Source organism: Mytilus trossulus, chromosome 8 (genome assembly GCF_036588685.1).
Source record: "Mytilus trossulus isolate FHL-02 chromosome 8, PNRI_Mtr1.1.1.hap1, whole genome shotgun sequence".
Taxonomy (NCBI): Eukaryota; Metazoa; Mollusca; class Bivalvia; order Mytilida; family Mytilidae; genus Mytilus; species Mytilus trossulus.
In genome coordinates this window covers 56,781,745-57,358,460 of record NC_086380.1, presented here as the reverse complement: position 1 = coordinate 57,358,460, position 576,716 = coordinate 56,781,745, and the positions used below count along the sequence as shown (strand labels likewise).

General features: G+C 32.5%; 6 protein-coding genes and 2 long non-coding RNA genes across 8 annotated transcripts in view; 5 read left to right on the top strand and 3 right to left on the bottom strand.

The window, feature by feature from the left end:
- Positions 1–1,219, top strand: part of LOC134681998 (uncharacterized) — a 4,792-nt gene extending 3,573 nt beyond the window's left edge. Inside the window, exon 3 of the long non-coding RNA XR_010100753.1 lies at positions 694–1,219. This is a non-coding gene — a long non-coding RNA (uncharacterized LOC134681998). The remainder of the gene's footprint in view (positions 1–693) is intronic.
- A 592-nt stretch (positions 1,220–1,811) lies between these two features.
- Positions 1,812–12,590, top strand: LOC134727788 (zinc finger MYM-type protein 2-like). Its single transcript, XM_063592175.1, has 2 exons — positions 1,812–2,201; positions 11,472–12,590. Exons 1-2 carry the CDS (start codon positions 1,812–1,814, stop codon positions 12,588–12,590), a joined length of 1,509 nt encoding a protein of 502 aa, XP_063448245.1.
- Positions 12,591–41,298: 28,708 nt separating this feature from the next.
- On the bottom strand, positions 41,299–44,155 carry LOC134681169 (uncharacterized). The gene is made up of 3 exons (XM_063540649.1): positions 44,027–44,155; positions 42,707–42,751; positions 41,299–41,849 (listed from the first exon to the last, which is right to left on the bottom strand). Exons 1-3 carry the CDS (start codon positions 44,058–44,060, stop codon positions 41,299–41,301), a joined length of 630 nt encoding a protein of 209 aa, XP_063396719.1. The 5' UTR covers positions 44,061–44,155.
- Positions 44,156–51,963: 7,808 nt separating this feature from the next.
- Positions 51,964–54,095, top strand: LOC134727786 (uncharacterized). The gene is made up of 3 exons (XM_063592174.1): positions 51,964–52,000; positions 52,840–52,884; positions 53,740–54,095. Exons 1-3 carry the CDS (start codon positions 51,964–51,966, stop codon positions 54,093–54,095), a joined length of 438 nt encoding a protein of 145 aa, XP_063448244.1.
- A 110,996-nt stretch (positions 54,096–165,091) lies between these two features.
- Positions 165,092–556,300, bottom strand: LOC134727785 (uncharacterized). The gene is made up of 6 exons (XM_063592173.1): positions 556,219–556,300; positions 549,113–549,424; positions 175,999–176,034; positions 171,331–171,375; positions 166,849–168,338; positions 165,092–166,599 (listed from the first exon to the last, which is right to left on the bottom strand). The coding sequence occupies exons 2-6, from the start codon at positions 549,381–549,383 to the stop codon at positions 165,595–165,597; spliced, it is 2,847 nt and encodes a 948-aa protein (XP_063448243.1). The 5' UTR covers positions 549,384–549,424; positions 556,219–556,300; the 3' UTR covers positions 165,092–165,594.
- Positions 226,912–238,441, top strand: LOC134681485 (uncharacterized). The gene is made up of 5 exons (XM_063541121.1): positions 226,912–227,008; positions 231,239–231,411; positions 233,874–234,034; positions 234,545–234,735; positions 236,517–238,441. The coding sequence occupies exons 1-5, from the start codon at positions 226,912–226,914 to the stop codon at positions 236,567–236,569; spliced, it is 675 nt and encodes a 224-aa protein (XP_063397191.1). The 3' UTR covers positions 236,570–238,441.
- Positions 499,148–502,223, bottom strand: LOC134681484 (uncharacterized). The gene is made up of 4 exons (XM_063541120.1): positions 502,217–502,223; positions 499,996–501,537; positions 499,587–499,725; positions 499,148–499,265 (listed from the first exon to the last, which is right to left on the bottom strand). Exons 1-4 carry the CDS (start codon positions 502,221–502,223, stop codon positions 499,148–499,150), a joined length of 1,806 nt encoding a protein of 601 aa, XP_063397190.1.
- LOC134681996 (uncharacterized) lies at positions 524,908–529,039 on the top strand. The gene is made up of 4 exons (XR_010100752.1): positions 524,908–524,977; positions 525,561–525,626; positions 526,465–526,545; positions 528,615–529,039. It is a non-coding gene; the product is annotated as an uncharacterized LOC134681996 (long non-coding RNA).
- Positions 556,301–576,716: the final 20,416 nt, after the last annotated feature.

Below are 576,716 nucleotides of genomic sequence, written 5' to 3'. Positions count from 1 at the left end.
TATAATTTCGAATATGTTCAAAGAGTTCAAGGTAATTTTTCATTGAAATAAAACACAAATTGAAATCTGTCAGGACTTCAAAAGCTGAAAGAAATAATTTGTTTCTGTTGTCTGTATTTTGTATAATATATTGCAAATTCTTATGAATAATGGAATGTTATTATAGTTGTTTAAAGTTTTAACATTGATCTTTATACTGTAAATTCATAATTTATTGCGTGCATTTATTATTTCGATTCTGTCATTTTAGACTGAAATGCGATTTTAAATTTTATGATTTTGAGAAAAATCCTGTTTAATATATATAAAATATTTCATAATGCGAGTTTAAATTATTGCGTTTACAACTCTGTTGCATTTTTCGCAATAAAAAAAACTCGCATTAATTCCGAATTTACAGTATATATATTATGTATATAACTTGGGAAAATACCCAAATGTTATAAAGAAGAACAAATTAATTGATTGTTATATGGTATTAGAATAGGAAGATGTGGTATATTGCTAATTTGACAACCCTCCATCAGAGACCAAAGGATGTAGGCCGTTAGCAACTGATGACACTGGACAACCTTTAACAATCAGTAAAATCCATACCGCATAGCTATTTTTATTGAAAATCATATTATTGCTACATGTATGCAAACAATTTTGTATAATACATTACTTTAGATTTTATTGGTTCTTTTTCAGAAGGATTGAAATTCACCACCTAGAATAAATGGAGAAAACATAGAAACAAGACCAGAATAAATTCAAAGACAAAAGTTGGATCAGTTATTATTTTCATCACTCAGGCAATGATTTGAAGTTCTTTTAAATACAAAAAAATATTGAAACCACAATAATGTCAAAAGTTCTGTGCTGAATGACCAAAAAGTGGACTATACCACCAAACAATGCTGGATGATAAGAAACTATTAATGTTTTGTGTTGAGGGATATTGTGAAAAAAAATAGATTTACTTAAATAGCAAATAGTATGTTAAGCCTAACAATAGAGGTTTTATTGATTTCAAATGGTAAATAATTGTGTTTCAAGAAAGTATTCTGTAATTCATGAATAAACATATATTGATACTTACATTATCTGCTTTGTTGTTTTAAAGTTTAGTTTTGAACAGTTATAGAACAATATGCTAAATTAACATTTCCCAAGAAAAAAAGATATTCAATTAAAAAGATTCATATTATAATAATTTACTACCAAATAGAATACATTGTAACATACACATTACTGTATATTTATATCTATATATTTACAATTAGAATCCCATAGGATTTTAATTTGTCCCATGGGATATTAAAAATCCCATGGGATAATAAAAATCCTATTATCCCATGGGACAATAAATATCCCATGGGACTACAATTATCCCATGGGACCAAAAAAAATCCCATGGGATAATGGTCAATCCCATGGGATTTTGCCTTGTCCCATGGGATATTGAAAATCCCATGTTTTTATAATTTAAATTGCAAAATAAATATGAAAGAAACAGTAGAAAACCAAAGAAATTATTGAATCCCATGTAATTCCGCACATTTTGGTTATATACATGATATTGTAGCTTTTGTTTGAGGCGGCGGCGGATTTGCAAATGAGTGTTTTGCAAATTAAAAGTGTCCAGTGTTCATTGTTTGAAATGTAAAAGGACTATGGAAACGAAAGGTCTCTACGAAAAGATTACTAGCAACGGACGACAACGAAATGGTGGAATCTGCGCCGTTTGTGGATACAAAATATCCCAGTTTGTAAGGTCTACCGGTAAAGGTTTTATGAACAAACTCATTAACCATCTACCCGTAGAAATGCATTTTCAGGGACATCAGTTTACGGGACATGGAACAAAGTTACATCAACGACTCAGTGCAGATAAAACACCAACACGTAATTCTATGTGTGATAAAAATATGCTCTTACAATTAGATTCCATTAACAATCCAACCATGAGAGAGAAAATAGATTGTGGTATCATTAAACCTCTCATCGGTACTAAAAGACGATTTGGTTTGGAACATGAAAAAAAGGTTTTTGAACAGATCAATTTAAATGTGTTTTCTAAATACAGATGGTTCATACATCTCAAAAACAAGAAAGGGTTGACGTTTAAAGATGCTTTCCAAGCAGTCTTCACGTCATCATCACGATTTCCTCAAAAGTTATGGACAGATAAAGGTAATGAATATTACAACAAAGAGGTAAAGGAGTTTCTTCGAAAGCACGACATTGAACTATACTCTACCGAGAATGAAGAAAAATCGAGTGTCGTTGAACATTGGAACCTTACCATAAAAGAAAAATGTTTAAATACTTTTCGGCTAATTCTACACGCACTTACATCGATGTGTTGGATGATCTTTTCCATCAATACAATACGTCTAAACATAGATCCACTAAAATGACTCCTATCGCTGCAAGTCAAAAAGAACACAAAAACAAAGTGTACTGGAACTTGTACGGTAACCTTCTTCCATTGAAACAGGGTAAATTTAAAGTAGGGGATGCAGTTCGAATAACTTAAAAGAAAGGTGTGTTTGAAAAGGGATACACCTCTAGGTGGACTGAAGAAGTATTTACGGTGTCCCATGTGTTAAACACTCAACCTCAAACGTATCGTATCAAGGATTGTAATGACGATGAAGTACAAGGTTTCCTCTACGAGCCTGAACTTCAAAAGACGGATCAAGATTTGTACCGCATCGAAAAGGTCTTGCGAAAACGAACCAAGAGTGGTGTTAAAGAGATTTTTGTTCAATGGAAAGGATACTTTTAGTCCTTTAATTCTTGTATCAAACAATCAGACCTGCAATAACCACCTTTTAGCAAGCTTTAGAGTCTTTGACAATTTGCCCAAGACTATAAAGGTTTCTTTCCCTATGTGAATTCTGTGGGTAAAGGCTTAAACATCTTAGATATGTCTTTACCACTAACGGTTTTTGATCTCCCACCAGCATGTTTCAATTAAACAAACATCCTTAGACTCTCTATATCTTCCCGGAATTACTCTTCCACTGACAACGAACGTTCCACCAGTGCATCGATGTTTTGTTGTGCGGAGTCTTTTATCTTATTTACTTTTTCCTCAAGTTTTTGTTGCAGAGTGGTTTTAGACTCATCTACTGTTTTCTCAAGTTCTTTAATGGTTGCATCATATCATTTCTCTTGTCCATTTATGTCTATTTTTATCTGGTTACACTCGGATTGTACTTGTTATTCTAATTTTCCCGTATTGTATTTTACTTGCTTCATAACCCATCGTTTTGTTGGAGCATTCATACCATGACTGGGAGATTTGAGGTTAGTGATACGATTGTCGTTCATGTTCAAGTCTTCAAGAAAACTATTTCTATTGATTTCGTCATATCCATAGATTCCAAATGTAAACCATTGTTTTATTTATAACACCAATGAAAACACGACTTCATCAAAAGGTTGACCTTCCGACATCAATGTTAACACATATAAACAAAAATGTGCATACACCACTGTTCCTCTTATCTGTAGTTCATCGGTGTCGTAGTAGATCTTAGGTTTTAAGTAATTTATCATTTCGCTGGGGGTGGTAATCCATAAGAATCAAAGTACACTTTGGTGGTTGTAGTCTTTAACCAACATGTTCAATGGGTTCCAGGTCCCCTTAAGGGATCATGATTTAAAATACCACATTCTTTACTCTGTGGTTGGTGTGGTAATGTATCACGCACGAACACACGTACAAAATGAGGTATCTTTAGAGTTTTATCTGCTTTCTCCAACTCTCCGTTTGGCCACGAGCATCACTGAAGAGACATGTATTGTCGAAATGCGCATCTGGTGCAACAAAATTGGTACCGTTGATTTTATTAATAGGCGCTTGTTGGGAAGTAGAATGTTGTGCACTCGAGTCATTTATTTTAAGTTTTCTCACCTCCAAGCGAGCACGAAGTTCCAATCGTTTTTGAAAAGCATCCATTATTTGTTTACATGTGTTTAAATGTTTTCGTTCTATACACATTGAACTATATTATGACATTTGATAGGCATTGTTACCCTTACTACCACATGTCTTTTATGTATGTTTTCAATTTTATAATGTCCATGTGCCAGGGTACTGATGCCAACGGGTAAAATGTACCGTTTGTCATCATTCGCTGAAAGAGCTACTTTGTATCCTTACCATCTTCCATCTGAGACGAGTACATTGTAGCTCGAAGACCTACAAACTCAGTCATATGCGTACCATTACATTCATCTTTAAACTTACCAATGATTTTTTCGTTCACACCTATTAGAATTCCGAACGGATTATTTGCTTCATATTTGGATGTGTCAAACTTATCTTGTATGTGGGGTATCATGTCCTTGTAAAAATCTTCGGTTTGAATTTCAGACGCTAAACTGTCGGTATCAGTAAATAAACTCATCATAGATACCAGGACTAAATTTTGTATATACGCCAGACGCGCGTTTCGTCTACAAAAGACACAAAGTAAACAGGTTTGTCAAACTTGAGTTTGATTTTTTTATATGCACAGCTAAATTTTCGGTAAACACCAATCGACGGTCAAACTTAAAAAAAAAATGTAGGTTTGGCTACTAATTTTAATGCTTGTTTTTCTGAGGTAACTAATTTTACATCTACACGTTTACTAATAGTTTCCATCGTTTTTCCAAACACGGAATTGTTCATCAATTTAAAAAAATCCTTTGCAGACTCTGTTTTAGATACCGATCTAAGTTTTGTGTTTTTGTCAATGTAAGACTTAAGCCAACGTGATTGTTGAAATGTAATAACACGATGTACTTTGGTTTAAAGGATACCATTCTGAAGACACTGTTTCAAATTTCTATAATAAAGGACATAATTTTCACGTTTGTTAAAAGGCGATACTAGTTTATGAACTCCGTTGATGTCTTTGTTTTCTGGTAGGAAGGGGTAATCGTTATGACTATCGTGAAGTTTTAATGGATACTCTAATCGCATCAATCATACATCCCATATCATTATCATCTTTCAAAGGTAAAATGTTTCCACATCTTCTGGTTCTCTCCATTTTAATTTATGGGTAGGTAAAAGTTCAGACATAGCCCACCCATATAAATTATTGGCATCTAAATACGTTAAGTATTTAGTAGGTTGTGTAGTGTCGTAATGACTCATGTATTTATGGTTTGCCTTACCATGTCGATGACTTATTTGAGACACACCTCCTCGAGTCGCCTTTACAAACATCAGTAACATATCTCGATCGTCTAAACTTCTAGTTTTACTTTACTAATTTCTAAAGCTGCATCCTAAGCTAATCCTGGTGATGTATAATAATGTAAAGGGTCAAGTCCATAATGTTGTAAACACATATCTTTTAAGTCTTCAAAAATGTCCTCTAATTGTATTTCATCCCCTTTCAAATATAAATTGTGATAATATTGCATAGTTAAATGTTTTAAATACACGCTATGAATGTGTATATTTGTCATGACTAATGTATTCATTGTCTAGTCTGTTGTAAAACGCGTAAGGAGGTGGTCATTGTGTTTCCTTCATTTTTAAAGAACTATCCATATAATCATAAGGATACACTATTTTTATATAACAATTCGTAATGCTTTCCAAAACTCGCCTTTACTGCCTTTAATTTGTCTTTGGTTAGATTTTTAGCTAAGGTTTCCAGTGATTTTAACATAAACCTACATGAATCAAGAAATCGCATGGTTACCCCCCCCCCCCCCCCCCCCCCCTTACTTTCTTAGAAAAACTTACATACTTTTTATCAGTGTTTGGAATGCAATCAATCTTACCATCAGTAAACCCTATCTCCTTCACAAACAAATGGGCATCGTACCCTGTTACATTATGAAACACAATAGGAACAAAGGAGGGGAGTTGAAAATCTAATTTACACTTTTTATGTGCTGCACCACGATACTTACCTGTTAAATGATCATGATCTCGTACTTTGTACGTTCCTAATTCATCATAACAAATGTCACAACGTGTACTCGCTTTAAAACATGCATTATCTTCTTTTGTCATGACCATATCTTTTTCATCTTGATGCATGTCAGCAATGTCACTCATTTCCTCTTCCATACATTTCACAAACATTTTAGCTATATCTTCCCCACAGTGTACTAGTCCTTTAGTTTCCTTATGTGTATACACAACTCGGTAATAAAAACCTGAAAGTATATGTCGTTTATATGCATTCGTGTAAGGTTTCAATGCATTAGGTTGACAAGTATATGTATTGTTCAAATTACATTCAAAATCAGCATAAATAACAGAAGAAACGTGCATTTTACGGTAAGGTTATGCTTTTTAAAACGTATAAAGGTATCTTTATTTGGCATTACAGTTTTATTTGGATCCTTTTCAATACAATACTTTATGTGTCTATCTAAAAGGTCTCGTCTCGAAAAATGCACTAAACATTTTTAACAAAAATGAAATGATTCTTTATGATGTTAAAAGACGTGAAATACTTCTAATACAACAGTAATATTGTATCGTAGATTTCGTAAAAAAAACATAAGACCAACATGTGTTGTGTCAGTATTTTTGGAAATTCTTAAAGGGTACACTTCTATAATGTGTTTTAATTATTTTCATCTGGTTCTACACCATCATAACCGAACACATTAATGTTAAGGTGTGTATTGTGTCTTTCAAATTGATCAATCGATTTTAATGATACTTGGATACTGTCCAAATTAAGGTCGTTTTCCCTATTTCTTGTATTGACTTATCTGATTAGTGTTTTTTTATCCACATCTTCGTAATGTAATGCTGCTTACACCGCCCATTGAAAACACTTATTGTCATTATTTCGAACATTAAACATATCCTTCTTTATAGCTAGTTTGTCTGGAAGAGGTATGTATGAACCTCACTTAATTGGTATACATTTAATTATATGCATTTTTTTTTTTTCAATATGACCAAACGTCCTACCACTACCTTCTCGGATGTATCTTACCATGCTTTATTTTAACTTTTCAATCATATGTGTCAATTTTAAATCAAGATGAGTTGTTTCAGTGATACATTGTAGTAACTTTGGTTGATCTATAAAAAAAAGGGGGGGAGTCACATAAGGTTTGTCGTCCGTTGCAGGGTTTGTTCTTACTAACTCCACTTGAAGTACTAGTTGCACCTTTAACATTTTCTTTTGAATAAGGGCCTCGTTAATTTCATAAATAAGAGTGCTTTGACTCCACTTCAATAAATGTATCTACATTAAACTGTCGTAAAGGTTCCATCATCACAGTGCGAAGAAATACTTTAAGGGCATACGATACAGTTACAGGGGTGTAATCACGTTGCTAACGTAAAATGTTAATTCCGTGACGTCAAACTGTGACATATCGGGAAATGATGCATTTTTCGACTTATTTTATCATGCAAACTGATTTAATTTGAAAACGAGTGCATGGATCCCTATCTTTCAAAACAACAGTTTGCTTCGTTTTGCAGGGAGATTATGTGAACCAAATTTTATAAAGCTGTATATAGTTCCTTTTTTTTAATGTTGATAAATATACAGCCAAAAATTACTTTTTTTTCTCAATTTATGACCATTTGAAAAATATGCGTTATTTCTGAATAAAAAATGCATAAGTTTTTAGCATACTTATAAAATACAGAAATTACAAATTATTTAACAAAACACAATTTGAGTTTATCTTTTAAAGCAAAAAAGTTATGGGTTTTTTTCGAAAGGGAAAATACGGCCACAAATCCGAGTTTTGAGCAAATATACAAAATGTCGACATCATTTAACTCAAAAAGTAGCACATAAAGGTATATTTTTTGTTACATAATTGATTTAATCAGGCAAAAAATAAGAAATGTTCATCAAACTGTAAATACAGGATCAAAACTGTATTGTATGCCCTTAAGTGTTCTTCTGCCGAATGATTAATAATATGTATATGTTCTTTACTTTGATGTGAAGGACCTGGTATTTCACCATCATCAATAATGGGTGGTTTTTCATTATTAACAATAGGTTATTCTTCATTATCCCACCATCTTCTAATTGGATTAGATAAACCTCTTACAAAATTTATAAAAGCGATTCAACTTTATTCATTAAATACTATAATGTTTAAGTCTTTATTGTTATTTTTTCAAGTACCAATATTTTCTTTTTAATCTAGTGGTTAGCTTGATTAAAAATGAATTGGTATTCCTTTCAGGGAAAAACCTTTCGGGTAATCATGTTACATTCTTACCAAGTCGTAAGAAACATACTCTTGTTTAGATTTTTTACTGATTTTCAATCCTGAACTTTTTACGAAAACCTCTTCTAAATTGTCCTTCTCTCTGTTTAACCCGCTACATACCCTCTTAGTATCTCCTTCCCCTGTTTTCATAGTAATTATTTTACTCTTACCAAATTTACCATTTACTTCTAACACTTTCATAATTTTATACCATACGCCAGTAGGAAGGTTATTCCATTTCAATGTTTCTTTATTTTGTTCTTCTACTTTCTATTACAAAGCACTAATACTCATAAAATCATTATCACGAGAAGCCATAATATAATACTATACTATTCATGTCTTTATTGCTAATTTTTTCAATTTTAACTCTTCCTCCTATTCGTACGTTTTTTGTTTTTATAATAATGTGACGTCATCATAAATATGTTATGCTTCCGGTAAAACACGCATGCGTAAATAAACAACTTATCGTTTAAACTCACTCCCCTTTTTTTCTCGTGAGATTCATACAATCTCGTTGACTCATGACAAATTTTGCGAGAGTTTAAAATTAAACGAGATTTAGGCAAAATCCCCCTTTATATACTACGTTTATGCACTTGATTTTCTCATTTGTTTTATAGTCTATGAGATTTAGATGTTTGCTCCACGTTGAAGGCCGTATGTTGTCATGCAGTTGCTAGCAAAGAGAGATTGCTCATTGGCAATATCAACAATTTGTTTTATATTTAACCGATTTTGAATCGAGTGTCACTGGTGAGTCTTTTGTGATGAAAACGCGAGTTCGCAGAATACAGTTATAAGACTGTATTGTATCTTTTATAAATGTTTTTAATTATATGAGAAACAGATTTACCTCAGAATCATGACCAATGAACTATGAAACTGAGCTCAAGGTCGGATTGACACTTCTTGTCAGACATGTCAATTTAATCTAGCCTATGTCTTATAGTTTCTTAGAAACTAACATTAATGAGAATTCAAGTTTGATCGAATAATGACGGATGTAATGGCAATTTCAGTTTACATTGCCGATCCGACATCTGTATATTATAACAGTCATTCAATACATGCGAATCCAATACAACCAACATGAACCACCCATTCTATTTAGTATATGAAATACGAACCTTCAAACATATTCAGAAAAAAAAGTAAACCATAAAGAAATGAAGTTAATTTCAAACGAACCATTCGCGACTAGCATGTATACACCTTAAAGTTATTTCACCTGAAAAATAAGAATTGACTAATGAAACATGAAAATGAGATCAAGGTTAGAAGAACTCCGTTCAAGTTTCAGTAGAAATAACAAGCATTGAAGTTGACCCATTGCTGAAAAAGTATCAGACACAAAAAAAACGAACCCTGAAAACATAACATAGACCAATGAAACACGGTCCGTTGAAACCTACCGGTCGGACATGTACACCCTGCAATCAGCCTTTACACGGACGAAACCACAAAAAAAATGAAATCAAGGACAAAAGGAAATGATGTTATTTAAACATATATATAAGGCATTTGTATACAAAATTCGAATCATTCAGATCTTCTTTCTAAATGATTTAAAAATAAACTGTTGTCTGACATATAAAATTTTAAAAAGACAATCTGATGAACAGCAACATTGCTTATTAATTTAGTCGTTGATCAAGTGGCAATACCTGAAAATGGTCGACAAACTGAGATTTATAGACATTAATGTAACTTTATAGAAAACATCCTTGTTTATTGTAAGTAGTTCCTATCAATCTTACTTAAGCAGAAAACTTAACATTGAAAATTGCGAATTAATTCGAAATCGTCGTATCATTACCTAGGGGGCACTATGTACTGATAGTAATGCAACTTTATAGAAAATAACAAGACTTAACATTTATTCTCTTATGGTTGGTGCCTGTTATCTAACTCCCACGTGAATAGATATTTTTCGTATTACACCGTACGGAGTGTGATATGAAAAAGTGATATCAACATTACGTTAATTTGATTGGCTTATCTCGTAAATTTCCAATGTTTTCATTGGCCGTTGATAAGGTCATTATTGACTGGAAAAGGTCATGCCGGGACTACTTTTTTTTCTTGACAACTGATTGTTTACTTCCAGGAGGGTGGTAAAGGGTTATTTTTGTGCAACGTTTTCGGTCTATTTATTTCACGTGTTTTCGTGTTTTGAGGTTTTATTTCTCGTTTTCTCGTGTTTGTTACGACGTGCGTGCCTCGTGTTCTCCTGTATTTATTTTCCGTATTTCGTGTCGGTACTCTTAATTTCTCGTGCTTGTCCCGCATTTGATTTAAAAGTAAACTGGGACTTAATTCAAAGTCAATTTGGAGATTGTTTCAAATTATGTGTTCCCAGAATATTTAAAATTGCTATCAAATTAATTATTATGAATAATATTTTTCTTTCAAATCAGTTAGTTTAAACATATTTATTTATAGTGGATTGGGAAACAAGTTTTGCAACTTATATTAATCCCTTTCCACTTTGCGGGTGCGAGTGCTGCCTTGTAGCGGCATTAGCCTACTCTTTTTCGAAATCTACAAGGGTGTCTTTAACGTGCAAGAGATGTGGCTCTCTCTTAACACGGGCCAGCCATTTATCGTCCCCGTCCGACGGACTATAATCGTTTCCTCAAGACCATACTCGCAAATGGTGTCAAGGGAGAGCCGAAAATTGAGTTCCTGAAATTTTCATCACAAACGGGAATCAAACCAGGAACCTTTGTGTTAGTAGTCCGATGCACTAACCACTACACCACGGCTCTCGTGAAACTAGCGGACGCTTAATAGTGATTGCAGGGTCATCATGTCCATTTAATAATGACAAGATGATCTCTAAGAACGGCTAATTAATATATTATTTTACTTTTTCCATTAATATTTACGATTCTATTGCTCGTGCTTCGTTTTTTCCAATTTTTATATTCCGTGCAACGTTTTTGCGATTTTTGTTTCACGTGTTTCCGTGTCCAGGGGCCCCCTTTACCACCCTCTTCCGGTTTTCGCGATTTTCGTCTGCTTTATTGTCTGCATTATCTAATATAAATCTTATCATGGACGAAGAAATAAAGAAAGGGACCCGTGTACGGTTATGTAACGGGGCAAAGGGCATTATAACTGGCACAACTTCCAATTTCAACTTCCCTCTGTATGATATTCAGCTTCAATCAGGCAAAACAGTAACAGAAGCAAGATAACGCTTTGATATAATTGAAAGTCAATCCCAGACTCCATTCACCAATTTCTATTCACAGCAAAAAACTGTAAATTCGTTGTTAAATAGCCCTGTTCTACAACAACCTAGAAATTCACAATTGGAATCAGATTTCCTTCTTGCTCAAATACTACAAAATGAAATTGTAAATGAAGAGCCTGAAATTGAAAATGTAGAGCCTGAAATTGAAAATGAAGCACCTGAAATTGAAACAGTTCAAACCACAAACATATCAAAACAGAATGAAAAATCTAAAAACTCAACAAGATTTGCTAATGCAAAGGTAGATGATGATGATATTGAAATTTTTTGTCAGGAACAAACAAATCAAAACACTAACAGAAAAACAGTTTCCGACATGAAAATTTTAAATGAGTTTATGAATTCTGCATTAGATGACACACGAGACATTTGTGTTATCCAACCCAGAGAATTGAATAGCATAATATGCAAATTTCTAATAAATGTACGCACAAAAAGTGGTACAGAGTATGAGCCAACATCAGTGAAGGGTATGATAAGTAGTTTCGACCGTTATTTAAGAGCAAATAACTATGGAACATCCATAAAAAAGGGTGATATTTTTGACCAAGCTCGAAGGGTCCTGACAGCTAAAACCATGGATTTAAAAAAAATGGGAAAAGGCAACAAACCTAACAAGGCCCAACCAGTTATTGATGAGGAAGTGGACAGACTGTTCAATACTGGACAAATGGGAATGGAACATCTAGATGCATTACTAAGAATGATGTGGTTCCAAAATACAGTGCATTTCGGTATGCGCACAGTGACCGAACATGTGAATATGAAATGGGGGGATATCAAATTATGTACAATCAAGTCAGGAACACAGTTTTTGCAATATTCAGAAAGGGCGACAAAAACAAGGACAGGGGCCAACCCTGGAAATGTAAGAGACGTTCCACCCAGATCTTGGAAAACCCTAGAAGACCCCAGCAGGTGCCATGTACTTGCATACATCAAGTATAAAAAACTCAGGCCTACACAGTATAGTGCAGAGTCTGATCCTTTTTATGTTTCGTCTAATACCTGTTTCGGTACAAAATCCAGCAAATGGTTTAAATCCCAACCAGTGGGTATTAATACAATCAGTAGCTTTATGAAGCTTATGATAACAAATGCAGGTACATACATTTAGCTGTTAATATTGTCAGATTTCTTATTAAGAGAAAGTTGAATATTCCTTATAATCATGTTTTTAAAGTCATTTAATAACTTCATTAAAATTTACGATTTGATATCATATTGATATCAACAGGAATATATAATTCAAATATAACAATAATCGAGTCTATGGCAGGTTTATCAGGCCAAATAAAATAATATGTGTGTTTCCTGTTTCCTCTTTGAAAAAAATAGGGTAGGTAGGTAGGGATTTTTTTTTATTTTACCATTTTTTTTTACATTGAGTCTATGGGAGAGAAATCCTGACTTTAACAGTGCTTATTGAAAAATGACCAAAAAAACTTTAGGGTAGGCTATTTCTAAGCTTAAAATATAGGGTAGGTAGGGAAACAGGAAACACACATGCTTTTTTATTTGGCCTCATATAAATATCTAATAGTGAGTTAGAATAGGACATCATTTAATATCAACACGAGTTATTTAATTTCAATATAATAATAAACGAGCCTGTGGCGAGTTTATTATTACTATTTGAATTAAATAACGAGTGTTGATATTAAGCAAAACACAATTTAAAAAATCAGCTGACAACTGAAATAACCAATGAGATGAGATTATGTCAGTTGATGAATTTTCCAAATCTTAGTTATAATCAAAAGTTGGTTATTATACATTGTAGATTCTTACATCATAAGTACATCTCTGGATTTATCAAATCAAGTTAGTTAAATTCAGACCAGGATTTGAACCTGGGACCTTTCAATAATTTGAGTGCTCTACCACTGAGCTATCTGAGTGTATTTTCACCTATATGCTGTCATCAAATCTTACATTTTTAAATGAAAAAAATAACAGTTAAGGAGTTTGTGACGAGTTTATCAACCAAAAATCTAATTATGAGTCAGAAAAGGATATCAGTATATTGGTTAGTATCAACACGAGTTATTTAATTTCAATGTAATAATAAACGAGCCTGTGGCGAGTTAATTATTACTATTGAAATTAGATAACGAGTGTTGGTAATAATTAAAATTCAATATTCACAAGTTCTTTCAAAACCAAGTCTTGGCAAGAAACTTATAAGCCATAGGCTTGTTTATTATTATTGAAATAAAATAACTTCAGTTGATATCAAGTGATATCCAATTATCACTAGTTATGAAACCTATAAATATCAAAACAAGTTATTTCATTTCAATATAATAATAAACGAGCCTATGGTAAGTTTAGTATGATATTTTAATGAAACAACAAGTGTTGATAATAAGCAAAATTATAATCACAATTTCTTTCACCATAACAAGTAAAGTATTGTATTTATATCTTAAAATAGTAAAACAAGATAGCAATTGCTTTTATAGATAATTATGAGTTTCATAACGAGTTAGAATTTCATTAGATGATTGAGAATCTCACTAGATATCGCTTGATATCAATACAAGTTATTTAATTTCAATATCATATTATAAACAAGCCTATAGTAAAGTACAGTTTGTAGTTTTCAACTAAAACCTTCAATTAAATATTGTGTTTCATGAAAATTTTTTTTTTTAAAAAGAAACAATAATGAATGAGTGGTGGCTGTATTGATAACGGACTGAAATCAGATTCTTGCTTCAAATACTCGAACAAAATCTTCTATTCAAACAAAAAAATATTGACAAAACGAGTAAAAATGTTACAATAAACAAAATAAAATTTACAATGTGTAATGAAATACTGTCTTTAAAACATTTCTAGAATATGACTGAAAAAATTTTGCAAAGCATTTATTTAGCTTTATTTCATATTATTGACATAGAATTGTCAACCCCTTACAGGAAGTATGTTGTAAATAAACAAATCAGACCAGGATTTGAACCTGGGACCTCTCAATTATTGAGTGCTCTTCCACTGAGCTATCTGAGTGTGCATTTTTACATATACTTTCATTTAAAAAGTACAGTATCTAGATTTTGGACATTGATCCTTATACTTAACTTGTGTTATAATAGGTTTAACAGAGGAAGGTAGAAGGTTAACCAACCACAGTGCAAGGAGATACATGTTGCAGAAGCTTTCTGATGAGGATATTTCTGACAATAAAATAATGCAGGTCAAAATTAAATTTATATTTCTATTTACATTGTATATGTACAGTATAATATATATGTACTACCATTATTAGATTTCAAATGAGCCATAATCTGATATCACTTTAATATTCTCTTATGGTACGGGCCATCTATTTCTTGCAAGAAAGAAAAAGAAATACTAAAAATGCATTAATTTGATTGGCCAATAAAACCTCCTGAATTTAAACCTGAAAATATAATGCTGCATTTCCATTGGCTATGTATAGGTTTCATAACAAGTGAGAATTAGATATCGCTTGATATTAACTCTCGTTATATGATTTCAATAATAATAAACGAGACTATGGCGCGTGTATTATTATCGAAATTAAATGACTGGAGTTGATATCAAGCAATATTGCTCGTTTATTATTATTGAAATTTAATAACAAGAGTTGATATCAAGCAATATCTAATTCTCACGAGTTGTTATTTTAAGGTTTTATAACCAGTGAGAATTAGATATCACTTGATATCAACTCGAGTTATTTAATTTCAATATTATAATAAACGAGCCTGTGGCGAGTTAATTATTACTATTGAAATTAATTAATGAGAGTTGATATCAATACAGGCAACGGTATCGAAATAAACCTATGGTCAAAAGTCATAATTTGATAGAAAAAATAAATCTGTAAAACATATAAACCTAGGAAACATGCCAATTTGCATAGAAACTCACTGATGATAAACGATATTTAGGACTTTGTACAGGACATAATGTCATTAATGGTGGGCTGAACCTTGTTTTATGGCTAGCCTAGCAAAACCTCTAGCTTCAATTTATATACATTCACCACAAAAATATTTGTACATTTACATTAAACACGAAAAACGCAGACCAACAATGAGGTCTTTTATGAACGAAATAAAATATGCGTCCCAGTAAGTATGTAAACGTCACACAATATGAGCAACATCAACAAATTTCTGGGTTGCTCAACAAAACAAAACCAGTCAAAAGAGCTGCTCCCGTCGAGAGTGAAAACAGACCACCAAATTGTGAAGTACAGTTTCAACAGTCTGAAGCACAGGCCTTCCCGCTCTCGCAGTCAAGCACCGCTATGAGTTACCGTCTTGGCTCCGCTACAACAAACAGCACATCTAACATAAGTTCCATATTTGGTGGAAATGTGTACGGTGGGAACTTCACTATTAATGTCTATTCTCCATCAGAGACAAAACAATCAAGACTAGACAATCACCATGATCACAATGATGCCGAAGCGTAATGAAAGTGTCCGCCATGGACCATGCTTGTTCAAGTTGTTGTAAAAGCACCGTTGTAAAATATCGTTGTGCTCGTTATTCCGCGCAAAAACTACTTACTTGAAAGGACTTATGTTGTGATATCAAATGTGTGTATTTTCTGAAGTGTTTTATGACACAATCATTAAAGTTTTTACTGTTCAACCGCATTTTTCTTTCATTCTATATTCTGTAAACTGCCATGGTCTCTCGTCTTTCATTGATAAAATTATAAGAGACCAGTCCGCGCATACTTAGCAACTGACAGATGACGCCCGTAGCAACAACTCTCGCCACGAAAATAATCATAAAAACATTTGTTTTTACCATACGTTTTACAGCTTGTGATAATTCAATATCGTTTGAAATAAACTGAGTTATCTCATTTTTAAATATATAAAATCATCCTTGAGCGAATAAAATAAAACCGTATTAGTTCAAAAAGTATACAGATCAGTACGCGTTGCAAAGAAAAACGGCCGTACATTGCATCAATATACGGCAGCTGGTACCGTCACAGAACCGTACGAATGTAGCTCCGGAATACGTCTCCAGAACCATTTAAAAGTCATGCGCAACACTTGTTATCTAATTACCGACAAACAACTATGATCTGAATGTACACCAATAAACACGACATAATATAATATTGTAATGACAGTATAGTCTTAGATTATAATTATACACGTTTCGTTTGTATATCTGATTAAATGATAAAATACAAAACTTAAAGACTTCATTAACTACATGTTAGCCGATGTTTTGGTTCATTCAGAGGCTTATAAATAACCGATATACACAATGTAAATATATGTACTGACATGCGTCCTTAATTAGATAAGTCTATGGTAACCTTTATAGGACTTTATAATTTATTATCTTTGTTATTTATATATTAGAAATATCTGATATATACACTTCATGATCTATTGTTCCCAAGATACATATTTTGATTTGATTTTATGTGTTAGATAGTGTATCCTACACTTAACAAAATATGAATATTATATAATTGGTTGATTAGTCTTTGGTTTATTTTCTTTCTCAATAGGTTTGTCCAAATCTACACGCACAATTCATATTTCTTCTTATACACTTGTTTTCTTAAATATAGTTAAATGGAGTCGGCAAAATAAACATTTATGTCACATTATACAGCTGGTATAAGGGGACATAGATGTTTCTCGATACATTTGTGCGTCTATCCATATTTACTTAATTTTAGGAAGTAGAATATTAATTCGGCAATCAAAGATCGATGATTCAATATACAATTAAAATATTTTTTCATCAACTCATTACATAACTTGAAAAAATAGTATTTGAAAGCTGAAAATATAGAGCATGGTAAATGCTGAATTTTCACTTCAAAAATAAGTAAAAAAAATATGATAGGTCAATATGTAAGGAGGTAACAATTTATATTAATGAAGACAATTTGGTTCCGAGAAGGTTTTGCTAGATAAGTTCAAAAGACGTTTCGTTCTATATTTCAATTTTAAATACAGAAGTAGGTTCTTATAGGGTGTATATACTTTCCTGTAAAAAAATGATTGCATTTGACTTACTTATATTACAATGTATTACTTCACAACTTTTTAAATTCTGACAAGGTGTTGTTTAAAATTAATTTTTAATACTTTATGGTTAGTTCTGGATAGGTGGCGTCTTTTATATCATAAACTAAAAAAAAATCACGACTCTTACAAGGTATTTTAGCACTTTATATATAAGTTCTTTCTTATGACGTTCGCCAGAATTAAGACAGGCTCATAAAGAGTGTATATGAAGTCATACTATTGTCTCAGTAAAAGGGAGAAGGTTTGGTATCATTAAAACGTTTAATACCGCTGCACATGTTTGCACATGTCCTATGTCAGGAATCTAATGTACAGTAGTTGTCTTTTCTTTATGTAGTTTATACATGTTTCTCGTTTCTCGTTTTTGTCGAGCCTTCGACTTTAGTCGAAAAAGCGAGACTAAGCGATCCTACATTCCGTCGTCGTCGTCGTCGGCGGCGTCCACAAATATTCACTCTGTGGTTAAAGTTTTTGAAAATTTAATAACTTTCTTAAACTATACTGGATTTCTACCAAACTTGGACAGAAGCTTGTTTGTGATCATAAGATAGTATCCAGAAGTAAATTTTGTAAAAATAAAATTCTATTTTTTTCTGTATTTTATTTATAAATGGACTTAGTTTTTCTGCTGGGAAACATTAAATTCACTCTGTGGTTAAAGTTTTCAAAATTTGAATGTCTTTCTTAAACTATACCGGATTTCTACCAAACTTGGACAGAAGCTTGTTTATGATTCCAGAAGTAAAGTTTGCAAAAATAAAATTCCATTTTTCTTCTTTTTTTTCTTATAAATGGACTTAGTTTTTCTGTGGGGAAACATTACATTCACTCTGTGGTTAAAGTTTTTAAAATTTTAATAACTTTCTTTAACTATTCTGGGTTTGTACCAAACTTGGACAGAAGCATGTTTCTAATCATAAGATAGTATCCGGATAGTATCCAGAAGTAACATTTGTAAAAAAATAAATCCATTTTTTCCGTATTATACTTTCAAATGGACTTAGATTTTCTGCCAAGAAACATCACATTCACTCTGTGGTTTAATTTAAAAAAAAATTAATAACTTTCTTATACTATTTTAAATTTGTACCAAGCTTGGACAGAAGCTTGTTTATGATCAAAAGCTAGTATCTACAATGGAAATTTTGTTAATATTTGGTCCTTGTGTATCTGTATTTTACTTTTAAATGGACTTTTAACTACTAGTTAACTTTACATACAGTCTGCAGTTTACATTTATTCGATTCATAAACTATCCTGAAATTTTTACAAAACTTGGACAGAAGCTTTTTACAATCAAAAGATAGTATCAAGAGGCATATTTTTATTGATTGTTTTCCTCATTTTTGTTGAGCCTGGGAGTTACAGCTAAAGTAGGCGAGACACTGGGTTCTGCGGAACCCTTACAAATGTTATTTTAATATAGATTAGACTGTTGGTTTTTCTGTTTGAATGTTTTTTTTTCACTTGTAATTTTTGGGCACTTTATATTTTGTTCGGTGTGAGCCAAGGCTCTGTGTTGAAGGCCGTACCTTGACCTGTAATGGTTTACTTTTAAAAATTGTTATTTGGATGGAGAGTGGTCTCATTGGCACTCACCCCACATCTTCCTATACCTATAAACATATTATTGGTACTGACAAGGTCACTTTTATATATTTTTAAGCCCCGGTCGCCATTTAGTTTTACCCTTGTCAGTCTTTATGTCCGCCCGTACGTCCGTACGTCCCTGAATTGGTTTCCGTTCTCCAACTTTAGTTTGCCGCAACCAAATGTTATGAAACTTATACACAATGCTTATAAGCACAAATCACAAATCGAAGTTGAATTTGGGTGGCGTCACTTTTTATTTGCAAGAGTTGTGCCCAATTATAAATTTATGGAAAATTGTTAAAATTTTCGTTCTCGTTATCCAACTTACGTTTATGAAGCTTATGCACAGTGCTTATTACCTCATAACTCTGATCAAGTACAAAATTGGGTAGCGTCACTTATAATTTTTTGAGTTATTATATGCAAACAGGGGAATCATCTGTGTTCTGACAAGGTATGGTTGCATTAACTATAAATAACGGTTGTTTCTGAGGAGGTACCGACACTCAGTACACTTAGAACTTTAAGCTCCAGTCCCACTAGACCACGATCGCACCACGCTCACCGCGATCTAAATTAAATTCAGATCGTGGCGAGGGCGCGGTATGAGCGGCATGAAAATGTAAATTTTCGTTAATTTCACGATGCTACAACGTCCTCATTACGCTCCTATAACGATCCCGCTACGATTATAACACGTTCTCACCGCGCTTATTCTGCGACCTTACTACACTTATCAAGATCTGTCTACGCTCATCACGTTCTCACTACATTGTAGCAACACAACTCGCAACAAATAGGCTCGTTTATTATTATTGAAATTAAGTAACTCGAGTTGATATCAATCGATATCTAATTCTCATTCGTTATGAAACCTATAAATATTGATTATCAATTGAAAGTTGCTCGACCATGACATATGAGGCAAGGCCTCAAAATAGTCGTCAAACTGATAAGTACTAATGGTAATTCTTTGTATCAAATAACAATAATCTATCACAAGAAGGGAACACTGTGCGGGACAAATTTGCCATTCCAGAATTGGCAAATCTGACTATGTTGTTTTACAAGATAACAAAAAATATTGTTCGGCCAAGTGATACATGTGATAGATAATTAAAAAAAAAATTCCCCGTATGTCCAAACATGTCACTGTTGTCATGGTTGACACCACAGCTGATTAAAAGTACATTTTCCATGGGAAATTTAAAAATTCCCATATGAATATTATAAGTTCCAATGGAAAAATTTAAAGATCCCATCGGAAAAAAGTACTTTTCCAATGGGAATTTTTAAGTTCCCATGGGAACATAAGTAGATAATTTCTTCCCATGGGAAATTCAAAATTTCCCAAGGGAACTAATTTGTCTTTCAATGGGAACACCTTTTTCCCTTGGGAACATTTATTCTTCCCATGGGAACATTAATTCTTCCAATGGGAACATTATTTTTTTGGAATTCGCAAAAGAGCTATGAAATATCGCAATAAACTGACAACCGGTTACTAAAAACCATGTCTGGAGCAGTTTAACAAAAAAAATCATTTGATAAAAAAGAACATGTAATTATAATAAATTAAAGGTATTTCTATAATACTTTTACATTCGAAAATCTTTTATTGTTATTGACGTCCAGCGGCTGATTTTACAATTTGAATCTCTTACCTTTGTTTCGATCAATAGCATCGTGCATTTCATGTAATATTGTTCGCTGAACTGCCAAGGACCAGAGCAATGCCTGTGTATTGCAGAATTTATTCAAAGAATACAAATTATAAATCTCTTCTAATCTATATACATCATTTGTACATGGAAAATCACGATTCGCGTTTAAGATTGTTTTCTAGTTGTAATCATTGAATTTATGAAATTGACATTCATATTAATATACTTATTCTTTTTCATCTACGTAATACGATATATGTATGCGTGTTTTTCGCCACTATAAAAAGATGTGCACTGATTGTTTTTTAAAGTTTGTTTCATTCACTCGGTCTTTCCTACTTCAGGGTGTTATTTGTCTAGTCTACAAAAAAAATATGTTATTTCGTTTCGTTTATCGCAAACACCATTGAACGTCTTGTACGATTTGTCTTTTATGATCTCTAAGGTAAATATCAAAGAGAATCCGGAGTTTTGCATTTACAAGGACGGATGAGGATTAAATACTTTATAGTATCATACATGTATACACTTGTATTTTACCCGTAGGCTGTCTTCATGTAATTTATAGTTTAAAGGAATACGAATACTTTATTTCTCATTAAACTTCAATTACTAGTTATAGAGTACATACATAAACATAACTATAAGGTACAATTAGTACATGCATATGTGAACCATACAATTAAATTAATTTGGAGGAATGACTGACTGATTTTCATATTTATCTAATATTACAGTATTTGATGAGTTAAACAGTTGATAACATTTATAGATATTAGGGTTTGACCAACGGTAGTACGGTAAACACTTCTTTCTTTCTAGTTTAAATGTTCCACATTTCATAATGTAATGATACTCGTCACCAATCTCGTTTAAGTCACAAAGACGGCATATTCTGTTTTATTTCTGTAAAACCTGCCACCTTCCAGGCTCAATCGGCTACCACATCTATATTTGCATTATATATATTTGAATTTGTAAGGTAAAAATGAAAAGTAGTTTTCAAATTGTAAATTCTTTTTAAAAATACGATAACATAAAGTTTTATGCGATTCTGCAACAAAAGCAAACCATTCTTGTTGAAACTAGTCTTTGGGTGTTTGCTCAATACATTTGACACCAATTTATCAGCAAACTGCATTCCATATATTGGACATAATTATACAGCAATTATCAAAAATATCTTTTATAAATGAAATTCACTTAGTTTCTATTCCGTTATAATTATAGTATAAAAACACAAGTTTGATTAATACAACACAATGTTACTTTCTTTTTCATTAAGAAGTCATTCGCAACTCTACAGACACAATAATGGGTATCTGCCAATCACTGCAATTCATACACTATGACATTTGGAGTAGACTATTTTAAATGCAAGGTGCATTATCGTCTTTTGCATCTAGATCAAACACTAACATGCATTATTTTTGCTATTGCATACAGCTGAAAGAACTATTTCATTTTTTAATTTGAGATAATTACTGAACCACAGGTGATTTTTTTTTGGTTTATTCAACCTATGCCAACATTTTGAAATTTAGGTATAAATTTGTTTGAAAAAATGTTGGCTGAGGGTCAAGTTATGCAATTAAATAAAGGCAGTGGCTATTCGTTCGGCTAGCCGGACAAATAGTCAAAAATGTCTATTCATCCGGCAAGCCGGACACATAGCAGTTTAACGTAATTTTGCTATTTGTCCGGCCAAAAATATAATGGTGAATATATAACATTGTGATTTAAGGTAGCACAACACTAAGATGTTATACCTCCAATTCCCCAGTTTTGAAATGCTGTAACTTTCTTTATAATGCTTTGGAATTTATAAAAGTGGTATTTCTGGATAGCTAACAGGCTACTCTATCAAATTAATGCAATGTTAGTATTACATGTATACAACAATTATGTAATCAATTATAATGCTAACTGTGTCTACAAAATTTTACCAGAAATTTCCACTTTCAATTGAAATTAGCATCTTCATTGATACCCCGAGAGTGTTGATTTTATTGTATGTTGTTCCTAGAGGCATTATCGACAAAAGGGTTTCTCAGATTTTAGACATAATGTATAGATCAAATTTTACACCTAATCAAACATAAGCTACTTTTATGTGGTAAGGATGTTTACACTTATTATAGATTTATGAGGGAATGGAATACGATAGCATATTTGATTTAGTCATTATCCGAATGCGTTTTGCCTCCATGGGAGTAAATCAGCAATTTCAAATCGATGTCAGGCTTTATTCCTCTCAGTTTACATGTGTACTATATACGCTTTTGTTCTTGGGTCACTAATATATAAAAAAAATGTTTTAAAGCAATCACATTCTCTCTAGGTTTCTCTATGACATCTTTAAATATAAATCACGATCTCCAATTCTCAAAACGTCCATTGCATACGCGCGTTTGTTATCTGACACCTCATCCGGGACACATTCAGCGCCACATGACACTTTTATTGATATTAAAGATTTGCGCATTCGCAAACGGAAGGCCGGACAAATAGAGATTTTCAACTATTCGTCCGGCTAAATAAAGATATTAAATAAAGACTGGGACATAAACAGATTTTATATTGTATAATCATGATAATAGTCCCAGGTTAAAAAAATTATGAACAAATTAGATTATTGGAATAATTTTACACGGAGCACCGCTAGTTAATTATGGCTTTAAACTATTAGAGAATCCATAAAATAAATTTCTCTAAATTAATTTCCCTATATTTACTTGTTTCATAATGCTTTCTATGTTCCTGCACAAAGTTATAAAATGACAGAGCATAGTACTTTAAAAAAAATTAGAGAATATAGAGAATTGATCTTTTGAATTTGAAATTGATGGTGATATTTTATCTAGGAGAATAAAACGTTAATATATATATGATTTTTTGCTGTTTTATACAAAATGAACATGCCTTGTGGAGACAGTAGAGTGCATCCCCGTGCTTCAGGTTTATGCTCTTAGAATATGCTAGATAATGGAGTGTGTGTTCGAGCGAGAACATCTCTAATTTTTTACCTTAGGAATATTTATTTAAAGTTTAACCCCGCCGCAATTTTGTGTATGTCCTAAGTCCGGAGCCTCTGGCCTTTGTCAATCTTGTATATTTTCTTTAATTTTAGTTCATTTATATGTTTTGGTGTTTAGTGTTACGTCCAGTTTCACTAAACTAGTACACAATTGTATTTAGGGCCAGCTGAGGACCACCTCCGGGTGCGATATTTCCTCGATGCGTTGAAGACCCATTGGTGACCCTCGGCTGTTGTCTGCTCTTTAGTCGGGTTGTTGTCTCTTTGACATATTCCCCATTCCCATTCTCAATTTTATGATAACAAGTTTACATTTTTTCTGCGAAGTTTCCCTTTTACTTTTTATTCTGTATTTTTTTGTTTTATTTTGCTATCATGATACTATATCAAAATTCATTATTATACAACGAATGAATAATATATTTTCTCAAATGGCATTGATTGTTTCCCTTTTCAGTAAATGAACTGTTTTTTGGCGCTAAAAAGTGTGACTGTTTTTAGCTAAATGTCCTATCTATGCGCTAAAATCAGAGCTCTACGATAAATTATTCTCCGCCGTTAATAATTTTGGTGAATGAATTGAATATGAGTACAAAACTTAAAATTAATCAGTGTAAAATAAGTAAAAAACATCACACGGTATTGTTTTAACACACGAAACTCCCCGAGACGGAATATGCACAGAATGTATTGACGTGGAAAATACATAAACATATAAAACATAATGAATTGTGCAAACACAGTACAAGGTTAAATGTTCTTCAAATTGAAATATGCATTATATAGAAATAATCTTGCTCGTATAAACTTTACATCTATTATATTAATTATGGAAAAAAGAGGGACGAAAGATACGAAAGGGACAGTCAAACTCATAAATTTAAAATAAACTGACAACACCATGGGTAAAAAAGAAAAAGACAAACAGACAAACAATAGTACACATGACACAACATAGAAAACTAAAGAATAAACAACACGAACCCCACCAAAAACTAGGGGTGATATCAGGTGCTTCGGAATGGTAAGCAGATCCTGCTCCACATGTTGCACCCGTCGTATTGCTTATGTGATAACAAATCCGGTAAATAGTATAATTCGGTAGGTCATAATCATGAAAGGGAAGGGGATTGTAGTTACGACGTAAGGAACATATCCGATATCATTTGTGAAACGGTTATTCCATAACGGTCAACCAACTCGTGATGGCGTCCGTAAAATCTATGTAGTACCCAGCGTCATAGATTAGAATATGCATATCTGTTTCGGGATAGTTGTACTCAACAAGATTCTAATAATTTAAGAACATGTTAAGTTAGAAGCAGGAGGAATGGTAACTCGGTTGCCCGTGTTTGCCAGTTGTAAAGCTACATATTTCGAAACAGGCAAGGAATTGCTATTTATCAGAAGAAATTCAAGAAAACTCAATGAGTTATATCCTTTACATAACGAGACTGCATGATTTAATGCTCAAACTTATTGGTCAAATTCAATTTTTGATTTACGAAATAGTAACAACTATGTAGTACCCCGCGTCATAGATTAGATATGACCAGAACATCTTTTATTCCCAACATATAACAAGAGTGCACACGCTGAAATGTCTCGCCTTCTTTACTAATCATTGATATTATATTGATAGTCCTTAATATAAAGCTTTAATACAACTATCACATCAACTTAAATTAACATGATCAAAGAAAATGAGGTCAAGGTCATATAAACCAAACAAGAAATACAAGTACACCTTACAATCATTCAATAAACTAAATATAGTTGACCTATTGCTTAGAGTTTCTAAGAAACAGACTTCACTGAGGAAAACTAAACATTGACCAATGCACCATGAAAATGAGGTCAAGGTCAGATGAACCATGCCAGACAGACATGTACAGCTTACAATCCTTCCATACAACAAATATAGTGGACCTATTGCTTATAGTTTAAGAAAAACAGACCAAAACACAAAAACTTAACATTGAGCAATGAACCGTGAAAATGAGGTCAAGGTAAAACAGACACCTGCGACACTGACATGTACATCATAAAATATTTCCATACACCAAATATAGTTGACCTATTGCATATATATATAGTATAAGAAAAAAGACTAAAACTCAAAAACTTGACCAATGAAACGTGAAAATGAGGTCAAGGTCAGATGACACCTGCCAGCTAGACATGTACACCTTACAATCATTCCATACACTTAATATAGTAGACCTATTGCATACAGTACATGTTTAAGAAAAACAGACCAAAACACAAAAACCCAACTACAACCACTGAACCATGAAAATGAGGTCAAGGTCAGATGACACCTGCCAGTTGGATATGTACACCTTACAGTCCTTACATACACCGAATATACTAGACCTATTGCTTATAGTATCTGATAAATGGACTTGACAACCAAATCTAAACCTTGTTCACTGATCCACGAGGTCAAGTGAAAACTGTCTGACGGTCATATGGACTTTGCAAGGTACGCACATACCAAATATAGCTATCCTATTACTCATAATAAGAGAGAAATTAACATTAAAAAAAATCTTACCTTTTTTTCTAGTAGTCACTAAACAATGAAAATGAAGTCAAGGACAATGGACATGTGACAGACGGAAACTTCGTAACATAAGGCATCTATATAACAAAGTATGACGCATCCAGGTCTTCCACCTTCTAAAATATAAAGCTTTTAGGAAGTTAGCTAACGCCGCCGCCGCCGCTGCCGCCGCCACAACGTCCGCCGAATCACTATCCCCATGTCGAGCTTTCTGCGACAAAAGTCGCAGGCTCGACAAAAATGAATGGAAGTCTAAACCCAGGCATATGGACTTACCGTAATATAAAAACAGCCACCCTTCTACTTTCAAAGTTGTGGTGTTAGAAAACTTAATATCATTAATGGTTCAGAAATATGCGAAGCTCTTTGAATGCAGATCTGTACCGTGTAAATATTAAGCATAATTCCTGCATGCAGCTGTAGCCAGGATGTTGAGGATTGTATTCACATTTTTTTCGAGTGCCCTATTCAAAATTAAGCAAGAAAAATATTGTTTTTTTATTTTAAAAAGATATGCTCTACCAATTGAGATTATATTGGCTTTTCACGGTGACCTTTATACATTTCAGTAAATTAAAGCAATTTTTGAATCTGTTCAATCTTATATCAGAATTACCCAAAAATTAAGAACCTCACATACAATTAAAATTATGAATTCCTACTTCTTCACACTTCATGCCAGTTCATATTACAACAATATTATATTTCATTTTCGTTTTTATTTATAGTTTGTATTACATGCATTTCTGTTTTGTTTTTCATCATTGTCTTATGTATTTCATTTTTGTAGTTGTATAAGGAGATGTTTTCAATCCCATTTGCTACTTTTGGAAATAGAATGTGTTTAAACAAAAACAAAACAAAAATAAGGTAAACGGAAATTAGTCACACATAAAAATATACATGAAAAGTAACAAACTTGTACATTTGATACATGTACGTGTATATGTAAGAAAAACAGTCAAAGCAATCACTAATCAATGTTAAGTTTAAAAAACAATACAACAGAGACAAATACTCTGACTTCAATTTGCTATTTTCTGTTCTTATAATTCATCTACCGACCGACTGCTGCATGATACTCCATGCACCACTTATTTATAGAGAGAAATTAGGTTTGTATTAAATTTAAAATATGTCATAAAGTTTCGAAGTTCAAATGGAACCTACAAAAAACATGCACGTTTTAAAATGGACATACAGCAGAATCATCGGACAAACAGCAAATCGGAGAAAAAGAAAAAGTGTCGGACAAAAAACAAAATAATCGGCCAAAAAACAAAACGGACCGAAAGCAACGGACAAAAAGCAAAAGTGACGGACGAAAAACAAAATTATCGGATAAAAAGCAACGGACAAAAAGCAAAAAATGTCTGACAAAAAGAAAAACCGGACTAAAAGCAAATCGCGGACCGAAAGCACCATATTACATGTGTAATGATCATATTATCTTGTTTAATGTGTAATGGCCGTATTCTCTTGTCTTATTTGTTATGGCCGTTTTCTCTTGCTGTATGTGTAATGGTCGTTTTCTCCTATTATATGTTAAATGACCGTATTCTCTTTGTATGGGTAATGGTCGTTTTCTATTGTTTTTTCTGTAATGGCCGTTTTCACCTTTTGCATGTGTAATGGCCGTATTCTCCTGTTTTAGGTATAATGGCCTATCATCTTGTCTTATGTATAATAGCGGTTTCCTCATGTTTTAAGCGGAAAGGCTGTATTCTCTGTTTTATGTATAATGTCCTCATTTTCTTGTTTTATGTTTGATGGCCGTTCTCCCTTGTTGCATGTGTTATGGCCGTACTCTCTTGTTCTATATGTAATGGTATTTTCCTCTTGTGTAATGTGTAATTGCACTTTCTTCTTGTTTGTTTGTGAACTGCTGTTTTCGCCTGTTATATGTGTAATGGTCATATTTTCTTTTTTATTTGTAATGTCTGAATTTTCATTGTTTATTTGTATTGACCGTTTTCATCTGTTGCATATATAAGGGCCGTATTCTGTTGTTTTATGTGTAATGACCGTATTCTCTTGCTTTGTGTGTAATGGCCGTATTTTTTTGTTTTATCTGTAATGGTCGTTTCCATTTGTTTTCTGTGTAATGGCCGTTTTCCCCTTTCTTTATGTGTAATGGCCGTTTTCTACTGTTGTCTATTGGTCGTTCTCTCCCGTTGCATGTTTAATGGCCGTTTTCTACTGTTATATATGTAATGGCCGTTTTCTCTTGTTATATGTGCAACGGCCGTATTTTCTTTTTTATGTGTAATGGCCGTTGTCGCCTGTTTTATATGTAATGATCGTTTTCTCTGGTTTATGTGTAATGGCCATTTTCTCCTGTTGCATGTGTAATGGCCGTATTCACTTGTTTTATGTGCAATAGCCGTTTTCTCCTGTTGTATTCCTAATGACCGTTGATTCCTGTTGAATATGTAATGTTTTGTTTGTTTTCTAAAGTACGATGGTACATCACGCTAAAGTGCAAAGGAACAATTGGGTAAGGTTCGACGGCTTAAAACGTTACGGTACATGAATGTTAGAAAATAGTCTATTTACAAAATCTATATGCTAAGGTATAACATATGTATTAGGCTTTATAATTTACTGGTAGGCTCAAGTGATTGTTTTTAAATGAAGAAGACCGATTTCGTAATAATTGCTAAAAAGATAATTTAGGTGTCACAAAATACTTTATTTCCTGTATCATGGTTTTGTTAACCATTCGGGCGTATTAAATATTTGGATTGGTGTAGCTTGCCGTTCACACAGTCTATCACTAATTTGAACACCTCCTATACATAATACAGTCGTCATTGTTAATTACAAATACAAAATTCGTTCAATGTCGGAATATGTAACATTTATTTGTAAAAGCTTTAATTTAAATGCCGATCTTCCTCGAGCTTTCTCCTTTTTCGTAGCGAGCACAAATACATGTTTTATTTTCCTACAATGTACAAAATAATGTTTTAGCCGATAATTTATAATTTACACTTGGAAACAACTGACTATATTCTCTTTTTTATGTGTAATGGCCCTTTCCTCCTGATTAATGATCAGTAATGGACGTTTCTCCTGTTGCTTGTGTAATGGCCATATTCCTTTTATTTGATGTGTAATGGCCCTTTCTTCCTGTTTTATGTGTAATTGTCTTTATCTCCTGTTGCATGTATAATGACCGCTTTTTCCTGTTATATGTATAATAGCCATATTATATTTGTATGTGTAATTGCCGTTTTCTCTTGTTTTATGAGTAATGGCCGTTTTCTCCTGTTGCATCTGTGATGGCCGTATTCTCTATTTTATGTGTAATGGCCCTTTTTTTTCCTGTTGTAATTTTAATGGTAGTTCTCTCTTATTGCATGTGTAATGACCGTTTCCACTTGTTTTATGTGTAATGGCCGTATTCTCTTTTTTAAGGGTAATGGCCGTTTTCTCTTGTTTATGTGTAATGGTCGTCTTCATTTGTTGTATGTGTAATGATCATATTCTCTTGTTTTATATGTAATGGCCGTATTCTCCTGTTGTATGTGCGATGGCCGTTTTCGCCCTTTGATGTAAGGGAGGGGGAGTATGGCCGTTTTCTCATGTTTTAAGTGTAATGACCATTTCTACCTTTTGAATGTGTAATTGCCGATAGTCTTGTTTTATGTATAATGATCGTTTTCTCCTGTTGTATGTCTAATTATCGTTGTCTCCCGTTGCATGTGATATGACTGTTTTCTCCTGTTATGACTGTTATATGTGTAATGGTAGTATTCTCTTTTTTTATGTGTAAAGGCCATTTCCTCTTGTTTTTCTGTGTAATGGATGTTGTCACCTGTTTTATGTGTAATTATAAAAACGAAGATGTGGTATGATTGCCAATGAGACAACTCACCACAAGAGACCAAGTGACACAGAAATTAACATTTATAGGTCACCTTACGGCCTTCTACAATAAGCGAAAGCCCATACCGCACAGTCAGCTTTAAAAGGCCCCGTAATGACAATGTAAAACAAACGAGAGAACTAACGGCCTAATCTATGTACAAAAAATTAACGAAAACCAATATATAGCACATAAACAAACGGCAACCACTGAATTATAGGCTCCTGACTTGGGACAGGTACATACATACAGAATGTGACGGGGTTAAACATGTTAGCGGGATCCAAACCCTCCCCCTAACCTGGGACAGTGGTGTAACAGAACAACATACGAACGAACTATAAAAATCAGTTGAAAGAGGCTTAACTCATCAGATGGATAAAAATACATATACTACAAATACAAGTGGACGTGGCCGGATACTTGTACATCCAAACAAAAAACAGACACTAAGTACAGATCTGAGAGTACTCGCAGTTACTCATAGCTAGTTCAAAGCCACTTACAACTACTAAAAAAAATCATGCATCTAAGACTAAATGGCCGTTTTCTCTTGTTTTATACCTACTGGCCGTTGATTCCTGTTGGATGTGTAATGATAATTTTCTCCTGTTATATGTATAATGTCCATATTCTCTTTTTATGTGAAATGGCCGTTTCCTCCTGAATTATGTGAAATGGCGTTTTCTCTTATTGCATGTGTAATGGCCGTATTCTCTTTTTATGTGTAATGGCCCTTCCCTCTTGTTTTATGTGGAATGACTGTATTTTCTTGGTTTATGTCTAATGGCAATTTTCACCTGTTGCATGTGTAATAGCCGTATAGTCTTGTTTTATGTATATTTGCCGTTTCCTCTTTCTTTATGTATAGTTGCCGTTTCCTCTTGTTTTATGTGTAATTGCCGTTTGCTCCAGTTTTATGTGGAATGACTGTATTTTCTCGGTTTATATGTAATACCCATTTTCACCTGTTGCATGTATTATGGCCGTAATCTCTTATTTTATATGGAATTATTGTTTCTTCTTGTGTTATGTGTAATTGCCGTTTCTTCTTGTTTTCATGTGTAGCTGCTGTTTTCTCCTGTTATATGTGTTATGGTCGTATTCTCTTTTTGATGTAAAAGGCCGTATTTTCATGGTTGATGTCAAATGGCCGTTTTCATCCGTTGCATGTGTAAGGACTATATTCTGTTGTTGTATGTGTAATGGCCGTATGTTTTTGTTCTATGTGTATACATTGTAGGCCGTTATCACCTGTTTTATGTCTAATGGCTGATTCTCTTGTTTGCTGTGTAATTGCCATTTTCTCTTGTTGCATGTGTAATGGCCGTGTTCACTTGTTTTATGTGTAATGGCCGTTTTGTCCTGTTGCAGGCGTAATAGCCGTTTTCTCCTTTTTATATGAAATGGCTTTCTCCTGTTGTATGTCTATAATGGCCGTTCTCTCCTTTTGCATGTGTAATGACTGTTTCCCCCTGTTTTATGTGTAATGGCCGTATTCTTTTTTACGGTTGATGGCCGTTTCCTTTTGTTTATGTGTAATGGCCGTTTTCATCTGTTGCATGTGCAATGATTAAATTCTTTTGTTTTATGTGTAATGGTTGTATTCTTTTGTTTTGTGTGTTATGGCCGTTTTCTCTTGTTTTATGAGTAGTGCAGTACCGTTTTCTCCTCTTGCAAGTGTAATGGCCATACTCTCTTTTTTATTAGTAATGGCCATTTACTCTTTTTTATGTGTAATGGCTGTTTTCTCCTTTTGCATTTGTAATGATCATTTTCTCCTGTTATATGTATAATGGCCATATTTGTTTTGGTGTAATGGCTGTTTTCTCTTGTTTTATGAGTACATACATCATTTTCTCCTGTTAAATATATAATGTCCATATTCTCATTTTCATATGTATTGGCCGTTTCCTCCTGTTTTATGATTGGACCATTTTCTCCTGTTGCAATAGTTATGGTCGTTTTCTCTTGTTTTATATGTAATGGTTGTTTCTTCTTGTGTTATGTGTAATTGCCGTTTCTTCTTGTTTTCATGTGTGCTGGCCGTTTTTTTCTGTAACGTGTGTAATGGTCGTATTCTCTTTTTGATGTGAAAGGCCGTATTTTCATGTTTTATGTGTAATGGCCGTTTTCATCCGTTGCATGTGTAAGGGCTGTATTCTGTTGTTTTATGTGTAATGGCCGTATTTTTTTGTTCTATGTGTAATGGCCGTTATCACCTGTTTTATGTCTAATGGCTGATTCTCTTGTTTGATGTGTAATTGCCATTTTCTCTTGTTGCATGTGTAATGGCCGTGTTCACTTGTTTTATGTGTAATGGCCGTTTTGTCTTTTTTCTATGAACTGGCCGTTTTCTCCTGTTGTATGTCTAATGGCCGTTCTCGCCTTTTGCATGTGTAATGACCGTTTCCCCTGTTTTATGTGTAATGGCTGTATCTTCTTTTTTACGGTTGATGGCCGTTTCCTATTGTTTATGTGTAATGGCCGTTTTTATCTGTTGCATGTGCATTGATTAAATTCTCTTGATTTATGGGTAATGGTTGTATTCTTTTGTTTTGTGTGTTATGGCCGTTTTCTCTTGTTTTATGAGAAGTGACGTTTTCTCCTCTTGCAAGTGTAATGGCAATATTCTCTTTTTTATCAGTAATGACCATTTACTTTTTTTATGTGTAATGGCTGTTTCTCCTGTTGCATGTGTAATGGTCATGTTCTCCTGTTATATGTACAATGACCATATTTGTTTGGGTGTAATGGCTGTTTTCTCTTGTTTTATGAGTACATACATCATTTTCTCCTGTTATATGTATAATGTCCATATTCTCTTTTTCATATGTAATGGCCGTTTCCTCCTGTTTTATGAGTAGTGACCGTTTTCTCCTGTTGCATGTGTTATGGCCGTTTTCTCTTGTTTTATATGTAATGGTTGTTTCTTCTTGTGATATGTGTAATTGCCGTTTCTTCTTGTTTTCATGTGTACTGACTGTTTTCTCCTGTTATATGTGTAATGGTCGTATTCTCTTTTTGATGTGAAAGGCTGTACTTTTATGTTTTATGTGTAATTGTCGTTTTCATCCGTTGCATGTTTAAGGGCTGTATTCTGTTGTTTTATGTGTAATGGCCGTATTTTTTTGTTCTATGTGTAATGGCCGTTATCACCTGTTTTATGTCTAATGGCTGATTCTCTTGTTTGATGTGTAATTGCCATTTTCTCTTGTTGCATGTGTAATGGCCGTGTTCACATGTTTTATGTGTAATGGCCGTTTTGTCCTGTTGCAGGTGTAATTGCCGTTTTCTCTTTTTTTTCTATGAACTGGCCGTTTTCTCCTGTTGTATGTCTAATGGCCGTTCTCGCCTATTGCATGTGTAATGACTGTTTCCCCGTGTTTTATGTGTAATGGTCGTATTCTTTTTTTTTTACGGTTGATGGCCGTTTCCTTTTGTTTATGTGTAATGGCCGTTTTCATCTGTTGCATGTGCAATGATTAAATTCTCTTGTTTTATGTGTAATGGTTGTATTCTTTTGTTTTGTGTGTTATGACCGTTTTCTCTTGTTTTATGAGTAGTGCAGTACCGTTTTCTCCTCTTGCAAGTGTAATGGCCATATTCTCTTTTTTATTAGTAATGGCCATTTACTCTTTTTTATGTGTAATGGCTGTTTTCTCCTGTTGCATGTGTAATGATCATTTTCTCCTGTTATATGTATAATGGCCATATTTGTTTTGGTGTAATGACTGTTTTCTCTTGTTTTATGAGTACATACATCATTTTCTCCTGTTATATGTATAATGTCCATATTCTCTTTTTCATATGTAATGGCCGTTTCCTCCTGTTTTATGAGTAGTGACCGTTTCCTCCTGTTGCATGTGTTACGGCCGTTTTCTCTTGTTTTATATGTAATGGTTGTTTCTTCTTGTGTTATGTGTAATTGCCGTTTCTTCTTGGTTTCATGTGTACTGACCGTTTTCTCCTGTTATATGTGTTATGGTCGTATTTTCTTTTTCATGTGAAAGGTCGTATTTTCATAGTTGATGTCAAATGGCCGTTTTCATCCGTTGCATGTGTAAGGACTGTATTCTGTTGTTGTATGTGTATATGCCGTTATCACCTGTTTTATGTCTAATAGCTGATTCTCTTGTTTTCTGTGTAATTGCCATTTTCTCTTGTTGCATGTGTAATGGCCGTGTTCACTTGTTTTATGTGTAATGGCCGTTTTGTCCTGTTGCAGGCGTAATTACCGTTTTCTCTTTTTTCTATGAACTTGCCGTTTTCTCCTGTTGTATGTCTAATGGCCGTTCTCGCCTATTGCATGTGTAATGACTGATTCCCCCTGTTTTATGTGCAATGGTCGTATTCTCTTTTTTACAGTTGATGGCCGTTTCCTATTGTTTATGTGTAATGGCCGTTGTCACCTGTTTTGGTGTAATGGCTGTTTTCTCTTGTTTTATAAGTACATACATCATTTTCTCCTGTTTAATGTATAATGTCCATATTCTCATTTCCATATGTATTGGCCGTTTCCTCCTTTTTAATGAGTAGCGACCGTTTTCTCCTGTTGCATGCGTTATGGCCGTTTTCTCTTGTTTTATATGTAATGGTTGTTTCTTCTTGTGTTATGTGTAATTGCCGTTTCTTCTTGTTTTTATGTGTAAAGGCCGTTTTTTTCTGTAACGTGTGTAATGGTCGTATTCTCTTTTTGATGTGAAAGGCTGTACTTTTATGTTTTATGTGTAATGGTCGTTTTCATCCGTTGCATGTGTAAGGGCTGTATTCTGTTGTTTTATGTGTTATGGCCGTATTTTTTTGTTCTATGTGTAATGGCCGTTATCACCTGTTTTATGTCTAATGGCTGATTCCCTTGTTTGATGTGTAATTGCCATTTTCTCTTGTTGCATGTGTAATGGCCGTGTTCACTTGTTTGATGTGCAATGGCCGTTTTGTCCTGTTGCAGGTGTAATTGCCGTTTTCTCTTTTTTCTATGAACTGGCCGTTTTTTTCTGTTGTATGTCTAATGGCCGTTCTCGCCTATTGCATGTGTAATGACTGTTTCCCCCTGTTTTATGTGTAATTGTCGTATTCTCTTTTTTACGGTTGATGGCCGTTTCCTTTTGTTTATGTGTAATGGCCGTTTCCACCTGTTGCATGTGCATTGATTAAATTATCTTGTTTTATGTGTAATGGAGGTATTCTTTTGTTTTGTGTGTTATGGCCGTTTTCTCTTGTTTTATGAGAAGTGACGTTTTTTCCTCTTGCAAGTGTAATGGCAATATTCTCTTTTTTATTAGTAATGGCCATTTACTCTTTTTTATGTGTAATGGCTGTTTTCTCCTGTTGCATGTGTAATGATCATTTTCTCCTGTTATATGTATAATGGCCATATTTGTTTTGGTGTAATGGCTGTTTTCTCTTGTTTTATGAGTACATACATCATTTTCTCCTGTTATATGTATAATGTCCATATTCTCTTTTTCATATGTAATGGCCGTTTCCTCCTGTTTTATGAGTAGTGACCGTGTTCTCATGTTGCATGTGTTATGGCCGTTTTCTCTTGTTCTATATGTAATGGTTGTTTCTTATTGTGTTATGTGTAATTGCCGTTTCTTCTAGTTTTCATGTGTACTGACCGTTTTCTCTTGTTATATGTGTTATGGTCGTATTCTCTTTTTGATGTGAAAGGCCGTATTTTCATGGTTGATGTCAAATGGCCGTTTTCATCCGTTGCATGTGTAAGGACTGTATTCTGTTGTTGTATGTGTAATGGCCGTATTTTTTTGTTCTATGTGTATAGGCCGTTATCACCTGTTTTATGTCTAATGGCTGATTCTCTTGTTTGATGTGTAATTGCCATTTTCTCTTATTGCATGTTTAATGGCCGTGTTCACTTGTTTTATGTGTAATGGCCGTTTTGTCCTGTTTGCAGGTGTAATTGCCGTTTTCTCTTTTTTCTATGAACTGGCCGTTTTCTGCTTTTGTATGTCTAATGACCGTTCTCTCCTATTGCATGTGTAATGACTGTTTCCCCTGTTTTATGTGTAATGGCCGTTTTGTCCTGTTGCAGGTGTAATTGACATTTTCTCTTTTTTCTATGAACTGGCCGTTTTCTCCTGATGTATGTCTAATGACCTTTCTCTCTTATTACATGTGTAATGACCGTTTCCCCTGTTTTATGTGTAATGGCTATATCTTCTTTTTTACGGTTGATGGCCGTTTCCTTTTGTTTATGTGTAATGGCCGTTTTCATCTGTTGCATGTGCAATGATTAAATTCTCTTTTTTTATGTGTAATGGTTGTACTCTTTTGTTTTGTGTGTTATGCTCGTTTTCTCTTGTTTTTTTAGTAGTGACCGTTTTCTCCTCTTGCATGTGCAATGGCCATATTAAGTTTGTCAAATTATCGTTCTCTCTCGTTGCATGTGTAACGGCCGTTGTCTCCTGTTATATGTGCAATGACCGTTTCTTCTTGTTATAATGGCAGTTTTCTCTTGGTTTATACCTAATGGCCGTTTATTACTCTTTCATGTGTAATTACTGTCTTCTCTTGTTATATGTATAATGTCCATATTCTCTATTTTTATGAAATGGCTGTTCTCCTAATTTATGTGTAATGGCCGTTTGTTCCTATTGCATGTGTAATGGCCGTATTCTCTGTTTTATGTGTAATGACCATTTCCTCTTGTTTTATGTGTAATTGCCGTTTTCTCTTGTTTTACGTGGATTGAATGTATTTTCTTGGTTTACGTGTAATGGCCATTTTCACCTGTTGATCGTGTTATTGCCGTATAGTATTGTTTTTGTAATATGAGGCAGGCATATCCTGTGAATGGGGACGAAGTCTGTATGTATTATTTTCTTAATTCAATCATGTTGATAAAAGAAACAGAAATACCGTACGTAACGTTCCCGATTTTGGTTCTGTTGTTAGGGAATTAGCTGTGACGTTCTTTAAGTTATGACGTCATATTCGATGTAAACAAAAGAAACGTTTTCATCAGGTAACGTAACGTTTTTTTTTTAATATCAAACAATTATTAAAATTGAATTTGTATTGAGATCCAATCTCATGTTTTACTAGACTGATAAATATAAAAAAAAATCAGTCTCATGCAAACAAGACAGATTTCTGCGCAAATGCGGGAAAACCGGAACAGGAACTATATCTGAAAAAAAACGTTAACGATTTTGAGTTCATTAGTACAATAAAAAATTCGGGAAATTTTCCCAGATTTTTTTTTTTTTTTTTTTTTCATTGATTTTTCTACCGTAATTGGGGACTTCGTCCCCATATAATTGCCGTTTCCTCTTGTTTTATGTGTAATTGCCGTTTCCTCTTGTTTTACGTGGAATGACTGTATTTTCTTGGTTTACGTGTAATGGCCATTGTTTTATATGTAATGGTTGTTTCTTCTTGTGTTATGTGTAATTGCCGTGTCTTCTTATTTTTATACGTACAGGCCGTTCTCTCCTGTTATATGTGTAATGTCCGTATTTTCTTGTTTTATGTGTAATGGTCATTTTCATCTGTTGCATTGTAAGGGCAGTATTCTGTTGTTTAATGTGTAATTGCCGTATTCTCTTGTTCTATGTGCAATGGCTGTTGTCACCTATTTAAAGTCTAATTGCCGTTTTCTCTTGTATGTGTAATGGCCATTTTCTCCTGATGCATGTGTAATGGCCGTGATCACATGTTTTATGAGTAATGGCCGTTTTCTCCTGTTGTATGTCTAATGGCCGTTATCTCCTTTTGACTGTGTTATGACCGTTTCCCCGTGTTTTATGTGTTATGGCCTTATTCTCTTTCTTACGTGTGATGCCCGTTTCCTCTTGTTTTATGTGTAATAGCCGTTTTCTTTTGTTTTATGTGTTATGGCCGTTTTCTCTTGTTTATTATAATTCTGTACTTTTATTTCTTCGGGTTGGGGGGTCGATGGCCGTTTTCTCATGTTTTATGTGTGATGACCGTTTTCACCTTTTGCATGTGTAATTGCCGTATAGTCTTGTTTTATGTATTATTGCCGTTTCCTCTTATTGTATGTGCAATTGCCGTTTCCTCTCGTTTTATGTGCAATCGTAGATTACTGATGCATGAGTAATGACAGCTTTCTCCTGTTGTATGTATAATGTTCATATTCTCTTGTTTAAGTGTAATGGCCGTTCTCTCCTGTTGTACGTCTAATGGTCGTTCTCTCCTGTTGCAGTACTTATAGTCATGGAGATATGATTTGATTTGATGGATTGGTGTTTAACGCCATTTTCAGCACTATTGATCCTAGTACTTATAATCATGGAGATATAAAGTTTAACTCAGATGTAAAAAAGACATTGTAAACCATCTACTTTTTATGTGCAAGATATTTAGATAAGATAAGATATCTTTATTCCAATTAACTAGCTAATGAAGATTAATGTAGTTTAATAGATAATTTTTCATAATTGACAAACATATTTTTGACAATCAAATACAAATATGAATATAATCAACTAAATGTTAAGATCTTAAGTCACAGCCAATCCAGAGCCATAAGCATGTTTGCAAACATGTAGTAATAAAACAGATAATATCATGAATATATAATATTAACAGGCAAATATTCTTAATGGGTTACATATAAACATATCTGTACTAAATAGAGAGTTTTCTGATTACAAGACATTCACTAATATAAACATCATGTACATTCCAATAATGTTTAATACCTCTAGGTTTTCTTGAATAAAAAGACAAATTGAAATTGGCATTTGACAATGTTTGAATTTTACATTTTGACAATTTTACAAATGATATTATAGAACTATTTTTTCAACATATTATAATGAGGAGATTCACATATATATACAATGGTTTTCATCTTCATTTTTTTCCAATATAACCTTTGTGATTTATCTATATAATTGTTTTTGGCATATCCATCCATCACTGTTTGTAGAGGGTGTACAACTATCTTGCATACTGCTGGTATATCTTTAAATTCTTTCACTTCCCAATAATTTGCTGTATTTTTTTTAATCATGTTAATTGAAAAACAAGCCAAGAGTTATTTACCTTATCTGATTTAACAGTATTTTCAGTAAAATTTTACCAATTGTTCAGAAAAAACAAGATATGCATATATGCTTAAAAAGAGATTTGTTAATACAGACATCAACCTAACAATAAAGATTTACAAAAACACAGCTAAATGTTAATAGAAGTATTGACTAGTGCCGATACTTCAAACTATAAACTAATGTCAGCTATATGAGAGATTGAATAAATGAATTATAATGTATGAATTTGTCCAAATACAAACAATAAGAAAATATCCTCCACTAGCATTGATCAGTTTGACATCAATGTTGATTTATTCCTTTTCCTTTTAACAATGATTCTATTTCTATATGTCCTTGCTCCTGTGCTACATTAAGAGGATTTTTACCTTTAAAGTCGCATTTATTGACATCAGCTGAATGCTGTAACAGATCTTTAACAACATCAACACGTCCTTCCTGACTTGCTATATAAAGTGAGGAACATCCATTATCATCACAGAGATCAATATCAACATCATCACACTGAAGAAGTACACGTACAACCTCTATCATGTTGTTATAACAAGCAATCAGTAATGGTGGGGTGCCATCATTCATACATTTATTGACATCAGCTGAATGTTGTAATAGTTCTTTAACAACATCAACATGTCCATTCTGACTTGCTATAAACAGAGGTGATACATCATTATTGTCACACTTATTGACATCAGCTGAATGTTGTAATAGTTCTTTAACAACATCAACATGTCCTACCTGACTCATTGTTACACTTATTGACATCAGCTGAATGTTGTAACAGTTCTTTAACAACATCAACATGTCCTTCTTGACTTGCTATACACAGAGGTGATACATCATTATTGTCACATTTATTGACATCAGCTGAATGTTGTAACAGTTCTTTAACAACATCAACATGTCCATTCTCACTTGCTATAAACAGAGGTGATACATCATTATTGTCACACTTATTGACATCAGCTGAATGTTGTAGCAGTTCTTTAACAACATCAACATGTCCATTCTCACTTGCTATAAACAGAGGTGATACATCATTATTGTCACACTTATTGACATCAGCTGAATGTTGTAATAGTTCTTTAACAACATCAACATGTCCTACCTGACTCATTGTTACACTTATTGACATCAGCTGAATGTTGTAACAGTTCTTTAACAACATCAACATGTCCTTCCTGACTTGCACATATTAAAGGAAACCAACCATCCTCTCCACAATAATTAATGTCACTGTTCCTACTTATCAACCATTTGACAAGGTTAATAGTACCCATATAACAACTTCCTCCTAGTGCTATATCTTTACTGTGAATACCTTTAGTACAAACAAGTTCTTCCTGTTTTGATATATCAAGTTGGTTTAAATGTGTTACCAATTTTTCTGTAAATATAGTAGAATTCATGTTTCTGTTATGACACACACTGTATACATAACCGTTCTCCCAGTCTGTGAGTATCCTTTCTATATATCTATCTATATATTTATCAGGTATTCCTATTACAAACTCTATTTCTGGGCCCATGTTATCTGTTATCTTCCAAATAAATCTCTCCTTAATAAAATCAGTATTAGCATGATCAATAAAAATCTGTATCATCTTCTCCCCAAAGTATTTGGCAAGGAAATCAAACAACTTATCATGGATTATTTTGTATGTAGTACCCTCCTTGACCACATAAGTACCTTCAAGTGTTTCCAGGGATTTCCTTAAACGTTTGATAGATGTTCCTTTATTCAGTTCACATTCTTCTAGTAAATCTTCTATCATTGCTCCTATCTTCTTATCTTTTGGTGACAAGTTTTCTTCTGTTAATGTGTTGTTAAACATTACACAAAGGACTAAGCTACAATACTGCATCTTACCAGCATCACTTTCTCCATACATTTGTACAAGTTGATCTTTGAAAACTTCAAAAGGATTGCTAAAAAAAGAGCTAACGCTAACATTCTTCTGGAGGTTCTGTTTATGATATAAGCTACATAACAGTGGGAAAAAATCATATTTTTTCTGACAATTCCTTTACTTCATCAGTATTTTCCTTCAAGTAAACTTCAGCAAAAGCAAATTTTTCAGCAGCACTAAGTTTGAATTCTATTGAACTTAAATCCATGTTACACATTTTGAAAATAGAGAGATTGCTAAATAGTTCATCTTTGTAAACCTCCAATCTACATGTAGAGATGATTTTACAGCATTTGTCTCCAAGAAGAGATATGATGTGATCAAGTCTTTGTTTCCAGTCAGTGTAAATTTGTTGATTAAGAGTATATCGGCCACATACGTCATCAAATACAAACAAAGTTTTCCTCCCATGTTTAAACCATTTTCCAATATCTTCTGGTTTACTACATGGAATTACAGTATAGCCATGTTTCTTCATTATTAGGGCAATGTGTTTAGAAAGAAAAGTTTTTCCAGTGCCAGAATTTCCAACCAGTGTAACTGAACTTTGTGTCAAAACTTTTTGCATTACATGTTTCTCTGCTTCAGTGCTTACAAACCGTTGATCATCCTTTTTCCACAGTTCCAAGCGTTTTTCGAACTGCTCTGTAAAAAATGAAATTCAATAAATTAACTATATATTTTAAGTTCAAATTTCAAGATGTAATACCACAAAAATGAAGTATGTGACATCAAGTTTCATCATGTTCATGTATCTCGGGTGTTTTGAAGCACCATATTTTTTTTTATTCAGTGTTCCAATAAATAATTTTTAAAACTTAAGATGATGGTTTTTTTTTTCTTTTAGGCTAGGAAATGTGGTTTGAAATTTTCACTGATGAGCTAATTTAAGGTTAAATGGTAAAATTGCTTTACTTAAATAAAAGGCACATACATGTACTGTTAAATGCCAGTTAAACAAAGACTAATAGGAGAATATCAATGGTGGTATTACCCCTTGAGAAAAATACTCTCTCCTGACAAGTATGTTATTATTTATTATCATTGTTGTGACATTTTTCATGTTTAGTAGTAATTTTTATCAGAAATTCTATATGTTCACACTGCATATACTATGTTTGTTTATAGTTTTCTTCATAAAATTAATAAGTGCCTAGTTTATTATTCCAAAGCACTTATTTTTTGCGTGTTTTCAAGTCGGTGTCGCAGATTTCTTAAATGACCATAAACATGATAAATGAACTGTAACATGCAAATAATTTAGATTATACCTTTTAGTCAAAATACAAGCAGTATAAAAGGAGTCGATAAATACAAACTAGAAAACTCACACCGCCTGCACATTTTTATAGATGGACAGACAAAGTGAAAAGTATAAAGTTATTGTATCCTTGATACGAGCCCTTATCAATCAAAACATATGTATTTTCCAGTTATATGTACTAAAGATGCCTTATTGTAGGATTAAGTAATGTTACAATGTTCTACATCAATAAACTTACCAAGTATATGTTTAGGAATAACTTCATCGTGATCCATCAGAATATCTAAAAATATAAAAACAACAAATTATGAACATGGTACTCTCAGATTTGAACTTGTTGTCTGTTGTGTTTTGTATTTATCTGTTGAGTTAATAGCAATACGAAGATAAGCCCTTTTAACTGATTTTTATTGTTTGTTCTTTTGCTTATGTTACATCACTGTCCCAAGTTAACGGAGGGTTTGACACCGATACACATGTTTAACCTTGCCACATTATGTATGTTCATGCCCCAAGTCAGGAGCCTGTTATTCAGTGATTGTCATTTTTTGATCATAGTGATGTGTATCATATTCTATACATAAATCAGGCTGTTGGTTGTCTTGTTAGAACTCTTTTACATTTGTCATTTCAAGGCCTTCTGTAGCTGACTATGCAGTATGGGCTTTGCTCATTGTTGAAGGCCGTGCGGTGACCTATAGTTGTTAATTTCTGTGTCATTTGGTCTCTTGTGAAGAGTTGCCTCATAGGCAATCACACCACATCTTCTTTTTATAAGTAAAAGTTTCAAAGTCAATAGACCATGACTGAAGGGCAGGGCCAAATAATCTCATTGCAATGAGATATGCCAATGCTCATACAACTGCATACCAAATACCATTGACCTTCCACTAGTGGTTCCCCATACACTGACCTAATCACAAACTAATACATGTAAACTTAGCAAAAGTTTCAAAGTCAATAGAACATGACAATTTCTATGGCAACAAGATGTGCTAATGATAATACAACTGTATAGTACCAAATAGAATTGACCTAACACTAGTGGTTCACTATAAACTAGACCTAATCAAAAACTAATACATTGTTGACAACGCCATCCCGTCGCCGAAAACAGCATACCTTTGTCTCTCTTTTTGACTCCACCAAGGCGAGACATAAACTGATTATTTAAGTGGTTTTTTTCCAAGGACCATAATTACTCTGAACAAAATTCGAACTTGGATCTGTAACTTGTCGTGATAAAACTATATACCAATTATCAAATCAATATCTTCAAGCACTATGAACAAAGGGTGGTAAACTGATTTGACTGACGGACAGACAGATAGACAGACAGACAGAGAAAGACAGACAGACACAGACAGACAGACAGACAGACAGACTGACAGATGGAGTGCAAACTTAAGTCCCCTTCGACTTCGTCAGTAGTGGACTAAATGAAGTTTTAGATTATCACACTAAGGGTAAAACTGCTATAAGACAATTAACATCAATATGAAAAAATATACATCTTTCAGTCTTGCGTGAAGTTCGGTGAACTATATTATATGGTTACCTTTTTTCTCGTGTCTGTCTTTAAGTTTCTTCATTCCTGAAAAAAGACAAACTGTCCAGATGTTTTATAGTCTAAATATTTCTATAACTGAAACCCAACATTGTACAACATAATTTTGTCATAAAGGTAAAGAAAAAACAATATTTATATCGCCAGTCATTTTTTTATCAATAATTTTACAAACTTGTAGATTTAACAAATTGAACACAACTGACGAAAATGTTAAAAGAATTAATAAATTACTATCATGACTATTAGCAGTTGACATGGTTAAGGTAGATGGGGTGTCTAAATATTGGCTGATATATTTTTCTTAATCTTCTGTAAGAGTTTTTTGTCAATGAACTTTCAAAATTTAGTATAAAAACTGGAAGTTTGGGACCATATTTTTTTGTTAAAATACATTGAAATTTACGAAATCACAGTTATTTTATAAGTGTAATAATTCTTTTTAATTTTAAAGTCAATGAGGTGATTGCTTTTCAAAATACCTTCGAAATATCAAATAAAATAAGGGGTCACATATTGCAGGCCTTATTTTACTTGGGCAAAAAAACAATTGAATCTGTGAGCTACTGCTCCCTAATGATACCCCCGGCTCGCTTAAAGTATAAGGTAAACAGGAAGTTATTGAGTGATGAATCTGAAAACACATCACATGGTATAGCTGACTCATATAAACCTTGAAACCAAATTTCAGAAATCCTTGTAATGTAGTTCCTTAGAAAGATGCGAAGACAAATATTGATGGGACGGACTGACAGATGGACGGATGGAAGGAAGGATGGATAGACAGGCAGAGGTAAAACAGTATACCCCCACTTTATTTTAAAGTGGGGGTAAATAAAGTGGGGGTATAAAACATAACTTTCAAATTAAATATTATTATTTGTCCTTGATTTTAAATGGACTTTCCAGAAAATTTTAAATACAAGAGCCCGCTGAAATGACTCACCTTCTTTACTAACCATTGATTTTATGTTGCTAGTGCTAAATATAAAGCTCAACTACAACTATCACATACACTTAATAAGATCCAAAAACATGAGGTCAAGGTCAGATAAACCAAACTGGAAATACATGTAAACCTTGCAATCATTACATACACCAAGTATGCTTTAAATATAGTTGACCTATCGCACATAGTATCTAAGAAACTGACATGTACATCGTAAAATATGTTCCAACACCAAATATACATGATATAGTTGACCTATTGTATACAGTGTTAGAAAAACAGACAAAGACACAAAAACTTAACTTTAACCACTGAACCATGAAAATTAGGTCAAGGTCAGATGACACCTGCCAGTTGGACATGTACACCTTACAATGATTCCATACACCAAATATAGTAGACCTATTGCATACAGTTTAAGAAAAACAGACCAAAACACAAAAACCTAACTACATGTATAACCACTGAACCATGAAAATAAGGTCAATGTCTGATGACACCTGCCAGTTGGACATGTACACCTTACAATCATTCCAGACGTCAAATATAGTAGACCTATATTGCTTATAGTATATGAGAAATGGATCCATTCAATGAGGTCGAGGTCAAGTGAAAACTGTCTGACGGTCATGAGGCTTAGAGTTATACTATTACTCATATTAAGAGAGAAATTAAGAATACTAAAATTCTTAACTTTTTTTCCAGTAGTCACTGAACCATGAAAATGAGATCAAGGACAATGGACAATGGAGCTAAGGCATATGACAGACGGAAACTTCGTAACATAAGGCATCTATATACAAAGTAGGAAGGATTCAGGTCTTCTACTTTCTGAAATATTAAGCTTTTAAGAAGTAAGCTTACGCCGCTGCCGCCGGATCACTATCCTATGTCAAGCTTTCTGCAACAGAAGTCGCAGGCTCAACAATAATTAACAACCAGTTTTTTAATAGTTCCTCTCTCTCTTTTCTGATTTAGCAAGATTTTTGTTTCCAACACTAGATCATTCCTCTTACAGTTAAACATATATTGATGAAAACGTATCTTTTTTCGTTGAATTGTATACTTTTTTTTTCGCATATTAAGCGTCCGATTAATATAATGGGAGGGGGCACTGACTGCCTGAGAGGGGGGCCCACTCCAGTCATGCTTCAGTGATTACCTAAATAATCAACCAAATTTTTCTCACAAAAGGCTGGTCCCCTCCCCCCTTAAATTCCGCCTCTGAATAGATACACTCAATATGCTCTGATGTATAAGAAAATGGGTAGATTTTTATAATAATTTAAGAAGTATGTGACACTTTATTTTTTCTTCCAATTAACATGACATTAAGAATAATAATTTATTTTATTAAAGTGTCACATACTTGTCTACAGATTGTTTATACAGTTTATATATTATACATTGCACAATAATAAAATAAGACAAATACCCAGCCTAGAAAGGCTTATGAGACACTATATATACAAATATATATCTATTTAACAAATACAAAATAAAAACATAATAAAATGTTAAAAATGTTTAAAATTATCCGGATATTACACATCATAAAAAAAAATATATTAACATAGGTAGTTAAAAAAAAAACCCAAAAAAAACCCCAAAAAACATATCTTTTAAAAATAGATATGACAAAAATAAATATGACGTAAAAAATAAATAAATGATATGTGATAAAAGAATATATTTTAAAGAGGTTATACAAACAGATTGCGAAGAATAAAACGAAGTATTCTTGTTTTATCAAAACCCTCTCAGTAAAATAGTCAATAAAAGAATATGATTGAAATGAATTAAAAAAAAAAAAAATAATTAAAAAATAACTGTTACTTTGACTTTTACAGAAATAATACAATCATGAATTAAAAAATAAATAAATTAAATATAACTTTGACTTTTACGAAAATATACTATTAAGACTGTAGATTACTTTTCAGAGCGCGACGTCTTCTTATCATATTATGCACCAAGATAGATAACTCGTATTGTAATTCAGCATTTTGAATTAAAAATACAAATTGATTAAAATCTGACTTTGTACAAAAAGAATTATCCATGACCATAGCTCTGTGAAACAAATTAAACCTTAAGTCACTGTAAATGTCACAATTAATCAAAAAGTGTATTTCATCTTCTACAGCATTATTACAAAATGGACAAATTCTTTCTCCTAACGGTATTGGTGGTTTCGTATAACGACCCGTCTCGACAGACAGAGGTAAAGTTCCACATCTAAGTTTACATAAATTACTTCGTAAGTGGCGTGGCATTGCGTTAGTAACATAGTGTTCAGGTTGAAGGTCCTTCTTATAACGTCTATATAGCCTCAATTTGTTTAAAGTTTTTAAAATTTCTTAAACTATCCTGGATTTGTACCAAACTTGGACAGAAGCATGTTTCTAATCATAAGTTAGTATCAAGAAGTAAATTTTGTAAAAAAAAAAAATAGTCCCAGTTTTCCCGTAATTAATTATAAATGGACTTAGTTTTTCTTCCAATTAACATTACATTAAGTCTGCAGTTAAAGTTTTTTAAACATTTTTAAGATCCTTAAACTATCCTTGATTTTAACCAAACTTGGACAGAAGCTTCTAACAATCAAAAGATAGTATCAAGGACATTTTTATTGATTTCTTTCATCATTTTTGTTGAGTGTGTGATTAACAGCAAAAGTAGGCGAGACACTGGGTTCCGCAGAACCCTTACAAATTTTTAATCTTATTATCAAATGTCTGCCTACTATTTGGAAAATTATCATGACTATAATAGATAGGTAGAAATTGCAAACAGCAAAAATAATTACATATATAAGATCTACAAAAAAAACCCAATGAAATTCAAACCATCAAGACTAGTGACTCCTTATAGGAGTTATTGCCCTTCAAATTTCATTTTTGACTTATTTGTGAATTTTTGCCTTTTATCTGGAAAACTCTTACAGATAATTAGATAAGTAGAATTTGTTAACAACAAATATTATCAACAATACAATGCCTATACAAAAGCATTATATGTCTGAAAACATTGGTTGACTCCTTATTAGAACTATTGCCCTTAAATGAAGATTGTTGACTTATTCACCATTTTTTGTCCATAATCTTGAAAAAAACGAAAAGTAGATACTGTGAACAGCAAAAATGATCAGATATTGAAGGTCAACAAAAAAATCATACATTACCGTAGCTATTAGATAACTACTTATAGGAGTTTTTGCCCTTTAAAGACAAATTTATTTAGAATTTTAGAGTATTTGCCTCTCATCTTGAAAACTACTTAGTATAAGAGATATATAGAAACTGTTATCCTAAAAAAAGATTGGTACAAAATGTATATATAAGAATGCCAATATGACAGAAACCATTGGCTGACCCCTTATCATGCTTATAAAAGACAATTTTTTACTAACTTTTAAGTTCTTGACATTTATTTCAATTTTGGAATCGATAGTACATGTATATTAAATTGTAGTCTACAATGTTGGAGAAAGGTCATTTTCATGTTTTGCATAGCTCCAGTTAGTGACACAGACTCTTAAGAGCGTCCAGTTCTCCATGGCATTGTCAGACTTTCAGCCTTATGCATATTGAATATCCCCTTGCTATCTTCCGCCTTTTAATCTTAAAAATACTGTTTTGTTCATTCATTGTCTAACATGCATGACATGCATGACATGTGTAATTTGATATATATACATAATGTAATTCTATTTATTACATATATATTATTCACTCTTGGTACATTTTTTTTGTTCTGTGTATTGGAATAAAACCAATATTTCAAACACAAAAAAATACTCCTACAATTGATATTTAATGTAGTAACTTTAACATGTTTAACAAAACAGCCTGAATCACAGTTGGAAAAAAAAATTATGTGTGTGAAAAAGGGAGAGAATATTTCATTCATACCTTTCTTATATTTCAGTTTTAAATAAACCCAAAGTTAAACTACAAAAGAATTACATGATGTTTGTCCATGGTGTTGAATCCAAAACAGACATAGCTGACCACCTGTATCAATCTGAAATTATAAGTACTGAGGAAAAAGAGAAAATTTGTAATTCTTCACTCACTCAACAGGAAAGTAATAGACTTTTATACAACAAATTGATTCGCAAAGGTGGAGATGCATACACACACCTTCTTGAAGCTGTAAGACACGGAAAATACCAGGATGTTGCTTCAGAAATGGAGAACACAGAATTTTCAGATCAAGAAATGCAATTTTGTCAAATAGGTAATTATAGCAGATTCTGAAATTAATATTGTACCTGATGTACTTAGATGATTCCAATATATTCTAAATTTCACATAGTTCTTAAATTATTATAAAAATCTACCCATTTTCTTATACATCAGAGCATATTGAGTGTATCTATTCAGAGGCGGAATTTAAGGGGGGAGGGGACCAGCCTTTTGTGAGAAAAATTTGGTTGATTATTTAGGTAATCACTGAAGCATGACTGGAGTGGGCCCCCCTCTCAGGCAGTCAGTGCCCCCTCCCATTATATTAATCGGACGCTTAATATGCGAAAAAAAAAGTATACAATTCAACGAAAAAAGATACGTTTTCATCAATATATGTTTAACTGTAAGAGGAATGATCTAGTGTTGGAAACAAAAATCTTGCTAAATCAGAAAAGAGAGAGAGGAACTATTAAAAAACTGGTTGTTAATTATTGTTGAGCCTGCGACTTCTGTTGCAGAAAGCTTGACATAGGATAGTGATCCGGCGGCAGCGGCGTAAGCTTACTTCTTAAAAGCTTAATATTTCAGAAAGTAGAAGACCTGGATCCTTCCTACTTTGTATATAGATGCCTTATGTTACGAAGTTTCCGTCTGTCATATGCCTTAGCTCCATTGTCCATTGTCCTTGATCTCATTTTCATGGTTCAGTGACTACTGGAAAAAAAGTTAAGAATTTTAGTATTCTTAATTTCTCTCTTAATATGAGTAATAGTATAACTCTAAGCCTCATGACCGTCAGACAGTTTTCACTTGACCTCGACCTCATTGAATGGATCAGTGAACAAGGTTAAGTTTTCGTGGTCAAGTCCATTTCTCATATACTATAAGCAATATATGTCTACTATATTTGATGTCTGGAATGATTGTAAGGTGTACATGTCCAACTGGCAGGTGTCATCAGACATTGACCTTATTTTCATGGTTCAGTGGTTATACATGTAGTTAGGTTTTTGTGTTTTGGTCTGTTTTTCTTAAACTGTATGCAATAGGTCTACTATATTTGGTGTATGGAATGATTGTAAGGTGTACATGTCCAACTGGCAGGTGTCATCTGACCTTGACCTAATTTTCATGGTTCAGTGGTTAAAGTTAAGTTTTTGTGTCTTTGTCTGTTTTTCTAACACTGTATACAATAGGTCAACTATATCATGTATATTTGGTGTTGGAACATATTTTACGATGTACATGTCAGTTTCTTAGATACTATGTGCGATAGGTCAACTATATTTAAAGCATACTTGGTGTATGTAATGATTGCAAGGTTTACATGTATTTCCAGTTTGGTTTATCTGACCTTGACCTCATGTTTTTGGATCTTATTAAGTGTATGTGATAGTTGTAGTTGAGCTTTATATTTAGCACTAGCAACATAAAATCAATGGTTAGTAAAGAAGGTGAGTCATTTCAGCGGGCTCTTGTATTTAAAATTTTCTGGAAAGTCCATTTAAAATCAAGGACAAATAATTATATTTAATTTGAAAGTTATGTTTTATACCCCCACTTTATTTACCCCCACTTTAAAATAAAGTGGGGGTATACTGTTTTACCTCTGCCTGTCTATCCATCCTTCCTTCCATCCGTCCATCTGTCAGTCCGTCCCATCAATATTTGTCTTCGCATCTTTTTAAGGAACTACATTACAAGGATTTCTGAAATTTGGTTTCAAGGTTTATATGAGTCAGCTATACCATGTGATGTGTTTTCAGATTCATCACTCAATAACTTCCTGTTTACCTTATACTTGAAGCGAGCCGGGGGTATCATTAGGGAGCAGTAGCTCACAGATTCAATTGTTTTTTTTTCCAAGTAAAATAAGGCCTGCAATATGTGACCCCTTATTTTATTTGATATTTCGAAGGTATTTTGAAAAGCAATCACCTCATTGACTTTAAAATTAAAAAGAATTATAACACTTATAAAATAACTGTGATTTTGTAAATTTCAATGTATTTTAACAAAAAAATATGGTCCCAAACTTCCAGTTTTTATACTAAATTTTGAAAGTTCATTGACAAAAAAGTCTTACAAAAGATTAAGAAAATTATATATCAGCCAATATTTAGACACCCCATCTACCTTAACCATGTTAATAGTAATTTATTAATTCTTTTAACATTTTCGTCAGTTGTGTTCAAATTGTTAAATCTACAAGTTTGTAAAATTATTGATAAAAAAATGACTGGCGATATAAATATTGTTTTTTCTTTACCTTTATGACAAAATTATGTTGTACAATGTTGGGTTTCAGTTATAGAAATATTTAGACTATAAAACATCTGGACAGTTTGTCTTTTTTCAGGAATGAAGAAACTTAAAGACAGACACAAGGAAAAAGGTAACCATATAATATAGTTCCCCGAACTTCACGCAAGACTGAAAGATGTATATTTTTTCATATTGATGTTAATTGTCTTATAGCAGTTTTACCCTTAGTGTGATAATCTAAAACTTCATTTAGTCCACTACTGACGAAGTCGAAGGGACTTAAGTTTGCACTCCATCTGTCAGTCTGTCTGTCTGTCTGTGTCTATCTGTCTTTCTCTGTCTGTCTGTCTATCTGTCTGTCCGTCAGTCAAATCAGTTTACCACCCTTTGTTCATAGTGCTTGAAGATATTGATTTGATAATTGGTATATAGTTTTATCACGACAAGTTACAGAACCAAGTTCGAATTTTGTTCAGAGTTATTATGGTCCTTGGAAAAAAAAACACTTAAATAATCAGTTTATGTCTCGCCTTGGTGGAGTCAAAAAGAGAGACAAAGGTATGCTGTTTTCGGCGACGGGATGGCGTTGTCAACAATGTATTAGTTTTTGATTAGGTCTAGTTTATAGTGAACCACTAGTGTTAGGTCAATTCTATTTGGTACTATACAGTTGTATTATCATTAGCACATCTTGTTGCCATAGAAATTGTCATGTTCTATTGACTTTGAAACTTTTGCTAAGTTTACATGTATTAGTTTGTGATTAGGTCAGTGTATGGGGAACCACTAGTGGAAGGTCAATGGTATTTGGTATGCAGTTGTATGAGCATTGGCATAGCTCATTGCAATGAGATTATTTGGCCCTGCCCTTCAGTCATGGTCTATTGACTTTGAAACTTTTACTTATAAAAAGAAGATGTGGTGTGATTGCCTATGAGGCAACTCTTCACAAGAGACCAAATGACACAGAAATTAACAACTATAGGTCACCGCACGGCCTTCAACAATGAGCAAAGCCCATACTGCATAGTCAGCTACAGAAGGCCTTGAAATGACAAATGTAAAAGAGTTCTAACAAGACAACCAACAGCCTGATTTATGTATAGAATATGATACACATCACTATGATCAAAAAATGACAATCACTGAATAACAGGCTCCTGACTTGGGGCATGAACATACATAATGTGGCAAGGTTAAACATGTGTATCGGTGTCAAACCCTCCCTTAACTTGGGACAGTGATGTAACATAAGCAAAGGAACAAACAATAAAAATCAGTTAAAAGGGCTTATCTTCGTATTTTTATTAACTCAACAGATAAATACAAAACACAACAGACAACAAGTTCAAATCTGAGAGTACCATGTTCATAATTTGTTGTTTTTATATTTTTAGATATTCTGATGGATCACGATGAAGTTATTCCTAAACATATACTTGGTAAGTTTATTGATGTAGAACATTGGAACATTACTTAATCCTACAATAAGGCATCTTTAGTACATATAACTGGAAAATACATATGTTTTGATTGATAAGGGCTCGTATCAAGGATACAATAACTTTATACTTTTCACTTTGTCTGTCCATCTATAAAAATGTGCAGGCGGTGTAAGTTTTCTAGTTTGTATTTATCGACTCCTTTTATACTGCTTGTATTTTGACTAAAAGGTAGAATCTAAATTATTTGCATGTTACAGTTCATTTATCATGTTTATGGTCATTTAAGAAATCTGCGACACCGACTTGAAAACACGCAAAAAATAAGTGCTTTGGAATAATAAACTAGGCACTTATTAATTTTATGAAGAAAACTATAAACAAACATAGTATATGCAGTGTGAACATATAGAATTTCTGATAAAAATTACTACTAAACATGAAAAATGTCACAACAATGATAATAAATAATAACATACTTGTCAGGAGAGAGTATTTTTCTCAAGGGGTAATACCACCATTGATATTCTCCTATTAGTCTTTGTTTAACTGGCATTTAACAGTACATGTATGTGCCTTTTATTTAAGTAAAGCAATTTTACCATTTAACCTTAAATTAGCTCATCAGTGAAAATTTCAAACCACATTTCCTAGCCTAAAAGAAAAAAAAACATCATCTTAAGTTTTAAAAATTATTTATTGGAACACTGAATAAAAAAAAACATGGTGCTTCAAAACACCCGAGATACATGAACATGATGAAACTTGATGTCACATACTTCATTTTTGTGGTATTACATCTTGAAATTTGAACTTAAAATATATAGTTAATTTATTGAATTTCATTTTTTACAGAGCAGTTCGAAAAACGCTTGGAACTGTGGAAAAAGGATGATCAACAGTTTGTAAGCACTGAAGCAGAGAAACATGTAATGCAAAAAGTTTTGACACAAAGTTCAGTTACACTGGTTGGAAATTCTGGCACTGGAAAAACTTTTCTTTCTAAACACATTGCCCTAATAATGAAGAAACATGGCTATACTGTAATTCCATGTAGTAAACCAGAAGATATTGGAAAATGGTTTAAACATGGGAGGAAAACTTTGTTTGTATTTGATGACGTCTGTGGCCGATATACTCTTAATCAACAAATTTACACTGACTGGAAACAAAGACTTGATCAGTATCAAATAAATGCGTATCATCACTAGTAAATGAATTTGACACAGATTGTGAAATAATTTGGGCAAAAATAACATCACCAAATAGTAAAACGCTCTACTTAGGTGCCTACTATAGACCACCTTCAGATAAAGGGGAATCATTAGAAAACATGGGTATCTCTCTTAATACTGCATGCAAGAAAACAAATGCAAACATCTGGCTGAGTGGTGACTTTAATCTAGGCCACATAAACTGGGAAAAACACTTGGTATTACCAAACAAACCTGATCCAGCACTACACCAACAACTGCTTAATATTCTGGATGATAATAACCTAGCACAAGTAATTGACAAAAACACCAGAAAGGACAGAACTTTAGATCTAATGTGCATGACAAACCCATCATTTATCAACAGAGTTGAGACCCTCCCACCAATAGGAGGAAGCGACCATGATATTGTCTTTTGTGAAATCAACTTTGCTATACCAACACCAAAACAACAACCACATAAAGCACTAATATACAAAAAAGCAAACTGGGAGAACATAAAGAAAGACCTTATCCTTATATATGATCATTTAAAAGCAAACAAGACAAATATGACTATCGATGATCTATGGACCACCTTTAAAACAAAAACAACAGAGACCATCAACAAAAATATACCAACTAAAGTAATTGGAAAAAAATCAAATTTACTATGGGTAAATAGAGACCTGAAAAGACTCATAAGAAAGAAAAACAAACTCTATAAAAAGAAAAGTCATGACTCAAAATACAAAAATAAATACAAAGAGATAAAGACCAAACTCCAAAAAGAGATGAGAGTAGCATACTGGGCATACATCGAAAATATGATCTTTGACATCGACATAAAAGAACCAGATCAGCATTGCTTTAACAAACAACCAAAAAAGCTGTACTCTTATATAAAAAGCCAAAGAAAAGAAAACACCGGCATTGCATCCTTAAGAAGCGAAGGCACCCTCCATACAAACCCCTCTGATAAAGCCAACATTCTTAACCAACAATTTAATCTGCTTTTACATCAGAAACTAACACAGAAATACCAACGAAAGAAGCTAGTACACACCCTAAAATGGAACAAATTAACATCAGTCCGGAAGGTGTATACAAACTCATAAAAAACATAAACATCAATAAAGCTACAGGACCAGATACTATCGCTGGCAAAATACTGAAGGAAAACATCGAAATAACCTCAGACATACTTGTAATCATATTTGACAAATCTCTTGAGACAGGCAAAGTACCATCAGACTGGAACCATGCAAACGTTACACCAGTATTTAAAAAGGAGACAAACATCATCCTGGTAATTATGGACCAATCTCACTTACCTGTATCTCATGTAAATTACTTGAACATATACTAGCTAGCAATATGATGAAACATCTTGAAGCAAATAACATCCTATATGAACTACAACACGGATTTAGAGCAAAAAGATCTTGTGAATCTCAAGTAATATCTCTTATACACCAACTAGCTCAAAACAACGATAGAAATATACAAACTGACTTAGTTATCATGGATTTTGCCAAAGCATTTGACAAAGTGCCACACAAACGCTTACTTTTCAAATTAAAACACTATGGCATCTCTGATCAAGCAATACACTGGATCAAATCATTTTTATCTAACAGAACTCAAACAGTCCTTCTCGAAAACACCACATCTGAAAAAATTCCAGTAACATCAGGCGTTCCTCAGGGCACTGTACTAGGACCAATACTCTTTCTTATCTACATCAATGATTTACCTGACTACCTTAAGCACAGCCAAATAAGACTTTTTGCAGACGACAGCATTATCTACCGGCCTATTACCTGCCAAAACGATTGTATTAAGCTTCAAGAAGACATAGAAGCAGCTATTAAATGGGAACAAGACTGGCTCATGTCATTCCACCCTGACAAATGTAACATCTTAAGAGTCTCAACAAAGAAAAAACAAATACACTTCTATTACAACATGCACGGTCATATCCTAGAACAAGTACAATCAGCTAAATATCTAGGCATTACAATCTCTTCAGATCTTAAATGGAACAAACATATACAACAATCAGCAGCAAAAGCAAATCAATCTTTATCTTTCGTCAGACGCAACCTAAAAATTAGTTCAAAATTAGTGAAGGAAAGAGCATATCAAACTATAGTAAGACCAAAACTCGAATACTGTTGTACCGTTTGGGACCCATACACATCAGAAAATATATACAGACTGGAACAAGTGCAAAGAAGAGCTGCACGATATACATGCAACAGATTTCACAACACCAGCAGTGTATCTGATATGCTTCAAAATCTGAAATGGCAAACTCTACAAGAACGAAGGCTTAAAACCAGATTACAAATGTTCCACAAAGTAATAAATAACGAAATTGCCATACCATCACAAGATATTCTGATAAAAAGCCAGTCCAAAACAAGATCTACTCATCAATTAACATTCAGACAGCTCCAATGCAATAAAGACAGCTTTAAATTCTCATTCTTCAGCCAAACAATCAAAGACTGGAATAAACTACCACCTGAAATTTCAAACAAAACTTCTACAGACAACTTTAAGGATGCACTTACCCATGAAGTACTCCTTAAAACCTTTACTCACTTAAACTGAATTTACCTATTGTTTTTATCTTAATTTAAAAAAAAAAAAAAAATAAAAAATGTAAAAATTAAAAGTTCAATAAAAATTGAAAATCTTAAAAATAAAGAAAAAGTGAAATTAATTTTAAAAAGCAACCTCAATCAGGCATGCGCCAGAATGTAATCTTCAAAATGTTGATGGTATTCTGTAACTAAAGAAGAAGAAGAAGAAATATAAGGAAGATAACATTGATTTTTACCGTAACGTTTGAATACACAACATTCCCAAGGTATCCCCACAAAACACATGGCTACTTTGTAACGACGGCTTGTAACGTGTAGCCACTTTCTAACGGCAAATGCCATTGGATGATCTTCAAAGATCAATAATAAAATTGCTAATAAATGATTGGATACGAAATTCTGTCAGATTATAAATAGGTGAAAAAATGTAAACATTGAAATCCGCCATCTTGACGTAGGAAACAAACTAATTTTCAGTCTTGGATTAAAGGACATTGCGCACATTGCCAGCGTATCATGCATAAACAGTCATCTGCAAATATATCTTTCAATTTGTGTTTTACGCTTACTTTTCTATGTTTTAGTTAATTTAATGTTTTAATTTACTACAGAATGGGACATCGTTCTCAAAGATGCCGTAGAAAAAATTATAGGTGGCGCTGTTTGTGGGCGTAAACATTTTACATACGGGTTCTTTTTTTGTCGACAAATTGACCTCTATCTGTCAGATTCAGGCGTTTGCCTTCCAACTGAAAGCCTTTTTTATCATGTTTATAGTTGGTTTGGAATACTGCTTCAAGTTGGTATGCAGAATTGAAAATTGGATAATTATTTCTTTGATTACGTTTATTAAAATACTTTGATTGGTAATCATAAGCATATAATAATAAATTTCTACTAAGAAAATAATTTGTGATCAAAACTATTTATAATACTAATTTTCTACTAAGGAAACAATTTGTTTTGAAATCTATTTGATGAAGTTTTTCATTTTTAGCTCACCTGGCCCGAAGAGCAAATTGAGCTTTTCTCATCACTTTACGTCCGTTGTCTGTCGTCGTCGTCCGTCGTCGTTAAATTTTACAAAAATCTTCTCCTCTGAAACTACTGGGCCAAATTAAACCAACATGACCAAGCTTGGCTACAATCATCATTTGGGTATCTACATGATCTAGTTTGAAAAATGTGTCCAGTGACTCGGCCAACCAACCAAGATGGCCGCCATGGCTAAAAATAGAACATAGGGGTAAAATGTAGATTTTGGCTGATATCTCTGAAACGAAAGCATATAGAGCAAATCTAACATGGGATAACACTGTTTATCAGGTCAGGATCTATCTACTCTGCAATTTTCAGATGAATCTGAGAACCTGTTGTTGGGTTGCTGCCCCTAAATTGGTAATTTTAAGGAAATTTTGCCGTTTTTGGTTATTACCTGTAAACAGCAATAATGGAGTGGAACGTCCTTTGTACTTGGTTTATACATATAAAACATAATGCTAAAATGGTAATGCTTCAGTTGCACAATTCCAAAGAAAGAGTGTCATGTGAGAAATTTTAATTTCACAGTATGGGTATTATGGCATGTATATTAGGTATGGATTATTTGATTACCAACAGAGACATATTGTATTATATGTCTCTGTTACCAAGTAAATCACGCACAGGCACTTGTTTCTGTCAATGGGGGGTTTACTATCCACACTCTTTTTTTTGTTACTTTTGCAATATATGATGGAATATTATAATAGATAAAGATACACTTGAAGGGGACTCGCGGATCTAAATCATTTTTTTTTTATTAAAGAATTCGCTATATTTTTCTATAAATATATTTTATCTTATACTTAATAGAAAAATGAAATAAAAAAATGGGGTCACTGTTCATTTACGCTCACAATCTGCCTTCGAAAGAAGCATACATTTTTGTTAATGTCCTTTTTTTCTGTTGAACTAATAGGAGAAATAGCGGTAATATCGAAATAAAAAAAGAACTAAATTACAGAGATCGCTTAAATTTTACAATTATTTAGTTTATGTACAGCTTATTCGAAAACAGCAATAAAAAATATAGGTCACCGATGAGTTAAAAAAGATATTTCAATTTTAGTGCCAAAAAATGGGATTTTTGCACCAAAGGGAGAAAATTTGGAGCTTTTTCAATGATATCTACATTTTTAAAGTCACCTGGGGCCAACACCAATTGATTTTTTGGAATGATTTTTGTACCATATGATAAAGTAACAACTACTAAAGGCAATTAAAAAAAATTGTAATGAAAAATAAATGTTTTTTTTTTTTTTGAAAATCTTATACCCGCGAGCCTCCTTCAATCACAAAAATGATCAGCAAGTCAAGATCTACTAACAAGTCAAATGTTGCTAATATAGTTTAGTAGACTGTCACTACTATCAGTGGCAGATCCAGAGAAAAGGGGGGGGGGGGGTTCCAGGGGTTGGAATATTATTTATATAAGCGAGTAATCGAGAGAGGATTATTTTATTAAACAATTTTCCCAGGTTCGAAGTAATGGATATACCTCTGTAATTACCAGGGTCAATCACTTTTACTTTCCTTTTAATGTAGAAGTACTAAAAATGATTCATTCCAAGCTTTTGGAAAACTTCTGTTATTTAAAATAAAGTTAAATAGCTTTTGTAATGGTTTTGTTATTGACTGATATTCCATTTTTCAACATTTCATTTGAAATAAGGGACTTAATTGCCTTTAAAATCTCACTTGTTTTATTAATGTGTTCCTGAAAGTCATTTGTCCTGTTGTTTTTTTGAAAATCATCAAATAATTATAATGTTTCAAAATTTTTGAGAATTTTTTCTTGAAATGGATTAAAACTCTGGTCGGTTTTGTTTAATTTTTTTTAAAATAACTGATAAATTTGTCTTGTTACAAGATTAACAAAACAGATTTTTGTCATGAATTATATTCTTGTCTACAAAGTTGGATAGTGTTTGTTGAATATGCACATAGACCAAGGTGAGCAACACAGCTAGGCTCTTTAGAGCCTATAATTTTAAAACTTATACTATAGGTTAAAATCAGCAATATCTTGGACAAGTTCTATAATGGTGGCTGATCTCCTTTTTTAAGACAGTTATGCCCCTTGCAAATATTACAGTTATTGAAAATGGCCTCGCTAAATGTGCTCTCACATGTACAATTCTTGACAGATGTTTATCAATGTTGATAAAACTTATACTATAGATTAATATCAGCAATATTTAGGACAAGTACTATAATAGTTGACGATTGACTTTTTTAAAAGAGTTATGCCCCTTGAAAATATAAAATATGAGCCAAGCGGGGCACATTGGAACTGTTCTTTTATTGTCGAAATAGTTGAAAAAGCGAGACATAGCGATCCTACATTCCGTCGGCGGCGTCGGCGGCGTCCACAAATATTCACTCTGTGGTTAAAGTTTTTGAAATTTTAATAACTTTCTTAAACTATCCTGGATTTCTGCCAAACTTGGACAGAAATAAAGGCAACAATAGTATACCGCTGTTCAAAACTCATAAATCCATGGACAAAAAACAAAATCGGGGCAACAAACCAAAACCGAGGGAAACGCATTAAATATAAGAGGAGAACAACGACACAACACCGAAACGCAACAGCACACAGAAACGGACCAAGCAACATACAATACACCACGAGAATAACAAATATAACATCAAAACCAAATACATGAATATGGGATAGACAAGTACCGTACCACGTCTTATCTCAAAAATAAGAGAAAACAGAAACGAACAATATTATAACAATGGCCATCTTCCTGACTTGGTACAGGACACTTTTAAAGGGGAATAAAAGTGGTGGGTTGAACCTGGTTTTAAGGCATGCCAAACCTCGCACTTTAATGGCACAGTTAAATATAACATTGAAATGAAAACAAAATATTACAGGACTACAATACAAATAAAAAGCAGAACATATTAGACAAAGAAAAGCATGATTAATAGATAACAAAAAGCATCAGGTTTAAAATTCAATACGCCAAAAACGCGTCTAGTCCACACGAGACTCACCAGTGAAGAAAAAAATACAAAATTGTACAGCACTGAAGATCAAAAGTTGAAAAGGTTTTGCCAAATACGGCATTGTTTGTATGCCCAGGATAAGAACATTCATGTTATATAAAACAATTCACACTATTGCAAACAGTAAATTATAACAAATGAATATGAAAGAGATATACATAATGAAACTGAAGTAAAAACTAATTACAGAAAACTAAACCCGAATACATAACGCCCAGATATACAAGATCGAAAGTGAAAAAAGTACAAAGTTGTACAGCACTGAAGATCAAAAGTTGAAAAGGTTTTGCTAAATACGGCATTGTATTATGCCCGGGATAAGAACACTATTATATAGAACGATTCATGCTATTGCAAACAGTAAATTTTAACAAATGAATGTGAAAGATATATTCATAATGAAACTAAAGTATTTTAAAACTTATTACAGAAAACTAAACCCGAATACATGATGCCAAGTTCAATACAGCATAGACACACCAGAATCAGTCCAGGGGTTAACGCAATTAAAAAAATGACGTCACATACGATGGCGAAAAGGCAAACGTTATGCTACATTTGAATTTATAAAATTTAGAAACAGCATGACGTCACACATGAATCCTGGTACTTTTGATAACTATGAAAAACTATAATTTAAAAGTGAGCTAGAATTAGGATTGCTTTAAGATAATATTAAAACTAAATACTGATAATTCATTAAAACAAAATGCATATTGCAATAATTATTAATAGCAATTAACTGTAATATATATATGTCCAGTTTGTTATGAATCCAACTTCAAACGTAATTAATCGTACAAAATTAAATATAATTAATACAGGCGGTGATTAATTTTTCTATCCGTAACACCTAAATATAATAAAAAGACGTCAACACATTTGACAAAATGAGAAGATGAGAATTACAAATATAACATTAAACATATAAACTAAATACATGAATTTGGGATAAACAAGTACAGAAACACGTCTTATAGTAATACGAATTCACATACAGCAAAACAGTCACAATCGGGAATAAGTCACGTTTGGTAATTAAAAGATAAGACGACATAATGACAAACCACAATCTACCATGTGGTAAAAATGTCCTTAGCTAGTTTGGTTAAAGAGACATCATATGGATCCACCAATTCGTGATGGTGTCCATAAAATTTACGAAGTGTCAATTTTAATCTGTCCTCCTCATAACTTTGTTGGAGCAGTTTCTGCGTAAGGAGCACACTCCTGTATATGAAGTCCGTATAGTGTGAACAAGCACGTGAATAACGTATCAATTGTGATATGTAAAGAAGCTTGTTTATGTTCATAAGATAGTATCCAGAAGTAAATTTTGTAAACATAAAATTCCGTTTTTTCCGTATTTTACTCATAAATGGACTTGGTTTTTCTGCCAGGAAACATAACATTCACTCTGTGATTAAAGTTTTTAAAATTTTGATGAATTTCTTAAACTATCCTGTATTTGTACTAAACCTGAACAGAAGCTTGATTATGATCATCAGATAGTATCCAGAAGTAAATTTTGTAAAAATAAAATTCCAATTTTTCTTTATTTTACTTATAAACATGATAAATGGACTGAGTTTTTCTGCCAGGAAACATTACATTCACTTTGTGATTAAAGTTTTTAAAATTTCTTAAACTATCCTGGATTTGTACCAAACTTGGACAGAAGCATGTTTCTAATCATAAGTTAGTATCAAGAAGTAAATTTTGTAAGAAAAAAAAAATAGTCCCATTTTTCCCGTATTTTACTTATAAACGGAATTTTATTTTTACAAAATTTACTTCTGGATACTATCTTATGAACATAAACAAGCTTCTTTACAAATTCGGGAAAAACAGAATTCGAATCTCAAAGTAGACATATTTTTGTTTATAAGAATAGCTCACTCATTCCATATCAAGAACATTAGCAATAGTTCATTTATTCATATATTCCAGTCACCTTAATTGTCATTTTGTTAGATCAAATTGTTTTACATATTTTGGTGTTTTAAAACATACAATTAGTCTGTTAATGTGCAAATACAAATGCAGTTAGTCAGATTTTAGTGTTTCACATTTTTGAGCGATGTTGTAAAAAAGTGTTCTATTATGGGTGAGAAAAATATCACCGTAATGCACAGTACTCACCTGTTTATCCCGTATGAAAAATCATCAACCAATTCTGGATTTTTTAATACCTCCCCTAATAATTTACTCTATTAGTCTGTCAAAGCACTTCCATGGAGTTATCATTACACAAGTAAAGTGTATGCGTGCTTAATCAAATATGCAGTTACACAAAAGCCTAAACTTTAAATTAACAAAACACATTTATTATCGATCAGTTGCATTTAAAGTAATTAGATCTCTCGGGTACATATTCCATAAAGACTATCTTATAAAAACGCTGTTTAAAGGTTGTCTATTGTCATTAACCAATTATGTTGATTATAAATTGAAAACTACGTTCAAACCTATGATTGCGTTGGATATATATCATATATATATTCTACAATTCAAATCTTTTGGATTATGAAAAGAAACGGTGTTGCTACTTTCCTTAAACGTCCACAAGTGCATGGATACATACTTTTAATCTATACATATACCCCCTTTAATCATCTTCGACTTGATTAAAATAAAACATACGGTCTTTATAATATCGGATGTATTGAACTCTAATTTTTTTTCATGACTCTAATTGATGATAAGGTTTGATATCTTTGTTTAAACTGTTTTATAATTGTCTGTGATACAATATGTGTATAATGTGTATGTGTATAATATATTCTAATTATCATTAATTTTTATAATTTTGTTATTACAGAGTTTTAACTCTCTGATAATAAAGAATCCGAACCTTAGAAAGTCTTTTGGTAATTTCTTTTATACCGGAAGAGACCCCTTTCACACATATACCATACAGATTGGATACAACCGTATTTCAAACAATAAAAGGGAAAATAAACTATCGTTAAAAAAGGCTTATCCACTTTAACTAACGTATGCTTCGATTGAAATGATTTGTTAATGATCATGTCATTAGTTTTGTTTCTTGATATATCTGTCAACTGAAAGTGAACCGTTTGATGAGTAAAACACTAGCAGATTTAAGTGTTTCCAGATTTTGAAAAAAAAGGTGCCCCTCTGTCAAGCTGATGATTTGTCAGCAAGTAATCGATGTAGAAAGTATATGCATGTGTCATGTATGAAGCACCATCAGTGACAGATGCAGAACTTTTTATAAAAGAGGATCAGGTATTGACTGCTTTATATTTGTCCCGCCCCAGTCATGCCTCAGTGATTTCCTATTCAACCAACTTTTCACGCAAACAAGGGGTGGGAATAAGGGGTTAGTGATCTGACCCCGTCTAAATTCACATTTTCTATAACAGGGACCGAATCCCTATCCGCCTCGCCCTAAATCCGCCTCCGGAAATGTGATATTTATTCAACATGTTCTTAAAAAGCTGTTGCGAATACTTTTTTAAACAGTTCGTGATACACATTCATATCAATGAAAACAATGCAATATTTAAACCAACATACATTTGTCCACTAGATATAACTAATAATTGTTTTAATTGTTGTGTTATTTTTATGCCGCCACAACTAAAAGTTTGGGGTATATTGTTTTACCCCTGTCCGCCCGTCCCATTGTGGCTACATACGTTATTTAGTTTCACTTCTTCTACAGTTTGAATGCTATGAAATTTTCACTTTGAATTCTATTTATGTTTGCTTTTTTGACAGATAGTTGAATTTTGTCATTTTTGGAGTATTGACTTGCATGAGAGGAGCGTTTCCAGATAATTTCTACAACCGTAGGAAGATCCAGGGGTTGCCTGGGGGACGCCCTCTCCTTTTGTGTGAAAATTTGATGATTATATAGGGAATCACTTAAACATGACTTGAACAGCCCCCTTTTACGTTAGTCAGTGTCCCCTCCCACTGAGGGAAAAGTTCTGAATTCGCCACTGCCTACAATTTCAATGTTAGAATTTCACTTTGCTGGCTGTTTGTACATATAATGTAGGTGTATATAGAGTCAGGGTTGTGATATTGTAATAATGAGGGGGCCCTGATTCCGAAATCCTGGCTTGAAAACACAAAATCCCGACGGGTCCCGAATTTAAATATATTTAAAGCCTGACATCCCAAAATTAAAAAAAAAATATCCCGGATCCCGAAAGGGTCAATCACGAAATCCCGAGCTTGAAAACATCCAATCTCAGTGACCCGATAAAGGTCCTATCCCCATCATTAATATTCATTTGCTTGTTTGGGAGGTAGCTGAATTTTGTGACTTGTTTTAGTATTTACTTGCACAAGAGGAGCGTTTCGAGATAAATTCTCCCACAGTTTGATTGCTAGGAATTGTTCAGGTTGCAGACTATTTGGAAAAAAATTGAAGTTGTGCAAGTGGTTAGGGTTTTATTTTTATTAATAATTGCTTTTTGGGGGAGATATTTAAGCTATGTGTGGGTTATAAGCGGTTAAATGTTAGTATAGTTATTTCAAAATATCACTTTGCATCTGCAAGGACAATAATATATCGAGGAAAGTCTTACATTGACGTTGTTGTACAGTTACTTCAGATTTGAGGGGCATCACTTTGCCTAGTTTTTTCTTTATTTATATTGTATATTTATAATTAAATCTGACTTTCAATATTAATTTACTGATTCTCTCAAACTATAAATGACCCGTACATAACTCCATAATAACAAGGGCCAACTGTTTTGTTTATAGTCAATACAAATTATTTTAAACTTTAGTTTATCTTGTCTTTACGTGTCAAGGCTTGTTCTTTCATTGATCAATTGAATTTTTACGTAAAGTTCAATATATAAACAATGAAAAAACTAACGTTTTGCTGGGGGAAAGTGTTATGTTCAGCCATTTCAAAAAGGGGGTTCCCAACCCAGGATAAAGGGGGACGGGGGTTCCACCACATGTCCCCAATCAAATAAGTTTGGCAGTTAAGGCTTGTAAAGTTCATCTCTTCAGGACATCATAATCTATCTTAAAGTTTCCTAACATTTACCTCCATAGATTCAAAACTTCAAAAGTTTATCATTGTCATTACTTTCACTGTCTGTGAGGTTAGAGTTTTTAATGTTAAGTATACCTGCCAAATGTTACTATTTGTGCAGGATTTCTCCCACGAAAGCTCCCAAATGGAAATTGTAAAGGAGCAAATTTGTCCAAAATCTTAAACAAAACAGTTTATATTACAATGGCTATAGGCTTTACAAAGTACGAAGTACACAAAAACAACATTAAGATACATTTGAAGGCCCCTTGAAGGTTTTTTTCTAGAACTGCAAGAGCCATCTTGCACATTTAATCCCCATGGACAAATTGAAAATTTGTCAGGTATGGTAAAGGGGCCAGATGAGGGCCCGCCTCCAAGTGTGGGATCTTTTTACTGCACGTTGAAGACCAATGGGTGGCCTTTGCCTGTGTATTTTGCTCTTTAAATAAGGTTGTTGTATTTTTGACACATTCTTAGTTTTCATTCTCAATTTTGATATGGGCTATATACTAACCTTCTAGAGGCTATAAACTGCATGCAGACATTGATCAAGAAAAACTGTTGAAATTATAATTACAAGTAAAGTTAACAGGTCTAAAGCATTTTATTCAGCGTGACCTTAAAAGAAATCAAGATCAGCTACCTAGTAGCTGTTATATTATAAATTAGCTGTATTCCCAAAGAATTTTAATATTTGATACCTAAGTTGTTCAAATTGACTGTAGTATTGCGAAGTAATTGTTAGACTTAAAATTAATTGAGATTTGCCAGAACTTGTCAGATTAAAGTCATGTTCAATATTGTATTGTCTTTTTTAAAGGCTTTGAAAAATCTAAATCTGGTTGATATTATGCTGAATGTATACCAAAGCTAAACAAAATATGAGTTCAATTGTATATTTGAAAAATTGCTCTTCAAATACAATTTTAGGTGATTTTGGATACATAGAATAAAAAGAGCATGATAATTATATATCGGCAGAAAAAAAGGTAAGGGGGTCATTAAAAAAAGACGGACGTGCGCCCTGTTCAAACTTCCCCCTTTAAAAAATGAGAAACTACCTGTAAGAAAGCCAGAGTTAATCAGGTAATACAATTGATTTAATGCTTGAAACAAACAAATCAGAGGCAGATTTAGGGGACTGTGGATGGGAGATGGTGATTACAGGGTGCTCATGTCACAGCTTATGGAGCTTTAGTTATGACAAATCCACTCTGCACTTATTCCATGATAAATATGCTTGGCATATTTGCCACTGGACATTTTAGCAGCCATCGACAATCTTACTGTTTAATTTGTTAAAAGCATGATTTTTTTACTGAAAATAATACATGTTTTTAATTCTTTCTGCTATAACGTCTTGTGCAAATGACACATTGATGTGAGGTTGTTATTGAAACTGTTTTTTTATAAACTATTTCAGTTATAACAATTTAATCAGACATTTTTATCATATATTTTTGGCTTCAATTCATGTACCTGGTATACTATATTTAGATGGCTATTTAATTTTTAAAGACTTCAAACAAAATTGATTAATTATCAAATAAATACTCAAAGTTATTACACGTTACACGTTCTCATCTAAAATTAGAAATTCTCATTAACGGTAATTTGTCATAATTCGTACTCAAATAGGTCGAATTATTGCTCACAAGACAAACTTATGCAAAAAAGAGAAAAATAAAGAAAAAACACATTTTTATTTTATCAAGCACTTGGAACTCCTGAATCTAGCATTTTAACACCTGGTGTATGCTGAACTGAATTGTAATACATTAACTTGCATTTCTCAGGCCTGTATGCTAGCATACGTACCTGGTGTATGCTAATGTCTACATTTAATTAATACATTGTATTTCTCAGGTATGTATGCTAGCATACGCACCTGGTGTATGCAGAACAGCAAATATTGAATCAGATGTTGTATTTCACGAGGTCTGTATGATAGCATACGAACCTGGATGTTTTAAAAAATCCTTTTCGTCAGTATAGTTGTGGTTTTACTTTATTGCCGATTTCGAGTTTTTTTTTAAAACTAAAAGCCTACCACTGACCTCTTTATTTTCTCCCGTTGGTAAACAGAAGCGTTAATTTGCAAGGCAAACCGGTGAAGCGTTCACTGATGTAAATCTATAAATGAAAACCTATTCTCAAGTTCCATGACACAGGCACTTGTCTCAGAAAAAAAAATTACCTATATACCTTACAGAAAAAAAAATTACCTATATACCTTAATATTAAGGTATATAGGTATTTTTTTTTCTGAGACAAGTGCCTGTGTTCCATGACTATGATCTCTTTATTGACTTAATAGGTATCTGTTTTGTTTGCAAATTAAAATTACGGAAAAATGAGGCGATCACAATTTGTGCAAGGTTCCAAGTTCGAAGTTGTTGACAAAAAAATTATATGACGTCAGGGACCTTCTGACGTAAAGCGGAAGGATATCAGTAGACGCATAGCCTTGACTTACACAAGTTACTTTACCAGTACACTTAATTAGAATAATAGCAATTGATTACAAAACAACCTGTTTTGTTTATTATACTTGGTATTGGTAATTATTAAAAAGTCGAAGAAAAAAGGACTATTTATCTGCGGAGTCACGCACTCCATCTAGATGACGTCATTTATAAGTTTAAACAATTTGAATGATCAATGAAGGAGTTCCCCTCACAGAGAAGAAAATGGACAAAAATACGCTCTATTATCTTGATTTAAATAAACCAGAAGCAAAACTGAATGGCGGATATATTTATGGTAAGTAAACCCAGCTGTTTTGTACATTTTTGTACTTTTTTCACGATTTCCGATGATTTAACACCCTCTTTTTTTGGAGGTCAGCTTTAACATGTACACATGTAGCAAGAAGTAGAATCTAAGAGGGTGCTATGCCAGTGCTTTGTGGGAAAACTTTAGTTGATTTATTGAGGGAAACAGTACTGAAGCGTCCATATTTAAAGAAGTCATGCAGGGCCCTCCCTATCTCATCCCCCTTATGAAACTTCTGGATATTCATGTCTTATTCTTACAACTTTTAGGGAAACAACTGTCCAAGGTAAAAAAAAAAAGGGGGAAGCTGAGCACTCACATGTTAAAACCGGCCACACTATATAGTCTTTATATGCCTGTCCCAAGTCAGGGTCCTGACTGTTGAGTTGTCATTGGTTCATATTTTTCCGGTTTTTCTTTTTCGTAAATTGTTTCATGGTGTTGAACTTGGGTCCCATAGGCGGATACAAAAGGTACCTGTCCCCCTTTTGTGGGAAACATTTGGTTGATAAAATAGGAACCCCCTCCCCCTTTATGAAAATATCTAATCCGCCACTAGACTGTTTAAATCAATACTGTAACAAGGTAATTTATGAAGATCTTTTTTTAAGATACTTCAGATACTTTATTTCACTAATAGTTGTGATAAAGCCCCTTAATGTTACAACAATAGCACTAAGGTTCATCCCTGTATTGTTAATGACCAATAAAACAAGGAGATTTCATTAGCAAACTTTTTATAAATCTACATATTAGTACGTGTTGGAGAGCTACCATTTGATTTTTATGGATGAAAAATGTTGTCCTGCATTTTTTTAGCTGTAATCTCTGTCCTGCCTTTTTATTTTTCAATCTGTTCAGTCCTGCCTTTCTTTTTTAGTTTATCCTGACTTTTTTTTACCTAAATTGTCGTCCTGACTTTTTTTTTGCAAGTGTCTCACCCTGCCTTTTTTTCACTCAAAACTCCTGTCCTGCCTATTTTTTTTTAAATTCCATCCTAGCCCCCTCTAGAAATAAAATGGTAGCTCCCTTAGTTACAATTTTAATACATGTATACAATGAAAATGAAAACGTAGCTTCTACAGTTTTGTGTTTAGCTTTTTAGTTTGTTTTTAGAAAAGAAGTAATTCAAACAAATTATACATAAATTTATTGCAAAAGGATTAGAACAGCACATTTCAAGAGTGTTAAAATTAGAAAAATGAATGTTACTAAGGAAATGACATATTTCATTGATCTTCAATCCATCACATGCATGGCGACAATTTGTTTTTCAAGGGAACGAGTTCAATTCAACCACTATAAAGAACCTTTAGTTCATATAAACTTTTAAATCAGTAATTGTGATTTAAATGTTACCCTTAATGGGTCTTTGTTGTGTGTATTTTGGACAGTCATTATTTTTTATATACATGTATGTATCTGGGATCTAATCCTTCTTGCCCGTTTACATAAGGAAATAGCTATTAAATATTTCACCGTATATATATAGGCTCACTACCGTCTATATACTAGTAACGAAGTCTGTTTAATGTTCACATTTTTAATCATATTAAAGTACATGTATTATATATGATAAATTTAAAAGGTTCACAGCTCAGGTTCACAGTTATAAATTCCAATACAAAACGTTACATAGTTCCAACTCTATAAAACAACATGTTACTTCATTATAATCTATATCGCAACTTAATTGTTACTTCAAGCTGCTACACCAATATACGTGATCAATGCAAAAAGTTTCTTACAAAATCGTGCTATGAGCCGCTGTCCTTAAATAAGATTAAACCTTGCTTTGATAAACATCAAAATGTTATTACAATTCTACTGTGCAACTCATCATGTACTGTACAAACTGTCATATGTAATAATCATGATAAAAGATCATTCAACAAATTAAGTATAAGTGAACATCAAATCTTTGTTGTAGTTGCCACATCAATGTTAAATTTGTGAAGTGTAAAATATTTACTCGCATATATATATGTATATAATATGTAGTTTCCATTTCTCGTTTCAGCATTTTTCAAACATTAGCTATACCTTTCATGTAACTATTTATGTGTTGCTTATGAATTTAATTGTAACACTTCTTAGTGACTGGATAGGTTAAACTAATGTCTTCCTAGAAAACGATGTCACCAATGAACAACACCAGTCTTTTTGCTGTTCCTGCTAATAATGTATGCATGGCTTCACTAGAAAAGGCATCAATTCTTTGGCTTTCCTGGTTGAAGGATTTGTTTTTACAACTCCAGTGTATACACAATTTTTACCATAGTATATAGTTCAACTTGGTTGACCGTTATGGAATAACCGTTTCACAGATGATTGCTGATATGTTTCTCACGTCATAACTACAATCCCCTTCCCTTTTCATGGATTTGACATACTGTATTGTATAAAGCTAGTTATCGGATTTGTAAAAACATGAGCAACCCGACGATACCACTGTTGGACTAGAGCAGTATCTGCTTACCCTTCTGGAGCACCTGAGATCATCCCCAGTTTTTGGTTAGGGTTCGTGTTGCTCAGACTTTGTTCGTTTTCTATGCTGTTTCTTGTGTACTTTTATTTGTATATGCATACATTTAAGACTGGGGGCAAACCATACACTTACTGAACACCAGTTTGGTTTGACAATACTAGAATGTATGTAAAACTACAATTCAATAAAACATAGATTGGTATACAAGCAATTAAAGCTTGTATGTATCCATGCAAGAAAAATAAGTTTTCACCGTACACCAGTGTTGTATGCAAGAATACCGTGAACTGAAAATGGCAAACAAATATGCAAACTTTTATGTTCCAATGGGTATAGGATTATATGTTGGTATGCCGATAATCAACAAGGGTTTATTGAAAAGCCGGTTGGTATACGGGAATAAACCCCCGAGTGTTGCAGTTAAGAATTTTAAAAAGAGCTTTCTTTCAAATTCAAATGAAGTTGAAGGCTATACATAAGTAATTCCTTACATCCATGTACTTCGACCTTTTCATTTCACAATCATAAAAATAAAATTGAGAATGGAAATGGGGAATGTGTCAAAGAGACAACAACCCGACTAAATAAAAAAACCAACAGCGGAAGGTCACCAACAGGTCTTCAATGTAGCGAGAAATTCCCCCACCCGGAGGCGTCCTTCAGCCGACCCCTAAACAAATATATACTAGTTCAGTGATAATGAACGCCATACTAATTTTCAAATTTTACACAAGAAACTGAAATCAAAATAATACAAGACTAACAAGGCCAGGGGCTCCTGCCTTGGGACAGGCGCAAAAATGCGGTGGGGTTAAACATGTTTGTGAGATCTCAACCCTCCCCCTATACCTCTAACCAATGTAGAAAAGTAAACACATAACAATACGCACATTAAAATTCAGTTCAAGAGAAGTCCAATTTTGATGTCAGAAGATGTATTAACCAAAGAAAATAAACAAAATGACAATAATACATAGATAACAACAGACTACTAGCAGTTAACTGACATGCCAGCTCCAGATTTCAATTAGACTGACTGAAAGATTACACATCTCCTTATTTTCTAAGGGAGGTATGCAAACATAATTTAAAAAAGAAATGTTACAACTTAGTAAATACTTAGCATTCAGGCATACAGACTTGCCAATACAAACATGAATCCAGAATAAAATTTTAGAATCCATGCAGGCATACAAGTGTACCTAGCAGAAAAAAAACCATAAATGAATTTAAAAAATCGGTTTACACATCCCAGGTTCGTATACAGGCATACAGACCCTAACTATGCCAAAATAAATATATATAGGTTCCAAATACACCAGATTTGTATGCAGGAATACAGACCTGACAAATACTTAGTTATATACGCAGAAAGTGAGAGTTTAACATACACCAGGTCGGAATGCTAGCATACAGACCTGACAAATACTAGTATATGCATAGAGTGAGAGTCTAACATACACCAGGTCGGTATGCTAGCATACAGACCTGAAAAATGCTAGTATATGCATAGAGTGAGAGTTTAGCATTAACCAGGTCGGTATGCTAGCATACAGACCTGAAATATAAGTATATATGCATAGAGTGAGAGTTAAGCATTAACCAGTTCGGTATGCTGGCATACAGACCTGACAAATTCTAGTATACACATACAGTGAGGTTTTAGCATACACCAGGGTGGTATGCAGGCATACAGACCTGACAAATACAAGTAAAAGAAAAAAGACTTAATTTAGCATTCTGTTCATTGAAACATCTGAAATAAAGATGGGTAAATGCTATGTTATGTATATATTTCAAAAATGACATAAAAGTATAACAAAAATGCAGAATGAGTATCTTTTTAATGTTTATTTACTTGAACTATTTCCTTGGTGTTAAAATAGTTCATTCTAGCATCCTATGAAAAACGTTCATGATAAAATAATGAAATTTTGGTTCGCATTTACAAAGAAAGATCACAGATCATCACAAATCTTGCCAAAAGATGACAAACAAATATTGTTAATGCTATACAGTGAGTTTTTTACGCGAAATATATCAATAATCCCAAATTTTGTGGCCTTTTCACACAAAAATAAGTTAAGTGGCATATGAGAATTTCTAATTTTAGATGAGAACGTGTGTATAGCATGTGTCTTTAGGATTCAGAAAATACCAAAAAGAAGATGTGGTATGATTGCCAATGAGACAACTCTCCACAACGATAAAATGACACAGAATTTAACCCTCCCCAATCCTGAAACAGTGGTGTAACAGTACAACTACTTATCCAAGACCTATATGAACAGCCAGTTTAAAATAAACTTGACTTTAACTGGACAATCTTGAGCTATTATCAAGTATGTCACAAATACATGGTCTTAAAAAGTTCCCCAAAATATTTTTTTATAAGTAATCAGTTTTTGTTGTCAACGGTTTGCAGATACCTATTCAGTATGTTATGTAAATTATGGTTGTTTACTTTTTACAGTTTAAAAATAAATAATGTTCTCTTTCATTGGTTTCTATGTTGAATAACATTGTACAATATTTGATATATAAGAAAGATTATAATTAATATTATCATAGGTGAATGACCCCATCAATATAAGTTATAACTTTCTGTATGTAATTCTACTATGGTCTAAATCAAGTAAGATTTCTTATGTACATGTATTAGTGACTGGATGTACACTTCAGATAAGTTTTCAGTTACTTTTTTCACCCCTCCCCTGATGGAGAAGTGGACATATGGTAAGAAACTTCAAATGTGTACACCCTTCCAACCAAATGCTGTTTCTTTTTATTCATGCAGGCACAATTCATTGAGGTCAACATTTGGCAAAAAATGTTTGCATTTGATAGATTTCGTTTTTGCAAAATAAGAGATAAAAACTTGAACGAATGTATAAGACTCTTGAACAACACAGCATACGAATAAGCTACAGTTTAGTGGAAGTCATACATGTATATGCATGGATTCATGTAAAATTTGAAATGTGAAACTGTTCCTCTTTTAGCAAAAAAATAAGAGATACTTTTGGAATACATGTTTTATTTAACAAAAAAAGGGAGGGTGGTTGTACCTATTCTACTTTTGTCAAATACTTCAACTAGTTGCCTTCTACATGTTCGAAGGACTCCATGTGTTTTCTTTCATTACAGGGTTAAATATTTTGCCCCATGTTACATTCCTTTTACTTTTCATATATGACTTTATTTTAAGGATTTGGTCATAAAGGTCTGACTCTGGAGTCTAGTCAAGTAAAATATGTGCTCGACTTTACTGGTAGAGCACAAACACTGGTCTTTTCAGACTCTGAGCAGTTTGTAGTGTTATCTTAGCGGTAACTTGATGGAGTCAAAAAACAAGACTCAGGCACATGCTAATTATGACGGCTTTGGCACAAAATATGTGTTTGTGATTAGGCCATTTTATGGGGAACTATTAGTGGTAGGTCAGTTATGTTTGGTATGCAATTGTATTATGTTTTCCATAGTTTGTGATAAGATAACTTTAAGAGGAACCGCTAATATTAGTAAATTATTTTTATGAGGGATGCAGATGTCTTTGCATTTTTCAGGCTCTTTTCCATTCCGATTATATTGCCCCACACATCAGCATAAAAAAATCGTACGTAAGACAGTTATAATTTGCTAATCCTGTATCATGATAAAGTTAGGAACAGCTAGATCCTGTTTATTACGTAATGACATTATGGAAATTAGCAAGTTTGAGATTGGTAACACTTTAACATGTTTAAGAACTGGTAACGTGTATCGGTGAATATATAAATCGACTTAACTGCCTTCTGATCTACGATATGATATTGGACGTCTTTCCAAATTGTCTGGTATCTTAAAGGCGCTTACAAAACAAGACCAGAAGTGTAATAGAAGTACTTAATATATGAATGAAAGCGTTTACTGAAAAGAACAAGAAGCAATAATACATTAGTGAAAGTGTCTTGATTAAAGAACAAAGGGCAGTCATATATAAGTGAAATCGTCATGTAAAAAGAACAATAGGCAGTAATTTTAAATGAAAGCGTCTTGTTAAAAACAAGAGGCAGTAATATATGAAAAAAGTGTCTTTGTTAAAAGTACCAAGACAGTAATATGTCAGTTAAAGTGTCTTGATAAAAGAACAAGAAGCAGTAAGATATGGATGTAAGCATCTTGTTAAAAGATTAAGAGGCAGTAATATATGAGAGAAAGCGTCTTGTTAAAACAACATTGGAGAAGCAGTAATATATGAATGAAGGATTATTGATAAAAGAAAAAAAGGCAGTAATTATTGAAAATAGCGTATTTTCAAAACAACGAGAAGCAGTAATACTTAGTATATGAAAGAATGCGTCTTATTTAAAGAATAAGAGGCAGAAATATATGAGAAAAAGTGTCTTGTTGAAAGAACAAGAGGCAGTAATATATGAATGAAAGCGTATTGTTAAAATAACAAGAAAAGGTCTTGAATTTCGTTTAATGTTGTTTTGCAGTTTCACATTCAAAGCAAAGGAAACTGTGGGCGTTTTGTTTTTGTAATTATCTTATCAAAATGTCATTTATTATGAATGACATTTAACTTGCATTTCATATATCAAAGGGACAGTCAAACTCATAAATCTAAACCAAACTGACAACGCCATGGCTAAAAATGAAAAAGACAAAAAGACAAACAATATTACACATGACACAACATTGAAAACTAAAGAATAAACAACACGAACTCCACCTAAAACTAGGAGTAATCTCATGTGCTCCGGAAGGGTAAGCAGATCCTGCTTCACATGTGGCATCCGTCTTGTTTGTTATGTGATTAAAAATCCCGTAAATAGTCTAATTCGATGATCTCAGGTGCTCCTTATAAATGCCCTTTATAAATGGCATACAAAACAAATGTACCTCTGACATGTTTATCTCTGTTACGAGTCTGCAACCTCGTCATTGTTATAGATAACAAGGGGCTATGATCATAATGATTATTAATCATCGATTTAAAAAATAAGAATGACAAAAACCAAACCAAGAAAACAGTTTAGTATTGTTTGTCCAGTGTGAGGTAATCTTTTTTATAAGTTAAATGTGAGTGTTTTTACGTTCTTGAAAATTATGAACTGTTTATATTGATTTGTGGGACATTGCAAAACTAAGATGTATATTTTCACATACGTGTTCGCATTTCATTAATAACAAAATTCATCAAATATTTAATAAAATATGCTTACAAATTGTTCTGATTGAAAGATATTGCAAATATCATTATTTTACATTAATATTCATTAGAAAACGCCTGTACCAAGTCTGGAATATGAATGTTGTTATCCCTTCATTTGTATTTGACCTTTTAATTTTGCCATTTGAGTAAGAATTTTCCTTTTCAATTTTCCTCTGCGTTTAGAGTTTTTCTGATTTTTCTTTTAAAACATTTTAAATAGTACATACGTGAAATTAGAAGTGATGACATTAATTAACCTGAGATAAACAGATTGAAACGATCTTCAAAGGCATAAACTTGTATCTTCAAGAAAATGGTACATTTGTAATACACAGAAAAGTCATACAAATGTACATTAAATTGTAGAACTTAATTCTTTTGGAATTAAAAAAGCAAGACCAACATATTTTTGATCGTATGAAAATTTAAGCACTTCAGTGTATCATCCGGCATATCATCACCGGAAATCTGACACTTATCGATCAAAACTATAATAAAATAAAAAAACATCAATTTTTCAAATTTTTATCATGCTTTTTACCAAACTATAGTTAAGAGTACTTTCACACTACAAGTTGGGCGAAATTGATAGATTTTGTATAGATTATGTATGGAAGATCCAATATTGTGTGATAAAAAAAACCCGTAAAATTGTAAGATAAAAGAGGGATGAAAGATACAAAAGGGACAGTCAAACTCATACATCTAAAACAAACTGACAACGACATGGCTAAAAATAAAAAAAGACAAACAGACAAACAATAGTACACCTGACACAACATAGAAAACCAAAGAATTAACAACACGAACCCAACCAAAAACTACGGGTGATCTCAGGAATTCCGGAAGGGTAAGCAGACCCTGCTCCACATGTGGCATCCGTCGTGTTGCTTATGTGATATCAAATCCGGTAAATAGTCTAATTCTGTAGGTCAAATTTACGAAGGGATTATTTTAACTTCACCATTTGAAACTTTTGGTTTAATAGCCTCCATTTGAGCAGCAACCCTCTATCACGACAATCATGATAGGAAATGCAAGCACGGGAATATCGTATCAATTGGGAGATATATACCCCGTATGCAGGTGCTGCTGGAATGTTACTACTTAGAAATGGAAAGTTCACAATTGGAAAGCTGAAATCATCTCTTTTGTCGTAAAGTTTTGTCTTCAACCGACCCTCATTGTCGGACAATTATAAATGTCTCATAAAGTTTATATGATATCTTATATACTATATAAGATATCTTATAAACTATATAAGATATCTTATAAACTATATAAGATATCTTATAAACTATATAAGATATCTTATAAACTATATGAGATATCTTATAAACTTTATAAGATATCTTATATAAAAATTGATTATACGATATCTCATATACTTTAGAAGATATCTTATAAAGTATATAAGATATCATATAAACTTTATGAGATATTTATAATTATCGTCCTCCAAACGTTACAAATATGTTGTCAATCAAAACATCAAGCTTCTTGATAATTTCAGTTTCAGGGAATTTTTTGTTTGAATCAGAGTGATCCTTTACAAAATAGGATTTATTCCTTCCTAAGACAAGATACTTGTATCTACGTTGGCCATTCTTTTCTTTTGTGAAGCAAAGCAATACATGTGAGAAGATAGTTCTTATAACATGCTTTCAGATAAGAAAAAGAAAAAAATGTTTCTTGGTCAGTTAAAATAGATAAATTCACAACACTTTCTGTTCTGAAAATTACTTTATTTGAGTTATCTCCCCAAAACTAGCAAACCTGAAAAAAAGAATCAAACAAAAGCTGTTAATATGATAAAACAAATACTTTTATATATTAAGGTTCATCATAAGGAATTGAAAAATATGGCCGTGTTTACACCTCAAAAACTACTATGAGTACAGACAAACTGGTACATCCAGGAAAGTTTTAAGGCATGGCAACTAGATATATAAAAGTTATATGAAGTCTACGTTTCAGAAAATTAAAAACTTACCTGGATTTTGATGTCCATTTTTTTCCAGTCTGCAGAAGATAGCAAAATAAACAAACACCCGAGTTTCATTTGATATGGTCCACTCAGTTACACAGTTTAAACCTGTTAAATCACCTATTGTTTACAGGTGTCTATTGTCCATCTATTGTCCATTTAAATCAATACTACTCACAACATTGATTATATGAGGGGAGCTTCTCAATCGTTTTCACTACTTAGTTAATTTTTGCACCTTCTGCAGGAACGAAAAAAAATGGATAGCAAAATCTAGAAAAGTTTATAATTTTCTGAAACCTAAAATGCATTTAAGATTTATATATCTAGTTACTGCCATCCCATAAAACTGTTGCAGGTGTATAGGTTAGTCTGTACTCAGAGTAAAATTTGGGGTGAAAATACGGCCATTTTAGCCAAAAGGTTATGATGAACCTTAAATTTTACCTTTTACCTCAGTAGAATTTTAAGTTGTAACACACATGACACAGTACATAATATATTTGTCATGATGATGGAATTGATTACAGATTACATAAATGTCTATCGAAAGGATTGAAATTAAGATACAGATAAAAAAAATATTATTTTAGTATGTCTAATAAACTCATCATAGATACCAGGACTAAATTTAGTATATACGCCAGACTTGCGTTTATTCTACAAAAGACTCATCAGTGACGCTCGAATCCAAAAAAATTGAAAAGGCCACATAAAGTATACGAAGTTGAAGAGCATTGAGGACCAACATTCCTTAAAGTTTTGCAAAATACAGCTAAGGTAATCTATGTCTGAGTTAGAAAAGCCTTAGTATTTCAAAAAAATCAAAATTTGTAAACAGTAAGTTTATAAATTTAACCATATCAATGACAATTCGTGTGACAAGTGACAATTGACAACTCTACGACAGATTCACCTATTGGATGACAAGTGAAGATGACACATGACTAAAACAAATATTATATTCCAAATACCGTAACGACCAACCAACTCTTAAAGGTTTCTGTGAAATTAACGAAATTAACGAAGGAATGACTTCACCACTTAAAACTCTTGGTTTGACAGCTTCCTTGTGAGCAGCAACCTGCTACTAAGGAAATCATAATCGGAATTTCAAGCCCTAGAAAGTCGTACCAAATGCGAGACATATACTCCACAAGTAGACGCTGCTGAAATGTTGCTACATAGAAATAGAAAGTTTACAACTGGGAAGCTGATTTCATCTCGTTTGTCTTCGAAGTTTGTTTTCAACAGACCCTTATTGTCAATTTCTAGATGTGAATCAAGACATGAGGCAGACTTAACTTTATCTGTTGTATCATTTATCTTAGTTTCAAAGGGATGTGTGCGTTCAATAGTCACTTTTATTTACATCGTATCAAAGAAAAGCCGATCGTTCAAATAAGCTTTGCTATAATAGTTGAGTTTAGAAAAAAATCGAACTTTTCGGTATTACAATTGCAAATTCGTAATAACTGTGATAAATGAACTGGGAATTTAAGAAAGATGTTTCGTTGATATGTTAGCGAGCATACTAGTTAGCGTTCCTAATAAGAATAAATTTAAAAGGGCTTTTACTTATCAAACTATCAAGTATTGTATAAGACTTTATCTTCTTTGTTTTGCAAATAATAAAATAAAATTGAGAGAGGAAATGGTGAATATGTCAAAGCGACAACCACCCGACCATAGAACAAACAACAGCCGAAGGCATATTGTATACATGTAAGACTTTATCTGCTTTGTTTAATATATAAAACTATAGGGTATAAGACTTTATCTGCTAAAATTACATAAAAAATACATTGTGTAAGACTTTATCTGCTAAAATATACATATAAAACTATATTGTGTAAGACTTTATCTGCAAAAGTTACATATAAAACTATAGTGTATAAGACTTTATCTGCTAAAATTTACATATAAAACTATATTGTGTAAGACTTTTTCTGCTAAAATTTAAATATAAAACTATATTGTATACATGTAAGACTTTATCTGCTAAAATTTAAATATGAGACTATATTGTATACATATAAGACTTTATCTGCTATGTTTAGCATATAAAACTATAGTGTATAAGACTTTATCTGCTAAAATTTACATATAAAACTATATTGTGTAAGACTTTTTCTGCTAAAATTTAAATATAAAACTATATTGTATACATGTAAGACTTTATCTGCTAAAATTTAAATATGAGACTATATTGTATACATATAAGACTTTATCTGCTATGTTTAGCATATAAAACTATAGTGTATAAGACTTTATCTGCTAAAATTTACATATAAAACTATATTGTGTAAGACTTTTTCTGCTAAAATTTAAATATAAAACTATATTGTATACATGTAAGACTTTATCTGCTAAAATTTAAATATGAGACTATATTGTATACATATAAGACTTTATCTGCTATGTTTAGCATATAAAACTATAGTGTATAAGACTTTATCTGCTAAAATTTACATATAAAAATATATTGTGTAAGACTTTATCTGTTTTGTTTTCTATTTAGTTTGTAATATTGATTACACTGACTTATTATTATTTTTATTGAAGTAAAACTGTCTATCATCGTATTAATTGGTTCAATTTAAAGGTCATAATTATCTATTGGAAAATATATTCCTATAGGAAATTCATAGAAGTCTGAGGAGGATGTTAGTGACAAACGTAGTCTGTCTCCTTATGGCTTTTGTTTACAAAGTGACCAGTACAGCTGCAAATAGAATGGTCAGTACAACTAAATTTAATTTGAAGTCATCTAAAAGGATCATGTCATCTGAAGTAATCGAACGGGAAGTGATTGTCGCCTCTGTAATGGAGTGTGCTATTCAATGCAGCAGTTATGATTTTTGTGAAACAGCAAGTTTCGATAATGAGACGATGTTGTGCAGCCTCTGTACGTCTGGCAATCCAGACACACTTGACTCCCAATCTGCAACATTTATGAAGAAACGAATTCGAACAACACGAAGTATGTACATATATTGACATTTTCTTTCTTTATTATTTTCAATATACATGTATTTAGTATTCTATTTGTTTCAAAGAACTAAAACAACACGTAAAATAATATAATGCATTGGAAGCACTTTTCTGAACGAACGTTCTGAGGAAAATTCAAAAAGATAAGTCCCTAGTCCAATGGCAAAATTAAAACCTCAAACATAAATTGAGAACAACTGTCATATTCCTGACTTGGTTCAGGCATTTTGTAGGTAGAAAACAGTGGACTAAACCAAGTTATATAGCTAGCCAAACCTTTCATTTGTATTACAATCGAATCAAATTCCATTATATGGACAACAACAAAAAACCAGATAGAATAGATGCCAATGTCAAAAAATTGGTTACATCGGTTAACATTGTACAAGTGTCGAAACAATTGAAGAGGTTTATGAAGAAACAAAAAGTAAAAAATATCAAAATTCATCCAAGGTCAATTTGCCTGAGGGAGATTATCCTCAACTTCCTTAATATTTCAAATTCATAATTAGTAATTTACCTTTTGATAATTTTTCAATTGAAACAATGAGATGAAATATTTGATAATATATTTTAATCTTAACTATCAATAAATCACCATCACCGAAAAGAAACAATTGAGGAGCATTTTTATAAGAAAATGTACCTTCAGAATAGTCAAACCCATCGAGGCCAACTTGTCGGTGGGAGTATTATTTTTTTATTTATAATTTAAAAATTTAAAATTGACATTTACCATTTGACTATTAAATTGTAGTTTTCCCAATGAAACGATTCGATGTTTTATTATAATTTTGACTCTTAGTAAACCAATGTCAATGACAATAAGTAAATCATATATATATCAGTAACCCACTTTTAAGACACAATTATCTTTAGACACAACTTTCTTCAAACTCCGAAACAGCGGTTACATCATCTTGACTACGCTACGTTGACAACGTCACCACTGTTTCGGAGTTTGAACTTTCTTAAGTTAGTTTAAATCAGAAAAATAGTGTGCTTCTTCCCATGCCTCAATACGGCTTATATTAATTGAAGAACTATAAACAAGTAAGATAATGAAAATGTTGTGCCATATATTGGTTCGTGGGCTTAGACTTAAATATTTATGTCATCTATTTTCATAATTACAATTTATTATGTATGTTACATTATTATGTTTCGATAAAAAATAGTCGGATAAACGATCTTTTAATTTTTACAGCATTCAGTCAATACATATTCTTGTTGACTATCAGTCCTTGAGGATATCATAAGTTTAATGTTGATACTGACATGATCCATAACTTACAGAGGATCAAAAATTGTATATTAGCTGTATTTGGCAAAACTTTTAGGTAATTTGGTCTTCAATGCTCTTCAACTTCGACGTTTATTTGGTCTTTTTAAATTTTTGGATTTGAGCGTCACTGATGAGTCTTTTGTACACGAAACGCGCGTCTGGCGTATATATACAAAATTAAGTCCTGGTATCTATAATGAGTTTATTTGAAATTATGAGGAAACCAAATTTTCAATTTCTGCAGGCAAATACTTGACCTTATGCTAATTTGGAAATGAGGGGTTTATGTTTTGGTCATAAAGCTCTTCATTATCAGCTTCTTCAAATCTTATGAATCCTTTGTTTTCAAATATTATACTTTGAGTACACATGCTGGAGGTAATTGTAGAAAAGCGCGTCGAATGCACTTACTTTATAATCTTTAACGAGTTTATTTTAATTTTCTAGTAAATATTTTCATGTCATAGACAATATAATTTTCTTTTGATAAATTGTATGAATTTCGTAATAAATTAAAATGTTTTCCAATAATATTCAAGTCGAAAACACTCACTGTTATTTCCCGTAACTAACTCTTAAAACATAAACGTTACAAATTGGTATTATTCCACTGTCAGGTCGTTTGATTTTTCATCCCGAAATTTTATTGAGCTATAAAGTTACATGAATAAAACAAATGCAAATGCACTACAACCGCATTTTGAAGAAAATACAAAATACTGTTATCTTACTGATTCGGTGTATTGATAGGCTCCTGTTACAATCTTTCAATAGATATCGAAATATATGGCATTGCGTGTCAATAAGGCTACTCTCGTCCAAATAACAAAGAAATAATATCGAAAGATATGGTATGAGTGTCAATAAGGCTACTCTCGTCCATATAACAAAGAAATAATATCGAAAGATATGGTATGAGTGTCAATGAGACGACTCTCATCAAAATAAAATTTTATAAAAGTAAACCATTATTGGCCAAGGTACGACCTACAACACGGAGCATTGGCTCACACCGAAGAACAAGCTAAAAAGGGCACCACAATTTAAAGTCTTACTTGAGTTTTCGATTTTAACAAGTTATATTTCTTTAATTTCTCTTTGATTTAATTCCTTGAAATGATAGTATAAAAGAGAGCACGATTTGGTCGTTTGTGAGTTCTTGATTAGCACACAACTATACAGTAAGTAAACATATCAATCTCAAAAACAAAAAAGTCAATATAAAACATAAAAAACATCACGTAAAATATTCATATCATAAATATACAATATTTAATTTTCAAAACTTGGTTGCTAACTTAAATCAATAATTAATCGGACACGAACTAGTTCTAAATGAGATAGAGAATAGACTTTAATTGATCTTTAAATTCCCTCATCTGATTATTCTTTACGCAATCTGAAATATGCTGTCTGGTATTTTACAGAAAATGACTAACTAATGTACCTTTAATGGCTTTCTATAAAAAAAAAAAAAAAAATTACCCTGCAAATGAATAAAAAAATATTATCAGTGACACAAGCCTATTATTTGGTATGCCAAACACGCGTTTAGTCAGCAAAAGACGGATTCATGACGCTCTAATTAAAAGTTAAAATGACAAATAAAAGCATAATTGATTGTATATCCCTTTGACAGAATTTTTAAATATCAGAATAGGAGGTTTGTTATAATTGTTAAAGTTGTTGTATTTTGAAATTTGTGGTAAAAACAAACTAGACGATGTTTAACCAAACCTGGTTCGTAAATTTATGCTGATTTACCTATGAAGTGTTATGAGTAGCTGCTACTCGAGGATGTTTGTGCTAACTGTTTTTGTTTAGAACATGAGGAAATAAACTTGTTGTTATCCAAATTACGTCGAAATACTACAGTTAAAATTGATAATCGAAATTGGGAATGTGTCAAAGAGATAACAACCCGTCCTAAGAGAAGACATCAGCCGAGGGCCACCATCGGATATACAATGAAGCGAGAAACTCCTGCACCCGGAGGCGTCCGTCAGCTGGCCCCTAAACAAATATGTATACTAGTTGAGTAATAATGGACGTCATACTAAACTACAAATTATACACAAGAAACTATATATTATTAAAAATAATACAAGACTACTAAAGGCCAGAGGCTCCTGACTTGGGACAGGTGCAAAACTGCGGCGGGAATAAACATGGTTTTTTTTTTAGATCTCAACCCTCCCCCTATAACTCTAGCCAATGTAGAAAAAAATAATAGCATAACAATACGCACTGTAAAACTCAGTTTAAGAGAAGTCCGAGTCCGATGTCAGAATATGAAACAGAACAAAATAAACAAAATGGCAATGATACATAAATAACAACAGACTACTAGCAATTATTGACCTTAATAAAACTGATTGAAAGATTATTTCTTCATGATATGAATATCAGGCACAATCCCTCCTGTTAGGGGTTTAGTATTATACCATCATGAAATATATAAGAAAAGTATAACCCGTGTCATGTTAACAACTGGTTTTAGAATAAATGTGTTTGGAAAACGTTGATCGGCTCGCTTTAGTTTGTTGTTAAATCTTAAAAATGAAATAAAATACTTATCAAAATGTTATGTGTTTTTTTTTTGTTTTTTTTTTCAAGTTAGTATGACGTCCATTTTCACTGAACTAGTTCACATTTTTATTTAGGGGCCATCTGAGGCACACCTTCAGGTACAGGATTTTTGTGGTTGCATTGAAGGCCCATTGGTGGGCTTTAGTCGGGTTGTTGTCTCTTTGACATATTCCCTATTTCCATTCTCTATTTCATATTAACTGGTTTTCATCAAAGCACGCAGTTGAAATCAAAAAAAGTTTTGAACTGCTACAAATCTTGTACTTTTGAAAAGAACAGGTTGTTAGTGTGTATAGTCAAATTTGTATTTAATCGTTTGTAGTCTATTTTTGAATCCAATATATTGCAATAATTGCCACATGATCCTTAGCCACGGCTTTAGAAGTATCAAAATTACAAAAAATAAAAGGACAAAAAGTTCAAATTCAATTTAGTGTTTTGCTCTTTGGCAGAGTAAAGTGCACAAGCTAGACTGGAATACCTACTGTAATGGTATAATCTAAATGTCCTAGTGATAAGTTGCTCTGTCTTTACTATTTTTGATTACAATTCTGCGGAAACAATTCAAACATATAAACTTTTTATTTGGCTTCGTTAACATATATTTGATTTAATTTGTTTTTACAAAAACACATTTGTCTTTCAAAACTCATGACAGTTTTGCATGTTTTACTGACGAAATCGTAAAAATTATTGATAATCCGCTGCAACAGTCAACTGTACTTAAATCATATACCAACGAACTCATAAAACATTAAACATCCGTTTTTTTTAACATGCATATATTGTGCATGCTCGTATTTAACAGTTATATGAAAACATGTTGGTCTTTTATCAGGTTTTGTATTTAAGTTTACAACCCCAACTTTAGCAATAACGGATAACAAGTATCGAAGCACATCACCATTTCTACTGCGTATTATAAACTATTTGCATGTGATAAACAATATTTCAGTGCTTTAAAGTGGAGCAAAAGATATCAGAGGGACATTCAAGCTCATGAATCTTATAATAAACTGACAACGCAATTTGTAAAAAAGAAAAGGCCTAACACACAAATAGTACTCTGAACACAACAAGATACGGTGCCTTTTGTCCGCAATTTGCTTTTTGTCCACTTTTGCTTTTTGTCCACTTTTGCTTTTTGTCCACTTTTGCTTTTTGTCCATTTTGCTTTCGCGATAATTTTGCTTTTTGTCCGAGATTTTTACTTTTTGTCCGATAATTTTGCTTTTCGTCCGACATTTTTACTTTTTGTCAACAAAAAACAAAACGGACAAAAAGCAACGGACAAAAAGCAAAAGTGTCGGACAAAAAGCAAAATTATCGGACAAAAAGTAAAAAGGACAAAAAGCATCGGACAAAGAGCCAAAAAATGGAACAAAAAGCAAAATTATCGGACAAAAATCAAATTGCGGACAAAAAGCACCGTATCACAACATAGAACCAATAAGAACAAAGTTACAAGAACTCTCCCAAAAACTCATCTGATCTCATGTACTCCGGGGGAAGAATAAGCAAATCCTGCTCTACATGTGACACCTGAAATGTTCCTTATGTTATTACAAACATAATATAAATTCTTTGTTGGTGTGTCTTATTCGTGAAAAGGAAACGTGATTGTGGTTATGAATTTAAGAACAAATCCGTTGTTATATATGAAACGGATATTCAATAAAGGTCATCCAACTTGTAATGGTGACTCAAAGCCTGATCAAAATATTTAAACTAGGACTTTTGATTATTCTACGAAATGCTTAATCTCTTTAGTCTCTGACAAAATATGATAATATTCTGTTTCATATGAGTATGAACACAAACAGCCAAAACGAGAAAACAATTTTTTATATGAAGCTGGTAATTTGTGCGCACAAGTTGAAACTTATGTTTTGCATGGCAGTCCAGGGCTTCCGTATATATGTGCCCTTTGAAACATTGTTTTGTGCCAAATTCATAATAGGCTGTCGAATGCAAAATTAAATCCAGTTGAATCAGTTCGTTTACCACATGTTTGTTCAAAACAGGAACATTCAAGGTTGTGAAGTTGCCGTGAAATATATTAAAAAGAAGATGTAGTAGAATTGACAATGAGACAACTCTTTACATGAGACCAAATGACATAGAATTAAAAAAAGCTATAGATTACCATAAACATTAGTAAAGTCAATGCCTCGATAATAGATCACATATTGACAAATATAAAACAATTCAAACGACAAAACTAACGGTCTACTTTATGACAAAATAAATAACGAAAAACAAATGTGTAACACAACAAAATAAGACAACCACTGCTAATCAAAGGCCTCTGACTTGGGACAGACACATACGTACAGAATGTGACGAGGTTTTACTTTATTTCTACTTTCATTACGAGACATCAATGAATTGTTATTTTAAAGTTTTGAAAACAAATAAAATCTAAGAAAACATCTTATGACCGTTTGAAAAGGCAGTTTTTTTGGTAGATTTGTTATTATTTTCGATTTCAATGGGTTCACAACCAGCTGGGCAAATATACAACAGTTCATCAGCAGCATCATTTATGAAAGATAACTTAGAATAAAGGATTTTCATATTAAAGACTTGTTTTATAATAGAACTTAGCCATTCATGTATATTTAACATATTCAAGTTTTTTTTTACTTGGCAGTTTTATATAAATTCAAATATATCAAATATACATGATCATGATGATAATATATGTACTTTTCTAATTGCATTGATTTCATTTTAAATGGGTATTTATACAAAAATTTACGATGAAAGTTTCCTTTCCTATTGTTAATCTTTCTTATTTTTATAAAGATTTTCCTTTTGCACCATTTTTAGTTGTCACAACTCGTTCGCTACTGAATGTTTACACTCGTGTCTGAAGTCACCTATTAGATTGCAATAATGTACTTCTGGTACACTATTTAGTCAAGGATTCTGTCAGCACATATAACTGAACATTTTTACTTATTTCTTCCTTTAGACAAAGCTGTTTGAGTTTTTGGTTTTTGACTTCACCTGCATACTTATTTTATACACTTATATATGGATTTACCGGTTCCCTATTCTATCGATACCTGTACGTTTGTATTGCACAAGGTCATGCTGTTTTTCTTTGACTGTTTTTAACACCTTTACACTAATTATACTTGATGTTGAATGTGCTTTTTTATTGCTGAAATGCGCGGAAGGTGACCTATGAATGTTAAATTCTTTGATATTTGGTCTCTAGTAGAGTGTTAATCCATTGTCATTCATACCATATCTTCTTTCTTATATTCATCATAACTTACTGAATGTCATCTTATATACGATTGCTCTATTTCATAAGAATTCAAACCAATATTTGTGGCATGCAGTGGAAATCAACAGTCAGTACTGGACACATGGAGAACACCGTCTATGGAAGATGAAATTGAAACCAATTTCAATCATGATAACTCATGTTCAGTTGGACATCTAAGAAGTTCGATTATCGACACCTGGAATGGTTCGGTTATTGATCAGGTATATTTAATTCTATATATTGAAATCTAACACAGTGAGTTAAGTTTCACCAAATATATAAATATATTGTCTTCAATAATATATACAGACTGCAAACAAATACTCTGTGAAAAGCTAAAAAAAGTATGTTAACAATATCACATGTACAAATTAAAGAGCCGTCATGAGGTGATAAAACAACTAAATCGAAGAACTCCAGACAATACCATGTGTAAAATAGAAATACAAAAAGACAAATAATGAGACATTGCAGTTAGAAATAAGATATTAAAGGGAGAGTGTCCTCCAAAAACCCATACTGTTTCAATTCCATTTGCATGGTTTAACACTAGTAATTTTTGACGCCTTTTATAGCTTGCTATTTGGTGTGTGCCAAAGCTCTGTGTTAAAGGCCGTACCCTGAACCATAATTGTTTACATTTATAACTTGTTACTTGAATGGAGAGTTGTTTAAAAGAGGGACGAAAGATACCAAAGGGACAGTCAAACTCATAAATCTAAAACTGACAACGCCATGGCTAAAAATGAAAAAAGACAAACAGAAAAAAAATAGTACACATGACACAACATAGAAAACTAAAGAATAAACAACACGAACCCCACCAAAAACTAGGGGTGATCTCAGGTGCTCCGGAAGGGTAAGCAGATCCTGCTCCACATGCGGCACCCGTCGTGTTGCTTATGTGATTACAAATCCGGTAAATAGTCTAATTCGGTAGGTCAAATTCATGAAAGGGAAGGGGATTGTAGTTACGACGTGAGGAACATATCCGATATCATTTGTGAAATGGTTATTCCATAACGGTCAACCAACTCGTGATGGCGTCCGTAAAATTTACGAAGGGATGATTTCAACTTCACCATTTGGAACTCTTGATTTAATAACTTCCTTGTGAGCAGTAACCCTCTATCAAGCAAATCATGATAGGAAATGCAATTGGCACTCATACCACGTATAATAACTTACGTACCATTATATATACAAACATACATTCCAAAGCAAATACTTCGCTTTTTCTTTAAACTGCAATAAAACGGTCCTCTACACATCATATTAAGTTGTCATCCCTCGAGCATTGTCGAGTAGACAATCTAAGATGAATAGTCAAGGAAATTAGTCTAGAAGAATTATATTGCATCTATAAAAGACTCGAAATATCTTAAAGGTACGTTAAAAACCCGTAAGTTGAAAACAAATTGACACCGCAATGGCTAAAAAAGAAAACAAAATTAAGACTGATCAAGACGAACCATACCACTCTTTAAATGATCTTAGGTGCTCCAGTAAGTTCAATTGAATTACATACTTATGACGTACAAAACAACATAAATATGTTTGAAAGTTAGAGAATATAAGTATATCTAAAATTAAAGATTTGTCATTCGACAACATAGTGATGTGAAGTAAAAGACTGGTTATCTATATAATTTTTAGTGTTTGTATATTCTATGAACATGATCAAGAGAAGGGCAAATTATACCAGAAGGACATTCAAACTTTTAAGTCCAAAATATACTGATAACCATGGCTAAAAATGAAAAGACAAACAGACCAGTAACTAATTATTGATCAACGTCGCGATTTTTCGACATTAGCAAATTGGTGATAATTAAAGTTTGCTGGCAATAGTTTTTTTTATTTGAAATTTGTTAGCTGGAACAGAAGTGGATTGCTATCTTCAAATGTCAGATTAGTGACATTAATAGGTTGCTGAAAAATCAACCCTCAAATATAAACTTTTTATATGTTATGTTATTATTTTTATATAAAAATCCGTTTTTTGTTGTACCAAGTTAAATATACATGATATATATAAATATATTATGGTGATAAAAATGAGATATGATGCGGGTAATACTCTAACAATATCAAAAAGTAAAAAGTACTAGCAAAATCAAATGACAAAACACATAAAAAACGAATGAACAAGAACTGTCATATTCCTGACTTGATACAGGCATTTTTAAATGTAGAAAAACCATTAATCTAATGTTAGAACCCCTAAATACGAAAACCTCGGCTAAAACCATTCCTGAAATATATAAATACAAGTTTTGAAAGTGACGCAAGGACTAAATCTAGATTAGATTTTCGTAATATGAATAATTAATTTGAAATTGATAATACACCATACCACAGTATGTCTTGCACAGTAAACGTGTCTCATAATAATGATTAACGCGTGCCATCGTGTAACTTCAATGAGTTATATGTACAAACATATGTAAAATAACTTCGATACAAACCCTGGATTTTACCTGAAAAAGCAGACTAAATTGTATCTATGTTATCCTCTATTTGAAGATCGTTTCGGAATATGCGTTTAAAATAGTCATCATACATCGAGTTATTTAGTAAGAGGATATCTTATTAAAAGCGGATCTTGAAGTAAACGTATAATGTTAGGTTCTTTAAATATTTTATATTTCATATTTTATAAGAAGCACCTGTTTGAAGTCAGCCATAACAATGAATTGTATGTGACATGAATTGAATTTGAACTAACATATCTGTGACAGAAATTGTTTTAAATAATTACAATAACTTGGAAGGGATTGTGTTGTATAATCATGGTAATATTATTTTAGATAAAAGTTGAGCTATTTTCAAATGGGAAATTGGGTTTAAAGATCTATTTTGATGGCTACCTTTCAACAAGTTCCAATTGGTTTTCTAAGGAACGGTTGTTTAACAGTTCTTTCAACGACCTAACCAAAATGTCAACCTCCAACTTTTTCTCTATGGATGGGTAAATTATTTTATTTCTTTAGAATAGCATGCTACCATTATAAAGTCTGTACTTGATTTCAAACATATTATGTTTCGATGTTAATGTACCTATATTTTTATGATTGAAATAATAATACAAGACATTAATACTTAACGAAAATACCGGACTCATTAATTGATACGCTAGAACTAGAACGTAACGAAGGACTGACGTGTCGTCTACATAAAAAACAGCAGTAGCATACACATCAAATCTGTTAAAAGGCAATTCCAAACCTGGAATTGAAGAGCATTAAAGGCCGCTAAAACATTTGTCAATTATGGATACATGACGGGCGGCTTTGCCTCATAAATTTTAAACCCAACGTTTCGGATACATCAATATTTGATAAACGTATTATTGTACATGAATATTTCAATGATAGTACCACCAGGAGTAAAATATAACTTGGTAGTTGCTTCGATACAGTGATGGTAAAAATCTATAAGGGCTAAGTAAGGTACATAAACACACACAAATATATAGCTATTTATATTTGTTCATGTTCAATTTTTTTTTGACACAGTGACCAAAATGTTGATCGACATTTCTACATTAGCAGTAACCATGGCGGCTGTTCAAAAGACACACTTTGGATGGTAGTAATTGATGTGGCAGATGCTGATTATCGCCCTTGTTTCTTTGATCACTTACACGGACAGGAATATCCATACATCTTATATGGTCCCGATCAGCATAAAGTGACAATGAATGATGGTGGGTTAAATTATATATTGTTGAAAAGTGCCTGATGTTTCTTACTTAAAACTGTTTGATTTATTGCGAAATATCTTACCTTTTTTTTTTTACTAATAAGACGGACTTAATCACAGATAATTACAAAACCCTGTTTGACAAGACAAATTCATTATGCAACGGATGGATGCAAAAAAAATAAAGAGGAAGCTCAAGACATGATATAAAATCATGACAAACAAATACAAACGAATTTTACCCCTAAACTGCATGTGTAATGTACTGTTAAATATTAGCGAGTACTAAGCCTGTCATTTGATAACCTAATGCCTTGGGTTTCTACTTAAACAAGGTAAATTACAAATACCTGTTTCGACAAGTTAAATTAATCATCTATTATAATGTGGTAATCAATTGATTGATTCAATTTATTCATGTTATTCAAGGTAGAATTGAGAGATAGAAAAATATTCATGTTATCGAGGGTAGAATTGGAAGATAGTAAAATCTTAATGTAATCCAGGGTAGAATTGGGAGAGAGTAAAATCTTCATGTTATCCAGGGTAAAATTGGGAGATAGTAAAATCTTCATGTTATCCAAAGTAGAATTTGGAGAGAGTAAAATATTCACGTTATCCAGGGTAGAATTGGGAGAGAGTAACAAAATCAGCAGTTATGAATACCGGTATTTCTATTAAACTTTATCAATCAGAAAATATTTTAAAAGTCAATACTTTAATATGGAAAAGAGTTATATCAATAAAAGCGAAAACATTAGTTAAATATAAACTGAAATTATATAGTGTTGAAGATCACACTCATAACCTGACAAATTTTGTGTTCTCATTCCAGGAACCTATGCAATAGCTGACAAGATGGTGATATCAATTTCTACATTGATATAACATGACGGAAAATAACAATGACAGTATGGGGATATCAATATTGACATTTGTATATCATAGCGGGAAATAACAATAACAATATAATGATTACAGTATTGACATTTGTATATCATAGCGGGAAAAAAAACAGTGACAGTATGGGGATATCAATATTGACATTTGTAAAACATAAAGGGGAATAACAATAACAAGATGATGATATCAATATCGACATTGATATATAATAGCGGGAAATAACAATGACTGCTTTGACAACATGATAACATTATTGTTATTTATTTATCATAATGGGAAATAACAATAACAAGATTGCAGTATCACCATCGACATGTATGTACCATACTGACACAAAGATTATATCAATATCAACATTTATAATTGAAATAAATAAAATAATAATAACATAATGGATCTTGTCTTCTTAATGTAATTTATACATAAAAGCACACGCGACTGTCAAAGCGTTGTCAGTTTATTTTTGTATATGAGTTTGATTGTCCCTCTTGTATGTTTTGCCCCTTTTTCATACAAGTGAGCGATTTAGCTAGCTATAAGATCCACATGCAATTCACTATGTTCTGAATAGTAAGTATATATGACTTGTTATCATTTTGTTTGATGTGTTAGAGCTGTGATAATTGCCTTGTTACTTTGTTTTAAAAACGTAAAAAAAATGAAAATACTAGTTGTTTTGCGTTCTATAAATCTGTGTCACCGAAATAAAGGAAATATCATATCAAATAACTATAACATACCTTTTTTTTTATTTGCGAGGTCATACGTATGACGTGGCTCGGTACTTATACATCTCGTCAATGTGTTTGTATTGGCTTTCATCGGTGTTTTTTTGTTTTGTATATGCGACTTTTTGTATTTTTGTTCTTATAATGTGACTCTGTTCTTTATAAGATCCCGTCATTATGATATTTTTCTATTATGAATTACTATATACGTTGAACCACAAACGTCAAAATCATTCAATCGCGTAGTGGATATAACTATTTTTGGATTCTTATAAATTCTATATATATAAATGTTGGACTAGTATAAATCTCGGGTCTATTTCTGAAATTTATTCTTACATACTATTGATTTTTTAACCCTGTATGATAACAGAGAGTCATATAGTAAACAAGCATATCACAACCACATCAAAGCTTAAGGCTTCTACTGAACATTTGAAGGTCCCTACTATATATTGGCTACCTAAACTACACAAAAAACATTTAAATATTGTTTCATCGCGGCCTCAAGTAAGTGTTCTACAACTAATATGTCAGTGCTCTTAACTAGTTTATTAACTACTATTAAAGAGCTTATCATAAATAATTGTAATAAAATATATGAACATAGTGGAATAAACCATTTTTGGAGTGTAAAATGTTTTAGATAAATTGCGGGCTTTTGATGGTCCTTTTGATTCTGTTAATAGTTTTAATTTTTCTACTCTTTACACTACACTATCGTAGTAAACAAAGGTTTTCCTATTTAATTAAATGGTCATTTGGTAAAGGTGAATGTAGATACATTTGCTGCAACTCATTTAAAGCCTTCTTCTCTAATGAGAAAGGTAAATAGATATACTTACTGGAGATGTGATGAGAAGATTGAGGCTGTTATTTTTTTCCTTGATAATATTTACATACGTTTCGGCAACAAAGTTTATCGACAGGTTGTAGGTATCCCCATGGGCACACATTGTGCCCCTTTAATAACAGACTTGTTTTTGTACTGTTACGAATCACAGTTGATGACTAAACTCAGTAAAGACCCGTTAAAATTGCTTTTAATTGATAAATTCAACAACACTCACCGTTATCTTGATGATATTTTTTCGTTAAATAATCAAGAAATTCCCAATATACTGCTGAAATTTACCCCAAGGAACTTACTTTAAATAAATCAAATGTATTCGGTAATAAATGTCCTTTCCTGGATTTAGATATTTCGGATTTAAACGGGAAACTAAAATTTACGACAAAAGAGACGATTTTTCGTTTCCTATTGTTAATTTTCCATTTTTAGATGAAGATGTTCCTTTGGCACTATCTTACGGTGTTTATATTTCACAACTTGTTCGCTATGCCTGTGTCTGTTGCTACGTTTTTGATTTTAACGAACGCAACCTATGTATTACTGGTAAATTATTAAACCAGGGATATCGTTACCACAAATTACTTTAAACCGTTACTAAATTTTTCCATAGATATAAAGATTTGGTTTTAAAGTTTGGTTGTACCTGTAGAAAACTTATTTCAAACGGGATAGCACATCCTCATTTTTACGGAAATGTTGTTAACCGTGCCGGGAAATATAGAAATGATCCATGTAAACTTGTTGCTCCTTTAAATAAACTTATTCTTAAAGGTGACATATTCAACACTGTAATAAGATCATTGAATATTGTTTTTATTGTTATAAATATTGACTTTGTTATCAGTAGAATAAAAGTTCTCTAAATATTACTAGTATGTTATATACATATACATTTTCTTGGATCTACAATCTGTCGATACCTGTAACTTGGCAATGCACAAGGTCATGCTTTTCTCTGGCTGTTTATGACGTCTTTACACTAAATCCATTGTATGTTGGATGCGTATGGATTGATTGCTTAGTCTTAGAGGCATGATTTTTGTATTAGTTTTTAATGACTTTGAACTTGCTGTCAGATAATTGCGAGTACTCTCAGATCTGTTCATTGTGTCTTTTTGTGTCGGGATGTATAAGTACCCGGCCACGTCCACTTGTATTTGTTGTCTATCTGATGAGTTAAGCCTTTTTCAACTGATTTTAATAGTTCGTTCTTATGTTGTACTATTATACCACTGTCCCAGGTTAGGGGAGGGTTGGGATCCCGCTATCATGTTTAACCCCGCCACATTATTTATGTATGTGCCTGTCCCAAGTCAGGAGCCTGTAATTCAGTGGTTGTCGTTTGTTTATGTGTTACATATTTGTTTTTCGTTCATTTTTTTAAACAAATAAGGCCGTTAGTTTTCTCGTTTGAATTGTTTTACATTGTCTTATTGTGGCCTTTTAAATTAGCATATTAATGTATTGCAATAAAACATCATAATATCTAATAAAATTTGTAGATTAAGCTAACAAAGTCCTTATATTTGTATAAAGTAACATTCGTTTATAGTGGAAAATTGTTTTAACGTTGAATAAGCTACAATTAAAAATTGCTCTAGTCACTTGACTTTCATAGCTCAAAATTAACGTTTTTACACAATATTTAAATAAAGTAGTTATCGATAATTCGCTTCTCAAAGTGTTAGATGCAATAAAAATCGTATGCTTGCACCATCATACCGAAATGTGGATTTAATTAAGTCCTGAAAATTTCGACATTTCTTGCATGCACATTTCTTCGTATATCTTAATCAAAATCGGTTTTAATCAAATCACAAGTACGTGTTAAGATCCGGCTAAATACTTATTTCCCGATATGGTCAGGTAAAGTTGCTACTTGTCGATTCGTCTTTGATGCGTTTTGTTATTTAATTTTGACATGTAATTATGGAGTTTCCGAATTGATTTTCCTCTTAGTTCAGTATTTTTGTGATTTTACTTCATACTGCATTTGAAATATATATATATATACAACTCGTCTAAACATCAACCCAACAATGTTAGATCTGTAAATTTGCTTTCGCAAATTTTTGGTTCTTCCCTCGCCGGGATTCGAACCCATGCTACTGTGATATCGTGACACCAAATCGCCTGCATTGAGCCGTCCCGCTAGACCACACGACCACCTGGGCTCTCGGGTGGTCTATATATATTTAAGTTAATACCGGAAGGAATATCTAGGGATGTGTTACTCAAAATGATTTCCTTAACAAATACTATCTGATTTTGAAGAAGATAGTAAACCAAGACCTTTAATAGCATACCTGACGTTTCGTTTATCCAATCGCATATCTTTTAAAAGTGGCTCAATTTATGTATATTTGTGTTTTATTTCGTTGGTGTTCAATTTTCAATGACCTTTACTTCACATTTGAAAGCACGAACAACTAAAAGCGTGCAAATAGTTATAGAGAGTGATATGAGTACCAATGAGACAATTCTCAATCCAAGTATTAAAAGTTAATCCCTATAGTTCAAAGAATGGTCTTTAACACCGAGCCTTGGCTTACAGCCAGCTATAAAAGGGACACCAGAAAAGACCAATTGAAAAACTTTCAAACAGGAAAAACAACGGTCTAATCTATATAAAAAACATAAAGAAAAACTCTAAAGAACAACATCAACAAACGACAACAACTGAACATCAGGTTTTTGTAATAGGATATAGGTGTAAACAAATGCAGCGGGTTTAAACGTTTTGATATGTACCAATATTCATCCGTACCTGAAACAATAGTGCAACATCACAAACAATGAAAGTCCATTCTCGATAGTCGCTCTATCAACAACCAAGTCTCCTATCCTTATTGTTATCATAAAAAAGTGCAACATATATAATTAGTTACAATGTAATACGCCAGACACACGTCTACCTAGGACTCATAGGTGTTATACCACCATGGATTACAGTTAAAACATTGTGCTAAATACGGCTAAGGAAATCTATCCTTGGGATAAGTCAAACCTTAGTTTTGTAACAGGAAATTAAAAAATGACAATATAATAGACATTCATGTCAACACCGACGTACTTTTTTTTATCATATCTTATTGAAATCTGTACATTTATTAGTTCAAAACATCAAGTTTTAGTTTGATACATTGCAGATAATGATTTTAAGACAGAGACTGTTTGGATATGAAATATATATATACATGATATTTGGAGTCTATTTTTTTGTTTTTTTGTTTTTTGTTTTTATGATAGTAAGGAGTCCAGGGGTTCCAGCAGTTTTCTGCCTTACTGAGTAATTTAAATGTATAGAATATATTTGTTCTATTATTAAGTTTTCCTTTGAATAATTCTTTTAAAGTGCTATTATATTGGTTTGTTCTATAGATAATTTGCTTCTATAAATGTAGAATGTTTTTGTTAAAATACCAAATAAAACCAAATCAATATTTAGAGTTAGTTCTATGTCACTCTTCACAAATATATAGGAGTTAAGGTCTTCCCATAATTTTGATATATATGGACACGTCCAGAATATATGTTCTATTGTTTCGACAACTCCGCACCCTAAACGACAAATATTTGTATCTTTAATTTTTATTTTATGGAGAAGTTCATAATTCGGGCCTTAAATTCAATGTATTATTCTGTATTGAAACCACTGCAATTTTGAATTTTTGGTAATATAAAAGGGCAATACATGGATATTTTTCCAATTGAAGTTTACAACGAAGTACTGACTACTGGGCTAGTTATACCCTCGGAGACATAATGTCCACCAGCAGTGGCATCGACCAAGTGGTCTAATAATTATCAAGGGTACCAGGATTATAATTTAATACGCCATACGCGGTTTTGTACACACTAATTACACCTTAACTTATCACATGTAAAGGTTCAAAGAATGGTAACTCTAATGATAATAAAATCATATATCTATATGGTTTGTATTAAAATAGTTTTCTGTAAAAAATGACTATTCTAAAAAAAAACGCATTTTGCAGTGCTAAAATCTTTGAAAAGTCTTATGTGGGTAGACAGCGAGTTGCCGTAACAAATGGTAAGAATATGCATAAGTTTCCTTGTTAGATTTAATGGTGGTTTGAATGTTTTTACTACAAACTGATTGGCTACATTTGATATAAAGGCTTCTTTTGTAATAGCAAATCTAGCTATACAAGTTTTACTTCCTGGACAAGTGATAAGATGTTTGAAACTGTAAAATTTTCCTTTGCAACATTAGAAGATTGGATAAAGGTAGCAGTAGTTTACCGCTGTTCGAAAGTCCTAAACCGATTGAGAGAAACCCTGGTTTTATTTAAATGTTACAGTGAAAAAAATATTTCTTTTATCATTTGCAGTTAAAGGTACTGTAAAAACTGTTCTCTCTAGCTTCAAATAAACAAATTCAAACCAAAACATGTACATACAACTCATGTTTTTAATCACAATCTTTAGATGCGAACACTTAAATTGAAAGAAGAAGAGGACAATTTAATTAGATTTTTATAGCTCGTTCTTTTCTTTTACTGTTATACCACTGTCCAAGGTTAGAGGAGGGTTGGGATCCCCGCAATACTTTTTGTGCATGTGCCTTTCCAAAGTCAAGAGAATGTTATTCAGTGGTTGTCGTTTGTTTGTGTTGCATATTGGTTTTTCATTCATTTTTTGTATGTAAATTATGACGTTATTTTCCTCGTTTTAATTGTTTTGCATTTCGTGGCCTTTTAAAGCTGAGTCTGCGGTATGTGCTTTGATCAGTGTTGAAGACCGTACGGTGACCTGTATTTGTTAATTTCTGTGTAATTTTGGTTTCTTGTGGAGAGTTGTCTCATTGGCAATCATACCACATCTTATTTGTTTATATGTACATATCACAATACTTAATGAATAAAATGCATTTTCGAAAAAAAGAAACGTGCAGCTCGTTTTATGTTGTTTTTGAGGATATATATAAAGGCAGTAGAATACAGCTGTTCACAACAAGTAAATCGATGCTGTTCACAACAAGTAAATCGATAGACAAAAAACAAAATCGGGGTAACAAACTAAAACTGAGGGAAACTCATTAAATATAAGAGGAGAACAACGACACAACATTAAAACGTATCTCACGCAACATTTAAACGTAACACTCACAGAAAAGGACTAAGCATTAGACAAAATCCCATGAGAATAACAAATATAACATTAACACAAAATACATGAAGTTGGGATAGAAAAGTACCGTGACACGTTTTATAGTAATGTTAATTCACACTCAAATATGAAAGAACACAACGGAAACACAACGTTAAAATGTAACACACAGAGAAACGAACTATAATTTAACAATGGCCATATTCATGACTTGGTTCAGGACATTTTTAAAGAAGAATGGTTCGTTGAATCTGGTTTTGTGGCATGCCAAATCCCCGCTTTATTGGAAATGCCAAATATAACATTAACATGATAACATAACATTACAGATTAATACAAATAAAAAAGGAGAACATAATAGATAAAGAAACACATGAATAATAGATAACAAAAAGCACCAGGTTTAAATTCAATACGTCATGAACAGTTATAAATAACTCACGGTGCATATTAAATTGTATGTCCTTGAATAAAACGTGTAATCCAAACAATGCCAGGATGCTGGCGTCTCGCTTCAAATGTTATTTACAAACTTTCAGGTGCATATAATTCACTATGATTTATATGCTCCGTTTGCAACCACATCTGACACCATGCATCGTTAATCCTACGATATAAGAGCAATACGGATCAACACTAGTACAATACTAGTTTAGGCACACACGTACAATTCCAAAAAGAAAGAAGTTATTACAGGATGCGAAACTAACTTTAAATCGTTGTGAAGACGTCTGCCGCGCAAATGAAAGAAAAACCAAGTATTCAAATGAAAGATATTTCACCAGAAGAGGTCCAGTATTTAAGGAGACGGGGGATCAGAAACCGAGAAAAACTTTACTCCAAGACCGAAAACCGTTAAGAAGTTCGATGATTGCAAGTATTGTGGAAGACAACACGTGTAGAAAAGAGAAGCATGTCCAGCACGGGGTAAAACATGTGGAAAATGTGGAAAGTTAAATCATTTCAAAATCAAATGTGAATCCGGAAGACTGACTCCGATTGCAAACAAGCCGAATTTTAGACAAAAGAACAGAAGAACCGTACACAACATTGAACAATCCGATGAGGAAAATATGTCTGATGAAGAATATATGTTCATATTTGAAGACGTTAACACTGTTGAACTAAAACGAATAAATGCAATTATGAAGAATACAATCAATGATAAAGAACTTGCGCAATTGAAACCGTCAATTCAGACACCAGTAATGTTTAACAAGACCGAAACTAAGCCTGCTAGAAAGAGGAAAATCACAATAGTCAATCGGAAGAATAAGAAATGGTACAATTTAGAATTCGTAGTTGTCACTGGAAATGTTCTGTCGATTCTTGAATCTGAACCGCTTCAGCGGATAAAAATTATTACTGTGAGCAAAGCTAATATTCACAGTGACAATATTTCGAAAGTTAATGATAAAACTGAAAATCAAAGAACTGATAGCACTGTAAGTGTTGTATCAAAACAGACGCTTGAAAGGCAAAATCCAGATGTGTTTAAGGGAGAAGGAAAGCTACCCGGGAAAATGAAGTTAGACATTGATGAAACCGTTAAGCCAGTCAAGCTCGCTACACAGAAAGCGCCTGTTGCACTTAAAGACAAAATCAAAAATGAACTGGATACTTTGGTTGAAAAAAATATAATTTCACAAGTTGATGTTCCGACCGATTGGATATCGTCGACGGTTATTGTCACGAGATCGTCCGGGAAAAAAGATAGTGTTAAGACGTTAACCACTGAACTAAGCGTTGAAAATAAATCATTACCCGACTACGACGATTGACGACACGCTACCAGATCTACAAAAAGCAAGATGATTCTGGGTAGCAGTTGCAAAAAAAGGGATTTTAGCATGTGTAGGTAAAGAAAGAGACTAGTTACTTGACAACTTTCGGTTCTCTGACGGACGAAACCGTTGGAATAGAATGCCGTTCGGTATATCACCAGCGCCCTTAATCTAGACATTTATCGAATCAGTATGAATATACGCATACAACAAGAGATTTCAACAGTCAAATGGAAAAGTTGAAAACGTTATCAAAACAGCAAAAAGATTAATAAGTCTCTAAAGGATGTTCAAGACCCGTATTTAGCATTGTTGGATAGGAGAAATACACCATATGAAGGCTTGGTTAGTTCTCCCTCACAACGTCTGTTCGTAGGAAGAGGTAGAACGCTATTAACATCAGCGTAAAGATTTTTGAAGCCAGACATTCAAACAGATGTTGTAGTATACAAGAGGATTCAAAACGACACACAGTGTAGCTATTATAATCTTAGTGCTAAAGATGAGACCGAACTAGCAAAAGGAGATATAGTCCGAAAAAAACCGTTCACAAATGGAAAAGAATGGACAAAAGCAAAGGTTGGTGAGAAATGTTATATTAGATCGTACAATGGGACCACCGAAGATGGTCGCACTTATCATGCTTATAGGAGAAGTTGTAGACATTTAATATTAACTAAAGAGCCGATGATTAAACAGTCAGAATTAGACATACTAACTCAAACAGCCGCGGATCGTACTGACAATCACGCAGAACCGATCGCTATCGATAGTCAAGTAGACGACAATGTGATTCAACACCAAGAACAAAAACCATTTCTTAGAACTTCAGAACGTATTCGTAGTAGATTGAAACATCTTCAGGACTATGTATGTGCTGTGTGTTGAATGGACTTTGTAAATATGTGCCTGTTTAATTTGTTTTAGTTTGGAAAAGTTAAGGTTATTGCTGACTATAAGCCGTATGGGCTTTGCTCATTGTTGAAGGCTGTATGGTGACCTATGATTGTTAATGTTTGTGTCATTTTTGTCTTTTGTGGATAGTTGTCTCATTGGCAATCATACCACATTTTCTTTTATATTTTATGGTTTTGATATTGTGAATTTATAATGGACTTATACTAGTAGGGTTTCTAGTGATGGACTGTAAATATGTTCAGTAGTAAAAGTTAATAACTTAAGAACAAGAACTTAAAAGATTTTTCTTAAGAAAGGGGATGTTTCGATATATATATATGTTTATGATGCGCCCCATAAATTAGCACTGATACTGATGACGCAGATAAGGTAACTTTTTGGAATTATGCCTGTGTGCCTAAACTAGTGTTGTACTTCTCATTGCTCTCATATCGTAGGAATAACGAATCCTGGTGTCAGAGGTGGGATTCGAACCCACGCCAACATTTATTTTTACGTGAGTATAAGACCAGTCGAACATTAGATAATCAAAATTCTTACCCAGACATGATGACTGATTGTTGAAACATACATTAAGATCTGACATTACTAAAACACGAAACTTGTAGGTTGATCATAACCATGTATATCCTCATATGGAGTTTCTTAATGTTTTGCAAAAAACTATATGTTACCAGTCTTTAAAACAAATGGAAGTTGTATTTTATTTTGCAGCAAGTTGTTAACAATTGCCAAATTTAGCAAAGATTATTCATGAACAATACTATTAATTATTATAGTAATTGCAAATCTGTCTCAATACTAATTAAGCTAGAAACGAAGAACACCAAACACGGGGATTGAACTCCGATGCTTCGGAGGAGAAAGCAGATTCTGCTTTATATGTGACACCAGTCGTTTTGCTCATGTACGTACATACCCGGTGATTAGTCATTTTGTATTATTTCAAAAAGCGACCATTCGAACATAATTATCCGTCGTCATAATTTGAACAGATATTTAATAACGGTCAACCAGTTAGTAATGGTGTCCGTAAAATTAAGAGACAATTTCAACTTTACCACTTGGAACTCTTGATGCGACAGCGTCTTTGTAAGCAGCAACCATCTATCAAGGAAATCATTACAGAAATTAGAAGCCCTTGAATGCCGTATAAAAATCAAGATTTATAACTCATAAGCAGGCTTTGCTGGATTTTTTTGACATATACATGGAATGTTCACTATTGGTAATCAAATATCATATTGTTTGTCTTCCAATTTTGTTTTTAAAAGACCTTTGTAGTCAATTCATAGATGTAAGTCATGTTATGAAGCAGACCCAATTGTATCTGTTGTATTTTTTATCTCAGGTTCGAAGGGATAGTATGGGTGCATTCAACAATCACCAAACGTTTAAATAAATTGTATAAAGGTGTACATTTAAAATTACAACAATACTGAACTCCGCGGAAAATCCAAAAAATATAAGCGAGCAGGCTTATAAGAACTAATTATAAAAACAAGTCTGTTACCTTTAAAAATATATTGTTTAACACTTAATGTGTTATGTATTATATTTATTAACATTGATTAAATTTACTGTTATTTCTATTAAAGCTGAACTGTCTTTCATTGTGTTGATTGGTTTAATTTATACGTCATTATTATTTATTTAAGAATACTAAGACAACGTAAAAGTATGTTTGTTACAAGAATAGCTTGTCTTCTTATTCCTTTTGTATACACAGTGGATAGTGCAGCTATAAACAAAACAAACTTTTATTTAAAATCATCTAAAGGGATCATTTCATCAGAATTAATCAAACGGGATGTGATCGTCAAATCTTTGATGGAGTGTGCTTCTCAATGCAGCAGTTATGGTTTTTGTGAAACAGCAAGTTTCGATTCTCAGACGACGTCGTGCAACCTCTCTACGTCATGCGATCCGGAAACACTGGTCTCACCAACTGCAACATTCATTAGAAAACGTAGCAAACGAGGTTTGTACATTTATTCAAATTGTATTTGTTTTGAATTTAGCAAACACATCGTATCTCTTATGTGTTTTATCTATTATTTGTTTTTATCTTTCATTTGTTTTTATCTTTTATTTGTTTTTGTCGCTTTTTTGTTTTTTGTTTTTGTCTTTTATTTGTTTTTATCTTTTATTTGTTTTTATCTTTTATTTGTTTTTATATGTTACCCTTTGACAAAATATTTTTGTCTCGCTTGCGACGAAAGTATCAGAAGTAGCAGAATACGAGACATAAGGAGAACAATACAGCGGTGGCGACGGTGACGACACACACTGTTCGTTTAATTCTTACATTGTAGAAGGTAGACGCTTCATACCTTTTTTTTACAAAGTTCATTGACTGCTTAAAAAATAATGTTTTCGTAAAGTAAAATACCCACTTATTATGAATAACAGGATAACTGTATTTGGTATAAGGGTTCCGTCCAACGTTTATATGTCCATCAAATAAAATTCAGATGAATCTCAACCTTCTTTTCTTGATCAGGGATCAAGGTTAAAGTTACGTGGTCAAGTCCGTATCTCAGAGACTACAACCATTTAATCACCTATGTTTGACTTATGGAATAGTTGTAAGTTGTATCTGACCTTAAAGTTATATTTTCAATGAATAAACAGGCATTTTCATAAAACAAAAATATCAGATAAGTCTGTTCCATAATCCTTATTTACTCTTTATTAGTATAAAATAGTTATTGTACTACTATTGTTTCTTAATATGTATCACATCTATTTTGCTCTCATTGCGTGTCTTTGTTATGTTAGTTTTGGTTTGACATGATTCTGATGTCTTTATCTATTTAGCAATACGCCACCAGTCCAATAACAGTCACAGAAATGTACCAAATATGAAAGGCACTTCCGTGGCTTTTTCAAAATACAAAACAAAAATCTTTCAAATATGTTGTACTATTCCATAAACAATACCTTAAAAGTGTCAATATCTTGTATCAATTGAATTCATATTGGAATACTTATCTGCGCTATAGATATAAAAAAATGAAAAAAGTGACAAAGAAATCATGAACCAATGTTTTCTGAATTAAGACTAGAAAGACAAAAAGATAAAGGGGAGTTTAGCTGTTCCAGACCGTATGAGTATTTGGTTTAGTACGAGCTGGACCATATATGTATTTGGACCATATTGACTAATTTTAGAAAAAAAAATTTCAAAACTTTAATTGCTATTTACAAATGAATATTATTACAATTAGATGAATAAAGTGAACATTTAATAAGTTGAAATTAATAAATGTCTCTCTGAATCCTATTTTGGCATTCTCGTAAATTGTGACACTAATGTCTTGCTGCCACAAGATACGTCAGATTTTTAGATTAACATGTTTTGTTTATGCATGTTTCTTTGCTTTTGCATCTCTTTCTAGCAAGAGAAAAGCGTGCTTGCTTTGCAGCAACATGTCATGAAAGGAATATACTCACTTATTAGGCATAATAGGATAACTATATTTAGTATATGGGTTCCTTTCAATTTCTATATGTCCGTCAAATAGAGATCTGCTGGTTCTCAACCTCATTTCCTGGATCAGTGATCAAGGTTAAAGTTACGTGGTCAAGTCCGTACCTCAGATAGTACAACCATTAGGTCAATTACAATTGGCGTATGGAATAAGTGTAAGTTGCTTCTGACTTTGATCTTCATTTAAGTTATAATTTCAACAAATAGACAGGCATTTCCATAAAACAAAAATATCAGGTAAATCTGTTCAATACTCCTTATTTACTCTTTATTAGTATAAAATAGTTATTGTACCACTGTTGTTTCTTAATATTATCAAATACATTTTGCTCTCATTCTGTGTCTATGTTATATTAGTTTTGGTTTATTCTGTGTCAATGTTATATTAGTTTTGGTTTCACATGATTCTGCTGTCTATAAAAAAGAAAATGTGGTATGATTGCGAATGAGACAACTGTCCACAAGGGACCAAAATGACAATACAGTATAAGAAATAGATCATTAATCATGATAATAGAATAAATAGACAGTTCTCTCACAAGCAAAAATCCCCTTACTGTAAAAAATATAAGGGCATCCACTACTACTATATACCTATTTGGCTATATACCAACAGTCCAACTGCAGTAACAGAAGTATACCAAATATGAAAGGCAATACCGTCGCATTTTCAAAATATAAAATAAAATTTTTCAAATATATTCAGTTTTATCTACAGACTGTTTCATACATAATGCCTTTAAAGTACAATATCGTGTATCATTTGAACACACAATTGGATTAATGCTATGCGTTTTAGTTAAAAGAATAGAAAGTGACAAAGAAACCATGATTGTTTTCTTACTTAGGACTAGAAAAACATAAAACTATAGGGTATAATATCTGTTCCAGACTGTATGAGTATTTGGTCTAGTACGAGCTAGACCATACATGTACTTGAACCATAATGATTCATTTTAGACAACAGTTATCCAAATTTTTTATTGAGATTTACAAATGAATATTATTAAATGAAAACAATTAGATGAATAAAGTGAACAAGTGAACATTCAATGAGTTGAAATTAAATAACTGTCTATTTGGTTCCTATTTTGGCATTCTCGTAAAGGGTGACACTTATGTCTTGCTGCCACAAGAAACGTCAGATTTTTTTACATTAACATGTTTTATTTATGCATATTCCTTTGGTTTTGCATATCTTTCTAACAAGAGAAAAACTTGCTTGTTTTGCGGCACCATGTCATGAAATTCCTTCAACAAGTACACAGCTGGTTTTTGAAGTACACAAATCCTAAATATTCTAAAACTTTTCTTCCAGTATCATATTTACTTTAGATAACTTCAATTTCGGTGAGCATATTTCAATTTCATGTATTACTGGCATACTAAAAAAAGGAGATAAACAGATTAACATAAAGTGATTTAAATTTTTTTATAGAAGTTGTTTTTTCAATTACAATCAAACTTTTACTAGACTAAGTATATTATTTTTAGATGCGTATTTTGAAAAAGTTGTATACATTATATCCAGAACAAATACTCATATGGTCTTAAACATATCCACCATAAAAAAAAAATAAATAAAAAAAAAAAAAAAATGGTATTTAACATGCCAATATTTAATTTCAAACATCATCGCTTCCAATATGAAAATCATAAAAATGTAAAAGGTAATTATAAAGCCTTTAAACTAAATTAAGTACCACAATTTTTCAGACACAATCTGATTCATAATAGGCAAGCAAATGAAGTTTAAATGTTCTTTAAATTGCAACATTTTTATTTACTCAAACTGAAATATATGCTTTCTGGTAATTTATAGACTATGAATAATGAATATACCTATAATTGCTTTCTTAGCAAACATGTTACATGATCTTACATCTTCATTAAACAAAATCAATGATACGAGGCTTATTAGTTTGTACGCCAGACACGCGTTTCGTCTACAAAAGAATGATCCTTGACGCTCTAATTAACAGTTAAAATGACAAATAAAGGCATATTTCTTTTGTAAATCTAATTAATCATGGGATTTCCACATGTTATAATACATTTAGGAAGTTGTTTTATTATATTAATCATTCCTCATATTTCCTCCCCAGACGAAAACGATTTTGTCCCTGAAATTCGTAAATTTTCTATTTTATGTTAGAGAAAATTGTAACTTTTATTGTATCCTTCGTTTGTTGCAGCAATATCAAATCATGTATATATATGCACTGTTCGGTATTCTTAACTATATGGAAAAACACAACCCAAAAAAGTATTGAATTTCGTATCAAAATGAGATCGTCCGATAATTCTTAAAAAAAATTTCATCTGATGAAAATTAAATGTGTGTTGCTGCACATTAACTATACCGGAAGTTATGAAATATATACCGGAAATTTTCAAAAAACTTAATTATATGCCAAATGTCAAATATCTTAACCACATTATCACACTGATGATGGAAATAAAAAGCATTTGTATCTCTGTATCGGTTTGTTTAATTTAAAATTTCGTAAAGATGTCGTCACTTTTAAAAAGTTTATATTACCTAATTTATATGAAATGATAAACGTTAGGGAAATAACAGTTTACCTTTTCGAACGCGAATATTTAATGAAAAGTTTTGCAACTTTTGAATGATAAAGAGAAAGATTAATGTTGTTCTCTTTAACAAAAACAGATACTAGTAAATAAACAAAGACGACTGTTTTCCTCGAAATACACGATCTTAAGTGTTACGGTTAATAAAGTGTATATATACCATTTTGTTTTCTTTGTTGAAATAGTTATTTGTTTTATAGTGATGAAAATAATAACACAATGTTGACTGCTGTACTCTAATTTTTGACATTTTACCTATTATGTCTGTATGTTTTGCTCACTCATTGTTGTCAATATAATGGAATTCGATGCAACTGTCATACAGGTGAGAGGTTTAGCTCGCTATAAAACAAGTTATATCCTCTCATCATGCTCATTACGCAAAAAAAAGAAAGAAAAAAAAAATAAAAAAAATAAGCATAATGGTTTACATTGTATTTACTTTTGTTGAATTGAAATTTATAAGGGACACTAGGCGATTTTCTAAATAAGTTATCAATCTGTTTATGTTCAATTGAAGAAATCAATCCAATTGCAATATCTACTTTTGTTTCAATCCACCATTTTCTACATGAGGAAATTTCGTACCAATTCAGGAATATTACAGTTTGTTTTCTATTTGTTTGATGTGTTTGAGCTTTTGATTTTGACAATTGAAAAGGGAATTTCCGTTTTGAATTTTCCTTGGAGTTCGGTATTTTTATTATTTTACTTTTTAGTAAATGTTGCGTAGTCATCTCCGAAGTTTTAATTCGAATGTGATGTTTTCAAAGTTTAAACTGAAATAATATGTGACAGTTGCTGTTTATTATATTTAATTTTCGTGTATTGTTTTGTACATGAATCAGACAGTCAGTTTTCTCGTATAAATTATATTACATTTGTCATTTCGGGACCTTTACCTCATTACTAACGACCATACGACGACATATAGCTGTTAACTTCTATATCATTTGGTCTATGGTAGAGAGATGACTCATTGACAATCATACCACATCTTGTTATTCTTATATCTTGTATATATTTGTTTATTTTTATTATCTGATGTAAACCACAATGTGTTCTTTGAAACGTACATCATTAAGAGTTTATGTTGAAAAATGTAAAACAAAAATATCAAACTCCAAGGTATATTCAAAAAGTAGAAGTTCATTAATAGAATAGATAACTCGTAAACCTTAGCTGTATTTGGCAAAACTTTTAGGAAGGTTTGGTCTTGAATGCTCTTCGTAATTTATTTGATGAGTCTTTTGTAGACAAAATTAACACTATCAACCAACAAATCAATTGAAAACAACTGTCATATTTCTGCCCTGACAAAAAGGTTTTGTCGTTGATAGTACATACCGTATAGAAAATACTTTTTCTCAGTAGAGTAAAACTTAAGCGGATATAAATACAAGGGTTAACAAAAGAGAAACATGCAACACTAAAAAAACATTGTGTCCGAATCGCAAACCAGGGTCCACCTGCACCAGGAATACATTTAGCCACAAAACCAAAACGGTGAAACTAAGTAAAATAAAAAGTTAAAAAGAAACACAAATGCAGCACCCAGAATGTATAACTCTAGTCCCTATTGTGATTTTTGTGAAGTAGACACAGTAGAACATTTGATTTATTATATAGATATAAAAAGATCATGTCTTGATACTTGGTACTTTCTGATTAACTTTTTTAGAAAGAGGACGAGTCGTTCTTTGACAAAACCTTGGGTCAATATATTTTTGCTTAGACACCCATGACATTTTACAAAGTCTGAGTAGCCGTTACTCCAGGATGTTTGTGCGACCGGTATTGGCGTTAAACGAAACAATGAAGGTATTAAACTTAAATTGCCGTAATCCGAATAACCACAAAACAGTTCAGTTGTCTTGTAGAAGCCCCGAGTGCGTTTGTTTGTTGTTCTAATCACCAAAGTCCAAACAAAGAAAATGATATTTGCAGTTTTTCTTCAAAATACACGATTAAGATCATAAACACTTGAACATGCTTTGAACTCCAATAACCGTCATCCTTTAGATATGAACTGCTTGTTTAAATTCATTGCCAAATTGATAGTAACTAGGTTGTAGAACATTTTCTAGAGTTGCAACCCTTGTAAATAATTGATATTAAGATCGCATGTCTCTACAACAAAACCCCTTTATATATACAATAATAGCCAACCGATCCGAAGCCAGGATATTAGGAACTGTCAAAACTATATATGCAAAAGACAAAACACATTTTAGAAATGATCAAGTGACTTTAGTAAAACGTTTGATGTTTGAAAGAGTTGAATTGCACTAGCGAGACTGGAATACTTACTGTAACGATCATCAACATGATCAAGTGATAGCCACTTGAACATTAAGTACTTTGCCGGCTGTAAATACACATATGCACAATCTATTTTGAATTATAAAATCTTTCTTCGGACCCGTTTACACAATACTACGCACCAAATTCTTAAGTATTCTTGTTGATGTCATGTTATTAGTAACTGAAACTTAACTAGTTGCTGAAAAATAGAACGATCAATACTCATTTGCTTTTTAAAAACATCATAGAAATTCATTGTTTTTCGTTCAGAGAGCATGTCTTTTTTTACAGAAGATCCAGAAAAATATAACATTAGCACTTTGAACATGTACAAATAAACTCAAATTCAAATACTTTTAATTAGGGGAAAATAAAATATAAAACAGTATTATATACCGACATGCGCATCATGTATGCACAGATGCATGATCGATAGCGTAACGTATTAAACATCAAAAACATATCAGTCTTTTTGTTCGGCCTGAATGTCTTAGCTTACAACCTCAATTTTAAGAAGAAGACAAATAGAAATAAAGCCTATCCCCTTTTTTTTAGTATCACAAACAACGGATATATAACATGTAAGTGCTTAATTACTAAAAGGCTCATCATCATTTCTAAATATATGGACTTTGAGGATTTTGCTTGATAATTTATCTCATTGGTCTTTGAAATAATAAGTATAATGTTCTGTTTCATATAAGTGCAAAAACAAATGGCTGACATGATAAAAATAATTAGATCATTTACCAATTGAAAAACATTTGTTTAACTGAATGTGCAAAACTCCACAATAGGTTGTCGGTTAAAAAATAAATATCCAAGTTAAATCATATAATTTGTCCTAAGTCGCACATGTTGGTATATAGACCAAATAATCTGTCTCTTGTGTGTTTATATTTGTCATTTCATATTTCCTTTTTATCATTAGGATTTTTTTTTGGATTTTTGTCCTCACGGACGTGTGAACAACAATAAAATAAAAATAAAAAGCCAAATGATAATAGGTATCAAAGGTACCAGGTTTTTGCTATAGATAATGCATATTTTAAGTTTTTTATGTCGAAGAACACCCCAAGGTGTGTTTTACAACAAGAAAAACCTTAAAATATGCATTATCTCACTTATATACCGTCAAAAAATATTAATTTTATAAAGATTTGTAGAATTTAGTATCCTATTTTACCGACAACACTAAAGTGGGATATTCCTTTCTAATGCGTTCAGGTTAAAATACGCCCTGCGGCTGATTTAGAATGTGAAATAAAACTCAATTAATAATTTAAATGAATACCTTTTAAAAATTATTATCCATACACAATAGAAATATTACTGTAACTGCATGAAATAAGACACAAATGTATTGTTACCATCTGATAACGGTGTATGACAAATACAAGACACATTGTAAGTAATTTATTGTACCACTTAACTTATGGAAAAGGGGGAGGGGTATGTTTTTTTTCTATTTGTTATGTTATTTCTATCGTGGTTATTTTTACAATTTTACTTGAATCGAATGAAAAATTCAGAAATATTGTCTTTTGAATAGCAATACATCAAAAGATGATCAGGATATAATTATATACCCTCCGCACCCGACCCTTTGTGAGTTACGTTTATGTTATTCAATAGAATATAAAATTATCTTATTCGTTGATAATTTGATAGAGTAAAATGTATACATACATTTTTAAAAGTTAAGAACTGACACGAAGACGAATATAAATACATGTAGGTCACAGTATGATTTCCTATTCTGTGTGTATCGTTCTGAACATGCATGACATATTTGCCACTGGACGTTAAGCAAACAACCAAAAATCAATTTACCTATTCAGTTTGACTTTTACACACGAATATGTTAAATCTTGATTTATTTTATGAAAGTCTACATTAAAGTTCATCTTGAAGTAAATCATAGATTGCATGTTTATCAAAGAAAATAATGACATCACAGGTCATTATTTTATGCCTTGGAGCAAATATCATTGAAACATAGTATCGTCTGGGTTGATTCTGAAAAAGAATGACCTGTCGCTCTGAAAGAAAAAAACTCCATACAGGTATATAAAATTTTATACACCAGACGCGCGTTTCGTCTATATAAGACTCACCAGTGACGCGCAGATCAAAATAGTTAGAAAGCTAAACCAGTATAAAGATAAAGAGCAATTAGAACCCAACATTCTAAACTGTTGTGCCAAATACGGCTAAGATAATATATGCCTGGGATATGAAAATCCGGAAATATAAAACTTAAATATGAAATGACAAATATAAATACACAACAGACAGATAATTCGGTCTAGTTGATTTAAAACACCGAGAAGTAAGCTATAAAGGGCCTCAAACAATGACTAGTGTAAAACCATTCAAACGGGAAAACCAACGGTGACCGTTTTATGGATGTTATTTGATAGATTTTATTATCTTTGACTATTTTCGAGTTCAAGGGTTCACAAATAGCCGTATGATACATGTTCCTATCAGAATGTTCATAAACATAAGATTCCTCTTTATTTTTAGAATTTAAACCTATATTCGTAGCATGCAGTGGAAATCAACAGTCAGTTCTGGACACATGGAGAACGCCTTCTATGGGAGGGGACTTTGTAAACAATAATGATTCATGTACAGTTGGACATCTTAGAAGTTCGGTTATCGACCACTGGAATGGGTCGATTATTGACCAGGTACATTGCAATTTAACAAAATACATCTGATATATAATCATAGTTTCTTCAATTATGTACAAATTAAAAAACATACTCGGTTCAAAGCTAAAAAAACAATTTAGTTAACCCTATAACATGTAGAAATGAAAAGAAGAGAAAGGGGAATAAAGACAACGATTAATACAAAGAAAGGCAGAAAACATAAAAACACATGGAGACATAAAATATGTCGCTTCAGTTCGAAATCAAATGTTGAATGGTAGGGACAAAGTGTCCTCCAAAAATGTATACGCTTTCAAGACATATCTAACGTAACATACATATTTACAAACATAAACTTCATGATAATTCTGTTGTGGCAAAACTTATGTTTCGTCACAAATTTAGTATACTGTAAATCCAGAAATTATTGCGTGTATTTTTTTTTGCGACTTTTAAAGAATAGACAAACATGTTAGATGATTATGCTAGGTTCTTTAAATATATTATAAGAAACATCTGTATGAAGTCAGCCTTAAAATATGAATTGTCTTTGGTATGAATTGTTGTAGATAATAACTTTGAAAATATAGTATAGTAAACTATCATTTTAGGTTAAAGTTGAGCTATTTTCAAATGGAAAATTGGGTGTAGAGATTTATGTCGATGGCCACCTTTCAACAAGTTCCAATTGGTTTTCTATGGAACGACTGTGTTATAGTTCTTCCAACGACCTGACACACATGTCTATCTCCAACATTTTCTCTATGGATGGGTAAATTATTTCATTTCTTTAGAGTAGCATGTTACCATTATAATGTCAATAAGTGATTATAAACATGTTATATTCAAATGTTAACCTACATATATTTTAACGATTGAAGTAAAATACAAGACATTAAGTCTCAACTAAAATACCAGCCACATCAGTTGATACGCTAGAACATATCAAAGGGTTGACATTTTGTCTTCATAAAAATCAGCAGTTGCAGTAGCAGGGGCATTCCGTTTTGGTTTTTCCTTTTAGTTCGGTATTTTTGTTATTTTCCGTTTTAAACAAATCAAGGCTGTTTGAAGGCATTTACATTTAATAAAGAGTGCTGTAAATGAACGTTTCAATAACACTGTCTACAGGATCGAAATGCCATCCTGCAGTTGCTTCGAGCTAATGCTTATAAAAACTTATCAAAAGCTAAAATAACTACAAAATCACATACACATATTTAGCCTATTTCTGGGGTAATTTTGAGTGCAAAATATATATGTCTTTAAGCAAAAAGGATAAAATATATTATTTAATCTCTTTACACAGCGACCAAACCGTTGATCGGCATTTCTACATCAGCAGTAGTTATGTCGGCTGTCCAGAAGACACCATTTGGATGATAGTGGTTGATACGACGGATGCTAATTATCGCCCCTGTTTCTACGATAACTTGTCCGATAGGGAATACCCATACATATTATATGGTCCTGGTCAGCACAAGGCTAAATTGAACGATGGTATGTTGAATAATATTTTGCTGTTAAGTTACAGATGTTTGTTATACTGAATATTGTTTTATTTAGTGTTACGTAGCTGATATTGATTTCACTGACAAACTGAAAAATAATGAATACCAACCAAGTATAGGTTACCGTTCGGCTTTTAATACGGAGTAAAACAAACTATTTTTGTCAGCTTCAACTTGCAATGGATGAATAAAAATGGTCTATACCCTAGTGTGTGTATTTCAAAAAGATAATTCATAAATAGATGTTTCAACGCAGCAACTTCATTATCAATTATAATGTTGAAAACAATCAACTGAGATGCAATAAAATGAATCATGTTATCCAGGGTAGAACTGGGAGATAGACACATCTTAGTTAAGAAATAACTGAGACGAAAGGTCATTGCAAGTCTTGATTATTTCCATTGAACTTTATCAATCATAAAATACTTAAACATTTAGGATGAAGAATTTGATTATAGGAAAGAGTTCAATTAGGACGACGACATGATATATATATAAACTAGAAATAAATTGTATTGAGGAGCATGACGATACAATGACATATTTCTTCTTCTCATTTCAGGAACCTATGCAGTAGCTGATAAGATGGTGATATCAATGTCGACAATTGTATAACATAAAAGGGAAATGACAATGACTAAATGATGATATCAATATCGATATTTGTATAACATAAAAGGGAAATAACAATGACTAAATGCTAATATCAATTATATCGATATTTGTATAACATAAAAGGGAAATAACAATGACTAAATGTTAATATCAATATCGATATTTGTATAACATAAAAGGGAAATAACAATGACTAAATGCTGATTTCAATATCGACAAATTGTATAAATACAGAAAAAGAAAGTAATATCATAGAGATTGTCTTCTTAAATGTATATATAAAATTAAAAAAAACCTTAGTACTTTGCATTTTAAACGTACAATATAAAAAGCAGATTTGGCTATTTAAAAATTGAGTGCCAGAAAAGAAGGAATCTCAAATCAAAGTATTTTAACATGCGCTTCCTAGTTTTTGTAAATCATACTGCATAAAAAGTATATATTGTTAATGTAAAACGGTGATGCTTGTCTTTGGTAAAGCTTTCCCATGAGGATGTCCTTAACAGAAAAAATCTTATTTAAATGAAGATATTTTGCTAATAGTTGTAATGGTATTGTTGAAATTCCGTATATTCAACTGTATATCATTTTAAAAACCACATATTCACCACTTGATGTACATTTTAGGGTTCTCTGTGAAGTGTTCGATTTTAATTACCTTTATTTCACATTTCCTTGTGGTCATCAGCAACAACAAAAAAGCAAGAATAACCGACAGCATGCAGCATATGCCTACACTAGTTTTCCTATTTACAATCATGTCCCAAAATAAATAAAAAAGTGCACCTCAACATATCAAATACACAATGCAGTCAGCACAGGTTCTAATATTGGTTAATCTATCTAAAGTAAAAGCATTTATCTAAAAAGTCTATCGAAGCATATTTTTCTGTTTTTTTTTATTTTTACGCGATCAGTTGCCGAAACAAACTGTAAGATTGTGTCTTTTCATTTGTTTTTACCACTCCTAGAACCAAAAATACCAAAAATACCAAATTCAGAGTAAAATTTAAAACAGACAGTCCTATATCAAATGGCAAAATACAAAGCTCAAACACATTAAAAGGTAAAAGCACAACCATACTGAACTATGAGGAAAGTTTTAATCGGAAAGTACATAATCAAATGGCTAAATCATAAGACAAAACTGATCTAACAAATGGACAACGATTGTCATATTACTGACTTGGAACACGCATTTTCTTACGATTTTCTACGTGGATTAAACCTGGTTTTATAGCGCTAAACCTCTGAGTTGTATGACAGTCGCATCAGAATCCATTAAATGTACAACGATGCGTTAACAAAACAGAAAAAAATGGGAAAAAGGAAAAAAAAGGGGTACAGCAGTCATCACCGTGTCACAATCTCAATAAGAACAAAAAACAAACAAAGATAATGATCATCATAGATTCGCAATATTGAATTGTTGCATTAATTTTTCGAATAACAATAGTACACAAAAACCAGGCTTTGTTCCTTGAATTGCATAAATCTGTCAAATTGACTGACCCTGCAGTAACCACGTAACACTCTAACACAGAGGTAATGCTTAAATTAAATGAATGTATGTAAGCCAAAAATCTTATAAGGTTTTGCCTGAATACAACATTAAAGTACATCCAGCTACATTATACGTACGCGGACTAAACTTTCAATTATGCCAGCAGCTCTTGTTTTTTGGTTTGACTTCTTTAGCAGGGTATTGACAAAATATAAAAAAGAAAAAGATGTGGTTTGATTGCCAATGAGACAACTCTTCAAAAGAGACCAACATGATACAGAAATTAACAACTATAGGTCACCGTACGGAATTAAAAAATCAGCAAAGCCCATACAGCATAGTCAGCTATAAAAGGCCTCGAAAAGATAATGTAAAACAATTAAAAGGGAAAGATAATGGCCTCACTATGTACAAAACATTACCAAATAACAAATATGTAGCATATAAACAAACGACAACACTAAATAACAGGCTCCAAACTTTGGACATACACATTCATACAGAATGAAGCGGGGTTAAACATGTTAGCAAAATCCCAACCCTCATCTAACCTAAGACAGTTGTAAAACAGTTGAACATAAGAACAATATATAAAAATCAGTTGAAAAAGGCTTAACTCGTCAAATTGACAAAAATGCAAGTGGACGTGGCCGGGAACTTGTACATCACAACAACAAAAAGACACTAGGTACACATTTGAGACTACTTGCAGTTAACTGACAGCTAGTTCAAAGCCATTATAGACAAATAAAAAAACATGCATCTAAGACTTAATGACTATATATATATATATATAATGCACCATATATTTTGCTTGCTACAGGTCCAAATTAAATAAATTCAGTTTTGATTCCTGTTTTAATGTGTAATCACCATTTTCCGAGAGTGTATGTGTATGATGAGTGTTAATCTCCTGGTATGTGAAATGGCCGTTTTCGTTTGTTTTATGTTTGAAGGCATTTTTTTAGTGTTAAATGTGTAATGACCGTTTCTTCTTGTTTTATGTGCACTGGTTTTCCCCCTGTTTTGTTTCCATTGGTCGTTTTTTCTTGTGTTAAGCGTAATTGACGTTTTTTCCTTGTTTTAACTGTAGTTGCTGTTTTCTCTTGTGTTATTAGTAATTGCCGTTTTCTCTTGTTTTAACTGTAATTGCCGTTTCCTCTTTTTTCAACTGTAATGACCATTTTTTCTTGTTTTACCTGTCATTGCAGTTTCCTCTTGTTTAAACTGTAATGGGCATTTGTTCTTGTTTTAAATGTAATTCCTGTTTCCTCTTGTTTTAACTGTCATGGCAATTTTTACTTGTTTTAACTGTCATTGCCGTTTCCTCTTGTTTTAACTGTAATGGGTATGTTTTCTTGTTTTAACTGTAATTGCCGTTTCCTCTTGTTTAAACTGTAATGGCCATTTTTTCTTGTTTTAATTGTAATTGCCGTGTCTTCTTGTTTTAACTGTAATTGCATTTTTTCTTTGTTTTAACTGTTATTACCGTTTCCTATTGTTTTAACTGTAATTGCCGTTTCCTCTTGTCTAACTGTAATTGCCGTTTCCTCTTGTGAAATTGTAATTGCCGTTTCCTCTTGTTTAACTGTAATTGCCGTTTCCTCTTGTTTTTACTGTGGTTGTCGTTTCCTCTGGTTTAACTGTAATTACCGTTTCCTTTTGGTTAAACTGTAATTGGCGTTCCCTCTTGTTTTAATCGTAATTGCCGTTTCCTCTTGTTTTAACTTGAATTGCCGTTCCCTCTTGTTAAAATTGTAATTGCCGTTCCCTCTGGTTTTAATTGTAATTGCCCTTTCCTCTTGGTTTAAATGTAATTACCGTTTCCTCTTGTTTTAACTGTAATTGCCGTTTCCTCTTGTTTTAACTGTAATTGCCGTTTCCTCTTGTCTAACTGTAATTGCCGTTCCCTCTGGTTTTAATTGTAATTACCGTTTCCTCTTGTTTTAACTGTAATTGCCGTTTCCTCTTGTTTAAACTGTAATTGCCGTTTCCTCTTGTCTAACTGTAATTGCCGTTCCCTCTGGTTTTAATTGTAATTGCCGTTTCCTCTTGTTTTAACTGTAATTGCCGTTTCCTCTTGTTTTAACTGTAATTGCCGTTTCCTCTTGTCTAACTGTAATTGCCGTTCCCTCTGGTTTTAATTGTAATTGCCCTTTCCTCTTGGTTTAAATGTAATTACCGTTTCCTCTTGTTTTAACTGTAATTGCCGTTTCCTCTTGTTTTAACTGTAATTGCCGTTTCCTCTTGTCTAACTGTAATTGCCGTTCCCTCTGGTTTTAATTGTAATTGCCGTTTCCTCTTGTCTAACTGTAATTGCCGTTCCATCTTGTTTTAATTGTAATTGCCCTTTCCTCTTGGTTTAAATGTAATTACCGTTTCCTCTTGGTTTAGGTAGCACTCCACAGTTATTAAATAAAATTAAAAATGAGCCACAAAATGTTTTATCATCTTGTTTTCCTGGATTTCTAATACATTAACCTGACTGTTTGTGTTGTACATGTTAAAAAGTTAAAAGGGTGAACATTAATTCATTGTATGTGTATCCATGGCAACATTCTTCATTTATTTCCCATAAAATATTGCAAAAAGGGGGGTGTACATGTCACATTTCCCTCTAAAATTTGGATTAAACTAGAATTTCAATGCCTTTGAGTGATACATTTTTAGAAACTGTTTTCCTAAATCTTCTAATGATCAAATTAAAAATGGGTGTCTTTCGCCTCATTTTTTTCGTAAAATCCAATCACAAAGTTCGTGCGATAAAAAGTTGGAAAAAAACATTACCATAAATGCCGGACCAATGTATGGTAGGGACATGCAAATACGGACTGTCATACAGAAAACAGCCTATATTACATACATTACATAACCGTGATGTTCATATAAACCCAATACAAAGGCTATCTTAATACTCAGCTATCCAAAAATGAATTATATTGCACACTACCTCTCATATTTGAAAAATCCACAGGGGCCAAAATGCGAAACTACACACCTATAACTGGTGAGTGCTACCTTAAGATGCAAATTTTCCCCTCCTGTCTCAATATTAATTATATTTTTTGTTTTCTACCAGCTTTTACGATGAATATGGTACCTTAAAAAATTGAATATTAACTTTCGCGTGAGAAAAAATTCGGACTCAGACTCCCCCCTTTTTTTTTAAAGTAAATTGGTTGCTCATTTAAGAAAGTCATTTTGAATGATTAGCAGTAGTTTAAAGATGTCTCAACTACGCATTAAAAATGTCGGCTGCATCAGTGTGCTTATAGACAAAGAAAAAGAATTGCGATGTTAAGGATCACTACATTTCTATCTTTCCTGTTTGTTTCAAATGGTATTGTTTCTACAAGTTGGTTTTTCTTTTGGCAAAAGGAGAGGGTGATACTTTTTTTATTTCTAATTGTATTTTAACAGATCTTAGATTCTACACAAACAATTAACCTCACCCTTTTTCAGTAATGCTTTATGAGTGAATCGTTGTTTGAGTAAAGACCAGTGGCAGATATTTCTGTCAGTGTGTACGTCTAGTCGAATCGGGAAAATCTTTTCTAAGGAATTATGTGTTCAGCAAAGAAGATGAATGAGTTTTGATTAGGGGTTAATAAGGCTTCGTAAAGTGATTTTTTAACAAATAAATATATCAAGTTTAGACAAATATTTCTGTAAAGAACTTAATTAATAAGTGTTACAAGTATCAATTTTATATAAACATTGTTTCTTTTTTTACATATAACTAAAAATTACAGTTCGGAATGTCTAGTTTTGTGTACACTGATTCTACACAAGGCCTACGTCGACTATCGACTGCATGTAGACAAAACATGATTTAAACTACATGTAAACATTGAGTGTTATCAATGGGAACGTAATTATGTTTAGTTTATGTGTGAGTTACACTAACACAACACCGAGTTTAGGTCAATGTGAACATGGCCTAAGTCTAAGATACATGTATCACTGAATTTGAATTTTCATAATGATTTCTAGTAGAGGTATATCTTGTTATTGTTAGTAATAGAACATGTATATTCATATCTGTTAGGATAGTTTCAGTAAGTTCATTTAAAAACAACATTATATCAGTTGTAGCTACTTAATAATTACTTTAACATTTCTATAGGTATATACTATACATTTATATAAGAAATATATTAAAGTAGAATGTTCAAAAGAAGGACCAAAAAAATATGTATAATGCAAATATAGAAAAAAATATTTTAACATGCATACAGATATTCTAAATTTTATTGTTTGAGAATGGAAATTTTGTAGAAATTTATATAAATAAACAACAAAAAGAAGGGAAAAAGGAAATAAAGATAATATTCTGATAAATTTGTTTTACAATTTTTGGTTTTGAGTTTTCCTTGAAGTTCGTATAATTGTGTTAATCTTCTTTAATTTTTTTCATAAATTTAAAAATTCCAAATGAATAAATCAGAATCCTGGAATTTAATCAGTAAATTTAGACTAATTAATTATGTTTATGTATTATATTAGCTAGTTATATATTTTTGCTAAATGTTATCTGTATTAAATATACATGTAGATGACAGGCTTTGACAATTTTAATGTATTTTAGACCAATAGATGTATAAACATGTATATATTTATTGCATAGTTTATATTTGTTTTCTTCTTTAGAATATTTTTATGCGCGTTTTAATGACTTACTGTATCTAAAGGTGAAAAAGTAAAGACTTTGAAGTTTTGTATATTTTTACCTCTAAAGAAACAAAAGACACATAAGTCTCATAAATAAAGTATATGTGTATCGGCTTTGCTAATTGTTGAAGGCCGTTCGGTAGTCTATAGTTGTAAATGTCTGTGTCATTTTGGTCTCTTGTGGAGAGTTGTCTCATTGGCAAACATACCACATCTTCTTTTTTTATGTATAGTACATGTTTTTTTAAATCTATATATTTACCAAAATGATTTATTCCATTTGGTCATATTTTGGAATAATGATTTACAAAATGATTTGAATGAGAATTCAATACTAGTAGACAAGTAACTGAAATAACTGAAATGTTTATTTATTTTGACACATTCTAAGAAATTATCAAGCAAAACAAAAATAAATAGACATTTATTGTATATTGTCTTTGAAGTGTGATCATCTATCAAGTATTGTATTATTGTATTACTGTATTTGGAGTCTTTAAAGAACAGTGGAGCATGATTATGTGATTATATTCTCAATAGAAGATGGATCTTTCATACACTGTAAATGAACTACAGCCTCAATAAACCAAATGATTTCCTACTTTTTGAAGTGGAACACGTACTATATAGATATTATATACTATTGTAGTTTATCATACTAACTCATACTTTCTAATAAACTTATAAACGTATGACTAAATTTTATTTTTTGGAGTGTTATCCTTGTCCGTCCTTCCGTCCATCCATACGTCCAAAATTGGTTTCCGTTCTATAACTTCAGTTTGCCTCTTCTAAATTTTATGAAACTTGTATGCAATTCTTATTATAAATGTTCTAGAGTGCTGCCCTTTAATAAACAATGATAAATGAAAAAAAAACATAGTTAGACTCCGGTCTCTTACTTACAAAATGTTAGTTTGCCTCAAATGATGTATGAAATTTACACAAAATGCTTATTACCACAAAATACAGATCAAGTTTGAATTTTGATGTCGTCACTTTAATCATTCTCGAGGTATGCCCCTTTATAAATGGAAAAAATGCTATAAAAAATCATTCCCTTCTCTAACCTTAGTTGCCTCAACTAAATGTTAAGAAACTTATACACAATGTGTTATACAACAAAACAACTATCAAGGTGCATGTTTGTGACGTCACGTCAATCATTATCGAGTTAAGATCCTTTATCAATGGAAAAAAAGAGGAAACGGCAATTATAATTAAAACAAGAGGGAACAGCAATTACAATTAAAACAAGAGGGAACGGCAATTACAATAAAAACAAGAGGGAACGGCAATTTCAGTTAAAACAAGAGGGAACGGAAATTACAGTTAAACCAAGATGAAACGGAAATTACAATTAAAGCAAAAGGGAACGGCAATTACAATTAAAACAAGAGGGAACGCCATTTAAAGTTAAAACAAGAGGGAACGACAATAACAGTTAAACCAAGAGGAATCGGCAACAACAGTTGAAACAAGAGGAAACGACAATCACAGTTGAAACAAGAGGAAATGGCAATTACGATTAAAACAAGAGAGAACGGCAATTACAATTAAAAAAAGAGGGAACGGCAATTACAGTTAAAACAAGAGGGAACGGCAATTACAGTTATAAGAAGAGGAAACGCCACTTACAATTAAAACAAGAGGGCACGGCAATTTCAGTTAAACCAAGAGTAAACGGCAACAACAGTTAAACAAGAGGAAACGACAATCACAGTTGAAACAAGAGGAAATGGCAATTACGATTAAAACAAGAGAGAACGGCAATTACAATTAAAAAAGAGGGAACGGCAATTACAGTTAAACCAAGAGGAAACGGCAATTACAATTAAAACAAGAGGGAACGCCAATTACAATTAAAAAAAAGAGGGAACGCCAATTACAGTTAAAACAAGAGGGAACGGCAATTACAGTTAAACCAAGAGGAAACGGCACTTACAATTAAAACAAGAGGGAACGCCAATTAAAGTAAAAACAAGAGGGAACGGCAATTACAGTTAAACCAAGAGGAAGCGACAATGACAGTTTAACAGGCGGAAACGACAATCACAGTTGAAACAAGAGGAAACGATAATTACAATTAAAACAAGAGGGAACGGTAATAACAATTAAAACAAGATGGAACACCAAGTACAATCAAAACAAGAGGGAACGCCAATTAAAGTAAAAACAAAAGGGAACGACAATTAAAGTAAAAACAAGAGGGAATGACAATTACAGTTAAACCAAGAGGAAACGGCAATGACAGTTAAAACAAGAGGGAACGACAATTACAGTTAAACCAAGAGGAAACGGCAATGACAGTTGAAACAAGAGAAAACGATAATTACAATTAAAACAATAGGGAATGACAATAACAATTAAAACAAGAGGGCAAGGTAATAACAATTAAAACAAGAAGGAACAGCAATTACAATTAAAACAATAGGGGACGCCAATTAAAGTTAAAACAAGAGGGAACGGCAATTACAATAAAAACAAGAGGGAACGGCAATTACAGTTAAAACAAAAGGGAACGGCAATTTCAGTTAAACCAAGAGTAAACGGCAATTACAATTAAAACAAGAGGGAACGGCAATTTCAATTAAACCAAAAGGAAACGGCAATGACAGTTAAACCAAGAGGAAATGGCAATTACAATTAAAACAAGAGGGAACGGCAATTTCAATTAAAACAAGAGGGAACGCAAATTAAAGTAAAACAAGAGGGAACGACAATTACAATTAAACCAAGAGGAAACGGCAATGACAATTACACAGAAGGAAACGACAATCACAGTTGAAACAGAGAAAACGATAATTACAATTAAAACAAGAGAAAATGGCAATTACAATTAAAACAAGAGAGAACGGCAATTACAATTAAAACAAGAGGGAACAACAATTACAATTAAAACAATAGGGGACGCCAATTAAAGTTAAAACAAGAGGTAACGCCAATTACAATTAAAACAAGAGGGAAGGCCAATTACAATTAAAACAAGAGGGAACGCCAATTAAAGTAAAAACAAGAGGGAACGGCAATTACAGTTTAACCAAGAGGGAGCGGCAATTTCAGTTAAACCAAGAGGAAATGGCAATTACAATTAAAACAAGAGGGAACGCCAATTAAAATAAAAACAAGAGGGAACGACAATTAAAGTAAAAACAAGAGGGAACGACAATTACAGTTAAACCAAGAGGAAACGGCAATGACAGTTACACAGGAACGGCAATAACAGTTAAACCAAAAGGAAACGGCAATTACAATTAAAACAAGAGGGAAAGGCAATTACAATTAAACCAAGAGGGAACTGCAATTACAGTTAAAATACGAGGAAACGGCTATTACAGTGAAGGTAGCACTCCACAGTGAGGTGTGTAGTTTCGCATTTGGGCCCCTGTGGATTTTTCAAATATGAGAGCTAGAATCCATTTTTGGATAGCTGAGAATCAAAATAGCCTTTGTAATCGGTTTATATGAACATCAAAGTTATGTTATGTATGTAACAATCACAGTTGAAACAGAGAAAACGATAACTACAATTAAAACAAGAGGGAATGGCAATAACAATTAAAACAAGAGGGCACGGCAATTTCAATTAAAACAAGAGGGAACGGCAATTACAATTAAAACAAGAGGGAACAGCAGTTACAATTAAAACAATAGGGGACGCCAATTAAAGTTAAAAAAAGAGGGAACGGCAATTACAATAAAGACAAGAGGGAACGGCAATTACAGTTAAAACAAAAGGGAACGGCAATTTCAGTTAAACCAAGAGTAAACGGCAATTACAATTAAACAAAAGGGAACGGCAATTTCAATTAAAACAAGAGGGAACGGCAATTACAATACAAACAAGGAGAACGGCAATTACAGTTAAAACAAGAGGGAACGGCAATTACAGTTAAACCAAGAGGAAACGGCAATTACAATTAAAACAAGAGGGAACGCCAATTACAATTAAAACAAGAGGGAAGTCCAATTACAATTAAAACAAGAGGGAACGCCAATTAAAGTAAAAACAAGAGGGAACGGCAATTACAGTTAAACCAAGAGGAAACGGCAATGACAGTTAAACAAGAGGGAATGACTATAACAATTAAAATAAGAGGGCACTGCAATTACAGTTAAAACAGGAGGGAACGGGAATAACAGTTAAACCAAAAGGAAACGGCAATTGCAATTAAAACAATCAATGGCAATTATAATTAAAACAAGAGAGAAAGGCAATTACAATTAAACCAAGAGGGAACGGCAATTACAGTTAAAACACGAGGAAACGGCAATTACAGTTAAGGTAGCACTCCACAGTGAGGTGTGTAGTCTCGCATTTTGGCCCCTGTGGATTTTCCAAATATGAGAGCTAGAATCCATTTTTGGATAGCTGAAAATCAAAATAGCCTTTGTATTGGGTTTATATGAACATCAAGGTTATGTAATGTATGTAATATAAGCTGTTTTTTGTATGAAAGTCCTTATTAACATGTCCCTACCATACATTGGTCGGCCTTTATGGTAATGTTTTTTTCCAACTTTTTATCGCACGAACTTATTGATTGGATTTTACGAAAAAATGAGGCGAAAGACACCCATTTTTTATTTTATCATTAGGAAGATTTAGGAGAACAGTTTCTCAAAAGGTATCACTCAAAGGCATTGAAATTCTAGTTTAATCCAAATTTTGGGGGGAAATGTGACATGTACACCCCCCTTTTTTGCAATATTTTACGGGAAATAAATGCAGAATGTTACCATGGATACACATCAAATGAATTAATTTTTTGACTTTTGCAAATCGAATCTATGGAAGATATTGATTACATACATATGCACATGTACAACACAAACAGTCAGGTTAATGTATTAGAAATACAGCAAAATGAGATGATAAAACATTTTGTGGCTCATTTTTAATTTTATTTTCTAACTGTGGAGTGCTTGCTACCTTATGGCACATAAGAAAGCACAGAAATGCACTTTTTAAGAAAAAAAGTTACCACAAATCTTTAGTCTGTTATATTCTTGTTTTAGTTCTGAAGGTAAAAAATCTGCTAGGAATGCAATTTATGTTTATTTTATTGTTTACTGTCCTTAGCAACCAAATCTACACATTTTGACACTTAGCAATGTTGCGGTCTTAAATTTGTACTCCATTAGCTTTGCCCTTGTAACCAAATATTGCGCTTTATATGATATCCTCAGAATGTATCGCTTTTTATTTTTGAATGCTACTAAGTCAAATAAACATTTTTAGCAGGATTTTTTTATTATAATTTGGCAATAATTACATTTAATGATGCCAGTATGGCTAGAAATTTATACCCTGCTTGAGAGCTTCTAAACTAAGGTTAGGTATGCTATTTACAGCAAAATTTACCTATAAGTTCTTTCAAATGCCTAAAAACTGTACAATTTCTCCTCTTTTAAGGAGATTTTATGATTTTAAATAAGATAAAGGAAAAAATTTTGAAATTTACCCCAAAAATGAGACAGACTTGAAGTTTTTCACTATGATCCAGCATTTATTTTAAAATCACTTTTTGTCGCGATTCAACATCAACTGCTAACCTTCATAAAATCTTTATTACTGAACCAATTTTAAAAACTAAGGTACCATTTTCATCGTAAAAGCTCGTAGAACACAGAAAATATAATAAATAATGAAACAGGAGGGGATAAATTTCACCTAAAGGTAGCACTCCACAGTTAGGTGTGTAGTTTCACATTTTGGCCCCTGTGAATTTTTCAAAAATAAGAGCTAGTGTGCAATAAAATTCATTTTTGGATAGCTGAGTATTAAAATAACCTTTGTATTGGGTTTATATGGACATCAAGGTTATTTAATGTATGTAATATAGGCTGTTTTTTGTATGACAGTCCTTATTTGCATGTCCCTACCATACATTGGTCCGGCATTTATGGTAATGTTTTTTTCCAACTTTTTATCGCACGAACTTTTTGATTGGATTTTAGGAAAAAATGAGGCGAAAGACACCCATTTTTTATTTTATCATTAGGAAGATTTAGGAGAACAGTTTCTCAACAGGTATCACTCAAAGGCATTGAAATTCTAGTTTAAACCAATTGTGGGGGGAAATGTGACATGTACACCTCCCTTTTTGCAATATTTTACGGGAAATAAATGCAGAATGTTACCATTGATACACATAAAATGAATTAATTTTTTGACTTTTGCAAATCGAACCTATGGAAGATACTGATTACATACATTTGTACATATGCACATTTACAACACAAACAGTCAGGTTAATGTATTAGAAATCCAGGAAAAGGAGATGATAAAATATTTTGTGGCTCATTTTTAATTTTATTTTCTAACTGTGGAGTGCTACCTTATGGCACATCAGAAAGCTCAGAAATGCACTTTTTAAGAAAAAAAATACCACAAATCTTTAGTCTGTTATATTCTCGTTTTAGTTCTGAAGGTAAAAAATCTGCTAGGAATGCAATTTATGTTTATTTTATTGTTTACTGTCCTTAGCAACCAAATCTACACATTTTGACACTTAGCTATGTTGCGGTCTTAAATTTGTACTCCATTAGCTTTGCCCTTGTAACCAAAGATTGCGCTTTATATGATATCCTCGGAATGTATCGCTCTATATTTTTGAATGCTACTAAGTCAAATAAACATTTTTAGCAGGATTTTTTTATTATAATTTGGCATTAATTACATTTAATGATGCCAGTATGGCTAGAAATTTATACCCAGCTTGAGAGCTTCTAAACCAAGGTCAGGTATGCTTTTTACAGCAACATTTACCTATAAGTACTTTCAAATGCCTAAAAATTGTACAATTTGTCTTCTTTTAAGGTGATTTTATGATTTTAAATAAGATGTTTTTTTCCAACTTTTTTTCGCACGAACTTTGTGATTGGATTTTACGAAAAAAAAATAGGCGAAAGACACCCATTTTTTATTTGATCATTAGGAAGATTTAGGAAAACAGTTTATAAAAAGGTATCACTCAAAGGCATTGAAATTCTAGTTTAATCCAAATTTTGGGGGAAATGTAACATGTTCACCCCCCTTTTTACAATATTTTATGGGAAATAAATGCAGAATGTTGCCATTGATACACATAAAATGAATTAATGTTCACCCTTTTAACTTTTGCAAATCGAATCTATGGAAGATACTGATTACATACATATGCACATGCACAACACAAACAGTCAGGTTAATGTACTAGAAATCCAGGAATACAAGATGATAAAACATTTTGTGGCTCATTTTTAAATTAATTTTCTAACTGTGGAGTGCTACCTAAACCAAGAGGAAACGGTAATTACAGTTAAACAACAGGAAACGACAATCACAGTTGAAACAAGAGGAAACGGCAATTACAATTAAAACAAGAGGGAACGGCAATTACAATTAAAACAAGAGGGAACGGCAATTACAATTAAAACAAGAGGGAACGGCAATTACAGTTAAACCAAGAGGAAACGGCAATTACAGCTTAAACAAGAGGAAACGGCAATTACAATTAAAACAAGAGGGAACGGCAATTACAGTTACACAAGAGGAAACGGCAATTACAGTTTAAACAAGAGGAAACGGCAATTACAATTAAAACAAGAGGGAACGGCAATTACAATTAAAACAAGAGGGAACGGCAATTACAGTTAGACAAGAGGAAACGGCAATTACAGTTAAAACAAGAGGAAACGGTTATTACAGTTAAACCAAGAGGAAACGGCAATTACAATTAAAACCAGAGGGAATTGCAATTACGATTAAAACAAGAGGGAACGGCAATTACAGTTAAAACAGGAGAGAACGGCAATAACAGTTATACCAAAAGGAAACGGCAATTGTAATTGAAACAATCAATGGCAATTACAATTAAAACAAGAGGGAACGGCCATTTTAATTAAACCTAGAGGGAACGGCAATTACAGTTAAAACACGAGGAAACGGCAATTACAGTTAAGGTAGCACTCCACAGTTAGGTGTGTAGTTTCTCATTTTGGCCCCTGTGGATTTTTCAAATATGAGAGCTAGTGTGCAATATAATTCATTTTTGGATAGCTGAGTATTAAAATAGCCTTTGTATTGGGTTTATATTAACATCAAAGTTATGTAATGTATGTAATATAGGCTTTAATTGTATGAAAGTCCTTATTTGCATGTCCCTGCCATACATCGGTCCGGCATTTATGGTAATGTTTTTTTCCAAATTTTAATCGCACGAACTTTGTGATTGGATTTTACGAAAAAATGAGGCGAAAGACACCCATTTTTTATTTGATTATTAGGAAGATTTAGGAAAACAGTTTCTCAACAGGTATCACTCAAAGGCATTAAAATTCTAGTTTAATCCAAATTTTGGGGGGAAATGTGACATGTACACCCCCCTTTTTGCAATATTTTATGGGAAATAAATGCAGAATGTTGCCATTGATACACATAAAATGAATTAATTTTCACCCTTTTAACTTTTGCAAATCGAATCTATGGAAGATACTGATTACATACATATGCACATGTACAACACAAACAGTCAGGTTAAAGTATTAGAAATCCAGGAAAAGGAGATGATAAAACATTTTTGTGGCTCATTTTTAATTTTATTTTCTAACGGTGGAGTGCTACCTTATGGCACATCAGAAAGCACAGAAATGCACTTTTTAAGAAAAAAATTACCACAAATCTTTAGTCAGTTATATTCTTGTTTTAGTTCTGAAGGTAAAACATCTGCTAGGAATGCAATTTATGTTTATTTTTATTGTTTACTGTCCTTAGCAACCAAATCTACACATTTTAACACTTAGCTAAGTTGCGGTCTTAAATTTGTACTCCATTAGCTTTGCCCTTGTAACCAAAGATTGCGCTTTATATGATATCCTCAGAATGTATCGCTCTATATTTTTGAATGCTACTAAGTCAAATAAACATTTGAGCAGGATTTTTTTATTATAATTTGGCATTAATTACATTTAATGATGCCAGTATGGCTAGAAATTTATACTCTGCTTGAGAGCTTCTAAACCAAGGTTAGGTATGCTATTTAGAGCAAAATTTACCTATAGGTACTTTCAAATGCCTAAAAATTGTACAATTTGTCCTCTTTTAAGATGATTTTATGATTTTAAATAAGATAAAGTGAAAATTTTTAGGAATTTACCCCAAAAATGAGACAGACTTGAAGTTTTTCACTATGATCCAGCATTCATTTTAAAATCACTTTTTGTCGCGTTTCAACATCAACTGCTAACCTTCATCAAATCTTTATTACTAATCCAATTTTAAAAAATAATGTACCATTTTTATCGTAAAAGCTGGTAGAACACAGAAAATATAATTGATATTGAGACAGGAGGGGAAAATTTGCATCTTAAGGTAGCACTCACCCGTTATAGGTGTGTAGTTTCACATTTTGGCCCCTTTGGATTTTTCAAATATGAGAGGTAGTGTGCAATATAATTCATTTTTGGATAGCTGAGTATTAAGATAGCCTTTGTATTGGGTTAATATGAACATCACGGTTATGTAATGTATGTAATATAGGCTGTTTTATGTATGACAGTCCGTATTTGCATGTCCCTACCATACATTGTTAATGTTTTTTTCCAACTTTTTATCGCACGAACTTTGTGATTGGATTTTACTAAAAAATGAGGCGAAAGACACCCATTTTGTATTTGATCATTAGGAAGATTTAGGAAATGAGTTTCTAAAAACGTATCACTCAAAGGCATTAAAATTCTAGTTTAATCCAAATTTTAGAGGGAAATGTGACATGTTCACCCCCCCTTTTTGCAATATTTTATGGGAAATAAATGCAGAATGTTGCCATGGATACACATACAATGAATTAATTTTCGCCCTTTTAACTTTTGCAAATCGAATCTATGGAAGATACTGATTACATACATATGCACATGTACAACACAAACAGTCAGGTTAATGTATTAGAAATCCAGGAAAACAAGATGATAAAACATTTTGTGGCTCATTTTTAATTTAATTTTCTAACTGTGGAGTTCTACCTAAACCAAGAGGAAACGGATATTACAGTCAAACAACAGGAAACGACAATCACAGTTGAAACTTTAAGAAACGGCAATTACAACTATATAAAACTATATAGTTTTTTAAAATTGGTTTAGTAATATAGATTTTATGAAGGTTAGCAGTTGATGTTGAAACGCGACAAAAAGTGATTTTAAAATAATTGCTGGACCATAGTGAAAAACTTCAAGTCTGTCTCATTTTTGGGGTAAATTTCTAAATTTTTTTACTTTATCTTATTTAAAATCATAAAATCACCTTAAAAGAGGACAAATTGTACAATTTTTAGGCATTTGAAAGTACCTATAGGTAAATTTTGCTCTAAATAGCATACCTAACCTTGGTTTAGAAGCTCTCAAGCAAGGTTTAAATTTCTAGTCATACTGGCATCATTAAATGTAATTAATGCCAAATTATAATAAAAAAAACTTTTAAAATGTTTATTTGACTTAGTAGCATTCAAAAATATAGAGCGATACATTCTGAGGATATCATATAAAGCGCAATCTTTGGTTACAAGGGCAAAGCTAATGGAGTACAAATTTAAGACCGCAACATAGCTAAGTGTCAAAATGTGTAGATTTGGGTTGCTAAGGACAGTAAACAATAAAATAAACATAAATTGCATTCCTAGCAGATTTTTTACCTACAGAACTAAAACAAGAATATAACAGACTAAAGATTTGTGGTAATTTTTTTCTTAAAAGTGCATTTCTGTGCTTTCTGATGTGCCATAAGGTAGCACTCCACCGTTAGAAAATAAAATTAAAAATGAGCCACAAAATGTTTTATCATCTCCTTTTCCTGGATTTCTAATACATTAACCTGACTGTTTGTGTTGTACATGTGCATATGTATGTAATCAGTATCTTCCATAGATTCGATTTGCAAAAGTTAAAAGGGTGAAAATTAATTCATTTTATGTGTATCAATGGCAAAATTCTGCATTTATTTCCCATAAAATATTGCAAAAAGGGGTGTGTACATGTCACATTTCCCCAAAAAATTGGATTAAACTAGAATTTCAATGCCTTTGAGTGATATCTTTTGAGAAACTGTTCTCCTAAATCTTCCTAATGATCAAATAAAAAATGGGTGTCTTTCGCCTAATTTTTTCGTAAAATCCAATCACAAAGTTCGTGTGATAAAAAGTTGGAAAAAAACATCACCATAAATGCCGGACCAATGTATCACTACTGGACGAAAAAACAACTGTCCATACCAGTTACAGTCATTGTACGACTGTTTTAGTCTGTAAAAGACCAGTAATGACTGTCAAATCTGTCATATTTCGTTGCAACAGTTTATTTATGTCTGTCCCAACTTTTCTACGGGTTGTGAAAGTCAAAAAATGCTACCATCAGTCATTTCAGAACTGTTGCAGTGGTTTACGGTGTTGTCACAGTCACAATCTATTTATTACAGTCTTTCTAATAGTTGTGGCAGTTGCATAATGTCCGTCCCAACCTTTTCATAGTTGAGACAGTTAAAATTTGTTTGTGTCAACTATTCAGACGTTGATGCAGTCAAAAAATGTTTGTCACAAAGTTTTTAGAGTTGGGACAGTCGTTAAATGTTTGTTACAACTTTCTAAGGGTTGGCACAGTCATTAAATGTTTATAACAACTTATAAAAGATTGACACAGTCGTTAAATGTTTAAAACAAACACTTCATAGGTTGATACAGTCGGTAAATGTTTTAATACAAATATTTTAGCGTAACGGTAGTCGGCCATCAGTGTAAAAAAATCACGTCTCACCCGGCTCTCAAGATTTGATTTTGTTGTGAAATAGTCTTTACTTATACTATTATCGTCTATTGTGCGATTGTTAACTTGTTTTGCTGTTTATTCATTTATTTTGCGATCTTTGTTTGTCTTTTGTCGTTTTCTATTTATTGCCGTAGCATTGTCCGTTCATTTTTGACAGTCATGTGCGTTTGACTTTAAATAATCCTTCTGATATCCTTACTTTTTATTTTATAATATCTGTTTTATAACATTTTCGTTCATAACTGGTTTTAAAAACCAGCAGCTTTCGTTTAAAATAGAGTTTTAATATTATTGCAGAAGAATAAGAAGATGACAATGAATTCATTCAAATTTATACTTAAAAAAGTTTTGATAAATTCTGCGCAATAGAAAAATGTACAAGGGTGTACTTGAAATAAATTTAAAGATTATGACTCAGTTACCAATATTGTACAGCATAATAAAACAGTTTTAATTCGAATTTCACCAAGAAGGACATTTCCGATGATTAAAAAAATAATTAGCAAAATCTGTCAAGTTTCATTAAAAACGGAAAACAATTCTTCACCGTAAACGATTTACCCTCTTTAATTTTTTGTCGGCAAAAAACCTTGGACCTCAGGTCGGCAAACTATATTTTTTTACAGGTAACTACAGATGTTAGACCACATGTTCAATAATCTTAGCTGGAAATTACAATCGGTGAGTAGAAATTATCAATATTTTATAGCATGTCTATCGAATAATCATGGATTCATTATTTTGAAGGGAAAATGTGCACATTTGTTGGCTTACAGACCTTACAATTTGTTCCCATTGGCGGATCAAAAGGGGGGTTGGGGAGAGGGTTCGAATCCATTCCTTTTTTTTGGCCGCTCAATGCATTTGAATGGGGACATATATTTAGTCCATCAGCTGGTAAGGCAAAATTTCAATTCTGTGTTACACCCCAGGGTACCGCAATTTTTTGGTATAAATTCAAAGAGTAATATGTGAAGAATATTTTAAGAGGTGTTAGACTTTTGAAAAAGTGTCCAAAAAGGGTTAAAAGGGGACTTATTTAAGGGTATATCAAAAATTTAGTTTTGCACATATTTACCGAAAAATGTAAAAATAACCAATTACTCAGTACTATTCTTTTTATTAAATGGAACAAATCATATCTTACTAAAACACAGGCTAATTTTTAATTAATTTTTAAATCGTAGAGAACCCAGTAAAAAGGGGAGGGTAATTTCCAAAATTCAAGATTTTGAATGAAAAGAAGCATAGTACGTACCAAATTTCTTTATAAAATGGTATATTTTTTTACATTGAAACATTAAGCATTAGGTAACTAAAGGCTGTTGAAAAAAAAAGTTAAAGGAAAGAAACAAAAACGTAGAATCAACGAGACGGACACAAACATAGGCAACCAAAAATGCACGATTCTGTCACAAATTTATGCATCACATTAATGAAATAACTCACATATTAAAACACACGAAACTGTCAAGGTTTCTAGATTTTCTATTTTATTTTTATTTTTTTAACAACCGAATCACCACATTTTAAGATCACACAGAAAGTCAGTCCATAGAATCATCATCAACTTGGTCATCTGTATCTATGGAATTATCATTATCATTATTTCCATCATATTCGTTGTCATCGTTAGCAATATCAACGATTTAATAATCCTTATATCTACAAGCTTTCGAGCATTTACATACAGCTATCTGTTCAGGATAAACATTGTTGAACACATGAACATCTTTTGTTGGCACAACCAGCTTTACATGAAAAGCACATCATAATTATTAAAGCATCTAACGCTGGTGGTTGGTCTAGCCAATTGATACTGATCAAATCGTTCTAAACAATCCAATCATAGTTGTTCGGCAACAGACAAGTGTTGTGTTTAAAAGCAGATTTCCAAATCTTCGTTTGAAAGTTGGCATGTTTAATGTGCTTAAACATTGCATCTTTTGTTGGGGGCAGTAGATGACAATGAATCTATTTTTTGTTGCATTTCAAAACGTTCTGATCTTTATTCATCAATATTTTTAATTTCGTAGCCATTATAAAATACGAAAACCTGTAAAGTGTATTGACAACTCTTCGTCAACCTCTTCAAAGGTTTCACCACGATGGAATAGACCTTCTGAAAACTCAACATAACTGTTAAAAAGCCGAATGCTTTGCTTTTTTTCCTTTACCAGACAAAACACTTACTGAATCACAACCTGTATTGCAGTGAAATCCTGGCAGTTTTCTACAAACATTCTTACCAAATTTCGCACACATTGATAGCACATTTAATAATCTGCATTTGATAGATGTACCTGTCAGACTAACAATGTTAGAATTGATATGCAACTTTTAAGATAGTAGGCCAATCCTTCCGCATCAGTGTCAGAAGGTTTTATAACAATGAAGTCGTAACTTTTGTGAGCTGCATGTTTTTGCATTAAAAAACATTTTGTTATCGGCTTCTTCCTGTTTGATTATAAGCTAAAACCATTCTACGCTATTTCATTTTTAACATATATTTTGTGGCACATACTTCCATGTGATACAAATAAATCAATACATTCAAGTGTAAATCTATAAGATTGTTAACTCTATTACAAAGCCACAAATTCAATAAGAACAACTTGGTTTCCCCAAACTAACAAACATTTCTTCCCTTCCCAAGAACACGATTGTGATGGTCTAGAACTTATCGCAATGATTTGCCCTCCCAAGGACCTGCCGTTTTAATTTCTTTATGGATATTGTGGGATACTAATCAGTGAAAAAAATTATGCGGGATCACTTTTCGAAACTAAAAGGATGGTTTTTAAAATAACAATTGCCAAATTGAAAAAAGTGCTAGGTATCCTAGTAATGAATTGAATAACTTCAATGTCATCAAATATCCACATGCTTTCCTAAGAAATGACCCTTTTCTAAAAGACCATCCAGGACAGATTTTAATTTTTCATTACATGTGTACCATCAAAGTTTGCAAGAACCATTGGAAGAGGACCTAATTTAAACTGGAGAACCTATCACATAACCAACTATCTTGTCTGGGCTATGACAAGCAGGCGACTTTTTTCATCTGCTCTCAATTTTGTTGTTCTTGTCAGCCATTAACTGCTTGCCTTGTATTTCCCTATTTAAAAATGTAAGTTATGATTTTCTTTTGATTGTTTTGAAGATATTGGTTGACTTTTGAATAAGCCGTTCAGTAATGAAAATTTCTGAAGCAAATTTTCACTTTTCATACGCGTTTAGAAGGTCGCACATTAATTCAGAAGAAGCAACAGAACCCGAGAACAAACCATATAACTGCTCAGATGTTTCAAATGGATTTGGCCAGCTTTGCAGTGTCTGAAACAATTTCATAACATCAGTTTTGTCTCGCTTCATTCAAGTTTTTCTACGTTCTTTTTGTGCGGATGTTTCACGGTTAACTATTCCTACCAGATCTCGAAATTTTTTTAAAAGGATATTGAAGCTCTGTCCACTGCTGGTGGAAGTTTCGTTCCCGAGGGTATCACCAGCCCAGTAGTCAACATTCTTTGTTGACATGAATATCAATAATGTGGTCATTTTTATAAATTTCCTGTTTATAAAACTTTGAATTGTTCGAAAAACTAAGGATTTTTTTTATCCCAGACATAGATTACCTTAGCCGTATTTGGCACAACTTTTTGGAATTTTGGAATCTCAATGCTCTTCAACTTTGTATTTGTTTGGCTTTACAAATATTTTGATATGAGCGTTACTGATGAGTCTTATGTAGACGAAACGCGCGTCTGGTGTACTTAATTATAATCTTGGTACCTTTGATAACTATTTCATGTGCATTTCACAACCAACGTTTAACATACTATTTAAACTTAAACCAACGAAGCCATTCTTTTTTGTATCTCTTAGAAACCTAAGAACGTAAAAAGTATGGGCAATTCTCATAACTGACTATTTGACGTTCGTACAAAGCGATGTTTGTCGATTGAATGACTTAACAAACTTAGGTCAATCACTACATAGCTAAAACAAAAAATGTTATCAAGCACACTTTTATTGAGTTCGATAGAGTGCACCTTTTCTGAACGCAAAAAAAAATCACCTTAATTTCTACTTTTTCATAAATATTTCGTTACACATTCACTTTATAAAATAATTTATCTCACAAAAACATCATAAATCGACAATTAAATGTTTGTTTTCAGTTGTAAATTGATAATGCTTATGTGTGAATACATTGTACATGTTGTATACTGAATCAAAGACGGTAAATTGATGATTTCCGGTATTTCACTAGTATTTGCATGTACATATATTTTATTAAATATTTCATACTTTATACGATATATAGATACTGCAATTGATTTAAACATTGAAAAATGATTAATTCTAAAGTTTATTTAACTTAAACGGGTAATTGTATAACGAATTTCTTTATGAAAGGAGAAAATATGCCTTAATTTTAACCCAAAAAATCGGATTGTTTGTAATGTAAAAAAATATTTTTTTAAAACAAAAAATCGTCAGAGTTACATTAAATATGATAGATTTGTATCTGTTTTAGGTGTTTACACCTATACTTTAATTTTTTTTTATCGCTTTATATTAAAATTTTTAATTAAAAACTACTTAGTCGTGATTGCTAAATGAGGGGACCATTGAAAGAGACATTTTAAAACCTCTTTTGGACACTTTTTCTTTAGTCTAACACCTTGTATTTTATCAATAAGATAATGAAGAAGAATTCTATCAAAAAAAATCGCGGTACCCTGGGGTGTAACACAAACTCCTTAACTAGAGCGCTTTTGAGAACTAGCTGATGGACTAATTTGGACCCCCACTATTTTGTCCTGGGTTGGACCCCCCCCCCCCCTTTTTAAAATGTCTGGATCCGCAACTGATCCAACGGAATCTATGTATTTAGATACTCCGATAGGCTATAGCTATGAATCAATGTTCTATATTAACACACTCGTGCAAAGTTGCATATTCCAGGGAAAATATAGGCTTTGAACTTCAATGTTAAAGTTGAGCATCATAATAAATCATTGAAAGTCATAAAGGACACCGGTACCGTTCCCCTCCCCCTATTATCATGTGTGAACAGTATGCCATTTATTACCTTAATTATTTTGCATACATCCCCCTGAGTGGAATACAGAAAAGGTTACTCTATATCTTCCCCTTTTTTGTGGGAAAAATTTGGTTGAATATATAGGGAATCACTCAAGCATGACTGGATCTGTGCCCCTAAGGGCAGTCAGCAACCCTGTCCCTTATGAAAAGTTCTGAATGTGCCACTGACCTATACATCATGTATCGTACATATTGAATGTTAAAGTATTGCTAACTCGGGTCATAAATTTGCATGAAATACTTGTCACTGGACATTTTATAACCAACAACCAACCGATCTTTACATGTACGTATCCATATAAATGTGCTTCTTATCATGCTTATGCAGGATTACTAGTATTTCCCTGATTTTGCTTTATCAGCTGATAGTTTTTGTTCAATTAGGAATGCATTGTGATGTCACAATTTCCATAAAAAAACTTGCATAGTACAAAAACATATGATTTGATCATAAAATGTTATGAAAACTATTATCTTTAAGATTAAATAGTGACTTATTTAGCAAGTGTCCACTTTCATTTAGATTTTAAATAATTCTCAAATCATGGACAACAAAACATTAATATATATTTTTGATAATACATGATAGCAGGCATTGAAAGTGAATAGGTATTTCAGAAATGGTTTAAAATAGCATTAATCATCAAAATAAAACAATATTATTAAATTAATGTTCCTGAAACAAGGCACAGAGTCATAAACAGTTGCCATTTAAACACTGTTGATTAAACAAATTGTGCTTATTCAATTAGTAATTGTTTTATCATGTACTGCATTGTTTAAAAAGCAAATATTAAAAGAGCAAAGCTAGCATCATAATTTTATTCTTTTTAGATTTAACATAGAATTTATATTAAATCACTATAATTTGTTAATAATTTGAACCTAAACTATATATTTTCATGTGAATTTTTTATATAAACTGTGCCCTGTTAGCATTGTTTTTAAAAATTCATTTGTGCAATACATGTTATGTAACTTACAAGTAGTAACATTCAATGGTCTTTTTATTATTCCCACAATTATTAAGGACCTTCTAATCATGAGTCATATTTTTTGACACGCATTCAACTGTGTTTTGGTTACTTTATTGTTGCCTAACTGTTGGGTTGATGCATCATTGATATATCCCACACCTCCTTTGATTATGTGCATTCACAAACGATTGCTGATTTTTTGCATTTTCTACATAATCATGATAATTATTTTATGTTAAAATTCAATATGTCAGGAAAACATAACAAAACAATCTATCTGTCATGTCTGTATGCATTTTTTTATGTTAACATGGTATAAACCTTTTTAAAGTATTTTATGAAGCTCAAAATATTTTAAAAAAAATAAAAAAATGAAATCTTTGTATTTACTGAATATGACCATGCAAATGTGACATTAAAATAGGTAATAATCAGGATGTTAACACTGGCTATCTGATAGGTATTAATAAGAAATTATTATATACATGATGGTGTCTTCCTCGAATCCCAACATTTTATATGTTACCTATTCCTTGAATGCCAACAAAAATATTTCAATAGATGTTTGTATAAGAACAATGGGTGTTTTTATAACTATTTAAATGATTTTATAAGTATTAAACTGTAAAACTTAATTAGAGAACTTGATAAAATTGCAACATTTAATCACTTTTTGATAAGAAAATATAGAAGATTTTGGGGTTAAAGTATCATGAATTCTATAGATTTAAGAAAATAAAAATATTTTTACTACTTTTTATTAAAATGAATATTTTGGGAATGGAAATATTTCTTAACATAAGACATATTTAAAAAAAAAAAAAAGAAATTCTAGTAAAATACAATTATTTCAAACTAAAAAAAGGATATTAGAGATGTTATCATCTAAATCTGAATATTTTATTAGTAAATATAAACTTTATTAACTTTTTTGATTGAACAATAATTTGTTAAATTTTACACTTGTAATAGACTGTTAAATGAAAATGGCTTGTATAAATATTCAACCATATTCCTATTTGAAGATTTAAAGTGCTTTTTGCCAATCTGCTTATCTGTTTACTTTAATATGTTATATGTATTTTTTTCTGTGCTCTCAAAATTATTATTCAAAAAGTTCTTCTTTTTATGCTATGAAAAAGTATGAGAATATACAAAGTTCTGAGAAATTCAATCAAATAAAATAGAAGAAAATTACAGCACACAAAACTATAGAAATATTGAAAAAAGCATCAAAGTCCAAAGACCTAGTGATGCAACAATTTCAAAGTTTAGAGAAGAGCATATTGGTTCAAGCAGTTGAATGAATTTTCAACATTTTTACAAACATGAAAGTCACTGTGATTTAACTACCTGGAATTTACCTTTCTGTTTAATTAGAATGATTGTTTTGAAAAGCATCCACTTTTGTTGTGATAACTATTGCACCTATTCCTCGAATGCCAACATGATTTTACAGGTAAATTGTTGGTAGATTAAAGGATGTTGGCATTCAAGGAATAAACCTACATGATGTAGCTAATATACAAATTAAGACACAATAGTTTATTGCCCTGGGGATGATATTTAATCTGTCATTGGTATAATGATATAATTTTATGATAATCTTCACAAATTATCATGATTAAAATTTTGATAACTTTTTCAAAACAAATTATAATTTTAAATAATATGAAACAGCAGGATATACTATTATTTTGGATATAAAAATTCAAATTTAAAAAGTAATTTCAATATTGATTTATTAAAATAAAATTGGGTAAATGACTAAATTAAATAAACAAAAAGTGTTGTCTGAGCTGCATTATTTAATGCAAGCTGTAATAAGAAAGGAATATTAGTAAAAAGTATTCAGGGTAACACAAAAGATGTAAAAAATATTAAACTCAAGGATTTAAAACATTAACTGGGATGGTTAAGTCTTGGAACAATATATTATCATCACAAAGGTTTATTCATTATATGCACTGGACAAAGGTAAAGTCAATAGTATCTAGTGCATGTATATAGTAACAGTGCAAAGTTGTTTATTTATTTTATTTTTTCATTCCTTAAACTTTTCTTTGTCATGTTTGTAGTATCAATATATTTCATATTAAATTATAAACATAATTAAAATGAACAAAAGAAATAACCTGTTGTGTTTTAAAGAATTGATGAATTAAAGTATGGTGTAAGCCTCAATAAGACAGTAACCCTTCAATGAAAGTACACAATCACACTTAAAAAATCATTAATGCAGGAAAAAAAGACAACACTATAAAGAATTTAGACCCCCTTAACAGATTTATTTTTCTTGTTAATAGTGACTTGAAAATAGAATTGTATTAGTGCTAGATTTTTTCAGTCAATGAGTGCCATAGTTTTAGGTAAATACAGTTATTGTAATTAACTTTCTTATTATTGCACAATGTATATATACATGTACATGTAGTATTATATATATTTATTATTAGTTAAACATTTACTGTACTTGAGTCTTAATGTATATTTTATTTTGTAGAATCATACTGAAAATGTATTGGTTTGACCATGATTCCCACTTAGAATATGATGCCTGCTAGTACATGTGCACTTTGATGCATAGGAAACATGTGCACTTTGATGCATAGGAAATGTAGACGTCACTGAGTTACTCTCATAGCTGTAAATTGTGAAACAATGGATTAATTCATTATTTTATACTAGTTATCTATTGTTTTTTGAAATAAAGAATAGGGCTTGCAGCATTATTCAATGATGATGATGTGATGTTCTGATTAAATTGAACAAGAAGAAAATTGTGCCTTGTACAAATAGGAAACTTAATATATTGTATAAAAAGGAGGACCACATTACTGGAGGACTAAATACCTGGGATTATCATCAATCATGATCAATTGTGAATTTGGAATAACAAAATTCCATAGTTGTAGTGCATATTAATCCTGTAATCATACATGTACATTGTTTCTGAGTTCCATGAATACCCAGGATAATTATTCATTTGAAATAGCAATTTGGAATAATGAAAATTCATAGTTTCAGTGAATACTACTAATAATAGTGCATCATATCTGAATTCATGAATACTTTTAATTGGTGGATTTATTATAATAACAATATCATGAATATGGATAATGTGAATTTCTAGCTTCAGTGAAATTTACAAAACAGTACATGTATATCACATCTGAAGTTTATGTTGGCATTGCAATTGTTAACTACCACCAGCGTGTCCAGGGTGTGTAAAAAGATCTTAACCAACTATGAGGGTCTCGTGCAGTCTGTGTCAATTGTTTAGTGTCAAATGACTGCTTGCTGTACTTAAATTATTAAAGTCTGAATTAGAATTAAATAAAAATCTTAATTAGCATGATAAGTGGCCAAGTATTTGAAACAAATAAACCATGCATGTACTTTAAATTATAATTTTATTATTCCACCTGCAACAAAAGTTGAAGTACATGCATGCAAGAAATTGGTATTACAATCTGACTACAACGTACCGTTTTGTATTTGAGCTTCAGCAGATACATTTTAGAAGCTGAAAGGCCTGGGTACTTCCTTATGTTATGACATTTCTGTTAGTGACTTGTCCCTTGCACGTAACCTAGTTTGCATGGTACACTACATCATGCTACATGAACATTTAACTGTTTGGAAAAAAATATTACTGTTTGAACAGTCACAGTGGAGTACACTCTAAGTCTTACATGTATAACATGGATTAATTTTAGGTAAACCCATTTATATATATACATGTAGGTATCTTGAAAGGTTTACATTGTATGTCTCATTGTCTGTCAGGCAAGGTTGACCTGATCCTGACTTAATTTCATGGATCAGTGATTAAGGTTACTTCAGTTACATGTAATTTGTCAAGTTTGTTTCTCACACATGTTAAATACTACAAGCAGTAGGAAAAGTAGGTCAATTATATATATTTGGTGTATGAAATGAGTGGGGTGAAAAAATGTCTTAATTGCAAGACTTACATCGGACTTTGACCTCAATGAAAATGTCATGGTTCATTGAACAATGCTTAGTTTTTGTTGTTTGATCTATTTCCAAATGTTTCTCAGATGCTACAGTATAAACTACATGTACATGCATGACATGTATAGGATCGCTATTTTTGGCATATTATTGGATATATATTCATAAGGTGTACAAGTTTAATTGGCAGGCTTTACATCTGACCATGACCTCATTTCATGTTTCATTGGGCAATGTTTAATTTTCATGGTTTGGATGTTAAGAATGTTAAGTCTATTCCACAGACAGTATAAATCACTAAATTTTGTGTATGGAATGTCAGTTTGTAGGGTGTACATCATCTGTCTGGCATGGTTAATTTTACTGTGACTTAAATTCTTTTTCAAAGGTTATTTATAATGAAAAGTTTGTGTGATACCTGTACATGTACAATGTACTAAAACCTTCATACATGTAGGAAAAGCAAGATTATACACATGTAGCTGCTTTTTGATAACAAAAGTCTGACAACTATTAACAATTGTTATAATTCATTTGATAATACTAGATATTGTATAACATGAATACTGTATGATAACCAGAATTAGGAGATGTGGTATGAATTTCAATAAGACGACCATCAATCGTAAGCCAAGTGATGTAATTGTTAGTAACTGTACATCCTTCAACAATGAGCAAAATCAGTTCCGCATAAGTGTGATAATGAAAAACCTATAACAGGCCTAGCCATATTGGATGATGTAACACAATGTAAACAAGTTTAGATGAGAAACCCAAGTTTGATTTTTTTACCATGTACACAAAAGCAACATTGATACACCAATGATGACACATATATTGTGTTTAACCAAAGACTTGTACTTTAAATAGGTGATTTTCTGCCCTTATTCATGTTTTTTTCTTCAAATCCATTCTATCTGCTTTTGAATAAATGCCTTTTAAATATATGACCCAAGATGTTAAGCAACATTTTCCCATTGGTTTCCATAAACACAATAAGCATTACAAAGTCATACATGTATAATGCACTAATAGTGAGCTGTTTGTTGTAATTTAATTATAATATTTATGTTTGGAAGCATATTTTTGGGGTTTTAATTTGCTATTGTCCAGTAGCAAATATTACATGCATGTTCAGGACAAAAACAATTTACAATGAATACACTTGGTAGGTTCTTTAATAGTTGCCATCCGGGATGAAACGAGTCACAAGTCACTGAATCTGTGTATTTGTATTCCCCCACTTTAAAAAAAGGGGGGTATACTGTTTTACCTCTGTCTGTCCATCAGTCCGTCCGTCAGTCAGTCCCTCCCATGAATATTTTTCGTCGCATTTTTCTCAGGAACTACAATACAAGGATTTCTGAAGTTTGGTTTCAGGGTTTATCTAAGTCAGCTATATCGTGTGATGTGTTTTCAGATTGATCACTTGACAACTTTCTGTTTACCGAACATTTGTACGATTTTACACATGATAGCAAAGTTGAAAATTTTCGTCTCACTTTTCTCAGGAACTACAATACAAGGATTTCTGAAATTTGGTTTCAGGGTTTAACAAAGTCAGCTATACCGTGTGATGCATTTTCAGATTCATCACTCGACAATTTCCTGTTTACCGAACACTTGCATAATTTTACACTATTTATTTTTTCGTTGCAATTTTCTTAGGAACTACAATACAAGGATTTCTGAAATTTGGTTTCAGGGTTTATCTAAGTCAGCTATACAGTGTGATGCGTTTTCAGATTCATCACTTGACAACTTCCTGTTAACTGAACACTTGTATGATTTTACACATGAAAGCCAAGTTGAAAATTTTCGTCACACTTTTCTCAGGAACTACAATATAAGGATTTCTGAAATTTGGTTTCAGGATTTATACTCTTGAGGATTTATATCAGTCAGCTATACCGTGTGATGCGTTTTCAGATTCATCACTCGACAATTTCCTGTTTACCGAACACTTGCATATTTTTACACTATTTATATTATCCACTTGCGGCGGGGTATCATCAGTGAGCAGTAGCTCGCCGTTTCACTTGTTTTTTCTAAGGTGTATATATGAATTCAGAATATGGGACCCATTTTCGTAATTTATAAATGTGACCATTTTTAAAATTTCCATTACTGTACTGTCATAGATAAAGGAAGATTGGATGTGTGTGCCAATGAGACAACTCTCCATTCAAATAACAATTTATAATAGTAAACCATTATAGGTCAATGTAAGGCCTTCAACACGGAGCCTCGGCTCACACCGAACAAAAAAAATATTAAGGGACCCAGAATATTGTCTACATCTAGTAACATTGTTAGTTTTCTTTACTAATTAAATAGTATGTTATTATTGTACAAGCATTTACAAGATTAAATAATTTGAAGTTGAACAATTGAAATGGGAAAATATTTTGGATAAACGTAATTAGTACGACATCTGATCAACTGAAACCACGTAAGAGAATCCGATGTCAGTCTTTAGAATTGACCAAATACATCAAGTTATAAACCATGATGTGAAAAAACATTAAAGAAGATTTGATTTTCCTGTCTGAAACAATGCGAGTTTTCTTGTTTTGAACATTTGATTCACTTGCGCTAGTTATTTTGTCGGGTCTTGTATGAACAGTATGTCCATCTACTAGTATTTACAAATGTACAAAATATGTATGGTAAATTGTTTGCGAAAATCCGGTGAAAATATGATTTTTTTCTCGCGAGTGATAATATTTGTTAACCTCAATCGTGAATGCTGACGTGCTATTTATATGTATCATGTGTATCAATTACAATTGAACTCATTGACCATTCCGTACAATATGAAGAATATACAGTACAAAGTCGAGTTAATATTGAACTATTCTAAAATAAAAAACGATAAAATAAAATAAATTAAATTTGGATAGATTTAAAATTTGTTTTCCATAGCCGCTAAAGATGTGTTAAATGTCCGTAATAGCTTTGATTGTATGTTTTACATGTATAGAAATCAATATGGTTAATACGGCAATATTTATAATTTTAAAAGAAAAAAATGTAGCCCCGAATAAAAGCTCAGAATAAGTGTCTGAAATAAGCCCTAAAAAATATAAAGCAGTTTTATATGGGGATAAGTTTGACAAGTGTGTGTATAAGGAGTTCCCGGCTAGGTTTAGAGTATATCATGTATATTAGCGTTATTATGAAGTAATGTGATTCGTAAAACTACGGGTATTGAAAACAATTGTGTATGCATGAATGATTTCACACCTCACTGATTTAATAATAAAAAAAATAATATTAAAAATTGTCAACTGTTAATTCAGTTATAAAGATACGTTTGGTTTACAAATACATTGGGTAATTTTTCGCTTTTTCTGTTAGCAGTTATATTTTATCTAGTGAAATTGCAGGTATCTATGGCTGGTTCCGATTTTATTTGTTCGAAGAGATAATGGCGAGGAAGTGTTCAAAAAATATATAAATTCAGCACATTCACTAAATAACCGAGGAATACAAAAATGTGTTCAGCGGCAAATATTTCAAAAAACTATTTTTTTAAAACAATATACATCTAAAATTAATGTATTAAATGGGAATGAAAGTTGTTTCTCTTTGTCACAACCTTATATTTCACACGGTAAAATTGTTTTACAAATAATTTAACCTTTATCCCGGGCCTGGCTGTCAGACAATTTGTATCCGTGACTTTTAAGTGTACACGAATATCAATGTTTTGAAGTTGCTACGCTTATCAATTAGCTAGGCCTATACAATGGTTGAAGCTATTATATTTTAACTGTTACAACTTTTTCTGCGTTTAAACAGTTTATTTATGACTGTTTCAACGTTTTCCGTGTTGGGACAGTAATAAAATAACTGTTACAACTTTCAAATAGTTGCATCAGTTTTATTACGACTGTGACAACTTTTTAGGCGTTTAATCAGTTTATTTATGACTGTTGCAACGTTTTTCGAGTTGGGACAGTTGTAAATCAACTGTTACAACTTTGAAATAGTTGTATCAGTCCTTTAATGTCTGTGGCAGTTATTTCTTGCGTTGTTGCAGTCGATTTATGTTGAAGACAAACACTTTTAAAGTTGGGACAGTTACAAAATAACTGAAGCAGTGAAATTTAACAACTGTTACAACTTTAACAGGCCTTATCAGTCTTAGAACGACTGTTACTGGTATGGACAGACGTTTTTTCGTCCAGTAGTGTATGGTAGGGACATGCAAATAAGGACTTTCATACACAAAAACCCCTATATTACATACATTACATAACCTTGATGTTAATATAAACCCAATACAAAGGCTATTTAATACTCAGCTATCCACAAATGAATTCTATTGAACACTAGCTCTCCTATTTGAAAAATCCACAGGGGCCAAAATGAGAAACTACACACCTAACTGGTGAGTGTTACCTTAACTGTAATTGCCGTTTCCTCGTGTTTTAACTGTAATTGCCGTTCCCTCTTGGTATAATTGTAATTGCCGTTCCGTCTTGTTTTAATTGTAATTGCCATTGATTGTTTAAATTGCAATCGCCGTTTCCTTTTGGTTTAACTGTTATTGCCGTTCCCTCCTGTTTTAACTGTAATTGCCGTTCCCTCTTGTTTTAATCGTAATTGCCGTTCCCTCTGGTTTTAATTGTAATTGCCGTTTCCTCTTGGTTTAACTGTAATTACCGTATCCTCTTGTTTTAACTGTAATTGCCGTTTCCTCTTGTCTAACTGTAATTGCCGTTCCCTCTTGTTTTAATTGTAATTGCCGTTTCCTCTTGTCTAACTGTAATTACCGTTTCCTCTTGTTTTAATTGTAATTGCCGTTCCCTCTTGTCTAACTGTAATTGCCGTTCACTCTTGTTTTAACTGTAATTACCGTTTCCTCTTGTTTTAACTGTAATTGCCGTTTCATCTTGTCTAACTGTAATTGCCGTTCCCTCTGGTTTTAATTGTAATTGCCGTTTCCTCTTGGTTTAACTGTAATTACCGTTTCCTCTTGTTTTAATTGTAATTGCCGTTTCCTCTTGGTTTAACTGTAATTGCCATTCCCTTTTGTTTTAATTGTAATTGCCGTTTCTTAAAGTTTCAACTGTGATTGTCGTTTCCTGTTGTTTGACTGTAATATCCGTTTCCTCTTGGTTTAGGTAGAACTCCACAGTTAGAAAATTAAATTAAAAATGAGCCACAAAATGTTTTATCATCTTGTTTTCCTGGATTTCTAATACATTAACCTGACTGTTTGTGTTGTACATGTGCATATGTATGTAATCAGTATCTTCCATAGATTCGATTTGCAAAAGTTAAAAGGGCGAAAATTAATTCATTGTATGTGTATCCATGGCAACATTCTGCATTTATTTCCCATAAAATATTGCAAAAAGGGGGGGTGAACATGTCACATTTCCCTCTAAAATTTGGATTAAACTAGAATTTTAATGCCTTTGAGTGATACGTTTTTAGAAACTCTTTTCCTAAATCTTCCTAATGATCAAATACAAAATGGGTGTCTTTCGCCTCATTTTTTAGTAAAATCCAATCACAAAGTTCGTGCGATAAAAAGTTGGAAAAAAACATTAACAATGTATGGTAGGGACATGCAAATACGGACTGTCATACATAAAACAGCCTATATTACATACATTACATAACCGTGATGTTCATATTAACCCAATACAAAGGCTATCTTGATACTCAGCTATCCAAAAATGAATTATATTGCACACTACCTCTCATATTTGAAAAATCCAAAGGGGCCAAAATGTGAAACTACACACCTATAACGGGTGAGTGCTACCTTAAGATGCAAATTTTCCCCTCCTGTCTCAATATCAATTATATTTTCTGTGTTCTACCAGCTTTTACGATAAAAATGGTACATTATTTTTTAAAATTGGATTAGTAATAAAGATTTGATGAAGGTTAGCAGTTGATGTTGAAACGCGACAAAAAGTGATTTTAAAATGAATGCTGGATCATAGTGAAAAACTTCAAGTCTGTCTCATTTTTGGGGTAAATTCCTAAAAATTTTCACTTTATCTTATTTAAAATCATAAAATCATCTTAAAAGAGGACAAATTGTACAATTTTTAGGCATTTGAAAGTACCTATAGGTAAATTTTGCTCTAAATAGCATACCTAACCTTGGTTTAGAAGCTCTCAAGCAGAGTATAAATTTCTAGCCATACTGGCATCATTAAATGTAATTAATGCCAAATTATAATAAAAAAATCCTGCTCAAATGTTTATTTGACTTAGTAGCATTCAAAAATATAGAGCGATACATTCTGAGGATATCATATAAAGCGCAATCTTTGGTTACAAGGGCAAAGCTAATGGAGTACAAATTTAAGACCGCAACTTAGCTAAGTGTTAAAATGTGTAGATTTGGTTGCTAAGGACAGTAAACAATAAAAATAAACATAAATTGCATTCCTAGCAGATGTTTTACCTTCAGAACTAAAACAAGAATATAACAGACTAAAGATTTGTGGTAATTTTTTTCTTAAAAAGTGCATTTCTGTGCTTTCTGATGTGCCATAAGGTAGCACTCCACCGTTAGAAAATAAAATTAAAAATGAGCCACAAAAATGTTTTATCATCTCCTTTTCCTGGATTTCTAATACTTTAACCTGACTGTTTGTGTTGTACATGTGCATATGTATGTAATCAGTATCTTCCATAGATTCGATTTGCAAAAGTTAAAAGGGTGAAAATTAATTCATTTTATGTGTATCAATGGCAACATTCTGCATTTATTTCCCATAAAATATTGCAAAAAGGGGGGTGTACATGTCACATTTCCCCCCAAAATTTGGATTAAACTAGAATTTTAATGCCTTTGAGTGATACCTGTTGAGAAACTGTTTTCCTAAATCTTCCTAATAATCAAATAAAAAATGGGTGTCTTTCGCCTCAATTTTTCGTAATATCCAATCACAAAGTTCGTGCGATTAAAATTTGGAAAAAAACATTACCATAAATGCCGGACCGATGTATGGCAGGGACATGCAAATAAGGACTTTCATACAATTAAAGCCTATATTACATACATTACATAACTTTGATGTTAATATAAACCCAATACAAAGGCTATTTTAATACTCAGCTATCCAAAAATGAATTATATTGCACACTAGCTCTCATATTTGAAAAATCCACAGGGGCCAAAATGAGAAACTACACACCTAACTGTGGAGTGCTACCTTAACTGTAATTGCCGTTTCCTCGTGTTTTAACTGTAATTGCCGTTCCCTCTAGGTTTAATTAAAATGGCCGTTCCCTCTTGTTTTAATTGTAATTGCCATTGATTGTTTCAATTACAATTGCCGTTTCCTTTTGGTATAACTGTTATTGCCGTTCTCTCCTGTTTTAACTGTAATTGCCGTTCCCTCTTGTTTTAATCGTAATTGCAATTCCCTCTGGTTTTAATTTTATAACGGGTGAGTGCTACCTTAAGATGCAAATGTTCCCCTCCTGTCTCAATATCAATTATATTTTCTGTGTTCTACCAGCTTTTACGATAAAAATGGTACATTATTTTTTAAAATTGGATTAGTTATAAAGATTTGATGAAGGTTAGCAGTTGATGTTGAAACGCGACAAAAAGTGATTTTAAAATGAATGCTGGATCATAGTGAAAAACTTCAAGTCTGTCTCATTTTTGGGGTAAATTCCTAAAAATTTTCACTTTATCTTATTTAAAATCATAAAATCATCTTAAAAGAGGACAAATTGTACAATTTTTAGGCATTTGAAAGTACCTATAGGTAAATTTTGCTCTAAATAGCATACCTAACCTTGGTTTAGAAGCTCTCAAGCAGAGTATAAATTTCTAGCCATACTGGCATCATTAAATGTAGTTAATGCCAAATTATAATAAAAAAATCCTGCTCAAATGTTTATTTGACTTAGTAGCATTCAAAAATATAGAGCGATACATTCTGAGGATATCATATAAAGCGCAATCTTTGGTTACAAGGGCAAAGCTAATGGAGTACAAATTTAAGACCGCAACTTAGCTAAGTGTTAAAATGTGTAGATTTGGTTGCTAAGGACAGTAAACAATAAAAATAAACATAAATTGCATTCCTAGCAGATGTTTTACCTTCAGAACTAAAACAAGAATATAACAGACTAAAGATTTGTGGTAATTTTTTTCTTAAAAAGTGCATTTCTGTGCTTTCTGATGTGCCATAAGGTAGCACTCCACCGTTAGAAAATAAAATTAAAAATGAGCCACAAAAATGTTTTATCATCTCCTTTTCCTGGATTTCTAATACTTTAACCTGACTGTTTGTGTTGTACATGTGCATATGTATGTAATCAGTATCTTCCATAGATTCGATTTGCAAAAGTTAAAAGGGTGAAAATTAATTCATTTTATGTGTATCAATGGCAACATTCTGCATTTATTTCCCATAAAATATTGCAAAAAGGGGGGTGTACATGTCACATTTCCCCCCAAAATTTGGATTAAACTAGAATTTTAATGCCTTTGAGTGATACCTGTTGAGAAACTGTTTTCCTAAATCTTCCTAATAATCAAATAAAAAATGGGTGTCTTTCGCCTCATTTTTTCGTAAAATCCAATCACAAAGTTCGTGCGATTAAAATTTGGAAAAAAACATAACCATAAATGCCGGACCGATGTATGGCAGGGACATGCAAATAAGGACTTTCATACAATTAAAGCCTATATTACATACATTACATAACTTTGATGTTAATATAAACCCAATACAAAGGCTATTTTAATACTCAGCTATCCAAAAATGAATTATATTGAACACTAGCTCTCATATTTGAAAAATCCACAGGGGCCAAAATGAGAAACTACACACCTAACTGTGGAGTGCTACCTTAACTGTAATTGCCGTTTCCTCGTGTTTTAACTGTAATTGCCGTTCCCTCTAGGTTTAATTAAAATGGCCGTTCCCTCTTGTTTTAATTGTAATTGCCATTGATTGTTTCAATTACAATTGCCGTTTCCTTTTGGTATAACTGTTATTGCCGTTCTCTCCTGTTTTAACTGTAATTGCCGTTCCCTCTTGTTTTAATCGTAATTGCAATTCCCTCTGGTTTTAATTGTAATTGCCGTTTCCTCTTGGTTTAACTGTAATTACCGTTTCCTCTTGTTTTAACTGTAATTGCCGTTTCCTCTTGTCTAACTGTAATTGCCGTTCCCTCTTGTTTTAATTGTAATTGCCGTTCCCTCTTGTTTTAATTGTAATTGCCGTTCCCTCTTGTCTAACTGTAATTGCCGTTCCCTCTTGTTTTAATTGTAATAGCCGTTCCCTCTTGTTTTAATTGTAATTGCCGTTCCCTCTTGTTTTAATTGTAATTGCCGTTTCCTCTTGTCTAACTGTAACTGCCATTCCCTCTTGTTTTAATTGTAATTGCCGTTCCCTCTTGTTTTAATTGTAATTGCCATTCCCTCTTGTTTTAATTGTAATTGCCGTTTCCTGAAGTTTCAACTGTGATTGTCGTTTCCTGTTGTTTAACTGTAATATCCGTTTCCTCTTGGTTTAGGTAGCACTCCACAGTTAGAAAATTAATTTAAAAATGAGCCACAAAATGTTTTATCATCTTGTTTTCCTGGATTTCTAATACATTAACCTGACTGTTTGTGTTGTACATGTGCATATGTATGTAATCAGTATCTTCCATAGATTCGATTTGCAAAAGTTAAAAGGGTGAAAACTGAATTTATTTTATTTGTATCCATGGCAACATTCTGCATTTATTTCCCATAAAATATTGCAAAAAGGGGGGGGGGGGGTGAACATGTCACATTTCCCTTCAAAATTTGGATTAAACTAGAATTTCAATGCCTTTGAGTGATACGTTTTTAGAAACTGTTTTCCTAAATCTTCCTAATGATCAAATAAAAAATGGGTGTCTTTCCCCTCATTTTTTCGTAAAATCCAATCACAAAGTTCGTGCGATAAAAAGTTGAAAAAAACATTACCATAAATGCCGGACCAATGTATGGTAGGGACATGCAAATACGGACTTTCATACAGAAAACAGCCTATATTACATACATTACATAACCTTGATGTTCATATAAACCCAATACAAAGGCTATCTTTATTCTCAGCTATCCAAAAATTAAATTGCACAGTAGCTCTCATATTTGAAAAATCCACAGGGGCCAAAATGAGAAACTACACACCTAACTGTGGAGTGCTACCTTAACTGTAATTGCCGTTTCCTCGTGTTTTAATTGTAATTACCGTTCCCTCTTGGTTTAATTGTAATTGCCGTTCCCTCTTGTTTTAAATGTAATTGCTATTGATTGTTTTAATTGCAATTGCCGTTTCCTTTTGGTTTAACTGTTATTGCCGTTCCCTCCTGTTTTAACTGTAATTGCCGTTCCCCCTGGTTTTAATCGTAATTACCGTTCCCTCTGGTTTTAATTGTAATTGCCGTTTCCTCTTGGTTTAACTGTAATTACCGTTTCCTCTTGTTTTAACTGTAATTGCCGTTCCCTCTTGTTTTAATCGTAATTGCCGTTCCCTCTGGTTTTAATTGTAATTGCCGTTTCCTCTTGGTTTCACTGTAATTCCCGTTTCCTCTTGTTTTAACTGTAATTTCCGTTTCCTCTTGTCTAACTGTAATTGCCGTTCCCTCTTGTTTTAATTGTAATTGCCGTTTCCTCTTGTCTAACTGTAATTGCCGTTCCCTCTTGTTTTAATTGTAATTGCCGTTTCCTCTTGTTTAAACTGTAATTGCCGTTTCCTCTTGTGTAACTGTAATTGCCGTTCCCTCTTGTTTTAATTGTAATTGCCGTTTCCTCTTGTTTAAGCTGTAATTGCCGTTTCCTCTTGGTTTAACTGTAATTGCCGTTCCCTCTTGTTTTAATTGTAATTGCCGTTCCCTCTTGTTTTAATTGTAATTGCCGTTCCCTCTTGTTTTAATTGTAATTGCCGTTTCCTCTTGTTTCAACTGTGATTGTCGTTTCCTGTTGTTTAACTGTAATTACCGTTTCCTCTTGGTTTAGGAAGCACTCCACAGTTAGAAAATTAATTTAAAAATGAGCCACAAAATGTTTTATCATCTTGTATTCCTGGATTTCTAGTACATTAACCTGACTGTTTGTGTTGTGCATGTGCATATGTATGTAATCAGTATCTTCCATAGATTCGATTTGCAAAAGTTAAAAGGGTGAAAATTAATTCATTTTATGTGTATCAATGGCAATATTCTGCATTTATTTCCCATAAAATATTGCAAAAAGGGGGGTGAACATGTTACATTTCCCCCAAAATTTGGATTAAACTAGAATTTCAATGCCTTTGAGTGATACCTTTTTATAAACTGTTTTCCTAAATCTTCCTAATGATCAAATAAAAAATGGGTGTCTTTCGCCTATTTTTTTTTCGTAAAATCCAATCACAAAGTTCGTGCGAAAAAAAGTTGGAAAAAAACATCTTATTTAAAATCATAAAATCACCTTAAAAGAAGACAAATTGTACAATTTTTAGGCATTTGAAAGTACTTATAGGTAAATGTTGCTGTAAAAAGCATACCTAACCTTGGTTTAGAAGCTCTCAAGCTGGGTATAAATTTCTAGCCATACTGGCATCATTAAATGTAATTAATGCCAAATTATAATAAAAAAATCCTGCTAAAAATGTTTATTTGACTTAGTAGCATTCAAAAATATAGAGCGATACATTCCGAGGATATCATATAAAGCGCAATCTTTGGTTACAAGGGCAAAGCTAATGGAGTACAAATTTAAGACCGCAACATAGCTAAGTGTCAAAATGTGTAGATTTGGTTGCTAAGGACAGTAAACAATAAAATAAACATAAATTGCATTCCTAGCAGATTTTTTACCTTCAGAACTAAAACGAGAATATAACAGACTAAAGATTTGTGGTATTTTTTTTCTTAAAAAGTGCATTTCTGAGCTTTCTGATGTGCCATAAGGTAGCACTCCACAGTTAGAAAATAAAATTAAAAATGAGCCACAAAATATTTTATCATCTCCTTTTCCTGGATTTCTAATACATTAACCTGACTGTTTGTGTTGTAAATGTGCATATGTACAAATGTATGTAATCAGTATCTTCCATAGGTTCGATTTGCAAAAGTCAAAAAATTAATTCATTTTATGTGTATCAATGGTAACATTCTGCATGTATTTCCCGTAAAATATTGCAAAAAGGGAGGTGTACATGTCACATTCCCCCCCACAATTGGTTTAAACTAGAATTTCAATGCCTTTGAGTGATACCTGTTGAGAAACTGTTCTCCTAAATCTTCCTAATGATAAAATAAAAAATGGGTGTCTTTCGCCTCATTTTTTCCTAAAATCCAATCAAAAAGTTCGTGCGATAAAAAGTTGGAAAAAAACATTACCATAAATGCCGGACCAATGTATGGTAGGGACATGCAAATAAGGACTGTCATACAAAAAACAGCCTATATTACATACATTAAATAACCTTGATGTCCATATAAACCCAATACAAAGGTTATTTTAATACTCAGCTATCCAAAAATGAATTTTATTGCACACTAGCTCTTATTTTTGAAAAATTCACAGGGGCCAAAATGTGAAACTACACACCTAACTGTGGAGTGCTACCTTTAGGTGAAATTTATCCCCTCCTGTTTCAATATTTATTATATTTTCTGTGTTCTACGAGCTTTTACGATGAAAATGGTACCTTAGTTTTTAAAATTGGTTCAGTAATAAAGATTTTATGAAGGTTAGCAGTTGATGTTGAATCGCGACAAAAAGTGATTTTAAAATAAATGCTGGATCATAGTGAAAAACTTCAAGTCTGTCTCATTTTTGAGGTAAATTTCAAAATTTTTTCCCTTTATCTTATTTAAAATCATAAAATCTCCTTAAAAGAGGAGAAATTGTACAGTTTTTAGGCATTTGAAAGAACTTATAGGTAAATTTTGCTGTAAATAGCATACCTAACCTTAGTTTAGAAGCTCTCAAGCAGGGTATAAATTTCTAGCCATACTGGCATCATTAAATGTAATTATTGCCAAATTATAATAAAAAAATCCTGCTAAAAATGTTTATTTGACTTAGTAGCATTCAAAAATAAAAAGCGATACATTCTGAGGATATCATATAAAGCGCAATATTTGGTTACAAGGGCAAAGCTAATGGAGTACAAATTTAAGACCGCAACATTGCTAAGTGTCAAAATGTGTAGATTTGGTTGCTAAGGACAGTAAACAATAAAATAAACATAAATTGCATTCCTAGCAGATTTTTTACCTTCAGAACTAAAACAAGAATATAACAGACTAAAGATTTGTGGTAACTTTTTTTCTTAAAAAGTGCATTTCTGTGCTTTCTTATGTGCCATAAGGTAGCAAGCACTCCACAGTTAGAAAATAAAATTAAAAATGAGCCACAAAATGTTTTATCATCTCATTTTGCTGTATTTCTAATACATTAACCTGACTGTTTGTGTTGTACATGTGCATATGTATGTAATCAATATCTTCCATAGATTCGATTTGCAAAAGTCAAAAAATTAATTCATTTGATGTGTATCCATGGTAACATTCTGCATTTATTTCACGTAAAATATTGCAAAAAAGGGGGGTGTACATGTCACATTTCCCCCCAAAATTTGGATTAAACTAGAATTTCAATGCCTTTGAGTGATACCTTTTGAGAAACTGTTCTCCTAAATCTTCCTAATGATAAAATAAAAAATGGGTGTCTTTCGCCTCATTTTTTCGTAAAATCCAATCAATAAGTTCGTGCGATAAAAAGTTGGAAAAAAACATTACCATAAAGGCCGACCAATGTATGGTAGGGACATGTTAATAAGGACTTTCATAAAAAAAACCAGCTTATATTACATACATTACATAACATTGATGTTCATATAAACCCAATACAAAGGCTATTTTGATTTTCAGCTATCCAAAAATGGATTCTAGCTCTCATATTTGGAAAATCCACAGGGGCCAAAATGCGAGACTACACACCTCACTGTGGAGTGCTACCTTAACTGTAATTGCCGTTTCCTCGTGTTTTAACTGTAATTGCCGTTCCCTCTTGGTTTAATTGTAATTGCCTTTCTCTCTTGTTTTAATTATAATTGCCATTGATTGTTTTAATTGCAATTGCCGTTTCCTTTTGGTTTAACTGTTATTCCCGTTCCCTCCTGTTTTAACTGTAATTGCAGTGCCCTCTTATTTTAATTGTTATAGTCATTCCCTCTTGTTTAACTGTCATTGCCGTTTCCTCTTGGTTTAACTGTAATTGCCGTTCCCTCTTGTTTTTACTTTAATTGGCGTTCCCTCTTGTTTTAATTGTAATTGGACTTCCCTCTTGTTTTAATTGTAATTGGCGTTCCCTCTTGTTTTAATTGTAATTGCCGTTTCCTCTTGGTTTAACTGTAATTGCCGTTCCCTCTTGTTTTAACTGTAATTGCCGTTCTCCTTGTTTGTATTGTAATTGCCGTTCCCTCTTGTTTTAATTGAAATTGCCGTTCCCTCTTGTTTTAATTGTAATTGCCGTTTACTCTTGGTTTAACTGAAATTGCCGTTCCCTTTTGTTTTAACTGTAATTGCCGTTCCCTCTTGTTTTTATTGTAATTGCCGTTCCCTCTTTTTTTAACTTTAATTGGCGTCCCCTATTGTTTTAATTGTAACTGCTGTTCCCTCTTGTTTTAATTGTAATTGCCGTTCCCTCTTGTTTTAATTGAAATTGCCGTGCCCTCTTGTTTTAATTGTTATTGCCATTCCCTCTTGTTTTAATTGTAGTTATCGTTTTCTCTGTTTCAACTGTGATTGTTACATACATAACATAACTTTGATGTTCATATAAACCGATTACAAAGGCTATTTTGATTCTCAGCTATCCAAAAATGGATTCTAGCTCTCATATTTGAAAAATCCACAGGGGCCCAAATGCGAAACTACACACCTCACTGTGGAGTGCTACCTTCACTGTAATAGCCGTTTCCTCGTATTTTAACTGTAATTGCAGTTCCCTCTTGGTTTAATTGTAATTGCCTTTCCCTCTTGTTTTAATTGTAATTGCCATTGATTGTTTTAATTGCAATTGCCGTTTCCTTTTGGTTTAACTGTTATTGCCGTTCCTGTGTAACTGTCATTGCCGTTTCCTCTTGGTTTAACTGTAATTGTCGTTCCCTCTTGTTTTTACTTTAATTGTCGTTCCCTCTTGTTTTTATTTTAATTGGCGTTCCCTCTTGTTTTAATTGTAATTGCCATTTCCTCTTGGTTTAACTGAAATTGCCGCTCCCTTTTGGTTAAACTGTAATTGCCGTTCCCTCTTGTTTTTACTTTAATTGGCCTTCCCTCTTGTTTTAATTGTAATTGGCCTTCCCTCTTGTTTTAATTGTAATTGGCGTTACCTCTTGTTTTAACTTTAATTGGCGTCCCCTATTGTTTTAATTGTAATTGTTGTTCCCTCTTGTTTTAATTGTAATTGCCGTTCTCTCTTGTTTTAATTGTAATTGCCATTTTCTCTTGTTTTAATTGTAATTATCGTTTTCTCTGTTTCAACTGTGATTGTCGTTTCCTTCTGTGTAATTGTCATTGCCGTTTCCTCTTGGTTTAATTGTAATTGTCGTTCCCTCTTGTTTTACTTTAATTTGCGTTCCCTCTTGTTTTAATTGAAATTGCCGTTCCCTCTTGTTTTAATTGTAATTGCCATTTCCTCTTGGTTTAACTGTCATTGCCGTTTCCTTTTGGTTTAATTGAAATTGCCGTTCCCTCTTGTTTTAATTGTAATTGCCGTTTACTCTTGGTTTAACTGAAATTGCCGTTCCCTTTTGTTTTAACTGTAATTGCCGTTCCCTCTTGTTTTTATTGTAATTGCCGTTCCCTCTTGTTTTAACTTTAATTGGCGTCCCCTATTGTTTTAATTGTAATTGCTGTTCCTTCTTGTTTTAATTGTAATTACCGTGCCCTCTTGTTTTAATTGTTATTGTCATTCCCTATTGTTTTAATTGTAATTATCGTTTTCTCTTGTTTCAACTGTCATTGCCGTTTCCTCTTGGTTTAACTGTAATTGTCGTTCCCTCTTGTTTTAACTGTCATTGCCGTTTCCTCTTGGTTTAACTGTAATTGTCATTCCCTCTTGTTTTTACTTTAATTGTCGTTCCCTTTTGTTTTTACTTTAATTGGCGTTCCCTCTTGTTTTAATTGTACTTGGTGTTCCATCTTGTTTTAATTGAAATTGCCGTTCCCTCTTGTTTTAATTGTAATTGCCATTTCCTCTTGGTGTAACTGAAATTGCCGTTCCCTCTTGTTTTAACTGTAACTGATGTTCCCTCTTGATTTTAATGTAAATGCCGTTCCCTCTTGTTTTAACTTTAATTGACGTCCCCTATTGTTTTAATTGTAATTGCTGTTCTCTCTTGTTTTAATTGTAATTGCCGTTCCCTCTTGTTTTTATTGTAATTGCCGTTCCGTCTTGTTTTAATTGTAATTGCCGTTCCCTCTTGTTTTAATTGTTATTACCGCTCCCTCTTATTTTAATTGTAATTGACATTTCCTCTTGTTTAAATTGTAATTGCCGTTCCCTCTTGTTTTAATTGTTATTACCGTTCCCTCTTGTTTTAATTGTAATTATCGTTTCCTCTTGTTTCAACTGTGATTGTCGTTTCCGCCTGTTAAACTGTCATTGTCGCTTCCTCTTGGTTTAACTGTAATTGCCGTTCCCTCTTGTTTTTACTTTAATTGGCGTTCCCTCTTGTTTTAATTGTAAGTGCCGTTTCCTCTTGGTTTAACTGTAATTGCCGTTCCCTCTTGTTTTAACTGTAATTGCCGTTCCCTCTTTTTTTTAATTGTAATTGGCGTTCCCTCTTGTTTTAATTGTAATTGCCGTTTCCTCTTGGTTTAACTGTAATTGCCGTTCCCTCTTTTTTAATTGTAATTGCCGTTCTCTCGTGTTTTAATCGTAATTGCCATTTCCTCTTGTTTCAACTGTGATTGTCGTTTCCTCTTGTTTAACTGTTGTTGCCGTTTACTCTTGGTTTAACTGAAATTGCCGTGCCCTCTTGTTTTAATTGTAAGTGGCGTTTCCTCTTCTTATAACTGTAATTGCCGTTCCCTCTTGTTTTAACTGTAATTGCCGTTCCCTCTTTTTTTAATTGTAATTGCCGTTCTCTCTTGTTTTAATCGTAATTGCCATTTCCTCTTGTTTCAACTGTGATTGTCGTTTCCTCTTGTTTCAACTGTTGTTGCCGATTCCTCTTGGTTTAACTGTTATTGTCGTTCCCTCTTGTTTTAACTTTAAATGGCGTTCCCTCTTGTTTTAATTGTAATTGCCGTTCCCTTTTGCTTTAATTGTAATTTCCGTTTCATCTTGGTTTAACTGTAATTTCCGTTCCCTCTTGTTTTAACTGAAATTGCCGTTCCCTCTTGTTTTTATTGTAATTGCCGTTCCCTCTTGTTTTAATTGTAATTGCTGTTCCCTCTTGTTTTAATTATAATTGCCGTTTCCTCTTTTTTTCCATTGATAAAGGATCTTAACTCGATAATGATTGACGTGACGTCACAAACATGCACCTTGATAGTTGTTTTGTTGTATAACACATTGTGTATAAGTTTCTTAACATTTAGTTGAGGCAACTAAGGTTAGAGAAGGGAATGATTTTTTATAGCATTTTTTCCATTTATAAAGGGGCATACCTCGAGAATGATTAAAGTGACGACATCAAAATTCAAACTTGATCTGTATTTTGTGGTAATAAGCATTTTGTGTAAATTTCATACATCATTTGAGGCAAACTAACATTTTGTAAGTAAGAGACCGGAGTCTAACTATGTTTTTTTTCATTTATCATTGTTTATTAAAGGGCAGCACTCTAGAACATTTATAATAAGAATTGCATACAAGTTTCATAAAATTTAGAAGAGGCAAACTCAAGTTATAGAACAGAAACCAATTTTGGACGTATGGATGGACGGAAGGACGGACAAGGATAACACTCCAAAAAATAAAATTTAGTCATACGTTTATAAGTTTATTAGAAAGTATGAGTTAGTATGATAAACTACAATAGTATATAATATCTATATAGTACGTGTTCCACTTCAAAAAGTAAGAAATCATTTGGTTTATTGAGGCTGTAGTTCATTTACAGTGTATGAAAGATCCATCTTCTATTGAGAATATAATCACATAATCATGCTCCACTGTTCTTTAAAGACTCCAAATACAGTAATACAATAATACAATACTTGATAGATGATCACACTTCAAAGACAATATACAATAAATGTCTATTTATTTTTGTTTTGCTTGATAATTTCTTAGAATGTGTCAAAATAAATAAACATTTCAGTTATTTCAGTTACTTGTCTACTAGTATTGAATTCTCATTCAAATCATTTTGTAAATCATTATTCCAAAATATGACCAAATGGAATAAATCATTTTGGTAAATATATAGATTTAAAAAAACATGTACTATACATAAAAAAAGAAGATGTGGTATGTTTGCCAATGAGACAACTCTCCACAAGAGACCAAAATGACACAGACATTTACAACTATAGACTACCGTACGGCCTTCAACAATTAGCAAAGCCGATACACATATACTTTATTTATGAGACTTATGTGTCTTTTGTTTCTTTAGAGGTAAAAATATACAAAACTTCAAAGTCTTTACTTTTTCACCTTTAGATACAGTAAGTCATTAAAACGCGCATAAAAATATTCTAAAGAAGAAAACAAATATAAACTATGCAATAAATATATACATGTTTATACATCTATTGGTCTAAAATACATTAAAATTGTCAAAGCCTGTCATCTACATGTATATTTAATACAGATAACATTTAGCAAAAATATATAACTAGCTAATATAATACATAAACATAATTTATTAGTCTAAATTTACTGATTAAATTCCAGGATTCTGATTTATTCATTTGGAATTTTTAAATTTATGAAAAAAATTAAAGAAGATTAACACAATTATACGAACTTCAAGGAAAACTCAAAACCAAAAATTGTAAAACAAATTTATCAGAATATTATCTTTATTTCCTTTTTCCCTTCTTTTTGTTGTTTATTTATATAAATTTCTACAAAATTTCCATTCTCAAACAATAAAATTTAGAATATCTGTATGCATGTTAAAATATTTTTTTCTATATTTGCATTATACATATTTTTTTGGTCCTTCTTTTGAACATTCTACTTTAATATATTTCTTATATAAATGTATAGTATATACCTACAGAAATGTGTAAGTATGTTAAGTAGCTACAACTGATATAATATTGCTTTTAAATGAACTTACTGAAACTATCCTAACAGATATAAATATACATGTTCTATTACTAACAATAACAAGATATACCTCTACTAGAAATCATTATGAAAATTCAAATTCAGTGATACATGTATCTTGGACTTAGGCCATGTTCACATTGACCTAAACTCGGTGTTGTGTTAGTGTAACTCACACATAAACTAAACATAATTACGTTCCCATTGATAACACTCAATGTTTACATGTAGTTTAAATCATGTTTTGTCTACATGCAGTCGATAGTCGACGTAGGCCTTGTGTAGAATCAGTGTACACAAAACTAGACATTCCGAACTGTAATTTTTAGTTATATGTAAAAAAAGAAACAATGTTTATATAAAATTGATACTTGTAACACTTATTAATTAAGTTCTTTACAGAAATATTTGTCTAAACTTGATATATTTATTTGTTATAAAATCACTTTACGAAGCCTTATTAACCCCTAATCAAAACTCATTCATCTTCTTTGCTGAACACATAATTCCTTAGAAAAGATCTTCCCGATTCGACTAGACGTACACACTGACAGAAATATCTGCCACTGGTCTTTACTCAAACAACGATTCACTCATAAAGCATTACTGAAAAAGGGTGAGGTTAATTGTTTGTGTAGAATCTAAGATCTGTTAAAATACAATTAGAAATAAAAAAAGTATCACCCTCTCCTTTTGCCAAAAGAAAAACCAACTTGTAGAAACAATACCATTTGAAACAAACAGGAAAGATAGAAATGTAGTGATCCTTAACATCGCAATTCTTTTTCTTTGTCTATAAGCACACTGATGCAGCCGACATTTTTAATGCGTAGTTGAGACATCTTTAAACTACTGCTAATCATTCAAAATGACTTTCTAAAATGAGCAACCAATTTACTTTAAAAAAAAAAGGGGGGAGTCTGAGTCCGAATTTTTTCTCACGCGAAAGTTAATATTCAATTTTTTCGATGGTACCAATTAAATATTTAACACTAAAATGTATGGGGAAACTTTGGAATCAGACTAGATTTTTCATTCTAATCATCTGTATGACCCGATTTTTTTTCAATCAAATTGTGGAAAAATCCACCCCCCCTTTTTTTTAAAGTCAAATGGTTGTTCCCTTACTGTTAGAAAAGTTGTTCAAAAATTTGAGTTCGGTTCTACGTAATGAACATTTCAATGACATATAGTTTACAAGTGTGAACACATCTTGTGTACCGGTAACTAAACAAGGTGTATAGATGTGGACAAATCTTATGTGAAACTAGTGTAGATTACATTAAACCAAATGTAAACATGTTTACTGTACACGGCGTTTGGTGTGAACACAGCCTTATATGGGTAGTTTAACATGAAACATTTAAATACTTGACCATTGATATAACATAAATAAAAAAAAATCAATTTACCAGTATAACATAACAAAGGACTACATAATGACAGTTGGATCTGAGCTCTGAAATTAAAGTACATTAATTAATTGTACATTGATAATAAAATATATGTCAGATAGAACTACTTTTTCTCTAATTTTGACCTTTACAGTTATAGTAACCTACTTCTCATTATGTATCATCTTCAGGTAAAAATGATACCATTACTTATAGTCATAGAGGTATGATTTGGTAGATTGGTGTTTAACACCACTGTCAGCACCATTGATCCTAGTACTTATAATCATGGAGATATGATTTGATTGATTGGTGTTTAACGCCACTTTCAGCACTATTGATACTGGTACTTATAGTCATGAAGATATGATCTGATTTGATTGGTTGGTGTATGAAGCCACTTTCAGCGCTTTTGGTAATAATACTTATAGTCATGGATCCGGAGATATGATTTGATTGATTGGTGTTGAACGCCACTTTCAACACTTTTGATACTACTTATTATAATAATGGAGATATGTCATATGATTTGATTTATTCGAGTTCAACACCACTTTCAGCACTATTGATCCTAGTACTTATAGTCATGGAGATTTGATTTGATTGATTGAAGTTTAACGCCACTTTCAGCACTATTGATACTAGTGTTTAAAGTCATGGAGATATGAACTCAGATGTTAAACTTAAAAAAGGCAGTGTGAACCTTCTACTAGGTTTTATTGAATAACAAGTCCATTTGAAATTTGCATTTGGGTTTAACAATTTTACAATATTATAGAAGTATTTTTTCCAAGAGATTATAATGAGGACATTTACGAATACATTGTTTTTTTCATTTTCAAATTTATCCAAATAACCTTTGTTATTATCTATATAATTGTTTTTCTTTTTCATATTCATCCAACTCTGTTTTTAGAGGGTGTGTACCTATTGCATACTGCTGGTCAATCTTTAAATGCATTCAATTCCAAATAATTTGCTTATTTTGTTTTATTGAAAAAAACAAGTCATGAGCTAGTTACCTTATCTGATGTAACAGTATTTTCACAAAAATCATTTCAATAATTTCGGAAAGACACTACTTGTATATATGCATAAAAAGAAACTTATCGATATAGACAGGAACCTAACAATACTATTAAGAAAAAAAAAACAGCTACTGGTTAATAGAAGTACAATGTATTGACTAGTGCCAATACTTCAAACTATAAAGTATTTTCAGCTAAACATGCTATATGAGGGATTTGAGTAAATGAAATCTTATGTATGAACATGTCCAAATTCTAAAAATAAAAAAAACCATCCTATGCCACTCTCACTTGAATTGCTCATTTTGACATGAAAGTTGATTTAATCCTTTTCCCTTTAACAGTGATACTATTTCTATATGTCCTTTCTCCTGTGCTACATTGAGAGCATTTTTACCTCTAAAGTCACACTTATTGACATCAGCTGAATGTTTTAACAGTTCTTTAACAACATTAACATGTCCTTTCTGACTTGCGCAATAAAGTGAGGAACATCCATCATCATTACAAAGATCAATATCAACATCATCACACTGAAGAAGTTCACGTACAACCTCTATCATGTTGGTATAACAAGCAATCTGTAATGGTGAGGTGCCATCAATCTTACATTTATTGACATCAGCTGAATGATGTAACAGTTCTTTAACAACATCAACATGTCCATTCTGACTTGCTATAGACAGAGGTGATGTATCATCATTTCTACACTTATTGACATCAGCTGAATGTTGTAACAGTTCTTTAACAACATCAACATGTCCATTCTGACTTGCTATATACAGAGGGGATGCACCATTTTTGTTACACTTATTGACATCAGCTGAATGTTGTAACAGTTCTTTAACAACATCAACATGTCCTACCTCACTTGCTATATACAGAGGTGACTCATCATCATTGGTACACTTATTGACATCAGCTGAATGTTGTAACAGTTCTTTAACAACATCAACATGTCCATTCTGACTTGCTATATACAGAGGTGATGTATCATCATTTCTACACTTATTAACATCAGCTGAATGTTGTAACAGTTCTTTAACAACATCAACATGTCCTACCTCACTTGCTATATACAGAGGTGACTCATCATCATTGGTACACTTATTGACATCAGCTGAATGTTGTAACAGTTCTTTAACAACATTAACATGTCCATTCTCACTTGCTATATACAGAGGTGATGTATCATCATTTCTACACTTATTAACATCAGCTGAATGTTGTAACAGTTCTTTAACAACATCAACATGTCCATTATGACTTGCTACATACAGAGGTGATGTACCCTTATTGTTACATTTATTAACATCAGCTGAATGTTGTATGAGTTCTTTAACAACATCAACATGTCCATTATGACTTGCTGCATACAGAGGTGATACATCATTATTGGTACACTTATTGACATCAGCTGAATGTTGTAACAGTTCTTTAACAACATCAACATGTTCATTCTGACTTGCTACATACAGAGGTGATACATCATTATTGGTACACTTATTGACATCAGCTGAATGTTGTAACAATTCTTTAACAACATCAACATGTCCATTATGACTTGCTACAGACAGAGGTGATGTACCATTATTGTTACATTTATTGATTTCAGCTGAATGTTGTAACAATTCTTTAACAACATCAACATGTCCTTCCTGACTTGCCCATAATAAAGGAAACCAACCATCCTTTTCACAATAATTAATGTCACTGTTCCTACTGATCAACCATTTGACAAGGTCAATAGTACCCATATAACAACTTCCACCAAGTGCTTTATCTTTACTGTGAATATCTTTAGTACAAACAAGTTGTTCCTGTTTTGATAGATCAAGTTGGTTTAAATGAGTTACCAATTTTTCTGTAAATGTTGTAGACTTCATGTTTCTGTTGAGACATACATTGTATACATAACCATTCTCCCAGTCTTTGAGTAACCTTTCTATATATCTATTTATATAATTATCAGGTATTCCTATTACAAACTCTATTTCTGGGCCCATGTTATCTGTTATCTTCCAAAGAAATCGCTCCTTAATAAAATCAGTATTAGCATGATCAATAAAAATCTGAATCATCTTCTCCCCAAAGTATTTGGCAAGGAAATCAAACAACTTATCATGGATTATTTTGTATGTAGTACCCTCCTTGACCACATAAGTACCTTCAAGTGTTTCCAGGGATTTCCTTAAACGTTTGATAGATGTTCCTTTATTCAGTTCACATTCTTCTAGTAAATCTTCTATCATTGCTTCTATCTTCCTATCTTTTGGTGACAAGTTTTCATCTGTTAATGTGTTGTTAAACATTACACAAAGGACTAAGCTACAATACTGCATCTTACCAGCATCACTTTCTCCATACATTTGTACAAGTTGATCTTTGAAAACTTCAAAAGGATTGCTAAAAAAAGAGGTAACGTTTACATTCTTCTGGAGGTTCTGTTTATGATATAAGCTACATAACAGTGGGAAAAAGTCATATTTGTCTGACAATTCCTTTACTTCATCAGTATTTTCCTTCAAGTAAACTTCAGCTAAAGCAAATTTTTCAGCAGCACTAAGTTTGAATTCTATTGAACTTAAATCCATGTTACACATTTTGAAAATAGAGAGATTGCTAAATAGTTCATCTTTGTAAACCTCCAATCTACATGTAGAGATGATTTTACAACATGTGTCTCCCAGAAGAGATATTATGTGATCAAGTCTTTGTTTCCAGTCAGTGTACATTTGTTGATTAAGGGTATATCTGCCACAGACGTCATCAAAGACAAACAAAGATTTCCTCCCATGTTTAAACCATTTTCCAATATCTTCTGGTTTACTACATGGAATCACAGTATAGCCATGTGTCTTCATTATGAGGGCAATGTGTTTAGAAAGAAAACTTTTTCCAGTGCCAGAATTTCCAACCAGTGTAACTGAACTTTGTGTCAAAACTTTTTGCATTACATGTTTCTCTGCTTCAGTGCTTACAAACTGTTGATCATCCTTTTTCCACTGGTCCAAGCGTTTTTCGAACTGCTCTGTAAAACATGAAATTCAATAAATTAACTATCGATTCTAAGTTCAAATTTCAAGATGTAATACCACAAAAATGAAGTATTTGACATCAAGTTTCATCATGTTCATGTATAGGGTGTTTTGAAGCACCATATTTTTTTTTATTCAGTGTTCCAATAAATAATTTTTAAAACTTAAGATGATGTTTTCTTTTAGGCTAGGAAATGGGGTTTGAAATTTTCACTGATGAGCTAATTTAAGGTTAAATGGTAAAATTGCTTTACTTAAATAAAAGGCACATACTGTTAAATGCCAGTTAAACAAAGACTATTAGGAGAATATCAATGGTGGTATTACCCCTTGAGAAAAATACTCTATCCTGACAAGTATGTTATTATTTATTATTATACTTCATGTCAAAATGCCAGATTTTTATTGGCTAATACGAGGGTGTCAATTTACTGTGTTACCCTTCATGGAGACGCTTGATCAAGTGTGCGCTTTATTAAACACGACTCTTTCCTATGACATATATACTCTATCACCCTTCACAGAGACGTTTGATCAAGTGTGCGCTTTATTAAATACGACTCTATCCTATGGCAAATACTCTATCACCCTTCACAGAGACGTTTGATCAAGTGTGCGCTTAATTAAATACGACACTATCCTATGGCAAATACTCTATCACCCTTCACAGAGACGTTTGATCAAGTGTGCGCTTTATTAAATATGACTCTGTCCTATGGCAAATACTCTATCACCCTTCACAGAGACGCTTGATCAAGTGTGCGCTTTATTAAATACGACACTATCCTATGGCAAATACTCTATCACCCTTCACAGAGACGTTTGATCAAGTGTGCGCTTTATTAAATACGACACTATCCTATGGCAAATACTCTATCACCCTTCACAGAGACATTTGATCAAGTGTGCGCTTTATTAAATACGACTCTGTCCTATGGCAAATACTCTATCACCCTTCACAGAGACGTTTGATCAAGTGTGCGCTTTATTAAATACGACTCTGTCCTATGGCAAATACTCTATCACCCTTCACAGAGACGCTTGATCAAGTGTGCGCTTTATTAAATACGACTCTGTCCTATGGCAAATACTCTATCACCCTTCACAGAGACGCTTGATCAAGTGTGCGCTTTATTAAATTCGACTCTATCCTATGGCAAATACTCTATCACCCTTCACAGAGACGTTTGATCAAGTGTGCGCTTTATTAAATACGACTCTATCCTATGGCAAATACTCTATCACCCTTCACAGAGACGCTTGATCAAGTGTGCGCTTTATTAAATACGACTCTGTCCTATGGCAAATACTCTATCACCCTTCACAGAGACGCTTGATCAAGTGTGCGCTTTATTAAATACGACTCTGTCCTATGGCAAATACTCTATCACCCTTCACAGAGACGCTTGATCAAGTGTGCGCTTTATTAAATACGACTCTGTCCTATGGCAAATACTCTATCACCCTTCACAGAGACGTTTGATCAAGTGTGCACTTTATTAAATACGACTCTGTCCTATGGCAAATACTCTATCACCCTTCACAGAGACGTTTGATCAAGTGTGCGCTTTATTAAATACGACTCTGTCCTATGGCAAATACTCTATCACCCTTCACAGAGACGCTTCATCAAGTGTGCGCTTTATTAAATACGACTCTGTCCTATGGCAAATACTCTATCACCCTTCACAGAGACGCTTGATCAAGTGTGCGCTTTATTAAATACGACTCTGTCCTATGGCAAATACTCTATCACCCTTCACAGAGACATTTGATCAAGTGTGCGCTTTATTAAATACGACTCTGTCCTATGGCAAATACTCTATCACCCTTCACAGAGACGTTTGATCAAGTGTGCGCTTTATTAAATACGACTCTGTCCTATGGCAAATACTCTATCACCCTTCACAGAGACATTTGATCAAGTGTGCGCTTTATTAAATACGACTCTGTCCTATGGCAAATACTCTATCACCCTTCACAGAGACGCTTGATCAAGTGTGCGCTTTATTAAATACGACTCTGTCCTATGGCAAATACTCTATCACCCTTCACAGAGACGCTTGATCAAGTGTGCGCTTTATTAAATACGACTCTGTCCTATGGCAAATACTCTATTACCCTTCACAGAGACGCTTGATCAAGTGTGCGCTTTATTAAATACGACTCTGTCCTATGGCAAATACTCTATCACCCTTCACAGAGACATTTGATCAAGTGTGCGCTTTATTAAATACGACTCTGTCCTATGGCAAATACTCTATCACCCTTCACAGAGACGCTTGATCAAGTGTGCTCTTTATTAAATACGACTCTATCCTATGGCAAATACTCTATTACCCTTCACGGAGACGTTTGATCAAGTGTGCGCTTTATTAAATACAGATGGTTATGTACAAGATGTCATAGTTTATTACTTTGAATTTTAAATTTAATCGACAGTAATAACAGAACATTCAGTTGACAATGTTTTCTCGGGGTAACAATCTGCTCTATCACCCTCTCAGCTATGTGTTATTTATATATTATCATTGTTGTGACATTTTTCATGTTTAGTAGTAATTTTTATCAGAAATTCTATATGTTCACACTGCATATACTATGTTTGTTTATAGTTTTCTTCATAAAATTAATAAGTGCCTAGTTTATTATTCCAAAGCACTTATTTTTTGCATGTTTTCAAGTCGGTGTCGCAGATTTCTTAAATGACCATAAACATGATATATGAACTGTAACATGCAAATAATTTAGATTCTACCTTTTAGTCAAAATACAAGCAGTATAAATAAAATAAATACAAACTAGAAAACTTACACCGCCTGCACATTTTTATAGATGGACAGACAAAGTGAAAAGTATAAAGTTATTGTATCCTTGATACGAGCCCTTATCAATCAAAACATATGTATTTTCCAGTTATATGTACTAAAGATGCCTTATTGTAGGATTAAGTAATGTTCCAATGTTCTACATCAATAAACTTACCAAGTATATGTTTAGGAATAACTTCATCGTGATCCATCAGAATATCTAAAAATATAAAAACAACAAACCATGAACATGGTACTCTCAGATTTCAACTTGTTGTCTGTTGTGTAAAATTGTATTTATCTGTTGAGTTAATAGAAATACGATGATAAGCCCTTTTAACTGATTTTTATTGTTTGTTCTTTTGCTCATGTTACATCACTGTCCCAAGTTAAGGGAGGGTTGACACATTATGTATGTTCATGCCCCAAGTCAGGAGCCTGTTATTCAGTGATTGTCATTTTTTGATGTGTATCATATTCTAAACATAAATCAGGCTGTTGGTTGTCTTGTTAGAACTGTTTTACATTTGTCATTTCAAGGCCTTCTGTAGCTGACTATGCGGTATGGGCTTTGCTCATTGTTGAAGGCCGTGCGGTGACCTATAGTTGTTAATTTCTGTGTCATTTGGTCTCTTGTGAAGAGTTGCCTCATAGGCAATCACACCACATCTTCTTTTTATAAGTAAAAGTTTCAAAGTCAATAGACCATGATTGAGGGGCAGGGCCAAATAATATCATTGCAATGAGATATATGCCAATGCTCATACAACTAATAAAATTGAGAATGGAAATGGGGAATGTGTCAAAGAGACAACAACCCGACCAAAATAAAAAACAACAGCAGAAGGTCACCAACAGGTCTTCAATGTAGCGAGAAATTCCCGCACCCGGAGGCGTCCTTCAGCTGGCCCCTAAATAAATGTATACTAGTTCAGTGATAATGAACGCCATACTAATTTCCAAATTGTACACAAGAAACTAATATAAAAATAATACAAGACTAACAAAGGCCAGAGGCTCCTGACTTGGGACAGGTGCAAAAATGCGGCGGGGTTAAACATGTTTGTGAGATCTCAACCCTCCCCTATACCTCTAACCAATGTAGAAAAATAAACGCATAACAATACGCACATTAAAATTCAGTTCAAGAGAAGTCCGAGTCTGATGTCAGAAGATGTAACCAAAGAAAATAAACAAAATGACAATAATACATAAATAACAACAGACTACTAGCAGTTAACTGACATGCCAGCTCCAGACTTCAATTAAACTGACTGAAAGATTATGATTTCATCATATGAACCTCAGGCACAATCCTTCCCGTTAGGGGTTTAGTATCATACCATCATAACATATATGAGAAGAACATAACCCGTGTCATGCCAACAACTGTTTTTAGAATAAATGTCTTTAGTTCCGATGCAAAGACATTATCAGTGACTCAATATTAACGCCAAAATATGCAATCTTTAATGACTTGACAACAGTATCATAATTATATCCCTTCTTAATCAGTATATTTAAAGGTTTTGTAAGTTTCTGAGGTGAATACTGACACCTTTGTGCTTTATAAAGAATATTTCCATAAGAAATTGGATGTGAAATACCTGAACGTATAAAAAGTCTGCATGTTGAGCTATATTTACGAATGATGTCTTTATACCGATGATAAAATTTAGTAAAAGTTTTGACTAGTTTGTGATATCGAAAACCCTGGTGTAATAATTTTTCAGTAATACATAGATTTCTCTCGTTAAAATCTAAAACATTGTTACAAACACGAGCGAATCGTACAAGTTGAAATATATATAAACACCGTAAGATGGTGACAAGGGAACGTCACCATCTAAAAACGGATAATTAACGATAGGAAATGAAAAATCATCCCTTTTATCATAAATTTTAGTATTCAGCTTTCCGTTAGTGATATAGATATCAAGATCGAGGAAAGGGCAGTGGTCATTATTAGTATTAGCTTTATTTAAAGTAAGTTCAGCAGGATAAATTTCATTAATATACATACTGAAGTCGTCATTATTGAGAGCCAAAATATCATCCAAATATCTAAAAGTATTATTAAATTTGTTTATCAAATGTTGTTTTGATGGGTCTTTGCTTATTTTTGTCATAAATTGTAACTCATAACAATACAAAAAGAGGTCCGCAATAAGTGGTGCACAGTTAGTTCCCATTGGAATTCCGATAACCTGACGATATACGGAATCCCCAAAGCGAACAAAAATGTTATCTAGTAAAAATTCAAGGGCATATATAGTATCAAAGCATGTCCAATTAACATAGTTTTTTTGTTTATTGCTACTAAAAAATGACCTAAAAGAGTTTGAACATATATATTCACATTCTGTTTTTTTGAATGCCCATTTAATTAGGTGTGTGAATTTTTTCTTAATGAGAATGTGAGACAATATATATGTGGTATACAGGGTAGAAAAATCAAAACTTTGAACAGATTCAAAATCACCAATATGAGCATGCAATTTATCAAGTACTTCCAACGAGTTCTTGACACTCCAAAAGTAATTTATTCCACTATTTTCGAAGGCCTTATTTGAACAATTTATTATAAGGTTTTTAATTGTACCAAGTGTGCTGGTAAGAAGAATAGACAATTTAGTAGTTGAACAATGGCTTGAAGACGAAATAAATCTATATTTGTAAGGGGTTTTGTGTAGCTTTGGAAGCCAATACATAGTTGGGACTTCCATTGTATTTGGCTCTGCTTGTAAAGCGGTGGCTAAAAGTTTATGTTTGTTACAGATTTCGTTTTCTGAAAATGGAGTCAGTTGGAATGTTGGTGAATTGGTGATTTCCTTTTTCAGAACCTCAATGTAAAATTTACGTCAAACAATAATAATATTATTAGCAGCTTTATTGGCAGGGACAAAAACAAATTCCTTGGCTAGTTCTTTTAGTTTATGTTTGATACGAGAAATAGGTTTATTGTGGTTATTGTTAATAGTAAATGTTCTTTAAAATGTTGAATACGTATATCAACTATCTTCATTACTGAATTAAAAAAAGAGTCCAAAGATTTTTTGTCAGCTTTTTCCCGTTTTATCCATTTCATACAGTAAGTATGGAGTGAGTCGTGGATGATATTACGACACTCATTCCAATTAATAATTGACGGGGGACGAACTGCATACCAAATACCATTGACCTTCCACTAGTGGTTCCCCATACACTGACCTAATCACAAACTAGTAAACTTAGCAAAAGTTTCATTGTCAATAGATCATGACAATTTCTATGGCAACAAGATGTGCTAATGATATTACAACTGTATAGTACCAAACAGCATTGACCTAACACTAGTGGTTCACTATAAAGTAGACCTAATCAAAAACTAATACATTGTTGACAACGCCATCCCGTTGCCGAAAACAGCATACCTATGTCTCGCTTTTTGACTCCATCAAGGCGAGACAAAAACTGATTATTTAAGTGAATTTTTCCAAGGACCATAATTACTCTGAATAAAATTCGAACTTGGATCTGTAACTTGTCATGATAAAACTATATACCAATTATCAAATCAATATCTTCAAGCACTATGAAAAAAGGGTGGTAAACTGATTTGACTGACGGACAGACAGACAGACAGACAGAGAAGGACAGACAGACACAGACAGACAGACAGACGGATGGAGTGCAAACTTAAGTCCCCTTCGACTTCGTCAGTAGTGGACTAAATGTAGCTGTAGATTATCACACTAAGGGTAAAACTGCTGTAAGACAATTAACATCAATATGAAAAAATATCAGACCTGCCAACTATCCCGATTTTCGCTGTATCATCCCGATTTTTACCACTCAACCCAAATCCCGATATCGGGATCGTAAAATTAGTCAAAATCCCGATTTTCAACAAATATTCCCGAAAAAAATATTGTTTACCGATTTTGAAGTTTTTCTGATCAATTTTAAAAAAACAATCATTTTACCTGGGGACATATTATGACAAGTTAATGACCCTACGCTAATCAATAGTCACAACAGGTGTCATAATTAGTGGTTGTATTTAATCAGATTACCTAATGGGTCGTAACAGTCCTCAAAATTAATTTGTATACACAAATAATTTTGGTCAAACAACCTTTCAATTTTAATCAATTCATTATACAAGCACACTTTGCAACATTTTCCGTAGTTCAACAGCAAAATCATAATTAATTAAAAGATGAGAACTGTAATGAACTCGTTTATCTTGAAATCTGTTTAATTTGTGAAACCAGACATCGTGTGTCTGTTGATTTAAAATCGACGCCATTTTGTATACACCTCTACTGTGTTACTGTATAAGCCTCCGCCGGTAAGAGCACCTCTGAATACAAAGAAAGATAACTCAAATTTTTATCCATTTTCTCATTGATACTGATAAGGCCTGATGAGTAAGACTAAATCAAAATCTGTCTTCATCCTTCTTACTTTAGGACAGTTAGTTTAAGGTGTTTTGAGTCAAGGTTCATAGATGAGAAGGTCATTGGAGGGGGAAAAGGGGGGGGGGGGGGTCTCTTCTTTGAATCATTTTTTCTATTCTTTAGTTATTTTGCCAATTTTATAATTTAAAAGTACAAGAATCATGCAAATAAAAGAAATCAAGGCCTATAAGGTCATCATTAGTATATCAAAAGAAAAAAGAAGAAAACTTAGACTATTTTAGGAGTAAGAAACAATGCTCACAGAAAAGTCGCTAAAATTGTAACCCTTTAAAATCTTGTCGCGCCCTAAATCCCCCATGGAGATTTTCAAAAGTTGGCAGGTCTGAAATATACATCTTTCAGTCTTGTGTGAAGTTCAGAGAACTATATTATATGTTTACCTTTTTTCTTGTGTCTGTCTTTAAGTTTCTTCATTCCTGAAAAAAGACAAACTGTCTAGATGTTTTATAGTCTAAATATTTCTATAACTGAAACCCAACATTGTACAACATAATTTTGTCATAAAGGTAAAGAAAAAACAATATTTATATCGCCAGTCATTTTTTTATCAATAATTTTACAAACTTGTAGATTTAACAATTTGAACACAACTGACGAAAATGTTTAAAGAATTAATAAATTACTATCATGACTATTATCAGTTGACATGGTTAAGGTAGATGTCTAAATATTGGCCGATAGATTTTTCTTAATCTTCTATAAGACTTTTTTGTTGATGAACTTTCAAAATTTAGTATAACAACTGGGAGTTTGGGACCATATTTTTCTGTTAAAATACATTGAAATTTACGAAATCACAGTTATTTTATAAGTGAAATAATTCTTTTTTATGTTAAAGTCAATGAGGTGAATGCTTTTCAAAATACCTTTGAAATATCAAATAAAATAAGGGGTCACAGGCCTTATTTTCTTGGAAAAAAAACCAAGTGAATCTGTGAGCTACTGCTCACTAATGATACCCCCGGCCCGCTAAAAGTATAAGGTAAACAGGAAGTTATTGAGTGATGAATCTGAAAACACATCACATGGTATAGCTGACTCATATAAACCTTGAAATCAAATTTCAGAAATCCTTGTAATGCAGTTCCTTAGAAAGATGCGAAGAAAAATATTGATGGGACGGACTGACAGATGGAAAGATGGACGGATGGAAGGAAGGACGGACAGACAGGCAGAGGTAAAACAGTATACCCCCACTTTATTTTAAAGTGGGGGCAAATAATTAAAGTGGGGGTATAAAACATAACTTTCAAATTCAATATAATTATTTGTCCTTGATTTTAAATGGACTTTCCAGAAAATTTTAAATACAAGAGTGCACACGCTGAAATGACTCACCTTCTTTACTAACCATTGATTTTATGTTGATAGTGCTAAATATAAAGCTCAACTACAACTATCACATACACTTAATAAGATCCAAAAACCTGAGGTCAAGGTCAGATAAACCAAACTGGAAATACATGTACACCTTGCAATCATTACATACACCAAGTATGCTTTAAATATAGTTGACCTATCGCACATAGTATCTAAGAAACTGACATGTACATCGTAAAATATGTTCCAACACCAAATATACATGATATAGTTGACCTATTGTATACAGTGTTAGAAAAACAGACAAAGACACAAAAACTTAACTTTCACCACTGAACCATGAAAATTAGGTCAAGGTCAGATGACACCTGCCAGTTGGACATGTACACCTTACAATCATTCCATACACCAAATATAGTAGACCTATTGCATACAGTTTAAGAAAAACAGACCAAAACACAAAAACCTAACTTCATGTATAACCACTGAACCATGAAAATAAGGTCAATGTCTGATGACACCTGCCAGTTGGACATGTACACCTTACAATCATTCCAGACGTCAAATATAGTAGACCTATATTGCTTATAGTATATGAGAAATGGATCCATTCAATGAGGTCAAGGTCAAGTGAAAACTGTCTGACGGTCATGAGGACCTTGCAAGGAACTCACGTGCATAGAGTTATACTATTACTCATATTAAGAGAGAAATTAAGAATACTAAAGTTCTTAACTTTTTTTCCAGTAGTCACTGAACCATGAAAATGAGGTCAAGGACAATGGACAATGGACATATGACAGACGGAAACTTCCTAACATAAGGCATCTATATACAAAGTAGGAAGGATCCAGGTCTTCTACTTTCTGAAATATTAAGCTTTTAAGAAGTTAGCTTACGCCGCTGCCGCCGGATCACTATCCCTATGTCAAGCTTTTTGCAACAGAAGTCACAGGCTTAACAATAATTAAAAACCAGTTTTTTAATAGTTCCTCTCTCTCTTTTCTGATTTAGCAAGATGTTTGTTTCCAACACTAGATCATTCCTCTTACAATTAAACATATATTGATGAAAACGTGTCTTTTTTCGTTGAATTGTATACTTTTTTTTTCGCATATTAAGTGTCCGATTAATATAATGGGAGGGGGCACTGACTGCCTGAGAGGGGGGGCCACTCCAGTCATGCTTCAGAGATTACCTAAATAATCAACCAATTTTTTCTCACAAAAGGGGGGAGTATGGGCTGGTCCCCTCCCCCCTTAAATTCCGCCTCTGAATAGATACACTCAATATGCTCTGATGTATAAGAAAATGGGCAGATTTTTATAATAATTTAAAAACTATGTGAAATTTATGATATATTGGAATCATCTAAGTAAATTAGGTACAATATTAATTTCAGAATCTGCTATAATTACCTATGTGACACAATTGCATTTCTTGATCTGACAATTCTGTGTTCTCCATTTCTGAAGCAACATCCTGGTATTCTCCGTGTCGTACAGCTTCAAGAAGGTGTGTGTATGCATCTCCACCTTTGCGAATCAATTTGTTGTATAAAAGTCTATTACTTTCCTGTTGAGTGAGTGAAGAATTACAAATTTCCTCTTTTTCTTCAGTGCTTAAAACATCAGACTGATACAGGTGGTCAGCTATGTCTGTTTTGGAGTCAACACCATGGACAAACATCATGTAATTCTTTTGTAGTTTAACTTTGTTTTTATTTAAAACTGAAATATAAGAAAGGTATGAATGAAATATTCTCTCCCTCTTTCACACACATAATTTTTTTTTTTCCAACTGTGATTCAGGCTGTTTTGTTAAACATGTTAAAGTTACTACATTAAATATCAATTGTAGGAGTATTTTTTTGTGTTTGAAATATTGGTTTTATTCCAATACACAGAACAAAAAAAATGTACCAAGAGTGCATAATATATATGTAATAAATAGAATAACATTATGTATATGTATCAAATTAGACATGTCATGCATGTTAGTTAGACAATGAATGAACAAAACAGTATTTTTAAGATAAAAGGCGGAAGATAGCAAGGGGATATTCAATATTCATAAGGCTGAAAGTCTGACAATGCCATGGCGAACTGGAGGCTCTTAAGAGTCTGTGTCACTAACTGGAGCTATGCAAAACATGAAAATGACCTTTCTCCAACATTGTAGACTACAATTTAATATACATGTACTATCGATTCCAAAATTGAAATAAATGTCAAGAACTTAAAAGTTAGTAAAAAATTGTCTTTTTAAAATAAGCATGATAAGGGGTCAGCCAATGGTTTCTGTCATATTGGCACTCTTATATATACATTTTGTACCAATCATTTTCTAGGATAACAGTTTCTATATATCTCTTATAGTTTTCAAGATGAGAGGCAAATACTCTAAAATTCTAAATAAATTTGTCTTTAAAGGGCAAAAACTCCTATAAGTAGTTTATATCTAATAGCTACGGTCATGTATGAATTTTTGTTGACCTTGAATATCTGATCATTTTTGCTGTTCACAGTCTGACAGTATCTACTTTTCGGTTTTTTCAAGATTATGGACAAAAAATGGTGAATAAGTCAACAATCTTCATTTAAGGGCAATAGTTCTAATAAGGAGTCAACCAATGTTTTCAGACATATAATGCTTTTGTATAGGCCTTGTATTGTTGATAATATTTGTTGTTAATAAATTCTACTTATCTAATAAACTATAAGAGTTTTCCAGATAAAAGGCAAAAATTCACAAATAAGTCAAAAATGAAATTTGAAGGGCAATAACTCCTGTAAGGAGTCACTAGTCTGATGGTTTGAATTTCATTGTTTTTTTTTTTGTAGACCTTATATGTATTTATTTTTGCTGTTTGCAATTTCTACCTATCTATTATAGTCATGATAATTTTCCAAATAGTAGGCAGACATTTGATAATAAGATTAAAAATTTGTAAGGGTTCTGCGGAACCCAGTGTCTCGCCTACTTTTGCTGTTAATCACACACTCAACAAAAATGATGAAAGAAATCAATAACAATGTCCTTGATACTATCTTTTGATTGTCAGAAGCTTCTGTCCAAGTTTGGTAAAAATCCAGGATAGTTTAAGGATCTTAAAAATGTTTAAAAAACTTTAACTGCAGACTTAATGTAATGTTAACTGGAAGACCATTTATAAGTAAAATACTAGAAAAATGGGACTATTTTATTTTTTTTTACAAAATTTACTTCTTGATACTAACTTATGATTAGAAACATGCTTCTGTCCAAGTTTGGTACAAATCCAGGATAGTTAAAGAAATTTTAAAAACTTTAATCACAAAGTGAATGTTATGTTTCCTGGCAGAAAAACTAAGTCCATTTATAAGTTAAATAAAGAAAAATTGGAATTTTATTTTTACAAAATTTCCTTCTGGATACTATCTGATGATCATAATCAAGCTTCTGTTCAGGTTTAGTACAAATCCAGGATAGTTTAAGAAATTCATAAAAATTTTAAAAACTTTAATCACAGAGTGAATGTAATGTTTCCTGGCAAAAAAACTAAGTCCATTTATGAGTAAAATACGGAAAAAACGGAATTTTATTTTTACAAAATTTACTTCTGGATACTATCTCATGAACATAAACTTCCTTCTGTCCAAGTTTGGCAGAAATCCAGGACAGTTCAAGAAAGTTATTAAAATTTCAAAAAACTTTAACCACAGAGTGAATATTTTTGGACGCCGCCGACGACGCAGACACCGACGGAATGTAGGATCGCTATGTCTCGCTTTTTCGACTAAAGTCAAATGCTCGACAATAAAAGAACAGTTCCAATGTGCCCCGCTTGGCACATATTTTATATTTTCAAGCGACATAACTCTTTTAAAAAAGTCAATTGTCAACCATTATAGTACTTGTCCTAAATATTGCTGATATTAACCTATAGTATAAGTTTTATAAACATTGATAAACATCTGTCAAGAATTGTACATGTGAGAGCACATTTAGCGAGGCCATTTTCAATAACTGTAATATTTGCAAGGGGCATAACTCTCTTAAAAAAGGAGATCAGCCACCATTATAGAACTTGTCCAAGATATTGCTGATTTTAACCTATAGCATAAGTTTTAAAATTATAGGCTCTAAAGAGCCTTGCTGTGTTGCTCACCTTGGTCTATGTGCATATTCAACAAACACTCTCCAACTTTGTAGACAAGAATATAATTCATGACAAAAATCTGTTTTGTTAATCTTGTATCAAGACAAATTAATCAGTTATTTTAAAAAAAATAAACAAAACCGACCAGAGTTTTAATCCATTTCAAGAAAAAAATCTCAAAAATTTTGAAACATTATTCATGTTATTTGATGATTTTCAAAAAAACAACAGGACAAATGACTTTCAGGAACACATTAATAAAACAAGTGAGATTGTAAAGGCAATTAAGTCCCTTATTTCAAATGAAATGTTGAAAAATGGAATATCAGTCAATAACAAAACCATTACAAAAGCTATTTAACTTTATTTTAAATAACAGAAGTTTTCCAAAAGCTTGGAATGAATCATTTTTAGTACTTCTACATTAAAAGGAAAGTAAAAGTGATTGACCCTGGTAATTACAGAGGTATATCCATTACTTCGAACCTTGGAAAACTGTTTAATAAAATAATCCTCTCTCGATTACTCGCTTATATAAATAATATTCCAACCCGTGGAACCCCCCCCCCCTTTCTCTGGATCTGCCACTGATAGTAGTGACAGTCTACTAAACTATATCAGCAACATTTGACTTGTTAGTAGATCTTGACTTGCTGATCTTTTTTGTGATTGAAGGAGGCTCGCGGGTATAAGATTTTCAAAAAAAAATTAAACATTTATTTTTCATTACACTTTTTTTCAATTGCCTTTAGTAGTTGTTACTTTATCATATGGTACAAAAATCATTCCAAAAAATCAATTGGTGTTGGCCCCAGGTGACTTTTAAAATGTAGATATCATTGAAAAAGCTCCAAATTATCTCCCTTTGGTACTAAAAATCCCATTTTTTGGCATTAAAATTGAAATATCTTTTCTAACTCATCGGTGACCTATATTTTTTATTGCTGTTTTCGAATAAGCTGTACATAAACGAAATAATTGTAAATTTTAAGCGATATCTGTAATTTAGTTCTTTTTTATTTCGATATTACCGCTATTTCTTCTATTAGTTCAACAGAAAAAAAGGACATTAACAAAAAATGTATGCTTCTTTCGAAGGCAGATTGTGAGCGTAAATGAACAGTGACCCCATTTTTTTATTTAATTTTTCTTTTAAGTATAAGATAAAATATATTTATAGAAAAATATAGCGAATTCTTATATTAAATAAAAAAATTGATTTAGATCCGCGAGCCCCCTTAAAGTGTATCTTTATCTATTATAATTTTCCATCATATATATTGCAAAGCAACAAAAAAAAGAGTGTGGATAGTAAACCCCCCATTGACAGAAACAAGTGCCTGTGTGTGATTTACTTGGTAACAGAGACATATAATACAATATGTCTCTGTTGGTAATCAACTAATCCATACCTAATATACATGCCATAATACCCATACTGTGAAATTAAAATTTCTCACATGACACCCTTTCTTTGGGATTGTGCAACTGAGGCATTACCATTTAAGCATTATGTTTTATATGTATAAACCCAGTACAAAGAACGTTCCACTCCATTATTGCTGTTTACAGTTTATCTCTATCTATAATAATATTCAAGGTAATAACCAAAAACGGCAAAATTTCCTTAAAATTACCAATTTAGGGGCAGCAACCCAACAACAGGTTCTCAGATTCATCTGAAAATTGCAGAGCAGATAGATCTTGACCTGATAAACAGTTTTATCCCATTTTAGATTTGCTCTATACAAATATGCTTTGGTTTCAGAGATATCAGCCAAAATCTACATTTAACCCCTATGTTCTATTTTTAACCATGTCGGCCATCTTGGTTGGTTGGCCGGGTCACTGGACACATTTTTGAAACTAGATCATGTAGATACCCAAATGATGATTGTAGCCAAGCTTGGTCATGTTGGTTTAATTTGGCCCAGTAGTTTCAGAGGAGAAGATTTTTGTAAAAGTTAACGACGACGGACAACGACGACGACAGACAACGGACGTAAAGTGATGAGAAAAGCTCAATTTGCTCTTCGGGCCAGGTGAGCTAAAAATGAATAACTTCATCAAATAGATTTCAAAACAAATTGTTTCCTTAGTAGAAAATTAGTATTATAAATAGTTTTGATCACAAATTATTTTCTTAGTAGAAATTTATTATTATATGCTTATGATTACCAATCAAAGTATTTTAATAAACGTAATCAAAGAAATAATTATCCAATTTTCAATTCTGCATACCAACTTGAAGCAGTATTCCAAACCAACTATAAACATGATAAAATGTAAAAAAGGCTTTGTTCATGTTTTGTTAAGTTTCTCAACTAAAAATACATAAGCCCATAACTGTTAAAATGAAATTTGTAAAAAATATCTAATTGATTCCAAAATAAGACAGACGCTTAACTTTTCTTTATTAGAGAAAACGACAAGTATGATTATAATTTTTTCCTTTTTTGTTTGTTTCTATTTTCATATGTATGATATTATCAAGTTATCAACTAGCTGAGACATACCCCATGCCTTATTTTTGTATAAAAAAAAATAAATTAAAAAATATAAAATAACACGTATTTACATGATTTATGTCCTGCGACTTTCTGTCCTACAATTTGCATACCTGCTTACTGTCATTATATGCGGGGGATTTTCCCAAATGAAAGTTCCTAAACGGAAATTTTGAAATTTTGAAAGAGCAACTTTTAAAATTATTTTGTTCACAACCATTGAACCAAAATGTACTAATAAATAGATTGCTGACATAGCATGGGCATTCTCTTGTTACATGTATGATGTGGCCAATTAAATATAGAATGGAACTGCTTTGTGTGCATCACCTCAAACCATTCTGAAACACTAACAGCACCCCCCACCCCGACCCCTTTTTAATAAACCCTTATCATTTATACGATACAAATTTAAAGTTATTTATATTTTATTTCACTTTGGGAATTCAATCATTTTCAAAAAATTTAAACTCCTGTGGTGTTAAGTAACCATTCAACCTCCTGTGTACTGGTGTACATGGTGTACATCATGGTGTACAAGGTTCCAATATAAACTCATCAGAGCATGTTGTGATTTAGCTTGGTAATCAAATAATTCATACCTGATATACATGTGAGATTAAAATTTTGCCATTTTAGCAATATGTTTTATATGTATAAACCCAGTACAAAGGAAGTTCCACTCCATGTGTGATGTATCCCGCTTTTTCTACCAAGGGATCAATAGACGCAGGGGAGTGAAAAGTAGCCTATGCTTAAACATTTGCTGTAGGTGAAAACCATAATAAATGTTTTGAAGAAAAGCATTGCTAAGGATGTTCGCTACTCTGTTTCAAAATTAAAGACTGTTATAAATTGATAGTATATAAATAAAGAAACTAAATGAAAAAGAAAAACATGAAGGGTCCGTGTGCTTGTTTTCGAGATATATAAGCCATTGAAAATTTTGCATACATTTAACCAGAGACATATAATACAAAATTATATGTCTTTGATTTAACATTAGCACCTGTTTTTCTTAAAAAAACGATGAAAAATAACAAAGATTTTACAAGATTTTCAAAGATAACATTTAAAAGTGTATGTAATCAAATCCTGGAAAGAAAAGTAGGGATTAAGGATGCTCGCACCTCTTGTTTTATAATTAAAATCTCCACATGTTGCGTAATCAGGTTACACCGGATACGTTCGATAAACCTCGGACTTTTACAACTTAAAAAATCGCGGGGTTTTACGATCTCAATGATAAATTTTGAAAACAAAATAGTAAAAATGGCGACTGAAAATTTTCATTCATGATTTTTTTTTGCACGGGAGTTTTTCCTCTTCGACGGGAGGACGGGAAGGGACCCCTGAAAACGGGAGTTTTGTACTCCCGTCGGGAGGTTCACATGTATGTAAAAAAGGCTTTGTTCATGTTTTGTTAAGTTTCTCAACTAAAAATACATAAGCCCATAACTGTTAAAATGAAATTTGTAAAAAATATCTAATTGATTCCAAAATAAGACAGACGCTTAACTTTTTTTTTATTAGAGAAAACGACAAGTATGATTATAATTTTTTCCTTTTTTGTTTGTTTCTATTTTCATATGTATGATATTATCAAGTTATCAACTAGCTGAGACATACCCCATGCCTTATTTTTGCATAAAAAAAAATAAATTAAAAAATATAAAATAACACGTATTTACATGATTTATGTCCTGCGACTTTCTGTCCTACAATTTGCATACCTGCTTACTGTCATTATATGCGGGGAATTTTCCCAAATGAAAAGTAGGGATTAAGGATGCTCGCACCTCTTGTTTTATAATTTTTTGTCAGATATTCGTTAAGTTAAGGATGCTCGCTCCTCTTGTTTTAGAATTTTTGTCAGATATTCGTTAAGTTAAGGATGCTCGCACCTCTTGTTTTATAATTTTTGTCAGATATTCGTTAAGTTAAGGATGCTCGCACCTCTTGTTTTAGAATTTTTGTCGGATATTCGTTAAGTTAAGGATGCTCGCTCTTCTTGTTTTATATTTTTTGTCAGATATTCGTTAAGTTAAGGATGCTCGCACCTCTTGTTTTATATTTTTCGTCAGATATTCGTTAAGTTAAGGATGCTCGCACCTCTTGTTTTATATTTTTTGTCAGATATTCGTTAAGTTAAGGATGCTCGCTCCTCTTGTTTTATAATTTTTGTCAGATATTCGATAAGTTAAGGATGCTCGCACCTCTTGTATTATATTTTTTTTGTCAGATATTCGTTAAGTTAAGGATGCTCGCTCCTCTTGTTTTCTAATTTTTGTCAGATATTCGTTAAGTTAAGGATGCTCGCACCTCTTGTTTTATAATTTTTGTCAGATATTCGTTATGTTAAGGATGCTCGCACCTCTTGTTTTATATTTTTTGTCAGATATTCGTTAAGTTAAGGATGCTCGCTCCTCTTGTTTTATAATTTTTGTCAGATATTCGTTAAGTTAAGGATGCTCGCACCTCTTGTTTTATAATTTTTGTCAGATATTCGTTAAGTTAAGGATGCTCGCACCTCTTGTTTTATAATTTTTGCCAGATATTCGTTAAGTTAAGGATGCTCGCACCTCTTGTATTAGAATTTTTGTCAGATATTAGTTAAGTTAAGGTTGCTCGCTTCTCTTGTTTTAGAATTTTTGCCAGATATTCGTTAAGTTGAGGATTCTCGCTCCTCTTGTTTTATAATTTTTGTCAGATATTTGTTAAGTTAAGGATGCTCGCACCTCTTGTTTTAGAAGTTTTGTCAGATATTTGTTAAGTTAAGGATGCTCGCTCCTCTTGTTTTAGAATTTTTGTCAGATATTCGTTAAATTAAGGATGCTCGCTCCTCTTGTTTTAGAATTTTTGTCAGATATTCGTTAAGTTAAGGATGCTCGCTCTTCTTGTTTTAGAATTTTTGTCAGATATTCGTTAAGTTAAGGATGCTCGCACCTCTTGTTTTATAATTTTTGCCAGATATTCGTTAAGTTAAGATTGCTCGCTCCTCTTGTTATACAATGTTTCCCAGATATTCGTTAAGTTAAGGATGCTCGCACCTCTTGTATTAGAATTTTTGTCAGATATTAGTTAAGTTAAGATTGCTCGCTTCTCTTGTTTTAGAATTTTTGCCAGATATTCGTTAAGTTGAGGATTCTCGCTCCTCTTGTTTTATAATTTTTGTCAGATATTTGTTAAGTTAGGGATGCTTGCACCTCTTGTTTTAGAAGTTTTGTCAGATATTTGTTAAGTCAAGGATGCTCGCTCCTCTTGTTTTAGAATTTTTGTCAGATATTCGTTAAGTTAAGGATGCCCGCTCTTCTTGTTTTAGAATTTTTGTCAGATATTCGTTAAGTTAAGGATGCTCGCACCTCTTGTTTTAGAATTTTTGTCAGATATTCGTTAAGTTAAGGATGCTCGCTCTTCTTGTTTTAGAATTTTTGTCAGATATTCGTTAAGTTAAGGATGCTCGCTCCTCTTGTTTTAGAATTTTTGTCAGATATTCGTTAAGTTTAGGATGCTTGCTCCTCTTGTTTTAGAATTTTTGTCAGATATTCGTTAAGTTAAGGATGCTCGCTCTTCTTGTTTTAGAATTTTTGTCAGATATTCGTTAAGTTGAGGATTCTCGCTCCTCTTGTTTTAGAATTTTTGCCAGATATTCGTTAAGTTAAGGATGCTCGCTCCTCTTGTTTTAGAATTTTTGTCCAATATTCGTTAAGTTAAGGATGCTCGCTCCTCTTGTCACAGTTTAGAATTTTTGCCAGATATTCGTTAAGTTAAGGATGCTCGCACCTCTTGTTTTAGAACTTTTGTCAAATATTCGTTAAGTTAAGGATGCTCGCACCACTTGTTTTAGAATTTTTGCCAGATATTCGTTAAGTTAAGAATGCTCGCTCCCCTTGTTTAAGAATTTTTGCCAGATATTCGTTAAGTTAAGGATGCTCGCTCTTCTTGTTTTAGAATTTTTGTCAGATATTCGTTAAGTTAAGGATGCTCGCACCTCTTGTTTTAGAATTTTTGCCAGATATTCGTTAAGTAAAGGATGCTCGCTCCTCTTGTTTTAGAATTTCAGCAAGATTTTCCTAAAGTTTAGAATGCTCGCACCTCTTGTTGTAACATCAATAATTTGCATAATACAATATATTGCGCCAATTTTTGGTTAACCTACATGTATATTGAGGGTGCATTTATTCAATAATTTTCCACGAATGACATAATGTTGAACTTTGTCAATTTAAGTGCAATTTGGCATACAGTTTGCAAGGTTTATCTGACTAACTACATGTACGCACCCATCCTACACGTTTACCTCATGCAGAGTATATTATTTGTTATAATGTGTATTTTATCAGGATGTTGATTTCCTTTATAATTTTCACAACTAACATAATGTTTAATCACTTTTTTTTTTATAGCTGCATCAAATTTTTCATTAAGACACAACTATTTTAAATGGTATTGCATCTTCCTGAAAAGGCATGCAATATTTGCCACTGGACGTTAAGCAACCGCCAATCAATCAATTCAAATTTTACTCCAACATCACTGTTTCGAAATAACATTTTGAAGCACCTTTTTATTCATGCATGGATTCATCGGTGACATCAGCATTGTGTAGTTTGGTAGGATATAACGTTGAAGATTCAGTTTTGAAAAGCTAAAAGTGCACCAAGTTAGGACGAAATAAAATTAACTCGGTCGAATGTTATATTAAATTATAAGGGAATTTCCGACAGAGGGAATGAAAATACAATAACAAACACCGTTCAGATTCCGTTAAAATTTTTTTTTGCAATACCTCTGAATAAAAATATCGTTATTCTGTATTCCTTAACGTCACACGTTTTTTGTCAAATTCTATGCGTATCGGTCAACTTTGAAGCAATGTATCTCAAAAAAAAGGATGATGACATATGTGTTTCTTGATATGAATGGATTCAGTATACAATCCCGGATATTCAGTATGTTAGTTTTTAGTCTTTCTTGGTATATAAGAACACAGCCATCCATTGAAAAATCTTTAAAAAAAACCAACTAAAAAAAATGCATTCTCCCTTTATATCGATGTAAATTTGTAGCCAACATTGACGTTTTTTTTTTATAAAAATTAGAAAAAAACAAAAATGGTCATAACCATTGCATATTCCGATGTAACTCGATTCAAAGTACCAGTGTGCCAAATTTTTTCAGTTGAATTATATGAAATTATCAAAACAAATAACAGTGTATATACGAATATCAGTATTTAAACATGAAAATAACATCGATGGATGTATAAGTGTTTTATGTCCAGTGGCAAATATTTCATGTACATTAGGGCGAGAACATGAGTTATTTTTATCTCAATATTAATATTGATTTTGCATGATCGACACGCTGGACAGGATTTGATACGTGAAAAGTCTTAAGGCAACCGTGGTCAAATATGGTAAGCATCATAAGAAATGCTCGCACCTCTTGTTGTAACATCAATAATTTGCATAATACAATATATTGCGCCAATTTTTGGTTAACCTACATGTATATTGAGGGTGCATTTATTCAATAATTTTCCACGAATGACATAATGTTGAACTTTGTCAATTTAAGTGCAATTTGGCATACAGTTTGCAAGGTTTATCTGACTAACTACATGTACGCACCCATCCTACACGTTTACCTCATGCAGAGTATATTATTTGTTATAATGTGTATTTTATCAGGATGTTGATTTCCTTTATAATTTTCACAACTAACATAATGTTTAATCACTTTTTTTTTTATAGCTGCATCAAATTTTTCATTAAGACACAACTATTTTAAATGGTATTGCATCTTCCTGAAAAGGCATGCAATATTTGCCACTGGACGTTAAGCAACCGCCAATCAATCAATTCAAATTTTACTCCAACATCACTGTTTCGAAATAACATTTTGAAGCACCTTTTTATTCATGCATGGATTCATCGGTGACATCAGCATTGTGTAGTTTGGTAGGATATAACGTTGAAGATTCAGTTTTGAAAAGCTAAAAGTGCACCAAGTTAGGACGAAATAAAATTAACTCGGTCGAATGTTATATTAAATTATAAGGGAATTTCCGACAGAGGGAATGAAAATACAATAACAAACACCGTTCAGATTCCGTTAAATTTTTTTTTTGCAATACCTCTGAATAAAAATATCGTTATTCTGTATTCCTTAACGTCACACGTTTTTTGTCAAATTCTATGCGTATCGGTCAACTTTGAAGCAATGTATCTCAAAAAAAAGGATGATGACATATGTGTTTCTTGATATGAATGGATTCAGTATACAATCCCGGATATTCAGTATGTTAGTTTTTAGTCTTTCTTGGTATATAAGAACACAGCCATCCATTGAAAAATCTTAAAAAAAAACCAACTAAAAAAAATGCATTCTCCCTTTATATCGATGTAAATTTGTAGCCAACATTGACGTTTTTTTTTATAAAAATTAGAAAAAAACAAAAATGGTCATAACCATTGCATATTCCGATGTAACTCGATTCAAAGTACCAGTGTGCCAAATTTTTTCAGTTGAATTATATGAAATTATCAAAACAAATAACAGTGTATATACGAATATCAGTATTTAAACATGAAAATAACATCGATGGATGTATAAGTGTTTTATGTCCATTGGCAAATATTTCATGTACATTAGGGCGAGAACATGAGTTATTTTTATCTCAATATTAATATTGATTTTGCATGATCGACACGCTGGACAGGATTTGATACGTGAAAAGTCTTAAGGCAACCGTGGTCAAATATGGTAAGCATGATAAGAAATGCTCGCACCTCTTGTTGTAACATCAATAATTTGCATAATACAATATATTGCGCCAATTTTTGGTTAACCTACATGTATATTGAGGGTGCATTTATTCAATAATTTTCCACGAATGACATAATGTTGAACTTTGTCAATTTAAGTGCAATTTGGCATACAGTTTGCAAGGTTTATCTGACTAACTACATGTACGCACCCATCCTACACGTTTACCTCATGCAGAGTATATTATTTGTTATAATGTGTATTTTATCAGGATGTTGATTTCCTTTATAATTTTCACAACTAACATAATGTTTAATCACTTTTTTTTTTATAGCTGCATCAAATTTTTCATTAAGACACAACTATTTTAAATGGTATTGCATCTTCCTGAAAAGGCATGCAATATTTGCCACTGGACGTTAAGCAACCGCCAATCAATCAATTCAAATTTTACTCCAACATCACTGTTTCGAAATAACATTTTGAAGCACCTTTTTATTCATGCATGGATTCATCGGTGACATCAGCATTGTGTAGTTTGGTAGGATATAACGTTGAAGATTCAGTTTTGAAAAGCTAAAAGTGCACCAAGTTAGGACGAAATAAAATTAACTCGGTCGAATGTTATATTAAATTATAAGGGAATTTCCGACAGAGGGAATGAAAATACAATAACAAACACCGTTCAGATTCCGTTAAATTTTTTTTTTGCAATACCTCTGAATACAAATATCGTTATTCTGTATTCCTTAACGTCACACGTTTTTTGTCAAATTCTATGCGTATCGGTCAACTTTGAAGCAATGTATCTCAAAAAAAAGGATGATGACATATGTGTTTCTTGATATGAATGGATTCAGTATACAATCCCGGATATTCAGTATGTTAGTTTTTAGTCTTTCTTGGTATATAAGAACACAGCCATCCATTGAAAAATCTTAAAAAAAAACCAACTAAAAAAAATGCATTCTCCCTTTATATCGATGTAAATTTGTAGCCAACATTGACGTTTTTTTTAATAAAAATTAGAAAAAAACAAAAATGGTCATAACCATTGCATATTCCGATGTAACTCGATTCAAAGTACCAGTGTGCCAAATTTTTTCAGTTGAATTATATGAAATTATCAAAACAAATAACAGTGTATATACGAATATCAGTATTTAAACATGAAAATTACATCGATGGATGTATAAGTGTTTTATGTCCAGTGGCAAATATTTCATGTACATTAGGGCGAGAACATGAGTTATTTTTATCTCAATATTAATATTGATTTTGCATGATCGACACGCTGGACAGGATTTGATACGTGAAAAGTCTTAAGGCAACCGTGGTCAAATATGGTAAGCATGATAAGAACCTTCAAAAAGACGAGCCTCCTCATGTTATTTTTTTTTGATTAAGTAATTACTTGGCTGTTTTTATAATGATTATTTGATATTCAGACCAAAAACGTCATGATTATTTGATAACCTGGGACTGTATTTTTGATTATTTGATTATCTTGATTCAAAAAATGAATAATGATTATGTGATGACTTTGACATTCCCATGAGGGGGCATCAAAGATATGTCACCCAATGCGTGCACAATTTTCAGCTATCGCCTTGTAAATACGTACAACGTGCGTAGCTAATAAACAATAAATGTCATGTGATGACCAAGTATGGTTTGCTTCTGTAAGGGATCGAACCTACGTACTGCTCCCTCACTTAACGCGAGGACATATCCTCCAAGGCGATTACCATGTATCGTTTACTTCTGTCAGGGATCGAACCCACGTACTAGCTCCTTCAGTTTACGCGAACACATATCCTCCAAGGCGATTACCAAGTATGGTTTGGTTCTGTCAGGGATCGAACCTACGTACAAGCTCCTTAACTTAACGCGAGCATATCCTCTAAGGCGATTACTAAGTATGGTTTGCTTCTGTCAGGAATCTAACCTACTAGCTCCATCACTAAACGGAGGCACATATCCTCCAATGCGATTACCAAGTATAGTTTGCTCATGTCAGGGATCGAACCCACGTACTACTCCCTTACTCAACGTGAACACATATCCTCCAAGGCGATTACCAAATATGGTTTGCTTCTGTCAGGGATCGAACCAACGTACTTCCTCCCTTACTTAACGCGAACACATATCCTCCAATGCGATTACCAAGTCTGGTTTGCTTCTGTCAAGGATCGAAACCACGTACTACTCCCCTCACTTAACGCGAGCACATATCCACCAAGGCGATTATCAAGTCTGGTTTGCTTCTGTCAGAGATCAAAACTACTACTTCCCTCACTTAACGCGAACACATATCCTCCAAGGCAATTACCAAGTCTGGTTTGCCTCTGTCAAGGATCGAAACCACGTACTACCCCCTCACTTAACGCGAGCACATATCCTCCAAGGCGATTATCAAGTCTGGTTTGCTTCTGTCAGAGACCAAAACTACTACTTCCCTCACTTAACGCGAACACATATTCTCCAAGGCAATTACCAAGTCTGGTTTGCCTCTGTCAAGGATCGAAACCACGTACTACCCCCCTCACTTAACGCGAGCACATATCCTCCCAGGCGATTACCAAATCTAGTTTGCTTCTGTCAGAGATCGAAACCACTACCTCCCTCCTAAACCCGAGTACATATCCTCCAAGGCGATTACCAAATCTAGTTTGCTTCTGTCAGATATCGAAACCACTACTACCCTCACTTAACGCAAGTACATATCCTCTAAGGCGATTATCAAGTCTAGTTTGCTTCTGTCAGAGATCGAAACCACTACCATCCTCACTTAACGCGAGTACAAATCCCCTTAGGCGATTACCAAATCTAGTTTGCTTCTGTCAGAGATCGAAACCACTACCTCCCTCACTTAACGCGAGCACATATCCTCCAAGGCGATTACAAAGTCTGGTTCGCTTCTGTCAGAGACCTAAACCACTACTTTCCTCACTAAACGTGAGGACATATCCTCCAAGGCGATTACCAAGTCTGATTTGCTCCTGTAAGGGATCGAACAAACGTACTACCTCCCTCACTAAACGTGAGCACATATCCTCCAAGGCGATTACCAAGTCTGATTTACTTCTGTCAAGGATCGAAACCACGTACTACCTCTCTCATTTTACGCGAGCACATATCCTCCAAGGCGATTACAAAGGCTAGTTTGCTTCTGTCAAGGATCGTAACCACTACCTTCCACACTTAATGCGAGCACATATCCTCCAAGGCGATTACCAAGTCTGGTTTGCTCCTGTAAGAGATCGAACCTACGTTCTGCCTTCCTCACTAAACGTGCGCACATATCCTCCAAGGCGATTACCAAATCTGGTTTGCTTCTGTCAGATATCGAAACTACTACTTTCCACACTTAACGCGAGAACATATCCCTTAAGGCGATTACTAAGTCTGGTTTGCTCCTGTCAGGGATCGAACCCACGTACTACTTCCCTCACCTAACGTGAGCACTAATTCTCCAAGGCGATTACCAAGTCTGGTTTGCTTATGTCAAGGATCGAACCTACTTACAAACTCCTTCACTAAACGTGAACACATATCCTCCAAGGCGATTACCAAGTCTGGTTTGCTCCTGTCAGGGATCTTACCCACGTTTAGCCTCCCTCACTTAACGGGAGCACATATCCTCATAGGCGATTACCAAGTATGGTTTGCTCCTGTCAGGGATCAAACCCACGTACTACCTCCCTCACTTAACGTGAGCACATATTCTCTACGGCGATTACCAAGTCTGATTTGCTCATGTCAGGGATCGAACCCACGGACTATCTTCGTCACTCAACGCGAGGACATATCCTTGAAGGCGATTACCAAGTATGGTTTGCTCCTTTCATGGATCGAACCCACGTACTATATCCATCACTTAGCGCGAGCACATATCATCCAAGGCGATTATTAAATCAGGTTTGCTCCTGTCAGGGATCGAACCCACGTACTACTTCCCTCACTTAACGCGAGCAAATATCCTTCAAGGCGATTACCAAGTCTGGTTTGCTTCTGTCAAGAATCGAAACCACGTATTGCCTCCCTCACTTTACGCGATCACATATCCTCCAAGGCGAATACCAAGTCTAGTTTGCTTATGTCAAGGATCGAAACCACTACCTTCCACACTTAATGCGAGCACGTATCCTCCAAGGCGATTACCAAATCTGATTTGCTCCTGTCAGTGATCGAACCCACGTTCTGCTTCCCTCACTTAACATGAGCATAATCCTCCAAGGCGATTACCAAATCTGGTTTGCTTCTGTCAGAGATCGAAACTTTTGCTTTCCACACTTAACGCGAGCACATATCCTTCAAGGCGATTACCAAGTATGGTTTGCTCCTGTCAGGGATCGAACCCACGTACTACTTCCCTCACGTAGCGTGAGCACATATTCTCCTCGGCGATTACCAAGTCTGGTTTGCTTATGCCGAGGATCGAACCTACGTACAACCTCCTTCACTAAACGTGAGCACATATCCTCCAAGGCGATTACCAAGTCTGGTTCGATTCTGTCAGGGATCTTACCCACGTATAACCTCCCTCACTTAATGCGAGCACATATCCTCCAAGGCGATTACCAAGTATGGTTAGCTCCTGTCAGGGATCAAACCCACGTACTACCTCCCTCACCTAACGTGAGCACGTATTCTTCAAGGCGATTACCAAGTCTGGTTTGCTCCTGTCAGGGATCAAACCCACATACTACCTCCCTCATTCAACGCGAGCACATATTATCCAAGGCGATTATTAAATCAGGTTTCCTGTCAGGGATCGAACCCACGTACTATCTTCTTCACTAAACGCGAGCACATATCCTTCAAGGCGATTACCAAATATGGTTTACTCCTGTCATGGATCGAACCCACGTACTACCTCCCTCACTTAGCGCGAGCACATATTCTCCAAGGCGATTATTTAGTCTGGTTTGCTCCTGTCAGGGATCGAACCCACGTACTATGTTTCTCACTCAACGCGAGCAAATATCCTTCAAGGCGATTACCAAGTTTGGTTTGCTCCTGTCATGAATCGAACCCACGTACTATATCCCCCACTTAGCGCGAGCACATATTCTCCAAGGCGATTTGTAAGTCTGGTTTGCTTCTGTCAGGGATCAAACCCACGTACTACTTCCCTCATTTAACGCAAGCACATATTATCCAAGGCAATTATAAAGTCTGGTTTGCTCCCTGTTTGGGATCGAACACACGTACTATCTTCATCACTTAACGTGAGCACATATCCTTCGAGCCGATTACCAAATATGGTTTGCTTCTGTCAGGGATTAAATCCACGTACTACCTCCCTCATTTAGCGCGAGCACACATTTTCCATAGCGTTTATTAAGTCTGGGTTGCTCCCGTCAGAGATCCAACCCACGTACTACCTTCCTGACTTATCGAGGGCACATATCCTCCAAGGCGATACAAAGTGTGGCTTACTCCTGTTAGGGATCGAACCAACGTACAACCTCCCACATTTAACGCGAGCACATGTCCTCCAAGGCGATTACCAAACATGGTTTGCTCCTGTCATTGATCTAACCCACGTACTATATCCCCCACTTAGCGCGAGCACATATTCTCCAAGGCGATTAGTAAGTCTGGTTTGCTCCTATCAGGGATCAAACCAACGTACTAGCGCCCTCATTTAACGCGAGCACATATTCTCCATGGCAATTATAAAGTCAGGTTTGCTCCTGTTAGGGATCGAACACACGTTCTATCTTCATCATGATCACTTAACGCGAGCACATATCCTTCAAGGCGATTACCAAGTATGGTTTGCTCCTGTCATGGATCGAACCTACGTACTATATCCCTTACTTAGCGCGAGCACATATTCTCCAAGGCGTTTATTAAGTCTGGGTTGCTCCTGTCAGAGATCGAACCCACGTACTATCTTCCTCGTTTAACGCCAGCACATATCCTCCAAGGCGATTACCATGTCTGGTTTGCTCCTGTTAGGGATCAAACCCAAGTACTACCTTCCTGACTAAACGAGCGCACATATTCTCCAGGGCGAAACAAAGTGTGGCTTCCTCCTGTCAGGGATCGAACCAACGTACAATCTCCCTCACTTAACGCGAGCACATATCCTCCAGGGCGATTACCAAACATGGCTTGCTTCTGTCAGGGATCGAATCCACGTACAAACTGCCTCACTTAACGCAAGCACATATTCTCAATGGAAATTAGTTAGTCTGGTTTGCTTCTGTCAAGGATCCAAACCACGTACTGCCTCCCTTACTTAACGCGAGCACATATCCTCCAAGGCGATTACGAAGTCTTGTTGCTTCTGTCAAAAATCGAAACCACTACTTTTCTCACTTAACGCGAGCACAAAGCCTTCAAGGCGATTACCAAGACTTAGTCCGGTTTGCACGTGTCAGAGATTAACATGACTATCTCCCTCACTTAACGAGAGCACATATCCTTCAAGGCGAATACCAAGTCTGGTTTGCTTCTGTCAAGGATCGAACCTACGTACAACCTCCTTCACTAAACGTGAGCACACATCCTCCAAGGCGATTATCTAGTCTGGTTTGCTCCTGTCAAGGATCTAACCCACGTATAACCTCCCTCACTTTACACGAGCACATATCCCCAAAGGCGGATATGTGCTCGCGTTAAGAGAGGAATATAGTACGTGGCTTCGATCCCTGATAGGACGAACCAGACTTGGTAACCGCCTTGGGGGATATGTGCTCGTGTAAAGTAAGGGAGGTTATACGTGGGTAAGATCCCTGACAGATGCCAATAGGAATACATACAATCTGTCGACAAACCTTACTGCCGAAACTTACATAAATGTTTTACGGAGAAAATCCATGGCTGAATCATCTTATTACACCTCCAGTAAGTATATATAGGACATTTACCTTTTTGTTTTGAGAAAAAAGGCTTTCCATGAGTTGCAGCAAAAACTTTTGCAATTAGATATATCAATCGACCAGATGATTAAATAGGAAAAAGTAAAATCACAAAAATACTGAACTCAGAGGAAAATCAATTTGGAAAGTCCATAATCACATTGCAAAATCAAAAAACAAAACGCATCAAAAACGAATGGACAAGAACTGTCATATTCCTGACTTGGTACAGGCATTTTCAAATGTAGAAAATGGTGGATTAAACCTGGTTCTATAGCGCTAACCCTCTCACTTTAATAACAGTCTCATCAAATTCCGTTACATTTACATGATGCGTTAAATAAAGTCACAATCAATAAAATAGTCAAAATATGGGAACATCAGTCATCATCGTATAACAATTTAACAGGACACAACAACATCTACTATTTACGAACACATGGATTGATTTGAGTGTCTGACGTCAGAAAACTTATATACGTCACATAAATTTGTCGTTCAATGTGCATACAATAGTTATCAAAAGTACCTGGATTATAAACAATTTAAAATTTTACATAGGCAATGAGCGCAGACAGGGTTAAAAAATCAAAAGTATGTAAGAATAAATTACAGAAATCAAACTAGTCCAAAAGTTATACATAGAATTTATGAGAATCCAAAACTTTTAAAAGGAACAATTTAACAGGACACAAAAACCTATCCACGAACACATGGATCTACTTGAGTGTGCGACGTCAGAAAAATTATATACGTCACATAAATTTGTCGTTCAATGTGCATACAAACAATTTTAAAATTTACATAGGCAATGTACGCATACAGGGTTAAAAAATCCAAAGTATGTAAGAATAAATTACAGAAATAGACCGAGATTCAAACTAGTCCAAAAATTATACATAGAATATATGAGAATCCAAAACTTTTTAAAGGGAACAATTTAACAGGTTATCAAACGTACCAGGATTATAATTTAATACGCCAGACGCGCGTTTCGTCTACATAAAACTCATCAGTGACGCTCAGTTCGAAATAGTTGTAAAGCCAAACAAATACAAAGTTGAAGAGCATTGAGGACCCCAAATTCCAAAAAAGTTGTGCCAAATACGGCTAAGGTAATCTATTCCTTGGGTAAGAAAATCCTTAGTTTTTCGAAAAATTCAAAGTTTTGTAACAGGAAATTTATAAAAATGACCACATAATTGATATTCATCTCAGCATCGAAGTGCTGACTACTGGGCTGGTTATACCCTCGGGGACGAAACGTCCATCAGCAGTGGCATCGACCCAGTTGTGTAAATAGTTATCAAACGTACCAGGATTATAATTTAATACGCCAGACGCGCGTTTCGTCTACATAAGACTCATCAGCGACGCTCAGATCAAAATAGTTGTACAGCCAAACAAATACAAAGTTGAAGAGCATTGAGGACCCCAAGTTCCAAAAAAGTTGTGCCAAATACGGCTAAGGTAATCTATTCCTGGGGTAAGAAAATCCTTAGTTTTTCGAAAAATTTAAAGTTTTGTAACAGGAAATTTATAAAAAATGACCACATAATTGATATTCATCTCAGCACCGAAGAGCTGACTACTGGGCTGGTGATACCCTCAGGACGAAACGTCAACCAGCAGTGGCATCGACCCAGTGGTGTAAATAGTTTCGTCTACATAAGACTCATCAGTGACGCTCAGATCAAAAAGTCAAAACTGTCAACCGAATCAAAAGGAGTATCAAAAGCACTTAATTTATCTAAACCATCCAAATACAGGTCAATAAGAAACGAAATTATACGGGTCTATTTTGTAAAGTCTTAGTAGCCTATATATAGTGGGGACCTTCAAATGTTCAGAAGAGGCCTAAGCTGAGCTGTGGTTGTGACATGAATATGTTCTATATGACTCTTTGTGGAGCGTACGGCCTTGAATGTCGTTGAATGTTTAATTTAATTATTCCGTGTGGGATTGTCATGCATTGTATCACCACATTGTTGCCTGCTTTGTTGGCCAATACGAACACAAAACGCTCCTGATTACATGCATTGTGTTTTCAATCCTAGAGATGCATGTATTACTTATTCTTGTATGTGTTTCTAAATTATTTTTTGAAATGTGATACATGTATGCGAATATCAACAATATTGTGACATGTATTAAAATAGGAATTAAGTGCCTTTATGTCAGATTTCTCCCGTTTACACATTGTTTACCATAGGATGAAGAAGCAACTATGAATTGTCAACTCTTCTCAATTTATTTTCTACCGTGGACGATATTCACCATTTTGAACAAAAATATTAATCCTTTGAGAGTGGAAAGTAACCAAGACTATATGATATATTATTAGTATGGCGTTCAAAATCACTGAATTAGTATATATTTGTTTAGGGGCACGCTGAAGGACACCTCCGGTCCTTCTCAATTTTATGTTTAAGTCTGTGGTGTTCCCATGATACATAAGCACATCTTGACATATTTTATCTTGCATATTTAGAAAAGAAAAGATATCAGGTATGTCAAAAGTAAAATAACAAAATGTCGAACTCCAAGGAAATCTCAAAACGGAAAGTCCCTTAACAAATGACAAAATCAAAATCAAACGAATGGAAAACAATTGATATATTCCTGACTTGGTACATGTACATACATTTTCCTAGTTAGAAACTGGTGGATTGAACCTGATATTACAGCTAACTAAACCTCTTACTTTTATGACAGTCGCATGAAATTCCTTGTATTGACAACACTGTGTAAATAAAGCTAACAGACAATAACAGGTAAAAATGTCCAAAATTGGATATATATGTATATATGTTAATCTTTAAACTGCTTAACTATGTCAACTAAAAAAAATTGGCATAAACACACTATAAACAAAACATATAGCTAATGCGACGTTTACCTTGAGGACCTTGAGGATGTTTGCTACTTTGTTTAAAAAAACATGCTCTCTAAAAGACTTATATGAATAATAGTATATAAATAACAAAACTAAAGAAGCAAAAAAAAGAATGAAGGGTTCATAACCTTGTTTTCAGTGAGCGTCACTGATGAGTATTATGTAGACGACACGCTCGTCTGGCGTATTAAATTATAATCCCGGTACCTTTCATAACTATTTCATTTCGAGATATAGGCCATTGAAACATTTCCGGGAAATCATTTTCTCTAGAATGTTCATACCTTTAACAATTGCACCTTTTTTTCACAGAAAAACTTTTGAAAAACATGGATTTTATATTTTTTTTAAATATGGCTTTTTTAAACTGTATGTTATAAAATTATGAAAAGAAAATTAAAGAAGGGGTTACCGGGCAAAACATTGATCAAGACTACATGGATAAAACTAGCGGACTCCGAGTATCTGACACTATACCAAAAACAGGAGTCCAATCACATTACCCTATGCTAGGCAAAATAATTGGATTTATTAGAATGGGATTTAACATAGCAGCTGTATAATATAATTGGATATTAATGACTGACCTTTTTATCCTGTCAGTTACAAATATGACAATTTTATGTTTCTTTCTTAAAACCGAACTCATAAAAAACACGGTAATTCCCTCTTCTGAAATAAAAATCAATGGTATCTATGATGAGATTATTCTGCATAACTCGCGCAAATATATATAAGATAGTACAAGCTATTGTTGATGGCGTTCTACATCTCTTTTTAACAAATCTTTAGCTGAAACTACTTACCAATATCATGTCCTTGGAAACTTATGTGTTCGTCCCTACTTTCAGTACTCATCATTTTCTTGACAAGCTCTTGGATACAACTATTGTTTGGATCAGATTCCTGTAGGACATCCTTAAACAAATGAAAGGTAGGATATGGTCGGTCATTTAAGATATCAAGTAGAACCTTGTTACGTTCACGTTGTGTGGTTGGTTTGATAATTTCCTCTCTGTCTTCTATCATTATAATACATCTGGAAATGAGGTTATCTAGAACCAACTTGTCAAGTACTGTGATATCTAATAATTCATCATAGTAACCAGTAAGGTCTCGGTTTTCCTGATCTAAAATACATATAAACTGATGTTTTTAAATGATCAAAGAAAGATATTCACGGAATGTCCCGCAAGTAAGTTAGAATGATATGTCTGTCTTTTATTTTTCACATTTCACAACCGAAAAAAACTATATCAAGGGGTAAATAAATAACAGTTGACATGTACAAATATGATGTGTTCTCTTTTTCTATAATCGAATGAATTTTAACTGCCTTCCCGATTTTACAGAAAAGTGAAAAAACAATTACAAGGTTGTTGAATCACAAGTTCTTATAATAACTGTTTGTTCCCTTCATAGTTACATATTTTTCGTTTATTATATATATTTATATACATTTTCCAACTCAGAAATTAATAAAAAAAAAAACTATTGAGCTTGATTGTTTGTGTTCGTTCACCAGTTTTTGAGAAACAAATTACCGTTACAATGAATAATATGAACAAAGCACGGCAAATCAAATGTCAATTGATGCATGAACATAGATCTGAAAGAATTGTACCTTTGTCTTTACTTTGTGTTTGTTTTTGTGTGGTTTCTTCTTTCAGATTGACTTGTATCTTCTCGGATTTCTAAAACAAAGTAGTTGCATCTTTTATCTTTACTTAACATGCTGAATTATTACTGTTTAATTTGAATTTTAATGCAAAGAATAAATAAACAAATACAATATTTAAAGAATATGTGTATACACGACACACTATATTAGTTCCATGTTAAGTCAACTGTACAATATTGGGTCAAACGCGAAAGTCATCATTAGAAGCGCAAACTCTAAAAAATATTTTCATCTGGGAGATCTGGCATTACTTGGATAAGTACATAATTACATAATGACATAATGACAGTTGCAATCATCTCTCTTGTTGAAAGTTTTGTTTTCAACCTTTAATGTTAATGTATGGATCATGTTGATGTATGGCATAATATTAGGAAGACTTTACTGTATCTATGGAGTCATGCAAGAGGTGTTATGCTGCTTGATTTATATATCCAAATATATGAAGCGGGCCACGAAACTAAGAGATATAGGAGCTAAAAATAAATGTAAACCTCAAAAATAACATGTTATGAATTTTGTAAACATAAAACCAAAACAGTTGAACAGCTACGACTTTAAATGATAGCTTAATGCACATTTTAGCACCTAATATAAGTTTCTTGCTACTTTATTTTTAAAATTCATAAACTTGCAGTTTGAGAAAAGTAAGTTGTTTATCATCATATCGAAGTATATATTCTCGTGAACCACCAGAAGAGGTATTAACTCAGTCCTGTGAAAAATGAATAACAAAGGGCCACATGGCATTCTTTATTCGTTAGTAGTAAATTGAATCGGACCTGAAAACCAGTCATTAACAGACTCGTTCTTATAAATGGCCGTCTGGGCTTGGGTTATCTGTTTAGAGTGAAGTCCCGTAATAAAACGCATCATGATTCGGACGTCTCTATGTGGGGAAAAAATAAACATTATATGACAGTGACATATAGTTAAATCTATGTCTGATCTTTAGAAATCGTATATTGGCTCGAGTTTTCTATAAGCAATGCAATTGATGATTTTTTTTAAATACATGATATCTCAATGAAACAAACTAATTATTGAAGAACTACGGCTCAGTCATTACCGCTGTTGCAGTCACTACCTCTGTACTGTGGGCATTTTATATATCACGATAATAACTTTTATCTAATTTAGTTATTACAGATGCAAAAGACTTTTTTTAGCATTATATTGATTAAAAAAGAAGCCGTACAATTCTTGTCAGCCCTCCTTGTTCTTGTGTATCCTTCCTTTGAGGCAGAGGCAAATTATGTACTACATAAGACTTTCCAGACTGTGACAGTGACACTGTGTCAGGCCTCGAGGCAGATAGAGCTGGATACATTGTCGATATATCAGCTTTCGATATGTAGCTAGGTACATGCGTGTTCTTTCCTAAAAAAAAAATAAACATGCCAAGTGAAAACCAAAGCATCGGTTGTTGAAAAATGATACATTTTGACAAGTGTCATCTTTCGAGCTTTGAACATCATTTATATTGCATCAACATAGAAATATATACTCAATAAGAAGCCACTACTGAATCGCAAATAATTTCGCTTCTTCATTGTTTTGAACCAACCCGTCTTTTAAATTGCTAAATATCAATTAAGTCAGGTTTGACAACTCTAAGTTCAGTGACCCAAGGGATCTTTTACGTCCTAAGCTTTATGAATAATGAGAATGTTTGTGCAATCGATCTCAATACAATCAATGTACCCAACTTTAAAGTTCTTTTAAACAATGAGTGAAAGATATCATAGGGACATTCAAACTCACAAGTCGAAATTAAACCGACAACGAATGCTATGGCTATAAAACAACCAGACGAACAGACACACAATAGTACACAACAAAAGAGAAAACTAAAGACTAAGTAACATGAACCCCACCAAAAACTTGGGGCGATCTTGAAGTCTCCCGAAGTAGATTTATAATTTATCTATAATACGTTCTTTTGACTATCACCAGCCCAGTAGTCAACACTTCGGTGTTGACATGAATATCAATAATGTGGTAATTTTTTTAAATTTCCTGTTTACAAAAGTTTGAACTTTTCGAAAAACTAAGGATTTTCTTATCCCAGGCATAGATTACCTAAGCCGTATTTGGTACAACTTTTTGGAATTTTGAATCCTCAATGCTCTTCAACTTTGTACTTGTTTGGCTTTATAAACATTTTGATATGAGCGTCACTGATGAGTCTTATGTAGACAAAACGCACGTCTGGCGTACTAAATTTTACCTGGTACTTTTGGTAACTATTGACAATTGTTCAGGAGAGAACAGGATGATTGTTAGGAATTAGGAGGTTTTACCTTCGAAATGCTTAGAAATGAGTTATTATAATGTATAGCTTTTACATCTACATTTTACTAAATTGCGATTTGAACAACGTTGAGGACACACATTGCGAGAAAAATTCACAAGTTGACAAAAAATATATGAGTGTATCCACCCAAACGACGCTGTCAGGTCAAACAACGAGCAACGTATTTTAATTGTTTTTGCATTGTGAAAAAAAAGTCATCATAGAAACAAGGATTTTATCGTGTGCATGTTGTAAGTATGCCAGACAAAAGAGTCAAAAGTGAAGTTCGAATCCTGAATAGTTAAAAAAAGCCAAATATACCTTCTTTTTTTTCAAATATGAAATTCTATGAATTGTAAAAGAAGATTATATCAACACTATCGAAATGGGACATCATTTGTCTTAAGTATTTTTTTTTTTCTATTTAATATTGCCAGTTATTGATTTTTGTTTTATAATACTTAAGTTCCACTTATGGGAATGAAAACAAAATCTTCAAATACCATTAATAAAAATTAGGCGTACAGAAAGAACAAAGTCTAGACCACGTATATGTTATAAGATGTATGAGTACAGTATTTTTGTCTATGACTTTAAACGTACTTTCAAATTGATATTAGGTCATACAAAAACACTAACGTTTTGATGAAAATCATAATTGAATATTAGAGTGCTTATCCCTCTTTAGTTAACTAAAACATCTTACATTTGTCAGTTTACTTTCTTTCTTTATTTATTTTTTTTACAGTTTACAGTATAATAATTTGATATTATTTTAACAGATATAAGACCATATATATTGTGTGTCTCCTACAAAGTCACAATTAGCAAAAAGTAATCCATGACAGGTCAAAGTACAGCCTTATGTTTTTGCTACTCTTTTACACTATTGGTGGTTGTCAAAGGTACCAAGATTATAATTCAGTAAGCCAGACTATTGACAGTCTTCCTACCTTCCAAACAAACACAAGTATGGATGCTGAGAATGCTGAAGACTGCGTGAAATACAAGTACATTATGTTTTAAGTTATCCAAATGAATCTTTAACACAAGTAAAAGTTACGCACAAAAACATGTGCAAAAAAACAACAACAAATATTGATTCCCGTTTAGCTCCTTACTCTGATGACATTATTGAATGTAAATTAACATCGACAGGATTTAATTCTAAAAAACCAGACACCAGGCACATTATTTCATAGTATTACAGACATGACTTACCTGGATCTTTAACCCATTCAAGTAGCGAGTTTTTGAACTGTCGCACATGTATCGATTTCTTTGCCATTCCAACTTTCTCCATGACGTCTTTGAATTTATCATTGTCTGATTCAGATAACTGCAGTACATTGCATTCACCTGGAACAACGTATGTAGGAAATATATAATTAAGTATGTGCTAGAACTTTAATATATATGTATCCGTGACTGTATCTCACGGTTCTTTACAATATATAATAATGCTTATCTGCAATCAATTCCATGTTCATGTCGCACTGTGTAACAACTCTAGAGAGAAAATGTAACACTAGGTCACCGAAAGCTGACTGTTTAGTTCGGTCTATGTCAATTATTTCCCACTTGTTATTTTAACTACCATTATGTTAGATACCTTGTGAGCTACGCATATACTTTTTTGAATTAATCATGTAATCTTTGAAATAGATGCAATTGATTCAATATATGTTTTTACTGTACCTTGTCTAATAAAACTGTCATAATACTGAAGAAGGCTCGCTCTTTTTAGAACACAATGCAGCTGCCATTCTAGCAAGTTCTGAGGTTGATTTGTTGCCATTTTGATTAACCAATTATCTGTAGAAGAAAAAAGTTATAAACACTTCCAAGCTTATACCATGTATAAATTATCAAATTAATTAATGATTAATAAATAAACTCTTGTTTTTTTTTTAAACAAGTGTCCACTTACAAACTCAAAGTTGAATAATTAGGCCAGTTGTATCAGAACAAAATAGGCTTAGAACATTAAAGAAGCAATTATATCTAGTGTTTTGAAACAATGATCTTTATCCTTCATCTGTTAACGAATTATTTGGGATATTATATTATAATATGTGAAACAATGCCCTGTCCTTGCAAGAACATGTTACCACTTTTACTCGACAAGCATTTAGTTGTAAATTCTTATTGAGTTTATTTTAATGTAGATAAAGAAAGAGTTTTCATACAAATGGAACAGTCCTTTACCCCGATTAAGATATCGTAAATCGATTGGCAAATGATAAAAAAGGTAACAAATACAAACTGATGGAATCACATGAACGCCCAAATGAATGATAAATAGTTGTGACATTGACCTTCATACTGCATGTCCTTACCTTATAGTGATACTGAATTTTCCAAATGAAACGCACCTGAAGACTTGCTTTAAATTAAACTCAAAGGAATGAGAAGATACGAATTCTGATTTTAGTGACAGTCGTTTCTGATGTTAAAGTCTTGTAGATAGATAAGTGTATTTCTATTCATACTTTCATGCATTTACTATGTACTCCCATTACATCAAAAAGTACTTTAACTAGGTACGTCAAATAGGTAAGTGTTGTGTTATGCATACATAACACACCTTATAAAGTTACACTTAACAAAATATCGCAAGAAGAAATAGGACGGCATTATAATACTAATATCGAAAAATCAAAATACTATTTAAACAGACAGTTTGTGAATGGAGACACTGACATCCTCAAGATCAAACAAACACATCTACATTGTGCATGTTGTGTATATAAACTCATCAGGATTAGATTTTCTATTTACGACAAACGCGCGTTTCGTCTATTGAGACTTATCAGTGGCGATCGAATTCAAAGAAAGATAAAAAAAAAAAAAAAAAAGCCACAGAAAGTACGCAGTTGAAGAGCATTGATGACCAAAATTTCTAAAAGTATTGCCATATAAAGCTAAGGTAATCTATTCCTGAGGTGGGAAAGCCTTAGTATTTCAAAAACTCTAAAGTTTGGTAAACAGTTCATTTAAAAATATGACCATATCAACAATAATTCATGTCAGCATATACGTGCTTACTATTGGACTCGTGATACCCTCAGGGAATTAAAACTGCATTCGACCAAGTGGTTGTAAATAAAGTCATCAGAAGAACCAGGATTAAATTTTGTATAAACGCCAGACTCGCTTTCGTCTACAAAAGAGTCAGTTTTTTTTTTTCACAATGACATCGACGGAGCAGTTTTTGTATAAAGAGGAAATTTGTGAAATTCAGTATAGTGTACATATGCATAATCGTAACCTATATACTTTGAGCTGTAAACGCAATTCCATGAAGCGAATTGTAGATAACGACTACAAAATTATGATAGGAAAGTTGAAATCGTTTAGGATACGAATACTCTGATTTCGTAGATGATCCGCTTCATTACCATTTGTTTAGGTAGTTCATATTTACTCCCTAGTCTAAGGAAGTATGAACCAAATAAAGAAGCACGAGAACATGATGAATCGTTGACAGCCAAAACGTCCGTAGCGCAACAATGTTCAATTTACAAACATTTTGTTTTAAGGAGGCTCGAGGGTATAAAAATTTCAGAAAAAAAATAAACATTTGTTTTTCTTTTCAAATTTTATTTGTTACCTTTTGTAGTTGTTACTTTATCATATGGTACAAAATAATTCAAAACAATCAATTCGTGTTGGCCCCAGAAGACTTTTAAAATGTATACATCATTGAAAAAGTTCCAAATTATCTACCTTTGGTGGAAAAATTACATTTTTTTGCTTTAAAATTGAAATATCTTTTTCAACTCATCGGTGACCTATATTTTTTTATATAATTTCCATATAAGCTGTACTTAAACAAAATTATTGTAAAATTTGAGCGATTTCTGAAATAAATTTCTTTTTTTATTTCAATATTAACTTTATTTCTCCTATTACTTCAACAGAAAAAAACCACTTTTACAAAAATGTGTGCTTCTTTCGAAAGCAGATTGTGAGCTCAAATGAACGGTGACCCTACTTTTTTATTTTATTTTTCTATTAACTTTAAGATAAAGTTCATTTATAGAAAAATATAGAGAAATCCTATATAAATGATTTAGACCCGCGAACTCCCTTAAATTCAACTATAGTTTCAAGTACAAATGAAATGCAAATTTAAATAAATTTAAACAATACCGATTATAGTTGTCCTGTCGTTGTGGGGCGAAACCAATTCACATGACAAGACTATTTTAAAGTTTAGATTTAATCAGTTTCGAAACATTACATTTGGGTGACTCTTTTGTTGTTTATTCAATGAAACATTTGTATTTGAACATTTCATTCATAAAAAGACTTTAAAAGTTATCTTAACGATACACCAATGAGGACAATATTTTGACTTAGACGATTAACATGAATGCTATAGACATTTCTAATCTTGAAGGATAATCTTACCAATATACATGTTATGCTTTAATGTCTCTGTTTTGTTAATGTTCATGCATTATTCCGAAAGTTGTCATTTCTATGAGTTTGTATGGACAAGAAATGAACACTGTGTAAAAAAAAACGAATAATCTAAATACCCAAGTTGTTGCTTTTTAGATTATTTTATAAACTACATCGGTAAAGAACGAAGATATAGCATGTTATCTTCTTAGCCCATGTAACAACTTTGTATCATTTACATAGCTACTGAAGGTCGATACCTTTTCCTTTGAATCCTATTTCCCAAACGGTAATGTCAGCTCCGTTATAGCTTGCAATGCGGTTTGAGTTGTTATTAATAATGAATTGAGCACGGTTATCTATAGTTTTTGTTTTCGACCTCATCTGAACTCTGATGGAGCGTTGTCTCATTGGCATTTATATCATCATTTCCTAGGTTTTTTTTATAAGACAGGTATTACTGATTCTAGGTAAACAAATTTTAATTTCAAATTTTAAAAATATCACAATGGCCGGTTTGGCTGTACAGTTTTTGTATTGCTTTACCAGTTTAGTTTTGTATTATATGCCTAGGTGTGTGTGTGTGTGTAAGTTTGTTTCTTTATGCAGATTTAATTTTGTTTCTGTTCTAAATAAGCTTGAAGTGATAAAGACCAAACGTTTAACAAGTTTTTTTAAACAAACCTATACACTTTGATACTTCATACATCGGGCATAACGGGTGTATTGCAAAGCCGCCTGAACTGTAGTGTTCTTTTTTCACGTACTCAGTCAGATCTTTGTATTTTAGACATTTCTTTATTTATTTAATTGAAACACATGTTAACAATACATCACTGACAATATTTCCTTGATTGCAAACAAATGTCCAACTTTGGAAATGAAATTGTTTTTGTTCATTGTGTGATTGCCGTGAACGAATTATAAAACATGGACGATGTTACAGATTTTTGTTTCATATTCCTGTTGACAGAGAACACATATTTTAGATTTTTATTACCTATATTAACTAAAATGTATTTGCTAATTTTCCTTGATGGACATTCAAAAGTGTAATGTAATTTTTGCATATACCGCGAAAAAATAGGTACATGATAGGTTTCTACAAATACATTGTAAGCTGATTAATCGAAAACTTAAATTTAAAAAATGTAATCTGTTTTGAATCTTAAAGACGTCAATTTACGACGAACTAGTACACATTTTTGGTTAGGTACCAGCTGAAGGATTTATTTGTCAAGAATATACTTCCTTTTGCTATATATATATATCATCACACATGTAAGTCATCGTGCATATGTAGTCTTTCTGAAGTCCACATTTAACATTCAATTAAATAAACTCATCATAGATACCAGGACTAAATTTAGAATACGCCAGACGCGCGTTTCGTCTAAAAAAGACTCATCAGTGACGCTCGAATCGAAAAAAATTGAAAAGGTCAAATTAAGTACGAAGTTGAAGAACATTGAAGACCAACATTCCTAAAAGTTTTGTTAAGAACTTTTTATTCACACATTTTGATTTTACTTTATTCATGGACATCGTTTTTTGTATCAATGCCGGGAAGTATATGCATTCCAGTAAACTGACAATTGTTATTCTTGTTTATCTGTTTTATGTAAGTACCGAATGAGTGACGGGTCAGTGACAACAATCAATCAATCAAATCAATTTTCAAAACCTAATTTTCGGATTTCATACGCAACAGTACCAAACATACTGTCACATAGAAAAGAAACACACCAGTACACAAATCACTAAACATACGAAAGACTGAGCAATACTAACCACCCACCAAAACTAGAATGAATGCACGTGCTTTAACAAGGTAATGTATGTTTCTCGAACTCATTTCAAGTAGTAACTTTGTAATCTCTTTTCTGAACCATTAAATATATTAACAAATAAATTGATGAATAACAAAATATCTTACATCAATGATTTTACTATATCTCGTTTTTTTTTAAAGAATATTATAGTCATATCACCACATGTCGGTAATTCTAACAACACTAATTTGTATATTTCAAGACTCTTAATTAAGTGACAAAAATCATTTTTGTCACAAATGCTAAAAAGTTGATGCTATATTTTTTTTAACAACGTTTACTCATGAAATATTTGTCTGGCTTAACAAATTACTTGAGTTTTATACATCATCACACAATTTAGTGACTTAAACAAACTAATTCGTTTGAACAATTATCACATATTCATAACACCAAAAATTATTCTTAAGCGCACGTTTTATCCGTCGAGGTCCGTTCCGTCCGGTGGAATATTATGAGCATGTTCAAAACTTTGAACGGACGCCCAACGGATAAAACGTCTGTTGAACGTCCGTTAGGCGTCCGTTTTGAACGGTACTCGTCCGTTTCGTTTCCGTTGTGTATCCGTTACGTGGCCGTTACGTGTCCGTTATACATCCGTTGGATGTTTAAGAGATAAATTCACCAACGGACTTCTACCGGACGTTTAACGGATAAAACGGATTTTGAACGATTGAGAAACGGACTTCTATCGACGTATAACGGATAAATAAAGGCATCAGTAGTATACCGCTGTTCAAAACTCATAAATCCATGGAGAAAAAAACAAAATCGGGGTAACAAACTAAAACCGAGGGAAACGCATTAAATATAAGAGGAGAACAACGACACAACACCGAAACGCAACACACACAGAAACGGGCCAGGCATCAGACAAAATACCACGAGAATAACAAATATAACATCAAAACCAAATACATGAATTTGGGATAGACAAGTACCGTGCCACGGATTATTTATATGCAGCAACAATACTGCAATCTGATTGGTTGACTATCCCGGTGTAAATAACATAGTTTTTGTTTTCGACCTCATATGAACTCTGATGGAGCGTTGTCTCATTGGCATTTATATCATCAAAACAAACTAATTCGTTTGAACAATTATCACATATTCATAACACCAAAAATTATTCTTAAGCTCACGTTTTATCCGTCGAGGTCCGTTCCGTCCGGTGGAATATTATGAGCATGTTCAAAACTTTGAACGGACGCCCAACGGATAAAACGTCTGTTGAACGTCCGTTAGGCGTCCGTTTTGTACGGTACTCGTCCGTTTCGTTTCCGTTGTGTATCCGTTACGTGGCAGTTACGTGTCCGTTATACATCCGTTTGATGTTTAAGAGATAAATTCACCAACGGACTTCTACCGGACGTTTAACGGATAAAACGGATTTTGAACGAATGAGAAACGGACTTCTATCAACGAATAACGGATAAATAAAGGCAACAGTAGTATACCGCTGTTCAAAACTCATAAATCCATGGACAAAAAAACAAAATCGGGGTAACAAACTAAAACCGAGGGAAACGCATTAAATATTAGAGGAGAACATCGACACAACACCGAAACGCAACACACACAGAAACGGGCCAAGCATCAGACAAAATACTACGAGAATAACAAATATAACATCAAAACCAAATACATGAATTTGGGATAGACAAGTACCGTGCCACGGATTATTTATATGCAGCAACAATACTGCAATCTGATTGGTTGACTATCCCGGTGTAAATAACACCCCGTCCTTGTTCACCCGGGGATAAACAAAATTTTGTTAAAATTAAAGAAAAAAAAAAAGAAGAAGAAAATGCTTTAAAAAAAAGATATATATATATATATTTCGTTTTGTTTTTTCAATTAAAAAGAACACATAAATTTGCAATTTTTTTTCTAAAATAAAATAAAAAAGTATTTGACAATGTGCAGCAATACAGCCATTGAATAAAATATTAATTATAAAATTATGTACACCCCTTATTACACCAAGATATGATATATGATGAACGGATCTGAAACGGATAAATGCCAATTGAAAATTTCGCGTCAGAAATACCAAGCATTGGTATATCAGATTTCTTTAGGTTCATGAATTCTTATTATTCATAATCGATCTTAGAGTATATGCACGTCTTTACAATCTAGCAGTTCCTATTCAACCCAGACACTGATCTTTTGCGGAAATTTGAAGAACAAACCAAAACCAGTTACACAGAAACATTTGAAATACTTTTGCGATTTACATGTATTATTTTTGTCGCCTTTGACTTATTCGTATATTTTGTTTATCCATTATATCCGGTACGCCTCCGTTAGGTGTCCGTTTTATGCCGTACTCGTCCGTTGGATGTACTTTCGACATCCGTTCTGTCCGGTACGTGTCCGTTTCCCGTACGTTGCATATCCGGTGTGTGTCCGTCATGCATCCGTTACACGTCCGTTTTATTCGGTCAGTACATCAACGGACTCTAAACGGATAACAATTTTGTTAACGGACAACTTTTATTTTCATCCGTTAGGCGTCCGTTCGTGCCATACGGTAAGATGTGACCGGGGCTTTAAGCTTTGTAATCGTCTCCTTTTATACATATATTAAGGTTAGAACTAAAAGCAATATAAGTATACCGGTGTTCTATAGTCCTAAACTGACACATAATCGAAACCGAGGAAACACATCAAATAGAAGAGGAAAATATCAAAAAGACCTAACTGGTACATAAAAAAAACTCAACATACGTAAAATCACACTATATGGCAGTTGTTATTTCATCGTTTGATGCGTTTGAGATTTTGATTTTGTCATTTGATAAGGGACTTTCTGTTTAAAATTTTCCTCGGAGTTCAGTATAATCATGAATTTTCTTTCTGATAACAAAAAAAGTAGATTTAATCAGATGTTATCTCTAACCAAACATTAAGCTTAGTATAACGATATCGATAAAATGACTACATTTCGTCACAGTAAGCCAGTTCAAATAAATGCAAGAACACTAAGGACTTAGAGAAATAGATACACAAATGTTCATTTCAACATATAAACCACAGAATAACAACGAACCCCTAAATGTGTTTGACGGCAGTTTTTTTTTGCAATCTAAAATTGATTGCAAGTGAAAAACACGTCAATGTCTGTTTGAGCAATTTGTTTTATAAAAATACGTGGTCAATAATTAAGATAACATATAGCATATTGCGATTTACATAAGAATCAGGAGGAGGTCCATTTCTTGGAGAAAAAAAAACAATCTAATATAAACATGATAAAGTAGTATGTGTTCCATATCCAGCATCAATGATAACAATGGTTGAATATTATCAGCTGCAGGCCCTTGTAATTTGGAAATGTCATCACTCAAAGTTTGTATTTCAGGTCAAACATTGCACATTATGAAGACGAAACGCGCGACAAAATCTCAATCCTAGTATATATGATGAGTTAATTGTCACACATTGTGAGGCTGGTAATCACCAAAAGAAATCTTTACCAACCTTTTGTTTATTAACATGTGTATTCAACTTTTAGTCAAGGTTATTTTAAAGGTAAGATTTAATCAGATTTAGTGACTCTCAACGGTATTGTTCTTTTTTCACGTATGCAGTTTAAACAAAGTATGAGAGACATTTTTCCCCATTGATTTAAAGGAATATAGTTTTAACAATTCATCAATTACAATATGTCCTGGTTATACAATTAATGTTGAAAATTGGAAATTTGATTATTTTCATCTCTTGTGTGGGTGTAATTCAAGATTTCTAAAAATATGGAAGATAAAACAGATTTTACAATAACTTTTTGTCAATATTAAACAAATATACTAGATTGTAAATGGTTGAAGAAAGTTCCAAACATGTCAGAATTAACAGATGTCCGTATCATTTTTGTATCGATATACAATTGTTTATTAGGTCTTTCCACTTTTCTGTGGAAAGACCTATTGTTTTTCTTCTGATTATTTTTTTTTTTTTTTTTTTCTTCCGCCTAATTTTGTTCTTGCGATAAACATTTGTTTCGCAATATGTCGCTTAGATATTTTGTATATGATATCGAACAGTTTATGCGCTTTTGAAATTTACCCTGCGTAAACGAATACTTTTCTTTGTAGGAGTTATCTCCCCAAACACTGTTTTCCTTGTTAGCGCATCTCCTTCGCAACCGTAAAAGATTATGACAAATTTATTTTACAAAATTGCTGGTTATATCCTTCGCATGATTTGTCCTATTTTGACCGAAGCGATATGAGCGCTCCATATGAGAGTTATTTCCCCTTATGCATCTGATATAAGTAATATGAATTTCTATCTTATAAACCATAAGTGATAGAGACCTAGGATCTTTGGATTTGAGGTCCTTGGTCCCAAAAAATGAAAATTAGGTCAAGGTCAAAGGTCAAGGTCATATTCTAATATTTGAATTTGGCTTATTTTCACTTATATCCAAAGACTGTATAAGATATCAACAATTTTTTTTTACTAAATTGTTAGTTGCGACATGTCGTAAGATGTAAATTTTGATTGGAAGCGTACGTTGAATGTAAAAGGGAGTTTTCTCCCCTCTTGTATTTAAAAATACGCGTTTGGTGATTTAACTCATTAACTAAATATAATTAAGACCTATGGTCTTTTGATTTGAGGTCCTTGGTTTATGACCTTGAAATTGATCTCAAGGTCATAGCTTAATTTGACGTTCTAGATTTTGACCTTTGATTTTATTCTATATGTATACATGATAAAGATATACAACTTTTAGAAAAAGGTATCAAACCATTTAACCTTGAAAAAAACAACCGGAAGTGACCTTTTGTAAACCGGAAGTAGCTATTTTTTGTACTTTATCAATATAAAAGTATATAGAACCAGATATTTTTGGAATCAGTGTCAAGTAAATATTCAAATATAATCGGAAGTAACATTTTTCAAACTGGAAGTACCAAATTATCTCCCTTATTTAAAAAAAATGTATGGAAACAATATATTTTTGGAATCAGCTTACTAGGAGCTATCATTTGACGATTGAAATGACATTTTAAACTTAGTTTCACAACTTTTCATATCAAAATACATTGTTTTGATGGAAAGACCTTCAATTGTTCTCTGAACAATTGGTTTTTAATTGTAATTGTTTCTATTATGCATTGACCTATTATTTTCTCGATAGACATACAAGAGCGTAATGCATATTTTAATATAAGTAACGCTATACAATCGGGTAAAGAAAATGTAGCTCCAGAAATGTTGTAAACTGATAATTCGATATTTAAAAAATCATTAATGTCTTGAAGTACATGTGTCAACATAGTGAATAAGATCAATATATAAAGCTGTTTTCTTTTTAGATATTTCATAAATCTTCTGGTCTTTGGCATTGATTAGATGTAAACAATCACCTACATGGGCAGAATTGAATGGCAGTTCAAAACAGTTAAATAAACTAAGGCAATTAAGAGAGAGCATTCGTCAACCGAATTCAACAAATATTGTTTATACAAAAAATATAAAATATTATCTTGGGTGTATTTGTTGAACAAGTAGTGTTTTTTCTTCTTCTCATAAATACAAGCAATCTACTGCAGCAAAAAATACTTTAGTAGGAACCTAAGACCGACGGTTACACTTACATATTGTTGTTACTGCTATATACTTTCTTTTTTATGAAAACTTTTGAGAATTTAATGTATTAGCCTACATACACGTGTCATTGTTTTCTTAATGTAATGTACCAAATGATAGGGCATTATTACATTTTTCCTGAACGTCAACGATAACTATGAATTATTCAAATAAACATTGTGTCACTAATGCTGTAACCCGATAATTGTCAAACAGAAACATTAGTTTTTCAACCAAACAACCTAATGTTTCTGTCTTATATGTAATTTGTCAAATAAAGTATACACAGTAGTTTACAGAATAATATCCATTGAGACATTGACAGAAAAATACCTCGCGCATGATAAGGTTATTGTTAAGTCGTAATTTAATCGTTTTAAAGGCCCTAAAGGGTATTATTTTTAAACGCATATTTAGTGAAATCTTTGTATTAGGGACATTTTTTTTCTTTATTTACTTTAAAATATTTTTTAACAATATATCACTGACAGTATTTTCCTCGTTTGAGAAGTAATGATTAACTTTGGAAACGTAATCTTTTTCGAGCATTGTGTAAGTGTCGTAAAAAGAATTTTAACAGATTTCAGTATCATTATTTTAGCGATAGAAACAACTATTCTAGGTTATTATTATACATAATGAATAAAATAACTTTGCAGATTTTTATTGATGGACATTAACGAGCGTAATGTATAATTTTAAAAATATATAACGCCATACAACGGCTGCAGGGTGCATAAAGGTATCCCCACAGATATAATTAACTAATGAATTTAAAATACATATTATTATGAATGACATTAATCTTGTTTTTAAGTCCTCAATTTGTTTCAAAATCGAGAACTTCAATGAATGAAGGTAGTTGTAAGTTGTTTTCATAATCTTAGGTTCACTGGAATTGATGAGATGAATACAAGTGTTAGAAGATAACCAATGTTTACATAATTGGAATTTGCATGTATCAAGTAAACAGACAATTGTAATCGTTCTCAAATTTTATATCAGTAGCATGTATTGCATGACAACGTTAATCGAAACATTCAACATTCAACACAGTATTTACCGGATTTCGTATCGATAAACATTTATAGAGTCCTAAAAAAGGTACGATGAAAATATTTTTCTATTGGGTAAAGCATCAACGGACATTATAATAAAAACCCAGTACTTAAAGATACTTAGAGAACATACATTACTTGCGTTTATCTCATCATTATGCATTTAGATACAATAAGATGTTAACCAATTTAAAGCTCCTATTTTTTTTATCTTCAAGAGTAGCATTAGCAGAACGTACTGGTTTTTCTCATCTAAACAATCGATCTAGAAATCTATTTTTTCTGAAGTTACTATTATAGCATTTCAGCTGACTAGTTTACTTGTGTTTAATCCTATGAATACAAGTAATATAAAAGTCGTTATACATATTAACTTAAGTAATTATCGCTCAGTTGCATTTAAAGCAATACGATCTCCTGGGAAGTTATTTTTAAAATGCTTCATCTTAAAACGCTTCTCAATGGTTGTCTAGTGTTGTAACATGGATTATGTGACAACTGTTAATATATTACACGTCTTGTTTTGTAGGTAATTGAATTAATAAAAGCGAGTAAATGCACCTATTTGACTTTCCATATATTAATAGCATATTTAAAATTGTTGACCAAAGTTAGGCCGTTTACTCACAAGAAAGTGGCAGTCACTACAACTGAGGCACAAAACTTGGTTTTCTAGTGTTTTATTGATTAACATTTACAAACTATTAATATACAATATAAGAATGAATTGGTCATTACATATATGGCCTGAAACGATTTAATCACTGACAACAATTCGTCGGAAGCGCAATGTTAAATACACGCAATCTACACACATATTGTTTAATTCAAAAATATAGTGCACACTGCAATGTATATTTCAATACAGTTGAACAAACCGATTATAGTTGTCCTGACATTGTAACACAAAACTAATAAATATGCCAAGACTATTATAGAGTAAAGATTTAATTACTTTTAAAACTTTAAATTTGGGCGATTCTTTTGTTGCTTATTAAATAAAACATCTGTATTTGCGAAATTCAATTTACAAACAGGCTTTTAAAAGTAATTATAACAATAGATCATTATGGGCAATAATTATTGAACACGAATGATATCAAAACTATAGACAGTTTTTGTTTATCTCAAAGGATTATTTACCCAGTTCACAACTTTTCAATAAAAATATTATTTTCATTGGAATTGTTGAGATAGAGACAAGTACACAAGTGACACTAGATATTCAACGTACTCATTATCTATCATCGTTATCTAAAAATGAAATATTTATTTCTTCTTTTACTTTTGAGGATGTCTTGTCTTCTTTTGTCTTGCATGCAATTCACACATTTTTATGTAACGATTATATATCGTTCTTTATGCTAAATTTTAGAAAGCTCACTTATCCAGTATGTATACAAATGTAGTCGTTCTCATTTACATGTTTTATATCAGTATCGCATGAAAGCTGATAAGTGATTTCTTATAATTTCTCTATACTGAACATGTGTTGAACGGTCAATCTATAAATTTGATATAAAAAAAGGATTTCTGGATTCCATCATTATGATCATATCAATGAAGATTTTCAGAGTGCTAAAATAGTGCGCCAAAACTTGTATAATATTTAGATCGCATCAAAAGACATCACTGTAATTACTATTATGTGTTTTATATATGCAGGTATTGTTCGGTGTGTACAGAAGAGAGGGATAATATACCAAAAGAGGAACAAGAAAACAGATACCTCTTCAGAGCACACGAAATCACCCTCGTTTTTTGGTGTGGTTCGTATTGATCAGTCATCAGTTTTCTTGAGCGTTTTGTGTACTGTTGTGTACTGTTTTTTTGGGGGGACTGACTGTTTAGTTTGATCTTTCCAATGTTTGCTCAATTATCATCAGACTATATACATTGTTTAAAACATTACTTGATTATAATACATTATTTTATAATTTGGCAAAAAAGTAAACTAATTCATCCAAGGAAATATTACTTAATTTAAAGCTTGTACCTTGTATGCAGCATAATTAACAACACGTTCAAATTGTTTCACAAATTCAGTATTATATACGTTACTATTACAGATTACAGTTTTTGAATAACAGTTGTGTTTATTCCTGTGCACACAAGTAATACAAAAGACTGTACACAAATGAACTAAAACAATTGTAATTATTGTAACTATCGCTCTGGTGCATTTAAAGAAATACGATCTACTCATGCTACTGGGAAGACATTTTCAAATACTTCCTTTTAACACACTTTACAAATGAGAAATGGATTATTTGACAACTGTTAATATATATAATATATTACTGGATTATGTTTTTTTCTTTGGAAAATAAAAACAAAATAATGAATTTCTTTATACCGATGTTCATATTCCAATAAAAAAAGACAGAATATTTATGTATATATATAAAAATTATTTAATGATAATAATGGTTTTATTTAATCATTTTTTACTAGTTTATATATACATAAAATAAAATCTTATCAAAAGATGAAATCACTATCAACTCGTTTTTGCACGATTGATTTTATAAGTAAAACGTGTCCGTGTAGTACATTTTCAAATAGGCAGCAAACTTCGAAGAGAATCACCCATCTTATGTCATCAATTTTAGATGGTAAGCTGCGATTTAATCGATACAGTAACGCGTGTTAATCCTGATAAACACTATCAAAGATATACAAAATAAAAATCAAATAAAAAATAGATGCCTCTTTATATTCAATAACAAAACAAAACAACATCATTTTTTCGTAACGGTTCATTCACGTATATCATGTATATAACGAGCTTTTTTTATACATTTATATTGTTATTCAATTTATATAATTTGAATTCGTATGTATTGATCTTAACATTTTGCAGCATACGTACAATTGTTAAGATTTTTTCAAAAGGGAAAAGGGGGTAGAAACGGGACATTTTGACTTTTTTTCAATTAAAAAAAGCCTATTTTGCATTTTAAAGAGGTATTTTAACTTAACAGCAGTTTAGAAATTTTAATGGTCATATACCAGCTAATGTTAGTTAGATTTTATCAGTTTTAGAACATTACATTAGTTGATTCTTTTGTTGATTATTCAATGAAACATATCGTTTTTGCAAAATTCTATTCATCAAAAGGTTTTTAAAGGTAATCTTAACAATGCATCAATATGGTCAATAGTTCCCTATAGACGAATGACATGAATACTATCGACATTTCGTATCTTGACGGATTGTCTGCCAAGATCAAAAGAAATCTTTAGATGTCTTTGTATTTCTTATGTAAATTATCACGGAATGTATCATTACTATAAATATAAGAAGGAAACGAAACAACGCATTGTTAAAAAAAACAAAATGATTTAAATATCAAAATTCTTTTTCGGCAATGGTTATTTCAGCTCCATTCATTTCATTATATGCAGTTTAAGTCGTGATTAATATCGTAACAACACGATTATCTATAGTTTGTATCTTCGATCTCATGTTGAGCTCTGATGGGGAGTTGTTTTCAATAAGATTAATAAACATTCAGTTTCATATACATAACTTAAAAACAGAGTATCCTTATGATTACTCTAGGAAGGCATTATTTATATAGATTGGTTAATGCTTCTATTATTAATTTAAACTTAACTTAAAAAAACGAAGAAAATGTATTGTATTGATAACGATGACAAGTACAGACACATATAGATGTCGGAACTACTGCATTGGTATTACAGTTTAATTAGACAAATTTTGTTGGAAGCAATGTATCTAATTATCAGACTGGCCACACATGTTGCTTCTTGCAGCTGATATATGATTTTGAGAATCTCACTACCGATATAGAAATATACTTGTTGACAAAACAGCGTAGTATAATTATTGTATGACGTAGCGGAGTGTTGTATACATCTACATAAGAAGGAATGACATGTAATATGAAATTAAATAATAAATGGCATTTTGATTTCCTTGCTTAACGTCAACTTTAGCTATGAAATATTCAATATGATAGTTGTCTCAATAATGTTGAAAGCGAATAAAAAAGTATAATCTCAAAAATACTGAACTCCGAGGAAAATTCAAAATGGAAAGTCCCTAATCAAATGGCAAAATCAAAACCTAAAACACATCAAATGAATAGACAACAACTGTCATTTTGCTGACTTGGTAATTGTCAGCCAGAAACAGTAAGTTGTGATTTTACTTTTTAGTTACTTATCTTTTTAATTTGAATAACTTGTCACAAAAGGTATATTAAAAAAAAGTACAAAAATATCCGTAATAAACCTTGTTTTTAAAAACAAAACTATACACATTAATGCCAAGTACCTGGGACATGACCATGTAATTGTAAACTTTGGTAAATGAAAAAAAAAAAAATAATGAAATTCTTTATTTAGCAGAAATTATTGGACTATTTGAAATGCTTGAATTACACTGAAAAAAGATAACTGTACTGTGGAGATCACTTCTAACTTCTCTTCAAATCTGTCATAATATGTCAGAAGAACTGTTCAATCGATGTTTATATTTCAATTTCAATCACTGTTGTACGATTGATGTCAGCAGCAAATCTCGAGAACAATCACTCAACTTATGTCATCAATTGTGGACGGTAAACTGCGATTGGATCGATAAAGTAATACGTGTTAATCCTGATCAACACTATCAAAGACATATAAAAACTTATTATCATGGACAAAAAATTCAAATAAAAAATATATGACTCTATATATCTAAAAACAAAAACAAAAATCATGTTTTCATAACATTTCATTTACTTATGTAACGAGTTTTATACATTTATATTGTTATGCAATTTTTATCATTTGAATTCGTATGTATTGATATAAATATTCTGCAGCAGACGTACAATTTTAACGATTTTTTTAAAAGGGGAAGTGGGGGTATAAATAGGACATTCTGCCTCGTTTCAATTGAAAAAACCCTGTTTATTTTGAAATTCATTTTTTAACACTCCCCCACCCCCTTTCGGTTTTTCCCACAATAAAAATCAATTTCTAGCTCGGTTACTTCTAAAATCGTTTTCATACATTACTTACTTGCGAAGTTGCATTTTAAAAAATATCAAATGTGAAGAACATTCATCTTTCACTTGAAATTGTTCTTTTGCATAAAATTATTAGAATCTTGAATATTTATTCATAATGTTCTCTGCTGAAGGAAAGTTAAAATATGTCCAACTTACATTAATGGTATATGACCATTAACGTTTCTAAAATGCAAAGTATATATACTTCTTTTAAATGCATAATGTACTACTTTCTTGAAACGATGTACAAGTCAGATACAAAATAAAAGTAACAAAGATATAGACCGGAAACAACCTGCCGTATAGTTTGTACTGAATCGAATCATCAAGTTTTAAACACATGCACTATATTGTATTTCCACTGATGGGTTACAACCTTTTTAAATTAATACTACATCAATATCGTCCAAATTGGTCGGATGAATTAGTAATAACATAGTATTAGTTAACACGGTTACGTTATGAGGCTCGTTTTTCGTTATGAATTCACATTTCAAAAATGAATGATTTGTTTAATTATTTGAACAGGCATTAACTAAAGTTTAAACATAGGCTATAAAAAATTCATGATTAATCCTGCAGGTAAGGTGATATAAAAAATTGTTAATGTGCTGGCTTGGTCTCTTACTATATATAGTATACTGTGTCATTGTATTCATCTTCATATGAATTTAGGAAAGTATGTTTTGTTAAACAATGAGATAGCAATAATTTATCACCGCTGATGACAAGTGTCATCGTTTTCTGATAATGTATATACCAAATTAGAGGAATGATAAGTAGGTGAGCGTGTGTGAGATACCGACTGCTAAATAATGATAGGGATGTTTAACTCATGAAGTCGGTCATAGATTCTATGCTGCTAATTAGAAAACGAATACATTGTAATAGTTGATTCGAATCACCATCATTTCCATAGTCTTATTAAGTTCGAATGAACAGTGGAGCATAAAAAAAACGATGACTCATTGACAGCCATTTGAAGCGCAGTAAGGTTCAGTATTTTAACCTTTTTCAAAATAACAAAAAATAGTGTAAAGTACAAATGACATGTACATTTAAATGCATTTGAACAAACCGTTTATATCGCCCTGACGTTGTAACAAAAAACCAGTATCCATGACAAGACTAATTTAAAGTTGAGATTTAATCAGTTTTAAAACATTACATTTAGGTGATTCTTTTGTTGTTTATTCAACGAAACATATCAGTTTGCAACATTCCATTCACTAAATGGGTTTTAAGGGTAATCTTAACAATGCATCAATGCGGTCAATAGTTCCCAAAAGACGAATGACATGAATACTATAGACATTTCTTATCTTGACGGATTATCTGCCAAGTTAAAAAGTAATCTTTAGATGTCTTTGTATTTCTTATGTGCATTATAACGGAATGTATCATTACTATTAAGTATACGTAATTGCACGACTCTAGCGGAATCGGGATACACAGGCAAGAATGCAACGCATGTATAGAACTACATGTATAGAAATTGGTTTAATCTTAAGCTGATGGGATGGTTAGGTGTTCTTATCTTAATGATATAATTAGTAAGCGCTCTTGAAATCAAAAAAAAAAAACACAACAAAGTGCAAACTGTAAAGCTGTAGATACTTTTGTGATTGAAACATTCTGCACTCAGATGGAATGCTCATATGGTGATATAGAATTGACACCATTAACATTTTATTTCAAACGCATAATTCACTAAATGACTTATGGTTTGTTCATGCATATATCCTACATGATATTAGACCACCTCAGTTATTCTGAAAGTGCTTACATTAAGTGCATGATGTTATTTAAGGTTCCAACAGTGGCAGAGTCAATGCAAAGACTAAAAACTGGTATTTCCATGCTAGGCAAGCAGCATTAAGAAGTAATTACAAGGACTGAATCAACCGACCCTTAGTCAGAATTATGTGTCCAAGTAGGGTGACTATTCTTCCTGCAAACTGTTACTTAGTGTTAGGGTGTCTGTCTAATACAAAGCAGTATTATAGCTCATTTCTCATTAGCATGATTTCATAACCTGAATATGCATCTGATCCGCAACTGAAAGTATAGCAACCGTCATCCAAAAATACGTTTACCATACGGGTTCTGATTGGGAGCTGTTATATTGACATTTTGGAATGTATCTCCCTCATGCAAAGCTCTGATTCCTTTCACGGATTTTGCTAAACTTTTTGGACCTCTAGGATTATAGCTCTTCATCTTTTATATAAGCTTTGGATTTAAAATATTTTTGCCACGAGCATCACTGAAGAGACATTTATTGTCGAAATGCGCATCTGGTTCAAGAAAATTGGTACCGTTAATTTTATTACTACCACTGGGTCGATGCCTCTGCTGGTGGACTATTAGTCCCCGAGGGTATCACCAGCCAAGTAGCCAGTATTTAAGTACTGGCATGAAAAAACGGATTTATTGTGTTATTAAAATTTACTGTTACAAAATATTAGAAATTATTTTAAATTAAGGAATGTATCTCCCTCGTGCAAAGCTCTGATTCCATTCACGGATTTGGCTATACCTTTTTGGACCTTTTTGATTATAGCTCTTCATCTTTTATATAAGCTTTGGATTTCAAATATTTTGGCCACGAGCATCACTGAAGAGACATGTATTGTCGAAATGTGCATCTGGTGCAAGAAAATTGGTACCGTTAATGTTATTTAAATTACCTCAGTCGTGACAATGTAATTGTAAACCCGAGATTTAATCATTTAAAAAGACCTGAACGGTATTGTTCTTTATTCACGTATTTATTCACATTTTTGTAATGGAGACATCTCTTTCTCTGTTTAATTGAACAATAGTTTTAACAATACATCTCTGACAATGTTTCCTTATTTTTTTTTTAAATCTTCAACTTGGGAAAATACTTTGTTTTCGTCCTTTGTGTGGGTTTCGTGCAGGAATTCTTAAGAGTTCTAGTATAATTTTTCTTGTCGACAGATAGCAACAATTTTGTTTTATTTTATTATTTATTTTAAGTTCAACTCCTTTGCTACTTTTCCTTCATCGACATACACCAGCGTTATGTATAATTTGAGATATTAAATGGGTACAGGGTTGGTGTCTCAAGAGATGTAACAAACTGATAAATCTAAAACTCATCCAATCATGCATTTCATTGGTCTTGTTTGTAAGTTCTTAATCTGTCGGAAATCTGAGAACAATACCAATATATGCTTTTTAAATGCATGAACACAGAATATTGTTATCATTCTTATTTACATGTTTTATGTTAGTACTGAATAAGAGGCGGATAAGTGGTGCCTTTTAATCTCCTCTATATTAAATGACAACGGTCAATCGATGTATTCGATATTCAAGGATTTTTTCAAAGCAACAATTTCCCGACCATAAAGCAGATAATTATAGACAAAGGCCACCCATGGGTCTTCAATGTAGTGAGAAACTCGTACCCGGAGGAATATTTTATCTGGTTCCTAAACAAATATTTATACTAGTACAGTAAATAATGGACGTCATACTTAAGTCCGAATTATACACAATAAACTAAAATTAAAAATCATAAAAGACTCACAAAGGCCAGAGGGTCTCGACTTTAGACAGGCGCAAAATTGCGGCGGGGTTAAACATTGTTCAAAACAATACTTCAGTTATATACATCATCAAAAACATTTGGTGAAAAAGCAAACTACTTCATCTACAGAAATAAATTTAAATATCTCACCTGTTTATCTTGTATAAAGTATCATTAGCAAATTGTATTGGTCTATCTCATCTAAACAATCCTTCTACAAATCCAGTTTGTCCGTAGATATCATTACAGCTAACACCTGTTGTTGTGCGTAATCCTATGTGCATAATTAACATGAAAGACTACTAACAGTCTAAAAACAATTATACTTGTAATTGTCGGTCTGTTGCATTTAGAGCAATACGATCTACCGGGAAGATATGTTTTAAAACTTCCCTTTAAAACAATTTTTAAAGGTCTTTTGTTGTTGTGAAATACATCATGTTACACGTGATACTAAATGTTTGGCTTGTTATTGTATGTTTGGTGAATAATAAAACAAAACACGGGTACACGTATTACCTTTTTCATGTTGTTGTCAATTGAAATGTTTGGACTTGCACTAAAAAAAAACTATAAGGAATTGCTCTCAAAAACAAATTCCTTATTCATAACCTTGTAATATATTCCTCTAGTAAATGTTTGATAATAAGTTATATGCAAGTTAAATTTAATGAACTTTACATATGTACAACAAGAATATAGGGAGTTTTCTCTTACCCGAACATATATCAAAGATAATCCTCAATAGTTTAAGAAAACGTTGACCATTTTATATCTTCTACTTCTCTCTTTACGAACAAAAAGATGATATAGCATGATAGTATAAACGTATAGTTTATATTATATTTTGACAGCTTATTGTTTTAGTGTCAACACCAATCGTTCAGTTGTGCTGCCAATAGTTACCTACACCCGAGTAAAATCACATTTTTTTTAGATATGGAAATCCATAACTGCAGGTTAAAAAAATGTTTTGGTAAATCCTACACCTTTTTCTTACATTACTGGACGATCGAAGCCATTTTCTATGGTGTAGTTTTCATAAAATAGAAAAAAACCCAGTTTTTTTGGTTACTCTTAAACTCTTGAATGTAAGGTACATGTATGAAGCCATTCAAAAAGATAAACCATTTGAAATACGGATACACACTGTCAACTGATATTGAGAAAACCATTATAAAATGAAGACCAAAAGGTTGACGTGGCCACTCCAAAATGTCCTAGTTATATGCAGTCCTAATATATATGAATTGGGACATACACAATAGGGTTTAAATCTATTTCGACAACACTATTCTTGAAAACTTACAATGTTTTTGGTGTGGATGATTGATTATGCAGCTTTCAATGGTGTTGGTAATGCTTTGGAACCTTCCGACGACACGATGCACTTTCGATTTATGAACAGTTAGTTGCAACATATATGCAAAGGTAAGTTTAAGGGTTGAAAAAAAACTCATAGATCGAACACAAACTGACAACGCCATGGCTAAAAAAACCCAGACACATAATAGTACACAAGACACACCACAGAAAACAAAAGACTAAGCATCATGAACCCGACCGTAACCTGGAAGTGATTTAAGGTTCTCACGGTGGGTAAGCAGACCCTGCGAATTTTTTCGCACCCATTATTATGATCATATATTAACACACCTGGTAAATAGTATAATTTGAATGGTCACACTCGTTAAAAGGGAACAGGGATATAAAAACACATACAAGGAACTTATCCATTATCCTCTGTGAACTGGATATTCAATAACAGTCAACCAACTCGTTCTGGCGTCCGTAAGGTTTAACAACGGGATGATTTTAACTTCAGCATTTGGAACTCTTATTTATTTTGTTCGCCATTGTTAAATTGTAGTAGTTCGTTTCTTGGTGTGCATTTATTGTTGTGTTTCTGTTGTGTAGTAGTTTTCCTCTGATATTTGATGTGTTTCCCTCAGTTTTAATTTGTAACCCGGATTTGGTTTTGCTTTATTCAATCGATTTATAAATTTCGAACAACGGTATGATACTGTTGTCTTTAATTTATATGTCCGTAATAAATTTTTCCAAAGATTTCTTTTCAAAATCTTACTTGAATAGTGTTCGTGAAAATATACTATAGTACGTAGATAAAACGAAATAAAAAGTATGCAGAAACTTCAAATGAATTCATGTACATGAATTTTTGCTTTTTAAATTGAAATACAATAATTGAGGCATACTTGTAAATTTTCAAAAACACCGTGCTTTGGTGATTCATATGTAAACGGTGGGACGTGTACAGTTAGTGGCTCTCCTCACTTATGTTCCTGTTTACCAGACTATGCTGGACTTTCAGGTGAAGGTAAGAATGGAATCGATAAGCCTTATATTAATGTAAAAAAAGAATAACAAAAATTCCGAACTTCGAGGGAAATTAAAATAGGAAAGTCCCTAATCAAATGGAAAAATCATATGCTCAAATTCATAAAACGAATAGATACCAATAGTAATATTCCTGACTTGGTATAGACAATGTGTTAACGATTAAAATAAAGAGAAAAACTATCCATTACAAAATGTCTGTTAACAGAATGACAGACATGTAAAGATATAATAAGATGTGGTATGAGTGTCAAGGAGAAAACGTTCCTTCCAAGTCACCATTTATAAAGTAAAACAATCATTTGTCAAAGTACGGGTTTCAACACAAAATTTTGACTCACAGCAAAAAGCAAGCTATAAAGGGCCCGAACAATTACTAATGTAAAACTATTCAAACGGGAAAATCAACGGTCTTATCTTTATAAAAAACGAGAAAAGAGAAACATTTTTGAACCACATATCAACAACTGAAAGCTGGTGAACAGCAAATTCCTACCTTATGACAGGTGCAAACAAATGCAGAAAGTTTGAACTTTTTAATAGGATCTAATATTCATCCTTAACTGAAACAATAGTGTAATATCACAACATAGAAATCACCCTATAACATATCCATCGAAATGACAAATACATATTAACATTAATTTAGTGAAAATATACTGAGTACGATTGATCTATGACACCATGTCAATACAAAATCAATGGAATAATGTGTGAATAGATAGAGGCAACAGTAGAATACCGCTGTCAGATGTTAAATTATTTCAGAAAAATTACAATTACCTTTACTAAATGGAGCCAAATAGAAAAATTTACACAGGAACATAAATATAATTTTGCTTTAAAATATGCAATATAAATGGAGAACGGAAATATATTGTCTAAAATTAATATTTTTTGTTTATAGTGATACATTTGATAGAACAGAAGTTAATAGGAGTAGGTTCAATAATCCCCCTTTTATTTAAGCTATGTTTTGATAAGAAAATTGCTTCTGCTTCATAAACATGTAGTGTGTATGACAATACAATGCACAAATATCGCGTTCTAGCATCATTAAGTCATGCTAAATTACCAAAATCTTCAAATATTTTGCATTTTGGTTATTTTTTGGACGGGTTCCGTCTTAAATAAAAGTGGCCTCATTCGTGTCCATTCATAATATTGAAATGTAAGTTGTCTTTGATGATACATGTAGTACAAAACATATATAAAGATTGAGGATGAACAGTGATACGGCCACTTTTATTTTGCCAAAAACGATCTGATAAGAGACGTTTTAATGCATATTCGATGGATTTTTTTATATTTAGGCTAGAATCAGAGCATTTTTAATGACCGAATCAGTTAAAATATTTCACATAAACCAATCCAATCAATGGAAATGGACACTTCAGTGTTTAAAACGTGTCCAAAAGCTTTTGTTAGATGAACCTTAAATTTGAGGCCAAATCGGCTCTTACCGGACCTACTCCTTTATAGTCATAACAAACATTTATCAAAGCCGGTATTTATTAAAAATAAATAGACGACATATGGCCCAAAATAGTATCAACATATCAAATAAACAATTAATACAATTTGGGAGTAATCACAGTTTCTGATTTCTAGTTAAATGCTAAAATAATTAATTAAAAAAAATCATGCATCAGAAACTAGAATCAACTCAAATACATCCCATGGTTTTAATATGTCAACTTCTTGTACAGTCAAAGGAGATATGATTTATGCAATACCAAAATTAAAAGTATTGACAGTTATTTAGAGACACAATGATAGAATATGTCGTGACAGAACGAAGTGATTATACATTTTTATGTGTAATACTTAACCATAGAGAGGCCGGAACCAGTTTAACACAGTTAATGGCGTGGTACATATTTATAGGAGTTTAAAATATATGATGTGATTATTGGATATGGTTACTTGATTGTAACAGTGGTATAGTATATAAATGTGAAATTGCCCATCATATGTTATTGACTATTTTGCACAACGAAAGACCAAATATATATATTTGTGATGGTAAATTTTGACATAACACAAAACTTATGAAAACGTCTTATGGCAGTTATAAGAAAGATGGAGTGTGTAAATCTTCGACATGAGATATTTCTGAAAATCTGAAATAAAACTTCTGACTCAATTTTCTTTCAAATTTCAATATATAAAATTAAGGATCTCGGACTTTTTGTTAGTTAAAATACATTGAGATTAACAAAAAGAGTTATTTTACACGGGTTAGCTAATGAAAATTTAATTGGCCTACTTGTAGAAACATTAAACGAATTAGTTTTTGTAATTGATAGAGAACATTGCTTTTCATATATACTTCTAGTCCAAATAATTATGACGTCTTGAAAGGCTATTATAATTTTTTTCTTTGACGCCTTACATCAACGTCATAACGCCAAACTCATATATTCAGTTGGACTTTGATAGGGAATTTACTGCTTTATAAAAACGTTTAGCTGATTTCTCCTCAAGATGCTTCATTTAAGATGTATAAAATATATTTTTGAACCAAACTCGGTACATGTTGACCAACCTGAATTTCCGGATAATGTAAAACAATGGTTACGGAAATTCGGGTTTTACCGAGTTTGGTGTAAAAATTATTTTATAATCTCCTAAAAAGAAATCCGACAAACGTTTTAAAAAATGCAGTCGACATGTGCCCGCCTCGGATGGAATTGTTACTTATATTATTAATTCTGTAGGGATTAATTGGAAATATTTTCGTAAAACAAACACATAAAAGGTAAGAATTTTTAAATATGCATTTTGTTTTAGCCTTCTTTGAAAATTTGATGGCTAAATTGGGTCTCAAAGTTGAGAGCAAAATATGCTCTCAAAGTCCAACCGAAAATGGCGGCTTCAGCATTATGACGTCGAAGTAAGGCGTCAAAGAAAAAAATTATAATAGCCTTTCAAGACGTCATAATTATTTGGACTAATATACTTCCGAAATACCAAATAAAATAGAGGGACACTGGCCTTCAATCAAGAAAACACTAAATGCCGTTTAACATTCGCAATAATTATCAGCCCTTGATTTTAAAAGAATTGCTTACTGAAAATTCTTACTAGACTTAATTTATAGAGAGCTTATTTAATCTTTAAATACTGAATGTTAAATTTTTCTGTTGTATATCTAATAGTACGAAAAATAGAAGATGAATCATGATTTAGTATTTCCGAGTACAAGGGTCCACAAATATTCTTTTCATACCTTCTACTTTCATTATGTTCATTACCATTAGACTGATTTTTATTTAGAATTAGAATTTAAACCAATATTCGTAGCATGCAGTGGAAATGGACAGTCACTACTGGACACATGGAGAACGCCGTCTATGGGAAGAGAAATTGCAAACATCAATGAATCATGTACATCTGGTCATCTGAGAAGTTCGAATATTGACAACTGGAACGGGTCGAGTATTGACCAGGTAAACTTAAATTTAATAAAGTGGATCACATACAAGAGTAATATGCCTACAATTATATAAATACTGAAACAGAATAAAGTTAAAATAGAAGTATTTTTACAAGATAGAATGTAGATGACAAATTGAATAGTGCTCAGAATACCTGAAACATAAACGTCGTTATCCTTAAATCAGATTTTTCATTCCAATCAAACAATTCCTAATGGTGTCCGTAAAATGTTAGAAATGGGCGACCTCATTTTTATGGTTTTGTATCTTCCTTTTACACAGAAATTGTCTATCAGGGATAGGGCATAATATCGTATTGATCAACCAGAAATATATACTGCCTGAACAGGTGCTGTTGTAATCTTTCAAAATGGGGATTTAACAAAGAAGTAGCTGCAATCATCTCTGTTGTTGTAAAAATGTGTTCAAAACTGACATAAACTTTCAATTATGAGGCCAATCAAATGTTCACTTTTCATTTTAAAGTTTGATCGGATATATGCATTCCATAGAATCACCAATCTACCTACCTATCCTCTTCGCTCCTGGTGGAGCATAAGGTCGCCACAAGATTTCTCCATCCAGATCTGTCTTTAGCCTTTGTTTCGGCTTCTCCCCAGGTCATGCCAAGCTCCTTTAGTTCTGCCTCAATTGTTCGACGCCAGGTGGTTTTGGGTTTTACTATTGGTTTCTTCCCCTGGGTGTCCATCTTAGAGCTGTCCTGGTCATGTTGGATTCAGAATTCTTGAGAACATGCCCCAGCCATCTGAAGCGCCTCTGTTGTATTTCTTTGAGGATACACATGGACTTGGTCGTTTCGAGGAGATGGTCATTTGAGATACGGTTTGGCCAAAACATTTTTACAAATTCGCCTCAGACAATTGTGATGGAAACTTGAGAGCTTTCTCATATCTGTTTTTTGTTACTCTCCAGCATTCACTTTCATACACAAGGACAGATTTGAAATTTACTGTTATATAGCCTGATCTTTGTTTTTCTGTTGTATTGTGGCTGGACTTCCAAATGGGTAGTAGTCTTTGAAATGAAGATCTTGCCTTGGCTAGCCTACTTTAATATCTTTTTTGGTTGAATCTTCTGTATTAGCGACAGTTCCTAGATAGGTAAATTTATCTACTTGTTGGATTTCTGTACCCTCAGCTTCTAGTCGTAAGTTTAATGTTGTGTTGAGTCGCATCTCTTGAGTGTTTTTTTTTGCATTCAATTCCAGTCCAATTAGGCTTGCAAAATGGCTGAGCCGATCTGCCTTTCCTTGCATATGATCTTGTTTTGATGAAAGGAGTGCTTTATCATCAGCAAAGTCAAGGTCCTCTAGGGTTGTAAACATGGACCATGTGATACCTCTTTTCTTGTCACTGGTGATCTTCCGCATCACCCATAGAATCGCCAAACCTTGAATTATTCAGTTACCCTAGCCGTATTTGGCACATTTTTTTAAATTTTGAATCCTCGATGCTCTTTCATGCTCTTTAACTTTGTACTTGTTTGGCTATATGAATATGTTGATACGAGCGTCACTGTTGAGTCTTAAGTAGACGAAACGCGCGTCTGGCGTACTAAATTTTAACCCAGGTACCTTTGATAACTCTTTGCACCACTTGGTCGATGGCACTGCTGGTGGACGTCTCGTCCCCCAGGGTATAACTAGCTTAGTAGTTAACACTTCGGTGTTGACATGAATATCAATAATGTGGTCAGTTTTATAAATGTCTTGTTTACTAAACTTTGAATTTTTCGAAAAAAAAATAAGGATTTTCTTATCCTAGGCATAGATTACATTAGCCGTATTTGGCATAATTTTTTGGAATTTTGGATCCTAAATGCTATTCAGTGCTCTTCAACTTTGTACTTGTTTGGCTTTATAAATATTTGATATGAGTGTCACTAATGAGTCTAATGTAGACGAAACGCGCGTCTGGCGTAATAAATTATAATCCTGGTACATTTGATAACTATAACCAAACGGATAACAAGATTATAATCTAAGACCGTCATTGCTAAAGTATAAAATTAATGTAAGCACAGTTTGGTGATAAGTCTATTAATATCATGTCACAAAAGAAATGAAGATATTATTTTGTTCACCATAACTGAAACATAACGTCGTTACTCCTAAAACAGATATCCCAGTATTAGAATATCGTATTGATAAACCAGAAATATATACTGCACGAACAGGTGCTGTTGTAATCTTTCGAAATGGTGATTTAACAAAGAAGGAGCTGCAGTTATCTCTGTTGTCGTAACATTGTGTTTAAAGCTGACATAAACTGTCAAATATGAGGCCAATCAAATGTTCCCTTTTCATTCTATTTTCATTCATTTGATCGGAAATCTGCATCCCATAGAATCACCTAACCTTGAATTATTTAGTTAATTTGTATTTCTTTTACCATGAATTACGTTAAATAATAACAATTACTCTTAACATATAATATGGTATAATATAATTTTAGGTAAAAGTTGAACTATTTACAAATGGAAAATTGGATTTAGGTATTTATTTTGATGGCAACCTATCAACAAGTTCCAATTGGTGTAGTAAAGAACGGATTCTTTCTAGTACTTTTAACGACTTGACGCAATCGTCTACTGTCAACTTTTTCTCTATGGATGGGTAAATTATCTACAAAAAAAACCCAAATAAACATTTAAATACTATAATGTCAATTAACTGTCAAAAACCGATTATTAAAATATATACGACTAGGCTACTGATTTACAGTACAGAAACTATTTCATTAAAACTTTTAAATAATCTGGCTAATCATTTGCTACGATAAAACGTTTTCGTACATACAAATAAACTGTCGTATGTCATTATCAAATCTAAACATCGGGACGCGAAAGAGACGTCAATTATATAACTAAAACTGAATATGACTGCAGGTAGAAAAACCTCAGTGTGACACAGTTTCAAATTTATCAATGTTTTATAGTACCGTCATTGAACGTTTCCAAAGAGTCCCTCCTGGAAAAATTGACAGCTTCTTCTACCCTCGATAGTTGTAAAAACGCAACAAAAGCATGAATGATTACAAAATAACGTAAACATATGTATACAGTAAAATGTATATTGATATTTAGATATATGGGCTAAAAAACGTTACTTTTTTCTTTTACACAGTGACCACACCGTTGATCGCCATTTTTACATCAGCAATATTTATAGCGGCTGTCCAGGTGATTTATTTTGGATGGTAGTAATAGATACTGCAGATGCTAATTATCGCCCCTGTGACTATGATAAATTACCTGGAAAGGAATATCCTTACATATTATATGCTCCTAATCAGCAGAAGACTACATTGAACGATGGTGTGTTGAATAATGTATTTGTTAAATAATGGATTTGTTAAATAATATATTTGTTAAAAAAAATTATTTGTTAAAAAATGCATTTGTGAAATAATGTATATGATAAACAAAAGAATTTTATAATGCTAGTTATCTAATATCGCATGTTTTGATAGTTTATCTTTTTACGTCTTAATATAAGATATATATAAGTACGTCTGAGTCAGTGACAACCCTACAACAGATGTATCCATCGGATCGCCATCAATGATGGTGATACATGGCTGTGTACATAATGTATATACAACTCGTCTAAACATCAACCCAACAATGTTAGATCTGTAAATTTGCTTTCGCAAATGTTTGGTTCTTCCCTCGCCGGGATTCGAACCCATGCTACTGTGATATCGTGACACCAAATCGCCTGCACTGCAGCCGTCCCGCTATACCACACGACCACCTGGGCTCTCAATTAAAAGAGCTTTTGGTGGGCATGTGTTACCTTTCCACGTCAGTTTTAATCTAGCGGCGTACTACAGTACATGCTATATAAGACATGAAGATGTTATTGTTACAGATCAGCTAAGTTATCTATAGTAAAGGATCCTACAAATTAATGTAAGATACAGTCACAGAAAATAATTATATTCATAAGTACGTCTGAGTCAGTGACAACCCTACAACAGATGTATCCATCGGATCGCCATCAATGATGGTGATACATGGCTGTGTACATAATGTATATACAACTCGTCTAAACATCAATCCAACAATGTTAGATCTGTAAATTTGCTTTCGCAAATTTTTGGTTCTTCCCTCGCCGGGATTCGAACCCATGCTACTGTGATATCGTGACACCAAATCGCCTGCACTGCAGCCATCCCGCTAGACCACACGACCACCTGGGCTCTCAATTAAAAGAGCTTTTGGTGGGCATGTGTTACCTTTCCACGTCAGTTTTAATCTAGCGGCGTACTACAGTACATGATATATAAGGCATGAAGATGTTATTGTTACAGATCAGCTAAGTTATCTATAGTAAAGGAACCATTATATATATATATATAAACGAGTCTAAATTGAAAACTACGTTCAAACCTATGATTGCGTTGGATAAAAACCGCAATTTGTATACGTGTGCATGTCAAACATATTTCGTTGTAGAAGGATCTAAAAACAGCACAAACAACATTTTCCAAAAGACCAAAAACGTGAAAAAGTATATTTATCTGTATCTGTATATATTCTGTCAATATAGGCAGACCTTCAGTATGAAGTCAATAATATCCCTTCACTAGAAGAATGTTATAAGTTACAATATCCAATGAATGATAACCTCACATATCTGTTTCAGCCTAACACATTCATTATCAATTATATTCTGTAATATTTAACTAAAAAATAAAACAAGGAATTTGTCTATAATGACAGCACTCGACCAAAAAGCAGAAACAAGGCCATCAATAGGTCTACATCGCAGCGTGAAAATGTTGCACCAGGATAAGGCTACAGCTGACCCCTAATCAATAATGTATTGATGCAGATAACTGATTCATTTTATACAGTAGATTTGGGAGATAGAAACATATTTTTTTAAGTTGATTACAAAGATAAAAGAGCATGTAATTTCATTGAAAATAAGCAGTATTGCTTGTTTCAATTGAAAATTATCAATTTACTAATATAAAGAGTTAAATATTTTCAAAACGGAAAAGATTTAATCAAATCAGGGCGATAGAATGACATTACATTGTATTATATTTTAGTTCATGATTTAAAATTTATATTTCTTTTCATTTCAGGCACGTATGCAGTGGCTGAAAAGATGGTGATATCGATACTGACATTTATATAACAATAAGATTTTATATTCATAGATAATTCACAAGACTTGGTACTTTGTATTTAAAATATTAGAAATGAAAGCAGATTTATTTGTTATGTGTTGACTTTTTTCCAGCAGCAAATGTCATTTCAAATCAAAGTATTAAACGTGCACTCCAGCTTTTTCAGCAGTAGCATATAAATCAAATCTTCTAAAGGCAATTCCAAACTTGGGAAAGAAGAACATTAAAAAGTCCTTACAACTTGTGTCGATTGAGGCTAGGGTGGCAATGTCAAAAAGATGGAAAACCTACATGTAACGTTTTGAATGCATCCATATTTGCTTAACGTAACTGTAAATGAACGTTTCAATGATAATAGCATCAGGAGTGAAATATAACTTTTGCACTTGCTTCGATCCAGTGATGGTAATACTCTACAAAATCTACAATAGGTATATAAACACACACAAATATATAGCCATTATATATTCGGGGAATTTGAAGAGCAAAATATATATGTCTATCTTTAAGAACTTGGTATACATTTTTTTTGGGGACACAGCGATCAAACTGTTGATCGTCATTTTTACATATTCAGCAGTTATCATGGTTTCTGCACTGTTTCTTTGATCACTTACACGGACAGGAATATCCATACATCTTATATGGTCCTAATTAGCATAAAGTGACATTGAATGATTGTGGGTTAAATTATATATTGTTGAAAAGTACCTGATGTTTTCTTACTTCAAACTGTATGATTTATTGCGAAATATCTAACCTTTTTTGAACAAATTAGACGGAGTTTATCTTTACACCTTTTATATTTAAGGGCAAGTACTGTGCTCGTCGCTTGCTATTCTAATGCTTTGAGTTTGTAATTCATCAAGATTTATTACAAAACCCTGTTTCAAAAACTCAAATTCATCATCGATTATAATGTGGTAATCAATTGATTGATTCAATCGATTCATGTTATCCAGGGTAAAATTGGGAGATAGTAAAATCTTCATGTTATTCAGGATAGACTTGGAAGAGAGCAAATTCTTCATGTTATCCAGGGTAGAATTGGGAGATAGTAAAATATTCATGATATCCAGGGTAGAATTGGGAAGAGTAAAATTTTTATGTTATCCAGGATAGCATTGGGAGAGGGAAAAATCTTCATGTTACCCAGGATAGAATTTGGAAAGAGTAAAATCTTTATGTTATCATGGGTAGAACTGGGAGATAGTAAAATATTCATGTCATCCAGGATAGAATTTGGACAGAGTAAAATATTCATGTTATCCAGGGTAAAATCGGGAGTAAAATATTTATGTTATCCAGAGTAGACTAGGGAGATAGTAAAATCTTCATGTTATCCAGGGTAGAATTGGAAGAGAGTAAAATCTTCATGTTATACAGGATAGAATAAAGAGAAATTAAAATCTTTTTGTTATCCAGGTTTGAATTAGGAGATAGTAAAATCTTCATTTTATCCAGGATGGAATTTGGATAGGGTAAAATATTCATGTTATCCAGAGTAGAATTTTGAAAGAGTAAAATCTTCATGTCATCCAGGGTAGAATAGGGAGAGAGTTAAATAGTCATGTCATCAAGGGTATAACTGGTAGATAGTAAAATATTTATGCTATCCAGGGTACACTCGGGAGGGAGTAAAATCTCGATGTCATCCAATGTATAATTGAGACAATATCCTTAATGCGCCTTGAAATGAGGAACTCAAAAGTCACGTGTAAACAAAAAATCTCTGAGTAGTGATATTTGACACATTTCTATGATAAACAAATGACTGAGCTAAACCATTTGTGATAATTTAGAAAGTAAGGGAACATAGAATAAATGTGTAAAATCTATTGAGCTATTAAATGTGTTCAAACTATTAAATTTTTAAAGAACTTATTGTGTTAAAATGAAATTTTTTACCATGAGGAGCCACGTCGCAAAAGGATACTCGGGGTTTGCTAATTTACGGAAGAATGAACTACACTTCGTTCCTCGAAAATTTAACCACACGTGTGAAAATGTCTAAGCTTCGAAACAAGCCATCATATATATATATACAAGTTTACGATATGGGCTGAGCAGCAGCAGAAAAAAGTAACCATTACCGCCTATGTAGAAAAAATACTCATATTGCCCCAATTGGGGGATAGTAAAATCTTTATGTTATCCAGTTTAGAATTTGAAGGGAGCAAAATCTTCATGTTATCCAGGTTAGAATTGGGAGTGAGTAAAATCTTCATGTCGTCCAGGTTAGAATTAGGAGAAAGTAAAATCTTTATGTCATTGAGGGTAGAATTTTGAAAGAGTAAAATGTTTATGTCATTCATGGTAGAATTTCAATAGAGAAAAATATTTATGTTATCCAGGGTAGAATTGGGAAATAATCAAATCTTCATGTTATCCAGGGTAGAATTTGGAGAGAGTAAAATATTAGTTAAGGAAAGACGAGACGATAGAAAATCAGCAGTTATGAATACCGGTATTTCACTTGAACTTAATGAACTATATTGTTTGTCTTTTTGTCTTTTAGCCATGGCGTTGTCAGTTTGTGTTAGAATTAAGAAAGAGGGACGAAAGATACCAAAACGACAGTCAAGCTCACACATGATCAGATGATAATCAAAATCTCTACCCCCGAATGATTGTTGAAATATACTATAAGATCTGACATTACTTAAATACGAACATGTAGGTCGATCATCACCATGTATTTCCTCATATGAAGTTCCCTAATGGTTTTTAAAAATTTATATTATACCAATCTTAAGGTACAACAAATGGAAGTTTTCAACGACCTTGACTGGCTATACAGCCCTTGCACGGTCGGCTTCTTTAGGTAGATAGGGGATCTTTCTATATTTTGGATTTTGAAATACAAGAAAACAAGGTCTAGATTTTTGATAATTCATGTGTATTTTTTTTTCATTATGATATAGAAAATGCCATGTTTTATCATATTTATGGTTGTAATTTACCAAAAAAAAAAAAAAAAATTGTTTTGTTTGATTCATTTTTTTTCAACTTTTCCAAATAAGGGGAGACAACTCACATGTAAGGGCAGATAATTCAGATAGTGTTACTTTTACAATAGAATGTGTTAGGAATTTACCCATTTTATTGTGTACCAAGAAAACGAGTCCGGTGACCCCATTTTTTCTTCTTCTCATCTGAAAGAATAATATTTGAGTTATCTTCTCATATTTTATCTCACAATTTATGCAATTCTATGGTGAAGATTTCGTTTTATCACCAAAAATTTGGTTTTCCATGCATAATCTATACAAAATTTGACAATTTTGCACAACCTGTAGTGTGAAAATAAGTCTGGTGCCCATTCTTTTTACTAATGTTCTTAAACAAGCAGGATATAAACTACATTTTGACAAATTATTAAGAAATTCTATGGATTATGATTTTAGACACCCCATCTACCTTAAAAATAAAAGGAAGTTGTATTTTTGTTCAAGCTGCATTAATTTCCAATCCATATCGATACTAATTAAGCTAGAAATAAACCACACCAAAATCGAGAATTGAATCCGCTGCTCATGAAGACACCCGTCCTCATATACGTACAAACCTAGTGATAAGTCTTTTTTTATAAATTTTGTTTTGAAAAAACGACCATTCGAACATAATTATCCGTCTTCATATTTGAAAAGAATATCTAATAATGGTCAACCACTTCGTGATTGTGTCCGTAAAACTAAGAGACACTTTCGACTTTACCACTTGGAACTCTTAATACAATAGCGTCTTTGTGAGCAGCAAGCATCTGTCATGGGAATCATTATTGAAATGATAAGCCCTCGAATGCCGTAAAAAATGCGAGAAATATACCCAGAAGCAAGCGCTACTTGATTATTGTGACCTATAAATATGGACAGTTCAAAATTGGGAAGCATATGTCATCTCTTTTGTCTTCAAACTTTGTTTTCATCAGATCCTTTAATAGTTAGATGTAAGTCAAGTAGGTGAAGCAGACTCAACTGTATATGTTGTATCTTTACTCTCATGTTCGAAGGGATAGTATGGGTGCATTCAACAATCACCAAAAGTTTAATTTCATTGTATAAAGGTGTTAAAAGGAAAACCACAAAAATACTAAACTCCGAGGAAAATCCAAAAAGTAAAGTTCCTAATCAAATGGCAAAATCAAAAGCTAACAAATCCCACGAATGAGTAAAACCTGTCATATTCCTGACTTGGTACAGGCAAATTAAATCTTTCCAATAAGCTGGAATATAATAGTTTATCCTAGAAAAATCAAACGTTTCGATATCATAATTTCAAATTTGTTATAAATGTTATTAATGATCTGGGAATGTAAGAAAGACGATTCGTTGAGAGGTAAGCGAGCAGACTTATAGGAACTAATTACAATGTATCAAAAGAGTTTTTTCATACAAAGATATATTGTATGAGACTTTAAATATTATATGTTATATTTGTTTTCAATATTGATTAAACTTATAGTTATTTCTATTAGAGCTGAACTGTCTTTCATTGTGCTAATTGGTTCAATTTATACGTCATTATTATATATTCAAGAATTCTTAGACAACGGAAAAGTATGTTTGTAAAAAGAATAGCTTGTCTTCTTATTCCTTTTGTATTCACAGTGGATAGTGCAGCTATAAACACAACAACATTTGATTTAAAGTCATCTAAAGGAATCATTTCAACAAAATTAATCAAACGGGATGTGATCGTCAAATCTTTGATAGAGTGCGCTGCTCAATGCAGCAGTTATGACTTTTGTGAAACAGCAAGTTTTGATTCTGAGACGACGTTGTGCAACCTCTCTACGTCATGCAATCCGGAAGCACTGGTCTCTCCAACTGCAACATTCATCAGAAAACGTAGACAACAAGGTATGGACATTTATTCGAATTGTATTTTTTTTTAATTTAGCAAAAGCAACTTATCTTTTATTTGTTTTCATACTTTACCCCATGACAAATTATTGTTATCTCTCTTGCGACGGATACAAGACATAAGGGTAGCAATACAGAGGCGGCGACTGTGACGACGTGAACTGTTGATTTAAAGCTTACATTTCAGAAGGTAGATGCTTCATATCTTTGTATAAAATACTTAATGTTACGAAGTCTCCATCTGTCGTGTGTCTATTGTTCATGGCCCCATTTTCATAGTTCATTGACAACTTGAAATAACTTACAGTTTTTTATAAAGTAAAATATTTACTAGTTATGAGTAATATGATAACCCAATTTGGTTTATGGGTTCCCTTCAGCGTCAAATAAAATTCAGCTGAATCTCAACCTCATTTTCTTGATGAGGGATCAAGGTTACAGTTAAGTGGTCAAGTCCGTATCTCAGAGACTACAACCATTAAGTCACGTATGTTTGGCGTATGGAATAGTTGTAAGTTGTATCTGACCTTGATCATAATTTAAGTTATAATTTCAAGGAATAAACAGGCATTTCAATAAAACGAAAATAGCAGGTAAGTCTGTTTCATAATCCTTATTTACAAGCTCTTTATTAGTATAAGATATGTATTGTACTGCTATTGTTTCTTAATATGTATCAACTATATTTTGCTCTCCTTGTGTGTCTATGTTATGCTAGTTTTAGTTTGAAATGATTCTGATGTACTTACAAATTTAGCCATACGCCAACAGTCCAGCAACAGTAATAGAAATGAAAAATATGAAAGGCACTACCGTGGAGTTTTCAAAACATAAAATAAAGCTTTCAAATATATTATCTACATACTATTCTATAAACAATACCTTCAAATTGTCTATGTCGTGTATCAATTGAATTTATATTAAATACTTATCTGCGTTTTAGTTCATAAAAATAAAAAAAAGTAACAAAGAAATCATGATCGTATTCTTATTGTGGCAGATCGTATGAATATTTGGTCTAGTACGAGCTACACCATACATGTATTTGGACCATATTGATTAATTTTAGACAAAAAATATCCAAATCTTAAATTAATATTTACAAATAAATATTATTACAATCAGTGAAAATTTAATAAGTTGAAATTGCATACACTACAAATAAATACCTATTTAGCCATATATCAACAGTCAAACAATAGTAACAGAAATATACCAAATATAAAGCACTACCGTCGCATTTTCAAAATACAAAATCAAATCTTTCAAATATATACAGTTTTATATACAGACTGTTCCATACACAATGCCTTTAAAGTATCGATATCGTGTATCATTTGAACACCTTATTAGATTAATTCTCTGCGTTTTAGTTCATAAAAATAAAAAGGGACAAGGAAACCATGATTGTTTTCTTACTTAAGACTAGAAGAACACAAAACAATAGGGTATACTATCTGTTCCAGATCGTACTAGCTGAACCATACATGTATTTTGACTATAATGAATAATTTAAGACAACATGTTTTATTGAGATTTACCAATAAGTATTATTACATGAATACAATCACATGAATAAAGGGAACAAGTGAACACTCAATGAGCTGAAATTAAATAAATGTTTATCTGGTTCCTATTTTGGCATTCTCGTAAAGGGTGACACTAATGTCTTGCTGCCACAAGAAACGTCAGATTTTTTACATAAACATGTTTTATTCATGCACTTTCCTTTGGTTTTACATCTCTTTCTAGCAAGAGAACAGCTTGCTTGTTTTGCGGCAGCATGTCATGAAATTTCTTCAACAAGTCCACAGCTGGTTTTTGTAGTAAAACAATCCTCAATATTCTAAAACTTTTCTTCCAGTATCATATCTACCTTAAATAACTTCAATTTCAGTGAGCATATTTCGATTTAATGTATTACTGGCATACTAAAAAAAAGGAGATAAACAGATTAAGATAAAGTGATTTAAAATTTTTTTTTTTCAATTACAATTACACTTTTACTAGACTAAGTATATTATTTCTAGATTTCAGTTATGTTGATTTGTAATATACATTTCTATCTCAGAAACTTGACCAACTTTAAACAGACCGTACGCTAACAGTCTGGCCGTATGCGTATTTTGAAAAAAAATGTATACATATGTTCCAGAACAAATACTCAAATGGTCTCAAAAATATCCACCATCAACAAAAATATAATTTAAAAAATAAATAAAAGGTATTTAACATGCCAATATTTAATTTCAAACATCGTTGATTCCAATAGGAAAATCATAAATATGTAATAGGTAATTTCTAAAGCCTTATAACTAAATTAAGTACCACAATTTTTCAGACACAATCTGATTCATAATAGGAAAGCAAATGAAGTTGAAATCTTCTTTAAATTGCAACATTTTCTCGTTATTTACTCAAACTGGAATATATGCTTTCTGGTAATTTATAGACAATGAATAATGAATATACCTATGATTACTTTCTTAACAAACTTGTTACATGATATTACATCTGCATTAAACAAAATCAATGATACAAGGCATATTATTTTGTACGCCATACACGCGTTTCGTCTACAAAAAGAATGATCATTGACGCTCTAATTAACAGTTAAAATGACAAATAAAGGCATATTTCTTTTGTAAATCTGAATCATGGGATTCCCACATGTTGAAATACATGTAGGAGATTGTTTTATCGTATTAATCATTTCTCATATGGAAAAACACAACCCAAAAAAACTATTGAATTTCGTATCAAAATGAGATCGTCCGACAATTCTAAAAAAATTATCATCTGATGAAAATCAAATGTGTGTTGCTGCACATAAACTATACCGAAAGTTATGAAATATATACCGAAAGTTATGAAATATATACCGAAAGTTATGAAATATATACCGGAAACTTTCAAAAAAACCAAATGTCAAATATCTTAACCACAGTATCACACTGATGTAGAAAATAAAAAGCATTGGTATCTCTGTATTGGTTTGTTTTATTTAAAATTTCTTCAAGATGTCGTTACTTTTAAAAAGTTTATATTACCTAATTTATATGAAATGATAAACGTTAGGGAAATAACAGTTTACCTTTTCGAACGCGAATATTTAATGAAAAGTTTTGCAACGTTTGAATGATAAAGATAAATATTAATGTTGTTCTCTTTAAAGAAACAGATACTAGTAAATAAACAAAGACGACTGTTTTCCTCGAAATACACGATCTTAAGTGTTACAGTTAATAAAGTGTATATATACCATTTTGTTTTTCTTTGTTGAAATAGTTATTTGTTTTATTGTTTATAGTGGTGAAGATTATAACACAATGTTGACTGCTGTCATACAGGTGAGAGGTTTAGCTCGCTATAAAACAAGTTATATCCTCTCATCATGCTCATTACGCAAAAAAAGATGAAAAAAAACCAAACAAATAAGCATAATAGTTTACATTGTATTTACTTTTGTTGAATTGAAATTTATAAGGGACACTAGGCGATTTTCTAAATAAGTTATCAATCTTTTTATGTTCAATTGAAGAAATCAAACAAATTGCAATATCTACTTTCGTTTCAATCCACCATTTTCTACATGAGGAAATGTGTGTACCAATTCAGGAATATGACAGTTGTTATCCATTCGTTTGATGTGATTGTGCTTTTGATTTTGCTATTTGATAAGGGAATTTCTATCTTGAATATTCCTTGGAGTTATTGTTATTTTACTAAATGTTGCGTAGTCACTTTTTACTAAATGTTGCGTAGTCATCACCGGAGTTTTAATTCGAATGTGTATTTCAAAGTTTAAACTGAAATAATTTGTAAAAGTTAAAGCATGAAATGATTAACATCATTCCTGTTGATTAATGTTATCGAGATAATGAGATCGCGATCAGTTTTGCATTGCAAAGGTAATTGGAAGTTCATAGTTGGATATGTGTTGATTGATATTGTATTCTTACACACATGATTATTTATTACATGGCATTGACTTCGAACTAGCTTTTAGTAACAGTGAGTACTCTCAGATCTGCACTTTGTGGCTTTTGTGTTTTTGTGCTTTGTATCGATCTGATGACTCACTTTGAAGCCCTGTTGATCTGATTTTTATAGATTGTTCTTCTGTTGTACTGGTACACTACTCTACCAGTTAAGTAAAGAGATTGGAGCCGGCAAGCATGTTTAACCCCGACACATTCTGTATGTGCCTGTTCAAATTCAGGACTCGAGCCTGTATTTTAGTTGTTGTCGTTTGTTGCTGTTTATTATATTTGATTTTCGTTCATTGTTTTGCACATGAATCAGGCCGTCAGTTTGCTCGTTTGAATTGTGTTACATTTGTCATATCGGGGCCTTTTAAAGCTTACTATACGGTATGGGTTTTGGTCATTACTGAAGGTCATACGGTGACATATAACTGTTAACTTCTATATCATTTGGTCTATGGTGGAGTGTTGTCTCATTGGCAATCATACCACATCTTCTTATCTTATATATCTCTTTTTACATCCCCGCTTTAAAGTAGTGGGGGTATACTGTTTGACCTCTGTCTGTCCGTCCGTCCATCCGCCAGTCCATCCGTCAGTCAATCCGTCAGTTCGTCCGTCCCGTGAATATTTTTCGTCGCATCCCTCTAAGGAACTACATAACAAGGATTTCTGAAATTTGATTTCCGGGTTTCTATGATATAAAAAAGAAGATGTGGTACGATTGCAAATGCGACAACTCTCCACAAGAGACCAAATGACACAGAAATTAACAACTATACGGCCTTCAACAATGAGCAAAGCCCATACCGCACATTCACCTATAAAAGGCCCCGAAATGACAATGTAAAACAATTCAAACGAGAAAACTAACGGCCTAATTTATGTACAAAAAATGAACGAAAAACAAATATTTAACACATAAACAAACGACAACCACTGAATTACAGGCTCCTGACTTGGAACAGGCACATACATACAGAATGTGGCTGGGTTATACATGTTAGCGGGAGTCAGTTATACCGTGTGATTCATCACTCAACAACTTCCTGTTTACCTTATACTTTAAGCGGGTCGCGGGTATCATAAGTGAGGAGTATCTGACAGATTCACTTGTTTTTTTTTCTGATGTTAACCAAAGTTGTTCTTTGAAACGTACATCATTCAGAGTTTATGTTGGAAAAATGTATAACAAAAATACCAAACTCCGAGACATATTCAAAAAGAGGAAGTCCATTAAAACTGACAAATACAAACGCTATCAAACAACGGAACAAGTGAAAACAACTGCCATATTCCTGACCTTGTTCCGAAGAAAATGGTAGGTTAAACCTGGGTTTATAGCTAGCGAAACTTCCATCTTGTATGACAGTTGTTTATAGTTCCGTTATATTGACACAATTGGGTGAGCAGCTCAAACAAGCAAAAAAGATTAAGGTGACATTAAATGGAATCCAGCAGCCAAAACTGTTTAAACATACATCATAGACATGACTGACTAAAAAAATCAAACAAACATACAAGGCCGTACGGTGACCTATAGTTGTTTATTTCTGTTAATTGCTGTGTCATTTGGTCTCTTGTAGAGAGCTGTCTCGTTGACAATCATGCCACCTCTTTTTATTTATACATACATATTATATACAAATAAATATGACTTCTTATTTCATTGTATTTATATATATACAAATAAATATAACAGAAACGCGAACAAAAAGAGGTGCAGATAGTAAATTTGCCGTTGATAGTACATACGGTATAAAAATACACTTTCTCGGTAGAGTAAAAATTAAGTAGATAAAAATACAAAGTAAAAAAACCGATGGCGGGATGCATCAATACGGATTCACGTCAAAAGTCATACGACCAAAAAAATCATAATAAGACGAAGACAAATAACGGTGAAACTAAGTAAAATTAAAAGATAAAAGGATACACAAATGCAGCACCCAGAATCTATAACTATAGACCATCTTGTATTTGTATTATTTTTATTATTTAGAAGACACAGTAGAATAATTTATCTATTATGTCTTGGTACTTTTCGATTAATTTTTTGAGAAAGAGGACGAGACGTTCTTTGACAAAACCTTGGCTCAATAATTATTTGCTAAGAAACCGATGACGTTTTACAAAGTATGAGTATTAGCTACTCCAGGATGTTTACGCTACCTGAATTGGCGTTAAACAAAACAATGTCGGAAGTAAACTTAATTGCCGTAACCCGAATTACTCCAGAACAGTTCAGTTGTCTTGCAGATGTGTTATCGCCTCGAGTGCGTAAGTTTGTTGTTGAAATCTACAAAATCAAAACAAAGACTTAGAAAATGATATTTGCAGCTTTTCATCAAAACACACGATCATAAACACTTGAATACTAAGGCTTTTCTATCTCAGGCATAGAAAACCTTAGCTGGATTTGGCAAAACTTTTAGGAATTTTGGTCCTCTATGCTCTTCAACTTCGTACTTTATTTGGCCTTTTTAACTTTTTTGGATTCGAGCGTCACTGATGAGTCTTTTTTATGGAACGCCACAGCTGTCTTATGTGGAACTCTAATATTACTTTATGTTGTTTTATTATTACTTAATGATATTTTGTCTTTACTTAATATGGTTTTGACATTATATAATGATGTTTTAATATAGCTCAATATGGAATAGTCTTTACTTAATGATATTTCGATATTACACGATATGGTTTCGTATTGACTTGATATAATTTTGTCATTACTCAATATGGTTTTGTCATTACTCGATGTGGTGTCACCATTACTTAATATGGTTGTGTCATTAGTCAATGTGGTTCTTACATTACTTGATGTGTATGTGACTTAACGTAATGTAGTTGTTTCATTACATGATGTGGTTTTGTTATTTCGTAATGATGATTTAAATGTTATGGTTTTAACATAACGTAATGATGTTTTAAAATTTGACGATTTTACACTACTTAATGTGTAAGTTTCATTATTTGATGTATACTTGTCATTCTTTGATGTGGTCCTGTCATTCTTTGATGTGGTTATCCCATTACTTGATAAGGTAAAACCACGTGACCAATTCGGAAAAAAAACTGTTCTATTTTTAGATAAATTTCCATGTTGTATGTGCCTTGAATGATCTAATTACTGTTCAAATTAAAGTACGGGTCACTGTTTGAGTTAAACTTTGAGTTAGTTTTCAAATTCAAGTCATGCTTAGAATTAAAGTTCTAGTAAGCATTGAGTTTCGAGTTGGACTTCGAGTTGGACTCACATTTAAGGGCATACGATACAGTTTGGATTCATTTTGATAAACATTTACATATAGACTCTTTTTTACCAGATTGAATCGAATATGTAATAAAAAATATACCTTCATGTGCTATTTTTTTTAGTAAAATGTATATTTACTCAAAATTCAGATTTGTGTCCGTATTTTCCCTTTCGGAAGAAAGACAACGTTTTTGTTTTAAAAGATAAACACAAATTGTTTTTTGTTAAATAATTTGTAATTTCTGTATTATATAAGTATCATAAAAATGTATACATTTTTTATTCAGAAATAACTCGTATTTATCAAATGTTTATGAATGTAGAAAATATTTTTTTGCTGTATATTTATCAAATTTACATGAACTTTAAGTTAAAAACGTTTGAATGATAAAAATCAGTCGAAAACTGAATATTTTCCCGACAAGTCATAGTTTGATGTCACGAAAATAACAATTTACGTTAGCAACGTCATTAACTGTATCGTATGCCCTTAAAAAAAGTTGAATCTCTTCTAGATGTAGACTTTCAGCAAGATTCGAATGTAAGTCTCATTTAGATTAATTAAGATTTCGAGTTGAAATTCGAGCTATTGTATATGTCTGTTTGAGTTCGTATTAAATTTTCTATCGCGGAACATGTAATAATTCATATATAGGCAACTGTACAGCCTTCACCACTTCGTATAGTCAGCTACAAAAGGCCACCATGCACTATGTGAAAAAAAATCAAACGAAATAACTAACGGTCTATTTTACAAAAATAACAAATATGACACATATGTATACAACGACAACAATTGAACTTCGTGCTCCTGACTTGGGGCAGGTACATAAAGAAAGGGCACGTGGCGGAGTTTAACATGTATGTGAGCGAACATCTGACTGTAACAGTAGTGTAACAGCACAACACGAGAGAAAAAAATGTAAACTAGACAAAATGATGCCCCCGCACTCCACTCATTTAACCGCTTTTACCCCAAAAAAGGACAAAGTTCAACTTTTCTCCCAAAAGAGGAAAAAATAATAAAAGGAAAAAACTCTGACCACATGCACACCTTCAATACATGTACAAACAGCTAGCAGAGTGATAAATTCCTAGCATTCAAACTGTAGGAGGATTTATCTGGCAACGCCCTACTTATGCAAGTAAATTTCCCAAAAATGACAAAGTTCCACTTTCTCCCAAAAGAGCACATATTAATAAAAATTAAACCCTGACCACATGCAGCACACGTTATATATATCTACAAACAGACAGTAAAGAGAAAACTTCCTAGGATTCAAACTGTTGGAGGAGTTATGTGGAATAACTATATACGCATAATGGGACGGAAAGACGGACGGACGGACAGAGGTTAATCACTATGCCCCTAACTTTCAATTGTGGTAAAGTTGCGGTGGCTAAAAACAGTTTCAATTGGCTGACTCAATAGATTGGTATGACTGGATAATTTAAATCCATCGGGATGATCTCGGGTTCCCCAGAAAGGTAAGGCGATTCTGTTCAACGGGTGGCACCCGTCGTGTTATTCGCAAAATTACAAACCGAGTGATTTGGTTTTATTTGGAAGTTCATAGTCCAGTAAAGGATGACGGTATTATGTTACGACAACTGGAACATGTTTGTCGTCACATGTGAAACAGATATTCCAAAAAAACTATTTTGCAATTAGTGCGAGGTAGATCAGAGAATGCAATTGATTAAAAGTAAAAGATTGCTATTCGTATATATGTTCAAATGATCATTCACGCAAAAAAAAAAAATCGGAAATTTCTTATTTTATAGTATTGATGCTTTGTCGCTTAGTCCGAGCCCCCATCCCTCGATTTTCCTGTGACTTAAGTATGAGTTGATTTGAAGTGTTTCATTTGTTAACAGAAAAGTATAAGTCTTTTAATTTGTGTCGAGTCTGCGACATTAATGTATCGGCAGTGAGACACAACAACGTCATCGAAAGTGGCGTCATTTCGGGACCTTTTAGGTGTCAGACCACCAATTAAAAGTACCTATCTGTTCAACCAAATTTTGCAATTTTCACAGCTTTCTAAATATTTTACCTTAAGTTTAACTTCATAGAAACCAGGTATGTCCTGAATTGTACATGTATCAGCTTTCTGCATGCCAATTTTTAACATACCTTTAAAGCCTTCTAGCAAAAAAACTGACCTTCAAAGAGAGGCACTCCAAAAATAACCCCTGGTTTTCTGGAAATTTTAAATTAGTATACTATGGAGCCCATTAATCCTCAATTTTTGATGCAAACTCATAGACACCTTTATAGCTTACTATGAAGTATGGGTTTTGCTCATTGTTGAAAACCATTTAGTTTTGTTTTAGTTAAATAAAATCGAATTTAACTGCTTTGACATGATAAACTTATTACCTCCATGAAGTGTTTTAAAACTTGCATAGGAGTTTTCCTCAATATCAAGAAAAAACCTCTGCAGAAAAACATATTTTTTAAATTTTTTTTACCGGTAAATGTACAGCCGATCAACATTACGCTTTTACACTGAAAGCAGCAATATCAGGAGACACAGCGTTCCGTGGACTATTTTACAAATTAATTATAATACTGCTTCTATTTGAGAACTTCGGAACAAATAACAGGACCCAGTGGTTTGGGGATATCCCAAGTATGTCCAAAATACTGTAAAATTTTAAGGATTTTATTATGTCACCCTGACGGAGGTCGGGTGACATATTGTTATTGTTCGATTCTTTTAATGTCACCCCTTTGAAAAAGGGGGGATATATTGTTATTCTACGAATTTTTTCTTCCACACTTTTTGTCCAGCCGATTTCTCGGAGATGCCTTGACATGTATTTATAAAATTGCACCATAATGACAATCCCCATGTGCAAAGTTGCAGGAAGCATGGAATGGTTCAAGATGGCCGCCGTTACCATGGAAACGGCAAAAATGTAAAAAACCGAAAAATGATCCAAAATACATAAAACTTTCAGAACTAATAACTCATCGATAGAAGGCGTGACATCCATCTTGAGAACTTTCAAAATGGCTACCGTTGTCATGGAAACCGTCCAAACGTGAAAAAAACGAAAATAAATCCTTAATTAATTCATAGAAAATAACCGCTACAGATACGACCAAAAAACCGTAAGTAGAAAACAGTAGTATAAACTGTAGAATTCATTGCCGTTGGAATTTTTAAGATAGCTGCTGTTACCATGGAGATAACGCTTAAAGTGCACACTGGACCCATATGGTAAAAAACGTCAAAGTTACATTTTTGTACAGATTTTAACCTCATTCCCGTTAAAATTATATTGTATTGTCATCTGTCTTTGAAATTTTCAAAATGGCCGCCGTTGCCACGGAAACAGCTAAAAAAAAAAAAAAAAAAAAAAAAAAAAAAAAAAAAAAAAAAAAACTCGAAAATTTGAGACAAAATTCTGAGATTAAGACTGTGCAAAACGTCTTCTAGAATATGCTAGAAGAAAACTAATACATAATTCAAAGTGCTTCTATTCTATACAAAAATCGTGCTTAAAAGAGAAAATCGCCACTGAGAGAGAGAGAAACACGTAGAGTACACATAATTGACATTTCTGGACTTGCATTAAAGTACACATCCGTTAATTGAACACCTGCAAAAATATACACATTAGCTGAAATCAATCGATAAGCGTGTAATTAAATTGTACAAGATAAAATACATGTATCGTGTGATACGCGAGATATTGAAGAATAAAATGAACAGTTAGTATGCCGCTCCGTCAATATATACACATGTTGTCTGTCCAAGGTCCCCTCTAAAAAGAATAGTAATGTACTAACTCCACGATAATATACTTCAGTATCACGTGACACCACCTTTCCTCTTCGCGCGTGTGTCTAATTTAAGATTTTAAAGAGTTCCCCAACTATATATAGACATCACTCTTAGTCTACGAGAAGAGAAAAGGGGGGGGGTCAAAGGCATGTATACTGTACATGCCATGTGACTTTGGTACACTCAAACTGGTTGCTGCTACTGTGACAAAGTCTAGAACGGGGTGACATCCTCCGCTATTGCTTGCAATGGCAAATCTAGTTATGGCACCCTCAACGGAGTTGGGGTGGCATATTGTTATTCTACGTTTCTTTTTTTTCTTCATGTGCAGAGTTGCAGTAAGCATGGAATGGTTCAAGATGGCTACCGTTTCCATGGAAACAGAACAAATGTGAAAAAATCCTGTCTTTTGTTTTGGTGAACTGTTTGATTATGCTTGAACTAGGAAACATTATATTTTAATACAATGTAGGTGCCCACTATATACAGCTGTTGGATGATTTTGGCACTCATTGGAACTACTATGTTGCCATGGGAACTACACCAAAAATTTCAAAATTCTCAAAATGCTCCAAACTTCAGTAAACTTCACAGTAATGATGAGCAACATTGGAAGATGTGGAATTTGGCGTTGGAATTTCCAAAATATCGCTTGTTACCATGGAAACAATGCTAAAAGGTCCAAACTTTGAATTTTCAAAGAACATTCCAGAACATCAATGTTAAATTTATTCTAGAGACATTAAATGGTATATGAGTATGGAGGGAAAAAATTGCAGCGAGGGTTTGACTTTGGAATATTCAAAATGGCCGCCGTTACCATGGAAACAGCAAAAATATGAAAAACTTCAAAATGCTTTAAATTTAATGAAACTTATAACAAATGTTGCCTAGCTTATGTAGACTTGACTTTTCAGTTTGGAATTTTCAAAATGACAGCCGTTACCATGGAAACAGCAAAATTATCAAAAATTTCAAAATGCTTCAAACTTAATGAAACTTTGCAAAAATGTTACTAGACATCTGTATATGCACCATTTGACTTTGGAATTTTCAAAATGGCTGCCGCTCGCCTGGCAATGGGGGAAGGGTGCCATTCGTTATTGCTAGCAATCACAAATCTAGTTTATTATTCTTATTCCACACTTTTTGTCCAGCTTAGTTCTCGGAATTAAATGGACCAATGTTGATGGAACTATAACATAATGTTAATCAGCAGGTGTAGTTGTGCACCTGACTTTGGAATTAAAAACATGGCTGCCATTGCCATGGAAACAGCAAAAATACGAAAAATGTCATGGAACATTCCAGAACATTAGATTTAAATCAATTATACGGCCTTTAAATGTTATATAATTGTATAATATTACGGGGAGCACAAAATGAAGCAGCAGTATGACTTTGGAATTTTCAAATGTTGCCATGGAAACTGTTCAAAAAAAGCCAAATTTTGAAAATTCTTCAAAAATGTATGAAACGTTACAAAAAGGTGAACTTCTAAATCTGGATGCGGCATTCAACTTTAGAATTTCCAAAATGGCTGCCGTTACCATGCCTGCTATTTAGTGGCAATTGTTGGACCAGGGTGACATCCGCTATTGCTTGCAATTGCAATTCTAGTTATTTTTATTATTGTCTGCCGTTCCCCTTTTTCATACCAAATAACTCTGAACAACCACTCGAACTTTAATTTGTTTTGAATTTTAACTTTGGCCATACCCATCCAAAGCACATTAGACAAACGACATATTGAAATCTGTTAAAAAAATGATTTTTTTTTCACATATATATAGTGCATGGTGGCCTTTTGTAGCTGACTATACGGAGTGTTGAAGACTGTACGGTTGCCTATATATTATTTCTTACACCCACTGCATTTAAACTCTGGTGGATAGTTGTCTCATTGGCAATCACACCACATCAAACTTTATTTCAAATCCTATGTTGCGTTTTGTATACTGCAACATTGTTTATTTAGTACGCATATCCCGGAGCCCTCTTTTCAGAAGCCCGAGCAAAAGCCCTAGTTCCGCGATAGAAAATTTAATTACGAACTCAAAAAGAACTCAATAAAATAGCTCGAAGTTGAACTTGCAATCTTAATTAATATGACTTGAATTCGAAAACTTACTCAAAGTTTAAGTCAAACAGAAACTCGAAATTTAAATTGAACACTAATCTAATAGATCATTCAAGGCACATACAACATGGAAATCTATCTAAAAATAGAACAGGTTTTGTCGAATTGGTCACGTGGTTTTACCTCATCAAGTAATGGGATAACCACACCAAAGAATGACAGGACCACATTCAATAATAAAACAAACACATCAAGTAGTGTTAAATCGTCAAATTTTGAAACATCATTACGTTATGTTAAAACCATATAAAGAATAGACAAATCATCATTACGAAATAACAAAACCATATCATGTAATGAAACAACTACATTACGTTAAGTCACATACACATCAAGTAATGTTTAAACCACATTGACTAATGACACAACCATAATAAATAATGGTGAAATCACATCGAGTAATGACAAAACCATATTGAGTCATGACTAAATGATATCAAGTCAAAACGAAACCATATCGTGTAATATCGAAATATCATTAAGTAATGACTATTCCATATTGAGTTATATTAAAACATCATTACGTTATGTCAAAACCATATGAAGTAATATCAAAATTCCACATAAGACAGCTGTGGCGTTCCATACTTTTGTAGACGAAACGCGCGTCTGGCGTATATACAAAATTTAGTCCTGGTATCTATGATGAATTAATTGAACATGCTTTGAACTCCCATAACCTTCGTCCTTTAGATACGAACAGCTTGTGTAAATTCCTTGTCAAATTGGTAGTTACTACTTTGTAGAACAATTTCTAGAGTTGCAACCCTTGTAAATAATTGCTATTAAGGTTGCATATCTCAACAACAAAAACTCTTTATATATGCAATAAACCACATGATCCGACGTCAGAATATTAGGAATTGTCAAAACTATGCAAAAGACAAAAACAGTTTAGATTGACTTTAGTAGAATGTTTGATTTTTGACAGAGTTAAATGGCTTTAGCGAGAATGGAATAGTTGCTCTAACGATCATTTAATAATGATAGCCACATTTTTGGAAAGCTAATTTCAGTCGTTCTTTCTCATATCTTTGCTGGTTGTGAATACACATCTGCGCAATCTATTTTAAATTATAAACTCTTTGTGCGGACCCGTTTACATCATACTCCTCACCAAAATCTTAATTAGTCCAGTTGATGTCATGTTCTTCATAACTTAAACGTAACTGGTTGCTTAAAAATAGTACGATCTATGCTCATTTGCTTTTAAAAACATCATAGAAATCCATTTTTTGTTTTCGTTCAAAGATCACGTAATTTTTTACAAAAGAAATCCGAAAAATATAACATTAGCACGCTACAACTGTCCGTGTCCTTTTAAAATGTACAAACGAACACAGGTAATTCCAAGACTTTTAATTTGGGCAAAAAAATTATAAAACATACTGATTTCCTGACATGCGCATCATGTGCACACTGGTGTATGATCGTTAACGACAGGTATTAAACAAAAAAATTATCGGTCTTTTTGTTCGGCCTTTATGTCTTAATTTACTACATCAATTTTAAGAAGAAGAAGAAAAAAAAAGAACTAAAGCATATCCACTTTTCCCTTTAGTATCATAAACAATTTTAAACGATATATAACATATAAGTGCTTAATTACTAAATGACTCATCATCATATCTAAATTTATGAAATTTGAGGATTTTGCTTGATGATTTATCTCCTTGGTTTAAAAAGAAATGTATAATGGTTTTTTTTATATAAGTGCAAAAACAAATGGCTAAATGAGAAAATCATTAGTACATTTACCCATTGAAATAATTTATTTTAACTAAATGTGCCAAACTCCACAATAGGTTGTCGGTTTAAAAAAATATATCTAAGTTGAATCAGATATTTTTTTCTGAATCCGTACATGGTATATATACCAAATAATCCGTCTCTTGCGTGTTTATATTTGTCATTTCATATTTTCTTTTTATCATTAGGATTTTTTTTGTGAACACAAAGAAAGAATAAAAAAACCCTAAAAATCCTAATGATAAAACGGAAATATGAAATGACAAATATAAACACACAAGAGACAGATAAAAAGGTCTAGTTGGTTTAGTACAAAAAAAAAGAGAACAACTATATTGTGATCGTTTTATTAATGTTATTTGATAAATTTATTAACTTTGACTATTTTCAAGTTCAAGGGTTCACAAATAACCGTATCATACCTCCTGCTTTTTACAATGTCAATTAACGTAAGAGTGTTCTTTATTTTTAGAATTTAAACCAATATTCGTAGCATGCAGTGGAAATGAAAAGTCAGTACTGGAGATATGGAGAACGCCTTCTATGGGTGGAGAAATTGTAAACATTAATGATTCATGCACAGCTGGACATCTCAGAAGTTCGATTATTGACAACTGGGATCAGTCGCAAATTGTCCAGGTATATTAGAATTTAATCAAGTGCATATCGTAAAAAACTATTGTGTCTTCAATTATGTAAAAACTGAAACAGTTCAAAGGTAAAACAGTATGTTAAAAATAAAAAATGTAAAAATAAATAAGATGACAAAAGGGAAATACAAACAAATAATAATCGAAGACAAGCAGACAACACCATATATAGAATAGAAATACATAAAGACAGACATACAATACGACACGTCAGTTAGATATCCAATATCTAACGGTGGAGGCAAAGGTTCCGCCAAAAACACACACTTTTCAATGCATATTTGATATATGTAACATAGATGTATACTTACATCCATGTCATACCAAATAATGGACTCTTCTTTCAAACTGCATCAGGATAAAAAAAAAATAAACAGTTTCTTTAAAAATAATATTAAGATAAGATTCAATGAGTAGAAAATCTACTTTATATATGTAAAGAACTTAGTGTATAAAAATTATATTTCGTCGAAAAATAGTCTTAATCAGTCAGTAGTTGAATTGCATAAAGACTTTTGACGTACAATACCACGCACGCAATGTGGAAAGTTAAAGTATTTTTCTAATTGAAAGTGTCTCAAATGACAAAATATCGATGTGAAGAATTATACAGCGTAAATGTATCTCCAAGTACTGATAAACACAGCAAGAAACCTTTAACATTTAAACAATGGACACTTTTCACTTTAATTGAAACTGAAAGGTGGTGTTGGTGCTGCTTCAATAGCATACCAACATATTAATGGTCAATAAATAATCTAGCCTGTCACCATAATCAACAATATAGTCTAAACAAATGTAAGAATAACTAAAAGTGCATATCCTGAAACGTTGCGTGAAACTAGAATCAATCAAAGATAATAAAATAGCCTTTACTTATTTGTTATAAATACTTCCGAATTTCTTATCTGGAAACAAAACGTATGACTAAAAATTGAAAAGTAATAATAATCTGTATTTGAACTTAATTACTTTTAATGTGAAATGAATAAATACAAAACAGAGGCAGAAGATACCAAACGGATAACAAGTTCATAATCTAAGAACGCCCTTGCAAAAATCGAAAAACGACGAAAAAGCAAACAATAGGTTGAGATTTCCGGTGCTTCATCTGTGGCCCCGTACTGTTGCTCGTGTATGTTCAAATATGGTGTTAAGTCTCATAATGTCATGTTACATTCAAGAAAAAAAAAGACAGGATTGCGTTACTACAACTGAAACATATCCGTCGTCATCCGTAAAATAGATATTCCACAACAATCAACTATCTCCTGATGTCCGTAAACTGTTAGAAATGGACGACCTCATTTTTGTGGTTTTATATCTTCCTTGTAAACGGCAACCCTCTATCATGGAAATCAGTATGGGATATACAAGCTCTGGAATATACATACTCCATGAACATGCGCTGTTGTAACAATGTGTTATCTTTTGAAATGGTGATTTCACAATGAAGAAGTTGCAAACATATCTTTTGTCGTAAAGTTTTGTTCCTTACTGACATCCATTGTCAATTACATTAATAAAAGTCAAGATATGACGCAAATCAAATGTACCTTTTTTTCTTTATTTAAAGTTCGATGGGGTATATGCGTTCCATAGATAGAGTCACCAAACTTTTAATTAATTAGTGAGAGGAATTCATGAGGTCTGCCTCAAAATATGAATTGTATTTACCATGAATTACTTTAAATAATAACAAAAATATAGTATGGTATAATATCATTTTAGGTAAAAGTTGAGCTATTTTCAAGTGGAAAATTGGATTTAGCTATTTATTTTGATGGCAACCTTTCAACAAGTTCCAATTGGTTTAGTATGGAACGGTTTCGTTCTAGTTCTTTCAACGATTTGACGCAAACGTCTACCGTCAACTTTTTCTCTATGGATGGGTAAATTATTTGAAAAAATAAACATTTAATTACTATAATGGCAATACATTATCAAAAACAGATTGTCGAAAGATACTTGCACAACTATTTTAATGATTTTTAATAAAACCAATATATTATTAAAACTCAGTTATCAGGCTTATTATTTAATACGATAGAAGAAGTAGAAAGAATGTCGTTTCGTCTTCATAAAATCATAAAGGGCATGTGCATACAAATCAAAACTGTCGGATGTCATTATCAAAATTGAAAGTGAAGACACTTATGTCTGGAAGTAGAAAAACCTCATTGTTTTGAATACATCAATGTTTTATAGTACCGACAATGAACGTTTCAAAAAAGTACCTCCTGGGAAAAATTGCCTACCGACATTTTCTTTGACCCAGTAGTTGTAAAATCGCAAATAAAGCTTGAATGATTACAAAATCACGTAAAATATTTAGATATACAGTATTCAAAATGTATATATTCATCTTTAGATATATGGGATAAACTATTTTTTTCTTTACACAGCGACCAAACCGTTGTTCGCCATTTCTACATCAGCAGTAATTATGGCGGCTGTCCAGTGGACACAATTTGGATGGTAGTAATTGATACGGCAGATGCCAATTATCGCCCCTGTTTTTATGATAAATTACCTGCAAGGGCATACCCATACATATTATATAGTCCTGATCAGCACAAGGTTATATTGAACGAAGGTGTGTTGAAAATATTTTGTTGTTAAGTTAAGGATGTTTCTCTTACTAAAGATTATATGTTTTATTGCAAACTACCTAATACCGTACTTGTGCAAGTTACACTGAGTTTATATGTATACTTCTAATGTAAAAATACGAAAACAAAGTATGATTGCAAATGAGACAACTATCCCAAGGAACAAACAACTATTAATCACTGTATGGCTTTCAACAATGAGCAAACCCCTACCATATGGTAAGCTGGAGAATGCAACGGAAAAAAAAACACGATCGAAAAATTAAATGCATGATATATATACATTCTCGTTTTGTTTATATAGATTAGACCGTTGGTTTTCCCGTTTGAATGGTTTTACACTAGTAATTTTGGGGCCCTTTATAGCTTGTTGTTCGGTGTGAGCCAAGGCTCCGTGTTGAAGGCTGTACTTTAACCTATAATGGTTTAATTTTTAAATTGTTATTTGGATGGAGAGTTGTCTCATTGGCACTCACACCACATCTTCCTATATCTATTATGACAGACGGTTACAAACGACATTTTCTGGAACACTAAATATGTGGCGGACTTTTATACATTTGTGAGTGCTCAACCCATCGGTGACATAATATATCTGTGTGTTCGTATGTCATAAAGGATAACCACACATAGCTGTTTCAATGCTGCAAATTGTAGATTACAATGTGATAAACAAATGATGCAATTAATAGTTTCATTTGATCCGGAGTAAATTTGGGAGATAGAAAAATGTTTATCAAGTAAATTAGAGACGAAAGGTCTACCGATGTCATTGAAAATCAGAAGTATTGAATATTTCAATTGAATATTATCAATCAGAAATACCACAGAGTTACACAATTTGATAATGGGACGAGTTATAGAAATCAAAGCGACAAAAGTTATATCTAAAATAAAAATTAAATTGAACTAAGGATCATGATGATAATTTGATGTGTATTTTTTCATTTCAGGAACATATGCTGTAGCTGATAGGATGGGGATATCAATATTGACATTTATATAACTTGAAATAAAATCATTAAGTTTTTCTTTTTAAATGTACACATACAAAAACAACAGTTGGTACTTTGTATTTAAAACATTAAAAATAAAAAGCTAACTTTTAAATATTTGAAACGTGTGTGCAAGAAAAAGAAGGAAATCTCAAATCAAAGTAAAATAATTTACGCTCGCTTTTCTTTCAAAGATTATACTGCATATTTCTAAGTTAATAACGTACTGATTGACTAGGGAATGCGTTTCATAAGCGGATTTCCTTAACATATAATAAGGTATTAAACCAAGGTTCTTAAAACTTGTAAGGATAAAGTTAAAATTTTGTATATCCAACCGAATCCCACAAGTGGCAGGTGCGCTCGACTTTTTTATTTTTAGGATTGTCAGTTTTCCTATCGAAGGTCGGTGTTTCTCTCTGGGCACTCCGGCTTACTCCATCTATAACAATTGACTGCCACCAAATAGCACAATAGTGCTGAAAGTGGCGTTGGACGTCAATCAATCAATCAACGAATTACATTAAAATCACAAGTTGTCCAAAAGATGTATTTGTATTTTTGTTTGGTTTTGTGTTCTAATCTCATTGACTTTTATTTCACGTTTAATTATAGGTAATAAAAAATACCAAAAACAGTACGAACAACAGAAAACATACAAAATCCGCTCTGCCTTCTGTAAAGTTTGATATTGTCAGTTTTTATGGACATCTTACTTTTTGAATTTGCCTGAGAGTTCAATAATTTTGTTATAATTTTTCAATTTGATTTTAAAAAATTCCCAGGGCGAATGTTCACCATCATCATTGAATCAGTTGGTGATTAGCTGTGTGTTCGTTTAAAAAGCCTCACGTATATTTCAAACCAAGATCGTTGGTGATCTGACATTTTTGCGCTGTCCGAGATTACGATTTTTGGTCATAGCTTGAACATGTTGAAACTTGGGCTTTATGCAACCTCTAGCTACATTGTACTATGTCAGGACTAAATGCCCATTTATGACTTTAAATGAAAAATACAATCATACATAAAGACATTGGCATTCGAGTAGGTAATACCACTACCAAAGCAGTGGTGAAAACCTATAGTTTGTTTTCGATGGGTTTTTCTATGTTTTCTTTTCACTGGGAATGCAAATAAATACAAGACAATAAGAAACAGTAATATACATTGTATGCATTAACGGAGATGAGTGTAATCAAATTTTTTATAAATTGTTTAAAATGAATCAATGTAGGAAAAATATATTAATAAACTAAGCAAAAATCATGGTTGACCAACTCGGATGTATTCGACAATTATATGCCAGTAGCGAGTTAATAGAAAACCAGGCACCAATATTCTAGAGTTATAACCCTTTTTACAATGGTGATTATCGACTTGATTAAACGTGATCCAAATTAAAATCATTGTAACCGTTGTGTTTTTGTTTAAGAGAAGATGGATATAGTTAAGATCCACGATCGTTTTGACAAAAAGATTGTCTGCTCTAATGTCGGGATGTTGTCGATTTGACACATTCCCCCTTTCCATTCTCAATCTTATTGTTATATATATGATACTTACGTAAAATATTGCAATTTGAAATTCACGGTACAATTGTAAGATTGTTGAGATTCATTTTAGTCAATTTAGAGTAAATGTGAGAATGTTGGGTTATTACAATGTTATAGAAAGGTATTATGACTTTAGGAAGAAGAATAAAGCCTTCATGTTGGCTACATTTTAAAACTATTTTAATTTGTTAGGCATTCACATGTAGAATCATTAGACTGAGGTCAGAATGCTATCAGATTCCATTGATGTATTGGTTATTATTGGTAATCAATATAACAAATATTATAATTAGATATTTTATTGAATTTTTCGAAACCTTAGGATTTTCTACCCCTGGAATAGCTGACATAAGCTGTGCTACAGTATTAGGCAACATATTTCGCCTTTTGTGGGGTCCTCAGTGCTTTACATCTTTGAACCTAATTTAACTCATTTAATTTTTTTGATTCCATTGTCACTGCTACCTACCAATATTCGAGATTTCAGCATAGATAAAACAAAAGTATTGACAAAAATACGAACTCCAATGTAAATTAAAAAAAGGGAAGTTTTAAAAAGTTGACTTAATCGTACGTTATCAACCAACGGAACGAATTGAATATACTGGCAACTTAACGCCTTAATCTATTGAATTATTTGTTTTTTTTCAAAACCTAGGAATATATTGCCTTTTTTAACACATCGTGATTTGTTTATATAGAATACGTATCCAAGTTTAGCAATCCTGCAAACAATTCTTTAAAAAACAAAAGTATTATCAATCCAGCATATGAATTACCATGTTTTCCCCTCAACACTAAAATCTGAAAAAAATAGTTGAAGGTACAATGATTTTGGTTTACATTATATAAATTCCATTTCTCTGCTATTCATGCTATATGACTAACAACATTCAAACCGTTTTAAAATACATGCACAATTACACTAAATATCTTCTTATATTCATTTGTTTACGAGAATGCCACGGGAACATTCCCGACGATTTGATACACCTCTTCAGCTTTTAAGTATGTAGATATAGTTCAGGTTTTTGAATTTTTGTCAGATGTTCGGCCTCCTTGTGTATTTTCCTACGATATAGGGTTAACTATTTTGCTCCATATCACTCACTTTTCTTGTCATCGAAGACTTCAATGGCTCACATAAAAGGTCATTATCGAAATTTTAGAAAATTCTAGATTTCATTCTTACGATTTGATAATGTCAATGCTTAATATAAGGTATAAGTCTGAGTCAGCCCTTTCCTGCCATTTTCATTTAATCAAATATCTCGAAAAGGAGTTACATAATAATGATCAATATGTTTAGCTCATTTCGTTCCTTAACTAATGTTCTTCTGATTTATAGTATCAATTTTAGATTCCAGAGTGTTTTTAATTTTTCCTGACTACATCCTTAACGTGGATATAGAAATGAATGTTTATGTTACATACAAATTCGTCTGATTTATAAGTTATAAAAGAAGGTATAAGAATCTGCATTATCATGATCCGTCCGATTTTGTCATTAATGTACGAACGAAAAAGTTACTTGTTTGACTTAACAATCGCAAGATATGATCAATTCATGAAAGCTAAATAGTGTAATATCTGGTATAATACATAGAAAATACCACCTAAATGAATTCCCAAAAGACATACACATCACCTAGCGAAACAAACATGTAAACAAAACAGCTCACATTATCCTACATGACTAGGAAGTTTGATTCTTATTTTGATGTCCTTGATACCAAGCCAGTATGAATTTGGATTATGTTACGTTTAATTGCGCATTTTCGAGGTAAATCGAGAATCACTGAAGTAATAACTGCCTAAGACATGTAACATGTGTAAGATTGTCACTTATTTGAATATTCTTGCACTTTTTTTAAGTATCAGGGCGTAAATAAACATCAGTGGTGACATTACGACAATTATAATAAAAAAAAGTATCGGTAATATTAATTCGATAGTATATTAATGAGTACGCATTCGCGATTAACGTTGAAATATGAATAATTTCCTGTGTTATAAGACGAACGTAGCCATTTTGTTTTTCGATCCTCAATTTCAAAACTGGATGTGTTGATATCCTTTAAAAAAAATAAAAAAAATATACACACTGTTTTAAAGTAATTTCACGTGTGGAACTATTTGATTTAAATTGCATTCGATAAAGTAAAATATGTATAAGGTGGGGATTCTCAGTAAAAGAATATAGTTATCTTTTTGTGTACATCATGACCATGGTTAAGGTATTTAGTTATATATTTAAGGCCAACTTATTTTGTCTTGAGAATACCAGCTGATTGTTATTTTCAAAACGCATGACATGCACACAAAATGTATAGGGTTATAATACCTTTAATGAACTATTTGAATGTATAGAACATACACCTGACAAAAGTAAAAATGATTTGATTTTCGGAATTTGTATTTTAGCTGGTTCTTACTGTTAAAATACCGAATGCAAATAAAGTAATCATAGAAACCCAGGCTAAAAATTATGAACGCCAGACGCCATTTCGTCTACAAAAAACTCATCAGTAACACTCGAATAAAAAACAAACTTTGAAGGTCCAAATAAAGTACTTAGTTGAAAAGCGGGTAAAAAATAAGTGAAAACAGACCGATTACCTATTTTACCACTATCAATACTGAGGGAAACATAACACGGTAAACTTTGGACTTAAAACCGTTGTACGATCATATTATAATATTTTTATTTATCATAACAGGTGTTAGTGGTATGTAAACAAGAATAACATTGGATATACGTCAATGCGACAACAACGTTACCCAAAGCATAAAAAAGACATCAATCTGTCAAAGTATGACTTTCTATTGCATACAAAATGTATGTCAATCTGTAAAACGCATGGACTAGAATAAAATTTTAGAAAATATATATATCCGCGGCTATCGGACATCTCATTTGAATTATTCAACAAATAACCGCAAAAGACAACAACTTAGATGTTTCATGACATAAGACATTTCACAAAAATAATTAGTGTGCCATTATGATAAAATAACTAAATGTGTAAGGTTTATTTGCATATATATACATAAAATTTCTTTAATCATCGATATTATTCAAAACTAAACGTTCAATGAAAAAAGTAAAATAACAAAAATACCGAGCTCCAAGGAAAATTCAAAACGGAAAGTCCCTTATCAAATGGCAAAATAAAAAACTCAAACATGTCAAACGAATGGAAAACAACTGTCATTTCCTGACTTGATATAGGCAGTTCCTTATGCAGAAAATTCTGGATTAAAACTTGTTTGATTTCTTCAGTTGAACATAAAATGATTGATTACTTATTCAGAAAATCGCCTAGTGTCCCTTATAAATTTCAATTCAACAATAGTAAATACAATGTAAACCATTATGCGAGAAATCGTTTTTTTTGGTTGTTTTTTTTGTTGTTGTTTTTTTGCGTAATGAGCATGATGAGACAATACTCTTTTTATTCGTCCTATTGAAACTTGTAAATGCCGGCCATGGAAAGTTTAAAACTCAGACATCTTATTTGATTTTTCTAAAATACATTAACAGAATAAGGCTGACTCTTGTAATTAATCAGGAACCTCGGTGTAAGTGTGGTATAAATCGGCCACCGAATCCCCTATTCCTATATGTGCCTTTCCCATGTCAGAATCCTCTAATACAGTGGTTGTCGTTGGTTACTGTCTATTCATTTGTTTTTTCGAATCTTATTTTGTCAGCCCCTCTTTTTTTTTTTATTAAATTGTGTCTCATTTTGTCGTGTCTTTCATAGCTAATTATACTGTAAAGCTATTGCTTATTGTATAAGGCCGTACTGTGACCTACAGTTGCTTAAATACGTTTCATGCAGAATTAATAAAAAGTGGTATTCCAAAAATAAACTGATGTTTACCGATTTGAAAATCCCATAAATCGACAAAGAAGACAAATCAAGGTAACAAAACAAACACTGAGGAAATCACATATATATATGTTACAGGCATTTCTAAAGTTAGGCATTTTGTAAAATGACTGAATTTCAGGCAATTTATAAAATGCCTAATCTTGACAGGCATTATACAAAATGACTAAAAATACCTAGTCAATTTGTAAAATGACTGAAATTTTGAAACAAAATTCCACAAACTGCCTGTTCAGTTTCAGGGAATTTGTCGAAGAATGATATCATTGAGATGCATATGACAATAGTGAACAAAACACATTTTCTTGCAAATAAAATAACTTATGGATTGGTTGAACTTATTTATTTTCCCAAAACCAGACGTGAAGGTTTGTATTTCATATGGTGTGTGTGAGTTTAGTATGACGTCCATTATCACTGAACTAGTATACATATTTGTTTAGGGGCCAGGAGAAGTACAGCTACGGCTGCAGGAGTTTCTCGCTGCATTGGAGACCCATTGGTGGCTTTTGGCTGTTTTCTGCTCTATGGTCAGGTTGTTTGTTGTCTCTTTGACACATTCCCCATTTCCATTCACGGTGTTTATATATCTCAACTTGTACGATTCGCTGGTGTATGTAGCAATGTTTTAGATTTTAACGAGAGAAATTTATGTATTACTGAAAAATAATTACACCAGGGGTTCCGATATCACAAACTAGTCAAAACATTTACTAAATTTTATCATCGGTATAAAGACATCATTCGTAAATATAGCTCAACATGCAGACTTCTTATACGTTCAGGTATTTCACATCCAATTTTTTATGGAAATATTCTTTATAAAGCACAAAGGTGTCAGTATTCACCTCAGAAAAATACAAAACCTTTGAATAGACTTATTAAGAAGGGATATAATTACGATACTGTTGTCAAGTCATTAAAGATTGCATATTTTGGCGTTAATATTGAGTCACTGATAAGGTCTTTGCATCGGAACTAAACACATGTATTCTAAAAACAGTTGTTGGCATGACACGGGTAATGTTCTTCTCATATATGTTATGATGGTATGATATTAAAACCCTAACGGGAAGGATTGTGCCTGATGTTCATATGATGAAATCATAATCTTTCAGTCAGTTTAATTGAAGTCTGGAGCTGGCATGTCAGTTAACTGCTAGTAGTCTGTTGTTATTTATGTATTATTGTCATTTTTTTTATTTTCTTTGTTTACATCTTCTGACAACAGACTCGGACCTCTCTTGAATTGAATTTTAATGTGCGTATTGTTATGCGTTTACTTTTCAACATTGGTTAGAGGTTTGGGGAGGGTTGAGATCTCACAGGCATGTTTGGCCCCGCAGCGTTTTTGCGCCTGTCCCAGGTCGGGAGCCTCTGGCCATTGTTGGTCTTGTAATTTTTTGATTTTGGTTTCTTGTGTACAATTTGGAAATTAGTATGGCGTTCATTATCACTGGACTAATATATATATTTGTTTGGGGGCCAGCTGAAGGACGCCTCCGGGTGCGGGAATTTCTCGCTACATTGAAGACCTGTTGGTGACCCTCTGCTGTTGTTTTTTATTTGGTCGGGTTGTTATCTCTTTGACACATTCCCCATTTCCATTCTCAATTTTATCAATTTTATCTGTCTAGTGAAACTATGTTAAGTATGTACTTACTCGGTATTTCAGATAGTAAATTTAAGATTATTTGTCAAAATGACAGGATGACAGGACACATTTTTCTTTCAATAGAACAAACTTCCAAACGATTCTTTAGAAAGTCCATAGAAAAAGAGGTTTGTTTATAATTGACTGATTGTTATCTTATAGTAGCAAGTATTGCATTTTAAGACCGGAATGATTTGGTTATTTCAACAGTGGATTAATCTGGATAAAGGACAGGAATGACAACTTCCGCTTGCCTATATTTAGCATCGGTTTTCGCGATACAAAGCGGATTACCTTAGCTGTATTTGGCAAAACTTTTTTGATCCTCAATGCTCTTCAACTTCGTATTCCATTTGGCCTTTTAAAATTGTGAGGATTTCAGCGTCACTGCTGGGTCTTTTGTAGACGAAACGCGCGTCTGGCGTAAATGCAAAATTGTAATCCTGGTATCTATGATGAGTTTAATGTTGAATGTTAAGTGTTTTATAAGAATTGGTAATGGAAGTGCTTAATTAGTGATTATACCGGTTTCTCAAAATTTGGTAGAAGTGCTTAAAAAAGATTTTTGCTTTAATCAAAGCTTTCAATTTTTTTTAACAATTCATTCTATAAACTAATTTTAGGTATTTTGTAAAATGCCTGTCAATTTTTACAGACATTTTGTACAATGCCTAGAAAAATTAGTCATTATTTATAATGACTAAATCTTGTAGGCATTTTCTAAAATGCCTTAAGTTTTCAGGCATTTCACAAAATGCCTAAATTTCGAAAATGCCTGTAACATATATAAACACGGATATGAATTAATATCAAGCTGAGAATAACTTTTTTCTGCCCTATTGTCCTGTTAAAAATACAACAAAGTTGAAAAGAGAAGCTGAATGACGAATACGAAAGGACATAAGTTTTCTCATAAACTTTTACAATATTTTCCTTTATACAATTATATCAATAGTAAAGCAAATCCACCAAATAAATGAATATTGAGAAAAAAAATCAAATGTCATCAGTGCAGTTATTATAGTAAATGTCATTTTTTTGTGAGTGGAGGTAGTTGGAATGGATGTTTTGCTGTGTTTTAAAGGAATGTTCTTTGCTAGGTATAAATTGTATTTCGAAATGTTTTCCTTTCCTTATCCGAATTACGTTAATGAAATGCATGAGATAGGAGTACACTGTAATGACTAAAATGGAATAACAATCATTTTGTGATCTTTGTTATTCTGATTGAAGGTCTTAATTATACCGCAAGACAACTTCAGCTTACTTCAACATGAACAATAATATTGATGGTACCAACTTAAATGCACCTGATGCGCATTTTAACAAGTAATGTCACATTTTAAATACAAGAATTAACTATTTTGCTTTGACAGGAAGAAAACAAGTGAGCCTGAGGTGTGACCATTTCCTTCAATACTAGGGACACACGATGTGTTATGCATAAAAAATATTAATCTAGTGATATGTCACACTCGGTTATAACTTACGAACAAGGAAAAACGACTGAGTCGTTGAAACGATATTATATAACGACTATAATAACATTGTAATTTACAATTGTACTTTCATTAGTTGATGAAATTTTTTACCAACAGAATGTCCGGTATTTATACATCTACATCTGCTTATTGAGTATTTTCAACATAATAACTATAACTTTACTTTTAATAATTTAACAATTTATTTATTCGCTGGTAAATAAATTTCAGTCTAATAATAAACTCATCATAGATACCAGGACTAAATTTTATATATACGCCAGACGCGCGTTACGTCTACAAAAGACGCATCATTGACGGTCGAATCTAAAAAAGCCTTAGTATTTCAAAATATTCAAAATTGTGTTAACAGTTAATTTATGAATATAACAATATCAATAATAGCATAGTTACAGAATCTGAAATGTTACCATAAGATAGATTATGACTATTTGCACTTTTTAAAGTTTTAAGATCGATTTAGATCAACAAATGTTTATATTTTATAATTTATGTGTGTTCTTTGCGTTTTAATGTATGGCATTACTTGTTTTAATTTTCTTCTCATTGATGAAATAATCGTTTATGAAATATGAAAACGAAATTGAATTCAAAACCAATTTACATAAAGAAAAAATTAGTACTTGAAAGGTACAATTAAAGCTGTAAGCAAATAATTATTAGCAGTTCGCAATAGATTTGAAAATTAAAAATATACCAAATTGCGGTAGTTTAAGTTAAATAAATAATTATAACTTTAAATGTTGAGAAGTTTCTTGCAGTGTCAACAAAAGAAATAAAAGAAAAACAATAATTCAATATATGCATTTGTTTGACTTTGTACCTTCTTGCAAATTAAATAAATAGTTTAACATAATTGGGACAAAGGGAAAAACTACAAACGGCCCATTTGTACACATTCAAAACATGACAATTATCTTTTAATTCTTAAGAACCATTAGTTAACATTTGCTTTTGAAATATTCGATTTTTTCGTCATGGAAACTGGTGTACATATTCAATAAAAAGAATTTCTTATAAAAAAGAATATGTAAGATTATACATAGATAATATTTCTGGAATAAGAAATGTTTGCGATGAAAATGACTGATTATTTCGTTTTCATCAGGTTACTTTTGTTATATTTTCATTGTGGTAAGTTTTTTTGTATACCAGTTGCAAATGTAACATATACATTTATTTAATCTATGTTTAACACCAAGTGGCAAATATGTCTTGACAAAATAAGGATGAACACAAATTATAATACAAATCGAATGTGTCGACGGGATTTAACAAGGGTGAACAATTAGGCGCCTAGTGTCGTTTATTATCTCTTTGACGAAAAATTTAAAGCATTCTAAAGTCGTAATTGTGATTGAGAAATTTGTGTACAGTTTATAAGTTAGGTCTTTTAGATATATATAGTACTAAACGGTTTTAATAAAAGAGATATTGTTCAAATAGCAAAACATTCCGGTACCTTTTTAGGTATTTTAATTTATTTATTTCAGATTTTCCCATTTAGCTATTTATTTTGTCAGAGTCTAAAGATGAATATGTAGTGACATTTTATTTAATATAAACAAAAAAGAATGTAAGGAAAAAAACGTTAATTGCTTAAATGTTTTTATAATATTTAATTATACAAATATCATATATCTACATAAACTGATTATCCTTAGATTTACAGTCCTATGAAGACACAAGAATATCTATTAATTTTGTTGAATACTGTCCTGAACGTCATAGCAATACATGAAAAATTCCCGAGATTAACTTTTTTGTACGTCGTAGATTATATTAATTTCCACACATAAATTGTTTAATAAACATTACCAGTCAGTGTGGCTATGCTAGACACACAAAAAATAATCGGAACTTCACCTCAATATATTGTCCATATAAATTGCACAGACAAATCAATTTGAATTGACCAAGCCAGTGAATTTTCTTTTTAATGGACCAACCTACATGCAGGCTAAATCCCTTTTCGTTCTGAGAAATGTTTAAATTTTAAACTTTGTCTATAATCGTAAAATGCTTTTTGTCGAATTTTAATCAAAATTCGTTAGTTGAGATTTTCAATGGTGTTACAATATGTTATGAAAAGTCAGCAATACAGTATCTGAATTGTGAAATAGGCATTGAATCACTCTTAAGATGATAGAATAAACAAGAGCAGTTCTTTTTCGGAATCAATTTGAAAACAATTGGTTACACTATATGCTTATTATTAGAGAAATTAAGGTGGGCAACACGAACAAAAAAGGCAAAGACAAAAAAGAATACTTTTTTCAATTGATATTATATGTACATACGTACAGGCATATTCTAAACTTTACGGTTCTTGAAAAAGAATCGAAGTTAGTTTTGTTTCTGTTTAATTATATACCGGTAGCCAGCGGCATATATATTTCATTAGTTGACTGAATTAAAAAAATTAGTACTGATAGCTTCTCACTGTTCAACAAATGGTATCCACTCTCCATGAGCTCTATTGTAATCTATTATTACAAAATGATTTGAAAGATATCGATGTAATGTAAATTTATAAATGTTGTAACCACTCCGTGAAAATAAAACAGATGTCACATTTTTAAAACTTAGTTACCATGAATAATAAGTTTAAATAGAGGGAATTGTAGTTTTCCAATATGATTAAGCACTCAAACTCTTCATAAAATGTCAAATGAAGAGTTTGAGGATTCTAAACAAAACAAAAGTCAAATGCTTTGTAGCGTTGAAATTTCAATGAAAAATAATCATGTCTTTTTCTTTTCATTTTATTTAAACTGCACTGCAGGAAATGACAACAACCGGGCAAAAAAGTAAGATTAAGGTATTGACTATGCAAAAAAATAGAGTTAAAATTGAGAATGAAAATGGGGAATGTGTCAAAGAGACAACAACTCGAAAAATAAAAAAACAGCAGCCGAGGGTCACCAACAGGTCTTCAATGTAGCGAGAAATTCCAACACCCGGAGGCGTCCTTCAGCTGGCCCCTGAACAAATATATACTAGTCCAGTGATAATGAACGCCATACTAATTTCCAAATTGTACACAAGAAACTAAACTTAAAATAATACAAGACTAACAAAGACCAGAGGCTCCTGAATTGGGACAGGCGCAAAAATGCGGCGGGGTTAAACATGTTTGTGAGATCCCAACCCTCCCCCTATACCTCTAACCACTGTAGAAAAGTAAACGTATAACAATACGCACATTAAAATTAAGTTCTAGAGAAGTCCGAGTCTGATGTCAGAAGATGTAACCAAAGAAAATAAACAAAATGACAATAATACATAAATAACAACAGACTACTAGCAGTTAACTGACTTGCCAGCTCCAGACTTCAATTAAACTGACTGAAAGATTATGATTTCATCATATGAACATCAGGCACAATCCTTCCCGTTAGGGGTTTAGTATCATACCATCATAACATATATGAGAAGAACATAACCCGTGTCATGCCAACAACTGTTTTTAAATAAATGTGTTTAGTTCCGATGCAAAGACCTTATCAGTGACTCAATATTAACGCCAAAATATGCAATCTTTTATGACTTGACAACAGTATCGTAATTATATCCCTTCTCAATAAATCTATTCAAAGGTTTTGTAAGTTTCTGAGGTGAATACTGACACCTCTGTGCTTTATAAAGAATATTTCCATTAAAAATTGGATGTGAAATACCTGAACGTATTAGAAGTCTGCATGTTGAGCTATATTTACGAATGATTTCTTTATACCGATGATAAAATTTAGTAAATGTTTTGACTAGTTTGTGATATCGAAAACCCTGGTGTAATAATTTTTCAGTAATACATAAATTTCTCTCGTTAAAATCTAAAACATTGTTACATACACGAGCGAATCGTACAAGTTGAGATATATAAATACCGTAAGATGATGACAAGGGAACGTCACCATCTAAAAACGGATAACTAACGATAGGAAATGAAAAATCATTCCTTTTATCATAAATTTTAGTATTCAGCTTTCCATTAGTGATATAGATATCAAGATCGAGAAAAGGGCAGTGGTCATTGTTAGTATTAGCTTTATTCAAAGTAATTTCAACAGGATAAATTTTATTAATATACATACTAAAGTCGTCATTATTGAGAGCCACAATATCATCCAAATATCTACAAGTATTATTAAATTTGTTTATCAGATGATGTTTCGATGGGTCTTTGCTTATTTTTGTCATAAATTGTAACTCATAACAATACAAAAACAGGTCCGCAATAAGTGGTGCACAGTTAGTCCCCATTGGAATTCCGATAATCTGACGATATACAGAATTCCAAACAAACAAAAATGTTATATAGTAAAAATTCAAGGGCGTATATAGTATCAAAGCATGTCCAATTAACATAGTTCTTTTATTTATTGCTACTAAAAAATGACCTAAAAGAGTTTGAACATATATATTCACATTTTGATTTTTTGAATGCCCATTTAGTTAGGTGTGTGAATTTTTTTCTTAATGAGAATGTGAGGCAATGTGGTATACAGGGTAGACAAATCAAAACTTTGAACAGATTCAAAATCACCAATATAAGCATGCAATTTATCAAGTACTTCCAACGAGTTCTTGACACTCCAAAAGTAATTTATTCCACTATTTTCGAAGGCCTTATTTGAACAATTTATTATCAGGTTTGTAATTGTACCAAGTGTGCTGGTAAGAAGAACAGACAATTTAGTAGTTGAACAATGGCTTGAAGACGAAATAAATCTATATTTGTAAGGGGTTTTGTGTAGATTCGGAAGCCAATACATAGTTGGGACTTTCATTGTATTTGGCTCTGCTTGTAAAGCGGTGGTTAAAAGTTTATGTTTGTTACAGATTTCGTTTTCTGAAAATGGAGTCAGTTGGAATGTTGGTGAATTGGTGATTTCCTTTTTCAGAACCTCAATGTAAAATTTACGTCAAACAATAATAATATTATTAGCAGCTTTATCTGCCGGGACAAACACAAATTCCTTGGTTAGTTCTTTTAGTTTATGTTTGATACGAGAAATAGGTTTATTGTGGTTATTGTTTATCATGTTTATAGTAAAATGTTCTTTAAAATGTTGAATACGTATATCAACTATCTTCATTACTGAATTAAAAAAAGAGTCCAAAGATTTTTTGTCAGCTCTTTCCCCGTTTTATCCATTTCATACAGTAAGTATGGAGTGAGTCGTGGATGATATTACGACACTCATTCCAATTAATAATTGACGGGGACGATATTTAGGTCCTTTACTGAGGAATGATTTTAACTCTCGGTCTTGAACGATGTTAAGATCTCCTGTTATAACATGGGAAATGGGTCCATAAAAATATTCGGAATTACTGCAATTACATGAAGTAGGTGTATTTTCACTGATATTAACATCTTTACACAATTGACTATAATTAAACACAAATTTCCGGGTAGATTTCTTGTAAATATAACAAATAAGAGGTAGCTCAGTATTGTCAAAATATCCAGGAATGTGTTCTTTAACAGAATGGTCGTTAAATATACCGGTAATATTTACAAAATCAAAGACTTTATTGACATACTTAATTTTAATAAAATGTTTTGTATGATCTTCAGGGCGATCAATTTTGGGAAATAATTTAGAATAATATTAAATAAATGTGTTTAGTTCCGATGCAAAGACCTTATCAGTGACTCAATATTAACGCCAAAATATGCAATCTTTAATGACTTGACAACAGTATCGTAATTATATCCCTTCTTAATAAGTCTATTTAAAGGTTTTGTAAGTTTCTGAGGTGAATACTGACACCTTTGTGCTTTATAAAGAATATTTCCATAAAAAATTGGATGTGAAATACCTGAACGTATTAGAAGTCTGTATGTTGAGCTATATTTACGAATGATGTCTTTATACCGATGATAAAATTTAGTAAATGTTTTGACTAGTTTGTGATATCGAAACCCTGGTGTAATAATTTTTCAGTAATACATAAATTTCTCTCGTTAAAATCTAAAACATTGTTACATACACGAGCGAATCGTACAAGTTGAGATATATAAACACCGTAAGATGGTGACAAGGGAACGTCACCATCTAAAAACGGATAATGAACGATAGGAAATGAAAAATCATCCCTTTTATCATAAATTTTAGTATTCAGCTTTCCATTAGTGATATATATATCAAGATCGAGAAAAGGGCAGTGGTCATTGTTAGTATTAGCTTTATTTAAAGTAAGTTCAACAGGATAAATTTCATTAATATACATACTTAAGTCGTCATTATTGAGACTGCATTTATGCCGTTCAATGAAAGACGTAAAATGAGCAACTTGTTCTTGCTTAGTCATTGTACTATATAGAGTTGTATATAAATTGACCAGTCTGAATATCTTATAAACGTATCTGTTTGTTATTGCTGTCCAGTGTTCTTTAGACATATTATTTGTAAACCAATTATATTGTCTAGTGTATTTTAGAAATAGCATGTTTAGACCAGTTATATTGTCAATTAATATTTCATATGCTATGTCTTCTAGTCTAGTGTATTTTAGAGATAGCATGTTTAGACCAGTTATATTGTAAATATATGTTTGATATGCTATATAAAGACAATAGGAGTATATTGCTGTTCAAAAGGCATAAATCGATTGAGAGAAAACAAATCCGGGTTACAAACTAAGGAACTAAAACCGAGGAAACACATGTTGTTTTCTAATAAAAGAATGCTACTAATTTCCAGTAATAAAATTAACGGTACAAATTTTACTGCATCAAATGCATTTCGACTATAAATGTTTCTTCATTGAAGCTAGAGGTAAACATATTTGAAAATATAAAACGTATTAAAAAAATCAAAGAGCCTCTTAACCAAGAAAGGAAACAAAAAGCGAGACAAGGCATCAGAGCTTTGCTTGATGGAAATGAAAATATAAGTTGTGTGCTTTCAAATGTATTTTACGTTTTCTTAAAAGTGGCGTTTTCAAATGCGTGTGCCTGTACAGTTCACATCATATCAAGTTGTTCACTTTCTTCTATATAGATGTAAGTATAACAAAAACAATTAAAAGTACAGAACTCCGAGGTACATTAAGAATGTGGAAATCCCTATTTCAAAATTAAATGTTATCAACCTACGGAACGAGTGAAAATCAACTTTCATACTTCAGACGACATAAATTTTGGGTGAACCTCGTTTTGCTAGCTTAACCTGCCAATCTTATAACAACATACACAATTATTCAATGTTCCCTTATATGGACAAAAAGGGAGACCAGCCCAAACAGACATAGTACGTGAAATCGAAATCTGATGTGTAGGGTGTGAAAAATAGAGCATAGGTTGAAGAGCTTAAGGTGATTTCGTAAACAACACAATATCGTACGTATACACCAATATAATCAAAAGAATATGAAAAACATCTGACTTTGTTAATGACATAAATCCGTATAATTTTACCAAAACACCTCATAGACATTCACGTATAATAAGACAAATAACAGCGATAAAAGGTCATACCGTGAAAGACATAAATTTGTCGGGAAAAGCAAAATAGACATAATAGGTAAAAATGTCAAAAATAGGGGTGGAACATGATAGTCGTCACAGGCGAAGAATGTTCTGCCTACTCTCCCGAGCACATGACTTATGTTTCGTTTGAAAGATCTTTATACTTTTTACATGCGAACGGATTTTCATTTTCTGTAGGCGAAACAAATTGATTTAGCTTCTGCATCTGTTCCAAGTTCTGAAATGAAGACATCAACATTGTACCTGCTTTGATATCTGTGTTCGGACTCACCAAATTTCCACATATTTTAAACTTAAAAGTAAGAAGATGTGGTATCCTTGCGAATTAGAGAATTCTCCACCAGAGACCAAATGACATAATAATTAATAACTATAGGTCACCGGCCTTCAACAATGAACAAACTCATACCGCATAGTCAGCTATTCGTCAAGAATCAGTCCGGTCGATACTGCGCATGCGTGAATTCAGATACCCTTCATGGATACAATCGTTATATAGAAGTGACAGGGAAAATAATATTTACAAAACGACATTCAATTTTCTTTCCCTTGGTTTTCTTAGGTGCTTCTATTACCAGAATCCTTAATGTTTCTTCTTTTTAATGATATAAATCATTTTAAAATTACGTTTGAATTTCTTGCAAAAAATTTGGATTTTTACAGTAATGTCAAATGTCTTACATTTGCCTTAATTCTTATAGGACAACATGTCATTATTCGAAAGAGATTTCAACTTTGAAAACATAAATAAAATACGTTTACTGGCGATTCACCTTAGGTGCTTTCACCATAAAGAAGATGAAACGTTAAGCTTTAACGTACTGTAGTTTATTTTCAAATTGGTTATGATCTTCTTGCAACAAATTTGAATTAAAATAAGGCAGTATTTATTTTTTTCGTTGTAAATTTTTATTTGACAACGGGATACATCGTATGTGTAAAGAGACGCTAATTTATTATACAATCGTGTTTATTCAGTCATGCTTGGACACAAAACACTAAAAATTGAAATTAACGTTTTCATATTCGAAGATGCCAAGAGTCTCATGTATTTTTGTTTCTGTTATCACGTGGATATAGCATAAACTTAAAATATTTAATATATCATGAGAATACAATCAAACTCTAAAACGCATTTTTTTGTAAATACATGTATGTTGAATTGTAGGTTTCATCAATACAAACATGTAATCATAATCTTAAAATTATTTTTTCAATAATATTAGATTGATTCTATTAACATTTGATAAAATAAGATGATGTGGTTTGATTGCCGATGAGACAACTCTCCAGTTTACATTTTTAAACTTGTTCTGTTGATATTTTTTCTTGACAATCCTTAGATTATCTTTTCTCCAATTCTAACGGAATTTAAATACACAATTTTATAGAAGAACAAATTTTGTAAAACAACATTTAGAATACGTTACTGGATGAAACCACTTGATGCAACAAGCTGAAATTAAATAGTATATTCTAAATCTAATCGAGATTCGGTTAATTAATTTCTTGAACTCGAATACACAAAATATAGATGCGCACAATGAATTGGAAAGTTTGCACCTTTCGTGTCTCGTCTGTGGAATATTTGCATGACTTGAATTTACTTTTCCCGTCAAAAAGAAACTTATTATTGGCAAAAATAATTGAATCTAATAAATACCTTAATTCAAAAATATTCTTGTATAAATTGAAAAACAACCCTACTTTTAATTGAAATAATCTGCATTTCTTTTTATTTCAAGCTTTTCAGCCCTTATTAAATTCATTAAACCGAAATTATATTAATCAAAGAGCCAATGCATCACAAATCGATAACGAAAGTTAGCTTCAGGTCTTGTATGACAATTAACATGTCGACTTCAGGGTATATACCTGTGGATATATGGTGGAAACGAGGCTGGAGGCTTTTTTGTTTCTTGTTTAACCTGTCTATTGTTTGCGTTGTAAATAATGATATACTTTGCGGGCTAATATTCACGAGATGGCCGACCCTCCAACCAAAAAAAGTCACAAGATAGTAGAGGGCTCTATTAGCTTTAAGAAAATGAACTGTATGAAATGTATAAGTTATAAACAATGTATATTTTAAGGTTTTTATGGTTGTATAACACACCGAGGGGTGTCAGGATTGGTCAAATGAAAGACCGATCGTACGGAGGTCTTTCTTTTGACAATTCTGACACCCCGAGGTGTGTTATACGACTTCTATACCGTCAACAAATATTAATATCTGCAAAGATGTGCAGGATTTGCATCCTATTTTACCGACCACACTAAAGTGGAATATTCTTTTATGATGCGTTCAAGTTTTGATATGCCTTACGGCTTATTTTTAATATGAAATAAAATCACTAATTACTCTAGATATAAAGTTTAGAAATCTTTATCCAGGCCCAATAAAAATATATTTGCACAACATGAAGCAAGATGCCGCCTAATAAAGATGTATAAAAAATACAAATCAATGTGTCAGTTTTTATTGTACCAAATCAGTTAATGAAAGAGTGTGTTATGTTATTTTTCTATGTCTTCATGACATTTTTATCGCAGAAAACATAATATTTTTTAAATGATTTCTTACCAATTGAGTTAATCAGAATACTTTTTATTTGAATGAAAATATTTTTTTTTGGTTAACACAGAATCTGGATAACCCCCCGCCCCCCATTATAAATTACGTGGCTATTATTTTATATAAACAAATTGAATGTTTGGTCCTTTTATCATTTAAGACAGTTAAAGGTGGATAAAAATGTAAAAATATAAGAACTGGCACCAGGCCCGTAGTAAGGCATTTCCAAGAGGGGAAACTTTAACAGTTACAATTCAAACAGAACGTCGATTTTAACAGTGCTTATCTGTTTTCTAGGGGGATGGGACGGGGAGTTCGCACAATCTTCGAACCGTGCGAACCCCCTGGCTACAAGTGTGGGCAGAATAGAGCACTGAGTTGTGATACATGTGCATGTAACACAAAAAAAAACGAATATCCATTTATTGTAGCGATATACTCACAAAACTTCACGTTATTTGTTTCGAAAGTTAAAGTGCGCGTCAATGACGATTTTTGGTATTTCAGTCTAATAAACGGAGGAAAGGATTGTTTCTGGCCTTAAACCTATCAAAGATGGAATGTTAAACAGTAAACTCTCAATTTCCAACAACACGCGATAACTATCAAACGAATTAAATGTTTAAATAAATTATACTTTGGATTTTAACCAGGAAAAATATTAACTCTATACAGGTCATTATTCTATGCCTTGAAGTATATTTCTTTGAAACTTGGTATCGTTCGGGTTGATTCTTCAAAAGAATGACCTATCGTCCTAAAAGAAAATAACTCAATATAGGTACATAAAAAGCTTCAAATCCCTGCTTCAGGTAATCATGTATTGGGGGAAATGTGTCATTCTCATGAATACACGTACATTTAAAAATAAATATTAATACTATTTGTAACTATACAAAATGATGAATTCTCCGAAATGCAAAAGATTACACAGATAAAGAACAACTAGAATAAATAACTAAAATCAAAAGTCAACGGAGAGGGGTGAATATAGGAATGCAATCGTTTGCCATAATTCTTTAATTTTCTTTGCGTTATTTCTGAAGAAAAACGTTCTGTTGCTCATGTTATTACAATTGTTATTATCAATACTGTGGATTCATTTATTTTCCTGGGTATCAATTTTCGTGGATTGAGGAAAACTTGTGGATACTTGATTTCGTGGTTTTGCCAAGATCTGCATAAAAAGCCTATAGAAAATTTGTAATTCATTGGAAATTAACACCGTGATTCACCTGTACTCACGAAACCCACGAAAATTTGTATCAAACAAATAATTATGAATCCACATGTACATAGATTACGTTCATTTGAATCCAAAACGTTACAGCCACCCGTATAGCGAACGAGCTGGGATATATAAACACAATCGGATGGTGTCAATGGAAAATCACCGTCCAAAACAGGAAAATTAACATTAGGGAACCAAAAATCGTATCTTTTGTCGTACCATTTTGTATAGAGATTCCCATGTAAAACTGAAAAATCTAAATCTGGGAACGGACAGTTATTACCGTATGCATTCGATTTGTTTAAAGTAAGTTTCTTTGAGTAAACATTGGCATTATATCTACAAAATTCTTGATCATTCAACGGAAAAGTATCATCAACATAAAGTTAAGTGTTGTTGAATTGATCAATTAAATGCAATTTAAACGCGTCTTTACTAAACTGTGTTTCATAACTGCACAAGAACAAGTCTGCTATTCAACAGGGGCAATTGGTACCCATAGGAAAACCTATAACCTGTCGATAAACTATATTGCCGAAACGTACATACATGTTATTAAGGAAACAATCAACAGCTTTAACCATCTCATTATACGTCCCGTTAGCATATCTAGCATATTTATCTTTCTCATTAGAAATGAAGGCTTTAAAAATGAGTTGCAGTAAATACATTTGCAATCAAAAAGATAAATCAAACGACCATGCATTTAAATAGGAAAACTTTAGTTTCACACGATTATGTGGAAGTATAGTGTAAACTGTAGAAAAGTCAGAACTGATTCAAGAGGAACAGAAAATGCATGTAAATTATATAAAACATCCAAAAATAGTTGATTACACTAATTTTCACATTTTTTAATTACAATAGTTAATGATAAGTTCTTTGATTAGTTCGGCAGATCGCTGAACAAAATGTGGGTTTGATGATAAAAGCACCAAATTTGGCATGGTAGTAGTTCTTGGTGTTTAAAAACTATTAGCTATGGCCCACCTTGAAATTCAAAATGGCGGCCTTTTCCAAGATGGCAGCCATACAATTTCAAAATCAACATATATCACTTATAAATAATATAATATTATGGTAAAATTTGGCATAGCAGTAGTGCTGGTTGTTTTCAAAAATATTATCTATGAACAGACCATGAAAATTCAATATGGCAGCTTTTTTCCAAGATGACCGCCACAAAATATCCAAGTCAACAAATATCACTTATATTAGTTCAAAATCGTCATGTTAGTTGCCCATTTATGACTTTAAATGAAAAATACAATCATACATAAAGACATTGGCATTTGAGTAGGTAATACCACTACCAAAGCAGTGGTGAAAACCTATAGTTTGTTTTCGATGGGTTTTTCTATGTTTTCTTTTCACTGGGAATGCAAATAAATACAAGACAATAAGAAACAGTAATATACATTGTATGCATTAACGGAGATGAGTGTAATCAATTTTTTTATAAATTGTTTAAAATGAATCAATGTAGGAAAAATATATTAATAAACTAAGCAAAAATCATGGTTGACCAACTCGGATGTATTCGACAATTATATGCCAGTAGCGAGTTAATAGAAAACCAGGCACCAATATTCTAGAGTTATAACCCTTTTTACAATGGTGATTATCGACTTGATTAAACGTGATCCAAATTAAAATCATTGTAACCGTTGTGTTTTTGTTTAAGAGAAGATGGATATAGTTAAGATCCACGATCGTTTTGACAAAAAGATTGTCTGCTCTAATGTCGGGATGTTGTCGATTTGACACATTCCCCCTTTCCATTCTCAATCTTATTGTTATATATATGATACTTACGTAAAATATTGCAATTTGAAATTCACGGTACAATTGTAAGATTGTTGAGATTCATTTTAGTCAATTTAGAGTAAATGTGAGAATGTTGGGTTATTACAATGTTATAGAAAGGTATTATGACTTTAGGAAGAAGAATAAAGCCTTCATGTTGGCTACATTTTAAAACTATTTTAATTTGTTAGGCATTCACATGTAGAATCATTAGACTGAGGTCAGAATGCTATCAGATTCCATTGATGTATTGGTTATTATTGGTAATCAATATAAAAAATATTATAATTAGATATTTTATTGAATTTTTCGAAACCTTAGGATTTTCTACCCCTGGAATAGCTGACATAAGCTGTGCTACAGTATTAGGCAACATATTTCGCCTTTTGTGGGGTCCTCAGTGCTTTACATCTTTGAACCTAATTTAACTCATTTATTTTTTTTGATTCCATTGTCACTGCTACCTACCAATATTCGAGATTTCAGCATAGATAAAACAAAAGTATTGACAAAAATACGAACTCCAATGTAAATTAAAAAAAGGGAAGTTTTAAAAAGTTGACTTAATCGTACGTTATCAACCAACGGAACGAATTGAATATACTGGCAACTTAACGCCTTAATCTATTGAATTATTTGTTTTTTTTCAAAACCTAGGAATATATTGCCTTTTTTAACACATCGTGATTTGTTTATATAGAATACGTATCCAAGTTTAGCAATCCTGCAAACAATTCTTTAAAAAACAAAAGTATTATCAATCCAGCATATGAATTACCATGTTTTCCCCTCAACACTAAAATCTGAAAAAATAGTTGAAGGTACAATGATATTGGTTTACATTATATAAATTCCATTTCTCTGCTATTCATGCTATATGACTAACAACATTCAAACCGTTTTAAAACACATGCACAATTACACTAAATATCTTCTTATATTCATTTGTTTACGAGAATGCCACGGGAACATTCCCGACGATTTGATACACCTCTTCAGCTTTTAAGTATGTAGATATAGTTCAGGTTTTTGAATTTTTGTCAGATGTTCGGCCTCCTTGTGTATTTTCCTACGATATAGGGTTAACTATTTTGCTCCATATCACTCACTTTTCTTGTCATCGAAGACTTCAATGGCTCACATAAAAGGTCATTATCGAAATTTTAGAAAATTCTAGATTTCATTCTTACGATTTGATAATGTCAATGCTTAATATAAGGTATAAGTCTGAGTCAGCCCTTTCCTGCCATTTTCATTTAATCAAATATCTCGAAAAGGAGTTACATAATAATGATCAATATGTTTAGCTCATTTCGTTCCTTAACTAATGTTCTTCTGATTTATAGTATCAATTTTAGATTCCAGAGTGTTTTTAATTTTTCCTGACTACATCCTTAACGTGGATATAGAAATGAATGTTTATGTTACATACAAATTCGTCTGATTTATAAGTTATAAAAGAAGGTATAAGAATCTGCATTATCATGATCCGTCCGATTTTGTCATTAATGTACGAACGAAAAAGTTACTTGTTTGACTTAACAATCGCAAGATATGATCAATTCATGAAAGCTAAATAGTGTAATATCTGGTATAATACATAGAAAATACCACCTAAATGAATTCCCAAAAGACATACACATCACCTAGCGAAACAAACATGTAAACAAAACAGCTCACATTATCCTACATGACTAGGAAGTTTGATTCTTATTTTGATGTCCTTGATACCAAGCCAGTATGAATTTGGATTATGTTACGTTTAATTGCGCATTTTCGAGGTAAATCGAGAATCACTGAAGTAATAACTGCCTAAGACATGTAACATGTGTAAGATTGTCACTTATTTGAATATTCTTGCACTTTTTTTAAGTATCAGGGCGTAAATAAACATCAGTGGTGACATTACGACAATTATAATAAAAAAAAGTATCGGTAATATTAATTCGATAGTATATTAATGAGTACGCATTCGCGATTAACGTTGAAATATGAATAATTTCCTGTGTTATAAGACGAACGTAGCCATTTTGTTTTTCGATCCTCAATTTCAAAACTGGATGTGTTGATATCCTTTAAAAAAAAATAAAAAAAATATACACACTGTTTTAAAGTAATTTCACGTGTGGAACTATTTGATTTAAATTGCATTCGATAAAGTAAAATATGTATAAGGTGGGGATTCTCAGTAAAATAATATAGTTATCTTTTTGTGTACATCATGACCATGGTTAAGGTATTTAGTTATATATTTAAGGCCAACTTATTTTGTCTTGAGAATACCAGCTGATTGTTATTTTCAAAACGCATGACATGCACACAAAATGTATAGGGTTATAATACCTTTAATGAACTATTTGAATGTATAGAACATACACCTGACAAAAGTAAAAATGATTTGATTTTCGGAATTTGTATTTTAGCTGGTTCTTACTGTTAAAATACCGAATGCAAATAAAGTAATCATAGAAACCCAGGCTAAAAATTATGAACGCCAGACGCCATTTCGTCTACAAAAAACTCATCAGTAACACTCGAATAAAAAACAAACTTTGAAGGTCCAAATAAAGTACTTAGTTGAAAAGCGGGTAAAAAATAAGTGAAAACAGACCGATTACCTATTTTACCACTATCAATACTGAGGGAAACATAACACGGTAAACTTTGGACTTAAAACCGTTGTACGATCATATTATAATATTTTTATTTATCATAACAGGTGTTAGTGGTATGTAAACAAGAATAACATTGGATATACGTCAATGCGACAACAACGTTACCCAAAGCATAAAAAAGACATCAATCTGTCAAAGTATGACTTTCTATTGCATACAAAATGTATGTCAATCTGTAAAACGCATGGACTAGAATAAAATTTTAGAAAATATATATATCCGCGGCTATCGGACATCTCATTTGAATTATTCAACAAATAACCGCAAAAGACAACAACTTAGATGTTTCATGACATAAGACATTTCACAAAAATAATTAGTGTGCCATTATGATAAAATAACTAAATGTGTAAGGTTTATTTGCATATATATACATAAAATTTCTTTAATCATCGATATTATTCAAAACTAAACGTTCAATGAAAAAAGGAAAATAACAAAAATACCGAGCTCCAAGGAAAATTCAAAACGGAAAGTCCCTTATCAAATGGCAAAATAAAAAACTCAAACATGTCAAACGAATGGAAAACAACTGTCATTTCCTGACTTGATATAGGCAGTTCCTTATGCAGAAAATTCTGGATTAAAACTTGTTTGATTTCTTCAGTTGAACATAAAATGATTGATTACTTATTCAGAAAATCGCCTAGTGTCCCTTATAAATTTCAATTCAACAATAGTAAATACAATGTAAACCATTATGCGAGAAATCGTTTTTTTTTGTTGTTTTTTTTGTTGTTGTTTTTTTGCGTAATGAGCATGATGAGACAATACTCTTTTTATTCGTCCTATTGAAACTTGTAAATGCCGGCCATGGAAAGTTTAAAACTCAGACATCTTATTTGATTTTTCTAAAATACATTAACAGAATAAGGCTGACTCTTGTAATTAATCAGGAACCTCGGTGGAAGTGTGGTATAAATCGGCCACCGAATCCCCTATTCCTATATGTGCCTTTCCCATGTCAGAATCCTCTAATACAGTGGTTGTCGTTGGTTACTGTCTATTCATTTGTTTTTTCGAATCTTATTTTGTCATCCCCTCTTTTTTTTTTATTAAATTGTGTCTCATTTTGTCGTGTCTTTCATAGCTAATTATACTGTAAAGCTATTGCTTATTGTATAAGGCCGTACTGTGACCTACAGTTGCTTAAATACGTTTCATGCAGAATTAATAAAAAGTGGTATTCCAAAAATAAACTGATGTTTACCGATTTGAAAATCCCATAAATCGACAAAGAAGACAAATCAAGGTAACAAAACAAACACTGAGGAAATCACATATATATATGTTACAGGCATTTCTAAAGTTAGGCATTTTGTAAAATGACTGAATTTCAGGCAATTTATAAAATGCCTAATCTTGACAGGCATTATACAAAATGACTAAAAATACCTAGTCAATTTGTAAAATGACTGAAATTTTGAAACAAAATTCCACAAACTGCCTGTTCAGTTTCAGGGAATTTGTCGAAGAATGATATCATTGAGATGATATGACAATAGTGAACAAAACACATTTTCTTGCAAATAAAATAACTTATGGATTGGTTGAACTTATTTATTTTCCCAAAACCAGACGTAAAGGTTTGTATTTCATATGGTGTGTGTGAGTTTAGTATGACGTCCATTATCACTGAACTAGTATACATATTTGTTTAGGGGCCAGGAGAAGTACAGCTACGGCTGCAGGAGTTTCTCGCTGCATTGGAGACCCATTGGTGGCTTTTGGCTGTTTTCTGCTCTATGGTCAGGTTGTTTGTTGTCTCTTTGACACATTCCCCATTTCCATTCACGGTGTTTATATATCTCAACTTGTACGATTCGCTGGTGTATGTAGCAATGTTTTAGATTTTAACGAGAGAAATTTATGTATTACTGAAAAATAATTACACCAGGGGTTCCGATATCACAAACTAGTCAAAACATTTACTAAATTTTATCATCGGTATAAAGACATCATTCGTAAATATAGCTCAACATGCAGACTTCTTATACGTTCAGGTATTTCACATCCAATTTTTTATGGAAATATTCTTTATAAAGCACAAAGGTGTCAGTATTCACCTCAGAAAAATACAAAACCTTTGAATAGACTTATTAAGAAGGGATATAATTACGATACTGTTGTCAAGTCATTAAAGATTGCATATTTTGGCGTTAATATTGAGTCACTGATAAGGTCTTTGCATCGGAACTAAACACATGTATTCTAAAAACAGTTGTTGGCATGACACGGGTAATGTTCTTCTCATATATGTTATGATGGTATGATATTAAAACCCTAACGGGAAGGATTGTGCCTGATGTTCATATGATGAAATCATAATCTTTCAGTCAGTTTAATTGAAGTCTGGAGCTGGCATGTCAGTTAACTGCTAGTAGTCTGTTGTTATTTATGTATTATTGTCATTTTGTTTATTTTCTTTGTTTACATCTTCTGACAACAGACTCGGACCTCTCTTGAATTGAATTTTAATGTGCGTATTGTTATGCGTTTACTTTTCAACATTGGTTAGAGGTTTGGGGAGGGTTGAGATCTCACAGGCATGTTTGGCCCCGCAGCGTTTTTGCGCCTGTCCCAGGTCGGGAGCCTCTGGCCATTGTTGGTCTTGTAATTTTTTGATTTTGGTTTCTTGTGTACAATTTGGAAATTAGTATGGCGTTCATTATCACTGGACTAATATATATATTTGTTTGGGGGCCAGCTGAAGGACGCCTCCGGGTGCGGGAATTTCTCGCTACATTGAAGACCTGTTGGTGACCCTCTGCTGTTGTTTTTTATTTGGTCGGGTTGTTATCTCTTTGACACATTCCCCATTTCCATTCTCAATTTTATCAATTTTATCTGTCTAGTGAAACTATGTTAAGTATGTACTTACTCGGTATTTCAGATAGTAAATTTAAGATTATTTGTCAAAATGACAGGATGACAGGACACATTTTTCTTTCAATAGAACAAACTTCCAAACGATTCTTTAGAAAGTCCATAGAAAAAGAGGTTTGTTTATAATTGACTGATTGTTATCTTATAGTAGCAAGTATTGCATTTTAAGACCGGAATGATTTGGTTATTTCAACAGTGGATTAATCTGGATAAAGGACAGGAATGACAACTTCCGCTTGCCTATATTTAGCATCGGTTTTCGCGATACAAAGCGGATTACCTTAGCTGTATTTGGCAAAACTTTTTTGATCCTCAATGCTCTTCAACTTCGTATTCCATTTGGCCTTTTAAAATTGTGAGGATTTCAGCGTCACTGCTGGGTCTTTTGTAGACGAAACGCGCGTCTGGCGTAAATGCAAAATTGTAATCCTGGTATCTATGATGAGTTTAATGTTGAATGTTAAGTGTTTTATAAGAATTGGTAATGGAAGTGCTTAATTAGTGATTATACCGGTTTCTCAAAATTTTGTAGAAGTGCTTAAAAAAGATTTTTGCTTTAATCAAAGCTTTCAATTTTTTTTAACAATTCATTCTATAAACTAATTTTAGGTATTTTGTAAAATGCCTGTCAATTTTTACAGACATTTTGTACAATGCCTAGAAAAATTAGTCATTATTTATAATGACTAAATCTTGTAGGCATTTTCTAAAATGCCTTAAGTTTTCAGGCATTTTACAAAATGCCTAAATTTCGAAAATGCCTGTAACATATATAAACACGGATATGAATTAATATCAAGCTGAGAATAACTTTTTTCTGCCCTATTGTCCTGTTAAAAATACAACAAAGTTGAAAAGAGAAGCTGAATGACGAATACGAAAGGACATAAGTTTTCTCATAAACTTTTACAATATTTTCTTTTATACAATTATATCAATAGTAAAGCAAATCCACCAAATAAATGAATATTGAGAAAAAAAATCAAATGTCATCAGTGCAGTTATTATAGTAAATGTCATTTTTTTGTGAGTGGAGGTAGTTGGAATGGATGTTTTGCTGTGTTTTAAAGGAATGTTCTTTGCTAGGTATAAATTGTATTTCGAAATGTTTTCCTTTCCTTATCCGAATTACGTTAATGAAATGCATGAGATAGGAGTACACTGTAATGACTAAAATGGAATAACAATCATTTTGTGATCTTTGTTATTCTGATTGAAGGACTTAATTATACCGCAAGACAACTTCAGCTTACTTCAACATGAACAATAATATTGATGGTACCAACTTAAATGCACCTGATGCGCATTTTAACAAGTAATGTCACATTTTAAATACAAGAATTAACTATTTTGCTTTGACAGGAAAACAAGTGAGCCTGAGGTGTGACCATTTCCTTCAATACTAGGGACACACGATGTGTTATGCATAAAAAAATATTAATCTAGTGATATGTCACACTCGGTTATAACTTACGAACAAGGAAAAACGACTGAGTCGTTGAAACGATATTATATAACGACTATAATAACATTGTAATTTACAATTGTACTTTCATTAGTTGATGAAATTTTTTACCAACAGAATGTCCGGTATTTATACATCTACATCTGCTTATTGAGTATTTTCAACATAATAACTATAACTTTACTTTTAATAATTTAACAATTTATTTATTCGCTGGTAAATAAATTTCAGTCTAATAATAAACTCATCATAGATACCAGGACTAAATTTTATATATACGCCAGACGCGCGTTACGTCTACAAAAGACGCATCATTGACGGTCGAATCTAAAAAAGCCTTAGTATTTCAAAATATTCAAAATTGTGTTAACAGTTAATTTATGAATATAACAATATCAATAATAGCATAGTTACAGAATCTGAAATGTTACCATAAGATAGATTATGACTATTTGCACTTTTTAAAGTTTTAAGATCGGTTTAGATCAACAAATGTTTATATTTTATAATTTATGTGTGTTCTTTGCGTTTTAATGTATGGCATTACTTGTTTTAATTTTCTTCTCATTGATGAAATAATCGTTTATGAAATATGAAAACGAAATTGAATTCAAAACCAATTTACATAAAGAAAAAATTAGTACTTGAAAGGTACAATTAAAGCTGTAAGCAAATAATTATTAGCAGTTCGCAATAGATTTGAAAATTAAAAATATACCAAATTGCGGTAGTTTAAGTTAAATAAATAATTATAACTTTAAATGTTGAGAAGTTTCTTGCAGTGTCAACAAAAGAAATAAAAGAAAAACAATAATTCAATATATGCATTTGTTTGACTTTGTACCTTCTTGCAAATTAAATAAATAGTTTAACATAATTGGGACAAAGGGAAAAACTACAAACGGCCCATTTGTACACATTCAAAACATGACAATTATCTTTTAATTCTTAAGAACCATTAGTTAACATTTGCTTTTGAAATATTCGATTTTTTCGTCATGGAAACTGGTGTACATATTCAATAAAAAGAATTTCTTATAAAAAAGAATATGTAAGATTATACATAGATAATATTTCTGGAATAAGAAATGTTTGCGATGAAAATGACTGATTATTTCGTTTTCATCAGGTTACTTTTGTTATATTTTCATTGTGGTAAGTTTTTTTGTATACCAGTTGCAAATGTAACATATACATTTATTTAATCTTTGTTTAACACCAAGTGGCAAATATGTCTTGACAAAATAAGGATGAACACAAATTATAATACAAATCGAATGTGTCGACGGGATTTAACAAGGGTGAACAATTAGGCGCCTAGTGTCGTTTATTATCTCTTTGACGAAAAATTTAAAGCATTCTAAAGTCGTAATTGTGATTGAGAAATTTGTGTACAGTTTATAAGTTAGGTCTTTTAGATATATATAGTACTAAACGGTTTTAATAAAAGAGATATTGTTCAAATAGCAAAACATTCCGGTACCTTTTTAGGTATTTTAATTTATTTATTTCAGATTTTCCCATTTAGCTATTTATTTTGTCAGAGTCTAAAGATGAATATGTAGTGACATTTTATTTAATATAAACAAAAAAGAATGTAAGGAAAAAAACGTTAATTGCTTAAATGTTTTTATAATATTTAATTATACAAATATCATATATCTACATAAACTGATTATCCTTAGATTTACAGTCCTATGAAGACACAAGAATATCTATTAATTTTGTTGAATACTGTCCTGAACGTCATAGCAATACATGAAAAATTCCCGAGATTAACTTTTTTGTACGTCGTAGATTATATTAATTTCCACACATAAATTGTTTAATAAACATTACCAGTCAGTGTGGCTATGCTAGACACACATAAAATAATCGGAACTTCACCTCAATATATTGTCCATATAAATTGCACAGACAAATCAATTTGAATTGACCAAGCCAGTGAATTTTCTTTTTAATGGACCAACCTACATGCAGGCTAAATCACTTTTCGTTCTGAGAAATGTTTAAATTTTAAACTTTGTCTATAATCGTAAAATGCTTTTTGTCGAATTTTAATCAAAATTCGTTAGTTGAGATTTTCAATGGTGTTACAATATGTTATGAAAAGTCAGCAATACAGTATCTGAATTGTGAAATAGGCATTGAATCACTCTTAAGATGATAGAATAAACAAGAGCAGTTCTTTTTCGGAATCAATTTGAAAATAATTGGTTACACTATATGCTTATTATTAAAGAAATTAAGGTGGGCAACACGAACAAAAAAGGCAAAGACAAAAAAGAATACTTTTTTCAATTGATATTATATGTACATACGTACAGGCATATTCTAAACTTTACGGTTCTTGAAAAAGAATCGAAGTTAGTTTTGTTTCTGTTTAATTATATACCGGTAGCCAGCGGCATATATATTTCATTAGTTGACTGAATTAAAAAAATTAGTACTGATAGCTTCTCACTGTTCAACAAATGGTATCCACTCTCCATGAGCTCTATTGTAATCTATTATTACAAAATGATTTGAAAGATATCGATGTAATGTAAATTTATAAATGTTGTAACCACTCCGTGAAAATAAAACAGATGTCACATTTTTAAAACTTAGTTACCATGAATAATAAGTTTAAATAGAGGGAATTGTAGTTTTCCAATATGATTAAGCACTCAAACTCTTCATAAAATGTCAAATGAAGAGTTTGAGGATTCTAAACAAAACAAAAGTCAAATGCTTTGTAGCGTTGAAATTTCAATGAAAAATAATCATGTCTTTTTCTTTTCATTTTATTTAAACTGCACTGCAGGAAATGACAACAACCGGGCAAAAAAGTAAGATTAAGGTATTGACTATGCAAAAAAATAGAGTTAAAATTGAGAATGAAAATGGGGAATGTGTCAAAGAGACAACAACTCGAAAAATAAAAAACAGCAGCCGAGGGTCACCAACAGGTCTTCAATGTAGCGAGAAATTCCAACACCCGGAGGCGTCCTTCAGCTGGCCCCTGAACAAATATATACTAGTCCAGTGATAATGAACGCCATACTAATTTCCAAATTGTACACAAGAAACTAAACTTAAAATAATACAAGACTAACAAAGACCAGAGGCTCCTGAATTGGGACAGGCGCAAAAATGCGGCGGGGTTAAACATGTTTGTGAGATCCCAACCCTCCCCCTATACCTCTAACCACTGTAGAAAAGTAAACGTATAACAATACGCACATTAAAATTAAGTTCTAGAGAAGTCCGAGTCTGATGTCAGAAGATGTAACCAAAGAAAATAAACAAAATGACAATAATACATAAATAACAACAGACTACTAGCAGTTAACTGACTTGCCAGCTCCAGACTTCAATTAAACTGACTGAAAGATTATGATTTCATCATATGAACATCAGGCACAATCCTTCCCGTTAGGGGTTTAGTATCATACCATCATAACATATATGAGAAGAACATAACCCGTGTCATGCCAACAACTGTTTTTAAATAAATGTGTTTAGTTCCGATGCAAAGACCTTATCAGTGACTCAATATTAACGCCAAAATATGCAATCTTTTATGACTTGACAACAGTATCGTAATTATATCCCTTCTCAATAAGTCTATTCAAAGGTTTTGTAAGTTTCTGAGGTGAATACTGACACCTCTGTGCTTTATAAAGAATATTTCCATTAAAAATTGGATGTGAAATACCTGAACGTATTAGAAGTCTGCATGTTGAGCTATATTTACGAATGATTTCTTTATACCGATGATAAAATTTAGTAAATGTTTTGACTAGTTTGTGATATCGAAAACCCTGGTGTAATAATTTTTCAGTAATACATAAATTTCTCTCGTTAAAATCTAAAACATTGTTACATACACGAGCGAATCGTACAAGTTGAGATATATAAATACCGTAAGATGATGACAAGGGAACGTCACCATCTAAAAACGGATAACTAACGATAGGAAATGAAAAATCATTCCTTTTATCATAAATTTTAGTATTCAGCTTTCCATTAGTGATATAGATATCAAGATCGAGAAAAGGGCAGTGGTCATTGTTAGTATTAGCTTTATTCAAAGTAATTTCAACAGGATAAATTTTATTAATATACATACTAAAGTCGTCATTATTGAGAGCCACAATATCATCCAAATATCTACAAGTATTATTAAATTTGTTTATCAGATGATGTTTCGATGGGTCTTTGCTTATTTTTGTCATAAATTGTAACTCATAACAATACAAAAACAGGTCCGCAATAAGTGGTGCACAGTTAGTCCCCATTGGAATTCCGATAATCTGACGATATACAGAATTCCAAACAAACAAAAATGTTATATAGTAAAAATTCAAGGGCGTATATAGTATCAAAGCATGTCCAATTAACATAGTTCTTTTATTTATTGCTACTAAAAAATGACCTAAAAGAGTTTGAACATATATATTCACATTTTGATTTTTTGAATGCCCATTTAGTTAGGTGTGTGAATTTTTTTCTTAATGAGAATGTGAGGCAATGTGGTATACAGGGTAGACAAATCAAAACTTTGAACAGATTCAAAATCACCAATATAAGCATGCAATTTATCAAGTACTTCCAACGAGTTCTTGACACTCCAAAAGTAATTTATTCCACTATTTTCGAAGGCCTTATTTGAACAATTTATTATCAGGTTTGTAATTGTACCAAGTGTGCTGGTAAGAAGAACAGACAATTTAGTAGTTGAACAATGACTTGAAGACGAAATAAATCTATATTTGTAAGGGGTTTTGTGTAGATTCGGAAGCCAATACATAGTTGGGACTTTCATTGTATTTGGCTCTGCTTGTAAAGCGGTGGTTAAAAGTTTATGTTTGTTACAGATTTCGTTTTCTGAAAATGGAGTCAGTTGGAATGTTGGTGAATTGGTGATTTCCTTTTTCAGAACCTCAATGTAAAATTTACGTCAAACAATAATAATATTATTAGCAGCTTTATCTGCCGGGACAAACACAAATTCCTTGGCTAGTTCTTTTAGTTTATGTTTGATACGAGAAATAGGTTTATTGTGGTTATTGTTTATCATGTTTATAGTAAAATGTTCTTTAAAATGTTGAATACGTATATCAACTATCTTCATTACTGAATTAAAAAAAGAGTCCAAAGATTTTTTGTCAGCTCTTTCCCCGTTTTATCCATTTCATACAGTAAGTATGGAGTGAGTCGTGGATGATATTACGACACTCATTCCAATTAATAATTGACGGGGACGATATTTAGGTCCTTTACTGAGGAATGATTTTAACTCTCGGTCTTGAACGATGTTAAGATCTCCTGTTATAACATGGGAAATGGGTCCATAAAAATATTCGGAATTACTGCAATTACATGAAGTAGGTGTATTTTCACTGATATTAACATCTTTACACAATTGACTATAATTAAACACAAATTTCCGGGTAGATTTCTTGTAAATATAACAAATAAGAGGTAGCTCAGTATTGTCAAAATATCCAGGAATGTGTTCTTTAACAGAATGGTCGTTAAATATACCGGTAATATTTACAAAATCAAAGACTTTATTGACATACTTAATTTTAATAAAATGTTTTGTATGATCTTCAGGGCGATCAATTTTGGGAAATAATTTAGAATAATATTAAATAAATGTGTTTAGTTCCGATGCAAAGACCTTATCAGTGACTCAATATTAACGCCAAAATATGCAATCTTTAATGACTTGACAACAGTATCGTAATTATATCCCTTCTTAATAAGTCTATTTAAAGGTTTTGTAAGTTTCTGAGGTGAATACTGACACCTTTGTGCTTTATAAAGAATATTTCCATAAAAAATTGGATGTGAAATACCTGAACGTATTAGAAGTCTGTATGTTGAGCTATATTTACGAATGATGTCTTTATACCGATGATAAAATTTAGTAAATGTTTTGACTAGTTTGTGATATCGAAACCCTGGTGTAATAATTTGTCAGTAATACATAAATTTCTCTCGTTAAAATCTAAAACATTGTTACATACACGAGCGAATCGTACAAGTTGAGATATATAAACACCGTAAGATGGTGACAAGGGAACGTCACCATCTAAAAACGGATAATGAACGATAGGAAATGAAAAATCATCCCTTTTATCATAAATTTTAGTATTCAGCTTTCCATTAGTGATATATATATCAAGATCGAGAAAAGGGCAGTGGTCATTGTTAGTATTAGCTTTATTTAAAGTAAGTTCAACAGGATAAATTTCATTAATATACATACTTAAGTCGTCATTATTGAGACTGCATTTATGCCGTTCAATGAAAGACGTAAAATGAGCAACTTGTTCTTGCTTAGTCATTGTACTATATAGAGTTGTATATAAATTGACCAGTCTGAATATCTTATAAACGTATCTGTTTGTTATTGCTGTCCAGTGTTCTTTAGACATATTATTTGTAAACCAATTATATTGTCTAGTGTATTTTAGAAATAGCATGTTTAGACCAGTTATATTGTCAATTAATATTTCATATGCTATGTCTTCTAGTCTAGTGTATTTTAGAGATAGCATGTTTAGACCAGTTATATTGTAAATATATGTTTGATATGCTATATAAAGACAATAGGAGTATATTGCTGTTCAAAAGGCATAAATCGATTGAGAGAAAACAAATCCGGGTTACAAACTAAGGAACTAAAACCGAGGAAACACATGTTGTTTTCTATTAAAAGAATGCTACTAATTTCCAGTAATAAAATTAACGGTACAAATTTTACTGCATCAAATGCATTTCGACTATAAATGTTTCTTCATTGAAGCTAGAGGTAAACATATTTGAAAATATAAAACGTATTAAAAAAATCAAAGAGCCTCTTAACCAAGAAAGGAAACAAAAAGCGAGACAAGGCATCAGAGCTTTGCTTGATGGAAATGAAAATATAAGTTGTGTGCTTTCAAATGTATTTTACGTTTTCTTAAAAGTGGCGTTTTCAAATGCGTGTGCCTGTACAGTTCACATCATATCAAGTTGTTCACTTTCTTCTATATAGATGTAAGTATAACAAAAACAATTAAAAGTACAGAACTCCGAGGTACATTAAGAATGTGGAAATCCCTATTTCAAAATTAAATGTTATCAACCTACGGAACGAGTGAAAATCAACTTTCATACTTCAGACGACATAAATTTTGGGTGAACCTCGTTTTGCTAGCTTAACCTGCCAATCTTTTAACAACATACACAATTATTCAATGTTCCCTTATATGGACAAAAAGGGTGACCAGCCCAAACAGACATAGTACGTGAAATCGAAATCTGATGTTTAGGGTGTGAAAAATAGAGCATAGGTTGAAGAGCTTAAGGTGATTTCGTAAACAACACAATATCGTACGTATACACCAATATAATCAAAAGAATATGAAAAACATCTGACTTTGTTAATGACATAAATCCGTATAATTTTACCAAAACACCTCATAGACATTCACGTATAATAAGACAAATAACAGCGATAAAAGGTCATACCGTGAAAGACATAAATTTGTCGGGAAAAGCAAAATAGACATAATAGGTAAAAATGTCAAAAATAGGGGTGGAACATGATAGTCGTCACAGGCGAAGAATGTTCTGCCTACTCTCCCGAGCACATGACTTATGTTTCGTTTGAAAGATCTTTATACTTTTTACATGCGAACGGATTTTCATTTTCTGTAGGCGAAACAAATTGATTTAGCTTCTGCATCTGTTCCAAGTTCTGAAATGAAGACATCAACATTGTACCTGCTTTGATATCTGTGTTCGGACTCACCAAATTTCCACATATTTTAAACTTAAAAGTAAGAAGATGTGGTATCCTTGCGAATTAGAGAATTCTCCACCAGAGACCAAATGACATAATAATTAATAACTATAGGTCACCGGCCTTCAACAATGAACAAACTCATACCGCATAGTCAGCTATTCGTCAAGAATCAGTCCGGTCGATACTGCGCATGCGTGAATTCAGATACCCTTCATGGATACAATCGTTATATAGAAGTGACAGGGAAAATAATATTTACAAAACGACATTCAATTTTCTTTCCCTTGGTTTTCCTAGGTGCTTCTATTACCAGAATCCTTAATGTTTCTTCTTTTTAATGATATAAATCATTTTAAAATTACGTTTGAATTTCTTGCAAAAAATTTGGATTTTTACAGTAATGTCAAATGTCTTACATTTGCCTTAATTCTTATAGGACAACATGTCATTATTCGAAAGAGATTTCAACTTTGAAAACATAAATAAAATACGTTTACTGGCGATTCACCTTAGGTGCTTTCACCATAAAGAAGATGAAACGTTAAGCTTTAACGTACTGTAGTTTATTTTCAAATTGGTTATGATCTTCTTGCAACAAATTTGAATTAAAATAAGGCAGTATTTATTTTTTTCGTTGTAAATTTTTATTTGACAACGGGATACATCGTATGTGTAAAGAGACGCTAATTTATTATACAATCGTGTTTATTCAGTCATGCTTGGACACAAAACACTAAAAATTGAAATTAACGTTTTCATATTCGAAGATGCCAAGAGTCTCATGTATTTTTGTTTCTGTTATCACGTGGATATAGCATAAACTTAAAATATTTAATATATCATGAGAATACAATCAAACTCTAAAACGCATTTTTTTGTAAATACATGTATGTTGAATTGTAGGTTTCATCAATACAAACATGTAATCATAATCTTAAAATTATTTTTTCAATAATATTAGATTGATTCTATTAACATTTGATAAAATAAGATGATGTGGTTTGATTGCCGATGAGACAACTCTCCAGTTTACATTTTTAAACTTGTTCTGTTGATATTTTTTCTTGACAATCCTTAGATTATCTTTTCTCCAATTCTAACGGAATTTAAATACACAATTTTATAGAAGAACAAATTTTGTAAAACAACATTTAGAATACGTTACTGGATGAAACCACTTGATGCAACAAGCTGAAATTAAATAGTATATTCTAAATCTAATCGAGATTCGGTTAATTAATTTCTTGAACTCGAATACACAAAATATAGATGCGCACAATGAATTGGAAAGTTTGCACCTTTCGTGTCTCGTCTGTGGAATATTTGCATGACTTGAATTTACTTTTCCCGTCAAAAAGAAACTTATTATTGGCAAAAATAATTGAATCAAATAAATACCTTAATTCAAAAATATTCTTGTATAAATTGAAAAACAACCTTACTTTTAATTGAAATAATCTGCATTTCTTTTTATTTCAAGCTTTTCAGCCCTTATTAAATTCATTAAACCGAAATTATATTAATCAAAGAGCCAATGCATCACAAATCGATAACGAAAGTTAGCTTCAGGTCTTGTATGACAATTAACATGTCGACTTCAGGGTATATACCTGTGGATATATGGTGGAAACGAGGCTGGAGGCTTTTTTGTTTCTTGTTTAACCTGTCTATTGTTTGCGTTGTAAATAATGATATACTTTGCGGGCTAATATTCACGAGATGGCCGACCCTCCAACCAAAAAAAGTCACAAGATAGTAGAGGGCTCTATTAGCTTTAAGAAAATGAACTGTATGAAATGTATAAGTTATAAACAATGTATATTTTAAGGTTTTTATGGTTGTATAACACACCGAGGGGTGTCAGGATTGGTCAAATGAAAGACCGATCGTACGGAGGTCTTTCTTTTGACAATTCTGACACCCCGAGGTGTGTTATACGACTTCTATACCGTCAACAGATATTAATATCTGCAAAGATGTGCAGGATTTGCATCCTATTTTACCGACCACACTAAAGTGGAATATTCTTTTATGATGCGTTCAAGTTTTGATATGCCTTACGGCTTATTTTTAATATGAAATAAAATCACTAATTACTCTAGATATAAAGTTTAGAAATCTTTATCCAGGCCCAATAAAAATATATTTGCACAACATGAAGCAAGATGCCGCCTAATAAAGATGTATAAAAAATACAAATCAATGTGTCAGTTTTTATTGTACCAAATCAGTTAATGAAAGAGTGTGTTATGTTATTTTTCTATGTCTTTATGACATTTTTATCGCAGAAAACATATTATTTTTTAAATGATTTCTTACCAATTGAGTTAATCAGAATACTTTTTATTTGAATGAAAATATTTTTTTTTGGTTAACACAGAATCTGGATAACCCCCCGCCCCCCATTATAAATTACGTGGCTATTATTTTATATAAACAAATTGAATGTTTGGTCCTTTTATCATTTAAGACAGTTAAAGGTGGATAAAAATGTAAAAATATAAGAACTGGCACCAGGCCCGTAGTAAGGCATTTCCAAGAGGGGAAACTTTAACAGTTACAATTCAAACAGAACGTCGATTTTAACAGTGCTTATCTGTTTTCTAGGGGGATGGGACGGGGAGTTCGCACAATCTTCGAACCGTGCGAACCCCCTGGCTACAAGTGTGGGCAGAATAGAGCACTGAGTTGTGATACATGTGCATGTAACACAAAAAAAAACGAATATCCATTTATTGTAGCGATATACTCACAAAACTTCACGTTATTTGTTTCGAAAGTTAAAGTGCGCGTCAATGACGATTTTTGGTATTTCAGTCTAATAAACGGAGGAAAGGATTGTTTCTGGCCTTAAACCTATCAAAGATGGAATGTTAAACAGTAAACTCTCAATTTCCAACAACACGCGATAACTATCAAACGAATTAAATGTTTAAATAAATTATACTTTGGATTTTAACCAGGAAAAATATTAACTCTATACAGGTCATTATTCTATGCCTTGAAGCATATTTCTTTGAAACTTGGTATCGTTCGGGTTGATTCTTCAAAAGAATGACCTATCGTCCTAAAAGAAAATAACTCAATATAGGTACATAAAAAGCTTCAAATCCCTGCTTCAGGTAATCATGTATTGGGGGAAATGTGTCATTCTCATGAATACACGTACATTTAAAAATAAATATTAATACTATTTGTAACTATACAAAATGATGAATTCTCCGAAATGCAAAAGATTACACAGATAAAGAACAACTAGAATAAATAACTAAAATCAAAAGTCAACGGAGAGGGGTGAATATAGGAATGCAATCGTTTGCCATAATTCTTTAATTTTCTTTGCGTTATTTCTGAAGAAAAACGTTCTGTTGCTCATGTTATTACAATTGTTATTATCAATACTGTGGATTCATTTATTTTCCTGGGTATCAATTTTCGTGGATTGAGGAAAACTTGTGGATACTTGATTTCGTGGTTTTGCCAAGATCTGCATAAAAAGCCTATAGAAAATTTGTAATTCATTGGAAATTAACACCGTGATTCACCTGTACTCACGAAACCCACGAAAATTTGTATCAAACAAATAATTATGAATCCACATGTACATAGATTACGTTCATTTGAATCCAAAACGTTACAGCCACCCGTATAGCGAACGAGCTGGGATATATAAACACAATCAGATGGTGTCAATGGAAAATCACCGTCCAAAACAGGAAAATTAACATTAGGGAACCAAAAATCGTATCTTTTGTCGTACCATTTTGTATAGAGATTCCCATGTAAAACTGAAAAATCTAAATCTGGGAACGGACAGTTATTACCGTATGCATTCGATTTGTTTAAAGTAAGTTTCTTTGAGTAAACATTGGCATTATATCTACAAAATTCTTGATCATTCAACGGAAAAGTATCATCAACATAAAGTTAAGTGTTGTTGAATTGATCAATTAAATGCAATTTAAACGCGTCTTTACTAAACTGTGTTTCATAACTGCACAAGAACAAGTCTGCTATTCAACAGGGGCAATTGGTACCCATAGGAAAACCTATAACCTGTCGATAAACTATATTGCCGAAACGTACATACATGTTATTAAGGAAACAATCAACAGCTTTAACCATCTCATTATACGTCCCGTTAGCATATCTAGCATATTTATCTTTCTCATTAGAAATGAAGGCTTTAAAAATGAGTTGCAGTAAATACATTTGCAATCAAAAAGATAAATCAAACGACCATGCATTTAAATAGGAAAACTTTAGTTTCACACGATTATGTGGAAGTATAGTGTAAACTGTAGAAAAGTCAGAACTGATTCAAGAGGAACAGAAAATGCATGTAAATTATATAAAACATCCAAAAATAGTTGATTACACTAATTTTCACATTTTTTAATTACAATAGTTAATGATAAGTTCTTTGATTAGTCCGGCAGATCGCTGAACAAAATGTGGGTTTGATGATAAAAGCACCAAAATTTGGCATGGTAGTAGTTCTTGGTGTTTAAAAACTATTAGCTATGGCCCACCTTGAAATTCAAAATGGCGGCCTTTTCCAAGATGGCAGCCATACAATTTCAAAATCAACATATATCACTTATAAATAATATAATATTATGGTAAAATTTGGCATAGCAGTAGTGCTGGTTGTTTTCAAAAATATTATCTATGAACAGACCATGAAAATTCAATATGGCAGCTTTTTTCCAAGATGACCGCCACAAAATATCCAAGTCAACAAATATCACTTATATTAGTTCAAAATCGTCATGTTAGTTGTACTAGCATTGGGTGCTTCGAACAATATAAGCTATGGACTTCACTTGACATTTTGATATGGCGACATTTTCCCAGATGGCCACCATAAGATATACAAACTGTTGCCTTATATAAGGTTACAAAGGGTTTTGTTTTGACGTACCTTCAGTAAAGTTAAATGCTCTAAAACACCAAGTTTGTGCCAAACTTATTAACTAATCCCAAACATCAACAGATTTGCCAGGAAGTCAAGAAAATCGTAACTATGGTTCCATTCTTGCAGAACAGTAGTCTACAGTGAGTGATCACGTATAGACACTGTCATTATTCTAATAGTTAAGCTAGACTTTGCTAGAATGTATAATTCTTTGAGTCGAACAGTTTTCTCTGTGATCCACTTGAAGGTTACATAGTTATGATAAAAAAAAATGCAGTAATAATAGGCATGCCAGGTAATTAACAAGACAGGTGCTCGTTTTCTGTTAAGTGCTTCTTTTGGTTTTGCGATTAAACAAGCAACCGCAACAATATGTTTGTATGAAAACGACATTTGAAAACGCTGCACATGCCGGTAGTTCAAAAAGACATAATGTAGGCAAAATGTCTTTTCAACATTCTTTAAACACATTAGTTGATAATAGTTTGGTCATTATTCAATATTCAGAGGTGAGAACTATGTATCATTCAACGAATGGAGTAATGAAAGGGATATTGAAAGTCCCCGTAACCACAACTGGTCTGCAACATTAAAGAATGAACTGGACATTTTGATGTGAGATTATTCAGAGAATGTTTCTTCTTTGTGTACAAAGATTCCATTATACTGCTTATTCATTGGTTCTTTGCATTTTTTAATGAAACTTATGGCTTCCAATGTTCCTGCGCGATATTATGTTATTTAACTACACAGTTTAAGAATTGCAAACGTAGTTTGAAAATGGTAAATGTAGATAAAGCCTATAGGTAGAGTTACACAAAAGGGTACGCTGTTTTTGTTCAACAATTGACTACTGCCTAAGTGCTCTTGTTTAAATAGATTGATGAGTCATATCCAGTTATTAGGTATATATCATATAATAGTGTATTTATAAATGTCTCTTTTCTAACCCTTAGAATCACAAAATTTAAAACATGTAAAAAACATTGGTACATGTAAATTATCTTAACCTTGATCGAAAGTGAACGCTTTAAATGAAGTTATGTTTTCCGTGCCTACACGATGAATAAACAAGAATTTCACTGTTTGACAAACAGACATTAAAAAATAAAGAGTAAATAACTCAACATTGAAAGCATAAACTTCAAAAGTCCCCGTTCGTTAAAACTAGGGGTCAAACAAATGTTGGGAAGGGTGTAAAGTTTCTGGCCAACTGGTTGTCCTCAGGATGTTAATCATTTTAAGTAGACATTCGGTGATCAATAGTATTTATTTATCATCTTGATGTTACAAAAATCGAGGAAAAAGAAAGGATTGAAGCAAGGAAAAATGGAACAGACTCAACTATCATTTGTGACTCAGATTCTACTTAACGGTCGAACAACGTATTCTGATGGCGTTCTGAAAACGTTCGAATGTTTTTATTTATGGGAACTTTGATTGAATTTTCATATAAGTAGCATCATGAAAACGCAATCCATAGAATTTTGCAAAGTGCAATTTGATCGAAGAAATAAAAATCAGAAACGCCTTGTCTCATTTTTTTCCATTTTTTTCATTTTAACATTTTGTGATAAAAATAAAACGTCAAACATAATGCCATGAATTACCAGAAACGTAGGATTACATTTCAAAGGTTTTTAAAAGATTTGGTTGAATATTAGTTATTTAATTTATAACTGGTCGGGAAATTTTGGCTGATTGGCAGACATCTTGAAATTGGTCGCCATATTGTATTTTTCAGAGTTGGTCTATAGCTTAAATTAACTACCTAATATATATTAACAATTGTGCAAAGTTTCATGCTTTCATCATCGTACCAATAATTCTTCTAAAAATATGCACGAATCAGCTGGACTAGATAGAGGTTAAGGAAGTACCTCACTTATCATTGTGATGTTTTATGTTTTGTCCTAAAATATAGCGTTCTATGTTTTAACAATTTATTATGTTTTGTGGTTGTTTCAAGTTATTATCAAATGAACGTTGATAGAAATTTCAAATACTTGTTATAAGCATCCTGAAATAATAGATTTGTAAGTCGAACATGTTAATGAAAACTTTTGTAACTAGAACAATGTAGAAGTTGTTACTCGGGTCCGTGAATAATATGAAAATTCGTGATATTCAAAAGCAGAATTCAAACGCGCATGGTTAGCATTGAACGCATTCCCGTTTGTTCCATAGGTCTATTCGAAATTCAAAATGTAACAGGACGTGATTCGAAAGTTCTGTAAAATTACATACTGTATATATACATTTACGCATTTTTGCTCGTTATCAAAGAATAATTTGGTATTGTTTGTCTTTTTGTCCTTTTCGCCATGGCGTTGTCAGTTTGTTTTCGACTTACGAGTTTGAATGTCCCTTTGGTATTGTTCGCTCTCTTTTACTAATTCCATAAGCACAATAAGATATGAAACTGTTTGACGAATCGTCAGTTTAACGGTTATTTGTGATATGCATACACGTAGTGCGATTTTGTTTGTCATGTTTTCACCACTGCCTGAATCTATGGCAGATCGGCACTTAAATTTAAACCAATTGACAGTGAGCTTGTTAACAAGGTATTAGGTAAGATATCCAGATGTTCGACCATTTACGCTTTCGCAAATACGAACTTTCTTTGATATTTTCCCAACAGTATCCTAAATTTGCATTACAACTTATGTGCCCACATGTACTTCACACACATATTTGTTTTTAATTTCGTTTCAATGTTATAATGTTTTGATTGGGTTGGTATTTCTCAGTCTATCTGGTTTTTATGTTTGCCATTTTGCCTTTGGTGATTTCAGCCTTTTCTATATACAAACAAGTCACAAATCTTGGGGGGGGGGGGGGGGAGGTGTTTGGCCCCGTTACAGAAATATTAAATGACTCATGGAATCCAAGAAATTTTATATTTTTATTCCTTCAAACGTTTACTTAGACGCATTTTGTTTCCCCATCTTTTGAAAATTACTGTCGCTGCTATTGAATTTGATGCGATTCCCTTAGTTTTTCAACCTTGACTTTTATCTTCTGATAGGCTTTTTGAGATTGTGACATTAGTAAACTACTGTTTCCTCTTTTGTATATTAATACAAGTACATGTATCTTTCAGTTCGTACGGATGAATCATTTACATAATAGCATATGGTGTGTATGATCTTGTTAAATCGAATCAAGTCCGTAGCCTTCATGTATTTTCAAATTCGTTTCAGTAATGTTTATTTTATCTCCGCATATATATGTCACCATATCAATTTATTAGAAGAATACAGCTATTCCACTAGTACTATACTAAATATTGTATTGTGTGTACTATATTTAGTATCATTTACACATTCATTCATTCATTGACAGACAGTTAGAAACGACTTTAGTCTATATACTATTAAACTATGCAACTCCGCCACATTTTCTGGTACTATATATATCGTGTACTCGTACTCATACGAGTTTCACACTTCAGCACGCACGTAACAGAGCTATGGGATACATAACTTTTTCCCTATTTTTAAGTAAGCACATTTAATTCTATAGGCCTTATAATACATGTTTTTCCTATCAAATGCTCAGATTATTATAACTATGTGTTTTCAGTGTGAATACAAATTGATTTGCATCATATATCGTCACTATATCAAAGTCATTTTCAACACAAATCAAGTGGCCATTGACTCTGTGACATATATCACCCAATTTCACTAAAGTTAACGGACGTGTCTTGTTCTACTTCAGATATGTTATAAAAACGTTAATTGTCAATAATGTTTTGGTAAAAGGGATCAGTTGAACCATTGCCGTGACGTCAGCCTATTCATTTGCCGTAGATCCTTTTTATCTAGAATCAACGCCTCCTAAATCTGTTGCTGAAATGGAATCATCAAATTATATTCAATGAATGTTTCTTTTGTGTGCCTAATTTAAAAAAAAATGGAATCATATTTCATTAAGTTTGAGTTTGTTAATTTACTGATTTCTGTTCACCAATGGAATTAATTTTGAAAACTGACTTTTAATTTTTGTAGTTTTTATATGCCTTCACTGGGAATTGAACACCTCCTTGAAATCTGTAATGTATGACTGACATCTTCACATCGACGAAACCTCTCGGCTACCAATGGGTTGCAATTAAGATGTCTATTTTATATATTAATGAACAAATTATACATATCGGTACAAGGGACACATAGGGCTTGTATCTTTACATATAAGTTGGTAGACGCGAGGTTAAGATCACAAGAGTTTTACAATCAAGTTTGATTTATTAATGCATCGATGAACATGATATCAAGGTTATTTAAACTCACTTACAATACCTTCTAATTAAGAAAAGGTTTTGATTGTGAAAAGACGTCAACACAATAGTTTAAGTCAGAGACACAATGGATAAGCGTTCATACAGGAAAAACACATCATTCTCCCTTCGGGCTCATGGTTTCCTTTTCAAATATCAATGCTTATCCATATTGTATATATTTATTTCATCATAAGACAGGTTTTTTGTCCTTTATCGAAAACATTTTTAGAAACACAAACCCAGTTAAAAAATAGGGTCCAATTCAGGTGCCCCGAAATGAAAGGCTTCATAAGTGTCACACCAGGTGGAAGCTCCTCTTAAAGTAGGTTGAGAGTTCATTTACTGTTACATATTCATCAAAGAGTTGTTTGTCTATATAAAACTCATCTGGGATACAAGATTTATAACTAGGTCTTCATAAGATTCATTCAACAGCAGCGCTCGAATAAAACAAATGAAAGCAAATCAAATTCGATGTTAAAGATTACTAAAAATTCAAACTTTGAATTAATTTATTCCAGGATATGGTATAGGTGACACAGAGATACAAACCTACAACAGTGGGAATATCGATGCTGCATCAACACCAGATATTTTTAATTATTACACAAACCTGTCCGATTACCTCTTATTTCCTTCACAAATCCAGTTTTTCAGGTTTAGAGTTGAAGCATGTAGTGATGCGTTTATACTCTTATCTGGTGCTGAGAATCTACAGTCTCAAGACTTTTATGAAATTTGTATCGGTGCAAATAGTAACCAAGCGACAAGCTTTCGTCGAAAGTACAATACTGGGGCCATTTATTTCCTTACAACACTAGACATTTTAAGCTGCACTGAGAAACGAACAATGGTGGTGAGATGGACACTCGACGGTAAAATAACCCTCGACAAAGAAACTTCAGTTGGAACAGAAATAGTAATGGAATGGACAGACCCCAACCCAATACCTATAAACGGTGTAGGAATCATGACTGGTTGGGGAGCAAACGGACTCTGGGCTATAGAACATTCGTGTAAGTTGACCAATTAAGACCTATGATTGTATCATGTATTCCCCGATTTCGTGTAAAATGCAAGCCATCAATTCTATACCTTCATTTGTTGGTACTTTCATATTTATATTAGTCTATCAAGGGGTTTTTCCAGCTCCAGATGTTGAGTAATCAACAGCACAATCGGCTTTACTGTGTCCATTGTCTGGAACAAGTAGGTCAACAGTGAAACAAAAATAACAGTCATAGTTTATGTTTGTTACACAATTCTTTATGTATTATAGTTTGACTATAATACATCTATAGCTTAGCTTCATGTAAATAAACAGTTAATATAAGCCCTCTTTTTTGGATTCATTCAAAATTGTCCGTCAATAGGTGTCAAGGACATAAGTTCTTCACCTCACATTTGTACCAGAATTACTAAAATGTATTCTATATATTTTGATATTTGCACCTTTGCATACGACCTAATTTGTATTAAATATTTATTTCTTTCCAATTTGATTCTTTTGACAGGGCCCGATTTGGTCGTGTGAAGTCTACCCGAATTATTTTTGCAAATAATTCCGCTCAAAACGGTGCTAAGGACCGTCTTGCAGTGAGATGAAAATATTTTTGTTTTACTCTGTGTTGAAGGCCTCAATGTGGCTTCGAGATGCAGAATAGCAATAAAGCGGTGTACCTTTGCGTTTTGTGTGTTTTTTGCTGTGCAAGTACTGTTTTCTTGTCATGGATGGAAACCCCATTTCTTTTGTTTTTCTATTGTACATTAAATTAACAGTTTGAGTTAAAAATAAAAAGCCCGCCTATTGGTCTAACTGGTTGACCTTTGGTCAATATATAGTGCATCGCTTGTAGCAAAAAGCAATAAGAATTTAGGAAAGGATCCTAGTGGTTAAACGTAGTATACATATTAGATCACCTAAACTTTATTTGTTAGAAAAACTGCAATTGCATCCGTTTTGATACGCGGATTCTATCGACACGAAGTCACCTTTATCCGAATTGGAGTGTTATTTTCAAAGACTTGTGATTCTAGAGCATGCCTTATCTTTCTCCAGTGGCAAATCATATTTCAAGCCCTAAATATGTTAGATATTTGAATTATCGAAATCAACCTTTTGATTTATTCGTGTTGCTCAGTCCTAAGTTTTCTATGTTTTTTTTTGTACAGTGATGTTTGTCTTTTGGTCTTTTCTTTAAATGTCGTCGTCAGTTGATCGTCGTCGTCAGTTTATTGTCGTCGTTAGTTTATTGTCGTCGTCAGTTTATTGTCGTCGTTAGTTTATTGTCGTCGTCAGTTTAATGTTGACGTCAGTTTATTTTTTTACTTATAAGTAAGAAAGTCCTTTTGGTATCTTCTGTCTCTCTAATATACATAATAAGACTGAAATAAAAACATCTAGACTTTAATGAGATTGAAAAAAAAACATCTAGACTTTTATAAGATTGAAAAAAAAATCTAGACTTTAATAAGATTGAAAAAAAAACATCTAGACTTTAATAAGATTGAAAAAAAAACCATCTAGACTTTAATAAGATTGAAAAAGAACCATCTAGACTTTAGTAAGATTGAAAAAAATCATCTGGACTTTAATAAGATTGAAAAAAAAAACCATCTAGACTTTCATAATATTGACAAAAAAACATCTAGACTTTAATAAGATTGAAAAAAAAACATCTAGACTTTAATAAGATTGAAAAAAAACCATCTAGACTTTCATAAGATTGAATAAAAAACCATCTAGACTTTAATAAGATTGAAAAAAAAACATATAGACTTAATAAGATTGGAAAAAACATCTAGACTTTAATAAGATTAAAAAAAGACCATCTAGACTTTAATAAGATTGAAAAAGAAAACCATCTAGACTTTAATAAGATTGAAAAAAAACCCATCTAGACTTTAATAAGATTGAAAAAAAACATCTAGACTTTAATAAGATTGAAAAAAAAACCATCTAGACTTTTAAAAGATTGAAAAAAAAACCATCTAGACTTTAATAAGATTGAAAAAAAACATATAGACTTAATAAGATTGAAAAAAACATCTAAACTTTAATAAGATTAAAAAAAGACCATCTAGACTTTAATAAGATTGAAAAAGAAAACCATCTAGACTTTAATAAGATTGAAAAAAAAAACATCTAGACTTTAATAAGATTGAAAAAAAAACATCTAGACTTTAATAAGATTGAAAAAAATACATCCAGACTTTAATAAGATTGAAAAAAATCATCTGGACTTTAATAAGATTGAAAAAAACATCTAGACGTTACTCAGATTGAAAAAAAAAACATCTACACTTTAATAAGATTGAACAAAACAGTCATCTAGACTTAATAAGATTGAGAAAAAAAACATCTAGACTTTAATAAGATTGAACAAAAAACATCTAGACTTTAACATGTTTAATAAGATTGAACAAAAAACATTAAGACTTTAATAAGATTGAAAAAAAAACATCTAGACCTTAATAAGATTGAAAAAAAAAACATCCAGACTTTAATAAGATTGACAAAAACCATCTAGACTTTAATAAGATTGAAAAAAACATCTAGACTTTAATAAGATTGAACAAAACAGTCATCTAGACTTAATAAGATTGAGAAAAAAACATCTAGACTTTAATAAGATTGAACAAAAAACATCTAGACTTTAACATGTTTAATAAGATTGAACAAAAAAACATTTAGACTTTAATAAGATTGAAAAAAAAACATCTAGACTTTAACATGTTTAATAAAATTGAACAAAAAACATCTACACCTTAATAAGATTGAGGAAAAAACATCTAGACTTTAATAAGATTGAAAAAAACATCTAGACTTTAATAAGATTGAGAGAAAAAACATCTAGACTTTAATAAGATTGAGAAAAAAACATCTAGACATTAATAAGATTGAGAAAAAAACCATCTAGGCTTCAATAAGATTGAGAAAAAAACATCTAGACTTTAATAAGATTGAAAAAAAAACCATCTAGACTTTAATAAGATTGAAAAAAAAAACATCTAGACTTTCATAAGATTGAATAAAAAAACATCTAGACTTTAATAAGATTGAAAAAAAACATATAGACTTAATAAGATTGGAAAAAACATCTAGACTTTAATAAGATTAAAAAAAGACCATCTAGACTTTAATAAGATTGAAAAAAAACATCTAGACTTTAATAAGATTGAAAAAAAAACATCTAGACTTTTAAAAGATTGAAAAAAAAACCATCTAGACTTTAATAAGATTGAAAAAAAACATATAGACTTAATAAGATTGAAAAAAACATCTAGACTTTAATAAGATTAAAAAAAGACCATCTAGACTTTAATAAGATTGAAAAAGAAAACCATCTAGACTTTAATAAGATTGAAAAAAAAACATCTAGACTTTAATAAGATTGAAAAAAAACATCTAGACTTTAATAAGATTGAAAAAAATACATCCAGACTTTAATAAGATTGAAAAAAATCATCTGGACTTTAATAAGATTGAAAAAAACATCTAGACTTTACTCAGATTGAATAAAAACATCTACACTTTAATAAGATTGAACAAAACAGTCATCTAGACTTAATAAGATTGAGAAAAAAAACATCTAGACTTTAATAAGATTGAACAAAAAACATCTAGACTTTAACATGTTTAATAAGATTGAACAAAAAACATTAAGACTTTAATAAGATTGAAAAAAACCCATCTAGACCTTAATAAGATTGAAAAAAAAACATCCAGACTTTAATAAGATTGAAAAAAAACCATCTAGACTTTAATAAGATTGAAAAAAACATCTAGACTTTAATAAGATTGAACAAAACAGTCATCTAGACTTAATAAGATTGAGAGAAAAAACATCTAGACTTTAATAAGATTGAACAAAAAACATCTAGACTTTAACATGTTTAATAAGATTGAACAAAAAAACATTTAGACTTTAATAAGATTGAAAAAAAACCATCTAGACTTTAACATGTTTAATAAAGTTGAACAAAAAACATCTAGACCTTAATAAGATTGAGGAAAAAACATCTAGACTTTAATAAGATTGAAAAAAACATCTAGACTTTAATAAGATTGAGAGAAAAAACATCTAGACTTTAATAAGATTGAGAAAAAAACATCTAGACATTAATAAGATTGAGAAAAAAAATATCTAGACTTCAATAAGATTGAGAAAAAAACATCTAGACTTTAATAAGATTGAAAAAAAACATCTAGACTTTATAATAAGATTGAAAAAAACATCTAGACTTTAATAAGATTAAAAAAAGACCATCTAGACTTTAATAAGATTGAAAAAGAAAACCATCTAGACTTTAATAAGATTGAAAAAAAAAACATCTAGACTTTAATAAGGTTGAAAAAAAACATCTAGACTTTAATAAGATTGAAAAAAAATACATCCAGACTTTAATAAGATTGAAAAAAATAATCTGGACTTTAATAAGATTGAAAAAACATCTAGACTTTACTCAGATTGAAAAAAAAAACATCTACACTTTAATAAGATTGAACAAAACAGTCATCTAGACTTAATAAGATTGAGAAAAAAACATCTAGACTTTAATAAGATTGAACAAAAAACATCTAGACTTTAACATGTTTAATAAGATTGAACAAAAAACATTTAGACTTTAATAAGATTGACAAAAACCCATCTAGGCCTTAATAAGATTGAAAAAAAAACCATCCAGACTTTAATAAGATTGAAAAAAAAAACCATCTAGACTTTAATAAGATTGAAAAAAACATCTAGACTTTAATAAGATTGAACAAAACAGTCATCTAGACTTAATAAGATTGAGAAAAAAACATCTAGACTTTAATAAGATTGAACAAAAAACATCTAGACTTTAACATGTTTAATAAGATAGAACAAAAAAACATTTAGACTTTAATAAGATTGAAAAAAAACCATCTAAACATCTAGACCTTAATAAGATTGAGGAAAAAACATCTAGACTTTAATAAGATTGAAAAAAACATCTAGACTTTAATAAGATTGAGAGAAAAAACATCTAGACTTTAATAAGATTGAGAAAAAAACATCTAGACATTAATAAGATTGAGAAAAAAACCATCTAGGCTTCAATAAGATTGAGAAAAAAACATCTAGACTTTAATAAGATTGAAAAAAAACCATCTAGACTTTAATAAGATTGAAAAAAAAACCATCCAGACTTTAATAAGATTGATAAAAAACATCTAGACTTAATCAGATGCTTGTTTATCCAGATGCAATTTGCCAGCTAAATCGGTATCCTGAAGGGTCAATCAATTCAGTTCTAATGGTAGTGGTCATTTTAAGCGTCAACCACATCAAATTAGTTGCCAGATTTTATGAATGATGTCGGCATTCCAACCTGTTTGTAGATGGTCTTGACATATGTGGTTTGAGGACAGAACTATGATGGGTTTCCGTTTTTTTTTTACTTGTTTCTCATTGTTCCATTGTCCCGATTCGGAAGAAAGCCCATGTTCATGTGTCATCGTGTTATTGATATGTGTATACTATGGTGCCAATGTACCCCTGCCACAATACTCTTAAAAAAGTTCAAAATCATCTTAGCTGTCTGATCAAAGCGCGTGGGGTGCAAAGGATAAATCTCGATGATGATAAACGCCCTGAAACACATTCTACTTATTGATTGTGGTCAATAACCATAATTATTTTGAATTACAGGAATCGCCCTTAACATAAACGATGGTATTTTTCTAGCCATGTAAAACACTTACTTTACAGCTGTCGATAAATGGTTGAATTTGTTGTTAAACTAAATAAAATAATGACTGAAATGTTAACTTTGAAATAGAAAAAAAAAAAAAATGTTGTAATAATGTCAAGTGATCTGTACTGAATTCATCTGTTTCAATATTCACTTGATAAGACAAGCGTTTCATTAAAACGAAATTATAATGGTAATTTATTACAAAAATGTTACAATTGCATTTAACACGAAAAGTGCTTAGAGTTTTAACGCTGAATGTTTTTTTCTGTTTAAGCTTTCCTTTTCGGGAGTTACTGTGGTGTTCCTACAACATATGGTAATATGGTGTTACTTTCAACTTCAATTCAACGAAGTACAATGACCTGTTTGTCTATATGTTCACTGAACAGTGCCTGTTTTGGAGTCAACTCTAATAAGATATCAAATGAATGCGAGCTTGTGTCTGGTGGACAGATAATCCAAAATATCAATCTCCCGGACTGGTCATTCTATACAAAATGTTAAAACTAGTCTAGCTTAAGTTTTGTCAAACATTAGTAAATGTTGATTATTGGAGATCTAAAATCATGGACTAGAGAAAGCCTAGATGACTTTAAATTTGAAAATTTTTGCCTGCATTTATTATTGATATTTTTAAAGAATGAACAAACATGTGAAATTAATAATTACAATCTCTTAGCATGTTTACTAAGTAACTGGCTACAGAAATGATATCAATATTTGCAATGCGTTTATTTATTTTTTTGTGATACCTATGCATTCGAGTTGTTTGCGATAATCAAACACATCTAAAAATACATTGATTTACAGTATATGGAGAATGACACCAACAATCAACTATTTTTTATGGTTTTAATTTATGACCCCCTGATTATATTACATATACATCATTATCTAAATTCAAACAATCAAAAATAAACTCATCAATGACATGGAAAAACCTTATTATATCTCATACATTTGATGCTTGTTTTCAAGATTGCGTATATCAAACAAAAGTTTTATGTGGGACTCATTGAGATATAATAATAATAATGATAATAATAATAATAATATGATAATAATAATAATAATAATAATAATAATAATAATAATAATAATAATAATAATAATAATAATAATAATAATAATAATAATATAATATAATAATAATAATAATAATAATAATGATAATAATAATAATAATAATAACAATAATAATAATAATAATAATAATAATAAAATAATAATAATTATTAAAATAATAATAATAATAATAATAATATTAATAATAATAATAATAATAATAATCATCATTATTGTAAGAAGAAGAAGAAGAAGAAGAAGAAGAAGAAGAAGAAGAAGAAGAAGAAGAAGAAGATATTTCATTTAAGTGTGGCATATTTTTCAACAAAGTTATATACAAATTATATCATATGCATCGTACACTATACAATAAGACAAACAACAGTCACAGTTTTGACAAATTATTTATACATTTTAGAGACTACATATGATAATTATATGAAATAAAACTCGAAACCATATCATAAAAGATAAAAATAAAATAAAAGCAGAGGAAATTCAAGCTATTTTTACGAGATATAATATCAATCAATTAAAATGAAGAATATATATATAACACATACAAATGGGAAAAATTTAATTGAACCTCAATGCAGGACTAATGGTGTAAACAAGATAATGTTTAACGTATGTAATATAATAGTAAGACGATATGGAATGATTGCCAACCCTTCAACAGAGTCCAAATGAAGTTGAAGCTAGCATATTTAAATTGAAGCATTTCGTGAATTTACAAAAGTTATAATAATCTGGTCAGCTAAAAGCATATCAGTTAAAAAGAAGTATGTTAGGATAAAGTTCGATAAATCCTATTTCTAGTTCAAATTTCAATTAAGCATCAAACCACGGTTAAGATCAACAAAATTATAAATCTTAGATTCTGAACGATTTTTCTAGGCTAAAAACGACAATGGATGAACTAAGTAAATAGTGTTAACAACATTTGACAAAATTAAGGTAGATCATAAGTAAATGTTTTTTTATGACAGAATTTTCTTATAATTTGCCAAAATGAAGATTTTACTATGTTTTTTTCTAAAATATAATTAAAGGTATAGGTCACCGTGCTATTTTTCAAGCTATGAGTCGTTGAAAATTGCCTAAATTTGGTTAGTTTGTTCATGTAAAAACACATAAGAGTGCATAAAAAAAGTTCTATGAGATAGAATTTTGAAATAAATTGTGAGAAGATAGGTTTCATAATATGTTTTAAGAAAATAAAAAGAAAACATGGTGTCACCGAACTTATTTTCTTGCCACATGGAAAAATAAAAAAATGTCCCTATTAGCCCAGTATGAATGTTGTACTAAAAGAGTTATCTCCCCTTAGATGTTTCCTTTGAAAAAAATCATTTTAAAAACCAAAAAGGTTGATATTTGTTAAATATTTTGAATAATACAATAAATTAACAAGTTTCCTTTATATAAATAAACAGTCTAACCATTAAATTGCAAATCTTTTTCCAAATTTGCTGATTTGGGCAAATAGCTAGACCGATTTTGTACTGTGATTGTACAATCCAAGATGGCGGTATACCATGAATCTACCTTAAGTAATAGAATTTCATTTTACATGTAAAAAAAATGTCACGCAACTCAGAACTAGTTATCACAACTAAGTAAAAGAAATTGGAGACATCTTAATATATCCAAAGACCAAAGGCATTCCTGCAGTACGAATTCATAAAAGTATAGGACACAATTTATTTTTGTATTAAGCTGTAAAATTATCGATGAATTATCGATTTTAACACCATACAAATGAATAACCAGTTTGTAATCGAACTTTAAGATTATAAAAAAAAAGTTATATTTGGGTATATGTAGTTAAATGATAATGTAGGTTGGAATTGTACGACAAATTCTGACAATTTTACCTATCATTCTGTTTGTTTTGCTCACACATTATTGTCAATATAATGGAATTCTATGTGACTGTTATACAAGTGAGATGTTTAGCTATTTATAAAACAAGGCTTAATCCACCATTTTCTACCTGTGAAAATGTCTGTTCCAAATCAGTATATGACAGCTGTTTTTTTTTTTACTTTGCCATTTGATAAAAAAAACTTCCATTTTGAATTTGCCTTGGAGTTCGGTATTTTAGCTATTTTACTTTTAGAACATCAGTTGTTCGACCTGTTAGTAAAATGCGTTGTGTTTAAATATACTTCTTCACTTTTTTGTTCTTCTGGAAAATGTTGTTTGTGCTGTATTTAGACCCTTCTACAACGAAACTTGTTTTACATGCACACGTATGATAATTGCGGTTTTATGCAACGCAATCATAGGTTTAAACGTAGTTTTCCATTTAGACTCGTTTATATTTTTTCGTTTGGGCATGTATCATATTTTCCCTCCGGTTGATATGATCCGTTCATCCTATATTGACTCTTAAAATTCAAGAGTCTATCTGAAAATGAGGGTACATTTTAATTGGCCTTCCAAATACCGTTTCGATCCCTAACATCACCGAAGAGACATTTATTGTCGAAATCCGGATCTGGTGTACAAAATAATATTAACACCTTATGTTTGTGGCATAACATCGTGGCCACAAGTTAATTGTTTTCTGTTAAGTATTAAATTTATATTAAGATCCATTTTGCTACATCTTGTGATCAATTTTATTTGGCAATCGCCAATGGCAGTCAGCAGGGTTAAAGAACATCAGTTGTCGACCTGTTAGTCAAATGCGTTTTGTTTAAATATACTTCTTCACTTTTTTGGTCTTTTGGAAAATGTTGTTTGTGCTGTATTTGACCCTTCTACAACGAAATTTGTTTTACATGCACACGTATCAAAAAAAAATCCAACGCAATCATATTTTTGAACGTAGTTTTCAATTTAGACTCGTATATATACAAGCACACATAGATAAATGTAAGTGTACTTGTATTGTTTAAATTTGTATTCTCATTGTTTGATCTCATGCTGTAATGAATCCATAAAATAAACTATAAATAAAAATCATTAAAAAAATACGTTTTATTTGGCTGTAAATGTGTCATGGCATTTATTGCAATAAAGAAACAAAACCAACTTGTCAATCAAAACTTGATGACGATTAAATTACTATAAGGCGAACCAGCAGTAACAACGTTATATTAGGAGCCACTGGGTAGTCCAAAGCAGCTTAACGTAAATTCCGTCAAATACAATTTGAGTAACTAGTTGGGCAACTTGTAATCCGCCAAAAAATTTACCGCTTGACAAATTTCACAGCAAGAATCAACATCAATATCAACTTCAACATCAACATCATTATCAACTTCAACTTCAACATCAACATTTTCATCATTATCAACTTCGACTTCAACATCAACATTTTCATCATTATCAATGTCAACACCATTATCAACTTCAACATCTTCATCATTATCAATTTCAACACCATTATCAACTTCAACTTCAATTTAAATTCAATACTGTAAACGTCATTATTTTTTTTAATTGATATACATGCTTATATGCAATACTGTCAACATCAAAGCTATTTTATTCATTGTAAAAGAAAATCAAGCAATGAGGAAATTAAAAAAAACTTTTTCAGAGCTCCTTGAATCTGATTTAGGAATACATCCAAATTTCTCTAATCCGACTGATGCACATATAGGCTTAATATGACTGCTTCTATGACAATTGAAGAGCCATACCCAAATATCTTCCTTGTACCCTGAACTTAAGTGTTTTAGTACTATACGAGGTTTTTTCCTATATAACCTTTTTAAGAAGCTGATTTCCATCGACCTTTCAATTTAATTCGATTTTATCTAAACGATCAAGAAAAGATTGTAACGGTTCCTGCCTCAAAACGTAAAGTGTATGAAAATGTCCATCATCTTTGTGTCTCATTGCAATGTAGTCAGACATCAACTGAACAGGACTAATCGAACTAATTTATTCCTTTCCAGAATTGTCGTTACTGAATTACCCAGCTGATCAGTTTTCTAAGAAGGAACTTTTATATAAAGTGACCCTAAATAGGCATCAACTGTTATCTTGGATTGTTTTGCAATAATATTTTCATTAAAATTTGAATTTGCAATTTCTTCAAAACTAAGAAACCAAATATGGAGCTTTAAATAAACATTCATTATCACTGAACTAGTATATATTTGTTTAGGGGCCAGCTGAAGGACGCCTTCGGGTGCGGGAATTTCTCGCTACATTGAAGACCTGTTAGTGACCTTCTGCTGTTGTTTTTTTCTATGGTCGGGTTGTTGTCTCTTTGACACATTCCCCATTTCCATTCTCAATTTTATGTTTCATATACTGAATAACAAACTAAATTCAGTGCATCTTAAAGTCTAGTTAATAAATCAATAGTAAAAGGCATATGACAGTCGTGTCGCTTATTATGCCATTGCGCATCTTTTGAACAATAAAAGAATGAGTGTTGTCCAATAAACCATTAATCTTATGATAAAAACTAATGCCTGAAAGGTACGCATTCTCAGTGGAATCAGAATATTCTTCCTTAAACATGTCAGCTAACAATTAACTTAATGTGAAACGGAGCATGGCCATACGTCATACAGTTTTAGTTAATGTTTATAGTTTTGAAAGGAATTTAGTTCATTTGATACGTAAGCCAGGTATTTGAAGAACTCAGCACTACCGGTAAAGAGATTTAAAACAGAACTCGACAACCACTTGTCGCCTAAAATATAAGAAATGCCATTATAATTTCTAAAAACATTTTTCGTAATCGTAGATTAGACATATATTATCGGTGTAGTCTATCAACATATTCCCTTAAACAGAAGTATTAACAGGGGTAAAACCCAGAACACCAATTACAATGTTAATACTGTTGATTGCAAGCTGTAAACAAAATTATAATTTCGAAATGATTAAATTGTATCTGTGGAACATTTGCCTGTTGACCTGGGAATCTTTAATTATTTATCGAAAAACGAGTATTTGGGTGATAATTTCCATGTGTATTCAAAAACCTGTTGGACTGCGTTGTAGCTCTGATACCTTGGTTTAAAATTGTTTGCATCAGGTGCCCTAGGGTAATTTTGATACCTAGGAACAGAATAGTCCGAAGTTACAGAACTTCGAGGATTATTCTTGTTATATGAATAACTTCTACAGTACAGCAAAGGATGGAACGGGCTACATCTTATACATGAGTGGCTGTATACACAATTCATACGAGCACAAACGGCCTAAAAAGTATAATGTAGCAATGATTATTAACTGCGTGAGAAGTATAAGAAGATGTCTGTGGAATATGATTTATGACTACTGCAATAAACTGAAGCCATAGCTGCCCATCAATGACGTCCCATGAACGCATATGATTTCGAGCTTTTCTAAGTTGAAATTGCTTGTAATATTTATAAACGTTCTCATAAAGGTGCAGTAGCCCCCTAATGATCATTCTGTTACTAATCAATTTATTTGCCAATTCCGGGAATCTTTGCAATAAAATTTTCATATAATTTAAAAAAAAAAAAAATCAGTCCCCTCACCTATGTTAGATAATGATTTTTCATTTAAATATTTGTTACTTTCAATTTAAATGTCCCCATGTACATCAAAACCGAGCACTTTTTTCAGTTGATCAATATTTGAAACAAAGTGTTTGTATAGTAATTGGGCCAAATCAACATATTCTTAATTCCATATTTGGTTTATAATTGTTTGTGGAACAAACACATCAACATCTTTATGTGGTAACCTTTCATTCGAAGTAGGGATAGTTAAGAAAATTAGTGTTAGTTTGAACTCTGAGAAGTTCAGGGCATATAAACGTTGAAGATATGCCGCACAGCCCTATTTTTTTACCTTTGAAAAAAATTATGGTGCATATGAACTTTCAATTCTACGATAAGATTTTTTTAAAACTTCAAAGTAAAAGTGGTACAGTTTTTGCCGTAAAGGGAGTTCCTACGGGAAATTGCATTGTGAATATTTACAGAAATGCAACCTGTAAGGTTTGAATCCAAATGACCAAACCACACGAGGTAAATTTCACGGCCTAACATTTCGCAGGCTAAACTAATTAGCATATGAAAGTGACCAGTATAAAATGAATCAAACACACCGTCAATTTAAATCATTATAAGGCATACCAAGTTATACAATTACAAAAATTAATTTAGTTTTTATTGAATTAAATTCTGGTATTTAGTTTTGTTATTCTCGTCAGATTTTGTCTTATACTTAGTTAGTGTCTGTGTTTGTGACATTTTAATGTTGTGTCGTTTTTCTCCTCTTATATTTAATGCGTTTCCCTCAGTTTTAGTTTATTACCCGGATAATTTTTTCTATCGATTAATGAGTTTCGAACAGCGGTATACTACTGTTGCCTTTGTTTACCCATAAATGATAAAAATTACCAATTTTTGCATTTTTGACTATTTTCAATATTTAATATATTTTTCTTTTATCAGAGCAAATTTGTCAACGTCAAGATCTAAAACATTCCATAGGCGTGCAATAAGTGGGCACATAGATTAGTTAGTCATAAGCATTATAAGTATGCGATATATAAAGTATAATGTATTTCTTACATGTATGTTATTCATAATGATTTATGTACATTGTGGAAAGACTTTTTGAAGAATTATGATATATTTTCTTTTTTCCACTGTTTAATATTAAATGCATTTTTGGGGGACAGGTAAAAATAACATATTAATTTGTACCTGTTTTTGTTCATTAATTTGTACATAAATTACATAGATTATGCCTTAGTTTTCTCGATTGAATTGTGACAAACTTTTCGGGGTCTTTTAAAGCTTGATATGCGGTATTGGTTTTCAGTTAAAATGAAGTCATTATATTCAGACGCGACAATGGTAGCCTCTTTGGTTTCTGCGTTTTAACTATAAAAGATCTGTTGATAAAAATGTCAAATTCTGAATTATCAGCACTTTTGGTTGTAAATAAAATTGCAAATCACATATGGTGCCGCAGCTTTTTTGATACCAAAATAATATTTTATCATATGTAATCAATGGATCCGGAATTTTCGAAATAGTATGAATGAACATCCCTTTCTTAATTTCGCACAGAACATGTTAAATGTTAAATTGATGTGCAACAGCACACAACAATAGAATTATTAACTGTGCGTCACACAAAAGTATCAGCGTCACAAAAAGTTACACGTGTTTTTAAAGACAGAGCGTGTACGACACTTGTATTTATATAAATGTAGCGGAAAATTAAAGGCAGACGGAACCTTGAAAATCATAAGTCGAAAATAAACTGACCAATAGTATACAAAACGAAATGTCACTACAACTAGCTCGTGTAGTTATTCCTTGCACAAATTTAAGTTCCACAAATAGATGTTAATTCAAGGATATCAGCATCAGTTTTTTTTTTTTAATCTCTTGTTTTAGGTGAAAATGTCGTTTCCTTTTGTGTTATGTCTAATTGTCGTTTTCACCAGTTTCTTGTAAAGTTATCAAAGTCTCTTGTTTTACGTCTAATGACGGTACAATCTAGCTTCATTTTTGATGGCCATTTTCTTTTTTTTTTATGTGTAATGGCCGTTTTCTCTTGTTATATGTGTAATGGACTTATTGTCTTTTAATGTATAATTGTTGTTTTCTCTTGTTTAATGTATCATGGTCGTTTCATTTTGTTTTATGTGCAGTGGCCGTTTTCTCTTACTTGATGTAGAATGACAGTATTCTCTTTTTTATAAATAATGACTGTAATTTCTTGATTAATGTGCAATGGCAGTTTTCTCTTGCTTGATGTAGAATGATAGTATTCTCTTGTTTTATGTATATTGGCTGTTTTCTTTAGTTTGATATGGAATTGCCATATTCTTATTTTTATATGTAATTGTTGTTTTCTCTTGTTTGATTTGTAATGGTCGTTTTCTCCTGTCTGTTGTATGTCTAATGGTAGTTCTCTACTGTCTGTTGTATGTCTAATGGTAGTTCTCTCCTGTCTGTTGTATGTCTAACAGTAGTTCTCTCCTGTCTGTTGTATGTCTAATGGTAGTTCTCTACTGTCAGTTGTATGTCTAATGGTAGTTCTCTACTGTCAGTTGTATGTCTAATGGTAGTTCTCTCCTGTCTGTTGTATGTCTAATGGTAGTTCTCTCCTGTCTGTTGTATGTCTAATGGTAGTTCTCTACTGTCTGTTGTATGTCTAATGGTAGTTCTCTCCTGTCTGTTGTATGTCTAATGGTAGTTCTCTCCTGTCTGTTGTATGTCTAATGGTAGTTCTCTACTGTCAGTTGTATGTCTTATGGTAGTTCTCTCCTGTCTGTTGTATGTCTAATGGTAGTTCTCTCCTGTCAGTGGTATGTCTAATGGTAGTTCTCTCCTGTCTGTTGTATGTCTAATGGTAGTTCTATCCTGTCTGTTGTATGTCTTATGGTAGTTCTCTCCTGTCTGTTGTATGTCTAATGGTAGTTCTCTCCTGTCTGTTGTATGTCTAATGGTAGTTCTCTCCTGTCTGTTGTATGTCTAATGGTAGTTCTCTCCTGTCTGTTGTATGTCTAATGGTAGTTCTCTCCTGTCTGTTGATTGTCTAATGGTAGTTCTCTCCTGTCTGTTGAATGTCTAATGGTAGTTCTCTCCTGTCTGTTGTATGTCTAATGGTAGTTCTCTCCTGTCTGTTTTATGTCTAATGGTAGTTCACTCCTGTCTGTTGTATGTCTAATGGTAGTTCTCTCCTGTCTGTTGTATGTCTAATGGTAGTTCTCTCCTGTCTGTTGTATGTCTAATGGTAGTTCTCTCCTGTTTGTTGTATGTCTTATGGTAGTTCTCTCCTGTTTGTTGTATGTCTAATGGCAGTTCTCTCCTGTCTGTTGTATGTCTAATGGTAGTTCTCTCCTGTCTGTTGTATGTCTAATGGTAGTTCTCTCCTGTCTGTTGTATGTCTAATGGTAGTTCTCTCCTGTCTGTTGTATGTCTAATGGTAGTTCTCTCCTGTCTGTTGTATGTCTAATGGTAGTTCTCTCCTGTCTGTTGTATGTCTAATGGTAGTTCTCTCCTGTCTGTTGTATGTCTACTGGTAGTTCTCTCCTGTCTGTTGTATGTCTAATGGTAGTTCTCTCCTGTCTGTTGTATGTCTAATGGTAGTTCTCTGCTGTCTGTTGTATGTCTAATGGTAGTTCTCTACTGTCAGTTGTATGTCTAATGGTAGTTCTATCCTGTCTGTTGTATGTCTAATGGTAGTTCTCTCCTGTCTGTTGTATGTCTAATGGTAGTTCTCTCCTGTCTGTTGTATGTCTAATGGTAGTTTTCTCCTGTCTGTTGTATGTCTAATGGCAGTTCTCTCCTGTCTGTTGTATGTCTAATGGTAGTTCTCTCCTGTCTGTTGTATGTCTAATGGTAGTTCTCTCCTGTCTGTTGTATGTCTAATGGTAGTTCTCTCCTGTCTGTTGTATGTCTAATGGTAGTTCTCTCCTGTCTGTTGTATGTCTAATGGTAGTTCTCTCCTGTCTGTTGTATGTCTACTGGTAGTTCTCTCCTGTCTGTTGTATGTCTAATGGTAGTTCTCTCCTGTCTGTTGTATGTCTAATGGTAGTTCTCTGCTGTCTGTTGTATGTCTAATGGTAGTTCTCTACTGTCAGTTGTATGTCTAATGGTAGTTCTATCCTGTCTGTTGTATGTCTAATGGTAGTTCTCTCCTGTCTGTTGTATGTCTAATGGTAGTTCTCTCCTGTCTGTTGTATGTCTAATGGTAGTTTTCTCCTGTCTGTTGTATGTCTAATGGTAGTTCTCTCCTTTCTGTTGTATGTCTAATGGTAGTTCTCTTCTGTCTGTTGTATGTCTAATGGTAGTTCTCTCATGTCTGTTGTATGTCTAATGGTAGTTCTCTCCTGTCTGTTGTATGTCTAATGGTAGTTCTCTCCTGTCTGTTGTATGTCTAATGGTAGTTCTCTCCTGTCTGTTGTATGTCTACTGGTAGTTCTCTCCTGTCTGTTGTATGTCTAATGGTAGTTCTCTCCTGTCTGTTGTATGTCTAATGGTAGTTCTCTCCTGTCTGTTGTATGTCTAATGGTAGTTCTCTGCTGTCTGTTGTATGTCTAATGGTAGTTCTCCACTGTCAGTTGTATGTCTAATGGTAGTTATATCCTGTCTGTTGTATGTCTAATGGTAGTTCTCTCCTGTCTGTTGTATGTCTAATGGTAGTTCTCTCCTGTCTGTTGTATGTCTAATGGTAGTTTTCTCCTGTCTGTTGTATGGCTAATGGTAGTTCTCTCCTTTCTGTTGTATGTCTAATGGTAGTTCTCTTCTGTCTGTTGTATGTCTAATGGTAGTTCTCTCCTGTCTGTTGTATGTCTAATGGTAGTTCTCTCCTGTCAGTTGTATGTCTAATGGTAGTTCTCTCCTGTCTGTTGTATGTCCTGTCTGTCGTATGTCTAATGGTAGTTCTCTCCTGTCTGTTGTATGTCTAATGGTAGTTCTCTCCTGTCTGTTGTATGTCTAATGGTAGTTCTCTCCTGTCTGTCGTATGTCTAAGGGTAGTTCTCTCCTGTCTGTTGTATGTCTAATGGTAGTTCTCTCCTGTCTGTTGTATGTCTAATGGTAGTTATCTCCTTTCTGTTGTTTTTTATGGTAGTTCACTCCTGTCTGTTGTATGTTTAATGGTAGTTCTCTCCTGTCTGTTGTATGTCTAATGGTAGTTCTCTCCTGTCTGTTGTATGTCTAATTGTAGTTCTCTCCTGTCTGTTGTATGTCTAATGGTAGTTCTCTCCTGTCTGTTGTATGTCTAATGGTAGTTCTCTCCTTTCTGTTGTATGTCTAATGGTAGTTCTCTCCTGTCTGTTGCATGTCTAATGGTAGTTCTCTCCTGTCTGTTGTATGTCTAATGGTAGTTCTCTCCTGTCTGTTGTATGTCTAATGGTAGTTCTCTCCTGTCTGTTGTATGTCTAATGGTAGTTCTCTCCTGTCTGTTGTATGTCTAATGGTCGTTTTCTCCTGTCTGTTGTATGTCTAATGGTATTTCTCTACTGTCTGTTGTATGTCTAATGGTAGTTCTCTCCTGTCTGTTGTATGTCTAATGGTAGTTCTCTCCTGTCTGTTGTATGTCTAATGGTCGTTTTCTCCTGTCTGTTATATGTCTAATTGTAGTTCTCTCCTTTCTGTTGTATATCTAATGGTAGTTCTCTCCTGTCTGTTGTATGTCTAATGGTATTTCTCTACTGTCTGTTGTATGTCTTATTGTAGTTCTCTCCTGTCTGTTGTATGTCTAATGGTAGTTCTCTCCTGTCTGTTGTATGTCTTATGGTAGTTCTCTCCTGTCTGTTGTATGTCTAATGGTAGTTCTCTCCTGTCTGTTCTATGTCTAATGGTAGTTCTCTCCTGTCTGTTGTATGTCTTATGGTCGTTTTCTCCTGTCTGTTGTATGTCTAATGGTCGTTTTCTCCTGTCTGTTGTATGTCTAATGGTAGTTCTCTCCTTTCTGTTGAATGTCTAATGGTCGTTTTCTCCTGTCTGTTATATGTCTATTGATAGTTCTCTCCTTTCTGTTGTATGTCTAATGGTAGTTCTCTCCTGTCTGTTGTATGTCTAATGGTAGTTCTCTCCTGTCTGTTGAGTGTCTAATGGTAGTTCTCTCCTTTCTGTTGTATGTCTAATGGTAGTTCTCTCCTTTCTGTTGTATGTCTAATGGTAGTTCTCTCCTGTCTGTTGTATGTCTAACGGTAGTTCTCTCCTGTCTGTTGTATGTCTAATGGTAGTTCTGTCCTGTCTGTTGTATGTCTAATGGTAGTTCTCTCCTGTCTGTTGTATGTCTAATGGTAGTTCTCTCCTTTCTGTTGTATGTCTAATGGTAGTTCTCTTCTGTCTGTTGTATGTCTAATGGTCGTTTTCTCCTGTCTGTTGAATGTCTTATGGTAGTTCTCTCCTGTCTGTTGTATGTCTAATGGTCGTTTTCTCCTGTCTGTTGTATGTCTAATGGTAGTTCTCTCCTGTCTGTTGTATGTCTAATGGTAGTTCTCTCCTTTCTGTTGTATGTCTAATGGTAGTTCTCTCCTGTCTGTTGTATGTCTAACGGTAGTTCTCTCCTGTCTGTTGTATGTCAAATGGTAGTTCTCTCCTTTCTGTTGTATGTCTAATGGTAGTTCTCTCCTGTCTGTTGTATGTCTAATGGTAGTTCTCTCCTGTCTGTTGTATGTCTAATTGTAGTTCTCTCCTTTCTGTTGTATGTCTAATGGTAGTTCTATCCTGTCTGTTGTATGTCTAATGGTAGTTCTCTCCTGTCTGTTGTATGTCTAATGGTCGTTTTCTCCTGTCTGTTGTATGTCTAATGGTAGTTCTCTCCTGTCTGTTGTATGTCTAATGGTAGTTCTCTCCTGTCTGTTGTATGTCTAATGGTAGTTCTCTCCTGTCTGTTGTATGTCTAATGGTAGTTCTCTCCTGTCTGTTGTATGTCTAATTGTCGTTTTCTCCTGTCTGTTGTATGTCTTATGGTAGTTCTCTCCTGTCTGTTGTATGTCTAATGGTAGTTCTCTCCTGTCTGTTGTATGTCTAATGGTAGTTCTCTCCTTTCTGTTGTATGTCTTATGGTAGTTCTCTCCTGTCTGTTGTATGTCTAATGGTTGTTCTCTCCTGTCTGTTGTATGTCTAATGGTAGTTTTCTCCTGTCTGTTGTATGTCTAATGGTAGTTCTCTCCTGTCTGTTGTATGTCTAATGGTCGTTTTCTCCTTTCTGTTGTATGTCTAATGGTATTTCTCTACTGTCTGTTGTATGTCTAATGGTAGTTCTCTCCTGTCTGTTGTATGTCTAATGGTAGTTCTCTCCTTTTTGTTGTATGTCTAATGGTCGTTTTCTCCTGTCTGTTGTATGTCTAATGGTAGTTCTCTCCTGTCTGTTGTATGTCTAATGGTAGTTCTCTCCTGTCTGTGGTATGTCTAATGGTAGTTCTCTCCTGTCGATCTGTTGTATGTCTAATGGTAGTTCTCTTCTTTCTGTTGTATGTCTAATGGTAGTTCTCTCCTGTCTGTTGTATGTCTAATGGTTGTTCTCGACTGTCAGTTGTATGTCTAATGGTAGTTCTCTCCTGTCTGTTGTATGTCTAATGGTAGTTCTCTCCTGTCTGTTGTATGTCTAATGGTAGTTCTCTCCTTTCTGTTGTATGTCTAATGGTAGTTCTCTCCTGTCTGTTGTATGTCTAATGGTAGTTCTCTCCTGTCTGTTGTATGTCTAATGGTAGTTCTCTCCTGTCTGTTGTATGTCTAATGGTAGTTCTCTCCTGTCTGTTGTATGTCTAATGGTCGTTTTCTCCTGTCTGTTGTATGTCTAATGGTAGTTCTCTCCTTTCTGTTGAATGTCTAATGGTCGTTTTCTCCTGTCTGTTGTATGTCTAATGGTAGTTCTCTCCTTTCTGTTGTATGTCTAATGGTAGTTCTCTCCTGTCTGTTGAATGTCTAATGGTAGTACTCTCCTGTCTGATGTATGTCTAATGGTAGTTCTCTCCTTTCTGTTGTATGTCTAATGGTAGTTCTCTCCTGTCTGCTGTATGTCTAACGGTAGTTCTCTCCTGTCTTTTGTATGTCTAACGGTAGTTCTGTCCTGTCTGTTGTATGTCTAATGGTAGTTCTCTCCTGTCTGTTGTATGTCTAATGGTAGTTCTCTCCTTTCTGTTGTATGTCTAATGGTAGTTCTCTCCTGTCTGTTGTATGTCTAATGGTCGTTTTCTCCTGTCTGCTGTATGTCTAATGGTAGTTCTCTCCTGTCTGTTGTATGTCTAATGGTAGTTCTCTCCTGTCTGTTGTATGTATAATGGTAGTTCTCTCCTGTCTGTTGTATGTTTAACGGTAGTTCTCTCCTGTCTGTTGTATGTCTAATGGTAGTTCTCTCCTGTCTGTTGTATGTCTAATGGTAGTTCTCTCCTGTCTGTTGTATGTCTAATGGTAGTTCTCTCCTGTCTGTTCTATGTCTAATGGTAGTTCTCTCCTGTCTGTTGTATGTCTAATGGTCGTTTTCTCCTGTCTGTTGTATGTCTAATGGTAGTTCTCTCCTGTCTGTTGTATGTCTAATGGTAGTTCTCTGCTGTCTGTTGTATGTCTAATGGTAGTTCTCTCCTGTCTGTTGTATGTCTAATGGTCGTTTTCTTCTGTCTGTTGTATGTCTAATGGTATTTCTCTACTGTCTGTTGTATGTCTAATGGTAGTTCTCTCCTGTCTGTTGTATGTCTAATGGTAGTTCTCTCCTGTCTGTTGTATGTCTAATGGTCGTTTTCTCCTGTCTCTTGTATGTCTAATGGTAGTTCTCTCCTGTCTGTTGTATGTCTAATGGTAGTTCTCTCCTGTCTGTTGTATGTCTAATGGTAGTTCTCTCCTGTCTGTTGTATGTCTAATGGTAGTTCTCTCCTGTCTGTTGTATGTCTAATGGTAGTTCTCTCCTGTATGTTGTATGTCTAATGGTAGTTCTCTCCTGTATGTTGTATGTCTAATGGTAGTTCTCTCCTGTCTGTTCTATGTCTAATGGTAGTTCTCTCCTGTCTGTTGTATGTCTAATGGTCGTTTTCTCCTGTCTGTTGTATGTCTAATGGTAGTTCTCTCCTGTCTGTTGTATGTCTAATGGTAGTTCTCTCCTGTCTGTTGTATGTCTAATGGTAGTTCTCTCCTTTCTGTTGTATGTCTAATGGTAGTTCTCTCCTGTCTGTTGTATGTCTAATGGTTGTTTTCTCCTGTCTGTTGTATGTCTAATGGTAGTTTTCTCCTGTCTGTTGTATGTCTAATGGTAGTTCTCTCCTGTCTGTTGTATGTCTAATGGTCGTTTTCTCCTGTCTGTTGTATGTCTAATGGTAGTTCTCTCCTGTCTGTTGCATGTCTAATGGTTGTTTTCTCCTGTCTGTTGTATGTCTAATGGTAGTTCTCTCCTGTCTGTTGTATGTCTAATGGTAGTTCTCTCCTGTCTGTTGTATGTCTAATGGTAGTTCTCTCTTGTCTGTTGTATGTCTAATGGTAGTTCTCTCCTGTCTGTTGTATGTCTAATGGTAGTTCTCTCCTGTCTGTTGTATGTCTAATGGTAGTTCTCTCCTTTCTGTTGTATGTCTAATGGTAGTTCTCTCCTGTCTGTTGTATGTCTAATGGTAGTTCTCTCCTTTCTGTTGTATGTCTAATGGTAGTTCTCTCCTGTCTGTTGTATGTCTAATGGTTGTTTTCTCCTGTCTGTTGTATGTCTAATGGTAGTTTTCTCCTGTCTGTTGTATGTCTAATGGTAGTTCTCTCCTGTCTGTTGTATGTCTAATGGTCGTTTTATCCTGTCTGTTGTATGTCTAATGGTAGTTCTCTCCTGTCTGTTGCATGTCTAATGGTTGTTTTCTCCTGTCTGTTGTATGTCTAATGGTAGTTCTCTCCTGTCTGTTGTATGTCTAATGGTAGTTCTCTCCTGTCTGTTGTATGTCTAATGGTAGTTCTCTCTTGTCTGTTGTATGTCTAATGGTAGTTCTCTCCTGTCTGTTGTATGTCTAATGGTAGTTCTCTCCTGTCTGTTGTATGTCTAATGGTAGTTCTCTCCTTTCTGTTGTATGTCTAATGGTAGTTCTCTCCTGTCTGTTGTATGTCTAATGGTTGTTTTCTCCTGTCTGTTGTATGTCTAATGGTAGTTCTCTCCTGTCTGTTGTATGTCTAATGGTAGTTCTCTCCTGTCTGTTGTATGTCTTATGGTAGTTCTCTCCTGTCTGTTGTATGTCTAATGGTAGTTCTCTCCTGTCTGTTGTATGTCTAATGGTAGTTTTCTCCTGTCTGTTGTATGTATAATGGTAGTTCTTTCCTTTCTGTTGTATGTCTAATGGTAGTTCTCTTCTGTCTGTTGTATGTCTAATGGTAGTTCTCTCCTGTCTGTTGTATGTCTAATGGTAGTTCTCTCCTGTCTGTTGTATGTCTAATGGTAGTTCTCTCCTGTCTGTTGTATGTCTAATGGTAGTTCTCTCCTGTCTGTTGAATGTTTAAAGGTAGTTCTCTACTGTCTGTTGTATGTCTAATGGTAGTTCTCTCCTGTCTGTTTTATGTCTAATGGTAGTTCACTCCTTTATGTTGTATGTCTAATGGTAGTTCTCTCCTGTCTGTTGTATGTCTAATGGTAGTTCTCTCCTGTCTGTTGTATGTCTAATGGTAGTTCTCTCCTGTCTGTCGTATGTCTAATGGTAGTTCTCTCCTGTCTGTTTTATGTCTAATGGTAGTTCACTCCTTTATGTTGTATGTCTAATGGTAGTTCTCTCCTGTCTGTTGTATGTCTAATGGTAGTTCTCTCCTGTCTGTTGAATGTCTAATGGTAGTTCTCTCCTGTCTGTTGTATGTCTAATTGTAGTTCTCTACTGTCTGTTGTATGTCTAATGGTAGTTCTCTCCTGTCTGTTTTATGTCTAATGGTAGTTCTCTCCTGTCTGTTGTATGTCTAATGGTAGTTCTCTCCTGTCTGTTGTATGTCTAATGGTAGTTCTCTCCTGTCTGTTGTATGTCTAATGGTAGTTCTCTCCTGTCTGTTGTATGTCTAATGGTAGTTATCTCCTTTCTGTTGTTTTTTATGGTAGCTCACTCCTGTCTGTTGTATGTTTAATGGTAGTTCTCTCCTGTCTGTTGTATGTCTAATGGTAGTTCTCTCCTGTCTGTTGTATGTCTAATGGTAGTTCTCTCCTGTCTGTTGTATGTCTAATGGTAGTTCTCTCCTGTCTGTTGTATGTCTAATGGTAGTTCTCTCCTTTCTGTTGTATGTCTAATGGTAGTTCTCTCCTGTCTGTTGCATGTCTAATGGTAGTTCTCTCCTGTCTGTTGTATGTCTAATGGTAGTTCTCTCCTGTCTGTTGTATGTCTAATGGTAGTTCTCTCCTGTCTGTTGTATGTCTAATGGTAGTTCTCTCCTGTCTGTTGTATGTCTAATGGTAGTTCTCTCCTTTCTGTTGTATGTCTAATGGTAGTTCTCTCCTGTCTGTTGTATGTCTAATGGTAGTTCTCTCCTGTCTGTTGTATGTCTAATGGTAGTTCTCTCCTGTCTGTTGTATGTCTAATGGTCGTTTTCTCCTGTCTGTTGTATGTCTAATGGTATTTCTCTACTGTCTGTTGTATGTCTAATGGTAGTTCTCTCCTGTCTGTTGTATGTCTAATGGTAGTTCTCTCCTGTCTGTTGTATGTCTAATGGTCGTTTTCTCCTGTCTGTTGTATGTCTAATGGTAGTTCTCTCCTTTCTGTTGTATGTCTAATGGTAGTTCTCTCCTGTCTGTTGTATGTCTAATGGTATTTCTCTACTGTCTGTTGTATGTCTAATTGTAGTTCTCTCCTGTCTGTTGTATGTCTAATGGTAGTTCTCTCCTGTCTGTTGTATGTCTTATGGTAGTTCTCTCCTGTCTGTTGTATGTCTAATGGTAGTTCTCTCCTGTCTGTTGTATGTCTAATGGTAGTTCTCTCCTGTCTGTTGTATGTCTAATGGTCGTTTTCTCCTGTCTGTTGTATGTCTAATGATAGTTCTCTCCTTTCTGTTGAATGTCTAATGGTCGTTTTCTCCTGTCTGTTATATGTCTATTGGTAGTTCTCTCCTTTCTGTTGTATGTCTAATGGTAGTTCTCTCCTGTCTGTTGTATGTCTAATGGTAGTTCTCTCCTGTCTGTTGAGTGTCTAATGGTAGTTCTCTCCTGTCTGTTGTATGTCTAATGGTAGTTCTCTCCTTTCTGTTGTATGTCTAATGGTAGTTCTCTCCTGTCTGTTGTATGTCTAACGGTAGTTCTCTCCTGTCTGTTGTATGTCTAATGGTAGTTCTGTCCTGTCTGTTGTATGTCTAATGGTAGTTCTCTCCTGTCTGTTGTATGTCTAATGGTAGTTCTCTCCTTTCTGTTGTATGTCTAATGGTAGTTCTCTCCTGTCTGTTGTATGTCTAATGGTCGTTTTCTCCTGTCTGTTGAATGTCTAATGGTAGTTCTCTCCTGTCTGTTGTATGTCTAATGGTCGTTTTCTCCTGTCTGTTGTATGTCTAATGGTAGTTCTCTCCTGTCTGTTGTATGTCTAATGGTAGTTCTCTCCTTTCTGTTGTATGTCTAATGGTAGTTCTCTCCTGTCTGTTGTATGTCTAACGGTAGTTCTCTCCTGTCTGTTGTATGTCAAATGGTAGTTCTCTCCTTTCTGTTATATGTCTAATGGTAGTTCTCTCCTGTCTGTTGTATGTCTAATGGTAGTTCTCTCCTGTCTGTTGTATGTCTAATTGTAGTTCTCTCCTTTCTGTTGTATGTCTAATGGTAGTTCTCTCCTGTCTGTTCTATGTCTAATGGTAGTTCTCTCCTGTCTGTTGTATGTCTAATGGTCGTTTTCTCCTGTCTGTTGTATGTCTAATGGTATTTCTCTACTGTCTGTTGTATGTCTAATGGTAGTTCTATCCTGTCTGTTGTATGTCTAATGGTAGTTCTCTCCTGTCTGTTGTATGTCTAATGGTCGTTTTCTCCTGTCTGTTGTATGTCTAATGGTAGTTCTCTCCTGTCTGTTGTATGTCTAATGGTAGTTATCTCCTGTCTGTTGTATGTCTAATGGTAGTTCTCTCCTGTCTGTTGTATGTCTAATGGTAGTTCTCTCCTGTCTGTTGTATGTCTAATTGTCGTTTTCTCCTGTCTGTTGTATGTCTTATGGTAGTTCTCTCCTGTCTGTTGTATGTCTAATGGTAGTTCTCTCCTGTCTGTTGTATGTCTAATGGTAGTTCTCTCCTTTCTGTTGTATGTCTTATGGTAGTTCTCTCCTGTCTGTTGTATGTCTAATGGTTGTTCTCTCCTGTCTGTTGTATGTCTAATGGTAGTTTTCTCCTGTCTGTTGTATGTCTAATGGTAGTTCTCTCCTGTCTGTTGTATGTCTAATGGTCGTTTTCTCCTTTCTGTTGTATGTCTAATGGTATTTCTCTACTGTCTGTTGTATGTCTAATGGTAGTTCTCTCCTGTCTGTTGTATGTCTAATGGTAGTTCTCTCCTTTTTGTTGTATGTCTAATGGTCGTTTTCTCCTGTCTGTTGTATGTCTAATGGTAGTTCTCTCCTGTCTGTTGTATGTCTAATGGTAGTTCTCTCCTGTCTGTGGTATGTCTAATGGTAGTTCTCTCCTGTCTGTTGTATGTCTAATGGTAGTTCTCTTCTTTCTGTTGTATGTCTAATGGTAGTTCTCTCCTGTCTGTTGTATGTCTAATGGTAGTTCTCGACTGTCAGTTGTATGTCTAATGGTAGTTCTCTCCTGTCTGTTGTATGTCTAATGGTAGTTCTCTCCTGTCTGTTGTATGTCTAATGGTAGTTCTCTCCTTTCTGTTGTATGTCTAATGGTAGTTCTCTCCTGTCTGTTGTATGTCTAATGGTAGTTCTCTCCTGTCTGTTGTATGTCTAATGGTAGTTCTCTCCTGTCTGTTGTATGTCTAATGGTAGTTCTCTCCTGTCTGTTGTTTGTCTAATGGTCGTTTTCTCCTGTCTGTTGTATGTCTAATGGTAGTTCTCTCCTTTCTGTTGAATGTCTAATGGTCGTTTTCTCCTGTCTGTTGTATGTCTAATGGTAGTTCTCTCCTTTCTGTTGTATGTCTAATGGTAGTTCTCTCCTGTCTGTTGTATGTCTAATGGTAGTTCTCTCCTTTCTGTTGTATGTCTAATGGTAGTTCTCTCCTGTCTGTTGTATGTCTAATGGTAGTTCTCTCCTGTCTGTTGAATGTCTAATGGTAGTACTCTCCTGTCTGATGTATGTCTAATGGTAGTTCTCTCCTTTCTGTTGTATGTCTAATGGTAGTTCTCTCCTGTCTGCTGTATGTCTGACGGTAGTTCTCTCCTGTCTGTTGTATGTCTAACGGTAGTTCTGTCCTGTCTGTTGTATGTCTAATGGTAGTTCTCTCCTGTCTGTTGTATGTCTAATGGTAGTTCTCTCCTTTCTGTTGTATGTCTAATGGTAGTTCTCTCCTGTCTGTTGTATGTCTAATGGTCGTTTTCTCCTGTCTGCTGTATGTCTAATGGTAGTTCTCTCCTGTCTGTTGTATGTCTAATGGTAGTTCTCTCCTGTCTGTTGTATGTATAATGGTAGTTCTCTCCTGTCTGTTGTATGTTTAACGGTAGTTCTCTCCTGTCTGTTGTATGTCTAATGGTAGTTCTCTCCTGTCTGTTGTATGTCTAATGGTAGTTCTCTCCTGTCTGTTGTATGTCTAATGGTAGTTCTCTCCTGTCTGTTCTATGTCTAATGGTAGTTCTCTCCTGTCTGTTGTATGTCTAATGGTCGTTTTCTCCTGTCTGTTGTATGTCTAATGGTAGTTCTCTCCTGTCTGTTGTATGTCTAACGGTAGTTCTCTCCTGTCTGTTGTATGTCTAATGGTAGTTCTCTCCTGTCTGTTGTATGTCTAATGGTCGTTTTGTCCTGTCTGTTGTATGTCTAATGGTATTTCTCTACTGTCTGTTGTATGTCTAATGGTAGTTCTCTCCTGTCTGTTGTATGTTTAATGGTAGTTCTCTCCTGTCTGTTGTATGTCTAATGGTCGTTTTCTCCTGTCTGTTGTATGTCTAATGGTAGTTCTCTCCTGTCTGTTGTATGTCTAATGGTAGTTCTCTCCTGTCTGTTGTATGTCTAATGGTAGTTCTCTCCTGTCTGTTGTATGTCTAATGGTAGTTCTCTCCTGTATGTTGTATGTCTAATGGTAGTTCTCTCCTGTATGTTGTATGTCTAATGGTAGTTCTCTCCTGTCTGTTCTATGTCTAATGGTAGTTCTCTCCTGTCTGTTGTATGTCTAATGGTCGTTTTCTCCTGTCTGTTGTATGTCTAATGGTAGTTCTCTCCTGTCTGTTGTATGTCTAATGGTAGTTCTATCCTGTCTGTTGTATGTCTAATGGTAGTTCTCTCCTTTCTGTTGTATGTCTAATGGTAGTTCTCTCCTGTCTGTTGTATGTCTAATGGTTGTTTTTTCCTGTCTGTTGTATGTCTAATGGTAGTTTTCTCCTGTCTGTTGTATGTCTAATGGTAGTTCTCTCCTGTCTGTTGTATGTCTAATGGTCGTTTTCTCCTGTCTGTTGTATGTCTAATGGTAGTTCTCTCCTGTCTGTTGTATGTCTAATGGTAGTTCTCTCCTGTCTGTTGTATGTCTAATGGTTGTTTTCTCCTGTCTGTTGTATGTCTAATGGTAGTTCTCTCCTGTCTGTTGTATGTCTAATGGTAGTTCTCTCCTGTCTGTTATATGTCTAATGGTTGTTTTCTCCTGTCTGTTGTATGTCTAATGGTAGTTCTCTCCTGTCTGTTGCATGTCTAATGGTTGTCTTCTCCTGTCTGTTGTATGTCTAATGATAGTTCTCTCCTGTCTGTTGTATGTCTAATGGTAGTTCTCTCCTGTCTGTTGTATGTTTAATGGTAGTTGTCTCTTGTCTGTTGTATGTCTAATGGTAGTTCTCTCCTGTCTGTTGTATGTCTAATGGTAGTTCTCTCCTGTCTGTTGTATGTCTAATGGTAGTTCTCTCCTTTCTGTTGTATGTCTAATGGTAGTTCTCTCCTGTCTGTTGTATGTCTAATGGTTGTTTTCTCCTGTCTGTTGTATGTCTAATGGTAGATCTCTCCTGTCTGTTGTATGTCTAATGGTAGTTCTCTCCTGTCTGTTGTATGTCTTATGGTAGTTCTCTCCTGTCTGTTGTATGTCTAATGGTAGTTCTCTCCTGTCTGTTCTATGTCTAATGGTAGTTCTCTCCTGTCTGTTGTATGTCTAATGGTCGTTTTCTCCTGTCTGTTGTATGTCTAATGGTATTTCTCTACTGTCTGTTGTATGTCTAATGGTAGTTCTATCCTGTCTGTTGTATGTCTAATGGTAGTTCTCTCCTGTCTGTTGTATGTCTAATGGTCGTTTTCTCCTGTCTGTTGTATGTCTAATGGTAGTTCTCTCCTGTCTGTTGTATGTCTAATGGTAGTTCTCTCCTGTCTGTTGTATGTCTAATGGTAGTTCTCTCCTGTCTGTTGTATGTCTAATGGTAGTTCTCTCCTGTCTGTTGTATGTCTAATTGTCGTTTTCTCCTGTCTGTTGTATGTCTTATGGTAGTTCTCTCCTGTCTGTTGTATGTCTAATGGTAGTTCTCTCCTGTCTGTTGTATGTCTAATGGTAGTTCTCTCCTTTCTGTTGTATGTCTTATGGTAGTTCTCTCCTGTCTGTTGTATGTCTAATGGTTGTTCACTCCTGTCTGTTGTATGTCTAATGGTAGTTTTCTCCTGTCTGTTGTATGTCTAATGGTAGTTCTCTCCTGTCTGTTGTATGTCTAATGGTCGTTTTCTCCTTTCTGTTGTATGTCTAATGGTATTTCTCTACTGTCTGTTGTATGTCTAATGGTAGTTCTCTCCTGTCTGTTGTATGTCTAATGGTAGTTCTCTCCTTTTTGTTGTATGTCTAATGGTCGTTTTCTCCTGTCTGTTGTATGTCTAATGGTAGTTCTCTCCTGTCTGTTGTATGTCTAATGGTAGTTCTCTCCTGTCTGTGGTATGTCTAATGGTAGTTCTCTCCTGTCTGTTGTATGTCTAATGGTAGTTCTCTTCTTTCTGTTGTATGTCTAATGGTAGTTCTCTCCTGTCTGTTGTATGTCTAATGGTAGTTCTCGACTGTCAGTTGTATGTCTAATGGTAGTTCTCTCCTGTCTGTTGTATGTCTAATGGTAGTTCTCTCCTGTCTGTTGTATGTCTAATGGTAGTTCTCTCCTTTCTGTTGTATGTCTAATGGTAGTTCTCTCCTGTCTGTTGTATGTCTAATGGTAGTTCTCTCCTGTCTGTTGTATGTCTAATGGTAGTTCTCTCCTGTCTGTTGTATGTCTAATGGTAGTTCTCTCCTGTCTGTTGTTTGTCTAATGGTCGTTTTCTCCTGTCTGTTGTATGTCTAATGGTAGTTCTCTCCTTTCTGTTGAATGTCTAATGGTCGTTTTCTCCTGTCTGTTGTATGTCTAATGGTAGTTCTCTCCTTTCTGTTGTATGTCTAATGGTAGTTCTCTCCTGTCTGTTGTATGTCTAATGGTAGTTCTCTCCTTTCTGTTGTATGTCTAATGGTAGTTCTCTCCTGTCTGTTGTATGTCTAATGGTAGTTCTCTCCTGTCTGTTGAATGTCTAATGGTAGTACTCTCCTGTCTGATGTATGTCTAATGGTAGTTCTCTCCTTTCTGTTGTATGTCTAATGGTAGTTCTCTCCTGTCTGCTGTATGTCTGACGGTAGTTCTCTCCTGTCTGTTGTATGTCTAACGGTAGTTCTGTCCTGTCTGTTGTATGTCTAATGGTAGTTCTCTCCTGTCTGTTGTATGTCTAATGGTAGTTCTCTCCTTTCTGTTGTATGTCTAATGGTAGTTCTCTCCTGTCTGTTGTATGTCTAATGGTCGTTTTCTCCTGTCTGCTGTATGTCTAATGGTAGTTCTCTCCTGTCTGTTGTATGTCTAATGGTAGTTCTCTCCTGTCTGTTGTATGTATAATGGTAGTTCTCTCCTGTCTGTTGTATGTTTAACGGTAGTTCTCTCCTGTCTGTTGTATGTCTAATGGTAGTTCTCTCCTGTCTGTTGTATGTCTAATGGTAGTTCTCTCCTGTCTGTTGTATGTCTAATGGTAGTTCTCTCCTGTCTGTTCTATGTCTAATGGTAGTTCTCTCCTGTCTGTTGTATGTCTAATGGTCGTTTTCTCCTGTCTGTTGTATGTCTAATGGTAGTTCTCTCCTGTCTGTTGTATGTCTAACGGTAGTTCTCTCCTGTCTGTTGTATGTCTAATGGTAGTTCTCTCCTGTCTGTTGTATGTCTAATGGTCGTTTTGTCCTGTCTGTTGTATGTCTAATGGTATTTCTCTACTGTCTGTTGTATGTCTAATGGTAGTTCTCTCCTGTCTGTTGTATGTTTAATGGTAGTTCTCTCCTGTCTGTTGTATGTCTAATGGTCGTTTTCTCCTGTCTGTTGTATGTCTAATGGTAGTTCTCTCCTGTCTGTTGTATGTCTAATGGTAGTTCTCTCCTGTCTGTTGTATGTCTAATGGTAGTTCTCTCCTGTCTGTTGTATGTCTAATGGTAGTTCTCTCCTGTATGTTGTATGTCTAATGGTAGTTCTCTCCTGTATGTTGTATGTCTAATGGTAGTTCTCTCCTGTCTGTTCTATGTCTAATGGTAGTTCTCTCCTGTCTGTTGTATGTCTAATGGTCGTTTTCTCCTGTCTGTTGTATGTCTAATGGTAGTTCTCTCCTGTCTGTTGTATGTCTAATGGTAGTTCTATCCTGTCTGTTGTATGTCTAATGGTAGTTCTCTCCTTTCTGTTGTATGTCTAATGGTAGTTCTCTCCTGTCTGTTGTATGTCTAATGGTTGTTTTTTCCTGTCTGTTGTATGTCTAATGGTAGTTTTCTCCTGTCTGTTGTATGTCTAATGGTAGTTCTCTCCTGTCTGTTGTATGTCTAATGGTCGTTTTCTCCTGTCTGTTGTATGTCTAATGGTAGTTCTCTCCTGTCTGTTGTATGTCTAATGGTAGTTCTCTCCTGTCTGTTGTATGTCTAATGGTTGTTTTCTCCTGTCTGTTGTATGTCTAATGGTAGTTCTCTCCTGTCTGTTGTATGTCTAATGGTAGTTCTCTCCTGTCTGTTATATGTCTAATGGTTGTTTTCTCCTGTCTGTTGTATGTCTAATGGTAGTTCTCTCCTGTCTGTTGCATGTCTAATGGTTGTCTTCTCCTGTCTGTTGTATGTCTAATGATAGTTCTCTCCTGTCTGTTGTATGTCTAATGGTAGTTCTCTCCTGTCTGTTGTATGTTTAATGGTAGTTGTCTCTTGTCTGTTGTATGTCTAATGGTAGTTCTCTCCTGTCTGTTGTATGTCTAATGGTAGTTCTCTCCTGTCTGTTGTATGTCTAATGGTAGTTCTCTCCTTTCTGTTGTATGTCTAATGGTAGTTCTCTCCTGTCTGTTGTATGTCTAATGGTTGTTTTCTCCTGTCTGTTGTATGTCTAATGGTAGATCTCTCCTGTCTGTTGTATGTCTAATGGTAGTTCTCTCCTGTCTGTTGTATGTCTTATGGTAGTTCTCTCCTGTCTGTTGTATGTCTAATGGTAGTTCTCTCCTGTCTGTTGTATGTCTAATGGTCGTTTTCTCCTGTCTGTTGTTTGTCTAATGGTAGTTCTCTACTGTCAGTTGTATGTCTAATGGTAGTTCTCTCCTGTCTGTTGTATGTCTGTTGAACTGTTGAATTAAATGTGTTATGGCCGTTTTCTCCTATCATATGCATAATGGCTGTACATGTATTTTTTTTAATTATTGTGCCAAGGTCGTTTCTTCTTGTTTTATGTGTAATAATTGCATTCTCTGGTTTTATATGTAATTGCTGTATTTCCTTGTGTTATTTGTAATGGCCGTATTTTCTTATTTTATGTGCAATGGCCGTTACATGTGTAACGGTCGTATCCTGTTATTTGTGTGATGTCCGATTTTGCCTTTTGCATGTGTAATGGCCGTATTCTCTTGTTTTATGTATAATTGCCGTTTCATCTTTTTTTTTTTGTATTTGTAATGGCCGTATCCCCTTGCTTTATACTAGTGGCCGTATTCTGTCTTGTTGCATGTGTAATATATGTATTCTTTTTATGTGTAAAGGTTGTTTGCTCTTGTTGTATGCGTAATTGCCATTTCCCCTTGTTTTATGTGTAATGCTGCTGTCACCTGTTTAATGTATAATGGCCGTTTTCTTTTGTTTGATGTGTACTGACCGTTTGTTTCCTTATGTTACTTGAGAAAGGATCGGGCTCATTTGTTTTATGTGTAATGGCAGTTTTCTCTTGTTGTTTACCTAATGACTGTTTTCTCCTGTTATATGTGCTGAGGCTGTATTCTTTTTTTAATGTCTTATTGCTGTTTCCTCCAGTTTTATTTGTAATGGCCGTTTTATCTTGTTTTATGTGAACGTGCTTTTTCACCTGTTGTAAATTACGACAAATAATCACCCATTAGTTTTGAATTATATGAAATAATATAAAACCCAGCCATACGTGTATATAAGTTTATTAGAAAGGATAAGTTAATATGAAACACTACAATAGTTTATAATATCTACAGTATACATGTTTTCATTCTCAATGTTATGTACCTGTTACACAGCAGTAGTATATAATATCTAAAGCACAAATGTATCTGTAAGACTTTAATAAATACGAACTTAATTGGTTCATTGAGGCTGTTATTCCTTTCCTGTGTATAAAAGTCCCTTCTTCTGATAAGAATATAAAAAACATTGTCATATTCCACTACGGACTCTAAATACAATTAAAAACCAATTGTTCCATTGATGGTCTTTCCACCAGTAAGGATTTTTTTTATATGAAAATATTAAAATTCGGTTTTAAGCGTCAAATGAGAGCTTACTGAACGCTGATTCCAAAAATATATGGTTTCTATACAAAAAGATATAAATAAGGGAGATCATTTTTTACTTCCGGTTTAAAAGATGTTACTTCCGGTATTTTTTGATAGTTTACTTGACTCTGATTCCAAAAATAGATGGTTCTGTATACTTTTACATTAAATTAGTACAAAAAATGGCTACTTCCGGTTTACAAACGGTCACTTCCGGTTGGCGTTTTCAAGGTCACTTTGCTTGCAACCTTTTGCAAAACGTCCCATAGCTTTATCATGTATACATAAGATGAAAGAGCAAAGGTCAAATCTAGAACGTTGAATTTATCTATGACCTTGAGCTCATTTCCAAGGTCATCAACCAAGGACCTCAAGTCAAAAGACTCTAAGCCTCTACTTCATATTGTTAGTGAGTTATATTACTAATATAAGATATAAAAGGGGAGAAAACTTGCATTACATGTTAGGTACCAATTTAAGTAAAATTTATGTGTTACGACATGTCGCAACTAACAATTGTCTGAAAATATTTTGTCGATATTTTGTATGATTTCTGAAAATAAGAGATAAATAGCCAAAATCAAAAATTTGAACATGAACTTGACCTTTGACCTTTCACCTTGACCTCATTTTCATTTTTTTGGACCAAGGACCTCAAATCAAAAGACCCTAGGCCTCTATCACTTATGGTTTTCCAGTAACAAATTTATTTCATTTTTTTCAATATAAAAGGGGAAATAACTCTAATATGCAGTCTTCGTAAAGCTTTGGTAAAAATAAAACGTTAAATCCTGAGGATATAGCCAGCAATTCGGAAAAATAAATTTGTCGCTTTCTTTTACAGTTGCGTAGGAGATCTGATAACAAGAAAAACAGTGTTTGGGTAGATAACTCTGACAAAGAAAAGTGTTCGGTTAAACAGCGTCAGTTTCAAAAGCATATAGACTGCATGATATCATATACAAAAAACTAAGCAACGTCTTTCGAAACATTTTTACACAGCAAGAAAAAAATTAGGCGGAAAAACAAAATATTCAGAACAAAATCAATAGGTTTTTTCACACAAAAAGGTGGAAAGACCTTATAATACTTTGTCATATTCCACTTTTCCTTAAAGACTTCAAATACAATAATACATTGTCATATTCCACTGTTATTTTAAGACTCTACATACAATAATACATTGTCACATTCTACTGTTCTTTAAGGACTCTAGATACAATAATACAGTGTCAAATTCGATTGTCTTTTAAAGACTCCAAATACAATAATGCATTGTCATATTCTACTGTTCTTTAAAAACTTCAAATACAATAATACATTGTGATATTCTTCTGTTCCTTAAAAACTCTAAAATAAATACAGTAGTACATTGTCATATTCCACTGTTCTTTAAAAACTCTAAATAAAATAATACATTGTCATATTCTGCTGTTCCTTAACTACTGTAAATACAATACTACATTGTCATATTCCACTGATCCTTAAACATGTTAAAGACTCGAAATATAATAATACATTGTCATCTTCTAGTGTTCTTTAAGGTGGTACCTAACACTACAGGAAGATAACTCTGTAAAATCAGCAGATCGTTTTAATGACGTTGTGTTCTTAAGGGAATATTAAGCTTCTCAATGATCAAACTGAGTGTTTGTCAAATTGCTAAATAACCAGTGTAATTTTTCTGATTAAACGGTTGGTTCAATTTTTTTGATTTTTTTTTATATTTTTGTCAAAGGGCCAAAGTAAATACTTTGTCAAAATTTTAGGAAACTTAAACGAGCCAAATTAATTTTAGTTCAGGTGTTAGGTACCACCTTAAAGACTCTAAAGACAATAAAACATTGTCATATTCTACTGTTCTTTAAAGAATCAAAATACAATAACACATTGTCATATTCTACAGCTTTTAAAGACTCTAAATACAATAATACATTGTCATATTCTGCTGTTCCTTAACTACTGTAAATACAATACTACATTGTCATATTCCACTGATCCTTAAACATGTTAAAGACTCGAAATATAATAATACATTGTCATCTTCTAGTGTTCTTTAAGGTGGTACCTAACACTACAGGAAGATAACTCTGTAAAATCAGCAGATCGTTTTAATGACGTTGTGTTCTTAAGGGAATATTAAGCTTCTCAATGATCAAACTGAGTGTTTGTCAAATTGCTAAATAACCAGTGTAATTTTTCTGATTAAACGGTTGGTTCAATTTTTTTGATTTTTTTTTATATTTTTGTCAAAGGGCCAAAGTAAATACTTTGTCAAAATTTTAGGAAAATTAAACGAGCCAAATTAATTTTAGTTCAGGTGTTAGGTACCACCTTAAAGACTCTAAAGACAATAAAACATTGTCATATTCTACTGTTCTTTAAAGAATCAAAATACAATAACACATTGTCATATTCTACAGCTTTTAAAGAATCAAAATATAATAATACATTGTCATCTTCTAGTGTTCTTTAAAGACTATAAAGACAATAACACATTGTCATATTCTACTGTTCTTTAAAGAATCAAAATACAATAACACATTGTCATATTCTACAGTTTTTAAAGAATCAAAATACAATAATACATTGTCAAATTCTTCTGTTTTTTTTAAGACGTCAAATACAATAATACTTTAATTTATAATTGAACACTTTTAAAAGATAATTTACCATTAATGTCTATCTTGTGTTTGATTTCTTAGAATGTGTCAAAATCAATTAACATTTCAGTTTTTTTCAATTACTTGTATTGAATTCTCATTTAAATAATTATTCCGAAATATGACTAAATGTTATTATTAATTTGGTAAACACATAAATTTGAAATATACTTCATTCATAATATTTCATTGCCTTTCCTTTCTTGTGAGATAAAAACATCGAAAACTTATAATATATAAACTTGATATAGAATACATCAAATCATCAAATTATCAAACATTTTTTGTCTATATTTGATACAGATAAAACTCAGCAGAAATATATAGTCTAGGCTTAATTTATACCTAAACCATGTTAACATGATTTATTAGTCTAGATTAACATATTAAATTCAAATATTCTAATTTATTCATTTGGAATTTTATCTTTATTAAAAGTAAAATAACAAATTTATACGAACTGCAAGTAAAATTCAAAACAGAATGTTCTTTATCAGATGTCAAATTCAACATGTTCAAAAATAAAAATTAATCTGTTTTATGATAATGGCAAAAAAGGCATTTTTTGAATTCCCAAGTTATCAGAATACATTAGTTTTATCTTACATAATTTAGTATTGTATATTTATAGTAATTTGAGTCAATTAAATCTCATTCATTTTGTTCTATACATACATGATACACAAAACAGGATTTTCTCTACTCATTATGATTTTTGTTAAACTAACACAATTGTTCTAGTACAATGTATATGCACAATTTCATGTTTAGAGTTTTCAATATAAAACTTCTGAGCATTGCACTTCATACATAAAAGCCAACATATATGGGATATTACATGTAGCTGTTTAAAGAAATATATGATTACTCAAACATGAAACATTTAAGTTTCTGACCATACATTGATATAACATAAATATTAAAACAAATAATTTCCCAGAATAACATAACAATTGACTACATAATGACAGTGAGATCTAAGCTTTTAGGTGAAAATAGTCATGATGATAACTTATAGATTGGGTAGAACTACTCTTTTCGATTTTGATCTTTACAGTTATAGTGACTTACTTCCTAATTATGTCTCTTCTTCAGATTTAAAATGAAACTATTTGTTATAGTCATATACATATATATATATTATTTAATTTGATTGATTGGTGTTTAGCGCCACTTTCAGTACTATTGATACTAGTACTTATAATCATGGAGATATGATTTGATTTGATTGGTGTTGAATTTAGTTTAAGTTTAGTTTAAACATATTTTATTTGCTGAATTAAAGCAAAATGGATTAGACACAAGTAAATCATACTTATGAAGTCTTTTCCATAATACAATATAAAGTTACAATAACAGTATAATATAATGGACATGCATATAAAACAAACAGTTTATACAATATAATACTAGCTTTCATAGGTGAACAAAGAGGAGACAAAGTAAAAAAGGAAAAAGAAAGTTTGAAAAATCGCATACTTCTGTGACGATGACTTGTGGATTGATGACAACGATGACGTCCTGTGACAGCAATAATAATAACGCTCTATCAAGGCATAAGAAATCTGTTTGACCTTTTTGTGTAATTCTGAACTTGTTTGAAAATTTGAATATTTTGTTCGTTCGAAAGTTCCAAGTGTCCGCAAGTTAATAGTTTTGTATCTAAAACAAAGTTTTCAGATAGCCAGTTAAGGTTATCGAATAAGTTTTTCCTACATAATGTGTATTTTGGGCAAACGAAGAAGTAATGGTAGACATCCTCAATATCGGACCCACAATGACAAGAAGGATCATTTATAATGTTAGCTCTAAATAGGTCATTGTTCAATGGTGAAGCGGAACATCGCAATTGCGTTAAGATAATATTTAATTTCCTTGGGCCGTACAAATAAAACGTTTCAATTTTACATACTAGACTATCGTTTTTTAATTCTTTCTTCAATTTAGAAATAGAGTCGACACTGCGAATTTTTGGATCAAGTTTATTCCATTCACGTATAGTAGAGGGAATAAACGATTCAGTAGTAAGGGAAAGTCTACAAAATGGAACAATAATATCATGACCATTTCGCAACGGGTAGTTGGTTGTACTTTGTACACAAGGAGGTACAAGATTACAAAGATATTCTGGTGCATGCTTTTGGTTCATGTTATAAAACATCTGTAATTTTCTTCTCCTTCTTCTTTCAAAAAGAGATTCCCAGCCAACCTCAGAATATAAAGTTTGAGTTTTTGTAAATATTGGTAGACCTGTTACTATTCTTGCGGCCTCTAATTGTAAATTTTCTAATTTATTTGAGTAGCCTATTCCACAATTATCCCACACTTCCGTGGCATATTCGAAAATGGGTCTTATAAAAACTAAGTATAGTTTTTCTAAATTATTTCGAGATAATCGATATTTAAGTTTACGTAATACATTTAAGTGTTTCTTTACACTTGTAATTATACTTTCAATATGATTGTTCCATTTTGCGTCACTACTGAAATTAACTCCCAAGTGCTTATGAGATGTACTTAAAGGTATATTTTTACCATTTAAGGAAAAGCTGAGGTCTGGAGTCTCAATATTTGAAAAAATCATAATTTCGGTTTTATCTGGGTTAAATGACATAAGCCATTTAGAAGACCAAACATCCAGCTCTTTCAAGTCGCGATCAATAACACCACTAGTATAGATATGATCTGATTCACTAGTACTGTAATGAAGAAGTTATTTGATTTGATTGATTGGTGTTTAACACCACTGTCAGCACTATTGATACTAGTATTTAAAGTCATGGAGATATGAACTGAGATGTAAAACTTAAAAAAAAGGCAGTGTGAACCTTCTGCTTTTTATGTTCAAGATATTATGATATAACATGTATAATAAGATATTTTTTATTCTAATTAAATAGCCAACAAAGATTAGAGTATTTGAGGACAATCATTCTTTTCATAATTGACAAAAATACTGTTGTCAATCATATACAAATATGAATATACTAAACTAAATCATGTAAATGTTAAGCCAGTCCAGAGCCATAATCATGTGTGTAAACATGCAGTAATAAAACGAATAATTCATATTATTAACAGGCAAATATTTTTCATGGGTTACATACATGACATATAAACATATATGTACAATATGTATATTTTTTTTAAACATACATTAATATATATATATATTTATGTGTGTATATTTCAATAATTTCTGATACCACTAGGTTTTATTGAATAACAAGTCAATTTGAAATTGGCATTTAAGAACTATGTTTTCAAGAGATTATAATGACGAAATTCACATTATATACAAAGTTTTTTATCTTCAAAGGAGTAGGTCCGGAAAGGACCGATTTTGGCCTCAAATTTCAGTTTCATCTGACGAAAGATTTTGACTACTTTTTAAACACTTTTAAAAGTGTCTATCTCATATGATGCAATTAATTTATGTGAAAGATTTTAACTTTTTTAGTCATTAAAAACGACCCGATTCAGGCTCAAATATAAGAAATCTACCAAATATGCGAAAACATGTCACTTTTCAGATGGTTTTTGTCATGTTTGTCAAAAACGAAAGTGGCCGCATCCATGTTCATCCTCAATCTTTATATATGTTATGTATTATCATCAAATACAACTTCCATTTCAATATTTTGGATGAACACGAATGCGGCAACTTTAGTTTTACACGGAAACCGTCTAAAATTTAACTAAAATGCTGGAATTGTGAAGATTTCAGTAATTTAGCATGAATTAATGGTGCTAGTTCTCAATATATGTGCATTGTATTGTCAAAAAGAGCCAATATTTATGTAACAGAACCTTTCTACTATCCAATAAATGACTAAAAGGTTACATTTTAACAATTTTGTAAAACTGCTATATTTTGGGGCCAAAAAGGGGTCTTACTGGACCTACTCCTTTATCAAACATAACCTTTGTTAGTATCTATATTATTCTTTTTTTTTACATATCCATCCGTTTGTGTTTTAGAGGGTATGCACCTATTTTGCAAACTGCTGGTCAATCTTTAAATGCTTTCAATTCCAAATAATTTGTTTATTTTTTTTATTGAAAAAAACAAGTCATGAGTTAGTTACCTTATAAATCTGATGTAACAGTTTTTTCACAAAAATCTTTCCAATAATTCAGAAAGACAAGATTTGTATATATGCATAAAAAGAGATTTATAAATATAGACAGCAACCTAACAATACAATTAAGAAAAACAAAAACAAACAGCTAACGGTTAATGGAAGTACAATGTATTGACTGGTGCCAATACTTCAAACTATAAACTAATATCAGCTATACATGCTATATGAGGGATTTGAATAAATGAAATTTAATGTATGAAAATGTCCAAATTCGAACAATAAAAAAAAACCATCCTTTGCCACTTTCACTGGAATTGATCATTTTGACATAAAAGTTGATTTAACCCTTTTCCCTTTAACAATGATTATATTTCTTTATGTCCTTGCTCCTGTGCTACATTGAGAGAATGTTTACCTTTAAAGTCACACTTATTGACATCAGCTGAATGTTGTAACAGTTCTTTAACAACATCAACATGTCCTTCCTGACTTGCTATAGACAGAGGTGATGCACCATTAATATTGTTACACTTATTGACATCAGCTGAATGTTGTAACATTTCTTTAACAACATTAACATGTCCTTTCTGACTTGCTATATTCAGAGGTGATTCACCATTATTGTCATACTTATTGACATCAGCTGAATGTTGTAACAGTTCTTTAACAACATTAACATGTCCTTTCTGACATGCTATATTCAGAGGTGATTCACCATTATTGTCACACTTATTGACATCAGCTGAATGTTGTAACAGTTCTTTAACAACATTAACATGTCCATTCTGACTTGCTATATACAGAGGTGATACATCATTATTGTCACACTTATTGACATCAGCTGAATGTTGTAACAGTTCTTTAACAATATCAACATGTCCTTTATAACTTGCTTTATACAGAGGTGATACATCATTATTGTTACATTTATTGACATCAGCTGAATGTTGTAACAGTTCTTACACAACATTAACATGTCCTTTCTGACTTGCTATATTCAGAGGTGATTCACCATTATTGTCACACTTATTGACATCAGCTGAATGTTGTAACAGTTCTTTAACAATATCAACATGATCAACATGTCCATTCTGACTTGCTATATAAAGAGGTGATACATCATTATTGTTACACTTATTGACATCAGCTGAATATTGTAACAGTTCTTTAACAACATCAACATGTCCTTTCTGACTTGCTGTATTTAGAGGTGATATATCATCATTGGTACACTTATTGACATCAGCTGAATGTTGTATCAGTTCTTTAACAACATCAACATGTCCTTTCTGACTTGCTATATACAGAGGTGATGTACCATTATTGTTACACTTATTGACATCAGCTGAATGTTGTAACAGTTCTTTAACAACATCAACATGTCCTTCTTGACTTGCCATATACAGAGGTGATACACCATTATTGTTACATTTATTGACATCAGCTGAATGTTGTAACAGTTCTTTAACAACATCAACATGTCCATCCTCACTTGCTATAGACAGAGGTGATGTACCATTATTGTTACATTTATTAACATCAGCTGAATGTTGTAACAGTTCTATTACAACATCATTATGTCCTTCCTGACTTGCCCATAATAAAGGAAACCACACATCCACTGTACAATAATTAACATCACTATTCCTACTGATCAACCATTTGACAAGTTCAATAGTATCCATATAACAACTTCCACCTAGTGCTATATCTTTACTGTGAAATTCTTTAGTACAAACATGGTCTTGTTGCTTTGGTAGATCAAGTTGGTTTAAACGTGTTATGAAATTTTCAGTAAATGTTGTAGAATTCATGTTTCTGTTAAGACATACACTGAATACATAACCATTCTCCCAGTCTGTCAGTAACCTGTCTATATATCTATTTATATATAATTATCAGGTATTCTTATTACAAACTCTATTTCTGTGCCCATGTTATCTGTGATCTTCCAAAGAAATCTCTCCTCAATGAAATCAGTATTAGCATGATCAATGAAAATCTGTAACATCTTCTCCCCGAAGTATTTGGCAAGGAAATCAAACAACTTATCATGTATTATTTTGTATGTAGTACCCTCCTTGACCACATAAGTACCATCAAGTGTTTCCAGGGATTTCTTTAATCGTTTGATGGATGTTCCTTTATTCAGTTCACATTATTCTAGTAAATCTTCAATCATTGCTCCTATCTTCTTCTGTTAATGTGTTGTTAAACATTACACAAAGGACTAAGCTACAATACTGCATCTTACCAGCATCACTTTCTCCATACATTTGTACAAGTTGATCTTTGAAAACTTCAAAAGGATTGCTAAAAAAAGAGGTAACGCTTACATTCTTCTGAAGGTTCTGTTTATGATATAAGCTACATAAAAGCGGGAAAAAGTCATATTTTTCGGACAATTCCTTTACTTCATCAGTATTTTCTTTAAAGTACACTTCAGCTAAAGCAAATTTTTCAGCAGCACTAAGTTTGAATTCTTTTGAACTTAAATTGATGTTACACATTTTGAAAATAGAGAGATTGCTAAATAGTTCATCTTTGTAAACCTCCAATCTACATGTAGAGATGATTTTACAACATTTGTCTACGAGAAGAGATTTAATGTGATCAAGACTTTGTTTCCAGTCAGTGTAAATTTGTTGATTAAGAGTATATCTGCCACAGACATCATCAAAGACAAACAATGTTTTCCGCCCATGTTTAAACCATTTTCCAATATCTTCTGGTTTACTGCATGGAATAACAGTATAGCCATGTTTCGTCATCATAAGGGCAATGTGTTTAGAAAGAAAACTTTTTCCAGCGCCAGAATTCCCAACCAGGGTTACTGAACTATTTGCCAAAATTTTGTGCATTACATGTTTCTCTGCTTCAGTGCTAACAAACTGTTGATCATCCTTTTTCCACTGTTCCAAGCGTTTTTCAAACTGCTCTGTAAAATATGAAATTCAGTAAATTAACTATATGTTATATATTTAAGTTCAAATTTCAAGGAGTAATAACACAAATATAAAGTATGTGACATCCAGTTTTATCATGTTCATGTTTATTTTTCGTTTTAAGGCACCATATTTCATGTATTTTGTTTTATTCAGTGTTCCAATAAAATATTTTTAAAACTGAAGATAATGTTGTTTTTTTTTATGCAAGTAAATGTGGTTTGAAATTAATTTCAAGTAAAATGGTAAAATTTCTTTACTTAAAGTCATAAAAAACCTCAAATCATAAAAAAATAATGCATATGTTTTTTTTTATATCTCACTGGATAGTTTCCATTATGAAACTTATGTATATCATGTATATATATACTTTTTCTGAAGAAAATTCGTTAATTTAATCATATTTAGAAGAAGTTTATTTTATTTTGATTATTCCCCCCTCCTCCCGACATATTTTCCGTATGCAAAGTGACCTCAGTGTGACCCATCTCGTAAAAAATCCGGAGATCACAATACGCATGAATGTCCTTAAAATAAACTATTATCTGTATTTACATGTTAAACATGTCAAATACGTGCTCAATTTCCATGCGTTTTTGTTGATTTTTTGTCGATTTTTGACAAACAGGTGACAATCGTTAAACTTCGGCTTCAAAACACGAACTTGAATTACCTGCCATTCTTTCACAACAACACTGACCGACTGAAATTTTTTTTTTACGATTATACGAAATTTACATGAAAAAAATGATAAATTCGTGAACAGAAGACTAAGTTTATGATGTTTGTATGCATTGTTTCAAGAATTGGAAGAACATTATTTTTCACCGGTCACTCGTTTCTTATGACTTTATATCATACTGTTAAATGCCAGCTAAACAAAGACTAACAGGGGAATATCAGTGGTGGTATTACCACTTAAGAAACATACTTTATCGTGATAATTAAAATTGAGAATAGAAATGGGAAAGTATGTTATTATTAATCATTGTTGTGACATTCTTCATGTTTTTTAGTACATGTAACGTATATGTATTCACACTATATGTACTATGTTTGTTTAAAGTTTTCGTCATAAAATTAATAAGAGCCCAGTTTAATTACCAAAGCACTTATTTTCTGTGCGTTTTCAAATCAGTGCCCCAGATCCCCTAAAACGAATTTGATAAATACAAACTAGAAAAATTACACTGCATGCACATTTTTTGTGTAATAGATACAAATAATAAATACTGATGCTAAAAAGCGAATTATGTTCCTTTTGTTTAATTTCATGTTACATACAAAGCTTATGTTGTACTATTATACCACTGTCCCAGGTTAGGGGAGGGTTGTATCCCGCTACCATGTTTAACCCCCACATTTTGCATGTCTGTGTCTGTCCCAAGTCAGGAGCCTGTAATTCAGTGGTTGTTGTTTGTTTATGTGTTACATATTTTTTTTTCGTTCATTTTTTATATAAATAAGGCCGTTAGTTTTCTTGTTTTAATTGTTTTACTTTGTCATATCGGGCCTTTTATAGCGTACTATGCGGCATGGACTTTGCTCATTGTTGAAGGCCGTATGGTAATCTTTAGTTGTTAATGCCTTTGTCATTTTGGTCTCTTGTGGACATTTGTCTTATTGGCAATCATACCACATCTTCTTTTTGTATACTTAAATAATATTGAGTGCCTTACAACATTTTTTTTGTATTAGTCTAAAAATCATTCCATGATGAAATGGCAGCCAACAGATAGTGTGAAAATGGAAGGAAAACAAAACATTATTTGACACCAAATATCAATTCATGACATCATATTTTACCTTTATATATTATAATTGTCTTTTTAGCTCAACTGGCCCAAAGGGCCAAGTGAGATCTTATCATCACTTTCGTTCGTCGTCATCGTCTGTTAACTTTTACAAAAAATCTTCTTCTCTGAAACTACTGGTCCAAATTAAACCAAACTTGGTTACAATCACCATTAGGGTACCTAGTTTAGAAACATGTGTCCGATGACTTGGCCAACCAACCAACGTGGCCGCCATGGCTAAAAATAGTACATAAGGGTAAAATGCAGTTTTTGGCTTATATCTCAAAAACCATAGCATTTATAGCAAATCTGACATGGTTGTTAAATTGTTAATCAGGTCGAGATCTACCTGCCCTGAAATTTTCAGATGATTCAGATACCCCATTGTGAGGTTGCTGCCCCTGAATTGGTAATTTTAAGGAAATTTTGCGGTTTTTGGTTATTATCTTGAATATTATTATAGATAGAGATAAACTGTAAATAGCAATAATGTACAGCAAAGTAAGACCTTAAAATAAGTCAACATGATCAAAATGGTCAATTGATCCCCTAAGGAGTTATTGCTTTTTATAGTCAATTTTTAACTATTTTCATAAAATTTGTAAATGTTTACTAACTTTTTCCACTGTAACTACTTGGCCAAGTTTATTATAGACAGAAAGATCTACAAACACATCATCATCACCAAAACACAATTTTGTCATGAATCCATCTGTTTCCTTTGTTTAATATTCACAAAGACCTAGGTGAGCAACACAGGCTCATTAGAGCCTCTAGTTATATAAGTTGTTAATGGCTTTGAACTAGCTGTCAGTAACTTTGAGTACTTTGGTGTATAAAATGGGCCAATTTACTCACTATGAAATGTTTGTGAGTGACTTGGTCCAGTTTATACACAAATCAATTCCTTTTTAAAAGCCGTTTAATACTTATAATTCTTTAAAGTTGGGGATAAGTGAAAATAAGTATTTTTAACGTTGAGTTGGTCTTTGTTATTTTAGTATCCCAATTTCCAGGAAAATATAAAGAGAATGCCATTGTTTTAGTATATATAGGATTGGTTCTGGACTCGTAATTTTTCATTATAGATGTCTGAAGGAATTATTTTTATCGTATGGCCTTTAATAGAGAACTTTGGCTCTCTGCATATTAAAAGTAGGCTATAAAGGGCACCAAAGTTGACCAGTGTAAAACAATTCAGACTTTATTCATACAAACAGCCTGGTTAATATATATAAAAAAAATATCATATACAGTATAAACATTTATTAAACATACACTTAGAAGTCCTTGACTGGGTGACAGCTATACATATATATAGTGTATATGCAGCCAAGTTGATATATTTGCCTGGTGCCATGGATCTATATTAGAGTAAATACATTAAAAAAACATAGTTGTTTATGTTCAAATTAATAGAAGGGTTAATATACTGGTCTGTTTTCATTCAATTGTACTTGTATTTTGATAAATTCTTAAAAAAAAAAAAAAAGGGTCACTTAGATTGGTTTTATTTTGAGTGTCGACTGGACCAATTTTGCACTTTTTTTTCCTCCCCTCGACCCTATTTTTTTACAATTTTTTCCGTTTAACAGATAATAAAAAAGTCTGGCCTGATGGTAACTGTAGGAAGGCATTATTACATAGATTTGTTAATGCTTCCATTACTAATTTAAACTTAACTTAAAAAAACGAAGAAGATGTATTGTAATGATAACGATGACAAGTACAGACACATATAGATGTCGCAACTACTGCATTGGTAACACAGTTTTTCTAGACAAATTATGTGGAAGCAATGTAACTAGTTATCAGATGGACGACACGTGTTGCTTCTCGCAGTTGATATATGAGTTTGAGAATCTCACAACCAATATAGAACTATACTTGACAAAGTAGCGTAGTATAATTTTTGTATGAAGTAGCGGAATATTGTTTACATCTACATAAGAAGAAATGACGTTTAATATGAAATTAAATTAATAAATGGCATTTTGATTTCCTTGCTAAACGTTACCTATAACTAATTATTCAATTTGATAGTTGTCTCAAAAATTTGAAACCGAATAAAAAAGTATAATCACAAAAATACTGAACTGCGATGAAAATTCAAAATGGAAAGTCCCTAATCAAATGTCAGAATCAAAAGATAAAACACATGAAATGAATAGACAACAACTGTCATATTACTGACTTGGTAATTATCAGCCAGAAACAGTAGTTTTTGTGATTGTACTATTTAGGTAATTAACTTTTTAATTTGAATAACTTGTCACATAAAGTATATATATAAAAAAAAATCCTTAATAAACTGGGTTTTAAAAAACAAAACTATACATATTAATACCAAATACCTCGGACATGACAATTTAATTGTAAAGTAGAGATTTAATCAGGTTAAAAGGACCTAGACGATATTGTTCTTTATTCACTATTTCAGTTAAATATTTGTAATGGTGACATCTCTTTCTTGTGTTTGATTGAACAGTCGTTTTAAAAATACACCTATGACAATGTGTCCTTCTTTGTGAAAGAAAATCTACAACTTGGGAAAATATATTGTTTTCGTCCTTGCGTTAGTTTTGTGAAATGATTTTTAAAAAAGGAAGATGTTACAGATTCTAGTATTATTTTATTGTCGAAAGATAGCAACGATTTTATTTTATTTTATTATTTATGTTAAGTAAAAAATTCTTTGTTTATTTTCCTTGATGGACACACACCAGCGTTATGTATTGTTTAAGATGTTAGGGTCTCAAGAAATGCAATAAGCTGATAAATCGAAAACTCATATTATCATCATTATCATTGGTCTTGTTTTTAAGTCCTCAATCTGTGTCAAAACTGAGAACAATACTCATATATTAAAACAAAATTACAAAAAAACTGAACTCCGAGTAAAATTCAAAATGGGAAGTCCCTAATCAAATGACAAGATCAGAAGATAAAACATATCAAACAAATGGAAATCAGCTGTCATATTCCTGACTTGGTAATTGTAAACCAAAGACAGTAGTTTTTGTGATTTTACATTTTAACTACACATCTTTTAAATATGAACTAATTGTCATTTAAAGTATATTCAAATGTTTACAAACTATGTCCATAGAAACCCGTACTTTTAAACACAAACTTATACACATTGATACTAAATACCTCCGGCATGACAATGTATGTGGGTTTAGTGAAGGAATTTGTGAAAAAGAAAGATGTTCTAGATTTTAGAATCGATAGATAGCAATTATTTGGTTTTTATTATTTGTATAAAGTTAAATTCCTTTGCTAGTTCATGGACACATACTAGCGTTATGTATAATTCGGCATATGTAATGGGTACAAGGTTGGTGTCTCAAGAGATGCAATGACCTGATAAATACAAAAAAACTCATTTAATCATGAATATCATTGGTCTTGTTTTAAAGCCACCAATCGGTCTGAAATCTGAGAACAATACCAATTTATGAAAAAAGACAAATCACAAAAATAATGAGCTTAGAGGAGCATTTAAAACAGAATGTTTCTAATTGAAGGATATGAAGCTGGTTTTTGCTAATCAGTATATTCTGCATGAATTTAGTTTCATTTCAACATTGAGACAATTAATATGAAGCTAGTGTCTTGCTGATCAGTATATTCTGCAAGAAGTAAGTTTCATATCAATATTAAGACAATTAAAGACCAGTATTTTTTTTAAGTATACATTGCTAGTTAACTACATGTCATCGTATGTAATTATATATCATCCTACATGTAGTCTTTCTGATTTTAACATGTATGTTAACAGATAATTGTAATTCTTATTTACATGTTTTATGTTAGTACTGAATGAGAAGCGGATAATTGATATCTTATACTCTATTAGACAACGGTCAGTCGAAAAAATTGATATTCAAAGATTTATTCGAAGCAACAATAACCCGACCACGAGGCACACAATAATAGCCAAAGGGTCATCAATGTAGCAAGAAACTCCCACACCCGAATGCATACTTCAGCTGGCCCCTAAACACATATTTATACTGGTGCGTTTATAATGGACGTCATACTAAAATCCGAATTATCCACAAGAAACTTCATTTAATAATCATACAAGACTAACAAAGACCAGAGGCTCCTGACTTGCGACAGGCGCAAAATTGCGGCGGGGTTAAACATTGTTCAAAACATTACTTCAGTTAAATGCATCATCAAACAATTTGATGACAAAGCAAACTTCTTCATCTACATAAATTAATTTAAAATCCTCACCTGTTTATCTTGTATAAATTGTCATTAGCAAATTGTATTGGTGTATATTATCGAAACACTCCTTCTACAAATCCAGTATGTCCGAAGATGTCATTTCAGCTAACACCTGTTGGTGTGCCTAATCTTATGTGCACAATTAACATGCAAGACTTTATACAAACAATTTAAAAACAATTATACTCGTAAATATCGCTCTGTTGCATTTAAAGCAATACGATCTACCGGGAAGATATGTTTTAAAACTCCCTTTGAAAACGATTTTTAAAGGTCTTTTGTTGTTGTGAAATAAATCATGTTACACGTGATACTACATGCATGGCTTGTTATTGCATGTTTGGTGAATAAAAAAACAGAACACGGGTACGTGTATTACCTTTCTCATATTGTTGTCAAATTGAAATGTTTGGACTTGCACTAAAAAACTATATGGAATTGCTCTCAAAAACAAATTCCTTATTCATAACCTTGTTAAATATTCCTCTAGTAAATTTTTGATAATAAGTTATATGCAAGTTATATTTGATGAACTTTACATATGTACAACAAGAATATAGGGAGTTTTCTCTTACCCTTACACATATAAAAGATAATCCTCAATAGTTTAAGAAAACGTTGACCATTTAATATCTTCTACTTCTCTCTTTACTAACAAAAAAAATGATAAAACATGATGGTATAAACGTATAGTTTACATTATATTTTGACAGCTTATTGTTTTAGTGTCAACACCAATCGTTCAGTTATACAGACAATAGTTATCTATACCCGGGTAAAATCACATTTTTTTAGATATGGAAATCCATAATTGCAGGTTAAAAATATTTTTTGGTAAATCCTACACCCTATTCTTACATTATTGGACGATCGAAGCCATTTTCTACGGTGTAGTTTTCATCAAATAGAACACAAAAAAAAAACAGTTGTTTTTTGTTACTCTAAAACATTTGAATGTAAGGTACATGTATGAAACCATTCAAAAAAAAACCCATTTGAAATACGGATACACACTGTCAACTGATATTGAGAAAACTATTATAAAATAAAGACCAAAAAGGTTGACGTGGCCACTCCAAAACGTCCTAGTTATATGCAGTCCTAATATATTATATGAATTGGGACATGCACAATAGGGTTCGAGAAATCTATTCCGACAACACTATTCTTGATAACTTACAATGTTTTCGGTGTGGATGATTGATTATGCAGCTTTCAATGTTGTTTGTAATGTTTTGGAACCTTCCGACGACACGATGCACTTTCGATTTATGAACAGCTATTTGTAGCATATATGCAAAGGTAAGCTTAAGGGGGCTCGCGGGTCTAAATCATTTTTTTTTATTTAATATAAGATTTCCCTATTTTTTTTTATCTTATACCTTATAGAAAAATAAAATAAAAATCAGGGGTCACCGATCATTTACGCTCACAATCTGCCTTCGAAAGAAACAGACATTTTTGAAAAGGTACACTTTTTCTGTTGAACTAATAGGAGAAAAAGAGGTAATATCGAAATAAAAAAAGAACCTAATTACAGAAATCGCTTAAATTTTACAATGATTTAGTTTATGTATAGCTTATTTGAAAACAATAATAAAAAATATAGGTCACCGATGAGTAAAAAAAGATATTTCAATTTTAATGCTAAAAAAGGGCATTTTTGCACCAAAGGGAGATAATTTCGAGCTTTTTCAATGATATCTACATTTTAAAAGGCAGCTGGGGTCAACACGAATTAATTTTTTGGAATTATTTTTTTGCCATATGATAAGGTAACAACTACTTAAGGTAATTTATAAAATTTGTAATGAAAATTAAATGTTTAATTTTTTTCTGAAAATCTTATACCCGCGAGCCTCCTTAACCCAGACACATAATAGTACACAAGACACACCACAGAAAACTAAAGACTAAGCATCATGAACCCGACCGTAACCTGGAAGTGATTTAAGGTTCTCATGGTGGGTAAGCAGACCCTGCTTATTTTTTCGCACCCATTATTATGATCATATATTAACACACCTGGTAAATAGTATAATTTGAATGGTCACACTCGTTAAAAGGGAACAGGGATATAAAAACACATACAAGGAACTTATCCATTAACCTCTGTGAACTGGATATTCAATAACAGTCAACCAACTCGTTCTGGCGTCCGTAAGGTTTTACAACGGGATGATTTTAACTTCAGCATTTGGAACTCTTATTTATTGTGTTCGCCATTGTTAAATTGTAGTAGTTCGTTTCTTGGTGTGCATTTATTGTTGTGTTTCTGTTGTGTAGTAGTTTTCCTCTGATATTTGATGTGTTTCCCTCAGTTTTAATTTGTAACCCGGATTTGGTTTTGCTTTATTCAATCGATTTATAAATTTTGAACAACGGTATGATACTGTTGTCTTTAATTTATATGTCCGTAATAAATTTTTCCAAAGATTTCTTTTCAAAATCTTACTTGAATAGTGTTCGTGAAAATATACTATAGTACGTAGATAAAACGAAATAAAAAGTATTCAGAAACTTCAAATGAATTCATGTACATGAATTTTTGCTTTTTAAATTGAAATACAATAATTGAGGCATACTTGTAAATTTTCAAAAACACCGTGCTTTGGTGATTCATATGTAAACGGTGGGACGTGTACAGTTAGTGGCTCTCCTCACTTATGTTCCTGTTTACCAGACTATGCTGGACTTTCAGGTGAAGGTAAGAATGGAATAGATAAGCCTTATATTAATGTAAAAAAAGAATAACAAAAATTCCGAACTTCGAAGGAAATTAAAATAGGAAAGTCCCTAATCAAATGGAAAAATCATATGCTCAAATTCATAAAACGAATAGATACCAATAGTAATATTCCTGACTTGGTATAGACAATGTGTTAACGATTAAAATAAAGAGAAAAACTATCCATTACAAAATGTCTGTTAACAGAATGACAGACATGTAAAGATATAATAAGATGTGGTATGAGTGTCAAGGAGAAAACGTTCCTTCCAAGTCACCATTTGTAAAGTAAAACAATCATTTGTCAAAGTACGGGTTTCAACACAAAATTGTGACTCACAGCAAAAAGCAAGCTATAAAGGGCCCGAACAATTACTAATGTAAAACTATTCAAACGGGAAAATCAACGGTCTTATCTTTATAAAAAACGAGAAAAGAGAAACATTTTTGAACCACATATCAACAACTGAAAGCTGATGAACAGCAGATTCCTACCTTATGACAGGTGCAAACAAATGCAGAAAGTTTGAACTTTTTAATAGGATATAATATTCATCCTTAACTGAAACAATAGTGTAATATCACAACATAGAAATCACCCTATAACATATCCATCGAAATGACAAATACATATTAACATTAATTTAGTGAAAATACACTGAGTACGATTGATCTATGACACCATGTCAATACAAAATCAATGGAATAATGTGTGAATAAATAGAGGCAACAGTAGAATACCGCTGTCAGATGTTAAATTATTTCAGAAAAATTACAATTACCTTTACTAAATGGAGCCAAATAGAAAAATGTACACAGGAACATAAATATAATTTTGCTTTAAAATATGCAGTATAAATGGAGAACGGAAATATATTGTCTTAAATCAATATTTTTTGTTTATAGTGATACATTTGATAGAATAGAAGTTAATAGGAGTAGGTTCAATAATCCCCCATTTATTTAAGCTATGTTTTGATAAGAAAATTGCTTCTGCTTCATAAACATGTAGTGTGTATGACAATACAATGCACACATATCGCGTTCTAGCATCATTAAGTCATGCTAAATTACCAAAATCTTCAAATATTTTGCATTTTGGTTATTTTTTGGACGGGTTCCGTCTTAAATAAAAGTGGCCTCATTCGTGTCCATTCATAATATTGAAATGTAAGTTGTCTTTGATGATACATGTAGTACAAAACATATATAAAGATTGAGGATGAACAGTGATACGGCCACTTTTATTTTGCCAAAAACGATCTGATAAGAGACGTTTTAATGCATATTCGATGGATTTTTTTATATTTAGGCTAGACTCAGAGCATTTTTAATGACCGAATCAGTTAAAATATTTCATATAAACCAATCCAATCAATGGAAATGGACACTTAAGTGTTTAAAACGTGTCCAAAAGCTTTTGTTAAATGAACCTTAAATTTGAGGCCAAATCGGCTCTTACCGGACCTACTCCTTTATAGTCATAACAAACATTTATCAAAGCCGGTATTTATTAAAAATAAATAGACGAGATATGGCCCAAAATAGTATCAACATATCAAATAAACAATTAATACAATTTGGGAGTAATCACAGTTTCTGATTTCTAGTTAAATGCTAAAATAATTAATTAAAAAAATTCATGCATCAGAAACTAGAATCAACTCAAATACATCCCATGGTTTTAATATGTCAACTTCTTGTACAGTCAAAGGAGATATGATTTATGCAATACCAAAATTAAAAGTATTGACAGTTATTTAGAGACACAATGATAGAATATGTCGTGACAGAACGAAGTGATTATACATTTTCATGTGTAATACTTAACCATAGAGAGGCCGGAACCAGTTTAACACAGTTAATGGCGTGGTACATATTTATAGAAGTCAAAAACATCTGATCTGATTATTGGATATGGTCACATTATTGTAATGGTGATGTAGTACATAAATGTGAAATTGCCCATTGTATGTCCATCATTTTTTTGGCACAACGAAAGGTCAAATATATATATTTGTAATGGTTATTTTTTACATTTCACTAAACTTATGAAATATGTTATGGCCGTTATATGATAGATGGAGTGTGTAAATATTCGACAATATTTTTTTTGTGAAAACGCAGTATAAAACATCTGACTCAATTATCTTTCAAATTTCAATATATAAAACTGAGGGTCATTGACTTTATTTGCCTTCTGGTAGTAACCTCAAAAAATTGTTTTGATAATTGATTTAGAAAATTGCTTGAAGATGAATCATAATTAAGTAATTCCAGCAGCACCTGCATACGGGGTAAATATATCGCAATTGATACGATATTCCAATGCTTGAATTTCCTATCATGATTTTTTTGAAAGAGGGTTGCTGCTAACAAGGAATTTATTACAACAAGAGTTCAAAATGATATAGTTTAAATCATCACTTCGTAAATTTTGCGGACACCATCACAAGTTGGTTGACCAACATATACATATATCTTTTAAAAAAAATTAGTCTATGCGAATGAATGCATATGCGTGCTAAATTTACCCCGGCTATACTTGTGAAAAATCGTATCAAATATCTATTTATTTTAATAAACAATCCTGGGAGAAGAAACGGCATTTGAAACACACAGAAAAAATAGAAACATAAGAATGGCAATCATCCTTTTTGTCGTACAAATGAGTTCCCAAACGACATCAACTATCAAGAAAAGGGGCAAATAGAATGTTCCTTTTCTTGTAAGTTTGATGGGATATATAGATTTTGGAACTATTAAAACGTTGAATCATTCTGCAAATGTTTGCACCTGTACGTACATTGTACTAAGTCAGGAATCTGATGTGCAGTCGTTGTCGTCAGTTCATAAAGTGCATACGTTTTTCTCGTTAATCATTTTAATATGGATTAAATCGGCGGTTTTCCCATTTGAATGGACTTTCCGAAAACAATTTCTTCTAAATTCAGTATTTTTGTGATTTTACTCCTTAGTAATTTTTGGGGTCCTTTATAGCTTATTGTTCGATGTGAGAGAACGTACATTGACCTATACTCGTTTACTTTTCCTTAGAATCACAAAATCTTGAATTATTCAGTGATTTTTTTTATTTATTTTATCATTAACTGATGGATTATTTTAAGAAAAAAAAGTTACTCTTAACATATAGTATGGTATATTAAGATTTTAGGTAAAAGTTGAACTATTTACAAATGGAAAACTAATTGGATTTAGTTTCTTATTTTAATGGCAACCAGTCAACAAGTTCCAATTGGAATAATTAAGAACGGATTCGTTCTGTTGATTTAAATAACTTGACACAATCGTCTACTTTCAACTTTTCCCTTTGGATTTGTAAATTATATAAAAAAACAAATAAACATTAAAATACAATAATGTCAGTAAAATGTCAAAACTAGATAATTAAAAAATGGCTATTTTAATGGTTTTCAGAAAAATAAAAGAAGTATTTAAAATCTCAGTTACCTATCTTTTCACTTAGTACGATACATGCGATAGAATAAGTAGAAATGCTGTATCACTCACCTCAAGTTTAAAAAAATAATTTCCACTGTGTAAGTGATTGTTGATGTTAAAAGATTTCAGAAAATCCTGAACTAAACTGTATCATATTAAAAAAAAGATGTAGTATGATTTCCAATGAGACAAATCTCCATAAGAGACCAAAATGACACAGAAACTAACAATTATATAGGTCACTGTACGGTCTTCAACAATGAGCAAAACCCATGATACCTCATTGTCAGCTATAAAAAGTTCCGAAATGACAAATATATTATAATGTTAACCTAAATAATGTACAAAAATGAACGAAAATAAATATGTTATACATCAACAAACGACAACATTCGCTAAGTGCCCCGACTGCAATAGAATGAGTAGAAATGCTGTAGTTTCATTTATGTCACATCAAAGACATGTTCATACTAGTCAATATTGTCGGATGTCATTACCACATCTAAAATCAGAATTAAAAAAATATGTTCAAAAATGACTTTAGCCGACTTTATATGAAGATAGAAAAACATCAGAGGGACACAGTTTCAATTTCACTAATTCGCCTAGTACAGAATATACGTAATTGAATGTTTCACAAAGATTACATTTTTAATTGTTAACGGACAGTTTTTGCGACCAATGCATGAATTGTAAAAACACAACCAAAAATGAATGATCACATAATAAGGTGAACATATTTATACAGTGAGATGTATAATGATCTTCAGATATTTGACTTGAACACTTTTCCTTTTCCACAATGACCAGGCCGAAGATCGACATTTCTACATCAGCAATATTTATTGCGGCTATCCAGGTGATTTCCTTTGGATGGTAGTAATAGTTACTGCCGATGCTAATTATCGCGTCTGTGACTATGATAAATTATCTGGAAAGGATTACCGATACATATTATATGCTCCTGACCAGCACAGGCTAAAATTGCAAACTTCTGTCATTTAATTTGATTTATTTCCGTATTTTTCCATTCAAAACAGTAAAGATTGCCTTTATTAAGACATGTAAGAATGAAACATATAAACTAAAGAAAAACCCCAAACGTAAATAAAGTACAGTTGAAATGACGTGTATCCAACTATATGAATTAGAACTGAAATTCCCTGTTTTTTGGGGTTTTTTTTGTTTGTTTTTTTGTTGCTTCATTTTTTTTACCCTAAGTTAACCCCGCCTTTCAATCAAAAACAAGTCAATAGACAACATTAAAGAACCTGAAACATGCACATTTTACTCTGACTTTCGGATATGCGATTTTAGTTTTTTAAACATTTTTAGTAGAATGTAAAAGATAAAATAAAAAACGAATCGAACTTCAAAACGGAAAATCCGTAACGAAATGAAATGCGATCCAATTTGTGTTGATGCTTTGTTTTGTTTTTTTAATAGTATAGAAGGCTGAAAACTGGACTTACTGCAACAAAAGAACCTGTTGTAAATGCTTACACTAATCAAAGTGGTTTTTTTAAGAAAAGATAAAATGGAGAAAGAAAATCGGGAATGTGTCAAAACAACCCGACCATAGAGCAGACAATAGCCGAACACCACCAATGGGTCTTCAATGTAGCGGGAAACTCCCGCACCTGTAGGCGTCCTTCATCTAGCCCCTTAACATATGTATACTGGTACAGTGATAGAGGACTTGGGACAGGCGCATAATTGCGGCGGGGTTAAACATGTTTATGAGATTTCAAACCTCACTTATATTTCTAGTCAATGTAAAAAAGTAAACGCCTAAAAATACGCACATTAAAATTCAGTTCAAATGAAGTCCGAGTCCGATGTCAGAAGATGTAACAAAAGAAAATAAATGAAATGACCATTATACATAATAACAACAGACTACTAACAGTTAACTGGCATGCCAGTCCAGATCCAAATTAAACTGATCTTTAATGACCTGACAACAGTATCGTAACTGTTTCCCTTCTTAATAAGTCTGTTTAAAGTTTTGTAAGCTTGTTATCTAAAGAATGATTACTAACGAAAGGAAATGAAAAATCATCTCTTTTATTATATTTTTTTTTTGTATTAAAAGAGGTACGAAAGATACCAAAGGGACAGTCAAACTCATAATTCTGAAAACAAATAGACGACGCCATGGCTAATAAAGGGCTGCGTTTTAGCGCATGATACGCCCGTTGCTCTGAAAGACAGGCGTATAAGTTATTGTCCCAAAATTGGAAAATCCTCCCTTTTTTAAGCATAAAAATTTATAACACGGAAATGTATGATCTGAAATTTAAAAAAATTGAAAGGGAGCTTACATCAATAGATATAAACAATTCACCAAAGTTTCATGGACATTGGTAAAAGCCTTTTTGAGTTACTGTCCGAAGTTTTGAAAATCCCCCCCTTTTTATGAATAAAGCCCCGTAAATCCAAAACTTAAAATCTGAAATTTATAAAAATTAAAAGGCAGCTTACATCAATAGATATAAGCAATTCACCAAAGTTTCATGGACATTGGTGAAAGCCTTTTTGAGTTATTGTCCGAAGTGTTGAAATCCCCCCCTTTTTTATGAATAAATCCCCATAAATCCAAAACTAAAAATCTTAAATTTAAAAAAAAACGAAAGGGTGCTTACGTCAATAGATATAAACAATTCACCAAAGTTTCATGGACATTGGTGAAAGCCTTTTTGAGTTATTGTCAGTAGTGTTGAAAATCCCCCCTTTTTTATGAATAAATCCCCATAAATACAAAACTAAAAATCCGAATATTAAAAATAACGAAAGGGAGCTTACGTCAATAGATATAAACAATTCACCAAAGTTTCAGGGACATTGGTGAAAGCCTTTTTGAGTACTTGTCCGAAGTGTTGAAAATTCCCCCTTTTTATGACTAAAGCCCCATAAATCCAAAACTAAAAAACTGAAATGAAAAAAAAAACCGAATGGGAGCTTACGTCAATAGATATAAACAATTCACTCAAGTTTCATGGAAATTGGTGAAAGTGTTTTTGAGTTATTGTCCGAAGTGTGGACGACGGACGGACGGACAACGGTTTACCATAGTTCGTTCCGTCTAAAAGACGGGCGTATACAAACTAAAAAGACAAAAAGACAAACAATATTACACATGACACAACATAGAAAACCAAAGAATAAACAACATGAACCCAACCAAAAACTAGGAGTGATCTCATGTGCTCTGGAAGGGTAAGCAGATCTTGCTCCACATGTGGCACCCGTTGTATTGCTTATGTGATAACAAATCTTAAGTTTCTCGTTAATGATATCATATCAAGATCGAGGAAAGGGCAGTGGTCATTGTTAGTATTAGTTTTATTGAAGGCAAATTAAACAGGATAAATTTCTTTAGTATACATACTGAAGGAGTCATTATTGAGAGCCAATATATCATCCAAATATCTAAAAGTATGAATGTATGAAAAACCAAGGCATATTGAATTTTCAATTAAATCTTTTTAAATTATTTACCACTCTAAAGGAGACATTCATACCAAATCGTCTATTATTCATAGTTCCTGATGAGGTGCAGACACATTTTTGTTACTTTGTTCTTTGTCTGACGTCTAAGTAGGCTTCAGCAAGGAGGTGGTTTAACATTTAATACCATGTTAATTCTTAAAAAACATTTTCTTCTTGAACCGATTCCTGAATTAAAGCAGGAATGATTTGAATGCACAATGAGGTCAACATTTGTACTGTGTTGCTAAACTATCATTCAAGATCATTCCAAAATAGACCTTATAGAGAATACTCATTTTACAAAATCAAATATAAGTTCAAAGTAGAATTAGGGGAGTGATACAGCCTCTTGAAATCCTATTTTGAAAGCTCTATTGAAAATTTTAAGATTGGTTTAGTTCCAAATAGGTGGGTATATTAATAAGGAGTATGACAATGCCTACTTTCCCTCCGATTAACTGATCGTTTGTTAGATTTGATAACAATACTTCTCAAAACCGATACACTTCAAGATAATTTTAAATAAATACTAAGAAGGTGCAATTACCAGTTATAAACTTTAAAGTGCCGAATTGCGATAGGATAAGTGGAATTTATAATTAAAACTTTAAATTAGAAGATTTTTGCACTATGTTAAAAACACAAACCGAAATAAAAAGAACAGTCAAAGTAACACGTTTTGTTTGTATTTATACCTTCTGTAAATATTAAGTTGTACATAATTGATAAATAATGGCAATACTGTAAACATCTTATTTATGTCATGACCTTATCTTAAAACCATTAATTACCCATTAATTCATTATTCTTTTTTTTCGTCCTGACAATTGGTATGCATCAACAACAAAATGTGTATTAAAAAATAAGTAAGGATATGAGTAGATGATATTTTGGAAAAAGAACTGCTCGAGACTTAAAAAAATGAAAGTTTGTTCCATTCTCAGCATGTTACTTGTCTTGTATATTTATAGTCATGATAGTGGTAAGTTTTCTTTTATATCAGATAATTTAATCCCAAAGGATGAAATTAAATAATAGAATAAATCAAGGTGGAAAACATTGAACAATTTGACGACAAATTATCTATATGGCGTAAAATCTGAACTATTTTCATTAAGTTTTTTTGTTATTGTGATTGTAAAGTTTGTGTTGGGTTCATATTGTATGCCTTTCTTAGATGTTTGATGCAAATACATCATTGTAATAGTTCAACATTTGGGTATTTCTATTTTTTGGTATACAAATTTGTTCATTGCAGATTGTCCAGATTCCAACAACACAAATCTTTTTAGTAAAATGTTCATTTGTCGTTTGTTGTGATATGTTTATGTTAAAACAAAAAGTTAACATTTTGCAAATAAAAAGACTTTTCTTGATAATGTGTATTTAATTTCAGTCTTCACAAAACAAATAACTATGTCATAAAACATCTTTTGATACTATAACTGTTCTCTTTGTGAATTTTATATTAAAGCTGTTTTTAAAAAGTTTGTATTAGAGATTACGTATATCATAAAGTAGTGGATTTCTAATTAGGATTTATTGTGCGTCCTTTTTTTGCGAATCTGTTTTGTATTGTCCTGAATGTATGACTACTTATGTATAAACTCAGTGAAGATCCATCAAATCAGCATCTAATATAAATCCTTAATAAGACATTAAAAAAATTGCATTTGTAATGGCTCTCAATGATGACGAATTAGGTATTCGCATTAAAGGGATGTATACTGCTAAATTAACTTTAAATAAACCTGATTTTAAGAATGAATACTGGTAAGAGATTTTTTTTTTGTATTTCCAATTGGTAATTGTCCATGTTTAGATGATGGCGTTTCTTTGTTACAATCATATGGTTTAATTGTTCGATTAGGCATGTATTTGAAATGCTTATGATTTGAACAACGTAATTTCTGATTTACTTAAAAGTTATAAAACATCAGGGTTTTTAAATACCACAAGAGTGTAACGAAAGATACCAAAAGGAACAGTCAAACTTAATTACTTGGTCTTAATATTAACATCTTTTTTTCAATTTTTGAATTTTGTTGGCAAAGCACAACATGTCGGCATATTAACTGCAACTCATCATCATTTGCTTATTTTCATTTAGTTTGCTTTTCAAATTTCAGGAGGTATTAATTGAAAAGTAACTTCACAATAGTACTGAACGAGGAAATTTTAAAAAGAAATGTTCCAGATCCAATGACAAAAAGCAAATTCTCAAACACATCAAGCGAATGAAAAACAATTTTAATATTCCTTACTTGGTACAGGCATTTTTTTTAGATACGGTAACAAATACAAATCGGTCAGAAGGTAGGAATGCACATTTGATATTCATTGGAATATCGACTGTCGGTTGAAATATCAAACCCTTAAAATATACAAAAATATTGTCGATACAAAAAAATCCAGCATTGTGATGCTGTTAACCAAAGTTCAGTATAGAAAATGTAGTGTAAATCAAAATTCAAAGGTCTTCATCATGTTTATGTTGTTGCAAATTTGCATAGATTGTGGCGTACGATTTATCTGTATGTTTTAAAGATTTTAAGAATACACTTCTGATTTACATAAATGATTGAATATACATCGTCATAATATTGTTGAATGCCAAGGTTACAAGAAAAAAAGTCATCATTTTAAAATATTGATGATCCACCTATATATCGTTCTTTAGACGGAGTTTTGGTGATAGTTTGTTTTCAGTACAATGACAGTAGATTTTTATCGTTTTCGTTGATGTTAATACAGAAAAAAAGAAAGACAAATTCGTGATCTGGTAGAATTTCATCCTTTATGACAAAAAAAAAACAAAACAAACCCGGGTCATAAACAAAAACTAAGGAATAATACGCTAAATATATACGACACAACAGAAGCACGACATTAAAATGTAACACACATTTTAATAAACACTATATAACATAATTGCTATTTTCGTGACTTGGTACAGGACATTTAAAACAAATTTTTTGAGTTAAACCTGGAATTGTGTCATGCCACATTTCTCGCCTGAATGACAATGTCAAATTTCACAATTACATGACAGAAATGCAATACAAATAAATTGGAGAAACTATAGGACAGAGACAAACACGAATGATTGCTAACAAAAGGTACCAGATTTAAAGTTAAATACGCCAGACGTGCGTTTCGTCCACACACGTCTAACCAGTGACGCTCAGATGAAAAAAGTGTGAAAGTCAAAACAAGTACAACGTTGAAGAGCACCGAGAACCAAAAGTTCCAAAAAATTGTGACAAATACGACAAGGTTTCTGCCTTGGATAAGAACATCATTATTATTTAGAATAATTAGTATTATTTTAGAGACATTTAAATGTGTTCTGACCCCTTTTCCGTTCAGTTTGTCTAATCTGTCATACTATGGGTTCGTTTTTAATTGTACAACAGTTCGCACAATGATGGCATAATTTTTAAATATCTTTTAATAAAGTCCGTTGTTTTGCCACCTTTTTTTTTTATTACAAAACGATAGTGCATTCAATTGATACAGTATCAAAGCGTATGAACACATTTTAATTTCATTCTTTGTAGGCACTAGTATATAATATACATGTAGTACAAAGATTTCACCTGATAACGTCAACATAATTCATATTAAAATAAATCTATCATGTATGGTTCCTAAATTATAATTGAATACTTTGTAGTGTTTATCAATAGCATAAGCTAAATTAAAATCAGTATATCTAAATAACTCATTCATCGGATTTGCTCGAGCCAAATGAACACCAGAACTCTTTCTTTAAAGATTATAAAAAAAAAACACTATTTTTGTAATTCCAGTATATTGTACACATGAAGTATTAATACAAACCTTCAACAGTGGGAATATCGATGCTTATTCAACACCAGATATTTTTGATTACTATACAAACCTGTCGGAATACTACTTGTTCCCGTCCCGAAACCAGTTGATGAGATTTAGAGTGGAGGCTTGTAATGATGCATTTATCCTCTTATCATCTACAGTCAACCTACAGTCTCAAGACTTTTATGAAATTTGTATTGGTGGATCAAACAACAAAGCGACAAGTATCCGTCGCAAATACAACACTGGGAACGTTTTCCAGATTAATACAATTGACATTTTAAGCTGTACTGAACAAAGAACACTGATTGTGAGATGGATGATCAATGGAGAAATAACCCTTCTGAAAGAAACCAATGGCGGAACAGAAGTAGTAATGACATGGACAGATCCCAACCCAATACCTATACATGGTGTCGGAATCATGACTGGATGGGGAGCAGATGGACTTTGGACTATAGAACATTCATGTAAGCTGATTCATTCAAAATAAGATTGTATTATTGATTCATAAGGTATATATCAAATAATGAAGAAAAAAAATCAGTGGAACATCAAAAATCAATTTAATTTCGATTTCAAAAGCTCTTGCACTTCAAACAAATGAATAACACCTTTAGTGAAGATCTATAAAAAATGAAATAGTTGAATTTGTTTGACAAAAAAAAATATTTGATTAGTTATCAAATGTACTAGGTTATTACGCTGATACGCCAGACGCGCGTTCTGTGTGCATAGGACTCCTCAGTGACGCTCAGATAAAAATTGTTATAGAAAAACGAGTACACAATTGTGCTAAATAGGACTAAGATAATATATTTCCTTCAATAACAGTGTAATTGCAAACGGAATATAGGAAAACTCAAGATTTTATCAAATATATGCCAATAATTTTAAAAAAATGTGCTAATTATGGCTAAGATGATATATGCCTAGGATACAAAACAATCCTAAATATTTGGAATAGTTCATAATTTAGCAAATAAAAAAATTATAAAAATTACCATATAATTAATAAACATGTCAACACCGAAGTACTGACTACACAATGTCAACCTTAACAACAACAAACGTGATGTGTGTAGTCAAATTTTATCAATTTCATTACTTTAAAGGTGTACTGTTTCTATTTCAGCTTTCCTTTTTGGACGTTATTGTGGTATTCCTACAACATACGGTAATATGGTGTTACTTTCTACTTCAATTAGTCTCAGTCGAATGAATTGTTTGTTCGAATGTTCACTGAACCGTACTTGTCTTGGAATCAACTTTAATAAGGAAACAAATGAATGCGAGTTTGTGTCTGGTGGACAGATTATTCATAAGATCAGTCGTCAGGATTGGTCCTTCTTTACAGAATGTTAAAAACAAGTCTGTCCTGATTCAATGTTATAATTTTTAAATATCGGTAAATATTAATTGAACTATTGCATATTATAATGCACTGACATTATCTTGTAAATAGTGGCCATAAAACAATGTAAACCATGACTACCCTATATGTTTAGCATTATAATCCCTGTTGCTTGTTTAATTCATAAGATATATATCTAGAATACAGAAAAATCATTCAAATTATATAACTTGCAGGTCATAGGTCTCATGTCAAATATATATGTTTTTCAAAGGTAATAACTGTTTTATGACAAAAAGTTAGTGGTTTCTAATGGGGACTTATTGTGCGTCATTTTTTACGAACCGTGTTTTGTATTGTTCTGATTTATATACCTATATGGAGTTATTTTCTTTCAGAACGTCAGGTCATTCTTTTTCAGAATCAACCCGGACGGTACCATGCTTCAATGGTATATGCTCCAAGGCATAAAATAATGACCTGTGTAAGGTCATTATTTTCCTTGATTAGCATGCAATCTATGATTTACTTCAAAATTTTATTCGTCTAATAGTTTTTAAGTGCCGATTTGGATATTTATTTTCTAAAGTTCAACCGATGATAGATGTAAAAGAAACCGTAATTATAGACCCGCAATTTAATTTTAGAAACAAATAACGTGAAGTTTTGTTGATTTATCGCTATAATAATTATAAAGAAACATTATCATAAAGGTCAGATGAATTTTAATGTAGACTTTCATAAAATAAATCCAGATTTAACATATTCGTGTGTAAGATTTTGAAAATCTTATTAAGTCAAACTGAATAGGTTGATTGCTTAATGTTCAGTGGCAAATATTTCATGCATGTTCAGAACGATACACACTGAATAGGAAATCATACTGTGACCTACATGTATTTATATTCGTCTTCGTGTCAGTTCGTAAACGAATAACGAATAACACGAAAGGGTCGGTGCGGAGGGTATATAATTCTATTCTGATTATCTTTTAATAAAATGTATTGCTGTTCGAAAGACAATCTTTCTGAATTTTTTATTCGATTCAAGTAAAATGGTTAAATAAATAACAACTTTTCCGCGATAGAAATAACATAACAAAACGAGAAAAAAAAAACACATACCCCTCCCCCTTTTCCATAAGCTAAGTGATACAATAAATAACTTACAATGTGTCTTGTATTTGTCATACACCGTTATCGGATGGTAACAATACATTTGTGTCTTACTTCATGCAGTTACAGTAATATTTTTATTGTGTATGGATAACAATTTTTAAAAGGTTTATATCTAAATTATTTAGTGAGTTTTATTTCACATTTTAAATGAGCCGCAGGGCGTATTAAACCTGAACGCATTAGAAAGGAATATCCCACTTTAGAGTTGTCGGTAAAAAAGGATACTTAATTTTACAAATCTTTATAAAATTAATATTTTTGACGGTATATAAGTCAGATAATGCATATTTTAAGGTTTTTCTTGTCGTAGAACACACCTCGGGGTGTCAGGATTGTTCAAAGAAAGACCTCCCTCCGGTCGGTCTTTCATTTGATCAATCCTGTCACCCCTCGGTGTGTTCTACGACAAGAAAAACCTTAAAATATGCATTATCTATAACTTACACTTGTTGACTATACGTTTGGGTCTCCGGTAAGAGACATCCATATGATGAAATGAACCTATGAAGAAAGATTGGGTCAAACTACAGAAAAGCAACATTATATTTTTAAGAAGAAACAGATTGTTTTTGATAATGCAATACACATATAATTTCAGGAAAATTATATTATAATTTTGAAAGTACACAGACTTTGAGTGTTTCGATTTACACAAACAAAAATTAAGCTGGATACCATAGATGAATATATAGATCGAATGTGTAGATTGAGTATAAAGAACAGTTTTTATTTACACAGAAATAAACAAATATATATCCACTTTTGTGAACCTTTTTGTCCTTACACATGTGAAGATAGGAATATATTCTTTTAACAAAGCTTTAGTTAAGCCTCCAGTGTGATTCAAATGTCTTGTTATCATAGATGGGGACATTAGTTGAATTGATTATGAATGATAGAAGAATAAAAAGATCAACAAAAATAAATCAAATATTAAGCGAAACACTTTGATTGAAAAGAAAAACCTTTCTGCTATCTGGAGAACAATAAATTAAAATTGTATGCAAAATACATGGAATAAAGATTAAAAGGTAGCTAGTAAAATGATTATTTTCTAAATAGTCTAAATGTGAGACCAAGAATATTCAACACTGATAAAACCAATGCTATATCTGAATATTCACATCACTTTATGATTCTATTTAACATTCATCATTGTCAATGAAACTAAAGAAAAGAATATTTCAAATTTAAGAACAGTATTCTTAACGACAGACAATAAAAAATATAAATAAATACTTTGATAAACAGGATAAAGAAAAAAGCAAATATAAAAAGCAAAGCAATTGTGTCATGTGTGTTGGATCTGTTAAAACATAGAAGTTAGGGAGAAAAATATAGAACATTGTAAGTAAAAAGGTAAACGTAAAAGAGATGGAAATCTGACAATATAACTGTTAATGTACAATATCCGTCTATAAAATGAAACCTAATAAAACAACGGGTATTGATGGGCTCTCAATGGAAAGTTATATATCTGTTTTGTTCAACCTACAAAACTTTGCTGGAGATGTTTTTTAATCGTTACTTTGAGAACATAAATTCACAAAGACATAGATACTAGAATTAATTACCCTTATAACGAAAAAAAATCAACACATTACATTGAGATAATTAAAGACCAATTACTTTACAAAATGACTTTAACCAATATTTCATGAAATTATTCACAGTGATAAACCAGGTATATAAAAACAGATATAATATGGGATTTAATAATAGACAAATCTTATATATTATAGATCCTTCAGAAATATTCAATGAAGATGGATCAAAATAATTCATCAAGGCATTTGCCTTGCTAGAATGTAGATTTATGTATTGTTCTTAAAATTTGGATTTCATTAATTTCAATCAATTTCCAGAAGCAATTAATATCATTAATAAAAAAATCTCATTTATAGCGAATACTCATCATGTAACTGGAAAGTATTACCATTATTTACATTATACCAACTTAATATCACTTTCTTTTTAACAAAAAAATCATAAAACTCCGCTTTTTAATATATGTAGTGTCGTCGAAGAGTACGATAATAAATTTTTACATGCAAAAACAAAAATCGCAAAAAATATCAACTCCAAGGAACATTCAAATAAAACTATAACTTGATTAACTTAGATAAGACATCATATTATACCACTGACATCTTTATTTGTGTAGAAATATGTCACTCATTAACAAATACAATCAATCCAGTTACACATATATGCATATATAGTACTTTATACGGCGGATATATTTTTTTGTTCATTTTTTGTACTTAAATTGAGTCGTAGCTGTTTTCGTTAGAAGTGTTTTATAGCCATTTTGGTTCCTCTAATATGTGGAAGGAGTTTTGCGCATTGATGGTGAACGATGTTTGGCGACATATAATTGTTAATTTGTGTGTCATTTTGGTCTCCTGTATAGAGTTGTCTCATTTGCAATCGTATAAAATCTATGTTTTTGTATTAACTCAGCAGATAGATACAAATAGAAATACTATACAAAGGGGGAGGGGCCGGGTACTTTAATATCCCAAAAGGAAATTGCACTTCATTTTATTTGGCACACTTTTGACTGCAAGCGCAGTACTTGAGGCTAGTTCAAAGCCACTTACAACTTTAAAAAAAATCCTGTATCTGAGACTTTATTATTTATCAGTACATATAAAAAATCCAATGAATTGAGTATAAAGAAGGCATAAACAATCATATGCAAACAGGACCTTGTGCAATGCCGGATACAGGTATCGACATATGGTAGATCCAGGAATGTCTCTCTCCATCCAAACAACAATTTATAAAAGTAAACCGTTATAGGTCAATGTACGCATTCAACACAGAGCCTTCGATAACAAAGAACAAATAGATATTAAGGGCTCCAAAATCACTAGTGTAAACCCTTTCAAACGGGAAATCCAACGGTTTAATCTATAAACAAAAACAAGAAACGAGAAGCACGTATAAATTACATAAACCAACGAAAAACTCCTGTATATCAGATTCCGGACATTTGCACACATTTACAGCGGGATTGAACATTACTTTAATGGTACCATAACTTGTCCTTTTTTTTTGAATGAATAGTATAACATCCCCATATAGAAAAACACACGATAAAATATCCATTAAATTACATGGATATCATTGCCTACAGTCATCTTCACACATGAACTGAAAACAATCTTAAACAATTCGTGTCATTTTAAAGTTATTGGTATTCATGTTATAGTACAAATAGAAAACTACAGTCAAAATTTTCACAATTGTGTATTCCTTAATTATTTTTGAATAAAAATTAAAGTTTTCTATCGATTTATGAATTTTGAACGGCGGTATCCTACTATTGCCGTTATTGGGTCCATATACTGCTACAATGTATTGTCACTCTATGATTGAAAATGTGTATATCTAGAGTCACATAGTTCCCGTCTTGATCCACTTTCTGTCAAAAAATTTCAAAAGAAAAAATGCTTCTAAACAAGATAACCACACCCCTTACTGCTCGTTGTATGCGACCCAAATATTATTTTATGCCCCAAATCTGCCTGCCAAAACTTTTCAAGTTCTTTTATACAATGAGTATCTACCAAGAAAACCATATCATAATTTTTTCTACCTTTACTTAATATATCTTTTCATTTTTATTTTATCAGACAACAGGCCCTTACAAAAGAGGGACGAAAGATACAAAAGGGACAGTCAAACTCATAATTTGAAGAAAAAAAAACAACCTGACAACGCTATGGCTAAAAAGGAAAAACACACGAAAAACAAACAATAGTACACATTACACAACATAGGAATTAAAAAAAAAATAAGCAACACGAACATCACCAATTTTTGCAACCAATTTTCAAATTTCCCATATTTTAGATCACTAACAATTGTGACGGATAGATGTTCTAAAATTATACAGTCAATAAATATATTCAGAGTAATACAAAAAAGAAAGTACAAATAAGTAGAAAGAAATCAAAGTGAAATAAAAATGCTTTTTTCCAACGTTTCAAACAATAGCTACCAAAATTCTTCCGTTTCATGGTGATACAATTTAAATTAAAAAAAATAACGAACTAATTAGATACAGTGGGTTTCCTTCTTCCCCAGCCATTTGTGTAAACAAATTCTAGTTGTATCTAAAAGAAAATTAGTTTTTTTCCCTCTCCATTCCTTTAAAAGAACGATTTTTTAACCTTATGTATGGGTTTAAATTTATTTCCCAGTTCTATTTTTATAATGTTTAATTTTAAGGGTCAGAAATTTAAATTAAATGTTTTTTTTAAATTTTTTACAGGAGTACTCCCTTTTTTGTGGAAAGCAGATACTTATTTGATTATGACTTGTCTCTCTGGTTGACATGTTTCTTTAAGACACTACAATTCTTAAATACTCTTTACTGACATGTTACTTATATGTCGCGCTCTTAGTTAAGAAGAGGAAAAGAACAACATGTGATGATATGTATACCATGACCTGATCAGGCTGATGGCATGTGCGTTTTATGATAGACCGCAAGTGACCACGTTTAAACTTTTTAAAAACTATTGTCGCCTCTAAAATAATGTTAAAAAAGGGTACGTATCTGGAATACCTTTTTGCCTAAATACTCATGAAAGGCACATATATTTCTTTAGTTTAGAGTTTGCCTTATTACTGTAATTGAACTATCAGTTTTTGTCTGAATAGCTTGAGTCAAAACATCTGGTTTTGTTTGCGCATGCCTATCTGGGCTACCTAATATGCAAATTAGCCATGTGCTGTTTAACCAGGATATATAATTTATCAACTTAGAAAAAAACCGAATTTAGAGATATTTTCAAAATACACAATGGCAAAAAAACACAAAAAAAACAAAGTAATTACATACAATAGTAATACACAAAATGTACCTTGAGTGTCCTGATGGGTTTTGTTTGAAACTTTTTGTTTAATTTAGTTATTACCAATGTTATTTCTGTAATCAACTGATCGAGCGGAGCTTCGTTTTTTATATATATAAGGACAGTCTAATAAAAAATGTGTGTGATAAGGATGATTGCCGTTATAAACATTCAGTGTCACCAAAGGAATTAACAAAACAATGACAGGACACTTCATAGATTAGTTTATCCTAAAACACCTATCTATAGATGGACTGCTTTTTTGTGAGCGAATCGGTTAAACTCCGTCCAGTAAAGTGAAATAAATCGAGTAATAACAGTTGTTGTTGATTTTTTAGGTTGAGAAGGTCTGCTAAAAAGTCTATTATGATCTCTTTTTTTTCAGCATAACAAATGAATATATTTTTAATGTACACTTGGTTGACTTTCCTCTGTTCAGATGCAGGCAGTCCACGATTTTTATTTAAAAGATTTTGCAATAGACGGCGGCACATCGGGTACTATAACCACTTCCACGTTTTAATTTTATTCCGTCAGCAAGAACATCGTCTCGCGCTATTAGACTATTAACGGTTGCACTTTGTAAATACAGCTGTTTCTCCAAACACGCTTTTTTGGGGGAGATCTTGAATATTCATAGAAAATTTATTTTGTTTACATACTGGTTCCCAATTATGAACTATGTGTTCCATTTCACAGAGACATAACTTGGGAATGATACCAGTAAATAAGCATGTGTATATTGTTTACATTGAAATCTGTTGTAACCTTTCATTCGAGGTAGTGGTAGTTAAGAAACTAACTCACTACCAGGTTCCAATTTCGGCCCAAATACTACAGCTTTAAACGTTACTTTTCTTCTGTTAATATTGTTTCCACAATATCAGGGATGACACATCTTTTATACTATCCTCCATGAGGTTTACGTGAAATTCAAGGTTTTCTGTCCCTTGACCTCCGTTCTCGAAATGTCAACATCCCCCTCTAATTTAAGGTGCAAACGTGCAAAGCATTCGGACACATACTTAAGTTCGTACATTTTGTTTAATTCCCATGTCTTTCTCGTTCCCTAGGGTCCATGGCTATCAACTGTTTTAGTATAGTACCGTCAAAATATACTTCAGGTATCTGTTTTCGGTTTTGATTTCCGACCATTTACCTCTTTTAACACGATAACTGGAATTCGGTCAACTCGAATGATTTGTTTCAGGATCATCTTTTGTTTTTATTTCTATAAGACCTAACTCATAAATCACATAACTTATTAACTGTGTTTTCAATAAATTTTAAAAAGACGGAGAGTGAAAAAACAACACTTCATGCAATCGCCAAGTTACCGGAAGGCACTATGCTGCTATTTAGGTTTGGAATATGCTCTTGTTGCGTTGAAGATCTATTTTACTTAGTTATGTAAATCTAGCTATGCTGCTTTTTAAATTTACATCGGTAAGTGCAAATAGATGTTCAGCGCAACATGAGCATATCTCAAATCAGACAGCTTGCTAATCAACAATACTGAATAATAGTTCAACGAAGGGACGCAGTAATCAGTTTATTCAAGAGAGAGACTCATGTAAGTTAATTAGAAAGATGTAAGGACAAAACTGTCATTAATTATAAGTAGTATGACTTATTTCGATCGAATTAATCAATCTGACAATACGGAAGAGGTAGATGATTTATGCAAATAATTGCTACAGAAGTTATATTTTACCAAGACATTACTTAAAATTCACGTTCAGCATTATAGACTGAACAACAAAGACTTTGTTTCCTATAAACACAAAACTTGGTCCATTGTTTTATTGGAAATATTACAAATGACAACATATTTATTTGTTATGCATAAACTTGTTCCCACTGACATCAGTTGTAAATTACATAAAATGAAGACAAATTTAAAAAAAATCAAAGTATTGATCGTGGGCTTTAGTTTTTTACACTGCAAATGAAATTATTTGGTGAATGTAATAGCGCAACTATTGTCTTCTTTTCTCAAGAATTATATATATATATATATATATATATATGATTTAAAGGAACAAAATAAGTATCTAAAGTTGATTTATAGTTTATCCAACCATATCAATTAAAACCGTGGTTTACCTGTTTTTGTGTTATAATTTACTTTACATTTGGTTAACAACTGCTTTTAGTTAAACACAAAATCAAAGATCAAAGAACAACAAACCCGGAACATGCAAATTGCACTCTGACTTTTTAACTTTGTAACTGATTTGTCATCCGTAATAACTACTCAGGGGAGCCCTAGTTAGTGGAATAACATAACATATGTTTGAGTATATGAACCATTGAAGTAGTGATATAATTAAGAAATAAAAAAGGGTGCATTGGTGTCACACACAAAGCTATTGGAAATACATACAATTATCAAAGAGTCTACAGATTATTCAAATGGATTAAAAGCCAAGGTTTACATACAAATGTAGAAGGCCGCTATTTGTCCTAAATTGCTGATTAAAAATGTATTGCGACTTAGATGGAGATTTGTCCTTTTGACACTTATACAACGCCGTCTTATTTGTTGTTTCCTAAGATGTGCTGACAAAGTGTTGGTACTTTGTTGTATAGCATATGTCTAAGAAGGATTGAGCAAAAAAGGGTAAAGTTGAACTCATAATACCATGATTTATTCTTACAAATGTGTGCACTTGAAACGGTACATGAAATGCATCCGGACATAGTTTGCTTGTTCCTTTTTAGGTGTTGACCCAAAGTTTTTGGTGAGGTTCGAGTTGTTTATTCTTCAGTTTTCTATGTTGTGGCATGTGTTCTATTGTTTGTCTGTTTGTATTTTTTTTCATTTTTAGCTAGGGGTTTTCAGTTTATTCTAATTTATGAGTTTAACTGTTTCTCTGGTATCTTTCGTACTTCTTTTAAAATTGTACTTTGGTGCTGATCTGTCCTCTAAGATAATTTCATCCAAGACATACAAGACCTGATAGATAATTTTCGTGCTGTAAATTCAAACATAAAGTCCATAAAGTGGAATCAGGTGAGCGACAAAACTCTTAAGAGTCTCTGGTTAAAATTAAAGCCAATGATGGTGGACGAAACGAGGATATCACAATCCCAGTAGCCAGTACTTCGATGTGGACATGAATATCAATTATATGGTCATTTTTATAAATTTCCTGTTTTTTTTTCTTATCTAAGGATAATATTACCATAGCCGAGTTTGACACAACTTTTTTGGAAATTTGGATTATCAATGCTCTTCAACTAATTGTACTTCTTTGTTTGATATGAGCCTTTGAGTACCTTTGATGATTATTTTACATCACTGAATCGATGACACGGCCAGTGGACGTTTCGTTCCCAAGGGTATTACCAGTCCAGTATTAAGCACGTCGGTTTTGACATGAATATCAACTATATGGTCATTTTTATAAATTTCATGTTTTAAAAAGTTTTTTTTCGAAAAAATAATGATTTTCTTATCCCATGGGTAAATAACCTTAGCAATGTTTTGCACAACTTTTTGAAAATGTGGATCCTCGATGCTTTTCAACTTTATACTTGTTTGGCTTTTTAAGTGTTTTGAGATGAGCTTCACTAATAAGTCTTATGTAGCCGAAATTAATTAATCCTGTTTCCTTTGATAACTACTTTAATATCGGTTTAGCTTAGGTTTATATTTCATATTTTCTAACAAATGCTTGTTTTTTACTTGACAATACTTGTTTGTTGTTTCTTTCAGATGAATAATCGGTTATAGATATGAAAACAACACTGATATTCAATCGATCAACTTCAAGATCAAATTATTGCAAATTTATACTTGAAAGGTATTAATAAAGATTGAAGTATGATGTTATAAGCATAAGAATAGATTTGATAATTAAAGATATATCAAACTATGGAACGATAAGTTATATATATATATAATTAAAAGTTTAAACTTCCAGGTGTTTTTCTGTAGTATATGGAAAAAAAATATAAAAATGAATAATTCAATAGATGCGTGTGTTTGAATTAATATCATACATGAATATATATATATTACAAAAGGATAATACTGCATACATCTAATTTGTATACATTGAAAAACAAATATAATAGCCATCAATTAATTTTGTATTTGAAATATTCGATTTTTTCGTCATGGAAACAACTGCATATGAAAAACAAATAGTTCTTATAAAAAGAATATGCAAGGTTACGAATAGATCGTTTTTTCTAGAAAAAGAAATGTTCAAGATTAGAATTACTGATTACTTCGTTTCCATCAAGTTACTTCTGTTGTTTATTCATAGTGGTAAGTTTTTTTTTATACAAATGTTACATATACATGTTCTTCATCTTGTTTGACACTAATTGGTAAATATTTATTACTTGATAAGAATGCATATACACTTCATTTGTCGACGGAGTTTTAGGAAAGATGACAATTTAGTGCTGACTATTATCTCCTTAAGAAAAAATTGAAGAATTTAAAAGTTTAACGTATTTGTGTTTTAGACGTTTGTGTAAAGTTAACATGTCTACTACTAAATGGTATTAATAAAAATGATTTAATGCAAATGCTATGGTTGTAATAGTAAAATATGCCGGTATTTATTTTCAATATTTTTAATTCAGACTATACCGATTTCAAAACTACAGTTCTCAATGGTCTTCGGAGACTAAATTTGAACATGCATTGTATATGTTCTTTTGATGTTTAAAAAAAGAATAGAGGGTATCACCAGACCAGTAACCAGTACTTCGGTACTGTCATAAAAATACGGATGTTTTGTGTTATTAAAATTTGCTGTTACAAAATATTAGAAATTATTATAAATTAAAGAATGTATTTCCCTCATGCAAAGCTCTGATTCCTTTCACGGATTTGGATCTTTTGGATCTTCAACTTTTATATAAGCATTGGATTTCAAATATTTTGGCCACGAGCATCACTGAAGAGACATGTATTGTCGAAATTCACATCTGGTGCACGAAAATTGGTACCGTTAATTTTATTCAACCAGATTTTCACATAAAAAGACAAAATAAATTATACAAAATAAGCAAAGACCCATCAAAACAACATCTGATAAACAAATTTAATAATACTTTTAGATATTTGGATGATATTTTGGCTCTCAATAATGACGACTTCAATATGTATATTAATGAAATTTATCCTGGTGAACTTACTTTAAATAAAGCTAATACTAACAATGACCACTGCCCTTTCCTCGATCTTGATATTAATATCACTAACGGAAAGCTGAATACTAAAATTTATGATAAAAGGGATGTTTTTCATTTCCTATCGTTAATTATCCGTTTTTAGATGGTGACGTTCCCTTGTCACCATCTTACGGTGTTTATATATCTCAACTTGTACGATTCGCTCGTGTATGTAACAATGTTTTAGATTTTAACGAGAGAAATTTATGTATTACTGAAAAATTATTACACCAGGGTTTTCGATATCACAAACTAGTCAAAACATTTACTAAATTTTATCATCGGTATAAAGACATCATTCGTAAATATAGCTCAACATGCAGACTTTTTATACGTTCAGGTATTTCACATCCAATTTTTTATGGAAATATTCTTTATAAAGCACAAAGGTGTCAGTATTCACCTCATAAACTTACAAAACCTTTGAATAGACTTATTAAGAAGGGGTATAATTACGATACTGTTGTCAAGTCATTAAAGATTGCATATTTTGGCGTTAATATTGAGTCACTGATAAGGTCTTTGCGTCGGAACTAAACACATTTATTCTAAAAACAGTTGTTGGCATGACACGGGTTATGTTCTTCTCATATATGTTATGATGGTATGATACTAAACCCCTTACGGGAAGGATTGTGCCTGATGTTCATTTGATGAAATCATAATCTTTCAGTCAGTTTAATTGAAGTCTGGAGCTGGCATGTCAGTTAACTGCTAGTAGTCTGTTGTTATTTATGTATTATTGTCATTTTGTTTATTTTCTTTGGTTACATCTTCTGACATCAGACTCGGACTTCTCTTGAACTGAATTTTAATGTGCGTATTGTTATGCTTTTACTTTTCTACACTGGTTAGAGGTTTAGGGGGAGGGTTGAGATCTCACAAACATGTTTAACCCCGCCGCATTTTTGCGCCTGTCCCAAGTCAGGAGCCTCTGGCCTTTGTTAGTCTTGTATTATTTAAAACTTTAGTTTCTTGTGTACAATTTGGAAATTAGTATGGCGTTCATTATCACTGAACTAGTATATATTTGTTTAGGGGCCAGCTGAAGGACGCCTCCGGGTGCGGGAATTTCTCGCTACTTTGAAGACCTGTTGGTGACCTTCTGCTGTTGTATTTTTTTATTTTGGTCGGGTTGTTGTCTCTTTGACACATTCCCCATTTCCATTCTCATTTTTATACAACTTTAAAATGTACAGCTTTAAGCTGTCGCCCCTCTCTCATATGAGATTCAATATAACATGAAGTTTTTGAATTTTCAATGGCAATGTCTTATGCGTCACTAAATGCAAACCTGTTTCTGTTTCATTGAGAATAACAATGTATGACGTAATTAATCAAAGACAAATCGAAACTACATCTGATACACAACTTTAACTATAACACTGTTCGATGTTTGGATAATATACTGGCTTTCCATAATGACGGATTACGTATTCACACCAAACAGATATATCCTGCTTGAATGACTTCAAATACATCTTATTCTAACAATGAAATCTGCCCTTTGCCAGGTAAATTAAGTATCAATTTGTTTGTCTGAATAAAAATCATCGGGATACAAAATTTTTAATAATTTTTAATAAGACATATTCATCAGTTTAGCTACAGTCAAATCAAATAAAAGCCAAACAAGTTTTTTTTTTATATTTTATCATATATGGGAAAGGATTAGGTCTGGTACGGGCGGATTTTTCATGGTTCGTCTGACGAAAGATGTAGTAATTTAAAGTGCTCCGATTCAAGCTTTGATAGGACAAATCTATCAAATATGCCGAAAAATCTTACTTTTCAGATGTTTTTTTTTTGTTTGTCAAAAATTATATTGACACGTGTTTATCCTTAAGCATTACATATGTTATATATCATCATCAAATACAACTTAAATTTTCATATTTTAATATTAAAAATAACCAGAAATGCGGCCAATTTCATTTAAAACGGAAATCGTCTAAAATTACTCTGAAATGTGCTAAAATTGTGTAAATTTCAGAAATTGAAACTGATTGCATGATGTTAGTACCTGAAATATGTAAATTGCATTGTCAAGAACTATCGTATTTATATAGAGCAGAAGCACTCTTCGTTTCAATAAAAGCTAAAAGTTTACATTTAGACCATTCTAAAACAACTGCTATTTTTAGAACCAAACAGGTCTTACTTGACTTCCTGTTCTTCTTTAAAATAATATATAATTCCAGGAAATGGTGCAGATGCAGTATTAATACAAACCTTTAACAGTGGTAATATTGATGCTGATTCAACACCAGATGTTTTTAACTATTACACAAATCTGTCCGAATACCACTTATTTCCGTCACAGAACAAGATGTTCAGGTTTGTAGTCGAAGCTTGTCATGATGCATTCATTCTGTTATCATCTGCAGTCAATCTACAGTCGCAAGACTTTTATGAAATTTGTATCGGTGGAACAGATAACACAGCGTCCAGCTTTCGTCGGAAGTACAACACTGGGAACACTCATTTTATTTTTACACCAGAAATTTAAAACTGCACTGAAAAACGGACAATAATTTTGAAATGGACATTCAACGGAGAACTAACACTTCTTAAAGAAACTAATGGCGGAACGGAAGTAGTAATGACATGGACAGATCCCAGCCCAATACCTATAAATGGTGTAGGAATCATGACTGGATGGGGAGCAGACGGACTTTGGACTATAGAATATCCGTGTAAGTGAACTACTAGTAATTTGTATAATTGTATCATTAATTCGTCGAGTTCGAGTAAGGTATAAAGCATCAGTTCCAAACCTTCAATTGTTGGTATTTTCTAACGTATATCAACGTGTTTTGATTCACAATGATCGGTTACTAACATCACAATCGGCTGTATAATGTTCAGTGACTGGAATAACTCAATCAAAAATAGAGCATATACGAAGGTGTATTCATTGACGATTGTAGAACAATTCATTATGTATTATGGTAGGCCTATACTAATCTTTATAACAGAAATAAAGATAGTTTATTAATGATTTTGATTTAATTCATATAAAAAAAAAATTAAAACGTGACTATCAGGTTATCTTCCTTATGAACCGTCATATCCGAATATTTGAAAGCAAATTTAGGATCAACATGACCAATAAAAACATTTTTTATATATATTACCAAAACGTTATGTGTATGGTCAGAGGAAATCAATGCAATCATATTGAGTGTGTATCATTTTCTTTTAAAGCTTTCCTTATCGGACGTTTCTGTGGTATACCTACAACATATGGTAATATGATGTTACTTTCAACCTCAATTAAACGAAGTAGAATAATCTGCTTGTCCATATGTTCTCCGAACCGTGCTTGTCTTGGAGTCAACTTTAATAAGGAAACAAATGAATGCGAGTTTGTGTCTAGTGAACAGATAATTCAAACCATCAGTCGTCAGGATTGGTCATTCTATACAAAATGTTAAAATTAGTCTAGCCTTAATGTTTTAAAACATTGGTGAACATTGCTTATTGGAGATTTGAACCTTTGTTCAAGTGAATAAAATAGATAAGTTTTTATTGTAAAGTACGAAATAATAGCGTACATTTATTATTGTGTTCTTACATGGAAAACATTATTAAAGTTTATTTATTTCGACCTTTTTGATTTAGAAAATAAATGCTATCCCTTTTTTGCGTTTGTGTTTATTATTAATTATGTGATACCTATGGATTCATATTGTTCTCGAAAATAAAAACAACAAATCGATTGTAAATGGTTTTGATTTATTTATGTCCTCCTAATTATAGTATAGATATATTAGAGGGGGGAGAGAAAAAGAAAAAGAGGACTATTTATTTTAATATATATAAAAAGAAACTGAGAACTGTATAATTAAGCATAAAACACGGGCGAATTAAGGCTTGTTTTAACCAGATATAATGTTAATAATAAATTAGAAAGAAATATATGTATAACACATACAAATGACAAGCACTCAAATGAAATACATCCCACTTATGCTGTAAAATGTAATGTTTAAAGTTATTCAATATAATGATATGACAATGTCAAATGATTATAATCCTGTAACTTTTGATAACTATTGCCATCTATTCAACAGAGATTAGTCGAAGAAGAAGATAACACATTAGAATCTAAACGTTTCGTGAATTTGCTAACGTTAAAATGGTTTGAGAAGCTGGAAGTATATCAGTTAAAAGAAAGTATGTTATTATTTCGCATTTAATCGCAGTAATGAATAGTTAAGAACAACCTGATAGAAATGAGTTATTTTAAATAAAGTATCGATGTTCAACCTAATTTTCCAACAACTTAAAACTTTATTTGATCACTCAGACACAATACATACGTGTAACAAGATGAATTCAATATTTACATATGTACAGACAATGCAAAGCAATGGAGAGCATAACAAAAGAAATAAACAAATACATTTTGTAAACAAGATCCGTACGAGTTAAGTAAGAATAATCGATCTATTCGATCATTAAACATTTAACCACATTTCCAACCCGACAATTCATCTTAAATATGTATGATTTGTTCCAGTGTTAAAACAAAACGTTATAAGAACTGAATACTATGCAGTAAACTCTTGGTACTTTTACTTAAATTTATTTTTGTTTATTGGAATCTGTTGTTATTGCATGAACTGCTTGTGTTCCATTCAGATATGTACCACAACTTATTTAGTGTGATGGCAAAGAAGATGTCTGTTTGTATTGTTCACACATCGGTATCTTGATGCGACTGTCATACTAGTAAGATGTTTAAAAGCAGGTTTAATCTACTCTTTTCTAAATAAGAAATAGCCTGTATCAAGTCAGGAATATGACAGTTGTTGTTATCACTTCGTTTGATGTGTTTTAACTTTTGATTGTGTCATATGTTTAGTGACTTTCCGTTTTGAATTTTTCACGGAGTTCAGTATTTTTGTAATTTTACTTTCTTAACGTGTATACTAAACAGCCTCGTGAATGCTTGAGATAATAATAGGAATGAACATAACTTAGATATCAATTTTAATAAAATTGTTTAAAGCTTTGACTATGACTGATTTATCTATGCTAAAAAACATGTAGTTACATGTATCACAACTCCAAAAAATGAGCTCGAAATTTGAATATTTCCAAAAAATTACGGTCTTTGCTGCAGTACGAATTCATTACAGTATGATAATTAATCTCATCATAGATACTAGGACTAAATTTAGTATATACGCCATACGCGCGTTCCGTATAAAAAAGACTCAAATAAAACTTTTTCTCCAACTGCAAATAAAGCGATAGTTATTTTAACACATATAAAAAGAATGACCCGTATTTAATCGACGCGTAAGTTCATAAAACCTGTTTACTTTATATCCAACACGCCAACACATTTAAGATATATATAATGTATGCCAGTGTATTAGTTTTTGTTTATTTTGGTGCTGAATCATTAAATTAGTTTTTTTAAATTGATATTGATCAATAAAAATCCCAGAATTTGAAAATCTATGCATTTCAATGTCGAAATAAAACAAAATTATAAGTTGATACAATCAATGCTTTCAAAAGTATTTGTCAGTACTTGGAAATTGTTTAAAAACTTACATTAAATTTCATTAACAAGTTTTAAATAATAATACAGTTTTAAATGGTAAAAGCTTCTTGCACTAAACAATACATGACTAGTCATTTTGATATTTGCTCAACATTATATGTATCTTCTGTGTCAAAATTAAAAGTATGACAAATATTTAATTATTAAAAAAAACATCGAAATATTATATTTTGAAATCGGATCAATCTTTTTTTTTTATTTTTAATTGAAAGTTTTCTACGTCCTCGTTATCAATGATACATAACAAATATTCCATATAAATACATTTCTTTAGGAGAGGAGATTTATAAGCCATACATTTGATCTACAAAATATGACGAAGAATATTGTTTTTATAATAGTTATGATTTATCATGTTTATACAAATGGTGGTAAGTGATATTCTGTTAATACTAGTGTTACCTAATGTCCTAATTTAACTCTATAAAATGTGCTCAGTTGTTCAAAATATTTTGGACAGTGACTAAAACTTCCGTCTATAGAAAGTTCTTAAGCTTTTGTGCATAATGCACCAAGATTAGAATTGCTTGATTAAATAACAAAATTTTTCCTATTTATTGTTTTGCAATTATTAGACATCCATAATGGTGTTGTGAACGTCATCTCTGGTTTTGGCAGAGTTGGGTACTCCTTGTGCCTTTCTCGCTTAAAATTTTACCATCATGTATATTCTTCTATATTCATCAATTCACAACGGACTTATCCATCGTATATTAACCATTTTTCCCCTTGATTTGTTTTAGATAAACAAAACTCTATGTTTATGCCTTGTTGTTACTTTACAAACAAACTTAAATTATCTACTAATTTCAAAAGCGATCACTAATCGTTGAAACACTATTCACTCTGAAATATTCACAATGAAGCAATGACGTTACATGTATGTTTTAAGCTATATCGGAGTTTATCATGATAACTTTAAACTTGGTTTTAGAATTCAATATGAACAATATATTATATTAACAAATATTTCAAAGTTAATAATTGATTGTCATATTTTATTATGAAAATAAAAAAATATATACTCATTTATAATTTAATTTAATATTTGTTTATTTTTTTACTCGAGTTTATCTGTAAAAGGAATGCGCGCAAATGTAATCAAAAGCTGCACGCAAATGTAAAACATTTTAATCCCCAAATACCTGCGAACGAAGTGCGCCTCCATTTTCAGTGTTGTGCCAGAAATTATGTTTGGTATAGGCAAAATCAATAAATCAATACAACTGTCCCAGGTTAGGGGAGGGTTGGGATCCCGCTGACATGTTTAACCCCGCCACATTATTTATGTATGTGCCTGTCCCAAGTCAGGAGCCTGTAATTCAGTGGTTGTCGTTGGTTTATGTGTAAATTATTGGTTTTCCGTTAATTTTTTTACATAAATAAGGCCGTTAGTTTTCTCGCTTGAATTGTTTTACATTGTCTTATCGGGGCCTTTTATAGCTGACTATATGCGGTATGGGTTCTGCTCATTGTTGAAGGCCGTACGGTGACCTATAATTGTTAATGTTTATGTCATTTTGGTCTTTTGTGGATAGTTGTCTCATTGGCAATCATACCACATCTTCTTTTTTATATTTGAATTTTTTAAATGATCAGGCCTTTCTACCTAAGGAAGAGATTAACTGGTATATTTGACATGAATTGTGTGTTGTGCTCTACGGCTTCGTACTTTATTCGGCTTCTTTTCTTTAACTTTTTTTTAGTCGAGCGTCTCCGATGAGTCTTTTGAGTTTTTGATTTTGCCATCTGATTAGTGACTTTCTGTTTTGAATTTTCGCCGGAATTCTGTATTTTAGTGAATTTACTCATTTGTAGATAACACACGAATTTTAACCCTGGTATTATTGATGAGTTTTTTGGCAGGTACCTGATAAAAACAATTCATTATTTACAGTAATATTATTAATAATTTTATTATCATATTTTTATGTTATTAATTGACAAGTATTTCATGCAAATTATGGACAAATATTAGCTTTTTGAACAATTGGATATTTGTCCTTGCTGTACACTGTATATCAAATGTGAAACGCCGCACATTCTTTCGCATTCATTCCATAACAAAAAAGATGTGTACTGTTGCATTTGGGAACAAAAGTTTCAGAAATCCCTCATCAGCTCATTTTAGAGAATTTGATAATACTTAACCAAGAAGTAAATTTGAGATAATGTTATGATTTTATGTACCTGACGGAGTAGTTCATCTACATGGATTACATTCGTGATCATAGATGATTATATTTGGCGATGATAGATTAGTATAGTTGTAAATTCTGATTGCGGGTGACATTTGTGATAAGTAATTATAAACACTTTACCTTATATATATTCAATTGTTAACCATGATCCTACATGCTATGTAATAGTTTCTCACTACTCAATAGTTAAGCATCATCTGTAAGTACAAAATAATTCAACAGTTTTAAAGGAAGAACAAACGATACCAGGGGGACAAAAAACACCAAGGCTAGAAAAAAATGACAACCATACAAATTGAATAAAAGATAAAAGGACACAATATAGAAATTTAAAGACTGAGCAAGACGAACCCCACCAAAACATCATCGATAGCTAAATAGCGGAAAGTAAAGATAAAGGACATTCGTGCCTTTCTCACTAAAAATGCCTGTATAAAGTAAAAAGGAACATGTCGGAAAGATGCCTCCGGTAGCGGGAATTTCTCGCTGCATTAAAGACCTGTTGGTGACCTTCTGTTGTTGTCTGTTCTATGGTCCGGTATTTGTCTCTTTGACACATTCCCCTTTTCCTTTCTAACTTTTATTTGAAATTGGTTTCCATGGAAATGCCGTCAATCTGTTGAAAAAAAAACACGTTTTCCAAATGTTATAATCTAGCAAATTGATAGTAATTAAAAAAAAAGAAGATGCGGTGTGTTTGCCAGTGAGTTCATCTGACACAACAATTCAGAGCTTTTTTGTTTGTATCAGAATGATTTTTCACAAAGTAGGATTTACCCCGACTTAAGACCAGAGACTTGTAAATTCAGTGACCATGCTTTTAGTAAAACAAAGTAATATCAACACGTTTGATGACTTGTTTTGTAGGAACCCATTTGATAGTTTTTATATTTTTAAATTCATAATTTTATAGACCTATAACAGGGTAATTCAGATGTCTTTACATATTTGTTGTCTTAAGTAGTTGCGATATTGAAAATGATACTCCGTTGCTCTACGGCAAATGGCATTTTATTGTATCTTACATAAATAAAAGTATCACCATCTAAGGAAACTTAAACAACACTAATAAGACCTTTCTCCCGTTTTAGGCTAATGCAAACATTTTTGTCTTGTAGTTAAGAATGGAGAATACTTGTGAAAAGTGTCGAAAAGTCAGGTATTGCAAGAGGAGAGTGTCTTCGATTGTTTGTACTCTAAAAGATCTTTGAATTTGTGTAGTATACACATTTGATTCACGCCACGTCTAGAAAAATACAAAAAAAGTTTCACAATAACTTTTAAGCCCACATTTTATAGCTAATAGAGTATATGTTTATAGTTTAAAGAGATGATTCGTGGAGCACATGGAAAGACTCAGTAATATATCGTTGTTTGTAAGGACACTTATTTAGTTTAGGTTTATCCAGTACATTTGTTCATCTTTGGTTGAAATTCCAAAGGAGCATATAACAGACCTATGATTATCCAGGATTCCTCTTTGGTCATATGTCTGCATGTTGAGATAAACTTACAAGGGAGACGTGTCATTAGAGGGCTCTGTATGCCCAATTATTCCTTCAAAAATAATAAGCGTTATGAGTTAAAACACTGTTACCTTACCAAGTTTTAGATTATATATCCGTCTCGTCAAAAATTACGTTAATCATGATATGCTAACTCGTACCAAGCGAGATAACTCGAACTTACCTGTGCATTTGTAGCCGGAATGCATTCGTATCCGGATATTTTACCATGAATTCAACCGACTTGAATTTGGCCGCATGCAAGTTACAGAAAAATATTTGATTGAGAGTTTGGGAATTTTATTTGGAAGATATTGGCGAAGTTTCCTTTTGTAACTCGCATGCGGCCACAGGGAAAAATAATAAAACCGCCGTTTTTTGTTGTAAAAAATCCGTGTCAGTTTTGTAAATTATGTACCGGAAGTAAACAAATGACAAGCAGACGATTGACAGATGACAGCAGACAGCAGACAACAACAGAAATCAACATGAAAATCTCTGTAGATTTAGGTGAGAAATAATGGGCTGCAAGACACATGATTATGTTATGTTGATAACGTCCTTTTGACGACTTCAGTAACTGGAGAAAATGTAATTTTGGTAAAATACATCAACTTAAATCATAACCTCAAATCGGATCGATATTATTGCTAAAAATTATTCCCGCAAAGAACACAATTGCGGTGATCATAACTGTATTTCGGTACAAAAATTGCCTAATCATTTTGGAAATAAGAATACAAGTAATTAGATCATTAGCCTTGGAAAAGTTTGAATATATAGAACAAAAGAAGAAAAAATGAGAGAGGATATTACCTATATAAAAAAGTACAATTTTAAAATAAACATACATGTCTGTAAACATTGTTAACTTATGTACACGTTTCTATCAAAAAATTACTAATTTAACATCAGTATTTGTAGAGGTTAGCCAAATACTGATAACTGTTTTAAGACTAACCTCTCCTTAGAATAAACAACAACAAAAACATATCTGTATATATACATATTCTTTTTCTTGTTGGATATACATGTGTGACAGTGTCAGTGCCCAGGTTTGTTAGATTTTTTTTATCTATCTGATGAGTAAGTCCTTTTCAACCAATTTTTATAACTTGTTTTTATATTTTCTGTCAAACTAATGGACTCATAATGGAAAGGGGGCTTGAGGGTTTGGAATCAACTATCATGACATGTATTCTGGCCACATTATGTATGTGCCTGTCCCAAGTCAGGATCTGGTTGTTTTTTGTTGTTGCCATACAAATATTTGGTTTTCATTTAAAAAAAATGTCTAATTAGGCCTTCAGTTTTCTCATTTGAATTATTCTATATTTGTTGTGACTCCTATATGTGTAGCTGACTATGCAATATGGGCTTTGCTTATTTTTGAAGGCAGAACGGTGACCTATGGTTGTTAATTTCTGTGGGGTTTGGTCTCATGTAAAGATTTGTTTCATTGGCAATCACACCACATCTTCTTTTATATAGTCCTGGATTGTATAAGACAATATACATGTCAGTTTGTTTTAGATTTATGAGTTTGACTGTTCCTTTGGTATCTTTCGTCCCTCTTTTGTAGTGTTACTTGAATGAAAGGCTAGAAATATTTCCCAAACCACAAAATCAATCTCTGAAGGAATAAAGAATAAGAATTTAGCTTTTTAATATTTTTAAACAATCACAATGTACTCCTGTACTCCTGTACTAATATGTCCTTCCTTTAGCTACAAGCACCTACAACTAATGTAAAACTAATAGATGGCATAAACAAGGAACATGTTGCATTGATACCAATTAATTGAGCAATACAAAAGTGTGACTGTTTATTTAACGCATCATGTAAATATAACGGAATTTGATGAGACTGTTATTAATGAGAGAGGGTTAGCGCTATAGAACCAGGTTTAATCCACCATTTTCTACATTTTAAAATGCCTGTACCAAGTCAGGAATATGACTGTTCTTGTCTATTCGTTTTTGATGCGTTTTGTTTTTTGATTTTGCCATGTGATTATGGACTTTCCGTATTGATTTTCCTCTGAGTTCAGTACTTTTGTGATTTTACTTTTAACATGTACTTCCCAAATTCCTTAACATGACCATTTCATACCTATGTGGGGAACCCTAATGCAGGGGAAAATTAATTTGTTCATTACAGATACTATTTATAGCGTGTTATTTTTAACGTCTGCAAATTTTCAGAAACAACATGATTGCGGAAATAAATGCCACCAATTTTAAATGAAACTTGCATAGGTATTGAAGTTTTGAATATGCCTTAAAAATAACCTTAAAAATAATGTACTTGAACATGTACCTGGATAATAAATTAAGCATTTCTTTCATTATATAATGTTATACATGATGAAACCCTTCCAGAATTAAGCAGTGTTCTAGCTACAAATTTTGAACAGAATTGACAGGGAGCTGCCCTTTATAATGTTTAACAAAACAAATGCATAACTCTCCCTTTTTTATACCTATAATCAAATTCTTGAAAAGCTTATGCTCTTTTTCCCCCAAAAAAGATTTAATTTATAACAACTAAAATGCAAATTATATGCATATCAAATTTTAATTATTTTACATTAAAACATTAAAAAAATATATTTTGAAACTATTTTTTACATCTTCACTTCCATTAAAGGATTTAAAAGTGCATTATAGTAATAATTTGAAAACTCAGTGATAAGTTGCCTTGAACACTCTTTTAATATACGCAGCTATATCTTTAACAGCTAAGATGAATGTAAGCACACAACTACTTCCAGTCATTCCTTTTATAAAAATAAAATATGTTCATATAAAAAGGCAGTGGCCAGTTCAACACCAATCTGAGTGTTAAAAAAATTAATTTCAGTTATTTCAGTGTAAGAGTAAGTACATGTGTTGATGATGATAGTGCAAATAGGATAGAATTAAATACATAATTTCATTGAAACTTGATCATGCCAAAGTACCTTAGCTACATGTATATTCTGATGTATAATTAGGCTACACAAGTGCCCTTTTATCAATGACATCAACACATTGAATTGTCCTTTTTTTCAATGACATTTCCGTGTTATATTCCCCTTTTCAAATCCTGACTAGAAAACTGTTAAGTATGAAGGTACATGTATCCATTTATCATTTCTGATAGGTTTTTTTTTATATATCTTGACCTTTTTATGTTGGGTTTGACTCAGTTGAGGGATCCAACGGAAATAAGGTGTTGTTACATATAACTTATGCTTTTTTATTTATTTCAGTTCGATTATACAGATGACCTGACTGTACTTATATATGATTGATACATGTAGTTGTTACACTGTTTATGAACATGGCCGTCAATGAAGAGGATTGTCAACATGTGTAAGTTTATATTTTCACAAGTAAAAGTGTTTGGTCATATAACAGTCGGGGCACTTAGCGAACTCCATAATATTATGGAATTCCGTAATTTTTGTGGAAAATTAAAGTTGTCTCCCTTTGACTTACAGGCTAAATTTAAGATGGGAGATAACTATATTTTGAAACTGGTTCTCTAAAAAAAGGGAGACAAATGAAATTCATTTATTGATTTCTTAATAAATACAATGGAAAAAATATATAATAACATGAAGGGATGTCACCTCCGTGAAAGAGTATTCTCTCGGTAAAATATTTACAAAATGGAAACACAAAATTATATCCATTTTATGTATTGTGGGTCGTTGTCTTTTTCATTATTTGATATTTGTAAACTGTATATTATGTATAATGTTTTAAGCCATTAGCTCATATGGGCGTAAAGTGCTTTTCAATAAAGAATTTAATGACTTATAAACGTAAAACCCTCAACATCATAACAATGGACTAGACAATAGTCGAATGATATATACCATATAAATCATATTTAAAAGCTTATTTAATACATGTACTAATTACGTAAACTGACAATTATCTAATCTAGTAATTGAGTGATATCTATAGAAAAATTATTACTCAAGCAACAGTATTAAGGGACCGTAAAAAACACATTTGTAAAATAATTTTAAAAAAATAATCATCAACAAAGGGGTGATGTTTTAATTAACTGATGACTTTAATAATTTTCTGAGCTTAAAGGGTAAATTTTGAAAAGTGGTCTTAGCTTGTTCATGGCATACCTCTGTTTGGGAGAATTTTAGATGAGAGCTAAGCGGAAATATTCGATTCGTATTTTAATTTTAATTAATATTTAATTTCCTCGGAGGCGCTTTCAATAATTTCATTTTTTGTGTAAGCTTTAAAAGCCTTAAAAGAAAGCAACAGCATTCTAACAGGAGACCTGTCTATCGAAAAATATTGGATAGTATAATTGCAGGACATAAATAGAACCATTGACAAATTGTTGATGCAATCACATTGACGTATGCGTATCTGTTTCCATATGTGTGCTATATATACATTATAATCTGCAGAGATATATAAGCTGTGTAATTATAAATCGTCTAAGCTACAAGGTTACAAGAGCGCAATTATTCGTAATGCATTTTCCATAGGGTACCACTAGTGTTCCGTTTTTTTTTTCTCGAAGACTACACAAACTAGGGGAAACCGGGTGGCAGTTCCTTTTACTAGAAATGCCAGTGTTGCATTATAACCCAAAAAAATAAGGGTCATTCGGCTCAAATTGACTTAAAATGCAGTTGAAAAAGATCGTCTACTTTTTTCGCTGAATGAAAAGGCATATTTTTAATGGCATCGACGTGCAGAAATTGAATATATTTTTTATACTTCGTAAATTGTCACTTTGTGACTATTATTTTCGGCAATTTTTATACCTAATTGGATATAATCTTTCGATTAAATGAAATTCTAATCATGTATCAACCAATCAGAAGCCGTATAGCATTCTTTTCTGAGGAACATCTTGTCGGTAAAATGTAAACAAATAATTGCGCTCTTGTAACCACAAAATATTGTGTTTTATCAATGAAGTGAAATACGATACTAATACATCTGTATACTGTAAGCTACAGTAACAAGGTATTTGATTTTTAATGGCTCAAGTGCACCAGGAAACCTCATCATAACTAGTGATAGTTCAACGATTTGACATTCCTCTTAAACTAGAAACAGAGGTCACATTGGTACGTTGATCCCTGAAATTGCACTTGCCACTTTAATATATAATCTTTTGTGAAACAAGTTTAGAGATAAATCGCCAACTTTGAAAACGGACAACGCATCAAAATACACAAGCGTAGATATTAGTTATAAATTAATATTTTTGTTTTAACTTTTATTAATTAATTTTTAAAGTGCTTCTGAAGGAAAAAAAACGAATCGACGGCCCAAATAAAATAAAACTAAATTAACCATTTGAAAAAAATCTATATAATAGAAAAACACTCACAACACATTTATGAGTTTGTTTGAATATTAAATTCGTTTGATTTTTTTTTTGTTCGTATGTACTAACTTTCACGGACTTTAACGTGAGAGGTTGCTGGAATTTAAATTAAATTTATAATAAATGTTAAAAGCTTGTGAAATACTAGAACTCTTTTTTTTCTCGCGTTTGTTTTGAATTATATGACGAATGTTATGTCATATTCAACTAAACTGGGAAGCAGCCGAGCGCTGTATTTTGTTTACGTGCTAATGTACATGTACGTGCGTGTATCGTGCATTCACCGTGCGTGTATCGTGCGTGCGTGTATCGTGCGTGTGGTCAGTTTGAATTTTAGAAGGTCTGTACATGTACATGTATAATTAAATAGTCAACAACACTTAACATGACTCCGCGAGCACCACAGTCTTTCCTCTGACATATAATACAGGGGCGGTTCTAGTCATTTTAAAAAGGGGGTCCCAAGTCAGGACAAAAAAAGGGGGGGGGGGTCATTCAACTATATGTTCCCATTCAAATGCATTGATCGGCCAAAAAGAGGAGGGTTCAAATCCCCGACCCCCCTTTTCCCCTGGATCCGCTAATGTAATAGTTCTTATAAATTGCCTCGAAAAATATCACTCATACGAACGACGTCTATGCGAGCACGAAACTGACGGGTCGGTTTGAACAAGACATGACACATTTAATTGTTAACATAAGCAGTATTGTTCATATGTTCAATTAATTTATTAAACTTTTCTAAGAGTTTTTGCTTAATTATATTCTAATAATTCGGTAGAGAAGTAATATTTCCTGCTGCAGGAAAAAAATTAGTAACAAGTTGACCTTTTATTTTATTGCATTCATCACACAAAAGAACTACAAACAAGCTATCCCAAGTCAAGATCATGTAATTCGGTGGTTGTCGTTTGTTGGTGTATTACATATTTTATTTTCGTTCATTTTTGTACGTAATTTAAGTTTGCATTGATTTATATTTGTCATTTCGGAACCTTTTATAAAATCTTTATTGAAAAATTACACCCATGAGGGTCAGGCAGTACAATCAAACAATAATTTTATACTATACAATGCAATACAATGAAATACAATGTAATACAATGAATTGCTGACTATGTGGTATGGGTTTTTCTCATTGTTGAAGACCACACGATGACCTATAATTGTAAGTTTTTTGGTCTCTTGTGGAGAGTTGTCTCATTGGCAATCATACAACATCTTTTTTATATGATAAAGCTTAGTTCATGATTTTCAGATATCTTTCACCATCAAGAATCACTTACACAGTGAAAATTGTTTTTTTTCATCTTGTGGTGAGTGATTTTTTCCCCATATCGAAGTCCTAATTAATATTTCGAGTTGAAGACGAGCAATTAAAGCGCGGTTCGTGTGCTTTTTTGAGTTTTTAGCATTGCATGTACTGATTGTGTGTAGTAGATCATTTTTCCGTCATAGTAATCACAATCTGAAAGAGGAAAAAAGGAATATTGCAGCTAGACAAAGTCTTTCAATTTAATTTATTCATTCATTTTCTCCACTGTAATGAAAGATTCCAATTACTTCTATTTTCACTATTGTCTCGGAATATTGTGCGAGTTAAAACAACACAAAAACACCATTTAGATAATAACTGGAGGCTCAAAAGAACCTGTGTTGCTCACCTTGGTCTATATCATATTAGACAAAGACACACTCCAACATTGTAGACGAGAAAAGTATAATGAACGTCAAGTTGGTTACTTATTTCCTATTCCATATCGTTACTTATTCCCTATTCCCTATTCGTTACGTATCCCTTATTCCCTGGTCGTTACCTATTCGTTACTTATTCCCTATTCCCTATTTGTTACCTATTCGTTACGTATCCCCTATTCCCTGGTCGTTACCTATTCGTTACTTATTCCCTATTCCCTATTCGTTACCTTTTCGTTACTTATTCCCTATTCCCTATTCGTTACCTTTTCGCTACTTATTCCCTATTTGTTACCTATTCGTTACTTATTCCCTATTCCCTATTCGTTACTTATTCCCTATTCCCTTGTCGTTACCTATTCGTTACTTATTCCCTATTCGTTACTTATTCCTTATTCCTTATTCGTTACCTATTTGTTACTTATTCCTTATAACCTATTCGTTACCTATTCATTACTTATTCCTTATTCGTTTTTTGATATCCTACCCCCTTTTTATACGCCCGTCAAAATTTTGACGGGACGTATTATGGTATACAAATGTCCGGTGTCCGTCCGTCTGTCCGTCCGTCCGTCCGTCCGTCCGTCTGTCCGTCCGTCCGTTCGTCTGTCCGTCCGTCCGTCCGTCTGTCCGTCTGTCCGGCGTAAACATGTCGCACCGTAACTTGAGAACGACTTATCCAAATTTCATGAAACTTAACATACAAATGTAGTTGTTTCTTATGATGGTCAAATGATCTGTATACTTTTTGGTGAAAATAAGATTAAAACTTTTTGAGTTACGGCACTTTGTAACTAAAACAGGGGTGTGTTTTTTTTCACATGTCGCACCGTATCTCAAAAACGATTCTTGATTATGGCTTAAAACTTTAAACACTTCTTCAGTTATATTAATCTTAATATCTGTATACTTTTTGGTGATGATTCAAAATTTTATTTTTGAGTTATTGAGTATTTTGTAAAAAAGGGGGAGGGTTTTTTTACATGTCGCACCATTTCTCAAAAACGATTTATGATTATTGCTTAAAACTTTACACATGTCTTTGTTATATTAATCTAAAGATCTGTATACTTTTTGGTGATGATTCAATATTTCATTTTTGAGTTATTGAGTATTTTGTAAAAAAGGGGGAGTTTTTTTTACATGTTGTGCCGTATCTCAAAAACGATTTATGATTATTGCTTAAAACTTTACACACTTCTTTGTTATATTAATCTAAAGATCTGTATACTTTTTGGTGATGATTTAAAACTTTATTTTGGAGTTATTGAGTATTTTGTAAAACAGGGTTGGGGGTTTCACATGTCTCGCCGTGTCTCAAAAACAATATATGGTTATTGCTTAAAACTTTCTCAGAAACTTTTTATGATTATTGCATAAAACTTCCACACAAGACGTCGGGCGTATCATGCGCTCATGGCGCAGCTGTTTATTAATTGTTTATATTCTTATCTCTGGTTATAGTTCTAAATTTGTTGAGGTAAAATGACCTTTTTATGACCTATTTATATGTGCTTGTGTTACCGATCCTGTTTCTTTTTGTTATAAGATACTTATTTGTTTATTATTTGATTTGTATACGTTCTACCTTTTAAATGTTTTATATTCGTACATGTATGTTTGAAGATCTGGTTCTTGGTTCGAAGAGGTGAAATCACCTTTTAGCGCTTGTTATAAAAATGAAGATGTGGTATGATCGCCAATGATACAATTCCCCACAATAGACCAAAAGAACACAGACATTAACAACTATAGGTCACGATACGGCCTTCAACAATAAGCAAAGCCCATACCGCATGGTCAGCTATAAAACATGTTAGCGGGGTGTACATCGTTTCGGAGCTTGACTAATACCTTGTTTGTAACACGCGTATTATACGTTGCACATTTAAGAAAATGATTTTCAATTTTGTTCTTGTCTCTGGCGGTAACTATGTGTTCTTAGAAATGAAATAACCCTATTAGCGCGTATGTACCCGTTCCAGCGCTCGGTTTATTCCCTGTTACTTATTCGTTCCTTGATCGCTTTTAATACGCGTAGTATACGTTGCATCTTTTAAGTGGTAGATTTCGTTTCTAAGAGGTGATATAACCCTATCAGCGCGTATGTAGAAGTGTCAGCGCTTGACTGATACCCTGTTATTCGTTCCTTATTCGCGTATAATACGTGTGTTATACGTTCCAATTCCTAAAAGAAATATTTTTGTGTCTCTGTTGGTTCCTGCCGGTTCTTAGAGGTGAAATTACCCTTATAGAACATACTAGTATGTACCCGTTTCGTCGCCCGACTGATACCCTGTTACTTATTCGTTCATTATTCTCTTTTAATACGCGTGGTATACGTTGCACCTTGAAATAAATCGATGATTTTCAATTGTTTTCTTGTCACTGGAAGTAAATTTGGGTTCTCAAGGGGTGATTCAACCCGATAAGCTCGTATGTACCCGTTTCAGCACTCGACTGTTACCCTGTTACGTATTCGCGTCTCATACGTTTGTTATATGTTGCACCTTTTAGAAAATGATTTTCAATTGTTTTCATGTCTCTGGTGTTACCTATGTGTTCTAATAGGGGAAGAAGACCTATTAGCGCTTATGTGCCCGTTTCAGCGCTACACTGTTATCCTGTTACTTATAAGTTCCCTATTCGCTTATAAAACTTGTGTTATACGTTCCAATTCTTAAAAGAAATAGTTATGTGTCTCTGGTGGTTACTGCCTGTTCTCAGAGGTAAAATAACCCTTAAAGATTATATGTACCCGTTCCAGCGCTCGGTTTATTCCCTGTTACTTATTCGTTCCTTATTCGTTTAATACGCGTGGTATACGTTGCACCTTTTAAAAAAAGGATTTAAATTGTTTCTTGTTTCTAGTGGTAGATTTCGCTTCTAAGAGGTGATATTACCCTATCAGCGCGTATGTAGAAGTTTCAGCGCTCGACTGATACCCTGTTACTTATTCGTTCGTTATTCGCGTTATTATTATAATACGTGTGTTATACATGTACGTTGCACATTTAAAAAAAAATGATTTTCAATTGTTTTCTTGTCACTGGTGGTAAATTTGGGTTCTAATGGGTGATTTAACCCTATAAGCGCGTGTGTACCCGTTTCAGCACTCGACTGTTACCCTGTTACTTATTCGTTTTTTTATTCGCGTCTCATGCGTTTGTTATACGTTGCACCTTTTAGAAAATGATTTTCAATTGTTTCTTTGTCTCTGGTGGTACCTATGTGTTTTAAGAGGGGAAGAAAACCTATTAGCGCCTATGTACCCGTTTCAGTGCTACACTGTTATCCTGTTACTTATTCGTTCCTTATTCGCTTATAAAACGTGGGATGTTACATGCGGAACGATTTTGTGCACTTTGCAATATACATACATTCGAATGTGTCCCTGTCAAGCTGCTACAATCACGAACGTGTCTTATAGTTTTCTTTTGTTACCTTTTTTAACATCGGATTCGAACTTCTTTTTACTATGCGTATTGTTGGGTGTTTGTTAATTCCGCATTGACTAGATGTCAATTGAGGGGGGAAAGAGGGGGGGGGTAAGATATCACTAATATAAAAAAGAAGATGTGGTATGATTGCCAATGAGACAACTATCTACAAAAGACCAAAATTACACAAACATTAATTAACAACTATATGTCACCCTACGGTTTTCAACAATGAGCAAAGCCCATACCGCATAGTCGGCTATAAAAGGCCCCGATAGGACAATGTAAAACAATTTTTACACGCCGCATTTGTGCGACTATCTTAAATCAGGATTCTCTTGCCTTTGGTAGTTTTGTATGTTTTATTTACCTCTTATTTTGAATCCTTTATATGTGTCGGAGACTAAACTTTATTTGCTTAACTAGGATACAAACATTTTGTTTAGATGCAAGGAAATTCCACTTGTGGCCTTGTGCTGTGTTCTGCTCTTTGGACGGGCTACTATCTCTTTTACAAATTCCCAATTTTCTCTCTCAATTTTAAGTTCTTAATTTTCCAATGAGAATAATGTCATGCTCTATGCTTATCTTACTATTGATAGACATTATATTTGTCAAAATCTAAATGGTAGGAGTCAGAATGATCTCACAAAAAATAAAAACATACGTGATGTTAAAACTCAATACAGTGGCATAAAGGACCTACAAGTTGTACTTATTACTTATCTGTTCTCGTCGTGAACATTTGTAAACTGTTTTTGACTAGACGCAAACTTTTCAAAGAAAATAACAATCAATTACAGCGAATCAGTTAAAAGTTATATGTAGTAATATAATGTTTGTATAAACAATCTGAAATACTAAATTTATAACCTTCAAAACATGCATTCTTCCTAAGTATAACGGATAATTATTTCGACAGGAAATCTCTGACAGTTAAGTTGTAGTGTTTGTTTGAGATTTATTATCGGAACTCCCAGCCTGTTTATTCTAATCAGCGACAAGCCCTAACTTTAACATTCCATTCTTGTTTGTTAAATTACATTTGATTATTTCAACAACGCGCCTTTTTGTATCTGCGGTTAATACTGGTGAACGCTAACATACATGATTAATGTTGTATAAAATGCGTTGTTTAAAAATTTTACACATTAGAATTGCAATGAAACCTAAAATTATGTACTCGAGATACAGGAGCGGATCCAGCCCTTTAAAAAAGGGGGGATGTTCCAACCATATGTCCTACTAGTAATTCAAATGCATTGATCGTCCAAACAGAGGTGGTTCCAACCACCGGAACCCCACCCCACCCTCAGCCCGGGATGCGCCAGTGAGATAGCAAACTGTAAAAAATTACAAATCTATAAAAGTTACTTGCATGAAAATAATTTTCCATTATGTTTATAAAGATTGAGGAAGTCATAGATTACAAGCATGTACATGTTCATATAAAATCTGCTATTTTTGGATGTCAAATCATTCATGAAAAAAACAAATATACATATAACGTTACAGAAAAGACGGATGGTCAGGTGTTGCCTGGTTTCAACTTTCTTACACCGTTACTTCTATACGAAAATCGGTCAAAACATTTTCACCAGAATAACTAAATTTTTATCACACCACCACCCCACCGCAATCCACACCCCTATTTATCCAGTTCCCAATCCCTCGACTCAAACTTCCCTACATCAACTCCCACTACCCACATCATGTTCTTTAACTTCTATCCGCCTCTCAGAATATAAATAACGGGTTATGTGGAAATATTAATCTTTAATGGACATGTATGTGTTCACCATATGTATTTTAAAGGCAGTGGCTATTCGTCCGGCTAGCCGGACAAATAGTCAAAAATGTCTATTCATCCGGCAAGCCGGACAAATAGTATTTTGCCGGTTTTTCGCTATTTGTCCGGCCAAATATATATTGATCAAGATATAACATTTTTTTAATAGGTTTTAAATGAAGCACGGGTTGTTATAAAATATATTGTCGAACCTCGTTTTATGAAAAAAACCCTCAATCTTATAAAAAAAAAATAAACTATACATTTGATTCAGATTTTGTTATTCTAATATTCTAAAGGAACTTTGGTAATGGAAAAGGGGGGTGGCAAACATGATTCTCTCTTTTGTTGTTCTGCCTATGAATTACTTGTAAGGTAAATATATATATATATATAGTCGGGGCAATCATTATATTGGCTTCATCTGTGATTTCAAAAGATCCTGAATTTATAGTTTCTGTGAAGTTTGGTTAAAGTAAGGTCCTCATATATATGATTATGCACGATTCTTCATCTAGATCGTTCGCGGCGATTTTTAATTCATATGAAGTTGTAGAAGGGCAGGCACGTTTAACCTGTCCCCAACAGTAGGATTGTGTTTTCGATAAGATTTTTTTTTAGAAAAAAATGTATAGTAGATACAACAGAAACAAGAGGCTCTTAAGAGCCTGACTCGCTCACCTTATTTTTTTTGGTTAAATCTCTCATCAATGATTATTTTGGCTTTTCAATTTATTTAAATGTTCTTTGAATCGTCCTTTTTTCTTCAAAAGCAAAACAAAAATCATGTTCTCCTATGTTCTATTTTGGCCATAGGAGCTATGTTTCTTGACATACAAGGAAATAAAATATAAAATTTATACTAGATACTCTGAAACTCATTTAGCCTAAGTTTGGCTGAAATTGATTCAGCAGTTTCAAAGGAGAAGATTTGTTAAAGTAGGTCAACATGATGAACAAATTGTGAAAAAAGTCTTTAAAGGGCAATAACTCCTTAAGGGGTCAATTGACAATTTTGGTCAAATTGACTTCTTTGTAGATCTTACTTTGCTTAACAATTTTGCTATTAACAGTTTATCTGTATCTATAATAATATTGAAGATAATAACCAAAAACTGAAAAATTTCTTTAAAATCATCAATTCAGGGGCATTATACCTGAAAAACCAGTTACCCAATTGGGCTGAAAATTTGAGGACAGGTAACCCTTGACCTAATAAATACTTTAAATTCTTGTCTTATTTGCTCTAAATGCTGGAGTTATTGAGATATAAGCCAAAAAACTGCATTTTACCCTGTGTTCTATTTTTAGCCATGATGGCCATGTTTTTTGACGAAATAGAAAATAAAACACAAACTTTATTTTATACACCCTACTGATCATTCAATTGAAGTTTGGTTGAATTTGGTTGAGTAGTTTAAGAGAAGAAGATTTTTTAAAGTTAGCAAATATGATGAACTAATTGTGAAAAAATTGTCATGAAAGGACAATAACCCCTTAAGGGGTCAATTGACAATTTTGGTCATATCAACTTATTTGTAGATCTTACTTTGCTGATCTTTTTTGCTGTTTACAGTTTATCTTTATCTATAATAATATTCAAGATAATGACCAAAAACTGCAAAATTTCCTTAAAATTACCAATTAAGTGGCAGCAACCCAACAATGCGTTGTTTAATTCATCTGAAAATTTCAGGGCTGATAGATCTTGACCTAATAAATAATTTTATCCCATGTCAGATTTGCTCTAAATGCTTTCGTTTTTGAGATATAAGTCAAAAACTGCATTTGACCCCTATGTTCTATTTTAAGTAACGGCGGCCATGTTTTTTTTACGATTCAAAAATCGAAGCACAAACTTTGTGCAGAATAATCTAAGGAACAATCATGCTAAGTTTCATCCAAATCCATTCAGTAGTTTCAGAGGAGAAGATGTTTGAAAAATTGTTAACGACGACAGACGACGACGACGACGGACGCCAAGTGATGAGAAAAGCTCACATTTCCTTTTAGGAAAGGGGAGCTAAAAAGGAGGGATACCCCAAACCTGGTGTCTTATTCCCAGTCCAGGCATATCAGTATGTTCATAGATCTCCGTTGTAATATAACTTGAAAATAATGCATCCGAGCAAGTTTGATATAGTATTTTTCCGAATGCATTTTGCCTCCATAAGGTATTAAAATGGGGGTAAATCATCAATTTCACCTTAATTTCAGGCTTATTCCTCACAGTTAACATGTATACGCTATTTTTCGGGAATCACTCCTACAGACATTTGTTTAAAGCAATCTTAAAATATGAATCACGATCTCCAATTCTGAAAACGTCCATTGCATATGCGCGTGTGTAATCCGACACCGCGTGTGTTATCCGACACCTCATCCGGGACACTTTCCGCGTCACATGACACTTTTAATGATATTGACTATTTGCGCATCCGCAAACGGATGGCCGGACGAATAGAGATTTTTAACTATTCGTCCGGCTAGCCGGACGAATAGACACTCCGTATTTTAAAAGATCTCTTAAGGAGTGTGTTCCCTAGATAATTATTTACTAAACCGTAACGGTGACATGCGTTCTTTGTATAATATTTATGTGTTCTCTTATAGAACACTTCAATGGTCAAAAGTGGAATATTTCACAAGAAACATTGTATCCAGTAACGTTTGATATGTGTTTTCCCAGATACAAATTTACATATGTTTTCCTCCCAATATTGTTTCGCTGAAAAAATAATTTTATTATGTGTTCTTCATTGAATATTTCATTAAATGATGAATTTGTGTTATGTGTTCCTAGTTCACTAAATCATACTTTTTATCATATGTACCAAGGAGGTACATTTCAATTTTCTCCAATGAAACATTTCATATAAAATAAGCAAATTGTATTGTGTGTTCCCAAGGAATATACAAGAAATAGTTACTTTAAACATCTGTTCCCTAAACTTAACGGATGTATCTCCCTCATGCACAGCTCTGATTCCTTGCCCTTCTTTGGTTATAAATTAGTTTGTCGTTTTTTGTTGATCATCCTTTTAATAACCTTTGGATTTTCAAATATTTTGGCCTCGAGCATCACTGAAGAGACATGTTGAGGCAGCAACCATTTGATTTCCCGGGGGGGGGGGGAGGGGGGGAGGCTATGGGTTTTTTTCTGCATAACATATATTTTTTCTCAGAATCAAAAACAAATGATTTTTTTCTCAAAAAACTGGAAACAAACTTTTTTTTAAAAAAAAACCCATATATATGTGAAAAGGGGGTGTAAAAACCAACAAGGCAATTCATACTGGCAAGAGGATCTTCTGTAGATGAACCTATATTTTATCCTTCAGATACCTTCAATTGTGAGAACCATAATATTTTCTTTCAATGTCGATGAAAGAAGGGGGGAGTGTGCATCTTGAACGCCCTATTATAGATCGCCACTGGCAATAGTGGTATGAGAGTGGTATACGGGGGTAAAAATGGCGTACTAAAGTACATAGATATACAATAACTACAGGCAGAAGTCAATGATGAAAAGTGAATTACGTCTTTTGTGGAGCTGTTTTGTCCTTACATATATGTGCTCTCCATTGTTGAGGTTGCTGCACACGTAATGCCGGTGTTATATAGTCATTCTTCCCCCATGCCAGTTTTTCCCCCGGGGGAAAGACTGGCATGAGCCAATCTTTCCCCCGGGGAAATTTTGGATCATTGCGATTCTTCCCCTGCGGAAAGTTGACAATACGTATACATATAGTTACTTTTTCCCCCATGCCAATCTTTCCCCCATCATAGATTTCACTATGTTTAGAAAGAGTCTGGAAATTAAACCGAACAGTGTTAGAATTAGATTTATTTATAAATATACAAATTTGTTGTTCATTTACATTTACACACATCTGTCTACAGGTTTATCAGTCTGTCTATGAGTCAACAAGTCTATCTTTCTGTTCAACAGTCTTTCTATGTGTCCCCTAGTCTTTTTACATTTTTAAATGACTGTCTATATGTCCGCATGCAAGGAAAAAACTACTGACTGACCAGAAGTGCTTAAAGTAATTGTATTTATTTGAATGATACCAAGGGTCCACGAAAGAGAATGGATGTGATCAGAATGTGCTTCGTGTGAATAAATATATAACATGTATATAGATATAGGAAGATGTGATATGAGTGACAATGAGACAACTCTCCATCCAAATAAAAATTTATAAAAGTAAACCATAATAGACCTTCAACACGGAGCCTTGGCTCACATCGAACAACAAGCTATAAAGGGCCCCAGAATTACTAGTGTAAAACCATTCAAACGGGAAAACCAACTGTCTAAGTTATATAAAAAAAAACACGAAAAACGAGAAACGCGTTTAAATTACATAAACAAACGACAACTACTGTTCATAAGATTTCTGACTTAGGACAGGTGCAAACATTTGCAGCGGGGTTAAACGTTTTAATGGTACAAAACCTTTTCCCTTTTTCTGAAACAATAGTATAACATCACAATATAGAAAAACGCATATAAATACATATCAAAAGTATATTCACACGATGAAGCTTTGGTAACTATAAGCTGAAAAAAAAGTAACTATCATTTAAAAAATCTTATCGTGACGTCGCCGACGTTATATTACAAGGCGGAAAATTCAGCTTATCATGCTACTTACGGGGGAAAAATTGGCCTGATCCTAGTTTTCCCCTTATAACGCTGAGGGGGAAAAGTGGGATCATGCCAGTTTTTCCGGGGGGAAATATTGGATCGATCCAGTATTTCCCCCCGGAAATTTTGGCATGGGGGAAGAATGGCTATAGGACACCGGCGTTACTCATTGGCGAATAGACCGACATGCACTAGGTATACAGAGAAAATTGGGTACGTCCGTATACGTTAGGTGCACGCAAAAGAAACGCTAAAAAACCTTTAATTTTTACACGCGCGTTGCATACGTTTGAAGTACGTCGAAATGCAAAAGTATATGCTTGGTAAACGCTTTAACTCAAGGAAGTGTGTATGCAGCTGAAAGAAAATCATCTAGCTCTAGCGTTTTTCAAGCGAATAGGTTAAAGATACTGTTTTGATTCATTCTGTATGGCAACAACCTGCATGTATTTGCTAAAACATATTGCAAAAAGAGGGCAAAGATGTCACACACTATTTTAAAATTTTACCCAAAGTAGAATTTCAATACCCTGGAGTGATACCTTTTTCTGAAACTGTTTACAACTTTACATATATCTATCAAGAGATCAAGAGTACATTTCTTTCTGACCAAAGATTAGTAAACGTTGAGTGCCATTTGTTATAGTTTGTTTAACGTTATATTTGTAGAAACAAATGCATCGTTTATTCGGAGTTTGCTGACCCTGCTGAACAGTCAAAAACGCATGCACAGTTTGTTTGTTATTTGAACTTATTACGCGGAGAAATAGGTTTATGCAAACTTTGCAAAAGTATATTAGAAACAAATGATCAAAACATGTGCACGCTGAACTGTTTGAATCGCTAGTGTAGGAACGAAATTCGCTCCAAATTAAAAAAAAATTGCCTTTCGTCTCCTTTTTGTTTAAAATTACGTAAAAAAGTTCGAATGAAAACAGTACTGTGACCTATAGTTGTTATTTATCATTTCTATGTCATTTGGTGTTCTGTGACGAGCTATCTTGTTGGCAATTGTACTATGTACATCTGTTTTATGCTAGTACAAACATTTCTAGACAAACAATAAAAATACGGACAGACAAAACAGAAAATATCCAATAAAGCAGGTAAATATAATCTTGATTGATGCTGTTATAAACCAAGTTCGAAAGATAACTTATTCGTCAGCAGTCTAAAAAGGAATGTTATTGCTCAATTACTTTTGTATTTAAAAAATGCGCCGGTGCCAATATTGCAGGATGTTCTTCCCTTACCGAACACCTGACTTCATCACAGGTTTTTGTTGGGTATGTGTTGCTAAGTTTTTAGTTTTCTATATTATGTGGCCTGCTGTTTGTTTTCTCGTCGTTTTTTTTTTTGCTATGACCGAATCGCTCTGTTTTCGACCTTCGAGTTGGATTGTTCCTTTGGTGTCTTTTGCCTCTACTTACAAAAGTTAAGACGTACTGTATACGTACACAGAGGAATTTTTATACAGTTAAATATGATGTTGCCAATATATTTTTGTGGAGACAGAGTAATGAGAGTTTATCAGGTCGCACACACTTTTAGAGAATCGTGTAGCAGTCATGTGTTCTCGTGTATGGGCGAAGAGTGCTCGAATGTGGTCGCGAAGGGATCGGGTATTGGTCCAGTTGGTATGTTATACAATAACTAAGGAAGTCGTAGTGATATTGAAGAGATCGGACATTGATCGAGTTAATCTTGAAATAATCGGACTTTAGTCGAGCAAAGGTCGAAATGATCCAGTATACTGATCGGTACATTTTGTGTATTCCGACCGAACTCGATCTCTGCACGATCCTTTCCCGATCAATTCGACCGTTACTCGACGAATTCTCAATCTCTTCTCGAGTGGCTTGCTTTGTGGTCCTTACTCGATTGTTTTTTACATGTCAAAAACTCTCGGGTAGAAAGTCAGATAGATGACGAGTAAGATAGACTATCCCGAATATCCTTGTCGATTGAATAAGACCAGTCTCCCGATCACGTAGTTTGTCCTGATCGAGTTGATCTGATTGGCAATGTGAACCTAGCTTACATGGGTTTTGATTAAGCCCGTCGTACGTCGATGATAAACGATGATGTGTGACGCCGGTATAAACTGTAGAAACCAGCAAGAGGTATAAAAACGATAAAATAACCAATTCTAAAATATCTAATTTAACATTAAAATAAACAACATGCCAATAAATGTTTCAAGGACACAGAGAGCGAAATATCTAAAAAAAAATCTCAATTCATATCTACGAAACCCAATTTTTAAGCAATTAGTTTACTACAAAATAGCGTAATGCAGGTTATTTTTACGGGGTGTAAATTGTTTGCGGATAGAACACATTCGCCAAAATAATTTCCGTCAATTTAAAAGTGCATATGCAAAGGTATTGATCTTGAATCTGCCAAAATGATAACCACCAAAATATTTCTCATACATTATTCAATGAACATCGCAAAATTGTACACCCGCGAAAATAACCCACTAAACGGTATGTAGTTTCCTAACACAGTTTTCTCTAATCAAACACTTCATCAATCGAATCCTTACGCGAGAAGATTAAATGAAATACTTTACGGGTATTCATGTTACTTTGGGTATATTTATGTACGATCGTGATTATTATATCAAGTAATGCAACATTTATTGGTATTGTTACTCGTGTTATTGAGGGAGTGAACCGTAAAAGACAAATGTTCCTCACTTTTGATTTTGTTTGTCTGGAAACTTGCTCATCAATTTGTATTATGGAGTATTGCTGATATCCCACACCCTTTCCATATTGACAATGGACATTATCACAGTTTAAATGGAGTAAAATATTTGCCAAACGTTTCATGCTTTGCATGTTATTTTCTGCAAAAAAAAAACTTAGCATGAATTCTATTAAATACTATTAAATACATTTCCGATTTCCTTACCTTTTCTAAAATTTTGAATATAAGGAGATATTGCATGTTTGCCAATGAGACAACTTTTCCCCAAGGTGTAAATGAACTATATATTAGCAATAAGAGGCAACTTTTCGGCCTTCAACAATGAGAAAAATCGAAACCTTATAGTCGATTATGGAAGGCCACGACATAAAAATAATTTATTATGTGAAACGATTCAATTGAGAAAAATAACGGCAATATTCACTACAAAACAATGGAAAAGACAACTAATCGCTGACATTAACCTTTGCAACCACTAAATTACAATTTCCATACTTTGGACAAGCACATATATACATTCAGACTTAACTAATCGATCAGATCGGTACTCGCATGGATATATAATGTAGCGGGTTGAAACATGTTTGTGAGTGCTCAAACTTTCTTCTAACCTGTGACAGTGGTGATTGTATAGCATAACATATGAACAAACTATATAAATCAGTTAAAAATGGCTTATCTAGTCTGATCGATACAAACAGAAAAACCTCTCAACTAAAACATAAACCGGACGTGGCAGGGTATTTATACATCCCTTACAACAAAAGAAAAAAAAGTCCGATCTAAGAGTATTAAAGTTTTACTTCGACTTGTTTTCTTAGACTTAAACCGAGCCTTCCAACTATATATTCAAGCTACAACGGTGATATTATAGAAAAAGTAATTGATTTTATGACAGAGAAACATCGCCCCATTAACAAACATACATTGTATATGCATGTACATATGTACTTACATGTACATGTATATACATAATTAAAATGAGATTGTTTTGAATTCTTTGATTTGTTATTCTTTTTATTAATTTGGCAAATGGCTTTTTTTAAGTAGAAAAGGTAATAAACTAACATGAATATGTCGTGTAAAAGTAGCGATTTTGTACAGATAATAACATGTACAAAAATTGTGTACATGTAATAATGTGTACAATGCAAAAATACAAGTTATGACATGTACAAAAATAACTCATACATGATTTTGATAAGAACATATCAAGTCCATAGCTGATGAAAAAACGGAATTAAGAAAACAAATGGCGCACATACATGTGAACTCGTATGGACCCCGCGAGATGATTGAGTTTAGATGATTGATCAAGAAGAAAAATGCACTGGGGATTAGTCACTTCTTTGCACGTTGACTGTCATAATCATAACGGACTTCAAGCACTGATCTAGGAGGCTCTACCAATCGTATAAGTTAGAGAACTATACTTCACCCAAAAAATGGATGAAGTCTTATTTATGAAATATATTCATTTTCTTGGGAAAAAAAGGGAGGGGGTAAAGTTATAGAAATAAAAAAAATAGCCATTGCGCATCCAATTTATGTTTTTTCTAAAACAAAGCATTTATTCTTGTTTTTATACGACCCCAATTTTTGGGGGGGATCGTATAATGGTATGATGTCGTCGTCTGCGTCCGAAGACGCATTGGTTTCCGGATAAAAACTTAAGTTTAAGTTAATAGATCTTCATGAATTTTTTTCAGAAGTTTCAATACCACAAAAGGAAGGTTGAGATTGATTTCGGGGATGATGGTCCCATCCGATTAGGAATAAGGGGCCCTAAAGGGTCCCGAACAAGCATTTTTCTAGTTTCAGGATAATAACTTGTGTAGAAGTATTACAATTGCTCTGAAATCATACCGCAATGTTTAAAACCACAAGTAGAAGGTTTGGATTCATTTTAGGGGTTATGGGGCCAAAGCTTAGGAATTAAGGGCCAAAAAGGGGTCAAAACAAGCATTTTTATACGCCCGTAAAAATTTTGACGGGACGTATTATGGTATACAAATGTCCGGTGTCCGTCCGTCCGTCTGTCTGTCCGGCGTAAACATGTCGCACCATAACTTGAGAACGACTTATCGAAATTTCATGAAACTTAATATAGTTGTTTCTTATGATGGTCAAATGATCTGTATACTTTTTGGTGAAAATAAGATTTTTTTGAGTAACGACACTTTGTAACTAAATGAACCTGCATGATTGTTTGGCTAATGTTTCACGTATATTGAGGAAGAGAATGATTCAAATACGTTAGTATTTCAAAAATAATAAACCGGGGTCAAACGGTATTTAAATATTGTCATATCTTTCATAAAATTGCACAGTATTTAAAAAAAAAAAAGAATGAAGCATGTCGGAGTGGATCGCCTTATAAGTCATAGAACCGTGTCATGTGAATGCGATGTTGGTAAATCCAGAAACAGAGGTGCATACTAGATAGAAAACGACACGTGTACTAAATTTTAAAGGAAACGCCACGGTAAATCGTAAAAATCAAACAAGCATAACTCTTTCTTAACACCATCATTAAATTGTTTTTGTGTGCTGCTCTTCGTCATTCTTATGTATTAACTACACACGACAACATTAGGATCTAAGGCTGATATCAATACAACTACTTATCCGAACAAACGGATTTTCGACATGTCGATAAATAAATACTAGTACGAATAGATATCTTAGCTTAAGTAGTGCTAAATTTTGCATGGATTGAAAACAATAGTTAATCGTTTTAAGGAGTGTAATTGTATTTTAGTACACTGTAGAGTAGAAATCGTTTTTATTGATTTTACTTAAAATTTTGCAAGTGTCAGTACAACTATATTGAAACAAATTTACACTTTCGTCCAAAGATAACAGTATTTTCCAATTAAAAAGTTAATTACCGTGTAGAAAGTTAAAGTTAATCGTAATGGGATTCCTAAATTTTATGACACCTTCAGTAGGTCAGACTAGTCATTTAGAGTTCAAATAATAGTCGTCTGCAATTGCAGCTGGTGGCGATTTAATTACTTTGTTTTTATCATCTCTGGGAATCAGGTTAACTTAGTGTGAAATTTTCTGTCTAATCTTGCAGACGTAAACAGTTCGTCTTTATCATGCGATATGTTAACAGCAAAAACAATGTCGTGAAACTATAATACAATGAATACGAAATCAATGTAACTATTGTAAATATTGGATAAAAACTTAGTTATAAGCAAACATTCGATGCCACTGTTTTGGAGGAGGTGATTCCTTTTTAAATTTAAAAGTGAAATTACCAAAAAAAAAATATATCATATATAACAAATACTATAAGATGTTGCCTAAACATGCGATTTCTTTATGATAAATAACTAGAGGCTCTAAAGAGCATGTGTCCCTCACTTAAAAGATTCATGACAAAATTGTGTTTTGGTGTTGGTGATGTGTTTGTAGATTTGACTTTATTGAACAATCTTGCTGCTTACAATTATCTTTGTCTATAATGAAATTAGCCCAGAAGTGACAAAGAAAAATATTTTGAAAAAATTTAAAAAAATTTACAAAATTTATGAAAATTGTTTAAAATCGACTAAATAGGAAAATAACTCCTAAAGGAGCCAATTGAACACTTTGTTCCAGCTGACTTATTTGTAGCTCTTACTATGCTGTTCATTATTGCTTTTAATAGTGTATCTCTATCTATAAAAATAGATAATAATCAAAAGCTGCCAAATTTTCCTAAAATAAATTCAGGGTTAGCAGCCCAATAACAAGTTGCCCGATATTACTGTATCCCATTATATATTTTATGAGAATCAATAAAATTATACGATATCATAACATGCAAATTAATATTATGCAATCCAAAAATTTTGAAATGCATAATACAATGCATGAAATATATAAAATCGTGCACATCGTGATAACGAACCTATTGCATATATTATATTTGAATACATATTTGAGAATATTCTATTTTTTATTCTTTTTTTTTCTAGCTATATGGCGTAGTCAGTTTATTTTCGACTTGAGGGTTTTTATGTCCTCTGGTTATCCTTTGCCTGTATTTAGTTATGATTTTTTTTAAAGTTAAAGAACTCACGGATAAATGGTTTATTTTTAAATAAATTGTTTCTTGTGTCAAATTCAAAACATTGCCAGTGTTTATTTTATGAGACCACCATATGATAGATATATCTACCGAAATAAACAAATATTCAAAAAAAAAATCGTTATCACAATATGTTCGATATTTTAATGTTTTTATGAATTTATTAGCATTTCCAAAATTATTTGATTTCATAATATTAATCCACACATTATGCTATATTATAATATTATTGATTTTCATAATATATCTTAAATTAGTGTATACTATAATGTTCATTATGGTGGAATGTTAGTGCTTGGATTGTCTTGTACATTGTATATATACGGATGGTATGCTGCTTTCTCGAAAAAAAAACACTTTGTCACTAGCACTTTACCAAAGATAATGAAACTTTGAATGGTGGCGAAACTTTTACATCGACTGCCTTATTTGAATGGACGAATCAGTGCATTGTTCAGCTTTGACATTACTGCACGTATGTAATAGAATCGAAGAGTACATCGATAGAGTATGGTTATTAAGTGTGGTATGTTGAAGATGATAGATGAAAATGTCTACGTTTTGTTTTTCTTCTGTAATGTGTACTGTTTTCAGGCAGAGTGTTTGTTCTTCTTTTTTAGCCATGGCGTAGTCATTTTATTTTCGCCTTGTGTGTTTTTATGTCATCTGGGTATCTTTTGCCTGTTATTTAGTTATGAATTTTTTTAAAGTAAAAGAAAAGACGGATACAAGATTTATTTCAAAATAAATTGTTACTTATGTCAAATTTTGCCAGTTTTTATTTTATGAGACCACCAAATGATAGATACGTCTACCGAATTAAAAACACATTCCAATAAAATCGTTATCACGATATGATCGATTTTTTAATATTATTTGATATTATAATATTAATCCACACATTATGCTATTTTATAATATTATTGAATTTCATAATATATCTTAAATTATGGAATACCATAATATGAATTATGGTGTAATGTAAGTGCATGGATTGTCTTGTACATTGCATATACGGATGGTATGTTGCTTGTGCGAAAAATAATTTGTCTAGCACTTTACCAAAGAGAATAAGCCTTCTTCAAATCTCTCCGATCATTAGCTTCAGTTTCGCAAAGAGGATTATGAACCAGAGTTTGAATGGTGTCGAAACTTTCACATTGACAGCCTTATTTGAATAAACGAATCAGTGCATTGCTCAGATTTGAAATTAGTGTACTTATGTAATATAATCGAAGGGTATACATCGATAGAGTATGGTTATTGAGTGCGGTATGTTGTAGATGATAGATGATTGTTATGGATTAACCGTTTTACAGATGATATCGGATATGTTCCTTATTTCATAACTAAAATCCCCCTTCCGTTTCACGTATATGACCTACTGAATTAGAGTATTTACCGGGTTGTAATAACATGTCCAACACGACGGGTGCCACATGTGGATCAGGATCAGCATACTCTTTCGGAGCACTCAAGGCTTGCTATTTCACACAGAATCAGTCTGTTGTCTGCTCTCTGGCTGGAGTGTTGTCTCTTTTACATATATTCCTTATTCCCGATCTCAATTTTATGCTATTAAACATGACGTCCTACCCGGACATATTGTGAATCCGAAGCAATGCGTCATTACTCTCAATATCTTAAGTTGAGTAGAAGAAAGCGGACAAACACCTTTCAAATCTAACGTTTGGTCCAGCTTGCATCAAACATCTACTTCTCGCAGTCTAGGTGAGCGCGCTTTTACCAACTGGGCGATACCCTCATAGCATATATAAAGTAATGTAGAACTCTGCTAATAGAAAATACTTTAAATAATGGTCATGAGTTTGAACTTGTATAGTGTTCTTATTTTTCTTTACATAACAATGCATAGGAAATTTTAAAAAGATGCAACTTGCTGTACGGTATATCTTGATGTTAGTTTTTATGTATTTTATTTGTAATTTGTTTACTTTTGCAAATATGAAAACAATACTACTTAATTCGGAAATTAAGGAATATAGGTGTTATAGTTTTAGAATATTAGCCGAGATAATAGAACAATTTTTAAACCTTTAAAAAGTTTATACAACATTCGTCGTAGCTTTTATATTATATTTTATTGTTTGAATCAACTGATTTAACGTTCAATGAATTGCGATTAACACGTAGTGATTGATATTTGTTTTCCTTTTGAGTGTTCAGATCGCTTTATTATAAATATTCAATATATTTATTTATATTATTCTGTATTATATTTTGACTAACAAACTTCGTGTTTTGACTAGTATGATGTGCAAAGAAGTCAAGGAATAAATTTGGATAAATAAAAATAGAATATTATTTTTTTAATTTAAATATTATATATTAACAAACAAAAATAAAAGTCTATTATAAATGTCTTCATGCATAAGTCATCATCCACATTTCATCACAGCATTTCATACTTATATCTTTGTTGCAAAAAAGATAATGTTGACAGGTTGCACTCCCATTAGTACGTTGTGATATAATTTCAACTAGGCATTAATATTTTGAGTTCATTCTGCAATGTGTATAAGTTTTCACTTCAAACGTAAATTATGTCATCTGTTTCTTACCAATTAATCATACTGCTGAACTGAATAATATTGTATTACATGGCCTTGCTTCGCATTGAAATAGTTTAATATTTACAATTTATTTCTTCTGCTATTTTTATACTTGTATATAAATTAAGTTTGTGGTTCTCGAGAACCAATATGTTATCTTAATTTTTTTAAGAATTTTGTTCAGCAGATATATAGAAGTCAAATTGACAATAACTTAATTTTGATATTCAACGTGTTATGTAGAGAAACAACAATCATAGTGCTGTTTTGAATACCCAGGTGTATCTATCATCAAATATTGCCCGACGTCAAAATAAATATTTATTGGTAATACGCCAAAATGGATATCTAATTTCTACCTGCCTATGTTTGTAGATAGTGATTTTTTTTTAAACTTCTGTCGTGGTGTCTCGATTTTTATACTAAGATGTAATTTTGATTGACATGTAAGACAACAAAAGAGACATTTCAATTACAGACAAAATTTTAATTTTAAAGGATTTGAAAGTGTATTCGAATTAATGTACCCACCTTACCCAATATACACAAACACACATGAGTAGCATTGAAACGGTCTGCAAAATGAACTGATTTATAAACAATAACAATTGCATGTAATGAGTTTTTGTGGATCTGACCATTAATTAAATTTCGTCATATCAGGACGTATAAACACACGTAAGTAATGTGTTTCTATACCTATTGTGTATATAGTTATTTATAATTTAAAAAGACGTCTGAATGATGTGTACTATTTTTTTATAACAATTCCCCCTGATAAAACTAATATATTGTAAACGAGGTCAACTGACACACTTATTTTCTACATTTATTTTCTACAACACGATATATCCATTGTTTAAGGAACGATAATACATTTAACAAAAATATGGCTTATAAGACGGCACGATTTGTCTCCCTTGTACGAAAACTGTCCTCGATAAAAGACATTGAAGACGGAAGCATTTATAAATATGACGCGAGAAAGGCGACGATTGTCGGATGAATATAAACAATAGATGATAATAGAAATAGCATTTTAAGATTAATAAATTACGGAACTTGTTAGCAGTACCCAAAACATTGTTTTTCGGACACATCAAATTTTATTTTTCCATGCATAATTATGAAATTCAATAATAATCAAAATTATGGACACGCATAATATTACTGGAAATATTATTTAATCTCATAATATTATGGCTTTTCATAAAGCAGTCAAATTTAGCCAATTCCATAATATTATGGAGTTCGCTAAGTGCCCCGACTGTATAATTAACCCAATTTTGTATACAGCTATATATTGAATTCAACTGATCTGTTCAACTTTATGGTCACACTCTTTTCTCATAAACCTCATGTATACAATCATTGCATTTGAATGGGGATATATAGTTGGAACCATCCCTTTGTCCTGGGTTGTGAACCGGTCCCCTTTTTAAAATGGCTGGATCCGCCCCTGAACAGCAACCCCAAACACAAACAGTACAATTATTGCAGTTGCAAGTCTTGATCCTGGTTAGAACACTCAGGTGAAATAAGATAACTCAAAGTTTGCTTTGAAATATTGTTCAAACCATATCAGTTAAATGAATAATATAGTCCTGAATTTTGAGTGCTATGTGTCCACCATGGCATTTTCTAGACTAAGGTTATATGCATGATATTTGAGACTCTGCAATGAGTTGACTTTATTATTGCATGTAAACCATGAAAAATTACATGCAAGCACACATTATGTCATAATGATTTAATGTGAATTCAAATTTCAAATAAAAGAAATATTTATTTTACAATTTTAAAAATATGGAATATAATATTTATACTCAGGCTAAATAAAATAATACATTTAATATGTAAAATAAAATGGAGAGTAGGTGCAAATAAATAATATGTGAGGTTCCAGTCACATGTAAAACAATGTGGGGGGGGGGGGGGGGTCAACTAAAATTAGATATGTGATTCCAGTCACATGAATTAAAGTTGAGAGGGGGAGGGAGTTGGGGGTGTATGTATGGTTCTTTTCAATCAGTGTAACAATATGGCATCACTCACAATTATTACGTTATTTGGCTTAAATTGCTGTTCCCTAAAAACATCAATTAAATAACATTAAAGGATATTTAAAAAGATATGTTTGAGTGTCAGTTTTATTTCATCTCAATGGGTGCAAAACAGAATTCCTGATAAATTGCAATTTTAAAATGGCTGCCAAATATCGGTAAAGAATGGGCCCCTTCCCTGGACGAGGCATAGAGTATTTGACAGTTAGGATATAACCATATGTGTGTTACATACTTATTGCATTAGAATAGACAATCAACATAAAAAAAATAGCCAAATGACAAATAGTTGATTTATAAAAACATATATCATACTTTTACAGGAATGAAGCAGATCAAGCCCAATGGAAGATTACCTATGTCAAAGATTATATGCATATATTGGATTGTGCTATGAGATATAAGGTATGTATATGTACATATCAATTTGTCCATGTCACTATTGAAGAATGCAGTTAGTGTTACATGAAGAGATAATTTTAAAACAAAGCCTTACCGTAATCCTTTTCTATTTACAAAAGTTGTGTAACATAACAGCATTATTTTATATACAATTGCAGAGGAATACATCATTTAAACTTAAAGTGACATATATGTAAAAAAGACATGTTTCTCTCAGAGATGATAAAATTTAGAAAATGTTTTGACTAATTTGTGATATTGAAAAACCTGGTCTCATATTTTTTTTAGAAATACATAAATTTCTCTCGCTAAAATCTAATACGTTGATACATACACAACCGTATCGTACTAGTTGAGATATATAACACCATAAAATGGATAATTATTAATGAAAAATGAAAAGTCTTTTTTCCTTTTATACTTTATATACATCACATTTCCGGCACTTGTACATGAAGAACGCAAAGTTTTATCAAGCACCAATTTCATAGTTTTAATGTTGATAGTCATCCCATATGTACATGTACCAAGTTTGGAATAGGTGAATGATAAATGTGTCTTTGTATTCATAAACGGAAGCTTATACAGACAAAGGAAGAATACTTAACAACAAAATTATTTTCATTTACCTATATATAATTTTGATATTGCAAATGATGTTAATAAAAATCAAGGATGATGTATTCTTGATATTGCGTAGTATTTGACACTGGTATAATCTACTTTCATTGTTTATCCTTTTTTTCACTTTAAATTTGCATTGTGTCAAGTTTATTTGGTCAGTGTATGTGTTACTACGTCTTTTGTTGAGTTAAGCCATTTAAATTGATATTTAATAGTGTGTCTTTCTATGTTGTTATGTTATACTAATGTTTCTGGTAAGAAAGAAGGTTTAGTATCTGTAAAAGGTTTAATCCCGCTGCAATTGTTTGCAGCTTTCCTAATTCAGGAATATGATATTCAGTAGTTTTAGTTTGTTGTTGCGGTTTATAAGCGTTTCTCATTTCTCGCGGTTGTTTTTATATTGATTAGACAGTTGTTTTCTTTAATAAACGGATTTACACTAGTAATTGTTAGAGCACTTTATATCTTGCTTTTTGGTGTGAGTCAAGGTTCCGTGTTGGAGACCGTACCTTGACCTATAGGGGTTTACCGTTACAGATTGTGACTTAAATTGAGAGTTGTCTTATTGGCACTTAAACCAAATCTTCCTATATGTGTTTATTATACGTTATAATTATCTAAAACTAATTTTGCATCTAAATATGTCACAGCTTTTTTAGAAACCGTTCTCACATACTTAAGAGTTTTTAATTGTAGATGAAAAATTTTAATAAGAACCCTGAACACTGGTAACACTGATTCGTATAAGAACCAACAAATTTTTGAGGACTACACAAGCCTATCCGATTACCATATTTTCCCGTCAGAAAAACAGTCCGTCAGGTTTACCATTGAAGCTTGTCATGACGTCTTTTTTCTTTTATCCGCTGCAATTAATCTTGAGTCACATGACTTTATGAAATTTGTCTCGGTGGATCAGATAATCAAGAGACATATTTACGTCGAAAATATAAAGATGCTAACCCATTCAAGATTTCAACACCTGACATTTTGGGCTGCACAGAGAAATGCACATTTGAAATAAGATGGACAATGGAAGGAACAATAACTATCGTCAAAGAGTCTACAATTCGGATGGAAACAATATTAGACGTGAAAGATTCTACCCATTACTCATTCAGGGAGTCGGGATCATGACTGCATGGGGATCCGATGGACTCTGGATTTGTGAACCTGCGAGTAAGTAAACAAATTCTATGATTATTATCAACTGAATGTTGTGTATGACATACTATGAAAATTATAAAATGTGTCTCAAAAACGAGATAAACAGGTTTAATAACAGTACATTTGAGTATGTTGGATGAAGAGATAATACGATGAAAATACAAAGAAAAAGAAACGTTTTGTTCGATGTTTAGATAATACAAGAAAAAAAAAGAAGAAAAGGAAACGCCAATTCATCTTTATCTTACTTATATGACGTTGGAGTGCAGTCGGTGATATTCTCATATATTTATTGATTGTTTGATTAGCGACGCTACTTTCGTTTAGTTTGTATAATAAATCATATTTGAAATTACATAAGTACCAGAATTACTAAGAAACTGAGACTTATGTGGTTTTATCATAGGGACCTATAGTCTAAAGTGTTTTAATTTTTCAGAAAATTTTTAAAACTTGTGTATTTTTCAACAATGATTAAAACTTGATTAACATAGAAAGCCCAAAAAGCCCTACTATGAAATAGAATTTTAAAAAACCCAATGCATACGAAAACTCCGATGGCCTGATTTATGTTATAAAAGACAAACGAAAAGCAACATGATTAATGAATACTCATACAATATATTGTTAACGTCATTTTATAAACAACATGTGAATGATTTTCAAAAAGTTCGTCGTAAAGTTCATTGACTATCCCATTAAACATTATAAGGGACAAACACATATACATGGATACTTTCTAACATAAAGTGCCTTTAATTTATCAGAACTTTGACAAATATGTTCGAATGATTATTTCCACCAACATATTTTTTTTATAATCAAATTATAAAGTGTCGCAAAACGATCGGTACAAGCTCATTGCAGTCTCTTTTTTTCAAATATGAGTTAGTTAGTTCATATTCCTTGCTGATTTTATCTTTTACCATTTAAACACTTTTAAAATTAAAACATAGTAAAACATATACATAAAAATCCCTGTCTGTATTAAATTATAATGTGTGTATATTTTTGTATTCTCTAGCAATTTTTGACGGACTTTATTGTGGTGTTCCATCAAGCTACGGTAGTATGAACTTACTTCCAATAGCAATAAAGCGCAGCAGAATTGTATGTTTGTTTCAAATGTTCACCAACTAGTGCTTGTCGTGGAGTCCGCTTCAATGAGGAAACAAAAGAATGTGAACTTGTGTCTGTAGGACAAGTCACCAATAAGTCCATCAGTTCCGGTTGGTCATTCTATACAAAATGTTGAACGATAATATGCTACGCTTGTAAATGGAGGACAACACATCGACGAATCCGACCTTTATAACTAGTCACTGTAAACAAAATATTCAATAAAACATTGCTCAGATAGTTTTAATTTATATAAAGTATTAGCGGAAAATTTAAAAAGATATCGATGTACTAAAGAAAACAAAGTTATCAAAAACACTTTTATATTCCTCACGTGGTAACAACGCATCATTATATTTTTCTGTAAAAACAATCTGTTCTAATTAACTTCATTTTTAACCTATTATTTCCTAAAAAAACATGCAGTTGTTTTTATGCAAATCCCATGTGGTCGCTACTCAAAAAGAACTTGTAATATTAATAATATTAATAGTGGTTCTTATACTGAAATCAGTACACAAAGCATGCCACGAAACATAGGAAGATATTCAAATGAAAGGTACAAGGATAATACAGCCAGACTAGACAAATTCAAGACAAATGGTTTAATTTCGTCCAGTTAAGTTGTTTGAACATCTTAATATTTTTATCTGATATGTACTATAGATATAAGAAAATGTAGTATGAGTTACAATCAGACAACTCTACATTAAAGTCACAATTTGTAAAAGTAATCATTATACGTCAAAGTACGATCTTCAACACGGAGCCTTGGCTGACACCGACCAGCAAGCTATAAAGGGCTATATGGTTGTTGATCTCTTATTTCTTGCAGAAACTCAAAAAGAGGGGAAAATATAAGGATTTAGGTATAAAAACTTTTCACGAGTCAAGTAATTGATTCGTTAGAACATTTGATAAATATTGCCCAGCAAAGCTTCGGTTTATATTTACAATGTATTTAAGTTTTGATGAATATTTAAATTGATGTGAAACAATTCATTTATGAGCGAAACCCTGATAAAGCCCTCGTGCTAAAACCCTTACTTGGGTTGAAGATTTTGGATATTCATCGATTCGATAGGTCTTTTTTGTTGTATTAACTATTATTTTGATCTGAGCGTCACTGATGAGTCTTATGTAGACGAAACGCGCGTCTGGCGTTTAAAATTATAATCCTGGTACTTTTGATAACTAATTATTATATCAAACGAACATATTAACATTAAAAGTAAAATATAAAAAAAGATTGTCAAAACTCTTACGTTATAACATATGTTGTGACTTTTAACATTTCGCGTATGCACAACAAATGCAGTTAGATTCTTTCTGTTAAATATAGATTCCCCTGAAAATGCCGTTCATAAAGTTTAAAGATATCGTCAACACTAGATGATATTCTAAGTCTTTTTAGTCTTGTCACTTCATCACTTTATTGACGTCTGATTTGGCCGTTGTCAGATTTGTTTTGTCATCTGACATCAAGTGACGTCATATTTTATAGGGAGTCCTGATCATCGAGTACGACAATGGTTATTTACCGGTGAATAATAGGGTAGTTCGACGGATGCTTTAATTTGTCGGGGTTTTCACCAGTAAATAATAGGGTTGTTACATGGAACCTACATTTTGCAAGGGTTATTCATCGCTCTTGCCAACTTTTAAAGAAAAAAACATCGAAATTAATCAATGACACGTGATTCCGCATTAGCCAATCAAGTAATTAGTATACAATGTAATCACCTGATACTATTGGTCTAGCAGAAATGCAAATAGATTGACATTCTGAACTGTTTCCATAGGAATTTTTTTAACACAGGCTTAGGCGATTTGTTCGAAAGGCAAATATGTAATATTCTGTAACTCTTAAACACATTTAGTTTTTGTTATCTTTACACATTGCACCTGACACACGAACATAGCTGTTTAAAAGTTAACAATAATAAAAGAAGCATTGGTAATTGAATAAAATAACGCAAACAAATATTTGTTATGAACATTGTATAGTCTGCAATAATTTTAAGATTATCTTTTAAGAAATAAGTCAATTTAAATTTTGTCATAACATAAAATATACTAGTTTTTTTTATATCTTTTCTAAAACTCTATAAAGTACTTCTTGGTGGCTAAATTTCTTCTTCGTGCGCAAGACATTGCTTAGCACTACTGTATCTTTAAAATTATCTATTTGTGAAGGGACACAACATCTGATAGTTGGCTGTTGTCGACAATTAGTCCTACAAGACTTAAGTGCGCTCACTGCGATAATCTTCTACATTGTTAAAATACGATGAGTTTTGTTTCGAATTGTTTATTCCTTTCCAGAACTATACGGAGCAGATATGAGTTTCCATATGTGACATGTCAATCTGGTCTTCAAAATACAAGATTTACTTTTACAAATAATAATCGTGGACTAAAGTAGGTTGTTAAGTTTACTTTCTGTTACGTGAATCTTTGCAAAAGAGAGGCGAAAGATACCAACAACGACTCGAAAATTGACTAACAACGCCATTGAAAAAAAAATAAAGACTTAACAATGAGCACCAGTAGTTGTACCAGATTTTATAACTGCTGCTTAACCAAGATACCAGTTTAACAATGAGTAGATAATGTTTGATTTTCGATGAATTTTCTTTCCATCAGATTTCCAAAGACATAAGCAATTATATGTACGACCTTTACAAAGAAACAAAACCTCTCCTTTTTATATCCTCATGTATACAAAGTGTTGACATGAAACATTTTAAGTGATTATATTTTATTTGTCATTTGGCGAAAGCGTATGACAGTTAGGAACCTAATACAACCATTGAAATACCGGATCATGAAATAAAAAAAAATGTAGTGTGTTTTAACATGTTAGTGAACACTCAAGCCTACTGTGATATGGGACAATTTGTCTTTGTTCACTTCTAGAACATCTGAACATCTACAACCTGTACCGGTGGTGATTCTAGAAAATTAATTCAGATCAAAACCATTTTGTTCTGAATAATCATTGATTTCTTAAGTGCAGTTTTTGTGCGCAATCATCACATTTTGTTTTCAAAATTTGTTTCCAGTAAATAAAAATTCTGTCAATACAAAATCTATGCATTTCAAAGCCAAAATAAACAGGATGAAGAAAAAGTGTATGTCGAATCAATCAATGCATAAGATAGATACTTGTCGACACTTCTAAACAAAATTTTAAAATAATACCAAATGTCTTTACCCTGCTTTAAATGCACAATGTTTAAATAGTTAAAAGCTTCTTCCCAAGACCAAAGACTGACACATTGTTTCAATATCTGCCTTATAATAGCAAATGTCAACCCGAAATGTAAATGTAAAAGAAATGAAAGGATGGTATTGAAGAAAACTTCTGTACATATAACAAAATAACTATCAACTTAAGACTACTTAAAAACAATTCTTCTTTGCTATTCAATGTATCAATAGTGCTCTACATTTTAATTTAAAGTTTTCTACGTCATCAGGATTATATTTAAATACAACTATTTGAGGAAATAAGATGAATGAGCTTTATGATTTATAGTGATGGTGGTAAGTAAGTTGTTACATGTATATGACTGGTATTGCATAACAAAAAAATCATTTTCTAGCAATTCTATTGTAGTCATTATTGATATTGGTATTTTTTTCTAAATTATTTGTATATTCTCTTTATATATATACATTTTTTTGTACCTGGCTTTGTTTTGACTTTTTTATTTGCTTTTTGGCCTTGTGTGATTCTCTCTAATATTTTATTTGCTTTGTATTTGAATTCAGGTATCGCAGATCAAATTTATTTGTTTATGGTGTGTTAATTTACGTTTTTGTATTTGAGTTAAGCCTTCCAATTGATATTTTATAGTGTGGTTTTCTATGTTGTGATGTTATGCTATTGATGTACAGTAGTTGTCGTTTGTTTATGTAATCTTTACGTGTTTCTCGTTTCTCGTTTTTTGTTTATATTAGACCGTTGGTTATCCCGTTTGAATGCGTTTTCAATAGTAATTTGTGTGGCCCTTTATAGCCCAGTATTCGTTTTGATGGCCGTACCTTGACCTATAATGGTTTACTTTTATAGATTGTTACTTGGATGGAGAGTTGTCTTATTGGCACTTATACCACATCTCCATATATCTAATGACTTAAATATATGATTCTAATACATATTAAGTCATAATATACAATCGTTTTAACATGTTTAAGTCTTAAACATGAACTAACAAAGATCTAGAAAAAATCCACATTATCTGATTTTTTTTAACCCCTTTCCCATTCGTAGACACAGACGGATATATTCATAAAGCTAGCCCACAAGACAAAAACCTGAGTAGGTACTGTTTCATTTCATATTTCAATATTCTCGGGACATTAATTTATTAATATAGCCATTTCTTTAATACTATTTTGTATACATGTATATAAAAATTTACGACAATCGCCTTCTAAATGACTTTTTTTAATCTTCAATTGGTTTGTTTTATGTTAAAAGTTGCTATAAACAATAAAGTACTGTGTTTACCATAAAGGTTAGTTCCTCCGTAATTAAATATAATATGCGAGTGCAACATCGGTTTAAAATGTAAGGATCAATCGTCAGTTTTTGTAAAAAATAAAACATGTGGGGGGCTCGTGGCTTATTTCCTTTGGGGTACACTTCATTATCTAGTGCAATTTTAAATCTGGTTATTTTTAAATGGTTTTACACCTTACGATGTTTCTTTTGAATTTTAGATAAAATTCGAATTCAAACCTTGAACAGTGGGAAAACTGATTCATTTGAGAAACCAAATGGTTTTAATGACTACACCAGTCTATCGGACTAGAATGTTTTCCCTCAGAAAAACAGTTCGTCAGGGTTGAAATTGAAGCTTGTCATGATGCCTTTATTCTTTTATCTTCGGCCATTGATCTAAAGTCAGATGACTTTTATGAAATTTGTATCGGTGGATCAGGTAACAAAAAGACATCTTTTCGTCGAAAGTATAATGATGTTAACCAACTTATTATGTCAACACCTGATATTTTGTGCTGCACGGAGAAAAGCACATTTGAGATCGGATGGACACTTGACGGAACAAAACACCTTGTCAAAGAATATGCAGTCGGATCAGAAACAGTGATAGAATGGACAGATCATATCCCATTACTCATTCAGGGAGTAGAAATAATGACTGGATGGGGATCTGATGGAATTTAGATTATTGAACCTGCAAGTAAGTGAACCAATATAAAACGTTTTCAATAATTGAACGTTGTCTGTACATGTACAATGTGCAGTGTCAAAACAGAAAACATATTCATCACAAGCTCAAATCACTAAAACATTTTATGTTAAATAAGTACGTACATTTGGGTAAGATAGACCAAAAAATAGGCCGCAACGTTGAATCGAAATAGAAACGTTAAATCATCTACAATTGTATATGAAAAGTAGCATTCGTACTGTTTGATGCTACAAGCATAACTTTATACCGGTTATTCATAAATCAGTAGGATTTTCGCAACACTAATTTTGTCTGGTATACATTATAAAAACGTTAATTGTATACATAAAAGGCATTATAGCTTTACAATTAAACTTGTGTATATTTTCTTTTATAGCTTTTACTGTCGGACAATATTGCGGTGTTTCATCAACCTAGGGTAGTATGAATATACTTTCAACGTCAATACAACGAAGCAGAATAATATGTTTGTCTAAATGTTGCCCGAATAGTCTTGTATTGGAGTCAACTTCAATGTGGAAACCAATGAGTGTGAGATTTTGTCCGGAGGAGAACAAGTCATCGATAAGTCCATCCGTTCCAGTTGGTCATTCGATACAAAATGTTAGTCGAGAATATGCTATGCTTTATCTTGTATTGCTTAATACCGCCAAAAATATCAAAACTATATCATTGTTTTGAAGAAAATACCAAATAAAAAAGATTTACAGAATATTGAATTTTTACTTCTCATTTCCTAAAAACAAATGGCTATATTCCTTACAGAACCCGGTAAACGGTTACTCAAGGTATTACTTGTCATAAAAAACAGAAACCTTTCTAAATAAGGAGCAGCACACGTTTTACCCTAAAATTAAAAATTTTCAATGAAAAATAGAAAGTAGGATATCAGGGTTACAAATTGACAAATAATTCAAACTATATCATATTTTTTTCAAAAAGACATGGTTGATTACGGCCATGTTGAGCTAGTAACACTGATTGTTGCCAAGATGCTGAAAAGTGATGAAACGAATCGATAAATGAAAATATTGCAAGTACTTTAAATGGATCAAACAGGCAGGTGAATGGGCATAAAAGAAAACAAATACTGATGGACCTAATAATAAACTGAATTTTGTGGGGCATATTCTTTGGCACCTATTTCAGATCAGGATCAGACAAGCTTGTAGTGTCACGGAATAGAAGTTCCATTTTAATATAAGTTCCAAAAGGAAAAATATTCTGGAATATTATTTCCACAGGAATAAATTCTACAGTTTATGTTCCTAACGGAATAAATGCTATAGATATTATGAAAATGTCAATGTGTATAACAAAGTTTCAATTGGAACTTCTGTCAGGCGGAACAAAAATATGTTGACGATGGAATAAAAATATAAGATAAAATAAGGTGGTTCTGACTATAAACATGATAAACGAATTTTGAAAATCTTTTTTTTCTATCGTGAGCATTGTTGACCGACGAATGAGAGGGAAATGTGTGTTCCTGTTTTAAGTCATGGTAATTGAAGATATATAATGATCTGTCATTTACAATACATTGCATGTGATACTTTCACAAAATAGCTGTGTAAAAATAACTATATTATGAGAAATGTCAGTAATAATGAAATTAAACAATGTACTAATAAACAAATATTTATTGCAAAATATGTTCTAGTCTCACGCAAATCTATTTACATACTTTTAGATACGAATCGTTTTCGGACTAGTCACATGACACATATTAGATAATTGTTTTTGTTACAATTTTATTCGTTTTCATGAGCGTCAGTGATGAGTCTTATGTTGACGAAACGCGCGTCCGGCGTACTAAATTATAATCATGTTACCTTTGATGACTATATAAACCACTGGGTCGATGCCACTACTGGTGGACGTTTCGTCCCCGAGGGTATCAACAGCCCGGAAGTCAACACTTCGGTGTTGACGTGAATATCAATAATGCGGTCATATTTATAAATTTTCTGTCAACAAGACTTTAAATTTTTCGACAAACTAAGGATTTTCTTATCCCAGGCATATATATCTTAGCTGTTGGCACAACTGTTCGTAATTTTGGATCCTCAATGCTCTACAATTTTTTACTTATTCGGCTTTATCAATGTTTTGAGCGTCACTGATGAGTCTTATGTAGACGAAACAAGCGTCTGTCGTACTAAATTATAATCCCGGTACCTTTGATAACTATTCAAACCACTGGGTCGATGCCACTGCTGGAGGGTATCACTAGCCCAGTAGTCAATCCTTCGGTGCAGACATGAATATCAATAATGTGGATATTTAAAAACAAATGCCTGTTAACAAAACTAAAATAAACTTATAAAAAGTAAGGATTTCCTTATCTCAGGCATATATTACCTTTGCCGTATTTATCACATCTGTTTGGAATTTTGGATCCACAATGCTATACAACTTTGTACTTGTTTGGCTTTATAAATATTTTGATATAATCGTCACTGATGAGTCTTATGTAGACGAAACCCGCCCCTGGTGTGCGTAATTATAATTCTGGTACCTGTGATAATTATTTCATGAAAATTGATTACGTTGATTGCGTTTATACATCATGTATATCTAAATATTATTTATTTGTTGAAGGAAACTAAAATGTCAACGTTTTAATTCCACAAATAAATAGTCGCATGAGAGAAAATCACTTGCATTTGATGTAATAGTCTTTTTAAAAACTATGGATAGTTTCAGACGTTAGATATATACAGATGTGATATGAGTGCCAATGAGCCAACTCAAAAGATAAGCATTAGCATTTTAATAACAAAGTATGTTATATTACGTTTTTTATGCGTTTGAACCAATTTGGATAACACATCTATTTGATTTAATATTGTTTCATCGCGTTTTCATATCAAAACAAGTCAATATGAAATACAGAAATTAAAATTACATATCCTACATATATGATATCACAAAGTGTACTGGAAAACGGAGAAGTAATTATTTAACTAACCTTTTGCTTAAATGCAGCTGAAAATACATTTTTGTAAATAGCATCGACATGCTAAGTATAGAATTCTATAAAATAGAATTAATACAACTTCGCCCGCTAAGTGTCTTCCCTGGAATAAAGGTAAGCCTGGTCGTTTGAAACTATGTCAAATACAGCATCCACTTATTACTTCGCCCAAAAAAACGTTAATATAAGTTGCTAAGATTGGTATAAAGGAACAGAATACACTACAAGGCCGGTCAACCGACAACAACATAGCAAAAATAAGCAAAACAAAATACATTTACAAACAACAGATTTTAACACACAACAACATGAACAGACACCCAATTAACAAGAACTTCAAACCTCTGTTAGTTTTTGGTGGAGTTCTTAGATTTAGAAATAAAGACAAATATTGTCGAAAATTATTAATCATGTTGCTATAACAACTGTAGCATTGGTAAAACGTCCTTTGTCAATATCCTTATTTCATGTCAATATATTCTTTTTTTCTTTATATACAGCGGCCTTATGTGTACAGTATCGTGTGTACATGTATGGCTTCGGAGTAAGAATGTATAAAACTGAATCCTGAAACCTGTGATAATTGATTCAATAAAATTGTTCGTCACGAATGATCATTTTAATTCTGCGCCATTCTCGACAAGCATGGTTAATATAATAAAAAAGCAGTCTAACACGGGAACCTGTTTCACGTACAAATGCACCTACGGGTTCCTTATAATTCGTTGGCTATCAATTTCATGGATTTCGTATGAAACAAAACACATTTGGATTGATTCTTTGGAGTGAAATTGGTTAAATGACCTTTATTTAATCGTTTATGTATGAACACCCTAGGAATATATTCCTACCCAGAAGCATACAGAATACAAATTTGCACTCTTCTTAAGTTTCTTGCTGTTTTTGTATCCAATTTACATTTTGAACGTGTTTCTAAAATTGTATGTCTCAAAACATAGGTTATAACCCACGCAAACATAGGTACTTATATAACCTGAAAACAATATAGATACACACAACATATACATTTTCTTTTATATAAACTCAACAGTACACACACAATCTCATTGTTTAAAGAGAGAGAGGGAGAGAGGGAGTGAAAAAGTAAATTTATTAATACATGCAGTATTCAAACTATTGGTGTAGTATGCCAAATCTTTTTGACTACACATATATGTCATGTTTTGCAATGCTCCGTGTGATTCCCTTTTAATGACAATAATACCACCATTTTCTAATCTGTAAGAAATTGGAACATACATTAGATATAGATAGGTTTTTACAACTATGTACCTACATATTAAAATTTGTGACGTCAGCATTTCAAGAACATTTTGAATTAAGGATCACTTTCATTTCGTTTTCGAAATTGCATACGAAATGCATTTGTCCATAACAACTTAAAATGAATGCTTGTGGGATAAGATATGCTTATTCGAGAACAACTTGAAAAATTCAATACAAGTAAAAACTTATCTGTTTCAATTTGAGCCATGTGTTTCCCCAGAAATCCTTTATTATATTAATATAGAATCAAATGAATCAACACATTAATAATTTCATGCGATCTAACCTCTTTTTTCTGGATTAATTTTCATCAGCAAATTATTCCATAACAATTTGAAACTATAAAAAAGTAAAACATCTATGACGAAAAATAACTTGAAAATAGCCAAATTTATTAAGATCGACTATGCCTGAGGAGGTATATAAGCGGCCATTTTTTGAAAGGTTTCTTATATTGAAGTACCGTTACAGTACTGATTATTTCCCGGGAGGCTAATAGTCCAACAGTAGATGTATCACAATTTGCCATCGAAAGAATCATACATTTTGCTAATGTCCTTTTTTTTCTGTTGAACTAATAGAAGAAATAGCGGTAATATCGAAGATCTAAATTACAGAAATCGCTTAAGTTTAACAATTATTTAGTTATGTACAACTTATTCGAAAAACAACAATAAAAATATAGGTCACCGATGAGTTATAAAAGATATTCCAATTTGAATGCCATAAATGCCATTTTTCCACCAAAAGGATATAATTCGGAACTTTTTCAATGATATCTACATTTTAAAAGTTACCTGGGGCCAACACAAATTGATTTTTTTGAATGATTTTTGTACCATATGATAAAGTAACAACTACTTAAGGTAATACATAAAATGTTTGATTTTTTTTCTAAAAATCGTATACTCTCTATTCAAGTCACAAAAGTAACATCACAAAAGTACTGAACTCCAAGGAAGAAAACAAAAAAGTAAGGATTTGTAAACTCGCTGCATCCAATCAAAAAGTGCCTATACCATGATCACGTGAGTCCACATGGCATGTCAACCCAATGAAATGAAATTTTGCACATATAATATAATAGTCAAGAAAAAAATCTAACTTCGATATTTTATTTTCAGCTATTTTCAGATTTTACAGCACCATCTACTGAAAATGTCTTAATTTCCACAAAAAACTGCAAAGGTATCACAATTTTGTTACTCTGAATATGCTAGATAAGGTTATGTTCAAGTGGTATTTGCATTATTCGTCCTTCGAACCTTGACAAAATGATTCAGCTTTAGTATAGTTTAATTTTTGGGCTGACCGGTCTTAAAAGGGTATTTTAGGCATATTTTGGATACTTGATAAAAAGATCAACAAAAGGACATGATATCTCTTAAATTTCTATGGTTTTTTAAATGTTTCAAATATTTCATAAAGGTTTACATGTGTACTACAAGTTTTATGATTTTTGAGCTTGGGTCTCTTACACCGTAATCATGGCAACGTGTGTAAATAAAATGGTTATTTTCGCATATTTTTCACAATAATCTGTGTATTTAATCAGGAGAACTTATTTATCTTTTTACACTATCTTATGATATTTTGCATGAAAGTGTATTACGATATGACAATACATCTCATAAATGAAAACTGCCAATTGATCTTGACCTTTGACCTCATGGTCAAAATATTTTATTTTATTTACTGGGGCACCCATTTTTCTCTTCCTTGAAGTTTTGATACTGGACATACAATGGATAATGAATTTGACATTTGACCTTCAGGGCCTAATAAAAGGTCAGGGTCTAATATGTAATGCTATATGTCAGACTAAAACAAAACATTATTTTCTAGCAATGTCAATATAAAAGAGAAGTGTACTGACTGTTTATGAGACAACTATCCACCACAATTGAACAGTTTAACTTGAGTGGTAGAAAGCAATGTATAGGCAACATAACTAGCAAGAACTTTGCAGTATAAATATTATACCCTGCTTGAATACAGCGTTATTTCACCACGGATTTTCCTTTTCTGCTGATATTTTATCCCTCGCTATCGCTCAGGGTAAACTTTTTGTCATAAAGGGCCACCCCGTTGTAAAACCACGATATATTCAAATTATTTTGGTTCGAAGCACTCTAGGTATAGGCAAATATTTGTCGTTCCCAAAAATAAACGCACTATCAAATTGCGTAAAAGAACAAAGAACAATGCTGATATTTTACCCTGAGCAATCACGATATATGCAAGCCCCATGCATTATTTCCTAATTATAATACATGTACCACATCTTACTTTAATATAAAATGCTTTTTATTCCACCGCAAAAAAAGTTTTTGTACCATATTTCTAGTTTCAGAATCAATATTTCTATTGGTCTGAATTGTACCACAATGTTAAATACCCCATGATAAAGGTTGGGATTAATTTTAGGGGTTATTGGACCAACATATTACGAATAAAGGGCCAAAAAGAGATAAAAAACAACCATTTTTATAATTTCCAGACATTAACTTGCGTGTTAGTATATGGATCTCGCTGACATTGTACCACACGGTTCCATATAACATACATGTGTAGGGAAGGCTGGGATTAAGTTAGGGGTTAATTATCCCAAACCTGGGGGAATTAGGGACCAAAAAGAGACAAAACAAGCATTTTTCTAGTTTCGAGACAAAAACTGGTGTTTACGTCTATATATTTCTTTGTAAAAAAATAAATCGCAAAATTACTGAACGTAGAGAAAAATCAAATCGGAAGTCCATACTCACATGACACCATCTAATAACGAAACACATAAAAAACGAATAGACAAGAACTATCATATTCCTAACTTGGTACAGAAATTTTCAAATGAAGAAAATGGGGGATTAAAACTAACAGATTCCGTACTACAAATGAGGCTGACATTGTGTTTTGGGGTTATTGCTCCTACGGGGTTTCAAAAAGGTAAGAGGGGATTTTTGTTCCATTTCATTTAAGTGATTTATATTTTTTTCAACATTTTTCAAATATCCAATTCAATTGCACACTATTGTGCAATAGAATTGTAAGATCTATGACTATTTTAATTAAGTGTCAGAAACCTATATCAAAAATTCGATATCATTCCAAATAATTAAATTCAGACAGGACCAAACTTCAGTATAGTGTCCAAATATGACCAAAATGACATTATCTCTCAACCGTAAAAAAGCTTAAGCATTAACAAGCTCTGTCCGAATTTCATAATATCTTATTTAGTTTTGACAAGGTTATTTGTGTCTGAAAAAAAATGAACTAAATGTTGACGTCGCAGCCAGCAACGAAAGAATATCGGATCGCTATGTCTCACTTTCGCGTCATACATAGTGTAGTTTCAATATAAATTATCAGCATGACAAGATGTAAAAACAATTCAATGGCTTACCTTGCCAATGTACTTCATATTGGTGTTTTTGTCCTTCAATGATGATTTTAAACAATTGTTTGCCTGTTTGCGTATTATTTTGAAATGGAATAAACTGTAATAGTTGAATATATAGGTGCGTAAGAATACGAATGAGAATAAGATTTGTATTAGTCAAAAATCCAAACAATAGGATTGCTACTAAATAAACAAACTAGTACAAAACAGACAGGCATATTAATTACAAAACGATAGACATTAGACGCTTGCTTAGTCATGTTAGTTTTGAACATATTTATTTACAGTGGATTGGGAAACAAGTTTTGCAACTTATATTAATCCCTTTCCACTTTGTGGATGCGAGTTCTGCCTTGCAGCGGCATTAGCCTACAAGGGTGTACTTGCTTAGTATCTCGAAGACTTCAATCTATAGATGTAATAGAAAGAAATTTGAAAAGCAAGAAAAAAAATAATGATGAGAAAACTCTTGTAAAAATATGACATCACACATTAGTTTAGAAGTCTGTTTTTACATTTGGATATCTTTGTATTATGCAATTGGTCATATAAGATTAAATGCTAATTTGAACCGTATTTTTTAAGGTAGTTACACCTTTGTAATTATTGTTCTTTTCTTTTAAAAAAATTCTTTGAAACCATGTGGATAAACAGATTGTTATTCAACAGATGTTTGTTACTAACAACTGCAAATTTTTACATTTTTCTACAGAATCGTACAAGAAATTCCGATTGTTTTAGTCTAAAGATTCTCTTATTATACCTTTACATTTATCTTTATTAAAAGAAAGGAAATATTGAAACACTTATGATGAATCAAGAACAGAACACTCAATTTTAAGAAATATCTTGTTTTTTTCTTCAGATTTTTGAAAATACATTTTCTCTGAAGTACCTCCCTTTGTACCATAGAAAATTAATATTTATAGCATTATCAATTGTAATTGTATAACCTGTATTGTTAGTTTAACTGACATTGTTAAACTTGTATGGGTGTCTTCCTCTGTCCTGGATTGTAAAAAACAATGAACCAACGGTCCAGATTTTGAATCAAGTTAGCAAAATTTGATGCAGGAATGCAGAAATTTAATGTTAATTTTCATTTATAAGAACCAATTTATAAGAATTTAAATTATAAATATTTAATTTTTGCAAATGTTAATTATTTTTGGTTGTTTTTTGTTCTTTTTTAAATTGACATTTTAAGGGGAGGTAACTCTAAAACAGTACATTTTCTGAAGGATTCTACATGCAGTTTTCCTATTTTGTATTATAGCCGGAAAAAAAAACGTACGGTGACCCTATCTATTCTCTGGATATTCTCAAAGCAGTGCCTGAAAGCTTTCTATTCCTGAAGTATTTAACAATTATATCATTTTGTTTAGTTTCTAATCACAAAATAGTGCTTTTTCCTGTATAATCCATACTAAATGTGTCATTTTGTCCCGTCCTGTAGCTTGAGAAATTGCGCGGTGACCTATCATTTTTATTATATTTTTCAATATGTATCAATATATACTACGTGTTGGCAAAGTATAAACAAATTCTATAATTTTTATTTTAGACTCCCATACCACCTTAAGTATAATAACTGTTTAGAAAAAAGAAAAAACATACATTCACAAAATTGTCTACAAATTATTTTAGAGAAAGCCGGGCAAATTTGAATACTATTCAAGAATTTTTTTAGAAAGTAATAAAAAAAGAGCCCACCCCTCGTATATACTTACATATATGCAAATGATTAGCTATGTTTTTGAAAATAATCTAATATATTTTATGTTTAATCTACCTAGAATTGTTAAGTTGAAAATAAAATTTGAAAGGGGGGGGGGGGGTAATTGGGGTAAATCATTTTATACTAGATCATCTCCCTGTGTTCCATAGTAACGCAACATATATGTCTTCATCAATTGTCATTAAACTAGGGTCATTGTTACTTGAATAAATATGTCAATCATTATACTGCTTTTGAAAAAGAAACACTTGCATTTCCAAAAGTATCCACAAAATACTACTTTATATTCATTGATTTATTGAGAGAAAATGTAAATTTTGGCAATTTTTCGAGAAGAATATTACAATGTTCTTAAAAGAGACCCCAACAAGTGTATTAACTAAAATGCATAATTAAGTATTCCAGTTAATAAAACAAAGTGAGTTATCTTAATACTTTTAACCGACCCAAGGCTGGATAGCTTTTAAAATATGTACTATTTATGATTTTCTGAAAATATTTTTACTGGATAATCTAAAACTGTTTCTTGTAAACTGTATATACTGAAGAGTTTGTAAAGCTTCAACACTTGGTTATTCAATAAATCATCATTCTGTATTTGGTTGTTTTCCACATTTATAACATGTATAAGTTTCAGGGTCTTGAAATTGGTCAATTTCATAGAAAAATACTGCCTCAAACATGGGAAAACTGGTTTTCGGTACATTACAGCATCTCTTAGCTGAATGACATGAGAACCAGAGGAAATATTTCTTGATGGACTTCTTTAATAATGCTGTTTAAGCAAACAACGTATCAATCGAATCTGATGTCGTCTACGGATTAGAGTTCAACCTTTGCGGATTGGTACACGTTGGTGAAACGAAAGGAGGGCTAAACAAACGTATGTGCGGTTATAGATCAGACATTAACCTAAATGTTAACGATATTCTTTACCAGACCGATCATTCCATCGTTTCTATGACAGTACGCATTATCAAAAAAATATACCATAGCTCTAACAATCCCAATTTACAACGTCTCTTCGTAAACTAAAAGAGGACTCCTGGATAAGAAAATTGGGAACTGCGACACCAAATGGTTCCGAAGACATAGTTGATGGTAGCTCGGTGAATGTAATGAATATTTCAACTCTATTCCAGTCATGGTCATCATCATTATACATCACCTACTTTGCATGATGTTTCTATTAATGACTTGATGTCATTTATACAAAAGCCGTGATATGTTCATCACATTCGTACGGAAGTTTAGTCATTATCTCTTTCAAAACGTCATTCTCTGTTCAATTATGCTTGGCAACCAATGTTACAAACCCTCATTCAAACTAATACAAACTTATAATTTCGGATATTGCAAGTCACAGACTTTTCAAAGCAGTTTGCATTTGGAAAAGATGAAAAAGGTCACGATGGCGTCAACTTAGTCAATATCCTTCATCATACATTAGTTCAATCGAAAACATTATCTTATTTCAAAGACCAGTCTGTATCAATCATTTCTTAAACCTATTCCAAACCTATTACAACTAAACATTTTCAATACAAACACGATTTGCTGGATCTCAATATAACGACTTCAAGTCTAAACAACCTAATTGCACTTGTGCTAGTTCCCAATTCACATATAATCCTGCTGGCCACGTTATTACCGGTGACCTTAACATTGTAAATAACACTTCTCTACGCAACGTGTTATCGAAAAGTCCGAAATATCTTGAGCCTAAATCCATCAATTGGAAATACAACTTTAAAATTTTGATGGATTCAGTCGAGGATTATGCCAGGCAATGGGCTAATCGCGAGAAGGAAGACGTAGACACTCTATCCGAATGGATAAAGGCAGTGAGGTCCTTAATACAAATCAGAATTAAAAAACTGAATGGGTCCATCAATGCCCATGCTACGTCAATCTTTAAAGACCCAAATGTTGCTAAACACCTATCCGACCTCCATAATAAATATGTTGTTGTCCCCGCAGACAAAACCCCAAATAACATCGTTTTTGTCTGTAAAAGTCATTACATTAATTGCTTGATAAACGAAGTAGGTATAGACAATTCACTTCACAACATATACCCTCACGACACTTACCAAAGAGGAAATCCTGGATAATCATAGGTCTGTTCTTTGTTCCTTTGGTATTTCAACCAAATATGAAGAACTGGATCTTCCATCACTGTATTGGATGCCTAAACTACATAAGTGTCCTCACAAACAGCGGTATATTGCTGGGTCTTCCAAGTGCTCTACAAAACCTCTTTCGAAATTATTAACATCCATTTTATCAGCAACCAAAGACAGGCTTCAAAGTTATTGTGAAACTGCCTATTCTAGAGGTGGCGTGAATCAGATGTGGATACTTGAAAATTCCAAAGATCTTTTATAGTACATACAATCTAACTCTCTTTCATCTTGTAACAGTATTAAAAAATTTGACTTCTCTACTCTTTACACAAGTATTCCACATTCCAAACTTAAAGACAAATGAAAAGAGTTGGTATTACTTTGCTATATAAAAAAGAATGGCCAACGTAAATACAAGTATCTTGTCTTTGGGAGGGATAAATCCTACTTTGTAAAGAATCACTCTGATTCAAACAAAAAAATCTCTGAAACCGTTATTATCAAGATGCTTGATTTCTTGATTGACAACATATTTGTTACGTTCGGAGGACGTGTTTTTCAACAGACTGTCGGCATCCCAATGTTAACAAACTGTGCCCCTCTACTTGCTGACTTGTTTCTTTATTATTATGAGGCTGACTTCATGCAGGAACTTCTTAGGAAGAAAGATAAGAAGTTAGCAATATCCTTTAACTCTACTTTCCGCTATATAGATGACGTTCTTTCACTAAACAATTCAAAATTTGGTGACTATGTGGAACGCATCTATCCCATCGAATTGGAGATAAAGGATTCTACAGATACAGTTAAGTCAGCTTCATATCTTGACTTACATCTAGAAATTGACAATGAGGGTCGGTTGAAGGCAAAACTTTACGACAAAAGAGATGATTTCAGCTTTCCAATTGTGAACTTTCCATTTCTAAGTAGCAACATTCCAGAAGCACCTGCATACGGGGTATATATCTCTCAATTGATACGATATTCCCGTGCTTGCATTTCCTATCATGATTTTCTTGATAGAGGGTTACTGCTCACAAGGAAGCTATCAAATCAAGAGTTCCAAATGGTGAAGTTGAAATCATCCCTTCGTAAATTTTACGGACGCCATCACGAGTTGGTTGACCGTTATGAAATAACCGTTTCACAAATGATATCGGATATGTTCCTTACGTCGTAACTACAATCCCCTTCCCTTTCATGAATTTGATCTACCGAATTAAGACTATTTACCGGATTTGTTATCATATAAGCAACACGATGGGTGCCGCATGTGGAGCAGGATCTGCTTACCCTTCCGGAGCACCTGAGATCACCCCTAGTTTTTGGTGGGGTTCGTGTTGTTTATTCTTTAGTTTACTATGTTATGTCATGTGTACTATTGTTTTTCTGTTTGTCTTTTTCATTTTTAGCCATGGCGTTGTCAGTTTGTTTTAGATTTATGAGTTTGACTGTCCCTTTGGTATCTTTCGTCCCTTTTTTAAGTCGGCTTCATATCTTGACTTACATCTAGAAATGGACAATGAGGTTGAAAACAAAACTTTACGACAAACGAAATGATTTCAGCTTTCCAATTGTGAACTTTCAATATCTAAGTACTAGTAGCAACATTCCAGCAGCACCTGCATATGGTGTATATATTTCCCAATTTATAAAATATTCCTGTGCTTTTATTTCGTATCATGACTTTCTTGATAGAGGGTTGTTGCTCACAATAAAGCTATTAAATCAAGAGTTCCAAATGGGAAAGTTGAAATCATCACGGACGTCACCAAGGTTTGGTTGACCGTTATGGAATAACCGTTTCACAAATAATATCGGATATGTTACTTACGTCGTAACTACAATCTCTTCCTTTTCAGGAATTTGACCAACCGTATTAGACTATATTAACCATATTTGTTATCTCAAAAGCAATACGACGGATGCCACATGTGGAGCAGGATCTGCATACCCTTCCGGATCACCGGAGATCACCCTAGTTTTTTCGTGGGATTTGTGATGTTTATTCTTAAGTTTTCTATGTTGTGTCATGTATAATATTGTTTATCTGTTTGTCCATTTTATTTTTAGCCATGGTGTTGTCATTTTATTTTCGATTTTTGAATTTAACTGTCCCTTTAGTATGTTTCGTCCCTCTTTTAGTAAAAAAAACAAACTTCAGCGACGCATTTAACAAAATTAAATAGTTACTATAAGCAATAACTTGCCCGGTTACGCTCGTACGTCGAGTTAGGTATGTTTGTCATTTTATTGGAAATCTATAGTAGGAGATTAAAATTTTTAATAAATAAGGCGAGCAACAACTGTTTCGTGTTGAAAAAATACCTTACATTTTAGTTTCCGAAGAATTTTATTGACTGAATTCCTCTAGCAAGTATTGTAAGCTACTCCAATTATTCAGCCAGTCATCTTATCTTATAGTAGTTCGATTTTTGTTCACATGACTCAATATTACCTATACATGTACTAACTGCGCAACTCAAAATGATTTGGTATTCCGCCTTTTTATAAGTTCATAATTATTTGAGAAGATAAGATTTACAACTATTACTGCTCAGCTCGCAATGATTAGTTATTCTGCTTTATTATTAGCTATTGTTTATTTTACTTGTGGTAAGTTGTTTTAATTTACCTACTATTAGGAAAAGATTTGATTGAATCATTTACATTCATTTCACGTATATTCAGGATGAGAAAAAAAAACACTTACCAAAGAATCTTATTGACCAGGGCGAAATACGTGTTATTAACTTTAACTGAAAAAAGATGTTATGTTTGACATGGAATGACAATATATTGCATTATCAAACGCCATCTAGTACTGTTTCAATAGATTTGTTAAATGGGTTCTTCTTAACAAGAGAGCAGAATTTTATAATTAGTACATGTGATCTTGACCCTATATTATTATTGAATTCATATTCAATCGGTAAACATTAACTATTTTACTTACTTATTTTCGATGTTGTTCAAGGGTAAGGGGGTCATTATATTTTATACTCTTATACTAATTCGACTGTTAGCTTTGTTTCATTAAAACTTTGTGAACTAATATTAATAGGTAGCAGTTCTGCAAATGTATACAGTGCAATTTTACTATGAAGTTTTGTAAAAATGTATACCCTAAATAAATAGGGATGTTCTTTTACTTTTTGTTTTTCAAATGTTAAAATATGGGGCATATTTTCAACTTGTATATGTACTGATTTTTTAAACGTTAAAACTTGTACTAAATTTCTGTACTACTTCTCCCTTCATTTTTGGTCTTTCCCAGATAACAATTTTACAGCTATGCATGAGATTATTTGTTTGTATTTTTTAGGTCATTAAAATTATAACACAAAATTTGCTGCTGTATCCCTATTTTTTACATGGTTATCTGTTTTGTTTGTTTAATTTGTTAACGCGTCGTTGACAATATAATGGAATTTGATGCAATTTTCATACAAGTGAGAGGTTTGGTAAGCTATAAAATCAGGATAAATCCACCATTCACCATTGTCTACATAAGAAAATGCGTGTACCAAGTCAGGAATATGACAGTTGTTATCCATTCGTTTGTTGTGTTTGAGTTTTTGATTTTGCAATTTGAATAGAGACTTTCGGTTTGAATTTTCTTCGGAGTTCAGTAATTTCTGGTAACATGCCAAAAAAAGCATCACTAGTATACCTCTTTTAAAGTCATAAATAGGAACAGAGAAAACAAATCCCGGTTACAAAGTTAACTACAACCGAGAGAAAGACATCAACTATAAGAGGAAAACATCGAAAAAAACTGAAGTGCAATAAAACATAAACGACAATGTTACATACATAGAAACGAACTATTAGATTTCAACTGACGGATTAGTTTAACAAAACATGGTTGGCTATGTCTCTCATATATGTAGGGATCATTTCGGGGAATCAGTAGGTAAACAAAACAAAATATCTTTGAACATTATATATCTGCATAAAGATGCGTGTTTTGTGAAACAGCTGACTTACAACATGAAACCTAAAATGACACGTTAAATCATTGAATTTGCTTTTGCGGTAATATATTTCAATTGATGATACAGATGCATAGTGTACGGTCATATTTTTACAGTACGATGGCTATTAGAGGTATCAAGTCATCATTATTATCTTCCTAGAAAAAAAACAGGAGACTTGATACAGTTTTATTTATTCCTAATGTTTCCAATCTATATACATTGAGGTATATAAGTATTTAACATTGTTTTTTTTATTATACAACAGGAAATTGTTTAGATGAAATATGGATAAAAACTTTGGACAGTGGCGATGTCGATGCAACCATAAAATCGGATGTTTATAACTATTACACAAACTTGTCTAATTACCAAATTTTTCCTTCACAAAACCAGTTCAGAATAAGTGTCGCAGCATGTCATGACGCTTTTATACTTTTATCATCTGCAAAAAACCTGCAGTCTCCGGACTTTTATGAAATTTGCATTGGGGCACAAAATAATAAGGCGACAGTTTTCCGTCGAAAATTTAGCGATAAGTACGAGCTATCGCAAACTACACATGATATTACAAGCTGCACTGAAAAACAAACGATGGTAGTAAATTGGATATCCTCCAACGGGCTAATTACCCTCTTCAAAGAAACTACAAGTGGACTAGTAAGAGTAATTGAATGGACAGATCCATATATTTTACCTATCAACGGTCTTGGAATCATGACTGGTTGGGGAGCAACTGGAATCTGGACTATGGAATATTCGCGTAAGTTGACCATGTTAACATAACTAAGATTTGGTGTGAATTGACCTCATTGGCATCAACAAATCCCAGCAACGTTATATCTTACAAATGTGTCAATTCCATTAATTGAGGCAATATACACAGTGTATTTAGGAGTATATACATGTAAATGATGAACATTAAACTTTGATGAGGAATTGTTATTTCGCCATACACAAGTCTTTTTCGCATGTATGCTTGAATAACAACTTAAACATCTAAAGCTCATATAACGCTTGAATCGATTGTGTTATGTCAACCAAAAGTCCATCTTGTTAAAACTTTTTTTCTCTTTTTTTTTTGGTATAATGCAGAAATTGAAACAAAATGGCAATACGTTTCAAATAAATAACAATTGTAATTGACATACGATGACCCATAGTTGGTTATTTCTGTGTCATTTTGGTCTCTTGTTGATGTTTGTCTCATTGGCAATTTCAATACATCTTCTTTTTTTATATGTTATAGTTCACAATAAATAGTACTAGAACACACCCGCAGAATTGCAAGCATTTGAAGCGTGGTTGAAAGTATGTAAACTGTTGTAGGATGAATTTTTGTAAAATATTTTATGACTGGAGAATTCCAGGAAAGGTATAAAAATTAATAGGTACTTGGTGACAGGTCAAATTTGTGTAGCCCTTTCCCTTTTTTCCGATGTCCTTTATTTTTTGTTTTCTGTTAACTATGAACATACATATACTATAAATAAAATGTAGTTGCAATTCCAAGTTTACTATCCAAGGCGATATAGTCATTATATTTGATTTGATTTGATGTTGGGTGTTTAACGCCACTATGAAGCACCGCATTTAAGCTTTTTCGTGGCGGCCAGTTTTTATTAGTGGAGGTAGTCGGAGTGCCCGGAAAAAATCACTGACCGTCCATAGTAAAACTGACAATCCTAGTCAATATAGAAACTCTCTATAAAATGTTAGTGACGGCCGGGGACAGTAAACTTGAAAGTGATAGTAAATAACAAATACACTTTATCTATGAAGGTCAAAGTTAACAGAAATACGCAAAAATAATTGTCATTTTCAAACTAAAGCACATTTATTTTTAGTCCTCCCCATTTTTTCCAAAGTCTGTTATTTTTTCTGTTTTTTTACTGTATACTTTAAACAAAAAATACAGTAAATGCCATTCACTATCAATTCCAAGTTTACTATCTACGTGATCACTGATATAATATATCCATGATCGCCGTGGATAGTAAACTTGCGACAGGGATATCAAACTTGGAATTGATAGTAAATAGCAAATACAATTTCTTTTAATGATCAGAAAAATCGACAATCATTGTCATGTCCCCAAGTACTTATAAATTATGTGTAATTTTAAGGTGGCACGATAGTATTTACTAGCACATAAGGGATAATGATAGCCTTTTTAGAATTTTCAATTTCTTACACTGCCAAAAATTTTACATTTTCAGTTAACTGAAGTATTTTCATTTTACTATTCAGAAATTAATTTGAATGTGTATTATGACCGTTTACTTTTTGCTATTTTAAACAACCTCAGGCAACTTGTGCCTTTAGGTCATTTATTCTTCAGTGAATATAAAATTTGACAAAAAATTTAAAAAATCATTTTCATCTATATGTAAAATTATTTCATAATTTCCTACACCTGATTCATCCCACGGTTTTGAAAAGTATGTTCAGTTGATACTGTTTTTTTTCCAATCACACTGTTCAGATACATTGACTTAGGTAGGGTACACAAAAGAGCTATCTAAATTCTGGAATGCAAATACTACCGTGCCACCTTAAAACAGTGCTAATTGAAGTCGGAAACAATATCCGGACTTCCTTTTTTTTTTCGTTTTTCTACCAAAATAACCCATATTGAATAGTCATAAGCTAGGATGACAAATGCGACTATGCATGGTTCCTATAGGACATAGCAGCATAATGATTAATTTATTGTGAAAGGAAGAGTAGCGACACAAAAGAATTAGGTGTTCTCGTTTAATAGTATACATTAGTAACGGAGGCATTTTCATAGAAATATTTTATTTCTAGAAAAAAGAAAAATTAACACGATTATTAAGAGCTTAAATTATCGGTTATGGTTTATGTACAGATAAGCAATAATCTAGTTAAGGACTTTCTTGTGAATCAAGAACGGAACAACTTCGTCTGAATCCTCTGCTTACATTAAATTAAATGAACAAAAGGTATCCAATCATCAATAAATCATCATGTATTACAATGCATTACGTGATTGCAATGCATTACCTGACTTAAATAGATATATATCTAAGATACGGCAATGTACAAAATTATAAAAGGTTCCTTTAAATGTAACAATACAGACTTTTGTTGTACCAGGCCTAGGCTGAGTGATACTTCTTTGAAGTTCTTTTATATCTTTGCTTACATTATCGTAATTTTAACGACGGCGAAATGTCAATGAATAAATATTATTTATTATGCATAATTTACAGTGTCAAGATAAGAATTATACTAAACAAAATATGAATCATTACGAAAATCAACGCAATAAGAAGCACTTTAACACGGCTATTATATACACATGATATATGCATGAATTTTAGAATATGTTTTTTTCTTTTCTTAAAGCATTCTTTATTGGACATTATTGTGGTGCTCCTAGCATATATGGGTCTATGAATTTACTTTCAACGTCAAAACAATTAAGCAGAATGATGTGTTTGTCAACATGTTCACCAAACAGTGCTTGTCTTGGAGTCAACTACAATCAACAATCCACCGAATGCGAGCTTGTAGCGGGAGGACAAGTAATCGGAAAGATAATGAAAGAGGACTGGTCATTCTATACAAAATGTTTAAATGGAACAAAGGTCTGCTTGGGTTGTCTTGTTGACTAGTGCATTTTACCATGGAAAACTATAAATATATCTGAGCAATGAGTTTCATTGACAGATTGAGTTTGTCAACCCCTGATTTATGATAGAAATAAACTACTGGGCTAACTTTAATTGTAATATGTGGCTTACGTTTAACTTTAAAGCATTTTACAGTCCGAAATATTTTTTTAAAATTCAGATCAATATTTGCACCTCATTTTAACGAAACCAACACTTTTGTACACGGTAAATATACATTTAAAATAATATTGGTCCTTTTATATCTATAATCATCGCTATCAAATCACAGTGGTAATATCACGAAATGAACGATGTAAATGATATGAGATTTCAAACTATAAAAAAGGATGTTCACACAACATCATAAACACTGCTATCAATATCAATCAATACACATCCAACTTCCAATGGATTTATTGTAGGTACGCCATAACAACATGACTTTATGTAATGTCCAGATATCGGTATCGACAGATTTTAGATTAAAAAAAGTAAACATAGTTTACCGGTTTTCATAAGTCATAAATCGAATCCGGGTAGAAACACGAATATGCATATGCTATGAAAATAATAATTTGTTTGATTTTAATCTATTGATAACAAATTCCATATCGAAACTAATGAAAAAATATTGAAAGATCTAATCACAGTCTTGAATTGGTTACCTTTTAAAATATGTTTATTAAAGGATAGATATTCTAACAGGTATTTTATTTTAATTTCCGGAGTGGGTTAACGATATCTGCGTAAAATATATGATGTGCTATTTCATTAGAAGTATGTTTTCTACAGGTACAACCAGACTTAAAACAAAATCTTCATGTCTTTTGAAGAAATTTGTAAAATCGAAATACTTTACCTACGGATTTTTCAGTCTTCTACTTCTTCTTTCGTAATTCCCTCCTGTTAGGAGCACTCAGATGAGACCAGTATAAAAGAGGGACGTAAAATACCAAAGGGACAGTCAAACTCATAAATCGAAAATAAACTGACAACGCCTGACTAAAAACAAAGACAAACAGACAAACAATAGTACACATGACACAATATAAAATAGATTACAATTATTGGAATCCGAAACGTAACTACAGACACGGTGATAGCGAACTAGATGAGATATATAAACACCGCAAGATGGTGCCAAGTGATCATAACCGTATAACAAAAAAAAATAGCAATAGGAAACGCAAAAGTTTTCTTGTTGTCTTAAATTGTTACAATTTTTATGTAATTGTGTCTATACAAGTAATTAGCCATGGAGATATAAGTAACTGATACGACATGATACCATTATTGAAATGCCTTTATTTTCGATTTGGTAATACTAATGTTTTTAAGTTGTTTTCAAAAATAAGAACATCGCGATAATATCTTGATTTACAGTATGTGAACATGATGAAGGATGATACATATAAGAAATGCTTGTTCATAGTTTTAATTTTAAACCTTCAAACTTATAATACAATAACATATAGGGATAAATAAATTGAAATAAACATATTGAAAAGAATGGCAGAAAATTACTAGATCGCGTATCAAGAAGAAACATATTTGCCTACCAATCCGGAGCACCTGAAATCAACCCAAGTTTGAGGTTGGGTTCGTGTTGCTCAGTCTTTGGTTTTATATGTTGTGTTTGTGTACTTTGATGTCTTGGTGTTGTCTGTTTATTTTCGAGAGTGATGAGATTTAATGTCCGTTTGGTATTGTTCGCCTCTCGTTTAAAGAGCAAATGCAAAGTATGTATCAGGCAATAAGCTTAATCAAATACACAGCCAAGTCTTTACACATTTTAAATCTATTTTAAATAGTTATAGGAAGATGTGGTGTGAGTGCCAATGAGACAACTCTCCATCCAAATAACAATTTAAAAATTAAACCATTATAGGTTAAAGTACGGCCTTCAACACGGAGCCTTGGCTCACACCGAACAACAAGCTATAAAGGGCCCCAAAATTACTAGTGTAAAACCATTCAAACGGGAAAACCAACGGTCTAATCTATATAAACAAAACGAGAAACGAGAAACACGTATATATTACATAAACAAACGACAACTACTGTACATTAGATTCCTGACTTAGGACAGGTGCAAACATTTGCAGCGGGATTAAACGTTTTAATGGGCCCAAACCTTCTCCCTTTTTCTGAAACAATAGCATAACATCACAACATATAAAAACATACGATAAAATATCAATTAGCAGACTTAACTCAATCACATTTATGATCTATAGAAAAAAACACGGGAAAATGTAATAAAAGATAACATAAACCGCTGTAATACACCCTAGGTTATCATATTGAAATCGTTGCAAAAGAAAAACGGAATATGTCTATGGTAAAGTGTAATTTAGTATATTTGTATTGTACGCGTTGATTTCATATTTTATTGAAACCTTGGTATCATAATATAACTTAAATTTATTGCATGTTTAAACTATACTGAGTTTAAATTACTGGTTAGCTAAGGGGATATTTTATCAGGTGTTTTAATTGGCTTCTATTGAATTCTAAATTGGCATATCGTTTATATTGTTTTGGATTTTGGGTCCTCAATGCTCTTCAATTTTGTACTTGTTTTGCGTTATAACTTTTTTGATCTGAGCGTCATTGATGTTTTTTTTAGACAAAACGCGCAACTGGCGTATTAAATTATAGTCCTAGTACCTTTGATAACTATTAACGACACTAGGTCGATGCCACTGCTGGTGAACGTTTCGTCACCGATGGTTTCACCAGCCAATTAGTCAGCCCTTCGGTGTTGACATTGATATCTATTATATGGTAATTTTTATAAATTTCCTGTTTTCAAAACTTTGAATTTTTCGAAAAACTAAGGATTGTCTTGTCCCAGGCATATATTATCTGTGACGTATTTGGCACAACTTTTTGGAATTGTGGGTCCTCAATGCTCTTCAACTCTGTACTTGTTTGGCTTTATAACTATTTTTATCTGAGCGTCACTGAAGAGTTCTATGTAGACGAAATGCGAGTCTGGCGTATTGAATTATAATCCTGGTACCTTTAATAAATATTTACTTGATCAATGATATCGGTGTTGGTATCAGTGTTTTAGCTGTCCACTGTCACACATACCCGTGTTGTCCAACCTCGGAATCCTCTTAAACTGTTGATGCTTTGTCAACAGCTAATACCTCCTTGGTTGCCTGGATTACTCGTAGCTTTAACTGCTTACTAGCACGTGCGTGTGGATTTTGTCTCTTTAGCGGGTTGATATAAACAAATAAACACTTTTCCGAGAAAAAAAAGTTTATCAACGGCAAAAAAAAAATGCAGATCAAAGTCACCTTATTCTGAATAATCATATATTGTTTTCATAGCAGATTTTGTTATTTTGATGCGCAATCATTATGTTTTTTTTGGTTTAATGAAAAAGACTCCAATATATTTTTTTGGCATTTCAAGGAAACATGATAAAGCAAGTGTATATACAATCAATAATCAATAATGAATGCTTTTGATAAATATTTGTCGACACTTCTAAACAAATTTAAAAATAATACCAAATGTTTTAACCTAGTTTAAATGCATAATGTTTTAATGGTTAAAAGCTTCTTCCAAAGACCAAAGACCGACACATTGTTTCAATACTTGCCTTATTATAGCAGATAACAACCCGAAATGTTAATGTATAAGAAATGAAAGGATGAAATTGAAGAAACCTTCTGTATATATAACAAAAGCACTACAAACTGAAGACTACTAAAAAAACATTTCGTAATTTCATTTCAATATATCAATATTGTTACATTTAAATTGAAAGTTTACCACGTCATCGTTATCATATATAAATATAACTATTTGAGGAAAAGAGATTTATGAGGCATAACTTCGCTTCACAAAATGACTTACCATTTCGTAATTGTATTATTCATGATTTATGTGCATTGCGGTAAGTTAGTTGTACTGATACTTTATTACGAAAAAAGATTTCCTAATAGTATTATTGTAGTCATTATTTTTATTGTTCTTTTTCTAATTTTTTTGTGAAGTACATTGACGAAAAATATCTATTTTGAATACAGATAAAGTGATGCTATACACATATTTTAAGTTTATAATATGAAACATAAGAGTCCTGGACGGATCATAAGTATGTGTGTTTGTGTGATTGTATATTCATCTATATCTAAATTTATGTTTAAGTCGAATAGTCTGATCGTTGGCAGTCTTTGAAGATACTTAGATGACGACATGTCTAAAACAAAGTACGAAATACTGATATCTTGTTTCAACGCCATGCATTACAAATTATTAAAATATTAAATATTGGTTCAAATCAGTGATCAAGAATCAGAGAGATATTTTGGGGGTATATCATCTTATCATTCTTGAATAAATAATATAATGAAGCCTTCATTATTCGTTTTTCATCTTTTTCCGGTTTTTTTTAATATAAATATGAAGGAGTAAGTCATGATCGACGACAAAAGACCATTTATATTTACAAAAATTGACCATAATAAGGGTTCTTTCAAAAAGCTTCGAGTTCCTTATGAAGCTATTATATACCATCAAGAAATATAGTAGGGGCATTAAGGTCTCGTTTTGGCCCAAGAAAATAAACTGCTTAATAACTTTTTCAGATTGGCACATAATGTTTAGAAATGCATAGGGTCGAGAAATATAAATGAAAACCATTAAGATTCTTATGTGATGACGTAACAATTACGTCATAATATGTACTGTTTTCACCAAAACGATGAAAAATACAGAATTTATGATGTTTTGTATCATCATTTCTGTTGTGGAAACATCGTGCGCAGCCAAGAAACAACAAAATAATTTAACAGAAGCTTTATTATAACTAATGACAAAATATCACCAAATATAAAGTTGTTTCTACGGTGCGCACATACTTTTTCAATCTAAAATACACTTAAAAATTTGATGAAAAAAAAGGAAAATCACGAAATTTTACAAAATATGCAAATAAAGTCATGATTTGTTGCCATGGTAACTTGTTCAATGTCCAAATTTGTTTTGTTTTCCTGAATACCTTTTACCTTAGATACTTTTCAGTAATTTTAAAATATGTATGATAACTTTTAAATTTGCAGTAATTTTTGGGCCAAATAAGGGCCTTATTGCCCCTACTCCTTTGAAATCCAAAGTTTAAAAATTCGTCATTTTAATTGATTGATTTGCTTCGTGTTCATGGATCATGGATTCAATTCGTAATTATCATGATTATAGTTGACTTCAATTGGAAATAAATCATTTGTTGGTATAATTCGTGATAAAATATTGCTGGAAAGAAGTTACGAGGATGGATAAAATTTGCCATTACGATTATGAGAAACCTTGCTAATATACTTTCAATTTATAAATGATCCTGACTGAAATATTGTCGTTCCTCAAGAATTTATCATGTTGGAAGAAAATCGATTTAACGTTTTTAACATTTATACCTATTATGTATATTTGTTTTGTTCACAAATCATTGTCAATATAATGGAATTTTATGCGGCTGTCATACAACTGAGATGTCTAGCTAACATTAAAAAACAGATTTAAATCACCATATTTTACATACGAAAATGCATGTCCCAAGTCAGAAATATGACAGTGGTTCTTCATTCGGTTGATATGTTTGAGCTTTATATTTGTACTTTTGATTGCGGACTTTCCGTTTTTAATATTCCTCGCAGTTCGGTATCATTTCTTTTTTTATATTTTACTTTGTTTAACAAATCTTAACGTAAGAATTAGAAGTAAAATATATGGCCGTGTTCATATTTTATAAACTGTTCATCTTTATAAATAACATGAATACATTTAATAAAACCTAATAATGAAATTCTGTTTACAAACTATATCTTTTCGTTTTACACATTCAGATTTTTGTGAATTGTAGTTAAAGTGTTTTACTGTGGGAACGTGGATGATATTAAGAAACATTTGTTGTTTTCATTATTACAGTAGACTATTACACTATCGAAGATTTCCTTCGGAAACCCATGTTTTTGTGCAGAACAGAAAACGGTGAATCAATACTATCAATGCAATAAAATTACGTCCAGCAGCTTTATATTTGGAACCGATAGAGATTTTTCACATGATCAATTATAAAAATCTGTATTAGAAATATTCAAAAAGATTTTGATAAATTCACTTTAAAGTATTTATGTGGTAGAAGAATACATTTTTGTTTGCCCAATTCCACTTTTCGAAGGCACATTCAACTATATTCATACGGCCAGTACCTGGGTAGATAATGATTTGTTTCGTATTTTAATATTCTTGTCATTTATTTTATTTATATACTAGTTATTATTCTGAATAGTTTCAATGTATTTTTTACGATATTTGTGACAGTTTATAGATTTTATGATATAGGCAACTTCATTCAAGATGTTCTTAGTATTGCCTTTTAGAATGCGTTTTTGGAATTTAAGTAACACAAAGGATGTATGTATCATCATCATTATTTGTTTCATAAAAACGGATTTAATTCGTAATTATAGATTACTATAAATCGTAAAAGTAGATGCGGTCCGATCAGATATCTCTCCTTTCAGAAATCTTGCACGTATATTTTGCTATTCTTTACTATTCTTTATTGTGTTTATCATAATCCGTAGTTCCCCCGTAATACGTTATGAAATGCGAGCATTAAATCGATTTAGAAAGGTAAAATCACAGGCATTATTTTTATTTCTTTAGCATACATGTGCTTCTCTAATTCTATTTAACAGCTGGTTATTTGTAAACCGTTTTACATCTGATAGTTTTTCTTTTGAATTGTAGATGAAATTCGAATTAAAACCTTGGATAGTGGGGAAACTGATTCCTTTGAGAAACCGAATGTTTTTGATGACTACACCAGTCTATCGGACTATCGTGTTTTCCCCTCAGAAAAAAACAGTTCTTTAGGTTTGAAATTGAAGCTTGTCATGATGCCTTTATTCTCTTATCCGCTTCAATTGATCTGAAGTCACAAGATTTTTATGAAATTTGTATCGGTGGATCAAGTAACCAAATAACATCTTTGCGTCGAAAGTATAATGATTTTAACCAACTGATGATTTCAACACCTAACATTTTGGGTTGCACAGAGAAAAGCACATTTGAGATCCGATGGACACTTGACGGAACAATACACCTTGTCAGAGAAACTGCCGTAGGAACAGAAACAATAATTGACTGGACTGATTTTATCCCATTGCTTATACAGGGTGTAGGAATTATGACTGGGTGGGGATCTGATAGAATTTGGATTATTGAATCTTCAAGTAAGTGAACCAATTTAAAGCGTTTTTAATAAATGAACGTTGTCTGTACATTTTCAATGTGCAGTGTCAAACAGTGTGCCATAATTACAACACGACCAATCACTAAAACATTTGATGTACGTATGTTTGAGTAAAATAGAGGAAAAAATAGGCCGCAACGTTGAATCGGAATAAAAACGTTAAATCATTTAAAATTCATTTTATATGACTATGAAAAGTATCATTCGTACTTTTTGAGGCTTGAAACATAACTTTATACCGATCATTCATAAATCAGTAGGATTTTCAAACACTTAGATATATGTAGCTATATCCTTAAGAGCTCGGGTATTAACCATTTAGCTTTTAAAAGGTAAACTTAATTTCAAGATTAAAACTACCGTTTTTACCAAAGAAGTTGTCAATTTTAAGCAGGAGAAAAGCATTTGTTTGAAGGACTGTATTTACATTCCTAAAATCAATGATTACAGTGTTCTAGTTTTGACTAGTTTAGATTCTAATAAACGACTATTATCTCTAGGTTAGTTTAATTATCAATCATTTTGAATTGGTAGTCAATAACCTTTTATAAATCCGCTTCAATATGTTTTGTACATTACAGAATAAGTCGTTGCATAGAAGTAACAATTCAAACATCTACATCATGAGAAATAAATAAATCAATCAAAACATCAGAAAGTGGAGAGTTTGACAGTTTTCTAAAGGAGTGTTGAATCTTCTTTTTCTGAAGGTTAACAAACTTTATCTTAACATGTATATCAGGTTTGAAAAGTAATATATCATTAGCTGCGACATTTTTAATCGAGACAAACGATTACTACATGGTAGAATATCCAGCTAAGCTTACAATTTTACATGTCAATATAAAATAAGGATATAATATGTGATTGTCATTGAGATAAATGTCTACCAAAGTCAAAATTGTATACATGCTTGCGGCTAAAATTCACCTTACCTATAACAATTAGCAATCCCAAATTACATACCAAGCCATGTAAAGCCCTGCCATGACCAAATGAAACAATGTGGACGAGAAACAAGCGGCATGATTTATGTACCAAATAAAAAACGAAAAACAACATACTCAATAATAAACAATGTGTTTTAGGTTTCAAATTGATGTTGCCACAATTTCATGAACGGACACTTTCTACTATAATGCATCCTCTATTGAAAAAAAGTTTCTGATTATTTTTACCGTCATCAATGTATGTGTTGTCACCAATTGAATAACAAAAGTTTGTGTCACCTTCTTTCTCGTCATCATAATATCAGAAGAGAATTACCGATCCCAAAAAAGAACATTCAAAAAGGGGGAAGTAAATAGAATCTGACAAAATCAACCGTTATAAATCAACGGAGTGAAAATATGATTCAATTACTTCTTCTTCATCGCCGTACTTTCTTTTCTATTTTTATTTCTTGTATAAACAAACTACAAAAAGTTTAGTTGTATACATGTTCCGGACCATATGAGTATTTGGACCATACGCGTATGGTCATGACCATATGCGTATGCTCATATGGTCCGACCAAACGCGTATGGTCCGACCGTACGTGTATGGTCGGATCATATGAGTATAATACTCGTTTGGTTATAAACGGGCCGGACCATATGAGTATTTGGACCATATAGGGTTTTTTCACATTACATTATAAACGTTTCAATAATACAAAAAAACTGTGATGGTTTCATGACAATTTATTAATTTTATAATCCAAAAGCTACGTAAAAATTAAGTATTGATGTCATAGATATAGGAAGATGTGGTGTGAGTGCCAATGAGACAACTCTCCATCCAAATAACAATTTAAAAATTAAACCATTATAGGTTAAAGTACGGCCTTCAACACGGAGCCTTGGCTCACACCGAACAACAAGCTATAAAGGGCCCCAAAATTACTAGTGTAAAACCATTCAAACGGGAAAACCAACGGTCTAATCTATATAAACAAAACGAGAAACGAGAAACACGTATATATTACATAAACAAAGGACAACTTCTGTACATCAGATTCCTAACTTAGGACAGGTGCAAACATTTGCAGCGGGATTAAACGTTTTAATGGGCCCACACCTTCTCCCTTTTTCTGAAACAATAGCATAACATCACAACATATAAAAACATACGATCAAATATCAATTAGCAGACTTAACTCAATCAAAACACGTATGATTACACAAAGAACGAATAAATTTGATCTGCGATATCTGAATACAAATGCACAGTTAATTAAATATTAGAGACAAACAGTCATGACCAAAAGGCTATCAAACAAATTCAAACACACTGAGAAATATTTAACCAATCAATGTTCACTTTTGAAAAAAACCGTTTTTTTATAATCTTGAAGTTTATACAAATGTTGTAAGAATAAGTGAAAAATTGAAGATATTACAAATAATAAAAGCTGGTATACAGCCAAGATCCATATAAATAAAAAATGACAAAAAGCATTATAAACAGTATCAACAGGTCGAATTAACAAGAAAATACGATTTGAGAGTACTCGCAGTTATCATGCATAGTTAGTTTTCATCGCTAGTTACATTCTTGCATGAAGGCTTGGTGTGACATTCACTTTCAAACGGTATCATAGCTTTTTTGCATTTGCAAGAGATTTGTGTACGATCCTTTTCATTAGCACCTTTTGTTTGCGAGTGAAAAGATAGCCTTTTGACAGTTGCGTACAGTGATGAGGTCTCTTGCCATTCTGATATCTACGGTGTTTTTGAGAATCTAGATCTAGATATCAAATATCGTTAAATGACTGCAATACACAATATTCACAAGACAACTTAAATAAACTATGTTTCTTTCCAGTGACTTCTTTTGTATCAGTTCATTAAGAAATTTTAGGTATTTATTTTTTTTAGTCGACATATTGCCATTCACTTGTTCTAACAAATTGATGATGACCGGCGGTAGTTACCATTGGTAATGACCATCGGTATAAAATGTGTTCACTCTAAATTTGACAATTAAGTAAAATTAACTATGTGAAACTACTAATTTTTATTTAGCTTATCTTTTTAATATAATATCATAATTACATTTACTTTGTGATGTCGTCATTTATTGAACGGTCAAACCGTATGAAGAATTTAGAAGTATTAAAAAGTAAACTGTAACAGAGTGCTAATTACCCCGACCATACGCGTACGGTCGGACTATACGCGTATGGTCGGACCATATGAGTATATACCCATATGGTCATTACCATACGCGTATGGTCCAAATACTCATATGGTCCGGAACATACATAAAAGACATTATAGCTCTTCAATTAAACTTGTGTATATTTTCTTATTTTTAGGTTTTACTGTCGGACAGTATTGCGGAGTTTCTTCAATCTATGGTAGTACGAATATACTTTCAACGTCAATACAACGAAGCAGAATAATATGTTTGTTTAAATGTTCACCGAAAAGTGCTTGTCTTGGAGTCAACTGCAATGTTGAAACCAAAGAGTGTGGGCTTTTGTCTGGAGGACAAGTCATTGATAAGTCAATCCGTACCGGATGGTCATTCTATACAACATGTTAATCGAAACAATTATATGATTACTCTTGTATTGCTTAATACCGCCATAAATAACAATAATAAAATATTTCAAGAAAGTACAAAATAAAAAAAGATGCAAACTAAATATTTTGATATATACATATACACATTCATGGATCAAAAATCTATTGATACCTGTATCTAGGCATTGCACAATGTCATTGTTTTCCTCTGACTGTTTGTTGCATCTTTACTCGAAATCCATTGAATTTTGAATTTTGGATGTGTACTAATTTATAATTTAGTCTTAGATTCATGATTGTTTTGTATAAGTTGTTCGTGGCTTTTAAGTTCCGGTCAGTAACTGCTAGAACAATCAGATATGTACTAAGTGTCTTTTTGTTTTTTTGGATGTTCTGGTACAAATGTACCTGGACTCGTCCACTTGCATTTGTAGAACTAGTATTTGAATTGTTTTTGTCCATCTGATGAGTTAACCCTTTTTTACCTTTTTTAAATAGTTCTTTCATATGCTGTACTGTTATACAACAGTCCAAGGTTAGGGGAGGGTTGAGATCACGCTTATGTGTTTTATCCCGTCACATTCTCTATGTATGTGCCTGTCCCAAGTCAGAAGCCTGTAATTCAGTGGTTGTCGTTTGATTGTAATATAATATTTTTTTCTTACATTTTTTGTGAATGAATAAGTCCGTTATTTTGCTCGTTGGAATTGTTTTAAATTGTCATTTCGGGGTCTTTAACGCCTACTATGCGGTATGAACTTTGCTCATTGGTAAAGGCCGTACATTGACTTAAAAGATGTAATTTCTATGTCATTTCGGTCTCCTGTGAAGAGTTGTCTCATTGGCAATCATACTACTCTCTTTTTCATATTCACAGAGTTCTTATTCCTGAAAAACCAATGGCTATTTTCTTGCAGAACACGGAAAATGGTTACTCAATATATTACTTGCCATAAAATACACCTCATTATATAACACAAAAAAAAACCGCATTTAACTTAAAATGTAATATTTCCTTAAAAAAATGAAGGTAGTATAACAGGGTAAGAAATTGTGAAATAACGAAACTTTTCTAACCTTTTCAACGACATCATACTTTTTAAAAAGACAGGGATTGATGACTGTTATGTTTAGCTAGTAACACTGACCAATGCTGAAGACTGGTGAGACGATTTGATATACATGGTATACTATAAGAATGCCAATACTTAAAATTGACCAAACGGGCCAGTGAATGGACTAAAAGAAAAAAAACATGATGGACCTTATAGTAAACAGAATGTTGTGTGCTGAGTATTCTTTGGCACCTATTTCAGAACAGTATCAGACAAGCTTAAAGAATAAAAATTAAGATAAAATAAGTAGGTTTTGAACATTAACAAATTTTGAAAATCTTTTTACTATCCTGAGCATAGCTAGTCGATGATTACGATGAAATCGTGTGTTCCAATTTTAAGTCGTGAGAATCGCAGATATATAATGATCTGTTAGTTACAATACGTTTTGTTGTTGTTCTCTTTATAAATTGCACATCTTACTTTAACAAAGTAGATGTGTGCAAATAAACTATCTTTTTAGAAATGTCAATAATGGTTAAATAAAACAACGTCCTAATAAACCGAAATTTATTGCGAACTATGTTAAAGTCTTCAACAAATCTATTTACATACTTTAGACACGAATCGTTTTAGAACTTGTCACATAACACATATAAGATAATAGATGATTAACCTTTTTTTACGTGACTATCTTTTACATCATTTCCTGGCTGTTAACATTTCCTCGGTTTCATAAAAAAATTAGTACGTTTATGGCCTTTATATATCATGTATATCTAAACATTACTTTTTTGGAAGGAAACTTAAATTTTAACGTTTCCATTTCACAAATAAATAGTCGCATGACAGAAAATCATTTGCATTTGCTGCAATAGTCTTTTGAATAGGAACCTATGCAGAGTATCACATGTTAGATATAGAAAGTTATGGTATTAGTGCGAATGTGTCAACTCTTCAATTAAGTTATTTATTTGAAATATTCCAGTGATTAGTATTTTAATAACAAAGTAGGCTATAGAACGTTCTTTGTAAGTATTAATGCATTTAAACCAATTTGAATAATATAAATATTTCATTTAATATTGTTTCATCGCGTTTTCATTTCAAAACAAGTAAATATAAAATACGGAAATTAAAAGTATATATCTTACAGATATGATGTCACAAAGTGTTCTGGACAACGCAGAAGTATATATTCACTGACCTTTTGCTTAAACGCAGCTGAAAATACATTTTTTGGTAAATGCCATGTTTAGTCTAGAATTCAAGAAAACACAATTAATAATTTTAACTTCACATATTGTCTTCTCTTGAATAAAAGTTAGCCTGGTCGTTGGAAACTATGTCAAATACAGAATTCAATAATTATCCCGCCCCAAAGAGCGTTAACATAAGTTGCTATGATTTGTAGAAAGGAACGGAAGACACTACAGGGTCAGTCAAAAAATTAGCCCGTCAACCGACATCCCATAGCAAATATAAGTATAACACGATGTACTTACACACGATAGATTTTATAACACAACTAACGACTTCACAACAACATGAACAAATACCCCATTAAAACAGGAGAACTCAGTGATCCAGAAGGGAGTAAACATAATCTACTCAATATTTGACATTTTTGTGTTGCTCAAGTCGAAAACAAAATTCGGTGATTAGTCGTTTATATTTAGCTTTGTTTCCAGCATCATTCTTGTCTTGTATAATTTCTCGGTACAATACAACTACTACATGGTAATTATATGTATTTTGCAATGATATATAGTTGTATAAACATGTTAAGTACTGCAGGAAAAATAAAAAAATATTATTGGTCTGATTATGTTATAAAGATGGAATTTATCTAGTATTGTTTTGTTTGTCGAAAGCAATGAGAAATATACACATGAATACATCCAACCACAACTCTACGTTCCGCTATAGTTTTAAGATCATAATGTTTATATTTAAGATATCGTGATATACATCGTTTCGATCGACCTTGATTTGCCAATCCTGTACCTGAATGTTAACTATCGAATAAGACTGTTTACCGATTATCCATTATCAAGAATTCCAAACCCTTTGTTAGTTTTTGGTGGATTTGGTTTTGCTCAGTTTTAGATTTAGATTTAAAGACAAATAGTGTTGCAACTTATTAATCATGTTACTGAGGTTGGCAAATGGTTGATACAAGATAAATAGTCCTCAGTCAATATACTTCTTCCAGGTCAAGATATCCTTATACAAAGACCATATTTGTATAGTATTGTGTGTACATAAAATTGATAATAGAATGTATGGCGTCAATGTAAAAATGTGTAAAACTGAATCCTGAATCCTGTAAAAATTAATTCAACAAGGTATTATACATTAACATACAATGAATGAATATATTTGACCTATGATACAATGTTAATATAGAATAAATTTAATAAGAGATAACAAATAAAAGTAACAGTATTATAACGCTGTGAAATGTTTAACAATTTCAGCAAAAAAAACACAATAACCTTGATCAAAAATCCGCCATTTACAATAACATGATACACAAGTAAATGAAATAAATTTGTTGTTACGTATACAGTTTGAATGGAGAAAAATATGTTGGTGTCCATAGTACGAAGAAGTGAAAAATTATAGTAATACCACACACTTATCCAAACTTGTAAATAGACCAGATATAACTCTGAAAAAGCAAACATTAAATAACAAACAAAAAAAACATTACAAAAAGTACCAAAAGGTGAATTAAGATATGTTTGTTAAAACTCATATCAGTGCGGACGTACTTTCTTTTGTTTTGACAGCACTGGGACAATACATCTACTGGTGGACTATCAGTCCATGAGTGAATCATCAGTTTAGTACCCAGTATTTCGGTAATTTCTTATGTATCATCAGCTTGGTAGTCAGTACTTTGGTACTGGCTACTTCTAAAGAACTGAAGTACTGACTACCAAGCTGATGATCGATAAGATTGTATTACATAAGACTCATAGGTGTTATACCACCATTGATTTCCATCAAAACGTTGTACTAAATACGGCTAAGGTAATCTATTCCTGGGATAAGTCAATCCTTAGATTTTCGAAAAATTCAAAGTTTTGTAACAGGAAATTTATAAAAATAACAATATAACAGATAATCATGTCAACACCAAAGTGCTTGTTTTTTTTTTGTTTTTTTTTTTTTTTAAATTTATATTATTTCATTGAAATCTGTACATTTGTTAGTTTAAAACATCAAGTACCGGTACCTTATCCCGGCCTCGTTAACATAAGTAAATAACATATTTATCATTGTTTATACGGTTATTAGTATTTGTTAGTATTATACATTCAATTTTCAATATTTGAAAAAACTTAAGATAAAAATTTCAAAAAGAAGAAGTTTATCATTAAGATTTTCAAACATAAAAACTATTATTTGTATAACAAATGCACAGGTTTTGAAAAAAAATATATATGTAGTACTCTAAAGTGCGATGGTAATCTAAAGTGCGATGGTCATGCTAAAGTGCGATGGTCTACGCTAAAGTACGATGGTGGGTCACGCCAAAGTGCGATGGTTGTTTGTTCTCTAAAGTACTATGGTATATTACGCTAAAGTGCGATGGACTAAAAGGGTAAGATTCGAGGGATTCAAACATCAAGGTTAAAAAATAGTCTTTTTACAGAAGACTAATTGGTGTAGATTGCTGTTCACACAGTCTCTCACTAAAGGGAACAATTCATCATACAGTCGTCATTGTACATTACCAACACAAATAAAAAATAACAGATTATTGTCGGAATACGTAACAATTTTTAAAGCTTTAATCTTATCGAGAGAGAGAGGTGATCTTCTCTGACTTTTCTTCTTTTTCATAGCGTCAAAAGCGACCACACAAACATTTTATATTGTCCTTCAATATACAAACTAATGATTTAGCCGACTTAATCATGTTAATTAAAACGCATGAAAACAAGTACTTTTATTTTGCGACGTTACTTTCCAATAAAATCCACAATATTTTAACGGATACTGCAAAGTAAACTGTAACATCAACAATGATTCAAATGTAGCTGTTTGCCTCCAACAAAAGCAGGATACATGATATCCATGCGAATACTATTGTGTATCTATATACTAGTAGTAAAATGATCGACTGCAGGATACATGTTCTTCCAGCTACAGAAAAAAATCCAAACAATTTGCCTCAGCCGAAAAAGCACGGTCAGGTTTAAATCAATTCAGTCATTGACATTTGGTTTTAAAGGTGTTAATAAAATATTTGTATTTTAGCGTCCGTCCTGTCCAATTGGTACTTTGTTTTTAAACGACCGTTAACGTCATAATCAAACTACGCTTTCCCGTCTATAATTTCTGGAACATCGCACTTTAGCGTATGGAACCATCGAACTGTAGCGAAGATCATCGCACTTTAGCGTACGTGACCATCGTACTTTAGCGTCCCCATCGCACTTTAGAGTCCTACATATATATATGTATTGTTTTTTTTATATTAAATTTCTTTTTTTTTCTTATCTGCAGATGAACATAATAAGTTACACACATTTGTATGCACAATAGTTATATACACTAAAAAGAATATATATATAATATATTTAATAGACACAGCTGTTTTGATACATTGCAGATAATGATTTTAAGACAGAGGGTGTTTGGATATGAAATATATATACATTATATGTTGAGTCTATTTTGTTTTTTGTGTTTATGATAGTAAAGGAATCCAGGGGTTCCAGCAGTTTTCTGCCCTACTGAGTAATTTGTTTTTATAGAATATATTTTTTTCTATTAATAAGCTTTCCTTTAAATTATTTTTAAGTGCTATAATATTGCTTTGTTTCATAGATAATTTGCTTCTATAGATGTAGAATTTTGTTACCAGAAGTATTAAGTTTCTTATATCATTTTTATCTGTTTTTGTTAAAATACCAAATATAAACAAATCAATATTTAAACAGTGTAACACATATGTTTAATCAGTTCAAATGGCCACTACTAGCTGAGGAAGTTTACAAACCAGCCTGATTTTATTTTATAAAGTATTACACGGTCTTGTAGTCATTCAAACGCATTGTTTTTGAACAAATGGACAACAGAACAAGACAAAACCATACACAGATTTTCAGACACATCCAAACGTCCAAAGACACACACAAATGGTTATATTTCCCGCGGACAATAATACAATAGAACTGGCTACCTCCAATTATTATTGAAAACACCACAGCTAACAACAGCTGTTCTCTCTAGCTTCAAATAAACACATTCAAAACAAAATAAATACATAAAACTCATGTTTTTAATCACAATCTGTATATGCGAACACTTAAATTGTTATTAAATATTTTTACGAATTTGTATAAAATTTTGTTCATCACGCATGAGCAGCAACATGTTTTTTAGTATTGAAGCCTTTTTTATCCAAAGAAGAAGAGGACAATTTCATTAGATTTTTATAGCTCGTTCTTATGTTTTTCTTTTATACCACTGTACAAGGTTAGAGGAGGGTTGGAATCCCCGCAATATTCTCTATGCATGTGCCTGTCGTTTGTTTGTGTTTCATATTTGTTTTTCATTTTTTTGTGTACATAAATTAGGCCGTTATTTTTCTCGTTTAAATTGTTTGGCATATGGGGGCCTTTTAAAGCTGAGTCTGCGGTATGTACTTTGAACAGTGTTGAAGACCGGACGGTGACCTGTATTTGTTAATTTCTGTGTAATTTTGATTTCTTGTGGAGAGTTGTCTCATTGGCAATCATGCCACATCTTTTTGGGTTATATGTATATATCACAATGCTTTATCAATAAAATGCATTTTCGAAAGAAAAAAAAAACGTGATTAGAAGCTCGTTTTATGTTGTTTTTAAGGATATATATAAAGGTAGTAGTATACCGCGGTTCACAACAAGTAAATCGATGAACAAAAAACAAAATCGGGGTAACAAACTAAAACTGAGGGAAACGCATTAAACATCAGAGGAGAACAACGACCCAACATTAAAACGAAATTCATACAACATTAAAACGTAAAACACACAACATTAAAACGTAACACACACAGAAAACGACTAAGCATTTGTTAAAACCCGATGAGAATAACAAATATAACATCAAAACCAAATACATGAATTTGGGATAGAAAAGTACCGTGACACGTCTTATAGTAATGTGAATTCACACTCAAATATAAAAGAAAACAAACGACACAACGGAAACACAACGTTAAAATGTAACACACACAGAAACGAATTATAATATAACACTGGCCATATTCATGACTTTGTACAGGACATTTTTAAAGCAAAAATGATGGATTGAACCTGGTTTTGTGGCATGTCAAATCCCTGCTTTAATGGCAATGTTAAATATAACATTAAAATGATATTATAACATTACAGATATACAATACAAATAAATAGGAGATCATAATAGACAAAGAAACACATGAATTAAAGATAACAAAAAGCACCAGGTTTAAAATTCAATACGTCATGAACCGCGCCTCGTCCACACAAGACTTATCAGTGACGGCCAGATATAAAGTTGGAAAGTCAAAACAAGAAGAAAGTTGTAAAGCCCTGAGAATCAAAAGTTCAAAAAGGTTGTGCCAAGCACGGCTAGGGTTTTCTGCTTGGGTAAGCAAAACTGAAGTATTAACTAATTACAGAAAACAAAACCCTGTTACATTTCATAAACCAACACAAAAAATAGACACACCCGACTAAGTCAATGCCTCAACGCAACAAGTTCAAAAAGTGACTTCACTTACGAAGTGGTGAAAAGGCACAAAAATGACGTCATATTTGATATTCTTAAACAGCACTCAAAACATGACGTCACATTTGAATGACTAAAACTATTTCTCAAGTTAGATAGAATTAGGATTGATTTAAGATTAAATTTGAAGTAAATACTGATATTACATTTAATAACAATGCACATTGCCATACTTATTAATAGCAAACTGAGGTAGCAATTAACTATATTATACGTCAGCTATGTCCGGTTTGTTTTGAATCTAACTGCAAACGTAAAACATCGTACAAATTACGTTGAACAAAATCAAGAGGGAGGGCCAATTTGCCGGAGATATGTTTCATTCGATAAGATAGGTAAACCATGTTTTAGATAGCCCTATAGATGCTAATTATAGTACAAGAAAATACGTCACATTATTTGTTTTCATACCTTTAACAGGTATTCCTACAAAAACAAGGCCAAAACTATTGTTTTTTTAAATTGATTTTATTTTATTATTAACATCCTTAAAGCAAGGTGGCATACTACGTAACTTGTCAAGGAGCCAAATAATATCGAACAAATTCAAATCGTGATTTTCTCATTCTGAATATACATTTATGTATATCTGTATTTGTCCTGGTCTTTTAATGTTTTATCGTCTATAAGATAAGATAAGATAATACATGTACATATTTTGACCGGAGAACATCTTACACTAGTTGGTCATAGATCAATGTTATATTGTCGTTTCTGTCATTTTAACAAATCGGCCCTTCGTTGTGATACAAATGCAACAGCTTCTTGATGTTTTACCTACAATCAGGATTTGTAGTGTAACTGATTTGTTCTGTTGTTTTATTTTCTGATGCCTTGGTACCAGTGTAGGGACGATGGTAAACATTTCAGTACTAGTATCTATATAGTTTGTGAATTTGCGACAACATTTTTGTTGACTGCATTTGTAACATATAATACCATCTTCTTGAAAGGTTTCGAAAAAATCTTTCTGTAGTTTTGAAACTTGTATACAATGGCATTATTTGAAGTTATGTGTATATTACACCCACAACATGTCGAATTCATTGCTATAGAATTAATTCTCGTGTTATTGGTTATGTTCAGTTCAACGGAAGTTGTTCCTTGAATATATGTAATAAATGTAAACATATGAATAGAAAGTGCGTCAAGAGTATGGACAGTCATAAGAATGCACGCAATAAGAGATACATTATTTTTTCTTTGATACATGTTAATTGAGAAACTGGTTAACTATATTGTTAAAATGAACCAGAAGGACTCTATGAATTAAGCAAACATCAAAAAAATATATGATAGAAACATTAAAATTTAATATAAAAACACAAAATCATTTTGTTCTGATATCAAAACCATCAGTTATTAGTAGGTCTGCGCTTTGCGGATTGAGCTACGGCGATACATATATATATATGTCAGTTATTAAGAAGCTATATCGGTACAATTTACCGATGTTAAAAAATTTTCTTTAAAAAGTTATTTTTCATGTAATAAGGACACACTAAACCAATTTCATTTTAAAGTGAAAAAGTAGTATAAATAACCACGGTCTTAAAAAGTATAATTTTTTTTTTGGTTTGAAATGTCCTTCTGGGGGGATTCCCTATTTTTCTTACCTAAAAACACCCGAAAATACGCATATTGGACTTTCATCCTTTTTTATGGTTAAATTAACTATTGATCACACACATCATAATATATGTAAATCGATATATTGATCAAAAAGCATTATTATTTTTGGTTTTTATTGTAAATTTTATTCTTTCGGCACTTTTTAAAATTGGCCCTTCTGTGAAAAAAATCCCCGGCAAATTGGCCCTACCTCTTTAATAAATGAAGGCGGTGATTTATTTTCTTTACCATAACACATGAAAATAATAGAAAAAACGTTGACACATATGACAAAATCCGATGAGATTTACAATTATAACTTAAAACTAAATACAAATTTAAAAGTACCGTAACACGTCTCATAGTAATGCGATTTCACGCTCAGCGAAACAGTCACAATAGGGAATAAGCTTAAGTCACGTTCGGTAATTATTAGATTATACGACGTAATCATTGGTAATGACAAACCACAATATACTACGTGGTTAAAATTTCCTTAGCTAGTTTGGTAAAAAAACACATCGTATGGATCAACCAATTCGTGATGGTGTCCATAAAATTTACGCAGTGTCAATTTTAATCTGTTCTCCTCATAACTTTGTTGGAGCAGTTTCTGCGTAAGGAGCACACTCCTGTATATGAACTCTGTATAATGTGAACAAGCACGAGAATAACGTATCAATTGAGATATGTAAACAACGTACGAAGGGGCAGAGAGTATGTTACTGCTGAGAAATGGGAAATGGATAATTGGGAAGAAATAAATAACGCACGTTACATAGCGAATTGTATGTCCTTGAACAAAGCGTGTAATCGAAACAATGCCAGGACGCTGACGTCTCGCTTCAAATGATTTTTATAAACTTTCCGGTGCATATAATTCGCTATGATCTATATTGTCCGTTTGTAACCACATCTGACACCATGCATCGTTTATCCTACGATAAGAGATATAAGAAGTACAACACTAGTTATGGCACACACGTATAATTCCAAATAGAAAGAAGTTATTACAGGATGCAAAACTAATTTTAAATCGTTGTGTAAACGTCTGCCGCGCAAATGAAAATTACAAGTACACAAATGAAAGATATTTCACAAGAAGAGGTATAGTATGTAAGAAGACGGGATCAGAAACCGAGAAAAAAACTTTACTTCAAGACCGCAAACCGATAAGAAGTTCGATGATTGCGAGTATTGTGGAAGACAACACGTTCAGAAAAAAGAAGCAAGTCCAGCATAAGGAAAAATATGTGGAAAATGTGGCAAGTCAAATCATTTCAAAATCAAATGTAAATCCGGAAGAACGACTCCGAGTGCAAACAAGCCGAATTTTAGACAAAAAAACAGAAAAACCGTACATGAGGAAAATATGTCTGATGAAGAATATTTGTTCTTAGTTCAATGTGTCATATGTTAAACACTGTTGGACTAAAAAGAATAAATGCAATTATGAACGTTCAAAATAAGCAAGTCAAGATCCAACTCGACTGTGGATCGACCGTGAATGTTCTTCCGACAAAAGACTACAAGAATATAATCGATAATAAAGAACTTACGCAATTGAAACCGTCAAATCAGACACTAGTTATGTTTAACAAGATCGAAAATAGGCCAGCTGGAAAGAGGACAATCACAATAGTCAATCCGAAGAATAAGAAATGGAACAATTTATAATTCGTAGTTGTAACTGGAAATGTTCAGCTGATTCTAGGATCTGAAGCGATTCAGTGGATGAAATTTATTACTGTGAACAAAGTTAATATTCAAAATGACAATATTTCGAAAGTAGATGATACAACTAAAAATCAAAGAACTGATAGCACTGTAAGACAGATATTTGAAAAGCAATATTGTTAAGGGAAAAGGAAAGCTACCCGGAAAACTGAAGTTAGAAATTGATGAATCCGATAAGCCAGTCAAGCGCGCTACACAGAAAGTGTCAGTTGCACTAAGAGACAAAATCAAAAATGAACTCGATACTTTGGTTGAAAAAAATATTATTTCCCAAGATGATATTACAACTGATTGGATATCGTCGACGGTTATTGTCACGCAATCGTCCGGGCAAATAGGACTTTGTATAGACCCGAAACCACTGAATGAAGCGTTGAAAAGGAATCATTACCCGACTCCGACGATTGACGACTTGCTAACAGATTTAGATAAAGCAAGATGATTCTCGGTAGCAGTTGCAAAAACGAATTTTAGCATTTGCATTTAGAGGAAGATACTAGGTAATTGACAACTTTCGGTACTCCGTGGGGACGATACCGTTGAAAGGGAATGCCGTTCGGTATATCGCCAGCACCCGGGGAATTCCAGCGTAGAATGGATAAAGCGGTCGAGGGCTGAAAAGGCGTGCAAGTTATTCATGATGATATCTTGTTATATGGTTGCGGAACTAACGACAAGGACGCACAAGAAGATTACGATAAGAACCTGATAGGGTTAATGGACCGGTGTAGACAGAAAGTTTTTGAAACTAAGTAAAGTCAAACTGACACTAAGATTACAGGAAGTTAGCTATCTTGGGCATAGAATTACCGTTTAAAGGACTGAAAATAGACTCTAAAAAAAATGAAAGCTATTACGGAAATGCTGATATCTGAGTACCGACAAGCAGTTCAGAGACTTTCGGTCATGATGAAATAGAAGTTTGCACCATGTCTATGTGAAATCACCGCTCCACTCAGACAATTGCGTAAGTCCTTAAATGATTTCAAATGGGATCCTCACGTACACGGACTTTCATTTGATCAACTAAGAAACATATTATCAAATACACCGGTACTTCGATACTCTGGTGAAAAAAAATAAGTCATTTTACAGTGTAATACATCGAAAATAGGACTGGATGCTCGTTTGTTGCAGGAGGGACAACCAGTATGATATGCGCCGAGAGCATCAACACCAACCGATGAAAAGTATTCTCAAATTGAAAAAGAATTACTAGCAGTAGTTTTTGGAATGGACAAATTTGAAAGATACACATATGGAAGTAAAATCGTTGTCGAATCAGATCACAAACCGCTTAAAATTATATGTAAGAAAGTTTTGCTTACCGCTCCGAAACGACTTCAAAGAATGTTGTTACGTCTGCAAAAGTTTGAATATGTTGCTGTTTCAAAACCAGGAGTTGAAATGTATTAGGTAGACACATTGAGTAGAGCATATATTAATATAGAATCAAGTGGACAAGATAAAAGATCGGAAACCGAGAAAGAAGTTGAAACCGTGAATGCGATTCAAATCTTACCGATCACTGCCATAAGATGTAAAACACTACAATCAGCTACCACAGAAGATGAAAAATGTCGAATTCTTTCGACAGTTATAAAGAAAGGACGGCCGATTAACAAGGATGCCGTAGATATTAAGATACCGAAGTATTTTCCGTTTCGAGAAGAACTTATGATTCAGAATGGATTGATTTTCAAAAGTGATAGGGTTGTAGTGCCAAATAGTGCAAGAGCAGATCTGACAGAAAAAAAGCACATTCTAGTCACATGGAAAAGTCTTGCATTAATTGCAAATCCGTCTAGAAACTAATTAAGTTAGAAACGAACCACACCAAACACGGGTGTTGAACTCCAATGCTCCGGAAGAGAAAGCAGATTCTGCTTTATATGTGACACCAGTCGTTTTGATCATGTACGTACATACCCAGTGATTTGTCTGTTTGTATTATTTCAAAAAGCGACCATTCGAACATAATTATCCATCGTCATAATTGAAACAGATATTTAATAATGGTCAGCCAGTTCGTGATTGTGTCCGTAACATTCAGGGACAATTTTAACTTTACCACTTTGAACTCTTGATGCAACAGCTTCTTTGTGAGCAGCAACCATCTGTCACGGAAATCATTATCGAAATAATAAGCCCTCGAATGCCGTAACAAATGCGAGAAATATTCCCACAAGCAAGCGCTACTGGATTATTGTGACCTATACATATGGACAGTTCAAAATTGGGAAGCATATGTCATCTCTTTTGTCTTCAAATTATGTTTTCATCAGACCCTTGTAATTATTTTAATAGTTAGATGTAAGTCAAGTTATGAAGCCGACTCAACTGTATATGTTGTATTTTTTATCTCAGGTTCGAAGGGACAGTATTGTTACATTCAACAATCACCAAAGGTCTAATTACATTGAATAAAGGTGTATAAAGTAAAACCACAAAAATACTGAACTCCGCGGAAAATCCAAAAAGTAAAGTCCCTAATCAAATGGCAAAATCAAAAGCTAACAGATCACACGAATGAGTAACATCTGTTATATTCCTGTCTTTGTGCAGGCAAATTAAATCTTTCAAATAAGCTTGAATATAATAGTTTATCCTAGAAAAAATCGAACGTTTCGACATTATAATTTCAAAGTTGTTATAAATGTTATTAATGATCTGGGAATGTCAGAAAGACGATTCGTTGAAATGTAAGCGAGCAGGCTTACTAATTACTATGTATCAAAAGAGTTCTTTTTACATACACAGATATATTGTATAAGACTTTAAATATTATATGTTATATTTGTTTTCAATATAGATTAAATTTATAGTTATTTCTATTAGAGCTGAACTGTCTTTCATTGTGTTGATTGGTTTAATTTTTACGTCATTATTATATATTAAAGAATTCTTAGACAACGGGAAAGTATGTTTGTAACAAAAATAGCTTGTCTTATTCCTTTTGTATTCACAGTGGATAGTGCAGCTATAAACCCATCACAATTTGATGTAAAGTCATCTAAAGGAATCATTTCAACAAAATTAACCAAACGGGATGTGATCGTCAAATCTTTGATGGAGTGTGCTTCTCAATGCAGCAGTTATGACTTTTGTGAAACAGCAAGTTTCGATTCTGAGACGACGTCGTGCAACCTCTCTACGTCATGCAATCCGGAAACACTGGTCTCTCCATCTGCAACATTCATCAGAAAACGTAGAAAACAAGGTATGGACAGTTATTCGAATTGTATTTTTCTTTAATTTAGCAAAATCAACTTATCTATTATTTGTTTTCATACTTTACCCCTCGACAAATTATTGTTGTCTCTCTTGCGACGGAAGTAGTAGAAGTAGCATAATACGAGACATAAGGGTAGCAATACAGAGGCGGCGACTGTGACGAAACAAACTGTTTGTTTAAAGCTTACATTTCAGAAGGTAGATGCTTCATATCTTTGTATAAAATTCTTAATGTTACGAAGTCTCCATCTGTCGTATGTCTATTGTTCATGGCCCAATTTTCATAGTTCATTGACAACTTGAAATAACTTGCAGTTTTTTATAAAGTAAAATATTTACTAATTATGAGTAATGTGATAACCCAATTTGGTTTATGGGTTCCTTTCAACGTCAAATAGAATTTAGCTGAATCTCAACCTCATTTTCTTGATGAGGGATCAAGGTTACAGTTAAGTAGTCAAGTCCGTATCTCAGAGACTACAACCATTAAGTCACGTATGTTTGGCGTATGGAATAGTATAGTATTAATGTATGGACTTTTTCATATTGGCCCTGTAACATGCCCGAGGTGTTAATAATGGCCACGGATGGTTGTAATGGCCCTGAGGCAACGCCGAGGGCCATTACAACTGTCAGAGGCCATTATTAATATCAAGGGCATGTTACAGGGCCAATATCAAAAAGTCCATATATTGATACTTTTATTAACCAACTAAGGCAACTTCATTCAAGAACAGTCTTCGAGTCTCGGATCCAAAATTATACAGCTATCCACAAACTACAACAGGACACATACAGAAAAAGCCTGTTTTATAACATTTTTATTAAATAATTTTAAATCTTCGATTAAACAAAGAGTAAGAAACTTACCGTGAATAAGATACAGGAATTTCATTGTTCAATTTGTCTTTTCGCATTCAATTTCGCATGGCATTTTTGTCAACATTATGATTGTGACTGTTAGATGTTATTTCTAATTACTCATCCAAGTACTTAATTTTATGCTATTAAAATTCATTTCATCTAGCAAACAAAAAGTAGCTGGAAGAATAAATCAGACAGTTTAAGTATACTAAAGTCTGCATTCTGAGGATTGAACAACGGAAATGAAACAGTGAAAATAAGTCGTACTCGAAAAAGGCTGTGAAATACTTCCGTTTCATGTCGTTACAAAACGATGTCCATGAACATCATTTAAACTTGTTTTTATGATATTAAGTTCCACTTATTTAAAGAAATAAACGACATTTTGATTTAATCGATGTCCCGTTTCATCTGTTCATAATGCATGACTGTGATTTCGTAATGCACGGGTGTGATTTCGTAATGCATGACTGAGATTTCGTAATGCAAGACTGAGATTTCGTAATGACTGGCCGTAGCAATTTCTCCGTTCAAAATGAACAGATGTCGAAATTTTCCTTTTATAAAGCATGGGCATTTCTATACATATTGTAGTAAGTTGGTTAATAATTGTAAGTTGTATCTGACCTTGATCATAATTTAAATTATATTTTCAACGAATAAACAGACATGTCCATAAAACAAACAAATCAGGTAAGTCTGTTCCATAATCCTTATTTACTCTTTACTAGTATACAATAGTTATTGTACTTCTATTGTGTCTTAATTTGTATCAAATCTAGTATGCTTTTATGCTGTGTCTATGTTATGTTAGTTTTGGTTTGACATGATTCTGATGTCTCTACCTATTTAGCCATACACCAACAGTCCAACAACAATAACAGAAAGGTACCAAATATTAAAGGCAATACCGTGGCTTTTTCAAAATACAAAAAAAAATCTTGCAAATATATTATCTACAGACTATTCCATAAATAATACCTTTTAAAGTGTCAATATCGTGTATCAATTCATTTTTAGCCATGGCATTGTCAGTTTGTTTTAGATTTACGAGTTTGACTGTCCCTTTGGTATCTTTCGTCCCTCTTTTGAATTCATATTGGAACACTTATCTGCGTTTTAGTTCATAAAAATGTAAAGTGACAAAGAAACCATATTTGTTTTCTTAATAAAGACCAGAAAGACAAGCATTTAAAGGGGGTTTCAGCAGTTCCAGACCGTATGAGTATTTGGTCTAGTACGAGCTGGACCATACATGTATTTGGACCATACTGATTAATTTTAGACAAAATTTATCCAAAATTTTTAATTGCTTTTTACAAATGAATATTATTATATTCGATGAATGAAGTGAACATTGCATAAGTTGAAATTAAATAAATGTCTTTCTGAATCCTATTTTGGCATTCCCGTATAGGGTGACACTTGTGTCTTGCTGCCACAAGATACGTCAGATTTTTAGATAAACATGTTTTGTTTATCCATGTTCCTTTGTATTCTAGCATGAGAAAAGCGTGCTAGCAACATGTCATGAAAGTAAAATACTCACTTATTATGAATTATAGTATAACTAAATTTGGTAAATGGGTTCCTTCAACGTCTATATGTCCATCAAATAGAGATCTGCTGGTTTTAAACCTCATTTCCCGGATCAGTGATCAAGGTTAAAGTTACGTGGTCAAGTCCGTTCCTCACATACTACAACCGTTAGGTCAAGTTTAATTGGTGTATTGAATAATTGTAAGTTGCATCTGACCTTGGTCTTTATTTAAAAAACAATTTCCAACAGGCATTTCCATAAAACAACAATATCAGGTAAATCTGTTCAATAATCCCTTTTTTACTCTTTATTTGTATAAAAAAGTTTTGATACCACTGTTGTTTCTTATTATGTATCGAATCCATTTTGCTCTCATTCTTTGTCTATGTTATGATAGTTTTAGTTTGACATGATTCTGCTGTCTATAAAAAAGAAGACATGGTATGATTGCCATTGAAACGAGACAACTGTTCACAAGGGACCAAAATAACAATACAGTATACAAAATAGATCATTAATCATAATAATAGAATAAGTAGACAGTTCTCTCACAAGCAAAAAAAAAAACCATACCGTAAAAAATATAAGGGCATACACTATTACTACTGAATACCAGTTTAGCCATATACCAACAGTCCAACAGCAGTAACAGACATATACCAAATATGAAACGCACTACCGACGCATTTTCAAAATACAAAATAAAATCTTTCAAATATATTCCGAATTATGTTCCATACCCAATGCCTTTTTATTAAAGTGTCAATATCGTGTATCATTTGAACACCTTATTTAATTAATTATCTGCGTTTTAGATCATACAAATTAAAAGCGACAAAGAAACCATGTTTGTTTTCTTACTTTTAAAGACTAGAAAAATACAAAACTATAGGGTATAATATCTGTTCCAGATCGTATGAGTATTTGGTCTAGTACGAGCTAGACCATATATGTATTTGGACCATAATGATTCTTTTAGACAATAGTTATCCAAATTTTTTATTGAGATTTACCAATTAATATTATTAAATGAATGCAATAAGATGAATATAGTGAAAAGGTGAACATTTAATGAGTTGAAATTAAATAAATGTCTGTTTGGTTCCTATTTTGGTATTCTCGTAAATTGTGACACTAATGTCTTGCTGCCACAAGAAACGATTTTTACATTAACATGTTTTATTCATGCATATTCCTTTGGTTTTGCATCTCTTTCTATGAAGATAAAAGCTTGCTGATTTTGCGGCCGCATGCCTAGAAATTCCTCCAACAAGTACACAGCTGGTTTTTGTAGCAAAAAATATCCTAAACATTCTAAAACTTTTCTTCCAGTATCATATCTACTTTAGATAACTTCAATTTTAGTGATTAAATATATTACTGCCATACTAAAAAAAAGGAGATAAACATATTAAGATAAAGTGATTTAAAAACATTTATAAAACTATATGTATTGAAGTTGTTTTTTCAATTAAAATTAAATTTTTACTAGACTAAGTATATTATTTCTAGATTTCAGTTATGCTGATTTGTAATATACATTTGTATCTAAGAAACTTGACCAACTTCAGACAGTCCAACCGTATGCGTATTTTGATTTTTTTTTATACATAATATCCAGAAAATATATTCATATGGTCTTAAACATATCCAACATAAAAAAAAAAAAAAACCCGGTATTTAACATGCCAATATTTAATTTCAAACATCATCGCTTCCAATATGAAAATCATAAATATGTAATGTGTAATTTCTAAAGCCTTACAACTAAATTAAGTACCACAATTTTGCGGACACAATCTGATTCATAATAGGAAAGCAAATGAAGTTTAAATGTTTTTTGAATTGCAACATTTTCTCGTTATTTACTTAAACTGAAATATATGCTATTTTGGTAATTTATAGACTATGAATAATGAATATACCTATGTTTGCTTTCTAAACAAACATGTTATATGATCTTATGTCTGCATTAAACAAAATCAATGATACAAGGCTTATTTTGTACGCCAGACACGCGTTTCGTCTACAAAAGAATGATTATTGACGCTCCAATTAACAGTTAAAATGACAAATAAAGGCATATTTCTTTTGTTTATCTAAATCATGGGATTTCCATATGTTAGAATACATGTGAGAGGTTGTTTTATTGTATTAATCATTCTTCATATTTCCTCCCCAGACGAAAACGATTTTGTCCCTGAAATTCGTAAATTTTCTATTTTATGTTAGAGAAAATTGTAACTTTTATTGTATCCTTCGTTTGTTGCAGCAATATCAAATCATTTATATATATGCACTGTTCGGTATTCTTAACTATATGGAAAAACACAACCCAAAAAAATATTGAATTTCGTATCCAAATGAGATCGTCCGATAATTCTTAAAAAAATGTTCATCTGATGAAAATTAAATGTGTGTTGCTGCACATTAACTTTACCGGAAGTTATGAAATATATACCGGAAACTTTCAAAAAACTTTATAATATGCCAAATGTCAAATATCTTAACCACATTATCACACTGATGATGGAAATAAAAAGCATTTGTATCTCTGTATCGGTTTGTTTAATTTAAAATTTCGTAAAGATGTCGTCACTTTTAAAAAGTTTATATTAACTTATTTATATGAAATGATAAACGTTAGGGAAATAACAGTTTACCTTTTCGAACGCGAATATTTAATGAAAAGTTTTGCAACTTTTGAATGATAAAGATAAAGATTAATGTTGTTCTCTTTAAAAAAACCAGATACTAGTAAATAAACAAAGACGACTGTTTTCCTCGAAATACACGATCTTAAGTGTTACGGTTAATTAAGAGATAACTGTATTGTATTTGAAGCTTTAAGGACGTCCATCGGTAGTTTTACTGTCGCAAATTTAGTTTACCTGGCGACGCGGAGCGGAGACAGGTAAACGGGTATTTGCGACAGTAAAACTACTGATGGACGTCCGAAAAGCCTCAAATACAATACGGTTATCTCTATTCTAATGCAAAACAAGTTTATAAATAAATTGCAATCATTATTTCAGTGTAAAATCTTTATAAAAGAAAATTCCGCGAAAAAATGTTATCTTCTTTGGTGCCTACACTACATGACGTCATAGGTATGCTTCCGGTGTCAAACATAAACACTGGGCGTTTTCCGGCTTCTGTGCCGCTTCAGAATGTAATAAAATTTGATAAAAAGAAGATTTTTAGGCGCAACAAGTGAGTTTTTTGTTTATTATTGTAGAAATAACATGTCAATATATTTCGAAATTTAAAATGTCGGCTTCCTTAGTTACAGACAAGGAGATAGAGAATTTTACGCTTGCTGTCATCCAATCAGAACATTTGTTACAAAATAATTGCATTAGAATAAAGTGTATATATACCATTTTGTTTTCTTTGTTGAAATAGTTATTTGTTTTATAGTGATGAAAATAATAACACAATGTTGACTGCTGTACTCTAATTTTTGACATTTTACCTATTATGTCTGTATGTTTTGCTCACTCATTGTTGTCAATATAATGGAATTCGATGCAACTGTCATACAGGTGAGAGGTTTAGCTCGCTATAAAACAAGTTATATCCTCTCATCATGCTCATTACGCAAAAAAAAGAAAGAAAAAAAAACCAAACAAATAAGCATAATGGTTTACATTGTATTTACTTTTGTTGAATTGAAATTTATAAGGGACACTAGGCGATTTTCTAAATAAGTTATCAATCTGTTTATGTTCAATTGAAGAAATAAATCCAATTGCAATATCTACTTTCGTTTCAATCCACCATTTTCTAATTGAGGAAATGTCTGTACCAATTCAGGAATATGACAGTTTGTTTTCTATTTGTTTGATGTGTTTGAGCTTTTGATTTTGTCAATTGAAAAGGGAATTTCCGTTTTGAATTTTCCTTGGAGTTCGGTATTTTTATTATTTTACTTTTTAGTAAATGTTGCGTAGTCATCTCCGAAGTTTTAATTCGAATGTGATGTTTTCAAAGTTTAAACTGAAATAATATGTGACAGTTGCTGTTTATTATATTTAATTTTCGTTTATTGTTTTGTACATGAATCAGACAGTCAGTTTTCTCGTATAAATTATATTACATTTGTCATTTCGGGACCTTTTCCTCATTACTAACGACCATACGACGACATATAGCTGTTAACTTCTATATCATTTGGTCTATGGTAGAGAGATGACTCATTGACAATCATACCACATCTTGTTATTCTTATATCTTGTATATATTTGTTTATTTTTATTATCTGAAGTAAACCACAATGTGTTCTTTGAAACGTACATCATTAAGAGTTTATGTTGAAAAATGTAAAACAAAAATACCAAACTCCAAGGTATATTCAAAAAGTAGAAGTTCATTAATAGACTAGATAACCCGTAAACCTTAGCTGTATTTGGCAAATCTTTTAGGAATGTTTGGTCTTGAATGCTCTTCGTAATTTATTTGATGAGTCTTTTGTAGACAAAATTAACGCTATCAACCAACAAATCAATTGAAAACAACTGTCATATTTCTGCCCTGACAAAAAGGTTTTGTCGTTGATAGTACATACCGTATAGAAAATATTTTTTCTCAGTAGAGTAAAACTTAAGCGGATATAAATACAAGGGTTAACAAAAGAGAAACATGCAACACTAAAAAACCATTGTGTCCGAATCGCAAACCAGGGTCCACCTGCACCAGGAATACATTTAGCCACAAAACCAAAACGGTGAAACTAAGTAAAATAAAAAGTTAAAAAGAAACACAAATGCAGCACCCAGAATGTATAACTCTAGTCCCTATTGTGATTTTTGTGAAGTAGACACAGTAGAACATTTGATTTATTATATAGATATAAAAAGATCATGTCTTGATACTTGGTACTTTCTGATTAACTTTTTTAGAAAGAGGACGAGTCGTTCTTTGACAAAACCTTGGGTCAATATATTTTGCTAAGACACCCATGACATTTTACAAAGTCTGAGTAGCCGTTACTCCAGGATGTTTGTGCGACCGGTATTGGCGTTAAACGAAACAATGAAGGTATTAAACTTAAATTGCCGTAATCCGAATAACCACAGTTGTCTTGTAGAAGCCCCGAGTGCGTTAGTTTGTTGTTCTAATCACCAAAGTCCAAACAAAGATTTAGAAAATGATATTTGCAGTTTTTCTTCAAAATACACGATTAAGATCATAAACACTTGAACATGCTTTGAACTCCAATAACCTTCATCCTTTAGATATGAACTGCTTGTTTAAATTCATTGCCAAATTGATAGTTACTAGGTTGTAGAACTTTTTCTAGAGTTGCAACCCTTGTAAATAATTGATATTAAGATCGCATGTCTCTACAACAAAACCTCTTTAAATATACAATAATAGCCAAACGATCCGAAGCCAGGATATTAGGAACTGTCAAAATTATGCAAAAGACAAAAAACATTTTAGAAATGATCAAGTGACTTTAGTAAAATGTGTGATGTTTGATAGAGTTCAATTGCACTAGCGAGACTGGAATACTTACTCTAACGATCATCAATATGATCATGTGATAGCCACTTGAACATTAAGTACTTTGCCGGCTGTAAATACACATATGCACAATCTATTTTAAATTATAAAATCTTTCTTCGGACCCGTTTACACAATACTACGCACCAAATTCTTAAGTATTCTTGTTGATGTCATGTTATTAGTAACTTAAAATTAACTAGTTGCTAAAAAATAGAACGATCAATGCTCATTTGCTTTTTAAAAACATCATAGAAATTCATTGTTTTTCGTTCAGAGAGCATGTCTTTTTTTACAGAAGAATCAGAAAAATATAACATTAGCACTTTGAACATGTACAAATAAACTCAAATTCAAAGACTTTTAATTAGGGGAAAATAAAATATAAACCAGTATTATATCCCGACATTGCATCATGTATACACAGGTGCATGATCGTTAGCGTAACGTATTAAACAACAAAAACATATCAGTCTTTTTGTTCGGCCTGAATGTCTTAGCTTACAACCTCAATTTTAAGAAGAAGACAAATAGAAATAAAGCCTATCCCCTTTTCTTTTTAGTATCACAAACAATTTGAAACGGATATATAACATGTAAGTGCTTAATTACTAAAAGGCTCATCATCATTTCTAAATATATGGACTTTGAGGATTTTGCTTGATAATTTATCTCATTGGTCTTTGAAATAATGAGTATAATGTTCTGTTTCATATAAGTGCAAAAACAAATGGCTGACATGATAAAAATAATTAGATCATTTACCAATTGAAAAACATTTGTTTAACTGAATGTGCAAAACTCCACAATAGGTTGTCGGTTAAAAAATATATCATAGTTAAATCATATAATTTGTCCTAAGTCGCACATGTTGGTATATAGACCAAATAATCTGTCTCTTGTGTGTTTATATTTGTCATTTCATATTTCCTTTTTATCATTAGGATTTTTTTTTTGATTTTTGTCCTCACGGACGTGTGAACACAAACAAAAATAAAATAAAAATAAAAACCCAAATGATAATAGGTATCAAAGGTACCAGGCTTTTGTTATAGATAATGCATATTTTAAGTTTTTTTATGTCAAAGAACACCCCAAGGTGTGTTCTACAACAAGAAAAACCTTAAAATATGCATTATCTGACATATATACCGTTAAAAAATATTAATTTTATTAAGATTTGTAGAGTTTAGTATCCTATTTTACCGACAACACTAAAGTGGGATATTCCTTTCTAATGCGTTCAGGTTTAAATACGCCCTGCGGCTGGTTTAGAATGTGAAATAAAACTCACTTAATAATTTAAATGAATACCTTTTAAAAATTATTATCCATACACAATAGAAATATTACTGTAACTGCATGAAATAAGACACAAATGTATTGTTACCATCCGATAACGGTGTATGACAAATACAAGACACATTGTAAGTAATTTATTGTACCACTTAACTTATGGAAAAGGGGGAGGGGTATATTTTTTTTCTATTTGTTATGTTATTTCTATCGTGGTTATTTTTACAATTTTACTTGAATCGAATGAAAAATTCAGAAATATTGTCTTTTGAATAGCAATACATTTTATTAAAAGATGATCAGGATATAATTATATACCCTCCGCACCCGACCCTTTTGTGAGTTACGTTTATGTTATTCAATAGAATATAAAATTATCTTATTCGTTGATAATTTGATAGAGTAAAATGTATACATACATTTTTAAAAGTTAAGAACTGACACGAAGACGAATATACATACATGTAGGTCACAGTATGATTTCCTATTCTGTGTGTATCGTTCTGAACATGCATGAAATATTTGCCACTGGACGTTAAGCAAACAACCAAAAATCAATTTACCTATTCAGTTTGACTTTTACACACGAATATGTTAAATCTTGATTTATTTTATGAAAGTCTACATTAAAGTTCATCTGACATATATGATAATGTTTCTTTATTATAGCGATAAATCAACAAAACTTCACGTTATTTGTTTCTAAAATTAAAATACGAGACTACAATGATGGTTTCTGTTACACCTATCATCGATTGAACTTTAAGAAATAAATCGGCAACAAAAAATTATAAGACGAATAAAGTTTTGAAGTAAATCATAGATTGCATGTTTATCAAAGAAAATAATGACATCACAGGTCATTATTTTATGCCTTAGAGCATATATCATTGAAACATGGTATCGTCTGGGTTGATTCTGAAAAAGAATGACCTGTCGCTCTGAAAGAAAAAAAACTCCATACAGGTATATAAAATTTTATACACCAGACGCGCGTTTCGTCTATATAAGACTCATCAGTGACGCGCAGATCAAAATAGTTAGAAAGCTAAACCAGTATAAAGATTAAGAGCAATTAGAACCCAAAATTCTAAACTGTTGTGCCAAATACGGCTAAGATAATATATGCCTGGGATATGAAAATCCGGAAATATAAAACTTAAATATGAAATGACAAATATAAATACACAACAGACAGATAATTCGGTCTAGTTGATTTAAAACACCGAGAAGTAAGCTATAAAGGGCCTCAAACAATGACTAATGTAAAACCATTCAAACGGGAAAACCAACGGTGACCGTTTTAAGGATGTTATTTGATAGATTTTATTATCTTTGACTATTTTCGAGTTCAAGGGTTCACAAATAGCCGTATGATACATGTTCCTATCAGAATGTTCATAAACATAAGATTCCTCTTTATTTTTAGAATTTAAACCTATATTCGTAGCATGCAGTGGAAATCAACAGTCAGTTCTGGACACATGGAGAACGCCTTCTATGGGAGGGGACATTGTAAACAATAATGATTCATGTACAGTTGGACATCTTAGAAGTTCGGTTATCGACCACTGGAATGGGTCGATTATTGACCAGGTACATTGCAATTTAACAAAATACATCTGATATATAATCATAGTTTCTTCAATTATGTACAAACTAAAAAACATACTCGGTTCAAAGCTAAAAAAACAATTTAGTTAACCCTATAACATGTAGAAATAAAAAGAAGAGACAGGGGAATAAAGACAATGATTAATACAAAGAAAGACAGAAAATACCATGTGCAACATAAAAACACATGGAGACATAACATATGTCGCTTCAGTTCGAAATCAAATGTTGAATGGTAGAGACAAAGTGTCCTCCAAAAATGTATACTCTTTCAAGACATATCTAACGTAACATACATATTTACAAACATAAACTTCATGATAATTCTGTTGTGGCAAAACTTATGTTTCGTCACAAATTTAGTATACTGTAAATTCAGAAATTATTGCGTGTATTTTTTTTTGCGACTTTTAAAGAATGGACAAACATGTTAGATGATTATGCTAGGTTCTTTAAATATATTATAAGAAACATCTGTATGAAGTCAGCCTTAAATATGAATTGTCTTTGGTATGAATTGTTGTAGATAATAACTTTGAAAATATAGTATAGTAAACTATCATTTTAGGTTAAAGTTGAGCTATTTTCAAATGGAAAATTGGGTGTAGAGATTTATTTCGATGGCCACCTTTCAACAAGTTCCAATTGGTTTTCTATGGAACGACTGTGTTATAGTTCTTTCAACGACCTGACACACACGTCTATCTCCAACATTTTCTCTATGGATGGGTAACTTATTTCATTTCTTTAGAGTAGCATGTTACCATTATAATGTCAATAATTGAATATAAACATGTTATATTCAAATGTTAACCTACATATATTTTAACGATTGAAGTAAAATACAAGACATTAAGTCTCAACTAAAATACCAGCCACATCAGTTGATACGCTAGAACATATCGAAGGGTTGACATTTTGTCTTCATAAAAATCAGCAGTTGCAGTAGCAGGGGCATTCCGTTTTGGTTTTTCCTTTTAGTTCGGTATTTTTGTTATTTTCCGTTTTATACAAATCGAGGCTGTTTGAAGGCATTTACATTTAATAAAGAGTGCTGTAAATAGACGTTTCAATAACACTGTCTACAGGATCGAAATGCCATCCTGTAGTTGCTTCGAGCTAATGGTTATAAAAACTTATCAAAAGCTAAAATAATTACAAAATCACATACAAATATTCAGCATATTTCTGGGGTAATTTTGAGTGCAAAATATATATGTCTTTAAGCAAAAAGGATAAAATATATTATTTAATCTCTTTACACAGCGACCAAACCGTTGATCGGCATTTCTACATCAGCATAGTTATGGCGGCTGTCCAGAAGACACCATTTGGATGATAGTGGTTGACACGACGGATGCTAATTATCGCCCCTGTGTCTACGATAACTTGTCCGATAGGGAATACCCATACATATTATATGGTCCTGGTCATCACAAGGCTAAATTGAACGATGGTATGTTGAATAATATTTTGCTGTTAAGTTACGGATGTTTGTTATACTGAATATTGTTTCATTTAGAGTTACGTAGCTGATATTGATTTCACTGACAAACTGAAAAATAATGAATAACAACCAAGTATAGGTTACCGTTCGGCTTTTAATACGGAGTAAAACAAACTATTTTGGTCAGCTTTAACTTGCAATGGATGAATAACAATGGTCTATACCTTAGTGTGTGTATTTCAAAAAAGATATTTCATAAATAGATGTTTCAACGCAGCAACTTCATTATCAATTATAATGTTGAAAACAATCAACTTAGATGCAATAAAATGAATCATGTTATCCAGGGTAGAACTGGGAGATAGACACATCTTAGTTAAGAAATAACTGAGACGAAAAGGTCATTGCAAGTCTTGATTATTTCCATTGAATTTTATCAATCATAAAATACTTAAACATTTAGGATGAAGAATTTGATTATAGGAAAGAGTTCAATCAGGACGACGACATGATATATATATAAACTAGAAATAAATTGTATTGAGGAGCATGACGATACAATGACATATTTCTTCTTCTCATTTCAGGAACCTATGCAGTAGCTCATAAGATGGTGATATCAATGTCGACAATTGTATAACATAAAAGGGAAATAACAATGACTAAATGATGATATCAATATCGATATTTGTATAACATAAAAGGGAAATAACAATGACTAAATGCTAATATCAATATCGATATTTGTATAACATAAAAGGGAAATAACAATGACTAAATGTTAATATCAATATCGATATTTGTATAACATAAAAGGGAAATAACAATGACTAAATGCTGATATCAATATCGACAAATTGTATAAATACAGAAAAAGAAAGTAATATCATAGAGATTGTCTTCTTAAATGTATATATAAGATTAAAAAAAAACTTAGTACTTTGCATTTTAAACGTACAATATAAAAAGCAGATTTGGCTATTTAAAAATTGAGTGCCAGAAAAGAAGGAATCTCAAATAAAAGTATTTTAACATGCGCTTCCTAGTTTTTGTAAATCATACTGCATAAGGAGTATATATTGTTAATGTAAAACGGTGATGCTTGTCTTTGGTAAAGCTTTCCCATGAGGATGTCCTTCACAGAAAAAATCTTATTTAAATGAAGATATTTTGCTTATAGTTATAATGGTATTGTTGAAATTCCGTATATTCAACTGTATATCATTTTAAAAACCACATATTCACCACTTGATGTACATTTTAGGGTTCTCTGTGAAGTGTTCGATTTTAATGACCTTTATTTCACATTTCCTTGTGGTCATCAGCAACAACAAAAAAGCAAGAATAACCGACAGCTTGCAGCATATGCCTAAACTGGTTTTCTTATTTACAATCATGTCCTAAAATAAAATAAAAATGTGCATCTCAACATATAAAATACACAATACGACAGATCACAATGCAGTCAGCACAGGTTCTAATATTGGTTACTCTATCTAAAGTAAATGCATTTTTCTTTAAGGTTTATCTAAGCATATTTTTTCTGTTAAAGTTTACTATTCTTTAAAACACTATTATAATGTACTGTAAAAATCATAATCGCTCATTTGCAGAGTTTCATAAAGGAAGACCGCAATCTGTCTTTGGAAAGCTTTCCCATGAGGATGTCCTTAACAGAAAATCTTATTTAAAGGAAGATATTTTGCCAATAGTTTGAATGGTATAGTTGAAATTCCGTATTTGCAACTGCATATCATTTTAAAAACCACATATTCACCACTTGATGTATATTTTGGGGTTCTCTGTGAAGTGTTCGAATTTGAATGACTTTTATTTCATATTTCCTTCCTTTGTCATAAGCAACAACAAAAAAAACACGAATAACCGACAGCATGCAGCATCTGCCTACACTAGTTTTCCTATTTACAATCATGTCCCAAAATAAATAAAAAAGTGCACCTCAACATATCAAATACACAATGCAGTCAGCACAGGTTCTAATATTGGTTAATCTATCTAAAGTAAAAGAATTTATCTAAAAAGTCTATCGAAGCATATTTTTCTGGTTTTTTTTAATTTTTACGCGATCAGTTGCCGAAACAAATTGTAAGATTGTGTCTTTTCATTTGTTTTTACCACTCCTAGAACCAAAAATACCAAAAATACCAAACTCAGAGTAAAATTTAAAACAGACAGTCCTATATCAAATTGCAAAATACAAAGCTCAAACACATTAAAAGGTAAAAGCACAACCATACTGAACTATGAGGAAAGTTTTAATCGGAAAGTACCTAATCAAATGGCTAAATCATAAGACAAAACTGATCTAACAAATGGACAACGATTGTCATATAACTGACTTGGAACACGCATTTTCTTACGATTTTCTACGTGGATTAAACCTGGTTTTATAGCGCTAAACCTCTGAGTTGTATGACAGTCGCATCAGAATCCATTAAATGTACAACGATGCGTTAACAAAACAGAAAAAAATGGGAAAAAGGTAAAAAAAAGGGGTACAGCAGTCATCACTGTGTCACAATTTCAATCAGAACAAAAACAAACAGAAAATGGTTATCAAAGATTCGCAATATTGAAATGTTGCATTCATTTTTCGAATAACAATAGTACACATAAACCAGACTTTGTTCCTTGATTTGCATAAATCTGTCAAATTGACCGACCCTGCAGTAACCACGTAACAATCTAACACAGAGGTAATGCTTAAATTAAATGAATGTATGTAAGCCAAAAATCTTATAAGTTTTTGGCTGAATACAACATTAAAGTACACCCAGCTACATTATACGTACGCGGACTAAACTTTCAATTATGCCAGCAGCTCTGGTTTTTGGTTTGACTTCTTTAGCAGGGTATTGACAAAATATAAAAATAAGAAGATGTGGTTTGATTGCCAATGAGACAACTCTCCAAAAGAGATCAACATGATACAGAAATTAACAACTATAGGTTACCGTACGGAATAAAAAAATCAGCAAAGCCCATACCGCATAGTCAGCTATAAAAGGCCTCGAAAAGATAATGTAAAACAATTAAAAGGGAAAGATAGTGGCCTGACTATGTACAAAACATTACCGAAAAACAAATATGTAGCATATAAACAAACGACAACACTAAATAACAGGCTCCAAACTTTGGACATACACATTCATACAGAATAAAGCAGGGTTAAACATGTTAGCAAAATCCCAACCCTCCTCTAACCTAAGACAGTGGTAAAACAGTTTAACATAAGAACAATATATAAAAATCAGTTGAAAAAGGCTTAACTCGTCAAATTGACAAAAATGTAAGTGGACGTGGCCGGGAACTTGTACATCACAACAACAAAAAGACACTATGTACATATTTGAGACTACTTGCAGTTAACTGACAGCTAGTTCAAAGCCATTATAAACAAATAAAAAAACATGCATCTAAGACTTAATGACCATATATATATATATATATATAATGCACTATATATTTTGCTTGCTTCAGGTCCGAATTAAATAAATTCAGTTTTGATTCCTATTTTAATGTGTAATCACCATTTTCCGAGAGTGTATGTGTATGATGAGTGTTTAAAATCTTCTGGTATGTGAACTGGCCGTTTTCGTTTGTTTTATGTTTGATGGCATTTGTTTAGTGTTTAATGTTTAATGACCGTTTCTTCTTGTTTTATGTGCACTGGTTTTCCCCCTGTTTTGTTTCCATTGGCCGTTTTTTCTTGTTTTAAGCGTAATTGACCGTTTTTTTCTTGTTTTAACTGTAGTTGCTGTTTTCTCTTGTGTTATTAGTAATTGCCGTTTTCTCTTGTTTTAACTGTAATTGCCGTTTCCTCTTGTTTCAACTGTAATGACCATTTTTTCTTGTTTTACCTGTCATTGCAGTTTCCTCTTGTTTAAACTGTAACGGGCATTTGTTCTTGTTTTAAATGTAATTCCCGTTTCCTCTTGTTTTAACTGTCATGGCCATTTTTACTTGTTTTATCTGTCTTTGCCGTTTCCTCTTGTTTTAACTGTAATGGGTATTTTTTCTTGTTTTAACTGTAATTGCCGTTTCCTCTTGTTTTAACTGTAATGGCCATTTTTTCTTGTTTTGATTGTAATTGCCGTGTCTTCTTGTTTTAACTGTAATTGTCTTTTTTCTTTGTTTTAACTGTTATTACCGTTTCCTCTTGTTTTAACTGTAATTGCCGTTTCCTGAAGTTTCAACTTTGATTGTCGTTTCCTCTTGTTTAACTGTAATATCCGTTTCCTCTTGGTTTAGGTAGCACTCCACAGTTAGAAAATAATTTTAAAAATGAGCCACAAAATGTTTTATCATCTTGTTTTCCTGGATTTCTAATACATAAACCTGACTGTTTGTGTTGTACATGTGCATATGTATGTACTCAGTATCTTCCATAGATTGCAAAAGTTAAAAAGGTGAAAATTAATTCATTTTATGTGTATGGCAACATTCTGCATTTATTTCCCATAAAATATTGCAAAAAGGGGGGTGAACATGTCACATTTCCCCCAAAATTTGGATTAAACTAGAATTTCAATGCCTTTGAGTGATACCTTTTTATAAATCTTCCTAATGATCAAATAAAAAATGGGTGTCTTTCGCCTCATATTTTTTGTAAAATCCAATCACAAAGTTCGTGCGAAAAAAAGTTGGAAAAAAACATCTTATTTAAAATCATAAAATCACCTTAAAAGAAGACAAATTGTACAATTTTTAGCCATTTGAAAGTACTTATAGGTAAATGTTGCTGTAAATAGCATACCTAACCTTGGTTTAGAAGCTCTCAAGCAGGGTATAAATTTCTAGCCATACTGGCATCATTAAATGTAATTAATGCCAAATTATAATAAAAAAAATCCTGCTAAAAATGTTTATTTGACTTAGTAGCATTCAAAAATATAGAGCGATACATTCTTATGATATCATATAAAGCGCAATCTTTGGTTACAAGGGCAAAGCTAATAGAGTACAAATTTAAGACCGCAACATAGCTAAGTGTCAAAATGTGTAGATTTGGTTGCTAAGGACAGTAAACAATAAAATAAACATAAATTGCATTCCTAGCAGATTTTTTACCTTCAGAACTAAAACAAGAATATAACAGACTAAAGATTTGTGGTAATTTTTTTCTTAAAAATAGCATTTCTGAGCTTTCTGATGTGCCATAAGGTAGCACTCCACAGTTAGAAAATAAAATTAAAAATGAGCCACAAAATATTTTATCATCTCCTTTTCCTGGATTTCGAATAAATTAACCTGACTGTTTGTGTTGAAAATGTGCATATGTATGTTATCAGTATCTTCCATAGATTCGATTTGCAAAAGTCAAAAAATTAATTCATTTTATGTGTATCAATGGTAACATTCTGCATTTATTTCCCGTAAAATAATGCAAAAAGGGAGGTGTACATGTCACATTTCCCCCCACAATTGGTTTAAACTAGAATTTCAATGCCTTTGAGTGATACCTTTTGAGAAACTGTTCTCCTAAATCTACCTAATGATAAAATAAAAAATGGGTGTCTTTCGCCTCATTTTTTCGTAAAATCCAATTAAAAAGTTGGAAAAAAACATTACCATAAATGCCGGACCAATGTATGGTAGGGACATGCAAATAAGGACTGTCATACAAAAACAGCCTATATTACATACCTTACATTACCTTGATGTTAATATAAACCCAATACAAAGGCTATTTTGATACTCAGCTATCCAAAAATTAATTCTATTGCACACTAGCTCTCATATTTGAAAAATTCACAGGGGCCAAAATGCGAAACTACACACCTAACTGTGAAGTGCTACCATAACATGCTTAATTGTAATTGCCGTTTCCTCGTGTTTTAACTGTAATTACCGTTCCCTCTTGGTTTAATTGTAATTGCCGTTCCCTCTTGTTTCAATTGTAATAGCCATTGATTCTCTTAATTGCAATGGCCGTTTCCATTTGGTTTAACTGTTATTGCCGTTCTCTCCTGTTTTAACTGTAATTGCCGTTCCCTCTTGTGTTAATCGTAATTGCCGTTTCCTCTTGTTTTAACTGTAATTGCCGTTCCCTCTTGTTAAAATTGTAATTACCGTTCCCTCTGGTTTTAATTGTAATTGCCGTTTCCTCTTGGTTTAACTGTAATTGCCGTTCCCTCTTGTTTTAACTGTAATTGCCTTCCCTCTTGTTAAAATTGTAATTATCGTTCCCTCTGGTTTTAATTGTAATTGCCGTTTCCTCTTGGTTTAACTGTAATTACCGTTCCCTCTTGTTTTAATTGTAATTGCCGTTCCCTCTTGTTTTAATTGTAATTGCCGTTTCCTCTTGTTTAACTGTAATTACCGTTTCCTCTTGGTTGGTAGCACTCCACAGTTAGAAAATTAAATTAAAAATGAGCCACAAAATGTTTTATCATCTTGTTTTCCTGGATTTCTAATACATTAACCTGACTGTTTGTGTTGTACATGTGCATATGTATGTAATCGGTATCTTCCATAGATTCGATTTGCAAAAGTTAAAAGGGTGAAAATTAATTCATTTTATTTGTATCCATGGCAACATTCTGCATTTATTTCCCATAAAATATTGCAAAAAGGGGGGGGGGGGGGGGTGAACATGTCACATTTCCCTTCAAAATTTGGATTTAACTAGAAGTTCAATGCCTTTGAGTGATACGTTTGTAGAAACTGTTTTCCTAAATCTTCCTAATGATCAAATAAAAAATGGGTGTCTTTCGCCTCATTTTTTCGTAAAATCCAATCACAAAGTTCGTGCGATAAAAAGTTGAAAAAAACATTACCATAAATGCCGACCAATGTATGGTAGGGACATGTTAATAAGGACTTTCATTCAAAAAACAGCTTATATAACATACATTACATACCCTTGATGTTCATATAAAAACCCAATACAAAGGCTATTTTGATTCTCAGCTATACAGAAATGGATTCTAGCTCTCATATTTGAAAAATCCACAGGGGCCAAAATGCGAAACTACACACCTCACTGTGGAGTGCTACCTTAACTGTAATTGCCGTTTCCTCGTGTTTTAACTGTAATTGCCGTTCCCTCTTGGTTTAATTGTAATTGCCTTTCCCTCTTGTTTTAATTTTAATTGCCATTGATTGTTTTAATTGCAATTGCCGTTTCCTTTTGGTTTAACTGTTATTGCCGTTCCCTCCTGTTTTAACTGTTAATTGTAATTGTCGTTCCCTCTTGTTTTTACTTTAATTGGCGTTCCCTCTTGTTTTAATTGTAATTGGCCTCCCCTCTTGTTTTAATTGTAATTGGCGTTCCCTCTTGTTTTAATTGTAATTGCCGTTTACCCTTGGTTTAACTGAAATTGCCGTTCCCTTTTGTTTTAACTGTAATTGGGGTTAACTGTTGTTTTTATTGTAATTGCCGTTCCCTCTTGTTTTAACTTTAATTGGCGTCCCCTATTGTTTTAATTGTAATTGCTGTTCCCTCTTTTTTTAATTGTAATTGCTGTTCCCTCTTGTTTTAATTGTAATTACCGTGCCCTCATGTTTTCATTGTTATTGCCATTCCCTCTTGTTTTAATTGTAATTATCGTTTCCTGTTGTTTCAACTGTGATTGTCGTTTCCTCCTGTTTAACTTTAATTGTCGTTCCCTCTTGTTTTTACTTTAATTGGCGTTCCCTCTTGTTTTAATTGTAATTGCCGTTTCCTCTTGGTTTAACTGTAATTGCCGTTCCCTCTTGTTTTAACTGTAATTGCCGTTCCCTCTTGTTTTAATTGTAATTGCCATTTCCTCTTGGTTTAACTTAAATTGCCGTTCCCTCTTGTTTTAACTGTAATTACCGTTCCCTCTTGTTTTTATTGTAAATGCCGTTTCCTCTTGTTTTAACTTTAATTGGCGTCCCCTATTGTTTTGATTGTAATTGCTGTTCCCTCTTGATTTAATTGTAATTGCCGTTCCCTCTTGTTTTTATTTGTAATTGCCGTTCCGTCTTGTTTTTTTTGTAATTCCCGTTCCCTCTTGTATTAATTGTTATTACCGTTCCCTCTTGTTTTAATTGTAATTGCCATTTCCTCTTGTTTTATTTGTAATTGCCATTGATTGTTTTAACTGCAATTGCCGTTTCCTTTTGGTTTAACTGTTATTGCCGTTCCCTTCTGTTTTAACTGTAATTGCCGTGCCCTCTTGTTTTAATTGTTATTGCCATTCCCTCTTGTTTTAATTGTAATTATCGTTTCCTATTGGTTTAACTGTAATTGTCGTTCCCTCTTGTTTTAACTTTAAATGGCGTTCCCTCTTGTTTTAATTGTAATTGCCGTTCCCTTTTGTTTTAATTGTAATTTCCGTTTCATCTTGGTTTAACTGTTATCGCCGTGCCCTCTTGTTTTAACTGTAATTGCCGTTCCCTCTTTTTTTATTGTAATTGCCGTTCCCTCTTGTTTTAATTGTAATTGCTGTTCCCGCTTCTTTTAATTGTAATTGCCGTTCCCTCTTGTTTTTATTTTAATTGCCGTTCCGTCTTGCTTTAATTGTAATTGCCGTTCCCTCTTGTATTAATTGTTATTATCGTTCCCTCTTGTTTTAATTGTAATTGCCATTTCCTCTTGTTTTAATTGTAATTGCCATTGATTGTTTTAATTGCAATTGCCGTTTCCTTTTGGTTTAACTGTTATTGCCGTTCCCTTCTGTTTTAACTGTAATTGCCGTGCCCTCTTGTTTTCATTGTTATTGCCATTCCCTCTTGTTTTAATTGTAATTATCGTTTCCTCTTGTTTCAACTGTGATTGTCGTTTCCTCCTGTTTAACTGTAATTGTCGTTCCCTCTTGTTTTTACTTTAATTGGCGTTCCCTCTTGTTTTAATGGTAATTGCCGTTTCCTCTTGGTTTAACTGTAATTGCCGTTCCCTCTTGTTTTAACTGTAATTGCCGTTCCCTCTTTTTTTAATTGTAATTTGCGTTCCCTCTTGTTTTAATTGTAATTGCCGTTTCCTCTTGGATTAACTTTAATTGGCGTCCCCTATTGTTTTAATTGTTATTGCTGTTCCCTCTTGTTTTAATTGTAATTGCCATTCCCTCTTGTTTTAATTGTAATTATCGTTTCCTCTTGTTTCAACTGTGATTGTCGTTTCCTCCTGTTTAACTGTCATTGCCGTTTCCTCTTGGTTTAACTGTAAGTGTCGTTCCCTCTTGTTTTTCCTTTAATTGGCGTTCCCTCTTGTTTTGATTGTAATTGGCGTTCCCTCTTGTTTTAATTGAAATTGCCGTTCCCTTTTGTTTTAATTGTAATTGCCATTTCCTCTTGGTTTAACTGTTATTGCCGTTCTCTCTTGTTTTAACTGTAATTGCCGTTCCCTCTTTTTTTATTGTAATTGCCGTTCCCTCTTGTTTTAATTGTAATTGCTGTTCCCTCTTGTTTTAATTATAATTGCCGTTTCCTCTTTTTTTCCATTGATAAGGGATCTTAACTCGATAATGATTGACGTGACGTCACAAACATGCACCTTGCTAGTTGTTTTGTTGTATAACGCATTGTGTATAAGTTTCTTAACATTTAGTTGCGGCAACTAAGGTTAGAGAAGGGAATGATTTTTTATAGCATTTTTTCCATTTATAAAGGGGCATACCTCGAGAATGATTAAAGTGACGACATCAAAATTCAAACTTGATCTGTATTTTGTGGTAATAAGCATTTTGTGTAAATTTCATACATCATTTGAGGCACATTAACATTTTGTAAGTAAGAGACCGGAGTCTAACTATGTTTTTTTTCATTTATCATTGTTTATTAAAGGGCAGCACTCTAGAACATTTATAATAAGAATTGCATACAAGTTTCATAAAATTTAGAAGAGGCAAACTCAAGTTATAGAATGGAAACCAATTTTGGACGTATGGATGGACGGAAGGACGGACAAGGATAACACTCCAAAAAATAAAATTTAGTCATACGTTTATAAGTTTATTAGAAAGTATAAGTTAGAATGATAAACTACAATAGTATATAATATCTATATAGTACGTGTTCCACTTCAAAAAGTAAGAAATCATTTGGTTTATTGAGGCTGTAGTTCATTTACAGTGTATGAAAGATCCATCTTCTATTGAGAATATAATCACATAATCATGCTCCACTGTTCTTTAAAGACTCCAAATACAGTAATACAATAATACAATACTTTATAGATGATCACACTTCAAAGACAATATACTATAAATGTCTATTTATTTTTGTTTTGCTTTGATAATTTCTTAGAATGTGTCAAAATAAATTAACATTTCAGTTATTTCAGTTACTTGTCTACTAGTATTGAATTCTCATTTAAATCATTATTCAAAAATATGACCAAATGGAATAAATCATTTTGGTAAATATATAGATTTTAAAAAACATGTACTATACATAAAAAAGAAAATGTGGTATGTTTGCCAATGAGAAAACTCTCCACAAGAGACCAAAATGACACAGACATTTACAACTATAGACTACCGTACGGCCTTCAACAATTAGCAAAGCCGATACACATATACTTTATTTATGAGACTTATGTGTCTTTTGTTTCTTTAGAGGTAAAAATATACAAAACTTCAAAGTCTTTACTTTTTCACCTTTAGATACAGTAAGTCATTAAAACGCTCATAAAAATATTCTAAAGAAGAAAAAAAATAAACACTATGCAATAAATATATACATGTTTTTACATCTATTGGTCTAAAATACATTAAAATTGTCAAAGCCTGTCATCTACATGTATATTTAATACAGATAACATTTAGCAAAAATATATAACTAGCTAATATAATACATAAACATAATTTTTTAGTCTAAATTTACAGATTAAATTCAAGGATTCTGATTAATTCATTTGGAATTTTTAAATTTATGAAAAAAATTAAAGTAGATTAACCAAATTATACGAACTTCAGGGAAAACTCAAAACCAAAAATTGTAAAAAACAATTTATCAGAATATTATCTTTATTTCCTTTTTCCCTTCTTTTTGTTGTTTATTTATATAAATTTCTACAAAATTTCCATTCTCAAACAATAAAATTTAGAATATCTGTATGCATGTTAAAATATTTTTTTCTATATTTGCATCATACATATTTTTTTTGTCCTTCTTTTGAACATTCTACTTTAAAAAATTTCTTATATAAATGTATAGTATATACCTACAGAAATGTGCAAGTATATTAAGTAGCTACAACTGATATAATATTGCTTTTAAATGAACTTACTGAAACTATCCTAACAGATATAAATATACATGTTCTATTACTAACAATAACAAGATATACCTCTACTAGAAATCATTATGAAAATTCAAATTCAGTGATACATGTATCTTAGACTTAGGTCATGTTCACATTGACCTAAACTCGGTGCTGTGTTAGTGTAACTCACACATAAACTAAACATAATTACGTTCCCATTGATAACACTCAATGTTTACATGTAGTTTAAATCATGTTTTGTCTACATGCAGTCGATAGTCGACGTAGGCCTTGTGTAGAATCAGTGTACACAAAACTAGACATTCCGAACTGTAATTTTTAGTTATATGTAAAAAAGAAACAATGTTTATATAAAATTGATACTTGTAACACTTATTAATTAAGATCTTTACAGAAATATTTGTCTAAACTTGATATATTTATTTGTTATAAAATCACTTTACGAAGCCTTATTAACCCCTAATCAAAACTCATTCATCTTCATTGCCGAACACATAATTCCTTAGAAAAGATCTTCCCGATTCGACTAGACGTACACACTGACAGAAATATCTGCCACTGGTCTTTACTCAAACAACGATTCACTCATAAAGCATTACTGAAAAAGGGTGAGGTTAATTGTTTGTTTGTGTAGAATCTAAGATCCGTTAAAATACAATTAGAAATAAAAAAAGTATCACCCTCTCCTTTTGCCAAAAATAAAAACCAACTTGTAGAAAAAATACCATTTGAAACAAACAGGAAAGATAGAAATGAAGTGATCCTTAACATCACAATTCTTTTTCTTTGTCTATAAGCACGCTGATGCAGCCAACATTTTTAATGCATAGTCGAGACATCTTTAAACTACTGCAAATCATCCAAAATGACTTTCTTAAATGAGCAACCAATTTACTTTAAAAAAAAAAAGGGGGGAGTCTGAGTCGGAATTTTTTCTCGCGCGAAAGTTAATATTAAATTTTTTCGATGGTACCAATTAAATATTTAACACTAAAATGTATGGGGAAACTTTGGAATCAGACTAGATTTTTCATTCTAATCATCTGTATGACCCGATTTTTTTTCAATCAAATTGTGGAAAAATCCATCCCCCTTTTTTTTTAAAGTCAAATGGTCGTTCCCTTACTGTTAGAAAAGTTGTTCAAAAATTTGAGTTCGGTTCTACGTAATGAACATTTCAATGACATATAGTTTACAAGTGTGAACACATCTTGTGTACCGGTAACTAAACAAGGTGTATAGATGTGGACAAATCTTATGTGAAACTAGTGTAGATTACATTAAACCAAATGTAAACATGTTTACTGTACACGGCGTTTGGTGACCTACTTCTCATTATGTATCATCTTCAGGTAAAAATGATATCAGTACTTATAGTCATGGAGGTATGATTTGGTAGATTGGTGTTTAACACCACTGTCAGCACCATTGATCCCATTACTTATAGTCATGGAGTAATGAATTGATGTGATTGATTGGTTTTTAACGCCACTTTCAGTAATATTGATACCAGTACCTATAGTCATTGAGATATGCTCTGATTTGATTGGTTAGTGTATGAAGCCACTTTGAGCGCTTTTGGTACTAATACTTATAGTCATGGAGATATGATTTAATTGAGTGATTGCTGTTTAACGTTACTTTCAGCACTATTGATACTGGTACTTATAGTCATGAAGATATGATCTGATTTGATTGGTTGGTGTATGAAGCCACTTTCAGCGCTTTTGGTACTAATACTTATAGTCATGGAGATATGATTTGATTGATTGATGTTTAACACCACTGTCAGCACTTTTGATACTACTAATTATAATAATGGAGATATGTCATATGATTTGATTTATTCGAGTTCAACGCCACTTTCAGCACTATTGATACTAGTACATATATATAGTTATTGAAACATGATTTGACTGATTGGAGTTTAATGCCACTTTCAGCACTATTGATTCTAGTGTTTAAAGTCATGGAGATATGAACTCAGATGTTAAACTTAAAAAAGGCAGTGTGAACATTCTACTTTTTAAAAGATATTTTAAAAGTATTTATATATATTTGTGTGTATTTTTAAAAAAAATCAATAATTTTTAAAACCACTAGGTTTTATTGAATAACAAGTCCATTTGAAATTTGCATTTGGGTTTAAAATTTTTACAATTTTACAATATTATATAGAACTATTTTTTCCAAGAGATTTTAATGAGGACATTCACGAATACATTGTTTTTTTTCTTTTTCAAATTTATCCAAAATAACCTTTGTTATCATCTATATAATTGTTTTTCTTTTTCATATCCATCCATCTCTGTTTTTAGAGGGTGTGTACCTACATTGCATACTGCTGGTCAATCTTTAAATGCATTCAATTCCAAATAATTTGCTTATTTTGTTTTATTGAAAAAAACAAGTCATGAGCTAGTTACCTTATCTGATGTAACAGTATTTTCACAAAAATCATTCCAATTATTCAGAAAGACACGATTTGTATATATGCATAAAAAGAAATTTATTGATATAGACAGGAACCTAACAATACTATTAAGAAAAAAACCCAAAAAAAACCAGCTACTGGTTAAAAGAAGTACAATGTATTGACTAGTGCCAATACTTCAAACTATAAAGTATTTTCAGCTAAACATGCTATATGAGGGATTTGAGTAAATGAAATCTTATGTAGAAACATGTCCAAATACTAACAATAAAAAAAAACATCCTTTGCCACTCTCACTTGAATTGCTCATTTTGACATAACAGTTGATTTAATCCTTTTCCCTTTAAAAATTATTCTATTTCTATATGCCCTTACTCCTGTGCTACATTGAGAGCATTTTTACCTCTAAAGTCACACTTATTGACATCAGCTGAATGTTTTAACAGTTCTTAAACAACATCATCATGTACTTTCTGACTTGCCCAATAAAGTGAGGAACATCCATCATCATCACAGAGATCAATATCAACATCATGACACTGAAGAAGTACACGTACAACCTCTATCCTGTTGTTGTAACAAGCAATCTGTAATGGTGGGGTGCCATCATTCATACATTTATTGACATCAGCTGAATGTTGTAACAGTTCTTTAACAACATCAACATGTCCTTTCTCACTTGCTATATACAGAGGTGATACACCATTGTTGTCACACTTATTGACATCAGCTGAATGTTGAAACAGTTCTTTAACAACCTCAACATGCCCATTTTGACTTGCTTTATACAAAGATGATACCTCATTTTTGTCACATTTATTGACATCAGCTGAATGTTGTAACAGTTCTTTAACAACATCAACATGTCCATTGTTACTTGCTACATACAGAGGTGATATACCATCAGTGTCGCACTTATTGACATCAGCTGAATGTTGTAACAGTTCTTTCACAACATCAACATGTCCTTTCTGACTTGCTATAGACAGAGGTGATATACCATCATTGTTACACTTATTGACATCAGCTGAATGTTGTATCAGTTCTTTAACAACATCAACATGTCCTTCTTGACTTGCCATATACAGAGGCGATACACCATTATTGTGACATTTATTGACGTCAGCTGAATGTTGTAACAGTTCTTTAACAACATCAACATGTCCATCCTCACTTGCTACAGACAGAGGTGATGTACCATCATTGTTACACTTATTGACATCAGCTGAATGTTGTAACAGTTCTTTAACAACATCAACATGTCCATTCTGACTTGCCGTATACAGAGGTGATATACCATCATTGTCACACTTATTGACATCAGCTGAATGTTGTATCAGTTCTTTAACAACATCAACATGTCCATTCTGACTTGCTATAGACAGAGGTGATGTACCATTATTGTTACATTTATTAACATCACCTGAATGTTGTAACAGTTCTATTACAACATCATTATGTCCTTCCTGACTTGCCAATAATAAAGGAAACCAACCATCCACTGTACAATAATTAACATCACTATTCCTACTGATCAACCATTTGACAAGTTCAATAGTACCCATATAACAACTTCCACCTAGTGCTATATCTTTACTGTGAATTTCTTTAGTACAAACAAGGTCTTGTTGCTTTGGTAGATCAAGTTGGTTTAAACGTGTTATGAAATTTTCAGTAAATGTTGTAGAATTCATGTTTCTGTTAAGACATACACTGTATACAAAACCAATCTCCCAGTCTGTCAGTAACCTATCTATATATCTATTTATATAATTATCAGGTATTCTTATTACAAACTCTATTTCTGTGCCCATGTTATCTGTGATCTTCCAAAGAAATCTCTCCTCAATGAAATCAGTATTAGCATGATCAATGAAAATCTGTAACATCTTCTCCCCGAAGTATTTGGCAAGGAAATCAAACAACTTATCATGGATTATTTTGTATGTAGTACCCTCCTTGACCACATAAGTACCATCAAGTGTTTCCAGGGATTTCTTTAATCGTTTGATGGATGTTCCTTTATTCAGTTCACATTCTTCTAGTAAATCTTCTATCATTGCTCCTATCTTCTTATCTTTTGGTGACAAGTTTTCTTCTGTTAATGTGTTGTTGAACATTACACACAGGACTAAGCTACAATAATGCATCTTACCAGCATCATTTTCTCCATACATTTGTACAAGTTGATCTTTGAAAACTTCAAAAGGATTGCTAAAAAAAGAGGTAACGCTTACATTCTTCTGAAGGTTCTGTTTATGATATAAGCTACATAAAAGCGGGAAAAAGTCATATTTTTCGGACAATTCCTTTACTTCATCAGTATTTTCTTTAAAGTACACTTCAGCTAAAGCAATTTTTTCAGCAGCACTAAGTTTGAATTCTTTTGAACTTAATTTGATGTTACAAATTTTGAAAATAGAGAGATTGTTGAATAGTTCATCTTTGTAAACCTCCAATCTACATGTAGAGATGATTTTACAACATTTGTCTACGAGAAGAGATTTAATGTGATCAAGACTTTGTTTCCAGTCAGTGTAAATTTGTTGATTAAGAGTATATCTGCCACAGACATCATCAAAGACAAACAATGTTTTCCGCCCATGTTTAAACCATTTTCCAATATCTTCTGGTTTACTGCATGGAATAACAGTATAGCCATGTTTCGTCATCATAAGGGCAACGTGTTTAGAAAGAAAACTTTTTCCAGTGCCAGAATTCCCAACCAGGGTTACTGAACTATTTGCCAAAACTTTTTGCATTAGATGGTTCTCTGCTGCAGTGCTAACAAACTGTTGATCATCCTTTTCCCACTGTTCCAAGCGTTTTTCAAACTGCTCTGTAAAATATGAAATTCAGTAAATTAACTATATGTTATATATTTAAGTTCAAATTTCAAGGAGTAATAACACAAATATAAAGTATGTGACATCCAGTTTTATCATGTTCATGTTTATTTTTCGTTTTAAGGCACCATATTTCATGTATTTTGTTTTATTCAGTGTTCCAATAAAATATTTTTAAAACTTAAGATAATGTTTTTTTTCTTCTATGCAAGTAAATGTGGTTTGAAATGAATTTCAAGTAAAATGGTAAAATTTCTTTACTTAAAGTCATAAAAAACCTCAAATCAAAAAAAATAATGCATATGTTTTTTTTATATCTCAATGGATAGTTTCCATTATGAAACTTATGTATATCATGTATATATATACTTTTTCTGAAGAAAATTCGTTAATTTAATCATATTTAGAAGAAGTTTATTTTATTTTGATTATTCCCCCCTCCTCCCGACATATTTTCCGTATGCAAAGTGACCTCAGTGTGACCCATCTCGTAAAAAATCCGGAGATCACAATACGCATGAATGTCCTTAAAATAAACTATTATCTGTATTTACATGTTAAACATGTCAAATACGAGCTCAATTTCCATGCGTTTTTGTTGATTTTTTGTCGATTTTTGACAAACAGGTGACAATCGTTAAACTTCGGCTTCAAAACACGAACTTGAATTACCTGCCATTCTTTCACAACAACACTGACCGACTGAAATTTTTTTTTAACGATTATACGAAATTTACATGAAAAAAATGATAAATTCGTGAACAGAAGACTAAGTTTATGATGTTTGTATGCATTGGTTCAAGAATTGGAAGAACATTATTTTTCACCGGTCACTCGTTTCTTATGACTTTATATCATACTGTTAAATGCCAGCTAAACAAAGACTAATAGGGGAATATCAGTGGTGGTATTACCACTTAAGAAAAATACTTTATCGTGACAATTAAAATTGAGAATAAAAATGGGAAAGTATGTTATTATTAATCATTGTTGTGACATTCTTCATGTTTTGTAGTACATGTAACTTATATGTGTTCACACTATATGTACTATGTTCGTTTAAAGTTTTCGTGATAAAATTAATAAGAGCCCAGTTTATTATCCATAAGCACTTATTTTCTGTGCATTTTCAAGTCAGTGTCCCAGATCCCCTAAAACGAAGTTGATAAATACAAACTAGAAAACTTAAACTGCATGCACATTTTTTTGTGTCATAGATATAAATGATAAATACTGATGCTAAAAAGCGAATAATTTTCCTTTTGTTTAATTTCATGTTACATGCAAAGCTTATGTTGTACTATTATACCACTGTCCCAGCTTAGGGGAGATTTGGGATCCCGCTAACATGTTTAACCCTGCCACATTTTTTATGTCTGTGCCTGTTCCAAGTCAGGAGCCTGTAATTCAGTGGTTGTCGTTTGTTAATATGTTACATACTTTTTTTTTTCGTTAATTTTTTATATAAATAAGGTCGTTAGTTTTCTCGTTTTAAATGTTTTACATTGTCATATCGGGGCCTTTCATAGCTAACTATGCAGCATGGACTTTGCTCTTTGTTGAAGGTCGTATGATAACCATTTTTTTTAATGTCTGTGTCATTTTGGTCTCTTTTGGACATTTGTCTTTTTGGCAATCATACCACATCTTCTTTTTGTATATTTAAATAATATTGAGTGCCTAACAACATTTGTGTTGTATTAGTCTAAAAATCATTCCATTGTGAAATGGCAGCCAACAGATAGTGTGAAAATGGAAGGAAAACAAAACGTTTTTTGACACCAAAAATCAATTCATGACATCATATTCTACCTTTATATATTATAATTGTCATTTTAGCTCACCTGGCCCAAAGGGCCAAGTGAACTTTTCTCATCACTTTGCGTCCGTCGTCGTCTGTTATCTTTTACAAATATCTTCTCCTCTAAAACTACTGGGCCAAATTAAACCAAACTTAGTTACAATCATTATTATGGTATCTTGTTTAAAAAATGTGTCCGGTGACCTGGTCAACCAACCAAAATGGCCACCATGGCTAAAAATAGAACATAGGGTAAAATGCAGTTTTTGGCTTATAACTCAATAACCAAAGCGTTTAGAGCAAATCTGACATGCAGTAAAATTGTTTATAAGGTCAAGATCTATCTGCCCTGAAATTTTCAGATGAATCGTACAACCCGTTGTTGGGTTGCTGCCCTAAATTGTTTTTGGTTAGTATCTTGAATATTATTATAGAAAGAGATAAACAGTTAACAGCAATAATGTTCAAAAAAGTAAGATTTACAAATAATACATGACCGAAATGGTCAGTTGACCCCTTTAGGAGTTATTGCCCCTTAGAGTCAATTTTTAACAATTTTTCGTTAATCTTAGTTATCTTTTACAAAAATCTTCTCCTCTGAAACTACTTGGATAAATTAAACCAAACTTAGCCACAATCATCTTTAGGATATCTAGTTTAAAAAAATTGTCCGGTGACCCGGCCATGAAATCAAGATGGCCGCTACGGCTAAAAATAGAACATAGGGGTAAAATGCAGTTTTTGGCTCGGGAGTTATTGTCCTTTATTGTAAATTTTTAACAATTTTCATAAAATTTGTAAATTTTTGAGACGGGTCTAGATCACTCACCTGCTGATATGGCACCTGCTGATTTTGCACCATTAACCTGCCAATTTTACCCCTACGTAGAACAACTAAAGTTGCTTCCCTTTGTACACTAACAGGTTGTAAATTAAAAATTAATGTCATGTTACTTTATTAATTAAGTTAAATAACAGCTAGCATTAGTTATGTAAGATTGCAGGAATGTATGATTTAAATGGTTTGCAAAATTTGAATTTACTTTTAAGATTTTTTTTTCTTTTTTAAAAGTACATTAAATATTGATTTGGGAAATAATACATTGTATCAGAGACATATATATATGTGTCTCTGATTGTATTAATCTTGCAACGATAAAAAAAAAAACCAAGTGAAATGAAAGTATTAAAACTAAAAGGAGGAGATGGGTTATGTTTTTCTTAAAATTTTATTGTTTGGACACCACTAAAAGAACTTTGCCACACAATTAATATAATTTTATCTATGATTTTATAATTAATGCAAAACGATGATTTGAGTAATTTACAAGATGTAAAAAGGGGGAGGATAGTCATTCTAAAATTTGACTTCGTTCACAGTGATAAATGTAGGGTATCCTTACACTTTCAATTTAATCATGGTGTAAATGTATTTTATAATTTGTATCAATACAAACAATCATTATGCATTTTATTCACATATATTTTTATAGAGGAACCTTGATATCACTAGTGTTAATTTGCTTTATCTTTTTTCTTGTGTTCCAAGATTTGAGTAATTACTCATTTTTCAATTATTCAACATAAACTGACTCTCAGTTTCGCTGTGGTGTTGTCCTAATACGGGTGGAGACAGGACGCTACGAGAGTCTTCCAATAGATCAAAGAACTTGTTTTGTTTGTGATGATATAGTTGACACGGAGGAGCATGTATTGACTGTATGTCTGTTGTACGACGATCTTATAGAGACGAACTGTATAAGATTTTAAACTTTGAAAACGAAAATTTTAGTTTATTGCCGAATTCCTTGAAAATTTCATTTATTTTAGCGAGTGAAAATAATAATGTGATACAAAAATGTGTCAAAACCTGCAAACTTATTTTAGATCGTAGAAGACAGGATTTTATACCTAAAATTGATGTAAATATGTTTTACTATTTAACTTTTGTTGTATAATAGATTTTTGGAAATATGTAAATACTATAGTTCCTTTTTAATCCGTCTCTCATAATTCGTTTTAGAATGGCAGTAATAATTTTAAGGTTTCCATTTATAATGTGAATTGTGTATACTATTTTATTGATGGTGAGACGTTGATAAATTATTATTGTATTATTGAATTGTAGACCCCCACAACACTAGCAGAAGAAGTATATATTTAATTTACACTGATACAGTTATATCAAATCAATTGATTGTGGTTTGTTTTACGTTCAGCATCAAATATTTCATGCATGCTCATAATGATATCAAATCAATAATCATTAATTAATACAACCGGAAGGTCTTTAATCGAAATCAATGTCGACAAATTTGAAATAATACTAGAAAATGAGGGTATATTGGATAAAGACATTGAAATTTAGCCTTGCAACAGCCCACCTCCAAACCCTGCAAGACGAAGATCTTCCAAGGGCTATTATAAACGTACAGAGAGCCTGGCACTTTATCTCATCACGAGACAAAGGATGCAAAATCTCCTTTCTGACTAGACGTGGCTGCGTATTTATTCATTCAAAGAACGCCCAACATCCTCAGTGTCGGTTCAAAGACAAAAGTGATCATATTTCTGTAGTTCCTGAGTCACTTTTGGGGTTTAACACAAATATAATCATTCTTTAAAATATCAAAAGGGGTCTTACGGGACTTTGCTCTTATATCAGAAAAAAATTCAAATACAAATACAAATACTTTATTGGCACAAACACAATTACAATAATTGGCAGTACATTAAACAACATAATTAAATATGTTATAGTTTTAAAAGAAGCCAAATTCACATTTCTATATACCAGATATTTATGTAGATAAGAACTTGTCACTTTCATGACTTTTAAAGAATTACTATTAATGCAGCTTTAAATATTAAGCTGATTTTCACAACAACATGCAGGAAGTATATTTAATATACTAGTTTTAAAGTTTATTCTGTGGTTAATTTTTTTTTCACATTTCAGTAAAAAGTGATTTTCATATTCTACCTCACCCGATTTACATACATTACAAACTCGTTAATGATAATTGTGCATGGGTAAACTTAAATGCCGCCCTTTTCAATAGCAAGATTGTGTGCACCGTTAATCTTATTTTACACAGAGATGACCTTTCTAATTTATTACTTAGAACATCAACATAAGAACTACGCTGACTTGAATTATAAAGTTGTTGATAAAGTTTTTTAGTTTGGATGAATCGTGCATTTTTGATGATTGATCCTGTGTGCACTGATCAATTAATCGTTGTTTAATACTTGTTAACCATTGTTTGATATAGACAACTCCCCCACCCCCACCCCCGGGTAGGTCTGAAAATCCTAGATTGTTTAAAATAGAATACATTTATTTGTGCACGGGTTCTTTTTTTTTTCAGTTGCCAGAAAAATTTGGATACAAGTGTGTTTTCAGACCTAAACATATGTTAAAAAAACTTATTAAATAAAATGAGATTTTTTTACCACAACGGTAGCGTGCAAAGTTCGGCTCTACAATAAAGCAGCATTAATTGGTTTGCAATGAACACCTAGAATTTCTTTTATGATTTCATATGGATTTTTTTTTCAAAATTGTCTCCCGAATTACCAAAACACCACAAATCTCACTACAATATAGGAATATCGGACTTGCTATAAACGAATCAAATATTTTTTTCTAAAAGTTTACAAGGATTATCCAATCATATTGTTTTCTTAATCTTAAAACACGCTTTCCTAGCTTTTTTCCATTGGTAAGGATACCGCTAAATTTAAGTTGCCATTACACTTTAACATTATTCCCAAGTAACACTATTAAATTGGGATAAAAGATGACACTATGATGTACATGTGGTTAAATATTTTCTGCACAAGACATGATGAATATTTAGTAAAATTATACTAAATTCTTCGGTATTTTTTTGTGAACGATGAACCATATATATATAAAGTGTCTCTTTTGGCCCTTTCTTTACTTCTAACCTCATCGGCTGATATGACTTCTTCCTATAAACAATTCTGAAAGTGTCTCTTTTGATCCTTTCTTTATTTATAACATCACCTGCTGATAGGACTCCTTCATATAGACATCTAAGACAGTGTCTTTATTGGCCCTTTCTGTACTTATAACATCACCTGCTGATATGAAACCTTCTTAAAGGCACTATAGACAGTGTCTCTATAGACCCTTTCTTTACTTAAAACAATCCCTGCTGATAAAACCCCTTTCTATTCACACCATAGAAAGTGTCTCTATTGATCCTTTCTTTACTTATAACATCACCTGCTGATATGACCCCTTCATATACATACCATAGAAAGTGTCCCTCTTGATCCTTTTTTTACTTATAACATCACCTGCTGATATGACCCCTTCCTATAGACACCATAGAAAGTGTCTCTATTGATCCTTTCTTTGCTTATAACATCACCTGCTGATATGACACCTTCCTATAGACAACATAGAAAATGTCCCTATTGGTCCGTTCTTTACTAAAAACATCATCTGCTGTTATGACCCCATCCTATATACACCATAAGAAGTGTCCCTATTGATCCTTTGTTTACTTATAACATCACCTGCTGATATGACCCCTTCCTACTCACACCATAGAAAGAGTCTCTATTGGCCCTTTCTGTACTTATAACATCACCTGCTGATATGACCCCTTCCTATAGACACCATAGAAAGTGTCTCTATTGATCCTTTCTTTACTTATAACCCCACCTGCTGATATGACCCCTCGATAAAGACAGCATAGAAAGTGTCTCTATTGGTCCTTTCTTTACTTACAACATCACCTGCTGATATGACCCCTTCTTATAGGCAATAGAGACAGTGTCTCTATTGACCCTTTCTTTACTTAAAACATCCCCGCTGATAAAACCCCTTTCTATAGACACCATAGAAAGTGTCTCTATTGATCCGTTCTTTACTTATAACATCACCTGCTGATATGACCCCTTCATATACATATCATAGAAAGTGTCCCTATTGATCCTTTCTTTACTTATAACATCACCTGCTGATATGACCCCTTCCTATAGACACCATAGAAAGTGTCCCTATTGGTCCGTTCTTTACTAAAAACATCATCTGCTGTTATGACCCCATCCTATATACACCATAGAAAGTGTCCCTATTGATCCTTTGTTTACTTATAACATCACCTGCTGATATGACACCTTCCTGTTCACACCATAGAAAGAGTCTCTATTGTCCCTTTCTGTACTTATAACATCACCTGCTGATATGACCCCTTCCTATAGACACCATAGAAAGTGTCTCTATTGGTCCTTTCTTTGCTTATAACATCACCTGCTGATATGACACCTTCCTATAGAAAACATAGAAAATGCCCCTATTGGTCCGTTCTTTACTGAAAACATCATCTGCTGTTATGACCCCTTCCTATATACACCATAGAAAGTGTCCCTAATGATCCTTTCTTTACTTATAACATCACCTGCTGATATGACCCCTTCCTATAGACACCATAGAAAGTGTCCCTATTGGTCCGTTCTTTACTAAAAACATCATCTGCTGTTATGACCCCATCCTATATACACCATAGAAAGTGTCCCTATTGATCCTTTGTTTACTTATAACATCACCTGCTGATATGACACCTTCCTATTCACACCATAGAAAGAGTCTCTATTGGCCCTTTCTGTACTTATAACATCACCTGCTGATATGATCCCTTCCTATAGACACCATAGAAAGTGTCCATATTGATTCTTTGTTTACATATAACATCACCTGCTGATATGACCCTTCCTAAAGACAGCATAGAAAGTGTCTCTCTTGGTCCTTTCTTTACTTATAACATCACCTGCTGATATGACCCCTTCCTATTCACACCATAGAAAGTGTCTCTATTGATCCTTTCTTTACTTATAACTTCACCTGCTGATATGACTCCTTTCTATAGACATCTAAGACAGTGTCTCTATTGGCCATTTCTGTACTTATAACATCACCTGCTGATATGACACCTTCTTATAGGCAATAGAGACAGTGTCTCTATTGACCCTTTCTTTACTTAAAACATCCCCGGCTGATAAAACCCCTTTCTATAGACACCATAGAAAGTGTCTCTATTGATCCTTTCTTTACTTATAACATCACCTGCTAATATGACCCCTTCATATGCATACCATAGAAAGTATCCCTATTGATCTTTTCTTTACTTATAAAATCACCTGCTGATATGACCCCTTCCTATAGACACCATAGAAAGTGTCTCTATTGATCCTTTCTTTGCTTATAACATCACCTGCTGATATGACACCTTCCTAAAGACACCGTAGAAAATGTCCCTATTGGTCCGTTCTTTACTTAAAACATCACCTGCTGTTATGACCCCTTCCTATATACACCATAGAAAGTGTCCCTATTGATCCTTTGTTTACTTATAACATCACCTGCTGATACGATCCCTTCCTATTGACACCACAGAAAGTGTCTCTATTGATCCTTTCTTTACTTATAACATCGACAGATGATATGACGCCTTCCTATACACATCATAGAAAGTGTCTCTATTGATCCTTTCTTTACTTATACCATCACCTGCTGATAAAACCCCCTCATTTAGACACCATAGAAAATGTCCCTATTGGTCCGTTCTTTACTTATAACATCCCCTGCTGTTATGACCCCTTCCTATAGACACCATAGAAAGTGTTCCTATTATATCTTTGTTTACTTATAACATCCCCTGCTGATAGGACCCTTCCTATAGACAGCATAGAAAGTGTCTCTATTGATCCTCTCTGTACTTATACCATCACCTGCTGATATGACCCCTTCCTATAGACACCATAGACAGTGTCTCAATTGATCCTTTTTTACTTGTAACATTACCTGCTGATATGACCCCTCGATATAGACACCATAGAAAGTGTCTCTATTGATCCTTTCTTTACTCATAACATCACCTGCTGATATAACACCTTCCTATAGACACCATAGAAATTGTCCCTATTGGTCCTTTCTTTACTTATAATATCACCTGCTTATATGACCCCTTCATATAGATACCATAGAAAGTGTCTCTTTTGATCCTTTCTTTACTTATAACATCACCGGCTGATATGACCCCTTCCTATAGACAGTATAGAAAGTGTCTCTATTGATCCTTTCTTTGCTTATAACATCACCTGCTGATATGACACCTTCATATAGACACCATAGAAAGTGTCCCTATTGGTCCTTTCTTTACTCATAACATCACCTGCTGATATGACCCCTTCCTAACGACACAATAGAAAGTGTCTCTGTTGGTCCTTTCTTTGCTTATAACATCACCTGCTGATATGACACCTTCCTATAGACAACATAGAAAATGTCCCTATTGGTCAGTTCTTTACTAAATACATCATCTGCTGTTATGACCCCTTCCTATATACACCATAGAAAGTGTCCCTAATGATCCTTTGTTTACTTATAACATCACCTGCTGATATGATCCCTTCCTATAGACACCATAGAAAGTGTCCCTATTGATTCTTTGTTTACTTATGACATCACCTGCTTATATGACCCCTTCCTATACACACCATAAAAGTGTCTTTATTGATTCTTTCCTTACTTATGACATCAACTGCTGATATGACCCCTACCTATAGACAATACAGAAAGTGTTTCTATTAATCCTTTGTTTACTTATAACATCACCTGCTGATATGACCCTTCATAAAGGCATCATAGAAAGTGTCTCTTTTGATCCTTTCTTTACTTATAACATCACCTAATGATATGAAACCTTCTTAAAGGCACTATAGACAGTGTCTCTATAGACCCTTTCTTTACTTAAAACATCCCCGGCTGATAAAACCCCTTTCTATTCACTACATAGAAAGTGTCCCTATTGGTCCTTTCTTTACTTATAACATCACCTGCTGATATGACTCCTTCATATAGACATCATAGAAAATGTCTCTATTGATCCTTTCTTTACTTATAACATCACCTGCTGATATGACACCTTCCTATATATATCATAGAAAGTGTCTCTATTGATCCTTTGTTTACTTATAACATCACCTGCTGATATGACCCTTCCTATGGACACCATATAAAGTGTCTCTATTGATCCTTTCTTTACTTATAACACCAACTGCTGACATGACCCCTTCATATAGACATCATAGAAAGTGTCTCTATAGTTCCTTTCTTTACTTATAACATCACCTGCTGATATGACCCCTTCCTATTCACACCATAGAAAGTGTCTCTATTAATCCTTTCTTTACTGATAACTTCACCTGCTGATATGACTCCTTTCTATAGACATCTAAGACAGTGTCTCTATTGGCCCCTTCTGTACTTATAACATCACCTGCTGATATGACACCTTCTTATAGGCAATAGTGACAGTGTCTCTATTGACCCTTTCTTTACTTAAAACATCCCCGGCTGATAAAACACCTTCCTGTAGACACCATAGAAATTGTCCCTATTGGTCCTTTCTTTACTTATAGTATCACCTGCTGATATGACACCTTCCTATAGACACCCTAGAAAGTGTCCCTATTGGTCCTTTCTTTACTCATAACATCACCTGCTGATATGACCCCTTCCTAACGACACAATAGAAAGTGTCTCTATTGGTCCTTTCTTTGCTTATAACATCACCTGCTGATATGACACATTCCTATAGACAACATAGAAAATGTCCCTATTGAACAGTTCTTTACTTAAAACATCATCTGCTGTTATGACCCCTTCCTATATACACCATAGAAAGTGTCCCTAATGATCCTTTGTTTACTTATAACATCACCTGCTGATATGATCCCTTCCTATAGACACCATAGAAAGTGTCCCTATTGATTCTTTGTTTACTTATGACATCACCTGCTTATATGACCCCTTCCTATACACACCATAAAAGTGTCTCTATTGATTCTTTCCTTACTTATGACATCAACTGCTGATATGACCCCTACCTATAGACAATACAGAAAGTGTTTCTATTAATCCTTTGTTTACTTATAACATCACCTGCTGCTATGACCCTTCATATAGGCATCATAGAAAGTGTCTCTTTTGATCCTTTCTTTACTTATAACATCACCTAATGATATGAAACCTTCTTAAAGGCACTATAGACAGTGTCTCTATAGACCCTTTCTTTACTTAAAACATCCCCGGCTGATAAAACCCCTTTCTATTCACACCATAGAAAGTGTCCCTATTGGTCCTTCTTTACTTATAACATCACCTGCTGATATGACTCCTTCATATAGACATCATAGAAAATGTCTCTATTGATCCTTTCTTTACTTATAACATCACCTGCTGATATGACACCTTCCTATAGATATCATAGAAAGTGTCTCTATTGATCCTTTGTTTACTTATTACATCACCTGCTGATATGACCCTTCCTATGGACACCATATAAAGTGTCTCTATTGATCCTTTCTTTACTTATAACATCAACTGCTGATATGACCCCTGCATATAGACATCATAGAAAGTGTCTCTATAGTTCCTTTCTTTACTTATAACATCACCTGCTGATATGACCCCTTCCTAAAGACAGCATAGAAAGTGTCTCTATTAATCCTTTCTTTACTTATAACATCACCTGCCCGATATGACCCTTCCTATAGACATCATAGAAAGTGTCTCAATTGATCTTTTCTTTACTTATAAATCACCTGCTGATATGACACCTTCCTGAAAACAGCATTGAAAGAGTTTCTATTGATCCTTTCTTTTCTTATAACATCACCTGCTGATATAACCCCTTCCTATAGACACCACAGAAAGTGTCTCTATTGATCCTTTGTTTACTTATAACATCACCTGCTGATATGAACCCTCGATATAGACTTATAACTTATAAGTAAAGAAAGGATGAATAGAGACACTTTCTATGCTGTCTATATCGAGGGGGATATCAGAGACACCTTCTATGCTGTCTATATCGATAGGTCATATCAGCAGGTGTTGTTAAATGTAAACATTGGATCAATAGAGACACTTTCTATATTGTCTTTATGAAGGTGCTTTATCAGCAGGGGATATTTTTAGTAAAGAAAGGATCAATAGGGACACTTTCTATGCTGTCTATATCAAGGGGGATATCAGAGACACCTTCTATGCTGTCTATATCGAGGGGTCATATCAGCAGGTGATGTTATAAGTAAACAATGGATCAATAGAGACACTTTCTATGCTGTCTATATCGAGGGGTCATATCAGCAGGTGATGTTATAAGTAAAGAAAGGATCACTAGGGACACTTTTATGGTGTCTATAGGAAGGGTCATATCAGCAGATGATGTTATAAGTAAACAATGGATCAATAGAGACACTTTCTATGGTGTCTATATGAGGGTTTTATCAGCAGGTGATGTTATAAGTAAAGAAAGGATTAATAGAGACACTTTCTAAGATGTGTATAGGAAGGGGTCATATCATCAGGTGATGTTATAAGTAAACAAAGAATCAATAGAGACACTTTCTATGATGTGTATAGGAAGGGGTCCATTCATCAGGTGATGTTATGAGTAAACAGTGGATCAATAGAGACACGTTCTATTGTGTCTATATGAAGGGTTTTATCAGCAGGTGATGTTATAAGTAAACAAAGGATCAATAGGGACACTTTCTATTGTATGTATATGAAGGGGTCATATCAACAGGTGATGTTATAAGTAAACAAAGAATCAATAGAGACACTTTCTATGATGTGTATAGGAAGGGGTCATATCATCAGGTGATGTTATGAGTAAACAGTGGATCAATAGAGACACATTCTATGGTGTCTATAGGAAGGGATCATATCAGCAGGTGATGTTATAAGTAAAGAACGGACCAATAGAGACATTTTCTATGGTGTCTATAGGAAGGTGTCATATCAGCAGGTGGTGTTTTAAGTAATCAATGGATCAATAGAGACACTTTCTATGGTGTCTTTATGAATGGGTTATATCAGAAGGTGATGTTATAAGTATCGAAAGGATCAATAGAGACACTTTCTATGGTGTCTATAGGAAGGGGTCATATCAGCAGGTGATGTTATGAGTAAAGAAAGGATATCAGAGACACTTTTTATGTGTCTATATCGAGGGGTCATATCAGCAGGTGATTTTATAAGTACAGAAAGGATCAATAGAGACACTTTCTATGATGTCTATAGGAAGGGGTCATATCAGCAGGTGATGTTATAAGTAAAGAAAGGATCAATAGAGACACTTTCTATGGTGTCTATAGGAAGGGGTCATATCAGCAGGTGATGTTATCAATAAAGAAAGGATCAATAGAGACACTTTCTATGATGTATATAGGAAGGTGTCATATCAGCAGTTGATGTCATAAGTAAAGAAAGGATCAATAGAGACACTTTCTATGATGTATATAGGAAGGGGTCATATCAGCAGGTGATGTTATAAGTAAAGAAAGGATCAATATAGACACTTTCTATGCTGTCTATATCGAGGGGTCATATCAGCAGGTGATGTTATAAGTACAGAAAGGATCAATAGAGACACTTTCTATGCTGTCTATAGGAAGGGGTCATATCACCAGGTGATGTTGTAAGTAAAGAAAGGACAAATAGAGACACTTTCTATGCTGTCTATATCGAGGGGTTATATCAGCAGGTGATGTTATAAGTACAGAAAGGATCAATAGAGACACTTTCTATGCTGTCTATAGGAAGGGGTCATATCAGCTGGTGATGTTGTAAGTAAAGAAAGGACCAATAGAGACACTTTCTATGCTGTCTTTATCGAGGGGTCATATCAGCAGGTGGGGTTATAAGTAAAGAAAGGATCAATAGAGACACTTTCTATGGTGTCTATAGGAAGGGGTCATATCAGCAGGGGATGTTATCAATAAAGAAAGGATCAAAATAGACACTTTCTATGATGTATATAGGAAGGTGTCATATCAGCAGTTGATGTCATAAGTAAAGAAAGGATCAATAGAGACACTTTCTATAATGTGTATATGAAGGGGTTATATCAGCAGGTGATGTTTTAAGCAAAGAAAGGATCAATAGAGATACTTTCTATCATGTCTATATCAAGGGGTCATATCAGCAGGTGATGTTATAACATCACCTGCTGATATGACCCCTTCCTAAAGACAGCATAGAAAGTGTCTCTATTAATCCTTTCTTTACTTATAACATCACCTGCCCGATATGACCCTTCCTGTAGACATCATAGAAAGTGTCTCAATTGATCTTTTCTTTACTTATAACATCACCTGCTGATATGACACCTTCCTGAAAACAGCATTGAAAGTGTTTCTATTGATCCTTTCTTTTCTTATAACATCACCTGCTGATATAACCCCTTCCTATAGACACCACAGAAAGTGTCTAGGAAGGGGTCATATCAGCAGGTGATGTTATAAGTAAAGAAAGGATCAATAGAGACACTTTCTATGCTGTCTATATCGAGGGGTCATATCAGCAGGTGATGTTATAAGTACAGAAAGGATCAATAGAGACACTTTCTATGCTGTCTATAGGAAGGGGTCATATCACCAGGTGATGTTGTAAGTAAAGAAAGGACAAATAGAGACACTTTCTCTGCTGTCTATATCGAGGGGTCATATCAGCAGGTGATGTTATAAGTACAGAAAGGATCAATAGAGACACTTTCTATGCTGTCTATAGGAAGGGGTCATATCAGCAGGTGATGTTGTAAGTAAAGAAAGGACCAATAGAGACACTTTCTATGCTGTCTTTATCTAGGGGTCATATCAGCAGGTGGGGTTATAAGTAAAGAAAGGATCAATAGAGACACTTTCTATGGTGTCTATAGGAAGGGGTCATATCAGCAGGGGATGTTATCAATAAAGAAAGGATCAAAATAGACACTTTCTATGATGTATATAGGAAGGTGTCATATCAGCAGTTGATGTCATAAGTAAAGAAAGGATCAATAGAGACACTTTCTATAATGTGTATATGAAGGGGTTATATCAGCAGGTGATGTTTTAAGCAAAGAAAGGATCAATAGAGATACTTTCTATCATGTCTATATCAAGGGGTCATATCAGCAGTTGATGTTATAACATCACCTGCTGATATGACCCCTTCCTAATGACAGCATAGAAAGTGTCTCTATTAATCCTTTCTTTACTTATAACATCACCTGCCCGATATGACCCTTCCTATAGACACCATAGAAAGTGTCCCTGTTGACCCTTTCTTTACTTATAACATCACCTGCTGATATGACACCTTCCTGAAAACAGCATTGAAAGTGTTTCTATTGATCCTTTCTTTTCTTATAACATCACCTGCTGATATAACCCCTTTCTATAGACACCACAGAAAGTGTCTAGGAAGGGGTCATATCAGCAGGTGATGTTGTAAGTAAAGAAAGGACAAATAGAGACACTTTCTATGCTGTCTATATCGAGGGGTCATATCAGCAGGTGATGTTATAAGTACAGAAAGGATCAATAGAGACACTTTCTATGCTGTCTATAGGAAGGGGTCATATCAGCAGGTGATGTTGTAAGTAAAGAAAGGACCAATAGAGACACTTTCTATGCTGTCTTTATCGAGGGGTCATATCAGCAGGTGGGGTTATAAGTAAAGAAAGGATCAATAGAGACACTTTCTATAATGTGTATATGAAGGGGTTATATCAGCAGGTGATGTTTTAAGCAAAGAAAGGATCAATAGAGATACTTTCTATCATGTCTATATCAAGGGGTCATATCAGCAGGTGATGTTATAAGTGAAGAAAGGATCAATAAAGACACTGTCTATAATTTCTATAGGAAGGGATCATATCAGCAGGGGATGTTATAAGTGAAGAAATGATCAATAAAGACACTTTCTATGGTGCCTATAAAAATGGGTCATATCAGCAGGTGATGTTATAAGTGAAGAAAGGATCAATAGAGACACTTTCTATGGTGTCTATAGAAAGGGGTCATATCAGCAGGTGATGCTTTAAGTAAAGAAAGGGTCAACAGGGACACTTTCTATGGTGTATAGGAAGGGGTCATATCAGCAGGTGATGTTGTAAGTAAAGAATGGACCAAAATAGACACTTTCTATGATGTATATAGGAAGGTGTCATATCAGCAGTTGATGTCATAAGTAAAGAAAGGATCAATAGAGACACTTTCTATAATGTGTATATGAAGGGGTTATATCAGCAGGTGATGTTTTAAGCAAAGAAAGGATCAATAGAGATACTTTCTATCATGTCTATATCAAGGGGTCATATCAGCAGGTGATGTTATAAGTGAAGAAAGGATCAATAGAGACACTGTCTATAATTTCTATAGGAAGGGATCATATCAGCAGGTGATGTTATAAGTGAAGAAATGATCAATAGAGACACTTTCTATGGTGCCTATAAAAATGGGTCATTTCAGCAGGTGATGTTATAAGTGAAGAAAGGATCAATAGAGACACTTTCTATGGTGTCTATAGAAAGGGGTCATATCAGCAGGTGATGCTTTAAGTAAAGAAAGGGTCAACAGGGACACTTTCTATGGTGTCTATATGAAGGGGTCGTATCAGCAGGTGATGTTATAAGTAAAGAAAGGGTCAACAGGGACACTTTTCATGATGTCTATAGGAGAGTGTAATATATATCAGGAGGTGGTGTTATAAATACAGGAAGGATCAATAGAGACACTTTATGTGTGCCTTTATGGAGTAATCCTAACAGCAAGTGGTATAATGATTGAAGAAAGAGTCGATAGAGACACTTTATCCTGCAATCAATTCAGCCTTCTTTTCTTACAAATAACAGGTAAAGTTACAAATATGTTTATGCTTTATTTGTACATGTACAAATAAAGTCTCCTGTTATCCCCTCTTCCATGGTGAGCAGGGGGTAATTTGGATTTTTCTTTTTCTGAACCAGTTCAATTTGGGTGTTCTCATCGCGGTCCGCGTTTAAACTGTCGATCTCTTTGAAACATTAGAGATATCAAGGATTTATATAGTTAGTCTAACTATACAAATCCTTGGAAATATGATTTACTTTCGACAACGAAAGTTTCGAGTGTTGGGTTTAAATTTCAGGATAAAAACAATATATGTACATTGTCGGAAAATAAAAAATGTATTTGTTTGTACTCGCTGCGAAACAGGAGAAAAGCTCGGCGGAGCCTCGCTTTTCTACCTGTTTCTAAAGCTTATACAAATAAATTCTATATTTTCCGACAATGTACATATACTGTATATTAGCATGGTGTCTTTAAGAAGGGATCATATCAGCAGGTGTTATTATAAGTAAGGAAAGGATAGACTCTTTCCAGTTATTGGAGAAAAAACTAGAGGCTCTAAAGAGCCTGTGTCGCTCACCTTGGTCTATGTGAATATTAAACAAAGGAAGCAGATGGATTCATGACAAAATTGTGTTTTGGTGATGGTGATGTGTCTGTACATCTTACTTTACTTAACAGTCTTGCTGCTTACAATTATCTCTATCTATAATGAACTTGGCCCAGTAGTTTCAGTGGAATATATTAATAAAAATTTACAAATTTTATGAAAATTGTTAAAAATTTACTATAAAGGACAATAACTCCTGAAGGGGTCAACTGACCATTTTGGTAATGTTGACTTATTTGTAAATCTTACTTTGCTGAACATTATTGCTGTTTACAGTTTATCTCTATCTATAATATTATTCAAGATAATAACCTAAAACATCAAAATTTCCTTAAAATTACAAATTCAGGGGCAGCAACCCAACAACGGAATGTTCGATTCGTCTGACAATTTCAGGGCAGATAGATCTTCACCTTATGAACAATTTTACCCAATGTCAGATTTGCTCTAAATGCTTTGGTTTTTGAGTTATAAGCCAAAAACTGCATTTTACCCCTATGTTCTATTTTTAGCCGTGACGGCCATCTTGGTAAGTTGACCAGGTCACGCCACACACTTTTTAAACTAGATACCCCAATAATGATTGTGGCCAAGTTTGGTTTAATTTGGCCCAGTAGTTTCAGAGGAGAAGATTTTTGTAAAAGATAACTAAGATTTACGAAAAATAGATAAACATTGACTATAAAGGACAATAACTCCTGAAGGGATCAACTGACCATTTCGGTCATGTTGGCTTATTTGTAAATCTTACTTTGCTGAACATTATTGCTGTTTACAGTTTATCTCTATCTATAATAATATTCAAGATAATAACCAAAAACATCAAAATTTCCTTAAAATTACAAATTCAGGGGCAGCAACCCAACAACGGGTTGTTCGATTCGTCTGAAAATTTCAGGGCAGATAGATCTTGACCTTCTTAACAATTTTACCCCCATGTCAGATTTGCTCTAAATGCTTTGGTTTTTGAGTTATAAGCCAAAAACTGCATTTTACCCCTATGTTCTATTTTTAGCCGTGGCGGCCATCTTGGATGGTTAACCGGGTCACGCCACACATTTTTTAAACTAGATACCCCAATGATGATTGTGGCCAAGTTTGGTTTAATTTGGCCCAGTAGTTTCAGAGGAGAAGATTTTTCTAAAAGCTAACGACGACGGACGACGACGACGGACGACGACGGACGACGACGACGGACGACGACGGACGCCGGACGCCAAGTGATGGGAAAAGCTCACTTGGCCTTTTGGGCCAGGTGAGCTTAAAATGATATTCATCTCAAATGATGTACAGTATACTCATATCTTTCACAATATTGAAATATACAGCAATTTTCCACCAATTTATTTAAATAGCTATACATGTATACCGTATAGCGGGTTATTTTCGCTTATTTACGCGGATAGAACAAAATCGCCAATTTAAAAGTGTACATGCAAAGGTATTGATAAAAGTTTTGAATCCGCCGAAATATTTCGTATACCTTATTTATGGAAATCGCGAAATTTTACATCCGTGAAAATAACCCGCTATACGGTATGTTGCTTTGGAGAGGAACCAAGAATATATTTACAAAATTTCAAATGCAGTATTTTTCAGGAGGACATTTGTCATAAATTCGGTAAAAGGACAACAAGCATTCCTAAATTCGGGTTAAACACACGTCATTACCATATAACTTTGTAGGTTTAACTGCACGAGTTCTCGTTTAAAGTTTAAATATAAAATTATAAATCTATGTAGACTTTTCATTTCTGTGTCATTTGGTTTCTTTGGGGACAGTTGTCTTATTAGCAATCATATCGCTTCCTTTTTTTTTATATATATATATCTGTGGCACAATCACGTAGCTTCTTTGATAACAGCCAAAAAAATATACAAAATCTAAATCAGACCCTCATTATATGCAATGGAAACAAGTATGATTATTTTGTATTCGGTTACATACATGGTGCTTATCATAGTGGTCAGAGATGAGCACCTGCTACAGTTGTCAGCTAATGAAGACATTATTAACTACTTCTACGACATCTTTATTACATCTTGATATGTATAATATTGGACATTAGATTGCATTTTATTTACATTTGATTGCTTTATTATTGAGAAACTTAACAGATTAACCCTCAGTGAAGTTAACGTTGTCCCATCATGTTAAGACAATATATTACGCTTATTCGCCAATAGTTTTCCCTCTAATAAAATAACTGTTTATAAAACGTTTATATCCATTCCATACATCAGGGTGAAAAATTAAAAAACAAAACGTTTTTGTAAAGAAATAGAAAAAATCCAAAATAGTTGAGACACCAACGGATAATCTATTCGTTATATTTTTTTCTTCAAATTAATGTCTCAACCAGACATGTCAAACGATATTTGAGATGTTAGACAAAGAATGACAAAAATAAAAATGAGTAGATAATATTAAATTCTATGCTATATGCAGCACTTTCCCATTTAAAAAAGACTTATACGAATTTTCCAATTATTGTTCACCCTCGTAAACATAAAGAATTAAGTTTTTATATTTCTATAGCTGGTTAAAATAGCGTTCCGGCTAAATGTAAATCAAGAAGGACTATCTCGCTCCTAATCTTTTATTTAAGCAGTCCGGCAAGATAGAAAAACAAACTCCAAACTAAATGCAATATAGCATGCAAACAATTACAATATATATTAGCACAAGCAAATAAAGGATTAAGAGGATTAAAAGATGCAAAATTAGAAATAACCGTAGATTAAAAGAGTAATAAGTGCACGACACGTATTTGTAAATTATTATAGTCCAAACTGTCAGAGAGAATAAATAATAAACTAAATAGAGTAAATGCACTTAAGACCTTCGTCCAAGATTATGACACATAATCCGCGTAAAACAATTTTGCCTAAATTTACGACAATGTCCAGAATAATTAAATAAATGCAAAACCTAAAAATACATTAACAACAATTAAATTAATAAAATGTTGTTTAAAAACTAATTTCACACGTCTGCACAGTCCAAATAGTCCGGTCATACATGCATTTCTACGGAAACTTGCAATTTGTGTTAATGTTTTGGTGTAAAAAAAAACGCTAAAAATAATTTTGACACAATGAAAGTATCATATCAAAGAAACTTGCGATTTGTGTTAATGTTTTGGTGTAAAAAAAAACGCTAAAAATAATTTTGACACAATGAAAGTATCATAACAAAGTACCCAAATCTACAGATATGGTCCGAGACCACAATTATTTCGTAGTGCATTTCTTTATGAACATAAATGAAAATAAACAAATCCCAACTGCGCTTTCTCAAAGAAACTTTTACAGTGTGTTGTACTACTTTTGGGACAAATTATATCAAAATTATAGAAAACTTCATCGTCTCTAACTCAAAATATGGACAATTTTATCTTTAGGGCGTCTTGAAATCTTTTGACAGCTTCCGAAGTGCTATCTTTCACCCTTTTTCACCTGGACCAAATCACTACTTTCCTTAAAAATTCTGGACCCAATTTTTTTTACAGTGTAATTTCACCCCTCCCCTCCCTACCTGCAATTTGAGGCATTAAACATGGAGAAATAAATTTTGAAGGGGTCTAAACATTAATGGCAAGTAACCCACTGTCAACACTAGGGACTATATTTGTTACTGAATGAAAACATGGATTATAACTGCAAATTTGAGATTGCTCACATTTTTTTAATTAACTGAATAAGCAGTTGTAAAATTTAAGAATTTTCTGTATTAAACACTGATTAGAACATAACATTGAGAATTGATTGATGCAGGCTATATTTTATTGTAGTTTTAACATGGGTAGGCATTATATTCGTAATTCTTTTGCCCGAGCGATAGTGGGGCTAAAATAACACGAATATATGTTGTTTATTCTCTCGTTTTCTATGTTGTGTCAATTGTATCATTATTTGTCTGTTTGTCTTTTTCTTTTTTGGCCATGGCGATGTCAGTTTATTTTCGATTTTTGAGTTTGACTGTCCCTTTTGTATTTTTCGTCCCTCAATTTTTTTTTATAAATGCCTACCCATGTTATTAATACAATAAAGTATAGCTTGCATCAATTATTCCGATTCTGAATAGGACAATTCAGGTAATTTCTATGTCCGATAAGTATAAGTGTAAAATCGTTCGTGTAGGCTCTTCCATGAACCTCCCTTTTTTGTTTGTAAAGAAGCAAACGGCTGGCACTCTGATTTTTCAGAGGGAGGAGTTTGAACAGCCAGCATGAACGGGTGTAGTATCTAGGCAGTCAAATATAACTATTTCGGAATGCAACACATAACGGTCATAATAAATGAATCAGTAACATCATGTGCACCATTTAATAGTTTGAAAGTGTTTAAAATTTAAGGAAATATATTAAGTGCATGATAATTTGATAAATTCATTATTCTGAAAAGATCAATATACGCATGTGCAAACAAATTTTATTAGATTACGAACATGGGTTTGTTCACAAAGCGAAAGAAGCACGTCGCATTAGAATATAGTATGAAGTTATACTACTAATGCCCGTTTATAATCGAAGCAGTCTTATGACAATGATATGTCCGAAGGCCATCGTAGAACACATCAAACGTGTCGCAACCTAGAATTTATCAATATGTCCGAAGGCCATCGTAGAACACATCAAACGTGTCGCAACCTAGAATTTATCAAGGAATTTTCCTAAGTGAGGACACCAAAGGGACTGAAATTTAAATTACCAGGAAATATAACACTTAATTATCCCGTTTTTACGCAAAAACGGTATGTCCAACGTTTTATTTTGTGTCAGCAAAAGATCAGAGTTCCGTTTTTTCCTATGGTATTTTTTCTCCGATCATCTAACACTTCAAAAGAATATTGCTATTGTTAAACAAAGATATTCGCGTATTAAAGCAAAATCAATATCACTGAAACCGTTATCCGAAAAAAGTTTTTTTTGTAAACGGTCTGAAAAATATCCAAGCATAACAAGGTTATTATTCACCTCAGAAACTTACAAAACCTTTAAATAGACTGATTAAGAAGGGATATAATTACGATACTATTGTCAAGTCATTAAAGATTGCATATTTTGGCGTTAATATTGAGTCACTGATAAGGTCTTTGCGTCGGAACTAAAAACATTTATTCTAAAAACAGTTGTTGGCATGACACGGGTTATGTGCTTCTCATATATGTTATGATGGTATGATACTAAACCCCTAACGGGAAGGATTGTGCCTGATGTTCATATGATGAAATCATAATCTTTCAGTCAGTTTAATTGAAGTCTGGAGCTGGCATGTCAGTTAACTGCTAGTAGTCTGTTGTTATTTATGTATTCTTGTCATTTTGTTTATTTTCTTTGGTTACATCTTCTGACATCAGACTCGGACTTCTCTTGAACTGAATTTTAATGTGCGTATTGTTATGCGTTTATTTTTCTACATTGGTTAGAGGTATAGGGGGAGGGTTGAGATCTCACAAACATGTTTAACCCCGCCGCATTTTTGCTCCTGTCCCAAGTCAGGAGCCTCTGGCCTTTGTTAGTCTTGTATTATTTTTATATTAGTTTCTTGTGTACAATTTGGAAATTAGTATGGCGTTCATTATCACTGAACTAGTATATATTTGTTTAGGGGCCAGCTGAAGGACGCCTCCGGGTGTGGGAATTTCTCGCTACATTGAAGACCTGTTGGTGACCTTCTGCTGTTGTTTTTTATTTGGTCGGGTTGTTGTCTCTTTGACACATTCCCCATTTCCATTCTCAATTTTATACATAACAAGGTCGATACCTCTGCTGGTGGACTATCAGTCCCCGAGGGTATCATCAGCTCAGTAGTCATTACTTCGATACTGACATGATTTCACAAACTTTACTTAAGAGCCATTCTCTGTAAGGACCAAAAAAGATAAGCAACTATTTTTTTTCCTAAAAAAGGGGGGGGGGCGGGCCTCCTGGGCTTCCCCTAAATCCGCCTCTGATTGTATTACCTTATTTTGTTTTCCAGTTATTCTTCTTACTTTTGCATCCCATTATTCTCTATTTTAATTATGTATGCCAATATAAATTGTTTAAAGATGTCATTCTTATTTATAAAGCTTGTATAAACAATTATACAAACGAAGCAAGCAAGAAAATCAAAGTTTTACTTTGTAAGCATTAGGAAATTAGCTGTAATAAATCTTGAACAGCAATACATGTGTAGATTAACACAGAACTTGTTTCAATGTTTAACTGTAGTTTTGTAAATAATTGCTATCATTTTTTCCAGCATGGTGTACTTTGTTTCTGAAGAAAATAAGAATAGATGTCAATGATGCAGTACTTGAAGGTGAAATGAGGTAATAATAATATATTGTTTAAAAGTAATCCTTGTATCTTCACCAAAGGTTCAGCATGTGTTTAGCAATAATACTATGATATACAGGTACATATTTGTCATACAAAGTCTTCACAAACAAGGATAGAGACAGATAGGCTAGAAAATATATATTAGAGAGTCTTGTCCTTTTCACAAATTGCATCTTTTTAAATTTATTAAAAAAATTAGATTTAACTGTATCATAATAAAAATTTTGGTCTATGAAAAAATAATCATTTAAACAAAAATTACAAACCTTATTTGCTGTTTATATTGCTGATTCTTATTTTTATTCTCCATTTAAATAAGCGGAATCAATTTAATTGTTGTGTAAATAATTATTATTCTTACATAATCAAAATTAAATTTACTTCCAATAAATAGAAAATATTTTGTTAAACTGATAATGCTTATATATTTAGTAAGATACAATGAAGGGAATTAATTGCTGTTTAAAATTATATTTTATAATTTAATTTTTATTACGGGCAAATATTTCAGCTTATTATAGATGCTGTTAGTATTATAGATCCTGTTAGTAGTAATTAAAATTTATTTTACAGGTTAAATAAACAAGTAGAAAAGGGAATTTGCCAACATATCCAGAAAAGATGGAAACAACAGAAGATGTATGTTATCAGACCACATCAACCCACTTTAGTAATTTTTTTATTCTCCCAAAAATGTTTGCCAAATAATTTATCCCTGTATTTCCCCAAAACAATCCATTTAAGAAGATTCTATTTATACTAAGAACTATAATCAACTTTGTATTTTATGCAAATTGCTGAGCAATGCTTAAACTTACATCAAGACAGATTCAGATTCAATATTTTATTATAGTCTCACTACTTGAAATTCATATACAGTACATACAGAGTATATAAACAATATAAGACAGCCAATATACAAATATAAAACACAAGTAACAAGACATCTAACATAAGCGATATTTTCCAATTAACAAAGTTCTATAACTCATCAGTTAAAAGGTAAAATTTGTCACAATCAGAAGTGCTGACATCCATTATTCCTGAGGTTGTGTAATCATTGTAATAAATCTTCCTTTCTCAATTTTATAAAGAAATTTTATCAATGCAGACTGTTAATGAACAGGTGTACAGAAAGCAAATGTTATATAAAAAATAATCATAAAGTGAGTGCATAGAATTGAACCCCTAGAAACTATTACTGGCAAAAATAAAAATATATTTTTGCTGAATTATTGCTAATGAAAATTATCTCTACTAGAGATCAAAGAACATAGAAGTAAACAGTATAGGTCAAACATGTCAGAGTCAATATTTTATGTGCCCATAACTGAGTTATATTGTAGTAAGTTACAAATGTTCCTCATTTTATTTTTTTTTATCTTTTCAAAGCCAGATTTATTTGACATATTCCTTAGAATTAACCAGGGGAAATAGCAATTCAACATGACATCATCAGAAACCTTATATTTTTCAGAGTGATGTAACACAGACAAGAATTTTTAAAAGTGAATGAAACAGCATCACTTCTAAAAGTAGCATGGATTTTTTATCACAGGTATTATTTAGACAGACTGTTTAAAAAGTGTTTTGCCTTGTAAATCAACAACAACAGTTTCTCAATCAATATTTTAAAATTGTGTTTAAACGTTTTACTAAACCCCTTCACACTAGCTATATATAGAATTGCCCTTATTTTTTGGCAAAGGGGGGAGGGGGAGGGGGGTATTTATCTAATAAACAATCTGTTGTCCAGTTCCAGTCAAAAACATTTGGGAATCTAAACTTAATACCAAAATGTTAATGCTTACAAGTGATTATAACATCAATTGGCCAAAATTAGAGCCAAATTTTTCTTTTAATTAGAAATATCTATGCAATAGGGAGAAACATGACTCAGAAACATTACTTTTCTATAACTTTTTATAAATTGCTTATTTCTTGACCCATTTCAATGCGAGTTTATTCTTGTATTTCGGGGCTTCTTTCATGTGCTGAATCTAAACATGTATTAAGTTTAGGGATTTTGGGTCCCTTATTTTAAATGGGTCCATTGAGGGTCCAAAATTTAACTTTGTTTGATTTTATCAAAAATTGAATTATTGGGGTTCTTTGATATGTCAAATCTAACTGTCTATTTAGATTTTTAATTGTGGGTCCCGTTTTCAAATTGATCTACACTAATAAGGTACCAAGGGTCTAAAATTAAACTTAGTTTGATTTTATCAAAAATTAAATTCTTGAGATAAATTGATAAGCTCAATTTAACTGTATATTTCAATTTTTAATTTTGGGTCCCGTTTTAAAATAGGTCTACATTAGGTCCAAAGGGTCCAAAATTAATTAAGTTTGATTTTTACAAAAAAAAAATTTAAGGGGTTCTTTTACATGCTGAATTTAACCATGTATTGTGATTTTTGGGCCCTGTTATCAAATTTGTCCATATTGAGGTTTAAAGGTTCCAAAACTGTTTAATTTCATCAAACCATTGAATTCCTGGGGTTCTTCGATATGCTCAATCAAACTGTGTACTTAGATTTTTGATTTTGGGTCCCATTTTCAAATTGGTCTTCATTAAGTTCCAAAGGGTCCACATTTAAACTTAGTTTGATTTTAACAAATATTGAATTCTTGGGGTTCTTATATATGCTGAATCTAAACATGTGTTTAGATTTTTGATTATGGGCCCAGTTTTCAAGTTGGTCCACATCAAGTTTCAAAATTTAACTTTGTTTGATTTCAACAAAAATTGAAATCTTGGGGTTCTTTGACATGTTGAATCTATTTAGAGGTTGGATATTGAACCATTTTAGCTTAATTGTCAAATGTTTAATCACAATCCAAATTCAGAGCTGTATTAAGCCTGGTTCTGGCTATGCAAATTGGTTAAAAAGAAATTATATGCCCAAGACCTATTATGGTATACAAATGTCCTCCGTCTGTCTGTCCAGCGTAAACATGTCGCACCATAACATTAGAAGTACTTTTCCAAATTTCATGAAACATAATATAGTTGTTACTTATAATGGTCAAAATGATCTGTATACGTTTTGGTAAAAATAAGATTAAACCTTTTTGAGTTACAGGACTTTGTAACTAAAACAGGGGTGTGTTTTTTTTCACATGTCGCGCCGTATCTCAAAAATGATTTATGATGATTGCTTAAAACTGTACACACTTCTTAGTTATGTTAATCTACAGATCTGTTTACTTTTTGGTGATGATTCAAAATGTTTATATTTTAGAGTTATTGAGTTTTCTGGTATAAAAGGTTTTTTTTGCACCTGCCGCGCTGTATCTCAGAAAATGTTGATGATTATTGCAAAAAACTTACACTTAAGACAAAGGGCGTATCATACACTCATGGCGCAGCAGTTTATTGAGTTCATGTCTGACATGTTGATGACCGATAGACAAACGGACAACAGTATGCCATAATAGTCCTGTAAATGATGTATAAAAAGTGCATAAATAATGCACTCAAAAGTTAACCATGAAAGAAACAAAACTATCTTTTGAATTTTGTGTAAGCATCAATCATTAGGAAAAAATTCTTTAAACTAGTAAAAATTGCTTATATCTAATATTTGATTAAGTTTTTAAAATAAGATACTTTCTTTTATTTAGAAATAATCCAGCAGTTTCCAGATTATGAATTTCTTCACCATGTTAATGAGTTTTACCAGCAGTTAGGATGAGGTTTTTTTCAGAAGAAGAAATGAGTTCCAAGAATATGTATTCTAAAAGTTCCAAATCTGTTTATTGTAATAGATTACTTGAAATAATGAAGAAAATTATTACAACTGTTTTTCCACAAAATACAGAAGATGTCCTTCATTCACTGACAATGCAATTGAGTTCTAATAACCAGGAACAGAACCTCAAGTATTACCAAAAGGTTCATTTGGTTCTTTTGTTGATTCATTGAAAAAGGCTGAATCTTAGCACCACAAAAAAAATACTGTCATTCTAGACACAGACCATGTTGTATAATCAAGTTTATCAGATGCTTCCAGACATATCTGAGAATAAATATTATGTGACATCTAGCTGCAAAATAAAACTGATTTCATTTTTTCTGTTAATCTCTTTTGTTAATGCCAATTATTTTGTCATAGTCGCATCTCAAGTTGCATGTTTTACCTGTAACCTCTAAAAATGTATCCAACTGTTATACAAGTGAGTGGTTAAACTAGCTATAAAACCAGGTATAATCCACCATTTTCTACATTAAAAAAAGGTCTGTACCAACTCAGGAATATGAGAGCTGTTATTCATTCTTTTGACATGTTTTAGCTTTTGATTTTGCCATTTGATAAGGGATATTCCATTGTGAATTTTACCTTACTTTCATTTTGACCAAATCACTACTTTCACTTTAAACAATTTGTTTTTTTCAAATGTTTTACTTTTTTCAATATATATATGCAACTGATAGGACCAATTAAATATTAAACATTTCAAAGAAAACAGTAGCCAGAATACTTAGGAAGAAATACCCCATATAATAATTGGGAACTATATTCAAAGGCCATGGAAAAAGGGAATTAATTGTGGTCTGAAGCCAACTGCAATGTTCTTTGTAATGTGTTTCCATAGCAACTGTTATTGATATTTATTTTGAATAATATAAGTTGTGTATCAAAACAATTCCTAATCAGTATGGTTTTACAAAGTTAAATAAGAAAAACTTTGAAATTGACGAATATAACCACTTACTTTCTTTTAATCTGCACAATGCAATTTCAAGTTTTGCCAAATTTCAGAAAATTTTGAACAATTTTTTTTTTAAAACAACAAAAAACACACAGCCTATTTTTTTCTTGATGAAAGAGTGATATATGAAGATCATTTTGGGGGCATAACAAATATATCTGACGTCGGGATAAAAAATAAAATCATTTTGAAATTCACTAAAAAATGCCTTTTTCAGCAGTTTGAAAAAATGCAAAATCAGCACTTTTCAGATACAAGTTTTAATGTTTTGAATTGGTTCAAGATAATGTCTGTTTACTTTAATGTGTTATTTCAGACCTTTACTTGTTCAGTATACCTATGATTTAGGCTTAAAATGTATATTTGTTAAAAATAATGAAAGTTGAAAAATGATGCCATTTTGAGATTTTGCTACTGTGTTTCTGGGCTTATATATATGGGACCTGTAACCATAGCAACAGAAACCCCAAAAACAAAAATGAAAGTTATTTTTGTTATCAGGGCATCATATAGGCTTAATATTGAAAAGATATTGAAAATCTGTGACATTGGTGTGAACAGTCCCTTGAATTTCTTTGGTTTTTACAGAGAATGACTCTTAAATTGTTCGTTAATTAATTTTGAAATTATTAAGAAACTAAGGTTTCAACTCCCTCAGGCAAAGTTGACTTTAGATAAATTTGGCTATTTATTTTTGGTATTTTTGACAAAAAGCTCTTCAAGACAACGGTTTCGGTAAGTATACATCTTCGGATTTCAAATGTTTGGCTTTGAGCGTTCCTGGTGAAGGTTATCCAGAAAAGCGCTTCTGACGCAAGCAATAATTAAGCGTGTTGTTTTCAATTATTTTTTACGAGTTCGAGTTTGCTCATTTATACCGTAATATTAGAAAAGCTTAGAGGAAACATATTTATTATATTTTGAAAGTTTTTTCATTTTTCTCCTGGTTCATGATGTTTTTTGCCGGAAACCATGCGTATAGTTTCTATTGCAATGACTTAAAAAAAATGTATAGCCATCTTGTTTCGACTTCCAGCCGAGAGATATCGAGTGGCCCATAGACACATAAAAAATTCGCCGATATATCTGAGATAAAATAGGATTTTTTCGAATTTGAATTAAGCTGAGATCATCTTAGTTTATCTGAGATAAACCGGGATTATCTCAGATAAACCTAATTTATCTGAGATAATCTAAGATTAATTAATAAAAGTGGTTCAGGCGTGCCATATATAAGCGAGAACCGGCATTTAAAGAAAACTTGCGAATAAGTAAGCGTGGTTCACGCAAAAATATTAAGTCTTAAGTACTCGCAATATGTTTTTTTCCCAAATACTTAAACTGAATACTATAAATGTTCTTTGTTGATATATATCTGGAATCATTTTTTAAAATAATTTGCTTAGAATTGAAAGCAATGTAACGCAATTGAATTTAAAAAAAAAAATATACTGAAGAATTGTATGTGTTCTTGTCTGTTATATAATTAAAGTACTGAAGTTCTGAACATCGGATGACTGCATGTTAAAAAAAATCACATCTCTATACCTGAAAGCGAGGTTGAAAACCAGATATATTTTTTTTGGGAGACAAGTTCGAGAAATAAATGACAGTGAATTCAACCTCATCGTAATTAGTATTATATTGTAGTGATACAAATCTGTATACTATGGTTTGTTGTTATATATTAAATTAATATTTGTATAAACTGTAAACAGCAAAAATGTTCAGCAAAATAAGATCTACAAAAAAGTTTGACCACTTAAGGAGTTATTGTACTTTAAGGACAGTTTTTCACAAGTTGTATATGTTTTTTTAAATCTTCTCAAATGAATGTAGCATACATTTTGTATATTATTTCCTTACACGTCAAGAAACAGACACTGGCTAAAATGGAACATATGGGTAAAATGCATTTATTAATTTGCTTTTGAAGAAAATATGATAGATCAATTGAACATTTATATGTCATTTTTAAGTCACTCATAAATATATATTGAATGCAAAAATATTTACTAATGAAAGATTTAAGGCAAAAAATAACATGAGCGATTCAGACTCTTGAGAGCTTCTTGATTATTTAATGTGTAAGAACTGAACAAGTTGAAAAGATATACGACCAAAGGTATAGGTGCTTGAGGACATGCAGGATCCTATCATGAGCCCCATAGTTCCTTGCCTTTTATTGTTATGAATCCCCGATTTCTACGTCTTGAGATCATTAACGTTCATCGATCATGCGATTCACTATAGTCTGTTCGACTTTTCTTATTAAAACAAATTTTAAATATGTTTGATAAACGTCAATAACCTGAGACATATAATTAATATGTCTCTGATTAGACAATAATCCAACAACACAAACAAATTTTCATACGGCCTAAAAAGATTGAAATTCGCCTCGATTCTAGTTAGGTTGTGGAGTAATTCATTTTTGGGGAAATGTTTTTTTGATATTATATCAGTGTTTCTTTTTTTTTAATGCTTCTAATTATGATTAGTGAAGTGGTGTATCTTGTGTTTTTTCTGAATTGGTGATTTTTCTTGCTTAATGAAAAGAAAACGTAAAAAAAATCCCGATGGGAAAAAAAGTATCGACAACAACCAATAAAAAAACAGTGGAACGATACATAGAAACTTGGATACACTTTATTTTTATGTAAAAAATGACCAAACCCCACACTTTACAAAGTCTTTTTCGTCTGATTACAATCCTGACGAACATTGTTGGTATTAACGACAGAAAAGCATTATCATATATGCTCTACTAGATTTTGATAATAATAAACACAAATTCAAAGTTGATGTGATAAAACTGTCGGGAAATCTGGAGCCTACATGGATTTATCATATACTTAGACTAAATAACATATGATTTTTACCGTATGATAAGAAAAGTTTATCACATGCTTCGATTGTTATCACATGCCTTTCCGTAACGTTATCACATGGCATTCCGGTGATACTCGGCAAATTCCGGAAAATACACCTCAATGCTACGTTTTCAGTGAAAAACATTACTAAGTAGTGTACAAATCAATTATTTGAATACTGAAAAGAATATTGTGTAAAATAATTAAGTTGAATTAAAAAAATATGTATATATTAGATAAAAGCTTTTTTTAAGTTTTCTGAAACATAATTTAGAAAGTTACTTTAAAATAGTTGACTTTTCCAAACAATGTTCATTATGTATATTGTTGAATAATTTTTTTGTCGATGTGTCCATATAAAAATGTGTTTTTTTTCTCTGTTGAGGCATATGATAGAAAGATTTCATATTGAATGTATAAAATGTTGGGTCCGACGTCCGTGAACTTTGTACTCTTTCAACTTCTTTTCGGGAACTACGTAAACCGATCAATATATGAATCTGTTATTTTTCTCTACTGTTGAAGCATATGATAAAAAGATCATAACATGTCATTTTCATATCGCATGTATTATCAGCCCTCGGTCAATATCAGCCCTCGAGCCATGCGGCTCTTGGGCTGATATTGAACCTAGGGCTGATAATACATGCGATATGAAAAATGCCATGTAATAATCTGATAATACGATTCGAACAATGCTCTTTTCAAGTTAGCTGTAGTCAAGTCCTACGGTTTCTCAAAATTAAATTGTCCACAGAGCTTAGAAGGTAACGCGCTTAATTCTTCTCTGAAAATTCAATCTTTTAGTCGTGGATTATTATTTTTATAATAGAAAGAATTGAAAATACTGTCACTCATTCAGCAAGCTGTTTTACTTTAATTGAAAACAAATAAGATGCAAAAGAAATCATAGGGATATTCAAACTAACAAGTCGAAAATAAACTGACAACACCATGGAGAAAAGAAAAAATTACCAACAAACAAAAGTACACAAAACACACAACTATAAACTTAAGACTGATCAACACGAACCCTACAAAAAAACTGAAGTTGTTCCGTATTTAGAGTGCATTTCTTTCTAACAAAAACGATAAAAACGGTTCAGCGAGCACACGTTTATATCCTTTGTTTCTAACATACGTTTGCAAAGTTTGCAATAACCCTTACAAACTATAAATTCGCGAAAAATGCGTCTACAGTTTAACTGTTGACAAGCGGATGATGGTAATTGTAGTTTTTGCCTGAATAGAACTTATCACCCTGTTAGTAAAATTGTATAAGATACCGTGAAAAAAACAAGTGTTTTTTCTAAGTGGTCTTGATTTATTTTCGATTGTCTTCTTACTAGAACATTTGTGGATATCCAAGTGTGTATGTGTTGAACAATCTAGCTTTAGAGGCAGTTATTTCATTGTTCTTTAAATTCAAATAGAAAAAAATGCTCCTGCTCTATCTATAAGTTCATTATATTTTATGCCATTATTCTCTTCTTTTCCCCCAATATTTTATTTATTCATTTTTGTCCATTCTGTCTTCTTTTTTCGTTATTTTCTGTTATATCAACAACCCATCCAGACCTTCATGCATGTGTATGACAGGCACCATTGTTTGTCTTATTAGAACGAGGTTTACATTTTTGTCTTTAAGTTGTTGTTTACATATATTATTCTCTATTGTTATCCTATTGTTTTTAATTTCCTTTTTGTGTCCATTCTGTTGTCTTTTTCTATTATTCTCTAATATATATATATAAACATCCCTTCCAGAACTTCATGCATATATATGACAGGTCAGGCATTGTTATTGGTGAGTTATGTGAAAAATATTAAGAACGAAAATTAAATCTTATTCTTTTAGCTTATAGTTTACATATTATTTAAATCTAAAGGAAATACTACAAAGCCAATTAAAAACTAGAATTGCCATTGCAAGCAATAGCGGATGTCACCCTTCCCTTATTGCCCCTAAGCGGCAGCCATCTCAAAACAATTTAACAGTAAATTAAGCAGATCTATAAATTGCAATATATCTTTCTGTAAATTTTCAGTACATTTAGAGCATTGTTAAAAGTTTCATATTTCTACTGTTTCCATGGCAACGGCAGCCATTTTGAAAATTCCAAAGTCGAAAGTCTCATTTGTACATGTTAGTTAACAATACTATTAAGTTTCAATAAGTTTGGAGCATTTTGAAATTTTTTGACATTTTTGCAGTTTCCATGGCAACGGTGGCCATTTTGGAAATTCCAACTTCAAAAATCTCATGCAGACCTGACAGTCAACAATCATATTAAGTTTCATCAATTTTGAAGCATTTTGAAATTTTTGAAATATTTGATCCTGTATCCATGGTTACATAGTAGTTCCAATGATTGTAAAAATCATTCAAAACCTGTATATAGTGGACAACTACATTGCATAGAAATTTTATGATTTTAAGTTCAAGCATATCAAAGTTATTCCCCAAACCCAGACATTTTTGGAGCATTTTGACCTTTATGCATTGTTTCCATGGTTACGGCAGCCATTTTGGAAATTCCAAAGCCAAATTCCTTGTCTATCAAAGTTGCTCATCGTTATGTTAAAGTTTCAAAACAATTGGAGCATTTTCATATTTTTGAAATTTTTGGTGTAGTTTCCATGGCAACATAGTAGTTCCAATGATTGCCAAAATCATCCAAAACCAGGATATAGCTGGCACCTCCATTGTATTAAAATATAATGATTCTGAGTTTAAGCATCTCCAAATTATTCACCAAAAACAAAAACTGGAATTTTTCACAATTGTTCCGTTTCCATGGTAATGGCAGCCATTTTTTATGGTCTTAGACCCTACTGCAATCCGAAATTTTGTGTTCCACCTTATAGTGAACTATCATTAAGATTGGTTCCATTTCACTCCAAAAAACCTACCGGACAAAATAGGTGGAAGTATAATAATAACTAGAATTGCCATTGCAAGCAATAGCGGATGTCACCCTTCCCCTATTGCCACTAAGCGGCATTCTTTTGAAAACAATTTAACAGTGAATGCAGATCAACGCATTACAATATATCTTTCTGTAACTGTTCAGTTCATTTTGAGCAATGTCAAAAGTTTCACATTTCTTCTGTTTCCATGGCAACAGCAGCCATTTTGAAAATTCCAAAGTCAAAAGTCTCATCTATACATGCCAGTCAACAATAATATTAAGTTTCATTAAGTTTGGAGCATTTTGAAAATATTTGACATTTTTGCAGTTTCCATGGCAACGGTGGCCATTTTGAAAATTCCAACTCCAAAAGTCTCATCCAGACTTGCCAGTCACCAATCATATTAAGTTTCATCAATTTTGAAGCATTTTGAAATTTTTGAAATATTTGATCCTGTATCCATGGTAACATAGTAGTTCCAATGATTGTCAAAATCATACAAAACCTGTATATAGTAGACAACTATATTGTGTAAAAATTTTATGCTTTCATGTTCAAGCATACCAAAGTTATTTACCAAACCTGGAAGTTTTTGGAGCATTTTGACCTTTTTGCATTGTTTCCATGGAAACGGCAGACATTTTGAAAATTCCAACGCCAAATTCCACATCTACCAAAGTTGCTCATCGTTATGCTACAGTTTCCAAAAAATTGGAGCATTTTCATATTTTTGAAATTTTTGGAGTAGTTTCCATGGCAACATAGTGGTTCCAATGATTGCCAAAATCATCCAAAACCAGTGTATGGCTGGCACCTCCATTGTATTAAAATATGATGATTCTGAGTTCAAGCATCTCCAAATTATTCACAAAAACCAAAAACTGGAATTTTTCACAATTGTTCTGTTTCCATGGAAACGGCAGCCATTTTTTATGGTCTTAGACCCACCTGCAACCCGAAATTTTTAGTTCCACCCTATGGTGAACTATCATTAAGATTGGTTCCATTTTACTCCAAAAAAGCTGACGGACAAAAAAAGGTGGAAGAATAATAATAATAACAAAGAAACATAAGAAAAGCAATATGTCACCCGACATTGTCGATCGGGTGACATAATAACAAGTAATCCTGTGTTAGGATGCTAACACAAAAGTCACCAAAACGGACCCCAAATCGTTTGTTCTGCGGTATCAATGATGCCAAATTACCTATGTGTAAAGTTTCATTAAATCGAATGGATTTTGATCTTTTAACATTTTTGCCGTTTCCATGGTTACGGCGGCCATTTTGGATATTTTGAAGTCAAAAGTAATGTCCACATATGGTAGGCAACATTTTTTTAAAGTTTCATCAATTTTGAAGCAATTTGAATTTTTTTGACATTTTTGCTGTTTCCATGGCAACGGCGGCCATTTTGAAAATTCCAAACTCAAAAGTTTAGTCTACATACATTAGGCAACATTTGCTATAAGTTTCAATAATTTTGAAGCATTTTGAAGTTTTTCATATTTTTGCTGTTTCCATGGTAACGGCGGCCATTTTGAATATTCCAAAGTCCAACCCCCACTGTAATGTGTTCCCTCCATAATTATATACAATCATGTACCATTTAATGTCTCTAGAACTAATTTGACATTGATGTTCTGGAATGTTCCATAAAAATTCACCCCCCCTAAAATTATGCCAAGGAGACCCCCTACTGAAATAAAATTAGTTCCAAGTTGAAGCTGACATGTGTCTCTAAATATTCATAAAAGAATATATAATACCATCTACTCTATTTACAGCAGAAAATTGATGAAATGCAAAAAAAAATTGACCCCACCCATCTTTGAGCCCCCCTAATTATGCCAAGATGACACCCTGGTATCATGGACATTGGGTTCTGCAACTCCCATGATGCAGACCTATACCCAGAATAAATATAATGTTTCCATCCCCTCCTCCTTTTAAAAAAATGGTACGACAGTTTAAGGGGTCAGAAAGAGAAGAATAAGAATAATAATAATTAGAAACGGAACAAAAACAATAAGTCGCCAAAAACTCCGTTTTGGTGACTTAATAATACAGAAAAAGAAACAGAGGAAAAGCAATATGTCACCCGACATTGTCGATCGGGTGACATAAATACTTACAATTTCAAAGTATTTATTCAAATAAATTCCGACAAAACAATTTAAATTAACTTACAATGAGAAGAAAATAGTTGTAAATTAGATCTGTTTGTGAAAATACACATTTGTGGATATATTTTATTAAGTTTAAAAACGGTTGTGGAAGAACACAATGTGTTTTTTTTGGCAATTAGTTAAATTATATCAATAATAGTTTTTTTCTCTGAAAACTTAAGACACTGTGCAAAGGGAGGCAAATCAAATTTTCCCAAAAAGGTGCCGTATCGCCAGCTGATGGTGCTATATCAGCAGGTGCTCTATCAGCAGGTAAGTGATCTAGACCTTACTGAAATTTTTAGTAACATTTTCCACTGAAACTGCTGGGCCAAGTTCATTATAGATAGAGATAATTGTAAGCAGCAAGACTGTTTAGTAAAGTAAGATGTACAAACACATTACCATCACCAAAACACAATTTTGTCATGAATTCATCTGCTTCCTTTGTTTAATATTCAAAAAGACCAAGGTGAGCGACACAGGCTCTTTAGAGCCTCTAGTTTTAATTCTAAGAACTTGGAATGTTTACATATTTTGGTATTATTCTTGAAAATTGAGACCAACAATGAATTGTTACACCAGAAAATAAGGCAGAATTTCAAGTAATACTTAAGAAACAAATTCAAAAACTGAACATGGCAGCCAACACATAATTTTGACACTCAGAACCAATTTAGAATAGAACAATATACTTGTTTAATATGAATGGTAGCTTGAAAGATTTTCCTCAAAATTTTGCATTATAATATAAACTGTCTGCATATAACAATCATGACAATGTAAAATGTAAAACAATTGAACAAGTTTGTACCTATCTTGGAGCAGTACTTTAGGAATAATTGCATTTAAAAAAGTTAATAGACAGAAAGACAAAGTGAAAAGTATATAGTGATTTTATCCTTGATACTAGCCCGTATCCGCAGTCAGAGCTCAGACATAAACTAGTCGATTTTTATGTTTGACTTAAAGAAGTCAAAACATGGATTTAACATAAAAATGTGTTTTCAATTTTAGACTTATCTTAGTCAGAAAATGACAGACTTGTTTAGGTCTATTTATGTTGATGAAAAACTTAATTTCAATTGGTGGCCAAACTACACCACCTTTGACAGCAAAATCCTGTCTAAGAGTTCACAAGGACTTGAGCTATCTATATATAATTGTCTAATTGAACATCCTTATATCAACACAGATGTTTTACCTCATTAAATGTGGTTCCAGGTGGTTGCATTGTAAGGTTAATTAACATTATCTCATATTTTTCTTTAGAAGACAAAGCATTGTGTTTCAATTTTGTCATTGTTTGATTTAGATGCATGACCTCCTAATAAATATGCGTGGGTCTTGAAGTTAACCAATTTTTATCACTTATCGACTTGTAGGAGTCGATATTTGCAACTTTTTGATTCTGGTCAATTTTTTCTGGCTTAACAATATTTGACTTATTAAAGTCGTATTTTGTCTTGCATTAAAGGGAGACAAATCCTAAAACTTACAAATTTAGACCTATATGAGTCAAAAGCAGATTCAGACTTAATTTTTGTCTGAGCTCTAACTGTTATCAATCCACATTTATGTATATTCCAGTTATATGTACTGAAGATGCCTTGTTATAGGATTACATAATGTTGCAATGTCCTACCTCAATACACTTACCTTGTATATGTTTAGGAATAATTTCATCGTGATTAATCGGAATATCTAAAAAAAAAAAAAAAAAAAAATATGAACATGTCAGATTTGAACTTGTTGTCTTTTGTGCTTTGTATCGATCTGGTAAGTTTATAGAAATACGATGATTAAAGCTCTTTTAACTGATTTGTATAGTTTGTTCTTTTGTTGTACTGCATGTTACATCACTGTCCAAGTAAGGGGAGGGTTTAAACACCGGTACACATGTTTTACCTAGCCACATTATGTATGTTCATGCCCCAAGTCAGAAGCCTGTATCCCACTGATTGTAATTGATTGCTGTGTATGATATTTCATACATTAATCAGACTGGCAGTTGTCTTGTTAGAATTGATTCACATTTATCATTTCAGTGCCTTTAATAGCTTACTTTGAGGTATGGATTTTTCTCATTTTTAAAGGCTGTATGTTGACCTAAATTCGCTAAATTTTACGTGAAGTTGGTCTCTGGTGGATAGTTTTCCCATTGGCAATCTTACCACATATTCCTATTAACAATTTTGAATAAGTTTTTTCTAACACCAAAAATGTACATGGCTTAATATTAATGTCCGCGTCACACTGTCCCGATTTTTATATATGATGGACACCCGAATGCGAAAATTGTACGTTCGTATAAAGTTGGTCCCGATTTTGTTTAAATACCAAAAAGTGCCCGAAGCAAGAACGATGAATAACGACGTCTATACGATGGTGCCGAAATTATATACGATAGCAAAAGATGAACACACGAAGTTTAACCGAAGACGGATATTTAAGCTTCATATCTCAGCCGAAGCCTACACGATGGATCACGATGGATTACGAAGGCTACACGATGGTTTACAATGATGGTGCGATGGCCATACGATGTCTAAAAGACATGGTGTACAGCTTACGAGGCATTTAAATTATATGTCCCTTTAATTCAAAAAGAGCTCTTTCCAGGAGAATATCATAATAACATATTGTTTATGTAATATATACGTGTTTCTCGTTTCTCGTTTATATAGATTAGACCGTTGGTTTTCCCGTTTGAATGGTTTTACACTAGTAATTTTGGGGCCCTTTATAGCTTGTTGTTCGGTGTGAGCCAAGGCTCCGTGTTGAAGGCCGTACTTTAACCTATAATGGTTTACTTTTTAAATTGTTATTTGGATGGAGAGTTGTTTCATTGGCACTCACACCACATCTTCCTTTATCTATAAAAGGAAGGATGTGGGGAAAGCAACAAATGTGGCAAAATATGAGATAGAGAAAACAAAATGGTTATGGATTAAACACTCGTGTGACAACAACTGAGACGATACATAAAAAATCAGAATAATGTACTATATACGTGTACCTGCAGTGTTGGGGTACGAGGCGCGTTTATGATTTTCATTATGTTACTTGATATGAAAAATTGACAACAAATAATATTTTACTTGTAAAGGTAAATCCCGAGCCTGTAATAGCTGCTCTTCTTGTTCCATTTGAATTAATAAGATAAGATAGTTTATTCTCATAAAAAAAACATGCAAGTACAAGTTACAGAGAAGTTGAATAATAATATACATGAAAAAAACAAAATATGCATTAAAAATGCATAAAATTCAAAAATTTCGGATGATATAACATATTTAAGAATACATATATAGACTTTTATAGTCAAGTGTAAAAGTTTAAATTGTATAAAGAAATACTTCCTATAAGTATAAATATGGTATATAAATTATGGTTGTTTAGAAGGAGTGAGCTTACTATTAATACATCTTATAAAATTGCAGAGGTTTCTAAGTGTCTTTGGTTTTTTTGAATTAAATAGTTTGTTGAATGCAGTAATATTATGTCTTGGTATTAGTTCATTTGGGATAAATCTTCTTCTTTCATCTTGTAAAGCCGGGCAAACAATAATAGAAACAACGCTGTCGCCGTTCTTGTTATCATAGAAACATATGATATGAGCTCCATGTTTTATGAACGCCTTTCTTAACTGTCGTATTAGACTGACCAGTGCATATCGCGCATGGGACCATCGTGCATGGCACTTTTTAAAAATGTATTTTAGCGCGAAAATTAACTTACATTTAGCTGGATATATTGCCTTCGTAGTTCCATCTTGTCGCCTTCGTAATTTTATTCGATGACAACACGACGGGATTACGAGGTCTTCACGAAGTCGTGTTGCCATCGTAAGACCTTCGGGTAGCTTCGTGATTCATTTGTGTAGACATCGTAATGTCAAAACTGCCCGATGGAAACGATGGAAACACGAATGCAATATGATGTTCAAAGATGCATTCCCGGCGACATTACAATGGTGAGGATGGTGATGCGAACTCAATACGAACCCTCAAAATCGGACGCACCATCGAGGATTTTTTAACATGTTAAAAAATTAAGAACCCTGCCTGAAGTTGTCCCCGAAGGTTAGAAAAAATGGCAAATGGTTCTACGATGGTTAAAGATGGCACTACGAATAGCCCGATCTGGATACGATCAGTCCCGATTTTAAAAATGTACATAATCGTGTTTCCATCGGCGTTAAAATCGGGACAGTGTGACGCGGGCATAAAAGAGTACACTGAAATGTCTCACCTGCTTAATCGATCATTACTGAATAATACTGACAGTCCAAAGATATCGGTTAAAAATTCATTGTACTGGAACAAAATGATAACTTTTATCTATAAATTGTCATGGTGTAAACTATAGAACAAATATGGAGTCAATATCTTCAGGCATGACCAAAAAGAAAATAAACTGTTAACACAGAGATACGTTACGCCTTATATAATTTGTAATTTTGATAATGAAATGTTGAAATAAACATGATAAGCATAGCAATACTTTAACATTTAAGTTATGCAAACATTCAAAGTCAATGAACCGTGACTGAAGGTACATGGCTAAACAATCTCCATAAAAATGAGATGTGCCAATACTAATACAACTGCATACTAAATACCATCAACTTATCATAAGTCCTTCCCTTTAAAGAAACCTAAAAACAAACATTAACTTGTAAACTATGTAAAAGTGTCCAAGTCCATGAATCATAATGAGATGGTGGGGCTCTTTAATATCCATGGAAATAAGACTTGCAAATGCCAATTAATTTGCATACCAAATATCATTGACTTAACAGAAGTGGTTCATCTTAAACTGATCTAATCACAAACTAATAAATGTAAACCAAGCAAAAGTTTCAAAGTCAATAGACCATGACTGACATGACTGAGGGAGTGGGGCTAAATAATCTCCATTGCAATGAGAGATATATATATGCCAACGATTAATGGCTTATACTAGCTTATATTCACATCATTTGATCTTTGCTGATGACATTTGGTCATGTTCCACACAACCAAATAATCTCATTGCAATGAGATATGCCAATGCTCATACAACTGCATACCAAATAGCATTGACCTTCCACTAGTGGTTTCCCATACACTGACCTAATCACAAACTAATACATGTAAACTAAGCAAAAGTTTCAAGGTCAATAGACCATGACAAAGGGGCAGGTCCAAATAATGTTCATGGCAATAAGATGTGCAAATGATAATACAACTGTATACCAAATATTATTGACCTAACACTAGTGGTTCACCATAAACTAGACTTAATCACAAACTAATACATTGTTGAAGCCGCCGTCGCCGTCGGCTAAAATGTATACCTATGTCTCGCTTTTTGACTCTTTCATGGCGAGACAAAAACTGATTATTTAAGTGATATTTTTCCAAAGACCATAATTACCTTACATAAAATCATCAGACCTGAACAAAATTCGAACTTGGATCTGTAACTTGTCTTGATAAAACTATATACGAATTATCAAATCAGTATCTTGGAAAACTGATTTGACGGACAGACAGACAGACGGATGGACCCATACGGAAATTTCAACAGGAGTTCAACTGGACTTCTACTGGACTTGAGACGTATTCCAGTCTGACTTTGAAATGTCCAGTCTGACATGAGCCGTACAGGTACTTTTTCTTATACTTCGGTTATATGCCAGCCGGTATTTTCTTAAAAGTCCAACCGCACTTTTTGTTATTCTGACAAGAAAACAAGCACGGCTGGACTTTTGAGGAAAAATATTCTTTCTGTAGAATGATCAGCAGGATTTTTGTCTTACAAAATTTTACAATCATTTATGAGCAGGAGTTTAGACTAAGAAAATTTCATTAGCCAAATCTGCCCTTTATATACAGAAATACAAGTTCGCCACTAGGATTCTGCTCTTTGAAAGTAACAATTTCTATCAAAATGGAAAAGTTATAAATGAAAATTTGTAAGTTATAATAATGATATCATATTTGTTTTTAATACTTTTAAGATCAATTTACTACAAGATGTGATCTTTTCCCTAGATTTTCAATTCCATTATATAATATTTAACATAGACTGTAAACGGAAAGTTGAAATTTATTATAGGGGACTTAATTTTGATTGAATTATATCCCAGTTAATATGTTTTCAACAATCATTTAACATTTTTACTTTTTTCGTGAAATAAAACCCCTAGCAAAATTACATCTGTTAATAGGTTAAATTCATACATTTTCTAGTATATTTATATTTAATAATAATTAATTAATAATTAAAATTGACAACAACACTTCAAAAGATCTGCAATTTTATTATCTATGTCTACATGTTTCGCCTGCAAGGCAGGCTTCATCAGGACAATTTTTATACAGAAATTGAGCCCCTGAAGTACTCAAAGTGGTGCATTGAATTTGACGTCGTCATGGTGAGAGAAACAATGAAAAGTGAAAGTAGCAATACAGAGTTATAAATAGATAAGATAAATATAGAAAATTAAAGTTTGTATACAATGTAACTTGAGTTCGTTTTACTATTATATGATACATGAAATTGTTCTAAAGGCTTGGCATCTAATAGGACGAACTTCCCATGGTTCCTACCACTTCGCAAGGCTTCTCTTCCAACCTGGCCGATACCACCTATTCATCTATAAATGATAGCAGATATAAATGATTGCAGAAGAAACGTACCACGGGCGCCGATCTTAAATGAACTAGGAATTCACAACTATGCCATTATACAGACCAACTACTGCAGACGATCCAAAAAAATATATAGTCACCAAATAATTAACAAAGGAACAGTTTTTGACAATTTTATTATCCACAGCGGCGATCATAATCTTCCTATTGTTGCCGACGCGCCGGGAAGTAGTAACCTCCAACTATGGCCAGGTTGGAAGAGAAGCCTTGCGAAGTGGTAGGAACCATGGGAAGTTCGTCCTATTAGATGCCAAGCCTTTAGAACAATTTCATGTATCATATAATAGTAAAACGAACTCAAGTTACATTGTATACAAACTTTAATTTTCTATATTTATCTTATCTATTTATAACTCTGTATTGCTACTTTCACTTTTCATTGTTTCTCTCACCATGACGACGTCAAATTCAATGCACCACTTTGAGTACTTCAGGGGCTCAATTTCTGTATAAAAATTGTCCTGATGAAGCCTGCCTTGCAGGCGAAACATGTAGACATAGATAATAAAATTGCAGATCTTTTGAAGTGTTGTTGTCAATTTTAATTATTATTTAAGGATTGCATTCATTTGCATGATTTGACAACCCGGCATACCAAGGTATCCACTTCAGGGACTCTACCAAAACGATTTCACAGGCGTTGGTTCACCTCGCGGAATTTAATTTATTATTTAATCGTGAACCCCTGCATCCGAAAGGAACCGCCAAGCTAACAGCGCCGATCTACAGGCCACCAGCATATACATGGACCAAGGAATATTCCATACTTACAACGAAATAACAACTGAATCAAGATGACCAAGATGTCCGATACCACCTATTCATCTATAAATGATAGCAGATATAAATGATTGCAGAAGAAACGTACCACGGGCGCCGATCTTAAATGAACTAGGAATTCACAACTATGCCATTATACAGACCAACTACTGCAGACGATCCAAAAAAATATATAGTCACCAAATAATTAACAAAGGAACAGTTTTTGACAATTTTATTATCCACAGCGGCGATCATAATCTTCCTATTGTTGCCGACGCGCCGGGAAGTAGTAACCTCCAACTATGGCCAGGTTGGAAGAGAAGCCTTGCGAAGTGGTAGGAACCATGGGAAGTTCGTCCTATTAGATGCCAAGCCTTTAGAACAATTTCATGTATCATATAATAGTAAAACGAACTCAAGTTACATTGTATACAAACTTTAATTTTCTATATTTATCTTATCTATTTATAACTCTGTATTGCTACTTTCACTTTTCATTGTTTCTCTCACCATGACGACGTCAAATTCAATGCACCACTTTGAGTACTTCAGGGGCTCAATTTCTGTATAAAAATTGTCCTGATGAAGCCTGCCTTGCAGGCGAAACATGTAGACATAGATAATAAAATTGCAGATCTTTTGAAGTGTTGTTGTCAATTTTAATTATTATTTAAGGATTGCATTCATTTGCATGATTTGACAACCCGGCATACCAAGGTATCCACTTCAGGGACTCTACCAAAACGATTTCACAGGCGTTGGTTCACCTCGCGGAATTTATTATATTTAATAAGATGAATAAATAATTATCATCATTCTTTAACATCAATTAGAAACTTAAGCCATAACAATGATTTAATAGCAGTAGTCTTGTAGAAGTGTGCCATCTGGTTTCAATTAACCTTAGTCTGGACAGGTCACAGGAAGTAGCATCTCCACAGAGGTTGATCATGAGGCCATTTGAAGGATAACACTCTTATAAATACATATATCTGCAATTACTATCACTTTTATTAAACTTTTCATAATTGAACAAATTAATAATTGATTTTCTTTTTTTAATATATCACATATATTCAAAATTAAGACATGTGCAAGAATTCATCAGAAGAAAAATTTTCACAGCTCCCAAAACAACCTTATGTACATTTTGTATTGCAAAACAACAAAATTTGAATTTAGAATAAACTGTGAGGAAAATGTGTCTTCTTTCTTGAACAAAATGAGAAATTTACTTTGGATGTAAAGAAATTGTTTGGAAGTAGTTCTTTTTACATTATTTTAGAGAAGATGGATCTTTCTGACTGGCATCACTTTCAATTTAGGAAGATTTATATTTGCATGTATTTTGGATTGCATATTCTGGTAAGTACAATGTAATTAAATGGTAATATTATCTGATATGCTCTTTTTTTCTTCAACATATTGATGAAATAATTCCCAATTTAAAAATAACCTAATTTATTTTTGAAGAGTAAAAAGAATTAAAAAAAAACCTACATTAAATGTTTATTCATGCAAAAAAAATCTGTTTGAGTGATTTTCAAAGCTTTACTTTATGCACTTTAAAGTTATTAAGGCTTAATATATAATCATTACAATTAAAACCACAAATTTTTAGGAGTAACATTTAGCTTCACAATTCCCCATTTCTTGGTTTTGCCAGTAAGACAGTAGAAAAAAGAAATAAGCAGTATAAATACATACTGCCATCTGTTTTATTTTTTTATTTTCAGATTATAACAAGGGATGCATGATGCATATCAAATCAGAAGAATCCACCATTTGAAGAAAAACTAAGCACTAGTGGATCAAGACTCCACCCCAACCCCCCAATTTGATCAGCCCCTGCTGATATCATCTTTAAAGGGTCAAACAGAACTTTTTGAAGTCCAGCCGACTTTTAAGAGTTTAGCTGGACTTCTGAAAGTTCAGCCGGACTTTGTAAAGTCCGGTTTAACTTTTTAGAGGCCATATATTTGCAAAAAATGAAGGCTGGATTTTTTTCAGACATACTTTTATGAAAGTCCAGCTGGACTTTCTAAACCGGACTCCTGCTAAATTAAATTTTTCGAGCCGGTTTTCGGCTAATTTTGCTGAAAGTCCAGCCGGGTTATCCATTATAAGCAATTCAAAGAAAAGTCCAAATGATTATTATAAGTACGGTTCTCAGTACGGCTACTGTACGGCTGGAGTACGTGTCATGTTTTTTGTACGGGGTCAATGCAAACCTTTAGGCCCTTAGACTTCCTCAGTAGGGGACTAGAAATAGCTGTAGATTATCACACTAAGGGTAAAACTGCTATAAGACAATTAACATCAATTTGGAAAAATATATATACAGCTTTCAGTCTTGCCTGAAGTTCAGTGAACTATATTATATGGTTACCTTTTTTCTCCTGTCTGTCTTTGAGTTTCTTCATTCCTGAAACAAGAAAAACTGCCTAGATGTTTCGTCTAAATATTTCTATAACTGAAACCCAACAGTGTACAACATAATTTTGTCATAAAGGTAAAGAAAAACAAAATCTATATCTAAAGTCCTTTTTTATCAATATTTTTACAAAATTGAAGATTTAAAAAAGAATTTAATAGATTACTATTAGAAGGTGTCTAAATATTGGCCAGTAGATTGTTCTTAATCTTCTGTAAGACTTCTTAGTCAATGAACTTTCAAAGAATAGTATAAAAAATGGAAGTTAGGGACCATATCTTTTCGTTAAAATACATTGAAATTTACGAAATCACAGTTATTTTATAAGTGTAATATTGGGGCAACTTAATTCTTTTTATTGAGGGTCAAACAATACATTTTTTTTAATTCAATGAGGTGATTGCCTTTCAAAATACCTCTGAAATATCAAACAAAATAAGGGGGTCACAACTTGGCATTGCACAAGGTCATGTTTTTCTCTGGCTGTTTATGACGTTTTTACACTAAATCCATTGTATGTTGGATGTGTACGGATTGAGTGTTTAGTCTTAGAGACATGATTTTTTTATTAGTTGTTAGTGGCTTTGAGCTAGCTGTCAGATAACTGCGAGTACTCTCAGATCTGTTCATTGTGTCTTTTTGTGTCGGGATGTTTAAGTACCCGGCCACGTCCACTTGTAGTTTTTGTCTATCTGATGAGTTAAGCCTTTTTCAACTGATTTTTATAGTTCGTTCTTATGTTGTACTGTTATACCACTGTCCCAGGTTAGGGGGAGGGTTGGAATCCCGCTAACATGTTTAACCCCGCGACATTATTTATGTATGTGCCTGTCCCAAGTCAGGAGCCTGTAATTCAGTGGTTGTCGTTTGTTTATGTGTTACATATTTGTTTTTCGTTCATTTTTTTACATAAATGAGGCCGTTAGTTTTCTCGTTTGAATTGTTTTTACATTGTCTTATCGGGGCCTTTTATAGCTGACTGTGCGATATGGGTTTTGCTCATTGTTGAAGGCCGTACGGTGACCTATAGTTGTTAATGTTTGTGTCATTTTGGTCTTTTGTGGATAGTTGTCTTATTGGCAATCATACCACATCTTCTTTTTTGTATTTATTTTATTGAAAAAAAAAGGATTTTTCAGAACATTTTAAATATAATAAAAAAACAGCTGTTTAATAGTTCCTCTCTCTTTTCTGATTTAGCAATATGTGTGTTTCCAACATTGGATCATTCCCTTTACAATTAAACATATATTGATGAAAACGTGTCTTTTTTTCCTTGAATTGTATACTTTTTTTTAGCATATTATGTGATTGATATAATGAGAGGGGGCACTGACTGCCTGCGAAGGAGTCCCACTCCAGTCATGCTTCAGTGATTTCCAAAATAATCAACCCCCTACATCTGCCTCTAAATATATACATGATATACACACATTATGCTCTGATGTATAAGAAAATGTCAGATTTTTATAAATATAATGTAAAAATCAGGATATATACATTGGAATCATCTAAGTAAATCAGGTACAATATTAATTTTAGAATCTGCTATAATTACCTATTTGACACAATTGTATTTCTTGATCTGACAATTCTGTCTTCTCCATTTCTGAAGCAACATCCTGGTATTTTCCCTGTCTTACAGCTTCAAGAAGGTGTGTGTATGCATCTCCACCTTTGCGAATCAATTTGTTGTATAAAAGTCTATTACTTTCCTGTTGAGTGAGAGAAGAATTACAAATTTCCTCTTTTTCTTCAGTACTTAAAACATCAGACTGATACAGGTGGTCAGTTATGTCTGTTTTGGAGTCAACACCATGGACAAACATCTTGTAATTCTTTTGTAGTTTAACTTTGTGTTTATTTAAAACTGAAATATAAGAAAGGCATGAATGAAATATTCTCTTCCTCTTTCACACACATATTTTTTTTTCCAACTGTGATTCAGGCTGTTTTGTTAAATATGTTAAGTTACTACATTAAATATCAATTGTAGGAGGTTTTTTTGTGTTTGAAATATTGGTTTTATTCCAATACACAGAACAAAAATAATGTACCAAGAGTGCATAATATATGTAATAAATAGAATTAACATTATGTATATATATCAAATTAGACATGTCATGCATCTTAGACAATGAATGAACAAAACGGTATTTTTAAGATAAAAGGCGGAAGATAGCAAGGGGATATTCAATATTCATAAGGCTGAAAGTCTGACAATGCCATGGCGAAATGGAGGCTCTTAAGAGTCTGTGTCACTAACTGCAGCTATGCAAAAACTCCTATAAGTAGTTATCTAATAGCTATGGTCATGATGGTCATGTATGAATTTTTGTTGACCTTGAATATCTGATCATTTTTGCTGTTCACAGTATCTTTCTGTTTTTTCAAGATTATGGACAAAAAATGGTGAATAAGTCAACAATCTTCATTTAAGGGCAATTATTCTAATAAGGAGTCAATTACATGTAGTATTTTTAGACATATAATTCTTCTGTATAGGACTTGTATTGTTGATATTGTTTATGGTTAACAAATTCTACTTATCTATAATAGTTTTCAGGATAAAAGGCAAAAATTTACAAATAAGTCAAAAATAAAATTTGAAGGGCAATAACTCCTGTAAGAAGTCACCTGATGGTTTGAATTTCATTGGTTTTTTTTTGTAGATCTTATTATATGTAATTATTTTTGCTGTTTACAATTTCTACCTATCTATTATATTCATGATAATTTTCCAAATTGTAGGCAGAAATTTGATAATAAGATTAATAAAAAATAGTTCCAACATGTCAAATGTGGCCTGCTTGGCACGTATTTTATATTTTCAAGGGGCATAACTCTTTTAAAAAATCAATCGTCAACCATTATGGTACTTGTCCGAAATATTGCTGATATTAACCTATAGTATAAGTTTTATAAAAATCTGGCAAGAATATTACATGTGAGAGCACTAGCAAGGCCATTTTTCTTAACTATAATATTTACAAGGGGCATAACTCTTTTAAAAAAAAGTAGATCAGCCACCATTATAGAACTTGTCCAAGATATTGCTGATTTTAACCTATAGTATAAGTTTTAAAACCCTAAAGAGCCTGTGTTGCTCACCTTGGTCTATGTGCATATTCAACAAACACTCTCCAACATTGTACACAAGAAAAGAATTCAGGACACAAATCTGTTTTGTTGATCTTGTAACAAGACAAATTTATCAGTTATTTAAAAAAAACTAAACTTAATCCATTTCAAGAAAAAATTCTCAAAAATTTTGAAACATTAGTTGATGATTTTCCAAAAAAAAACAGGCATGACAGGACAAATGACTTTCAGGAACACATTAAAACAAGTGAGATTGTAAAGGCAATTAAGTTCCTTAAAAATGGGAAAAGCACAGCTACTGATCTTATTTCAAATGAAATGTTGAAAAATGGAATATCAGTCTAAACAAAACCATTACAAAAGCTATTTAACTTTATTTTAAATAAAGGAAGTTTTCCAAAGCTTGGAATGAATCATTTTTAGTACTTCTACATAAAATGGGGAAGTAAAAGTGATTGACCCTGGTAATTACAGAGGTATATCCATTACTTCGAACCTGGAAAAAGTGTTTAATCAAATAATCGTCTCTCGATTACTTGCTCATATAAATGTTAACAAATTAATAAATAATAACCAGATTGACTAATTGATCAGGGTTTTAAGGAACAACATGCAAATATTTCAGCATCCTCAAAATTAACATTTTTCTAAAGCGTTTACAAAATGAATGAACGGGCAGGTTATGTTGATGCTTTAAGAAATAGATCAAAATTGATCATCATTGTGTAAATTAAGAGTTAGTGCTCATAACCTTGCCATTGAAAAAGGAAGATATTAAAAAGTGCCTAGAGATAAAAAAATTTGTGAAATCTGTAAAGGTGGTGAAATTGAAAATGAACAGCACATGCTCAGCCTACACTGCAGAGGTTACTCCAGTATTAGAGAGACTTTTGTATAAAAAATGTTCAAAATTACAGGAAAAAAATATAACCACATTGTGCGATAAAAATAAAATAAATCTATTTCAATAGATTTTCATTATACCTTTAATTTTTTATTCACAAAATATATACAATTAAAATTGAGAATTGAAATGGGGGGATGTGTCAAAGAGACAACAACCCGACCATAGAACAGTTTAAGAACAAACAACAGCAGAAGGTCACCAATAGGTCGTCACTGCAGCAAGAAATTACCGCATCCGGAGGCGTCCTTCAGCTGGCCTCTAAACAAATATATATACTAGTTCAGTGATAATGAACACCATACTAAACCCCAAATTACATGTATACACGAGAAGCTAAAATTAAAAATAATACAAGACTAACAAAAAATTGAAAGGCCAGAGGCTCCTGACTTGGGACAGGCGCGAAAAATTGTTTGTATTTTACTACCATGTAGTTGCTTATCCATTCAATCATTACCATTTATTGTAAATGTGTTTGTTCCAATAAAATGTTGTATTGTATTGTACATGTATTGTATTGGATTGCTGATAATTTAGCCTATTTAGTTTCTCTCTATCTTCTTTAGTTTTTGCTCAAAAGACAAAAGAGGATAAAAAAAATCCTCAATTAAGGGCAATCACTCCTATAGATAAAGTAGGGGCGGATCCAGCAATTTTAAAAAGGGGGGTTCATAACCCAGGATAAAGAGGGGTTTCAACTATATGTCCCCATTCAAATGCATTGATTGTCAAAATAAAAGGGGGGTTCCAACCCCTGGAACACCCCCCCCCTTTCTCTGGATCTGCCACTGTAAAGAGTGACAGTCTACTAAACTATATCAGCAACATTTGACTTGTTAGAAGATCTTGACCTGCTGATCATTTTTGTGATTGAAGGAGGCTGTATAAGAATTTTTTTTCATTACAATTTTTTGTAATTGCCTTTAGTAGTTGTTACTTTATCATATGGTACAAAAATCATTCCAAAAAATCAATTGGTGTTGGCCCCAGGTGACTTTTAAAATGTAGATATCATTGAAAAAGCTCCAAATTATCTCCCTTTGGTGCAAAAATCCCATTTTTTGGCATTAAAATTGAAATATCTTTTTTAACTCATTGGTGACCTATATTTTTTATTGCTGTTTTCGAATAAGCTGTACATAAACTAAATAATTTAAAAATTTAAGCGATTTCTGTAATTTAGTTCTTTTTTATTTGGATATTACCGCTATTTCTATTATTAGTTCAACAGAAAAAAAGGACATTAACAAAAATGTATGCTTCTTTCGATGGCAGATTGTGAGCGTAAATGAACAGTGACGCCATTTTTTTATTTCATTTTTCTATTAAGTATTAGATAAAATATATTTATAGAAAAATATAGCGAATTCTTATATTAAATAAAAAAATTGATTTAGATCTGCGAGCCCCCTTAAAGTGTATCTTTATCTATTATAAATTTCCATCATATATTGCAAAAGCAACAAAAAAACGAGTGTGGATAGTATAAGATAAAATATATTTATAGAAAAATATAGCAAATTCTTATATTAAACAAAAAAATTGATTTAGATCTGCGAGCCCCCTTAAAGTATATCTTTATCTATTATAATTTTCCATCATATATTGCAAAAGCAACAAAAAAACAAGTGTGGATAGTAAACCCCCCATTGACAGAAACAAGTGCCTGCGTGTGATTTACTTGGTAACAGAGACATATAATACAATATGTCTATAATACAATATGTCTCTGTTGGTAACCAAATAATCCATACCTAATATACATGCCATAATGCCTCAGGCCTAAATTAAAATATTGTTTGTTTGCCCTTTTCCGACCCTGTTTTGAAACAGGGTAATTAGGTAGGTAAAATATTTTATTTTTTTCCCCAAAAAAATAACTTGGCTCGGTATATTATTTGTCATGGGTAGGCAGGTAGATATAATATTTTATTTTATAGATACAAACTCTGCATATTAATGTCATGTGTGTCATTTGCAAATAAGTTTTCTGGGACTATTAGTTTAAAAAAAAAATATCACGTAGAATGTGAAGCCAATTCATATGCACAGTACTATTTTGTTTTAAAATATCAAAATATAGAGCTGTGCCGCATATCTTCAACGCTTATATGCCTGGAACTTTGAAGAGTTTGGACTTGCACTTATATTCTGTACTACGTACCTTGTATGTTTACCTTAAGATTTTCTGTAAAAGATAACTTTGTACTGATAAGATATGTCCGGACTGACATACATAACTAGTAGAAAAAGTCCCTAGAGTGTTAAAAAACATCGTGTGTGCCGCTTTGTTTCCAATAAAAATGCTACAAGACCTAAAACTCTGACAAATGTCACGTATTTTACATCGCATTTATAAATGATCTGTATGGACAACTTGGCGATTTTACTGCCAGATATTCTCCACTTTACAGGGTTTTGTCACTTTTGATTCAAATCAGATATAAATAATATAGCGACATCGTTAACATAATCATCCCGATCTGCGGATCACAAAAGGCCATCCCTACAAAGAATACAACACGTGTCCGTTCACAAATTAGTTTGTACACACGTTGATAATTTTGTATCAAACGAACTCATTTGTAAATGAACCCTGCTCGTTAAGTATAAAGGTTCAGAGTAGCGTACGGCATATCATGATTTCAGGAAGCGTTCACATGCTGAACATCGATTTCAAACAAATGCTTTGAAACTTCAAATGCAAGTGTTCATGTCAAACGCTCAGGTGATACCAAACGGACTGGACCTTATACGTTAAAGATAAAACCCGAGAATTCCGGATAAAATAGTTTTGAGCGGGAAATACAAATTTAAGATTTTTGGTAGGAACGAAAAAATAAAATAAAATAAAATCTTGCTGGTAAATACAAATAAAAGATTTTCAGGCGCAACGAATTTATAGGGTCGGTCGGTAAAGGGCAAACAATCAATATTTTAATTTAAGCCTCACGGGCATACTGTGAAATTAAAATTTCTCACATGACACCCTTTCTTTGGGATTGTGCAACTGAATCATTACCATTTTAGCATCTATATGTTTTATATGTATAAACCCAGTACAAAGGACGTTCCACTCCATTATTGCTGTTTACAGTTTATCTCTATCTATAATAATATTCAAGGTAATAACCAAAAACTGCAAAATTTCCTTAAAATTACCAATTTAGGGGCAGCAACCCAACAACAGGTTCTCAGATTCATCTGAAAATTGCAGAGCAGATAGATCTTGACCTGATAAACAGTTTTATCCCATGTTAGATTTGCTCTATATTCTTTGGTTTCAGAGATATCAGCCCAAATCTACATTTTAGCCCTATGTTCTATTTTTAGCCATGGCGGCCATCTTGGTTGGTTGGCTGGGTCACTGGACACATTTTTCAAACAAGATACCCAAATGATGATTGTAGCCAAGCTTGGTCATGTTGGTTTAATTTGGCCCAGTAGTTTCAGAGGAGAAGATTTTTGTAAAAGTTAACGACGACGCACAACGACGACGACAGACAACGGACGTAAGGTGATGAGAAAAGCTCAATTTGCTCTTTGGGCCAGGTGAGCTAAAAATGAATAACTTCATCAAATAGATTTCAAAACAAATTGTTTCCTTAGTAGAAAATTAGTTTTATAAATAGTTTTTATCACAAATTATTTTCTTAGTAGAAATTTATTATTATATGCTTATGATTACCAATCAAAGTATTTTAATAAACGTAATCAAAGAAATAATTATCCAATTTTCAATTCTGCATACCAACTTGAAGCAGTATTCCAAACCAACTATAAACATGATAAAAAAGGCTTTGTTCATGTTTTGTTAAGTTTCTCAACTAAAAATACATAAGCCCTGTATAACTGTTAAAATGAAATTTGTAAAAAATATCTAATTGATTCCAAAATAAGACAGACGCTTAACTTTTTTTTATTAGAGAAAACGACAATTATGATTATAATTTTTTCCTTTTTTGTTTGTTTCTATTTTCATATGATATTATCAAGTTATCAACTGAGACATACATGACATACCGGGTAACCCCATGCCTTATTTTTGTTTAAAAAAAAAATCAAATTAAAAAATATAAAATAACACGTATTTACATGATTTATGTCCTGCGAATTTCTGTCCTACAATTTGCATACCTGCTTACTGTCATTATTTGCGGGGGATTTTCCCAAATGAAAGTTCCTAAACGTAAATTTTGAAATTTTGAAAGAGCAAGGTCTTTCAAAATTATTTTGTTCACAACCAAAATGTACAAATAAATAGATTGCTGACGTAGCATGGGCATTCTCTTGTTACATGTATGGTGTGGCCAATTAAATATAGAATGGAACTGCTTTGTGTCCATCACCTCAAACCCGTGATTCTGAAACAGCAACCCCCACCCCCACCCCCTTTTTAATAAACCCTTATCATTTATACGATACAAATTTAAAGAGTTATTTATATTTTATTTCACATTGGGAATTCAATCGTTTTCAAAAAATTTAAACTCTTGTGGTGTTAAGTAACCATTCAACCTCCTGTGTACTGGTGTACATGGTGTACATGGTGTACAAGTTTCCAATATAAACTCATCAGAGCATGTTGCGATTTACTTGGTAATCAAATAATTCATCCCTAATATACATCCCATACTATGAAATTAAAATTTTACCATTTTAGCAATATGTTTTATATGTATAAACCCATGGTACAAAGCAAGTTCCACTCCATGTGTGATGTATCCCGCCTTTTCTACCAAGGGCTGAATAGACGCAGGGGAGTGAAACGTAGCCTATGCTTAAAATTTTTCTCCAGGTAAAAACCGTAATAAAAGTTTTGCAGAAAAGCATTGTTAAGGATGTTCGCTTCTCTGTTTCAAAATAACAAACTTTTTTAAAGACTGTTCTAAATTGATAGTATGTAAATAAAATAACTAAAAAAAGCAGAAAAAAATGAAGGGTCCGTGTGCTTGTTTTCGAGATACTTGCCATTGAAAATTTGGCGGGAAATAATTTTCATTAGATTTGCATATAATTTACATTAGCACCTTTTTTTTTCAAAAACGATGAAGAAATAACAAGGATTTTACAAGATTTTCAAAGATAACATTTAAAACTATATGTAATCAAATTCTGGAAAAAAAAGTGAGGGTTAAGGCTGCTCGCACCTTTTGTTTTTGATTTTTTGCCAGATATTCGTTAAGTAAAGCATGCTCGCACCTCTTGTTTTATAATTTTTGCCAGATATTTGTTAAGTTAAGGATGCTCGCTGCCCTTGTTTTAGAATTTTTGTCAGATATTTGTTAAGTAAAGAATGCTCGCACCTCTTGTTTTAGAATTTTTGCCAGATATTTGTTAAGTTAAGTTAAGGATGCTCGCTTTTCTTGTTTTAGATTTTTTTGTCAGATATTCGTTAAGTAAAGGATGCTCGCTCCTCTTGTTTTAGAATTTTTGCCAGATATTCGTTAAGTTAAGGATGCTCGCTCCTCTTGTTTATGAATTTTTGTCAGATATTCGTTAAGTTAAGGATGTTCACTCTTCTTGTTTTTGAATTTTTGCCAGATATTCGTTAAGTTAAGGATGCTCGCTCCTCTTGTTTTATAATTTTTGTCAATTATTCGTTAAGTTAAGGATGCTCGCATCTCTTGTTTTAGAATTTTTGTAAGATATTCGTTAAGTTAAGGATGCTCGCACCTCTTGTTTTAGAATTTTTATCAGATATTTGTAAAGTTAAGGATTCTCGCTCCTCTTGTTTTAAAATTTAAACCCGATATTCGTTAAGTTAAGGATTCTCGCTCCTCTTGTTTTAGAATTTTTGCCCGATATTCGTTGAGTTAAGGATGCTCGCTCCTCTTGTTTTATAATTTTTGTCAATTATTCGTTAAGTTAAGGATGCTCGCATCTCTTGTTTTAGAATTTTTGTAAGATATTCGTTAAGTTAAGGATGCTCGCACCTCTTGTTTTAGAATTTTTATCAGATATTTGTAAAGTTAAGGATTCTCGCTCCTCTTGTTTTAAAATTTAAACCCGATATTCGTTAAGTTAAGGATTCTCGCTCCTCTTGTTTTAGAATTTTTGCCCGATAATCGTTAAGTTAAGGATTCTCGCTCCTCTTGTTTTAGAATTTTAGCCCGATATTCGTTAAGTTAAGGATTATCGCTACTCTTGTTTTAGAATTTTTGTCAAATATTCGTTAAGTTAAGGATGCTCGCTCTTCTTGTTTTAGAATTTTTGTCAGATATTCGTTAAGTAAAGGATGCTCGCTCCTCTTGTTTTGGAATTTTTGCCAGATATTCGTTAAGTTAAGGATGCTTGCTCTTCTTGTTTTAGAATTATAATTTTTGCCAGATATTCGTTAAGTTAAGGATGCTCGCTCCTCTTGTTTTAGAATTTTTGTCAAATATTCGTTAAGTTACGGATGCTCGCTCTCCTTGTTTTAGAATTTTGTCAGATATTCGTTAAGTTAAGGATGTTCGCTCTTCTTGTTTTAAAATTTTTGCCCGATATTTGTTAAGTAAAGGATGCTCGCTCCTCTTGTTTTGGAATTTTTGCCAGATATTCGTTAAGTTAAGGATGCTTGCTCCTCTTGTTTTAGAATTTTTGCCAGATATTCGTTAAGTTAAGGATGCTCGCACCTCTTGTTTAAGAATTTTTGCCAGATATTCGTTAAGTTAAGGATGCTCGCTCTTCTTGTTTTAGAATTTTTCTCAGATATTCGTTAAGTTAAGGATGCTCGCTCTTCTTGTTTTAGAATTTTTGCCAGATATTCGTTAAGTTAAGGATGCTCGCTCCTCTTGTTTAAGAATTTTTGCCAGATATTCGTTAAGTTAAGGATGCTCGCTCCTCTTGTTTTAGAAGTTTTGCCAGATATTCGTTATCCATGTAGTACCATTAAACATTTTTGCCCATTTTAAAACCCCTATATTGATTGCTTCGTCGTCTTCCTCGCATTCTTCATAACAGACTGAGCTTTGTATTCTTGGTTGTTTTTTTTGTTTGTCTTTTTTTTTTTTGCAATACATTCTTATATATGATGCACGCCGTTCTCCGGTGAAATTTTGGTTTGAAAGTAGAAATCGAAATTATAGAAACGCAATGTGTGAAAATACGGAAAATTGTATCACAATTATTACAATTCCGCTAAGAAGCTCATTCGTTTTTAAATGGTCACCGAAAAACGTCGCTAGCAAAATAGAAAAAGGAAATTTATTTGGAAAAGAATACCGATATAATTTGCGGGGGTGGGAGGGAGGGAAACCACCGTACAGGCAGACGTATAAACTAAGACAGAAAATGGTTTGTTTGCATGGAATGAAAAAAGAAGGGTAGTTGAACTGGGCTATTTGGCCGAACAACTTTCCCTATGTTTAAAGTGTAAACTGTACTTAAAATAATTAGACTGTACAGAAGAAGTCCGATATGGTTTCGGAAGCTTGTTTCAAATAAACTACTAGCATTGTAATCGTATTAGCACAGTCTATACAGGACAGCAACATCAGAATAAGGAGAAAATTAACAAAGGCTTAAAACTACGGGATGTCAACACTAAATGTGTACTCGGTTGGGACCAAATAAAATTAAATCATTCAGATCTCGTTACATTTTTTTCTTTCAATTCCATTCTGAAATAAATTATTTTCTCGAAATTTACAGTCAAACGATTCATTAAAAACTTGTGGCCCCACAATAAACGAATGATCGGTGCTTCGATGGAGGTAAATCCAAAAAAGCGCTTGGAACGCAAACATGTTACAAATCAAAGTACTGAAGTACTGAACATCAGATGACCGCAAGTTCTTCTGGGTGGTCAAAAGCACATGTCACAGAAAAAGATCACATCTCTATACCTGAAACTGAGGTTAATGTACAGAGATATATTTTTTTCAGAGACAAGTTCGTGCGTAGATGATGAATAAATGACAGGAAATTCAACCGCACCGTAATAACTATTATATTGTAGTGATACAAATCAGTATAACTTGGATTATTATACTAATATAATAATAGTCCCAGAGTATACTATGGAACGCCGTAACTGCCTTATGTTAAAAACTTTCATTATACGACGGTACGTTGACATTATACGATGGTACTTTAACATTATATGATGGTACTTTGACATTATACGATGGTACTTTGACATTATACGATGGTTCTTTGACATTATATGATGGTACTTTGACATTATATGATGGTACTTTGACATTATATGATGGTACTTTGACATTATACGATGATACTTTTACATTATACGAGGGTACTTTGACATTATACGATGGTACTTTGACATTATACGATGGTACTTTGACATTATATGATGGTACTTTAACATTATACTTTTCTTTGTCAATTTCGAGTAGCTCGGGTGATATCTGCAATTTTTATTTTTTATTTTTATATCATTTTGTTTCTATCTTTTTATCTAGGCTTCATATATTTGACTTTTACTCATATGGTGTAAAATAGATTTTGTAACTTTGATTCATTTCTTCTATCATAGATATATAATGACAGGGGTTTTCGTTAAATGGAAATGCAAACAAACAACTTTTGAGTTGATTGATATAAACCATGACATTATGTATGAGACTTTATGTACAATGGTGTTGTTCACTTTGTAATACGGGTGCTGCCATCGTAGAAGACTGAACACAGTGTTGTAAATGTATTTGTATGTTTTCATGTGCTGTGCATTATGCTCATAAATGAGCACGAGTGTGTACAACGAGTGAATGCATACTCTGATTTTGTCAGTCAACAGCGAGGTCAAAACAATATATGTTTTCGACCTTGTGGAAAATATCTTTAACAATTAAATCAAATGTTAAGCTACGTTCACACTGCCGATCAGATCGATTCAATCAAGCCCGATGAAGCCAAACTACGTAATCGGGAGACTGGTTTGACTCAATCGACAAGAATGTTCGGGATAGTCTACCTTGCTCGTCATCGATCTGACCTTCTACCGAGAGTTTTTGACATGTCAAAAACATTCGAGTAAGGATCGAGAAGCAAGTCACTCGAGAAGAGATCGAGAATTCGTCGAGTAGCGGTCGAATTGATCGGGAAAGGATCGTGTAGAGATCGAGTTTCGTCGGAATTCAAAATATGTACCGATAAGCACTCGATTATTTAGATCTTTGCTCGACTAAGATCCGATCATTTCCAGATTAACTCGACCAATACTCGATGGCTTCCAGATCACTACGACTTCTACATTTATTTTATCCCAGACCAACTCGACCAATACCCGATTAATTTCACGACTACATGCGACCACTCTTCGATATCTACTTGGTCATACACGAGAACACATATGACTGTTACACGACTCTCTAAAAGTGTGTGCAGATCTGATTAACTCTAATAACCCTGCTTCCGCAAAATATGTTGGCAACGCACAAAAACTCTTCAAATAACAGTACCTGTCTTTACTTTTGCAAGGAGAGGTAACATTTTAAAAAAAGAGGCAAAGACACCAAAGGACCAATTAAACTCAAAGGTCGAAAACAAATCGACACAGCCATAGCGAAAAACGGTAACCGACGAGAAGGCAAACAGCAGTATATATAACATAGAAAACAAAAAAAATAGCTACACTTAACCCAAAAAAACCTGGGATGATTTCAGATATTCCTTAAGGGAAGAAAATCTTGTAAAAACGGCGGATTTTTCAAATATTAAAGTAATTGTGCAATTTTATTCATTGTTAGACTGCTGATGACTAAGGTATCTCTCAAAGTTGGTTTATAAGAAAATCAAGATTATATTTTACCTGGTTTATGGGCTTTTTTTGTTTTGTCTGTCCGTATTTTCCGTTTGTCTAGAACTTTTGTAGCATACAAGAAGATGGGGTACAATTGCCAACGAGACAGCTCTTCATAGAACACCAAATGGCACAGAAATGATCAATAACAACTATTATATATATAATAGGTCACCTTACAGTCGTTATTTTATTCAAACTTTTTGACGTAATTTGACACAAAAATGAGACGAAAGACATATATTTTTTTTATTTGGTGCGAATTCCTTTCTAACAGTAACGACACAAACTGTTCAGCGGGCACATGTTTTGATCATGTATTTCTAACATACGTTTGCAGGTTTGCATAAACTTTCTGAATTTACTGTTAACAAAATTTTGAACTTTTTGAAAAAACTAAGGCTTTTCTACCTGAGGCATAGATTACCTTAGCTGTATTTGGCAAAACTTTTAGGAATTTTGATCCTTAATGCTCTTCAACTTCATACTTTATTTGGCCTTTTAACCTTTTTGGATTCGAGCGTCACTGATGAGTCTTGTCGTATATACAAAATTTAGTCCTGCTATTGTGACAACGTTGTTATTACTGGAATGTTTGATACCGTGCAACAGGTTCTGTTGCTGAAACTGGCGAAGATGCCGAAACGAATGACAGTGACCGAAGACTGGTCCCCTGCCTATTGAACACAAATCCACTGGCGGAACTAACTCACAGACTGGTAGAGCGAATACAAACGAAGATTTTCAGTATGGATTTTATTTTCACTTTAATGAACGGATGATGTCAGTTCAAATGACTGACTCCGACTGAAGAATTTACTTCAGTCGAAACATTTTAAAGATAGACAATAGTTACAGGTTGCCAAAGAATTAAGATTACATAATAATAGAGTTTACAAATTTTACAACCATAAGATTAACACTTTAAAGTAACAATAGACCGTAATTGAAAAACGGATTAATGTTATTGTTATCATACATGTCCTGGACAAGAACTGATAAAATAGATATTGAAAAGAATTATCTATGTACGACATTAACGGATTAAAATAATTATGAAATGAAATAGTTGTGTAACATAAATTAACACAATCCCTTGCATAGTTTTTCTCACAGTTTTAGATTAAAAATGACACACATGAAATATCTTTAAGAATGCAAATCAAAGTACATTGTCTGTTGACATAGAATGAAAAAGTCTGAAAGATTAAACAGTAACTATAAATAATTTAAGAAACAAGTCCAAATGTCCGAAATAAGAAATACATAAATTAGTCCGACTTTTTCCACGTTCACACTATCTATGATGAGTTTATTTGACAAACTATACAATCTCTGCAAATGCGTCTACAGTTTTGTCGTTCGACGTTTGTTAGTTCAAACGATGCATTTCGTTCTAACTTTAATACTAAATCAATTATCTAAATGTGTTCTTGTTTGTCATAACTCAAAACATTGTCTAAAATTACTCAAAATCTCAATCCCCGCTAACCAAACGATGCATTTGTTTCCACTTCAGTAACGTTTAACAAATTTTAACAAACGACACACAAGGTTTACCAAACTTGGGTTAGAAAGAAATGCACACTTGATCTCTTGATAGATATGTTAAACTGTAAACTATTTAGAAAATTATCACCTCCAGGGGATTGAAATTCTACTTTGGGTAAAATTTTGGGGAAACATGCGACATCTTTGCCCTCTTTTTGCAATATTTTTTTGCAAATACATACAGGGTGTTGCCATACAGCAAAAAAATATGAATCTTTAACCATTCAACTACTGGAGTTTAAATCTATGGAAAATACTGATAACATACTTATGCAACTATATATGACAAACAGAACGCTTTAATTACAGGAAAGCAATGAAATGGGGATGGTAAACTTGATGTATATTGCTATCTAAAATAAGTACTAATCCAGTGACAAATCTCATTTTGTGGTGTCGCTTCCAAAAAAGAGCAATAAAACTACCATTACATATCAGTGTCCATTGCCCGTTGCTGTCTTCGCCTTCTTGTTCGTCTTCTATGCACTCTATAAGCCCCGTCACAGCTTTTAACTTGTCTCTATGATCTCTTGCCACCTTGTCCATCTTCTCTAGCCAAGGGTTACTATCCACTTCCCTCGGATCGTAACCCTTGGCTAGCGAAGATGCACCTTGCCCACACATCCAATTGCTTTATTTCTATGTAGATATTTTAAATGTATGATTTTACTCGGACCTTCTACTGAATATAACCAAATAAACGGAGAATATGTCCATTGGACACCGATAATGTCCCAGCTAGCATATATAACATTATTAAGGGTCATGTTGGGACGTACGTGCGTACGGATGACTAGGGTAACTATACTAAAAATGTGCATACCAGACCGATTCCCGATTATACCTACGACCCATATACAATCACTTCGATCTGGTCTGGTCGTGATCAGGTTGAGATCGTGAATAGTTGATAAAGTTCGTTAAGTGATAGGAATTATCGAATAAGTATTAATTTTGTTGTCGGGATGGAGTGGTGACGGTGTCATTTAGGAATCATTAATGGTCAAGTTAAGGTCGTGTATAGTCGGATGGCGGTAGGGTAAAAGTCGTAAACAGAACCGATTAAACATTTGGTTGTGCTTGGTCGTGGAAATTTGGACAATCGGGATCATCGAGTTGATCTGATCGGCAGTTTGACCTTATCTTTATAGAAATTTTCATAATTGTAGCAAGGTTCTGGCCAACACAGGCGATTACAAACTATAAGATGCTGAAATTTTAAAGATCAACTTGTGATAATTTATCAACAAATTTAATTGTTTGTAATAATTTCGAAACACTTTAAATAGTTATTTATTCCAAATTTTTCATGAGTTCGATTGACTTCTCTCAATGCCTGTCTAGACTGTTCGTTGATTAAGTGGCTAATTGGGGCAAATATTGGTCGGTCCCCTTCCTCTGTGTTACTCAAATAAATGTGTCCTTCAAGTCCATACTCTAATAATGGTACCTTAACGTTAAAACGATTGACAATGCTGACAGACTTTCATATGTCGATAATCGAGTTTAATACCGATAATATTGAAAATAATTATAATAACATGAAACAAAATATGTCCATGCACCATTTCGATTGGGCGAAAAGTAGTCATTTCTTCAAAGTCAGAACAGAAAAAAAAGATTTATGGAAGGACGTCTTGATAGTATTATTTCCTTTACAATTTTACCCAAAACTGAAAGAAATATACTGGTTAACATTTAAAAAGGTGTTTGATAGGAATGAAGTCCTTTATTTTTTCGGACTACAATGTGTACCGTATGTGTGATGGATTTGAATTAAATCAATAACTTTGAAATATGTTCTCATATGTATACACATAAGGGAGGACTGGTATTTGTACTTCTGTTAGAATATGTCTTCGGACGTTTCACATGCCAAACTTTTTTCTAGAACAGTTTAAACTGGAAAATTTTGTTGAGATATTTCTTTAATTTGACAAAATAACGAGCAACATTATTTCTTGCAATGTCACACACAGAGAATATTTTTTTAGTAAAAATAAGTAAAAAAAAAATTTCTCCAAAATATACCATGGCCAGGACCTGACAGATTTTAGCAGTGTGCAAATGAAAATCGTCCGGAAAACTGCGATTGCTGTCTTTTTGAGGGATCATGCAACATTTCACCTATTACCCATAAACAACATAGGTTCTCAATTACTAAAAAAAGTTCTAAGAGACAATTTCAAATAAGAGTTAACATATTAACTTCCTTATATACAGTCGAATTTGTTACACAAAGCTGGTTCTTAAAACGTTTGTATCAGGGAAAACATTTTTCTTTGACTTTTAACACATGTAGGGGAAACGGATTTCCTAACCATTCACATATAATATTCCGTATTTCTGATTTTTTGTTCGATAACGTAAATTGTACGACTTTTTTTTATGACTACGTGAACTTGTGCCATTTATTTTTGCTGATCATTAGGAAGACAATTTATAATTGTGCAATGAACGGAGGCACTTATACAGAACCTTATAATTCTGTTTGGAAACAAAAATAATTCCCAATATATAAATATACATATATGAATATACATGTATTATATGTCGTGTACATGATTGGATTTTGTAGATATAACTACCGCACAGAAAAAGTATCATGGATTTTGAGACTTTCATATTCAAGGTTTTGAATTCTACCCTTGTTGAAAACCTGCATGTGGATACCTCTACAGTTCCTTAAAACATCAATTATTTTTTTGTAGATAGAGTGTCGTCTCTCTGATCAACATACTAACACTTAAGTCATATCTTTTTATTTTCATATTTTTTTCCCTGTTTGTCTCTGTTGTCTTGATTGTTGGTACGATTAGTGGTATCGAACAATATTTACGAAAACTTTCTGAGAATTATGAATATTTCTTCTCTGTCAGATATGGATCATTACCAATGATAAAATGAAATTTGTATTTCATAATATGTGTCATGAACAAAGACATATGTTCGATTGAATACTGATTTTCTCGTAACAAATGATAGAAATTTCGGAGATCCCGTATTTGATCCTTTACCGTTAAAATGAAAATGCCAATGTCAGAGGTTGATAATAAAAAATGTTTTACTTTGTTAAAAAAACTTCGACGTAAACAATGAAAAATTACACGTTAGACATGAAATATTTTGTCGATGAAGAAAATTAAATTATGTCACTTCTGAAATAAGTTTGTCGATAACGTAACTTATTCTGACGGTTAAGAAACGCGAATTCGATCACTACTCTGTTACGGGCTGTTAACATACTTCCGTCACTCCTTTCACTGAGCATAAAGTATGCAAATGACACGTTTTCCAGTGCCTTGTCCAATCTAACCATTAGAGGCACACTGAAATTGGCGACAACTGACAAAAAAACAGTTTAAGTAGTGTTGTTATCACAGCATTTAAAAAACCTTGTCATTCTGCTAAAACCATCAACACCACCTATTATTACGAATCGACAGCGTACAAGCTTATGTTTTGTGTCTATATGTCACAAGTGGTTAGGCCCCATTACGTTATAAACTCATCTGTGAAGTCTTAATGATTTCCTTGTTAAAGCTCCAGATGAATTTAAACGTTGAATATAGAGTCTCTTAGACGCCATCTCTGTACTCTAATGTCTTTGGCAATTAACATATGTTAAAGCATATTTTCATTACACAGAGGAAACTCTTGAATAGTTTCTCCCCGTACAATATCAAGGTCATTATCGTTAAGTTCTGAAAATGTACGTATACTCAGATCAAACTGTACCATTCTTTGATATAATTGTACGTTCGGATACAAGTAAAAATTTTGCAACATCAGAGATCAAAAATCCAATTATCAAGTAAATTTGCAAGTGTAGATTTGTCTATGTCAAATTAAAGAGGTCCGGAACTTCCTTGAATTTTCTGTTTAAAAGTCCAATATTTAATACACTCAATTCGAAGCTTCACTGACATGTCTCTTCTAAACTATTAAACGAGAAGACCTCATTTTTGGTGTCGCTTCTCTTCCTTCCACAATAAATCAATCATCATGCCTCTGTGTCCTATAGGTACCATGCATAGTTGCATTTGTCATCCATTCTTATGATTATTCAGATTGAGTTATTTTGGGAGAAAAACTACAAAAAAGGAGTCCAGAAATGATTCCGTCATCAAACTGACTTTTAGTCATAGATAAGACTTCCTGTTTGAAACATGCACAAATACAACCAATCGTATGATAGATCACAAAAAAGAAAAATAGATAAGCCAATCAGAGCGTTCTCCATTTCATGGTGTTTACATTGCAAGAACCACAACTTTTAGAGAGGACAATTTTTGTTGGCGTTTATCTACATGTAAACTACGATTATACTTCTTTAATATATAGAGAATCTCTGTATTCTGTCTACTGTTTTTTTTTTAAATGTCTACTATTCAGGGGGTACGTCATACCAGTTGCATTTATATTAAAATAAGTAAAACATGTGACACAAGTACAACCAATCGTAGAGCGTTCTCCATATCACGGTGTTTAGATCGCAAAAATCACAACTATTATATCCTTTAGAGAGGACAAATATTTTTCGCGTTTACGATTATACTACTTTAATATATAGAGACTCTCTGTGTTCTGTCAGGGAATTTCTATATATAATTTATTGTTAAAAGGGAAAATAGTGATTTGGCAAAAGTTTAAGTAAGGTAGAGATTAAAGGGAGGCAGGACCTTTTTCGGGGCGTCAGGATCGGGTGATTTTTAAGCTCGGGATTTGGGGATTGATCCTTACGTGATCCGGGAATATAGTTTTCGATTTCGGGATATGAATTTCTTTAAATTCTGCATCTCGGGATTTCATGGTTTTAGGCCCGGGATTTCGGGATCAGGACCCCTCCGTTCGACAACCACTCAAATTAGCCTTAGTCGGTATTAGTCATTTATACATGATTCAAATCCTACCATTGGCAAATAAATAAGGCTCTAAAAAAAGCACTGATGGATTGTCATAGAAGCATATTTTTTAGACTAATAATTAGTCTAAAAAATATGCTTCTATGACAATCCATCAGTGCTAATATAAATGGTCTTTATATAAGCAGTTACATTTATTTCATGTTTGAAACGGTGCATTTTTAATTTGATTTGACTTTTACCAAAAGAAGCGTTGTAGCAAAGTAGAAGAATAATTATGGTCGTAAGCCAGAAACACGAATATAATTGATTTTAACAGAAAGGAAACAAATATCGGACTTTAGAAAAAGGGAGATACCTTTTATGTAATTCTCAATACATAATATCTATACAAAAAATCATCCTACAACAGTTCACAAGCTGTAAATGCCCGCGATTTCGCGGGTGTTTTCTAGTGTATTTGAAACTCCTAGAGCTTCTAATTCATGCCTCGAAAGCATACCCACAATGTTTGGTGTTATCTTTTCACTTTCAAAATGTACAATCGCATGCTTCAAATCGACCTTCTTTAGTACACTCAACATAAGGATTCCTCCATTTATTTTTCTATTTTCCCATGATTCTTTGTGCCTTTACAAAATGTCAAAGTACCATAGTATAATGTCAAAGTACCATCGTATAATGTCAAAGTACCATCGTATAATGTCAAAGTACCATCGTATAATGTCAAAGTACCATCATATAATGTCAAAGTACAATCGTATAATGTCAAAGTACCATCATGTAATGTCAAAGTACCATCGTATAATGTTAAAGTACCATCATATAATGAAAGTTTTTAACATAAGGCAGTTACGGCGTTCTATAGTATACACTGGTTTGTAGTTATATATTATACTAATATAACAGTTGCATGTATTTATAAGTTTCATCTATTTGTATATCATTCTATTCTACTATTCTAATAATAGTGCAGTGCAAGTGCATGGTGGACACTCTTCTTTAAAAGAAATCGATGTTTTCTAAAAGATTGGATATGAGAAGCCATTCATAGTTTCCCGCAATAAACAATTACAGAGAAACGTTCCTTGCCGGGTGTGTCGCAAAACGTTATCGTAAACGGCTTGAGATATTCTTCCGCAAGCTTTCACACAATTTTTCGCTGCGTGTGCATAGATATTATCAATGATTTCTTACTTTTCTATATATATCTAACAACAACACATTTTCATATTATTAATTTGTGTTTTAAGAAAAATATTTTTATGAGTATCCATTGAAAAAATGAATTTTAAAACAGGCGATAAGTCATTTTTTTGCACTCGATAATGTACGCGGATCTATAGTTTCTATTGATCGGTTGAAAACCCAAAACTAATTTGCCACATAGAAATTTAAGCGATAGCAATACATCGGAATGACCTCACGGTCATCTCGATGTAAAAAGATATTTTCATTAACATATTTATTCAAACGGCAAAAAGATTAAAAGAATAGAGTTCCAATCGCCCCCTTTTTCCCCGCTTTATACATATTGTATATATCAATGGCCATTATAACTTAAACAATTTTGCTTGTTCTTTGATTTATTTTTATAAACATCGTCAATAGAAAAATGTAGACTTGAGAGCAAATGCAATGCAACTTCCGATATAATTGATATTTCATAGGGGCATACATCTTTTAAAACAATGATCGGCGCACTGACTATCGAAATTATCCAGGACAATGCTGATATAAACCTTTAATATAAATGATATAAATTATTTAAAGATCTGGCAAAAATTGTACACGCGAGAGCATAACAAATGCAATTTTAGAGAGGTGGATAGGGGGTATCCTTCTCCAACCTCTCGCCCCTATCTCCCACCTCCCACTTTTAGAATCTTTTTGTCTCCCACCTCCCGCCCCGCCTTCTCCAATTTCGATTCCAAAATCCATTATGAAATAAGGAGATGTGGTATGGTTGCCAATGAGACAACTTTCCATCCTAGTTTCCATCAAAGACCAAATGACGTAGACGTTAGCTTGATTACGCTGCTACATTTGAGATCTCCCAATAACCATTCCACTTTGAACTACTTATTCAAAAATATATTTTGTCATCAAATAATTTATGAAATAGAAAACCATCATACATGTTAATATATATTTTGCTCCCTTGACAAAATGCTGGGAGCATATTGTTTTAACCGTGTCCGTTCGACAGTCTGTTCCGCACTTTGTTTATATAGGGTTTATATGGCAGATTCTTATGACTACAGTTTTTAAATTTAAACTTTTAAATTATGTACCTGGTGTTAGTATATACATATATTAAAGATGAGCATCTTTTCAGATTTTTTTATGACAGGTTGCTGAATTTGGCATTTTGATAATATGTTGCGCCAAATTTTTGTTTACCTATATTGAGGGTGCATTTTTTCAATAATTTTCCACGAATTACAGAATGTTGAACTTTGTCTGTTTCAGTGAAATTTGGCATACAGTTTGTAAGGTTTATCAAACTAACTACGCACACAACCTACACGTTTACATCATACAGAGTATATTTTATTTAGAATGTGTATTTTATCAGGATGTTGATTTTCTTTATAATTTTAACAACTAACAGAATGTTTAACCTTTTTTGATAGCTGCATCAAATGCTTCGTTTATCCACAACTTTTTCAAATTTTATTGCATCGTCCTGTAAATGCATGAAATATTTGCCCATGGACGTGAAGCAACCGCCAATCAATCAATTCAAATTTTACTTCATTATCACTGTTTTCGAAATAAATTTTTGAATCACTTTTTTTATTCATGCATGGATACATCGGTGACATCGCCATTATGTAGTTTGGTAGGGAAATGTTGAAGATTCAGTTTTGAAAAGCTAAAAGTGCACCCAGATAGGACGAAATAAAATTAACTCGGTCGAATGTTTAATTGAATTATTAGGAAATTTACGATGGGGAATAAAAATAAAATAGCAAACACCGTTCAGATCCCGTAACATATTTTTTTTTCAATACCTCTGAAGAAAAATAACGTTAATCTGTATTCTGTAACGTCACACGTTTTTTTGTCAAATTCTAAGCGTATCGGTCAACTTTGAAGCAATGTATCTAAAAAACAAGGATGGTGACATATGTGTTTCTATACATGCATGGATTCAGTATACAATCCTGGATATTTATGTTAGTTTTTAGTCTTTCTACGTATATAAGAACACTGCCATCCATTGAAAAATCTAAAAATCGAGGTTAACACAAATGCATTTTACCTATATATCTATGTAAATTTATCGCTAAAATTGACGTTTTCTTATAAAAAATTACTTACAAAAACCAAAATGGTGACCCCCATTTTTGATTTCATATTCCGATGTAACTCGATTCAAAGTACCAGTGTGCCAAAATTGTTCAGTTGAATTATATTCAAATTATCAAAACGAATAACAGTTAATACATTTTAATATAAGAATATCAGTATATCAGCGTAAAATAACATGGATGGATGTGTAACTGTTTTATGTCCAGTGGCAAATATTTCATGTAAATCAGGAAGAGAACGTGAGTTAATTTGATATCAATATGAATATTGATTTTGCATGATCGACACGTTGGGCAGGATTTGAAACGTGAAAATTCATAAGGCAACCGAGGTCAAGTATGGTAAGCATGGTAAGAGCCTTCAGAAAGACGAGCCTCCTCGTGGGGTTTTTGATTATGTGATTACTTGGCCGTTTTAATAATGATTATTTGATTACCAGACCAAATATGTCATATAAAAAAGTAGATGTGGTATGATTGCCAATGAGACAACTGTCCACAAGAGACCAAAATGACACAGACATTAACAACTATAGGTCATCGTACGGCCTTCAAAAAGACCCCGATAAGACAATGTAAAACAATTCAAACGAGAAAACTAACGGCCTTATATATATAAAAAAATGAACAAAAAACAAATATGTAACACATAATCAAACGACAACCACTGAATTACATGTTCCTGACTACGGACAGGCACATACATAAATAATGTGGCGGGGTTAAACATGTTAACGGGATCCCAACCCTCCCCCTAACCTGGGACTATGGTATAACAATACAACATAAGAACTAACTATAGAATCAGTTGAAAAGGCTTAACTCATCAGATGGACAAAAATACAAGTTGACGTGGCCGGGTACTTATACATCCCGACACAAAAAGACACAATGAACAGATCTGAGAGTAGTCGCAGTTATCTGACAGCTGATTAAAAGCCACTAACAACTAATAAAAAAAATCATCTATCTAAGACTAAACTATCAATCCGTACACATCCAACATCCAATGGATTTAGTGTAAAGACGTCATAAACAGCCAGAGAAAAACATGACCTTGTGCAATGCCAAATTACAGGTATCGACAGATTGTAGATTCATGATTATTTGATAATCTAGGACTGCATTTTTGATTATTTGATTATCTTGTTTAAAACAAATGAATACTGATTATGTGATTATATTGGCAAATAATTTGTGATTATGTGATTACTTGAACACCCCCATGAGGGGCATCAAAGACATTTCACCCAATGCGTGCACAATATTCAGCCATTGCCTAGTAAATACGTACAACGTGCGTTGCTAATAAGCAGCAAATGTTATGTGATGACCAAGTATGGTTTGCTCCTGTCAGGGATCGAACCCACTACCTCCCTTACTTAACGCGAGCACATATTCTCCAAGGCGATTACCAAGCCTGGTTTGCTCCTGTCAGGGATCGAACCCACCACCTCCCTCACTTCACGCGAGCACATATCCTCCAAGGCGATTACCAAGTCTGGTTTGCTTCTGTCAGGGATCGAACCCACGTACTACATGTACCTCCCTCACTTAACGCGAGCACATATCCTCCAAGGCGATTACCGAGTCTGTTTTGCTCCTGTCAGGGATCGAAACCACTACCTCCCACACTTAACGTGAGCACATATCCTCCAAGGCGATTACCAAGTTTGGTTTGCTCCTGTCAGGGATCGAAACCACTACCTCCCACACTTAACGTGAGGACATATCCTCCATGACATCGGGGTAGTTTCAAAAATTTACAACAGACACCTCTTAATCTATATGAATATGTTTAAAGAAAAAAACACTGTTCCCCTCTCACAGATTGAGATACATTTAATCTCGTTTTTCAATTATTGTTTAGTCTTGTATAAAAAAAAGATGAGGTATGATTGTCAAGGAGACCAACTATCCACCAAAGTTCACATTAACTGGATGTAACCAATTATGTGCAACCGTGTGGCCTTCAACAGTGATAAATTCCATATCGTATAATCGGCTATAAATGTCCCCGACATGAAAATATGAAACAATTCAATTTCAAGAAACTAACGGCCTAATTTATGACAAAACAATCTACGAAAAAACAAATATGACATACATGACCCAACGATAATTACTGAAGAATAGGCTCCGGATTTTGCATGTTGGCGGGGTTTTGCATGTTTGTGAGTACTCAACCCTCCCCTAACACTGGACAGTGGTGTAACAGCACAACATAAGAACAAACTATAAAAATCAGTTGAAAAAGGCTCTACCCATCAGATCAATACAAAGAAGAAAACCCTCAGACATAAACACAGACCGGACGTGGTAGGATATTTAGGCATCCCTCATCCGTAAGAACAAATAGCACACTAAGTATAGATCTGAAAGTACTCATGGTAACTGACAGCTATATGTAGTTCAATGCTATAACAACTATAAAACAAATTATGTTTCTGAGATTAAAATATCAATCAGTTCACATCCAACATCCAATGGATTTAGAATAAAAGACGTCATTAACACTCAGAGAAAAAAACTAGACCTTGTGCAATGACAGAGGACCATCACCGTCCAAAAAAGAAAAAAATAACAATAAGGAAAGAAAAATCATCCCTTTTGTTGGAAATTTTTGTGTAAATTTTCTTGTGTAAAATAGAAATATCTGAATCTAGGAAAGGACACTTATTGCTGTTAAAAATTGATTTATTTAAAGTAAATTGCTGTGGGTAAATTTCGGCAGTATACTTAGAGAATTCTTGATTATATAACGAAAAGTATCAATTAAGATAACAGTAAGTGTTGTTGGATTTATCAATTAAATGGAATTTAGATGGATCTTTACTGAGTTTGGCCATAAACTGTTATCTATAAAAGTACAAGAACAAGTCAAAGGGGCAAATTTGGTGCCAATAGGAATACCTACACTCTGTCGATAAACCTTACTACCGAAACGTACATAAATGTTTTCCCGGAGAAAATTCGTGGCTGAATCATCTTATACCACCTCCAGTAAGTATACCTAGGACATTTACATTTTTCAAAAAGTACATAGTTTATCTAAACCATCCAAATACTTTTTTACACTCCAAAATGGTTAATTCCACGTTTTTCATATGTTTTATTACACAAATAATTATCAGTTCTTTGATAGTAGTTTATAGGGAATTCGTTAAAGGCACTGAAATTCTAGTAGTAGAACACTTACTAGAGGCCGAGATAAAACGATATTATACGTTTTTTTTGTGTAGTTTAGGTAGCCAATATATAGTGGGGACCTTCAAATGTTCAAGAGAGGCCTTAAGATGAGCTATGGTTGTGACAAGATTATTTACTATTTGACTCACTGTGGAGCGTACGACCTTGAATGTCGTTGAATGTATAATTTAATTCTTAATTTCCGTGGGGGATTTACGTCATGCATTGTACTGCCACACTGTTGGCTGCTTTGTCGGCCGGTACGAACACAAAACCCTCCTGATTACTTGTTTTCAATCCTAGAGATGGACGTATTACTTATTCTTTATGTATTTAAGACCATATGATATACTTTGTTTAAGTCTATGTTATTCTCATGATAGTATAGAAAATCTTGACATGTTTTAAACTTGCATATTTAGAAAAGAAAAGATATAATAGAAAGTAGAATAACAAAATATCGAACTCCAAAAAAACTCAATACGGAAAGTCCCTTAACAAATGGCAAAATTAAAAATCAAACGAATGGAAAACAACTGTTGTATTCCTGACTTGATACAGACATTTTCTGAGGTAGAAACTGGTGGATTGAACATCGTATTACAGCTGAATAGACCTCTCACTTGTATGACAGTTCCGTAAAATTCCTTGTATTGACAATAATGTGTTACCAATACAAACAGACAATAAAATGTAAAAATGTCAAAAATTCGGTATAGCAGTAAATATTGTGTTATTATCTTAATCACTATAAAAACAAACAACTATGTCAACTAAAAAAACAACCAAAATGGCATGTCAACACACTATAGACAAAGCACATGGCTAACTGTTATAGACAAAGCACATGGCTAACCGTTATAGACAAAGCACATGGCTAACCGTTATAGACAAAGCACATGGCTAACCGTTATAGACAAAGCGCATGGCTAACCGTTATATACAAAGCACATGGCTAACCGTTATAGACAAAGCACATGGCTAACCGTTTTAAACAAAACACAAGGCTCACCGTTATAAACAAAGCACATGGCTAACCGTTATAGACAAAGCACATGGCTAACCGTTATAGACAAAGCACATGGCTAGCCGTTATAGACAAAGCACATGGCTAACCGTTATAGACAAAGCACACAGCAAAGCACTACATGGATAAAACCAGAGGACTCCGAGTATCTGACACTATATCAAAAACAGGAGTATCGAACTTCCTTAATATCAAACTGAATAAAACTGTACATGTATGAATCTTTTTAATCTAAAACGATTTTCAAAAAGAACTGATATAATTAAACAAAGAGATGTTCAAACTGAACTGGACTGAATTATACATATAGCGACTTTTAAGAGGATAACATTGTATAGTCAAAGTCATGGCAAAAAAACCTTGATAAAACAAAATCATCAGTCTACAAAACACAAAACGAAAAGTATAGACTGAGCAACACACAACCCCGCTACAAAGTGAGGGCGATCTCAGGTGCTCCAGAAGGGTAAGCAGATCCTGCTCCACATTTGAAAACAGGTAACGTCTGTCATTCCTATTCATTTATATACCGTTTTCTATGGCTTTTTGCCCCTGATAAACAAACCCGGGTCCCATGTATCCCTATGAAAATCATAGAAGTTACAGAAAATCTGACAGGACACACACAATTTGAAAGTTGTTAAATTAATCCTTATAGTGTTTGAACCTACTGACGATTTTTTACACCAAAGTACAAATGTATATTTTTTTCTTTGTAAAGTGTGTTAGGTGTGGGTCATGAATTCCTACACATACTCCTTAGATTCTTTATGAAACTATTGCAACAGGGTTGCTTTTGGTTTCCAGAGAACAAAACCAGTAAGTAATTTAGATGTGTTGATGCCACTTGTCTAAAAACATATCAAATAAGTGGTAAAATCGTTAAAAAAAATCCAGATTTAATGACGCATTCCATGCGTTCAAAGGTTTTAAATGGTAAAGAAGAATTGCAGTTATGTCACATCATCGATCGATCAGGTATCACTCATTGCCAGGGGTTGTAGTAATCACATAACTGGAAACGTTTAACTGATACGTTTAACAGATTATAATGATGTCCTTTTCCATACCGACCCGGGTATAATTCCGAGACTCCCATATCAGCCCTGGTCGCTAACCGATGGCTCAGATTGGTCAAGGGATGACGTTATGGGCCATAAGGAAAAGGGAATGGTCTAATCTATTGATCACCTATTATACAAATGCTTAAAAAAGTGAAGAAAAAACATACTATTTGGTCAGGGACAGACATTTTTTCCTCCGCAGACATTTTAATCGACGTTTACAAAATCAGTAGAAGTCGGTCTCAAAAAAAAACTTACGACTAAGATCAGTAGTCTGTTTCACAAAAGAACTTACGACTAAGATTTATCGTAAGTATACTGAATTGTTCATGACTTACGATCAATCTTAATCGTAAGTTTTTTTTTTTGTGAAACCGACTCCAGCTCCCTCG

Coding starts and splice junctions, on each gene's coding strand:
- LOC134727788 (XM_063592175.1), top strand. CDS start 1,812: ATGCATTTTCAGGGACATCAGTTTACGGGACATGGAACAAAGTTACAT. Junction 2,202..11,471: donor ATGAATATTACAACAAAGAG/GTAAAGGAGTTT, acceptor TTCTATTCACAG/CAAAAAACTGTAAATTCGTT.
- LOC134681169 (XM_063540649.1), bottom strand. CDS start 44,060: ATGAAGAAACTTAAAGACAGACACGAGAAAAAAG. Junction 42,752..44,026: donor AGACAGACACGAGAAAAAAG/GTAACCATATAA, acceptor TTATATTTTTAG/ATATTCTGATGGATCACGAT. Junction 41,850..42,706: donor TATTCCTAAACATATACTTG/GTAAGTTTATTG, acceptor CATTTTTTACAG/AGCAGTTCGAAAAACGCTTG.
- LOC134727786 (XM_063592174.1), top strand. CDS start 51,964: ATGTCTCGCCTTGGTGGAGTCAAAAAGAGAGACAAAG. Junction 52,001..52,839: donor AGTCAAAAAGAGAGACAAAG/GTATGCTGTTTT, acceptor TTATATTTTTAG/ATATTCTGATGGATCACGAT. Junction 52,885..53,739: donor TATTCCTAAACATATACTTG/GTAAGTTTATTG, acceptor CATTTTTTACAG/AGCAGTTCGAAAAACGCTTG.
- LOC134681485 (XM_063541121.1), top strand. CDS start 226,912: ATGTTTTTGGTGTGGATGATTGATTATGCAGCTTTCAATGGTGTTGGT. Junction 234,035..234,544: donor AACTTTTTCTCTATGGATGG/GTAAATTATCTA, acceptor TCTTTTACACAG/TGACCACACCGTTGATCGCC. Junction 234,736..236,516: donor GAAGACTACATTGAACGATG/GTGTGTTGAATA, acceptor TTTTCATTTCAG/GCACGTATGCAGTGGCTGAA.
- LOC134681484 (XM_063541120.1), bottom strand. Junction 499,726..499,995: donor CAATAAGTGTGACAATGATG/GTATATCACCTC, acceptor TACAACATTCAG/CTGATGTCAATAAGTGTAAC. Junction 499,266..499,586: donor ACTGATGGTATATCACCTCT/GTATGTAGCAAG, acceptor TTACAACAACAG/GATAGAGGTTGTACGTGTAC.
- LOC134727785 (XM_063592173.1), bottom strand. CDS start 549,383: ATGTTTGTCCATGGTGTTGACTCCAAAACAGACATAACTGACCACCTG. Junction 176,035..549,112: donor AATACAATTGTGTCAAATAG/GTAATTATAGCA, acceptor GTCTTTTTTCAG/GAATGAAGAAACTTAAAGAC. Junction 166,600..166,848: donor ATAATGGACATGTTGATGTT/GTTAAAGAATTG, acceptor TGTAACAATAAG/GGTACATCACCTCTGTATGT.